Genomic DNA, 576,716 nt, shown 5'->3' with positions numbered 1-576,716 from the left:
GTACCCTGAAAACCTGAGTATTTTTCTTGGTTTGAGGAAACCTGTATAAAAATTAAATATCTGGTCATTTTCAAGTATAAAATAACATTTGATAACATATCCATTTTCAGAACATTATTGGAACTTGCAGGATAGTTTAAAGTAATTTGAAAGGCAGGGTGATTTTTATGTTGGTTTTTTTGTTGTGTTTTTTTTTTTATCACCTATACCATGTGCTGGGACAAAAACACCTACCAAAATCTATTCGACAGGTGGACTTCATCTTTGAATTTTGTTCCTGCTCAAGTACCTTTTTGGCTTTTTTTTTTTTTTCCCTTGTGTTGTTTGGTTTGGGTATTATTATTGTTGTTATTATTATTATTACTACTATTATGTTCAGGGTTTTTTTCTCCCATTTTAGAGGACGCACACTACTTAACGGAGAGTCACGTTAAGTCCAAGTCCTTCAATAAAACATGGTAACATTGAATTCTTCTCCATCCTTCCACCTGCCCCATCACTCTTTAACTTCTGGAACTTGCTGAAAATGACCATTTTTAAACTGCAAATGCTACATAATACTCTACTGTAGTACGGGCCCTGAAAGAATGAGTTACGTACAATGGTGGTATATACATGCTTTAAAGTGTTGTGTGCTATACTTGAAGTTACAGAATTATTTTTTTTGTCTGTGTCAGGTATTTTTGTAGCAAATGATCTTGTCAATTAATACTGGAAAATATAATGTTGAGATGACTGAGAGCATATTCAAGTTTAGACTGAATTTCAGAAATATGTGAAGTAAACTGAACTGGGAAGATAAATTCAGAGGAAAATCTGAAGTTGAAACTCTTTATTTTGAACTTCCATCTCAGGAAGTCTGGTCCAGATCTGCCAGTCTCAGATGTTCTCTGTAACGTGTTGGTTTTCAGTGCTGTAAGAGTGCCATACTGGCTCAGTGCTCCCATAGCCCAGTGCTTGTCTACCCATGTCTTAAGAAAGCTGGGCACAAATTCACTTTCTGATCCATTCAGAGCTGCAAGATTTCCTTAGAAGTTTTCAGATAGACAACAGTCACTTTATAAACCTTTTGTGACAGCTTTTGTTTCTGGTTTGGTTTTTTTTTTTAAGTGCAGAAGAAACAGAGCTATGTAACCTCAGCTGTGATAACCTGTGAAATCATGCCAGTATAACCACAGAATGGGAGAGTTTGACAGTAGATTATATGAGGTTTGGAAAATTACAGCTTTATATAATGTCAATTTGTACCACAAAAGAGGGATTTGATTCCTTTTTATAAATTAAACACACTTTCTGATAAAGTAGTAGAATGGTTGTTATGGATTTGGGTTTTGTTTTTTTTCTTTACTATTCTGTTCCTGAAGATCTTGAAGCAGTTTTTTGAAGTTTGGTTTGCATCTGAGAATTGCACGATCCAACTTCATGGGATTTGACTTTTTTTTCGTGTTTTTATAGAGATATGGTTCATGTTGGAAATGGCTTTAGGGAAAAAAAAAAAAAGACCTGCCCTCCTAATTGTGTTCCTGTACATTAGATAAGTCTATGAAATGTGACGGTTCTGCGTTCTGCAGTGTTGAGATGAACAATATTATGAAATTAGATAAGGCTTCTCTGACATTTACTGCGTAAGTATCAGGACACCATTATCTTTCTTTGTTGAACCATATGCTGATTTCTTTTTTTACGTGTTGTTGGATTGAAAATTGAGTGAAGGAGACGTATTCCTCCCCCTTCCCCCCCCCCCCCCCGAGTCTATCTGTACAGCAGTTGCAAATTTATATTACTTGGTATATTATTTTTAAACTAGTTATGTGTTCTCTGTCTCTCTTCCAACTTGTGTGGCTGCATAATAGGATGTATTCTTCAGTAGACTAAGTGTGCTAATAGTGATTTCTGATTTCATGGTTTAAATTGGCAGGCAGCTAACCACCACACAGCCATTCACTCACTCCCCCTGCCAGTGGGATAGTGGAGAAACAGGAAAATTCATGGGTTGAAATAAAGACAGTTTAATAGGACAGAAGAGGAAGGGATAATAATAAGGATAAAAGAATATACAAAGTCAGTGATGCACAATGCAATCGCTCACTATATTTTGAAGTCATTTTAAAGCACATGCAAGTTTGTTAACCCTTGCTTTAATCTTTTACATTTTTATTGACATATGTCATGTTCCAAAGCCTCTGTGATTCTGGGAGATGTGTTGTTCACCCCTGGCTGTCCTGTGAGCTTCAGCATATGCTGCTTGAACAGAACGCTCAACAAGTTCTGACATGTTTCTCAGTTTCGTTAACATGAGCAGATGGTACGCAACATTGTCACACTGTATTTTCTAACATGTACTAAGGAGTAAGGATAGCTGACCAGATTTCTTGTTGCTGTTGTAATGGCATACAAGGTTGCTACTGGCTCTGCAGCAAGCCTTGGTCCTTGATTAATAACACACAGAGTTAATAGGGTTTCTGAAGATATATTCTCTCTCTCTCGACTCTATAAAAAGTAGCTGATACTACTTTTTGCAGCTTATTCACTGAAAGATCTTTATTCTTTCCAGTTTTCAATGAATTCTTTAATAATGATAACAAATCACAAAACTGTATTAAAATAAATTGGCTTGTCAGGTTCCATTTTAATGCCTAGTTTTGTTATGATGCCATCTTGGGGTAAGACCCGTCTGTTCACTAGTCTTCCCACTCCATGGTCTACATCCTACTGAGGATTGAAAGGTAACTTGGGTGCAACATGAGCTAGGAGACACCTTGGTTACCTTCTGCTGAGAAGCATCTTGTCTTCAGTGTGATTTGAGCCCAAGACTACACTGGCTGTGGTCTTAGGCATGTCTTTGTCTTTGCTTCCATTCTTCTTAACAAAGAGAACAACAAAACAGGCAAAAAAACCTGTCTGACAAAACTCAGTTTTCTGACATGGTTCTGGGGCCCTTCTAAATCAGCAGGAGAAGTTGACAGAGTTGCAAGTCTTTGTAAATAGTAGTTTTCAATAGAATTAAGTGTGAAATCATGTTGCTTTGAGCACAGTATTGTTTGATAAAGATAGAAACTTCAAGCTGTTAATAGACAAACTTTCAGCCAGTGCTCAGTGTAAAACAGTTTCTGGGTTTATCTGTATTAAGTTAATGAGGAAACAGTCTGATCTGAGTACATGACTATTTCTTCTGTTCTGGATGCTGTTCTTCACTGCTTTTTTCTCTCTTTTGTCTTCAGACACATACATGCATGATGTGGAAGAGTGGGCAGGAAGAAAAGACAATGGCAGCCCCTCCTTCACCTCTGTAAATCTTGCACATCCTTTCATTTTGGATAAGAAGGTGTGCCTGCATGTACTTGCAGGATAATCTTGTGGTGTCAGGGAGGCAGAAAGAAGCCAGATGTTTTGCTCTGTCTACCTTGACAGACATGTGATGACAGGCATGTTAAGTATTAATAGTACTGCGTGTGGCAAGTGGAAAACGAGAGATTTAAAGAACAGATGATTCAGTATAAAGGTATCTGAAAGGAAATTTCAATCAAAATATTGTTCTCCCTTCCCTGCCCTGATATCCTCTGATACCTATGTAGCTTTATTCTCATCCACATATTTAGTTAGGGATAATGAGTTAAATAACCTTCACAAGGCTGGCCAAGGTTTCTATAATGGAGCTAGGTGTGAACAAGCAGCTGATATCGTAACTTGTGGCTTCACAATTTCACAGGTATAAATGCCATCTCAAATTTTCACGATTCTTCTGAATTTTGGAGCTAATATCAGCAGTTAAGGCCACTTCCCATTCCTACTTGATTCTCAAGCCTCTACAAACAAAACCCTATTGCTCCTTCTTTAAAATGTTGCAACAGCCTTGAAAAGGATGAGGTGTACCTAATGTACCCATGCACAACAGGAAATTATTATTTAAGACTGTAAATGTTGCATTGTGAATTACAGAGAAAAACTGAATTCAAGATCTCCTTCTATGCATGTGGCAAAGAGTGAAGTATTGGTATTCGTATGTGAAGACAGTAGGGCCAGTACACCCAGCATGACAAAAGCCGTGAGAAGGACCTGACAGACCTAACAATAGTCAATGAAGGCTTCAGAAAGAGCCCAGGAGAGCTCCCCAGGTGGGCAGTTCTTGGTGGCAGTCAGTGGGTGCAGGGGCCAAAGAGTTGAGTCCTGAGCCCATAGGGAGCTACATGACCACATCTGGCCACATCTCAGTTTCAGATAGGATATAAAACGAGCCTCCACAGGCAGCTATTTGGAGTTGGTCCTCCTCAGAGCAGCAGTCCTGCAGATGAGGACTCTCCCCTTGGGTCTGCATGTCATCTAAGGGAACCCCTCACTCCCTTTTAGGTGAGTGAGTGCCCAGTTTGGATCATCGGCCATAAGGTTTAAGAATCAGCAGTGTAGTGACGAACCCATGTGACATCCCAAATCTGTAGTTAATGTTGGTGGAGTTTGATCAATAAATTTCATTTAGCCACAATGAATTGGCTCCGTGACAGACAGGTGTTGGTTTGGGGTTTTTTTTTCTGCATTTTTTCATTGTTTTTCTTTTCTGAAGTAGTGTGATATTCAACATGCAAACAGGTGGTTTTCCTACAAACTGAGTATCGATAAAAGGAAAAAAAATCCCATAAGCACAATCTGTATCTCTTTTAGGGCTCTTGTTATAAAAGATCTTACTTCCTTGCAAACATATTTCACAGATGGAAGTGTTTCCTGGGTTTTGACAAGATTTCTGTCAGGAAAGCTGGTTGTTTTTTGGTTTTTTTTTTGGGGGGGGTGATTCTTTTTTTTTTTTTCCTTCAATCCAAGGTAAGGTGTGAAGGAAAGTTGGCGTTTCCCTCCCTATCAGGCATTTTTAGAAGCAATGTATATGTACCCAGTAAATTACTTGCCAATGAACATGTCAGATTAAGGCTACGTTCCAGCATGAGATGCTGAAATATTTAAAAAAAATAGATAAGGAGGTACATACATGTGCTTCCCAGCCTCAGACTGCTCTGATCCTCAGAGTATGAATAGAATAGAATCACAGAATAGTTAGGGTTGGAAAGGATCTTTAGATCATTAAGATCACTATGATCATTAAGATCATCGATGCCCCTGCCGTGGTCAGGGACACCTCACACTAAAACATGTCACCTAAGACTCCGTCCAATCCGGCCTTGAACACTGCCAGGGATGGAGCATTCACAGCTTCCTTGGGCAACCCATTCCACTGCCTCACCACCCTTACAGTAAAGAACTTCTTCCTTATATCTAACCTAAACTTCCCCTTTTTAAGTTTTAACCCATTACCCCTTGTCCTGTCACTACAGTTCCTAATGAAGAGTCCCTCCCCAGCATCCCTATAGGCCCCCTTCAGATACTGGAAGGCTGCCATGAGGTCTCCACGCAGCCTTCTCTTCTCCAGGCTGAACAGCCCCAACTTTCTCAGCCTGTCTTCATACGGGAGGTGCTCCAGTCCCCTGATCATCCTCGTGGCCCTCCTCTGGTGTTCCTCCTTTCCGTAGGCAGATATCTAGGTACAAACCCAAGGTGAATCTTGCAAAAGTATTGGCATTCATTTCCTGAAAGCTTCCTTTAAACAAATGTTCTGTGGTCAATCTGATCAGGTCTACATTCCTCCTTCTGCCCAGCTGAGTCTGATACTAGAGTTATTGTGATGCACATCTGTAGTAGTATACTGAAAATGTTGCAATAACATCCATGTTTTCTTGCCTAGTTGCAAAGAATATCCTGTCCTTGTCATGAGTATGCAAAATAATACTGTAAAGCTTCCTTTTCCCTTTTTTTTCTTCACTAATTCTGCAAATTCTGAAGCAAAAGCTTGTGCTTTGAATTCTTTTCCTCACCCTTTTTAACAATCAATTAAATGAGTTGAATCTGAGCCTGTAAGATTTCATGGTTTAGTAGATAACTCTCCTGCATTGAACAAGTCCGAAATGCTAACAGGAGGTTGAGAATTCAGTTTTGGTCCAGGGCCATGGACATGTTCAGTTTTTTTCGTAAATGTTCCTTAGCCTGATCCTTCTCCAACAAGAATAAATATATCCATGACAGAAGTTCAGAATTATATTTCTGCAGCAGAATTTTTATTTCAACTTTGAATTGAAATGTGAATAGGAAAGGTGATTTTCATAAGTAAGATGAAATACCAATCCAATTCAAGTTTTGCAATGAACGAAAGACTCCTAGTGAATGATGGTGAAGTCTGAGGAAACTAAAGTTTAAATGTTATAGCAGTATATAAATAATTTTGCCAGATCACATGAATAGCAACAGCTGTGAGAAAACACAGTTGTAAGGGCATATATGCATTTTATCTATTCATTCAGAAAAAATAAACAGAGCCTAAACTAATCCTGCTCCAAAAGGAGGCTTGTTTTTTCTTTTTTTTTTCTGGCTCTCCATCTGCTCCCTAAACATAGCCATTGGTCTTTTCAAATGAGGTGTACAGTAGACTGCATGTAGTTTGTAAGAAATACACCAACCTATTTTCTACAGAGCTCCCAACCTGTCAAGCCATAGTAACTATTGGCTTAGGAACTGAGTCAGTGTTGCTTAATAGTTAGTGTAATGGGTGATCTCTGTAGCAATAGTTCTGGTCAGAGTCGAGGTCCAGTTGTTTAACTGTCTTTTCTTCCCTGAACAATTTTGTATTCAGAGAGACATGGGAAAGACAAGTGAGCCCAAAATGGTACACAAGAAATTTGAAGATCTCTCAATTTTCAGGGGGATTTTTAACATCTTCAGATGCAGCATGTGTGTTGATTATAGATTTGTGTTGCCAACAGATTAGTTTTATACAAGCAAGGCTATATTTTCAGATGCTTCGAACTGACATGTTTTGCTGAAAATCACTGGGTGTCAACTTTGATTGCTTAAGGCATTTGGTGATCTTTCTGTAATAAAAGCAGAAACACTGTGTTCAGTAGATGGTGACTGCAGAAACTGGCATCTCAAAATGTATAACTTGTCTGGATGAGGTGAATTTAAACAACATCGTTGCATAATAGAGTGCCTGGTTTTTTGTTTGTTTGTTTTTGTTGTTGTTGTTGTTGTTTGTTTCCTTGGTTATTTTTTCTTCTATGTGTGTATATATATATATATTTCAGTAAGTATATCTTCAAATATGTTACCTATACTGTGTATGCTTTGAGCTAGAACTGCATTGCTGTTACAGTGTGCTGGCTGTCTGAGGACAAACTGTGGGTGGCGGGAGATGATTTTTTCCAATCAGTGCAGAGGAGGCGAAAATTAGGATTATAGGGAGGAGAATGAAGATAAACGAGAAGTCTGAGAACTCAGACAGAAGTTGCTATTGAGATGATCCTCCTCATCCCATCATCTCACTTCAGGGAATGAGTTTACATGGGGACCATGTCATGCTCCCCACTCAGTGAGGGCAAGGTGCCTGGAAGTGCCTGGTGTAGGAGAGGATCTGGTTCGAGACCATCTTCAAAATCTGAACGCACACAAGTCTGTGGGACCTGATGGAATCCATCCGCGGGTCCTGAAGGAGCTGGTGAATGAAGTTGCTAAGCCGCTGTCTATCATATTTGAAAAATCATGGCAGTCAGGTGAAGTTCCCGACGACTGGAAAAAGGGAAATATAACCCCCATTTTCAAGAAGGGGAAAATGGAAGACCCGGGGAATTACAGACCAGTCAGTCTCACCTCTGTGCCTGGTAAAATCTTGGAGCAGATTCTCCTGGAAGGCATGCTAAGGCACATGAAAACAACAAGGTGCTTGGTGACAGCCAGCATGGCTTCACTAGGGGGAAATCCTGCCTGACCAATTTGGTGGCCTTCTGTGATGGGGCTATCAAACTGATGGACAGGGGTAGAGCACCTGATGTCATCTACCTGGACTTGTGCAAAGCGTTTGACACTGTCCCACACGACATCCTTCTCTCTAAATTGGAGAGATATCAATTTGATGGATGGACCACTTGGTGGATAAAGAACTGGCTGGACAGCCGCACACAAAGAGTTGTGGTCAATGGCTCAATGTCCGGCTGGAGACCGGTAACGAGTGGTGTCCCTCAGGGATCGGTGTTGGGATCGGTCTTGTTTAACATCTTCGTCGCTGACATGGACAGTGGGATTGAGTGCGCCCTCAGCAAGTTTGCCGATGACACCAAGCTGTGTGGTCTGGTTGATATGCTGGAGGGAAGGGATGCCATCCAGAGGGACCTTGACACGCTTGTGAGGTGGGCTGATGCCAGCCTTATGAAGTTCAACCACGACAAGTGCAAGGTCCTACACCTGGGTCGGAGCAATCCCAGGCACAGCTACAGACTGGGCAAAGAAGAGATTCAGAGCAGCCCTGCAGAGAAGGACTTGGGGGTGCTGGTCAATGAGAAAATGAACATGAGCCGGCTTCAGTGTGCGCTCGCAGCCCAGAAAGCCAACCGTATCCTGGGCTGCATCAAAAGGAGCGTGACCAGCAGGTCAAAGGAGGTGATCCTGCCCCTCTACTCTGCTGGAGTAGAGACCTCACCTGGAGTATTGTGTGCAGTTCTTGTGTCCTCAACATAAAAAGGGACATGGAACTGCTGGAACAGGTCCAGAGGAGGGCCACGAGGATGATCAGGGGACTGGAGCACCTCCCGTATGAAGACAGGTTGAGGAAGTTGGGGCTGTTCAGCCTGGAGAAGAGAAGGCTGCGTGGAGACCTCATAGCAGCCTTCCAGTATCTGAAGGGGGCCTATAGGGATGCTGGGGATGGACTCTTCGTCAGGGACTGTAGTGACAGGACAAGGGGTCACGGGTTAAAACTTAAACAGGGGAAGTTTAGATTGGATATAAGGAGGAAATTCTTTCCTGTTAGGGTGGTGAGACACTGGAATGGGTTGCCCAGGGAGGTTGTGAGTGCTCCATCCCTGGCGGTGTTCAAGGCCAGGTTGGATGAAGTCTTGTGTGGGATGGTTTAGCGTGAGGTGTCCCTGTCCATGGCAGGGGGGTTGGAACTAGATGATCTTGAGGTCCTTTCCAACCCCAACTATTCTATGATTCTAAGTTCACTAGCTGCAGTCTGATTAACAGTGGTTATAAATCCATAAAATTATGGGATACCCCTCTGGCTAGTTCAGGTCAGCTGTCCTGGCTCTGCTACCTCCATGCTTCTTGTGCCCCTCCTCACTGGAAGAGAATGAGACTGAAAAGTCCCTGATCAGTTCAAGCACTATTTAGCAACTAAAACCTCGGTGTAATCAGTATTGCTCTCAGATTAAAGCCGAAACACAGCACTGCACCAGCTACTAGGAAGAAAATTAACTCCATCCCAGCCCAAACCAGGACAATCTCAATACATGCCAACATGTGAAATAACACATTCAGTTATTGTCCCTGTAATTAGTATGAAGTGGCTAAGTTTGGTACTAGCTCTTTCTATGTGGTTTGCAGAAAGTGTGGAGAATGTGTTTGATAGATTTTAGTTGTTGTTTTACTTCATTTTGTAAAGAGAATATATTCTACTATCTTGTTCCTCCTAGGTCTAAACTGGTTGAAGAATGGAGTGCCAAATTTAAAAGCAAAGAATCTTTTAACAAAACCAATTGGAAAGTTATGTCTACACAATCTATTTGCCTTTGTCTGGATAACGACCACTAGGAACCAAAAATAAGCTTATCTCAAAGAAGATGTCAAAAAAAAAAATCTTATTAACAACAGATATTATTAACAGAATAGTGTTCATGTCCAGACCTTCATCAAAAGGCATGAAGAAAAGAAAAGCTTTCTCAGCAACAAAACCAGGCAAACTACTTATTAATATAAATCCCTAAATAATTTGTTGAATATTTTAGTGGAGGAAAAGCAGTGTAATTTTTTTTAAGCTAAATTATTCATGCTTCAATAACTTAAAAAAAAACCCAAAACACCAAACTAAGAAAAGAAACATCTAATAAGAAACTTGCTTAATAAAGGGGGAAAATTGGCAACAAACTCTCAAACAAACAGAAAATTAAACATTCCACTTGATCCAAGACTTTTTTTTTATGGTTCAGCCAGCACAATGAAAATCAAGCAGCTCAGCTCTGCAGTAGGCTCTAATACAAAAATACACTATATTAACCAGAACTGCAACGAATTGATACAGAAACATTGAACTGATAAAGCAGGTCCACACCAAAGGAATGTATCTTGAAATTTATATCAATACTAGAAATTTTGTGGAATTACTTGTATATGAACTGTTTTATAAACCAAGCCCATACACTCAAAATTGAGTGTTGAGGGGTTTTGTTGGTTTTGAGTAGTTGGGTTTTTTCATTATTATTCTGTGTGTATGAAAGCAGCACTCATTTTCTGTTTCTTTTTTTTTAATAGCTTTATATACAGAAATTATAAACCATGTAATTTTTCACTGTGGTTGCACAACATTATTTTAAGTAAGGCCTGTCAAAAACTGCTCGTGCCATGGAAGCCCAGCAGTATTTCTAGTGCTGCAGCTCAAAGAGAAGGCTACAAACACTTTCCTTTTAAAGTGTGCTGGGTTTTTCATTTGTTTGGTTGTTTGGGTTTGTTGTGGGGGGTTTTTTGTTTGTTTGTTGGTTTTGGGGGGTTTTTTTGCTTGTTTTGTTTTGGTGGGGGTTTTGTGTTTGTTTGTGTGTTTGCTTTGGTGTCTTGCTTAGTTGTTTTTTTTTTTTGCCAGAATTGATTTGTACCTGATGAAAGTTTAAGAAATCCACTTTTCTAACTAAAAATAATTTTGAAAAAAAATCCTCTAACCAGCCTCACTAAGGAATAGTTTTAAAAGTCATTTTGATATTCAGCACATGATTATTTTTTTAGCGTACTTTGCTGCAGAGCAATAAATATAGAAGCACCATAAATCAATGCTATTTATAGATGGCATACTGTCACTTTTCCTATTAGTGACAGGAATATTAAAATTCCTATAAGTTTTTTAAATGGTTAGTTTCTAGCAGCTGTGCCAATGAAAAGGAACAAAACAAAGGAGTATTAATATCTATTATCTGAAAGAACAGAACATGATAGAAATGTCCAAAAGCCAAGTTTTCACTTCAAAAGAGTGACTCAACATGCTAATTGGCTGATGAAATAACAAGAGATATCTGTTTCTGTATGTACTCTAAATGAGTAGGTCACTTTGCCCAAGAAGTGGAATCCTGAGTGGAACTGACTTACAGCTTTGATGTGAGACACAGTAAGTCACAAATGAAGTCAAACAGTAGTTTGAGTTCATTTAGTACTTCAAAAGCTATTTATGAAGAAGTGAGTAAATAAGTTATTGCATATTTGCTAGGAAACTTTAAAGTGTTGACTACCTACACTATGATTAAGGTCAGGGTAATAGGAAGCTTAAAATATTATAGCTAAATAATGAGACATGAAAAAAATTTCTGACTATGCCAGGGGAGGATGGGGAGAAGGAGGATAAAGAAATACTGGTATGTTGGGGGTTTTTGTGTGTGGTGTTTCTTTTTGTTTTATTTTAAATCAGTGTGAACACTTAGTTTTTAAGGCCTGGGAGCAAATATTGTGACTCTAAATATGAAATATTATGGTAACATCTGTTACCACTAATGCCTTATCAAAGAATAATTTATTCTTTCTGTTACTACAGCCAGTTTTTACATTGTTCCACTAACAATATAATGAAACTACACAGGGAGGTATAGACTTAAAAGTGGCTTTGGCTTTCTGTGGTGGTCCAGTAGTCTGCTATAAAACAGGTTCTTTCCAGCTTCTCCAGCTCTAATGCCAGTTGAGAGGATACCAGTAGGCAGAAAATATGTGTCTTTACAAATCAGAGCCTTGTGGTTCTTGAGAATATAAGTGGCCTGGTGTTTTGAAGAACTGACAGTTTGTGTTTTATGAATTACCTAAGGAATCCTAATGGAATAGAAAGTGAAGGGGAAATAATGCTAATGGAAAAGAAAAAAAAAGAAAAGAATCTTGAGATCTTGGACTCTTTCTAGATTCAACAGATGCTGTGAGCTGTATTATGTGGAAATTGTAAGCTCACGGTTGGTGTGGAGCTGCTGAGTGACATGCTTAGTGAGAAAGGACGTGGATAACTGCAAAAGCCCATACATCTGCCACAATGTCTTTTATTACCATTTTGTTTTCACTTCCAATTCTCTGTAGCAACTTACTGAAAAAAAAAGAAAAAATTCACTTTCTGTTTTACCTAAGCCATTCTTCAATGTTCCTATTATGATAAACCAGAACATTTTAACTACTGTTTTCTTTTTAGACCTTGAAAGAAGTGAAGAAAATAACAAGTTTCTTTCAGGATTTTCTGATAGACTACTCCCACATCCATCTTAATTTTACACAAGCTCTTGGGAGTTGCATTTCTCAGAACATGTTTTCTAATGTGTGACAGAAATTAATTGAGACACAGCATTTTATTGGAAAAACTGTGGCAATTTGTGCTCCAGGATAACATTTCAGCACTTACTGATAGCACCAAATGCAAAGAAACCAAACGATTTTGGGGAAAAAACAGGCAAATGACGTAAAAGTCAACTTTGCTATTTGTAAAGTGAAACCAGGAGTACATGAACATGTGTCTGGAGTTGAGTTAGTTTGTGTGTGTAGTTTGTGTATCAAAACCCATTAAATGTCAATGCTGCGCTGTTGAAATTTTGAAGCAGAGTGCATGCAGTTCCTATGAGGGAAACAAAAGGCATTTTTATTTGGCAGAACGAGAATATCACATTAAGGAAAAAAAAAAATATATATATGCAGCCTGATTTGACAAATAGTGATGGTTGCAAAGCAGCCATTGGTATTAATATCAAATATCATAGGACCTAATGTTTATAGGGTTTTCTCTATATGCATAGATGGCATATATAAATTGAGTAAAATAGCATTTGCCTGATGCAGATGCTCTCTTGTTTGCTTGGATGAAGCCACTGTAAATGATTTGATTCTGTTTCTGTGAGATATGCAGGTACATATTTAAAAGCCTGTCTTCTGTCTCTGAAATGATTTGCTTTGTCAGTGTGTGTTGCTGTTGTGTGCTTGTGTTTGTAAGGGAGTAAGATAGTTGGCTTATGTAAATAATGCTGCATTGAGGCACTTTCTACTGTCTATTTTAAGTATGATGAAGGGGTGTATCTGGGGATGAAATAGATTTTTTTTTTAACTAAAAGGACAAAAAAGAGCATTTTATTTCTTCTTTTAAGAAGGCTATCCAGAATTTTACATGGTTTGGGTTTTTTAACACTTTCAGCACTAAACCGAACTCATTTTCTGGATAGTTATACATGGGGATTGGGCTCGGCACTGAGCAGGCTTGGTGTTATGAATGTTGCAGCAGGGAGGAATCAACACGACCATTGTGATCAATAAGCACAATTCGTTTATTGGGCTTCTACCTTCGGTTAATATAACAGTGAATATGCAAATACTAGGCACTTGATTGGTTCTGGCACAAATAAGTATTGCGTAAGCTCTACACTTTTACAGCTACACCGTGCAGCCCCCCACCATCCTCTTTCTCATGCACTTATCGCTTAGTGCCCTTGGCTGTGATTGGTCATAGCATGTTGCTGTTTGCCGGTGTCCTTCAGTTCCTCATTATCTGGTGCTAGTAAGTCTGCACCACTCTACAGATGTCTTGTTTCAGCTCGTTGATGGGAACATGACCTTTCTCTGTTAGCCACTTCTCCGCATATGAATAACACCTAGCTGCATGGTAAAAGCTAAACAGCACAAGATCCTTCAGGAGGTGATAGTTATAAATTTTATCTAAGCAATGCTAGGCCAGCTCAAACTGTAATGTCTGTTGGTCATATACTGAATAAGACAATAGGAATTATTTTGTAAAATTTACATATTATGCATAATCACCTTAATCTCTGGGGTCATATTATTCAAGAATATTCACAAAAATGCTTGGATGTTGATGAGAGTGTTCTTTAATTTGTACTCTCGAAACCAGCACTTTAAATTTGTGGTTTCAATTTGTAGTTTTGCAAACTATAGAATACTTTATAAACACCAGGAAGAGAGATGTGTTTATTCAGGAATTTCTATTTTGGATGGGCATACGTATCCCAATCTAATTCTATTTTGGATAGACATATATATTCCAGTCTAAAATTAAAAAAACCCAATAAAAAGTAAGTTATTTTAGAAGAACACTGATATGGGACTCTTTGGTGAGAGCTGCAAGAACAAAACATATGGATGAGCCCATATGTTCCTAAGATCTACACCATTTTCAAATTTGTTGAACTTTGGGAATTTTTGGATCTATTTCTGTCCAAGCCCAATGTGAGTGGAATTAGGATATTTTATTTTTATAGAGAAATGACCTAATGTAACCACCTTTGGTGATGTCAGAGACTTCAAAATCTAGTACCTCGTTCAGATTTAACTATTTTGTGAGAGGCATCTTAACAGAATAAATTTGAAGAGCAAGTAGCTTTTAATTTTCAACAACTGTATGATAGGAATATAGCTGCTAAAAATAAAGTGTTTCATGGTGACTGTGTGTGTGGAGCAAGAGGCAAAATGGGATGATATTTTGCTGGGGTTTCTTAACTACTTTTCCCAGTGTGCCCTGCATAATTTCTTTAAGGATACATACTGCTGTCATTTGAAAATTTTGTAAAATATACCAGTAAGTTAATGCACTTGCTAAAAAATCAATTTGTTATTCCAGTTCCAGTTACTGAATTCCACACATGAAATGAGATGTATTAACCAGTTACCTTAAAAAACACTTTTACCAAATTAAGTAAAAATTAAATGAATTAGATGAATGCAACATTCAAATTGGCATCACATCTACATTTCTTTATAAAAGCCACCATGAAGAAAAGAGAAATCCTTTTGATTAAGCAGAGGTTTTGGTCTAGAATTTTAATCCATAATTATGGATAACTATTTAATGGCCTTATTCTGTCCTTCAGTTTATCTGAGTTATCTGAGGCTGTGCTGAGGGAGAACTTTCTCATCCTTGTTTATGCACACTGAATTTTACAGCAAAAGCTTCCTTGCAAACCTTCAAATGTCCAGAAAAATGCATCAATTTCTGAAATATATTTACTTCTGTGTTTCAGAAAAATCTTGGCACCCTTTTAAATAAACTTAGGAATGTATCACTCACCTAGAATTATAAGTGTCAATTCGACAGAATTTGAGATCTGTCTATATAACAATTTCTTAGTTTGACAAAAGGTAAACTTTCCTAATTTTCAGTGTGAAGAATTATTTGTGATGAAATGTCTTTCTGTCAAGAGAGCGGTTGAGAGACAGTAGTGCAATATTCATAATTCCTTTAATGAGTAAGGTGGCTTCAGTCCCTTAAAAGCCTCAAGAGATTCATATAATTTGGTTACATAAAGGGCAACTAACTTGTGAAATTTATGTTCCCCATTGTTTATTTCAATCAACTCTTTCCATTTAAAATATATGCCACAATTTAGAGCAAGACAAATGTTACAAAAAAATAATTCAGCTAATACCAGTGAAATATTCTTCAATAATGTATTATTCAAAAACCCCTCAGCCACCTGTACCACGAATAATAAATACTGAACAGTTGCAGTGAAAAGGTTCCTAACACACTGGAGCTAAAAATTGTTCAAGTTGCCATAGAAAGAACCACAGTAAAAGTTTTTATTCCCTTATGGGTTTTTTTAAGTGCAAAATTTGGCCACATCAGCAAGAAATAACTAAATGGTAAGTAAGATAACATTGAATCCATGTACATTTTATATCCATATTACATGAATAGAGGGCTTCCATCTTCTTTCATGCTTTCATGAGCCCTGAGAAATGCTGAACTAGTTATCATTATATGACTACACTAAACATGGTTGTCTAAGGTTCATACATTTTTCCAGACTTTCAAGAAGAAGGAAAACAGAGAAAGGCATACATTTCCTTAATTTGTAGAAATGCTTATCAGATAGTTCATGTACCTTTTATCTTGATTATTTCACTGTGCAAGATATCTGTGAAGCATTTCACCTGGCCCACTGTGGAAAACGGGAATGAAAAAGAATAGTAAGAACCCTGGCCCTTTGTATCTTCAATGTGTCTTTGAAGCTCTTTGTTGTTTGGTTTTTTTTTTTCTCTCATATATGCATTATATAACTTTATTTACCTGGTACTAAATAGAGATTAAACATTGGAGAAGAGTTATCTGAAAGGCATATGCTGCAGAATGTACAACAGCAGGATGGTTTTCATTTAGAAGCTCAGATTTGTTTGCCTGCTTGATCAGGAGCTTCTCTTTGCCAACTAATAGTAACTTTGATACTAGCTATCTGTGAAATCACTTGGAAAACTGAAGATGGTAAAGAAAATAACAGCTTATTATCCAAAATTCATACCACAAGTCTGTATATATACTTGATACACTGCAGAAGTTTCTGACAGAAACTTCATGTGTTACTGTCATTAAGCATATTCAGTTTCCTAACATTACACTGTATGGATATACTCCTTTATATTACTAATACTATCAATGGTAGATTATATATCCTTATTATCCTTACCTATATAACTTCATGATTTTCACCCAGTTCTTTAAACTGTCTTTAACAAATAGTCATGAGTAATCACTTTAGAAAAGGATACATATTTTCCTGCTAGCTTGATGAGACACAGCATTAGAAATTAGAAATCGTGGTTTAATGAGAAATCATAGGCTATAAAAGAAACAGAAAAATCTCTGAGCATAGGCTTCTGGAGTAGTTAGCAGACTTGGAGCACTATTAGGCTTCTATATAGGTACTAGAAATGTATTTGTATAAACCAGGAAATCCTGTCATTTATTGCTCCTGTGTTACCTTTGTGTTAATGAGTCAACGTTATGACACACATTTATGTGAAAAAAGTGTTTTGACTAAAGTAACTGAGGGCAACAGCGAAATACTGTTTCATTTGAAAAGAAAAAGAAAACATTCAGCCCTGCCCAGTCAAACAGGATATTATTTGATGCAGATGGAATAGCATGTTTAGTAAAAGTTACCAAAAATAACAGAGCTGACAAATCTTATAAACTTGTATTTTAAATACTCCTGAATTTTAATATTCTCTTAGTCTGAAGGGGAGTATCTGCCATCTGGTGGCTAAATGTGCAGTGCAATTTGAAGACGAAGGTTTAGATGTTCAGATGCCAATGACTACCTTCATTGTCTGTAAACAAACACTATTAACTGCGGACAAAAAAGTTCCTATTTTGAGTAGGACTGCAGTGTTCATCTACTTTTCGTTAGCTCATATCAGTAGCAGACAGACATAACCTTAACGAATGCAATGCTCAATACACTTGGAAATACTGGAAATACTGAAACATGATATTTGGCTCATACATCTGTTAAAATGGAGTCTGATTACTTTCTCTGCCCTCCTATGAGGGGCTGGGGGGGGGGGGCGGGAAGGGTGAGAGGGAAGTCCGCCAAAATTCAGCAATAAACATGTTCAATTTGGTCAGTCTTAACCACCAAGAAATAGTTTTTCATGCAGGTGATCTTGGCCTATTCAACAGTGATGGTGGCATCTTAGCTAGCCTACCAAACACAATGAATTGCTAAAAACGAAGATTTGCCAAGAAAAGGAGGACTGCAGATGAATATCTGGTTGAAATCACACCCAGGCAAAACTTTAAGGTTTTTCTTCTCTCCTTCTTAGTATGCAATTAACACCAAGTTAAACATCCTTGTATTCGCATGTGTATGTAATTAGGCTGTGTGGGACACATCAAAATTGTTAAGTTTTTCTGTTTATTTCTTTCCCTCTTCCCTGTAGCCTTTAGTTACTGTCCAGTCTTCTTTCCTTCTATCCTTTACTGCTACCTTGTGGTGAATGGTAGAAACATAATTTAGTGCTTTTTTTTTCCCCTCCCATTTACTTACTGTTGATAAAAATGCTCAACGAATGCTTTAAAGCAAAGAATGGCAAGTGATTTAGTTGTATGTACTAAGCCTCACCTTGTATTTAAATATTTCTCTGCTTTTAAACTGCAGCTGGAATATGAACACCGCAGAGATGTTTCAGTCCAAAAGCTGCTCTGACCTTCTCGGTGTGGAAAATGCTGTTCTGAAAACTACCTATTTAGAAGAGCAAGAACCTCCAGGTACCAGCATGGTAAATTGTTAAGTATATATCCTTCAGAGTACTGCTTATTTACATAATTCATGTCCCTAACTTGTAACAAATGAAATAATTGCGCAGCAACTGCTGTGCGAGTGATTTTCGCCTCTTCTGCACCAACAGGTTTATGATCTGTCTCTTGAATTCCAATGTAGAGTGTGATATGGGCATCTTCCTTAACATTAGAAATATCCATAGGTAATTCAAAGGCATGGGGTATGAAAGAGTGAGTAAGAGGGAGAGATAGAACTGTAAAAAGTTCAGGATGGTTACAAGAAATGAAATTGATAGAAACAGTGATTTATCAGTCGCCTTTAATTGTATATAAGATGGTTACAGGATCTGACATAAAATTCACAGTTGAAAAGAGAAGTTTCCAGAATAATTTTTTTCATGCCATATATGTATTTTCTTTTCAAATAGCAGATTTTCAGAATGTAATTCAGAAGCAGACAACAAATGCAGAGTTCTCTTTCTTTCTGAGTCTTTGTTACCAGCTTTTGTAGTAAATTGAGTGCTGAAACTTTTCAGATTTCTGCCATTTCTACCTATCCCACCCCACCAATTTCTACTCACGGCTTTCAGTTACTTTCTCTTTGGTGTGCATAGCATGTATTTAGCTTTTCAGCTTTAGTAACCATCAAAAGAAATGTGATGTTTATGCCTCTTCTCTTTACTTGCCATATCTTTTGTATGTAAGTCAAATTTCTGTTTTCTGTTTTCTGAATCTCCTCTGCTTTCTGCTTAGCTTTTGATGTCGAGAGAATGTTAAATGAATTTACTGCATCAAAGATGATTGCTTTAAGTCACATGACTTCCTCCTCTATTTATTACACTGGATTGGTTTCTCTCAGATTAAAATGCTGTTTCTAGTGTGTACACTGAGGATTTTCTTGTGCATCCAAAGTCCATTTTTGTCTTAACCCTGACTGAAATAAAACATCTATAAAGGAAGTATAGTACTGCTGGTTACTTTCATCTTCATATTTGTACCTGTTTTTTACTTCTAACAATTCTGTAGTCTGGTTTGTAGTAAAGGCTTTTGTTATAAAAGTTAGGAAACCAAAACCAGTAGCCTAAACGTGTCCCATCATCTTTCTTTCTCCTTTTACCTCCCACTATGCTCAGTCCAGGCAAGTTTTATTGACGCTAAGTGATGGCTAGTAGATTTCATGCGAAGCTTCATGCTTCTGGTAGATACTTTCAGGTTCTAAAATAACGATAAAAATGAAGAAATTTAAATTCTAATTATTTCTTTTTCTGCACAAGTCCACAAAAATATGCACGTTTTCATTAGCTCCAGTGATGCTCCTGCTTAAATACTTGAAAAGACGTATCAAAGTCTTTGGCCAAAAAATCCTTTAACAAAAGAAGTTAAAAAAACCTTAATCACATGCAGACATAAGCCAAGTCTGAATTTAGTTGTTACTACAATACTATTTTTTGTAAAACTAAGTCTTTTAGCGTAAAGGTTAATGTACACAACGTGGCAAAACCTCGTGTAGTTCTAATAAGGTACTGAATTAATGGAATGCTTCTTTGTTCAGCAGTGTCTGATGCTTCAATTTGATGGTTTTTAAGCTGGTACATGGTTACAGTATTCACTGATAGCATTGATAGGTCGCAAACTTATAGGTCTGTTCTTTCTGTGTATAAATTTAGTGTATTAAAGTTGTTAATTTGTCTCCTGCATGTACACAGGTCAGACCCCAAAGTGCGCATAATAGTGACCTTCCTTACTTCTTTCAGTAAACTTGATGTGTTATATATCAATTCTACTGTCCCTTCCATAAAAAGTCACTTGGGTTTCTTAAAGCAGTGGGGACATTCGTTAACCGCTCTCAGTAGAAGCCTCTGCTGAAGTGTGCTGGATCCCAAAACTATACCTGCCAGTTCTAAGAATTTAGGTGACAGATATTGCCTTTATTGGTACTGTCCTGACTTTGGTCAATATTTTAGCCTGCTTAATGCAGAAAAAAAGGTGGCTCTGCATGTGCAACCAACCTTATGTTGTTACTTCCATGAGTTAGATAATCCAGAGTGTATGTGATTACTCTTGCCTTCCCCATCACCCACCACAAAATGTTGGTCAAAGTGCCTGAGGTCTTCAATGTCCACCTAAGGAAGGATAGCAGCACTCCCTCAGCTGGGCTGGATCAGGGGTCTAGGCACAGACAAATTGTCGGAGACCTGTCGCTAACTCTCAGGAAGTCCCAGCAAGTCACGGTAACCTTTTCTTTATTCCAATTTGGAATGAGAAGATCTATAGGGACATCCACTCCTCATAGTACTCTCTCAACCGTGTCTAGCTGAGGACAAAAAATGCATTCAGAATGCCAAAATGCCTTCTAAAAAGAGTTGTCAATAAAAGGAGTAACGAATTATTGAGCTGGGGGCGGGGGGTGGAGGGAAGAGATATACTGGACATAGCATGCTTTAAATCACTCTTGGAAATGGTTTAGACAGTAAAGGCCAATGCTATTATGTACTCAGATGAAGAAACTCATGCAAACAATAAAAACAAACTGTTGGAAATTGAATGAGAGAACTCTGACAGCCAGTGTATAAACAGTAGCTGCTACAGAAATGACACATCTGATTTTTTTTCTTGTATGCTCAGGCATTTGTCAAGTTTATAGAAGCTTAAGCTGTCCAACAGCTGAGGAAAAACCTGGTAAAGTTACAAAAGAAAAACCCAAGGTATAAAACAGATACGAGAAGATATATGCGTATAAATGAAAACACATAAGAAGCTTTATATAAAAAGTTTTGAAATAAAAATAAGAATCTTTTTATAATAGTCATGTTATTTTCAAGTAAGATATAAAAGAGTTATATTAACAGTAGAGTAGTCCACCCAGTAAAAATCTCCTTGTGTGTGGTGCCCAGTAAACCCAGAATCCAGGCATGGGTCACACTGTAGTGTCTGAAAAATATTCCTTCGTAAGTGTGGCGAGAAAGGTTATTCCAAATAGTGAATTTGTCATCAGGTTACATCATCCACGCAACAAACCTTCTGATTAACTGCAGCAAAATGCATCTACTCTGCAAAGAAATGCAGTTGCCTTTTTGCTTTTTGTTTTCCCCAGTTATTTTTCTGAAGCTCTCCCATGAAACTGTTTCTAGGCTGTTTGATATTTCCTGCTTTGATGAACCGTGACGTTATTAGTTATACCCAGTGGGACATGCCATTTTCTGTACAAGAAGTTAATATAATTGGCATTCCTGGGGAAGTTTGAACTCTGAATGAACAGTACCACCTGAAACAGAACATACTCAGGGGTATACGTCCCTTAAGGGAAGATTCTCCTAGGAGTATTTAATGACAATCACCTAGATGGTAGAAACAATTGTCGCTGTTTGTTGAACAGACATGAAATCCTGTTTAACTAACCACTACAAAGGGTCTGTTCACTAGAGCACCAGAGACTTACTTTTTCTACCCTGGTTCTGCTGGGATACTGGCAACGATCAGTTTCCTTCCTTGTACTTTCAAGTACATTGAGCAAGTTTAGCATGTGTACGAAAGCAAAAGGCCTCTCTTCTAACAATTAGCTGAACCAATGTTACAGACTTATAAGGCTTTGGCATGGATATTTTTGTCTCTTTTCTTATTGGCATTTACGTTAAAGACTCCTTTCTCTGAATAACTTGCTTAAGCTGTGTTGCAGAGAGATACTTTCATGTATGACTGCTTGGTTATGGTATCTTATAGAAAAACTGCTGTAACACAGAGGGAGATGAGCTTTATACCAGGGTATGACTGTAAGTATCTTAAAGAAATATCTCATATGAAATAAAGCACAGAATAACATTTTGGAATGTTTGGATGTTTTGGAATGCAAAACCAGAAACACAATATGCATTTAAAATAAAAAGGGAAGTAGATCACAATTACTTGTACCAATGGTTCCAATGATAGCTTATTTATCCTTAGGGATTTAGAAAAGTAAAAGGGTGCACTCTGGGGGAAGGCAGGCCATAGAAGTGGAAGGGAACACGTGGCCAGAGGTATTGCCAAGGAAGTAATATAGGTTAAGATGCTGGTGCAGGAGCGTTGAAATCCTTTGGGCTATGGAAGGCTTTTGCAGGCTTTGAAAGTCTGTGTCTCTTCTGATATCTTCAATGTTTCTTCACTCCAGTCCCAATATTTATTGGAAGAATACTTTCTGCATACTCTCCAGGGTGTTGCCTTTTTCATTCCTTCCTACCATAAGACATATCCTCTTGGATGAAAGTGATCCCAGAAGATAATATGTATTCCTTGGGGGAAGTGGAGGATGATTTTGAGGGATAGAGGGGAAAGGCTTTTTTAAAATACAGGATGATAACCATTGATCTGGATCTAAAGAGCTGTGTTATTTCCAAAAGACAGCGGAAACTCTTCCACAAGTCTGTTTTCCTTGACTTTTTCTTATTAGCCAGGAATTTGCTACAGGAGCCAGTATGGACAAATGCAGCATCTATGTTAGGGCAAAAGGAAGAAAGAGGGACAGGTGAAAACAGTAGCTGTTCTTTGAAGTAGGAAATCCCTCATAACTGTTATGTATTTCCTGTTTTACTAGATGTTGGGCAAGACCCCGTTTCTTGTTTAGAAAATATTAGAAATCTAGTCTGTTGAACCATTATCTGGTTAGGATTTTTAAGACCTTTAATTTTGATAAGAGTAATAATAGATGCAAAATCTGTTAGTTACCAGTGTTTTTGCCATCTTTTTCTAATCAGTGCCTAAAAGTCCCTGGGTTATACTGTACACTACTCAAGATTTTTTTCCTTTTCATGAATCTGTATGTGCACAAACACAATAGGAAGGAAGTGGAGAATAAATATATAAGCTTTGTGTGATGTTTTTTGGAAAATGACAGTGCTTTTCTCTGACAAACTGCTTTAGAATTGACACTGGTTTTATTCCTGGTAGATTTCTCTGGTTTAAAAGGTGTTAGAAACCACTTCGCTATAGCAGGACCGAAATATTTCTGGTTATTAATGAAAAAAATTATTGCTGACACGCTATTTGTATTTGCCATTAAATTTTAGCTATCTGTGGTCTAAAATTGTTTCATGAAAACTTTTGATCTTGTAAAATATTTTCTAGGTAATGAAGATACTATTCCTTTCAGGTGACCAAAACTGTGGTGTCAGCCTTAGTGTTTTTCTTTTCAAATAAGTTCCTTTTCTGAGTTGTTCCTTTTTAATTTTCTTTCTGTTTTGGTTTACTGAAATGACACAAGGCAACCTTGTTATTTTCTGCTTTCTTAGAAACTAGGGTTGAACAGATTTAACTTATGCCGTGTGAAAATTATCTCAGTAGTCCCATGGTGGGATTGTAGTTGCTGGTACCCAGATCTCCATGCATCCAAATGCCCACTGTAAGAGCCCTCTCACCTAGGAAAATAGTTAAGCATTCCATAATAACTCTTGTGCATTTCCCAAGTTTTCTCTTCCCTGTATCACATAATGCATCCTGTGCTGCCGTAAGCAGCAACCCACTTCGGACTTTTATTTGCATCACACAGCCCGTTCTGTCAAGCTCACAGCAATGGACATCCCCCAAGCCTAAGGGTTGTGGCTGAACCTGGGGAGGAGTCTGGATATGGACTTCCTCTTTCTGATTCGCTTATTGGGGTTCCCCCACCTGCTGTCGTGCTTCTCTGCTTCTTGTTTGTGGAGATGAGCATTTTATTGCATACCCTATCATATGGCAATTTTAGAACTTTATAAATTACTATGGAGCAGAGGTGTTCCTAATAGGATATTTAAAATTGAACATAGCGACCTAAAATAACACAACATCATGATTAGTAAGGTTTTTAAATTCCAGCAGGACAGCAGTAAAGCTAAACAATAAAAGCACAGCACAAAGGAATTGCAGCTACTTCAGCCAGTAAGTTATATGTGGCCCTATTTAAATGCCTCTACGCAAATGCATGTAGCATACGGAATAAACAAGAGGAGCTGGAGACGTGCATGTTGCAGGGCTACAATTTTATTGGCATCACAGAAATAATTCCTGGCTAGCACGTTGGAATAGAAGGATACAGGCCCTTCAGGAGAGACAGGCAGGTGAGATGAGGAGGAGGTGTTGCTCTCTGTGTCAATGACTAGCTGGAGTGCACAGAGCTCTGCCTGGGGATGGAAGAGGATCCAAGCAAGAGCTTATGGGTCAGGATTAAAGGGAGGGCAGAGACAAGTGACATTATAGTGGGGGTCAGCTACAGCTGCCCAACTAGTAAGGCCAAGCAGATGAGCCCCTCAATAGACAGATATGAACAGCCTCATATTCACAAGCCCTGGTCCTCATGGGAGACCTCAATCACCCTGATATCTGTTGGAGAAACAGGGCATAAGCAATCAGGATTTTCCTAGAATACACTGATAACAAATAACTTCTTTCTCCAAGTGGATTAATGAAACTAGATGATCTTTAAGGTCCCTTCCAACTCAAACCTATCCATGATTTTATGAACAGAAAAAGATATGTAATATATGAAAAGAGAAGCCTTGGCAAAATGTAAAATATTGCAAATTTCTTCATGAGAACCTTAACTTCAGTTTGGGAAGCACTGATATGGAACAGATATGGATGCTGGGCTACCTGCAGAAGATACAGGCTGTGGTTTCACGTCCTGTGATGTGTAGAAGATGGGACTGGATGATAATGATGGTCCATCTGGTTTTAAGTCTGTTACTTAATGAACCGCCAAACTCAGCTACTTACCAATGCCACATGTAACTCTCTTCCCTTCTCCAAGTTAAAGGAAATTTCTAGTTTTAAAACAGAAATATGGAAGTGCCAAAAAAAGGACTTGCAAGGTGAGGGCGTTTGTTACCCTTCTCACATAGTGGAAAAGTAATGTACCATGAAAGCAACACAAGCTCAATTTATTGGAAACAAGGGAAACCAACAATAAATTATAAAAGAGAAAACTGTGCCCTCGGTTTCAAACACTAATAATTCCTATTTGATACCTTCTAGTCTGAACTGCCTCATAAATGGTCAGATTTGGTAAAAGATTTATTTAAAATTAAACTTATCATCAATTTACCTTGCGAGACTCAGTCAGAAAGGGAAATTCGCTGCAATTTTCCAAAGCTGTCTGGGGGTGTGCAAGAGGGAAGCCTGTTTCTAAAGCAACCTGTCTTACAGATCTGCTAATACAAAAGCATTTCTGCTTTTGAAAGTGTTTTTCTATCATCTTCTCAGAAAGGGTAACAGATCAAAACATTGTACTGAAGATGTCTACACAAACATGACAGTTAATATGTGAACTGAAATAATAGTTCAAAATTGCACTTAACCAGTGAGAGAGAGACAAGACCTAGCACTTGGTATACCCTTTTCCCCTATTAGCTTGTTCCTGATAAGCAAAGTGTTAGAAACGGAGAAGAAGAATTATAAAATCCTTTCAAACATGGCAAACTGCTTGTTCTCTCATACATGACTACCTTTAGCATCAGCCAATGTCCCGAACATAACCTCAGGTCTCCAGCGAGGTTTCTTGTCTCAAGCTTCTCTAAATAGCTTTCAAAAAAACATTGCTGTTTTCTCCCACCTTTTACCCTTTGCTTTCCAAACCCTTCCTTTTCCAAATCGTGCCTTCAATTGCTGTGCTGTCTCTGAAGAAGAGCCGTACAAGTTATGTTGTGGAAAATTTCATTCACAGAGATAATATAACTTAGATGGACTTCAGAGAAAGTGAACAGCAGACTAAACTGGTTTTATCCAACAGTACGCACATAGAGCAGATGGATGAAATGTGACTGAAAATGTACCTCCCCGCAGACTACCAGCTTCTAAAAAAACCCAAGATGAGCCTGAAATCATCATGTACTGCCACCTCTTAATAGTCTGCAGAAATTCATTTTAAAAATGCTTATGTGTCTCATAAGCACCCCTGTATGTTGTACTGCTGATATAACTGTAATGTTGCAAAAAGATGCTGTTCATTACAACGATATACTAAGATGCTGGCCACATAGCACCTCTTGTTGGTCAATAATAGCCAATTGCAATGTCTAGTTATAATCACCTTTCTCCTAATCACGGGTTGTTACTGGTTTGCTTTATATCAGTACTTTTGGCATTACACAAGGACCTTTATTAGTGCAATATATCCTGCCACCGTTGTCCATTACCTGTTTCATTATGTTCTTTGAAGAATATATGTTAGTCTTCAGTAAACAGGCTTTTGCAGACAAGGTAGTTGTGCTTTGTTGTTTTTTGGTTTTATCTGAGCACAAATAAGTACATGCATTTTTGTGTGCTTTTGCATATTTCCTGCTTTTCCAGAAGCAAAACATAAAAACCCCACCTCCTATAGCTTTGCCAGATGACACTTTTTTATGGATCATGGTATTGTAATTGCTGAATGACTGTGTCTAGTAATTTACATTCTCTTTCTTGTTCACAGTGGGCTGAACTGCAGATGGCAAAAGCCTTGAGGCTTGTTGCTTGTAAGAGAGTGGTGACTTCACCTATCTCTTTCCTCTAAATATCAAGTCCTTCCACGAAAATGGAGAAAGTGTAGTTTCTTTCAGTTCCTAGCCATGTCCTTTCCTTGTCTGGAAGGTTCATGTGTTTTTCGTAATTGACTTTTTGCTGTTCTGAAATAGAATACTCAGGATTGCAGACAGAGGTGCTCTTCTTCCACTGGCTTTTCTGGCTGGGGTACTGCACATACCAATAGTACAGACTGACTGTATTTCTGGCTCTTGAAACACAGACTGGCCTATAGCTGTAAACTGCAATGCCTATATGCTGCTGGGGGGGCAGGGGGCTGGGGAGGGGAGGGGGGGGGAGCCTATAATAAAACATGCAGTCCTGTTGGGGTAATATTTTAGAGTCTAGAGCATTTGTGGTTATTCTGTACATTCCCAGTTAGTAATGACAGAGTGTCACGGTTTGTAAAGTACACAGAATGCTGTGCACTGAGGTAAGAAAGCGTTTAATAGTTTGGTGAGGGCAGCAATAATCTCTGTTGCATAGTACCTGCTGGAGACATAAAGTCCGGGAAAATCTTTGGCATATACCAAAAAATCCAGAGGAAAAGGAGAAGGCAGAGTCTGAAAAAAATGATAGCAAAATGGCAAACTGAAGAATTATTTTATGGGGTAAGATGTTAAAATTGCTAAAAAAACCAAAACCAAAACCAAAACAAACAAACAAAACCCCAAAAAACATGTAGAGGCTTTCTGGCAAGAGGGAAAATTGAACTAGGTTTTCTCAGAGCAATAAAGAGGATTCTTCTCTTTGAATCAGCAAAACATCAAAATAGTAAGAAATGTCATGAATGAACTGAGAAAAATAACATATTGGACTAAGGCAGAAGTTTTAGAGAACTGTGGGAGATGAGATGGATTTTGGATTTTATGTTGTTTATTCTGAAGGCACGTGTATGATAGGCATGACAACTCCTATCTTAAACAATAAAAACTTCCTTGTATTATCAAAGAAAATTAGCAGTTAATAAGTTAACCTATCAGCTTTTATCTAACTTAAAAAGTAGTATATCAGAACAACAAATACTAGTATTCTCATTGTATGAATAATAACTGTTTTATGAAGTCCTGTGATTTTAGTATTAAACAATAAGTTTGAGAAATGGCGTTTACTAGAGTCATGTGTTTGTTTAATAAAACCTGATATTGCCTCAGATTACCATGTAATAAAATCTTTCTATACCAATAGATTGTAAACAGGGAAAGTAAGAAGAGGGTAAAAAGGGGAAAAGGGTGGATCGGAAAGGTGGTATACACAACATTGGAACGATATTATTGAAGAGTTTCTTAATCGGTTACAAAGGTGTTTAACCTTGAGAGCAGTTTATACTTTAAAAAGTGTTACACAGCATCCTCTATGAGGCTGTACGGCTGACAAACTGGAAAAAAATGACAGCACAGTAATAACTGTGTGCAATTCATTCATTTATTGTGCCAAATATTACAGGTAGGCCACTGTCCCGCTCCCAAAGGTCTGTGAAAGGCTCTGTGAGCAAGAGGCAGCAAACTCTCAGGAAAGATGAAGTTTAGCCTTTTACAAATATTATGAAGCTATCATTTACTTAAATGACTATAAGAATCTACATTACATTTCTACCCAAATATTTAACTGATGAGCTTAAATAAGTGTAATGCGAGTAGAAAACTTCTGAATGTATTACTCTTATAGAATAAAATACTGAAGAATGTGCTAGCTAAACTCCTCCAAACTGCCACTAGATGGTGACAATAACCTTGAAACAGGCTGAGCTTGATGAGGTACGTAGCTTTTTCCTGCTATTGCAGCACAGCGCTGAAAACTGTATTTCAGACTGGTATATATAGTCTGTAAGCAGTAATATCCACCAGCTGTGTAAAACTGGAAAAAAAGTGTAACCATTTTTTATCTCAAACTAATTTTAGAGCCATTTCTGAGTAAAGATCATGCAGCCATCCTACCTTACTGTCTTACTTCTTCAAAATGCATTGGGTTGCATACATTAGTGAGGATGTAAATGTCATAGCGCTACAATTTCATCGTTCACTATTAAAAAGAACAATACTAGGCATAGTTTGGAGCACTTCAGGAAGCTGCAAAGCAGTTTTGGGGAAAAGAATTTATGGAAATGTTCTGTTCAAGTATGTGTATTTACATATTTCCTACCACCTCAGCAGCATTGCGCAATAGATTATGGTTTGCAGATTAGAACTGCAGGTTTTGGCATTGAGAAGGGTATGTAACTTTGTGAAAGGGCATTTCATACATAATATGAGCTACTTTTGAAATTCTATTCAATAAAATATTTTACCAGGCATTAAAACACACACATACGTGTTTTGCTCAATAAGGGCTATCTAATTATTCTGAATTCCAAGAATAATTATAAATAATTATTCTACTTATTTCAATGATCTCAACAAAACAACAGTAAGTTCCATTAATTTTGCAGCGGGCAGAATGTCACCTTTGAAGCTTAAATCAATCTTTGGGTCCAAAGCAATACTTGCTTTGAAACTGGAATTTAATTTGGCATCTTCCAGAAGACAGCCAAACTAATCTATGCTCTTTCTCCTCCTTCTGTTCCCTTCCCTCCCCTCTTTGAAGTTAGACTTTTAAAGTTACAAATAAGTATTTCCAATTTCTAGTAAAATCTGTATAACTTAAATATCTGCAGCTAATGATCATTTTATGTTAGCGACATTTTCTGGCCTTTTAGATGTCTTCTACTGGTTGTCCTTGGTAGTGGCTGTATATACAGCTCCATTCATCATGGAAAATTCTTCCAAGACCTGGAGTATTACGCTGTAAGGCTTGAGGTCAACTCTTAGATTTAACAGAGAGTGTCCAATTCCATTTGTTAGGTACACGCTATTCCCATGAGGTACTGATCTCTGAAGCCCCTCTTTTACATCAGGGTTGCCTGTGTCCTTTTTAGCCTTACTTATCTATGCATAAGTATTAACATGTAACTGTCTTAACAGATGTCATCGAGTCTTCCATTTCTTATTTTCCTTAGCTGAAAGAAAATCTATCAACCTAGCAAGCCATTCTGTTCCAATTTAAGACGTGGTGAATTCAAGGTTAAAGTCTTGTCAAAATCACTGACAGCATGACATAACTCATCTTGGGTTTGCTCAGTTTCCAAACTGGTATCTGTAGGGATTTAAAACTCTGAGTGCAAACTGATTAATATCTATCTGATGAAGAGGACTAGATGTCTATGGCTTCCTAGAATAGCTATTTCTTACTATGAATAAAAACATTTTGTTTTCTCATTCTACATTGAAATCTTACTTCCCCATTACACGTTGAAAGCTTAATTCCCTCAGGGTAAATTTTCCCATTGCTTTGTTTCTTAAGATTATTAGCATGATCATTATCCCTGAACAAATCTGCTTGTCATCAGATGAGGATCAATGTGTAATTCTGCCTTATGAAATAGACTGATGTATCTGGGAATGTGTCAGTGTGATTAACATTAGTGTTTTAGTTTGAAACTGAAGTGTGTTTTTCAAGTAAATAGCCCAATTACCTGTGTTTGCTATGCTTTTGTTGATGTTGTGGAGAAGTCTCTGAGTGCTTGAACTGGATTCCTTTCAGACAAAACTAAATTACAGATGCTCTCCAGGAATATGCTTAATGCGCATCAGCCATCAGTTGGCATTTGGTCCCTTGAGCTAGAGTGGAGCTAGTTGAAATAACCTATAAAATTCGTACACTGTGGGCAGTAAGTTCCCTACCCAACTATTCATATTTGCCAATGTTCTCTTTTTCTGGGTTGATTGCTAAATACATATGGGGTTGTACTACTAAATTCCAAAGATTTTTTGCCTATTTATAAGGTCTGAGTAGTAACACCAAATCCCTTAAAATTGCTAGACAGAGCAGTAGGAGCTGTGGGGCAGAATTAAAATCTCAATGGCTAAATAAAAAATACTCTTATTGCCCAGTAAACCACATATTCAAATGCATAGTTGGGGATTGAGAAGGGTTAGGTGCTATACCTATAAAGTCACTTCTTTAAATTATGAATGCTATTAAAGACCAGATGTCCCACTGAGCTGACTTTGCTCCCAGTATTTTTCCTGTAGGTATTATGAGAAGTAATTATTCTGGCTTCAAAATAATGAAGTCAGCTTGGAAGAGGACAAGCTTTCAATAAATATGCCAAAAATTGCCTCTTTTTAAATGCTATTTCTTAGAGTTGCCTGAGGAAGTATTATTTTTATTGCTTTATAAGAAAGCCATTCCAGCTAACTAGTTTGTCAAGATTATTGACCCACAAGAAAACAGCACTTGTTATAGAAACAAACCTGTAGTCCAAGCTTTAGATAATTTGAGGTGAACACTGTTTGCAATTAATGATACTGAAAATTATTTATGCCAATAAATATGTTGGTATGCCCCTACCTCGTTTTTCAAGCCTGGCACTGCACACATGGTGGGAGTTCTCAAGTCATTATTTCCCAATGAGAAGCAGGGAATGAGCCAAATTATGGTCTCCAGATACCTTCTTATTTTTAATACAATATTTCTATAACTTTTTTAGCTAATTTTACAAAACATCATAAAATTAACTACCTTATAATTACTTCATTGAAAGGCATCTGCATTGAAAAATCTGAACCACCAAGTATGCATACTTAGTTTCTACCTTCTATATGTTTATGTTTCTTTATTTCTGCAGTGTTCCACTATGATCATGCTGCATGTGTTTACATAAATGGAAGTACTTTTCATGTGCAAGATTTAATTTCTACTCTTCACTTTCTGTCAACTCTTGCCTTTACTCAGGATTTAATTTTTTCTTAGTCCATCAGCAAAAGATTTGCAAGTTATCACTCCCTCGTTTATTTAACTTATATATCTGCAAAGCAGGGTGTTTCCTGAGGGGAAGCCTACAGGAATTCTAGAAACAAGAGTCTGTATCATCAGATGATGAAATAAAAGATATAATAGACTCTATATTGCCCTAAAATGTGTTTCAGTATGTTCCTATTGATGCAGAAAGACAATTGCCATCCCTTTTATACAGCGCTGGAAAAGCTGGTTATACAGCCATGAATGGTGCTGTTGATGGATGGTTTACACTGTATGCACTTCCCTTGCTAGACAGAGAAATGTTTTACTGGAACCATAAAGTCAGAGAACTAAAGTTATTTGTTTTAATAAGAGAAGAATGTCCTAACTTTGTGATCACAGAAGCCATTAATAATCAAAGGCTTCTTTTGCTTATAACCAACAAAGCACCAAACAGCAAACCCAAAACTTTTCCTGTTAACTTTATTTATCATGCTTTACAGGGTTTGTTTCTCCCTTTGCATTTACTATTTATTATTTAAGAGACAGAAGGTGAGAGGAAAAAGATGTTTTCAGAATAGATTAAAGGAAAAGAGAGACTAAATGCTGTAGAAAGGAGCTGGCATCCTATTACCATACAGCAGAAATTACAGAGAGAAATTACTCAGAATCGTGCTGAATAAGTGAGAAGTAATGCTATCTATATATACTATATTTGAGGTATTGTCTGCTCCAGTTGCTTAAATAAAAATAAACATCCTCTGGCTAGCACTTGCGATTTTCTTTAGCCGATGACACTTATATTGTTAAGCTTTCCCGCAAAATAATGAGAAATACCCAAGTTCTTGAAAATTCAAGATTTTAACATAAATGTAACACAAACATTACTACATGGGTGAAACGAATTCCAGCACAGGGACAAAATGGGGGAAGGAAAGGTCCATAAGCTTCAATAAGTGCTTGATGAGAAACATATTAAGCCTCAAAGGTGTGGTTTCGGAGACCAGTCTTGAAGTTCAGTTGGAAGACAGACAAATATAATTAAGCTCATATATACTGACGTGTTATAATGACACGTAACATATGCCAGGAGTTCAACCTTGTAGCTTACATGTGGAAGTTCAAAACTAATGCTGGTAAATTGTTTTGTGATTGTTATTCATTGTCTGTATTGCCAGTAACTTGAGTTCTACAGCATTTCATTTCATATTTTACACTGCATAATATATGGTCCAGTTATAATATGTCTTTTACTCACAAGAGAAAATTTTTCAGGCTGACCTGTAAAATATTTTCAGGGCTTTCTGATTAGTGGAAGATTAAACATCACATACATGCAATACATAAATAATTTTCTATTGTTTAACGAGATATATATAAAAAGGTAGCATAATGGATATTACACAGACTCAGAGAAATGGAGAATTATTATCTAGTGAATGCAAAGAAGGGTGTGATTATCATGTAGTCTGATAAGTCGTCATCATATAATTGGTGAAATTTAGAGCAATAGAAATTATTTTATGTTATTTTGATCCAGCCAGACCCACTTCACAGATCAAACAATAACTCTCTACAAAAAAGCATAGTAGAAAAGAGACGTATTAAATTTGCAGGATGAAAAGTTGTCTGTGGCTTGTAGGAAAATAAAGGGAGTCCTCTTAAACAGCTGTTGAAAACCATGGAGCTGCAGTAACCAGTAGTAAGTGGTTGTGGTTTCTCTATTTCGTAAATAGCTGTACATGTCACCTAGACATTTCTACATTCTGATGAATGAACAATGAAAGGAGAAGATGAATATGGAATGTACTTTTTTAACAACTGAGACAACACTATGTACGTGTAAAATATAGCCTTCCTCACTGCCAGTATTGCACAAGTGCGCACCTCGTGTACATTTCAGACATTTATGTAAGATTATGATTCATTGAGCATGAGTTCCCTCACTTAATTCTTTTTGCATAGCTCAGAGCCGTAGATATAGCTACAGAATGTGGTCAAGCTGAAATTTTAGTTATAACAATACAGTTGTCCTCTCCAATTGATTATTTTGGTAAGCAAAAGGTAGTGTAATCACATGTTGGTAGGGATGGAGCATCAATAGTAATCTGTGCAGTTGTATCAAGGGTAGACTGCAAAGCAGTGCTGATTGGAGATGTGTCACCTCCTAAATGTGATTGTGCCACACCTGTATTAGGTGTAAGTATGGAACAGGTCCAAACTTTTGTAGTAGGAGCAAGTATGAAAACAGGCCTTATGAGACCTTGCTCAGTCTCATAAGCTAATTGTAAGGTGACTTCTTTTACTTGCTTTCATAAAGAAGCCTGGTTCCATCAAGTATGCTGTTCTTTGAATAATTACTCTCATTTTTAGAAGCACGAAGGTGATGCTATATTTGTGAAAAGGTAAAGCTAAAAGTTCTTTCTCATAATTTATCAGCAGAATGAAAGGTAGGGAGAGCAGACATGCATAGCAGCTTTTGAAAATGGGACAGGAGATAACAAGGAGGGATTACAATTTGATTTTGGGGTATGGTTATGGCAACCCATTGCCTATTTTGTGTTTTATTAACTTTTTCTTAAATCAAATAGCTTTCAGATTGATTCAGGATAATGGCTTTTTGAGAGGGAGCATTACACGCGAATTACATTCCCTGGTACCTGTATCTTTCCTTCTCTGCTCTTTTTTACTTGTTTGTTTTTCAGCTTCCTGATATTATTTTTCTCTACTCTTGTTGCTTCTTTAAGTTTTATTTTTGTTTCCTAAACAAATGAGGAACTTTTTAAGACATGAATGCATTTGCACTTGAGTGTATGTACTTAAATATATCAAGTACAAGTACAATATGAATGTATTGTAATTAAGGGAGAAGAAACATCTTCATGTCCTGGTATCTTAGTAAACTAAATATTGCAGATCTGTAGTTTTTCTCAAGCATAACCTCTTGGCTACTACTTCTGGACACAAATAGATTACAGTTAATAGAAATGCCTAAAATAGCTATTTTTATTTAGAGTTTGGTTTGGGTTTTTTTAGAACACAGAAATTCCGTTCCTTCAAACCCCCTGTTGTTTTTTATGATAGCTCCGTTCACTATTTACAGTTATGGTGTTACTTGCTTAATCAGTCTTGACTGGGCTTAGTTGTGGTAACTGATTACTAAGGGACTAAATGCAGATTAAGGGGTAAAACTATTCAAAGCCAAGTACTGACTGTCTTAAGTTGGGATCACAACTACAACTGATTTCCAGCTCTACATCGTCTTTTTCTTTGTATGCTTAAGCCATGACAGTACCATTCCTCTTTCTTTTACTCTTTTGATGTAGTGTCACTAGAAGATTAGAATCATAGAATCATTAGTGATGTCACACAGAAAATCTTGAACATCATAAACATTCTTCATTTTTTTACCGTGGAAAATATGTTTCAGAATCCTCAGATTTTCCTTATGGTTAGCTGTTGAAATTCACACTATGTATTACACAAATCTTGTTTGGAGAGTTGTTACTCAGGAAAAGTCATATGAATCACCATTTACATGTTCTATAAAAGGAAAGAAGCAGTGTGTCTCGCTAGACACTGACTTTCTTTTCCATCTGCAGAACCCACTTGAAAAATACTTCAACGTAAATGTGGTTACTGTGTCTAAAAGCCTTTTAAAAGCTATATAAAACTATTTGAGACAGAGCTAACAGTCTTGTGTTCACTGGCAGTGAGAACAGAATGTGCAGTCAACAGCAATATAGTAAAAACAGGAAAAAAAATCAAGAAATTTACTAGGTTAATTTTTCATACTGTGTCAATCACATTGTATTACCTGAGCTTTTGGGAGAGTCCCTAAAGGATTTTTTAAATACTATGGTTAATATACAAGTATATAGGAAACTAAAAAATAATCTGATGTGTTGTATAATTGTAAGCATAATCCTAATATAGAAATGTAGTGATACCGTCCTGAACAGCCACAAGCTATACAGGGACATTTTTCTGCTGCTGTAAGACTCTCTGTTTCCAACTGGGGATTGCTGACTGCAAGTAAAATTTCTAAGTGTAGCTATTTGAAAAACATCCTGCTATTATTTTTCATCTGAAGAGGTTATTTTGTAACAGGTTGAGGTATGGTTACTGTAGTAGGATTACATCCTGCTTTTAGGTTTTTTCTGTCCTTTTGTCCAAAAAAGAACCTTATGAAAGTTACTGAGAGATTCAGATGGGGGAGGTGCTTCTGCACATGCAAATAAAGGACAAAACAGATACATTCTGTGAATACATTTGGGATTTGGATTATTCGATATCCACTTGGAATTTGAACCTTTTGCACTTTTTCTGCCTCAGAGTGTGATGTATGGAGGCATGAACTTTCAGTGACATTCCTGTGTCAAATGAGAGTTAATATGACCACAATTCTGCACATATGCTACTTGAACATGAAAACAGAGGCAACTGGCCTAGCCCAGGACACCTTTTTATGTTCTTTTTTTATTATTATTAATTAATTAATTTATTTATTTTGGATAATGGTTAGGAATAGGTTCTTATAGGAGTGAGTGCACCCTAAGTTTTAATTTTTTGCACCAGTCAGTAAGTACTTTCAAGTAATGCATCTTCCAGAACCAAGAGGATTTAAATGATTAGGAGTGTTAGACAGCTTGGCTTACCCTGACTACTGATCTTAGATTTCCTGGATTTGCCTGAAAAACCTACAGACAAGACAGGTATCAAAATTGACTTTCCACATTTTTTATTCCAAATCACTAATCCAGGTAGCTCTATAGAAGTATTGACCAGCAATTTGTTTTGTTGTTGTTTTTTGTTTTTGTTTTGTTTTGGATTTGGTTTTTATTTAACGCTCATTACATTCGTGTATCTCAAAAAAACACAAACCAACCCCACAACAGTCATTCTGTTAGTGTTTTACCGACAAATGCAATAATTTTCTATATGAGAAAAATGAAGTACAGAATGGAATTGAGTTGCTTACTTTCTGCCACTGAAGGCCACTTTCAATTTCATTTTCTTCTGGTGAGATTGATTTTTTTCCAGAGGGAGTGTTCTCTCTGCCATGATGATATACATGTAGCATAAACCTCAGCAAACCTGATTTCAACTTGATAGAAAATAATTACAGCATCCTGGTAATCAGGCTCAAGTTTCTGAAAACTTTTGAATCCCTTATTGTGCTGATTATTTTTGCTCACTCATACAGATAATGGACATATTCTTCTAATACATTTTAAAAAAATCCCAATTTAGTCTTTGCGTGGGCTCATGGATATCCTGCAGTAGCATTATATAGACAGAATGGTATGTTTTTATTTCTAGGTGTTATAATGCCTCAACTAAAGTCATATGTTTGCAGTTAAGGGTATTTTATGTCTTTAGGACATTGAACTCATGTGAAAGGGTCTTCAGTTGTATGCATTAGTTCTGGACTAGTTTTAGGTCCCACGGACTTGTGCACACTCAGATTTTGAAGATGGTCTCGAACCAGATCCTCTCCTACAGTGGGCCCAAGGTTTTCATTCTCACAGTCCCTGCATCTGCCTTGCAAGGCTTGGGTGGTGTGGTCAGAGCATTTGCCAGTGAAGACCGAGGCAAAGAAGTCATTCAGAACCTCAGCCTTTTCCAAATCCTGTGTAGCCAGTTCTCCCGAGAGCTTCCTCAGGGGGCCTATGTTGTCCCTAGTCTGTTTTTTGTTTGCTATGTACCTGTAGAATCCCTTCCTATTATCCTTAACATCCCTGGCTAGGCTTAATTCTAACTGGGCCTTAGCCTTCCTAACCTGGTCCCTAGCTTCCCGGACAACATCCCTGTACTCTACCCAGGCCGCCTGTCCTTGCTTCCATTTTTTATAAGCCTCTTTTTTCCTTTGAATTTTCCTCAGCAGCTCCTTATCCATCCAAGGAGGTCTCCTGGCCCTCCTGCCACACTTCCTTCTAGTTGGGATGCAGCACTCCTGAGCTTGTAGCAGGTGATCCTTGAATATCAACCAACAGCCTTGGGCCCCCTTGCCCTCCAGGGCTATATCCCATGGAACCTTACTAAGCAGGCTCCTGAAGAGGCCAAAGTCTGCTCTTTTGAAGTCCAGGGCAGTGAGCTTGCTGCATGCTCTTCTCACTGTCCTGAGGATCTCAAATTCGACCATCTCGTGATCACTACATCCAAGGCTGCCCTGGAGTACCACATTCTCAACAAGCCCTTCCCTGTTGGTGAGCACAAGGTCAAGCATGGCACCTCTCCTTGTTGGCTCCTCTATTAATTGCAGAAGGAAGTTGTCTTCCACACAATCGAGGAACCTCCTGGATTGCTTGTGCCGTGCAGTGCCATCGCTCCAACAGATGTCAGGGTGGATGAAATCCCCCATGAGAACAAGGGCCTGCGAGCGTGAGGCTTTTCCTATCTGTCTGTAGAGTGCTTCATCAACAGGTTCTCCTTGATCAGGCGCCTGTAACAGATTCCCACAGTAATGTCTCCCACGGCTGCTTTCCCTTTAACCCTGACCCACAAACTCTCTGTAAACTGCTCACCTGCCCCCAGACAGAGTTCCATACTCTCCAGCTTATCCCTAATATAAAGGGCAACTCCCCCTCCCCGCCTGCCAGGCCTGTCCTTTCTAAAGAGCCTGTAACCTTCCATTCCAACACTCCAGTCATAGGAGCCATCCCACCATGTTTCTGTGATGCCTATTATATCATACCCCCGTAGATGTGCACACATCTCTAATTCCTCATGTTTGTTCCCCATGCTATGGGCGTTTGTATAGAGGCATCTGAGACGAGCTCCAATTGAAGCCGGCTCGTTGGCTGGAGCAGCTGGAATATATCTACATTGTTCCAAGCATTTATTATAGGTGTTGGCAACTGACTGGGTGTGTTGGGATGGAATGCTGCCCCCCTCCCCCAACACATCTAGTTTAAAGCCTCCTTGACCAGTCTGGCAAGCCTCCTACCAAAACTGTTCTTCCCCTTCTTTACCAGAGCAGCTCCACCAGCCCCCAGTAGATCTGGCCTACTAACTTCAGTCCCGTGTTCAAGACACCCAAACCCCTGCCTATGACACCACCATCTATTGACCTGGCCAATCCTCCTAGCTTTTTCTTGGTCCTCCCCTGTGTCCTGGAGAATTGACAAAAAGACAGTCTGAGCACCGGAGCCCCTAACCACCTCTCCCAGGGCTCTGTAGTCTTCCTTTATGGTCCCCAGTCTACTACTATCTATATCCCTAGCACCCACATGGATCACCAGGAGCGGGTAATAGTCCGTGGAACTTACCAGAGCAGGTAGTCTCTCTGTAACATCCCTGATCCATGCCCCTGGTAGGCAGCACACCTCCCTTGAGACGGGGTCAGGCCGACAGACGAGTGCTTCCGTCCCTTTCAAAGTAGAGTCCCCTATTACTACGACCCGCCACTTTTTCTTTGTAGCACCAGTAGAGATCTTTACCCGTGCATAATCCGGCTGTTTGTGGAGCAAGTGCGTTTCCTCGTTAGTCTCCTGCAGGACAGCAAAGCGGTTCTGCGTGGGGACAACAGATTTAGGAGGAAGCTCCTTGCTTTTAATTGTCCTGTTACTCCTTCTTTTGTTATTTTTCTTTGTCACCAATTCCCAATTTCCTGGGTTGGTGTCCTCCTTCTTTCCTTCATGAGCTGGAGGGGAAGCTTGAGGCCCCCGCACAGTATGGGGCTGGAGCAAGCAGCCCCGCTTCCTCTCAGCTACCCTGACGTCTTGAAGCCCGCTAATAGCATCCCGCAGCTCAGCCCCTGCTGCAGGAGGGCCTCCACCAGGGAGCACCGAGCGCAGCCCTGCCCGTCGTGCTCCTTTCCCTCACAAGCCCAGTGCAGGCACCCTCTACACCCCGAGCTCTGCGCTGCAGCCTCCCCTCTCATCGGCTCTGTCCGGGTGCCTACGCTGGGCACCGCCGGGGCAGCCAGAGCAGAGCTCCCAGCGAGGGCCCTGCCCATACTGCGAGCGCCCACCATCCCGCTCGAACCGCCGGGCAAACTGCCTCAACCCGCCCTGTTCACGGCACTCCTGCTCCTTCGTGCTCCCTGGGGCAGGCTTTTAACCCCTCAGGGCTGGTGCCGCTGCTCCTGGCTCCGCCCCCTGCGAGTCCCTGCTCGTCCGCGGAGCTGCCGGCTCCTGGGCAGGTCCTGTCGAGGGCTTGAGGCTCCCTCGGTGGCTCTGGCCGCTCTGAGTTGAGGCTCCGGGACGCTGATCTCTCCCCCGCTCCGGTGTTGAAGGCGGCCTCTCTGGAGCTGCTCACCTCAGCTATTCAACTAGATGATCTTTAAAGTGCCTTCCAACCCAAATAATTTCATTTTATGATTCTATGAAATCTATCTGACTTAAAATTAGTTATCTTGCCTAAGTTAATTATGCTGGTTGCTTCTGTAGACAACAGAGATACAGAGCAACAAATACAGAGCTTTGAGACAATTATATCCCAGGAACAGATATCTGTGATTGTTTAAGATGTTGCATATACCTCTCTAATGGATTTTGATCATCTGTGGTACATAAAAATTTAAACATGGTTAAGCTTTCCCAGCACACTGTCATGGTTTAAACCCAGCCAGTAACTGAGTACCATGCAGCTGCTTGCTTTTATTCCCCCCTCCCCGCACCCGCATACCGCTTCCTGGGCAGGATGGGGAGGAGAATCTAAATAATGTGAAAAAAACAAAACCAGGTTGAATTAAGAAGAGTTTAGATAAAAATATAGTGATCATAGGAAGAATCCCAACAATAACAATAATGATGATAATAGGAAACAACAAGAGAATAAATTAAAGCTCAGAAAACACAAGTAATGCCCAATACACTTGTTCAGCACCCATTGACTAATACCCAGCCCAGACCAAGCAGCAACTGGTTCCTTCCAGGTAACTCCCCACCCCGGGCATGATGTGCTGTGGTATGAATGCCCTTTTGCCAGTTTGAGTCAGGTGTTCTGTCTTTGTTTCCTCCCGGGTTCCTCTGCCCATCCTCACTGACAGAGCATGAGACTGAAAAGTCCTTGATTGGGGTAAGCATTACTTAGCAACAACTAAAAACATTGGTGTGTTATCAGCATTGTTCTCAGGCTAATGTAAAAACATGGCACTGCACCAGCTACTAAAAAGAAAAATAGCTGTTACGTATTAAACAAGGACACACATTTACTTGGGTTTTTTCTGCTTTGTGTCTGGTTAATTTTAATAAATAAATACAACCATTGCAATGGGTTTTCACTGAAAACACAATGATGACATAAGTTTTGACACTCAAACAATCTCCTCATGCCACTTTTGTATGTTTTAATCTTCTAATGTATAAATTTGAGCAAAAAAACTATGGAAAATTAAAAAAAAAAAAAAAAATAAGGCAAACAAACTCACACAACCCCCCCTCCAAAAAAAAAAAAAAAACCCACAACAAACCAACAAACTAGCAACAACAACAACAACAAAAAAAAACAAACAAGCCTGTCAGCGATCTCATAATCATAGGCTCATAAGTGAAATTTCTATGTAGAACAAAAGATAAGCTTTTCCTTAGAATCCGTGACTGGAGTGAACACAGATCAACACCAATAAGAGCACAAAGTACCTTGTCACAGGTTGCTTCAGCAGAAAGAACTGCTTTATGATAGCTGGTTTTTTTACGTGTGTTTGTATGTGTCTTCATGATTAAAGTTTATCATATCAGCAAGATAAAGTATCTCTTGATCTTGAATTAAAAAAATATTATGAAAATCACATAGAACCACAAATGCATGTAGAATTAAAGTTGTTTGGAAAGTCTTCCTTTATGTATTTTTCAGACTTGTGGGGGTTTTTTTCTCCCTTTTTTTTATTCTTCCCTTTTTTCCTTTCGTCTACAGATCAACCTAAATTCACTTCTGCGTTAGAAACATTTTCTTCAAACATATGAAAGAACTTCAGAAAAACCTCTATGGAATCAACATCTCATGGTGCACTCGCTGATTATCACAGTTCTTCCTTGAGCACAGCTAAAAGGACACAACTCCTTACTTTACATGTCTGCAAGAAATGGAAAAAAAAATCTTGACAGCAGTTAAGAGATGATGTACTATACTGACTTGCAAGTGAAAAAGTGCATGCAACAAACAGAAAAATACTGTTTAGTATTTTTGTGCAGCATGTGTTTTCCTGATTCTACATTTTTGTAGTTTGTAGTAGTTTGAAGTATCTTTGGCAACTTACTGCACTCTGTAGTAGGATGCACAGATATACAATCACTGCCCAACCCCAATACAATGGGGGAGAGAATTTTAAGAATAAAAGTGAGAAAACTCATGGGTTGAGATAAAGACAATTTAACAAGTAAAGCAAAAGCCACGCACACAAGCAAAGCAAAACAAGGAGTTCGTTCACCGGTTCCCATGAGCAGGCAGGTATTCAGCCATCTCCAGGAGAGCTGGGCTCCATCACACGTTACAGTGACTTGGAAAGACAAACACCATCATGCCAAAAGTTCCCCCCTTCCTTCTTCCCACAGCTTTATCTGCTGAGCATGATGACATATGGTATAGAATAACCCTTGGGTCAGCTGGAGTCCTTGTGCACCCCCAGACTACTTGCAGGCAGGGTGGTATGAGAAGCAGACCCTTGACTCTGTGTGAACACTGCTCAGCAATAACCAAAACATCTCTCTGTTACTAGCACTGTTTCCAGCGCAAATCCAAAACATAGCCCCATAGTAGCTACCATGAAGAAAGTTAACTCTACCCCATCAAAACCATCACATACGTATTATGAATTTGAATGTGCGTTTTCGATAGTCACAGCTTCTATAGTACTAAACTCCAGTTCACTTGTTATGTCTCAACTGGATTTTGGGGGATTTTTCTTTTGTCACCTAATTTATTTTCTACACCTTAGCTTTGATTTTAAAAATACGGTAGAAAAATATAGATTTTTAAAAAGTTTTGAGATTTTACTTGTTACAGTAATGTAGAAAAAAATCCTGTAGTGACAATTTATTCACCGATAGTGTGTATTGATATCAGAAGGGCTATATGGATAATTTTAAAACTAAGAGATATTTTCCCCTTAAGGATATTTATAAAATATTAGAGTTCTTGAGGAGCAGACTTTACATTTTTCTTCTTTTCTAGTATATTTTTACACGAGTTAAGAGCCACCTAACCATAGTAGGTGGTTATAGCTCTTAATTGGAAGGAATGAGAGAGAGAGACACACACACACCTGAAGGGTTTATTAGAACTTTAGAGAGTACAATTCATTCAAAAGGAGAAAAAACCAACACTTTTCAATACACTGAAGTCCTCACAGATGTACACAGAGTAGCAGGCTCACTACCACCTCTTAAAAAGGAAAGATTAAAGACCAGATGGTGAGTTAGGAAGCTGAAATACAAGGCATATAAAAGGCATGGAATTTGTCAATTTCTAAACAGAAACAGAGTAATATTGCCTTTTCAGCATTTTTATAATTTCAAGAGCAGACAACAGCTCAAGTTTTAAACACTTTTATTGTCCTGGTGATCTCGTGAAAATTATAAGATATAGGAGCCAACAGAAAAATGAAGAATCTTAGAGATGTAAAGATATGAGTTTGGACATTTAGAACAGTTAGCAAAAGGAACAAGTTTCCACAGTACATGACCCACTTTGTTAAGAAATCCTGGTTTAAACAGTCCCACGCAACTGTCCAGCTGTGAGTTGTGTCAAATATACTGCCGAGCCCCAGGAAGATGCAGGAGTCCATGCAACATTTCCCAGCAAGGCAGAGGAGGAAGATCTGCACTCAGGAAAAGAGAAGCTGGTGGTGGGAGAGCCGGCAAGCACAGCAGCTACACCAGCCCCAGGGACAAGTACAGCAGCATCATCTGAGAGTTCTGAAGGGTTTGAATGGCCTTTGGGTACCCTTGGGACCTGCCTGCTGACTGTGATGGGGATCAGCATGTTGGCACACACACAGAGGGTGTTCTACCCACGGCCATTTTGTCTGATCTCAGAAATTAAGCAGAGTCAGGTATGCTTCTTGTCTGGGGTTAGACCACAATATAGGAGGACCAAGAGATCTTCCCCAAGGCTGGACAGTCATGAGTGGCAGGGTGTGTGGGACAGTATGAGTGAGTATCTGGTACACTGGGCCCCTCCAGTGCTTTGGAAGTGTCGGAGATGGAAGGCAGCTCTATGGAGTCCCCAGCAACAAGCTGCAGAAACTGCTGAAGGGGACAGTGAATTATTTTGAGCCTGGTGGGCCCATGGCACTTCAAGCCATCAGGGCAGAGATGCAACACAGAGATGGACTCATAATTGAGGGGTGGACTTAGCAATGGACGCTATTGCCCAGGTTATTCATGAGTGTGAACATCGCACACAGCCTCTCCTGCTCTGAGAGACTGCTACAAGAGATGGAGCCTGACATCATGGATCAGATGGACTAAGCGGCTTTATAAGGACTGGTCCATGCACTAAGATAAGAGTGATGGTATATTGAAAATGTGGGATCTGAGCATGACGTGAATGGTATGGAATAAGGGGTGGATACTGTCCTGGGTTCAGCAGGAACAGTTATTTTTCTTCTTAGTAGCTAGTGCAGTGCTGTGTTTTGATTTTTTGGCCTGGGAACAGTGCAGATAATGCTGACGTTTTTAGTTGCTGCTCAAATGTTTTGTCTGGCCAAGGACTTTCTGAGCCTCATGCTCTGCCAGGGAGGAGGGAAAGCTGGGATGAAGCACAGACAGGACACCCGGCCCAAGCTAGCCAAAGAGGTATTCCATACCACAGCACGTCATGCCCAGGATGTAACGGGAAGTTACCCGGAAGGGCTAGGGACTGAAGGGTTGGACAAGGTATTGGTCGGTGCTTGGCTGGGGGGAGTGGGGCGAGTTATTGGTTGGCTGGTGTTGAGGTGTTGTATTCTTTCCTCTTGTTATTTCCTTTATCATTATTATTATTGGTGGTAGCAGCAGTGATTTGTGTTATACCTTAGTTACTAAACTGTCCTTATCTCAACCCGTGGGAGTTGCATTCTTTTCGATTCTCCTCTCTGTCCCTCCAGGAGTAGGGGGAGGGAAAGAAGGGGGGGAGTGAGAGAGCGACTGTGATTTATGGATGACTTTTATTTAAACAACAATGCTCCATCCCTGGCGGTGTTAAAGGCTAGGTTGGACAGAGCCTTGAGCAACATGGTATAGTGTGAGGTGTTCGTGCCCATGGAAGAGGGCTAGAACTAGATGATCTTGAGGTCCTTTCCAACCCTAACTATTCTATGATTTTATGAGTCTATGATTTCATCATAGCTTTCATCATTTTCATTGATGTTGTCTGGGCTTTTCAAGTGATACTTTAGCCTTTTTGAAATAAAGGGACAAGAACTGCACATTATATTTAAGGAAGTGGGTAAACCATAGATCGATACAATTATTTTATGTATTTATTTTATTCTGCATTCTCTTTCTGATAATTCATTACAATTGTTTTGATTTTTATTTTTTTTTTCAGTCCCCACCAAATATTGAGATGATATTTACATGGAGATATCTTATCTTTGCTTGTAAATTTGACATCTGTAGCTGGGCAACACTTTTTCAAGTCTGTGATAGAAACTGCCTATGTAAATAGACTAAGTGGTCTAGTCAGATGAGACATCCACTTTTTTTCAGGTCTGAAGTTTAAGAGATGATTGTTTAGCAGTGGATTGCCTGTTTCTTGGTTCCTATTATAGAGTTGTAACTAATTGGTGAACTATACTTCATTCTGAAAAAAAATTGAAACTGCAAGGTCTTCAGATGTTTTCCTGATAGAAAGGAGAGCATGTGACATTATTTGTCACTTTTCTTTAAGACTTTTTGGAAGGAAATAATGGATTCGCTCTTTCTTAAAGATTCTGAGACTTTAATTTGAAATCACATCTATTGCACAGCCAGGAGAGTGGAAGATCAATATTTGTAAAGTATTCTTTCAAGGCTTAACAGTAAGCAGCAAGAAACTTCATAGGCAGTTCCAGTACACTTTTATACACACATAAACACATTTTCAGCATCAACCAAAAAAGATCCCACATGAATTATGCCAGGCAAACCCTGCTGTTCAAACTCCTTTTCATTAACCCTAACCTGCAGATAAATATACAAGAGGGCTAAGATTTGGAGACTGCATAAAGGATTACCTTTGACAGTCTGCCCTTATATTTTAGGGTTTTAGCATTTGCTGGAGAGGGTTCTTTGTGGAGGATTGGCTTGTCGGAAAAGGTCAAAAGGTCACGTTCCCATCAACGAGCTGAAACAAGACATCTGTATAGAACATGGTGCAGACTTCTCACACCAGATAATGAGGAACTGAAGGACACCGGCAAGCAGCAACATGCTATGGGCAAGCAGCAACATGCTATGACCAATCACAGCCAAGGACACTAAGCGATAAGTGCATGAGAAGGAGGATGGTGGGGGGGTGCACGGTGTAGCTGCAAAAATATAGAGCTTACACAATGCCTTATTTGTGCCAGAACCAATCAAGTGCCTAGTATTTGCATATTCACTGTTATATTAACCGAAGGTAGAAGCCCAATAAACGAAGCTTGCTGGTAACTCATATTGAGTCATACAAGTCTTCCTTTCACGACAAATGGTGACCCCGACGTGATTCGAACACGGAGCGGAGGGTACCGACACCACGGCCGTGAAAAGTGGCACTTGGCTCCGATCTTGCCCCGGAGGGTCAAAGCGGCGCATCGCGTGAAAGGACGACCATATAGATGGGATCTGGGCGCCGCCGGACTTGCAGTGGCTGCATCAGCAGCGTTGCACCAAGGAGGAGGAGCAGCCGAAGCCTCGTAGGGCAACAGAGCGCGAGTACCTTAAAAGGGGGTATGGAGAGGCAAGCTGCCCTGAATTTATTTAATTGCTTTTTAGAAAAGCGTGGTATTAAGGAGAAGGAGTTAAAGAAGGAATTAGCGGGAGTAAATAGCTTATGGAGTAGCGAAAGGTTGTTTCCTCGACCCGAATACGATCTTTGATCGTGATGAGTGGCGGAAACTAGGAGATAAGCTGTGGGCAGCCACCCTTGATGGTGATAGAACGGCAAAGCATTTGGGAAAAACCTGGCGGGCAGTTGCTAACGCGTTAGATCAGCACCATGCCGAGCAGAAGGTGGCGAAAGCCGCTACTGAGCGGCTCGGCGCGGTCTCCTCTAACACCTCAGGGTGGGGGGCGGGAGACCCGTGGCCCTTGCTGCCCCTCACCAACACAGTTTATATACCACCCACTGGCTCTCCCTCCTCCTCGGTCCTTGCTTCCCCGGGACTGGCTGAGAAACCACCCACCGGCTCTCCCTCCTCCTCAGTCCTTGCTTCCCCGGGTCCGGCTGAAAAGCTGCCCCCCGGGGATGCAGAATCTGGGGACGTGAATGAGCTGGTGGAGGAGGGAAACCTGCAAATTGGCAACAAGGGCATGGGTATTGATCGTGAACGTATATGGAAAAAGATAGCCGCACAGGCTGCCCAGGAGGGGGATCTCGAGGCTGCCGCTGATATGTTACAGGCATTCCCGGTGACCTACCACCAGGGGCCTCAGGGTGGCCTTACAGCTAGTATCACACCGTTAGATTGGAAATTGCTGTGGCAGCTGCGAGCAACAGTGAGCGAATGTGGTATTCAGGGGGAGCCCGCTAAACAAATATTGGATTATATCTGGGGGGGGGGGGGGGGGGGGCTGTTACTCCCCAATGATGTCAAGAGTCTCACCCGCCTCATATTAACTCCACATCAGCAGTTGTTATTTAACGCATACTGGCAAGCATTTTGCCAAGAATCAGTGGCCGAACAACGCCACCCTGGGAATCCTTTATACGGGCTGACTATCCCCAAGCTGATGGGGTTGGGTCCTTTTCTACATACAGAGGCGCAAGCCCTCTTAGGGCCTGATAAAATCAGGGAGACAATGGCCACGGCCTGGTGCGCCATAGATCGAATTAAGGCCCGTGGTGGATTGCCCTCCTGTATGTCCCTGAGGCAGGCCGGGACGAGTCACTAGGTTCCTTTGTAGACAAGAGTAGCCGCAGCCATAAAATCAGCTGGGGTGCCGGAATATATGCAAGGAGCTACCTTAAAGCAGTGTGTCTTGCAAAACAGAAACAGCGTTGTTCGAAATCTTATAGTGAAACTGCCAGGGAATTGGAGTGTTGAGGAGTCATTAGAACGTGCCGCGCAAGTCCCTACCGGTAATCAGGCTATGTTAGTGAATGCCATCAAAGAATTAGGAGAGGGATCGAAAGCACAAGCAGAAACATCCCAAAACCAAGTGTTCGCAGCCCTCGCTCCTCTCCGCTCGCCCAGCCAACCAGTACCAGCAAAAAGCTCTGAGAGTCCGCTGTTTCCGATGCGGCCAGCAAGGCCACCTCCGGTGAAACTGCCCCGCCGGAGCAGTCTGGTGTCCTCAATGCCAATCTGCTGCGCACTGCCCTGCCGCTTGCCGAAGACTACAGGGAAACAGAGGACAGAACGCGAGGGGGACCCGCGTGATGACACAAGTAGCCCCCCACATTGCTTCCCCCCACCCCTGGTCACCCCTGAGCCTCTGCCAGTTGCCGCCGGGTCTGCAAAGACTGAGGACAGAGATGAAGACAGTCTTTTTGACCCGGACCCTATTGACCCCAAGAAAGAGCCTGTGCGTGCTCATCAGGCTGCTGTTGCTGCTTCTGAAGTTCTGACGCCTGTTAATTCTGATGCTGACCTGGATGGGCCTTTTGACATGGAGCCGGAAAAGAAGCCTGATTTATATCCCCCAGATCCTCATGATAAATGGGCAGCTGTAAAGGGAGAAGCAAGATGGGTGGGGGATGCAGATATATTGTGTGCTTTCCCTGTGATGTATGTGCTGGATCAAGACCCACGGTGGGAAGGTCTCTCGTATGCCCTTATCAGGGGTATCGGGAGGACCGTGGCGGACCGTGGACTTGGGGTCCCATATACAACTCATTTGATACAGTCACTCTGTGATACTCATGTACTAGAAGTTAGCAAATATGTCTATGATTCTATTGATGCTTGGAAACCTTTATAGATATTGCTGGCCACTTCTTCTGACATAGGCTGGCCACCTGTGTCAGAATGAGATGCATTTTGATCAGTATAAAAGCCCAAACCTCATACGATGTGAGGGAGGCAGAGCCTCTGCAGGGACGCTCGCTAAGGTTGAGCCTGCCACCTCACACTGCGATGATGCTTGTTGGAGCTGGTTTCCTGATAGTCTTCACAGAGTCCTTATGCCACGTTCTGTACGTGGGACTGTGTAGTGCGAGTAATGATTGTCTGGATTTTGTGTTTCAAATATTGTAGTTGTGTGAAATGCGCTTGTGGGATCCCATATGCATACGTATGTGTGTGTGTGTGATGAGAGCAGATGGTGTTCTATGTATTTTTTTTGTTATCATGTTCATGTAAGTTTTTAACAGGTAGTGGTTTAACATTTCAGGCAAGAAAGGGTTAACGCAAAAGTGTGGTTGCTGACAGGTATTTATGGCTGCTGCTGAAGCAGGCAGGCAGCTGTTTGTAGCCGTGCAAAGCAGAGTGAACAACTTTAGAAAAAAGGTAAAGTTGCAGAGCACAGGTAGACAAATGCGAATCCAGGTGATAGACTGGAAATCTATTCAGAGAGAGGCTCTGTCAAACAATGATTTTGATTGTTTGCAGGCGCTGCAGGAAAAGATTCTCGCCTTTCCTGTTAAGTACCAGATTAACGCTCAAGGTCAGGCAATAAATGCTGAAATGTCTCCCTTAAATTGGAAATTGCTATCTCAGTTAAGGCAAACTGTTACTTCTACAGGCATTCAGTTTGAACCCACTAGGCAGATGTTTTCATATATTTGGGGAACAGATTTGCTGTTATATTAAAAGTATTGTGAAATTAATCCTCACCCCTTCGCAGTTGTTGTTATTGTCTGTATTGGCAGAAAACCTGTCAAGAGGCGGTTGCAGTTCAGCGAGGTCCAGGGAGATCCCCTGATTGGAGTGCAATTACAACACCTGATGGGAACTGGACAGTTCTCCACTAAGGAGGCTCAAGTCCAGCTAGGTCCAGAATTGTTAAAAGAATCTACGAGACTAGCCTTGCTACTGGGGAGATCATCATCTGCATTGAAAGGAATATTCATTGTTCCAGGTGTCATCGATGCTGATTATATGGGTGAAATTACGTTAAATTATTTATGCATCTTTGGTGATGAACAAACTCCAGCGGTTATTAAGCACTTTGTACAAACAGAAGATAAAGCCTTCTTTTAAGGCGCACTATCGAGATCCTAATACAGATCTGTGGCAGGGACCGGCAGAAGTAATATATCTGGGCCATGGTTACGCCTGTATTTCTGCTCCTGCAGGACCCCTGTGGGTACCATCCAAGTGACTAAGACCGGCTGCTGCAGAAGCTCCAGTGATGGCGTCTCCGAGCTAGTGTATGGACCCTGACTCGCAGGCCCAGGAGGAGCGCCGCTTGCGCCGAGCACTACAGCCACTAATAGAACTTAACTCCTTAATCAACACAGAGCTTTCGTTGAGCACGGTCGCCCTCCTAGATCCGGTCCATGGCCACAGGCATATAGTGGTACAACTGAGATTGGTGATACAACAAGTGCTTCGATAACTCTGTAGTTTTTGTCATCAGTGTGACCCTACAGTAGAATTATATTGTGGTGGTTGCCAGTCTATAAGGCATCTTCGCCAGAGTTAGCTGAAACAAAGACTTTTTGTATAGTCTGTCAAATTATCTTTTATGTAACCTGCTTATAGCGCTTCAGAAATATTTACCTGATTTTAGAAGTTTCACTTCATAGAGCTGCATATACGTTTGCTTTACAAGCTGCTTCGCTGTTATAGGTCTCATAATTATAGGGGGTTTGTTACTTTGTTATGCTTTGCAATGTTGTTCTGCTTGTTTACAACGACTCCTGACTCAGTCCTTATTCCTTTATAAAGAAAAAGGGGGAATTGTGGAGGATTGGCTTGTTGGAAAAGGTCAAAAGGTCACGTTCCCATCAACGAGCTGAAACAAGACATCTGTGTAGAACATGGTGCAAACCTCTCATGCCAGATAATGAGGAAATGAAGGACACCGGCAAACAGCAACATACTATGACCAATCACAGCCAAGGCCACTAAGTGATAAGTGCATGAGAAGGAGGATGGTGGGGGGGTGCACAGTGTAGCTGCAAAAATATAGAGCTTACACAATGCCTTATTTGTGCCAGAACCAATCAAGTGCCTAGTATTTGCATATTCACTGTTATATTAACCGAAGGTAGAAGCCCAATAAAGGAAGCTTGCTGGTAACTCATATTGAGTCGTCCAAGTCTTCCTTTCACGACAACAGAGCACTGAATTCATACTTCTTGACATTCACAAAGGATGATATTTTCCTTCATAATTTTTCAGCTTGGAAATACACTCCTGTCCTCCTGACAGAATGTGCTATGACTCAAATTTGACCTAAGGTTACAGTTGGGATTCGAAGTCTTGTGTCTTTATGGCCATCTGTTTCTAACATCCGTGTAATTTTATGTCTTTAAGCTTTATTTTTAGCTTGCTAACTGAGCTTCAAAGAATACGGCACATCATTTCAGGGTTTCTTAGCTGTAAATAATTTCAGTAAGCCTTAATGAAAAGTAATTTCCTCTTCCTACTTACAGTCATTTCTCTTAAGATGGGCAGAATCTTCATCTTGAGGTGCCTCCAGGTGTCCATTTCCAAAGAAAGGAACCTTTTTCATATGGAGAAGATCAATAACGTTAAGGGAAATGAATCCCAAAATCACTGCTTTGTACTGGGGACCAACAGTTATGGGGCTTTTCTTCTTGCTTTTAATGCTTGCTTTGATAAAATGTGAACAGATGGCTGCAGAAGTTGCTGAGAGAGTATTCTTAATGTGAAGAATACATCTTATCAAGCTTCCAGGTTAAGAAAAGGATACAGAATGTCTAAAACAAGGTGATCAGCATTATTCTCATAATAACCATTACCATTTTGGTTACTAGGTTGGTTTTTTTTCAGCAGTTCCTAAGCCATCTGTTCGGAAATGTTCCAAAGGAAAGAATGAGCCTGGCAAAAATAGGAGATTTTGGACACAAAAAAGGAAACTATGGTAATACTGCACTGTTGGGTGTAATTGAAAATTTCAGGATTAGTATGGAATAAATAATGTGAATTAATCCACTTAGTCTGGAACTAAGAGAAAATAAGGGTACTTAAACATAACATTGCCGTGCATCTAAGTGCGTTCACAAGCAGGGATAAAACAGGAGGACTGAATTATGGATTAGTTTCCTCTAAAAGTAGATGATGCCTTTGGGAAAATTTTCAGCACAGGAACATGCACTTAGTTAAAGTCCAGGACGACCACGGCAGAATCGCATGAGTCACCTGATGCATTTGTGGATGCTTCAGCTAATGTAGTATTTGTAATAATGTAATATCTAATTCACCTGTCAGGCTAAGAGAATCTTCCCAGAAAGTGTAGCTGAAGTGAGGAAACCATGTCTATGCTCTTCCTACAGACAAACACACTTCAGGATCCTACAATGCACCAACCTGGGAGAAAAGTAATCCACAGGCAAAAACATTCTCCAAGACCAAAGCAACCATTCAGGTAAGTGCTTGATAGAGATTTTGACCTAGGTGGGGTCTCTCCCCACCTAGAAACCAAAACTTCATAGTAACAACTTCCCCAACCAAATCCGAAAAAGACCCTATGCAATGCTGAGCAGTCTGAAAGAACACTTAAGACTTATATCAATTTGCAGACATGAAATTTGGCCTGCAGAACTAACCCATAATTCCTAATTTTGTACAGTATTACTGATCTGAAGGCAAAAGTTGTACCTGCCTTTAAAGTGAGGAACTACAGGAGGGGGTTTGGCTTGTAGCGCTGGACAAAGCTCAGCAGAGACACTGCCTGAGTGTGGTCTATTTGTCTCTATTTGTCTACTTCTGTAGCATCTCCAACAGCCGAATGTTGATCAGCCACAGTCCTAATTCATGAAAGGAATGAGGCTAGTAAACATTCACAGGATGCCCTGAGGCCCTCTAATTACTAGATTTTACAGCTGAGCAGAAAGCAGATGACAACTTGACCTTGTCTCCTGTGTTGACAGTTTACTACTTAAACCGCTTCTGGAAGAGCGTATAGTTTTGCCATAGGAAATTATTCACAAGGTGTTCTGTGTTTGTATTTTGACAACAGCGCCAAAAAGACATGGAAGTGAACCACAGACGAGAAGGGTATGAAGACAAGAGGGAGATGAAGCGAGATCGTGAATTCACAAAAACCAGAAAAATAGGGGAATTCTTAAGAGGAGAAACCAAACACGCTAAGAATGCACATTCCAAAAATAACATGTAGGAAGTACACTGCAGCACTTCAAAAGTGATTAAATTTTAATCCTTCATCATGGCTATGTTACTGCCTTGTTCTCATGCAGATTCTTATTCCTGACAACTGGACTCTATAAGCCCAGCTCTATCCATCCTATTCAGATTTCTAATCCTAAGTACTCCAGTGTTTCCCAAAGACATACCAGCTTGGAAATTGCTCTAAGACAAAAGAAGAAAGACAATCTCCTTGTGAACTCTCTCTGCCTTTCCCATTACTGATTAGTATTTAGAGATAATTTTGCTTTTGTATGCACTTCAAGTAGTGCATATACACTAGAAGAGTTTCCAGTCTAGCACTGCGATATTTGGAGATGTGCCTTCCTCTATGACTACAGGCAACGGAAATTCATCCCAATGAGCTATTCTGAGCTCTCAGTTTGGAGCTGAAAGCCAATAGCACCATTTTATTCCAAGCAATACCCAGGCCAGTCCAGTGAACTATGGCAAAAGCATCCTGCTGTTAAATACTTTCTGTTTTAGGAACCGGGTTTGCAGCCATAAGCATAAAATACAGAATCTTTGAATACGCACGGGCCAGTTTGAGATCTGCTCCCGTGTCTTCTTTATGAACGCATGCCAACTGAGGAAGTGCCATGGTTTAACCCCAGCAGGCAACTGAGCCCCACACAGCAGATTGCTCACTCACTCCGCCCCCCCCCCCCCCCCCCCCCCACTGACGTGTGGGAGAAAATCAGAAGGGCAACAGTGAGAAAACTCATGGGTTCACATGAAAACAGTTTAATAGGTAAAGTAAAAGCCACGCACACAAGCAAAGCAAAACAAGACCCTCACTCACCACTTCCCAACAGCAGGCAGGTGCTCAGACATCTCCAGGGAAAGTGGGCATCGTCGCGCGTCGGGAAGACAAGCAACATCACGCCAAACGTCTCCCCCCCACCCCTTAATTCCTGCTTTCCCAGTCTGTCCGTAGACTGCCTTTTCCAGCTCGGCAAGTCAGAATACTGGCTGAGTCCCCTGAAAGTTTCCCAGTACCATTACCTTGGAGTGACCCCGTTCCTTGCCGTTACCGCTCCCGACACTTAGAAAAAGCAAACGCACCGCCTGCGTGAGCACCTGGCTGCCGCACCGTCCATTTCGCCAGAGACCTGCAGCCAAACCCCTCGCCACCTGGCGGCCTCACTCCCCTCGGCCCGGCACCGGACCCGCCGCGGGAGCTGGGACACCGACTGCCTGCCGCTCGCCCAGTCCCGTGAAGCCCAGACCCCCCGCCAGGCTCCGGCCACCTGCCGCTCCGCTTGGCCGACGGCTCCTCCTTCAGCTCCGTCACGAACAAACACGGCACCTTCCGCGGCACCGCTCCCCGGCACCTCACGGTCATGACTCAGACCCCGGCCCCAAGCCGCCTCCTTGCCGCCAGCCCCGCGCCGAGCCCACTCTGCGCCTGCGCCGCGCCCGCGGGGCGCCACGGGAGGTGGAGCCTGTCACTGCCGCTCCGCCGGCCTCTGCGGCCCGGCCCTGGGCATGGTGGGGTGAGCGGCGTTGTCCGTTTTCAACAGCCCGCAGCCTGGTGCCGCTTCCGCCGCTCTCCGCCGCCGCGTCCGGCCGCGGGCCTGGGGCAGCTCCGCTTTCCCCAGCGGCAGCTCCCGCCGGGCCAGCGCCGCCCCGGGTGCCGCAGCCGTGCTGCGATATGGGTTCGGGCGGCCGCGAGGCCGAGCCCGAGGCCGAGGCCGAGGCCGGCCTGAGGCCCCAGGCTGCGGGGGCCTCTCCCTCAGGACAGCCGCCTCCTGTCCTTCCCAGGCGCTCTGCCTCGGCGTACAACCCTTGAGTCTCTGCCGGGCTGCCTGCGTGACAGGCGCCCGCCAAAGCTGCTCCTTCACTGCCCTCTTCAGCTGCACAGAGGGGAGAGCGTACAACGAAAGGCTCGTGGGTCGGCACGAGGACACGGACAGAGATCACTCAGCCTTTTCTCTCACTTTATTGCCAGTTGCAGCACAGCAGATGCGTTGTGATAAACGCCTAAATGTGTTGGCTTTCGCAAGTCATAGGTGTGCTTATGTGGATATGGCACTACGAGTTTACAATAACAAACAAAGCTCGCTAGAGACACAAGATGACACAAGTTAAAAAGGGTCAGAACTCTTGAGCAAAACGGAGTCACATAGCAAAAGAATTTGTAAGGGTAAAAGAAAGGGGGGTGGGGGCTTGATACAAGAAAAGCCAGTGCCTGGGAACCATAAAGTACTTTTAGCTTAACTTAGCTTGTAGAAAGAGAATCACACACACAGAATCACACAGAATCCCAAGGGTTGGAAGGGACCTAAAAAGATCATCTAGTCCAACCCCCCTGCAAGAGCAGGGTAACCTACAGTACATCACACAAGAACTTGTCCAGGCGGGCCTTGAATATCTCCAGTGTAGGAGACTCCACAACCCCCCTGGGCAACCTGTTCCAGTGCTCTGTCACTCTCACAGTAAAGAAGTTCTTCCTGATGTTAACGTGGAACTTCCTATGTTCCAGTTTACACCCATTGCCCCTTGTCCTATCACTGGATATCACTGAAAAAAGCCTAGCTCCATCATCCTGACACCTACCCTTCACATATTTGTAAACATTGATGAGGTCACCCCTCAGTCTCCTCTTTTGCAAGCTAAAGAGACCCAGCTCCCTCAGCCTCTCCTCATAAGGGAGATGTTCCACTCCCTTAATCATCTTTGTGGCTCACGTTGTAACTGTGTGGAATGTAGTGGCCCCACTAAACATGAGTTAATTGTTTCACACTAGTCTTCTAAAGTACCTTTAGTTTTCAAGAACAATGTTTGTGTTGTAAGTCTGTGGTGAGATAACAGGATTTAGTGGCCCCACTAAACATGAATGAGTTATTTCACACCATCCTTCTACTTACCAGTTAGTTTAGAGACGGAGCCTCCCAAACATCTGCTAGCTTGGGATACTCCTTGTCTGCCCATCCTGCAATAAATTCTGCAGGAAGGTCACACTGTTTTAAATCTTTGCTAGGTATCAAAAGAATTATAGCTGGTTTCAGCTAGTTGTGTGATTACTGGGGCGTCCAACTGTGCCAAAGCTGAAAAGTACACAGTGAGGAATCACAGAATCCCAAGGGTTCGAAGGGACCCCAAAAGATCATCTAGTCCAACCCCCCTGCAAGAGCAGGGTAACCTACAGTACATCACACAGGAACTTGTCCAGGCGGGCCTTGAATATCTCCAGTGTAGGAGACTCCACAACCCCCCTGGGCAACCTGTTCCAGTGCTCTGTCACTCTTACAGTAAAGAAGTTCTTCCTGATGTTAACGTGGAACTTCCTATGCTCCAGTTTACACCCATTGCCCCTTGTCCTATCACTGGATATCACTGAAAAAAGCCTAGCTCCATCATCCTGACACCCACCCTTTACATATTTGTAAACATTGATGAGGTCACCCCTCAGTCTCCTCCAAGCTAAAGAGACCCAGCTCCCTCAGCCTCTCCTCATAAGGGAGATGTTCCACTCCCTTAATCATCTTTGTGGCTCTGCGCTGGACTCCTTCAAGCAATTCCCTGTCCTTGAACAGAGGGGCCCAGAACTGGACGCAATATTCCAGATGCGGCCTCACCAAGGCTGAGTAGAGGGGGAGGAGAACCTCTCTTGACCTACTAACCACTCCCTTTCTAATGCACCCTAAGATGCCATTTGCCTTCTTGGCCGCAAGAGCACATTGCTGGCTCATGGTCATCCTCCTATCCACCAGGACCCCCAGGTCCCTTTCCCCTTCGCTACTTTCCAGCAGGTCAACCCCCAACCTGTACTGGTACATGGGGTTGTTCTTCCCCAGATGCAAGACTCTACACTTGCCCTTGTTAAATTTCATCAAGTTTCTCCCTGCCCAACTCTCCAGCCTGTCCAGGTCTCGCTGAATGGCAGCACAGTCCTCTGGTGTGTCAGCCACTCCTCCCAGTTTTGTGTCATCAGCAAACTTGCTGAGGGTGCACTCAGTTCCCTCATCCAGGTCATTGATGAAAATATTAAACAGCACCGGTCCCAGCACCGACCCCTGAGGGACTCCACTAGTCACAGACCTCCAGCTAGATTCTGCACCATTGACCACAACTCTCTGCCTTCTTCCTTTCAACCAGTTCTCGATCCACCTCACTACTTGATCGTCAAGCCCACACTTCCTTAGCTTATCTATGAGGATGCTGTGGGAGACAGTATCAAATGCCTTACTGAAATCAAGAAAAACTACATCTACCGCTCTACCATCATCCCTCCACCTAGTCACTTCCTCATAGAAGGCTATAAGGTTGGTCATACATGACTTCCCCCTCATAAAACCATGTTGGCTGTTCTTAATGACCCCCTCATCCTTGATATGCCTAGTGATGGAGTCAAGAATAAGTTGTTCCATCACCTTTCCAGGGATGGAGGTAAGGCTGACCGGTCTATAATTACCCGGGTCCTCCTTCTTGCCCTTCTTATAGACTGGTGTGACCTTTGCCATCCGCCAATCCTCAGGCACCTCTCCGGTTTCCCACGACATACCAAAGATGATGGAGAGTGGCCTAGCAATGACCTCCACAAGCTCCCTCAGCACCCGTGGATGCATTCCATCCGGACCCATCGATTTACAGATGTCCAGATTGCATAGCTGACTATGCAGCTATGCATATCTATGCAGGAAGACTGCTTACTTCATCTTGAAGACCCCTACTCACAAGAGGAAGACTGCTTACTTCATCCTCAAGACCCCTGCCCACAATCACCGCAGAGCAGTGCGCAGACGCCAAGAGAAGGAGACTTATGATAATAAGTTCTTGGAGCTAGTTATAATATTCCCCACCTATATGCAGGGATTATGAATATGTATGTAACTAATGTAATAGTGAAAGTATATAAACCCGTAACAAATACTAATCACTCGCGCCTCTGGCCACGGTCATGCGCTGTTGCTTTTGCTTTATTGACTTTGTCCCTCAATAAAACCTTGTTATCTTGTTTAGAGGAGTGTGTTCGTATTTCACACGCATGAAAAAATAAAAGTCAAATCTCCCAGCATCTTCCCCCCACCAGTCCCTTCTTCCCTGTTGGCATTGGCCCTATTGGACACATGGGAAGCTTCCGGCAGCTTCTCCCTGTAGCCCCCAGCTCCCACATCTTTGCCACACAAAGCCAGAGCGGAATCAGTTCTTCCTGACCAGCCCTGCTTCTGTTCCTCATGTAGGCGCAGCTGCGCAAGTACAGAGCCTCTGTGTGGATAGCCCCTGGCACAGCTGACCTGGCCTTCCTAGGGCTGCTGCTGCCCACTGATGGCCCCTTACTCATGGCCCTCGTCTGCTTTCCTGAATTCTCCTCCCCCTGTGTGCCCCAGTCAGTCCTGCCCTGGCACACCAATGACGTGCAGCACCGCTGTGCACTGCTGATCTGTCCTGTGCGTCTCGTCACCATGCACTGCTGGGCTGGGTTCTTGAGGAGTTTTTCTGATCTGTTTGGTTTTGTGTTGTTTTTCTTTGTGTTTTTTGCGTTGTTCCTTCTCCCAAGGAACCACTGGTCTTGTGCGCTTCTGATGCTGCTACGAGCCACTGATTCTCTTTCTTGCAGTTTACCTTGTATCCTCCCTCCCATGTCTTTGGTTTCACCTCTATCTTTATTACTCTCAAAGTAATGTCATTTTTCTCTCTAGGGGTCATACCTCCTTTTCTTTTCTGTGCTTCCATTTCTGGTTTACTACCAAGTTCCCATGTTTTCTTCCCACAGTGCACCGAAGCATTCATCTCCAAGTCACTGATGTCAAATCTACAGCTTCTTCTCCCCCACAGATTTTTTTATTCAGAGGATGCCTAGGTCCTGAATGGGGTCAGAGCTGTTTGTTAGGGACACAAGCATCCACTGCTCTTTCTGCTGTAGCTGTGGCACTAGACATCATAGAAACAAGAAAAAACACCGAAACCCAGCAGTGTAAGCAGTTAACACCTAGCAGCCTACTAGCGGGAAGCAGCAATCCACAGAAAGAGGTGCAGTAAGAAACATGGGGCACAAGGACTTGGGTTAAAAAACAGTCAAAGTATAAGGTTCATCTTTGTGTTCTCAAAGATTTGTTTCCAATACCACAGGTTCTATGGGAAGAAGTTGGGTTTAAGTACCACAAGGTGGGTTTGTTTCAGTATATGTGAGAGAAATATGGGGTGGGAGAATAGGAGACCCTTTGAGATGGTCTGATTTTCCATACTTTGATGAAATGAGATCAAGAAAGATGCTCAAGCTGGACAGGCCACATGGAACCATCATGCTGACGTCACCAACTGGAGGAGCCGTTGACAACCGCGAAACATTCTACGGAACGCAGACTACGGAACATTCGCTCAACATTCTCTACTGGCTAGCAATTGCTTTCATCCACGCAGCAAGCCTGTAGAAGGTACCGTCTCCTTTGCACACTAGAGTGTGACGGAGGTGAAAATGGACACGAATGGGACAGAATGCTATTTCCAGTTTTATTCCCCCTATGCACAGGTAAATACTTTAGATTTTAGAGCGGGTTTTATCCTTGATTTTCTTGATATCTCCATGTTGAAAGGGAGGGCCATTATGTAAACTTTCAAGTTGACGTGGTACTCTGGCTATGTCACGGCAGCACCTGTGAATCAAAATACATCCTTTTCAGAGGTGATGAGAAGAGCTAAAGGGAATCTAAACTATATGCAATTTCAACTGGCCACAGGCAATCAAAGAACACAGAAGTTAGGAATCATGCCTATAGATCACTTATCACTTTCTTACTGGGTCAACATTATACCAATTCTGAACAAATAGACCACATTTATAATTTCTTTTTGAAGGAACTTCCTGAATTCCTGTAAAATCTCTTGTTGAAAACAAAGCTCTTCAAAAAGGGATTGTCCTCAAAGAAACCAAAAAAACCCTTAAATTCCACTGAGTGAAAATCAGGGCGGCTATATGGACTCTTGGTTATTGCCCACGTTTCATTACTGGGGGATGATTAGCTGTCACTGATGCATGGGATTAGCTTTGGCTCCAGATGCCAGCGATTCTCCGGGTGTAGTCCAGTTCTCCTGACTACAGTCCAGACGTGGCCTCTTTCCGTTCTAAACGTCTGCAACTGGGTGAAACCGATCTTCAAATACTCTAATATTTTAAAGTGTGTCTTTCTTGCCCTTAAAAATTCACTGAGAAACAACAGGTCACCTGACCTGGCATGTATAGCTCTCAGGTGGGACGTTGTTTGTATCCAGGATAGAAACCTGAGTTTACATTTGTCACTGTGACACTGTTACACAAGGACTACTGCATCATCTCCCCCATTTATTAAAACCAAAATCTCTTAAAAGAGCAGAGTCACCTTTATGGCAGCCACGGGGGTATGGGCAACCAGTGTGACTATCCAGAAATTAATTTTCCTCGGGTGCAGATTCTGTCAGTGTGGAAATCCTCTTGGATGTGATACTGTGCACCTGCTATGGAAATGGAGATACTCACATCTGTTCAGTGGATTTAGAGAGATGGGAATACAGGTGGAAAGGAGCAAGTCCCTTCAAAATACATGTTTTAGTCTGAAAACAAATTGACTTTCTGCAGCCGAGTTGATACTTCCAGTGGGAATTTGTGAGGATGAAGGCACGGACCCAGAGGTAGAGTGCAAGCTGGATCGTTTATTGCAAAGATTACACGATATTGGAAAAAAAGGTGTTTTTTCCAGATTTTGAAGTCCGAGTGTGACAGGTCTGCATAAGGATTACAAGTTCCCAAGTGTTTAGGTTTCTGTTTCTTATTGGGAATCTTTGTGGGGGTTGTTTTTTACTTCTCATTTTCCCACAGACCCGTGTACTCTAATAGTAAGAGAGTAATTGTGTAAGATGCGCACATGTACAGCAGATTTGATTCAAGAGATCTTTAAATGTTCTAAAATACCAGAATACGCTCCCACCAAGTCTTACTTGTACGTGCGCAGTAGTTACATCACGTACTAATCCATTAAGTCCGTTTTTACTAGTTCATTTACAGTATCTGAAAACTTTTCTCCTGCAGCGGAAGTTGAAGAACGTTGCCTGTTTCTGGGAAAGACAACCCTCAGGCTGTGTGAGGATCAACTGTGCCTTCCGTCACAGCAAGCCTCGTCATATCAATGGACTTTTCCTGCCACCTACTAACAGTGAGTAAAAATATTTTCTCAACAGATTTTTCATTAGAATTCAGGAAATATCCTTCTACTCTCGTTCTAGTGCTTCCATATCGTATATTAAGGGCAAGAAATGTACCATGGCAAGACAGTCAGGTATGATCAGGTAGGATAGCAAGATACTGAAGTCAAGGAATGGAATTGCTTTGGCATTGGAATAGGCTTATTGCAGGAATTTTGCCTATCATGTTACAAATCATCATAGCTACCACTGATATGAAAGATGAAGTCATGAACGGTAGCTTAGATTGCTGAGATCCACAGAGCAGGAATGTTTTATCCTTGGGTATTTGATAGATTAAATCTCTCTAGTACTGCTCTTTTCTGCAGATGCTCCATTGCCACAGGGTGACCAAGAAGGGATTCTGCTTCCAGCCCAGTGTCAAGGATCACTCACAAGTCTGGAGAATACTGTACTACCTATTCACCCTCCACTGATTATAAATCTCAGTGATGAAGAGGATGACGAAGAAGATGATGAAGAGAAAGGTAAAAGGCTTTTTTCTTATATAAGCTAGTAGAATGCATTTTGTCAAACATTACAATGTACTTCTCAGTCAACTGATTCGTTAGAATAAGCATCAGATTTGTAGAAAAGGGGTTCACGTGTTCTTGAAGGAGTTTTCAGGAAATCCCCAAATCATTGGACCTGGTAGTCACCGGATGTGAGTGAGGCACCATTTTCTAACTCCTGTGAAATGCCCAGCTGAATGTTTCAACAGTGGTATAACTCACATTCCTCTTTCTCATTAACTAGCCCCTTCCTTGTTTACCTGAATGTGAATATTTATATATTTAGGTCCTTCTGTTTTAAAAGTTTTTAAATGTGGTTGAACCATTCAGTGAATCTCATTTAGAGATGAGAGATCCATACGGAAGGGATGAATTGCACATTCCCAGTGAGAGGAAACGAGAGAACAACCTGCTCTAAGGCACACACTGCACAAATTATGCATTTGACTGTTAGGAACTGTGGAAGGTCTCTGTCTAGCTATCTCCTAATCTCTTAAAAATATTTCCCACAGATGTTTCTGACTGGGTGCCTAAGACTACTGAGGATATCGAAGAGGAAAGAGCAATAAAGGAAATATGCTATAAGTCTGGTAAGTATGAAAGCAGTTGTCACTCTTTTCTGAGCAGCCATGCTGCGCACACAGTAAACTTTGGGGTTTTTTTCCTTCTTGATAATGTTCAGGAGAGCTTTACGGGATTCAGCAGCCTGACCAACGGCAGTCACCCAGCCCTGTGTCATCGTCGCAGGAAACTGAGCTACTGCCCTTTGAAGCTACGCAGTGGGACGTGCAGAAAGGCAAGTACTTTCCATTGCCTCGGACAATGGGTGCCACTTTTGAAATTGCTCTTACAAGGAGAAACTATGACACGGTTTGCTCCTCCTCTCCACTTTTTGAACTCAGGGACAGTCCTAAGGCATTCATAAATATCATAAAAATATTTAATTAGATTTTTCTTCTTATTTGTGTGTATGGGTATCAGATGCGTGGTGAATACCTGCGTCAATTGTCAATGGAAAAGGTGAAAATGGGCTTAATATTAACCCCAGGAGTACTTTCCTCGGGGGCACAACATCACTTTTTTGTGTAATTGTTCTTCAAAATCACAATTTATGTACTCTACCCATTCTAACGTTAAGAACTGGTTTCAATGTCTCAAGCAGGCTCTCTCTTGTAAATAGGGACAAGAGTCCCTATTTACACTCTTATAGGGCTATTTATTGCACCGTGAGGATGCCAAAGGACGGTAAAAAACACCTTTCCCAGAGGTGTTTTGAGCTCTTTGCTGGACCTCTCTGGTGTCTAGATGATGAGATGTAGTGGTACCTTCCAAGAAAAGGAGAGAGATGTTTCCCCAAAGCTTTTCTTCAACCAAGTTCTCTGAGGCTTTAGGTTCTGTGATAACAGGCACCTTAAAAATGCCATCACTTTAATCAGGCAGTATTCATAGTTATCGGGCATGAAGAGTGAATCTAAAGGAATGATTTCCCTGTCGGGAAGCAGAGGTTGTAATTGGGATGGAAATAAAAAAGAAAACCCAAAAAACGTAACCAAGTGAATGTCATTATGTATTTGACTGTTAGGAATTGTGGAAGGTCTCTGCCAAGCTATCTCCTAATCTTTTAAAAATGTTTCCCACAGATGTTTCTGACTGTGTGCCTAAGACTACTGAGGATATCGAAGAGGAAAGAGCAATAAAGGAAATATGCTATAAGTCTGGTAAGTATGAAAGCAGTTGTCACTCTTTTCTGAGCAGCCATGCTGCGCACACAGTAAACTTTGGGGTATTTTTCCTTCTTGATAATGTTCAGGAGAGTTTTACGGGATTCAGCAGCCTGACCAACGGCAGTCACCCAGCCCTGTGTCACTGTCTCAGGAAACTGAGCTACTGCCCTTTGAAGCTACGCAGTGGGACTTGCAGAAAGGCAAGTATTTTTCATCGCCTCAGACAATGGGTACCACGTTTGAAATTACTCTTACAAGGAGAAACTATGACATGGTTTGCTTCTCCTCTCCACTTTTTGAACTCAGAGACAGTCCTAAGGCATTCGCAAATATAATAAAAATATTTAATTAGATTTTTCTTCTTATTTGCGTGTATGGGTATCAGATGCGTGGTGACTACCTGCGTCAATTGTCAATGGAAAAGGTGAAAATGATCTCTTAACCCCACGTGTACTTTCCAGACATGCACAACACTGGTCTCTCTTTTGATTATTCTTCACAATCTAGGTTTATGTAGTCTAGTTCAAACCATCCTAAGATTTTTTTCACTTTATAGTATTGACTGACCAATTTTGCAATCCTAAATATTCCAGAGAATTTGGCAGATTCTTGGTTTTCTCATTTCTACATTTAAAATTCATATTATTATAAAAGTTTTGATGAGGTTTGTCTGGCACATGTTTATATATGTTTAAAGTACCGATGAGAGAAACAGTAAGAAATATCTGGGTTTAAAGCACATCTTTATGTATCATAAGATACATTCTGAGGCAAGGATGGAAAGATTTACCCAAAGCATTTCTTTGAGTTCTCTGAGGCTTTAAGTTCTGTGATGACAGGCACCTTGAAATCAATTTGGTCAGGTAGGACTCATAAATATCTCTCATGAAAAGTGAGAAGCCGAAGAACAAGCAGGTAACTTGTAGCTGGTTCTTTACTCTGGAGCCTGTGTCTTCTTTACTCTGTGTACGATGGTATTTTCTTAGAGGGCATGAGTGTTATAGCTCAGCTGGTGGAGTTACTCCAGGCAGAATGCAAAGAACAGCCAAAAGAGAGAGAAGAATATAAAAAGAGAGATGGAAGGCAACTGCACTGAACTCATGACAAGCTCACAGAGGTGGGAGGAGGCGAATGGCAGTGCCCTTGCCAGTGCTTAAACACCAGCAGCTGAAACATTCTTTCTGATGCTTTCACAGGTGACAGCAATACAATTCGTCCAGGACTGAACAACACATATAGAGAAGGAGAGAGTATGGGAAGGAGAGTACCAAAAGAGAATATTTCCAGAACAGGTTGCAGATCCTTTGAAAATGGAGGTAAGATACTTGAGCATGGAGTTCTTATGGCTAAACATTAACTCATAAATGACATAACTGTCTATACTTGGATCAGGCTATCCACAAATAAAATGTTTTTTGTTTTTGGTCTTGTCTTCCAGCATTAAATCAGCATTATTATTTGTTTTTTCCCTTTTAGGAAGCCGCACTGCCAGCCCCGAAGTACAGCCCAGTTACCAAACAAATGGTCAAATTAAATATGGTGAAACTTCTTTTCCACACGAGAGAGAAACCGGGAGAAAGTCTTACTTCTGTTCTTCAGAACCACAAAGATCAGCGTATGTCGTCTACCGAACTGTCACTGTCACCCAAGAACCAAAGTTCACTGGACCTAGAGGTGAGTTCCTGCTTCAAATGGATGATTCTTAAAATGCCTAGAATACACCTGCCTGTATTGTGTTACAGTCAATTGTGTCCCTGCAGACAGAATATGAAGATTTACGGTTAAAGATGGGCAAGAGTAAATTTGATCCAGTGTAACTTTCACAAGCAGGTTGCAGCAGTACCCACACAAAGAAATGTAAAGATTTTATGATAGTTTTCACAATTTTGGCTTATTTTTCATCTTCAATAAAAACATCCTTGGATTTTAATCAAGCTGCTTTTCTTGAATTACATGCAGTGTAAATTTCTGCAATTTGTTATTGTTTCTTCATATTATTTCTGTTGGACAAAGCACTGAGTTCATTCTTCCTGCCATTCATGCAGGATGATATTTTCCATCAACTTCTCTCCATCTATCCTCCTGCCACTATCCTCCTGATAGAACATACTATGTCATAAATTTGACAGGAGCTGACAGGTGGGATTCCGAGTCTTGTGTCTTCCTTTTTGGATATCTAGTTTGGATGTAATCATAACTGTACATCTTTTGCTTTATTTTTAATTTGCTAATAGAGCTTCACATAATCAAGTACATAATTTAAAGTTTATGTGCCTTTCTCCTTGCCCTGTCCATGCTAACTCTGGAAAATAGTTTGTTTTATCTGTCACTTCATAAAAATTAGTAATAAAGTATTTCAATAACCCTAAGTTAAAAAGGCATTTTCTTGAAACAGCTATCTTAAATTATGTTGAATCTCCATCTCGAGGTGCCTCCAAGTCTTTCCAATGAAGGGAACTTCTTTCATATGCAGAAGATCAATAACGTTAAGGGAAATGAATCCTAAAATCAGTACTCTGTCCCTGGGACTAATAGTTGGGGTTTTTTTCTTTTTGCTTTTAATGCTTGCTTTGATAAAATGTGGACAGATGAGTGCAGAAATTACAGAGAGAGTATTCTTAATGTGAAGAATACATCTTATCAAGCTTCCAGGTTAAGGAAAGGATACAGCATGTCTAAAACAAGGTGATCGGCATTATTCTCATAATAACCATTCCCATTTTGGTTACTGGCTTGGTTTTTTTTCAGCAGTTCCTGAGCCATCTGTTTGGAAATGCTCCAAAGTAAAGAATGAGCCTGGCAAAACCAGGATATTTTGGACACAAAAAGGAAACTATGGTAATACTGCAGTGTTGGGTGTAAACTGAAAATTTCAGGATTAGTACGGAATTAATAATGTGAATTAATCCACTTAGTCTGGAACTAAGAGAAAACAAGAGTACTTGGACATAACATTGCCTTGCATCTAAGTGCGTTCACAAGCAGGGATAAAACAGGAGGACTGAATTATGGATTAGTTTCTTCTAAAAGCAGATGATGCCTTTGGGAAAATTTTCAGCACAGGAACATGTGCTTTGTTAAGTCCCTGACAACCATGGCAGAGTGTCCTGGGTTCAGCAGTAGCAGTCATTTTTTCTTCTTTTTAGTAGCTGGTGCAGTCCTGTGGTTTTGACTTTCAGCCTGTGAACAGCGCTGATAACACCAATGTTTTCAGTTGTTGCTAAGTAGTTTTTACTCTGACCAAGGACTTTTTCAGTCTCATGCTCTGCCAGGGAGGAAGGAAAGCTGGGAGGAAGCAGAGACAGGACACCTGACCCAAACTAGCCAGAGGAGTATTCCATACCACAGTACGTCATGCCCAGTGTATAAACTGGAGGGGGTTACCCAGAAGGCCCAGGTTGTTGCTCAGGTCAGGCTGGATATCAGTTGGCGAGTAGTGAGCAGTAGTAGGTTTGTGTTATACCTTAGTGACTGAACTGTTCTTACCTCATCCTATGGGAGTTCAATTTTTTCGATTCTCCCCCCCATCCCTCCGGCAGCTGGGGGAGGAGAAGTGAGCTAGCGGCTGTGTGGTTCTGAGTTACCGGCTGGACTTAAACCATGCCTCGCTTGGAAGGTCCTCAGAGCCTCATGGAAAGCCTGCCAGATTACAAAAACTCGTTGAAAAGAGAACTAGAGAGAGAGAGATTCTGTGCTTAATCCTAGCTTCTATTTTAGAGGTGCTACAGGACTCACCCAATGCATTCATGGGTACTTCAGATAACGTAGTATTTATAATTATGTAGTATCTGATTCACCTGTCAGGCTAAGAAAGTTTTCCCGGAAACCAGGTCTATGCTCTTCCTACAGACAAACACACTTCAGGATCCTATAATGCACCAACTCGGAGGAAAAGAAATCCACAGGCAAAAACATTCTCCAAGACTAAAGCAACCATTCAGGTAACTGCTTGATAGAGATTTTGACTGTCTGGTCTCTCCCCACCTAGAAACCAAAATTTCACAGTAACAACTTCCCCAACCAAATCCCAAAAGATCCTATGCAATGCTGAGCAGTCTGAAAGAACAGTTAAGAGTTGTGTTGATTTGCAGAAATGGAATTTGGCCTGCAGAACTAACCCATAATTCCTAATTTTGTACAGTATTACTGATCTGAAGGCAAAAGTTGTACCTGCCTTTAAAGTGAGGAACTACAGGAGGGGGTTTGGCTTGTAGCGCTGGACAAAGCTCAGCAGAGACACTGCCTGAGTGTGGTCTATTTGTCTCTATTTGTCTACTTCTGTAGCATCTCCAACAGCCGAATGTTGATCAGCCACAGTCCTAATTCATGAAAGGAATGAGGCTAGTAAACATTCACAGGATGCCCTGAGGCCCTCTAATTACTAGATTTTACAGCTGAGCAGAAAGCAGATGACAACTTGACCTTGTCTCCTGTGTTTACTACTTAAACCGCTTCTGGAAGAGCGTATAGTTTTGCCATAGGAAATTATTCACAAGGTGTTCTGTGTTTGTATTTTGACAACAGCGCCAAAAAGACATGGAAGTGAACCACAGACGAGAAGGGTATGAAGACAAGAGGGAGATGAAGCGAGATCGTGAATTCACAAAAACCAGAAAGATAGGGGAATTCTTAAGAGGAGAAACCAAACACGCTAAGAATGCACATTCCAAAAATAACATGTAGGAAGTACACTGCAGCACTTCAAAAGTGATTAAATTTTAATCCTTCATCATGGCTATGTTACTGCCTTGTTCTCATGCAGATTCTTATTCCTGACAACTGGACTCTATAAGCCCAGCCCTATCCATCCTATTCAGATTTCTAATCCTAAGTACTCCAGTGTTTCCCAAAGACATACCAGCTTGGAAATTGCTCTAAGACAAAAGAAGAAAGACAATCTCCTTGTGAACTCTCTCTGCCTTTCCCATTACTGATTAGTATTTAGAGATAATTTTGCTTTTGTATGCACTTCAAGTAGTGCATATACACTAGAAGAGTTTCCAGTCTAGCACTGCGATATTTGGAGATGTGCCTTCCTCTATGACAACAGGCAACGGAAATTCATCCCAATGAGCTATTCTGAGCTCTCAGTTTGGAGCTGAAAGCCAATAGCACCATTTTATTCCAAGCAATACCCAGGCCAGTCCAGTGAACTATGGCAAAAGCATCCTGCTCTTAAATACTTTCTGTTTTAGGAACCGGGTTTGCAGCCATAAGCATAAAATACAGAATCTTTGAATACGCACGGGCCAGTTTGAGATCTGCTCCCGTGTCTTCTTTATGAACGCATGCCAACTGAGGAAGTGCCATGGTTTAACCCCAGCAGGCAACTGAGCCCCACACAGCAGACTGCTCACTCACTCCGCCCCCCCCCCCCCCCCCACACTGACGTGTGGGAGAAAATCAGAAGGGCAACAGTGAGAAAACTCATGGGTTCACATGAAAACAGTTTAATAGGTAAAGTAAAAGCCACGCACACAAGCAAAGCAAAACAAGACCCTCACTCACCACTTCCCAACAGCAGGCAGGTGCTCAGACATCTCCAGGGAAAGTGGGCATCGTGGCGTGTCAGAAAGACAAGCAACATCACACCAAACGTCTCCCCCCCCCCCCCCCCCCTTAATTCCTGCTTTCCCAGTCTGTCCGTAGACTGCCTTTTCCAGCTCGGCAAGTCAGAATACTGGCTGAGTCCCCTGAAAGTTTCCCAGTACCATTATCTTGGAGTGATCCCGTTCCTTGCCGTTACCGCTCCCGACACTTAGAAAAAGCAAACGCACCGCCTGCGTGAGCACCCGGCTGCCGCACCGTCCATTTCGCCAGAGACCTGCAGCCAAACCCCTCGCCACCTGGCGGCCTCACTCCCCTCGGCCCGGCACCGGACCCGCCGCGGGGGCTGGGACACCGACTGCCTGCCGCTCGCCCAGTCCCGTGAAGCCCAGACCCCCCGCCAGGCTCCGGCCACCTGCCGCTCCGCTTGGCCGACGGCTCCGCCTTCAGCTCCGTCACGAACAAACACGGCACCTTCCGCGGCACCGCTCCCCGGCACCTCACGGTCATGACTCCGACCCCGACCCCGACCCCGACCCCGGCCCCGGCCCCGGCCCCGGCCCCGGCCCCGGCCCCGGCCCCGGCCCCGGCCCCGGCCCCAACCCGCCTCCCTGCCGCCAGCCCCGCGCCGAGCCCACTCTGCGCCTGCGCCGCTCCCGCGGGGCGCCACGGGTGGTGGAGCCTGTCACTGCCGCTCCGCCGGCCTCTGCGGCCCGGTCCTGGGCATGGTGGGGTGAGCGGCGTTGTCCGTTTTCAACAGCCCGCAGCCTGGTGCCGCTTCCGCCGCCCTCCGCCGCTCTCCGCCGCCGCGCCCGGCCGCGGGTCTGGGGCAGCTCCGCTTTCCCCAGCGGCAGCTCCCGCCGGGCCAGCGCCGCCCCGGGTGCCGCAGCCGTGCTCGGACATGGGTCCGGGCGGCCGCGAGCCCGAGGCCGAGGCCGGCCTGAGGCCCCAGGCTGCGGGGGCCTCTCCCTCAGGACAGCCGCCTCCTGTCCTTGCCCAGGCGCTCAGCCTTTTCTCTCACTTTATTGCCAGTTGCAGCACAGCAGATGCGTTGTGATAAACGCCTAAATGTGTTGGCTTTCGCAAGTCATAGGTGTGCTTATGTGGATATGGCACTACGAGTTTACAATAACAAAGCTCGCTAGAGACACAAGATGACACAAGTTAAAAAGGGTCAGAACTCTTGAGCAAAACGGAGTCACATAGCAAAAGAATTTGTAAGGGTAAAAGAAAGGGGGGTGGGGGCTTGATACAAGAAAAGCCAGTGCCTGGGAAACATAAAGTACTTTTAGCTTAACTTAGCTTGTAGAAAGAGAATAATGTTTACGTTGTAACTGTGTGGAATGTAGTGGCCCCACTAAACATGAGTTAATTGTTTCACACTAGTCTTCTAAAGTACCTTTAGTTTTCAAGAACAATGTTTGTGTTATAAGTCTGTGGTGAGATAACAGGATTTAGTGGCCCCACTAAACATGAATGAGTTATTTCACACCATCCTTCTACTTACCAGTTAGTTTAGAGACGGAGCCTCCCAAACATCTGCTAGCTCGGGATACTCCTTGTCTGCCCATCCTGCAATAAATTCTGCAGGAAGGTCACACTGTTTTAAATCTTTGCTAGGTATCAAAAGAATTATAGCTGGTTTCAGCTAGTTGTGTGATTACTGGGGCGTCCAACTGTGCCAAAGCTGAAAAGTACACAGTGAGGAATCACAGAATCCCAAGGGTTCGAAGGGACCCCAAAAGATCATCTAGTCCAACCCCCCTGCAAGAGCAGGGTAACCTACAGTACATCACACAGGAACTTGTCCAGGCGGGCCTTGAATATCTCCAGTGTAGGAGACTCCACAACCCCCCTGGGCAACCCGTTCCAGTGCTCTGTCACTCTTACAGTAAAGAAGTTCTTCCTGATGTTAACGTGGAACTTCCTATGCTCCAGTTTACACCCATTGCCCCTTGTCCTATCACTGGATATCACTGAAAAAAGCCTAGCTCCATCATCCTGACACCCACCCTTTACATATTTGTAAACATTGATGAGGTCACCCCTCAGTCTCCTCCAAGCTAAAGAGACCCAGCTCCCTCAGCCTCTCCTCATAAGGGAGATGTTCCACTCCCTTAATCATCTTTGTGGCTCTGCGCTGGACTCCTTCAAGCAATTCCCTGTCCTTCTTGAACAGAGGGGCCCAGAACTGGACGCAATATTCCAGATGTGGCCTCACCAAGGCTGAGTAGAGGGGGAGGAGAACCTCTCTTGACCTACTAACCACACCCTTTCTAATGCACCCTAAGATGCCATTTGCCTTCTTGGCCGCAAGAGCACATTGCTGGCTCATGGTCGTCCTCCTATCCACCAGGACCCCCAGGTCCCTTTCCCCTTCGCTACTTTCCAGCAGGTCAACCCCCAACCTGTACTGGTACATGGGGTTGTTCTTCCCCAGATGCAAGACTCTACACTTGCCCTTGTTAAATTTCATCAAGTTTCTCCCCGCCCAACTCTCCAGCCTGTCCAGGTCTCGCTGAATGGCAGCACAGTCCTCTGGTGTGTCAGCCACTCCTCCCAGTTTTGTGTCATCAGCGAACTTGCTGAGGGTGCACTCAGTTCCCTCATCCAGGTCATTGATGAAAATATTAAACAGCACCGGTCCCAGCACCGACCCCTGAGGGACTCCACTAGTCACAGACCTCCAGCTAGATTCTGCACCATTGACCACAACTCTCTGCTTTCTTCCTTTCAACCAGTTCTCGATCCACCTCACTACTTGATCGTCAAGCCCACACTTCCTTAGCTTATCTATGAGGATGCTGTGGGAGACAGTATCAAATGCCTTACTGAAATCAAGAAAAACTACATCTACCGCTCTACCATCATCCCTCCACCTAGTCACTTCCTCATAGAAGGCTATAAGGTTGGTCATACATGACTTCCCCCTCATAAAACCATGTTGGCTGTTCTTAATGACCCCCTCATCCTTGATATGCCTAGTGATGGAGTCAGGAATAAGTTGTTCCATCACCTTTCCAGGGATGGAGGTAAGGCTGACCGGTCTATAATTACCCGGGTCCTCCTTCTTGCCCTTCTTATAGACTGGTGTGACCTTTGCCATCCGCCAATCCTCAGGCACCTCTCCGGTTTCCCACGACATACCAAAGATGATGGAGAGTGGCCTAGCAATGACCTCCACAAGCTCCCTCAGCACCCGTGGGTGCATTCCATCCGGACCCATCGATTTACAGATGTCCAGATTGCATAGCTGACTATGCAGCTATGCATATCTATGCAGGAAGACTGCTTACTTCATCTTGAAGACCCCTACTCACAAGAGGAAGACTGCTTACTTCATCCTCAAGACCCCTGCCCACAATCACCACAGAGCAGTGCGCAGACGCCAAGGGAAGGAGACTTATGATAATAAGTTCTTGGAGCTAGTTATAATATTCCCCACCTATATGCAGGGATTATGAATATGTATGTAACTAATGTAATAGTGAAAGTATATAAACCCGTAACAAATACTAATCACTTGCGCCTCTGGCCACGGTCGTGCGCTGTTGCTTTTGCTTTATTGACTTTGTCCCTCAATAAAACCTTGTTATCTTGTTTAGAGGAGTGTGTTCGTATTTCACACGCATGAAAAAATAAAAGTCAAATCTCCCAGCACCTTCCCCCCACCAGTCCCTTCTTCCCTGTTGGCATTGGCCCTATTGGACACATGGGAAGCTTCCGGCAGCTTCTCCCTGTAGCCCCCAGCTCCCACATCTTTGCCACACAAAGCCAGAGCGGAATCAGTTCTTCCTGACCAGCCCTGCTTCTGTTCCTCATGTAGGCGCAGCTGCGCAAGTACAGAGCCTCTGTGTGGATAGCCCCTGGCACAGCTGACCTGGCCTTCCTAGGGCTGCTGCTGCCCACTGATGGCCCCTTACTCATGGCCCTCGTCTGCTTTCCTGAATTCTCCTCCCCCTGTGTGCCCCAGTCAGTCCTGCCCTGGCACACCAATGACGTGCAGCACCGCTGTGCACTGCTGATCTGTCCTGTGCGTCTCGTCACCATGCACTGCTGGGCTGGGTTCTTGAGGAGTTTTTCTGATCTGTTTGGTTTTGTGTTGTTTTTCTTTGTGTTTTTTGCGTTGTTCCTTCTCCCAAGGAACCACTGGTCTTGTGCGCTTCTGATGCTGCTACGAGCCACTGATTCTCTTTCTTGCAGTTTACCTTGTATCCTCCCTCCCATGTCTTTGGTTTCACCTCTATCTTTATTACTCTCAAAGTAATGTCATTTTTCTCTCTAGGGGTCATACCTCCTTTTCTTTTCTGTGCTTCCATTTCTGGTTTACTACCAAGTTCCCATGTTTTCTTCCCACAGTGCACCGAAGCATTCATCTCCAAGTCACTGATGTCAAATCTACAGCTTCTTCTCCCCCACAGATTTTTTTATTCAGAGGATGCCTAGGTCCTGAATGGGGTCAGAGCTGTTTGTTAGGGACACAAGCATCCACTGCTCTTTCTGCTGTAGCTGTGGCACTAGACATCATAGAAACAAGAAAAAACACCGAAACCCAGCAGTGTAAGCAGTTAACACCTAGCAGCCTACTAGCGGGAAGCAGCAATCCACAGAAAGAGGTGCAGTAAGAAACATGGGGCACAAGGACTTGGGTTAAAAAACAGTCAAAGTATAAGGTTCATCTTTGTGTTCTCAAAGATTTGTTTCCAGTACCACAGGTTCTATGGGAAGAAGTTGGGTATTATTTAAGTACCACAAGGTGGGTTTGTTTCAGTATATGTGAGAGAAATATGGGGTGGGAGAATAGGAGACTCTTTGAGATGGTCTGATTTTCCATACTTTGATGAAATGAGATCAAGAAAGATGCTCAAGCTGGACAGGCCACATGGAACCATCATGCTGACGTCACCAACTGGAGGAGCCGTTGACAACCGTGAAACATTCTACGGAACGCAGACTACGGAACATTCGCTCAACATTCTCTACTGGCTAGCAATTGCTTTCATCCACGCAGCAAGCCTGTAGAAGGTACCGTCTCCTTTGCACACTAGAGTGTGACGGAGGTGAAAATGGACACGAATGGGACAGAATGCTATTTCCAGTTTTATTCCCCCTATGCACAGGTAAATACTTTAGATTTTAGAGCGGGTTTTATCCTTGATTTTCTTGATATCTCCATGTTGAAAGGGAGGGCCATTATGTAAACTTTCAAGTTGACGTGGTACTCTGGCTATGTCACGGCAGCACCTGTGAATCAAAATACATCCTTTTCAGAGGTGATGAGAAGAGCTAAAGGGAATCTAAACTATATACAATTTCAACTGGCCACAGGCAATCAAAGAACACAGAAGTTAGAAATCATGCCTATAGATCACTTATCACTTTCTTACTGGGTCAACATTATAACAATTCTGAACAAATAGACCACATTTATAATTTCTTTTTGAAGGAACTTCCTGAATTCCTGTAAATTCTCTTGTTTAAAACAAAGCTCCTCAAAAAGGGATTGTCCTCAAAGAAACCAAAAAAACCCTTAAATTCCACTGAGTGAAAATCAGGGTGGCTATGTGGACTCTTGGTTATTGCCCACGTTTCATTACTGGGGGATGATTAGCTGTCACTGATGCATGGGATTAGCTTTGGCTCCAGACGCCAGCGATTCTCCGGGTGTAGTCCAGTTCTCCTGACTACAGTCCAGACGTGGCCCTTTTCGTTCTAAACGTCTGCAACTGGGTGAAACCGATCTTCAAATACTCTAATATTTTAAAGTGTGTCTTTCTTGCCCTTGAAAATTCACTGAGAAACAACAGGTCACCTGACCTGGCATGTATAGCTCTCAGCTGGGACGTTGTTTGTATCCAGGATAGAAACCTGAGTTTACATTTGTCACTGTGACACTGTTATACAAGGACTACTGCATCATCTCCCCCATTTATTAAAACCAAAATCTTTTAAAAGAGCAGAGTCACCTTTATGGCAGCCACGGGGGTATGGGCAACCAGTGTGACTATCCAGAAATTAATTTTCCTCGGGTGCAGATTCTGTCAGTGTGGAAATCCTCTTGGATGTGATACTGTGCACCTGCTATGGAAATGGAGATACTCACATCTGTTCAGTGGATTTAGAGAGATGGGAATACAGGTGGAAAGGAGCAAGTCTCTTCAAAATACATGTTTTAGTCTGAAAACAAATTGACTTTCTGCAGCCGAGTTGATACTTCCAGTGGGAATTTGTGAGGATGAAGGCACGGACCCAGAGGTAGAGTGCAAGCTGGATCGTTTATTGCAAAGATTACACGATATTGGAAATAAAGGGTTTTTTTCCAGATTTAGAAGTCCGAGTGTGACAGGTCTGCATAAGGATTACAAGTTCCCAAGTGTTTAGGTTTTTGTTTCTTATTGGGAATCTTTGTGGGGGTTGTTTTTTACTTCTCATTTTCCCACAGACCCGTGTACTCTAATAGTAAGAGAGTAATTGTGTAAGATGCGCACATGTACAGCAGATTTGATTCAAGAGATCTTTAAATGTTCTAAAATACCAGAATACGCTCCCACCAAGTCTTACTTGTACGTGCGCAGTAGTTACATCACGTACTAATCCATTAAGTCCGTTTTTACTAGTTCATTTACAGTACCTGAAAACTTTTCTCCTGCAGCGGAAGTTGAAGAACGTTGCCTGTTTCTGGGAAAGACAACCCTCAGGCTGTGTGAGGATCAACTGTGCCTTCCGTCACAGCAAGCCTCGTCATATCAATGGACTTTTCCTGCCACCTACTAACAGTGAGTAAAAATATTTTCTCAACAGATTTTTCATTAGAATTCAGGAAATATCCTTCTACTCTCGTTCTAGTGCTTCCATATCGTATATTAAGGGCAAGAAATGTACCATGGCAAGACAGTCAGGTATGATCAGGTAGGATAGCAAGATACTGAAGTCAAGGAATGGAATTGCTTTGGCATTGGAATAGGCTTATTGCAGGAATTTTGCCTATCATGTTACAAATCATCATAGCTACCACTGATATGAAAGATGAAGTCATGAACGGTAGCTTAGATTGCTGAGATCCACAGAGCAGGAATGTTTTATCCTTGGGTATTTGATAGATTAAATCTCTCTAGTACTGCTCTTTTCTGCAGATGCTCCATTGCCACAGGGTGACCAAGAAGGGATTCTGCTTCCAGCCCAGTGTCAAGGATCACTCACAAGTCTGGAGAATATTGTACTACCTATTCACCCTCCACTGATTATAAATCTCAGTGATGAAGAGGATGACGAAGAAGATGATGAAGAGAAAGGTAAAAGGCTTTTTTCTTATATAAGCTAGTAGAATGCATTTTGTCAAACATTACAATGTACTTCTCAGTCAACTGGTTCGTTAGAATAAGCATCAGATTTGTAGAAAAGGGGTTCACGTGTTCTTGAAGGAGTTTTCAGGAAATCCCCAAATCATTGGACCTGGTAGTGACCGGATGTGAGTGAGGCACCATTTTCTAACTCCTGTGAAATGCCCAGCTGAATGTTTCAACAGTGGTATAACTCACATTCCTCTTTCTCATTAACTAGCCCCTTCCTTGTTTACCTGAATGTGAATATTTATATATTTAGGTCCTTCTGTTTTAAAAGTTTTTAAATGTGGTTGAACCATTCAGTGAATCTCATTTAGAGATGAGAGATCCATACGGAAGGGATGAATTGCACATTCCCAGTGAGAGGAAACGAGAGAACAACCTGCTCTAAGGCACACACTGCACAAATTATGCATTTGACTGTTAGGAACTGTGGAAGGTCTCTGTCTAGCTATCTCCTAATCTCTTAAAAATATTTCCCACAGATGTTTCTGACTGGGTGCCTAAGACTACTGAGGATATCGAAGAGGAAAGAGCAATAAAGGAAATATGCTATAAGTCTGGTAAGTATGAAAGCAGTTGTCACTCTTTTCTGAGCAGCCATGCTGCGCACACAGTAAACTTTGGGGTTTTTTTCCTTCTTGATAATGTTCAGGAGAGCTTTACGGGATTCAGCAGCCTGACCAACGGCAGTCACCCAGCCCTGTGTCATCGTCGCAGGAAACTGAGCTACTGCCCTTTGAAGCTACGCAGTGGGACGTGCAGAAAGGCAAGTACTTTCCATTGCCTCGGACAATGGGTGCCACTTTTGAAATTGCTCTTACAAGGAGAAACTATGACACGGTTTGCTCCTCCTCTCCACTTTTTGAACTCAGGGATAGTCCTAAGGCATTTGTAAACATCATAAAAATACATAGTTTTTCTTCTTATGTGCGTGTATGGGTATCACACACGTGGTGACTACCTGCGTCAATTGTCAATGGAAAAGGTGAAAATGGGCTTAATATTAACCCCAGGAGTACTTTCCTCGGGTGCACAACATCACTTTTTTGTGTAATTGTTCTTCAAAATCACAATTTATGTACTCTACCCATTCTAACGTTAAGAACTGGTTTCGAAGTCTCAAGCAGGCTCTCTCTTGTAAATAGGGACAAGAGTCCCTATTTACACTCTTATAGGGCTATTTATTGCACCATGAGGATGCCAAAGGACGGTAAAAAACACCTTTCCCAGAGGTGTTTTGAGCTCTTTGCTGGACCTCTCTGGTGTCTAGATGATGAGATGTAGTGGTACCTTCCAAGAAAAGGAGAGAGATGTTTCCCCAAAGCTTTTCTTCAACCAAGTTCTCTGAGGCTTTAGGTTCTGTGATAACAGGCACCTTAAAAATGCCATCACTTTAATCAGGCAGTATTCATAGTTATCGGGCATGAAGAGTGAATCTAAAGGAATGATTTCCCTGTCTGGAAGCAGAGGTTGTAATTGGGATGGAAATAAAAAAGAAAACCCAAAAAACGTAACCAAGTGAATGTCATTATGTATTTGACTGTTAGGAATTGTGGAAGGTCTCTGCCAAGCTATCTCCTAATCTTTTAAAAATATTTCCCACAGATGTTTCTGACTGTGTGCCTAAGACTACTGAGGATATCGAAGAGGAAAGAGCAATAAAGGAAATATGCTATAAGTCTGGTAAGTATGGAAGCAGTTGTCACTCTTTTCTGAGCAGCCATGCTGCGCACACAGTAAACTTTGGGGTATTTTTCCTTCTTGATAATGTTCAGGAGAGTTTTACGGGATTCAGCAGCCTGACCAACGGCAGTCACCCAGCCCTGTGTCATCGTCGCAGGAAACTGAGCTACTGCCCTTTGAAGCTACGCAGTGGGACTTGCAGAAAGGCAAGTACTTTTCATCGCCTCAGACAATGGGTACCACGTTTGAAATTACTCTTACAAGGAGAAACTATGACACGGTTTGCTCCTCCTCTCCACTTTTTGAACTCAGGGACAGTCCTAAGGCATTCGCAAATATCATTAAAATATTTAATTAGATTTTTCTTCTTATTTGCGTGTATGGGTATCAGATGCGTGGTGACTACCTGCGTCAATTGTCAATGGAAAAGGTGAAAATGATCTCTTAACCCCACGTGTACTTTCCAGACATGCACAACACTGGTCTCCCTTTTGATTTTTCTTCACAGTCTAGGTTTATGTAGTCTAGTTCAAACCATCCTAAGATTTTTTTCACTTTATAGTATTGACTGACCAGTTTTGCAATCCTAAATATTCCAGAGAATTTGGCAGATTCTTGGTTTTCTCATTTCTACATTTAAAATGCATATTATTATAAAAGTTTTGATGAGGTTTGTCTGGCACATGTTTATATATGTTTAAAGTACCGATGAGAGAAACGGTAAGAAATATCTGGGTTTAAAGCATATCTTTATGTATCATAAGATACATTCTGAGGCAAGGATGGAAAGATTTACCCAAAGCATTTCTTTGAGTTCTCTGAGGCTTTAAGTTCTGTGATGACAGGCACCTTGAAATCAATTTGGTCAGGTAGGACTCATAAATATCTTTCATGAAAAGTGAGAAGCCGAAGAACAAGCAGGTAACTTGTAGCTGGTTCTTTACTCTGGAGCCTGTGTCATCTTTACTCTGTGTACGATGGTATTTTCTTAGAGGGCATGAGTGTTATAGCTCAGCTGGTGGAGTTACTCCAGGCAGAATGCAAAGAACAGCCAAAAGAGAGAGAAGAATATAAAAAGAGAGTTGGAAGGCAAGTGCACTGAACTCATGACAAGCTCACAGAGGTGGGAGGAGGCGAATGGCAGTGCCCTTGCCAGGGCTTAAACACCAGCAGCTGAAACATTCTTTCTGATGCTTTCACAGGTGACAGCAATACAATTCCTCCAGGATTGAACAACACAAATAGAGAAGGAGAGAGTATGGGAAGGAGAGTACCAAAAGAGAATATTTCCAGAACAGATTGCAGATCCTTTGAAAATGGAGGTAAGATACTTGAGCATGGAGTTCTTATGGCTAAACATTAACTCATAAATGACATAACTGTCTATACTTGGATCAGGCTATCCACAAATAAAATGTTTTTTGTTTTCGGTCTTGTCTTCCAGCATTAAATCAACATTATTATTTGTTTTTTCCCTTTTAGGAAGCCGCACTGCCAGCCCCGAAGTACAGCCCAGTTACCAAACAAATGGTCAAATTAAATATGGTGAAACTTCTTTTCCACACGAGAGAGAAACCGGGAGAAAGTCTTACTTCTGTTCTTCAGAACCACAAAGATCAGCATATGTCGTCTACCGAACTGTCACTGTCACCCAAGAACCAAAGTTCACTGGACCTAGAGGTGAGTTCCTGCTTCAAATGGATGATTCTTAAAATGCCTAGAATACACCTGCCTGTACTGTGTTACAGTCAATTGTGTCCCTGCAGATAGAATATGAAGATTTATGGTTAAAGATGGGCAAGAGTAAATTTGATCCAGTGTAACTTTCACAAGTAGGTTGCAGCAGTACCCACACAAAGAAATGTAAAGATTTTATGATAGTTTTCACAATTTTGGCTTATTTTTCATCTTCAATAAAAACATCCTTGGATTTTAATCAAGCTGCTTTTCTTGAATTACATGCAGTGTAAATTTCTGCGATTTGTTATTGTTTCTTCGCATTATTTCTGTTGGACAAAGCACTGAGCTCATTCTTCCTGCCATTCATGCAGGATGATATTTTCCATCAACTTCTCTCCATCCATCCTCCTGCCACTATCCTCCTGATAGAACATACTATGTCATAAATTTGACAGGTGCTGACAGGTGGGATTCTGAGTCTTGTGTCTTCCTTTTTGGATATCTAGTTTGGATGTAATCATAACTGTACATCTTTTGCTTTATTTTTAATTTGCTAATAGAGCTTCACATAATCAAGTACATAATTTAAAGTTTATGTGCCTTTCTCCTTGCCCTGTCCATGATAACTCTGGAAAATCATTTGTTTTATCTGTCACTTCATAAAAATTAGTAATAAAGTATTTCAATAACCCTAAGTTAAAAAGGCATTTTCTTGAAACAGCTATCTTAAATTATGTTAAATCTCCATCTCGAGGTGCCTCCAAGTCTTTCCAATGAAGGGAACTTCTTTCATATGGAGAAGATCAATAACGTTAAGGAAAATGAATCCTAAAATCAGTACTCTGTCCCAGGGACTAATAGTTGGGGTTTTTTTCTTTTTGCTTTTAATGCTTGCTTTGATAAAATGTGGACAGATGAGTGCAGAAATTACAGAGAGAGTATTCTTAATGTGAAGAATACATCTTATCAAGCTTCCAGGTTAAGGAAAGGATACAGCATGTCTAAAACAAGGTGATCGGCATTATTCTCATAATAACCATTCCCATTTTGGTTACTGGCTTGTTTTTTTTTCAGCAGTTCCTGAGCCATCTGTTTGGAAATGCTCCAAAGGAAAGAATGAGCCTGGCAAAACCAGGATATTTTGGACACAAAAAGGAAACTATGGTAATACTGCAGTGTTGGGTGTAAACTGAAAATTTCAGGATTAGTACGGAATTAATAATGTGAATTAATCCACTTAGTCTGGAACTAAGAGAAAACAAGGGTACTTGGACATAACATTGCCTTGCATCTAAGTGCGTTCACAAGCAGGGATAAAACAGGAGGACTGAATTATGGATTAGTTTCTTCTAAAAGCAGATGATGCCTTTGGGAAAATTTTCAGCACAGGAACATGTGCTTTGTTAAGTCCCTGACAACCATGGCAGAGTGTCCTGGGTTCAGCAGTAGCAGTCATTTTTTCTTCTTTTTAGTAGCTGGTGCAGTCCTGTGGTTTTGACTTTCAGCCTGGGAACAACGCTGGTAACACCAATGTTTTCAGTTGTTGCTAAGTAGTTTTTACTCTGACCAAGGACTTTTTCAGTCTCATGCTCTGCCAGGGAGGAAGGAAAGCTGGGAGGAAGCAGAGACAGGACACCTGACCCAAACTAGCCAAAGGAGTATTCCATACCACAGTACGTCATGCCCAGTGTATAAACTGGAGGGGGTTACCCAGAAGGCCCAGGTTGTTGCTCAGGTCAGGCTGGATATCAGTTGGCGAGTAGTGAGCAGTAGTAGGTTTGTGTTATACCTTAGTGACTGAACTGTTCTTACCTCATCCTATGGGAGTTCAATTTTTTCGATTCTCCCCCCCATCCCTCCGGCAGCTGGGGGAGGAGAAGTGAGCTAGCGGCTGTGTGGTTCTGAGTTACTGGCTGGACTTAAACCATGCCTCGCTTGGAAGGTCCTCAGAGCCTCATGGAAAGCCTGCCAGATTACAAAAACTTGTTGAAAAGAGAACTAGAGAGAGAGAGATTCCGTGCTTAATCCTAGCTTCTATTTTAGAGGTGCTACAGGACTCACCCAATGCATTCATGGGTACTTCAGATAACGTAGTATTTATAATAATGTAGTATCTGATTCACCTGTCAGGCTAAGAAAGTTTTCCCGGAAACCAGGTCTATGCTCTTCCTACAGATAAACACACTTCAGGATCCTATAATGCACCAACTCGGAGGAAAAGAAATCCACAGGCAAAAACATTCTCCAAGACTAAAGCAACCATTCAGGTAAGTGCTTGATAGAGATTTTGACTGTCTGGTCTCTCCCCACCTAGAAACCAAAATTTCACAGTAACAACTTCCCCAACCAAATCCCAAAAGATCCTATGCAATGCTGAGCAGTCTGAAAGAACAGTTAAGAGTTGTGTTGATTTGCAGAAATGGAATTTGGCCTGCAGAACTAACCCATAATTCCTAATTTTGTACAGTATTACTGATCTGAAGGCAAAAGTTGTACCTGCCTTTAAAGTGAGGAACTACAGGAAGGGGTTTGGCTTGTAGCGCTGGACAAAGCTCAGCAGAGACACTGCCTGAGTGTGGTCTATTTGTCTCTATTTGTCTACTTCTGTAGCATCTCCAACAGCCGAATGTTGATCAGCCACAGTCCTAATTCATGAAAGGAATGAGGCTAGTAAACATTCACAGGATGCCCTGAGGCCCTCTAATTACTAGATTTTACACCTGAGCAGAAAGCAGATGACAACTTGACCTTGTCTCCTGTGTTGACAGTTTACTACTTAAACCGCTTCTGAAAGAGCGTATAGTTTTGCCATAGGAAATTATGCACAAAATGTTCTGTGTTTCTATTTTGACAACAGAGACAAGAAGACATGGAAGTGAACCAAAAAGGAAAACAAATGAAGACAGCAGGGATATGAAGGAAGTACTTGAATTCACAAGAAAAATCTGAATTGAAAGAAGGAAATTCTCAAATGGAAAACATAAAGATTATAATTTTGCAAATTTAAATAATAAGATGAAGTACACGCAATTTGTCAAAACTGTTCAGAAACTTAGAAAGTGTGCCCTGAATTGTCACGTACAAAGTTCATAAATATATTCAAAAAGTTTAATCTGTTACAGAAGTTTGTTCTGTGAATTGTTTTTTGCAAAGCTTGTTAATGCATAAGTAGTATTATGAATAAAACCAATTAGTTTTACTTAGCAATTGCAGAGGACTTAATCACGACAATACTGCATTCCAGAAAGTAGCTGTTTTGGTGTAAAAATCAGATTCTTAGATGGTTTAGTGGTTTGGCTGATGCTTTGGGGCTCAGTCAGAGTTTGATCTTGAGACTTTGCCATTTTAGCGGAGCAGCAAGACTGTGGACATTGTGGCGTATCAAAGACGGACCCCAGCTCTAGTGAAATCTGAAGAAGACCTTTATTTCATGTCTCACATCCCTTTTATAGTCTACTGAGTGCTAAGCAGTAACTTTCCACTCTTTTACTCCCTTATCATCCCGATTTAGGAAAACTACTAAGGGTTACAAATATTCACGCTCTTTGGTCTGTCTTTGAGATGCACATCCTGCTTTATCTTGCAACCTGCCTGCTTTGTTTTGCTAGCCCATCTTTACCCTTCATTGTTCTCTTTACAGTTCCCAAGGCTTAGGCCCGACCAGGGCATTGACACCTGGTGTTTTCTTCACAGTTCCCAAAGCTTAAGCCGGACCAGGCAGATAACGCCTGGATCCCTTTTCTTAACTGTTTCTATCCATCACCCACAGTACATGATGCCTTGCGGCAATAGTTTATATAGTGTATGCCCTAGGCAATTTAAAATCTCAAGTCTAAGGGATGCTGTGTCCAGTCACATAAGACCTCCTGCCTGGCCTCCTCTCTGACGGTGCAGTGAGAAGTTCTCAGATGATTATCCTTTCTGTTTGAGAGTAGAATTGAGGAATAGCATTGCTTTTTTGGGGGGGAAATCCTGTAAGATCTCAAATGGGATCACTTTTCTCTGGATGGGTTCTGCAGACTTTTCTGGGCATTGGTCGGATTTGATGTTGGACAATTTGGGGCTGCCAGCATCTGAACGGTCATATGATTATCTATAGTATCCTCCTGGTCCTTTTGGTGTGATCTCCAAAAACCAGCATCATAAGAGCTGCTTTATAGAATCTGAGCATCATTCCAACTGAGATCATAAAGAAACAGCACCTTCTGGTGCAATTTAACCCACCTCCCCAGCCTGAGAAGCCAACCTACCAAGCCAAAGTCAAAAGAAAATAGTTCTCAAGTCTCTTAACATACCACTATTCCCAACAGAGTATCTGGCTAAGTGTCAGGCCCAGCTCAAGGGAAAAAAACAGAAATGCAGGAGGCGAATGACTTGGCCATGAGAGCAATACTTGTCTGATCATGGATTGTTGTGGAACCAGAAGCTCATTACAATATCTATTCCTTTTTCACTGGATCTTCCTTCAGAGAAATTACAGATACGTTTCTCTTTAGTCGTTACTTGCTCAAGCTGGCAGGTCACAGATAGTACGAAACACCTCATCATTTTACAATAAATACACAATTCAACAACATATTAACAGCTCCTGTGAGGTGTTTACTACTCTTAGCTGATATCAGAGGAACAGAAAGGGATCAGTGGGTTTTATGATCAAATCCTTATATGAGATTTTCCTGTAACACCTTCCAAGATCCACTAACATAATAAAAATACATGCATGTTTTGCAGATCACAGATGAATTCCCTCTTATATTCCTTAATCCACTTCTCTTGCAGCAGGGAGGAATCAACACGACCATTGTGATCAATAAGCACGATTCGCTTATAGGGCTTCTACCTTCGGTTAATATAACAGTGAATATGCAAATACTAGGCACTTGATTGGTTCTGGCACAAATAAGGCATTGCGTAAGCTCATTATTTTTACATTTAAACTGTGTTCTCTTATATTCTCTATTTTTATGTGCTTATCTTGTTTATTAGTTAGTGTCCTTGTCTGTAATTGGCCAGAGCATGGCACTTCCCTCCAGATGTCCCTCAGTTCATTATCTGGTGCTAGTAAGTCTGCACCATTCTCTAAACAAATGTTCTATTTCAGCTCATTGATGGGAACGCGACCCCTCCCTGCCAGCCACCTCTCCACAATTCCCCCTTTTTCTTTATGAAGGAATAAGGACTGAGTTAGGAGTCATTGTAAACAAGCAGAACAACATTGCAAAGCACAACAAAGCAACAAGCCCCCTATGAGTCTTATAATGGCAAAGCAGCTTGTAAAGCAAACATATATGCAGCTCTATGAAGTGAACCTCGATTTTCTAATAACTTGAGTAACTCAAAATCTGTACTTTCTAAAATCAGCTAAATATTTCCAAAGCACTATAAGCAGGTTACATAAAATTATTTTGACAGACTATACGAAAAGTCTTTGTTTCAGCCAACTCTGGCGAAGATATCTTATAGACTGACAACCACCACAATACAATTCTACTGTAGGGTCACACTGATGACAAAAACTACAGAGTTATCGAAGCACTTGTTGTATCACCAATCTCAGTTGTACCACTATATGCCTGTGGCCATGGACCGGATCTAGGAGGGCGACCGTGCTCAACGAAAGCTCTGTGTTGATTAAGGAGTTAAGTTCTTCTATTAGTGGCTGTAGCGCTCGGCGCAAGCGACGCTCCTCCTGGGCCTGCGAGTCAGGGTCCATACAGTAGCTCGGAGACGCCATCACTGGAGCTTCTGCAGCAGCCGGTCTTAGTCACTTGGATGGTACCCACAGGGGTCCTGCAGGAGCAGAAACACAGGCGTAACCAACGGCCCAGATATATTACTTCTGCCTGTCCCTGCCACAAACCCATATTAGGATCTCGATAGTACGCCTTAAAAGAAGGCTTTATCTTTTGCGCTTCTGTTTGTACAAAGTGCTTAACAACCGCTGGAGTTTGTTCATCACCAAAGATACATAGATAATTTAGCATATACAATGTTAAGGAAATCCACTCTTGAACATCTATTATGTCTGAATGCTTCTTTTAACGTCCAAGCGGATGGCCACTTACTCAGAGAAGCTATGGTAATATCGGCATCAGAGTCAAGCAATGCAGTCAAAGTTATCGAGTGATTTCCCCAAGTTAATATTGCTGTAATCTCTGGGCGGGTTGCCATTGATAGAGAAAATAGGGCGAGTCCTCTGGCAGATCCAAAACCACTGGTGCCACGAACGGTTTGATGCGCCCCTGATATTAACTGCGAAATGGGCACAAGTTGTGCTATACGTGTGCCTTTTGGTATATGCAGAGGAGGATAGTCAGTCTTTGCCATAATCTTAATTTCACCCATATAATCAGCATCGATGACACCTGGAACAATGAATAGTCCTTTCAAAGTGGATGATGATCTCCCCAGGAGCAAGGCTCCTATAGGCTTATTATTGTCCAAAGTCAGGGGACCATGTATTCTGGTAGAGAGCAATGACACGGTCTTATCATATAAGGTAGTATCTGCTGCAGTTGCTAAGTCCATTCCGAGGCTGCCGGTGGTGGCTGGTTGCAGGGTGATGGAGTTTGATTTGCTGCGTACACACGTTGAGGCGCAGGGGCTGTAGGACCCATGCTTGGGATCATCGCGCGACGGGTCTTGACGCTCCGCTGCCTGTTTCCCGACAGGTTCTGTTTACGTCGACGGGTAGCAGTACAATGGTTATCCATTTGACAATTAGGGCACCAAACCGAGTGCTGGCAATCTTTTCTCATGTGCCCATTTTGACCACATCTAAAACATCAAGGACCCTTGACCATACCGGTGGCTTGCAAAGGTGCCAAGGCCGCTAACACTTGTGAATGACATTTTTGAATTGCCTCTCCCACTGCTTTTACTGCCTCAGCCAACATTGCCTGATGCCCCATAGGTACCCGTGCCATTCGTTCTAACATCTCTTCTACAGTGGCATTTGCAGGTAACTGAACAAGTATCTGCCTTACAGCATCATTACAGTTCTGTATTGCACACTGACGCAGTAAAATACCATGCATGTATTCTGGAGTACCTGACTTCCTTATAGCATCAGCTACCCTATCCACAAAGGTACTAAAGGGCTTGTCCTTTTTCTGTGTCACTTTCATGTAGGCAGGAGCTGCAGTAGTATCTTTAATCTGTGATAGAGCTCGCAAGTCTAGTCTCATAGATTCTTTTAACAATTCTGGACCTAGCTGGACTTGAGCCTCCTTAGTGGAGAACTGTCCAGTTCCCATCAGGTGTTGTAATTGCACTCCAATCAGGGGATCTCCCTGGCCTCGCTGAACTGCAACCGCCTCTTGACAGGTTTTCTGCCAATACATGTTCCATAACAACAACTGCGAAGGGGTGAGGATTAATTTCACAATACTTTTAATATAACAGCAAATCTGTTCCCCAAATATATGACAACATCTGCCTAGTGGGTTCAAACTGAATGCCTGTAGAAATAACAGTTTGCCTTAACTGAGATAGCAATTTCCAATTTAAGGGAGACATTTCAGCATTTATTGCCTGACCTTGAGCGTTAATCTGGTACTTAACAGGAAAGGCGAGAATCTTTTCCTGCAACGCCTGCAAACAATCAAAATCATTGTTTGACAGAGCCTCTCTCTGAATAGATTTCCAGTCTATCACCTGGATTCGCATTTGTCTACCTGTGCTCTGCAACTTTACCTTTTTTCTAAAGTTGTTCACTCTGCTTTGCACGGCTACAAACAGCAGCCTGCTTGGCAGCAGCTACAGCTGCCAGCCTGCTTCAGCAGCAGCCATAAATACCTGTCAGCAACCACACTTTTGCATTAACCCTTTCTTGCCTGAAATGTTAAATCGCTACCTGTTAAAAACTTTTACATGAACACAATAACAAAAAAAAAAAAAAATACATAGAACACCATCTGCTCTCATCACACACACACACACACACATACGTATGCATATGGGATCCCACAAGCACACTCCACACAACTACAATATTTGAAACACAAAATCCAGACAATCATTACTCGCACTACACAGTCCCATGTACAGAGCGTGGCATAAGGACTCTGTGAAGACTATCAGGAAACCAGCTCCAACAAGCATCATCTCAGTGTGAGGTGGCAGGCTCAGCCCTAGCGAGCGTCCCCGCAGAGGCTCTGCCTCCCCCATATTGCATGAGGCTTGGGCTTTTATACTGACCAAAATGCACATTCATTCTGACACAGGGCAGCCTATGTCAGAAGAAGTGGCCAGCAATATCTATAAAGGTTTCCAAGCATCAATAGAATCATAGACATATTTGCCAACTTCTAGTACATGAGTATCACAGAGAGACTGTATCAAATGAGTTGTATATGGGACCCCAAGTCCACGGTCCGCCACAGTCCTCCCGATACCCCTGATAAGGGCATACGAGGGGCCTTCCTATTGTGGGTCTTGATCCAGCACATACATCACAGGGAAAGCACACAATATATCTGCATCCCCCACCCATCTCGCTTCTCCCTTTACAGCTGCCCATTTATCATGAGGATCTGGGGGATATAAATCAGGCTTCTTTTCCGGCTCCATGTCAAAAGGCCCATCCAGGTCAGCATCAGAATTAACAGGCGTCAGAACCTCAGGAGCAGCAACAGCAGCCTGATGAGCACGCACAGGCTCTTTCTTGGGGTCAACAGGGTCCGGGTCAAAAAGACTGTCTTCATCTCTGTCCTCAGTCTTTGCAGATGCGGCGGCAACTGGTAGAGGCTCAGGGGTGGCCAGGGGTGGGGGAGACACTGAGTTCCACGATCTCACCTTTTGACTTTAACGTCTCTAAAATAGTTCTCCAAATGACTAACAAATGTTTCACAGTGTCACTGCCTTTTGTGGCTGCGTCCCACAACTTAACTCGTGCACCATCCCGTAAAGAGACCTCAGATACGGTAGACTCATCAGCCTCTGGATAATGCGTCTTCGACCATTTCAACATTAAATTTAAGTCTGTCTCTTTAAAGGTTGCTCCCTTCACCTTAAGGACTGAAGACATCCATAAAACAGAGACTTCTTCCTTAGCGATTTTTCCCCAAGTCCCAAGCTCAAAGGCTTCTCGAACCCCCTGGATTAAGTCCTTCTCCTTAATCCAGAGCAACAATCTTTTTAGCATAGCTTCATCATACGCTATCCCTCTCGCAGAGAGGATATGTCGGAAGAGTTGAAGTACTGCATACTTATGTAGGCAATTAATAACTGTCCTCCAGTCTTTAGCACATTTTTTTTTTTCGCTTGCTTGTTATCATCAGTCACTCTATTCCAAAGCTCATCCCCAAACTTCCTCCATTCGGGTGGATCAAATACATCGTTAGGATCTCGGAAACAACCTAACTCTCTCGCGTATTCTAACAGAGCCTTTAATCCCTTCGTTAAGTCCAATTCCTTATCCACTTGCCGCTTCTCTAAGAAGCACTTAAATAAATCATATGCTGCCTCTCTATCCATTATTACTCAATTATTACTCAACTTTTTCTCAACTCATCAGACGCTGACGCAAGTGCAGCTCACCAGGAGGCAGACGAAATACGGGCGGCGAGCCAAGTAAAATCTTGCTCAGGCTTTCGGAACCAACGCTGCCAGCAGCAAAGCGTTCTTTGCCTTCTGAAGGCTGCATTCTTCGGAGCTTTCCCGATCCCTGCTGTCTTCCCAGCCTTTAAAGGTACGTGGGTTCCTCTTCCAATTGGTCCACTCCCCTCCTATTCCAGCTGTCTTCTTCGCTCAGTCAAGCAACAGCAAGAGAGTCCCTAGTTCGGGCACCAATTTGTTGCAGCAGGGAGGAATCAACACGACCATTGTGATCAATAAGCACGATTCGTTTATTGGGCTTCTACCTTCGGTTAATATAACAGTGAATATGCAAATACTAGGCACTTGATTGGTTCTGGTATTGCATAAGCTCTACACTTTTACAGCTACACCGTGCAGCCCCCCACCATCCTCTTTCTCATGCACTTATCGCTTAGTGCCCTTGGCTGTGATTGGTCATAGCATGTTGCTGTTTGCCGGTGTCCTTCAGTTCCTCATTATCTGGTGCTAGTAAGTCTGCACCATTCTACAGATGTCTGGTTTCAGCTCGTTGATGGGAACATGACCTTTCTCTGTTAGCCACTTCTCCACATATGAATAACACCTAGCTGCATGGTAAAAGCTAAACAGCACAAGATCCTTCAGGAGGTGATAGTTATAAATTTTATCTAAGCAATGCTAGGCCAGCTCAAACTGTAATGTCTGTTGGTCATATACTGAATAAGACAATAGGAATTATTTTGTAAAATTTACATATTATGCATAATCACCTTAATCTCTGGGGTCATATTATTCAAGAATATTCACAAAAATGCTTGGATGTTGATGAGAGTAGTCTTTAATTTGTACTCTCGAAACCAGCACTTTAGATTTGTGGTTTCAATTTGTAGTTTTGCAAACTATAGAATACTTTATAAACACCAGGAAGAGAGATGTGTTTATTCAGGAATTTCTATTTTGGATGGGCATACGTATCCCAATCTAATTCTATTTTGGATAGACATATATATTCCAATCTAAAATTAAAAAAACCCAATAAAAAGTAAGTTATTTTAGAAGAACACTGATATGGGACTCTTTGGTGAGAGCTGCAAGAACAAAACATATGGATGAGCCCATATGTTCCTAAGATCTACACCATTTTCGAATTTGTTGAACTTTGGGAATTTTTGGATCTATTTCTGTCAAAGCCCAATGTGAGTGGAATTAGGATATTTTATTTTTGTAGAGAAATGACCTAATGTAACCACCTTTTAGATGTCAGAGACTTCAAAATCTAGTACCTCGTTCAGATTTAACTATTTTGTGAAAGGCATCTTAACAGAATAAATTTGAAGAGCAAGTAGCTTTTCATTTTCAACAACTGTATGATAGGAATATAGCTGCTAAAAATAAAGTGTTTCATGGTGACTGTGTGTGTGGAGCAAGAGGCAAAATGGGATGATATTTTGCTGGGGTTTCTTAACTACTTTTCCCAGTGTGCCCTGCATAATTTCTTTAAGGATACATACTGCTGTCATTTGAAAATTTTGTAAAATATACCAGTAAGTTAATGCACTTGCTAAAAAATCAATTTGTTGTTCCAGTTCCAGTTACTGAATTCCACACATGAAATGAGATGTATTAACCAGTTACCTTAAAAAACACTTTTACCAAATTAAGTAAAAATTAAATGAATTAGATGAATGCAACATTCAAATTGGCATCACATCTACATTTCTTTATAAAAGCCACCATGAAGAAAAGAGAAATCCTTCTGATTAAGCAGAGGTTTGGGTCTAGAATTTTAATCCATAACTATGGATAACTACTTAACGGCCTTATTCTGTCCTTCAGTTTATCTTATCTGAGGCTGTGCTCTGAGGGAGAACTTTCTCATACTTGTTTATGCACGCTGAATTTTACAGCAAAAGCTTCCTTGCAAACCTTCAAATGTCCAGAAAAATGCATCAATTTCTGAAATATATTTACTTCTGTGTTTCAGAAAAATCTTGGCACCCTTTTAAATAAACTGAGGAATGTATCACTCACCTAGAATTATAAGTGTCAATTTGAATTCAACAGAATTCGAGATCTGTCTATATAACAATTTCTTAGTTTGACAAAAGGTAAACTTTCCTAATTTTCAGTGTGAAGAATTATTTGTGATGAAATGTCTTTCTGTCAAGAGAGCGGTTGAGAGACAGTAGTGCAATATTCATAATTCCTTTAATGAGTAAGGTGGCTTCAGTCCCTTAAAAGCCTCAAGAGATTCATATAATTTGGTTACATAAAGGACAACTAACTTGTGAAGTTTATGTTCCCCATTGTTTATTTCAATCAACTCTTTCCATTTAAAATATATGCCACAATTTAGAGCAAGACAAATGTTACAAAAAAATAATTCAGCTAATACCAGTGAAATATTCTTCAATAATGTATTATTCAAAAACCCCTCAGCCACCTGTACCACGAATAATAAATACTGAACAGTTGCAGTGAAAAGGTTCCTAACACACCGGAGCTAAAAATTGTTCAAGTTGCCATAGAAAGAACCACAGTAAAAGTTTTTATTCCCTTATGGGTTTTTTTAAGTGCAAAATTTGGCCACATCAGCAAGAAATAACTAAATGGGAAGTAAGATAACATTGAATCCATGTACATTTTATATCCATATTACATGAATAGAGGGCTTCCATCTTCTTTCATGCTTTCATGAGCCCTGAGAAATGCTGAACTACTTATCATTATATGACTACACTAAACATGGTTGTCTAAGGTTCATACATTTTTCCAGACTTTCAAGAAGAAGGAAAACAGAGAAAGGCATACATTTCCTTAATTTGTAGAAATGCTTATCAGATAGTTCATGTACCTTTTGTCTTGATTATTTCACTGTGCAAGATATCTGTGAAGCATTTCACCTGGCCCACTGTGGAAAACGGGAATGAAAAAGAACAGTAAGAACCCTGGCCCTTTGTATCTTCAATGTGTCTTGGAAGCTCTTTGTTGTTTGGGGTTTTTTTCTCTCATATATGCATTATATAACTTTATTTACCTGGTACTAAATAGAGATTAAACATTGGAGAAGAGTTATCTGAAAGGCATATGCTGCAGAACGTACAACAGCAGGATGGTTTTCATTTAGAAGCTCAGATTTGTTTGCCTGCTTGATCAGGAGCTTCTCTTTGCCAACTAATAGTAACTTTGATACTAGCTATCTGTGAAATCACTTGGAAAACTGAAGATGGTAAAGAAAATAACAGCTTATTATCCAAAATTCATACCACAAGTCTGTATATATACTTGATACACTGCAGAAGTTTCTGACAGAAACTTCATGTGTTACTGTCATTAAGCATATTCAGTTTCCTAACATTACACTGTATGGATATACTCCTTTATTTTACTAATACTATCAATGGTAGATTATATATCCTTATTATCCTTATCTATATAACTTCATAATTTTCACCCAGTTCTTTAAACTGTCTTTAACAAATAGTCATGAGTAATCACTTTAGAAAAGGATACATATTTTCCTGCTAGCTTGATGAGACACAGCATTAGAAATTAGAAATCGTGGTTTAATGAGAAGTCATAGGCTATAAAAGAAACAGAAAAATCTCTGAGCATAGGCTTCTGGAGTAGTTAGCAGACTTGGAGCACTATTAGGCTTCTATATAGGTACTAGAAATGTATTTGTATAAACCAGGAAATCCTGTCATTTATTGTTCCTGTGTTACCTTTGTGTTAATGAGTCAACGTTATGACACACATTTATGTGAAAAAAGTGTTTTGACTAAAGTAACTGAGGGCAACAGCGAAATACTGTTTCATTTGAAAAGAGAAAGAAAACGTTCAGCCCTGCCCAGTCAAACAGGATATTATTTGATGCAGATGGAATAGCATGTTTAATAAAAGTTACCAAAAATAACAGAGCTGACAAATCTTATAAACTCATATTTTAAATACTCCTGAATTTTAATATTCTCTTAGTCTGAAGGGGAGTATCTGCCATCTGGTGGCTAAATGTGCAGTGCAATTTGAAGACGAAGGTTTAGATGTTCAGATGCCAATGACTACCTTCATTGTCTGTAAACAAACACTATTAACTGCGGACAAAAAAGTTCCTATTTTGAGTAGGACTGCAGTGTTCATCTACTTTTCGTTAGCTCATATCAGTAGCAGACAGACATAACCTTAATGAATGCAATGCTAAATACACTTGGAAATACTGGAAATACTGAAACATGATATTTGGCTCATACATCTGTTAAAATGGAGTCTGATTACTTTCTCTGCCCTCCTATGAGGGGCTGGGGGTGGGGGCGGGAAGGGTGAGAGGGAAGTCCGCCAAAATTCAGCAATAAACATGTTCAATTTGGTCAGTCTTAACCACCAAGAAATAGTTTTTCATGCAGGTGATCTTGGCCTATTCAACAGTGATGATGGCATCTTAGCTAGCCTACCAAACACAATGAATTGCTAAAAACGAAGATTTGCCAAGAAAAGGACTGCAGATGAATATCTGGTTGAAATCACACCCAGGCAAAACTTTAAGGTTTTTCTTCTCTCCTTCTTAGTATGCAATTAACACCAAGTTAAACATCCTTGTATTCGCATGTGTATGTAATTAGGCTGTGTGGGATACATCAAAATTGTTAAGTTTTTCTATTTATTTCTTTCCCTCTTCCCTGTAGCCTTTAGTTACTGTCCAGTCTTCTTTCTTTTTATCCTTTACTGCTACCTTGTGGTGAATGGTAGAAACATAATTTAGTGCCTTTTTTTTTCCCCTCCCATTTACTTACTGTTGATAAAAATGCTCAACGAATGCTTTAAAGCAAAGAATGGCAAGTGATTTAGTTGTATGTACTAAGCCTCACCTTGTATTTAAATATTTCTCTGCTTTTAAACTGCAGCTGGAATATGAACACCGCAGAGATGTTTCAGTCCAAAAGCTGCTCTGACCTTCTCGGTGTGGAAAATGCTGTTCTGAAAACTACCTATTTAGAAGAGCAAGAACCTCCAGGTACCAGCATGGTAAATTGTTAAGTATATATCCTTCAGAGTACTGCTTATTTACATAATTCATGTCTCTAACTTGTAACAAATGAAATAATTGCGCAGCAGCTGCTGTGTGAGTGATTTTCCCCTCTTCTGCACCAACAGGTTTATGATCTGTCTCTTGAATTCCAATGTAGAGTGTGATATGGGCATCTTCCTTAACATTAGAAATATCCATAGGTAATTCAAAGGCATGGGGTATGAAAGAGTGAGTAAGAGGGAGAGATAGAACTGTAAAAAGTTCAGGATGGTTACAAGAAATGAAATTGATAGAAACAGTGATTTATCAATCGCCTTTAATTGTATATAAGATGGTTACAGGATCTGACATAAAATTCACAGTTGAAAAGAGAAGTTTCCAGAATAATTTTTTTCATGCCATATATGTATTTTCTTTTCAAATAGCAGATTTTCAGAATGTAATTCAGAAGCAGACAACAAATGCAGAGTTCTCTTTCTTTCTGAGTCTTTGTTACCAGCTTTTGTAGTAAATTAAGTGCTGAAACTTTTCAGATTTCTGCCATTTCTACCCATCCCACCCCACCAATTTCTACTCACGGCTTTCAGTTACTTTCTCTTTGGTGTGCATAGCATGTATTTAGCTTTTCAGCTTTAGTAACCATCAAAAGAAACGTGATGTTTATGCCTCTTCTCTTTACTTGCCATATCTTTTGTATGTAATTCAAATTTCTGTTTTCTATTTTCTGAATCTCCTCTGCTTTCTGCTTAGCTTTTGATGTCGAGAGAATGTTAAATGAATTTACTGCATCAAAGATGATTGCTTTAAGTCACATGACTTCCTCCTCTATTTATTACACTGGATTGGTTTCTCTCAGATTAAAATGCTGTTTCTAGTGTGTACACTGAGAATTTTCTTGTGCATCCAAAGTTCATTTTTGTCTTAACCCTGACTGAAATAAAACATCTATAAAGGAAGTATAGTACTGCTGGTTACTTTCATCTTCATATTTGTACCTGTTTTTTACTTCTAACAATTCTGTAGTCTGGTTTGTAGTAAAGGCTTTTGTTATAAAAGTTAGGAAACCAAAACCAGTAGCCTAAACGTGTTCCATCAACTTTCTTTCTCCTTTTACAACTCACTATGCTCAGTCCAGGCAAGTTTTATTGACGCTAAGTGATGGCTAGTAGATTTCATGGGAAGCTTCATGCTTCTGGTAGATACTTTCAGGTTCTAAAATAACAATAAAAATGAAGAAATTTAAATTCTAATTATTTCTTTTTCTGCACAAGTCCACAGAAATATGCACATGTTTTCATTAGCACCAGTGATGCTCCTGCTTAAATACTTGAAAAGACGTATCAAAGTCTTTGGCCAAAAAATCCTTTAACAAAAGAAGTTAAAAAAACCTTAATCACATGCAGACATAAGCCAAGTCTGAATTTAGTTGTTACTACAATACTATTTTTGTGTAAAACTAAGTCTTTTAGCATAAAGGTTAATGTACACAACGTGGCAAAACCTCGTGTAGTTCTAATAAGGTACTGAATTAATGGAATGCTTCTTTGTTCAGCAGTGTCTGATGCTTCAATTTGATGGTTTTTAAGCTGGTACATGGTTACAGTATTCACTGATAGCATTGATAGGTCGCAAACTTATAGGTCTGTTCTTTCTGTGTATAAATTTAGTGTATTAAAGTTGTTAATTTGTCTCCTGCATGTACACAGGTCAGACCCCAAAGTGCGCATAATAGTGACCTTCCTTACTTCTTTCAGTAAACTTGATGTGTTATATATCAATTCTACTGTCCCTTCCATAAAAAGTCACTTGGGTTTCTTAAAGCAGTGGGGACATTCGTTAACCGCTCTCAGTAGAAGCCTCTGCTGAAGTGTGCTGGATCCCAAAACTATACCTGCCAGTTCTAAGAATTTAGGTGACAGATATTGCTTTTATTGGTACTGTCCTGACTTTGGTCAATATTTTAGCCTGCTTAATGCAGAAAAAAAGGTGGCTCTGCATATGCAACCAACCTTATGTTGTTATTTCCATGAGTTAGATAATCCAGAGTGTATGTGATTACTCTTGCCTTCCCCATCACCCACCACAAAATGTTGGTCAAAGTGCCTGAGGTCTTCAATGTCCACCTAAGGAAGGATAGCAGCACTCCCTCAGCTGGGCTGGATCAGGGGTCTAGGCACAGACAAATTGTCGGAGACCTGTCGCTAACTCTCAGGAAGTCCCCAGCAAGTCACGGTAACCTTTTCTTTATTCCAATTTGGAATGAGAAGATCTATAGGGACATCCACTCCTCATAGTACTCTCTCAACCCTGTCTAGCTGAGGACAAAAAATGCATTCAGAATGCCAAAATGCCTTCTAAAAAGAGTTGTCAACAAAAGGAATAACGAATTATTGAGCTGGGGGCGGGGGGTGGAGGGAAGAGATATACTGGACATAGCATACTTTAAATCAGTCTTGGAAATGGTTTAGACAGTAAAGGCCAATGCTATCATGTACTCAGATGAAGAAACTCATGCAAACAATAAAAACAAACTGTTGGAAATTGAATGAGAGAACTCTGACAGCCAGTGTATAAACAGTAGCTGCTACAGAAATGACACATCTGATTTTTTTTCTTGTATGCTCAGGCATTTGTCAAGTTTATAGAAGATTAAGCTGTCCAACAGATGAGGAAAAACCTGGTAAAGTTACAAAAGAAAAACCCAAGGTATAAAACAGATACGAGAAGATATATGCGTATAAATGAAAACACATAAGAAGCTTTATGTAAAAAGTTTTGAAATAAAAATAAGAATCTTTTTATAATAATCATCTTATTTTCAAGTAAGATATAGAAGAGTTATATTAACAGTAGAGTAGTCCACCCAGTAAAAATCTCCTTGTGTGTGGTGCCCAGTAAACCCAGAATCCAGGCATGGGTCACACTGTAGTGTCTGAAAAATATTCCTTCATAAGTGTGGCGAGAAAGGTTATTCCAAATAGTGAATTTGTCATCAGGTTACATCATCCACGCAACAAACCTTCTGATTAACTGCAGCAAAATGCATCTACTCTACAAAGAAATGCAGTTGCCTTTTTGCTTTTTGTTTTCCCCAGAGTTATTTTTCTGAAGCTCTCCCATGAAACTGTTTCTAGGCTGTTTGATATTTCCTGCTTTGATGAACCGTGACGTTATTAGTTATACCCAGTGGGACATGCCATTTTCTGTACAAGAAGTTAATGTAATTGGCATTCCTGGGGAAGTTTGAACTCTGAATGAACAGTACCACCTGAAACAGAACATACTCAGGGGTATACATCCCTTAAGGGAAGATTCTCCTAGGAGTATTTGATGACAATCACCTAGATGGTAGAAACAATTGTCACTGTTTGTTGAACAGACATGAAATCCTGTTTAACTAACCACTACAAAGGGTCTGTTCACTAGAGCACCAGAGACTTACTTTTTCTACCCTGGTTCTGCTAGGATACTGGCAACGATCAGTTTCCTTCCTTGTACTTTCAAGTACATTGAGCAAGTTTAGCATGTGTACGAAAGCAAAAGGCCTCTCTTCTAACAATTAGCTGAACCAATGTTACAGACTTATAAGGCTTTGGCATGGATATTTTTGTCTCTTTTCTTATTGGCATTTACGTTAAAGACTCCTTTCTCTGAACAACTTACTTAAGCTGTGTTGCAGAGAGATACTTCCATGTATGACTGCTTGGTTATGGCATCTTATAGAAAAACTGCTGTAACACAAAGGGAGATGAGCTTTATACCAGGGTATGACTGTAAGTATCTTAAAGAAATATCTCATATGAAATAAAGCACAGAATAACATCTTTGGAATGCAAAACCAGAAACACAATATGTATTTAAAATAAAAAGGGAAGTAGAACACAATTACTTGTACCAATGGTTCCAATGATAGCTTCTTTATCCTTAGGGATTTAGAAAAGTAAAAGGGTGCACTCTGGGGGAAGGCAGGCCATAGGAGTGGAAGGGAACACGTGGCCAGAGATGTTGCCAAGGAAGTAATATAGGTTAAGATGCTGGTACAGGAGCGTTGAAATCCTTTGGGCTATGGAAGGCTTTTGCAGGCTTTGAAAGTCTGTGTCTCTTCTGATATCTTCAATGTTTCTTCACTCTAGTCCCAATATTTATTGGAAGAATACTTTCTGCATACTCTCCAGGGTGTTGCCTTTTTCATTCCTTCCTACCATAAGACATATCCTCTTGGATGAAAGTGATCCCAGAAGATAATATGTGTTCCCTGGGGGAAGTGGAGGATGATTTTGAGGGATAGAGGGGAAAGGCTTTTTTAAAATGCAGGATGATAACCATTGATCCGGATCTAAAGAGCTGTGTTATTTCCAAAAGACAGCGGAAACTCTTCCACAAGTCTGTTTTCCTTGACTTTTTCTTATTAGCCAGGAATTTGCTACAGGAGCCAGTATGGACAAATGCAGCATCTATGTTAGGGCAAAAGGAAGAAAGAGGGACAGGTGAAAACAGTAGCTGTTCTTTGAAGTAGGTAATCCCTCATAACTGTTATGTATTTCCTGTTTTACTAGATGTTGGGCAAGACCCCGTTTCTTGTTTAGAAAATATTAGAAATCTAGTCTGTTGAACCATTATCTGGTTAGGATTTTTAAGACCTTTAATTTTGATAAGAGTAATAATAGATGCAAAATCTGTTAGTTACCAGTGTTTTTGCCATCTTTTTCTAATCAGTGCCTAAAAGTCCCTGGGTTATACTGTACACTACTCAAGATTTTTTTCCTTTTCATGAATCTGTATGTGCACAAACACAATAGGAAAGAAGTGGAGAATAAATATATAAGCTTTGTGTGATGTTTTTTGGAAAATGACAGTGCTTTTCTCTGACAAACTGCTTTAGAATTGACACTGGTTTTATTCCTGGTAGATTTCTCTGGTTTAAAAGGTGTTAGAAACCACTTCTCTATAGCAGGACCGAAATATTTCTGGTTATTAATGAAAAAAATTATTGCTGACACGCTATTTGTATTTGCCATTAAATTTTAGCTATCTGTGGTCTAAAATTGTTTCATGAAAAATTTTGATCTTGTAAAATATTTTCTAGGTAATGAAGATACTATTCCTTTCAGGTGACCAAAACTGTGGTGTCAGCCTTAGTGTTTTTCTTTTCAAATAAGTTCCTTTTCTGAGTTGTTCCTTTTTAATTTTCTTTCTGTTTTGGTTTACTGAAATGACACAAGGCAACCTTGTTATTTTCTGCTTTCTTAGAAACTAGGGTTGAACAGATTTAACTTATGCCATGTGAAAATTATCTCAGTAGTCCCATGGTGGGATTGTAGTTGCTGGTACCCAGATCTCCATGCATCCAAATGCTCACTGTAAGAGCCCTCTCACCTAAGAAAAGAGTTAAGCATTCCATAATAACTCTTGTGCATTTCCCAAGTTTTCTCTTCCCTGTATCACATAATGCATCCTGTGCTGCCGTAAGCAGCAACCCACTTCGGACTTTTATTTGCATCACACAACCCGTTCTGTCAAGCTCACAGCGATGGACATCCCCCAAGCCTAAGGGTTGTGGCTGAACCTGGGGAGGAGTCTGGATATGGACTTCCTCTTTCTGATTCGCTTATTGGGGTTCCCCCACCTGCTGTCGTGCTTCTCTGCTTCTTGTTTGTGGAGATGAGCATTTTATTGCATACCCTATCATATGGCAATTTGAGCAATTTTAGAACTTTATAAATTACTATGGAGCAGAGGTGTTCCTAATAGGATATTTAAAATTGAACATAGCGACCTAAAATAACACAACATCATGATTAGTAAGGTTTTTAAATTCCAGCAGGACAGCAGTAAAGCTAAACAATAAAAGCACAGCACAAAGGAATTGCAGCTACTTCAGCCAGTAAGTTGTATGTGGCCCTATTTAAATGCCTCTACGCAAATGCATGTAGCATACGGAATAAACAAGAGGAGCTGGAGACGTGCATGTTGCAGGGCTACAATTTTATTGGCATCACAGAAATAATTCTTGACTAGCACGTTGGAATAAGATAAGAAGGATACAGGCCCTTCAGGAGAGACAGGCAGGTGAGATGAGGAGGAGGTGTTGCTCTCTATGTCAATGACTAGCTGGAGTGCACAGAGCTCTGCCTGGGGATGGAAGAGGATCCAAGCAAGAGCTTATGGGTCAGGATTAAAGGGAGGGCAGAGACAAGTGACATTATAGTGGGGGTCAGCTACAGCTGCCCAACTAGTAAGGCCAAGCAGATGAGCCCCTCAATAGACAGATATGAACAGCCTCATATTCACAAGCCCTGGTCCTCATGGATGACCTCAATCACCCTGATATCTGTTGGAGAAACAGGGCATAAGCAATGAGGATTTTCCTAGAATACACTGATAACAAATAACTTCTTTCTCCAAGTGGACTAAATGAAACTAGATGATCTTTGAGGTCCCTTCCAACTCAAACCTACCCATGATTTTATGAACAGAAAAAGATATGTAATATATGAAAAGAGAAGCCTTGGCAAAATGTAAAATATTGCAAATTTCTTCATGAGAACCTTAACTTCAGTTTGGGAAGCACTGATATGGAACAGATATGGATGCTGGGCTACCTGCAGAAGATACAGGCTGTGGTTTCACGTCCTGTGATGTGTAGAAGATGGGACTGGATGATCATGAGGTGAGGTGGATCGAGAACTGGTTGAAAGGAAGAAGGCAGAGAGTTGTGGTCAATGGCGCAGAATCTAGCTGGAGGTCTGTGACTAGTGGAGTTCCTCAGGGGTCGGTGCTGGGACCGGTGCTGTTTAATATTTTCATCAATGACCTGGATGAGGGAACTGAGTGCACCCTCAGCAAGTTCGCTGATGACACAAAACTGGGAGGAGTGGCTGACACACCAGAAGGCTGTGCTGCCATTCAGCGAGACCTGGACAGGCTGGAGAGTTGGGCGGGGAGAAACTTGATGAAATTTAACAAGGGCAAGTGTAGAGTCTTGCATCTGGGGAAGAACAACCCCATGTACGAGTACAGGTTGGGGGTTGACCTGCTGGAAAGTAGTGAAGGGGAAAGGGACCTGGGGGTCCTGGTGGATAGGAGGATGACCATGAGCCAGCAATGTGCTCTTGTGGCCAAGAAGGGAAATGGCATCTTAGGGTGCATTAGAAAGGGAGTGGTTAGTAGGTCAAGAGAGGTTCTCCTCCCCCTCTACTCAGCCTTGGTGAGGCCGCATCTGGAATATTGCGTCCAGTTCTGGGCCCCTCTGTTCAAGAAGGACAGGGAATTGCTTGAAGGAGTCCAGCGCAGAGCCACAAAGATGATTAAGGGAGTGGAACATCTCCCGTATGAGGACAGGCTGAGGGAGCTGGGTCTCTTTAGCTTGGAGAAGAGGAGACTGAGGGGTGACCTCATCAATGTTTACAAATATGTGAAGGGTAGGTGTCAGGATGATGGAGCTAGGCTTTTTTCAGTGATATCCAGTGATAGGACAAGGGGCAATGGGTGTAAACTAGAGCATAGGAAGTTCCACGTTAACATCAGGAAGAACTTCTTTACTGTAAGAGTGACAGAGCACTGGAACAGGTTGCCCAGGGGGGTTGTGGAGTCTCCTACACTGGAGATATTCAAGGCCCGCCTGGACAAGTTCCTGTGTGATGTACTGTAGGTTACCCTGCTCTTGCAGGGGGGTTGGACTAGATGATCTTTTGATGTCCCTTCCAACCCTTGGGATTCTGTGATCATGATGGTCCATCTGGTTTTAAGTCTGTTACTTAATGAACCGCCAAACTCAGCTACTTACCAATGCCACATGTAACTCTCTTCCCTTCTCCAAGTTAAAGGAAATTTCTAGTTTTAAAACAGAAATATGGAAGTGCCAAAAAAAGGACTTGCAAGGTGAGGGCGTTTGTTACCCTTCTCACATAGTGGAAAAGTAATGTACCATGAAAGCAACACAAGCTCAATTTATTGGAAACAAAGGAAACCAACAATAAATTATAAAAGAGAAAACTGTGCCCTCGGTTTCAAACACTAATAATTCCTATTTGATACCTTCTAGTCTGAACTGCCTCATAAATGGTCAGATTTGGTAAAAGATTTATTTAAAATTAAACTTATCATCAATTTACCTTGCGAGACTCAGTCAGAAAGGGAAATTCGCTGCAATTTTCCAAAGCTGTCTGGGGGTGTGCAAGAGGGAAGCCTGTTTCTAAAGCAACCTATCTTACAGATCTGCTAATACAAAAGCATTTCTGCTTTTGAAAGTGTTTTTCTATCATCTTCTCAGAAAGGGTAACAGATCAAAACATTGTACTGAAGATGTCTACACAAACATGACAGTTAATATGTGAACTGAAATAATAGTTCAAAATTGCACTTAACCAGTGAGAGAGAGACAAGACCTAGCACTTGGTATACCCTTTTCCCCTATTAGCTTGTTCCTGATAAGCTGTCGTGGTTTAAACCCAACCACAAACCTCGTCCATTCACTCCCCCCCCCCCTTCTTGCCCTCCCCCTGCTCCTGGAGGGATGGAGAGGAGAATCGAAAAGAATGCAACTCCCACGGGTTGAGATAAGAACAGTTTAGTAACTAAGGTATAACACAAATCACTGCTGCTACCGCCAGTAATAATAATTATAAAAGAAATAACAAGAGGAAAGAATACAACACCTCAACACCAGCCGACCAATAACTCGCCCCACTCCCCCCAGCCGAGCACCAACCGATACCTCCTCCAACCCTGCAGTCCCAACCCTTCCAGGTAACTCCCCGTTACGTCCTGGGCATGACGTGCTGTGGTATGGAATACCTCTTTGGTCAGTTTGGGTCAGGTGTCCTGTCTCTGATTCCTCCCAGCCTCCCCTCCTCCCTGGCAGAGCATGAGGCTCACAAAGTCCTTGGCCAGACCAAACATTCGAGCAGCAACTGAAAACATCGGCGTTATCAGCACTGTTCCCAGGCCAAAAGATCAAAACACAGCACTGCACTAGCTCCTAAGAAGGAGAAAACTGACTGCTGCTGCTCAAACCAGGACATAAGCAAAGTGTTAGAAACGGAGAAGAAGAATTATAAAATCCTTTCAAACATGGCAAACTGCTTGTTCTCTCATGCATGACTACCTTTAGCATCAGCCAATGTCCCGAACATAACCTCAGGTCTCCAGCGAGGTTTCTTGTCTCAAGCTTCTCTAAATAGCTTTCAAAAAAACATTGCTGTTTTCTCCCACCTTTTACCCTTTGCTTTCCAAACCCTTCCTTTTCCAAATCGTACCTTCAATTGCTGTGCTGTCTCTGAAGAAGAGCCATACAAGTTATGTTGTGGAAAATTTCATTCACAGAGATAATATAACTTAGATGGACTTCAGAGAAAGTGAACAGCAGACTAAACTGGTTTTATCCAACAGTACACACATAGAGCAGATGGATGAAATGTGACTGAAAATGTACCTCCCCGCAGACTAGCAGCTTCTAAAAAAACCCAAGATGAGCCTGAAATCATTATATACTGCCACTTCTTAACAGTCTGCAGAAATTCATTTTAAAAATGCTTATGTGTCTCATAAGCACCCCTGTATGTTGTACTGCTGATATAACTGTAATGTTTCAAAAAGATGCTGTTCATTACAACGATATACTAAGATGTTGGCCACATAGCATCTCTTGTTGGTCAATAATAGCCAATTGCAATGTCTAGTTATAATCACCTTTCTCCTAATCACGGGTTGTTACTGGTTTGCTTTATATCAGTACTTTTGGCATTACATAAGGACCTTTATTAGTGCAATATATCCTGCCACCGTTGTCCATTACCTGTTTCATTATGTTCTTTGAAGAATATATGTTAGTCTTCAGTAAACAGGCTTTTGCAGACAAGGTAGTTGTGCTTTGTTGTTTTTTGGTTTTATCTGAGCACAAATAAGTACATGCATTTTTGTGTGCTTTTGCATATTTCCTGCCTTTCCAGAAGCAAAACATAAAAACCCCACCTCCTATAGCTTTGCCAGATGACACTTTTTTACGGATCATGGTATTGTAATTGCTGAGTGACTGTGTCTAGTAATTTACATTCTCTTTCTTGTTCACAGTGGGCTGAACTGCAGATGGCAAAAGCCTTGAGGCTTGTTGCTTGTAAGAGAGTGGTGACTTCACCTATCTCTTTCCTCTAAATATCAAGTCCTTCCACGAAAATGGAGAAAGTGTAGTTTATTTCAGTTCCTAGTCATGTCCTTTCCTTTTCTGGAAGGTTCATGTGTTTTTCATAATTGACTTTTTGCTGTTCTGAAATAGAATACTCAGGATTGCAGACAGAGGTGCTCTTCTTCCACTGGCTTTTCTGGCCGGGGTACTGCACATACCAATAGTACAGACTGACTGTATTTCTGGCTCTTGAAACACAGACTGGCCTATAGCTGTAAACTGCAACACCTATATGCTGCTGGGGGGGCAGGGGGCCGGGGAGGGGAGGTGGGGGGAGCCTATAATAAAACATGCAGTCCTGTTGGGGTAATCTTTTAGAGTCTAGAGCATTTGTGGTTATTCTGTACATTCCCAGTTAGTAATGACAGAGTGTCACGGTTTGTAAAGTACACAGAATGCTGTGCACTGAGGTAAGAAAGTGTTTAATAGTTTGGTGAGGGCAGCAATAATCTCTGTTGCATAGTACCTGCTGGAGATATAAAGTCTGGGCAAAATCTTTGGCATGTACCAAAAAATCCAGAGGAAAAGGAGAAGACAGAGTCTGAAAAAAAAGATAGCAAAATGGCAAACTGAAGAATTATTTTATGGGGTAAGATGTTAAAATTGCTAAAAAAACCAAAACCAAAACCAAAACAAGCAAACAAACAAAAAAACCCAAAAAACATGTAGAGGCTTTCTGGCAAGAGGGAAAACTGAACTAGGTTTTCTCAGAGCAATAAAGAGGATTCTTCTCTTTGAATCAGCAAAACATCAAAATAGTAAGAAATGTCATGAATGAACTGAGAAAAATAACATATTGGACTAAGGCAGAAGTTTTAGAGAACTGTGGTAGATGAGATGGATTTTGGATTTTATGTTGTTTATTCTGAAGGCACGTGTATGATAGGCATGACAACTCCTATCTTAAACAATAAAAACTTTCTTGTATTATCAAAGAAAATTAGCAGTTAATAAGTTAACCTATCAGCTTTTATCTAACTTAAAAAGTAGTATATCAGAACAACAAATACTAGTATTCTCATTGTATGAATAATAACTCTTTTATGAAGTCCTGTGATTTTAGTATTAATAAGTTTGAGAAATGGCGTTTACTAGAGTCATGTGTTTGTTTAATAAAACCTGATATTGCCTCAGATTACCATGTAATAAAATCTTTCTATACCAATAGATTGTAAACAGGGAAAGTAAGAAGAGGGTAAAAAGGGGAAAAGGGTGGGTCGGAAAGGTGGTATACACAACATTGGAACGATATTATTGAAGAGTTTCTTAATCGGTTACAAAGGTATTTAACCTTGAGAGCAGTTTATACTTTAAAAAGTGTTACACAGCATCCTCTATGAGGCTGTAAGGCTGACAAACTGGAAAAAAATGATAGTACCGTAATAACTGTGTGCAATTCATTCATTTATTGTGCCAAATATTACAGGTAGGCCACTGTCCCGCTCCCAAAGGTCTGTGAAAGGCTCTGTGAGCAAGAGGCAGCAAACTCTCAGGAAAGATGAAGTTTAGCCTTTTACAAATATTATGAAGCTATCATTTACTTAAATGACTATAAGAATCTACATTACATTTCTACCCAAATATTTAACTGATGAGCTTAAATAAGTGTAATGCGAGTAGAAAACTTCTGAATGTATTACTCTTATAGAATAAAATACTGAAGAATGTGCTAGCTAAACTCCTTCAAACTGCCACTAGATGGTGACACTAACCTTGAAACAGGCTGAGCTTGATGAGGTACGTAGCTTTTTCCGGCTATTGCAGCACAGCGCTGAAAACTGTATTTCAGACTGGTATATATAGTCTGTAAGCAGTAATATCCACCAGCTGTGTAAAACTGGAAAAAAGTGTAACCATTTTTTATCTCAAACTAATTTTAGAGCCATTTCTGAGTAAAGATCATTCAGCCATCCTACCTTACTGTCTTACTTCTTCAAAATGCATTGGGTTGCGTACATTAGTGAGGATGTAAATGTCATAGCGCTACAATTTCATCGTTCACTATTAAAAAGAACAATACTAGGCATAGTTTGGAGCACTTCAGGAAGCTGCAAAGCAGTTTTGGGGAAAAGAATTTATGGAAATGTTCTGTTCAAGTATGTGTATTTACATATTTCCTACCACCTCAGCAGCATTGCACAATAGATTATGGTTTGCAGATTAGAACTGCAGGTTTTGGCATTGAGAAGGGTATGTAACTTTGTGAAAGGGCATTTCATACATAATATGAGCTACTTTTGAAATTCTATTCAATAAAATATTTTACCAGGCATTAAAACACACACATATGTGTTTTGCTCAATAAGGGCTATCTAATTATTCTGCATTCCAAGAATAATTATAAATAATTATTCTACTTATTTCAATGATCTCAACAAAACAACAGCAAGTTCCATTAATTTTGCAGCGGGCAGAATGTCACCTTTGAATCTTAAATCAATCTTTGGGTCCAAAGCAATACTTGCTTTGAAACTGGAATTTAATTTGGCATCTTCCAGAAGACAGCCAAACTAATCTATGCTCTTTCTCCTCCTTCTGTTCCCTTCCCTCCCCTCTTTAAAGTTAGACTTTTAAAGTTACAAATAAGTATTTCCAATTTCTAGTAAAATCTGTATAACTTAAATATCTGCAGCTAATGATCATTTTATGTTAGCGACATTTTCTGGCCTTTTAGATGTCTTCTACTGGTTGCTCTTGGTAGTGGCTGTATATACAGCTCCATTCATCATGGAAAATTCTTCCAAGACCTGGAGTATTACACTGTAAGGCTTGAGGTCAACTCTTAGATTTTACAGAGAGTGTCCAATTCCTTTTGTTAGGGACACGCTATTCCCATGAGGTACTGATCTCTGAGGCCCCTCTTTTACATCAGGGTTGCCTGTGTCCTTTTTAGCCTTACTTATCTATGCATAAGTATTAACATGTAACTGTCTTAACAGATGTCATCGAGTCTTCCATTTCTTATTTTCCTTAGCTGAAAGAAAATCTATCAACCTAGCAAGCCATTCTGTTCCAATTTAAGACGTGGTGAATTCAAGGTTAAAGTCTTGTCAAAATCACTGACAGCATGACATAACTCATCTTGGGTTTGCTCGGTTTCCAAACTGGTATCTGTAGGGATTTAAAACTCTGAGTGCAAACTGATTAATATCTATCTGATGAAGAAGATTAGATGTCTATGGCTTCCTAGAATAGCTATTTCTTACTATGAATAAAAACATTTTGTTTTCTCATTCTACATTGAAATCTTACTTCCCCATTACACGTTGAAAGCTTAATTCCCTCAGGGTAAATTTTCCCATTGCTTTGTTTCTTAAGATTATTAGCATGATCATTATCCCTGAACAAATCTGCTTGTCATCAGATGAGGATCAATGTGTAATTCTGCCTTATGAAATAGACTGATGTATCTGGGAATGTGTCAGTGTGATTAACATTAGTGTTTTAGTTTGAAACTGAAGTGTGTTTTTCAAGTAAATAGCCCAATTACCTGTGTTTGCTATGCTTTTGTTGATGTTGTGGAGAAGTCTCTGAGTGCTTGAACTGGATTCCTTTCAGACAAAACTAAATTACAGATGCTCTCCAGGAATATGCTTAATGCGCATCAGCCATCAGTTGGCATTTGGTCCCTTGAGCTAGAGTGGAGCTAGTTGAAATAACCTATAAAATTCATACACTGTGGGCAGTAAGTTCCCTACCCAACTATTCATATTTGCCGATGTTCTCTTTTTCTGGGTTGATTGCTAAATACATATGGGCTTGTACTACTAAATTCCAAAGATTTTTTGCCTATTTATAAGGTCTGATTAGTAACACCAAATCCCTTAAGATTGCTAGACAGAGCAGTAGGAGCTGTGGGGCAGAATTAAAATCTCAATGGCTAAATAAAAAATACTCTTATTGCCCAGTAAACCACATATTCAAATGCATAGTTGGGGATTGAGAAGGGTTAGGTGCTATACCTATAAAGTCACTTCTTTAAATTATGAATGCTATTAAAGACCAGATGTCCCACTGAGCTGACTTTGCTCCCAGTATTTGTCCTGTAGGTACTATGAGAAGTAATTATTCTGGCTTCAAAATAATGAAGTCAGCTTGGAAGAGGACAAGCTTTCAATAAATATGCCAAAAATTGCCTCTTTTTAAATGCTATTTCTTAGAGTTGCCTGAGGAAGTATTATTTTTATTGCTTTATAAGAAAGCCATTCCAGCTAACTAGTTTGTCAAGATTATTGACCCACAAGAAAACAGCACTTGTTATAGAAACAAACCTGTAGTCCAAGCTTTAGATAATTTGAAGTGAACACTGTTTGCAATTAATGATACTGAAAATTATTTATGCCAATAAATATGTTGGTATGCCCCTACCTCGTTTTTCAAGCCTGGCACTGCACACATGGTGGGAGTTCTCAAGTCATTATTTCCCAATGAGAAGCAGGGAATGAGCCAAATTATGGTCTCCAGATACCTTCTTATTTTTAATACAATATTTCTATAACTTTTTTAGCTAATTTTACAAAACATCATAAAATTAACTACCTTATAATTACTTCATTGAAAGGCATCTGCATTGAAAAATCTGAACCACCAAGTATGCATACTTAGTTTCTACCTTCTATATGTTTATGTTTCTTTATTTCTGCAGTGTTCCACTATGATCATGCTGCATGTGTTTACATAAATGGAAGTACTTTTCATGTGCAAGATTTCATTTCTACTCTTCACTTTCTGTCAACTCTTGCCTTTACTCAGGATTTAATTTTTTCTTAGTCCATCAGCACAAGATTTGCAAGTTATCACTCCCTCGTTTATTTAACCTATATATCTGCAAAGCAGGGTGTTTCCTGAGGGGAAGCCTACAGGAATTCTAGAAACAAGAGTCTGTATCATCAGATGATGAAATAAAAGATATAATAGACTCTATATTGCCCTAAAATGTGTCTCAGTATGTTCCTATTGATGCAGAAAGACAATTGCCATCCCTTTTATACAGCGCTGGAAAAGCTAGTTATATGGCCATGAATGGTGCTGTTGATGGATGGTTTACACTGTATGCACTTCCCTTGCTAGACAGAGAAATGTTTTACTGGAACCATAAAGTCAGAGAACTAAAGTTATTTGTTTTAATAAGAGAAGAATGTCCTAACTTTGTGATCACAGAAGCCATTAATAAGCAAAGGCTTCTTTTGCTTATAACTAACAAAACACCAAACAGCAAACCCAAAACTTTTCCTGTTAACTTTATCATACTTTACAGGGTTTGTTTCTCCCTTTGCATTTGCTATTTATTATTTAAGAGACAGAAGGTGAGAGGAAAGAGATGTTTTCAGAATAGATTAAAGGAAAAGAGAGACTAAATGCTGCAGAAAGGAACTGGCATCCTATTACCATACAGCAGAAATTACAGAGAGAAATTACTCAGAATCGTGCTGAATAAGTGAGAAGTAATGCTGTCTATATATACTATATTTGAGGTATTGTCTGCTCCAGTTGCTTAAATAAAAATAAACATCCTCTGGCTAGCACTTGCAATTTTCTTTAGCCGATGACACTTATATTGTTAAGCTTTCCCCCAAAATAATGAGAAATACCCAAGTTCTTGAAAATGCAAGATTTTCACATAAATGTAACACAAACATTATTACATGGGTCAAACGAATTCCAGCACAGGGACAAAATGGGGGAAGGAAAGGTCCATAAGCTTCAATAAGTGCTTGATGAGAAACATATCAAGCCTCAAAGGTGTGGTTTCGGAGACCAGTCTTGAAGTTCAGTAGGAAGACAGACAAATATAATTAAGCTCATATATACTGACGTGTTATAATGACACGTAACATATGCCAGTAGTTCAACCTTGTAGCTTACATGTGGAAGTTCAAAACTAATGCTGGCAAATTGTTTTGTGATTGTTATTCATGGTCTGTATTGCCAGTAACTTGAGTTCTACAGCATTTCATTTCATATTTTACACTGCATAATATATGGTCCAGTTATAATATGTCTTTTACTCACAAGAGAAAAATTTTCAGGCTGACCTGTAAAATATTTTCAGGGCTTTCTGATTAGTGGAAGATTAAACATCACATACATGCAATACATAAATAATTTTCTATTGTGTAACGAGATATATATAAAAAGGTAGCATAATGGATATTACACAGACTCAGAGAAATGGAGAATTATTATCTAGTGAATGCAAAGAAGGGTGTGATTATCATGTAGTCTGATAAGTCGTCACCATATAATTGGTGAAATTTAGAGCAATAGAAATTATTTTATGTTATTTTGATCCAGCCAGACCCACTTCACAGATCAAACAATAACTCTCTACAAAAAGCATAGTAGAAAAGAGACGTATTAAATTTGCAGGATGAAAAGTTGTCTGTGGCTTGTAGGAAAATAAAGGGAGTCCTCTTAAACAGCTGTTGGAAACCATGGAGCTGCAGTAACCAGTAGTAAGTGGTTGTGGTTTCTCTACTATGGGCATCATAAATAGCTGTACGTGTCACCTAGACATTTCTACATTCTGATGAATGAACAATGAAAGGAGAAGGTGAATATGGAATGTACTTTTTTAACAACTGAGACAACACTATGTACGTGTAAAATATAGCCTTCCTCACTGCCAGTATTGCACAAGTGCGCACCTCGTGTACATTTCAGACATTTATGTAAGATTATGATTCATTGAGCATGAGTTCCCTCACTTAATTCTTTTTGCATAGCTCAGAGGCGTAGATATAGCTACAAAACGTGGTCAAGCTGAAATTTTAGTTATAACAATACAGTAGTCCTCTCCAATTGATTATTTTGGTAAATAAAAGGGAGTGCAATCACATGTTGGTAGGGATGGAGCATCAATAGTAATCTGTGCAGTTGTATCAAGGGTAGACTGCAAAGCAGTGCTGATTGGAGATGTGTCACCTCCTAAATGTGATTGTGCCACACCTGTATTAGGTGTAAGTATGGAACAGGTCCAAACTTTTGTAGTAGGAGCAAGTATGATAACAGGCCTTATGAGACCTTGCTCAGTCTCATAAGCTAATCCAAAGGTGACTTCTTTTACTTGCTTTCCTAAAGAAGCCTGGTTCCATCAAGTATGCTGTTCTTTGAATAATTACTCTAATTTTTAGAAGCACAAAGGTGATGCTATATTTGTGAAAAGGTAAAGCTAAAAGTTCTTTCTCATCATTTATTAGCAGAATGAAAGGTAGGGAGAGCAGACATGCATAGCAGCTTTTGAAAATGGGACAGGAGATAACAAGGAGGGATTACAGAGAACCAAAGGTGAGGTAAGTGGGGGCAAAATGGTTTATCTGCCAAAAAATCACAGAATTGTCTAGGTTGGAAAAGCCCTTTAAGGTCAAGTCAAATTATTAACCTAGCACTGCCAAATCCGCCACTAAACCATGTCCCTAAGCACCACACCTACACTTCTTTAAAAGATGCCCAGGGATGGTGACTCAACCATTTCCCTAGGCAGCCTGTTCCAGTGCTTGACAGCCCTGTCAGTGAAAACTTTTTGCTAAACCTCTGGTACAATTTGAGACCATTTACTCTTTCCTTATTACTTCCTACTTGGGAGACTGACACCCACCTCACTTATATCTCCTTTCAGGTACATGTAGAGATTGATAAGGTCTTCCCTGAGTCTCCTTTCCTTCAGGCTAAACAACCCCAGTTCCCTCAGCCGCTCCTGCTAAGACTCGTTCTCCAGCTGCTTCACCAGCTTTCTTGATCTTCTTTGTATATGTTCCAGCACCTCAACATCTCTCTTGTAATGAGGGGCCCAGACTGAATAGAGCATTCAGGGTGTATCCCTCAGTGCCAAGTACAGGGGGATGATCACTGATAAAGATATTAAACAGAACTGGCCTCAATACTGAGCCCTGGGGAACACCACTTGTGACCAGCTGCCAAGTGGATTTAATCCTATTGCATTGGTTCTCAGAGATGCTAAGGTGGCATTAAAGCTTCCTGCACAAAGGAAGTCTATTTCCTAAGACTCTGTGTGGTAACCAATTGAACAAGTGTCATTACACTGAGATAATGTTTGTCCCAACATGCATGTGAGAGAGAGCTATTAACCCACCTGACTGGCCTAAGGACAGTACACTTGTACTGAATTCATAGGAAACAGTTTAGGCTTTTAATAATGATAGGAAAATGGCTGTCCAATTTGATTTTGGGGTATGGTTATGGCAGCCCAGTGCCTATTTTGTGTTTTATTAACTTTTTCTTAAATCAAATAGCTTTCAGATTGATTCAGTATAATGGCTTTTTGAAAGGGAGCATCACACCCGAATTACATTCCCTGGTACCTGTATCTTTCCTTCTCTGCTCTTTTTTACTTGTTTGTTTTTCAGCTTCCTGATATTATTTTTCTCTACTCTTGTTGCTTCTTTAAGTTTTATTTTTGTTTCCTAAACAAATGAGGAACTTTTTAAGATATGAATGTATTTGCACTTGAGTGTATGTCCTTGAATATATCAAGTACAAGTACAATATGAATGTATTGTAATTAAGGGAGAAGAAACATCTTCATGTCCTGGTATCTTAGCAAACTAAATATTGCAGATCTGTAGTTTTTCTCAAGCATAACCTCTTGGCTACTACTTCTGGATACAAATAGATTACTGTTAATAGAAATGCCAAAAATAGCTATTTTTATTTAGAGTTTGGTTTGGGTTTTTTTAGAACACAGAAATTCCATTCCTTCAAACACCCTGTTGTTTTTTATGATAGCTCCGTTCACTATTTACGGTTATGGTGTTACTTGCTTAATCAGTCTTGACTGGGCTTAGTTGTGGTAACTGATTACTAAGGGACTAAATGCAGATTAAGGGGTAAAACTATTCAAAGCCAAGTACTGACTGTCTTAAGTTGGGATCACAACTACAACTGATTTCCAGCTCTACATCGTCTTTTTCTTTGTATCCTTAAGCCATGACAGTACCATTCCTCTTTCTTTTACTCTTCTGATGTAGTGTCACTAGAAGATTAGAATCGTAGAATCATTAGTGATGTCACACAGAAAATCTTGAACATCATAAACATTCTTCATTTTTTTACCGTGGAAAATATGTTTCATAACCCTCAGATTTTCCTTATGGTTAGCTGTTGAAATTCACACTATGTATTACACAAATCTTGTTTGGAGAGTTGTTACTCAGGAAAAGTCATATGAATCACCATTTACATGTTTTATAAAAGGAAAGAAGCAGTGTGTCTTGCTAGACACTGACTTTCTTTTCCATCTGCAGAACCCACTTGAAAAATACTTCAACGTAAATGTGGTTACTGTGTCTAAAAGCCTTTTAAAAGCTATATAAAACTATTTGAGACAGAGCTAACAGTCTTGTGTTCACTGGCAGTGAGAACAGAATGTGCAGTCAACAGCAATATAGTAAAAACAGGAAAAAAGTCAAGAAATTTACTAGGTTACTTTTTCATACTGTGTCAATCACATTGTATTACCTGAGCTTTTGGGAGAGTCCCTAAAGGATTTTTTAAATACTATGGTTAATATACAAGTATATAAGAAACTAAAAAATAATCTGATGTGTTGTATAATTATAAGCATAATCCTAATATAGAAATGTAGTGATACCGTGATACAGGGTACTATTGATGTAGTGGAACAGCCGCACGCTATACAGGGACATTTTTCTGCTGCTGTAAGACTCTCTGTTTCCAACTGGGGATTGCTGACTGCAAGTAAAATTCTAAGTGTAGCTATTTGAAAAACATCCTGCTATTATTTTTCATCTGAAGAGGTTATTTTGTAACAGGTTGAGGTATGGTTACTGTAGTAGGATTACATCCTGCTTTTAGGTTTTTTCTGTCCTTTTGTCCAAAAAAGAACCTTATGAAAGTTACTGAGAGATTCAGATGGGGGAGGTGCTTCTGCACGTGCAAATAAAGGACAGAACAGATACATTCTGTGAATACATTTGGGATTTGGATTATTCGATATCCACTTGGAATTTGAACCTTTTGCACTTTTTCTGCCTCAGAGTGTGATGTATGGAGGCATGAACTTTCAGTGGCATTCCTGTGTCAAATGAGAGTTAATATGACCACAATTCTGCGCATATGCTACTTGAACATGAAAACAGAGGCAACTGGCCTAGCCATACGTCTAAAACGTGTAATGAACTTATTATAGATTGGGTTAAGCTTTGACTTACACACGTAAGAAGAAAAGAAATTTGGATAGATGGAAAAACACTCCTGTATTTATTCTTCTCCAACATAAATTTAAAATGCCACTTAGAGTAAAATGTATCCTTGGATGATTTAATTTGTAAGTATATAATTGCAGAGAGCCAACAAATCTTGAGCTGTTCTAGTATTAAAAATAACTATTTGGGTATGCCCTAATACGATAGATCCAACGAATACATTTGTCACATTGAAATTAGATCATTTGTTACAGAAGAAATGAGTAAAAACTTTCTTTATTACATTGAATATTTAAAGACAGTTTGTTCTTATTCTGTCAAGATTTCCACAATTCGGTAGCCTAAATTAAAAATGAAAATCAGAGGGAAGAAAAGGAAGGAATAAAATTATTTTGGCAGATATGGTAGGAAACAAGCATGAAACAGCTGGAGCGTACTTAGAATATGACAGTGTTATTCTGTATTTCTTTTTGTTGCTGCTTTGGGAGTATAAGAGAAAGCCAGCTTCAAAGTAAGTATCTACACGAATTACAGATGTGGCTCTTGCTGGGGCACATTTTTATCTCTGTGCCACACACATCTTTAGTTTAAGATGCTTGTCATTCTGGTGTGCAGCCTTTAAGATTTGTTTCATCTGTTCTCCCCTGCGGTGCCAAGTAAACTTCTTAGCTTCACTGTCTGCATTTCTGCGCCTGCTATGTCTTTGCATGTTGAATGCATTCTCCTTCGTATGTTTGACTGCCTCACTAGTGTAAAAATGGTTCTGGTTAAGCAGAAGGAAATTTCTTATAATAGGCCTCCATAGACCGCTTTCCAAAGGTTTCTAACTGCTTTTCTGGGTTATTATTTCTTTCATAGTTCCAGTGATACATTTTCTTCCTCCTCCCCCAGGACACCTTTTTATGTTCTTTTTTTATTATTATTAATTAATTAATTTATTTATTTTGGATAATGGTTAGGAATAGGTTCTTATAGGAGTGAGTGCACCCTAAGTTTTAATTTTTTGCACCAGTCAGTAAGTACTTTCAAGTAATGCATCTTCCAGAACCAAGAGGATTTAAATGATTAGGAGTGTTAGACAGCTTGGCTTACCCTGACTACTGATCTTAGATTTCCTGGATTTGCCTGAAAAACCTACAGACAAGACAGGTATCAAAATTGACTTTCCACATTTTTTATTCCAAATCACTAATCCAGGTAGCTCTATAGAAGTATTGACCAGCAATTTGTTTTGTTGTTGTTTTTTGTTTTTGTTTTGTTTTGGATTTGGTTTTTATTTAACGCTCATTACATTCGTGTATCTCAAAAAAACACAAACCAACCCCACAACAGTCATTCTGTTAGTGTTTTACCGACAAATGCAATAATTTTCTATATGAGAAAAATGAAGTACAGAATGGAATTGAGTTGCTTACTTTCTGCCACTGAAGGCCACTTTCAATTTCATTTTCTTCTGGTGAGATTGATTTTTTTCCAGAGGGAGTGTTCTCTCTGCCATGATGATATACATGTAGCATAAACCTCAGCAAACCTGATTTCAACTTGATAGAAAATAATTACAGCATCCTGGTAATCAGGCTCAAGTTTCTGAAAACTTTTGAATCCCTTATTGTGCTGATTATTTTTGCTCACTCATACAGATAATGGACATATTCTTCTAATACATTTAAAAAAAATCCCAATTTAGTCTTTGCGTGGGCTCATGGATATCCTGCAGTAGCATTATATAGACAGAATGGTATGTTTTTATTTCTAGGTGTTATAATGCCTCAACTAAAGTCATATGTTTGCAGTTAAGGGTATTTTATGTCTTTAGGACATTGAACTCATGTGAAAGGGTCTTCAGTTGTATGCATTAGTTATGGACTAGTTTTTGAGCTAGTGTATATATTTTTTGTAATTCATCTTACTACTGCTTGCAAGAATCTTGATGACCTTCAATTACAGATTACTAGAGACAAAGATATCTTTTAGTGTTTTGTTGTTGGGTTGGGTTTTTTTTGGTCTGTCACTTGCCTCACAGGAACAGTAATAGGAGCAAAAGTTGCTCCTTGTTGAAGCAGTTTTCCTGTTCTGACAGACTAGTCCTGAGGTATGCAATTCCTATATATAAAATAAAGGATGCTGCTGCCATACCAGACCAAGGCAAGTCAGACACCGACGTAATGAGGGACAGACGAAGGAAGCAATCTTTGATTTGAGCCCAGCTGTTCCTCAAAATTAAGCTTGAGTGACACTGCACCAAGAGGTGTAGATTCTGTTGGGTTCAGAGGGAGTCGGAGATGCTTATTAAATGAGTTAAGCAGGAAATTGAATACAAAGATGAATTATTTTCTCATAGTAGCAATTATTTTCAGCAGTCTATTTAACTAGAAATAGTGGGTTTGGTTGAAAAGATCTGTGATCATAAATAAGTTCTTTAAATGGCAGTATGCAATATACTTGAACTCTATGTTCTTAAATGTAACAAAGAATGCTGAGTTAATTCAGTCATAACTATGTCTGGTTTTAACCATATACTGCCTTAGAATATATGTAGTAAGAAATTTTCTGTCATACGAACTCTTCCAAATAATGTGATGATAATGTAAGTGCTGATAGATAAATACATTAAAGTATAAAGTGTTTTCAAATTAATTCGTATATCAATTTTCCTGTGGACTTTTCTAAGGCATTTTTGTTCGTAGTAGAAGATTCTATTGGAATCTAGCTCTAGTAGCAAAACGACTAGCCTCAGATATACTTTGATGGTGACTATATTTAGTTCATGAATTATTTTTTTTTAAAGCAATAGGAAGCCATGTTATTAATTCCTTAATTTAAATGTATATTTTGTTCCAAAGAACAATCAAATATTAATTTGTTTTGTTTGCTACAGATACAGGATCAGAAATATTTATATGCAGGGAATTCAGAGATGGCGCTACAAATTATTCCCTATTGCACAGATCCGAGTGTTTAATAATGCTTTTGATATTGTATGCAACCACATTTATATTGCAACACTAAGCAACTTCTTATACGTATCTCTCAATTCCAGAGTGTGCTTCTCTAGACAGAAATATTTGAGGGTCTAAAATTTTAAAGTTATAACTAAAACTTTTGTCTATGAAGCTGGACATTCCAACCTTAATATTATGCATGTTATTAATAATATGAATAATATTATTAATAATAAATTATTAAATTGAGATTTATTGTCTATGGTTTGTTCAGTAGGCATGTTTATATGTCTTGCTTATTTTACTGTGACAAAACAGTAAAAATAAAGAGTAAGGCTTTCTAAAGAGTAGTCTGTATAAGAGAGTTTTAAATTAATTTACACTGCCCATTTAGGCATGATTAACAGATTACTCATTTGAAGAGGCATTTGCCTGGCAAAATAGTAGCCCTTCAGCAGTTCACTAGTTTACTTCTTATATTAGACACTCCCTCAATAAATACATGGAAGGTCAGTCAGAAGCATGAGGATTTTCCTCTGGTTCTGTATATACATCAACAAGATCAGTTATCAGCAATTTTTTCTTAAATTTTCTCTGACCATTCATTCTGCTTAAAGCACTTGGTTGCTGAGGATGAAAAAATGCTTTTATTCTAAGAATTAGTTTGTGATCATTAGTGACAGTACCTGAAAAATACAGTGGACTTTCCACTGATGATCTCAACAGAAGGGTTGTTGTTGCGGTTGAATTACCATGGGTGGTTGTTTACTTTCAAAGCTCCAACCCCCTGTCTTCCTTTCCCTGCTTCCCAGGCTTTGAAGCTGTAAAATGAAGGCTGCATTAGGTAGGGCAAGAAAATAACAAAAGAGTAAGGGAAATCATGTTGAACTCATGCCATACAGCAAAGTCACTTCAACCTCAGATGCTTTTTTCTTATTGACCTCCATCACAGCTTTGTGCAACATGGTGGATATAGTTTCCATTTCCACAGATGCATTGACATTGTATCTCTGAACCTTTCAGGCTAGTTGTCCTGCAAAGTTTGTCAAGCTCCAGTATATGACTGCTTTTCCAAGGTGTGGTTATAGTTCAAATGTTTATCTGACTCAATGAAAGGTAGGAGAGAAAGTGATAAATGTCAAAGAAATTGTCCCGTTTCTCTTGCTGTATGAAAGGAAGACAACTTTATTCTCCAAACTTTTGGCTGACAGACAATCGATCTGGAGGTTAGTATTTTACTAACCACCAGAAAATAACAGAAAAAAACAAATCCTCAGACATCCACAGTGAGATGGGGAAAGAACAAGAAAGAGAGAATGAAGGAGAGTTCATTGTATATAGAACAAACCTTTTGCTTATAACTGAGTGACCTGGACCCCAGGTGGACTCTATAACAATGACAAGGAAGAGAACTCTTCAGTTAATGTTTAGGGAAACCAGTTAGAACCAACTAAGGAGCTGGCAAACAGACAACAAGGCTGGCCAACTCCGAAGTTCAGACAAAGGATGAAGTGATGAAGAGGAAGATGATAAAGAAACGACCACCAGAGGTCCCAAAGACCACTACCACATTATTTTTCGTATGTGGGAAGAATTTTCTAGAGATATAATGTAATGCATAAGTAACTTCATGAGTATGCATATAATGTATTGAATATGTATATTTAATGATTATATAATCACAGCTTGTTTGGTGCTTGCGCAGGACATGCTTGGAGGAGCTATCCTCCTTGTCTCCTGGTACCATAATAAAGAATACCTGCTTGTCAACTTAAACTTTGTAGGTGAGTTCTTAGAGTTTTTCTACGAATCACAGAAACAACCATAAATAATTTCAAAACCGATAAAGGAGTATTTTCACAAATAATAGACTGCCACTTTTGCATGTGGTACACCTAGTTCCCATTTCTATGTGAAGTGGCAAGACACTTTAGTCTGACCTACACAGTGTCTGGAGTGATGTATCAAATCCAGGGACCATTGCATTAGATCCCATGAATCTTTAGCAATCACATACTGGGCTGTAGAATGGAAGCATTTCTTTTGCATGCTGCTTTTCTTCAGGTGTAGTATAGAACCTCTTTAAAGATCAAGTGATCCCATGCACACCAGACCCAACTTCTGAAGGCTCTATTAAAAAATTAGCCAAATTAATGTGACTTTTCTGCTGAATGTCTTTAGCAATTTGTGAGAAGTAAGCAGTTGGTTTTATTTTTGTTCAGAATTAATTTTAGCCCAAAGATCAAGGAGGGATCAGTCATAAAGACAGGAAATTTATTTCTAGATAAGGACTGACATGCATCTTCAGAGTAATTTAGAAAGCTTGACTTTCATTTATTATCCTATACTTGCTCTTTTCGGATCTGGGATCGTAGCTTCTCTTACTATGTAAGAGAATGTATGTAATGTATGTAAGTTCTCAATCCGCTTCTTGAAATTGGAGGGTGACGAATACAGAAGCAGAAGAATTACTTTCTTTTCATTTAAGCTACAGCTGAATAATTCAATTTTGAAATAAATGGAGTGTGTTATTCATTAGTGTTCTCAGCCTGAAACTTTTCTTTAACTATAAATACATTTTAAAGATTTAAGAGGAAAATGCTTCTGACTTGGAGAAACAATATATCTATGTAAGATTCTACTGTCTTTATATAAAAAGCATAGTTCAAGTGGTTAAATTACACATGTGACACTTCTTTAGTGAGTTAATTTTGTAACTTTAGTTATTTGTTAGACATGAATTTTATCTACAGTCTTGAAACTGTAAGCGTAAAAATTTGGACTGAATTGCATATTAAATGCACTTGCTAACTGCCACAATGACACTAGACTTCCTTGAATGAAGATAGATTTTAAAGAGAAAAAATGCCCAGAATAAGCATGCCAGAATGAGCAACAGAGAAGATGTTCTGTGACAATATTTTGACAGAAATATACAATGGAAAATCCAAGTTAAAGATGAGGCATAATGTCTTGCTTTGATCAGTGATCAGGATAGAAGAGCTAGTTGTTAGTGGATGGCCTGGTTTCTGAACAACAAACAAAAAAACCCCCAAAATTCTGTCCTGAATAAAAAAATGCTGTCTTTATACCGCTTTATGTAGCTTATTTGCAGAAAAATTCATACACACCCATATTACACAGATTTAACATTTTTGAGAGAATTACTAGTTGTGAAATTTCAGTTCTGGCTTTAACTTAATGAAACCCACAAGTTAGGTGGTGTTAATCTTCTATGTTTTCTGCTTTGAGAAGATGAACTTTAGGTCATCACAAACCTGCACAGCAGTTGGGAATGTACCTTTCCAAAGCTGATAACCTACCCAGCAACTCTGAATGGAAAATTCAGTTTTGTATGCTTCAGTGCTCTAAAATGATTGTAGTTGTCAACTGGCAAAATAATATCAAATGAACTTAAATCTCATCTGTAAACAATTGGAAACTTATCTCATTCAATCAAAGCTTTAATTTTGAATAAAAAAGTTTATTATTAACATTGCAGAACAAAGTTAATAGCTGCTTAATTAACTCCAGTGAAGACCAACAGTGAAGTTGCTTGAAACCTGAAGGACTTTACAAAACAGTAACTCGAAAATCTGCTTGCTCGTTATAGAAGTGACATGTCCCTTAATGCTACTTGTATTGAGGAGGCACATATTTAGTCTTTATTCTGCACCTAGATAAGATAATAGATATGAGATAATAATCTCCTGCATTTGGGGAATAAACAAACGGAATTAGAGATGCATGCATGTCCATGGAGATATGGTATCACTGGAATCATGGAAACATGGCAGAATGGCTCATATGACTGCAGTGTTGAAATGAAAAGTTGTAAGCTCTTTAGGAAAGACAGGCCAGGCAAATGGGAAGGGGATGTAGCTATTTAAGTCAATTTCATCAAAATGCTAAAAGTTACAAAACGGAATTTCGTAGTTTCAGACACTTTCTATTGTATTTGAACAAGCTGATGTTCCCATAGAGGGGTTTTGTTTGTTCTAACTAATGCAAATAGAACACTTAACATGGACTAAGTTTCTTGTTGAAATACTAACAGAGTAACAGAAGTTGATTTGAACCAATTGCGCTTGAATTGCAGAATTTAGGCTGATAATGACTTCATAAGCAGTATTTTTAAAAAACTCAGTACACGCTGAATGTTATGATAATTTTCTTCTACAGTTAAGTAATTTGTCTTGGCAAGTATTCAGAGTAGAAAAAAGGTAAGAAGTCATATTAATAATTGCCTTATTTTCTTATATGATATAAAATTCATCATTATAGTAATTTATTAATTATTATATTGGAGGAAATTGGACAATATATTTTCTTGGTGTAGTTATTTGAAAGACAGAGATACGTGGTTCTACAAGAGACAGATAGCAAAATAATTGCATGCTGAATTTATTAATATTGAATAGAAAGAGTTACAACACCAACAGTTGGGAAAGCTGCTGTCATGACCAGCCTTACCTTTGGTGTAACTCCCACACAGCTTTGAAAATGTATCTATCAACAGCTGTCAGCTTAAGTGGTAGCTGTAGAGTGAATTCTAACTTCTTTGACTTTCTGAAAAAGGAGTCAGTCACTGTGTGGCTTATTAACATAGCTAGTTGTCATAAAGATGCAAGCCTAAAGATGTACTTGCTAATTAGCCATCTGAAATCTGATGTTTCTCCCCTTACCCTTCCTTTCCACCATTAATCAATTTTTTTTATTTTTTTTTTTTTGAGAGAAGTGAGGATCGCATCATTACTTCTAAAAATCCTTGGCTCCAATCTTCTTTCTCCCTGGGATGAAGGATGACCTGGAGAATTCAGATAAAGCGAACGAAATTCAGATAAAAATGTCAGGTAAAATTCAGATTTCACATTACAAAAAAGTTATTCTTGTGTGTATTGTTCTTTGCAGAGTCTGTGGAAGGTGGCATTTTTCATGTCTTTAAACGGATCTTTTCACACTGTTGGGAAGATGTTAAAATGTCAATAAAAGGTTAGAAGGTAAGTACTTGTTTCCCCTTTATGCATTACAGAAGCCTTTCTCATGGTCAGTTGAGTGTAATATCATCTTTGTCATCTTTTGGTAAAATCTGTAAATAAATTTGCTTATCCTGTTACCAGGTTCGAACTGCATAAAGGAAACTTATATCCAGTTAAGTTCTGAATCCCCAGTGAAATCAATAGGAATCACATGGGTTAGGTGCCTATGAAGATTCTCTGGTACTTAAGTGAATCCTAATGACACAACTACCTTCTGCCTTTTAAGAAATGCTTTTGTATTTCTGCACAGGGGTAGGGAAAGTATTCAAATGTTCAGGATAACCAGCTTTCACAGGGATGTTCCTTTTTAGCAGAGTGCTTTTATTGCTGCTATCTTTTTCAGAGTTTCCTGTCACTACTTCAAAAAATTGTTTACATACTGACATATTTTGTAGTGTAAACTCTGGCATCAAAACTTATATACATGGTGCAACATTTCCTGAGATGAACTTAGTGTTGTGGAATTAGAAACAAAGGTTTTGACTGATAGAGCAATCTGGAGTTCAAGATGTTTGTTTCACCTAGCTCTAGACATGGGAGAAGGAAAAACTGTGACTCAATAATGCAAATTTTCAGTTATCTGCTCACAGCAAGAGGAAATAGAGCCCAGGAATGGTAAAAGAGGCTTCTGTTGGAATGAGATGCTTTGCAAGGACAATCCCAGACTCCTGCTTCTTTACCATGAAGCTGACAACAGAAAACAAGAGATGCCTTCAGCCCTGGGCAATTTGGAATTTAAACTAAAGTGCATATATTTAGAATTTTTTTCTTATACTAACTGCGCTGCTTATTTAAAAATTGGTAGACACCATCTTTTTCCTCACAACTTCATGCAGAACTCACCTGGGAAAGAGTAGACCTGGGTTTTGTAGCATTTTTTAGTGGAAGGTTAAATGCCACATTTCCTAGGAAAATACCCTAGTCACCTAATTAAAAGCCAAAGCAGGCTCTGCTAGACTCTGCAACTGTGTAAATATCATCAAACAGAAGCAAACAGAAAGAATAGAGTCATAGGAAGGTCTTGCTCCTTGTTCTTGCTCCCAGAATTGGTTTTGCATTTTACAGTTTAGGATCAAATATATTAAACTGTCCTCTGGTTTTGAGCTGGGAGTCCTCAGTTTCACGTGAGTGGACTTTAGGTCTTTGTTTCACTCTCTGTTCATGCTAAAATCAGAGCAAAATTTTACAAAATATTTTTTAAGGTCACAAAAATTCTGGCAAGGGCCCCAGCTGGCAACCCCCTTCCCCTAATTGAAATGGGTTTGGATTTTTCTTGTCATTAGAAAATTCAGTAGTCATCAGAACATGGAATATGAATGTGGCAAAAAAAGTTTCAACTAACATTTACAGAGGAGTACATGTATAAAGTATAGTACATGTTCTATATAATGGTGGAGTACTGAACTAGTTATTTTTATTTATGCAACATTGCAGTATGCATTAGCGAACAAGGTAAACACTGCTGCTCCTGCCTCTAAATTATTATAATATCAGCAGAAAAGGGGAGTTTTAAAATTGCTGATATACCTAATACATCAATCTAGGAGCTAAGCCTGGAAGAAAACCCTCTGTTCTACATCACATTTGTTTCTCTGTGTACTCACTACAGGTCAGTTTTCAGCACCCTGCCTGCTTTGTTTTGCTACTTTCAAAGTAGTGGATGCTTTTAGATCCATTAAGAGAACAGTTGGCTCCTAACTAACCAATTTATTTGAAACAGCTATTAGCAATGAATGTGTATGGGTACATTTTAATTTTTAGATAATATCTTCTCAAATTTATCTGGAAAGTTATTATCTGAATTTGCAATGGTAGAACATTGAGTTAGGTAATTTCAGGATTGTAACTGCTCCCAGCCATTTTTAATGGAGTTATAAAATTAGAAAATGTGATCACAAGTCTTCTATGGCAAGAATGCAGTGAGATTTGCTTAAAAATCCTATGGTGTTTTTAAGAATAAAAAATAGAATTGTTTTTAATCTATTCTGGAATTTTGTTCTTGCCATTTAGATCTGAGAAATTAATATATGCTCAGAGACAATTCCAAGGTTTATTCTATAATCATGAGAGAGAAGAATTTAGACTAAAATAAAATAATAATAATAATAATAAAAAGTTAATTTGTTAAGATGTTAAGAAAAACACAGAAGACACCAAGGGATGTAGCATTTCAGTTTCTCTATTTGTTTAATATTATGTAAGTAACTATGTTTGAGTTTATTCCTGTGAAGTTAATAAGAATTTTTCAATTGCAGTCTTTCAATAGAAATTCTACTGTGCTTTGATTTAGGCACTGAGGGCCCTCTTTATAAAAGCATTTTGTTACTTAAAGATGTAGATGAGTCACTGATGCAGGTGGTTTTGAAAACCCTAACACACTGATACACTTTTAAAACTATACTTATTTGCTGTATGAAAACTTTATGTCACTGAAGGTGTTTTGCATTGAGTTGCCAAGATTATTGACTCTAAAAGGTCTATGGAGAATAGAAGACAGCAAATCATCTTAATTACGTAGGTCTCCCAAAGAAACATAATTAAAAATGCAATTTGCCCCTTTGCATGGAACAAGTTTTAACATGAATGCTTCAGTAAACAGATCTACGTATGTAATTAAAGAAACACACAAAATCTATTTAAAGCTCACAGAAAGAGAAATATAAGACCAGCTTAGTGTTTCATCTTACTGTCATTTTCATTGCCAATTAGACACAGGTGTATGTTACATAAATAAGAAAAAATGAATGTGATGGATGTGATTATTATTCATCTCAAACATCCTTTTTCTTTTTTCCTCCCTGTTCTAATTAGGTAGTTTCCAGCTGTTCAACGTTTGCTACTGAGATACGCCATCGGAGAACCACATCCCAAACAAAACACAACCATTCTGATTGCAGCGTTCTCTTAAAATAGAATTAGAAATGTTATGGTAGACAATTAGACAGAGTTAAATAGACAAAAAAATCAGTACTGCAACAAAAACAGTGAAGAGGAAAATGTGTTTAAACTTAATAACATAAAAGTAGAATGAAAGCCATATATGCAATGGAAGGAGAATGTAAGGTCTCTTGCAAAAAATAAGTGACTTTTTTCAAATTAAAATTACTCATTTTTGTGGTTTAAACCCAGTCACACAGTCGCTCTCTCACTCCCCCCCCTTCTTGCCCTCCCCCTACTCCTGGAGGGACAGAGAGGAGAATCGAAAAGAATGCAACTCCCACGGGTTGAGATAAGAACAGTTTAGTAACTAAGGTATAACACAAGCCACTACTGCTACCACCAATGATAATAATGATAAAGGAAATAACAAGGGATGAGAATACAACACCTCAGCACCAGCCGACCGATAACTCACCCCGCCCCACCCAACTGAGCACCAACCGATACCTCGTCCAACCCCGCAGTCCCTAACCCTTCTGGGTAACTCCCCGTTACATCCTGGGCATGACGTGCTGTGGTATGGAATACCTCTTTGGTCAGTTTGGGTCAGGTGTCCTGTCTCTGCTTCCTCCCGGCTTCCCCTCCTCCCTGGCAGAGCATGAGGCTCAGAAAGTCCTTGGCCAGACCAAACATTTGAGCAGTAACTAAAAACATCAGTGCTATCAGCACCGTTCCCAGGCCTAAAGTCAAAAACACAGTGCTGCACCAGCCACCAAGAAGGAGAAAAATGACTGCTACTGCTGAACCCAGGACACTCATGTAAAGTTCTATAATGTTAAAAAGTGTCATGAACCCAGAAGCAGCTGCATCCTTACTTAAATTATCTGTAGTTGAACGTAACATACTTAAAAATGGGCTGGACTCCTAAAGAAATCAAACTGGGAAATTGGTATGAAGTACAGCTTTACGAATTTAGGCTTACCTGGTTTGCAGTTTGATGTGATTCCTCATGGAATGAGAGAAAAATATTTCACCCACTCTAGAGTGGGTCATGAACCCAAAAATTACAAGCAGTTGATGTGGGCTAAAGAAAAGCACTTACCTACAGAGCCATCGATTGTTAGTGTGATTAGGTAACAGACAAAGTGGTTACAGGGACCCTTTGAAGTATATGATGTGGCAGATTTCTTACTCTTCACTCTTAAATGCATCAGTGTTTTTATATGTATGCATTTTCTAACACAGTCTGCTTGCTCTTTCTTCATTAATCTGCAAATTCCATGCTTGGTCTGACTCTTACAATGTGTGAGGTGTTTCATTTACTGTGGATACCTGCTCTTTGCTCTCTCCCTGTAACCCTGAAACTGACAGAGATTTGTGTTTGTGTTTGTATCCCCATGGCTTCTGTGATCATCTTGTGCTTGCCATTAGGAGATACACAAATAAAATATATATATATATATACACATAAGGCTTTCAGAGCTACTTGTTATTCATGTCTATTAGGTATGGCAGCAACACCAGTAGATAAGCAAAGTTGTTTTGCAATACAAATAATGAATTAGTTTTGTTGTTTCGTTTGTTTAAAAAGTCTATGATAGGCATCATGCATGGGAAGCCAACATACGGCAATTTTATTCAGCTGCTGTTGAACTTCTGATTTCCATTCTGTATTTAAATACATGAAGCAGTTTGAAGTGTTTTTTGGTGGGAGAAACATTAACAACTAATATTATGAGATTCTGTGCCACGTTCCAACTACAGTACTGCTAGCCTCGCCATGTATGCTGGCACCTGAGTTGTGTCTGCATGGGATTTGCAGGTTGAGTGGCAGGAGACCATTCACCAGCAGCTGATGGTCATCAAGTACCAGCACCCAGTGCCCTTCTGGATGGGATGGATGCAGCTGCACAGACTGCCTATGGCCAGAGAGTTACAGGTGCTGAAGTATTCCTTGATGGTCTCAAACCTGCTAATTAGTGTTAGAGGCACCTGCTGCTGCTACTCCCTGTCACCTTCACCCAATCAAGAAAGCAAGAATCTTCTCCCAGGACACAATGCTTGCTTGTTTTCATCCCTGATGTCTTTCCAAAGGATCAACAAGATTTTAAAAGGGTTTTTCCTTGAGTTTCTTACAGCTGTACAGTTTCTGAGTACATAGCAGGATGTTGCTGTTCTGTTGAGCGCTGGTAAATATATAGAGACTTGCAATTGTAAGTGCTGGGGATTGTTTTATTTATTGATGAATAAAATCCTCTCAATGTTCACAGTTCAAGAAACTAATGTAAATGTTGAAATACCTCTTTGCTGTCTGTAATTAGATAAAGTGTTGCAAAGACTTAAAACTCTGTTGCTAAAGGAAGATATGTAGGGAAATTTAAAGTGCAATCTGAGCATTCAAAAAAATGTAAAGCGAAACTTCAAAGTTATTGCTGTTGTTGGAAGAAGTTCACAATTCTGGAGTAACTTGTGATAAAATACTTGTGGCTTTTTAATATTGTTTTAATTGCTAATCATTAAATATTGTTTTGAGATTTGCTAGTTAAGTTCTTTATTATTTTTCTTATTAATTGTAGGTAAATATTAAAACTTCATTTTTTTTTTTAAGTGCTAAGTTTTAAAATTTTGCCTGCTCATAATGTCTTATCTGGTAAGAGCTGCCTCTTTCTTTATAGACTTGGTCATAGAAACTGTAACTGTTTGCTTAGTATTTTTTGTTCTTAAGAGTTTTTTCACTAAGGAAAGAGGATAATCTGCCAATTCAAATGCTATAACTTCTGACAAAATTATCTATTGACCAAGCTTCAGGGGAAAAACTTGCTAGAAAAGACTTAATTTGACAAACTGTTTTAATTTCCTAGGTTTCTCCTAGTTACAGCTGCACAGGGGTGGCTGACCCTTTATCTCATTAATAGTGTTTAGAGGAATTATTTAGATGTGAATGTTATTATTTCTGTTATGTGTCTGAAATTCTAAATGTTTATCAGATGATAGCAAAAAACTGAAACAGTTTAGGACAAGGTTTCCAGTTGTTACTGTGCCTACATTTAATGCAGATATGTTCAAATCAGATAGAAGTGAGTGTGAGACCCTTCCTCTTCATCGTGGCTTACAGATTCGTGTGTTCTCCAATTTAAGGTTTTATTGTGGCCTAATGGTAATATTTTTTCTGTCCCTCCTTGCATAAAAACTGATGTTCATCTATCTTCTCAGCTTCTATTTAATACTCTCTTAAGTATTGTTTTTGCTCTTAGCCAAGCTTGAGGATTAAAAAAACATTCAAAAATGTTTCCTTAAAAAGTATCTACATCAGACTAGGTGATCACAGATATTAAGCTGTTATCCTGGGAAGTCACATACAAAAGCTGTCTTAAGCAGCCATACTTTTAATAAGTGTTTTCAAAATCTCACATTCTTGGCAGCAGTATTTTATTTATGCACAGTTCATTCTCTATAATGGCTGTTATTTTGGCTTTGAAACAAAGCAGATTGTGGAAAAGCAGTGACAGAAATTTAGAAGCACTGGCTTTTAGAGAAAATAATGACTTGCAACTTTTATTTCATTTTGTTTGTTTTTTTTTTTTAATTGCTTTCCATATCTTTACTGATAGCAGGAGTAAGCAGTCAGAATCCCAAAACTGTGGTGATTGGAAGGGCAAACATGATCAATTGTGGTGTTTCTAAAGTAGAAAACTAAGGATTGAACTATATGACACCATTATAGGTGATAAGCTTAAGAGAGTCTTATGTTCCCATCATCCTACTACTTCCTCCAAACCAAGGAATATCAAATGAGATTTTTTAGTGGCTCAGATTCAGGTTACTGTCTTGTGTAAAACCTATTGCTCTTATTTATTTTCATTGATCTATAACACAGTTTGACAAAGAGCGGTAGAAATGGAGTTGAGCATCCCTGCTTGCAGAGATTTGAACATGAATAATATATAATTGTAACTGAGATGATAAACTGCATCATACTTTGGCATGTTTTAGGATAAAATGTTCAGTCAGAACTTATGCTTGAACTGAGTTGTTGGAAGAGAACTTTTAGTGCAGGAGGTAAACAGCTTAACTAAAACATTAATCACTAAAATAATTAAATCTTGCCAAAAAAGTCAGGGAAAAGAATCCATAATTTTATTTCCCTGTTCTTGCAAATAAAATTTATGTTGGTAAATTTAATGCATGGAGAGTTTGAAAAAAAGAATGAAGGTTACTTGATCTGGTCTGAGGGGACAGAAAGGATTGGCTTGGATGTGTAAACTGGAAACAGTTTGTAGGACTTGCTAAGGTGTTGCTTCACACATACAAAGGTGTGTTGGTATTCTCTGTTGCAACTGTGTGTATATGTATGTGAGCCTTTTGTGTGTGTGCCTACCGGGAACAGGTCTTGCAGCTGGTTGGGCATGGACCTGTGTTGGACCATTAGATCTGGCCCTATTCATCTAATAAAGAGGTGGTTTTGTGATAGAGCTGATTAACAGCTTTTTAAAAAAAAAACAAAAACATTTATTTATTTATTTATTTAGCTAAAGCAATATCTGGGTAGTGATTGTATTGGAGCTAAAATGGAGTTTCTGCTGTGCCCTCTTATGTTTTGTGTTTGAGGGACAAAGAGTGTTTTGAAAAGAGAATGACTACATGGAGTCTGGCCGAAATTGTCCCTGAATCGGGTACCTTGGTTTGGACAGTGGCAACAGCTTTCGTCTAGGAAAGCATGTAAGTTCTGAATGTGGTTTGGTGCTTCAGTAAAATGCTCTCTAGCTTCCAGAACCTTGAGGTAAATGGAAAACATAAGAAAAGGCCTTGGCACTAAGCCAAAGTAAGCTTTTTTAAAGACTGCAAGGTGGAAAGTAGTTGTGTATTAATACGTGATTTCAGTTTTACCGTAGCTTAGCACAAGATATGTGTTGTGGTAAATACCGGAATTTAAACACCAGTTCTGTTTTATGGAAATTAAGGTCCTTTAGAATTTGCTTCTGTTTTGTCTCAATGACAATGAGATACTTGGGTATTTTGGTTTATTTAAACATTTGGCATCAGGCAGAAGAAAAGAAGCTACTCACCATCTCAAAAGGTTGTAATCACACAATTGTGTGAGGAAAATATGAGCAAGGTTCTCCCTTCCTCCAATAGGTTTCTTTCTGATTTTGCCCATGTCTCATTTGCTTGTCTCGAATAACTGTCAAGCTTAGCATTGCAGTAATGGAAGGGGAGGAGCAAGAGGGAATGATGGAGGGGGTAGTGGGTTTTAGTTCGGTGATTTTTAACTGCAATTCTGGGTGTATGCAAGAGAGCTTCTCAAGGAGAAGCACTTGTGCAGGGGTGTAGTAGGAACAGTATTTCTGTGGGGCTTAAGAGAGCTTACTGTGGGGCTCACAAGCAGTTTAACACTGTTTCCTTAAGCCTTTCATATCTTTCAGAGATCAAATTTATTTAAGGCAAAGAAAGGATAAATCCTCCTAATGCTGCAACATGCTTATCACATTTAAAAAAAATAAAAAATCATATTTGAACTACTGTGATGTTTTTCTGTTTACTTCCATCACATTTAGGAAGCCGGCTGCTGCATCAAATAGAAATTATTTGAAAGATGAAGCATAGTCACTGTTTTCACTTTGCTTAGTGTATTTGTAACAATGAAGGCCAACAGCTTGTATCTTTCCTATTCTTTTCATAATTCATGTCTTTTTGATCAGTTACGGGATAATTTAATTTTCCATTATTATCCTACTTTTTAATGGCTCTTTCTAGTCCATCTGTATCCCCTGCTGTTAGTATCTTTTAACATATTTTATCTGTTTTCTTGTGATAGTCTAAATTATTTTTCCACATCTGAGCAGTTTGCCACCAAAAAGTATAAAACTTGTTTGTTATGTTGCTTTCACAAATATTTTTTTTAAAGTTCAGAATTTCTTAAGCTCTGGAAAAATATATAGGTGCGCTTTTTCTTATACAGCTGAAGATACATCAACCTTTTATAATTTTTATGAATACTTATGAATGTCTATTCATTAACTAGAAAGAACAAGTTCATTAGTGTAATAATATGACAAATGCTGTTGAACTTTTCTGCAGTATTCCTGGCAGTTTCATTAAACATGAATAATTTAGTGGTCTTTAATTAAACTTTCATGCACTGTTCATGAGCAGGTTAGTTTTAATTCTAATATGTAACTCTAATTAACACAATATATTGTAAGATATATTGCCACAGGGAGGTCTAATTTTTAAATACAGACTTTTTCCAGTTTAAATGTCAAAATACCACAGAATTTTAAGACTAGCAAAAGCAAGCTTCTGTGTCATCTCTTAAATACTGTGTCATTCTTTATTATGAATGCATTTCACAAATATCTTAAATTTACTATTCCTTCTCTCATTGTTTTAGCTTAATCAACCCCTTTTTAACTTTCTAATGAACAGTTAAATCTAAAAAAGAATTCCTATCACACTATATTATTTTTTACAACATTCTTGCAAGGAGATACATGAATTGGCTATGAATTTTCTCTGTTTATGCAAGGCGCCACATTTGTCTCTGCTGATACCTAACTCAAGCTAAGAGTTATCTTTATCTTGAAGACTAAAATTGATCCCTGTATGTTCTAATTACATGAGCATTCTAAGAGGTAATTATTTTTGGAAACTCAATTTCAGTAAAGGAGGAAGCAGCTGTCATATTTCTAGATATGTACTAAATTTTCTAAAAGAGGGTTTGAAAATTGATGATGCTTTCACAAGGTTCATTAGTTAAGCTGCCTTATTTATTTATAATTTTTATAACAATGGCAAATAAGTAACAAGGCTTGAACTGTGTATTTCTACACCTCTTACTTCTGATGGTGTAGTTGAGGTAAATGGCTGTGAAGAATCTCAGTGCCAGAACTTTAAAACAGATTCACAAGGGGAATAAATTTCTGAACTGAGTCTAAAATGTTGCCCTCTTCATGCTGTCCTATTTTAGGGGGTCATGGCTACAGGGTAATGACATGTATTTGGTTTTTGGGCTTGTGTCTTTGCTAGTAGGTTCAATTTTAGCCTGATTTTTTGTTCTAAACCCAAAAGAAAAAAAAATGCTGGCATGTTTTTTGTATATCACTTTAATTATTTTGCACTTTCCTTTTTTCTCCTTGTGTCACTCAGGAAAAGTTTGTGCACGTTCAGTGGCACATTAAAAAATGGCACCCTATACTCTATGAAGTCAACTACCAGTGCAGGTTGGCTGGGGAATAATGACGTAAAAAAGTAAATATCTGCATTAACTTTTTTGCTTTTGTTCACATCACATTATTTCAACTGAATTGTGGGCTGATTTGCTGAGTAGGTTATTGAATGCCTTCTCAGTTGTATCCTCACTTGTTCCATCATGTATTGCAGCCAGAATTGTGGAATCACCTCACACACTGAGATCTGCTTGACCTCTGTCAGCCTAACAGTCTATGAAATCTTAGTAACTGACCTGAGCACAGTGAATATACTGACATACAACGTTCACAGAACAAGCTGTTTATGTATTCTTATAAGAATTTCAGTTAATGATTTAAACTTAATTTTTAATGCTTCTTTATATATATATATATATATACACATACATATATATATTATATATATAAAAATAAAAATTTCCAGCTCTGTTACTTCATAGCCTTTTGGAGTTCTGGAAAACTTTAAAATTGCAGAAAGAGATGTAACCATGTATAGTGTGGAAAGGGATTGAAATTCTTAGTGAAATAAAGTCTAAAGATCTGGCAAATGCTTGTATTTATACATCTGCTGTTTAAAACTGTTTACATGCTTATTTTTAATCAAGATAAGAAAGCGATATTTAAATTCCGTATTTTCCTTAGGCTAAGCATTGCTGTTATTACCGTAGCAATAAAATCTTCATTTAAAGCCATATATTCCTGATCACCACAGTGTAGGTAATCTAGACGTATGTGGTTTTAGTTCAAAGGACATGACAGCTCTGACCTGTGTTCTGTTTGCTCATGGACTCTTGGCTACCCTCTAACACCATTATTGCACTGAGTGACTTTCAGTGACTTAAGCATGCATATGTTGCTGATGTGATTTTGGGTTCCTCCTCCTCACCCCAGAACAGGACTTTAATGTCCACTTAAAATGGGGAGGGGTGTGTATGTAGTACTCCAAAGCATTATGTTAATAGCTGCAGTAAAAGTACACACTAAAAGAGTAAGGTTTCATCTTTTATGAAACAGTGAAGTGTCACTGCAGAGAAGTACCAATACTTAAACCAGCATTGTTACTAGTTTGGGGGGGGGGGGAATCAACATTTTGAGAAGTCATTCTGTTTGCAGCACTGAAAACTACTAGATGTATTGGTAAAAGTGAAAGGAACATAGTTGGGAGGGGTATAGATGACAACAGTTTTAAGAAGTCTTGTTATGTGCTCATGAAACTATAACAAACTTACTACCTCCTTAGATTTTCCTCTCCTTTGCTCCATGTTGGGTTTGAACCTCTGCTAAAAATGCACAAGAAGCATAATCATACTTCTTACCATGTTTAATCACCTCTTGCTCCCCTCTTTAATTCGGAAATTATTTTGAAATTTGTAAAGTAGTGCTAAAAAGTCCATTGAACAGGAGAAAAGCAAACTCCAAATACAACAAAAAACATAGAATGAAGACAACAACCGCTCTGCTTCTACCAAAATCTATATTTAACTAATACATTTTTCTATTTAATTGGCAACATTTTGTGACTGTCAGGACATTCACAATATATTGTTAAACCTACATGGTAAAACAACTGTTGATTGTGTTTGAAGGTCTGAGTGTATATTATAAACATTACTGGGATAAGAAGCTAATACACAAGAATCTGTAAAGCTGTAATTACAAATTTGCTATACAGTAGCTCTTCTTATATATTCCACATTCACCTCTCAGTCATTTGGAAGTTGTACAAGCCAATGCACAGGCATCATTTTGTGTTAAAGAACTGGTATGTCTCCACTGGAAGTGCGGGTGCCTTATTCAGTGTGTTCTCAAGCAGCGAATGATAGGCTGATGGAGAGGTGGATGGAGGAGCAGATTGTTTCTGAGACTGCTGTATCAGAGTAGAGCACTGAGCACACTTACATGTATGTGCGCTAGTCTGAGGGAAGCGCATACCTTTCAAGGCAATACGGCGTAAACTTCATTTCCAGAAGCAAGGGAAGTCCGACGAGCACAGGAATGAAAGGGAATTTTGGAAGCAGTCACCAGCTACAATTTTGCCTGCCTATTCGTTTCCTTACTACCATGAACTAGCCGTCTGGCTTGTGTTGATAATTTGTAATGTCTGCTATGAAAAATATTGCATACAGTGTTGCTATTTTTGAAGTCTGAAATTTTGCTAAGGACATACCAAGCTAAACAGCTAAGAGGTTTTTATTTGGGTTTTTTTTTTGCCCCCCCCCGCCCCTTTTTTTTATTTCTGTGTGTGTGTTTGGTTGGGTTGGTTTGTTTGTTTCTAGCAGGAATTGAGTCTGTCCTTTGCTTAAATATTGCTATTTTTGAACATACAATGCAGAAAAATCTGAGATTAATTTTGCAATCCTGATTATAGATGAAATATTACTGGAAGTGTGGAACACCGATATGAAGACACTGAAGTATATTTCTCTTTCATATTTCAAAAGAATATATGGCTATTTGACATTCACACCTGACACTGGTTTTCATAGGCCTGTGACTAATACCTGGCTCTAGTTTTACTCATAAATGTGCTGTATATCACCTCAGCTGCTCAAGATTTACAGTCAGAAAGAGTTATGAATTTCACTACAAGCTTTAGAGTTTTCCTACAGCAATGGGTATCTTAATACTAGTTTCAATGGAATTATTACATCAGTTGGGCAAAACTAGGTGATCAGAGGTTATGACATTCTGGTCATATGTCAGTTTAATTAATTTTCACTCTTCAGTCTTCTAATAAAGTATATTTATTACTTTTACCAGATACAGTGGAAAAAAACCCCAACCAGACAAAAACTGATTGGTATGTTTGCTGATGCTAGGTTGTTAGTACTGCATTTCAGCAAATAAAAGAAAATAAAATAATGGGTTAAGTATTATCCAAAGGAGCTTTCAGAAGAGTCAGATAAAATTTAATAGTTTATTCTAGTGTCTGTAATTATTATTAGGTATGGGGTTTTAAAATGATAGTACAAACTCGATATTTAAAGAGTATGAAAATGATTTATGTTTCTAGACAGAATAATCAGACTCTCAGTAAAGCAAGCTACAGGACACAATTATTACAAATAGAGAACTTATTAGGGTGTTTTTAAGAAGAAGGGAAACGAATGATACACAGGAGATTGCAATTTTAATAGCAATTTAAAGGTAAAAAGCCTTCCTTTAACAAAAAATTGTAGATGTGATTTTGCTGAAAAGCATTAAGTTTTATTTACTGAAAGATTACAGAATTTGCTTCTAATTTACAAGAAGAATGCTAGGATTGAAATGTAAATAGTTCTCAAGGGTAATTCAAAAGATACTTGAGCATTTTGAATAGCATTCCATTTTATTTTAGGCATGTTATGTTCTTTTTGCAAGTAAGTTACACTTCTCTGCCTATGGTGAAATACTATTCCTATGGAAGAGAGTATCATAAATACTCTGATATCTTTTGGTTCCTTAGCAGATATTAAGACAATGAGAGAATCACCTATATAGTACAAAAATAACAGGAAATTATCCTTTCTTTTACATATTTTTTTCTCATGTCTGAAAAAATGTCGTGGTGTTGACAAAGTCCACTTGTGGCAACAGGGCAATGACTGGCCAATTTTCAATATAGTTACTTATACCCCAAAAGGAAGTATTGAGCAACTAACACTGGAGGAGAAAAAAGCAATTGGAGTATGGAGGAACAGGAGGGAATGCTGTCACTGTCTAATCTTTCCATAAACCTAACGTTATAATCTTGGCAGCTAAGAAAGAAGAGATATCCAAGAAATGGAACTAATGCCCATTTAAGAAATTCAAATACTGCTGACTTTCAGAAGTGTTTTATGAAGCCTGATATTCGATATAAAACAGTTACAGTCTCAGCAATAAAAACAAATAACCTTTTCCTCTCTCTCAAACCTATTCTGAGTTTTCATTACCAAAAACCTGTCTTGAGAAGGATTTTTTCAAACTACCATTTTGCGGAATTTGTGTAAAATGCCTACTTAGACAAAGTATTACTCTTATTAGTTGTATAAAGACTTTGACTGAAAAGCAACTTCCTGATAAGTTCTAATGTAAACATCCTGTACATTATGGGCTAATGTAGATTTTTTTTTACATAGTTGGACTGGCGCTTCACTTTTAGTTACTCTCTGCTCTAAAGCAAGCTTTATATCATTAAGCAGAGGTTGGTTATATCATTAAGAGGGGCTGTGGAATCTCCACGCCCAGAGATATTCAAAGAAAAAAAGTAAAAAGGGGGGGGGGGGGGAGGGGGAGGTGGGGTCACATCAATGTACAAGATAGGCAGATGTTGGGGTGGGAAACAAAGATCTCCAACCAGCAATGGTTCTGCATCTGAGATCATAGTGCTTTATGTGGTTTATGAGATTGATGTTATAGGTTATTATTAGATCCTGTTATGGTGCTGGCTGCAAATTCTGACTTGTCTCTTGGTCATGTTATTGCATCTACCTCCTTCCTCCCAGATGCTGCTTAGCTTGCTTGGGTCTACCAGGTCCTTGACTTCTTTTTAGGGTGTCTCTGGGCCATGTTTCTTGGTGCTTGCCATCTTAAGGACTAGGGTTCCTGTCCTTATCTAGTACCTTGAGAGAGGCTGGGGAAAACAGAGGGGAGCTATAATTTTCCTCAATATTTCAGAGCTGTAGTCTTCAAAATTTCTGTTTATAAATGCAGAGGCCTCAAAATCTTTGGCTATTAATAGTAGAGCAGCCCATCCATTCAGGGGACATATATGAAGTATGAGCATCTGTGGAATTTTCTACAGTAATTCTTAATTGAGTATAGAAGATTTTTGTGTTCATTTCCATTAACTAGTATAGCCTAAAATTCTCAGTGTTATACAACTTGTTTTTCATTATTTTTTCTAAGACATTTCTATTGCTTTTTTTGAATAATAAAACCCCTTCGTCCTTAGTTGAGACACTTTACTTGGACAGAAAGAAAGCAAAAATAAGACAAAAATATTCCTCAGCTATGCAGGGATATGTGTGTCTTATTTATTGCAGTTTTTCAACTGAGCCTTGTCATTATTTTAGGTTAAGCATTTGAATGTGTTTTTGTCTTGCTTGATGGGACAAATGTGTCACCTGTAATATTTTGAGGGTGAAAAAGCTGATAAATAAAACAATAAAGCCAAATGCTGTAGGTATGCAATTACAAGGGTGTAGGAGTTTGCACTCATCTTTGAGTGGTATGCAAAACTGTCTATTAAAATCTCATAAATTATTTTCATGGTGCTGTTTTAGATATATGCCAATATTTATTTCAGCTTAATATTGTTTTTAATGAATGCAGCAGAAGTAATGTGATTAGGTTATGTAGAAAAATGATTCATAAGCAAATAAGGAAGCTATCTAAAACCCTGGTTTTTGCATTAAAAAAATTCTAAATACAAGCTAGATAGGTACTGTCTTTTACTGGAGCTGGTTGCTTTGGGATTTGGAAGTGCGTGTGTGTGTGTGTTTCTTTTTTGCCAGGTCAAATTATCATTAAATACATGCTAGTGTAAAAGTGCCATCAAGCATTAAAATGCAAGTTAAACCACAAAATAAAAAGTGCTTCCTATATTTTATTAGTAGATACCTTGGTTTTAACACTGCAGATTTCCTGTTCACTTCTAGTCGCTGGTATAGTTAATATGATTGCATTCAAAACACATTAGGGCTAAGAGAAATTACTTTTTTATTATTATAATTTTTGTGCATAGGGTAATATTTGTTTTGCAGCTATTTGATTTGTTTTTATGTAATTTTGTGTGTTGAAGCCTCTTGGGTCAACTCTGTATATCAGCTTCACTAGGAATTGCTCTGTACAGAATAATTTATCATCTTGGATATAGTTTGCACAAAGCTGTAGCTAGGCTATTCCTGCTGCCTGATTCACCTGCTTGTCTCAGATAGCACCCTGGTATAAACTCAGCCCAGATATTAGCACCCTTCAATACCTGTAAAACCAAACCCCTAGCTAACTAGGCAAGTTGAACATGTCTAAGTTACAGATCTGAAATTACTACTGTCTAAGACCATTTCTGTGTTGTCTGAGCTTATGCTAGCGCCTTCATTAAATGCTGGTAGCTAGGAGCTTTGCACCTGTCAGATTAGATACATGAAAGCACGTAATTGAGCCTTCTTGAACCCTGTGGGATTGAAGCGCTGTTTTAAGCCAAAGAGTGCACCAAGTGCTTTGCTGTATTTGAGCCTTAATGCATCATGAATTTTACAAGAATAGGCTCACGTTTCAGTATATGAGATTAAATATGCAGGTGCCATTCTCTATATGAATGGTGCAAACTTTAGCAAATGCTTCTCAAGCAGTCACTGAACTTCAGAAGTTTGTAACTAAGAGCATGAAAGTCACTTGCCATCTTGATTTGGCATTATAAGAAGCATCCATCTTTCTGTATTAGTTTCTTAGTACCTTCATATGTTTGATACAGAAACAGTAATGACGTAAACATGGTATTTTTAGAGTAAGGATTTGCAAGATGTTAAGTTACAACTTAGAAAAAAATACCTAATCAAAATAACACAAGTTTTCTAATCTCAGAATCTGTGAGATGCAATTGTACACTGTACCTGCTGTGACCAGAATATCCTCAAATGCCTCTGTCTCCTTTCTGATCACGCAGGCACACTATTACAAAATTAGCATTCAAGAATAAATTTCAGCCTTCGGACACTTCCAGAAGTTCTCTATAGGAGCAGAAGCCTTCCCTCAATCCAAACTCATCTGTTCTGGAAACTCCAGGGAAGAAATATTTTAATGAGCTCCATGCACAGTAAAGTACTCTTTATCCAATACTCTATATCAAATCCTCTCTGGAGGAGATGCTGTGAAAGTCTCGCAGAAATGTATAACGTGATAGCCCTTTGCAATTTGTTTGATTAAAAGCATAAGTTTCTGCATACTGAAGATGAAATTAAATCTTCCAAAACTCTGGGTATGTTTAAATTGTGTTATTAAATTTCACAGACAAAATTTATAGTTCTCCCTGCTGGATGCATATGTATCTTATTCTATGCTAATAAGTGCAAAGCCAAACTCAGTTAAGAAGGAATGAACTCAAGTAAGAGGTGTTGAGCTGAGGTACTTGAGATGGGCAACTGACCGCGACTCTTATTTTGCATAGTGTAGATTATGAAAATGCCTTGTGTTGAATCACTAAAACATGCAGTCATTGACTGCAACAATCAAAAGCAATCAGAAAAAAAGTCGTTCTTGTGTGAATATTGTATGAAGCGAACATCTTTCTAGGAGTTCTGTTTATTTTCTTTGTTTAGACTCAGTGAACAATCCCATGAGGTACTCATCAAATGTTGTCAGAAGGGTGTGTGGGGGGAAAGTACTTGGTGGTTTTGATTCAAAAATCAGCTTACCTACAGAGTATATTTCTGTTTTCAGACAATTTTTATTGGTATAACTGACTGCAAATTTAAAAATCCAGTTTCCAGAGTAAGTAATATTCTTGGGGGTTTAATGAGTTTACATGAAAGGAAAAGAAAAGAGGCTAATTTTCTTACAATAAAGTTGTCTGCTAGAGTGTGACAAAACAAAAAAAACCCACAACAGTAGAAACTGGGTAGGAGGTGATAATATCCACCTAGAACTGAAGTGCTAAAATATGCCCATCAAAATATACAGAGTTGTTTTGTAGTTTTTTTTTTTTTAAAGCAGAATATAAAGACTGCTTACTGACTTTATTCTTTTTATTAATATCAAGATTAAATCATAATTAAAAAGTCTTCTAGGAATAATTCAGCTGTTGTCCATGATCTTGTTACTGTCATGATACTTGTCAAAACTAATGCAAATATCATGCTAAATACTTTGTTACAGGCAAAACAGAAACACACCTTTTGAGGAAAGTGAAAAACTGTTACATTCTTAATTGAAAACAGACTAGTCTAAGAATTATTTTTAGCAGTTCACATTTAATTATTACAGAAAGATAAACAATAATAAATAGAATACTAGTACAAATACCCCTCACAATTTTAATACTACAGGTACTAGAGTAAATAACAATTAAGTTAAATGCACACCTTCGAGTAGTTCTTAATCTTTCACTGCTATGAGAGACAGTGAGGTGGAAGAATGGAGGAAAATATGGAAAGTTGTCAGCATCCCTTTGCCAGAAAAAGTCTGATTATGATGTTTTCTTCATCTTTGCCCTAGAACATATAAACTTGAGCTATTCTTATGTTTGCTAGGACACCTTTGCACCTTGTTCTTTCCTCACTACTCTGAAAATGTGTTCTGTGATGCATTTTATATGTGTTAGATTCTGGTTTCTTTGTTCTGTTACCTGCAAAACCATTTTTGTCCAGAGCTGGATTATTGATTCTTCAGCTGACTGTTAATTAGTAGTTTCAAACCCAGGGGTATCCACTGCAAGCGTGTGCCCATCTTTTGACATCCCAGGTACTCCCCTGTGCTGCATCTGACACTGACATTTCTAGAGGCCTCTGTTGTCATGACAGGTCTGTATTCCTCTTATGCTACGTTATTCTACTGAAGCCATAAATACTCCACTCTACACAGAACAATTACTTTTGGCTACTATGCATATATAAAAACTATGTGTACACCATACAAAGATAAGTGCATGTAAATCAAGTTAAGCATACCCATGTATTTCTTAACAAATTCCTGTTTTAGCTCAACCAAGTGAAAAGAAAGCTTGAGGCAGGTCAAGACAAGTTCAAATTAAACTAACCTGAGAAGTCTTAGTCCTGAGGCCTTACAAACTCAATAAGAAGCTTGAGACCTACTACTAGTGATAGGAATACCATATTTATAGGACCATGGGGTGACACATACAGTTTGTTGTATGTTTGCTTCTGAAGTGACAAATCCAAACAGTTCTGCTACTATGAAAATGTGTGTTTTGATAAGGTATTTACACCTTGTTTTAATTGCATAAAGAAAGAAAGTATTGTTCATAGTCAGTGCAAATATTGACCCCAACTGAAATACACACATTTCTTATCAGAAGAAATTACTAGGTTTCCAGACAGTTATGTCAAGAAGGTCCAGTTTATTGTAAATAAATAAATAATAAATCACATCTTTGACATGTGATGTTGGCATGCATAGCAGCAATAGCTAATGTTTGGAGGAATATTTGGAGGGAATAGCTTTCACCTATATTTCAATATTTACAGCATAGTTTATGAATTTTTGACATTTGATTTCTTGTTCTTTATTCCTGTTGACACAAAAATCCAATTGAATGACAGCATTTCAATTCAAAACCTGTAGCTGTTCAATATGTCTAGTATAAAGAGGCAACATTGCACTGAGGATCCAGCATATTGTTTTTATGCCTGTAACCCATTTGGATTTCTAAGTCTCTGTAAAATTAGCTGCATAAACCCATTTTGGTCTACCCACTTGTATGGGGTTTATGGATAAGGCTCTTACTCTTTTTCAGGAATACTCTTCTCTTAAGAAGTTATAAATTGCTAATTCCTTTATTATACGTTCTTTAAATATAATCAGAAAGGTATAAGCTTAAAATATGTATAATTTCCATAAAGACACAAAGCTATTTTTTCCAGATCAAGCAAAAGCTGTAGAAATACGTATTATTTTTAGAATCATAAAGGTTGCCTTGTCCAATCTCCTGCTCAAAGTTAGAGCAGATTGATGAGGCCAAGCAGACTGTCCAGCCAAGTTTTGTTCAACAGTTCTCTCTGTATGGAGTGTTTTCTTGCAAGCAGTTGGAGTCCCCCTGCTGCAATTTTTTCTTGATGCTTCTCCTTTCACTGAGCACTCCCGGAAGAGACCAGGTCTATCTTCTCTCTAGATCCCTCTTAAGCAGGTATAGGCAGCAAATAGATGTCACTGAACTTTTTTAATAAGACACAGCTCTCTCAAATGCTCCTATGAAGACAGGCTGAAAGAATTAGGCTTGCTCAGCCTGGAGAAGAGAGGGCTGTGGGGAAACCTTAGAGCAGCTTCCAGTGCCTAAAGGAGACCTACAAATCTGGAGAGGGAGTTTTTACAAAGGTAGGCAGTGACAGGACAAGGGGGAATGGCTTTACAGTGAAAAAGGATAGATTTGGATTAGATATTGAAAATAAGTTCTTGACTGTGAGGGTGGCAAGGCACTGGCACAGGTTGCCCAGAGAAGCTGCGGCTGCTCCATCCCTGGAAGTGTTCAAGGCCAGGCTGGATGGGGCTTTGAGCAGTCTGGTCTATGGGAAGGCATCCCTGCCCATGGCAGGGGGGTTGTAACTAGATGATCTTTAAGGTCCCTTCCAACACAAACTGTTCCATGATTTTATGAAGTAAAAACAAGCAAAAGGAAAAAAATAGCCTGCTTAATTACAGGATGTAGTTCAGCACTGCAGAATTTCTCTTCTCTTTCTCATGTGGCTTAAAATATGGATTTTCTCCACCCTATAAGGTATGATGCTTTTTACATCAGTGTTTTTCAGCACATATCTGAAATGTTTATTAATTTGAGGTTTTCATCACTTGAAACAAAAATGGCATTAAACATTGTATTTCATTGTTTTCAAAGCAATGTACAAGGCTTTTAAAATTGAATCTTATTTTGGTTTTATTGAATTGATCTAAAAACTGGCACAGAGCAACAGGAAATATGAATATGGGTATAAAAGAAGGCAGTTGTTTTCAAACTAGTGAAAGACATTTAGTTATTCCTTTCATATGGTGACCAAATAACATTTTAAAGCTGTGTGTGGTTGGGAGGCTTTCTCAGCCTAAATGTACCTGTATCTGAAGTGTTACTCCTGGGATTGTTGGGTTAGTGTTTTCTTTGTCCTAAATTTATAACCAGGTGTATATCTTTTTTTAGTTTGTTTCCTTATGCCAGTATTATCTTTACTTTTCCATGAAAAAAGATTTGTATTTGCTTTGCTTTTTTTTCACATAATGCTTTTTTATAAACATGAGTTATTTTCCCTGTTGGTCTGTTTCTTTGACTAAGGTAAACAAGCCAATAGCCTCTCCTTTAACCCTGTAGCCTGTCTATTCCCCTGTTTAGGATTAATTTATTTGTTTCAGCTGTAGTCTGAATTCATCTTCCTTGAAAACAAATGATTATTCAGTCTTCATGTGAGTCTCTGTGTGTGCTACTGCCTGGGGGTTTGTGTGTAGAACTAAACCTAATTCTACACATGAGCTGTAATTTTCCTCTTTCTTCCCAAAGCTTATGATACAAGAACATCATGTGCTGGTACTGTCTTCAGGCCTTTCTCTATCTTTCTTATAGTTATATTTACTTTCCACATACATAACTACCCAAATTCTTCTCACCCATTTCTACAAAGTGTCTTACAAAAGTTGTTGCCTGCAATTTTTCGTATGACACCAAAACGTCTATTTTTCCACTTGCTTTTAATCTTATACTAGTATTGCTCTTTAGATTGGTCCTGAGACATCAGGAACTTTAAAGCAAAGCTCTGCAATCCTTCTTCCTAATTCTAAAAGCAGAGTCTAAACTCAAGTGAGTGGCTTTATTTTTAAAATAAACAACTGCAATTTTGCCACATTAAAATCAGTGTGATTTGATAAGAGAAGACTATGACTAAAAAAGTGTTGTAGAGCCTTTCTTAATGAACAGCTCCTCACTTCCAGGCTTGGTTTCAGTCAGCTCTGCGGCTTTCTGACTTCCAGTCCTCTCTGCACAGTTTGGTCTGTAGAACCACACTCTTTCTGTCCTGGAGGAGGGGTCTCTATCAGTCCAGTCCTTAAACTATTTCTTGGACTTTGCTTAAGTTCAGGTTCCTAGGCCTTGCTGCTGTCTCTGCTGATCTTACTTTGGACTTTCTTACTCACCATGGGAAAAGTAGTCTCCCTAGAGATTCCCATTGGAAAATTCATTGTTTTCCAAACAAAGGTTTTCAACTCAACAGAAGTGAGAAGAAACATAACAGGCATTAAAACTGTCCTTTAAAACACACACACACACACACACACAAAAAGCAACTAATTCCAATGCGATATGACAGCAGTAGAACACTGATGTTTCTAAGTGCACACCAAATAAACATGGTGGCTGTAGGATTGTTTCCACTCAGAGTGCTTAAGATTTTGCTAAAATAGATATTCACATAACTCAGCTTTGACTGCTAAGAAAAAGATAAAGGCAAATTCTAAGAATTATTTGCAAAGTGTGGAAATTCCATTTAACTCTAATCAAAGAGTATCTCTGATTTAGGTAGAGTCTTAAAGTATAGGGAAGCCTATTTTTACATATCTAGTTGTGGAAGACAGTGTTTGGGATTTGGTTTTGGTTGTATGGCTACTAACAGATGAATAGTGAAAAATGGGTGTGACACTGAGATTTTATTTAAGAATGCATTAGATACGTTACCTCAAGCAACTATGCAGTTTCAGTTGGCTCAAATATTAATACTGTAAAATTCATTTTACTTGGAGGGACAAAAATGCTATAGCTTGATTGATTAGACAAATATGATATTTGAAAATATTTTGCAAGTTTGAATTTGACCAATTGAAAGGAACAAGAAACTGTTGATATTTTGCACAGCTATTTTTCTCTTAAACAACATAAATATTTCCTTTGTTTGTGATTATATTTTTATTTGTACTTTATTTCCAGTCCTGTGCTTCACAGTCTGGCTTTATTAACGTCTTCCTTATACTAATCATAATTTTATGTAAAGTATGAGTCTTGTCTATAGTAAAAAAACTATAGGGTAGCTGTTGAATTTTCAAGTGATAATAAAGGAAACTTGTGAGATCTGAAGTTGGAAACTGAGCACTTTAACAAATTATGCATAACTTGCTGAGCAATCAAATTGGTGTGAGGATGAAAAGATGGGAAATTTATCACTGACTAAGAGTTAAATGAAAAATAAAAGTAACGTGGCCTTGCATTTAAGTTTCTTTCAAGGAAAACTTGTAGATCTCCCCATTCTCTGAACAGAGCTAAGTCATCCATCACTTTTGAAAGCAAAACAAAATTGATGCAGTTTGCTATATCTGATTAGAAACCACCAGGCTTGTGCACAAATAAGCAGGCAGTGAGCTAAGGAGTAACAGAGTTACCAAGTGAAAACTCGTGCAGTTTATTTTTAAATAAATTACTTTGCAATAGAAATGCTTCTGAGATAATATTAAAGACCAATAACATAATTCAAATTATGTTTTCTGTACCAGTCTAATATGAAGTCTATTTTTAAAAAATGGTTTTCCTATGAATAATTGTCATTGTTTTTCTAAAGTAGTTTTCTGTCTTTTTGTTGAAATTATTTCTTTATGAAAGGCATACTGTGAAATATTTCAACTAAAATATTACGGCACACATCTTTACAATGGATAACCTTCATACATAAAGTGCAGAATAAACATACATTTACTATGGAGTAGAATAAATATGTATATGCACCTATAGATACACACACAAATCTGGGTATCTATGTACAGAAGTAGACAATGCAAGTGAAGGTATCTATATAGCAAAGGATGCACTTCCCATTATCCTCTTTCTGTATATCTAAGCCCATGGAAGAATTACTTCTATTTCTCATAAAGTGGAGTTGTACTTTAAGTTCATAAGGATCAGCTTCCTTTTGTTGTAATGATTCAGGTGAAAGTGGAAACCGCTTCAGCTAAAGTCAAGTGAAGGACTATAGTTGAACTGACCACTCCAGTATTGACTCGTGACATTCTTGGGTTTTTATGGTTTGTCATGTAACAGGAGTTTTCTAGTAATTTTTAAATGTCTTCAGCCCCCTCACTGAGTGTGGGTTTAGTTTTGGTTGTTTCACTTTTTAATACTATATTCCCAGGGCATAGGATGGCATGAGTATGTGAAGGTGTTAAAAGGAGAGAGGATGTTGAGATGAAACTGGAGAGCTATCCTGGGTTATCACATGAAAGGGGGAGATGATAGGAATCTAAGTAGGCATTGGCTTTAATAAACTGCCTTATCAATTCTGTTAGGCTTCTCCGTGAAGAAACTAGTTTGTTCAATTGAGAAATACATTACGAAAGCAAGCACGAAAACATTCTATCACAAAAGCAAATATTGGATTGGACAACCAAGGGATAAGCGAGCTGGTGTGAAACAGGGAACACTAGCACCTCTTCTAGTTTCCATTTCCCTCATCTCCTTCCTCTTCATGCTTAATGGCTCTGACCCTTTCACCTATATGCTGAAAGGATAGCAGTATATAAATGAGGAACAGTGCTGAGCCAAAAAACTTAGCTTTTTCTTACAAATAAGGAAAGTACACATAACTTTTTGGTTTGTGTTTCTTTTTAGTTACCAATAGAAAAAATAGACTTAACCCTCAGTTTGTATATCATTATGTAAACATTGGTTAGTCAAATGTTGTTCAAGTCAAGGGAAAAAAGCTGGGTAATTTTAATAGGACCAAGACTAAGGTCAAAGGCATTGATTGTGGTGAGCATGGAAAAGTATAAAATATCACTTGTTTAAAAAAAAAAAAAACCAAACCCAATAAAAACAAACAAAACCCAATCAATCAAACAAAAAAACCCCAACAAAACACCATAAAACAAACAGAAAAAATTTCCAAACAAAATAAAAAGCTAAAATCCACTAGTGACAAAGGAAACTATACCAAGTTCAAGTGCTATGAGATACTTAAGTCTTGTCTTTTGTTAAGTCAGTGTGTATTTGCTGTGATAGGCAACTCTTCTGTCAAGCCAGTACTGATAACATTCACTATTATTATTATTACTACATATACAGTTAAGAAGGAAAGTATGATGACAGGGAACAAGAAGTGCAGAAGGTAAAGAGAAGTGCTCAAGTATTTATTTAAGGGGATTAGGTGGTAATGGAATATCCGTAATGAGTTATGGATATTTACCTGCATCATAGCCAAAGCTTTGGTATGCAGCTGTATGGAGAGTCAGCCAACACCTGAGAAATCCCATCGTTGCACAGGACTTGTGCAGAAGCAGCTCCTAGGTTAGTCTGGCTTACATTTGTGTAATCTCAAAGCAAGACAACCCTGCTGACTCCCTATCGACTCCCAGTTAGCAGCTAAGAGAAGTCAGAGAATTGCAAAGTCCTCTAGTACAATACGGGCACAGTAGCCAGATTAAAAAGATCACAAGTACTTCTGTGGGATCATTTTCATAATTATACTGTATATTGCATAGCTATTTAATTTCAGGAAAATACTTGTATTTCTGTTGTACTTACAAGATAAACACCATCATTTCAAGTAAGTACATATTCTTATGTGATCTTTAACTCTTGAGAGTTAAAAAGGGTCAAAAGAAGATTTAATTTATTTGACTGGGATTTCTAGAGCTGTCAGCAAACTCAAACCTTTACAAGTGTTGAAATTAGAACCAAGAATACAATATATCATAATATTTGTCATCAAATATGTAAAGTGTTTTTTTTTAAGGGCTGATTACTATGATTTGAAAAACAAAAATAATTTTTTGTTTCAATCATCAAGAAAGAAATTATAAAAAATTAATATTGGAATATTCTGACATACAACTGAGGTTTACAGTTTGTATCTTATATTAATGTTGATACAGACTTGTATATGTAAAAATATGTATGCAGTATATGTGTGCATACACACTATGCATATATACACAAGAAAACATAGTAAAGGCTGCTATTTGTGCAAAAAAGCTTTTTGATCTTAGTGCTGCTTTCATGTAGGAATTTGTCTTTCTAGAAATTTATGTCTCCCTTTAATCATTCCTAGCCATGTTTTTGGCAGTAATCTTTAAAACAGCAACAGTAATGAATCAAGAGTATGCTTAGGAACCTTTAACATCAGCTTTTGAGTTTCCTGAAAAGGCTTTGAATTAGCTTAACAATGATGATTTTTTTTGTTTTTAACTTGTAACAAATGTTATTATTTGCATTATGCAAATGCATAATCCTTATTGCCTGCAAAAGGTTCAAAATTAGAACTGCTCCAAACCATGGCAACCTCGTTTTTATTTTGGGTTTGTCTGTCTATCTTAATTGAATGCTAAGATTCTTGCAGGACTCCAAAGCTCAAGTACCAATAAAAAAGTTTTAAGCGTTGTAAAACCTATTCTAAAGCTAATAGATGTGCTTGGCTATGCTACACAGGCAGCCTTTTCTTTCTCTGCTTTATTTTGTGATATTCATTATTCAGTAGAATATAGTACTCTCTATGTTACAGTAAACCAGTATTAAATGTACAGGAATAGCTGAGTGACAATGAGGCTTTTGCCAGTGTTGTGGATGTGTTTGTGTGTATGTGAGATGGCAAGCCAAGGGCTGTAGATGTTTTCCTGCCTCAGAGAAGACTTTTAGCTGTGATGCCAAGAGTGCTACTAAAGCTGGTATTGCTAGTAATTAGATGCATTCATCACATTTACACTGCAGTCTTGGATATGAAAGTAACTGCTATAGCCACTGATGATCTACATATACATATGTAAAATTAGCTAACTCATATAACTAGATGTACCTCAATTTAATCAGTGACTTGTTGGTGCAAAAAGTATCTTAAGCATTCATTATCAATCAAGGAGAAATAAGCAGAGGTTATGACACTAAATAAACATTATTTCTACAGTTTGATCTATTGTAAGACATTAATGTAGTAGTTCCCAACTTGTGAGGAAAAAACTTGAGAAGTGTTTATATCCCAGTTTTAAAGACTATTCAGAATATGCGACTGTGGCTGATGGACATTGGCATAGACCAGGACAACACATCTGTAGTCAGTTTTGTTTTGTCTTTTCCTCCCCTCCCTCCCCTGCTGCCCCAGTTTAGATCTGTTGCATTTTAATCCTCCATCAGCTTCCATGTGTCACTTAAGTAGCTACTGTGCATAACTTTGTCCCTTTAGCAGTTTTATTTGTTGAAAAATGTAGCTTATTAATTTTATTTAATAAACATTTATGGGTATTACTAAAATTGTACTCTTCTGCCAAGTTTCTGTTTGTGTTCTTTTACACTGTAGATTCTATACTGGTATTTTCTCTTTGTGACATACAATCTCTTTAGGTAGGGCCTCAATTTATTGTTTTATCTTCCCAGTTTAAATGTTGCTTTTTTTATTTTTTCCCTTTTATTACCTCTTTTTTTTTTTTTTTTTCCTAAGTGTCTGCTTCAACAGCAATCCATAGGTCAGGATTAAAAAAAAAAAAAAAGTTAAAGGAGAAATAAAAACTTAAATGATAGAGAGCTTGGAACTGGTATATCTCTACCTATCTGTAATTCACTGCTGTAATTTTGAGAAGAAGAGACTGTGGGAGAAAGCTACAGATTTTGAGTGGTTAGGGAAGAGCACTGGAAAGCACAGGTGGATGAGGGGGCTCTTCTGCAGGGCCCCGTGTCCCAGAGCTGTATCCTTCAATACAGTAGAGAATATTGTGGATCACGTGGATGTCTTCAGGTTAAAACTTCAGTTAAACTGTACAGTATTTCAAGTTTACAGTGTCTAAGTTTTTACTGTGTTGCAGGGGCACAGGACTGATGGCAGTAACCCAATGTGTACTTTTTCCTTTTCCAGACCCTAGATAATGTATAAGACCAAATGAAAGAAGTAGTACACATTTTCAGGTATCCAAATAGCACAGTTCTCATATTTATTAAAAATTGTCTGAAGGCTGAAATCTCTAGCCCAATTATAGTTTTTATAGGAGAGATCATTTGTGAGTACAAATAGGAAGCAAATCAAAGAAAAACAAAGATAGGTCCTTAGAGATCTAAAAGTCATGATGGAAAGAGAAAACATGACACTCTGAAGTGGTAAATTTTAATCTGATGAATAGCCAAGTATTGAAGAGTCTGTTTCAGCATTCTGTAGCAGCTGTGTTCTTTTGTAGTCAACAGTCTTCACTGAAATGAAATGAAGGAATAATCTCACTCAGCATATATAACATTCAAGGTACGTCAAGTACATATTTCAGAAGAGTAACAGAAAGAAAAGATATACAGAAAACTGTCAGATAAGCCCTTTTGGTACAAATACATAGAATCTCAATTTACCCTACTTCTTTACAGATGCAGGATTAAAAAATGAAGAAGGGGATAATTTTCCATTAAAAAAAAACCCTCAAAATTACATCTTTTGAATTAGAATGCCCTTATTTCACAACAAGGGCAAAGCAACCCTCAGAGTAGGTGAAAACCTACCCGTTTGATTATTTTTTTCTCTCTGAATTTGAAAGAATTATAATTTCATAAGGACTCCCTAATAAATTGCACAATAATCTTGCTCAGATGAGAGGATTTTAGATAAAAATCCTCCCTGATGCTACCAGCGCTTTTCCTGTACAGATGAGGACCACTGAATCATCTGGCCATTATACTCTTTTGCACAGGATTTAATAAGATTGAAGAGAGTTAAAAAAATACGGGATAAAAATAAGAGACACTCAACTATTTTGCCGAAAAAAATTTAGGAGAGGTTGACATAAGTACTCATAAGAGTTACTGGTAAGCATTCACATAAACCAAGAAATGATTGATAAAGATGAAAGATAACAAATTAAACCTAGTAAAGATATATTTGTACAATGCCTGCAATTGTATAATTTAAATGTCCACTGTATAATTCTACATCTAATAGTTTATTGGATTAAAACACAAACATTTATGTACAGGAAATAGTAAAGTAACAAACAAAACCTAAAAGTGTTGAAGTGCAATTCTGGATTCTGCAAGGTTTGAATCTGGAAAAAGTATTTTTCCACATTCTTGTTAATTTAATGATTTGTCTAGTGTGAGGCATCACATAATCTGAGCAGGATCAGGAAAATGGGTGTCATTAATGAAGATATTAGACTGCATGTCTAACATCTTATCTGCTATTCATCTTATCTGATGAAAGTTTGCATGTATTAACTTTAAAATTAATTTGCTTAAGGTCATTTAAACATTAGCAAATTTAGAGCAGGTTATGTAATCTACAGATTGAGAGTGTTCTCATACAAAATTAAACTATTTCGTTTCTCTCTCAAATTAGTTCCCAAGGTAGCTGCACTAGAAAAAAAGAAGGATACAAAAAGTATCACTCTTAAATCAATTTGACAACAGAGAAAGTTCATATCTCATAAAGAAGAACTGATAATCAAAGACTCGGGCTGCCTGTAGCTGGAAGCTAGGTTTCCACCACGGAGTTACGATATCACAGGCAAATTTGGGGTTGGAAAGAAACTTTTCTCACATGAGTAAGATGGGTAAGTTCAGTAAATTGTCTTATCATATCTGGAAGTATTACTACTTAGTCTCCTTATTTCACTAGTTTTAGTGACTCTCTTAACGCTCTGGTTCTTTGAGGCAGTCTGTTGCTGCCTTTCTAATGCCTTTGCTTTTTCAGTGTTGCTACCACAGGGACTAATGAAAAAGGAAAGAGACTGTTTTCCTTTAATGTAGTCTCTGGGTAATACAGTAACAAAGTAACAAACAGAACTTAGGCTATCACAACAATACCTCACCTAGCTTAACTAAAAAACAAGACTATCAAAACAAAAGTGTGCAACTCTGAACATTTAAAACTATGATATAGTGATAAAATGCAATTCTTCCAGTTTTTATGGCAGAATACTGGAATTTATACACCACAGAATGTATATCTTCTTCCTTCTAAAATGGGTTTCAAACAATAATATTCATATTTATGCCTTTGATTCTTTTGATAATTGTTAGACGTGCTTAAGCATCTGCATTAAACCACTGATGCTTCATAAACATCAGCTATTGCTGGAGAATATGAATGTGATAGGGCATAGAAATGTTATCACACGCATTTCTGTAAGACAGTGTTTGAAAGTTTCCACAAGTGCTTTGTTCTCAACTCACATTCAAACTACCTTCAATTTTTCTGGATAACTCTTTATAAGCAATGTAATTGAAGAAGTAGGGCATTTTAGCCAAAATCATGGTCAGTGTATATTAGTATGAGCACTGCCTTGTGTTCCTCTCCTACAGTTTTTGACACTGTACAGCAAATCTTTGTGATGCTGACAATTTCCGTACCTCCTTTTATGCTTTGACGAAAGCACCACACAAAGAAATAAATAGTTCAAAATATGTAACAAGAACTGAATATGGGACTACTCAGATTCTTGGGTTTTAGTAGTTTTGGTAACATTCTCTTGAGCTGAATTCTTGTTGGATAAGTAAATTGATATTTGGACATGGTTTCTGCAGTCTGGTTTATGGAACGCAAGGGAAATCCTCTAATTGTTCTCAAGAAATAAGGAATTCTACCTGAAATACTTCATATGCTGATGTTTAAATAAAAATATTCAGCATCTTCTGGAATAGGAAGCATTCAAGGAGCATTCATGTAAACTTCCTTAGAAGAAAAAGTAGACAAAATCTCCATTACATGGGTGGAAGCTAAGTTATGGAATTGCAGATAGTGTAGTTGTGTGACAGCGATGATGCCAGGATAGCAGCTTTAAAACATCTGAAGAAACGCAAGGTACTCATTACTTGACAAAACTCAAAAGAACACTGAAAGAACGCCCTTATAAAAGGGCTGACAAACTTGGAAGTTAAAAAGGTGAAAACAATACAGGTAAAATTTTGGGGCTTATACTGAATTTGGAAAAAAAAATGCAGTAGAATGAAGATTATACAGCTAAGGTAACGATCAACAATTTATTTTCAGTACCCTGAAAATGTGTTACTTTCAATATCTGAGTTTATTAAATGTTCAATTATATAATGATTATTACCAAAAGATCATCAAAGTCAATACTGGTTTTTATAGCATTGTTTTAACATACCTGGGAGATAAATAGATTGAAAACTCCTTTAATTCTTCGGTTAGCCACAGAATATAAAATCAGTAGAATTAATCATCTTCTGCAAGGAAAGAGTATGTGATTAGATGATTCATTTTTAAGTATATGTCAAGTTCTAAAAAGGAAGCAACTTCAGTTTTTCATCTTGGTTGGGATGAAGGATGAAATTTGAAATGCCCACATCTCTCAGGAGAGTACTTTCTCTTCTGAAAAATCTGATCTGAATTGCTCAGCGGAGTCTTACGGCTCTACATAAGATGCTTTTATGCCTGCTGTTCACATTCTGAGTCATGCAAACTTGCAAGGAAAGGAGGAAAACAACACAGACTGAATGCTTGATGTTCTACGAATTGCTCCACATGTTTTTTTCTGATAACACAGATTACATTCTTACATCTACTCTGTAGAGCACGGGATGTGATGGCTATATTATAGCTCACCAAATAGTTTCTCCTGTTACATGTTTGAAGAAAAATACACAAAAGATAATGGAAAACTCAGTTTTGTAACAAAAAGAACTGCTGCTATTGCCAGCATGAAATTTTGAGCTGTATGGAGCAAGACAAAGCAGAGTATGATAAGGTGCGCCAAAATACAACAGAACCTTCATATTGAGAGTTTTCTAATTATTTTACATGTATCTCATCAAAACAAACACTGCTGGAAGAGCTCAAGCAGAAAAGGGATGACTATTCTTCAAGTCTTGATGCTTAAAATTATGTACCTAAATCTTCAGTTAGACTCTATGGGAGTCTGGTAGCTAATAATGCTAAAATACAAACCAAAATGTGAAGAGTTGGAGGCTTGTATATCAAATTAATTGTCTCCTTGCTTTAGAGTCCATTGAAGGAAAAACAGAGGAATAGTCTCAATCATATGTTAAATAAAAAACATTGTCCTACACTTAAAATCACCAGAATTATCTGTTCTGGGAGATTTGGAAAACTATCAGGTATATAAAATCATGACCATAAAAGGAGAAGTGTTTGGTTGACTTAGAAATACCTATAAATAGTTCATACTTGAGTTCGAAAACAGTTTCAAAAATTGCAAGATGGAATCAGATGGAAAATCAATTGCAGCTTGGATCAGTAGGAAATTTATTTTATTTCTTCAAAGACAACACATGGAAATAATCACTCTGAGAATGCCTCATGAGAGTTTTCCTAATATGACACAAATTTGTCCAAATAGGCTGTATGAATAGGCTTGTACATTAAATACTTTCTGCAGACTGGTTATTAGTATATTAAGAACTTTTCGGTATACATAACGGATAAGCACAAGTTCTGTGTTGACCTTTATTTGGTTTTAATTACAATAATTTAATTGTTTTAGATGGGTAATGAGTGAGGGATTTGAAAGCAAGCCTTGAAAGCTAGGGTAGAATTTTAAGCAGGTTGGCCATACATTCATATGAGGTTTACTGAACAGTTATTGCTTCTAGGTTTGAAATGGCATTGCTACATCTTAATATGAAGGGTTAGTCTTTGATGGAAGCGAGCTTGGCAAATACACAGAAATAAGATCCATGCATCATAATATGTCTAAATAACCTAAATTATTTTGCTATTTTATTTATATGACAATGAACTTTTTCATCCTTTTCCAGCTGAGATTTAATTTTGAAACCATCATACTGTTTCATATGTAGTCATGCACCATTTCATACATAGTCAAATACATACACTGGACTAGCTGCATATTTAGTTAAATGGACCCACAGGCAGCAAATGAAAGCACTTGCTATAATACTGCTTTTAATGTTTGAAAATAGATATACCATTTTCATTTTTGTGAATCCTTTGTTTAACGTTTTCTTAAGTTGCTGTTAAAATGCTTTAGCGTATTCACAGTGCAATGATCTTGATTTTGCTTTTGCATATTTTGATTTAAAGTGAGGCTACTCCATTGACTATTTAGAAAAGAATGACAGCATAATCTCCACAAAAGCCCTTATTACAGTTTAATACTGTGTTTCACTTTAAACTCTAAAAAAATATTTAAACTAAATAAAGCTTCACTACCAATAGGTTGTATATTAACTTAGTCTGCTTTGCTACCACATATATACTGACACCTCTATCCGACCTACTGTTAAACTAGCTGCTGAGATATCTTCATGCTGCATGGATGGGGTTAGCAGCCACAGCTGGGATAGATAAGAACTTCACACTTATTAATTTTGTTTTACATCCACAGAGACTTAGACTACAATATGGTCCTGTCTGAATAGCAGTTTTAAGTAAGAGAATGTAATTTTGCTATGCTTTGGTGGCTGGTCTAAACAATTCTCCTAATAGGCCTTTGTATTGCTTGGCACCTAACACAGGTTTGAGTGTAATAAGATTGTATTTTGAAGGGCTTGGGGTAATTATCTGCTGCCCAGTCATACTGTTGCCAATTCCACTATAAGCTACATTATGTCTGGTAAAGCCTGTAAGTAGTGCATAGTACTGGAATGCGTTTGAACAAATGTTGTCCTGCTGATTTCCTTTCCTCCTTCCCTCCCCCTTATTTTTGGAGCACTATCTAATAGAGGTAAGCAAATATATCACATAAATAATTCATTAAATTTGCCATTCCTGTATTTGCCAAATCACTGGTTCTCAAGCTTGAATATTCATTATTCAGACTTAGGTGGGAATTTATTAGTGAATAAATCTTCATCTGTAGGCAATTTTTAATAGGTGATTATGAAGTTTACGAATTTATATTGGGTTTCTTAACAGGAGATTTAGACATTCTAATATGACTTGCAAATTGTTATTTTCAGATAGATGCTGAACTAAGTTTCCGTAGCCCTGCAATTCAGAGTAAAAATTTTTGTTTAGTTTACCACTCAGTGGATGGAACCATTAATGATTCATCCCTCAGACTTTCTCCTCTGCTTCTTCCCTTTTGAGCAAAATCTTGCTAAGTACTTTCCAGAGGAAAAAAACAAAGCAGGTGAAACATGAAGTGGCCTTTCTGTATCTCTTTTCCCATTCCTCTACCATATGCAGTTTACTTATTCATTCTCTCTCTCTAGCCCTTCCACTTGTTCCAGAAGTTTAATTCTGTTCTCCCTTTCTCCTTCTCACCACGTTTTTTCTATTCCTTGACTCATTCTTTTGTCTCTATCACTTCATAATCTATTTCCTGCACTCAGCTGTCCAAAGAACATTTTAATCTGTGGCCTCGTCTTGTCATTTAACCTAGTGTTTCTCTCAGGAAATACCACTTCCTGTAAATATAATTAAGTCCTGTGTTTTTGTGCTTCAAACCCTTGTATTTTCCAGCTGTTTTTAATACTGTCAATTCAATGTTGGTTGTATGTCAATTTACCTCAATTCAATCAAGTCAATCCACACCTCTGTCTAAACTGTCACTGTTTTTTCTCAATCACCTCTCAAGACTGTGGAAGACACCATTACACTGTGGGTGAAGTACTTCATACAGGACATGTGTTACCAGTGGCAAAAAAAGAAACAGAAAATAATTTATTTTGTGAATGGAACAGCATAATTGCAGGTGGAGTAAGGAGAGTGTTTCAGGGTTTATCCACCTGATCACTGCCTTGAAACTTGTCTTCTGCCTCTTTGTTGTTTAGTAAGTCTCTAAGAACAACCTCCTAGGATATTAGCAATTACATGTGCCTGGAGAAAATAGTTTTTTGCAAGTAGACTTTGTCTCACCTATTCACTGACTAGAGAGCTGCTGCAGAAAACCAGTTGTAGTCTGTGTGAACAGAGATTGTGCTAGAATATATATGGTCACAGAAAAGTGCAAATTGAATAATGCATATTGCACCTGTGTTTCAAACCTTGTGATTTACTTAGCAAATTAAGTCTTTTATTAAAGCTTTCTAATGTAATTTTATATAAATATCACTCAGTACCTTAAGCATCTATAATTGCAAGTAGTGCCTAATGTTTTTTTATAATACGTGCTATGAACTGTGTGACTCTATGAATTCTGAAACTTCAGACTTCCTGACTGAAACCAAGTAAATGACTTAGCAGAGGTGCAAATCACAGGATCATAGAATGGTTTGGGTTTGAAGAGGTCTTAAAGATCATCTCATTCTAACCCCCTGGCATGGGCAGGGACACCCCCAACTAGATCAGGTTGCTCAAAGCCCTATTCAAGCTGGCCTTGAACACTACCAGGGTGGGGCATCCACAGCTGTGGGCAGCCTGTTTCAACGCTTTCACAGTGGCAGACAGAACTGCATGGAAGCATGTATCTAGAAATTTAGAAGTGTGGCATGTATTTTGATCCTGTTCCAAAATGTTGACAGTATAACTGTATTATATGCTTCTTTGTACTTTTTTAGTGAAAGAATACAATGCATACCTGTTCTGTAGCAAAACACTGAGCAAATGAGCACAGCACACATATTTTACAGTGAATATATATAGTTTTATTAAATCAACAATATTGGACTATATCAGGCAAGCAGTACCATTTATGTTAAGAGGAGTGCATGCCATGATTTTTTCTGAACTCACTTTGAAGTTCAGTGGTGTGTCTTTTTCTATTGTACTCAGATATTAGAACATCACTACTGATGACTTGTAATCACTGCTTTTAAATTTACATGTTGATTGATAAGGCAGGATTATCATGTGATTAAGAATGAATAGGAAATGGGAAACTTCTGTTCCCAGCAGTGCCCCAGATTTCTTTTGTGACTGCTTAAAGAGCTTATCCTCTCGGTATTCATCTTCCCATTCAAGAAAAAAGAGGGCATCAGTGTTTTCTTTCCTTGTGGAAGTATACAGGAGTGATGTCTCCTGTATTTGTCAGTACTAGTAAAGTAATCAGATGTGTGTTAAGGATAAATACACAAATTTCATTTTCTAGTGGATTTCAACTACTGATTTGCTTTTAGAATCAAAATATTTTTTTTTTTTCTGGCATTTTTCTTCCAAATTTCATTATATTCATATGTAACTGGGTAATCCTTTTTAAACAAACTCCTGTACATTTAGGAAGAATGAAGAACAACAACCTACTAGCCTGTTTCTGACTCCAATACAAATTACATGAAGGATAAGACATACTGCAAAAAAGAGAGACCTTCTAACTGAATATTTAACAAGCTGCTGTGCCCTCTCTTTTTCAGCTTTCTGGGTAAAACACTTTCAGAAAATCTGATATTTTTGACAAATCCCAACTTTTCAAATATTACTGTCCTGGTGAACAGAGATTTTTACAGTTAATCGCATAGAATGTCATATGTAGTTATAAGTCTGTCTTGTTAAATTAGCTAAGTTTTGGAGGAGAATTACCTGAATCCTGAAATGGGTTTATGGAGATGTACAAGAACTGGAGTTTCAAGTAATCCTTTTGCATCCCTCCTGTTATTTAAGAACTATGCACCTATTAACACTTCACACTTCATATTATTGGCAGGGTTAATGTGCCTTCTTGTGAATGTCAGAGTTTATACAGTGACCGATGAAAAAAGGAAGTAAGTTGGATGCAGAATATAAGACTGCAGCTTTAATTCTGTCCCAGGAACTAAATTATACGTAAGAAGTATGAAGATATCTTTTTTTGCCTTAGGGCTTGCCAACATGAAACTGGCACACTAGCCCTTTTATTTATATTTTTCCTCTGTGCAGAACCAGTGGCAAGATAGTTAAAAATTATTTGCCAGGAGAAAAAGAGAGGTTGGGATGCAAGCTATGGAATTGACGTATTCCTTGAACTTCTTAGCTTTTTTGTTGTTGTTCTGTTTTTATTTTTATTATTCACTCAGATTGCCATAATGTTGTCTGAAAAGACAAAGGATTCTGTCTGAGTGCAACTGTGGACTGAAATGTAAAACAATGACATTGTCTCCCAGCCGAAAAGTTAGATGCATTCTTTACCATATCTAATTGTTGTAATATCAGTATGAATGTTTGATGAAATTTATCTCCTAAAATGCAAAATCCCTTAGTAGAAAATTCTGCAATACCAAAGTCACAAAGACAATAAGCCAGAATATTTGCCCCATTTAATATTTCCTGTGCTCTTCCGGGACAGGCTGATTGCTATCAAGGAGAGATTGTAAGATGTGCCTTATGAACCTTACTATATTCTCCTCTTGTTCTCTAGAGGAACAACTGTAGGAAATGTCTCTCACGCTGTACAGATACTGGAGTTCACAGACCTGCTTGTTTCAAAGTCAGTAAGTGCATTTTTTGAAGGACAGGTTACTTTGTTCTCAGTACAACTTGGAATGGAATCAGATACATGATGATATATATGGCTAGGAGCGAATTAGGCTTCACATCAGTTCCAGACATGCAATCACTATTCAGATTGATTTGTTCCCTAACAAAATCCACTTGAAAGCAAGTGATCATTCTTTGCATCCATGACAAAGAATTAGGACAAATACAGAAACCCTCAAATTGTAGGAAAAATGATTCTTTGCTGCTGAAATGATCACACAGTTCATGGATGCTTACAGACTGCATGGGCCATTTGATAACATCTGATGTTTGAACGCTGCCACAGAAGTCTGTGTGACTTAAAAAAATTTCTGCGAAGTTTCATTCCTACAGTAATGTGTAACATAAGCAAAACGATGATATTTTAGGTTGCAGTTTTCTGTGCCTGTACGAAAGGATACTTTCATATCGTGCTGAAGCAAGTTAATCATAGGTGCTTAAGGGGATTTTTATTGGTTGGGGAAAGGTTATTGAAACTGCAGTGGCAGTGGATGTTAACGGTTTGCTAGTGTGCCTCAGCCTCAGGTTAGGTGTGGTGGTGTGGGTTTGTTGTTGCTGGTGATTTTTAACAAGGTGTCACACAGAGCTACCTAGAGATTGCAGGTGACTCTTACAGGTCACGGTCTCTTGGAAAACACAAAAATTTGTAAGGGAAGATAGAGGTGATGACAGAACTTCTGCTTAAAAATAAATCCAGCCCAAAGAGGGCTCCTCCTCCTTTATCAATAAAGTTTCAAAAGCTATCATTTCTGTAACATAAGTTAAGCAATTATTTTCTGTTCTATCACAAACTGGCTAAGACTCCTAGCTACACAGAATCTGTCTGCAGAAATCCATGTGGGACAGAGAATACTCAGTGTTAGTTGACAGAAATAAATCACACCAAATGTGTAAAGATATCATGATTTCTACCATAGAACTCATAGGTAATAATTAAAAATTCAAAATATCTAAATAGGTTAAGGCTAAACTTAAAGGCTAAACAAGCCTAATCCAAAACCTTTGCCATTCTTTTTAATACTTAATCCTTACAAATTAAAGTTCTACCTATGGTTTTAGCACACTTTTTCATGCTTATTCATTACTTTTTCATTTTCCAGATAAACACAGCCTGGTATGTTCATCTTAATATGCATTTAAGTATTAGATTGAATGAGCTGCCAAATAATGAAATGTAGAATATTAGCTCTTTCATTTCCATCAGCGAATACTTTCAGCTGTGATGTTTTCTGATTTGATTGTTTAGTTTTCCTAGTCAATCGAATAAGGAATGCCCAGAAGAGAGGGGGAAAAAAAAAGTCATAATTAATATTCTTGTTTAATCTGTTATCAAAAAAGAACTTGTTCCTTTCTTGTTATGCTTTCTACAAGCTCCTCTCTTTAGAGTGCAATACTAAGATTCCCCGATAGATGCCCTAAGAGATCTCTTATAAACGCCACGAAGTACCGAAATTAAGTATTTTCAGCTTTCTCTTTGTGTGTGGGTTTCTTGTTTGGTGTTTTTTTTTTTTTTTGTTTTGTTTTGTTTTATTTTTTTATATATAGATACAGATATATATCTGTGTTATCTACCATCAAGGGTATTGTTTTTGGATTTCTATGATAATCAACAATACAATTATTTGATCCCAAATGGTTGAAAAAGGCTGGACGATAAGAAATTTAACATTTATCCTCATTGCTCAATTATTTTTTAATAGTAAATTTTAATGTGGATATTAATTCTGTAGTGTACTATCTCCTTCCTGTTTAATCAGTTGTTACTTTATATTCACACCATGAGAGTGGGGGCAATGTCATCTTGTCAGAATCATTATCATTGCAAAGTAGCTGCACGCTGAAATGAACCTATACCATTTCATTAGAAATAATGGAGAAATCTATGGATCTACCCTCAGAGTCTAATCTCCCCTCCCTCTCTTGTCCCCCTCAAGTTTACATCTGTTGTTTTGTGTTTTCCTTTGTTTAATTTGAATTACTTCTTGGATGAATTTTAAATATAGGTTTCTTGTGTGTGAATACTATTGCATATTCCTTTTATTTAAGTAACTAAGTCCCTTTGTGAGAACTGGCTTTGAGGAGATATGGGGTAAACCTTAATGTGCCTTTATTATCCTTTTGTCATTTGGGAGATCTCCTCTTCCAGATGGCTGGCACAACCTTTCTCCAAGACAAAAGTAAGCTAATATTCTTCTACATCATTTGCCAGTGTCTGCCATTCTGGTGCTTATGGTGCCCTGCTGTTATAAAAGCACCAGTCCAGGTCTCAGGACACTTTGCTGTGCTTTTTGATCAGGACAGAGCTGATAGTGGATGCCTTATCATCTTTCATTAGAACATTTTAAACAGACATTGAATGAATTAGACTAGTGGAAGATGAGGGAAAAATGTATGTGTCCAAACTTCATGCTGTGAGACACACATATTTCGAGAATTATTCATGCCATCTCGTATCAGAGCAGGCTGAGAGTTCTTTTGCTGTCATTGACTTCAGGCTAATCAATGATCTTCACTAGTAACAGCTGCACTGAAGGGGCAGGTGTCTTCCTCCAACAACAAAACCAAAAAAGAATAATTTGTTAAAAAGGAGTGGAAATTAAACCCTGTAAAGGGCAGTACTGTGGTCTGTATATTTTGAAATAAGATTTCTTTATTGCTTGAATTTATCAGGGCCAAAAACTATTTTTGGTATTAACCAACAAATAGAAGTATGTTTAAAGTGTTGCAAAAGAAGAAAAGACTTTTTTTAGTTTTGTTTACTACTTTGCAACTGCCAGGTTAGTTTGGACATCGAAGTAATTGATTTTTGGTAGTATCAGATTTTAATATCCTGAAGTCTCTGGTAACCTGATAATGTGATTCATGGGAACACTTTTCTCATTTTGAATGTTTAAAGATTTATCACAGAAAAATAAATTGTTGTTTTTGAACTTACAGGTGGTGAGTGGTACCCGGACATACAGAAGTCACTGGACTAATCTGAAGATCTGAAGAGTAAGTAACAGTGCAAGGTTATGAAATTTCCTGGGTTTTTTTCCTTACTGATTGCTCTTACAAAAATGTAAGCACATAAAAAAGAAAACCAAATCCAAAGATACTTCAAATAGCTTTAGATGTGTTAGCAGTGGAAAAGTCAAACAAAGAAAAATAGCTACTTCTGAAATACCATGCTTACTCTGTAATTCTGCACTCATTTTGATTGCAGTACTGTTTGCAAGGTAACTAACCCTTTCTCCATAATTACTTGCAGTTGGAAAGGAGATCCAAGTTTGTCAAAGAAAGTGACTATTGTTCTATATTCAGTGAGATATGGATAGGCTGTGAAGTATGAAAGCAAATATTTTGGACAAACACTGAACAACCAAACAACTTTTATCATCTATTATTTGCACTGACTTCCCCTTAATATATTCAGACTTTGATCTTCTTTTTGTCTTACATGAGGTTCCCTGCTGTATTGAATCCTATATTAAACAGTTCCTCATAAATACAAAATAGAGAATCCTTATTATTAATACCTATAGTTTAACAAGCATAAACCAGCTTTGAACTTCCTCTGTCTTTCTCACCTTCACAAGAAAGCATCAGTATCTACTGCACAGCTTCAACTCTCCCCAGTATAAACCCAGCAAATTCTTCAAATACAGTAATTCATGTAGAAAAATGAAAACCAAACATAACTGACTGCCAAGCACATGAGACTCTATACCAAACTCTGAAAATTGCATGGCATACTATGTGGGATCATAAATTGGCCAAATTAAGGTTACGGAAACCAGAAACATAATACTAATCATTAGCAGTCTGTGTGGACTAACTGATTCTTAAACACAGAATAAATTCTTTATTAAAGTTGTGTGCACTGGTCTGCATTATATCACATAAAGTAATATTGCAGGGCAGTCCTCGGTGGATAAAAATGTTTCAGTTGCAAACAGCAGTAGGCAACAGTATGGGTTGCAAAAGAATGAAAAAAAATTAGTTCATTCACTTTTTCAGGGGGTGTCAAAAAATAGAGCAAACAATACACAAAATGGAGCTCAGAAACTGTATCCATTGAGCAGAAGACAGAAAGGTCTCAGGAGAAGAATAAGCAAAATGTATTTCTAACTGTTGCCTATGATAGCTGATAGTGAGCTAAATTAGAGGGAAAAGTAGAAAATGTGTGTGCTACAAATACATCAAAGTAATTTAAATTAAATATGAGCTTTGTAAAGTGAATGTCCCAGTGAGTGTCCAAAGAAGAAAAATGAGCATCATCAGATGCATTCAAAAATGCAAGAATGCCAAGATACCTTAACGTATTATGCTGTTTTATCATTATTCACACTAAAATTTAAGAGTGCAATTCCTCACAAGATTTAGAGATTTTAAGAGGGTTTTTTTGAGAGACTTCCATATGGTATTTTGTGTGTGTGTGGGGGTTGTCTATCCGTTTGCAAAGCCAACCAGTAAGCTATAGTATTTCATACTCAGCATAATTTGATAGACCTCCTGACTTCATTAATAAGGTTATATAAATATTTCTGTAGTTGTTGGTCATTTATTTCATTCATGTTTATAATGTCAGAGGAGAATGGATGAGCAGGGTCCCTGTTTGCACTCACAAGATTTTCACTTAGCTTGGAACAAGTAATTTTTGGGTTTACCTCTGTCCCAGGAATTTCTAATGCAGCTATGCTACTGGGAAGCAAAGCTGACTCAGCATCAGTTTCGTACCCCAAAACTTGTCAGTAAGTAGCATAATTTTATTCTACTTTTGCTTTGCAAAAAAATGGATAGAGCTTAAGAGAAAAAAAGAGGGAAGAAATAGAATAATAGTGGTTCAGAAAAGTTATCTGGATGCCAGCCAAGCTTTATGATAACTGGCGATTATAAAGGGTTGTATCAATGGAAGTCTGTGTGATCTGGCCTTATATTCTACACTTTGTGTGTAAATGTTAATCATGTTGTTATTGCAGTGCCACGACCTAATTAGCAAGAGCCCCTTACAAAATTGTGATAAGCTAATACAATCTGACCTATCTTGTTTCATTATTTCCTCTGTTATCTAGTTCAGTTCTTCAACTACGGGATTTACCTAGTTTTGCTTCTCACTACAAGTTTGTGCCACATGTGCAAGTATAGCACAGGTCAGCACACCAGTCAAAACAGATGACCTCCATCTGGCTTTACTCTAGTCAGGAGTGATTTAAAGACAGTTTAATACTTTAATCTGTATCAGGTTTTCCCAAAAGGCCTGAAGCAGGTAACATAATGCCATGATGAATAGATACTTAATTTTCATAGTGATTTCACATTGAAGATTAAGTAGCTACTTTTTAAAAGTGGTGGAATGGTGGATAGTAAATTAATTTGAAAGTAATAAATCAGATAACTAAACCTGTTATCTCACTGTAAAGCAGATTCAAGTGAGACTTCAAACCATTGTTTCTTTGCTTCACTTCAGGTAAATGTATTTCTAACTTTTTAGGCCATTAGCTTCCAGCTGGGTGCTTTTGTTTTGTTTCCAAACGTACATGTTTTCCTTTTTTATAATCAGAGGATGTAATTAACAGTCTTATCTGGAGGAGGGTTTTTTTCCATGTGTTTTTCATAACTAAAGATGATTCACAGTAACATGTTGATGTTTTTGGCATGGGTTAGGAGCGAGGAGCTCTACTTGGACATTCAAGACATTGAAACTTGCTACAGATGGTAGGGACTACTGACACAGGCTGTGCAAAGCCTCCAGCATACTCGAGCTTTCAAACAGCCGGTCTGTGTATTAAAACTTAATACCGCGTAACATCCATCCTGCGTTAAACATGGAAGCACACCAACCCTCTGTGCTCCGCGTGGGAGCTACTCGCTGCTTCACAGCAGTTGCCGCTCTTCCCGGGGCCGCTGCGTTGCGCCTCGAGCACTCCGGACGCTGCCGCTCGGGAAGCGGACGGTGTTTTCCGTGTTTTGTGGGGGCAGGAGACGTAGGGGCGGCCGGAGGGCAGGGAACCGGGGCGATGCCCCCAAGAAGGGGAGACCGGAGCGGGGAAACGCTGAACTCCGTCAGGTCAACAGCCCTCCGATGAGAGGGGAAAGGGTGAAGTACGAGGTACTGCTTCCCCCGCCCCACAAAAAGAGATGGGACAGTACCGACTTTGAAGATGGGGGGGGGGGTTAAGAGCAAGTTTCGCAGACCGCGGGCGATGCCAGCCGCTGTGGGGGAGCGGGGCGGGCCAGGGGCGGGCCGGAGGCGGGGCAGCCCGTGCCGCGCCGGGCCGAGCGGAGCGGTGTCGAGCCGAGCGGCGGCGCGGGCAGGCGGTGGAGGCGGCAGCCGGGCTCGGCAGTAGCGGCGGTGAGCGGGGCCGGTGCTGTCCGCGGCGCTGCGGGTGCTGAAGGGCGGGCGCCCCGCGCCGCCTCCCCGCGGCGCCCCGGGGCCGGGGGGTTCCGACCGCCACCGGTCTGGGCCGGGAGCGGCGCCGGGAACTGGTGCGTTGAGTTTTCTCGGGCTAGCGGCGTGCCTGCCGGATCCACTCTTGGCTTTGTGAAACGGAGAAGCGTTCCTCATTCCGCGATCCTTGCACGGGGGCCCGGCGGGGTTGGTTTTTCTTCCCTGTGGACTTTAGTGAGTCTTGGGTAAGGTAAGCAAGAATATATATATATGTATGTTATATAGCTGATATCTTCGTATAATTGGTGGTGGGGTGGCGAACGGATGAAGGACCTGGCAATTAAAGGTAGAGCAAAGTTGGGAGCTAGTTAGCCTTTAGGTCAGCCGAGGGGCAACGCTTGGAAAGGAGGTGCGCAGTTTTCAGTGAAAAGGGCTCTGTAAACAAAAGACGAATCACAAATGTGAAGTTAGAGGCTTATTTTTCTTCAAAACTTGCTGGTGGGATAATGTTTAAATGTTTGAAAATATTTTATTTCAGAAACCTTGTGTATTATAGAAAGATATCGGAGGACATTGTAGAAGCTGCTTTGTGTTAACACCAGCTTTCAGGGACACGAAAAGCTCTAGCCGATTCTGTCTGGGGGAAGGAGGGATACGTAAGGTCATTCTGGGAAGTGGAGAGCAAAGTAGGAATTAAGGAGGATTTAAAAACAGCCTCATGTTGCTCTGTGTCTTGTGCATGCACATATGAGTGTGTGACAGAAGGACAGTGATACCCTGTTACTCGATGCACAATTTAATGCTGTAATACTGTGAACTTGTGAAACACCACCTTTGTGAAAGTGATCATCCCGACTTCCACCTCCAAGGTCAATGTAGTGTGCAAGTGCCCGTGAAAGTTGAGGATTGTTTCCTTTGATATTGACTGACAAATGTCAGGCCTTCCTCCAGGCTACAGCTAGGTGTAACTTCGAATCCCCGATTTAATAGTACCACATCATGTTGCATTATAGGACTGCTGTTGTAGGTAATTGAATAGAACTGGAAAGTGTGGGCAGATAAAATGTCTTGCTATTTCAGCGGTGTTTAACCTTTCGCAAGCTTGGTAGGGCGCTGTGCTTCACGGAGGGGTTTTCTACTGCTCCTATGAGGTAAGAGTTCTGCACTCACAGAGCTGAGTGCTACGCAGGGATTTCTGCACATGCAGAGCTGAGTGCCACACAAGGATTTCTACATATACAGGGCAGAGCACCATGCAGGGATTTCTGCACGCACAGAGCACCACACAGGGATTTTCACCACTCAGAGATTAAGGCTGATTCCAGAAGGCATGGGCTGCTGCTGCTGCTTGTAGCCAGTGCTACTGAGATGGCTGAACACAACAGGCAGGTGAATGAGGTCCCCACCCTGTATTTTTTAGCGTTATGTATCACTTCATACTCTTGTGGCTGTGATGAATTCTCTTTGGAATTGAGATCTAATCCACAATTGTTTCCTTACATAGTTGCCCTGCACAAGTGCTAGCATGTCTGAACTCTGTGAGGTAACTTGCTGATGAGATGAAGCTGATGAAAGGAGGCTTGCTTCATATGGTATTATTTTGTACTCCTGCATCATTTATTTAAAATTAAGGTGGGTTGTTTTTACTGAATACTTTTATCAGCTAGAATATAAAGGTAGCTATTGGGCAGCAGCACAGAACTACCGAGGACTAGTTCTCAAATTGAGGAGAAAGTAGTTTAAATTGCCAAGGCTTTAGTTAAGTTTAGGTGGAATTAGGAAATATATATCTTTTACTGTTCCCTCCTCTCTCTGTGCCCTCCACCCCCACTCCATTACAGCTGTTTCTGTAAAGCAGCTGTTGCTTTCCTTTCTCAAATGGTAGGGAAAGTTTATCACCCAGCACTTGCACTGATTGCAAACCTTCATTGCTTGTCTACCCATCAGCTAGGACAGCTCTTATCAGCTGTCATTGACATGAATATTAATTTGCTTTGAAGCATTTAGGTATAATTTTAAATAATTATACTTTCTAAAGTATGAAGATTCTGGATATTTGCTTTCTAAAGTTACATTACAAAAATATTTGGGAAAAGTTAATTTTGAAGCATGTGGTACAAACAGGAAAAAATCCAAAACAAACCCCAAACCAAAAAAAAAAAAAAAAAAAAAAAGAACCCAAAGAAGCCCAACGTATTAATTATATGGCCAAACTTTTGATGTTTAAGTGTAAATGTACAGGGCCTGATTTGCAAATCCTTGTTCACTTCAGTAGTCTTTATTCCTACACAGAGTCCTGTTAGCTGCAAAGGGACTATATCCATCATTATATGAGTAAAAGTCATTGATCTTGCTGAGATCAGTCATTTTACCAGCATCAGTCAGATGATAAACTTTGATACTAAGACATTAATTCTTCACTTTTAAATTTATGTCTTATATCTGATTGTATTTTCTATGTAATGTTTTGCCTTCATTCGTATTGAGCTCCTTTATTTTCAATCACATTTAAAAAATGGAGATTTGAAATGATATGTAGACTGTCAAGGAAGTAAAATGGCACTGCTATTTTTCAATAAAATGGTGGGTTTTTTGTATATATATTTTTATATATATGATGTGTATATATATGTATAAACATCAAGTGTGGTCCATAGCCATCTTGGTTAACTGTTCTAATTAGAAATAGTCTTTTTTTTTTTTTTTCAGTAGTAATCCTTTAAGCATATTTGTATACTTCTAAGGATGTGACTTTATATAGTGCACAGTTCCAAGACCTTGAACATCACCATTCATAAGCTGAAGAAAACTGGATTTTAATGGCTTGACCTAACAGCTGACTGCAGAACTAATACAGACTTGGGGAGGAGTCTTGCCATAAAATGAGTATTCAGGGAAACTCCCTATTTAAAGTGCTGCTTTATAGACGCTGCTTACACTGGTCAACACACAAAGATATGCATGTGAGGGAATACATTTACAAGTATTGAAGTTATCAACATACATACAACCTGTCAGACATCCTAAGCTTACATTTGGTAGTGGATCACTTGGCTATTTATTGGGCTGTCTTTGACACTGAATAGGACTCAGTAAAACTCAAATAATACAGTTGCTCAGATCTAGGTGTGTTCTAGATCTATCTAATCATGATGGTTTGTCATGCAGATATTTTTGTGTGCGAGTTTATCCAATGATCCTCTGTATTTGTTTTAAAACCCACAGGTATTAAACCCTAGGAAAAAAAGAACTTTTACAATCACATAATGAAGTCTCTAATAAATAAGAAACTTCCACTTCCCTCCCTCCCTCCTGTTCTTCCCCTTGGGATAGATGCACACAGTTCTAAACAGGTTTTTTATATAACATTCTAGAAACTGAATGTCAATTTTGTGTCACCATTCTCATACTCTTAAGAGACTATCAAATAATAATGAAAGCCAAGCCTCTGCTTGGTTTTGTTAGTTTCAAGCGTAAATAAAAAGGTGGAGGTCCAATACCAATAGTTCCGCTTTTTAACAATTCTGAACTTGGCTCAGAAATTTTAAAGGGAAGAGGTCAAATAAACTTAGATAGCCAATTCTGAATATTTTTCTCAAGACTGCCAAATAGTATGAGATAATTCAGGACACTAAATATCACAGGAGTGAATCATGGGCTCAAGGGGGTGTAATGAAACAAATGCCACTTTCGACTGTTCTTTGGTTTTTCTAAGCAAAAGGAGGAAAATATTTGTTAATTATTCAGTCTAGCTTGTCCTATTGTGCTACTTAATTTTAAAGCAAATAGATTAACAAGTTTATTTGCAAATTTCTTTAACCCTGCTTTATAGTTCAATCTTTTTTTTTCTCTTTTTTTTCTTTTCTCTTTTCATTTTAATTATAAGGATGTCAACAAATAAAAAGGCTGAGAACTTTTTTTGCATAGGATATTATACATATTTAATACAGTGCTCTTTTCCTTGCCTCTTGGTAGACAGAAAAGACAAAGAACACCCTTTTAAGTTATGAGAAGAACAGTAAGTTTGAAACTTTGTAGTAAAGAGACATTGAGAAAGCTGTGGGTTGAATAACAGTTGTGGTTGACCAGCACCTTTGAAAACAGTGCTATATGAAACTCGGTCTAATACCAGTATCAAAGATTACTAGTGCCCAGGGAAGTAATCAAGAGCAATCAAACCCAGAGGCTAACTCTCTTTTGTGCTGTTTTACAATTTCTTTTTTCTTTTTTTTTTTTTTTTTAGGTTAATAGAGCAACCTACAGTTACAAAGCCTTGTCTCCTAGTAGGCAGGTTGTGTTCCTTTCCAGTACTCACATTTATTAACAAACATGTCTTCATTCGATGGACCAGTGCAGATAAAGAAATGTCTGCACAGTTAGCATGGCAGAAGAACTGCAAAAATTCTCCTAATTTTCATTTCCTCCTAGTCATTGATACTTCCAGCGATATGGACTGAATATATCAGCCAAGAGGTGTAATGAAATAAGTTTAAATCAGCCAGACTGTTATGGTCTATCCAGTCATGATTTCTTACTAACTGGATATGGCAATGACTTGAAAATATGTATTTGTTATCTATTTGATAACAAAGTTTATGCACGTATTTACCCTTACTACTCTAGAAATGATCGTAGTAAGTCTATTCAATTAATCACTCTTTCTACCATACACTAAGTGAACTTAGTGGTGAATTATTTGCCTGCATTGCCTAGTTGTGCAAATCTTGAGAAAATAAGAACTTCTAAAGAGTTAAATGAGGGGAGAGTTGGCAGTGCTTGCACTGATTGCTTGAAGTAGGTTGAAGTTCAGGGTTTATTTGCATTTGAATTAATTGAGATTGGTGTCCAGCAGTGCTTTTCAGCACAGGCTTCAGAAAGACTTTTTTGTATAATGAAGTACTTGAAAATGTTAGTTGGAAGATGAACGATATTTAAAATACTTCTTTCTTTTCCTGGCAGAGTGAGCTTTTTTCTCAATTTTCCTAAGTAAGGCTTATTGTAATTCCGAAATATTTTTATCAGTGAATGGGTGTTCTTGTGTTAAAAGCCACTATAATTTTTAAATCAGCATATTAAAAACTTTCTGAAATCATTTTTGGTTTCTTCATAAAGAAGTTTTTAATACCTACACAAAGGAATAAAATAATCTTAAAATAGCTCATAGCATTGATCAGATAAAATGTTATTCCTTACTGAAAATGCTCTTATTAAATGACAGGAACTTCTAGATTATTACTTTGCATTCTTCTGCTTCCATTAAAACCAAAATATTTTAGATGTTTTCTGCATTGTAGCTCTGAACTGTATGTATTTTCATTATTATAAGAGAACTGTCATCCTAAATAATACGTAAATTATTATACTTTTAATCACTTGTCAAGAAAATAATGTGTAATAAAACAAAAACAGGTAAAAAATTTTATTCTTTCATGACAGGTAATGGAAATAAACTTTTTTGAACAGCTTGCAGATGGGATGCTTCGAAGCTGAACATTTCAAGTTCTGTATTTTTTTATATTTTCTTTCATAAACTTCATTTAAAACAGGACTATAGTAATATGGTACTTACGGGTTTTGTTAAACTTTGTGAACCATATTTATTAAGAAAGAAAGAAAAAAAAAACCCCTTCAAAGCACTGTGGCAGATCAATGGAAATCATAATTCATGTGGAAGAGCAGTCAAAAAAAAAACCCCTGTCTTTTGTTTCTGTAGAGACTGAATATATTGCTACCAATATTATGGTTATATATATGATGCTTTTTCATGAAGACTGTATTTGGTGACAGTTAATGGCCTTTTTAATGATAACAGGAAATAGCAACAGAAGTATTGGATACATGAAAATGCCATGACATCCAAGAAGATTTCTTTAGGAAAAAGTTAAATTAACTGCAAAAAAGTGGGCAAAATACCTATGAAAATTATTCCTTATCCAGTTTGACCTCCCCATTTCAGTATATACCAATTGCCTGTTTTGCTGAACTTGCTCCAGTTTACCCATAGTTTTCTTGCACTGGGGCTTGAAACAAGACATAGTACTATAGATGTGGTCTGACTAAGATGTTGTTGACCGGTCTTCAAAAAAAGTTGCAATATGTATCAACATATAGAAACAAAATATATATACATAATTGAAGAAGAAAAGTAAATTAGATTAGGAAAAATCTCCATAAGTTGCCTCAAAAGGATTTATTTTTTTTCCAGGAAAGCATAGCAATATGGCCTTTAATCAAGACAAGCATAAAAATGCCTGTGTTGGCTATCATTCCTAGGCTGTATTTGTTCCCTGTATGAACTCTAGATGAGAATGCACCAACTATATATAATTTTAAAGAAAGATTGTTTTCTCTAAATGGAAAAGTTATAAAATCCAAGTTTTCTTTTAAGAAACTGTTTGGCACCACCAGATATTTTCTTAAGCAAGATTCAAACGTGTTTAGTATATAAACAGAAAAGACTAGTATATGCTTTCTGAGAACACTCTAGTGGAAAAGAAAGCTAAATGCAAAAGTGAATCACTAGCTCACACATAACTGTCTTTTACATTTGCAGCAGTCCATCTTTCTATTAATACAGCAGAAAATAAGCTATTGTACTGAAGTGAAAAAAAAAAAGAAAAGATGTGCCATGTTAATTTTAAAGATGTTTTTTACATTGGCATTTTGCTTTCATGAGAAGGAGAATTATTTTGGCGCATCACCATTTCTAACAGTGTCTCATTTTTACCTTCTAAGGGTCTGGACTGAGTCTTAATTAAACAAAAGGCAGAAGCCTTTGTAAGACATAACATTTGTACAATATCTTGGAGACTATTCACTTTTTATGAAAGGTAAAAGGAAAACTAGGGAAAATGGAGGCCCACTACTGGACGGAGCAGGGACCCTGGTGACAGAGGACACAGAGAAGGCAGAGATACTGAATATCTACTTCAGTCTTCAATGTCAAGGCCAGCCCTCAGGAATCCTTCACCTAGGAAACCAGGGAGAAGGTCTGGAGAAAGGAGGTCTTTCACTTTGTTGAGGAGGTGTAGGTCATGAGATGATTTAGAAATGAGAAAATGAGATAACTTAGACAAACTTGACATCCAGATACATAGCCCAGGTGCACCCACAAGTGCAGAGGGAGCTGGCAGACATTGTTGCTAGGCCACTCTCGATCATCTTTGAAAGGTCATGGCAATAAGGGGAGGTGCCTGAGGACTAGAAGAAAACAAATGTCATCCCAGGCTCCAGAAGTGGCAAGAAGGAGGATCCTGAGAACTACAAGGCCACTCAGCCTCACCTCAATCCGTAGAAAGGTGATGGAATGGCTCATCCTGGAGGCTATCTCTGGGCATGGGGAAGGCCAGAAGGTGATTAGGTGTAGTCAGCATGGATTCACGAAAGGGAAATCACGCTTAACCAAGCTGATTGTCTTTTATGATGGGATAGCTGGCTGGATAAATGAGGGGTGGTCCCACAAGGAAGCTGGTCTAGATGACCTCCAGTGGTCGCTTCCAACCTCAACCATTCTGTGATTCTGTGATTTGGTTGTTAAATCTGTAGAATGAAAACTAAGACCAAGTCCCTTCAGTAAAGGCAGATTTCTTCAGTGTTGTCAAGTATTCTTCAAGTCTGAGAGGTGAATGCTCAGAAAATGGTCAGAAAACCAGTGTCATTTCCAAGTGTTTGCTCAGTTATCACTACAGTATTCACAGGAATACAAAACCTGATATTAAAATATAACATCTTATTTTAACACCGAGTCCTTCTTTTCTTCTTCACTTTGTTTAAAGATAGAAACAAGTTCAGCTCATCATCTGTTCTAGCAGTTGAAAGGCCACAGAGAAGGAAGAGAGGCTCTTCCTGACAGTATTTTTGGCTTGTCCTTGTAAAATGGAATTAAAGCACATGGGCCCTCCCTCTCCTTGCAGCAGCCAAGGTTAGCCATAACCTCATCTTCAGTGAGAAATCGATGTTTTTAATCTTGAGTGCTCATTTTCCAATTGAAATACAGTTCATCACATTGCTGTTCTTCCATATTATCAAGTCCTCTGACAGAGATAATTCTAATTTAAAATGAACCACAAGACACAGCACCAGGTTATGATAGTTTGAAGACTCATCATATTTTGCATTTATTTCCTGTGCCATTTAACGTGAATGAATCTCAGTTAGTCTAATGCAAAGTTAAAGTAGTGGTTTTAAATTTGTTGGTTCTCTGACATACATGTTATTCTTCTCTCTTCCATTGTACTCCTTTTATATTCTTAGGTAGTTCAGAAACCCAGCAATAATTAGTATCGGTAGTATTTCCACATGAATATTATATTTCTATTTTAGATTTTATGATCTTTGCCCCAGGCTGTTTTTAATAAACAGTAATAGTCTGTAAAAAATGTTCTACACATTGATGCATGGGCTGATTTAGTTCTTTCCCTGGGACACTGAAAGAAAAGATAATTAACATCACTCCTGAGATTTAACTTTTGTATTATGCTAATTATTCCTTGAACTGGAAACAGTTTTTCAAGTGAATGTAAACTGTGTTGCTTAGTTATAATTACATTTTACTCTACTGTCTAATAATAGGCTGATTCTCTTTTATGCTTAGAGAATTATTGTCACAAAAATATTTGAACAGTCTACATTTGTATGTTCTTGTTGCAGTCAGTGGAGTGGGAGGAGGTTAGCTGTACCTTAGGGGTTTCATTTGAAGCATTAGTAGAGTGCTTTAGGCATCAGATATTAAAATTTGTGTCCCTAATCTAACATTTTAATATATTTGTGTCCTTTATATCTTTTCAGAGCAATAGTCATATTCATCCAGTGCTTTAGGTTCCCAGTAATTTCTTCCATGCATAAATAAACTTTTTAAAAATGGCTTCCTTGCTTGTCTTTGTAGAAATTGATGTGGTATGTATATAAAAAGTTAATAAAGCTATACTGAATATTTGATTTATATTTCCAAAGCCTCAGAAATCAATATAAAAAAATAACACCCCTGATGTTGTAATTTCTGAGTTAAAGCAGCTTTCATATTAACAAAGAGATATAAATGAAAGTTTGTTATATATTTTGCTGACTATACTGGGAGTGTTTTTATGAAATTGTGCTACATCTGACTTCTCCATGAACTGTGTGAAGTCATATGGCTAAGAATGTTGGGTTTACCAATGTCTGCTTTCCTTGTGAGACACAAAAGGTCCAAATTTAGTGGGTTAGTCTTGCAATTTTTATAAACAGCGTATTTGTTCCTGAAATTATGTGTAAATGCTGGAAGAAAACTTTAAGATCTGTTCATGAAACTCTGAATGCTGAAAATGTAAGCAGAGAGTCTTGTACCTTTGTTATTCTTTCTAATAAAGAAAGTGAACAGTAGATTGTATGCATGCATAGAAATTCGGAATCCTAGAAATTTGCCTTCTTAAAGTATTAAATTGGGGCTCTTCCAAAAAAGTGTTTCAGTGTTGCGTATAAGATATTGCAAAAAGGATGCCATGGCAGAGTGATTTATATCCGTTAATATCCCTGTAAGACCCAGTTCAGTGTCTTTATTGCTGTCACTCTTGTCAGTGAATATTTTGGGACAAGCAGCTTCTCAGCATACTGTTCGTCCTGCGTATAGATTAGGTTTGTAAGCCAATAATCATAGAAGTTTTAGCTGTTTTTGACTAGCGTCACAATTCTCCAGTAATTGCATCAGAATTATTGGTGAGATAGATGTAATGCATAACTAACTTCCTTCTATTTGTGATATTTATGTCCAGCAGTAATTATGCGCTTCAGTTTTCCCGTGTAAGCTCTGTAAAATACTTAGGCAGAGGGCAGAAGTCTTTCACATAGCTCACTAGAAAAACTGTTCCTGTTTGCTGGATATCATAGCATCTGCTAAGAGTAATAACATTGATGAAATAATCCTAAGCCAAAAAAAAACATTACTCATGACTCACCAAAAGAGTGTAAAATAACAAGGTAGCTGTTTCCTTTAAAGACACAAAGAAGGGAAGGCCACCATAGCTGAATTTGTGACATTGTGGCTACTTGTCTTTCTCCCAGTTTCTAGTTAAAAAAAAAAAAAAAAAAAAAAAAAAAAAAAGTGGAATTACTTATGGAAAATTAAAAAAAAAACCCACCAAACTTTTCTGTGCTCCCAGACTGACTGAAAACTGGTATGGTTACATTTACGTTAATATTATCATCACAGGTTTGCATCAGTGAAAATATGAGGATAAATGAGACACCATATGTGCAGCTCCACACTTAATTGCTACAAGAACACTTCTGTAATGAAGATCATGGCATTGTTTTGAAATTTGCTTGCTTCTCTTTATCCTTGCATGCATGTTATTTCTGCCCATCTGCAGGAAATATTATGAAATTATAGTCAGTTGGCCATTCTAACAGCAGAAGAATATTAATGGTAAAAATTGGTATTACTAACGAAGGCTCCTGAATTACTGGATGCTTACCAAGGGTCATTATGACCCACAATTTCAGACTAACTTTTTTTTTTCCTGTTATATAATGCAATTAAACAACAAACCCCCTAAAACCTAGAATGCTGCTTTAGAACGGATACAATGTCACGCGAAGTTAATGTCACATAGTGAACACAAAACTTTGCACATGTCATCTGCAGGATGAAAACCTATTACTTCTGTCTAGATGATTCAGTGTTCCAACAGCAGAAAAACCTTCTGTGTTGCTGTGGGATTCAGGGGCAAGTTTATAGTCACAACAGTATAAAACAGACACCCATGTGACTAAGCTTGCTTAAACAGCACTTCAGTTATATTTTAAGTATGTTGATTTAAAGTTTCTTGTGCTTACTTTGACATTATAGGGGAAGTAAAACCATGAATCACAGGATAAGCTATGTATTTTCACATTGTAACTAAACAGGTAAGTCCTTACTGGACTCTGATACCTATCAGGAAAACAAAAGGTAAAAGTATTAAACTGTAGTAATCCATCATTTTGCAGTCAGTCACTAAATGGAACTGGTGCAATGATTTAAAAGTATTCTTTCTCTTGCTGAAGTGAATATGATTTTCCTGTGGTGTGTAAAGGTATTGAGAAAGTAGGTGTCGTGCACAGACCCTATAAATAGTATAATTACTTACGTATTTTAGTTAAAGACAAGTTTAGACATCCTTCAGTTTGTCCAAACCTAAAAATGAAAATAAAGCTGCATTAAAATGCTAAGAAATATCAATCAACATGTACTGGAATTGTGATTAGAAAATATTAGCACAGCTTTCATAAAAATAAAAAACTTTCTGTGATGATAAAACTTAACAAAGAGAAAGTACCGTAAAATGAGAAGTGAGATTTTAGAAGAGCATTAGTTGATCTGTTTTGTGGCCACTGCTATCCATCTTATCCTGTTATAGCCTTTGATCATTATTTCATTTCCTTCTATTGACCATATACTGACCAGTATTTCTGGCCAGAAATTAACCTTTTCTTCCACTGCCCTCCACCTCAACTAGCTATCAGTTGGTATACCGTGGCCTAAGATCAACTTCGGCTCTCGTAGAACAAGCCAGCTCTGTTCAAACTTATGTAAAACTGATTCAGAGTAGTGTGCTACTGTGGACATATATCAGGCTCTAACAGTAATTGTCCAAGATAAATTAGAACACAACAGCACAGAGCTATGATTTCAGTCACTGAGCTGCAGGTAACCATGCCCCTACCCACCCAACGCATAGTTTCAAGCTTTTCTGTCAAGGCTTCTGCTGGGATACTTTGTCCCTGTGGTATAAATTTAAGTGGGTGATGAAAGTCTTATGGGAATGTTATTCTAGAAAGAGACTGCTGTAAAGCAAACAGTCTTATAGCTACATTTATCCTCCCAGGCATGTGTCTGATATCTTATATTGTATATTTGATAAATTATGGTTTAAAAAAAAAAGAAAAAAGAGCTGAACAGGGCTGGCTTGCCTGGCTTTCTATAAAATGGTTATTCTGGAGTAGTTTTTGAATATCCCGTTTGTAGATTTGCACCTTTCTTGGCTTTTAGAGTAGCCAAAACTGGGGCAAAATATAGACGTGAAAAAAGGTATTTTTTGTGGGTGATGTTCAAAGGATTCAAGTAACTTTGAAGATAAGTGATGATTTTGGATTCTTTTAATGACACTACTCTCATTTTTCCAATATATATCATGTATTATCATATTGTACACTCAGAACTCTAGGGAACTCTGAGGCTGTAGTACTATTACAGGCCATGCTGTGCCTAGCAGCACCACTGGGTTGTCAGTTGGGCTGGCTTTAAGCATGGGAGGGTGCCTGAAACACTCAGCTATTGGGAGAGAGCAGCAGTGGGTCTGCTTTTGTTTTGTTTCCAAGTGTTCCACTGGGAAATTGTGGCCACCGGTTGCAGTGCCAGCACTGAGTTTTGGTAATCCTTTATTAAGTGAGAAATTAGGGAGGATGAGCAGTATGCACTGCTACAAGTGATATCCCCTCTCCTTCTTTAGCATCTTCCCCCTCATCTCCCACCCAACTCCAATAAAAGTAACAGTGAACCCGATTCTTCAGTATGCCTTTACCCTTCTTTGGCACTCTCCTCTTCTTCCTGCTGGAACTTTCTATTGCTTCAGGACCAACTCAGTCTCAAGACTTATTTTTTGGAGAAGGCAAAGAGAAAAGGCTTGACCCGGGCTTGTCATCAGGTGTGATTTGTGATTGTGCACTGTATTGCTCTGAAAGACAGAAATTGTTATTCTCTGTCTTCATTAACATACAGATTTTGCACATTAATGCAGTTGTATGCTTAAGATGTTGAAGTTGAGAAAGAAAGGTGGATTTTTCTCTCTTATCAATTGGCAGGGTAATCCTGCTTTTCCACCATAGACCAAAATGGGAGATTCTGAGAATACTAGAAGGATTATTTGAAACTTATTAATATGAATGTGATTAATTAAAGAAAACAACAGAGGCTTTCTTTCATCTGAATAGCCTCCACTGAGGCTCTTTTCTCTGTTTAGTAGTCACATAAGAGCTGCAAGACTATAAATGTAATAGTTTGCATTCTATGTTGCTGAACAAGGCAAAACTCTTTTTTTCTGCATATATAATCTGCAAAATAACTTTCAAAAGCCTCTTTTTCTGTTTTGATTAATCATTGGGGGGTTTGCAGAAAATCTCACCTGGGTAACAAGAAGCATTTGAAATTGCTGAAGGGCAGGCATTCCCAGACCTTCAAAATACAGACAGAGGCAAGAGGAGCTTTCAATTTTAACTGTGTAGAGATACTTACCTGAGTCAGCACTGAGGATACATTCATGCAGACAGTAATTGATTCATCAATAAAGGGCCTGTGTGTAGCTGCAGTACTTGGACATTTGCCACCGGTTATCTGATTGGCATCTATGGCTTATGATGTTCAGACACGTCTCCTGGCTCCTTGTCATAGAGTGCTGTGCTTCACAAAGGCGTCATAGACAATCCCAGCGTCTACGTGGTTGATGCAGAATTAGAAACATTGTCAGGGTGGGATGGAAAATGGAGGACAGTCTTACGTCTCAGGAAGATAGGGTGATTACTTCGGAGATTGTAGTTTCAGAGTGATAACTTTGTAGAGAAAAGAGATGCTCTTGCCTGTAGAGACAGTCATACCAGATGTGTTATGGAGTGTTTGGTGATGGTCGTACCTAAGCCATCTGAGCTTTCATTTCTTGTTGAAATGTAATTTTTGTCTGTTAAGAGGCTCCTGTTAGTGTTTCCTGCCACCATAGATGGTCAGAATATTAGTTCCAGTAAATTTTACATTTTATTTTCCCTGTATTTCTATTGTATAAATAAAACTGAAGATGTTTACAATTTTTTTTTTTTTTTTAAGTATTATACAATGGTGGTGGAGGAGAGTCCAAAACTCATTCCTTTTGCATAGTGACTGTTTCATCACCCCACACTAGTTACTCCATACTTTATTTTGTATTATCCTCCTTCCATTCTTAGGAGTGATATTTTTTTAAAATAATGAATAAGTGAAAAATCTTATTTTACAATCTATTTTAGCTACAAGCTCATCAGGACACTCTAGGTTTTCTGGTTTACCGTCAGCTTTCCAGTATGCATTTGGAAGGCTTTTGTCTAGTAGATATATTGGAGCAGTATAAAACCGTAAGCAGTAAAATATTGTAAAATAGTATAAGGCAGTTAAAACATAGTAGAAAATGAAGGTTCTTATCCTAATGAATGGGATTGTGAGTAAAGATAAAACAATAAAAGAAATGCATTGTTTTATTAAATGTATCTATGCAAATTTAAAGAAGGCTGCAGTTGTTCAATGAAAAAGGAATGTGATTTACTATAAATAGTAGAATGTAAAAGACCAAGTCAACTGTCACAGTCAAAAAAAGGTTTTTTTCATCAGGTATGACAATGTGCTTCATTCTACTCAAGATTATTCATTTAATTTTACATAAGAGAAGAAGATCCTTCTTTTATACACTTGGACTTTAATGTCCAAGTGAAGCAGCAAGTTAGCAGACATCAGAGTCTCAATTTAAATTGGGGCCAAAGATATCTTCAAACTTGTTCCCATAGCATTCCCAAAGATTGCAGCTAAGCTGACAGGTTTTGGACACTTCCCTAACTGATGGATCTAAGAAAGCTATTGAACACAACACATGGCTCTAGCAACCCAAGCGAGCTTTATGACTGACAGAACAAGTGCAATTTTCTGTGTTTTTTTGTGACTATGCTGACTTCAGGCTCATGAAGAAAGTTGACCTTTGTGGCAAGTCACTGCAAAGCAGGAAAGAAGAGAAGCGAAAAATTCCACAAGAGTTAAATTAAAAAGAAAATGCCTATAACTATTTTTGATCTTCAAGTACAGAACACTTGCCTCTACTTTATTATTTCTGTGTATCTGTATGATTAGACACAGACTTTTTTTAAAGACATTCACAAGCAACTTTGGATTTAATTAAATTTAGTTAATGGAGTTATTTTAGAGTTTTGTTTCCATCCTTGTGAACTTCTACTAAGTCCTATAAATAAGGTAAAATTCTTGACCCAACATATTAAATGTTGATTTTAGAATTGTTTTCATGTTTGCAATTAGGTCAGGGTTTCATCTGTAGTTGACTTAATTATATTATTGCAGTCACTGGAGGAGAGCACCAGAGGGCAAATGTATTTGTGGTTCAATCCTGATAAGGACAGACTGCCCTCAGCTGCAAAAAAGTCTTTGCTTATTTAAATAGTTGCAATATTCATCAGTCCTTTTGGTTACCAATTGAATTGTGGTTCAATCCAATGATACCAAAATTTGTGTGCACTTTTGTTCTCTGCAGTCTGATGATTTGATATTTCCTCTTAGTGATTGTACTGTTGTGCATACTCTCAATTACAACATGGTGTACTCATATCCTGCTAAGTGTTCATCTGCGTTTAAGGAAGCAGGGAGCTCGTGGTTCCTTGCATGTTGGACTTTCCCATATCATGTTTCTTTCTGATATGCTCTCTACCTATCTTCCCGTGCTATGAAGGCTGCTGAAACACTACTTTGCTGCCCCAAAACTACCGTCTCTTTTTACATTTTGTTTTTTTAGCACCTTCTTTGGTCCTTTGCAATTTTATTGTTACCTCAAACCCTAGTAGAGGTAAAACCCACAAACCTATCTGTTCTGATGTTTGCCATTTTCATGGTAGTCTTGAGCCACAGTCTCCCAGTGGGTTGACTTTAAACCAGCTGTTTAAAATTGGTTTAAACAAGCTTAAAAACTCCTTTCACTGGGTAACAAAGATGGGACCCATCTCTGTTGGCTAGAGCACTCCAGTAGAGCAAGTTTCATAGGTGTAAAGGGACAAAATGACAATATTAACCAGAATACTTACGTAATAGAAAGAAATTCTCTAAATTATCATGGTAGTTTGAGTAATGGTAGGCTTATCATGGTTTATCGTTCATTCAAGGAGTTCAATAACACCAAGGCTTCAATGTTTTTATTGGTAACTAATATTTCAACAAACCTCCAAGTTTCCTTGAATAACAAAAGGGAGAAGTAAGGGTGGTAGATTAGCATATCGTAGCAAATATGGAGGCATTTTAGTCTTTAATTCAGCAGCTTACCTTTTCCAAAAAAACAAATTTGTCTTGAGTGGCCATTTTGCCTTCTCTAGAATGACATATTTGCTCAAAAGTACACAATGGAAGCATCAACAGCTGTTGTTTTTTCTTATATTTAATCTGTGTTTGCCGTATTTTATTAAGTATTTTATTTAACTAAGGGAAAAACTTGAAAACGAAAATATTTAACTTTTGTAGCATGCACACAGCACACAGTTACATAATGGTATGTTAGGTGTTAGTTTAGAAATGTTGTAAAATGTTACCAGTATCAAAGTATTTGCCTGACTTCTAAGATGGCAGATTTTATATTTCTGATTTAATAACATAAATGGGTTGAATTCCCATGGGTTCAGATATTGTCATGATGATAAACACTAATCCTCTAGGATATTGAGGAACCATCTGTAACAAGCTTTCTTAATGAGTGAAGAAAAAAACTGCCTTGCTGACAGTATAACTTCCACAAGTGAGAATTTGTGTATATTAATGATAGTAAAAACACCAGTTTCCCAAGGTTGATACTGAAGTCTTAGGGGAAAGTACATCAGCACACACAACTCAGTTCTATTAAAAAAATCCCTTCGGAGATATGTGAAATATAGTTCCCTCATTTTCTTCTGCTTTCTGTTATTATTAAAGAAATTGTGAGATTGAAGTTTTGAGATTGCAATTGTGAGATCATGTGAAGAACATGATAAAAAAGGCTTAAAATTGCCATTTCTTGTTTCATTATAATTCATTGAAATCTGTGTCACTGACAGTGAGACATCTGGTGTTATCCTTTAAATAAATAAATGTACTTAAAATGGTAAGATTCAATTAGAGCATGAAGTTAGCAGCAAAGATTTCACCTCATAAGTGTCCCTGCTGCACCTGCATTCCCGGTATCATGGCCTTTCAGAAATGCCCCCCGTTACACTCAGGCCAGTTGTGTCCAGCCTTATGACAGCCACCTGTAAGCTTTTAGGCCTAATTCCAAATAAACTCTTCTAGGGTTTGCATCTGGGCAGATACAGCTTGTTTTCTTCCCCCCCAACACTTGTTCTCTGGGCTTCTGTTGACCAACAGCACGTGGCAGTGCAAGCAATGCGAGGGGAGAGAGAGTTCTAACAGTGAAGAGCAGGGAAAGCCTGGTCCTTGTGCTGGCTGCTCATGCTGGAGGTGTCCTCAGGGATACATCTCAGAGCCACCTGACATGTTTGTAATGTCTACACAAAGACCAAGTGTGGTAATACAAGATAAGGAGCACAATGGTCTGTATTCCACCTTCTGCTTGTGTGGAATGATAGTCTTGCAATTTAAATCAGGAACGGAGTCAGGGAAAGATGGACGGGAGTCAGCAGAAGGCTGAATTCAGCTGGCATGGTGAGTGCTTTTCATTAGAGTCTGAAAAACTGTTTTTCTGTGCTTGTGTGTTCCAGCCCATGAGCTGTCAGCAGCATCATTGGCTGTTCCAAAATTACTGTGCCAGCCTCTTTCAGTGGGTGAAGGACGAAGAGTGTGTGCACGTGCAGTCAGTGGCTGTAGCTGCATAAAGAGACGGAACAGATTGGTATACAGATTATGAGCTGTATGCTGCTGTAGCAGCACAGTATTTTGCTGTTGCAAGCTCCAAGCTTGCCGTATGTAGTTAAGGTGACCTAGCCACTCTGGTGCAGAGCGTGGCTGCCACTTCTGGAGGAGAACTGGAGGCTGACAGCGTAAAGCGTGCTGTGTGTGAAAGATGGCAGAAGGTCCCAGGGTGAGAGCTGCCATCATGACACTGTGATCTGCATTCTGCGTCGCATTTTAGCAAAGAGAAACTTCGCTAGATATGAAGTATAGCTGCATTCACAGAGATAATCTGATACTGTGAATACTTTGTAAGAACTTGCAGGTGTGGTAACACAGCCAGCTTGGAGATATCTCTTGTGAGGTTTTTGAGGACTTGGACTGCATGTGAAGATGTGGGGGTACAGGGGTGTAGTACAGTAGGGGCAGACTAATGGGAGAAACATACTTTTGGCTAAAACTTCTGCTCCTTATTCAAAGCTCATGTAATATAATAATATCTATTTACACCAAAATTTGCAGATTCCTTTCTGCCATGAATCCATAATGATAGATAAAAGCGTTTTAAGAAAGGGTAGTGGTTTCTATTCTTTCCTAGCAGGTATTTTCATCCAGCAGTAACTCCTCAAAGTCACAGGCAATGGAGCATGATTTATATTTATTACTGTAGCTGTATTCTAAGCCTATTAGTAACACTGAACATGGTGGTAGAACTTATGCTTTTTATGTGATCCACACAAAACAGACAATTAATTTTATTTTTTTCAGATTAATAGTATGTAAAAGACAAAGACTGACATGTCCTGAGAGACAGTACTACTATCCAATATGTTGAAAATGATCTTTTAAATAATTCCTGGTTAATATCTGATGTGTCTCCTCTCTTAAAGATAGGAGGAACGCAGTGATCTAACTAGGATATAAGATTTCATCTATTGTACTTTGTAGGTGCATTAAGTTGATTAAATCAGTTTATCGGGATGGACTGCTTCTATTTTCAAATGGATTATGTCTCTCTTCTTAATGCCGGATATCATGGCTAGTCACTATTTAATAACACTGAACAAGAGCATAACAGGTGAGGAATTTTGGAACCATTTATTCAAAAGTGGAAAATTTCTTAATTTTATGTGCAAATACAGTTTAAAATATGGCATTCTCCTATTGAATTTAAACTTTTCAGTCCTCATACAGATGCTAGCTTTCATTAATTATGTATCTATATATTATCACATCTGGAATTGGCTGTGTATAGTATGATATTTTTTCAGTGTTTTCTGTTTGTGAAAAGTGCAGGATGGGGAGAGGTAAAATAGTGCTTAGTATATACGCATGTATAACTCTTATAATAGCAGTGTTTCTCCTAGTCCAACAATTTCAAAGGAAGAGTCAGGTGGAGAACAAACTTTATATTACTAATGAACTGCTGAAAAAAATTAGAAAGCATAATAAACTTCGAGAGGAAGCACTCACCATGGTATTGTAGAAGGGGTAACGGGTGAAAACTTAAACAGGGGAAGTTTAGATTGGATATAAGGAGGAAGTTCTCTCCTGTTAGGGTGGTGAGGCACTAGAATGGGTTGCCCAGGGAGGTTGTGAGTGCTCCATCCCTGGCAGTGTTCAAGGCCAGGTTGGATGAAGCTTTGGGTGGGAAGGTTTAGGGTGAGGTGTCCCTGTCCATGGCAGGGGGGTTGGAACTAGATGCTCTTGAGGTCCTTTCCAACCCTAACTATTCTATGATTCTATGATTCTAATATATTAATCATAATTAGATATTTATAAAGAAGGTGTCAGAACTGGGTTTTAGTTTGTTTCCCACAAAGTATTGAACTTGCAAGGATGTGAAAAGCACTAGCAGGAGCAAAAAGGGTGATGGATTTTTGCATTGCATTTCCTCAAGGACTGGAAGAAATTGTCTCCAGCTCAGGGTGATTAGCTCATCCACAGGAATAACTAGCAATTCAGTGAAGCTTTTGCTTACAGAATAATGTACGTTGAATTTACTAGTGATAGCTGAAGTTCAAAGAAGTTTCATATTCGGCTTATGTAAGACTGTCTGCCTCAGAGTTTTGGATGTGTGTTTAAATGCTATCCCTGTTAATAATATTTGAGGGTTTGAGTGCAATAGAAATACTAGAGATCATTAAGCGTAAATCAGCAGATTTGGAAACACAAAGAATTTAATGCTGTAGGATCAATAGCTCAAGTAAAGAGACAATTTATAATTTTATGATATTTTGCCCTTTTTGTTAATGAAGACAGGTTGAGGAAGTTGGGGCTGTTCAGCCTGGAGAAGAGAAGGCTGCGTGGAGACCTAATAGCAGCCTTCCAGTACCTGAAGGGGGCCTATAGGGATGCTGGGGAGGGACTCTTCATCAGGAACTGTAGTGACAGGACAAGGGGTAACGGGTTAAAACTTCAACAGGGGAAGTTTAAATTGGATATAAGGAGGAAATTCTTTCCTGTTAGGGTGGTGAGACACTGGAATGGGTTGCCCAGGGAGGTTGTGAGTGCTCCATCACTGGCGGTGTTCAAGGCCAGGTTGGATGAAGCCTTGTGTGGGATGGTTTAGTGCGAGGTGTCCCTGCCCATGGCAGGGGGGTTGGAACTAGATGATCTTGAGGTCCTTTCCAACCCTAACTATTCTATGATTCTATGATTTAAGTATAACTGAGCATCTTGCAGCATAAATCACTTCTAAAACAGTCCAAAACTTTCAAGGCTAGATTAGCTCCAGTTGTTCTGCTGAGCAGACTGAATTGTGTTTGACTGCATTCTACCAAATTTATTCAATAACTGCATTTTAAAATCAGGAGTGTATACTAAGTAGAATTTTACCAAGCAGAGTTTTGTTTAGTGAAATAAAATATCTCATACTTGTGCTTCATCTGTTTCAATAGAAAACTGATTAAATCTTCTTTGCAATTATAGTTTGAACAGAGTATTTTTCCCCATCTCAGTGGTAAAGGTCAGCTTGAGCTGAGCTCAAAGCTGAGCTTGAGCTTATGGACTCTCATAAGGCAACTAAATCATAACTGTTTCTGTATGAATGGCTGCAAACTGAACACATGAATAAATATTGTTATAAAGAGGTTTTCAATATTAGATTTTGGAAGATTTTGGAAATTTTATGAAAAGAAGATGATAACACAAGCTACAAATTATATGGGGCAGAACAGGTTACTTCCATGACCTTACGGTCTGAATTCCCTTACCTAAGTTAGATAAGTTAGATGCTCTAACGTATTAGGTCTGTGTGGTTTGAAGGTACAGCTCTCCCAGCAGTGTTCCTCACCCAAGTGTTTTAAGGAAGAAATTTGTCCCAGAGTAAAAGAATCCTCTTGTGGATAGTAAGTAAGAAAAAATTTCAGAAGTAACTGAAATGCAGAGAATTCAATAGTGAGAAAACTGCAGTATGCATCAGATTCATGAATGCTGTAAGGATTTTAAGATTAATATCATTATGAATAGTCTGCTGTTTTAGAATCATAGAATCATAGAATAGTTAGGGTTGGAAAGGACCTCAAGATCATCTAGTTCCAACCCCCCTGCCATGGACAGGGACACCTCTCACTAAACCATCCAACACAAGGCTTCATCCAACCTGGCCTTGAACACCGCCAGTGATGGAGCACTCACAACCTCCCTGGGCAACCGATTCCAGTGTCTCACCACCCTAACAGGAAAGAATTTCCTCCTTGTATCCAATCTAAACTTCCCCTGTTTAAGTTTTAACCCATTACCCCTTGTCCTGTCACTACAGTCCCTGACAAAGAGTCCCTCCCCAGCATCCCTATAGGCCCCCTTCAGATACTGGAAGGCTGCTATGAGGTCTCCATGCAGCCTTCTCTTCTCCAGGCTGAACAGCACCAACTTCCTCAGCCTGTCTTCATATGGGAGGTGCTCCAGTCCCCTGATCATCCTCGTGGCCCTCCTCTGGACTTGTTCCAGCAGTTCCATGTCCTTTTTATGTTGAGGACACCAGAACTGCACACAATGCTCCAGGTGAGGTCTCACAAGAGCAGAGTAGAGGGGCAGGATCACCTCCTTCGACCTGTTGGTCACGGTCCTTTTGATGCAGCCCAGGATACGGTTGGCTTTCTGGGCTGCGAGCGCACACTGCCGGCTCATGTTCATTTTCTCATTGACCAATACCCCCAAGTCCTTCTCTGCAGGGCCGCTCTGAATCTCTTCTTTGCCCAGTCTGTAGCTGTGCCTGGGATTGCTCCGACCCAGGTGTAGGACCTTGCACTTGTCGTGGTTGAACTTCATAAAGTTGGCATCAGCCCACCTCATAAGTGTGTCAAGGTCCCTCTGGATGGCATCCCTTCCCTCCAGCGTATCAACCGGACCACACAGCTTGGTGTCATCGGCAAACTTGTTGAGGGCGCACTCAATCCCACTGTCCATGTCAGCGATGAAGATGTTAAACAAGACCGGTCCCAACACCGATCCCTGAGGGACACCACTCGTTACCGGTCTCCAGCCGGACATCGAGCCATTGACCACAACTCTTTGTGTGCGGCCGTCCAGCCAGTTCTTTATCCACTGAGTGGTCCATCCATCAAATTGATATCTCTCCAATTTAGAGAAAAGGATGTCGTCTGGGACAGTGTCAAATGCTTTGCACAAGTCCAGGTAGATGACGTCAACTGCTTTACCCTTATCCATTAATTCTGTAGCCCCATCATAGAAGGCCACAAGTCTTGACTAACGCCTGGTGTTTTTTGGTCTTCTGAAATTATTAAATTATTTCTAAGGCCTTGCAAAAATAAGAAGTAGTTCCACCCTGTTTTTTCACCGCTTTAATGTTTAAAAGTTCTTTTTTCTGTTTGCTTATTTCACTCTTCACCTACTTCACCAGGGGCTGTCATTAAATAGTTGTTAATCAAAGTGTACCTTATATTTCAGAAGGCCTTGCTCTGTTTCTTTATTTGCAGCAAACACTGATGTGATACTCTAAGGAGAGGCCAATACTGTTTAATAACTACTTATTATTAAATTGGTGGTCAATGGTAGCACCTTAAAGGACAAGTAAAGAGACAGGGAGAGAATAGGCAAATTAGCATATTTTCCTGAGTGTCTTTACTCCCTGAGCTAGAAACTGCAGCTAACCATTATGTCTAATACCCACTGATGAACTTTAGCTCGTTAAGTTTGCTTCCTTTTTAAATTCATGTATGTTTTAATTTCCGTAATATTATGTGGATGTGAAGAACATTGCTTCTTTATATTCATGTAACCATGTTTGGAAATCTGATGAGTTTATTTAACCTATTTCGTTTACTCACTCTTCAAACAGAGACCAGTATGTACCTCAGGGTTTTCCTGTTTCTTTCTCTTTACGTTCCTCATTCTATTATTTTTTTAAAGGAATTTACGCAGAGACTAATACAGTCTTCAGTACAGTGATGCACCGAACACTTAGATAAGAAAACATCTATACCCTAATTACTTAAGCATAAAGAGTAGCTGTAAATTAGATGTTTGCATTCAGAGGACATGAGATATAGGAGTTATTGTTAATAGTGGTCTGAATTTCAGTTCAGTGTTTAGTGGCACACAGAACATATGTATACAATAAAAGGTGTGCTGGAATACTTTTTATTTCTCTATTTTAACTTGCAAGATATAATATAAATGCATATGAAAAGAGCTGTATTGTAATATGTAGAGCTTTTATTTATTAAAGTGAAAAATCACTGCATGAGAGAACATCACTGAAAAAAATGGTAAAGGTCAGGAATGTAACTGCTTGACAAGCTGATTTCAGAACTTTCACAGCACAAGTAAATTCACTACACTGGTTTCTGGGTGATGCCTCAGTGATGTGACAAACCCAAGAAGAAAAATATGTGTTCAAGAGCATTTCACTGAAATTGTCAAATGTAATTGAATAACACTTGGTTGTTTCTTGGAATATTTCTCAAAGCTGGTCTCTCCACTGCCTTCTCTGGCTGTGCAGCTGTTTAATTCAGATCCTAAGTGTCATTCTATGGCAAGTCTCCTAAGAGACAGAAAGCGATATTAAAGCCTTATTCATCTTTAAGGCACACACGACATCCGTCTCGCCCATTCCAAAGTTCTCAAAAATATACATATATACTTCCTGGGAGATTAAAGTAGAACATTTTTCTCCACTTTTCCAAGCAGTGATAGCAGAAAAATACAAAGGACTAAGTTGCTTGTATTCAGGAGCTCTGTATTTGTCGAACTCTAATATTTCAAAACATTTACTAAAATCTGTTTTAGTAATGCTTAAAATCTTTGATTTTTCAGCATTTTCCTATGAAAGATATACTTTATCTTCTGAAAAGGCAAATACTAACTGCAGACACCCTACACATTTGGGGGATTTTAGGTGTCATCTGTTAAAAAAGCTGACTTTTTAATTTACATTTTAAGTGTTCATCCAAGTAACAGGCAATGAAGTCAGAAACTGAGCATGTAGTAATTTTATCTTCTTGTGGACAAGCACAAAGGAGAAGCCTTTCAAGGTCAAACAATTTTCAAAACTATACATGAAGCTAATATATATGCTGTTTAGATGGGAGGATGGTGGAATGTGGCTGCCCTTACTGTCTTCTGTGAAATGACTGTTCTCCAACATAATTTTCATTGTACGGGGAGATATTCCACAAGTGCACAAAGGGAACAAAGGTTCAACTGTGCATAGCTAGTTTTAGCATGCATAACTGCTAAACTAATCTGATTCAACCTTGAAAGTCAACAATAAACTATTCTCAAAACTCCCCCCCCCCCCCCAACATAACAAAGGGGTGTTGTCTTCAAGATTAAAAGTTAAGATTCTGATTTTTTTCTTATTTATTTCCTCCCCTCCCTGTAATGGCCTTCTTCCAATAACAGTGATACTGAGAACTAACATGCGGGCAGTGAAGGAAAATGCTATGCCACAACATACCTGAATTTTTAGACTTTGAAATAATCTTTTCTGGTATTTGAAATCAGTGAGCTAGACTAGTAGTAATCCCATAGCAAAGGTCCACCGGAACATCTGATTAGCAGTTCTCTTTTGGTGGAAGTATGAGGAAAACCCAAGACTACTTTTTCACTGTGTCACTTCCTATCACCACTTTAATATCTAGTTACTGGACAGGTGTAAAAGAAAAAGCCTCAAGTTATTTATATGAAATATCTCTCTGTAATAGAGCTTGTTGTCTTTGTTTCAAGTAATTCACAGCTTAATATATTTTGTGAAAGATCTCTGAGGAGAGATACCTCTACTGTGTTTATTTGAAAAGCTGGAATACTGAAAAAAGGTACTTGAAGTAGCAACTGTTAGAATAAGCAACAATAAATGAGAAGAAATCCTTTTTCTTTCTTTTTTTTTTTTTTTTTTTTTTTTAAGAGCGAGACTCAGAATGAGATTACTTTTGGTGGAACAAAAGATAGGCGATGTCAAAGTAGTATTGCATTTTAATCTCAAGCTTGAGTTTGAGTTAAGAGTATGATAGCCAGGCAGGCAAAAAGTAAGGTAAAAGTAATCTGAAATGAGAATGAATCAGGTGGCAGTCATCAAGTGATTTTACTAAGTTTGGTAGACTAGTACCCAAAGAAGGGTAGCAGACTTATGCAGGATCCTGTGTGCTGAGACTGTAAACAGTTGGAAGGCTAGAGTCCATTTAATACCTTTGATATCCCCACAGGAATTAATTCTGTGCAGGTCCCTGTCTTTGAATGACTGTGAGGACTATTTACTGCTATATGAAGAATGATAGGAATGAAACACACAGTTTGTATAACAGCATTCCCAGAAGCATGACTGTAAAGGGTACAGGATAACAAGTGATCCCCCCTCTGTTCACATTTTATGCTCAGCTGATTTCCTATAAAAAAGGAAATGTTAGACAAGACTTAACATTCTGTATACACTCTGGGCTCTTAGGGCTCACTACGGCGTTTTGCTATCCATGTATATCGTTATTCTTATCAGATATTTCTACATTAGCATGGTAAGTGCATTAGAAACAAGGTAGAAAGGGAAAAAATAATAAACACTCCTGCATAAGTTAGCCTGCATAGATGTTGTTCATCTCTCTCAGATATTACAGAACTACATAATATGGGCTAAACAGAACTACTTGCATGTGTCTCAAAGTGATGAGGACTGGTGTGCCATGTTGTCTGTTTAGCATGATAGTTTCAACACAGATGCTGAATATCAATAATAAATACTAAATATTTCTAATAGGTACTGAAATGACTTACGAAATGCACATTTGTAAGTCCATTAAGAACCATATAAGGAGACTGTCATGCCACATGTATCTAAAAAATCTTTTGAGTATGATTGTTTCAGGTCTTCCATAGATCTGATCTTATCTTTATGAAGTTACAATGTTTTTATCCAGTTAAGAACAACTCTGACACACATTCTCTGCTTTTTTCAGCATCTCCTGTAAAGATTTTCCCATAAATTTCAAAATATAAGTTTGTCAAGGCCGTTAACATTAGAAACAAATTGTGTGTTCTTCCACATTGTTCTGTATCTCACTTCGTAATATCAGCATCTAAAATCCTAGTTTTAGTTCTAATGGGTCACACATTACCGTGTCATGGTAGCCAGAGGATGTAATGTAGGAGTAGCTCGTCAAACCAGTCCGCTTTTGTCTAAAAAAATCAGATTTTTTTGTTCGTTTGAATAGAAAGTAATTCTTTGATAATCTGGTTTATAATACATCAGAACACTGCAATCAGCACAAGCTAGGTTCTTATGATGACTGTAGGATGACAAACTTACAGGCAGAATGCAGATGAAGTGGATGGTATCTATAACTATGCATAACTGTATACATACCATATTGTATGCAATCAACCAGATACATTTCATCAGTAAGTACCAATATCTGCCTTTAAAATACAAAGTCTTAAACTGTTAATTTGACATTCTAGTTTAATATGAAATTTGCAAATAGGTAAGTATCCTTCTGATAGCTTCTTCCATGAGACAAAAGGTTACATCAGCTATTAAGACTGGCCTTGTCTTTCCCCTTCCTCATTTCTTTATATAATGTTTCAATTTATGAAGTAGTCCACAATATTAAGGTTTGCATAAGAATAAAAACTGGATGTAAATTTCTTTCAGTTTTCAGTGCATCATAATGAAGTTACATTGATTTGTTTGAAATTTGAAGTTTTACGTGTTCTTGCACAAATTTCAACAAGGTGCCATTGTTTATGCAGATGAGAGTAGTTGTTGATCCCCTTCTCTATATGCAGGAAAACGCACTATGTCTCAGTGTTACCAAACATCTGTTAAGAAATATTGCAGTCTCCTCTGGGATAAGAGTGTTTTTCTTGCTAATAATAAAAGAGCATTAGACAAGTATGAAGCAATGCATATGTAGAAAACTGTACCAAAACCAGAATATGAAATGGCTATTTCTGAATGTCATTAGTATGAATACAAAAGTATTTACGAAAATGTCCTATTGCTGGCATATGCAATAAAGCTTATAGACTATATATAATTTCAATAATGCAATTTAAAAATTGTTCCAGAATATTGGCAGAAGATACAGTGATTTGCTTGCATTTAAGATTTCAGTGCTGGTAAGATAAAGATGGTAACAGATGTATGCTAGGTGTTTTGTACTTTTAGGTTGTGAACAGTGCATCACAGGAGATGATATTTAAAAGAAAATATTGATGAACATGTGATTGATAATCATCTCTTTTTCTTCATTTGAGAAAAAGTGTTGAAATTTTTGCCACTGCTTTTCTATTATGTCTTTTCTGAGGCTTTTCCTGGTTGTTTGGTCAGCAAGCCTCTCATATGAGTGTTGAATAGTTATGACAAAATGTTCAGTTCAGCACAACCTAATTGATATTGTGATTCCAAATACTAGTACCTGTGTTTTCTTTTTGCTGTTACGCCAGATGGATTACTCTATTTCTGTGATATTTATTCATGTCCGCAAATGGCATATCGGTATTGTAAACTTTTATGGTATGAATTGTGCCACAGTAATACTGTAGTCTGTCACTGAACTTTAACATTTTGTTTTGATAGGAGCAGACCTGTAAAGATGTTTATGTGGTGGTCAACTGTTTTACTTCTTGGATGCATTTTGCTGGGAGCAGACGGGTGGCCAGCCAAGGAAGGATATGACTTTCGGCCTTATCAGCCCCTAGTAAGATTACGTCACAAGGTACAGATTATTCTCTAGCACTTCTGGCTTTTCTTCCATGATGGAGGTATAAGTTACACACCAGCCTTGTTTTGTTTGTGTTTATTGGAGTAATACTCAGAATTAACTTTTTCAGTAACAACACCTGCAAAAATTTAGACTTGATTTGGCAAATAAAGGGGTGCTGGTTTGATTCGAAAGTCCAGAAATCTGTCAAAGATAGTGAGCTAAACTGTTCTAGTTTCACAAACAGAGATTATGTATATCAACAGAAATTTGGAGAGAGAGCCAGGAGAGGCTGTCTCTAAAAGCAACTGTCAGCATCTGCTTGAGGCAATGATTTGTCCCAGTACTTGCCGGATTTCACACCATGCAGCCCAGAACTGCCTCTCAAAGAAACAGGGTTGAAATTAACTGATCAACAAAAACTTGTCTGCATGAGGTAGATGTTCACAGCGCTCGCTGAATTTAGGAGTTTTGAACAGTGGCGTAGTGCAAATGTTCCTAGCTTCAAGATCTCTATGACGTTCAAATTTTGCCCACTTGCCACACCTTTGTCATGAATCCAGGACTTCCAAAGCAGTTCTCAGCTAACAAATCCTGATGCCCTTCTGGTACCTAGGAGGGAAACTGATGTGGTAGTTATGTAAAACAAGGAAAAGGGCTGTACTGTCTCTGTGGGCTGTCTGAAGATATCTGATCAGCTTCTTCATTTCTTCTTGGCATGGTAGTCATGGGAGCAACATCTGAGGGGCCATACATAAGGCCTACAATCAGGACAACAAAAATGATAAAACTTCTTTTCCCCCTTCTTCTGAATCTGGGTGCTGCAACTAGAAACTCTAAAGGTTAGTTTCTATTAATGTTTCAAGATCTGGTTAGTTTAATTTCTCCATAGCTTTTATAAAATACGAAAGCTATTTCTTCTTGGTCCTCAGTTTGAAAAAATGATCCAATGTCATTTGATTCTATCTATCTCAGCATATAAAGAGGAGGGCCTGAGAGCTGAGTTCTTGAACAAGTAAAATATTTGCCTATTAGCTGATTATTATACACTATTTAGGTTAAATATAGAAAGTTTCTAACAAATGAAAAATAAAATATTAAAATTTAAATTTCACTACAAAATTGTGCATGCTCTAGGGAATGCTGCTCAACTAGAATAAAGACTGCATCAGACCCCAGACAAATAAATACATAACTATGTAGGCACACAGGTATTTACACCAAATATTTTGAAAACCACAAACTTTGTCTCATCAGTTTACTTCCACTTGCCAGCTTTAAAAAAAATACAACAAAATAGGACAAGTAAAATATTTTGAAACGTGAGAGAGAAATCACATGCACAAAACCCCCCAGAACAATACCATGAGGAATGCGAGAAGAATCAAGGACAGCACATGAGGTATAGTGAACATAATTTCTGAGATTCAGATGATCTCTTAGATTAATGATTGTATGCGCAACTAGCAGTATGTTGCTGTTCCTTAATAACACTTCTAATCCTCTGATAATCTTCATATAATACTTAGAATAGGCTGTCTTAAACATTTTAATATTGGAGGCTTTGCACACGCACTTGTGCCTGTGTCCACACACACACACATATATATATATACACATGAAAGGTAGAGAGACTTTGCCTCTATTTTTCATATATATTTTTTAAAAACATACAAAAATGTGCATACATACAGAACAGAAGCAAATGGATCATCCTGTAAATAGATTTTGTATTTTCAAAAAAGATAAAGCTTAAAGGGAAATAAAATAAATGCTATAAAAATATATATAAATATATATATATAAATATATATAAAAAAATAAAAAAAAAATAAATAAGGAAAAAGAATGATGAGACATGATATAAAACTTTATTCTGAAGAAAAACTAAGAAAATATGTTGTTTTTTTTTCCTAGGCAATATCTGTAGATGAAAAAAAAGGTTTATAGTTCAGCTTTTGGTATTATGGATGCATATTAGTATAAAAAAACCTAAGAATGCAGAACTTTTCTGAAGACAATTTTTAAAACAACTTCTGGCACAGATACACTTATTCAAAACATATAAATAATATATTAAGGAAGACTTCCTGCTTCAAAGACTTGATAGATCAACTGTTCAGATTAAGTTATAAGAGCAGAATACTTATTACAAACGGAAGATGATAATGCATACCAGCAGAGTTACATTTTCTTTGATCAAGCAGTATGTATGCAAGTTTACGAGAGCAAAGATTTGAAATACAAAGATAAAAAAAGTACCAAACCACCCCCCCTCCATAACTGCTCTTGCTCTAAGAAAAATTTATTCTATTTAGATGGTATTACAGCCAGAGGAACTCCAAAAGTGAGACTGCAAAGAAAACCATTTCTGTTGGTACTTAGGTATTACTTTGAAAAAAATTGTGTTCATGATAGAAACAGGCATTCATATAAAAAAGGGTTTGCTTTTCTAAGAGGGATTATGAACAAATTCAGTGCCTCATGCACAGAAATTACACGTAGACCTTTAGTTTGAATGCATGATAATCTGAGCACGTGACAAAAGCATGTGTAAGGAAATAACTTTATAATTAGGCAAAAACTTTACAGGTAACAAAACTTTTTCTTTCTCCTTTTTATTTATTTTTTTTTTTTCCTTTTTTTTTATTGTGAAGGTGACGAAGCACTGGAGCAGATTGCCCAGAGAGCCTGTAAAATCTCCATCTTTGGAGATACTCAGAAGTCTGCACAGGGTCCTGGGCGACCTGCTTGAGCAGGGAGGTTAGGCAAGGTGACCTCCAGAGGTCTCTTCCACCATTCTGTGATACATTATAATACATAATAAATAAAGACCTATAATAAAACATAATGTTTATATATTTTTTATGATTTATATATTTAGCCTAATAATTGTGGAATTTTACTGAAAGGTTTAAAGATATTTTAAAAAAATCAGAATTTAAAACAAAATCTTTTATGAAAGTTCTTTTATTTAAAAATCTTTTATTTAAAAAATGTTTTTAGAAAATCTGTATGTTGAGTTATAACAAGAGACAGTATTCCTCAATCTACTGTTTTAATGGGTTGACAGTAAAATATGTGCTGAATTAAATTGAGAAGTTCTTTATGTTTAAAAAAAAAATATTTGTAGCACCAATTTGATTAATAGGTTTTCCAAAGTGTTTTAAAATCATTTTACTTAGGAAAATACCTATATTATCTTTATCATGTCCATTAGCATACCTTTTGAATGTTGCATATATTTTTTCAGTAACAGAATATTCAGATACATAATTTTCCTCCTCCGCAGATTGCATTGTCTGTGTTCATGGTTCCATAGATTTTTGGGTCTTTTTAGATTGTTTATAATAGATTAAATGGAAGGACTGATTCTTTAAAATTTATATGGTGATATCTCATGATACTTGCAATAGAATAGAATGTATATTTAATTTAATTCTTATGCCACAGCTGTATCCTTTTTCAGTGGTGGAAATTCTTATTACTGATAGAAATTTTCAGTGCTGCAGTGTGTAAGATTCTACATCCAGTTTTTCTTTAGAAGATAATAGTGCTGCCTTTAAGAAACCAGCATTTTCAGTGGCAACTGAAACCACTATTGTTCAGTCTCCAACATTATCTATTTTTTTTTGTTAAAACCGCAGAAAATCATAGTAAAATATGATTTAAGTATATACATGGCTAATTTCTGAGTCTGGGCTGCAGTGTTTCCTTGGCTAATGTCAGAGCAGTTTGACAGTATGTGAAGTTGCCATGTTTTGCCACCAACCGAAAGTTAGATCTAGTGCTATGGACAATGCTGATTTCCCAACTTTCCTCTTTTTATTCTTTAAATCTGCAGCAATACCTCACTGTGTAGAAATGATTATTTTTTTTTTTTGGTGTTTAACTTGACCTGTAGGAAATAACAAACTATTCTCCAGTAAGTTTTGTAATTTATCATATGCTGTATTAACTAAAAGGTTTTCTACTTTTACTATACATTAGTTGGAACTGCTTTAGTATTACAGTGGAGTTTTTAATATCCAGTAACTAAGATGGGTTGCTGACTTTCAAGTATTAGCTTAATTTTTTTGGAAATTTTCTAACAGGAAATCTGCAGTAATTTACAAAATATAAGTCTAAGAACTAGCAGCAGTTCATGCCTAAATTATAATTCTGGCCCAAACTATAATTACAATAATGCTCATTAACATGGCCATTATAATGACGATGAAGATCAAATGTTCAATTGCATCATTTATATATGATGGGAAAAGATGAGTTGACTTGAACTAGAATGGAGAAAAAATATTACAAAGCATTCCTCTAAATTTATTTTCAGTCCCCTTCCTTTGTTATACTGCCACATCTTACATGGTTATGCTGAAAAATATCAGGCTATGTCTGAATAGCTTGTGAATTTCTTGTTAAGCCAGTTAATTCTTGGTTCTTCATTTGTCAAAACACTGAAAAAGTTTGTAAGGGACTTTCCATTTGGGAGTCTTTTTGCATTGCTGCTGAAGTATTGTAAGAAATTTTTAAGTACCTAGGTTCCCACCTGAAATCATTAGGAAGAATTTGTAGCATCCTAATGAATATTCCTGTAATTTGCATGGCTCTGACAGAGAGCAATGTTTATGCAATGTCTTCAGTAAAGAAATGTACGCTCTGAGATTTCCAGGTAAAACAGGCAGACAGCAGCCAACGGAATGCTGACTGTTGGCTTCTGATTCTCTGTCAAAGATATATGGAATATTAATTAGCCTGTACCTTTATGTGTTATTCCAGAGCATGCCAACTCTATGTATCTAAGACATGAATGCACAACCCCCCTCTACAAGCCAGGTGATTCACATGGTTTAGGAGAAATAATATCAGCACAGTGCTCCATTGTGAATGATATTATGGGTAGGGAGTTTGGTTTTAGTCTCAAGGGGCAATCTGTGAAGATTGCTAACCTAGCTGCCATTGCCAAAGGTACAGAAGTACCTTTTTACTTAGGACTAATTCTCATCTTGTGGATTTAAGACCACTGAATTCATTATAGTCAGGGTTGTAATGACGACCTAAGAGTTAGCACGGAGTGGGCAGAGGATGAGGAGCAATGGTAGGGGAATCTGTGTAATGGAGGGAGGGAAAACTTTGGAAATTTGGAATTTGGCTGGGCCTGGTTCTAAGCCTCAACTTTGGCCTGGGCCTTGGAAGTAACTTCGATCAGGAGCAAGCTTTTTTGTCCAGCTGAGTATGTGTACAGAGGGTACAAAAAAGGGGACATGCTTTGTTTTTAACAGCTTTCATGGATACTGTGTAACAACTGATTTTGTCATATTGATTCAGACTGTTTCCAGCCTTGTCCTTATTTTGTCTTGTTTTACCAAAGGGCTAATGGGATCTGAGTCAGATGTGCAATGCTCACTCTTGTCTGGGTTATTTGTCCAGACTAAAATAGTTCTTTTGACTTCCTGCAAAAAACCTGCCTCTCTCCCTTTCCCCTCTCCCTCCGTTATTACTGTTGCTGTTTGCTGTTAAATTAGGCAGTTCAGTTCCGATTAATTTAGGCCTCAGGATTAGGTCAGTTTAGGTTTAGATTCGAATTGGGTCCATTTTAGAAGTGTTTAGGCAATAATGATTTTGCATGAATGAAACAAAGCAAGAGAGCAGAGTGGCATAAGTATGCACTTCCAGTTTATTAAAGACAAATTTCAATGTATAAGCACAAAGTGTAGAATATATGTTCTGCATTTCAGTTTCAGCCTAAAGGTTATAAAATGTTCTACTTCAATTAGTAGCACATTCTGTGTTGCAATGAAATGCCTGTAAGATATAGACAGGCTGAGTGTTCAATGATTTTATTTTCATTTAAGGTATCATAGCCAAAAAAGAAATGTGCAGACAGTAGTACTTCAGGATTGAAAAGCAGCCTTAGCTTTCCTTGTGTGGTCTGGTCTCCAAACAACCTAAGTTTTATAGTTCACAGTGTTTCTCTGGCAAGCCTGTTTGCCTGCAGGATCTGAGAAGTCATAAAATTTGATCCTCTAAAATCCTCTGTTCTAGAGAGAGAGAGGGTAGAAAAATCCATTGCAGTAATATGCAGCAGTGACTTCTGAGGACTAAGAACAGAGCTTTTCCTGAGCATGTCAATGCTGCTCTCCGCTGTAAGGTAACAAGAGGTTTTTCTTCCTTCTGAGGCTCCCTGAACACAGCATCTACGTCCTATGCAAATTCCAGGATTTCATTTAAGTAACAAAGCTCACTTTCTTCCCCCACGCCCCCTCCTTAATTTATTTTCTAACTGTAGTCAAGAAGTCTTAGGAAACTTATTTTAAATTTTATTTTGCTTTTCCCAGGGAGTGGGGTGCATTCTGCATTCTAATCTGCTTTTTCCCGTGGGCAGTAGCGTTCAAAAGGCATAGCTAATTTTTTTAAAGTCCCATTACAACCGTTGTATATTAATAAGCCGATACCAATTAAACATGTTATTTTTGCTGTCTCTCAGTTCATGCTCAAAGCATTTTTTAAGAAGTCTTAGGAAAGCTGCCTGTAAAATCTGTAGAATTTCTTTTACAATCCTCCTTGCAACTAGTCATTCTCTGGTTGTTCATTGAGGGGTCTGGGGCAGGAGGATGTCAAAGTCTGGAATTAAGGCAGGTGTAAAGTTCTTTCAAGCTGCCTGCTGATGCTTCCATTGCTAACTCATTAGCAACACACAGCTGTAAACATTTAGTCAAATCTTTGGGGCTAGTCAGGAAGAACAGGTTCATCTTTACTATTGTACTGAATCTTTTGCTGTGCCTTTCTTTGTGGTCCTGTTACTGAAAATCACCACTGTGGAAAAGTTTAATCTCACCCAGTTATTTTAGGAGGTGACAAGATTCAGGTGTGTTATCTACCTTTTGATTAACATTGCCTTTTTAATTTCACCTGTCAGCTTGGCAACAAAGAATAATATATAAAGTAGTGGTTGATGAAGGTAGTGTAATTATCTTCTATAGTACTCAGTTTGGCCTTCTCACATTGCACTCTAGGAAGAAGGGTTGCAGTTAGCCTCTGAATAGATAAGACAATGGTTTTGTGCCTTTCTGGTGTTTGGGAGTTGATGCAAACACAATCTATATCAGCTATTATTTCAGATTCTTGGTTATTATTTTTTTTTCTTCCATATTCTATTAAAGTGGCAAATCATTGTCACAAATCCCAATCAAAATCAAAGCAAAACAAAGCCAGAAGATATTTTTTTTATATATATTTCTTGGGATGCTTTGCTTTTGCTCAGATTTGTGAAGTTTCGATTTCGAAGATGATGAAAGAGGCTAGATACTTGAAGTGTGTGTTGCTACATTAAGTTTATGGGATCTGGCTGCTTTCCCATGCCCTCCTTCCTCTTACCCTTCAGATCCTCAAGATTACTCTGTATGTAATTCAGTCTCTTTTATTTTTTTTTCTATCAGCCAAATGTTTTATTCTTTTCCACTGCTTCTTTTTCTTAATCACTGTTTCCAAGGATTTAATACCTATTTTCATTACCTAGAAGACAGTGACTTTTATTATCTTTATTTGATCCTTATTATCTTGGTTTGTTAAAACAAAAGTTATATCATGTAGCATAGACATATGCTTACAATGTGAAAAATAATATGCAAAAATCAATATCCAAATATTATTAAATAAAAACATGTATAAATGTGTATAGTAGCCTTCTTTTGTTTTGTAGCTGGAAAGCTCTTTGAGTTTATTTCCCTTGTTTATAAAGCAAAATATCAGTGAAAAAGCCTCTTAGGCTTCTCCCTTTTTTAACTTGGGGACCTTTATTACTGAAGTAGTCTATGCTTTACCCGTTCTGGGTAAGGTAACTGCATAGATTACAATAGTTGTCATGACATCATATTTTTATTCCTACTCTTTTTTTAATTGCTTTTAGGATTATGTAAGTAGTCTAGTTCAGGGCATTCTGTTTGTTTCTGATAACTGAATCCACAGTAAATCTTACCAGACAAGAACACTACATCCATTAGTATGCTCAAATCCCTTCAACTGAGAGCTAAGCAAACGTGATGTCTTTTTTTTCCCCCATAAATAAATAAAGCCAAACAGCAGCAACAAAAACCTAACCCACCCAAACAAAGCAACCTGCAAAAAACCACAACAACCAACCACAAACCACTGGGTTTATTTATCTTTCAAATAATGGTGCTAAGCATCAAGCTGCCTATTGAAAACATTAAAGGTTTTGGTAGCTCTGCTTAGGCCTGATACACAAAATAAATGGAAATTCTAATGTCAGCTTAATGAAAAGATGCCTTAATTATGTCTATTTTGACATTTATGCATTGGTATGAGTATGCTTAAGTGCTTTTAAGAACATGGAAGGTTAATGTCTAAAACATAAAAGTCAAAACAAAGATCTCTCAAACTTTAATAAAAAACCCCAAGAAGTGTTACTGTTTGACCTTGTTAAAAATGATCCAAGAGATGAGCAAGAGATTATTGTTTCACTTGGGTCTTTTTTTTTAGCTCTTTGTCAGTTTTAAGTTTTCATTTAATGTAGTTTGTTAACTAGGCTACATTTATACTGTTCATATAAATGAATGTGAGGTATCAACAATGCAATGTATGAACAGTACATTTATATAAAATAAGTTGAACAGCAATAATTTCTTTAGCTCTGTGTGATATTAATGACATCTGCTTAATGTTCATACTTCATTCTGTCAAATAAACTTTTGCAATTTACTTTCTTACTATCCTTTACTCAAGATGTTGTAACAAAATATTAATTTGAAATAAGAAAAATCTAACAAGCTTATTCCTTCTATTTCCCCTTGTCCCATGAAAACAAACCAAATAAAAATTATTAGTAATTTGTTTAATGTATAGCCTATAACTCTGAGTTTGTAATCTGGAATAAACAGCATATCGTTCAGCTGTAATGTCTAAGAAGTAAGATCTATCACTCTTCTGAGGCATCAGCACAATCTTCCATTCTGTAGAGTAGCTCAGGGTAATGGTATTAATTTCTCTTACAGTTGCCTGAGGATTACAAGTAATACAGAATTAATATTACATTGCCTAAATAGAATTTACACAGTTTTCTTGGTATACCTAACGTTAGTTGGTGTTACATCATTTGATCTAACAATTCTGCTGAATAAAAAGATGTTACAATTAATACTAACTAAACTATTACAATAAACCGATCCTAAAAACTGCGAAAGACCCATCCCATTGCAATTGAGTTTGTGGTTTATTTCTGGTCGTGGGTTTTTTGGTTTGGTTTGGTGTGTAGTGGTGTAGTGCTCCCCTCCCCCCCCTTTTCTTTTATTTGTTTTGTTTTTTCTGGGTTTTGTTTGTTTGTTTGTTTTGTTTCAGTTTGGTTTGGTTTTTTTTTTAAGGTCTGAGCATTAGCCAGTCTGACTTCCCATATAAAGGTCTCCCTTTTCTGTAACTCATTCATTCCCTCTGTAAACGGGGTGTAAGTAAAACGTCTATCAAACAAATTACTGAGTTTTCAAATACTTCCTCTACCTTAATATTTTCAAATAATTTCCCTTGATGGATTACTGTTAACAATTTGTAAATAACATTTACATTTGTAAATGTTTGTAAATAACATTTACAAATGAGTTCATCATTTGGACGCAAATGTCTTTTCCTTCCAATGACTGCTTCCTGGTATCTATCATTAGACAGAATGCAATGAAAGTCTTTGGTTTGGTATAAGAAAATGTTTGCAAGACATTATTTATAGTTTATTATTAAAAGCAAACCCTGTTTTAGTCATCCCTACTAGTATCAGTCCAGGGCAGGGAAGAAAAACAGATGTCTTTATATAAAGAAAGAACTATACTATATATCTGTATATATAGGTATTTTCTTTTAACCTAATTGCTTCCAACATGAGCTCCAAAAGAAAATAATTAAAAGCTGTACAATACTTTGCCTACTTCACAGTAGGGAAACTGTAACCAATTGTTGGCGTATCTGCAGTTTATATAGCTTTACTTCATGGTTCATTTTGAAAAGTTAGTTGAAATTCAGCAATCAAATACTGAGCTAATCTTGAATTTTCTAAGATTCAGTGGAAAAAAGATCATCTTAATTTTACTTTGCAGTTTCCTGAATGTCACACAGTAGGTAATATGGTATAACCTTTCATCAAATCTCTGGTTAAAATGAATATATTCCTCAAATATATAGTTGAATATATTACAGAAGGGCAACAGATTAATATTCCTATGATGAACTTCTGTTTTTCCTTTGTAACACTACCGTCACCCCTCAGTCTCCTCTTCTCCAAGCTAAAGAGACCCAGCTCCCTCAGCCTCTCCTCATAAGGGAGATGTTCCACTCCCTTAATCATCTTTGTGGCTCTGCGCTGGACTCCTCCAAGCAATTCCCTGTCCTTCTTGAACAGAGGGGCCCAGAACTGGACGCAATATTCCAGATGCGGCCTCACCAAGGCTGAGTAGAGGGGGAGGAGAACCTCTCTTGACCTACTAACCACTCCCTTTCTAATGCACCCTAAGATGCCATTTGCCTTCTTGGCCACAAGAGCACATTGCTGGCTCATGTAAAGGGTAGGTGTCAGGATGATGGAGCTGGGCTTTTTTCAGTGATATCCAGTGATAGGACAAGGGGCAATGGGTGTAAACTGGAGCATAGGAAGTTCCACGTTAACATCAGGAAGAACTTCTTTACTGTAAGAGTGACAGAGCACTGGAACAGGTTGCCCAGGGGGGTTGTGGAGTCTCCTACACTGGAGATATTCAAGGCCCGCCTGGACAAGTTCCTGTGTGATGTACTGTAGGTTACCCTGCTCTTGCAGGGGGGTTGGACTAGATGATCTTTTGAGGTCCCTTCCAACCCTTGGGATTCTGTGATTCTGTAATGGTAGAAAAAAAACATCATCCCTAGAAATTTCTCAGCATATTGGTTTTAATCAATATGATAGATGTACTGCAATTTCACCCGTAATTATGCCCCAACACTGACTAAATATTACTTGTATTCCTGGATTGTAAGAAGGTGATTGAGGATGACTGTGCTCTCTAATTGTCATTCTTCCTGCAGATTTTCTTTTACCTAGACAAAAATTTGCAAAGAGGAAAGTTAAGACCTAAATGAGCCTCAGACAGGCTGAATTATAAAATGCAATGCACATTATGTGGTTTTTAGAAAATTATACTTAAAAACCATCTCTGAATTTTTTTAAAAAAGGGGGTGGGTTAGACAAATTACTCCCATTGCTGTCAGTGGGAATTGTGCAGCTAAGATCCATCTATACTGAGTTTTTCTGGGAAAAAAAGCCTACTATATTATCAGGAAATGTAATATTTCTCAGTAATTGTGAGGGTACCTGGATTTTTAGGAGCTGTCAGGAGGGAGAAGATAACAGAATACCCATTAAATACTGTCCCTTAGAATTTCCAGTGATCATTTAGTAAGCTAAAATATTGCCTGTAAGACTTATTTTAAGAATGTTGTATCTAGTAATACCTAATCCTGGGAATGTCATTACTTCTGAAAACTTCAACAGCTGTATATTTTACTTTATCTCTCCCTAGCTATCTTTCTCCACATCTTGTTTCCTTCATACAATCTTACATTCATGCGGTGTGTTAATTGATACAAGAGCAACCTGTAGTATACTATTTTACCATAATTTGCTGCCATAAATGGTGTCTGTCTCTAACAGTACTGGGCTGTGTATGCAGAATAACCATGCAAGAATCTTGCTGCAAGCACTAAACTACAAAGCTCTTTTTGTAATTTAGTAATTTACTAAAAGTAGGTAGCGTTCTGAAAAGAGCAACAGGAAAATGAATCACTTTTTGCTCTTTCTTCCTTACTGTAAGCAAGGCCTCATTTACTGCTCCTAACAGAATAGCTTTACAAACATAAATGTTGCTTCTGCTTTGCAGGCGTTTTCAGTTTAAACTGCTATTGCACTGCAGTTGCTGAGAGTCTGATGAAGTCTGATTCTGTGAAACTTTTTTGAAGCACAAATGTTCAGCATAATGTCAGTGATCAAACTGGTTCTGGGAATAGTTTACCAAATTCTTTTGTGCTGTATGTGCACTTGCTCTCTATGGCTGTGACCACACTACTGCTTCATCCACGAATAAGAAGTTTCTCCACACTTAGAATTCAGATTTCTTGTAATTAAAGCTGTTGGATTAATATAAGCTAATATACATTAATGCAAGCTAATATAGCTTGTGTGTGTTTTAACAGCTTGGTAGAAAGAATTATCTTGGTACTTCTCTCGCTGAAAAATCATCTTTAATAACAATTATTCCTTTAATTATTTAAGTGACTAGATAGTAACAAAGTACCCCTACCACAGAATGAACATTAAAGATAATGAACACAAACCTAATTTTCTGCATTTTAACTACACTTTGATATGACTGATGAAAAATTTTCATTATAAAATGTTAATCTAGCAAATAAGTTTGCACTCCCTCTTCCAGCAGAGTTTCTGTAATTAGCGGTTTATGTTTATTAAATTATTGTAATTTTTGTCACATACCAAGGACAAGCTACCATATGTTTTAGACTAATTAGCACTTTGTTTATTTTAAGAATTCCCTTAATTCTTTCTAAATACAGCCAGCATGGAAAAGAAGACTTTGCCTGAATATTACAAGAAAGAAACAAGGCTCTTTACCACTAGCCCACTTTGGCAGACACATACCCAGATCCTCGGCAGATGTTTCAGGCAGAGAGATGAGTGAGGTTCTAGATGTAGTATGTACGTACTGCATACAAGTATGTAGCTTGTCTTCTTAAAACAGAATTAAGTGGAAGTCAGTATGCTTCTCTTTGCCATCCATGGTTTATAAATACCAACTATTCTTTCAGAAAGGGAAAACCAAAGAAAGTGCACGATACATATTTAAATGGGGCTGAGAAACTAGCTTTACTGTTTCTAAATTGCCTGGTGGATTTTCTTGGTCCTAGAATATTATTTACCTTTACAGAGCAGCTGTAGTCTTTTCTGTAAATAGCTGTGTGCCTTCTTTGGAATCACTGTACTTTAGGAGTTCCTTTGGCTATCCTGCTCTACGCCGCTTTTGCCAAAATGAAGCCTCTTTTCTAAATAAAATTTGATACTATACCTACATTATTTACTAAATATGTAATTTCTGAACAATGACAATGTCAAAATGTTGGGATGTTTTAAGAGCTATTGATACTATTAATGTGTTAAGACAAAGAGAAAATAGCACTAGAAGAGGAGCTTTTATACCTTGCAAAGGCATTTCTGTTCATATTTAAATGAGTTTCTTTACTGAGCCTAATTTGATAAATGTTGCGAATAGTTTATAACTTACAATTTGCCAGAACAGCAACTTGTGTGGTTGCCCATCCATGATCTTTTTCAGTTCACAAACAGAAGAAAATTTGACATTTTCTCCACTTTTGTCCACCGTGCTTTGAAAAGTTTACATTCAGTTCAGTCTGTTAGATGCACAAGAAAGGTTTCTTTACAATTCTAATGTGTTCTGCATCAATACATTTCATCAGGCTGACAAAATATGATGCAATGCAAGGCCATGCAGAGCCATGCAACTTCTCTGATTAATTTGGTTGGAAACTGTTAAATTCAAAACTATTTGTTATCTTGAAGCTAATAAAAAAAAAATCTTGGAATGCAAGATGACTTGTTCTGCTCAGAGATGACTTATACCAATAGAGAACAATATATATTATGGTTCATTTAACCATTCCAGCATTATTTAGATAGTAAATATATATAATTTCTTTGACTGTTAACAAGTGAGGTGAAAATATCTTGTTTATGTAACATAATGCAATACAGGGGAAAAGCGACAGAAATGTGTGTAAAAGCAGGTCTGCTAACTCCTCCACACCGTAGTGTTTATACAGAATTAGCCTGTTTTACTTGGTACAGTGATATTAGCATGTTTATATGCTTTCTAAAAGCATACTGGTAGAAATTTTATTTTCAGGCCGAATAGCAGCAAAGCCATTAGCATGCTGCACAAGTGTTGAGGAAATATATGTCATGATGAGCAACTGTTTCTTTACTTCTCTCATGTTCCATGACTCTGAGAGGTTTTTTGGTTGGTTTGCTTGTTTCCAGTCTGGATGAACAGCTCCTATTTCCTTGAGGATCTGACCTTAATTTTTTGAAAGCTGTAAGTGCTTGTAACATTTATTCACTAACATAAGTCACTGCATCATAGCTGTTTTCTACATAAATTAATTCACATACTTTCTTTTAATAATGAGGAAAATCTGAAGGTATATTTAATGCACCTTCAGCATATTTTTTTTCTGGTGTTTTTTTTTTTTTTTTTACTCTCTCTTTTCAGTTCAAAAGTCTAATATTATAGTAGGCTTTCCCAAGGCAGAAGGTTAATTTCACAGTTCAGAGATGCTACACCCAGTCTAATCGCTGGTTAATCTTGAAATACTTGAGGCCTACAAACTTCTCTTTCTATCTGGATGCACTTGGCTGCTACCAAGGGTCTTGCTGGCCCAAGGCATATCACACTGAGGCTGGTCTATGATCTGCTAGCAAAGCTTTTTCTTAGTAGGCTGAATGGCAGCTTAAAATTAAAATTTGAGTCTTTTGAGAAAACTAAGTAATGAAAAGCTGTCAAAAAACCCTCAGCTGATATTAAAGAAAATAAAGATATTAGAGAAAATAAAGTCTTTAAAGAAAAGATATTTTCTGCTAAGGCCTTCTTTTCTTGAAAAATTATTCTTTTTGTTTTTTCTGTTTTTTAGTCACTGAAATCTTAATGTATTCCATTAAATAAAAAATCCTGCATTTTTTTATTTTATTTTAAAATTTCATCAGTCACTTTTTTTCCTCTCCTAACTTTGCCAATCTTCTTGTACTCTCTTATCTGTAAAAAGTCTTTCTCGATCTTTATAGTGTTTCCTTTCTCCTTTGAAACCAGAATTTGATTTTTAAGATTGCTTTCCTGCAAGGGTACTCTGATCTAGGAATCAATTCTTGGATTAAGTCTTCAGAATCTACTTATTGTAGTGTAAGCAGCAGACATTACAGGCTTTGTAGCTTTGCTGGAAAAAAATTTCATTCTTGTAATTGCAAACTAAAGGAAAGGAAAAAAGACTAGTGAGCTCTCTGAGACGAAACAGTGTTCATGGAGCACATAAACTGCACTAACTTTCACTCTCTGACTCTTAAAAGATATAAAATTAAAATAAACAAATTCTCCTTTGTGAAGACTTGAAGAATGTACTAGATAGATCTGTTAAATCAAATGCTGACTATAGTTTAAAGAATCATAGAATAGTTAGGGTTTGAAAGGATCTTAAGATCATCTAGTTCCAACCCCCTGCCATGGGCAGGGACACCTCACACTAAACCGTGTCACCCAAGGCTCTGTCCAACCTAGCCTTGAACACTGCCAGGGATGGAGCAGTCACAACTTCCTTGGGCAACCCTCACTACCTTCAGAGTAAGAAACTTCTCCCTTATTTCTTATCTAAACTTCCCCTGTTTAAGTTTAAACCCAAACTCATGTCTTATCGTATTTTGTCTCTAAATTGGAGAGACGTAAATTTGATAGATGGATCACTCGGTGGATAAAGAACTGGCTAGATGGCCGCACGTAAAGAGTTGTGGTCAATGGCTCAATATCCAGCTGGAGACCAGTAATGAGCGGTGTCCCTCAGGGATTGGTGTTGGGACCGGTCTTGTTCAACATCTTTGTCAGTGACGTGGACAGTGCGATTGAGTGTGCCCTCAGCAAGTTTGCTGATGACACCAAGCTGTGTGGTTCGGTTGATACGCTGGAGGGAAGGGATGCCATCCAGAGGGACCTCGACACGCTTGTGAGGTGGGCTGATGCCAACCTTACGAAGTTCAACCATGCCAAATGCAAGGTCCTACGCCTGGGTCAGAGTAATCCCAGCCACAGCTACAGGTTGGGCAGAGAAGAGATTCAGAGCAGCCCTGCAGAGAGGGACTTGGGGCTGTTGGTTGATGAGAAAATGAACATGAGCTGGCAGTGTGCGCTTGCAGCCCAGAAAGCCAACCGTATCCTGGGCTGTATCAAAAGGAGCGTGACCAGCAGGTCGAAGGAGGTGATCCTGTCCCTCTACTCTGCTCTTGTGAGACCTCACCTGGAGTATTGTGTGCAGTTCTGGTGTCCTCAACATAAAAAGGAGATGGAACTGTTGGAACAATTCCAGAGGAGGGCCACGAGGATGATCAGGGGACTGGAGCACCTCCCGTATGAAGAGAGGCTGAGAAAGTTGGGGCTTTTCAGCCTGGAGAAGAGAAGGCTGCGTGGGGACCTAATAGCAGCCTTCCAGTACCTGAAGGGGGCCTATAGGGATGCTGGGGAGGGACTCTTTGTCAGGGACTGTAGTGACAGGACAAGGGGTAATGGGTTAAAACTTAAACAGGGGAAGTTTAGATTGGATATAAGGAGGAAGTTCTTTCCTGTTAAGGTGGTGAGGCACTGGAATGGGTTGCCCAGGGAGGTTGTGAATGCTCCATCCCTGGCAGTGTTCAAGGCCGGGTTGAACAGAGCCTTGGGTGACATTGTTTAGTGTGAGGTGTCCCTGCCCATGGCAGGGGCATTGGAACTAGATGATCTTAAGGTCCTTTCCAACCCTAACTATTCTATGATTCTATATCCTGTATTTCAGGAAATACCATTCATTTAATTTATTAAGCATGTATGTGAAAATCCCTTGCAATCTAGTTCATCATATTTTATTGCAAATAAAGGCAGAAGACATCTGCCTCTGCCTCTCCCTCTGCCTCTCCCTCTCCCCTCTTCCTTTCAGTACCCAGAACAAAAAGCATCTCATTTGTAAAACTGAAGTTGCAAATTTTGGGGACAGACTACTGTCTTGGCTAAATTCTCATAGTTGTTTTTTTTTTTTTTTCCATGTTATTGAATACAACTAGCTTAGTGTATACTTAACACTGAATATCAGGTTATGTAGGAAATTGGTTACTGTATTCATTCTCATATAGGTAATATGAAGGTGTGATCAGTGAATACATACAGTTGTGTACAAGTGTGTTACTAAGGAAAATGTACTGATTTACATACTGCCAAACTTTCATTTTATATGGACTTCACCATTTCTGAAGACCTATCTTTTCATTCAAAACATAAAATAAACCTAAAAATACAATTAGGAGAACATGCTGTGGTAGCAGTTATTGCTTGAGTTGTAAATATTTCTTCAGTGTTTGCAAAGCAAACAACAGGATTTGTGTCAGACATTGAAATCAAAATGAATAAACGGAAGACCTGTCAACTTCAGTTATAGTTTGAGAGTATTTAGAGTGAGTCCTTTGGTAAATGAACTAAATAAACTTGCTGCTTTTTATTTATTTTTTTTTCCTTTGGAAGAAATGGTTGTGTACTTATTCAAAAAGAGATTCAGAAGTTTTATCAGCTGATGTTTTCTAACCATGGAAGTTTATATCCATTTTTGTGTGGTGTTGCCTCAGTAGAAGGAGTCTTTTCCTGTTATTTGCTAATACATTGTATGTTATTTTTAAACACATTTTTACAGAAACATAATATAGTAGTATTTCAAAGAAAAAAAAAGAGAAATAACTAGGTAATAGTACTATGGGAAAAGGCTGGTGGATTAAACAACTAAGGGGATTATAGTGAAAAATCTGTTGACTGTGAATCAGCTATGTAATTCTGTCTTTTTGGAAGCAAAATGCTATTTTGAAATATGTTAATATATGTTATGTGCTGCTGATGCAGCTTTAGAGCTGATGTGTTTAAAAAAATCCTTATAGACAACTCTGAGTTGGAATATCAGAATACTTTAGGCAACACATAGTAAAAAATTCTTAAAAATAGAGAAGACTTGGAGATAACTGAAGGAAGAGAAGATGACTTTGTTTAAAATTTGAAATTCACTGAGATGCAGGCAAATCAGGAAAAATAAGAAAAAATATTATTTATAGTTTAAGGGATTTCAACATTTTTTCAGGATGGAACTGAGGACAGTTAAGCACTGTTTCAGGTCTTACAGGGTTCTGGAACATCCTCTCCGTATCATGGAGTAATTTAGGCTGGCAGTGGCCTCTATAGTTATCTAGCTAAACCAGTTGCTTAAACCAGATGTAACTTCAAAATTAGAATTGTAGAATGGTTAGGGTTGGAAAGGACCTTAAGATCATCTAGTTCCAACCCTGGTTGTACAAGGTCTTGTTCTGTCGAATTATGAGCATCTCCCAGGAGAGAGAGATACAGAGACTGCACAGGTTCTTTAGACAGTGTGTTCCAATGCTTAATCACTGTCATTGTGAAAAACGTGAAAAATACTGGGTGAGTTTAAAACCAGGTTATATAGGAATCTTTCTGCAGCAGACAAAGTGTAGTTAATTTTATCTTGGAGCAGGAAGGAGGGTGAACTAGACTGTCTCTGTATGTCTGTTTTTATATTAACTAATTCTTTAAATAATACATTTTTCTACTTTTAATTGCAGCAGGAAAAGAATCAGGAAAGCTCAAGAAATAAAGGTAAGTGTTAATTATTTTCAAAATGTGGAGATAATTGTTATCATCCTAAATCTAACATCCATTGTTGGTAAAACATTATCCAGATGGATTGTTTGCTGAGTGTTTTGGTGTTTGGTATCACAAAACTATATCCAGGAAAGTGGGATGAAATGTAGAAAGTAAGTGAATAAGCTACTATGTTCAGAACTCTGCTTGAGATGAACAAAGCTGACTGCTGTACTCTAGATGGGATGGGCTGCATGGCTTCTCACCAAGTTTGTGTCCTCAGCTATGGCCACTTATTATACTTCAGTGAAACATCCGTACCGTCACTTTAGCTTCTCCCTCTCCATTCAGTAAATCTGTGACTGGATGTGATTCCAATTTGTGCACAAACTGATCACATCCTTGGTAGGCTGCCTTGCAAAACTACTGTCAGGTGTGTGTTTTGCATACAATTTTTTTATACTTTCACTGCACTTTACTCTATGCCGTTAGCTAAAAACTTCATTAAATAGAATATCCAGGGTAAAAATCCAACCTTGTTTCAAGAAAATTAGAAGAGTTCAGGAAACCAAATTGTGGATTTCATGTTTAATCATATCACCTTAGTTAGCTGTTCATAATTCAGTTATGTATCACAGTACTCATTAATCTCAATTTCCTAGCTTTCCTTCCAACTATGTGTAGACATGGGCATCTGAAGACAAGCTAAATCCAATAGCTGTTTGGAGTTGTGTCAGGGCAGTTACATTATTCATGATGATATGATGATTTACATCATTGAAGGATCTGTGGTCCTTCATTTGAAGAGTGTGCATAGTAAAATAAACCCTTTCAGTTTCAACCGTCATTATCAATTAGGTGTTAGTTTAGTTAACTAACCAAAGAAACAGTTTTCAAAAGCTGACAAAATATTGCCCACAGCTACATCCAAAGGAAAGCATTCCACTTGTAGGGAGATATCCATTACCTCCAAACAGGCAGTGATATTGGTGTCCACCTGCACAGAATGCATTGTGGTTATATCTGTAACATCTTTTGAGAAAATTTTCAATCTGCTAAACTTCCTTCATGCTGTGCATGTCTCTGCCTATACTGACAATTCAACTTGGAAGATCTCAGTGGTCTGGAAGACTACTCAGGCATGGAGTAGGCTTTCGGATATATACAGAGGTAGTCTTAATTGCTTAATGCTTTTTGGGGATTGTTTTGTGGCTGGTTTATTTCTTTATTTTTTTTTTTTGTCTACTCTTTTCATATTCTTTAAATTATTTGTTTTCATATGTTCTTTTTCCATGTTACTGCAAAGTTTCAGAAAGATATTTTTATTTCACTTGTAACTTAAGGCATATAAGATCTTGAAGGTGTTTCTTCTTAAAATATTGGTTGATTTGGATGAAACAAGGTTAAATTAATATTTCATCATAAATGGTCTGCATCGTCAATAAGCAGCTACCCTTCACTTACAGTATCTAAGGATGTTGTGCTCTGCATGTGTTCTTGTGAGATAAGTAAATGCTGTGGTTTATCCCCAGCTGGCAACTAAGCTCCACTCAGCCACTCACTCTCTTACCCTCAGTGGGATGTGAGAGAGAACTGGAAGAATAAAAGTGAGCAAACTTGTGAGTTAAGATAAAGGCAGTTTAATATGTAAAGCAAAAGCCACACATGCAAGCAAAGCAAACCAAGGGATTCATTCACCACTTCCCATCAGCAGACAGGTGTTCAGTCATGTCCAGGAAAGCAGGGATACATGTCTAATAGTTTCTTGGGAAGAAAAATGCCATAACTCTGAATGTCCCTTCCTTCCTTCTTCTTCCCCTAGTTTTATATACAGAGCATGATACCCTGTGTTATGGAATATCCCTTTGGTCAGTTGGGATCAGCTGTCCTGGCTGTGTCCACTCCTAGCCTCTTGTATACCCTCAGCCTCCTCACTGGTGGGTAGGGGTGAGAATCACAAAAGGCCTTGACTCTGTAAGCAGGCTTGTAAACAGCAGACTTGACTCTGTGGAGGCCTTGACACTGCTCAGCAGTAATTAAAACATCCCTGTACTGTCAACACTGTTTCCAGAACAAATACAAAGCATAGCCCCATACTAGCTACTATGAGCAAAATTAACCCTTTCCCAGCCCAAACCAGCACATTAAATTGTCTCCACGGTCTTAGGACAGGGTTCTAACAATATTCCTTACTCTTTCCAAATATGACAGATACCGTATAAGGTAAAAGGACAAAAAAATTTTCTGTGCTTCCTTTAGTATTCTGAAACTCTCAGAATCAATGTTTTAGTCTTAATACAGAGGACAACTATAGCTAATGTTAAAGATTCCTACCAAATGAAACTGGAATCTCTGATATGCCTCATAACTTCCACTGACACATTGATAGTATCAACCATTGATACTGGTTTCAGTATCTGATTTTTATCAAGAATTTCTTCATAATACAGAAGACTGTTTTAGGAGGGTATTGCAACAGAATTATAGTCAAATGCCTTTTGACTTCAGCAGGATCCAGACATTAGTAACAAGCACCATTCTGTATCTTTTACTATATTATAAAAGCCTAGTATTTTTTATTTTTTCTTAATTTATTGCTATAAATCTGACTGCTATTCATGTTTTAGCACTGATGTTATTGTTTTGTAGTGTTTGTGTTTTTTCTCCTGACATTTTTCTGACCCATTTGTTTTTCCCATCTGTTACTTCTACTGTCAGCCACTAAGTCAATCACACCAAAATAGAAGCCAGTACTCAGACATGCTCTGTTCTGACACTAATCCCATCTCTCTCTGATCTGTGATATTTTTTTTCATGTTTTATTTAATGGATAATAGACCTTTCTGTACACTGTTTGAGGAAAAAAAAAACCAACGCTGCTTTTATGTAAAATAATACATTAACATTTCACAATTTTTGTATATACTGGCAAACTTCCTTATACTTCTGAGACTTCTTTATGCATGAAAATGGTTATCATCAGAGCAAAATACAAAAGAAATTAGTTTGATAAAACACATCTTTAATATGAAAGAAATAACACGGCAAACATTTGCCAACTAAAACCTCGCTAAATTTTCTTGCTGGTTTGGAGTCACAATTTGACCTCCTTTACATCTCTTTTTCAGTGCTAACTCCCTCAGACAAATGAATATTTTATTCTAAACCTGTACTGGTCTTCAAAATTGATACTTTTGCAGTAAATTGGAAATACGTTTGCCAATATCCAATTGTGTTGTATTTAAGCAATGTGCAGAATTTTCTTCCCAGCTCACTCTTAACTTTGGAGACTTTCAGGTGCTTTTAAAACCTTACATTACAAACTTTAAAGTGCAAATTGTTTCTGACAACGTTGTTCTGGAAGACTTTTCTTTCTGAAGAACCAGGGCTGACTAGTCACATATATTGATGATTTGCCAAACTTCAAAGCCATCTCAATTCCTTTGCTCAGAAAAAGCATGAGCACCCTGGAAATAGTGAGTCACAAAATACTTCAGTTAACTGGTACTGTTTCAGATGATAAGTTCCTAAACTCAATCATGGTTATTTTGAATTACAAGACAATAATTTTCTTTTTTAAGAACTAAAAATCAATCTTGGTATTGGAAAGCAGTGTGCAATATATATTCTTAAGAAACAACAGTAGCAAAGCCAGAGAAAATCTACTAGACCAGAAAAGCTAAAAAAACAGTTTTGAATTTAGGTGGTCATTTTGCTGATATGGAACAAAGAGATTATACTGTATACAACTTGTGTATTTTTGGCTATTTGTTTTAGCAAATTAAGTAACAGTGAAGGATACAAATATTGCTCCAGATAAAATTTGGAAAGCATACACTTTTCGTAGCATTTTCAAAATAGTCTGCAAATAATTTTAATGATATTAACTTGAATACTTTTACTTAAGTACACTTGAGACTGGCTCTATAGTATACTGATCAAATTTTTGCTACTTACTATTGATCTGAGCTTTGAACATCATTAACAGTCAAAACTAGAGTTTAGAGAATACTGACTGACAGTATTTTAATTACAACCTGAGTTTCTAATTGTATTCAGTCCTCCTCATTTAATGCTTACCTTAATAATTTGAATGTGAAATCACTGTTGACTCACACATCACTTTTAAAAATAGAATTATCTATTCTTATGAACATATTGCCAGACTCTTCTGATATCATTAACAATCATCTGTTCCTTTTATGACCTTTAGCTACTAAAATAAAGAGGATACCATATGGGTATCACTTACATATCTTACTTGCTTTGTAGTCCTTAAAAAGTTAGCATACTTGCACAACACTTGTGGCCTTGTATAGGATTCCAGATTGGTGGTGGTGTCTTCTATGCAATGATAAATGTAAGACAAAAAGGAGTGAAAAAATGCTTAAGACTGTTCACAGTTGAAAGAATTTAAGGGAAAAAAACAGTAAGGCCTTAATTAAAGCAATAACTTCTAAAAGTGACAACTTAGCTTGAGATACTCTCAAATGCCAGCGGGCGAGCAAGCTGTTATGTCTGTCCTGCAATGTGACTGACTGGCTGTTATTATTTTTTATAATGGTCAAAGCTGCATATGTTCTGATACAGAATAGATGGCATCAGCAGCTTATGTCATGTTAAACCAATTAACTATGACAAAAAATGCACTCCATTACTTTCTGTAATGTATCTAGTGACTCATTATGTCTGCTTGATCAAATAATTCTAAATCTGTATTTCAACAGACTTGTATTATGTGAGTATGGTTAGAATGTGAACTGCAATCCTCCTGGACTGAATTGATTAATGTTTTAGTTTGTTACATTGTAGTATTCCTTCTCTGCTGGAACAGTATGTACCAGAAAAAAATTATATATTGAGAACATATTTTTTCCTATCAGATATCTTTTGCAAGCAATTTAAAGGACAATCAGATCTTATATAACCTTGAAAGGTAAGTCTGTTGAACATGATTTCCACCCTTACTCCTAATTATTGCAGCACTGTATATCACTCAGATGCCAGTTGAAGCAATCAGAGTGTTCATTTTTGTCTTACTCTTTGAATAGCCGGGGTTGATGCATTTTGTTATCCACTTAGGTCATGTTCTAGTTTACTCCAAGCACACTCTTTTGCCACTGCTTCAGACACTAGAACACAATTAGCAGTGTCAGATCCTGTTAACGTTTACATCATAACTGGAAGCAGATATTAAAGTGAAGTGCAAATTAAAGGCTCCTAAAAGGGCTGCCACTAACAATTATGGTGGGGCAGTATTAAATTTCTCATTTGTTTCCAAAGGTCAGATTAATAAAGCTGCATGGCACATTATCATAAAGGGTGGACCCAGCTGTCTGCTTTGATTATGCTTAAAAGTCTAGTGTTTCTAAGGAGACTTTGCAAGGAATGAAAGTATCTATTTTAACTAGCAGTTTAAATGTGAGTAATTATTAAAACCTTTTCTGAAGAGATCCAAAGCAGAGACTGCTGTCAGTCAAATGTCTTTCTGCTTTTCAACTTACAGATAGAAAATATAAGTTTCTTTTATAAATTCATTTCAGTTTTTAATCCTTAAATGTTAAATACCTTCCCAAGTGCCTGAAAAGCTAATTCCTTAGGTGAACCGGCTGTAAAGTAAGTTACATCAAATGCAAAAGCATTACATCAAAAGCAACATGACATAATGAAACTTTCTGGTTTGCTTTTTCCTTTCATTCCATTTTTCTTGATTCAGAACGATTTTCAAGAATTCTATTAAAAGAAATAACAGCAACAGTTTTCTGTTATATCGTCTACATGCTTATAGGAAGAAAATATTCTCTGCCATTATTCCTACTGTGAAGAACATAGGGATCTTTAGGAGAAATGTTAATTGTATGGTATCTAGTACAGATATCTACCTATCTAACATCATACTAATCTAGTACCCTGATACATGAATAAGCAAAATCCTATCGGTGTTACACAAATGAACATAACTTTAATGTCACAGGTATATTTCCCATTTGGTACTTAAAAGACCACTGCTGTTTTAATTTTTTTTTTTGAAGATAAATTCCAGGTTTGCTGATAGATAGAGAGCAATCCCTTTCCCCCCCAGAATTTACACAGGAACTGATCCCCGTTTATGCACAGCTTCTTCAGAAAATAATTTCAGCACTACTGGGCTTTAAATGAGGAAAATTTTGTCTTCCAAAAGTACCCTTTGGACCATATAGATGTTGGACAGTCATAGATATTCCACAGGTAAGAACTACAAGCAGTTTAACTATTTATAAAGACTTTAGTTCAGGTAAAAAAAATGGATAGATTGTTTATAACTTAAAATTTAATTCTCTAGAGGCAAATGAAAACCTGTGTTTACATTGCAGGTATTCAAGTGATTAGTACGAAAAGATGAAGCACTTCTTTGCTTATGCAGTTGCATGCATCTTTAGTAAATTAATGCAACTTTGTATGCTTTCTTCCTAGTAATAAAAATTCCAGTCATTTTTTGCAAATAGCTATTTAAGGATTTGTTAAAATGTGAAAATAAATTAGATACTGGGATATTTTTATTTTTTTTATTTTTTAATCTGGCAAAAAGTTGCCAGTAGTCACTAAGATATAGATGTGCATATGTTAGAATCATAGAATAGTTAGGTTGGAAAGGACCTTAAGATCATCTGGTTCCAACCCCCCTGCCATGGTCAGGGACACCTCACACTAAACCATGTCACCCAAGGCTCTGTCTAACCTGGCCTTGAACACTGCCAGGGATGGAGCATTCACAACTTTCCTGGGCAACCCATTCCAGTGCCTCACCACCCTCACAGTAAAGAACATCTTCCTTATATCCAATCTAAATTTCCCCTGTTTAAGTTTGAACCCATTACCCCTTGTCCTATCACTACAGTCCCTAATGAAGGGTCCCTCCCCAGCATTCCTATAGGCCCCCTTCAGATACTGGAAGGCTGCTATGAGGTCTCCATGCAGCCTTCTCTTCTCCAGGCTGAACAGCCCCAACTTCCTCAGCCTGTCTTCATATGGGAGGTGCTCCAGTCCCCTGATCATCCTTGTGGCCCTCCTCTGGACTTGTTCCAACAGTTCCATGTCCTTTTTATATTGAGGACACCAGAACTGCACACAATACTCCAGGTGAGGTCTCATGAGAGCAGAGTAGAGGGGCAGGATCACCTCCTTCAACCTGCTGGTCACGCTCCTTTTGATACAGCCCAGGATATGGTTGGCTTTCTGGGCTGCAAGCGCACACTGCCTCTCATGTTCATTTCCTCATTGACCAACACCCCCAAGTCCAAGGAATGTTGTTGAAGGATTTGAAGGTTTAATCTGAAAATGAGATTAAGTGTGATGGTACAAATTTCAGGGAACCAGAATGTTTTTTGCTATAATCAAGGCTATAATTTGGAAACAACAAAGGAAGAAGGAAAGTAAAAACTTGACTGTATGATGACTTGAGTAACCAGCATGTCATAAAGAAACAGGTGTGTTTGTATCATATCAAGGAAGGTTTTCCTTGCAGGGATAGAGCAATAATAAGTATTATATATGACACTACTTTAACCTCATCTGACATACTGTGTCTATGTCTCAATGTTCACGTTTCAGATTGAATTGAATTTAATCTTGAACAAGTACAGAGAAGTGCTACAGTGATCAGATAGTATTTTATAAATGAGAAAGTGAGATCTTAGCTTGTTTTGCCTAGCAGAATGGAAGACTTGAAAGTGTTTTGTTAAAAATTCTTGAAAAGAGTATGGAAATCCTGAGATAAGAAGTCAGCTAGGTTATCATTATTTTAAACAAGAGGCAGTTCTCCTTTTATGCAGCAAGACATTTCTCATGTGCTGATTATTCCTCTTTGCATGAATTAATATTATAACACCAGATTAAAAATAGCGCGTGATTGCCTGTGAATGATAAAGTAAAACTGAAATGAAACCTGCTTCAGGATGAATTTCCCTAGTTCTGTGGGACTAAGGAGGAGATTTGGTGCCAATACAGTTCATGCAGTGATACATTAATGAAAAAAAACCTCTCAGGAAATTGCTTGAAGATGGTAGAAGGACCCGCAGCCTCCTCTTTAAAATGAAGCACAACTTCTCCAGTATGTAATACCTTAATCTGGTTGCCAACATGAGGGCTGATAGGTAAATAATGTTGTAATCAGGAATGACAGTGATGGAAAATAGGAACTTTTTGCTTCAAAGATTAAGTGAACCTGAGTAGGTAGCGTTGTCAGGTGTCCCCTGTAACCAGAAGTAGTCCTTACACACTGATTTGAAGCACAGAGGCACTCATGAAAGTTGAATCTTTCTGCAAACAGTTTGACATATTCCCATCTAAACCTGTTACTGGCCTCTGGAAGATCCAGTCTCAATTTTTCATACCGCCCATTCATATCTTTGATAATATCATATGGCAGAAAGTAATCCATGCTTTCAGAAGAGAACATGTATAAGGCTTTGAAATGCAACCTCCTTGAATATTCTGCTGTAGAATATGCCTTTGAACTTCCAAAGCTTTTTAGAGATCACAGATTTGAAGTAACTTCTAGGTTTTTTTCACAGTCATGGAACACAGCTTCCAGTGTCAGATTCCCAGGAAGAGGACTTCATGGGGTAGTCTGTGTGAAAACAGTTCAGGGGAACATTCAATTTGGATTATGTTTTTACCTGCATATTGTTTGTCATTTGACCTACACTTCCATCATCTTGGAGGACCTGATGAATCTTTAAGAAATAACTGTATTTTATTAATTAATAGTAAAAATATTTTCTAGTCTTTAAGATGCTATCTGAAATCCTAATAGGATAAATTCCTGACAATTCTTAAAGGTTTTTTTGATATGATGCATGGATAACTGTCAGAAGTGTGTCTTACAAAATTTTAACAGTTGAAAAGGTTTGCCAAATTATTTTTTTTTTTTGTTCAGATTCTGAAGGGATATCCATATGGTATAATGGCAATGGTAGTAACAAACTGTCATGCTGTGAGGCCCTGCATCAACTAAATTTATCATTAATAAAGTCATGGTTGATCCTTGGTTAAAATCATAAATCATTACACATCTATAAGCAAGTGCCTTTGTATCCAAAAGTGAAATGATATAGTAGGATGCTTTCTCCTCTTCATGCTTGCTGGACTTTCAAATGTGTAGAATTTATTTGCACATATGTTGCAGTGGCTATATTTTTTTTAATTTTTCTAGCATGTGGCTTCTTGTCAAGATTTAGCCTAAGTATAGGCTTAGATTGCTATGCTGTCAGTCTCAATAACAAAACTCTCAGTAATAAGGTTCATATTACTTCCTTTTTAAATTATGCAAAAAGAACACAGATGCAATTGTGAATGCTGGTCCAGTAGCAGTAATCCGTGAAATCTCAGTGATTCTATTCCTTTAAAAAAAAAAATTAGAATCAATGATGGCATTGCTTCAGTAGAAATTTAAGAAAAACTTTTAATATGGTTCAAAAATAAATAAATCTGAGAATATTAAAGCAAGCATTTTTCTTGGCTTTATAAAATTCTGCATAGAGCTGATTAAATGAAGGCTCCCAGGAGAAAGGGAAGAATAAAGAATTATAGCAAATAGGCATACAAAAATCCCAGTTGTATTATGAGTGCCGCCAACGTTCTAATTACAACACATTGATTCTTCCTCATAAAATGTAAAAGCCGTGATTGTGTTGCTTTAAGAAAATTGCCCGCTAAAAATGCACCACAAATGGGGAAAAAAACCCAATAAAATAAAATACTGGTATCATAATTTCTGTGGTTAAATGATCATATATATAGCTTGCACTCTGGTCTAATTAGCAGTAATCTGACCTGCTTTCCCCAGAAACAATGAAAAATCTTGTTACTCTATAATAATTGTTGACATCTCAAAATAAAAGCAGTATATACAGTTATGAATATGATTGATGACATAAAAGTGACAGAAGTCATATAGCATCATAAATGCCAAGGAGAATATATTTATATTGTTTAAACAAAATCTTTCTAGGGTCGTTCAACATGCTTGTATGTAAGCATATATGAATAAACTTTTAGAAATACATGTGTACATATTCACAGCCATATATACACAAAATATCAGGACTGAGCCGTAAATAGATGGAGTTTTAGTTTTTAGTTCTGCTGCTTTTTGCTAGGTCAAAGGTGAAATTAGTTGTGTGAAGAGTGAATCTAGGCTCCTTGTTCACAATGAAAAATATCAGTTACACGTTTCTTCAATATTTCAGTCAAAATGCAGGTTAACTTAAACTTTTCATTATAACTAGGTAATTACAGTTTAATAGTATAAATTGACACTAACTGAAACCAATTTAGATTTTTTTTTTCCTTGTACATCGTTGAAAGATGTTATCTTTACATCTGGAGATAAAAATGAATGTAAAACAAAGAGTGATTTCATATGAGCTACACTTCTTTACATGGTTATCTGAGGAAATAATAACCCTTGTGCAGGTACTTGCTGTTTAACACTGAAGTTTAAAAGCTTATTTTTAATGTAGGAAAAATAAATGCATTTTAAAAAATATTTAAAACTTAAGTTAGATGCTTAAGGCAGTCAGTGCAAGTATTTTTTGTACCTTTCATTAATATAAAGTCAGATAAAAAAACATGCTAAAAGAAGTATGAAACTTTTTCCATACAAATGTTAATAATGGTGCTGAATGCAAAAACTTGTCTATGTGGTAAAGATGGCTTTAAATTATATATTGGGATGGCTGCTGGTAATAATATAGATAATTTTGCACATGGTTAGTCATTATTTAGACTGTTCATAAATTTGAAATAGACCTGTCTGGATAAAGCCCTGAGCAACCTGGTTTGACCTCACAGCTGACCCTGCATTGAGCAGGAGCACGGACTAGAAAATTCACAAGGTCCCTTTCAACCTGAATTACTTATGACACCTGATTCTCTGTTCTGTGCATTTCTAACTTTGCTTAAAAACATGAATAGCTTGACAGAGACCACTCTAAACATTAATGATGCAAAGAAAAATCTTACAAAGTTACTTGATAATAAATTTTTTCACAGGGTGCTGGTTGGAAAACTGTATCAACAGTTTTTAAATGAACAGCAAATATTTTTGACCATACCAAGTGCAAATTTTTAAAGTGTCTGTTACTGCATGTTGAATGACTGTATTATTAAAACCCACTCCAGATATCTGCAACAGAAGTTTAAATATTTTCTTTTAAAAATAATTCAGTGTAAAAGAAAAACTATCATTGAAATGTGGCATTTCATTCTATTGACGGAAGTAGTGAGGTTGCCCTTACATAACAGTAAAAGCAATGTCATGCATGTAACAAAGATGAGCTCCATAAACTAACAGGCTATTTAGGTTTTATGTAATGTCTTCAATACAAGCCCTGAGTTTGGGCTTTTCTTTGTTCCAGAAGATTGGGAAATAGTTGTTTCTCTTATTATCTGATTATTATTCTGTGCTTTGCATTTATATGAAAATAATGTTAAATAAATAGAAAATACCCCCCAAAACAAACAAAGGAACAAAAATCCCACCTCATGATCTTCTTATCTGGTGCAAATGATTTTCCTTTGAATTGCATAAAAACGTTGAGTAAAATAAATACATTAGTAGAAGATGGAGATAAGGATTTGCCATTGGACCATACATTGACTTAGACAGAAGTAAAATTTCCCAGAGGCACAGCAATGGAACCATTCGTTTCTTAAAGGTTTCACTCACAGATATTTCAGCAGTGTAAGGACTACTGTCTATTTAAAATGTATTTCTATCTCTGATTCCTCTTTACTATTTAAGCAAAAGAATGGCATACTCCAAAATGTACACAAGATCATTACTGAGGACTGGAATAGTAAGGTTTTTTTGGTTTTTTTTTGTGCAAACAGAATATCTACCCAGAAGAGAAATGAGAACCTGGAAAAAAGCATTTCTTGTGAACCTTTAATAGACTTTAAATACACATTTTAAAACCTCATCTGAGGGTATCATTTAATCTACTGCAAGTTAATAAAATTACCTTGAGCATTTTCCTGTCCATTTCTTTATTTCCACTCCAATTTGAAGTGTTGAATTAGGCAAGGTTTAGAAGTATAATGTAGTTCAAGATTAAAACATATCGGGTGAAGTATCCAGTAGTGCAGATAGTCTTGGTTTAAGCTTGGTTTATAGGAGGTTTTTTGGTACAGCATGTCACCAAAAAATGACTATCTGCATCAGTGTACGCAGCCTAGATCAATGTTCTTAAAAAAATTAGCATTTTTCATATGTCTATATTCCAAAATACTTGCTAGGCATACTGATTGCTGAATGTGCAGGTGTGTGACCTGTTATAATCCTCTTTTCTTGCTTATTAAAAGAGAAAGAGTCTTTTTATAGGGCCACTTATCTTTATAAGTGATCAATTGCAAATGACATTTCTTCCTTGCCTCTCCAGAGAGATATCATGAGACATGAAGCCTGTTTACTTTCTTTCAAGTTTTTCTATACTGACAGAGACTGCCTTTTTCTACATGGCCTACTTTATTCTTCCAATTGTGGCAAATGCTTAGAATCATAAATCATAAATGCAAGCAAGCTACATGCTAGCCATACAGAGCACGAAGGTCAGTACTGTTTCCTACACTGGGATTACAATGTCCCATCAGACAGTTTAGCAATCTGATCTAGTTGCTATCAGAAAAGCCAATATTTGCATTTTGTTGAATATGCATGTCCACCAGTGTTTGGAAAAAGGGCTATTTGGTGTCTGTGCTTCTATGATTATCTCGTTTGCATGCACAAGATACTATCTGCAAATCCTCTAATGATTCAAAGACAATGCTGTATGGAGTTATTAGATTATTAGGATTAATTCGTTGCTATTCTAAATTAAACAGGCTTAGAATCTGATGTTCTTTCATTTCAGCTAGGGCGCTGGAAGGACAACTTGAAGAAAAATATAAAAAAATACTTTAATTCATAGAATGTTACGTGTACACAGAGAAGCTGTTTTAGTTCATGGTAGGTTTGCATATCACTTTACGAACTCCTAAATCATACTGAGAAACATTAGTTTACCTGAAAACATTAGTGCAAAATAGATTATTGATTTTTAAATGGCCTAAAAATTACCTAAGCAATGGAATTTTAATGAAAACCAATTTGAAAATGAGGAATTTTTAAGTGGTGTGCAATCATGTTTTGCAGGCCATAGAATCAAAAGTTGTTCTGTATGGGCAGAATCTTGTATAAGTATACTGAGCCTGATTTGACTTCAGTGGGATTCTGCAGGTGTATTGAATTTTGACTGCAGACACTTAGAATACATTGCTCTGAAAGCTTTTATAACACAGAAAAGAACATGGTTTTCAAAGATCCATGGAAGTATCTTTGTAATACATTTACAAATACTGCTCCCTTATGCTTTGGAAAGTATTGGGTAGAGATCAGTTAGTTAAATATTTGTAGCTCTTTTCAGACTGATTCAATTAATGAAAATGCTCTTGCTTTCCAAATGCCAGTGATACAGACTACCATAAAATATTATGAAGTCACTTGCCAATAGTGTGACTTAGCACAGTTCTACATTCAGTGACTGAGTTAGGAAAGGTGGGCTGTGATTAGCAAAAAAATAGGGTAAAAAAAAAAAAAAATCCTGCAATTTTCTAGGAATGGATGGGAACAATGCATTTTAAAGTTCTCTTTTCAAACGAATACCTGTCTTTAAACATAATTTTGACCAGCCAATTTAATCATGCCTCTTATCATTCAAGATGGCATCTGTAGAAGATGGAGCCGGACATCAGAGAATTTAGGGAAGTGTTTTAAGACAATAAGAGGTAGACCTGGGCACTTCTGGCGCCAAACTCAAGAAAGAAAATCTGGACACCAGTGAACCAATTCAGTTATTTGTGCTTTAATTTTTTCCTTGGTGTTTGAAATAGGACTTGTGAACTCTAGTAACTTTACATTGACTGTGTGAATCATGTCATATATACAAAGAAAACTAACTCATAAATTTTCACTCTGTCCTGAATGTTTTGTAACTCAAGATGGTGACACTACTTTGAGAAACATTAGAAGATTTTCCACTAAGCAAATAGATTGAGGGGAAAGCTTTTCTAGAAGTCAGGAACAGGAGATGTCAGGGGCTAAATAGGTTGTTATTTTCTAAATAAAAAATAAACAGTAGCAGTTTATCATCCATGAAATAAAACAGCAGAAGCTGCAAGGATAACATTACATTTAAAACTGTCCATAGAATATACATCCTCAATTTGAAGGTGTGCTCATGTTGTGTGTTGTCTGGTTTTGTTGGTTTAGTCAAAGTTATGGAGCATGTATGTAATCCAACCAGCTACTGAAAAATACCTTTATTTGCAGAATCTGTATGTGCAGTTGTTGGTGGCTCTTTTTTCACCCCAAGATCTCTGTGAGAGAACGTAGGACTTTCAGAAGCAGGAACTGAAATCCATGTTACATCAAGTGAATTTGTTAAAACTATGTGAAGCCTGTGGTGAAATGGCTTGAGAGGCAGACCCCTGCTTACTGATTCTGTGAGTCTCCCTGGTTTTTCCACACAGATGTATAATCAAGAGCTTGAAATATACACTGTATTCATTTAAATACAATGCTTAGGTATGGATTTCTGAAACTTGGTCATGTGGTGTAAACCGGAAAGACAGATTCAGAATGAAAAAATCAGAAACATTTTAAATGGGCAGAATTGTTCCATTCAGCTTTTCAAGGCACACAGAAATGCCTTACTTTTGGTATATTCCTTTTCATACTACTAAATAGTCCATAGTTTATCTCTTACGTTATTGTGTGTGGTTTTGTTTGTTTGGTTTTGTACTGCTTTATTTTCCTGAGAGAGAGCAGATGGAAAATGTCTTCCTCCTTTTTTGTTCACCTTTTACATATTGACATGTTTTTCTGGAGTTAGAATGTCATCTTGAAGAATATCAAACTGACTTTCTGGCTCTTGGGCTGAAATGTTTGGCTAGCCCTATACTAAATAAATAAGCAGCAAATTATAAATAATTTGGTAGTAATTTTATTCTACTAAATAATAAAATTGATATAATGAAAAAATAAACCATTCCATTTTTTATTATCTGAAAAATTGATAACTAGTTTGTGATTTTTACATTATTCAGATAACAGAAAATGTGTAATATATTTGGATTTGATCTGCTTCTTCCCTTCAGCGACACAACTATGAGGCTTAGCAGAATACATATGACCTACTCATTTTTAAACCCAGAAATATTTATGTTGCTGAAAGAGATATCTGAAAACCAGAGGCAGTGTTTCTGTGGCCCTCAGTGGTGTAGTAGGCTTTGCTTATAGTCTAAATGATAGTCAGAATAATGACTGGGATTTCTTCAAATATATGAATGTACTAGTTAACTATTTGGTACTAAAATTATATTTAGTGCTTGTATTTTCAAAAGAGAGCTGCAGTCAGTAGGTGGTATAACACTGCCTATTTTTTCTGTAATAATTAATGTCCACAAAATTAGTGTTACCTTGATTTCAGTTTGCAAATATCACCAACAGAAAGCCATATACTTTTCATGCAAGTTTACAAAAAAATGTTCAAGGCCAGGTTGGCTTTGAGCAACCTGGTCTAGTGGAAAATGTCCCTGGCCATGGCAGGGTAGTTGGAACTACATGATCTTTAAACTATCCTGTGATTCTAAGGGGATGTTAAATGATTTTTATAGTAATTGTGTTTAAGATAATGTGTTTGCTATGTGTACTTGCTAAAGCTCATGGTTATATGCCAGTCAAACAAACTTTATTTTCCTTTCCTTTTTTCATTTCCTTTTAATATATTAAAAGTCTTGAGCAGTGCTGTGAAAATTTTGTTTCAATAATTGACTAAAATGCAGCAAACCCAAGCAATCATTTGTTTTTGAATGCTGTAAGATACAGCTAGAAAACTTATTCCTTTTTTTCTCTTTTTTAGTTTAAAAAACTAGTTTAGTAATAATATGAATGCTTAAAAAGATGTTGAAGCTAAGGAAATGATGCACTGGAATTTGTTTATTTAATTACTGCAATTTGCTTTTCTGAACTTTTTGTTTGGACAGATAAATTCTATAGCATATCATCATTCCATCATTAAGAGAGTGGAAAACTTTTGAAGATAAATTAGGATATACAGAAGTTACTTTTGGTATGCTAAATGACTGCTGAACTTACACCCCTATTGAGGTTGCTGGAAAAAAGATTTGTGTACTGTCTAATGCTTTTAATACAATGATACAAACCGAAAAGCTACTAAATGACATGGAAAGCATTTTTTTAACTCCAGGCAATAATACGATTTTTAATAGAGGAGGCCAAAGTTGCAGGAGTGCATTCCTTAGAGGACTTAAGTAAAAGGCATGGCATCCTGAATGTGAAACTGGCTAAAGTGGGAGGTATCATTTATGATTCCTATGCAAGTTTGAAGACAGCCTGTGAAACTGTAATCCACAGCTAAGTAAAATCTGAATTTGAGTGCATATCAAAGAAGAAACTGGTTGAAAAAAAGTTAATTTTATGACTGTAATTAAAAATCAGTTAAAGATATATTTGTAGTGACCTGGTTATATAGTCTGGCAAGAAACACATAAACTAGAGCCTGCAAATATTATTTGTTGTATAAATGTTATCTGTTGACAGCTGTCAGATAGATGGCAACTCTAACCTTAATGTACAACCAGTCTAACTAGTGTTACAAAACACGATTTTTTAATGAGTGAAATTAGTTTGTTAGCTAGTCTTGTGTTGATTAATAGGGCTTCTGCTAGCACAAAATCTAGAAGAGGAAATGAATTTAATAGGAAGCTGCTCCAAGTATGCACACAGAGCGTCAGTTGAAGGGAAGATTCAGGAAACAGGTATGAACCGTTAATGTTAGGTTTTGAGTAGCTTACTCAGAATTACTTGCCACCCCTAACTACCCCTCTTCCCCACTGGGCAAGCATCACTTTCTGAAATGAAGAGTCTGCTCCCATTTTGTAATGTAGAGGTTAATATGCTCTTCTAGGATGTGAAAGATCTGAATTTGAGTCAGGTCCCCCTGATTTTACTATTGAAATTAGACCATAATACAGCTTAGAAAGATGGGAAGAACTGAGATACAATTCAGCCCTGTAAGTCTGCAGATTGTTTTAATTGAAACTTAGGTGACTGTTATTTGTCAACAAAGTCCAATTAGAAGTTATTCTGAAGATTACAGTGTTGAGCTCATGAAGCAGCTGTGGATATTTTGTAGTTTAGTGTCTGTAATCTCACAAAAATTCCACGAAAAAGCATAGCAAATCTTTTTAGGCAGCAGAACAAACACTGTTTCTGACTATCTGGAGCTACCTCCATACATATGAACTAGTATAATTCATGCAGTTTTCTGGTCCAATATGCTCTTGAATGCTCATCTGGCCCACGTAGCTGCAGCTGTAGGATTCCACATGTATCTCTGTATTGGAGATCCCTGCATGTATGCGTTGTCCAGCTATAGAGTCCAGTAGTCTAAAATGTGGAAATTAGTGTTAACCGATGCAGTACTCCTGTGTAGCTAATTCATACTCCAAGAGTTCTACTGAAGTTAAAAACTTTCTGTGCCTTTATTTTTGGACCTAATGATAATGCATTTTGCACAGGTAACACATCAAACCTGGTCAGATTTTCACAGAGAAATCATGTATCTCTGGAAGCTGCACAGCTGCACCGAACTTGCTTGTCCTTCTTTAGTGTCCTCAAGAGTTTTAATCGGAGAGTTTCTTCTGTGCGTTTTTCTGTCATCATTTCTCATGGTACCTCCTTATCCTAGAATATACAAAACCACGCTCCTGACTTTTAAATACCAGGTGGATCACAAGTTGTGTCTAACAGGTATTTTGCTGATTTTGTAGCAGAATTTTGAGCTGAAGAGTAGCCCCAGTATGAGATTACATTTGTAATCCTTGCTTGCTTTAAAGGAGTCCAGAATTTTGTCTCAGAGGAAACCATTACAATATTTGCAAGCCACTAATCTGTTTAGGGATTTTCTGTTGTTTATCTAGGGCAAGTTTATTGTCTAGTGATCCTCTTTAGTATTTCCTTATTTGGCGGAACACTCCAAATATAGAACAGGCAGGACAAAACTAGTAAACAAGATAGAAATTAATCATAACAAAATGAAACTATCCACATAGAATAGAATCCACGCAGAGCCTAAAGGTGGTGTGGTCCCATGTTTATCTTTCAAAAGTGAAACAAAAACCAAAAAACAATTAAAAAAAATAATCTTGTTTTGATCCTGAAAAAATCTCTAGGTTCTTAAGAATCTCTTATTTGACTCAGCTGGACACAGTTGAAATGTCTGATTGCGACAGAAAGTGCATGTGTTATTGTTAAATGTTTATACTACAGTATAAGATGTCTGAATGGAAAAAGGTTATATCATTTGATGATATTATTTGTAAGTTTTCTTGGGAATCACTAATATTCACTTGAGAGAGTTATTGGAAAGTTAGGAGGATGGACAACAGACATTAGAAACCTTAGGTTATGAAGGCTACATGCTTAAGGTATTATGTTTTCACTGAATCAAGTATGCAATCTACAGAAGAATTTGCAAATGAAAAACTAGATTTATGTCAGTATGCAGAAAGATGATTGTACTCATAGTGAGGTTACCTAACATGACAAACAACCTTCAACTTGAAGAAATGAATTTAATATTTATTTATTTTTCATTTCAGTAGCAATAAACTACTTCAGTCTTTCTGTTTTTCTAGGATGTGCCATTCTGTCACTGAGAAGAGAGGCAATTTTTATGTCTCCCCAGACCATCTAATGTTAAAATTGGAATTCTGCCTGTAAGATAACAGAAGTCATGCAGATCACAGTTCGGTTTCTGATGTGAACTTCTCTATTAACAATCAGGCAAAACACATCTCTATCAGCCTCTCTCTGTCAGAGTTTAGTTCTGTGTATAAAGTTCATGTATGTACCAAAGCCAACAAAAAGATACTTCTGGCAATTGTAGCACAGAAGACAAATAGGGGAGGAAAGACTGAGAAGATAAAAAGGATGCTCCTAACAAGTCATGACATAGACACAAAGCAGTGCCAATAACCTAATGTTAAGGCACTTAAATTTTGGATGTTTCTGCTCCTTTTCAGGGTGTAGAATGTTACTACATTCCTAAAAAAATATCATTATGTTCTTGGCTTTAGGGAGACACCTGTAAGAACTGAAACCAAATTGTTTTCAGAATATGTTTGCAGCATATTCTGGGTTCGTGAATATGGAGTATATTAGTACAATGGAGCATGTGATTGCATTCATTTAAATCTGGTCAACATTATCCATACACCTTGAGTGTACAGTTTAAAAAAAAACAAAAAGCAAGGAAAACTAGACTGCCACCACCGTTTGAACTAGCTATTTCTCCAAGGTTTAGAGACAGTGGTAGAAATGGAACAAAAGTCACCAGAAAACAAGCCCAGTGTATCATACCTTAGAACATGGTTTCTGAAGCATATCTATATGTATCAGAATTTTTAATAGTATGAAAAACAGTGGAAAAAGTTGAAGATCTGAAAACAGTGTTTCCTTTTTCTTTCCAAAGCTCATGTTATTTCTCGAAGCTAAAATTGGATTGGATATTATGCTAATAAGAACAGCTTTAATTTCAGTAGTTGCTGTGTGTTTATATGGTACTAATCTACCTTTTTTTTTTTTTTTTTCCTGGGAGCTGGATACATTACCCACCACAATAAGAAATAATTTTTTTGTACCATGTTTTATAGCTAATAAGAATTTTATGCTGTATCTGCTATGCTAGCAGTCACCTTCTTTCCATCCCATCTACCTGTACTGTCCATAGAAAACAAAATTCTTTTATAGTTATATTCACTGAGCATTGATGATGGATTTTATTTTTAGGAGGTTTTTCTCTAAATTTTTTTTCTTCGTGAAACATGGTGAAAACGTAAGTAAACTGTATCATGAAAAGTTTTAAACTGAAATAAAGCCACAGAAGCAGAGGAAATTGCATTTTCACATTATCTGTTACTGCAGGAAAATTTTAGGTTTATGTAAAAATCCCCAGAGCTTGAGAACTGGAGGTTGCCTAATATATACTGGGATTTCGTTAGGTGGATCTTCAGCATACACAGCATTAGTTCGGTATTCCTGCTTAAGGCATTTTTAATAGGAAAGCGTGATTTAACACAGGAAATGTTATAATTTCTGAAATCCACTCAGTCTTTGTGGTGGTAGTTCCAAGGTACCATGAAGGAAGAATGTATGATTATTAGGAACAAAGAGAGCTAATATTCCTCAGTAGCGCCACTATTGTAGTGTTGATGATGATGTACTCAAGGTTTACAATGCACTCATGCATCTCACAACTATAGGCAGCAGCCTGAGAAGTCTGACTGCTACCAAATTTTCTAGGCTCTACAACAAAGAAAGTAAAAAAACCCGAACAATCAAACACAGAGGGACTTGCTTTCTTTGACCTCTCTGAAACAATATTTTACCTGTAACCTTTCTATGTTCTGTCATTTACCCTGATAACTCTGGATTTGCTCCTGTGGTCTGTAAGTAGGGTGTCAATTCCATTGTGATCATAGAGCAGAGATCCACCCCTAAGCCTGGTTATGATGGGATCACAGAGAAAAAAAGAAAGCTTCTATAACCCTAAGAAACTACAAAGATGGGGAGAGCTTTATGCTGGTGTGCCAAGAAAACTGAAGATCAGATGGAGATTTCAGGCCGACACATGACTTTTAGTACAGCTTTCAGCAATAATCAGTTTTTCAGTGGTTGATTTCACAACTGATACTTTAAAAAATGTAATCTACCTTAAATGCTGAAGGACAAATGTAGCCTATCTGCAATTTCAGGCTTCAGAAGTTTGATGCCAGTTTTTAGAACATGAACTGTTCATGTTCTTCTACTGCACTGCCCACAAGTTACTCCAGAGCACTTGGGTCCCTCCCTGCCATCCTGTTCAACAGAAAATGTATTTTGTATATTTTAAATTGATCGGGAATCATGTTTAAAATTAACTGATTTTAGATAGCAGCAGGCTTATGAAGTTTTATTTCGAGTGCAGATTTAAGCTTTACGTCATACCTATTAAAAAAAAATGGAAAAAACCTATGTATTTCTCCATATTAATGCATATGGCATGAGCATTGTCACAGAAGCCATCTGTGATTTAAGTTACAGATACAGGTTGCAGATACCAGTTACAGAGAGAAATTAATTTTAAGAGGATTGCATATGATTGTCTGATTGTAACTCTGACCTTCCCACACTTTCAGTGAGCCACAGGTAAAAGTCCTGTACAAATTATGGAAAATTTTAGTTTGTTTTTAATATAGCACTCATGGCTATTTAGAAGCAGGTAACAATGAAAGAAGAAGCAAAATGATGGACTGGTGAATACAGCTAGCAATGAAATAGGCAAACAAATCCAGTAACAATGCTAAAGTTAACTCATCTTGCAGATGATGACTGCCCTTAGTGACTATAGTGAAACTATTCACTAGCATTAGGAATGTGTTTACTTAGAAGAGGTCTTACAGACCTAGCACAAGAAATTTAACTGCTGGATCAATTTTAGGTAGCATTAAAATATCTTTGAAACCCTTACTCTCTTTAATAAAGCTCCTGGTTAGTCTAATTCATATAGGGTGGTGTTGTTTTTTTTTTTTTTTCCTTAATAATGAGCTCTGTCCAAGTAGATTAGCTATTTCCTAATCAGTACAGAGCTAACTACTTATCAGCTACCTGAGGATTAGTTACACTTTTTTCCCTTTTCATAGTCTGGCTTCTTTAAAAAATGAAGATTATGGAGTAATCTTTCCTTTTTTTTTTTCTCCTGTTAGTTATCATAAAAGTTATAATAACTTTTTAAGACCATTGATCAGATTAACTTTGAAAGAGAAATTGAAAACTCAGAAATACATTCTATCAGTTTTGTTATAATCAGCAAGTTTACAAAATTAACTACTTAATTAGTATCTCAGAGAGGAAAGGACATGTTTTCCACAAGTGCTACACATAAGTAACTTCAGGCCTACCACCATATACATGCTGGCATGTCATCTGGCTCATCACCACGTACTCTGCCTATTATCTGGTAACATACTATAGGAGGCATGTGTTTACTGTGGAATAGGAGAAAATTTTGAGGCAAAAGAAAGTAAAGAAAAAAGGCAGACCTCAGAGATAGAAGAAAAAATCTGAGAAGCTAAGTTTCATTAAGACTTGATGGCGCACAGATCAATCTATGCTCTTTATTTTTCTTACTGGATGATGCTAATTGATCGTCATTTTCTTAATAAGGAATTGATAAATTCATAAAAGAGGTGAAAAAGGCAAGCTGTATCATAAACTTAATTTTTCTGGTAGTGAATGGAGGACTGAGTGCCTTCCACAGAGTACATCTTGGGTACGGTGTAGGTTATACTCAGGATTTAAATAGAAACATTAAATCTTAATCCTTATACAAGCAGGTATATGGACCTTTGTACTTATTTTTGTCCATAATCTCAGGGCTGAATCATGTGGGCTTTGAACACCTCATTCAAATTAGTCATTAGCCAACGGGGGGGGATAACATGCCTGTCTTCCCTTTCTGGCTTCCACATACTCCTCAGAGGAATGGATTGCCTACATGGACAGTTGGCTGTTGATATGTGTCTAAGCCCTCTGTTTTACCGTAATGTCTAAGAAAGTGTGTAGTGTTTAGAGAACCAAGTTGATATTAGCACACTTAAATCTGCCTTATGACTAATTTGTATTAAATGAAGCTCAGCTATCTTAAATGAATTTTAAAGAAAGTCATCCAGTATCAGTTTGCATGCGGTTCTATCATAATAACACTACTTTGTTTATGAAGAATCAGTATTATTCTGTGGTGTTAATGTTGTTCATGGGAGTTGTGCGGGGTTCAGCAGTAGCAGTCATTTGTCTCCTTTTTAGTAGCTGGTGCAATGCTGTGGTTTTTACTTTCCGCCTGGGAACAGTGCTGATAATACCGATCTTTTTAGTTGCTGCTTAGTAATATTTAGGCTGACCAAGGACTTTTTGAGTCTCATGCTCTGCTAGGGAGGAGGGAAAGCGGGAGGAAGCAGAGACAGGACACCTTACCAAAACTAGCCAAAGAGGTATTCCACAGCACAGCACGTCATGCCCAGGATATAAAACTGGGGGCAGTTATCCAGAAGGGCTAGATCACTGCTTGGTTGGGCTGGCTATCGGTGGTGAGCAGTTGTATTCTCTTCCCTTGTTATTTCCCTTATCATTATTATTACTGGTGATAGCAGCAGTGGTTTGTGTTATACCTTAGTTACTGGACTGTTCTTATCTCAACCCATGGGAGTTACATTCTTTCGATTCTCTGACCCATCCCTTTGGGAGCAGAGGGAGTTAGTGGGGGCGGGCGGGCAGAGTGGGAAAGAGACTGCGTGGCTGAGTTGCAGACTGGGCTTAAACCACGACAGGAATGTTGCTGTGTAGTAACAGCTACAGTGGTACAGTATTCTGGGGGAGAACTAAATTTTATTAAGATTCCTTCTTCTTACCTTTACTAGAATTCAACAGATGAACATGAGGATTTTTTTGCACTTCTAAAAAAGTTTAACTCAGAAGGAAGGAGGCATTCAGAAGATGCAATTATTTGAAGCTGGAGTAGCAGAAATGGGGAGAAAAGAAAAGAAAGAAGTACTAGGTTCTGTACTTTAGAAGTAATGACACAAAATCCTGTTCTAAAGTATTGCAAATGACAGCAGAGAAGAGAGATGTGCATGTGTATTAGTGCAGAATGAGCAGTATTCATCATTTTTCTTTTCTGAAATGACACTAGAAAGAATACTCATTTCATTGCAAGAGAATGGAAGAGATGAGAGCTCTGAACAGATTATATGACTCCTGTACTGTGTTATCTGTTGCTAGATTTTTATATGGTTAAAGCTTAACCCTAGGTGTACCCTCTATAAAGAAGCTTTATACTACTGAGTACCATTAATGTGAATAGTATTAATGGAACAAGCTGTGAAGGGAACAGGAATCGCTTTCCAGTATAGAAACTGACTGCACTATTTCAGAGATATATGGATAAAACTTTCTCAGTATGGGGAAAACTGAAAGTATACTCAAACTTGGGGAAATTTTCAACTGAAGTTGCTGGTGCTCTTTTGTTTCAGAAATAAATCAAAATTTGATGGTGACAGTGAATTGAGACTTCTCAGAATTTATTGTCATGTTTTCAGAACTGAGAGGATTTTTACCATCAGTAAATTCTATTGCCTTCAAGTATTTTAAATGTGAGCTGATTCAGTATCCCGTGCTCTCAGCAAAAAATCCAACTACTGTCTGTTACAGCCTCAACCACTTTATCTGGTCAATTTTGTCAAGTGAATGTCTTCCCATGGGAAGTTGTTTTTTTCCAATAAATTTTTTTTTTTCTAGTAAAAATCTATGTAACTGAAAATCATTAACCAGTTCTGGCAAGAACAGTATTTTCCGGTAAGCTTCATTCAGTATGATAGCTATTCTTTCAGTGTTCTAGCATCAAAATGTTTACTAGTGAATTTTAAACTCTTCTGTGACCCTGAAGTATGTTGAATAGCAGATGAAGCAACTGAGGCGACTTTCAGTGTATTTTGTGATGGAAAAAATGTCATGGGAGGTAAAAATCTGAAGTTAAAGTCCTATCTAACAGAAAATTGTATTTATACTTATTTGTTCACCATCACTTTATTCTTTAAGATTTTAGTTAATTTCCTTTTGAATTTATAAAATTTTTCCAAAGTTCTTTATCAGAATCCGCATGAAAAGGAATAACTGATTTTTCGACACAGAGTGTTGGTTGTTCCCTCATGTTGCTAAATGCATCATGTTTCTTCAGTAGAAGTTCAATTTTGATTTTGTGGAATCACTCTCTATATATTATACAGACTGAATTGATAAGAATCCTAACAAACACAAAACAATTGTAGAACAGTACCGTATTATTTACCTTACAGGCGTACTTTAATGAAATATTTAGCTTTTAATATTGAAGGTGTACCTGAGCATCTAAAATTGCATACTAAATTCTTCCTCACCTTTTGAAGTACTTTTCCCTTTAAATCACTTTCTTCTACTCTTTTTTTTTTTTCATGTTGACCAGTTGCTGATTTTATTAGCAATTACTCTAATTAATCTAAAATTTACCTCTTATGTGTAGAATTATTCACACGGCTATCTAATACATATAATGAAGCATGGCAAAAGAATTTAGGCCCATAGCAATACCTGGTAGATAATTTACAATTATTTTACATTGGGTTTAGTCTTTAAATATTAGTAGCTTTTGGCATCTGACTCTCTTGAAGGCAACATAAAGGACACTATTATTTCGAGATTGGATTTGCCTTATGAATATGCCAACTAATAAAAGTTGGTGAAATGTGATGCTTCCCCCCTCAGGTTTAAAGACGAATCAATGAGAATGTCAAGTACTGTCAAAAAACCCCCTTAAGTTAATAATGAGGGGAAGGCGCTACTGTGCATAAGAAGAATTTAGATATTACTAGCTTTGTTTGGTTTTTTTTAATGCTTAAAGAGAATTTTTTTTCTTAGCATTTTACATTACATATATACAGCTTCATTTTGTATCCAAGCACAACGTGCTGGACTTCAGAACTGATTAATCCAAAATCTGCAAAGATTTTAGATCATCTATCTAATAAAGTACTAAATTTATTTGAAGTGTATTTGATATGCCTAAGAGTCCATATGTGTCAATTTAATATGTTGATTTCAGAATGCTGATTTAATCAGGATAATTTTTTGATCAAAATTTGAATGCTATGGGTAAAAAGAAAATGGACTGAGTCTGTATCAGCAAAATGTGTAGTGGTTGATGCTTCCTCCTTTTGCAGTGTCCTGGTATTTCACACAAGACTTTTTGGAGGAATTTTAGCAACTGACTGACCTTTCCTCTTGAAGTGGAATTATATGAGCAATAACACCTTCCCCCAATATTTGCGTCCCTTTGTCAGTAACAAGGATCCCTGTTTATGTCAGTTCTGCTCACTAGCTTCTTGAAGGGCTCTTTGTACCTTACAGTTGCTGAAGTTCTTAGGAAAAAAGGCAGCTCACTTTAATGATCAGTATTTTCTTCTTCACCTGTATTAACTGTTGACATCAGCATGGTCTGGATGTTATTTTGTAGTTAACTCTTGATCTGTTAGAAATACTCTACTCAGAAACTGATACATATATGACCATATCAGTGCACAGTTTTACAATGGAGTTTTGTAAAGAGAAATTAATCTTGAATCCGTTTCCTGTTCCCCATGACCACACATTGTTCGATGTGTAGACATCAATAGAAGCTCATTCTGAAGCTAGTTGTCTTTGAAAAAAAGCCATAAGCATCCTACTTTGTATATGCATCTCTTCTTAATTTGTAGAGTTGTGATATAGTCTATTTCAATCATAGAATCATAGAATGCAAGGTTGGAAGGGTCCTCAACAATCATCTGGTCCATCTTTTCTTGGCAGAAAACATCACCTAGACTAGATGTCCCAGCACCCTGTCCAGCTGAATCTTGAAAGTGGTCAGTGTTGGGGAATAGACCACTTCCCTGGGGAGATGATTCCAGTGGCTGATTGTTCTCATTGTGAAAATTTTTCCTCTTGTGTCCAGTTACAGTATCCCCAGGAGTAAGTTGTGCCCATTACCTCTGTCTTTTCCATGTGACTCCTTGTAAAAAGAGAGTCTTCATCTTCTTTGTAGCCACCCCTTAAATACTGAAACATGGTGATAAGGTCTCCCGAGGCTTCTTTCTGCAACGCTAAACAATCTCAGCTCTCTCAGCCTTTCCTCATACAGCAGGATTCCCAGTCCTTTGATCATCTTTGTGGCCTTCTCTCTGGACCCTCTCCAGCCTGTCCACATCTCTTTTGAATAGCAGGGACCAAAACTGAATGTAGTATTCCAGGTGTGGCCTAACAAGCACTGAGTGGGATAATGACATCTTTATCTCTGCCAGTGATGCCTTTGTTGATGTAACCCACACGCTGCTGGCTTTCTTTGACACAGATGCACACTGTTCACTCATCTTGAGCTTGCTGTCCACCAGGACCTGCAGGTCCATTTCCACAGAGCTGCTTCTCAGCACGGCAGATCCCAGCCTGTGCTACACTCTTGGATTGTGTTTACGTATGTAAGAACTTACATTTGTCCTTTTTGAACTTCATAAGGTTCTTGTTAGCCCACTCTTCCAGCCTACACAGGTCTTCCTGCAGGGTGGCTCTCCCTTCCAAAGTGTCCACTTCCCCACTCAGTTTGATATCATTGGCAAACAATGTTCTCTGTATAATTCTTACATAGATGATGTTTATAAGCTATGCATATATTGCATAGCGACAATATAAAATGCATTTCAAAAGTCTTCTATTCATGCATTGTTTATAAGAGTACAAGTCAGAAAGCTTGGCCTATGAAGACCAAAATAAAAGGATGACTTTTCATCACAACTTTCAGGATCACATAATTACGGATTTTATTATCCCACTACCAGAAATGCAAGAAAAAATAAATAATAACAAAGTTTCTTGGCAAAGCTTTTCACGTTAAGCAAGTTTTGACTGACTAAAGAAAAAATACGTATATGTTTGTGAATCTCAGGAAAAGAACCTAGGCCCAGAATCTCAGCAGAGGGAAGTTTCCTTTCTCTCTCATTGGAACAAAAGAGAAGATAATAGAAAGGAAAGGTTTTTGGAAGAAAGAACAAGAAATGTTTGACTGCAACGCCTTATTCCCCCCAAAAGAGCCACTAGCTGTTTTAAAAACTATTAGGACAGCTGAGAGTCACAGCTGTTTCTTGAAGAACTGCACTTCCATTTTGCTTTCTAAAAGGGACAGCAGTATTAGGAGAAGCAATCAAAGAGTTCCAGGATAACGCCTCCCTCACTCTCTAAAACATAGAGAAGAATGCAAGTGTCCTTTGCTCTTCATGCATCCCTCTTCACATACAATCTATGTGAATTATGTTGAAGAATCCTTGCCAAATAGCTGTCAATAAGAGCTCTTTTCACCTCACATTTTACTTTCCTTTTTTGTTTTCCCTTCTTCAGAATTATTCTTCAGAATTACCACATTTTTTGTACTCAGAACATAGTACACATGTCAATATTCCATAAATTCTGTTGTAAAATAGATTGGATCACACAGTTTATAAAATAGTTGGATATGTAGCCTAATACAGGGATACAGAGTTATTTGTCTGGTGATAGATGTTATTGGACTTATAAAATGCATTTTTTTTTCAGTTTAGCCTCAGATTTTGTTGATGTTTATTTTTAAAAGACTGTGTCAGCACTAGAATTAAAATAAATCTAGTTTTTAATGCTACTTGACTTGTTTTCATGAGACATTATATAAAATGAATTATGCATTATTTCATGCATACTTGCAATGCTGTCTTTTTAAGATTAGGTTTCATTTCAGAGTAGATTTAATTTCATAGTTCTATTTAACACTTGAATCATCCTGGCCTTTGAGTTATGGTTATTCTACTGTTTTCTGTTTATAAACCCATATTCCTCCCATTTCTTTACATGCCTGTAACATTCTGCTTTTCTTCTTTGTTTTTACATGAACTGTTTTTCAGGAAAGCTGCATTTTCAATGAGATTGTTTCAGAATAGTTCAACAAACATAAAAAAAAAAAATCCCACTGAGTTACTTTAGATAACTTTTTTTTCTAACATTCCTCTTGTTCTAGGGGAAATGAAGAAATTGTAGTCTTTCCTTACAGCCTAGTCCTTGCCACTAGGGTTTTTTTTAAGAATTGCCATGCTTGAGGGAATTCATCTTGCTCACAAAATTTCATAATCTCAAGAACCAATTCCTACAGCTATGTCCAAGTCTCTAATGATTACTTTTTTCTACCCATACTAGAAACTCAGTCTATTGAAGTCCCAGAATTTGCACCTGACTGAATTAATGCAAAATTGGTTTCTCTTGGAAAATATCAGGAAAGTTAGGAGAGGTAAGAAAGAACCGTGCAAAATAAGGCTCTTGTGAAGAAGCAATAAAGCAACATGCACATCCTTGAGTTACTTTACATTGCAAAATTAAATTTCGTTTTCTGGAACTGAAGAGGATAAAGCCTGTAGTTCAATACAAGGCTTCTGTGTTTTATTTTGTTTCACCAAACAGTTGCCTTATTTAGTTCCCTTCTTTTCTTAATCTGCTGCTGAATTATTTTCTGCATGATCACTGAGTGTTTAATTCAAGTCCACCCAGAACCTTTGCGTCTCACAAACTTAACTGGAGAGTTCAGTAGATCTCTGACAACTAATTTTTTCCAATTACAGCAGGTTAAAACATGAATGGTTGTTGTTTTGATCTTTAGTTTGTCTTCCCTTTTTTTGGTGTAAGTTATTAGCAATGGAATGGTATGTCATATGAAAGGAGGATATTCTTACACTGGAAAATATTTCAAACAACTTGGTATTGAAAGCAATTAAATGGTGGAAGTATCCATTATTCACTCCTTTGACACTGCGACATAGACATGCCTTTTTTCCAAATGCTGTAGCTGAACCAAATAGACAAAAGGAACCAGGTGTTCTACAATTTCTTTAGCTGTGTTTTGTGTCTTTCCTTAGATATGAATTTAGGAACCAAACCCACGTGGGGTAAGATGTTTCACCTTTTTTTTTTTTTCCTTAATCTTTGTATCTTCAATCAAACTCAAGTTCAGTCTTGATAAATTGACTTTCCAAGCATTACACTGTTTTTTTTTTCAGACTGATAGCTATTCTCCAAGAACCCTGAACTGCAGCAAAGGTTCTTACCTCTCACAGATTTGAATAAAGAAAATAAGGTAGCCAGAATGATCTTGAGGCGGAATTCATAAAGTCAAAGGAGTATGGCCTTTGATGTTGGTCATTAGATTCTAAGGGCTGACTTGAAAATTGGGAGACAAAGTAATAACTTTATTTGCTGTTTTGAGGGGTGTTTTTTCTTAAAAGGGGTCAGATAGATATTGTTATGAAATTGCATATTATTCTACAATCAAAAGTATTAAATTAAATAAAAATCACTAATTACAAATCACTAAATACTATCTGAGAAACTGTCAAGATAGATTTTTCTTTTTTATTAAAATACAGTGTTAAAAAATAAGGATAGGGTTAGAAAAATCACTCTACTAAACACTTGTCAGTTGTTATTGTTTATGGATAGTTATATATTTGTTCAGTATGAACTTATCTCACTCTCAGTACTGTTCTTAAAAATCTGCTGTTCACCACAGATTGAATTAAATCAAAAACACAGCTTGCTCACTCTACTTTCGTATCACTGTAGATCCAATTACCTAGCAAGGGTCACTTGTAAGCTATCTGTTAATGTCTGTACGGTAAAGTGGTATTTCTTTGAATTCAGTAAACAAATTGATAGAGGCACAAAAACCACACAGCATGACTTCTCATATTTTCAGTCCTGAAATTAAGAAAATGATAAACTAAAATGATAAAAATTCCAATTATAGGGAAAAAAAACCCAAACCAACAACAAAAAACAACAAAACCAAACCCAGCAAAACTCAAACTTTGAAAGTCTACCAAGTTTATTTTTTTTGCATGCTTTCTGTTAGCTATAGAATCGGATGGTTACTGACACAACTTCAGATGGTGCACTCACCGCTCTGCTCAGTTATTTTCAATATTCAATAGTCTTTGTTCACTGCATGCACTTCGAATGTTCTGCATAACACTACGTATACAATTATTTTCTTCTTGTTGCAATTGTTCTATAGAAGCCTGAAGACATATATATATATATATAAATGGGCACATAAATGTGTAGATTGTGCATGCAACAAATAGTGACCTTCTCAACAGACTGAGGGGGTCACTATATATGTTAACAGTAACCTTAATATAACATCATCAAAAGCAATTGTGTTGTGTGCAGTCGCTAGTGTCTAGATCACTAATGAAAACCAACATCAGTATGTTAAACTTTCTGAATTTTAATCAGGAAAACACGTGCAACTTTTATGATTTTATGAATCAGTATGAGTCAAATAATTTCAGATGTAATTAATTTTTATCTTTATCAAGTATATTTACCCAGGAAAATCTTTTTGGAAGATTTTTTTTTTTTCCCTCAGAAGTTGTTTTCCTCTTTGTTTTGATATTGGTTTTGTATAATGGTTTATTAATGAGTTGGTAGTAATGAGAGAAAAGAGAGAATGTTAATATTACAAGGTTTCAAGCTATTGATGTTATTGAATGACTGATTCTTTTCCTAAAAGATCAAAACAGGATCAGCACAGAAAAACAGGATAAGAGATGGCTATCAAAGGCAGAAAATGCAGTTTCTGTCTCTGGGGACATTTCATTTGTACCTAGTTGCTACAGAAATACAAAACAAGAACATGAATTTATGCACTGTTATCATATCTGGGTAACTCTTACAGCTTGGGAGGGTTGTTTAGGAGAATGATTTAGGTCAAGGTGTCACAGCAGTGCTCATAGCAGGTGGAGTTGTCTACAGCAGACCAACCAGTCTCTTCCTAGACGATAGTATGAGGTTATCTCCAAGGTGGAGTGAAAACCCAAGCCAGAACAAAGTAATTGTTGATTTCAAAGAATATAAACTACCGATCAGTTAATCAGATTAATATAAAACCAAAACACTCCCCCCCGGCCCCAGGCCAAAACCTGGGCAAAAAAGACCTTGTAACAGATCACTTTTTCCTAAACATACCTTTTATGAATAATTATTTAATGCTCATACATTGGTTAAATGAAAACTACCCTCTTCAACACCACCTCCTGAGTTGGACAGTGACTCATGACACAGATTTAGAAATTTGTATTCTCCATATGGCTGGTCCCAACATCCCAGGATTCATCAGTTCAATCTAAGCTCTCTATGTAAACGTGGTAACTGATATAGATCTAGCCTGAATACTATTTTGCAGTTTTTCTGGAGTATGAGTACATTCTTTCAGTTTAGATTTTGGGACCACAGATCACTGCAACGGCTGGAATAGCATCAAGGTTTGCATCACTTCCTCAGCAGTCCTACCTTAGATGTATGATGTATGGAGCATTAGAATAGATTGTTTCTCAAAGAAGGAAGCTTTCAATTTCTTGTTTTCATAGAAAAATACAAGCTTAGGAAAACAGGATATACTGGGAAAATGTGCCAGAGTATTTACTGGGATAGAGTTACTGCTTCCAAATCAAAATTTTGGTTAACAGGGAGAAAAAGAGGCACTTCACAATAACTTGCTTACAGCGGTTGAAAATACACAAAACCCAGAGTTACAGCAATTATTTGATCAAAGATTTCTGCATCTTATGTACTCACCAACAGAGGACTGACAGCTTCAAAAGATCAAAATCATGAGACTATTCCCCAAATCTAGCTTTCACATTTTAATTTCCCAGTACTTTTCTAATAATATATGTTTGATAAAAATAATTTTTAAACTGTCCTACGCTATATGCATTAACTATATTATTTTAAAGAACAATACTTATGTGTATTCTTTATACTATACACACACGTTCAGCAATTTGACACATTTTCAGAATAGCTAACGTATTAGGCTATCTAAATATGTCTGACAGACTGTACCTGCTCACTACCTGTCATATTTTACATCAACAATATTAAAAGAATTTTGCAAGGACTGCAGATAGAAACTTGTGTCATTTAATTTAAACTGATCAAATATAAGCAAGTTCAAGGCATAAGGCAAGCACATTCTTATCTGTTTCAGCTGCCATCACTGCCTTGAAAATCTGGAGCATCTGTTTCACCATAGCATGCAGGTAACAGGTTACAGGAGAGTATGAGTGTGCGCCTCCCTCCATCTCTGAAAAAATCAGTTTGATTTGACTGTACTGTAGAATTCACAGATTTTTTTCTTGCTGAGTTAGTCTGTGGTGTTCCTGTTGGTGGAATATTACTGTCAAGACTACTGTCCACTCAAAAAATTTTCCTTCAGGAAGGGAAATATGGGATGGAAAGGCATGTAATTCTTGTGGGGGTAACAAAGAGGGAGGAAGAAGTATGTTGAGTTACATAATTGCACATTTTCATAGTCTACATACTAGGACAAAATCACTCCACTCCAGTAAAAAAAAAATAGGCCATATATATTTATGAATATTTTTTACACTGGCTATTAAATTCAGGTAGAAAATTAAAAGTAACTATAAAAGCAATAGAAAGCATTCTTTCTAGGTGATGAATTTTCCAACTGTTTTTCAAGAAATGTGTATGTCAGCTCTACAGAGCTTTACACGCAAATACATTATGCATAATTTTGCTGTTTTCTAGAAATTGTGGCAGTAACAGAATTCTGTGAAATTCCTTTATGAATACATGTGTAGAAATACTATTAAGCTGCCATTTAGCTTCGGTTGGACATTCAAAAAATGATGCAGATTAAATGCTGTATAAAATAATGGGTATGTTTAAGGGCACAATTAACAGCAAGATTGTGCTAACCAGCATGACTGAAAGTATACTGATGTCCAAATTCTTCAGAAATTGCTGTAGCAATTTATGGCTTAAACTGCATTAAAAGACGTGCATACCCATTCCTATTCTTTTTTTTTTTTTTATTTGGTTGTTTAGCTTTTTTCCTAGACTGTAGTACTATGCTACTGCATCTGCACACAAGACAGTAAAATAATAAGTTCTGCCATGACTTAAAATGTATGTAAGCATTATATGAATGTTAATTACAATTCAGTAACAGAAAGACAACAATACAGTTATAATTCAGTTATACCTGTAAGGATAAATGTATAGTCTAAAGATACAACTGGTTTATGGAAAATTAAGCAAGTTACTTGCATCATTCCAGTAATTTTAAACTAATTAGTCAGGTCGCACAGATCTTAATTTCTTTGCCATTTTTCAAACTGTTATAAATTGAAAGATCAGCTGGCAGCCCTTAAGCACAGAGAAAAAAATATTCTGCATTATAATTTCAGTCATTTAACTAAACTGTTTATGATAAAATAACCTGTGAAAATTTAGTTACAAAGGAATTGCAATTTCAAAAGGACTTCTGATGAAATGTATATTTTCATTGCAATTAGTAATTTAGAGTTGCCAAGCATAAACAGGGTTTGTTGAACTGCAATACCTTTCAAGTCCATATGATGCAAAAAAAGTTGAGTAGCTGAAAATTCTTATTCCTACATCAGTGCTTATTTCTCTAGTTATAAAACATCTGTGACTCTCATTTCATAAATTACTTGGAATCACTTAAGAAAGCATTATGTATAACAAACTACTTAGCTTTATTAATTTGTATATAAATCAGCCTTCCTTTTGGTAATTACACGTGTAACAAATATTATAACAGGATTTTAATTTTCATTAATTTGAAAAGTTTCTGTACATCAGTAGCTAAAACACTGAAACAGTTTACAGTGACTTGGTAGATGTGCTGACCACAGTTTGTAGTTTAACTTTGCCATTTTCCAATGGGAAGAAATGCAAGAGCTGAACCAGAGGTGTGACAGTGAATCCATACAGATGTTCTTATAGACAGTGCCCTCTTGAATAAAAGTTGAAAATGATCTTCATGCTTTTCTATAATTAATTCTGTATCTTGTATTTCTGAAAGGCTTAAAGATTATCTGTTACTACAGCCCTACATTAATTCACATGTAGTAGTACTAGTGGGTTTTATCAATATTTAATATTATCCAAGAAAAAAAATAGCATTTTTTCCATGCTTATAATAAGGGCAATTTGTCATTAGACAGAAGTTATATCAAGTAATACAAAAAAGCAGGACAGTTGGGTATCTGACTGGAATTTTTCTTTCTGTTGAAAGCTAAATGCTGTCTCATTCATAAAGATATATATGTGTTTTTTTTATAAGATTGATTTTCCATGATGAAAGAGATAGGACTGTTTGTATTTTTGCTTTAGTCTGCTTTTACATATTTGTTAGGAAAAAAACCCAAAAAACAAAACCAAACCAATTTTATAGTGAACTATTTCTATGAAGAATGCCAGACTTATGAAATTAAAACTACCTTACTATGGTTTAGCAGCACAACTATTCTTTTTTTGTTCTTCTTGTTAAGGCTTATATTTCTTACAAAATATCTTTAGTTTAAGCACAGAACTAGAAAACCTTTTTGGCAGTCATGCTGCTTGAGTCATCTCACTACTGCATCATATTCTGTGAAAGAAATTACTTTTATACTTATTTGAATGGACTTCTCTGGTTTACTAGGTAATTTTTAATAAGTAGAAAGACATAGATGTAGAAAAGATTTTAACGAGACTGTTTATGTGGAGTATTGCTTTTATAATCTTTTAAAAAGTTATATTCTCATATTCTATGTCAAGAGGAAGATTTTTGATATGTCACTTGCCCATCTATTTTTTCTTGTCATACAGCAATATTCTAACAAAAATCTGGAAAAAACATTTTGCCTTTTCATTTTTTCATTTTAATACAGATTAGCTTTTAGGTATGTTTTTGTTTTGGGTTTGTTTTTTTTTGTTTTTTTTTTTTAATTGGAGATATTTTGGGTGAACTTCTTCAGAAAAAAACCCGCAACTTAGCTGACTATATGGAGCAGATAAGATCAATCCTGCTCTGCAAAAAAGAGGTGTGTGCACAGTGCATTTTGCTCTGCTTGCCTTGACAGCCTTTAATTTAAGCACTTTAACTGCTTGCCTTTGACTTAAAATGGCAGAATTAAGTCATTAAAGTTCAAGCCTATTTGAGATTATTACTTTCTTGTAACAAGGTCTGGAGGCAACCAGTATTGCTTCACTATGTATATGCCTACTCTTTGTAAAGATGTTATTTTTAGGACTCCTTTTTACTGTCTCTAAAACATTGTTTTCAGATATTGCATGTCTTTTGGCATGACATTTATATTTTGTAGGGTTTGGTTGTGGGGTTATTTACTTTTGGTGGTTTTTTTTTTTGGGGGGGGGGTGTTGCTTTTTTTTGCTTTTGTTTTTCTTTCAGAAATCCACCAGATATTGGTGTCAACGTCTGTTAGCTGAGTTAAGTGTCTTTGAGAGCTATACTCATGTGTACAAGTATGCAGTGTTTTGCTATTTTCTTTCTGATGGGTGTGTAAAGATCATAGCCTGCCTTAATAACCCTTACATTGTTACATTGCATATGTTTATCTTCCACAAAGATGGAACATACAGGACATCGAAAGTATTAGTTTCTTGCTACTTTTGTCAAAGAAACTGAACTAGAAATTCTGTATATAAAAATTGTTATAATATTGTTCTACATAATTTTTTTCCTAAAGAGTCCACTGATTAACAGTTTAGATTAACTTCCTCTGCCCCCCATCACTGCTCACCTTCCTGGATTTACTAATGCCAACAATGCTGTCACACTGTGTTCCTGTACTGGATCTGTCTGGGATTATTTTTTTTCATAGCAGCTCACATACTGCCATGTTGTACATTGGTGACCAAGCCAATGCTGGGTTAGCTATTGCTGAACAGCACTAGCACAGTATCAAGGCCTTTTCTTCTCCCGATGTGTTCCCCTCAAAGCAGGAAGTTGGAAGGTGACACAGCTGGCACAGCTGACCTGAAATAACCAAAGGGATATCGCGCACCATAGGATGTTCTGCTCAGCAATAACTGCTGTGGGAAAGGAGTAGGAAGGTGGCACACTGGTGGTTAAGGCATGGCCCTGTTACATGTGATCATTTCCAGGAGGCAGCTGTGTATCTGCCTGCTGATGGAAATCAATGAATAAATTCCTTACTGAAGTCTTTCTGAATTCCGGGGGGGGGGGGGGGGGGGGGGCGCAGTTGAGCAGGTGACTGATTGGGCACTTAGTTTTCCTCAAGCAGTAATGATGCTGCGCTTCAACGACATGGCATAAATGCTGCTCAGTCTATGTTACTTTTTCTAGTAGAGATCCCTGGGGAAGGTAAGCAGAAAGCCATCACAGCTCTTCTCTGCAGGGAGGACTTCGAAGTGAAAGAACCCAACAAAACAGCGTTGATTCAGTGTCTAACATGGGAACTGTATAATGTCTGGATTGTGGTATGCTAGTTTGTACCATGGATAATTGAATGACATTTTTCATGCTGGCTACTTCACCAGGAAATAAGTTCAATTTTTTGTTTATAATGTTGTTTCATATAGGAGCATATTTAACCCCAGAGAAAGCCACATACGTCTGCTTATTGAGATCAAAACCTAATAACCTAATTTTTAACTAAGTAAAAGGGAAATTTCAGTCAATAATTTAACTGAGAGTTTTGCTTATTTTGATCACTGTGGCTAGAACTCATCAGCTTGGGTTTTAAATGACAAGTGAGCAGTACTGAGGTTGTTTTGTCTGTCTGAGAACTAAGCTCGCCCTTTGTGATTTTCAGCAAGCTATATTTCAAATAAGCATTAAAAGTGTGAAAGGTTGTTCAAACTATGACCTTTTCAGAACTGCTGTCACTGTGATGCACGCTTCCTGCTCTTGGTGACACTGGGTAACACATTTGGCAGAATAGAGGGTTGCCTGCTGCGCTGCAATTGAAAAGCAATCAACCATTTGAATAATGGCCCATGTATCTGTTATAAGGCAAATGTGTCATTTCCCACTTTGTTTGCCACTGGTTTGGTGTTAAAGGAATAATAAACATTTTTTCAGAACACAAAGATAGCATGTGAGAAAGAAAAAGTAAGTGCTAAGTAGAGCAAAGGATTTAATTGAAAGTCATGAGTTGCTGGCTTGAAACTGCTCAAGGATGTCAGTCTATACTGCCATGTAAAGCCAGCAGTGATTTTATTCCAGGTATGTTCAGCTTCTTGTTTCAGACATGTATATATTTTGTATTCTGCTATATGAGGCAAGTAGCTTGTCCTGAACCCGTATCTAATGGCTACAGGTCAGCTATGAAGAGGATGATCAAAGATCACCTCCTAGCAGTGCAGCAGACTTTGGTGTGCTTTCTTGGCTCCCAGGAGCGCGTGAACACCCCTGGCCAGGCCAGTAATGTCTCCTGTAGGAACCGGCAGAGCCCTAGGCCTCTGGGGATGCATGCAAGACCTTGCTGTCTGGGCCAGAGCATTGCCCAGCAGCGCTTCAGTGGTGAAATCGATTTGGGTTCAGGCAGGAATCTGACCATGAGCGTTGCTCTGGAGGAAAGACTGTAGTGGAGCTGCTGTGGCCATTTATTTTGTTCTGAAACCGAAGCAAAGGCTTGATAGCTCTGCGGGTGAGTGAAGAAGTTTATAGAGCCGAGACCCACAGAAGGCCTCCTAAATAGGGGGAGGAGCGAGCTAGGCAGCTGCTGAGATGCCCGCTGTGGCTGCGCGGAGTGGCCGCGGGTACCGCGAACGGGAGGAGCCCGCGGGGCGCTGTCGGCAGGCAGGGTGAGCGGCGGCTGAGGGCTGTGGTACAAGGTCCTGCCTGATGAGGAGGTGTTCTTGTGTTGTGTTCTCGTTTCTTCGCCTTTACTCATGCGGTGTTGCTGATCCCTGTCTTCGATTAGATTCAAGCAGAGGAGGTGTGATTTGATCTTTTTTTCTGAGGGAGCTAAATTCTGTGAAGTTTGCTCAAGATAGCTGCAAAGTGCTGGTAAAAGGATTCACATGGGCCAAGTTGCTAAGGTGTTCCTGACCAACAGATAGCACTGCTTTGGGAGGTTTCAGCATTTCAGGTTAATAGCTGGGTATGCAGTGCTTAGACATCTCCTTGGTATTACAGGGGGTTTCTTTTGCTTGCTGTGGTTATCCCTTTAGGAGTGTGTCACTTTCTCATTTTTTCTCCCTAATTTACCTTTACAAGACCATAAGTCATTTTATTTGAATATACAATACAAGCATTCTGTTAAGTGCATTTAGCCTGAATTTTAAGGTAGACTCAGATGAAACGAGCAGTTGTAACATCTGTGTCTATTTCTGTTAGTCCTCACTGATAACTGCTGAGCATACCACATTTCAGTCAAATTCTAAGAAGGTGCACATTTTTGGAGTACTTGAAGTCCCCCTGCAAAGGCAGGGGTCTTTCTGCATGTGGTAGTTGGGTAAGGGAGGACAGGACAGTACAAGACCCAGCCAAAACCTGATTGTATGCACAGGCCAAGTGAACTGTTGTACTCCAGGTTACTTGGCTGATGCTGAAAGAAAGCCATGGGAGATGAAACTAACGACCAGCCATATGTACTGTTTGCTATCGTTCCTAAGGTGGAAGCAGGGCTGCGAGGTGGAAGATGGAAGTGGCTGTGGCTGAGAGCAGTATGTTGTAGGTGCTTATCCTGTCCCTGCACCAGTGTGATACTTGCTCTAGTTTCTGTTTTTTCTTCACTCTCCCATCTTTGAACTACTGGAGCTGCTGATACAACCTTCTGTTTTAGCTCTGACTAAGAAAGTTAGAGGAGATCCAAATTGCTTCTTTCAGTGACAGCTAGGGCTAGCAGAGTTATGGCAGAGAGTACATGAGAAGGAATTGCTTGACAGAGCTGCTAAGAGGAGCTCTTGCTGGTGTGGAAGTGGGAAAGCTCGCTCTTGTTTTATCTTCTTCAGAGCAAGTTTGCAATTCTGCTCTTGAAAGCCTCCTGTGAGGAAGAACACTGTGTTAACAAAAGCTTCTTTTTGTCCCTTGTTTGTTTTTTTTTTTTTTTTTAATTTTTAAGAGGTCTTGCTGTACAACTATTTTACGCATTAAAATCATTAGAAAATATTGATTCGAGTAACTCTTACATTGTTTTATTGCTCTGCAATTATCATCCTGAACTCCGTAACTGTAATCTTACTTTGTGATTTAAAACTGTCCAAGGCGTCAAGAGTCCCTCAGACTTACTCATCTATAATTCTGTGTACTGCTGAAAAATCCTTCACATGATCAGCCTTTTGTGAATACTCTTCCACCTTTATGAATGGGGATCTATTTCAATTGACATTTCTCTATTTTACTCGTAATCACTGTATTCAAATGGTATGACCATGTTTGAATTGCTGCTATAATGATTTTCCTTCTGGTGAAGGACGGTAATTTTAAGTTTTTTATCTTCCATTATGTTTTTTTCTTCATACCTGTCATGACAGGTTTTGCTTCTTTCTTGTGTATAAAATTTAATTAGACAAACAAGTGGAAAGACAAGGGAGACTTCTGAGTTCATCTTGCTTTCAAAAGGCTGTGAGATTGGATTGTTTTTTGAGGCTGAGTCTTTGAAAGTTAAGGTTTCAAAGGTGATTTCTGGGGCTCTGGGGAGGGGGAGTACATTTCCTTCTACTTTTATGAGCTTCATGTTATACTTAGTGATATGAAAGACGATTTAAAATTGTAAAATTTAAATACCGTTAAGGGTAAGTCAGTCACAGACAAAGAAAAGTGAGTAAGCATGAAGCATGCATTTATATTTTTGTCACTTTAAGAGTTAGCAAGAAATACTTACGTTTTTATGTAATTTATAGAAGACATGCGTTAAAATTACTTTGCCTGTAAATGCATGAACATGACCATGAGTGAGATTTCTCTTCACCACCACCACCCTGCCCTTGGTGACCATGTTCCAGGCATGTCTCTTCAGCAAAATGTATGAAATAGAAATGCCTAGTAGTGTCCTAAAGCTTGGCTAACCTGGTTAGAGTTTGGAATACAGATAATGTAGTAGTTTGTTGTAGTTGTCTGTTACAACACAGTTTTAACAACTGACTACTACCAGAGATGTTTCTTGTGGTTTAAAAACAGGGCATGTGTTATGGTAAGCGACTCTAATACCATATTTAGAAAATACACTGGTAAGGAGAGTTCAAAATGCAGAAGCTCTTTAGCTTATTGAAATACGTGCTGTTAATCACTTGGGGAACTTTATTTTTGTGTTATATTGAGCAATTTTTAAATAATGTTTATTTACTTTCAAATAATTCTTTAAATTTAATCCCTTCACCAAAGTATAAAATGTGAAATTACTGGAGCAGCTCATATACTAAGAGTTCTGGGTAATGGCTAACACAGATTTAGTGTCATGTTCAGTCAGGGTAATTACAAGCTATTCTTGCTAGCAATATCAAAATTTGTCAAGGAACTGCTGTTAAAATACTCCAGCTTAAAAAAGAAAAAAAGTCTAGATCTTTAATATGTATGAGCTGAGGTCATGCTCACATGCTCAGTGTTAATGCCCTATCAGTGTTAATGGTAAGTGGTGATCAATCTTCTTTTCTTTTTTTTTTTTCTCCTGTTCTCTCCACTGCTCTTCCTGAGATATTTCTGCTTCATGTGAAATTTAAGGCTACACTGAACACTTAAGACAACATTAGGATTACAGATTATAGTCTTGGTTGGGCCTTTTATAGACAGTATATTGAACAAAAATGCAGCTGTGTAATTGGACTTGTCATTTACCAAACCATTTAAATAAAAAGGGGGTGAGGGAGAATGGGACTGTTGACCTCAGAAGTCAGCGTCAGTTACTTCTACAAAAGATCTAGATGTGTTGTCTAAAAAAATAGTTGCTGCTTTGTTTTAGGTAACACACAGGGCCAGCTGGCCAATGTGGTGATTCATACTCTCATGAATTTCCTGTTTCCATATATAATATTTCTCTAAACAGATTAGTCAAAGGAAAAAGTGTATATTTCTGCGAGCCTTTTGCGTGCTAAAACATGCACTTAATTTCCAAGTGTAAACGATGCAATTATGACCTAAAACTTGCTGGGTGCTGTTGAACTGGCCTTTGGCTGGGAAATGTGTATGAGGAGTCCTAACTGACAGCTTGAAACTGTATTTATTAAAATTTATCTTAAAATAAAAAAAAAAAATAGCTTTCTCCAGTTTTTGAAATTAAAGTCTTGTCCTTTTCTTTGTTCTTTCATTTTACGTCTGTTTAGAGTTTAAATTTCAAAAGACTCTGAAAAAAACCCCTGTGTGACTGCTACTGCTTTGTCTGTTCTAGGCATAATACATTTTTAAATGCTGTTTCTTGAAGTGTAGGTTTTTGTGGTTTTTGCTTTTTGTTGTTTTTTTTTTTTTTTTAACTTAAGGCTATGATAATTTAAATGTTTCCAGGCTCACTTTTAAACTGAACAAAGTTTTTTTTTTTTCTTTTTTTTTTTTTTTTAATAGTACTATAGATCCTCTCAGAATGCACAGGTATTACACCTTCATGGCTGAAAATCCAGAGTTCCTAGCTAATATGGGTACACGGTTTCATATTGTGTTATGGTGCTTGACAAATGCAGTCTTACTTATCATCACATAAGCAATACCTATTGAATTACTGGAAAAAAATAGCATTCATGTGTAGATTATTTATTGTCTTGATTTACTTGTTCTCAGTCTCTTAATATTGAATATGCTGGGCTTCTTATCTACTAAGTTACAGAATTTTATCCACATTTAGGAACCTGAGTGCCTTTTGGACTAGTTTATTTTCTAAATTGAATACTTAGGTAGAAGAACTGCCTTCAGAAAAACTTGGTGTTATTTAATTTTACAACTTGGAAGGGGAGGTGGTGGTCTTCTGACTAGCTGCTGAATCCTAAGCGATTTTTGTCCCTGGAGACTTATGTACACTGGCATTAAAACCAGAAAAAAACTCTAAAACCAAACAAACCCAAACAAGCCATCCACTATCATCCACTATTTTGATGGAGCATCAAAAGTATACCGTCTTCAATAATAATTCCAAGAAGGAACAGTAATAGTGTCGGTCTCCTGCAAGTCACTGAAAGAGTTAAGGAATTTCATAAATGGTTTGCAAGTCACAACCCATATGGGTTTAAAATATGGTTTCTTTGGTAATGACAAGATTCCTGCAGCTTTGTACCTAAATAGAAAGATTACGGATGTTGTTGTATCGTTGTACTTGGGTCAAATGTTCTGCATTTTTTTCAACTCCGACAACAGAATGCTAGTGCTTTTTATCCATGGCAAATAAGTCAGTGCCGCTTAGTAATGCTACTCTAAACATCTGGTATCTCCTCTGTTTCACTGACTTACCCCTCTGTAAATTAGAAGTCTTGTTGTTCCAATATTTCATTATTAATTCCTGAGAAGTGTAAAGAGGAAATGTAAGTATCTGGGGGGAAAACTTCCCTCAGTAATACTTAAAATAGCTCTTTGCAGTTGTTTCTTTATTATGCAATTGCAGTGCTATATCACTTACTCAGATGAAAGAAAAAAAAAATAATCCAAGATGACTGCTTCTGCCCCATACCTTTTGCTAATTTGGTTTGGTCCTCTAAAGGAAAGTTAGATTTTTTTGATTTAACTAATGAAAATCAATCCATGCTATTACATATAACCTTGTTTTCTGTTGATAGTCTTAAAATCTCTAGATTTGTGTCAGTAGCCTATTAAAAAAAGTTTTGCTTATGTCCAAATGCATTTTTTTTTTCTCAGTGTTGCTATTTAATATTTATTGGTTTGCTTACATATTCAGAATTGGGTGTGCTTTTACTTCAAACTGATATTAAAGTTTTATGTTTATGAACGTTTTGTCATCTCATTTGAAATGGCACAGGTTTGTTTTTTTTTTTCTGAGTAATCTGGTAATCACTAGTTTGTGGACTTTTTAAGAAAAAAACATTTTTAACTTTTTTATTAAATATGATTAAGGAATACTTGAAGTGATGCCTAGCTGCTCCTTTTCATCAAATACATTAGAAGTTCTGCAAGTTCCTAAATTAAAAATGGCACAAAACAGTGCTTGTTGAACATACTGAAGGCATTAAAAGTAACTGAAATTAGGCAAAGAGTCTGAAGAAAGAATCTTCTCTCTATTGAAGCCAGTTCAAATTTTACTGTAGACTTCAATTGAAGGGAATTACATATGCAGTGATACATGCAAATATATGTATTGTTTTTGAATAATTAATGGTTTAAAATGGAGATATTTATAAAACACTTCATAACAAAGTAATATAGTTTTTCATTATGGCAAAAATCTTGCTTGTTTATTGATGTATATGATTGGGATATGTTGATGTATTGATATTTTAAATATCAATATATATTATGCAAATCATTCTCATCATTCTTCCTCATCTGAAAGTAGCTGTTTTGCATTCGGGCATCAGATTCTATTATAGTACTAATATGGGAGTCCCAAGTGAAGTTTTAAATTGGTTTCTGCTTTCACAGCGATATACAGCACAATGCATTGTTGAGTCACCACACAGCTCTCAGTAATTCAGAGCAGTTGTCAGATTGAGATCATTATCTTGGAATTCAGAAAGCAGAAATAATGATGATTTATGGGCTTTGGCCTCAAACTGCAACAGTTGTGTAACTTCAGAGAAGTCCTGAAATTGTGTAATGACCTGTGCTATAAAGTACTCTTGGACATTGAGAGACTTAATTTGAGGTTAGTGGTAGTAGAAGGAAATTGGATTTACATTCATTTCTGTCAGTTAATGTCTGTTGCTTGTATATCATGGTGATATATTGGTACAAGGAGTGGTATTTAAAAAAACCCATTTCAAGTCAGTTTGGTGCATAAGCAGTTAAACCCCACCATCAGCCTGGTCTGTACTCTTTCATGTGCATAAAAATGATGGTAGTGTAGTTAACATCAGGTATACAACATCTGAGGTGAGTCTGTAGTCCTTTCAACCTTGTGCTCAAATTGTTATAAATAATATACTGAAAGCATTTGTCATATTAGAGACAAATGTCATGGTCTTGTGCCTTCTGTAGTGTGTTTATCTATAGAAAATTTATGCTGTATGAGAAAGCAAAGAATGGAAGCACTGTTTTCTAAGGTCTAACAGACCTGTAGGCTTAAGAAAAAGTGAGAATTTACTTCTGCCATTGAAGCCAAAACCAAATTCTCAGTGGTTAGAAGCAGTATGTGTCAAGCTATGGTACTGACACATTAGCTCTTCAAGAAATGAATGTAATACTACCAAATTATGTGTTACCATTTGTTCATGCTGTTTTTTTGCAGGGTAGCCATGTGTCATGCAGCTAGGCTGTGAGAAGTATTGCAAGGAATTAGAATGCTAGGTGTACATACTATTTGGGGTTCAAGTTCTTCTTTTTTCTGGAAGTTAGAAGTGTACAGCAAGAGAATAAAGTGAAGTAACTATGAAGGGCACTGTCAATTCCCACATTTGAAGGCATGATACTTATTTTAGGACACAGTTATGATATTGGAGCACTTACGTAATTGAAGTTTTGGTAATTGCAATTGAGATTCTGTTGTGGGTTTTATGATGGTGTGGTGTTTGATGTTTTGGTGTGGTTTTCAGGTGTTTTGGTTTGGTTTTTTTTCACGTCATACCCTTTCCCTCAACAAGAATTTACTGTATAATTAGTTCAGTGTCAGCCAAGATGTAAACTAAGGATATACCATGGAAATACTGCTGTTCACTTCCCCTTTCACCTAAAGGTCTGCTACTGACCTCAGCACTTATTTTATATGGTGGCAGCAGCAGAGAGAGGATATAAAGTGAATAAATGGCTTTAGTAGCCTAATGTAGATGATCTGTTTCCATGTTCTAGGAGCAGAAAGAGCTGGGATTTGCTTCCAGCAGAAGCTCCTTTACCTCTACTGTAGTTCTCTTAAATCTCTGCTTGTTATCCAAATCGCACTTGTCTCATTGAAACACGAGAGGCTCGTTTGACTCCTAGCCAACATTCACTTGATATGCCAGTCCTGCTCTTCCACCATGCTCTGTGCCCTGAAATGTCATTGTCTTGCCACCCACAGAGGTTTGGTTTTGTTTGTTGTTTTTTTGTTGGTTTTCTTTTTTCACTTCTTCCTTCTCCATGTTGGTTAAGAGCCTTGGCCCAGCTCTAGTTAGTCTTGTGTATCAATCTAAGTGTGTGAGTGCCTGTCAGAAATCAAGGAGCATCTGGAGGGCACTCTTAGTCATATGGATTAGTTTTAGGTACTCCTGTGGGGAGACAAGAGTTGAACTCAATCATCCTTAGTGGTCCCTTCCAACTGAGGGTATTCTGTGACCTAAATTCTGGAGGATGCACTGTTCTATTACATGCAGTAGCATAGCAGTCCTAAAGTGACAAGCTTCAATATGCATTTAGAAAGACATGATTTACTGTTTGTTTTTTTTTTAATGAAAAGTAAATCTTGTTACGAGATGTTGCTCTTAATTACAGTTAATTTAAGACATGAAAATGATCAGCAGTGTACCCAGTCATGTTAACTAGATTAAATCTGTTTCTTTTCAAACTGACCTATCTTAAGCATTAGTCAAGGATGTAACAGGATATATTCTCACTTCATTTACATTATACAATGCTATTTGTATCTTGCATGCAGTTAAACAAAATGCATCTAATATATCAATTTTTTTTGTCTTTTTTTTTTTTTTTTTAGGGCTTATGGGTCAAGATGGCCATTTTGGATCATGTGAGAACAAGTACTGCGGCTTGGGTAGGCACTGCGTTGTGAACGGGGAGACAGGCCAAGCCGAGTGTGTGTGCATGGAGCACTGCAAACCACATTACAAGCCTGTGTGCGGTTCTGATGGAGAATTCTATGAAAACCATTGCGAAGTGCACAGAGCTGCTTGTCTGAAAAAGCAAAAGGTCACCATTGTACACAATGAAGATTGCTTCTTCAAAGGTAAGCACAGCTGAACAATACCTGGAATATTGCTATCAGTATGTGTTTTCAAGCAGCTCAGTTAAAGCTCTGTAGAGGCTGCACTGAGTGTACAGTGAATAAATGACTCGGTAAACACAGTAAGTATCTTTCTCCAGAGATATCTTATGGATTTTATTTTTTTTTTTTCCTTTTTTATCTGTACTCAGTGCTCTGGGCAATCACCCCTTTTTAACCTGAACAATCCAGTTGTCTCTTGGAAATTAATCCACAGCAGCTTGTCTTAAAAATGTGGCTCTGTTGACCTCATTCATCTGAATGTACTTACAGCCCCAGAGCCCGAAGGATATTAATCTCTGTTACATGAAAAACGGATTCAGATTTCAGAGGGGTTTTATAAGGCTGCAGGACCTGTGCTTGTATTTGTCACTGAAGTTGGTATACCAGCAGTTTGTTCATGGCTAAATGGGTCTTCCTTGCTTTGAATTTGGACAATGAAGAGTTTACTTGGGTGTTTACCAAAGCATGCAAATTTAGCTACTTTTTAATCTTCTGAATGCTGAGAGATGCTAACCTGAATGCTGGGAGATACACCTTCTGTTAAGCATGTTATTGACTAAAGATGTCAACAATTGCTGCTTGCTCTTATTTCATGTCCTTTGAGCACACCTTGCAGGTTTCTGGAACTCTGCCAATACGCACCCTGATTAAGCATGTTTGAATACTTGGACAGATTTGTAGCATGTTTGTACTGGTTAAAAGTGGCAGATGGCTTTGGGGGCGTTGGTGGTGAGGAAATGTTTTTTAAATAAGGGCATTTTTGATGAGTCTACCTAGGGGTTGAATTAATTCATAGTCTTTTTAGACTGTTCTATTTTTGTTGACATTATGTTGTATGTATAGTTGCATTCTCAGTCATAGCAACTAATAGCTACTACCACCACAGAAAGAAGTCTAGCGAGATATTTCCATTAAATGAATTAACTTTTGTAGGGAATACTGATTTAAATTACAATAATCCACTTACAATTTGAAAATTCATATTAAAATTTATTCTTGTATAAGGTTGTTCAGATGGAACTGATTAAAAAAAAAACCCGTCAAAGTTGAATTTTTCACTACATTTATGGTTGAGAAATCGTCCTTTAGATGAAAATTTGGTGGTCTTTTAATCAAATCCAAATATCCCAGGTCATGTACAAATGCAAGTATCTTTATTATTATGAAGGGTTTTGTAGTAAAACAATGGAATACAGGGGGTTGGGGGAGGCACATGGAACCCACCAGAAAAAAAGCCAACTGTAGTCAAGAACTCAAGAAAAAAATATAATGTATGCACAACAGGGCTTTATGTAATTTTTTCTTGCTGAGTAAATGGGGTGACTGCCAAAGTGAAGTGTCTTTCCTCCTTTGCCTACTTCAATTGACATGTGAAGCTCAGCAACTTTGAAAAATATTAAGGGACAGCAATTCATAGATTAGAGAGAGGGGATGGAAATCTTGTAAAGGGGAATGCATTTGTAAGTAATAGAGTTTAAATTTCTTCAAAATTGCATATGGACGCTATATAAAATTGATACATGATCACAATATATGGTCTAATAGGTAGTGGAAAATTAAAATTTTATTATAAGAGTATAGTATATGGGGCTTGTGCAACAACAGCAAAATATGACTGCTTCTGTCTTGTGTCTTTACAATCACAGTCTCTTAAAACCACCTTTTTTTGATAATACAGTACTCAGAACAAATGACAGTAACAAGCACTAAAATGTTTAGATTTATGGAGCTGATTTCAATTCTTCGGTGTGCTGTATACAATACAAATAAGCTTTGAGCATGTTTGTGAAAAAACTGTAGTTTTGGGTTTTTTTTTCTGAGGGGGGAAAATGTAGTGAGATCTAATTACTGAAATGGAAAATGAGACAGTATTTTAGCTAGAACCCCATCACTCTCAGGGGTGTCAGAAGGGCATTGCCACATGTCCTCCTTGTTAGCGTAGCTGGCATCCTCCAGCACAAGTGATTGATTTCATGTCAATGAGCTGCTTCTGAGACCAGAAAGATCAAATAAAGATCCTGCATTCAGAAAACAAATATTAAGAACATTTTTTTTTTTAGTCTTTCACAGAATTCTTTGTTAAAGGCTAGTCTGAAATGGGGTGGGGAGGGAGGAGAAAGAGGTTTGTTATCCCTGGAAGATGCTGTTACATGATATGGTAGTCACTGATAACAATGACTATATGATGATTGCAATTAAATGCTGATTTCTGGTGTATTGCTAATCTGGTGGGGTTTTTGGTTGGTTGGTTGGTTTAGTTTTTGGGGGTATTTTTTTTTGTTTGTTGTAAGTTTTATATTTGTCAAGATCATGCTTTGGGTTTTTTGAGTTTCCGATCTTCATACAGGGTGATATTTTTCCTTTTTCTTCTGGGGGAAGGTGGAAGAATATTTCTTCATGCATAAATTTTAGGTTTTAGACATTACGGTGATATTGAGCTGAAACCAGAGAAGCTGAGAAATGCACTTTATTTAAAGAAGTAAGACTACCAGAAAACACTTCAGTATTCTGTGTCTGGAGAATAAAATTTTGTAAGCAGATGTTCCATATACCTGATTAAAATTACAATAGCAGCTAAGTAGCTATAATTATTTAAATAATATGTCTTGGAATAATTTCTAGTTTATCTCAAACATCATGAGGTCTACTTAATGATTTGAAAATTGCCCTTTTAAACACTTACTTGATGAGTGGAGTTAAAGGATCGACTTGCTAAATGGAAGAGATCTTTGGTTTATATGTGACAACTATTAACATCAGTGGGAAAAGTGTGTGTTGCCCAAGTTCAATGTGAAACAACATAGACAAAAAGCATCAACTCCTTCACAAAGAGTAAGGTCTGAAGCATTTGATAAATGTGTTTTGAGGTACTGAAAGCTACCTATGTCAAAGCTGTGCTTTCCTGATAGGCTGTTTTTCTAAGGTGAAGCTTCAGGTTCTTGTTCCATTGTAGGCTGAAAGGTGGTGCAGGTAAGCTTGGAACAGTTAATACACAGATTATTCTTCCTATTCTTGTGACTGACATAGGCACACCCAGATTCATTGTACTCTTTTCTTTTACATTACCACTAGCTGCCTTTATTTCCTCATACTGGCTTAAATAATTTTTCCCAATTGTGTGTGGAACACAGGCATAAAACAGTAAATTAAGTGAAAAGTTTAAATTATCCCTTTCTTTTCCTGATGATTGGGCTATTATGCAAACTGTACGTTTTAGACTTGGAATCAGGATAGTGGCCATCCTAAATTAGGAGTAACTTTTTCTTCACTCTTACTGCATTTTTTCTACAAGTCACTTATTGGTATTTCATGTCTTGCATTGGACACTGAATGATTTTTCGTAGTGGCTTGGTTAGATGTTGGCTTTGGGTTACACAATAAGCTGGCTCAATTTCTTATGGCATAGAGGTAAAATGTATTGTGCAGGGAAGCTAATTAGTTTTAGATCCATGGAAAAGAGGATTATATTGAAAGTGCTTTCTATACTAGTCCTCTGTTTTCCACCTGTGAAGTCCAGTCTCCTGTGACTTGATGTTAGTGAATTTAAGTTCCATCATCCCTTTCAGAGGTGCTCTCAGGCCTTAACAGTCTAAAAATCTTTTCAGATATTTATTCTAAGAATGTAAAGGCCTCTTTAGGAAATACTTTGTCGTCTGAGAAACTTTCTGTGTGAGAATGATCTCAAATTATTTTTTGCACCTACTAGGAGAAGGAAAGAATGGGGAAGTGAACAGCTGGCTGGCTGCTAGCAGCTTGTGGCTTTACTAGTTTTTAATTCCTGAACAGAATACAGAAGAAGATGTCCTGGTTTCAGGAAAAGAGAAAGCAAAGGAAAGGAATGGAGTGATGGTAAAGAGCAAGTATTTCAAGGAGAAAAAAAGGGATAAATAAGTGCCAGGATGGTGAGTTCAGCGGTAGGAAGAAGAGGAAATGTAAATTATGAACTAAAGAAAATACTGCTGACAGAAATCAAATTTCAAAGCTTAGATTATCCATTAGATTGACAGTCTGATCTGGGAAGTCTAATATGTTGATGCCATCTTCTTTTGGCACCACTTTTGGCTTGCTGACTATGTAATTCTCTGGCTAGGTGGCCTCTGCATGCTCTCTGCTTCCAGTGTTGTGGCTATTCTCAAGCCATACACTCTTGCATTTCAGAGCAGCTTATTGTTTAATACGAGAAAAGAAATCCAACCATGTGGCTAACGTTGTGCTTGGTACTTTTGTGTAACCCCTTTCTGGCTGTCACTAGTCATAGCTTTAATAAGCCCCAGAGGGTGGCAATTCAAATGGGCTAGAATTGCTTTACCTGCAGCACTATCTTCATTCTCTGAAGTGGCACTGTGAAATTAATGGGTTTGTGCTGAGTTTAAAGGTCTGGAGGCATTATTATTCTTTGTCTTGTAAAAAGTTCAGTTGGACTCTTCTGTGGGACAGTGTACTTGGTGGTGAATGCCTCATACTGAATGTCAAATAAGCTTCAGATATATTTTCATGTATGTGTTAACTTCAGTTACTTCATTTTTCCTAAATCCAGGCCAGTAAATCTAAATAAGAGACTAAAACTTCTCCATGACAAAATTAATCTTACAATTTTTTTTCACCCTGAGCTTCTTGTACATTTTACATTAAATCTAATTCTGCGCAGTGATACCAAATCATTATTGTGAACTGCAATTTACTAGAAATACTCAGGAATGTAATACATACTTCTATGTACTATGAGCTTTGTAGACTATTTCTGGAATAAACCTTATTTCAAATATAAGCTTATTTACTTATAAGTAATTTCCACGATATCTGTATGATATTAAGATAATTTTAATTCTCTATTTTTATCTCACTTTTCATTTGGTGAAGCTTTTAATTTGTTAAACCGTCTGTGAGCATCAGATTTCTTACTATTACTAAAATCTCAAGGTTTCTTGAGACTGCTATAATACTTGCTTTGCAGTCTGTTCCCAAAAGAGACAGTAGAAACATAGGTAGGAAAGTTTGCTACTGATACAAAGCTTTTTAGGGCAATCTGAATAAAAGCTGGCTATGAACAAATTCAAAAGGGGTATGGGAAGACTGGAAAAAGTTCAGAAGACAGCAGCAGGAGTGATAAGTACTAACTGGCTTAGAAGGGATATGAAGGAGACTTACAGAATCATCAGGGTATGCTGAGGATGTGCATGAGTAAACAGCTTTGTATTCCACTAAAAACGGAAAATTATCAAATAAGTTTTGTTGTTTGTTTTGTACGCAGCAGTTCTCATGAGTAAAAGCAACATAGGATTTAACAAGCAAACCTTGCAAATCCTTGGAGGGAAAGGCTGTAGGCTTTTTCTTTTTAAAGAAGCCTGAAGTGAGTTGAAATTAACTAAATCCTAAATCACAGAAAATATCTAGAACACTGGTTTAGCTTCTTCAGTGACTGCAACAGAATTAGGTTGAAAATTTTTTGGGGGTTTCTTTTGGTTATTTTTGTGTTGCGATTTGTGCCCTAGGTGAGTGTGGTCTTAGACTGGCTCCTAAAATATCAAAACATTCATTTAGAAGCGCTGACATTTACTTAATCTCATTTGGTGTTCAGATGCTTCAAAAGCAAGCATATAAGTCTCTGTTATCAGTTTCACTTGAGGATATATTTAATCTGGTCTTAAATCTTGTACACTCATAATTTAATGTTGATCATTAGGCAGTCTTTCAAAATAAATTTAGGATATGTTAATTACATTCGGGTGCAGTGTTTTCACGACAAAATAATTTTTTCCTGAAGATGTCTTTGCTTTTTTTTTCTCTGGTTTCTTTATTTAAGTCCTTAAAACCATAATTATTAACTCTATGTAAAAACTTGAATTCCTGCAGGTAGCATGCACCCTTAAGGTTGCTGCTAATAAACTCTCAAGCTTCAACTATCACACCAGATGTATATTTAACATAAACTGGATTATTAAAAGAAATATGAAAATTCTTTCAGAACTCTATCACAAGAATAGGAATAAGAAAGATTCTGCTTTATCTTAAAACGTTTGGTAGAGTGTAGAAATTATTTGACTAATGCTAGAAATTCAGCCCACGACCTGCATATGTTCACTTTAGTGCAACACAATTTAATATTAATTTCTTAAGTATGAGTTAATGCAGGGATTGTATATGTTTTTTCCTATTAACATTAGTAATTACACATTGACAAGAGTGTTAAGGCAGGTTTATATTCTGCTTCTTTCAGCACTTTGTTGGAAAGAGATGCTCTATCCAATGGAAAACTGGTTCTTTTTATTGCCCTTGAAAAACATGACCTAAATTTTAGTACTTTTCCTCTCATCTGCTGTCCCCACCTGATCCATTTTCTTAAGTTGCTTTGCTCACAAGATTTGGAAGACTGTCATTTTTCCTCAAACATCTGTGGAAGATTTGTCACAAAATTGCCCACAATTGTCTTAAATAACGCAAACTAACAGATGTAAGGCCCACATGTTTAATATCAGCTACTGAATCTTCAAGAGTAAAGTTGAGTGGAAGATACCTATCAGAACATGCATATCACATGTTTGATTAAAAAACCTAAATGTTCAACATACCCTGCATTTGTTGCTGTTGGTGATGTAGTGCTTTGGAACTGAAGCCAAGAACTCTTCTCTCTTCCTCCCCTTTGAATTAAATCCATACTTGTAAAATGTAGGATGGGGCAATGACAAGCCTCAAACACATTATAGGGGGTTTTCTTGACTGTCTAAAGACATACTGCACATACATCTCATTTAGTAGCTGGAGCAGTCCCAATCTTTGTGTATTAATTTCTTCCAACACTGGAATAAATGTGTTAATAAGCTCTAACCTATTATGTGTTCTGCATTCATATAGTTATGAGGAATTGGTGTTCTCCAGTTAACCGCTGTACAAAACTTCATTAAGTTTAAAATTGCTTCTAGGGGTGTCACTGCTGTTTGTTACCTCACAAAGAAATGGGACTATGGACATCATGGATTTTCACTGATAGAAGAATTGAATTTTAATTTTTTTTCTGCTTCCAGTAACGATGTTGAATTTGCTCAGAGGAGCTGTGTTTATATTGAAAGCTGCATTGTAAAGTCTTATCAAGTCACTGAATCAGACAGTCAGCATTTTAAATGCAGGTGTGATTACCCAGGTTGTCTGTTTTCTTAGTGTATAAGGCAACTCATTGCCTGTTTGTGATAGTATACTTTACTTAGAGACTGTATGAGCTTCAGGAATTTGAATGAAACTACATTTAGTGCTTTATGTTTTGTTGAGGTGTTTTGTGTCTTCGTTTCCTGTCTTATCCCCCTCTCCCCCTTCTCCAAGTAAATTGGAAAGAATGCTAAAAGGTAGAAAGAAGAAATAGTTTTAGTGATACCTTTTTTTTTTCCCTTGGTGTAAAATGGAGATACCGTGTTTGCGTGAGCAGTATCACAAATGTGTACAATCCTACCTATTTGCCAAATATAGTACAGTAGTTCTTCCAAATTGGTATACTTGGATAATATATACTAGAAAAAGAAAGAACCTTGAGACCTCTTTCATGAGGTTTGCATATGTTGGCTCATTCTAGCTCTAATTTAAGCTATTCTTAGACATGGTGATTTTTGTTCATTGAATGAAGTGCCTCGTTCGCTTTCTTTTACCATAACAATTACTGCATAAAGTTCATGTTTTCAGTTCAATTTGCATTTGATTGAATAGTACAACAGTAGTTATTTCTAAGTGTTTATTTATAGAAGCAGATGATGTGCAACTATCTTGTTTTATCATTTCTTCCACACAAGGGACAGTGATGGCAGAGGGACGCTGTGGCATGGGACTGCTATAATGAGAAATTAAATGGATAAGCCAGCAAAGTGCCCTTGTGACAAAGAGGGCTAATAGTATCCTGGGCTACACTAGACAACGCACTGCCAGCAGATCAAGGGAAGTGATCCTTACCATCTACTGATGAGGTCATACCTGCAGTACTGTGATCAGTTCTGGGCTCCCTAGTACAATAGAAGACATAGACATACTGAGAGAGTCCACTGAGGGGCCACAAAAGGACTGGAGCACCCCTTCTATGAGGAAGGGCAAGGATTGTTCAGCCTAGAAAAATGAAAGCTTGGGGGATCTCATCAATGAATACACATACCTGAAGGGAAGGTGCAAAGACGGCTGAGCCAGGCTCCTTTCAGTGGTGCTCAGTGAGGGTACCAGAAGCAATGGACACAAAGAGAAACATAAGAGGGTTTGAATGAAATCAGGAACCACTGAATTTTTTTAATTTTTTTTTTTTTTTTTTTTTTTTTTTTTACCGTGAGGGTGACCAAGCAGAGGTTACCCAGAGAGATTGTGGAGTCTTCCTTCTTGAACATATTCAAAACTGACTGGACATGGTCCTGGGCAGTGAGCTCTAAAGTGGCCCTTGAGCAGAGTGGTTGTACCAGTTGACCTCTGAAGGTCCCTTTCAACCTTAGCTGTTCTGTGATTCTGTAGATCAGTGTCTCCAAAAAAATACCCTTACGTATGTCTTTGGCCTGATTTTGAAGGGGCGGAAAGTAGCATGCAGTGCTTCAATTCAACTGGTAGTTTCCAGTACCACTGTGGGAGAATTGGAGAGAAGAGAGGAAGAGAAACAGAAGTGGAATTCTGGCAAAGTGTGATCAGTGGAGAGGTAGCATCAAAGTTCTACTAGTTCCCTCCTTTTTAATCTGGTAACTTGGGTCTGCTCTTGCAACTAGGACACAGCAAATCACAGGGTAGATTTTCTTTGCTCTCCTCTTGCTAGTTCATGTTGTAAATGAAAGTGTTGACAGGATGCTAAGAGTACAAGGATTGTACAAGTATGGTTCAAGGATTGTACAAGTATGGTTCAAATAATCTCTGCATCCTCAACTTCTGTGCTCATATGGCCTTTAAAAAGGGTCTTTTGGAAAAGACAAAAAGCTACTACACACCTTTTTGTGGCACTCTAAAATAAATATTGTTTTTTTCTGATACTGAGAGTACTAAATGTGATCAAAACTGGAAAAACAGGTCACAGTAGTCCATGATGTAGCCACACAATGACTGTATATACTGTATTAAAACTTATTGCTGCCAATTATAATTAATTATTCTTATCAAATCTGGTTATTTTAAAATATCAAATAGGGTAGTATGGGATAGTGAAAATTGTTACACAATAAGCTAAATTTAAACTGTTTTGTCATGTTTGTAGCAAACAGGAAGTTGTCTTTAGGCAGATGTTTGTTATTTAGAATAATAACTAAGCATTAAGCTAATGCACATTAGTTTGTCTAATGCAAACTTTTAAAATTTTTAATTGAAATAATGTCAGATTTATCAAGTCTTGTGGGAAATTTGATGGAATACATAGTTGGCCTTTAAAAATCATTAGCAATTGGATACATATACAAGGCATTGGCATAACTGGAATTCAGGTTGGCTAGTATATGGTATACCAACTGAAAAAAATACTAGCTTCTTTTACGAACACTGGAGAGACACAAGCATGTAAAAATGATCCTAAATTCACATTTTTTACTCCAATAGCTAATAATTGATGGGGAAATTAAATCTACAGTGGGTAAAAGCTGCCTTTTGCAGTTTGCCTCTCAATCCCTTAAGAGGATAGTAGAAATATTTCTGTGTTCACAGTAAAAAAAAAAAAATAAACTTGGGAAAGTAGTGTTACCTTTTTAAGGTAATTTGCTTGCTTTTAATGTGTAGTGCTTCAGTGGAACTTGAGAAATGGAATATGTTTCAAAGTAACTTAATTACATAGTTGGCAGTACCTAGTTTAGACAGAATTCTATCAATTCCTGTAAATATTGTAGGGTTTTTTTTCATAGTACTTGTAAGCTACTAGAAAATGCAGAATATAAGTGATGCATTGCAAGAGCTGGACACTTACAAAATCAAATTCTTAGTAGATCACTACCTAGATAATTTCAAATTTTTCCCTTTTTTTTTTTTGTCACATCTTGTGACTAAAACACGTTGTGGAATAGAGGTGACTTCTATGTCTATCCATGCTTGTGGTAACAACTATCACATTGTCATTAATTTTCAAAGCTGGGGTATGGGCAAGAGTGAGAAATGACCAGAAAGTATTTAGCTACAAGCATTTTCTAACAGAAGAAGACTTGGGCGGTATACTCTGTTAGTTGCGTCAAACAGGTAAATAACTGAAGTAACGTGATTTTGATAAACATTGTACTGTATATATTCTATTTATTGCCAGGACTTGGAAGTTTTAATATATTAAATACATTACCTTAATTTTTTAAAAAACGTGATAGTCAACACTTAACAGAAAGCAGTGCAAACAAAAGACAATAATTTGAAGCTTGTTGGAGATCTGTAGTAAGTGGAGTGATCCAATGAGAGCATTTTGTTTACTTGATATGGAATTGTTTTTGCCATAAAATACCCCTTTTAACAAAAACTACGGTTAAAATAGAGTGTGTTATTAATTTAAGGGATAGACTTTGTCCTAAGATAAACTAGACCTGGCTGTTATTAAAATTTATATGGGATGACTCAAAGAATCCTCCAGCTGCAGCTGATTTAAAAAGATAATTTCACAAATTCAAAATAGATAATTTTTGCCTCAGTCTAATTTTGTTCTCTCTTTGAGTCTGAACTTCTCCCTTTTGCTGTCATTAAAATCACAGAGCTTCGGTACTTATACTGAAAATTAAAAACTTTAAATAATATAAATTTATTTTATTTTCATGAAGAAACTAGATTGCTTAAAAAAATTACTTGAGATTAGAAGATGTTTTTACTGTCACAGGCCTTGACAAATGTATTCTTCCTGTTACTCAAGCAAGGAATAAATGAAATTTGATAAATTGGGCAATGAAATCTAATTAGAGCCTTTAGTTTTTATCTGGAATGATAATGTGGATTTAATTTAAAATTGTTGAAAGTAAACAGCAGAAATAGAGGAAAACAGATTACAGGAAAAGTAGGTTAAACTATAGCCCAAAGAAATAAGCTAAAGTAAAATTATACAAAATTTCCACTTGCTACAAATGATGTTTTATATTTTTGCATTTACTTGTATTGGCTTTGGGTATGATTAAATGCTGAACTGTATGTTGCCAGGGAAGTTTGCCTCCCTCAGGAGTGGAACAGATGGTGGAATTATTTTTTTTTCCTTTTTTTTTCCTTTCCACCATTTACAGACGAAGACAGCTGAATCTCTAGAAGTAGTGTTTTTGCCACAGAAAACTGCTGATGTTGGCCTTAAAGCAGTAGAGCTCTTAGCTGTATTCTTAAAAGTATTATTACTAAAACTCCCAGTAAACCTGCAGTGTATTGACACTGGTATTAGTAGTGGTTTAATACAGATTTCATATCTGTTTAATAATGTTACTTCTACAGAGTAGAAAAGGTGCTACTGACTAATAAAATTGCAACTTTTCATTTCTTATTAAGCCTTTTTGTCAGGATATTTCACAGTGCAAGGCCAAAGCTATGAATTTAGCATTTCCTAGTCATCGCTTTGACAATTGAAAGAATAACAGAATACTCAGAGAATCTTAACTGAGCTGTTGTTAACATGGAATTTACTTGCGCTTATGATTAATGTCACCTGGAAAATGAGAAAAAAGCACTCCTGGAACCTAGTGAAATGACAAGTCTTGTATATCAGTGAAACAATCTGAAAGTGAGAAAAATGTCACTATGGTGTTAAATACTAATTATGGTCAAGATGTTGTTTCAGTAGTGCTCCTAAATTTAAGACAAATGCTGAATGGATCATTTCTGTGTTATTTTCCTATTCCAGCGTCTCTTTGATAAAGGTCCTTGCCATTCAAATGGAACATAAAGGCCTTTATTGGTCCCTAATGATGCAGACTATAGTTGTACAATTATCATTTCAGAATATGAGCTCTGTGCACTCTAAGGTTTGCTGTCATTTTATCACAACTGCGGAAACATCTTTAAGTGTATTTGCTTAAGCAGATGGTGAATAGCCACACTGGGAATATATCCATCTTTTTTTACTGTATGATGAAGTTTTAAAGCAGGCATTTGAGCAATGGTGGTTGGGAAAACATGCTTTTGTAATAAACCTTGTAGGAAAAAAAAAAAAGCTGGTAAAAGATTTTTCCATAATGCTAATTATATGAAATCTGTGTATGTATGAGATACATCAGGATAAGTGATTTACACTACATGTAAGAATGCTAATGCCTTTTATAATCTTTATGATATTTTTAAGTATTTTTTTTAAAGAAATTGGAAAACGTGTTTCAAATTTTGTATACAAAAATACCCTAGTGCTAAGGGTTACTGTTACTCCCTTGTACTTGGAATGGAGGTTTCTCTGATGCTATCATTTGAATGAGCTTGGGGCCCAATTGAAACCTTCCTACTGAGTCTAATGAAGTAGTACATCGAAGTTGGTCGCTTCATGTATAAGTGGCATATCATAAGCATGAAAGATGAAAGGAGTCCAATACTAGAGGAAATATTGGGTTAAAAGTTTGAAATAAACAAGCCTTTTAAAAAGAAAAAAAGTAGGCTGGGAAAATTAGGGCTGTTCAGACTGGAGAAGAGAAGGCTCCGGGAAGGCCTCATAGCAGCCTTCCAGCACCTAAAGGGGGCCTACTAGGATGCTAGAGAGGGACTCTTCATCAGAGGCTGTAGTGACAGGACAAGAGGAAATGGGTTTAAAGTTAAACAGGGGCAGTTCAGCTTAGATATAATAAAGAAATTATTTACTGGGAGGGTGGTGAGGCACTGGAATGGGTTGCCCATTGCCACATCCCTGGCAGTGTTCAAGACCAGGTTGGATGGAGTCTTTGATGACATAGTCTAGTGTGAGGTATCCCTGCCCATGACAGTGGGGTTAGCACTAGATGGTCTTAACATCCTTTACAACGCTAACCATTCTATGAACTGGAAAAATGCTGTTTTATTGAAACTGTGCTGCTTGTACCAATAATGTGATATTTGTTGTTGTCTTGAGCTGCCCTCTTGTCTTGCTTGCTAATTTTAGTATTCAAGTAGACACTGGAGAAAAACAGTACAGAACAGCAGTAAGGGGGAAATACACTGACGAATGTAGTCTTCCACAGGCCTCATGGTTCAAGCACTAACCTTAAAGGTGAGAAGAAACATTACAAAGCTTTTGTTCCAAACCAGCAAAAATAAGCTGTTACCTGAGGTTTTTCATACAGCTGGTTAATAAACTTCTGTATGGCTGTTCCCAGTGACCTGTTGGTATTCCTTGATCATTTCCAGAGGTATTGGGGTTGTCTAATGTCGGAACAAAATGAACATGCCATCTTCAAAATACTTTTATAGATAGCAAAGTTAATTCTAGGTAGTTCATTGACAACAAGTAGCAGAATGCTGACAGTAAGGATTGTAAAGTAATGTGTCATAGATTGCCTGTGTGCTGAGCTGGGTCTTTTCCTGTCGGTATACCTGAGGAACATCATCCTTAACGGTGCAGGAACCACATCCTTATTTTTGCCCTACTTGCTCAACACATTCCACAGAAAGTAAGGATTAGAGGAAAGGACACAAGTTAGTCAACTTGAATGTTGTCCTGAAATGGTCTCAGGATTTTCCCATAATGTAAATCCAGAAGCAAGGAATAGCTCCTAGCTCCACTCTTCTACTCCCACAGTGAACTGGTGCTGCATTTTGTGTAAACTGTTTACCAGATCATCAACCATCTCTGTAAGGTTGATGATTTGGTAAACACCACAGCTGCTGGTAGTCCCTCATTTATAATGTATATGTTTGCCTGCTTTGCATGTTTTATGAATTGACCTCACAGGTTAACTAATTTTTAAGATATTTTCTTGCATGACCCATTCAAACTGTTAAAAACTTTAAAACTATTCAGCAAATTCTGATGATTTGAAAAAGTGAAGTTAGACATGCTTTACGTATCTCCAGTGTTTGTAGAGAACATCCGCTTGGAGGGGTTACAGCCATGACAGTTGCCTTGATACCCTCTTTGTAACACCAAACTGTACATACATATAGAACTTTAATATCAGTTAAAGTCCCCCACTTCTCTCCAAGAAAATAGAGCTTTATAAAGAAAACCAAATTGTTTCTTCATTTTGTCAGTTGTTTTACTCTATTTACAAATATTAGTGGTGGTGATGCCCGTGGGGCCTAGGTGTGCATCTTAACATTCTTATTTGTCCTTATCCTTATTTTTATCCTTATATCACAAATCTTGGAGCAAATTCTCCTGGAAGGCATGCTAAGGCACATGAAAAACAACAAAGTGGTTGGTGACAGCCAGCATGGCTTCACGAAGGGGAAATCCTGCCTGACCAATTTGGTGGCCTTCTATGATGGAGCTACAGAACTGATGGACAGGGGTAGAGCAGTTGATGTCATCTACCTGGACTTGTGCAAAGTGTTTGACACTGTCCCACAGGACATCCTTCTCTCTAAATTGGAGAGACATCAATTTGATAGGTGGAGCACTCGGTGGATAAAGAACTGTCTGGATGGCCACCCACAAAGCGTTGTGGTCAAAGGCTCAATGTCCGGCTGGAGACCAGTAAGGAGTGGTATCACTTCAGGGATCGGTGTTGGGACCGGTCTTGTTCAACATCTTTGTCACTGGCATGGACAGTGGGATTGAGTGCGCCCTCAGCAAGTTTGCCGATGACGCCAAGCTGTGTAGTCTGGTTGATATGCTGGAGGGAAGGGATGCCATCCAGAGGGACCTTGACATGCTTGTGAGGTGGGCTGATGCCAACCTTATGAAGTTTAACCTTGCCAAGTGCAAGGTCCTACACCTGGGTCAGAGCAATCCCAGGCACAGCTACAGATTGGGCGAAGAAGAGCATCAGAGCAGCCCTGTGGAGAAGAACTTGGGGGTGCTGGTCAATGAGAAAATTAACATGAGCTGGCTGTAGTGTGCGCTTGCAGCCCAAAAAGCCAACCGTATCCTGGGCTGCATCAAAAGGAGCGTGACCAGCAGGTTGAAGGAGGTGATCCTGCCCCTCTGCTTTTGTGAGACCTCACCTGGAGTATTGTGTGCAGTTCTGGTGTTCTCAACATGAAAAGGACATGGAACTGTTGGAACAATTCCAGAGGAGGGCCACGAGGATGATCAGGGGACTGGAGCACCTCCCGTGTGAATATAGGCTGAGAAAGTTGGGGCTGTTCAAGCTGGAGAAGAGAAGGCTGCATGGAGACCTGAAGGGGGCCTATAGGGATGCTGTTACTCTTCATTAGGGACTGTAGTGATAGGACAAGGGGTAACGGGTTAAAACTTAAACAGGGAAAGTTTAGATTGGATGTAAGGAAGAAGTTCTTTACTGTAAGGGTGGTGAGGCACTGCAGTGGTTTGCCCAGGGAAGTTGTGAATGCTCTGCCCCTGGCAGTGTTCAAGGCCAGGTTGGACAGAGCCTTGGGTGATATGTTTTAGCATGAGGTGTCCCTGCCCATGGCAGAGGGGGTTGGAACTAGATGATATTAAGCTGCTTTCCAACCTGAACTATTCTATGCTTCTATTTCATACCAAGAGCAATCGGTGGATAAGGTCAGTTTATTCTGCATACTTGTTTCCATAAGATGAAAATCTGTGTTGACTGAAAAGGGTTGTTTCCCTGAGCAGTACTGTTATTTAGATGATCAAAGGATTCGGACTCTCAGATTCCTTGTGTCTTTTTTGAGTCTAGATCTACTAGGAATACTTTTTTCAGTTGTATAAAAATATTTTCCCAAATATTGTGAACCTTGAAGTTAAAGGAATTTTTAAATTGAAAAGTGAATGGGGGCACAGGTAAGTTTCTAATTTGGTGCTTGTTTTTTGTTCAGACAGTGCTTTGCTCCTATTTTGACAGAGAAAATGGGACTCTGAAATGATAATTTGATAGCACAAAAAATTTATGCAGAGTTCACCCGATGAATGGTTAAATATTTGCAATATTTAATTGCTCTTTTATAATGCATAGTTTAAGGACTTGCACTTTCAGAACTGAAGGCTGAGTGGGGTATTGTTATTTCTAAAAGCCAAAGGAGAAATCAAAGAATAAAGGATCTTAATTCTCTGTCTCTTGTAAGAGAAAGTGAACGTACGTAAGATTACAACTAAAGGTTAATTACCGTTATTTTAATATGTAAACCTTTTTATTCACTCATTGGACTAATGGGGAATAGGAGGCTCACTTCACAAGAAGTTGAATGCAAAATTTATGATAATTACTTGTGCAAATAAAAATTAATAGTAATGTTCACTGAAAATTCTTCCATTGTCACTTTGAGAAGTTTTATTTTAAAAAGCCACACAGTTAGTTTTTTAAAATTGTAATACTGGCAGAAAGCAGATGGGCAAATCTTTTGTTTACATAGAGCTGAATAGATGCAATACTATAAAGCCAGGGTCATAAATCCATGCAAGTCGTATAATAAGGCCTAATAACTCTTCAGAAATGGCATCAACTTTTATTTGTTTAAAATATTTGTGAGCAAGTCCATAAAAAAGAAAGACTGTGCAAAACAAGCTCTAAATAAAAGCTAAATATTTAGAGTTCAGAGATCCATCTTTTCGCTTAACAAGAACTTTTATAATACAGGTGACATAATACAGCCACAATTTTGACTGATCAGAAAAGGAATTCTTTTTTAAAGTTGAAACACAAGTTTTGGCGAAAAGGGATTAGCAGGGATAATTTGTATTTTCTCTCAAACTTGCTGGTTTACTTTTTGCTTTGCAGTACACTATGTTTCCTGATCACTGGGAGCATTATTGTGTGTGATTTTTTTTTTTTTTTTTTCCGAATGGTTTCCAAGAGCTTTTACTTCTATTCCTTTTTGTTTTGTGTGTGTGTGTTTTGTTAATAAAAGCTCAAAACTGCTGAAAGACTGAGAAACTGAGATATTAAAATGGGAATGATAGAGTCATAGTCCTTAAAATAAACACTCTTCTCCCAAAGCCAACAACAACCCAAACAGGCAAACCAAAAGAAACAAGAACCCCCTACAAAGGAAGAAAATGGTCAGGCTGGAATTCCTGTTACAACCAATTCTAAAAAAATTTAATCCTACAGGCATTTCATTATTTTGTTCACACAAGAGTGTTGACTGCTCCAGTCTGCCTCAGCAGGTGCCTGGGTACTGTCCTTGGTGTTTCAAGTCTCTTATGTTGATGAGATCAGCAGACTCGCTCATGCCAGAAAGTAGCCCAGAAGGAACCACTGGTACTAGTGGTTTATCTGAATACCAGATTACTAGATTAAAAAGGATCCTAGAATTGGAGGTCTCACAGTAGCACAGGTATTCACAGTCTGCGATTGTTATTGCATCTTTAATATTTACTTTGATCTATGAAATCAAGCTAGGTAATGCTCTCTTAGGGCTGAAAATGTGCAGCTGCTCCTTGATTATATGTGTTTGGGTTTTTTAAGTACCTTTTCATAGGAGTAGTAGAAAACCCATAGGTGGCTTTGAGCAATAGTTTCTCTTCTGAGCTTCTGAAAAGTTGTGTTTAAGTGAAAGGCTGTACAATTATTGAATAGCAATTTTATGCATTTCTCACAACTTTCCTAATTTAAGGATTTGAGGGAGGTTCTCTTAACTTGAAATGTATTTCAACCCACTGACTTTCATAGACTAATAGAGATTTCAGAATGAGCTGTGCTCTCAAAAGTATTTCTGAATGCTGAGAGGAGGCCATACACACTTTGGTCTGGTTGTTTCAAGAAATCGCTGTATTTTGCAGTTTAAATTACCACATTCGTAACATTAAATTTTTAGAGTTATGCACATTTTAAATACTCCTAAATTGATATTCTGGGAATGTTGGCTCAGACCTTCAAAATGACTGTTAAATCTGACAGAGAAGTGAATTGTGTTCTTCCCTTTAAATTCATATGCTGATTGGTAATTGAGGAATAGTGATCAGCAGAGCACATAGATCTTTAAAGGATCAAGTAGAGCTAACACAAGTTTGTGATGGAACAGAATACAGAGATGGAGATTTCCTCAGGAATGCCATTTCCTGTTGACAGACTTCATTGGTCTTAGCATAGGAAAAATCCAGTTTACTGGTATATTTTGTGGTTTTCCTGCCTGTGAGGCTGTCTCAAGTTGAAGAATTTTTTCTCCTTGATTGATTTGGAGGGATCTGTTTTCTGTTCTGAAGAGGATGCCCTTCCGCTGTGTGAAACCACCATCTTCCTGTATATCTTAGGGAATAAAATCCGTAAGAGAAGCTTCAAAGTCTGGGTGTTTTATTGTTCAGCTTTGTTCTGCATTTTGAAAACAGCATTGGTGAGTTGTTTCCCTCTTTTACGTGGCAAGTTTGACAGTTGAGACAAATTGCTGTCACCTCAGTGTCCTGTTCTTTAGTATTCAGGATCTGCTTGGTCTTTTTTAAAGTGTCCTTGGTCAAGGTTTTTCCTAAGGTTCAGCTTTTTTTCTCATCTCCAGCAGAATCTCTGTGGCTGTAGAAGAAATTGTAATGCACTAGGATTTCAAGAGTTGTGGTGTCAGGCAGCTAAATGCCACTGGAAAGTGTTTAGAAAATTAACTCTATCACAGCTGAAACCAGGACACGGTGGACTTGTGGTGTAAATTGTAAGGTTGTATTCTGCATTGCTGTTCGTAGTGCTGTAGTTGCTGAAGCCCGCGTTATCTAGCCAATTCCTTTGTGTCAGTGATATATGATGAAGAAAATTCTTAGTTTGTAAGGCAAATTAGGCCACACAGGTTATTATATGTACATACAAACAAACTAGTAAATAATACTAAGTTTATATTTACATATTTACACATATGAATATGTTTACAGCGACACCCTGACTGTGGAATTGTGAATGAAGACAATCACAGTTTACCTTCACTAATTAAGCATAATTTTATTTTAATGTTTTTAAATCCAGAATGACAACTAGTAACCAGAAGAATGTGGTAGTAATTAGTCAACATTCTGTGGATGTGTGCTGTCACAAACCTTTGGACCTGATAGGGAGATAAGAGACACAAACATCATGAGAAAATGACAACTTTTTATAGAGAACTTCCAGGATACTTAAAAAACCCTAACAACCAAATGGGGAGGAAGGGGCACACCTAAAAAAACAACACTCTCCAAAACCCCTCAAACCAATGAAATTTAGCTTCAATGTGAAACATGGCTCTGGTACAGTAGCAGAAATAATGTTTGAAATAGCTAAGAGGTAAAGAATAGTGGTCTATGTATGACTGATAAGAGACGGACAAAAAGAAGGATCGCAGATGTTCTTGAAGTTCTTAAGGAAAGAATGAAAATTGTCTTGCTCCTCTACCTCTTCTCTTACCTTCCACTTTTCCATGCTGTCTCAGTGTCCCGAAGTTGCCATGTTATGCACTTCCTTTTAGTAAATACCCATTTGTTACACACTGACTTAAATTCAACAGAAGGATTTATTTAAAGGAACCTTGATGATTTTACCTTGTGCTGCTGAGACTGAGCTTCCATCTGTCTGTTTTGAGTCTCTGCAGAGAATATTTTTGCCACTATGAAAACTAAATGACCAGTTCATACTTAACCTATGGAAAAAAGTTCCTTGATTACCTGATTAGCATTTCTGCAGACAGTAAAAATTGGTCTGCTCTGGGCAGTACTTTGAAATGTTTTGGTGATCTGAATTTTCTTGACTGCTAATGAGATTCAGGAAGAGACATCAAATAGCTTTGGGATGCATTTCAAAATAGAGGCATTTAATAGCAGTTTAACTGCATTTACAGGCAATAGTACCATTTCCTTTCTTAATAGAAAGGGAACCTCTTAAAGGTAGAAACCTATCAATTGAACTATTTTCAATTTCCTCTGCTGACATCCAGTATCAACTCTCAAATACATTCTATACCATTATGACAGTCATAGCCATTCAGCCAGCTTAATAAATATATAATTATTCCCTTAATTCACAATTTGAAAACAATGCCTTTGACATTAGTTTTATGGCATAGTTCATAAAATTTGTTTACATATCTGTAAACCTTTTGCTGGTTTATTATAATTTGAGAATGCACAATATTTTGGTTGTGGTTGTAAATCAAACAAATGTTTTCATTTTAATTGAGTTTATATGATTAAAGAAAAATGAAAAATATAATTCCTGTTAAATTATCTGGTACGTAAAAGTACAGCACTACTAACAACAAGGACAGGACTTTGGTGTTTTCGATTTAAAGCCTAGTATGAAAGCTATGTCAGTGGCTATCTGTCAGCTGACTTCAGTAGCTCCTTGAGCAACTTCACATAGAGTTATGCAGCAACCAGTTTAAGTGACTATCCTAAGCTGACCTTATAACATCACCTGGGGAATCACTTAATGGTGTTTGGCTGCTTTGCTGTGAATGTTATAATTGAGTTGCATTTCTCAATGCTAAGTCTCAGTCTCAGCAAAAAAAGGCTTGTTAAGAGATACACCAAAAGATACAGCTGCTGAATTTTCACCAGCTCTAGGCATTATATGATGCATAAAATATTCAGTTCATTTGCACATAATAATTTCAAAAGGATGAAAATGTTTAAATTCATAGGTTTATTGTTGACTAAAGAAATACTAGAAATTGCTGTCATTAAAATCTTCAAATTACAAACAGGCAGTACCAGTGCATATTTCCCATCCATGCTGTAGCCAGTATGCTTCATCTCTGTTACAGAATTAACAAAAGTTCTATACCTGTCTTGGCCTCTTAGCTGAGTTCAAGGGGAGCATTACATTTACTGGCAAATAACTTGCTGGATGTGATTACTGACAGTAGTGGGTGATCTCTAGGACAGAGATGGACCTTCTGTACCAAGGGTCAGGCAACAGGTAAGCTCTGTAGAAAACTGCTGCTGTGTCATGGAAACAGTAATTTGCATTTTTCAGTGGATAACAGCTCATGTAATTCTTCAAACTTTCCATTTCTTCTGCTGGGAACATGAGCTATGTTCAGTGGTCTGTCTGAGTAACATCATTGTTGTGTTTCTATTCTACCTTACTTGCATAGAAAATGATGGAAGTTGTAGTTATCTGATACAGTTATATTGAGTCTTCAATAGGAGGAATTGTAACTGCATAGAAATAGTAGTAGCAGTCAGTAGAAGAGACATGTGACATAGCCAGCTGAAGGCAGAATTGCTGGGCGAAGGTCATACATGTGTGTGTGCACATGCTCACACACACTCTCTCTTCTTTTCTCTCCCTTTCTTTTTCATAGAATCATGGATGGTTTGGGTTAGAAGGGACCGTAAAGATCATCTAGTTCCAACCCCACTGCCATGTGTAGGGACACCTTCCAGTAGCCCCGTCCAACCTGGCCTTTTAACACTTGTTATTGCAGACAGGTATAACATACATGTATTACTTAGCAGGTCTGCTTTGTTCTGTTGCTGTGTGAACTTTATTTATACACTACAAATTTGGGCAGGTCTGCTGAGGATAGTCTACCTCTAGTTGCTTGACGATGTAAGGTTTAAGACAGCAGCTACCAAATACCTCCGTAAAGTGAATATGAGGCCATCAAAGTGCCTCAGTTTTTACCTATGCATAGTTTTCCAGAGTGGGATTTACAAATGCCATCCTCATAAATTGAATTCAGTATTTGAAATAGCTTGAACAAGTGTGTGCAACAAATGAGTTTTGCTGTGTACAATACAGAGTTCTCATGCTGAACTAGTAGGTGATTTGTGGATTTACATAGTAAGTCAGTAGGAATGTTTTTATAAAAAAGCCTGAATTAGACTGGAACAAGTTTTGGTAAGACAGGTACACATCAGAGTACACTACTTGCATGTTCTAAGAAGACAGGGTTAATACCTCTCTAGCCATATGGACAGCAATTTCCAGGAGGGAGAAAGAAAGACTGAAAATGAAGCGTGAGAAGGGGTATCAGTGATGGATGAGAGAAAAAATTCCTCAGGAAATGTGATCAGAGCTCTATCAGGAGGAATGGATGAACCTGTGACTCAGGCAATTCTAATGTAAATAGCTGCAAAATAAAGTATCTCTGTGAATCAATATGAGGGGGAAAAATTGCTCAATTTAAACTCAGGGCAAAAAGCAGGAAAATAAGTCATGAAGAAAATATATTCAGACTTGCCAGTTGCAGTATGCAATACAATTAATTCTACAAATATTGTCCAAGCCTTAAGACGGGAAGGGGGTTTTGAAATCTTAGGACAAATACTCTGTGATTGATGTATGGAGGGTTTTATGTTTAAAACAGATCTTTAAAAGACCCATTTCTAAGCTCTCAATCCTTCATGTCATCTTTCACCGAGAAGTAGCAATGCCATTTTGACTAATTAGTTAAGGAAGAGATAGTTACAGAGGTATCCAAGATGTCCCTTCAAAGACTGGTGCATGCAAGATCCAAGAATTAAAACAACTGCAGGAAAACTACATGAGATCTTAAATTGAAGAGCTAGTAATTTTCTGTACACTGACACAATCCTTTAGCAGGAATTTGTGATTTATATGTTACTGATTCATCCGATAAGTTAGTTAAATAAAACGCCCTTGAGTTCCTGCTGCATTTAACGTCAAGAATTTTTGAAAGCATAATCTGCTTTTGGGCACTGCTGCCTTGAATTTGGTGTTGGATGGCAAAACGGACTTTGAAAAAATAACGCGATAGTTTTTATGCTTTCCCCTGTCTTAGACAAGTGAGAAGTAGGTGTCATCGCACTCATGTTTAATTATTTTTTAAAATAGTTGTTATATTGAAAAATGTACTATCCAAACATAGAAAATACTAGGACCTTCTTTGTTAGTATCATGATTTTATACATAGAAAAACATTTAGATTTATTTTTCAGGAAGTGAACTGTAAAGTGGGAGAAATTTATGAGAAATATTTCACTAATAAGTATATTTTGGCAACACCTATTTGTTATTCCATGTACATTATGCAGGGTGAAACTGTTAGCTTTTTGATTTGGAGTTAATGATTCTCATTATTTTTTAAATTGTTTATGAGGTACAAATATCAATAATAAGTTGGCTATAGTTTCATTTTATAAATTTGAATGTAAAGCACTATTTGACTTGAACTGGTGATCATAGATTTTGCTTGCTTAGTGGGTTATTGCCTGGAGAATATTGCATTGACAATGTTTCCACACAGAGTATGCTTTTTCATCATGGCAGATTTAATGAATCTAAAGACCCCCAAAAAGTGAACAAGTGTGTGCTTTGCGATGTTGTCATGAAGAATGATTTTTGAAATGTTTGCAGAAGGTACTAGGGTTAGTATTGCATAGCAAACTTTAATGCTGCATTTATTCTGAACAATACAGCCTGGTTTACTGTTTCAGACCCAGTTTTGTTTATTTATTATAAGCTTTATTTCACATTTCTATGCTTTAGAGAGAAAGGTAGTTCTGCTTAAGTACCTGCTTTATTTTTCATGTCCCTTTAAAAAATTGACTCCGTTTTAGTTGAAACTATTGGTTGACTTGCACTGGTGCATGCTCAGTGGAAGGTATGTTTGGCACGAAATGTGCTAAGTTGAGATGGAAGGTTTGCACAGAGATCTGTCTTGTTATTAAGTTCCCGCTAGAATTTTAATAGAATTTAGAAAAGAAAAAAAAAGGAGCAATGCCCCTGCCACTATCCACAGCTATATTGAATTGTACAGATACCATGAAACTTGCAGTATTTCTCTGAGTGCAATGGTTAAAGTAGACACAGCATTGATGATAATTCTGGCAAATCCATATCCTCTGTGACAAATTCTCATATATAGCTTTTTAGTATCGGTATCATCCTGTGAAAATCACTGTATGTAAAAGTAAGTGTATATAGTATTACTGACTTGAGGGTGACTCATTGATGTTGGTTTTAACCAGTGAAGTCAGCTTTAACCAGTGAAAGTTTAGGTTACTGCGCTTGAGAAAACAAGATTCTAATGACAGTATGCAATATAATATACATCTCTCATGTGAGACTAACCATTTATATTCTTCTAGGAGCAACTAGGTAAAATGTCAGGTCTGTATTCTAGTTCTAAAGTATTTAATCAATTCATAACTTTTTATAACTCTATTAAAAAAATTCTCTGCCTTAAAATTTGTAAGTCACAGACATGTCATAAAAACTATGTAGCTTAGGATCACTTGTAAGGAATTAGTAGTTGGATTTTCTTCCTTTTTATTTTTTAAATTGTTTTAAGAGGTAATAATTAACTATAAGATAAGCTCCTGTTCCTTTTTTCTGGCAAATATGCACATATTATTTTCATCACAATAAATACAGGCAGCATGTAAAAATCCTTATTTAAGGAGTCCTGATTTTTGCTGCTGTAGACATTAGAGTATAGGTTTGGTGTTGTCAGATATGTAAGTACTATTGAGAGATTATTTTTTTTTTTTGATTCCCTAAAATCTATTCTTATCTCTGCCATAATGGACCTATGACTGTAGTGGGATTTAATAGCCTGCTCACTGTGCCTTCTAGGCTGCAGTAGGAATCACAAAAAGCTGAGTCAGCTGAAGTCACTGAGCATTACCTCATTGGCTTTGTTATGGCCAGTAAATTTCATCAGAGGGGAGGAAAGGACTCATAAGGAGACAAAAGTAATACCATGTATCACATCACTTGTTTCAGTGTTAATTGTCATCACTTTATAAGAAGTATTTTATGTATTCTATGTCCTTAACTTTTGTACTCGATTTGTAGGAGTTAAAATTACCTGCTTACAACTTAAAGTTGATCTTCACTGTTATAAAAAACCTGTTTCAAATTATTATGCATTTCTGGGCAGAGACTGTGGTTTGTGTGATGATGTAGAAAAATATTATTTACTAACGTTTTATTTGTTACTTGGTTAGAAGACTCTTGAAAGTAAAGCAATACTTTGGTATAATGGCCTTATAATATGTACAAGTTACTCTCTGATTAACTTGTATATGATTTTGATATTTTTCAGTTAATTTTTTTAGAGTTTTCATCAAAAAACATTAGCTAGTAGAAACACAGAGTATATAAACTTCACTACATGTTATTGGTTACTTCTAGCAACATGTAGGTACATGCTGAATGTATTGAAATGGTAAATTCTTTGGAACAGAGAACTTCTTTAGATCTGGCACAGTGGAACCTTGTTTCACTCCTGACTTAGGATCATTAAAATGCTAATTGACACTGAATTTACTAGTTAGTTTCAATTTTAAAATTAAAATTACAGGAAGAAACTCACAGGAATTATCAAGAATATATTTTGCTAGGCACTGATTCTGGTTTTTTTTTTGATCTACTTAAAGTTATTTTTACGTGTGGCTGCCCTCAGACTAAAATATAGTGAAAGACAGAATGTTGTATTATTTAAACAATTCAGATAGGAAAAGCCTTATGCTCACAGGCCCTTGTTCTCATGGGGAACTTCAACCACCCTGATATCTGTTGGAGTGATGGTACGGCCTGGCACAAGCAATCCAGGAGGTTCCTCGATTGTGTGGAAGACAACTTCCTTCTGCAAGTAATAGAGGAGCTGACAAGGAGAGGTGCCATGCTTGACGTCGTGCTCACCAACAGGGAAGGGCTCATTGGAAATGTGATGCTCCAGGGCAGCCTTGGGTGCAGTGATCACGAGATAGTCAAGTTTGAGATCCACAGGACAGTGAGAAGAGCATGCAGCAAGCTCAAAGCTCTGGACTTCAAGAGAGCAGACTTTGGCCTCTTCAGAAACCTGCTTAGTGAGGTTCCATGGGATATAGCCCTAGAGGGCAGGGGGGCCCAAGACTGTTGGTTGATATTCAAGGATCACCTGCTACAAGTTCAGGAGTGTTGCATCCCAAGTAGAAGGAAGTGTGGCAGAAGGGCCGGGAGACCTCCTTGGATGGATAAGGAGCTGTTGAGGAAAATTCAAAGGAAAAAAGAGGCTTATAAAAGGTGGAAGCAAGGACAGGCGGCCTGGGTAGAGTACAGGGATGTTGTCTGGGAAGCTAGGGACCAGGTTAGAAAGGCTAAGGCCCAGTTAGAATTATGCTTGGCATCCCTAGCCAAGTTTAACAGGAAGGGATTCCGTACGTACATAGAGAATGAAAAACAGACTAGGGGCAACATAGGCCCCCTGAGGAAGCCTCGGTAGAACTGGCTACCCTGGATTTGGAGAAGGCTGAGGTTCTTAATGACTTCTTTGCCTCAGCCTTCACTGGAAAAGGCTCTGACCACACCACTCAAGTCTTGGAAGGTAGTCGGATGAAGCCTTGGAAGGTAGACACGGGGACTGTGAGAATGAAGACCCACTGTAGGAGAGGATCTGGTTCGAGACCATCTTAAAAACCTGAACATACACAAGTCCATGTGACTTGATGAAATCCATCGGCAGGTCCTGAAGCAGCTGGCAAATGAAGTTGCTAAGCCACTGGCCATCATATTTGAAAACTCATGGCAGTCAGGTGAAGTTCCCGATGACTGTAAGAAGGGAAATATAACCCCCATTTTCAAGAAGGGGAAAATGGATACCTGGGGAACTACAGACCAGTCAGTCTCACCTCAGTGCCTGGCAAAATCTTGGAGCAGATTCTCCTGGAAGGCATGCTAAGGCACATGAAAAACAACAAGGTGCTTGGTGACAGCCAGCATGGCTTCACTAAGGGGAAATCCTGCCTGACCAATTTGGTGGCCTTCTATGATGGGGCTACAGAATTGATGGATAAGGGTAGAGCAGTTGATGTCATCTACCTGGACTTGTGCAAAGTGTTTGACACTGTCCCACACCACATCCTTGTCTCTAAACTGGAGAAACATCAATTTGATGGATGGACCACTCTGTGGATAAAGAATTGGCTGGCTCTCTGCACACGAAGAGTTGTAGTCAAGGGTCACTGTCTGGCTGGAGACCAGTAACGAGTGGTGTCTCTCAGGGATCAGTGTTGGGACTGGTCTTGTTAAGCAGCTTTGTCACTGACATGGACAGTGGGATTGAGTGCACCCTCAGCAATTTGGCTGATGACACCAAGCTGTGTGGTTCGGTTGATACGCTGCAGGGAAGGAATGCCATCCAGAGGGACCTCGACACACTTTTGAGGTGGGTTGATACCAACCTTACGAAGTTTAACCATGCTGTAGTGCAAGGTCCTACACCTGGGTCAGAGCAATCCCAGGCACAGCTACAGATTGGGCAAAGAAGAGCATCAGAGCAGCCCTGTGGAGAAGAACTTGGGGGTGTTGGTCAATGAGAAAATTAACATGAGCTGGCTGCAGTGTGCACTCGCAGCCCAGAAAGCCAACCGTATCCTGGGCTGCATCAAAAGGAGCGTGACCAGCAGGTCGTAGGAGGTGATCCTGCCCCTCTACTCTGCTCTCGTGAGACCTCACTTGGAGTATTATGTTCAGTTCTGGTGTTCTCAACATAAAAAGGACATGAAACTGCTGGAACAAGTCCAGAGGAGGGCCACGAGGATGATCAGGGGACTGGAGCACCTCCCGTATGAAGATAAGCTGAGAAAGTTGGGGCTTTTCAGCCTGGAGAAGAGAAGGCTGCGTGGAGACCTCATAGCAGCCTTCCAGTAGGGGGCCTATAGGGATGCTGGGGAAGGATTCTTCATCAGGGACTGTAGTGACAGGACAAGGGGTAACGGGTTCAAAGTTTAACAGAGGAAGTTTAGATTGGATATAAGGAGGAAATTCTTTCCTGTTAGGGTGGTGAGGCACTGGAATGGTGTTGCCCAGGGAGGTTGTGAGTGCTCCATCCCTGGCAGTGTTCAAGGCCAGGTTGGATGAAGCCTTGGGTGAGATGGCAGGGGGGTTGGAACTAGATGATCTTAAGGTCCTTTGCCACCCTAACTAGTCTATGATTCTAATTCGAAGTTCCAAATCTTGGATAGCTAATAGCCTGCAAATATAGAGATAATCGAGGCTTACTTTGGCTGATACATTTACTCATAGAATCACAGAATAGCAGGTTGGAAGGGCCTCAGGGATCATGTGGTCCAACCTTTCTAGGCAAAGTATGACCTAGACTAGATATCCTAGCCCCCTGTCCATCTGAATCTTAGAAGTGTCCAATGTTGGCAAATCCACCACTTCCCTGGGGGAGTTATTCTAATTGCTGATTATTCTCATTGTGAAAAAATTTCTTTTATTGTCTGACCAGAATCTCCCACAGATTGTCTTGTGCCCATTACTTCTGTCTTTTCCATGTGACTCCTTGTAAAAAGGGAGGCTCCATCTTCTTTGTAGCCACCCTTTAAATACTGGAACCTGGTGATAAATTCTCCCCTGAGCCTTACTTTTTCAAGGCTGAACAAGTCCAGCTCTCTCAGCCTTTGCTCGTATGGCAGGCTTCCCAGTCATTTGATAATCTTTGCATCCTCTCCATCCGGTCCACATCGTTTTTGGATAGTGGGGTCCAAAACTGAAGACATGAGTCGAGTGGGATAAAGGATATGGAGCTGTTGGAGCAAGTTCAGAGGAGGGCCACAAGGGTGATAATGGGGCTGGAGCACCGCCCATACGAAGACAGGCTGAGAAAGTTGGGGCTGTTCATCCTGGAGAAGGCTGTGTGGCAGCTTTCTAGTATCTGAAGTACAAGGATGCTGGAAAGGGACACTTCATTAGGAATTGCAGTGATAGGACAAGGGGCAACGGGTTTGAAGTTAAGCAGGGGAAGTTCAGGTTAGATATAAGGAAGAAGTTCTTTACTGTGAGAGTGGTGAGGCACTGGAATAGGTTCCCCAAAGAACTGGTAAATGCTCTGTCCCTGACAGTGTTCAAGGCCAGGTTGGACAGAGCTTGGAGCAACCTGCTATAGCGGAAGGTGTCCCTGCCATGGCAGTGAGGTTGGAACTCGATTATCTTAAGGTCCTTTCGAACCCTAACTGTTCTATGATTCTATGGCTTCTTATCTCTGCTGGTGATACCCTTGCTGATGTAACCCAGCATCCTGTTGGCTTTCTTTGCCACAGCTACACACTGTTCACTCATGTTGAGCTTGGTGTGCACAAGGACCCACAGGTCCATTTCCACAGAACTGCTCCCCATCTGGGCTGATCCTGGTCTGTGTTGCACTCTTGGAGGGTATTTCTCCAGGTGCAAGACTTTACACTTGTCTTTGTTAAACTTCATAAAGTTTTTGTTAGCCCACTCTTCCAATCTACCCAGGTCATCCTGCAGGGTTTCTCTCCCTTCCAGAGTGTCCACTTCCCCACTCAGTTTGGTATTGTCTACGAACTTGGTCAGAGTACACTTAATCCCATCTTCTGGATCATTTATGAATATAGTAAACAGTGTTGGCCAAATATTGATCATTCAGGGACCCCACTAGTGATGGGTCACCATTTTGAAAAGGAGCTGTTTAACACACCCTGTGGGTGCAGCTGGTCAGCCCTTTCCCGATCCACCACACAGACCCCTGTATAGACTGTAACAAATCAGTTTCTTGAGGAGGAGGCTGTGGGAAACTCTTATGAAAAGCATTGCAGAAATCCAGGTAGACAGTGTCTGCCAATTGCCTCATATCATCCAAGCAGGTTACTTGGTTGTAGAAGGTAATCAGGTTTGTCAAGTGTTATTTGCCCTTGGTGAATCTGTGCTGGCTTTTTCCAATCACATGCTTCATTTGGTTTGTGATAACCAACACGATTTGTTCCACAACATTCCTGGAGACTGAAGTAAGACTGATGGGCCTGTAATTCTCTGGATACTCCGTTAAACCCTTGTCCTGGGTTTACCAGTAGCCATTTTGCTCCTTCTTAGCAACTGGTGCAAGCTCTGTGTTTTGACTTCCAGCTTGGGAACAGAGCTGATAACACCGATTGTTTTTAATTGTTGTTAAGTAATGTTTATTCTGGCCAAGGACTTTGTGAGTCTCATGCTCTGCTGGGGACGAGGGGAGGCCGGGAGGAAGCAGAGACAGGACACCTGGCCCAGGCTGGCCAAGGAGGTATTCCATGCCACAGCACGTCATGCCCAGGGAGGTAGCTGGGAGTTACCCGGAAGGGCATGGGCTCTCTTTGGGGGGGTCGAACTCGTTCAGCAGTGGTATTGTATTCTCTTGTTATTTTCTCTTATCAATATTATCACTGGTGGTAGCAGTAGTGATTTGTGTTATACCTTAGTTACTGGGCTGTTCTTATCTCAACCCGTGGGAGTTACATTCTCTTGATTCTCCTCTCCATCCCTCCGGGAGCGGGGAGGGTTGGGGGGGGGGGGGGGGGCAGATGAGCAGACGAGCTGTGTGGATCAGTTTAAACCATGATAGCCCTTCTTGTAGATGGGGGTGACATTAGCTTTCTTCCCGTCTTCTGGGATGTCTCCAATCTCTATTACTTCTCAAAGCAGTTGTGTTAAGTGGCCTTTCAATGATGTCAACCAGCTCTTTTAGTATTCTCAGGTGGATATTGTCGGGTCCAGTGATGTCTAGCGGTCAAGCACCTGTAATAGTTCATGTACCAACTCTTCATTCACCGACAGTGCATCTGTGTTTGCATTAACTTGGATTTTTGATCCCAAAGCCTGTGTCCCAACAGGGCTAATAAATACAGAGGTGAAGAAAGTGCCTTTTCAGCATTGTTGGTGAATAACTCCCCTTTCCTGCTTAACAGCAGGCCAGTATTTTCCTTTTGTTTCTGCTTGTTATTTATGAACATGAAGAACCCTTCTAGTTTTTTGACTTTTCTGTCCAATTTCAGTTCAAGATGAGCTTTTCCTTTTTTCTGCACAGAAGTATCTTTCCTTACCACTTTCATCTGGGTGGACGTGCCAGGCATCTCAAGAGTTGTTTTTTTTTCTGTAGGAGCACTGTTTTTGATTCTTGAGGCGAGTGTCCACCATTATGACAGAGACGTAGGGCACTTCCCTGGGCTGCAGGCCTACAAGCAGTGTGCGTAGGTCTTCTCACGTGCAAATCTGTGCAAACTGCAGCACCCTCTTAATCCGTTTTTGTATGCCCTATTCACAGCACTCCCTAGAGCTGTTTCAGTCTCCCATAGTTGCTTGCCCAAGCTGCATCAGCCTCTGTTGTGAGAGCTGCTGGCTTCTGGTGGGGTGCTTTGCAATTCCTCGGGTCTCCTTGGCTTTGTGAACTTCCCTGTGTGCCTCCATCTAGCATCCAGCCACAGGACTTACCACTGCCATTGCTGCGTACCTTGCCAACTGGGTCTTGTCTTGCCTTGCCTTAGCAAAACCATCCTATACCACTTCTGAAAGCAGCATGTGCTTCTGGTACTTTATTAGTATACATTATGCATAGCTATCCAGTTGTAAAAGGTATTAAGTTACTTACAGTTTTACATAGAAACTTTAAAATAGCAGCTGCAAACTTCATTTTTTTTAATGTTTTTAATTTCATCTCACAAATGAACTCATAAGTACATTTCTTGAAATTCCAAGCAATCTACTCAGTTCTTGTGATTTATAGCTCTCCTTACTTTTTGTTTGAGCATTAAATATTATTAGTAGTATTTTTTAAATTAAAGCTGTGTTTTGGAGGGGGTTTAGGGAAGAGAGATTGGTTTTATTCCTCTATGCACTTACTGTCGTTGGCCATCTTAACTTTTATTTTTGCTTTATGATATTTTCTTCTTCATTTCTTTTGCATATTGCTTTGTCCATTTAGTTTTACATTATTCATCGATTAAAACATACTTTGTTAGAAACTTTTATCTATACTTACTTCTTTTTAATCTATACTTACCCTCCTTTCCCCCCATTGGTTTACTATCATCTTGATTTTTTTTTTTTTTTTTCTGACTCTCAACAAAACCTAAAGTATTACTGAATCTTCATTGCTGAGAAGCGAACCTATAGTTGGTGAGTCTGGTAAACCACAGACTTACAAATTATCTCTTTTTATTATTTTTTACTTCATGGCTCAGCTGTTCTACTCAATGTGCTGGCTTTAAAGGAAAGCACATACTTTGTCAACTTACTATAGAGGAAATGTAAATATCATTCTTGGCACTGTGTATAAGTATAGTAGAAGTGATTAATTCAGATTACATATCTGCCTAGTTTAATATCTTGGTTTTGGTGACAGCCAGTAGTGAATACTTCTGAAAACAATCCAAGAAATAGAACATAGTCGTTCTCCTTGTGTATGTCTTCCCAGTTCCTGGTAACCAGAAATTTAAGGACTTGGAGCTCAAAATTATATTTATATATCAGTTTGATATCCCCTTCTCCTCCCCCACAGCTGGTCTGTTCTGCAGTTAATCCTATTTATACTTTTCTTTTACATAAAAAAGTCTGTAAGTAGGAGTTCTTCAGCTGAATCTTGCCATATATGAAAAAGTCTTTCTTTTGTATTTTAAATCTGCCACTTGGAAAGTTTATTTCCAATTCCACTCTTTGAGTGAGACAGGTAATTCAGGGCATGGCTATACCCTTCATCACTGTGCATAAATCTGGGATTTTCAAGCTACTGAAGTACTATTTCTACAACAAATCTTTTAATACTGTAAGATACACTGGCAAAGGGTTCTCTCAGAATATAGTGTTTTGAAATCTAATTTACTTGTCTTGCTGTTGTTATGCTCCTTTATTTTTTATTAATCATAAATTATTGTCTAGTAATTACCTTCACCATATCTAAATCTATAGATCTGAGGCACTGTGTATAGGTAATTATCAAAGTAAATATTCTAGTTGTTTTTCCTAATGGACAAATGTCGCCTTGTAGGTTTTTGGGTTTGGTTGGTTGTTTTTTTGTGGGGGACGGGGTGTGTTTAGATAGCTTTCTATGAGTAATTGGGAAAAATTACATTAGAACATTGGGAACTACTGTAAGGCTAAATTTATTGTCATAGCAGAAGGAACAGGTGTTAGAAAGGTTCATTTAAACAAATAATGGGATAGGAAAGGGTGTTGGTAAGGCATGCACCCAGAAAATACTCAAGAAAAATGGCATAGTCTAACAAGACTTCTTCAGGAGGGTAATGGGAACATTCATTGAGACAATTCCATGGAAATTCTCATGGTGTTTTCCTGTGTATTTCACTTGTAGAGACTCATTTTGCTGGGTATACTCAAAGCTTTGTGGAAGCACTTGTAAAACTTGTTGAAGTGAAAGTGTCAGTGTCCCTTTTGCATTCATCACATAGTAATATGGGAAACAACATGCAGATGCCCCTTCTGTGTCATTTAGGGTGCAGATTCTAACTCAAGAATTGCACCTGACAACAGCAGTGCTTACCATTAGCTTTAAGGGTTGGCCTATTCTGGTTGGAAGAGTCTTAGAAAATCACTGTGCCAGCTAATAGGTGGGAATTACTCTCTAGCTTGTTAGTCGAGCACTAATGTGGAAGGATCAGGACCTTGTCCTTACTATTTTAATATAGAGAAGTTTAACCAAAGAGATTAAAGGTGGAATTTTTATTTATTTATTTTTTTAATAATACTCTCTAGTCTCATAGCTAAAGCATCTTCCTGGGGATAATGTCTCTGAGAAGGATTAATTTGCCTAAAGAAGGTTTCAAGTTGTTCTTCATTTTTTCCTGTAATTATCTGAGTTGTAAGAAATATCCCCCACTGTTTTAGTTATTAGAGTTGCACTTCCTTTCTGATTGCTTTTTGAGTCTGAAGGCTTTTGTAAACAGAATCTAAGTTAATTTAGAGAGATTAATACTAATTTGAAATGATGGAACTAAGGGCAAAATTTGATCCCAAACGGTGCTTTGGTATGGATGTGGTCGTTATGATAGAATCAATCAAAATTCCTTACCTATGACTATTACAGCTAAAAACTTTAGGGATACAGTTAGTTGGCTTGCCATAATTAAAGCAATTTCTCACTGTAATCTGACTTTAGTCAGGCATACCTGAGAGCTGAAATTAACCTTTTTAAAATTCCCATCTTTCACGCCTGAGAGGTGTTTGAAGTGTGAGTGTGTTAGGATTTTTTTTTTTTTTTGCTTATTTTATCCTGCAGTAGAGACCTTTTTTTTGTAGCAAGCTCCTGTTTAAGGTTTAAGTAGGTTCTCTCTCTCTGAACTCTTGCCTCTGAAGTCTTTTGCCTGTGTTTGTTCATTTGATTTTCAGTGAGCTGGTTACTTTCAGAGTAAGGTAGGCTCAGTTTGTAAGAAAGTTAGGCTTTGATTTTGATTTGGGTTTCCTTGCCTAGTTCAGTTCTCACATAATACATATTTGCTATAATTGATGGCAGAATTTCTGGTCGGAATAGCCTGCAAATATGCATTAAGTATTGAAAAACCAATTTTGTAGGACTAAGTGCTATAGAATGGAAAGTACTAATCAGCAGAAGTCCTGAGATACCAAGTGAAGTGCTGAGAAATGGTAATTTTGTTTAGGAGTTTATGGCATTCATGGTCTCTCTGTTTTTGCACTGGTTTTCTTTTCTCAGATATTAAAGCTTTGCTATTTCATGCTATATACTGATCTTGGCCCTGTCCTGGATGTGTCTTCTTGTCTTTTCTTAGTCTGTAAAGTTCTCGATTATCCTTGTTTTAAATTTGCCAGAGAAGCTTTTCTCAGTGTCACAGAAAGAAAATTGCATCAAGTACTTTTACTCTAGTCTTAGAATATTTTCCCAGATAAATACTTAATTTTTTAATTTCTCTCTCTGTATATTTTATTTCCTATGAATATTGAATCCTCTCCAAACATTGTATTTAACTTGATAATTATATCTAAATCATTTGGATATAAATATTCACATGCTCTCCTTCCTGAGGAGAGCAGTTCATATTCACCTAAGTCTTGTAACATAAAACTCCCTCAGGCATTTAATTTCTTCACTATTCTTCAAGTCTGTTCTAATTTGGCAATAATTTTCTGGTCATATGCCCAGAACTGAACATGCTGTTCCAGAAAGAGCTGTGGAAGTGCAATAAACCAAGTACCCAAACACTTACATATGAAGCTTTTGGTATAGAAAGCCTAAAGCTGCAAAAGGCTTTCTTGCTACCAGTTCACACAAATAAAATATGTACCATGTTATATTGTTTTCTCTTACTCTGCTAATGTGAAGTTGCTCTGAAAAGTCTTATTTTTTGTTCAACAACTATTCCAAATTATTTTTCCCAGTCTGATCCAATTTCATTATTTTCAGATTATGCTTTGAAATTTTTTATCTCGGTTGGTATTGCTTTATCTCTGGTGTGATTTGTATGTTTCTTCAGCTTATTACTTATTGAATCTTTTAGGAAATTACTGAAGATGTTGAGTACCAAGACTAATAAAGATCTATATATCATCCTGGAGGGGACGTTTGACTATTCAACATTCACCATGTCTTAAAACTCTATTGAATGTAGACTATTGGAGTTTTCTTCCCTTATGAATTCAAAGAAGTATGAATTAATTTTGTGACCATATTAAATCACTCACTAAAATAGGAAGAGATTTCATTCATTAGATGGTTTTTGTTTTCCTTTTTTCTGGTGCTCTTCCAAATAACTATGAAATTCAGTCAGAAACTGTATGACAAAAATTAAATGACTGTTTTCTTCCCTGTGGATTGACACTTTCTTTTTTATTTCCATTTTTAAATTAACTTTCAATATTGCTTTCTAATATTAGATTTTCCATGTTATTAATGCAGGCTATTAGTTTTTTTTAATACAAATGACCTAACATATTGTATAGACCTAATTCTATAGAGTGAACGAGCTTACATCCGTACTTCAGTTCTAGAAAAATAAACCATCTAAATTCTCCCTCTGTAACCGGTATGTTATGTCCTCTCTCAGGATATTCAGAATACAGTTTTCAGGGCCCAAAGTAGTCTAGTCCTTTATTAGGCATATTGTTTCATTTCTCATCACTGAAGTTACATACATAAGATTTTTCAAGATAAGACCTTTAGTTACAGGTAAGTGGATAACTGGTATAGAAATTTCTACTTGGGCACTTTCTGGCGCCCAAGAAATGAGCTCTCTTCCCTCCCTCCATGTTGCCTCCCAGTGCCTTTGGTGAGGATAGGCAGAAAAGCAGGCAATATTGGGAAGGAACATATTCTCAGGAAAAGAATGTATTCTGTAACATATCCTATAAAATGCTTTCCAAGTGCAACGTTTTTATTTTTATCTGACCATGTAGAACTGTTTAGTGTGTTATAGTGGGGCAGAGATGATAACCATTTATTTGAGCCAGAACACATTTTTCCTGAGTTCTGTTTTATAGACTTAATGACACAGATTAGCACTTGTTCCTTTAATACTGTATTTGGTTGGGTGTGTTCAATGAAGTCAAGTTAAGTTTGAATTCAACTACATAAGCTTACATTTTCCTAAAACTTATGGTGCCCTTTATAGTTTTTTGTATACCTTTAATATTTTAAACACTGCAAGAAATAAACCAGAACAAGTTAATGTGTTGCTTCTGCGTAGCTAGGGTGGAGTTCTTGGGTGCATGAAGGGGATTTCTCCTTTGTGTTCAAACATGTGACAGAAGCAGTGGCTATTTAAGCCACTGGCAGCCTCTGGCTTAGAGAGAATGAAATACCTGTCCATACCTGTCCATAAGTCTAATATTTGTATTCTAGAATGCCAGTGGAAAAAAATCATAGAATCATAGAATAGTTAGGGTTGGAAAGGACCTCAAGATCATCTAGTTCCAACCCCCCTGCCATGGGCAGGGACACCTCACACTAAACCATCCCACCCAAGGCTTCATCCGACCTGGCCTTGAACACCGCCAGGGATGGAGCACTCACAGCTTCCCTGGGCAACCCATTCCAGTGTCTCACCACCCTAACAGGAAAGAAAAATAGCAACTCAAGGTCTGTGTTTGAACATAGACTCCAGTGACTCTTCAGCTTTCAGCATTTTCTGGCCTGGCGTCTATTATATGATTAGTCCCTTCTCATGGAACAAGTCCAGAAGAGGGCCATAAGGATGATCAGGGGACTGGAGTGCCTCCCATATGAAGATAGGCTGAGAAAGTTGGGGCTGTTCAGCCTGGAGAAGAGAAGGCTGCGTGGAGACCTCATAGCAGCCTTCCAGTAGCTGAAGGGGGCCTATAGGGATGCTGGGGAGGGACTCTTCATCAGGAACTGTAGTGACAGGACAAGGGGTGACGGGTTCAAAGTTTAACAGAGGAAGTTTAGATTGGATATAAGGAGGAAATTCTTTCCTGTTAAGGTGGTGAGGCACTGGAATGGGTTGCCCAGGGAAGTTGTGAATTCTCCGTCCCTGGCGGTGTTCAAGGCCAGGTCGGATGAAGCCTTGGGTGGGATGGTTTAGTGTGAGGTGTCCCTGCCCATGGCAGGGGGGTTGGAACTAGATGATCTTGAGGTCCTTTCCAACCCTAACTATTCTGTGATTCTGATTCTATGTGGTAGCGCCTTCCCCACCTCATCTGGGTGCAACTATTCCCGTCTGTTCCTCTTTCAATACTCTACTGATCAAAGTTGTCAGTGTCCTCTTATTTCTGTTGTAGCTCCTTTCCCTTTTAACTGTCCAATAAGGTGCTTTCTGCTTTATTATGTCTGGACAAGAAAAACACTGAGATGACAGCTGCAATAGAATTGCAGCTTGTGTTCTGTTTCTATATCTTTTCCCATTGTGTCCTTTGGCTTTTAGCAAAAGCAACTGGGGAAGAGGAAAGGGTAGTAGTCCCTTTGTGGTCTGCAGTCTCCCTGTGTGTGAGGATGCTTGTTGAAGTGGTAATCTTGTTATTTAGCTGCCAAAGTCAATAAAACCTATGTTGAATTTATTAATTTTTGTGGAGTTATGTATCAGGCAATACTGGAGGAATTATTAAAAGGAGAATATATCTGTCTTTGTAGTTGCAGAAGAAATAGTTCATTCCCAGTCAGGTTTCAAGTGAATGTGCTGGAGACATTCTTTGTATTTATGAAAAAAAAAAAAAAACCAAAAAACAAAACCCACTTCAGAAATTATAGGAAAGCTGTATCCTTAAAAACCATGGATTTTCCATGTATTATTATATGAAATAAATGGCTGTTATTCTTCAGTTTTTAAAATAAAATACACTACAAACAATATTGCAGTCCAAATGGTTAAATCTTGGCATTGTTAGAATAATGTAAAGCGGGCATGCAATGGAAAATGCTAAATTAATAGTTGTACAGAGTAAGCTCTTAATAGCAGCTGTCCCTTGGCAACGAAGTAATGGCAATAGTATTTAGCTCTTATATAGCAATTTCCATTTTCAAAGTACTGCACTTATTAAATAGAATTGGTAGAAGGGAAAATTACTTGTCTAAAGCGCTCCCATTACTTTGCATAGTCTCCTAGGACTGACTTGAGGAGCCCTTCACAAGGGAGAAGAGCTTACAGCCATAAAGAATTGCTTCAGTCCTATAGAAAGAGCCAACTGATCTCCTTTTGTGTGTTCTAAATGTATAAAATGACATGACCAAAACTAGAGACATTTACAGAAGAGTAGGAAGTGGAGAATACCAAATGTTTCTACCACTGGCTCCTTATAAGCCAGCAGAACAGATATCCCATCAGATAGAAATTAAAATTTCTTTTAGTTTTACTTTTTAAAATCTATCTCATCTGACAGTGGATTTTGCCTGATGAATATTTTAAGTTTTCTGACAAATAAAAGTCATGACACTCTCAAAGACTTTTTTAAAATAAATATATTTATATAATTAATGGAAGAAACATAGAGAGATACTCCTATGAGATCATCATCGACCTTTAGTGAGTCAGTCCCTGCAGAAGAGCTAGCCTTTTTGACGTTTTGTTATTTTATAGTTCAGTAGCAAGGGATTCTTTCAGAAGCTTTCTTCATTGCTACTCAAGGATATAGGTAATTAAGTAAAAATGAGGTGGAATGAATATGCAGTGAAGGACTGTAAACGTGTTTACACACTTTGATAAACATTCCTGCTTTTTTTTCCTCTTGTAGCATTGATTCATCTGCATCATACTAAATGGAAATGAGCAAGATGTAAAATTAATCCACCCTTGTAACTATATGAAGAGAGTAATTATCTGATGCTTGCAAGCTGTTTCTAAAATAGATCCTTCCCAAGCTACATTAAATTTTATTGTATCTGTGTTTGAGTCTTAAATTACAGTGGATCACATCCTTTAACGATATAAACAATGTAGCTCCACTAAACTCAGTGGAGCTGTACAGATCTTCTCTTATGGGAGCAGTACCCCAAAGTATGTAAGTCTCCATTGGAAATTTGACATTACAGTAAATGATAGCATTTTGTGTGCTTATTCTCAGAAATCAGTGTATGGATAACTTAAAATGCCTGGTTAATTGTGTTCAGTTCCCATATGAGAGGTGCTCAAACTGTAGAGCCATGGAAAAAAGGTCTTACCAAGCATCACTCTCTTTGTGTAACAGAAGTTCAAGAGCAAGAGGAAGAAAACATTCAGATTTGATAGCTAAGTCTGTAATAACTGTACATAAAGGCAAATACCTTATCCTGGAAAACCAGTTTGATACTTCTGGGAAATGGAGAAAGGAAAATTGGAAAATTAAAGGATAGACAGCTAGAAAAGGCAAAGGAGATAATTTGCTGCTTTTCATTCTTTTTGTTGGTTGGGTTTTTCCTGTGTATTGTTGTCATTGGGGTTTTTGGTTGCTTTGTTTTTGTTAATTTTGGTTTTGGAGCAAGTGCAGTAGTTATGTCCAGTGCCTCATGTGAGCACTGAGCCCCACCAATTGCCGAGTTACCTAAGAGATTCTTTTTGTAATAAACGTTCACATGCTCATCAGCAGTAGCCAGGTGTAGTTGCAGGAACCTATGGGAAATTCTAGCCACGTCAGGCCAGGAAACTTTATAAATTAAAGCAGAATTTAATTTGAGAGTTAACGATTCAAACATTTAAATATAGATTGGTTTTCTAATTTCTTTGCAGGGCATTAGAGATCTAGTACTGATGAGAAGAGGAGGTAACATTGGCATTGGCAGGGTGGGAGGAACAGGGGGATTATAACTTTTTTTTTTGCAGCAGTATTTTGGATTTAGGTTGACACAACTGGCTCATGAAACTGCACCAATATCCTTCTCTAGTTCTTCCCTGTACCTCTGTGCGATAGTGACTTTAGAATATGACTTTAATAAAAAATCCAAACACACATTGAAAAAGAAAACACCAAAGTACTTCTGTATGGGGTGCTGGAAAATTGCTAGAGGACAGTCAGAAGGCTATCTGTATAAAGCTGGATATGAGAGATGCTACTCTATTTCTGAATAGTGGGGGAACTGGAAAGAATGTGAGGATCTAATATGCTCAGAAATGTCTTCCTGAAAATTCATGAAGTCTTCTCCAAGTGATTCTTCTGAAACCTGATGGAGAGAATTGCCATTATTAAGCCAGAAGTTTGAGAACTTTGGGAAAGATCTTGACCTTCTGTGAGTTACTCTCTTTGTTAAACTTGTAACACATTCCAAGCCTGTTTTTTCAGTAGTGCAATAACGATTTCCAGAACTTGTGAAAGCGTGAGTGATGTGAGTACATTATGTGAGTCTCTGAGCATAATTACTAATCGCATTGTGTTTCAGAAATGGAATGTAACTATTAATACTCTGTAAATCAAGTACAATTCTTTCAGTGAAAAAGGTGTGTTAGAGAAATGAGGCTTCAAAGAAAGGCTTATGGAAATTTAAGCTCTTCTCTTTTACTTTTCTCCCCATATTGATGCACTCATTTTTTTGTTATTTGATTTCATAAATTATTTTAAAATAGTTACATTAGCAGCAAAACAGCTTAAGTTTCAGTAAATACTTATGATAAGATTTAAGTGCTTTTATTGGATTTGTGTGGCCAGGTTTTGGAAGTGGGGAGGCTATGGGGTGGGTTCTGTGAGAAGCTGCTAGGAGCTTCCCCCACCTCCACAGGGCCCATGCCAACTGGCTCTAAGATGGACCCACCACTGGCCAAGGCCGAGCCCATCAATGATTTTGGTAGTACCTCTTGGACAACAGATTTGAGAAGGGTGAAAAATTACTGCTTGGGAGTAACTGTCACTGGAGAGAGGAGTGAGAATACGGGACAGCAACAGCTCTGCAGACACCAAGGTCGGTGAAGAAGGAAGGGCAGGAGGTGGTCCAGGTACGAAAGCAGAGGTTCCCCTGCAGCCCATGGTGCAGACCATGGTGAGGCAGGCTGTCCCCTGCAGCCCATGGAGGTCCACGGTAGAGCAGACATCCACCTGCAGCCCATGAAGGACCCTACACTCCCTCCCTCTGAGGAAGGGGTCGCAGAGACCAAACTCCCATTCCCCATCCCTCATCCCCCTGCCTGCTTGTGTAGGGGATATTAGAGAATTTGGGAGTGAAACTGAGCCTGGAAAGAAGGGAGGGGTTTGAGGAAGTTGTTTGTAAGATTTGGCTTTATTTCGCATTATCCTACTCTGATTTGGTTGGTAATATATTAAACTTATTTTTCCTTAAGTTGAGTCTGTTTTGGCCATGAGAGTAATCGGTGCATGATCTCTCTGTGTCCTTATCTCAACACACTAGCCTTTTGGTATATTTTCTCTCCCCTGTCCTATTAAGGAGGGGAGTGATAGAGTGGCTTTTGTGGGCACGTGGCATCCAGCGAGGGTCAACCCACCGCAGGGCCATTGGAGTATCAAATGGAAAGATTTTACTAGAATTTATCTTGGTGTTTACTTTGCTTGTGGTGTGATTTTGATCTCAGTGATCTGCTCTTCTAGATTTTGCTAAGAATTCTTGTCTGAAATGCTGTGAACTCAGGTTTGAAATTATAAAATGGAAACCCCCAAAACTCTTGTTTTGTCATAGCTCATTCTGTCTTACCAGGTTTTGCTTTTGCTAGTGGGTATGTCATAATTCTTACTCTTCTGAGACTTTGCCTTTATTTCCGGCTTTGTTAGCCGTGTTACTTGGTAGAGCTGGGGTAAAAATGAAATTAATAGTTTCTAGGAATCCATAGTCTCAGAAGCTACTGAGAAAGGTAGGGACCCTTCTTCCATTAGTCTCTATGGATGTCTGACAAAGCAACTTGAGATTTTGCAAGACTTTAAGGATATGGGAGTTAGTTGTCAGCATTGGAACCTTGTTTACAAATTCTTAGGTGGTTCCAGCCTTGAGAATCCCCCTTGATTTGGGTTCCATATGGTTTTCCTCACTATAAATTGAGGGAAAATGATACCTTGTTTCTTCCATGAAGTGCTATAAAATCCACCAGTGAAGAGTGTTATATAGTGAATTTTCCAAGAGGCTGGAGCTGTGGAAAAATGTGTCCCCAGTGAGGAAGAGCATTAAGCTTAGTAGTACTCATTTACCCAGTCTAAATGTGTTTTCTAGAAAGAAATCAAAAAAACCTTGCATTGGATTTGAGCTTTTCTTAGCCAGTCAAACACTGAGGTGGGAGAAAAAAACCCCAAACCAAATGTTCTTTCATTTCTTAGGGACTGTTAACACTGTAGTCAGAGTACACTGCTTTCTCTAATTCTTGTGTTATCTATTTCTTCAGAATTATCTTCTGCTGACAGCTTATAACCTATTTTTTACAATAAAAGTAATTCTTGAGACTTGATCATTCTTTTGCTGTGTCAAACTGAAGATCAAAGCATTATCTGTAGGTACTCTCCTCTAAGAGTGTAGCGTTGCTTGTAAAAAATTTTGCAGTTGCTGCTTTATTATTTGCTATTACAGTAACTCTCAATATGCAACTTTTGGTATTTTGAAAGCACCAGTAGTGGCCATTTTAGAGAAAGTGCAGGGTCAAAATGTGGAAAAAAATCAGTCGTTGTAAGTTGGTTTTGAAATCATAAGCTTTGATTGTAGTTTAGTCACTAACACAATTTTGAGACTGCGTCCCATTTCCATTCTTTGTCCAGTTTCAAAACTGCTATTTTCCACTATAGTTTCAGTACTTGTGCCTTTGTGGGAAGTAGATCACTACTGAAGAATATTTTGTTTTCTTATGAATAGGGTTATATAGGTCATCATCCTCTTCATCTTGTTATATGTGTGCTCTACCCATGCTATTACCCACTCTTAAAATCTTTACTTCAGGATTGAGGCCAGTTCCTAAAATACTTGATCAAGAACCCTCTTTCTTGAATCAGCATTTTAAAACCCCCTTTGTCATATGTTGTGATAACTCCCTGGTTCTTGTTGGATTTGATAGCATGCAGGAGAATCATCTTCAGTGGCAAACAACATACTCCCTAGAAATGTATAGAACTCTGCCTCAATGTCTGTCCTAGCCAGATGAGGAAGTCACAAAGTCTCATAATTAATTTTCCTGGTTTTAGTGAATGGCTTTGTTAAACTCTGGAATAAAGCTTGCTTAAGGAAGACACTGTGAACCAGACGGAATGGTGTTGAATTAGATTTATGCAGTTTACTTTGCTAGGAAATGCTATGCAAAGTAAATCCTAAGCATGTTATTTTAATACTGCATAAAGGCCTTTGCTGAAGATCCTATAGCCTCTGTCTCTAAAATAAATCAGTAAAATGTCACAAAACTGTATCAAACTGTACCCAAAGCTTTTCTTGCATCGCTAGCTGAATCAAACTGACCTTTTAGACTTGAGGAGTACCTTTTCTCCCATTATATGTGGTGCTGTGCCTGACATAATGGGAGTAAGAAGGAGATATGGCATTAAGCTGGTGTTGGGACTGAGCCTGTTATCAAGACTGCTTTGAATATAGGGCACTAATAAGCAGTAAATGTGCAGCTGCTGCACATGACTATGGCTTTTTCACCAATTCATGGGCCTGAATAAGCAGATTGCATATGAGGGTGGTCACTGGTGCTGTCAAATAAGGGGGAATGAGTGTAAGAGAGATGACACTGCAGCACAGCACTGCAGCATATCTAGCACTGCTTGACCCAGCAGGCAATTACTTATACATCCAGCACTGTGAAAGCATGAGATTACAGGCTTAGTAGAATGAGCATGTGTGCCTGAGGAAAGTAACCACATGCCACATAAGTAGCCATGAAGTATGATTTGCACCCCAGTACTTGTGAGATCTGATAATTTGTTTAGTGGCTGAAAACATCTCTGTCAATGCTCTGTGATGAATTGGAGTACTTTCTCTCTTTGTCTCCATCGAACTTAACCCATTATCTGAACTCATTGCCTACTCAAGGCAAATTGCTTAATCTGGTTTTAGAGATCTATAAACCATGTCAGAATTTATTAGTAACAGTTGTTAGTATTAGCCTAATGCAAAAAGACTGTGCATTAGATCTTTTTAGATGTGAATGCATCTTTGTCTATCTGCATCCACAAAAGCCATCCAGTTTAAATCCCTTCCACAACCTCTTGGTCATCCAGATGTTTAAAATTCGGTGGAAACTGGGTTGTAAGACAAAGTCAGTCTAAAATTTGTATGATAGAATCGTGTATTCTTTTCCAGCCTGTGTATATAACCAGTAGCTGGAATGGCAAGAGTTACTTGTTGAAATATGTGGGTAACATACAACTTCATGGCTTTGTTCAAACTGGTTCTGAGTGAAACTGAAAGACAAGTTAATGATCAAAGAGGTGCTTTTTAATAAGTCATTGAGGAGTTACTTTGGTGGATGGGATTGTACAGTTATACAGCTATGATAAAGTGATGTGAGATTTCTCAGGGATGTTGGTATTTGAGGACTTAAGAGTCAAAGAATATTCTGTCATCTAGACAGGCTAGGTTGCCCCAGCCTGCTCCAATAATTAACTTCTTGTATGTTTTGCTGCAAGGTTTAGATGTCACATTCTGGAATGTGATTATGGGTGTGAAACTTGAGTATATACTATGATCCAGAGTCAGAGTTTTGCTTCGCTCTGTATATCCTTAATCCATAACGGGCTACCTGATCTCAGGTGGAAAGCATGACTAACAGTTCTTCTCCGAGAAAAAAGTGATTTAAAAAGAATGATGTGGAAGTCTTATCTATGCAGGAAGCAGTTCTATTTGGAGGCCTGTTCAAGACTGTAAATTGAATTCTGTCAGGACCAAGGGAAACATCACTGTATTCTGCTCCAGTACCTGGCACTTTTCTTGAACATTGCTTTCTCTAGCAGTAGATAGATATATATGCACAACAGCAGACATACCAGTCTTCAAAGAAAAATGCTAATGAAGTTTGTCATTCCATGTACTATATTATTTTAGTTGTATGGCTGAATTTAAGTCAAGTCTAGTGTCCTGCCATCTGTCTTTCAAAGACTCTAGTGTGTTAATGATTTTTTTCATCAGTCCCTCCTTGTAAACAAAATCTGTTGTTGGTTCTTGCTTGAGTACTTTTTCCCTGAATCTTTACAATATGCCTTGGCACTAGAGTTAGTTTGAATTATCCTTTTGCCGCATGATAAGTTAATGATCAGAGCTGATGAAATTCAGAACAATGTTCTTACAGCATACCTGCTAATGTACAGGGACACTGATTGCAGTAAGGTTTTTATATACCACCTATATTTACTGAATCAGTGTGCTAGCTTAAAGAGATAACTAAAATTTATTTGGGGGCCATATTTGTTTCTGAGATTTAAAGGCGAATTCATTTCTGTGTTGGTCTGTTGCAGTGCTAATCCTCATGGTATTACTTCCTGAAGAACTGAAAAGAGAACTCTCTAAAGCATATGTGCAGAAAATAAAATTTAAGAAGTATTTATAATTTTAGATTAACAGCTGTTGTATATTCCTTCAGAGGCTTATAGGAACTGTTACATGACTGTTTGTGGATGTGCACACTCCTTTAAATAAGAACGAATATGGAGATTAAAAAAGATAAAGTGGTTGTTTATCTTGGGGACACAGTTCGCTGTTACAATTGTATTTAATGTTAAAGTGTTTCAAATTTTATGGGAATATCTATTTGAAATAAGCTTATACTTCTTGTGTATATAAAGAAAATAATACATTGAACATGAAACTTTAGTCTATAAGCCCATCATATTTGTACTTTCAGATCTCAGTGTTTCCCCAGAACACTGGAGAGCTAAAAACACCTGCTGACCAATACCCAGCCTGACCGAGCAGTGATCTCTCCCTTCCGGGTAACTGCCCCCAGTTTTACATGCTGGGCATGACATGCTGCGGTATGGAATACCCCTTTGGCTAGTTTGGGTCAGGTGTCCTGTCTCTGCTTCCTCCCGGCTTCCCCTCCTCCCTGGCAGAGCATGAGGCTCAGAAAGTCCTTGGTCAGAGTAAACATTACTAAGCAGCAGCTAAAAACATTGGTGTTATCAGCGCTGTTCCCAGGCTGAAAGTCAAAACCACAGCACTGCACCAGCTACTAAGAAGGAGAAAAATGACTGCTACTGCTGAACCCAGGACAGTGGGTAAAAGTGGGGTTTAAAACTTCCCTATATGTTTGTCTTAATTCTGTTCTCAGTTCCTTTCTAGTGTTTTTAAAGATAATCACAGAATCACAGAATCCCAAGGGTTGGAAGGGACCTCAAAAGATCATCTAGTCCAACCCCCCTGCAAGAGCAGGGTAACCTACAGTACATCACACAGGAACTTGTCCAGGCGGGCCTTGAATATCTCCAGTGTAGGAGACTCCACAACCCCCCTGGGCAACCTGTTCCAGTGCTCTGTCACTCTTACAGTAAAGAAGTTCTTCCTGATGTTAACGTGGAACTTCCTATGCTCCAGTTTACACCCATTGCCCCTTGTCCTATCACTGGATATCACTGAAAAAAGCCTAGCTCCATCATCCTGACACCTACCCTTTACATATTTGTAAACATTGATGAGGTCACCCCTCAGTCTCCTCTTCTCCAAGCCAAAGAGACCCAGCTCCCTCAGCCTCTCCTCATAAGGGAGATGTTCCACTCCCTTAATCATCTTTGTGGCTCTGCGCTGGACTCCTTCAAGCAATTCCCTGTCCTTCTTGAACAGAGGGGCCCAGAACTGGACACAATATTCCAGATGCGGCCTCACCAAGGCTGAGTAGAGGGGGAGGAGAACCTCTCTTGACCTACTAACCACACCCTTTCTAATGCACCCTAAGATGCCATTTGCCTTCTTGGCCACAAGAGCACATTGCTGGCTCATGGTCATCCTCCTATCCACCAGGACCCCCAGGTCCCTTTCCCCTTCGCTACTTTCCAGCAGGTCACCCCCCAACCTGTATTGGTTCGCTGACCTATCTTTCCTAAAAAGGACATAGCATAATAATTCTTTGTAGTGGAATTTTAAAAGAATTTATTAAAAAATATATTTCTTTTAACATGGGAAAGCATACATGTGTAGCTGGACAGAATTAAACAAAACAATAGTGCCCTATGCACATTTTACAGTGTCTGAGCTCTGTTATGAAAAAAACTCAATTAAGTACTGATGTTTTCCTGTTTGCACTGTACTGTTTGGAAACACACATTAATCTCTCTTATGTCACCTTTCATCAAAGGCTTCTCAGAATGCATTTCCAGCTGAGCTAATTACCTCTAGCTGTACTGTTTCCAGTGTTTTGCAAATCTTAATTTTGTTGCAAATTTATTTACTATAAACATTGAGGATGTAGTAGCATATGTATTTATGTATATGTAATTGTTATATGATCAGCAAGTCCCACCCTCAGTTAGAACTGGAATGCCTATTATGTATTTTCTAGTGCGGATAAAATGATTCTTTACTGACTACTGCAAATATTGAGATTTGAAAACTATGGGGGACCCTAAAATTTCTACTGTGCCTAACATTATACTTTTGGTAATAATTTTATTCCAGCAAAGGTTTATTTAAAATTGTTTGTGGAGGGTAACTAACAGTTGATATATAGCCATTTCACTTCCTTAAGCGTGGTGTCACCATTCATGGAGTTAAGATAGAACAAATATTTAATGCCCTTTGGATTCTGATTGTATTAGACTTAATGGAAGTCCTGATGCTAGTTATAAGAGCAGCCACGTTTGGATTACTGTGTGGTGAACACTCTTGGATCCTCCTTCCTAATGCAATAATAACAGGCTTGTTTGTTCCATTAAACAACGTGGTTCAACAATCTGCTCTTGTAATTCAGCATTAAGACTGAGTCATTGCAACTCCACCATTCTTTAGAGGAACTGATGCAAGATAGCTTTGAATCATACCGGTTCACAGATTGATATTTACAAAGTGCATAGATACCATGGAATAAAATGGAAATGTTCTTTCAAGAATAAGATTTATGCACCTTAAAGATGCAAACTCAACTATGTGTAGGATCCAGCCTTAGAAAGAAGCAGATCTCTTGGAAAGAAGATTGTACATTTCCTTTATTTGTCCTTAACTGAAATACTAGTCTTAAATCTTATTTTCTCAGGGGGGAAAGGCAGCCCATATTTCTCTCCTCTCAATAAAAGGTTGTGCTGTACTTCATATAGAAGCCTTAGCTACCCATGATAGCTAGAAGTCTTTTAAGTAATGTTAATTTGCTTTAAAAATCTGAGAATTGTGGAAGTCAACAGCTGTGGCCTGCAGTGCTATTTGAGCATTTTGAGGATTAAATAGTAATACTTGAAAGATTTTGGGCTATGTCTAGTCTTAAAATATCCCAGGTGTGTAAGCTTTTAGTAATTGTTTAACTGAGATCTCTAGCATTACTACATAATTACAGTTATAAAACTGCTGAATATATCCCAACAGGTAAGACCTCCTCCAGTGTTTTCATTCCATTGCAACTAATAATGTAGATTGATTGTGTTGGTTGGATTATCTGTAAAACTTTGCACCAAAGCAATATAACAATTTCATACAGATGTTTAAAGGAAGGTGGAAAGATAGAGGGATTTTTTTGGGCTTTCTGATTTGATTACTCAGTATATTGCCATGCATATGCAGGTGGCAAAATGTGAATACAGGGCAATAGCCATTACGTTTGTTTACTTTGCCATTTAGGAAGCACAGATGTTAACTATATAATAACAAGGTGGTTCTCATTGTAACAGTCCTGCTGTTAGGTCCTCCTGCTATTGAAGTAGTTTGCTGCTCTGCTATTTGTGAGACTTTCATCACTGGTAACGTTTAACTGTATTGTGATATTGTGTATTTCTTTTTTTATTAATACTGTTTTCAAACTGACTTTTTTTTTTCCTTTGAGATGATAAGTTCTTAATAAAAAAAGACATTTGCTCTTCATGAGATATTTCTCATTTGAATTTCTGACAACTTATTCTCTAGGAATGTGTTCCCTTGTTGCCAAGAACAGATGTATCTAACATGCATTTGGAATAGTAGACAAAAGTACTGCTCTGACTTTTTAAGGGTCTTGCTTCTATTATTTATAGTTCTGCGAATTGCTATTTGCTACTTCATCTAAAAAATATTCATCCTGAATGCTCAAAATGTCCTAGTAATGCCACTTCTTTTCACTCATGTAACCTAAATTTTGTCCATATCGTATATGTCCCTTGCAATAATCTCTGTGGCTAAAAGATCTTTTTGGAAGACAAGCAGAAATTGAAGCTGAACAATGAAACAAAGGTCAAAGCTCCAGGGGAGATGGGGGAAAAAAAACCCTAATTTAGTAGAACTATCTATTTCTCTAATGTCTCTATTCATGAAACATTTCTCATCCTTGAGTTACTAGGACTTCAGAGAACTGGAATCCTCAGTGACACTACTGTCGATGTAGTTATGTCTGCTTAAAATTAAAAAGATCTAAAAAAAAAAAAAAATCTACCTAAAAGATGAGCTACCTTGTAACTGCTGCAAAGCTCATGATCAGTGGTTGAAATTCAATTATTGATTGGAAATACATGGAAATAAATGTCTCAACTCTGAGAAATGTTTCAACATGCTTAGTATTGAGCAGCTTGGTTAATGACAATAGGCAGCACTGCTACTCCTCCTCTGTTGTACTGTGCTTGCTGCTCTAGCTCACATCTTGCATATCAATTGAAATTCAGTGTCTTGGTTTTAACCATTAAAGCTATTCATAGGATTAGTCTAAACTATGAGAGACCATCTCTTTTAGTCCATGGCTATGACCTGTCAGTAAGAACTGCATTCCTCTGGAATAATGAAACTACCAGGCAGTTCAGACCCTGAGCACAGCCTGTCAGCCCAAAGCTATTCAGTTCACTTCTGCTATAAGGGAAAAATGCAAAAGAGGAGTACACAAATACTGTCACCACTGTTGAGCAGAGAGGCCTCATAGTATAATTAACAGGCCATTTGGGTAACAAAGGAATTTGTGTGTCATAAGCATATGGGGTTTTTTTCTTCCTAAAACATTATAAGTATCTTTTCCAACTGTTGGTTCATTCTTGTGCATTGCTTTAACTTTTCTGCATTATAAGAAAGTTGTGGAGTTTTTGTTCTTTTTCCTGTTGCTAATCCTACAGAGACTTTTAGTTGTTCTTTTTCATGCTCAAGCCTTTGAAGACGCTCATCGTGGGTATTTAAAGTAACCCAATATAGAATATAAAGTATTTCATAAAAATCTAACTAAATTAAATATTGAGAATATTGGGAACATTGAGTTGATCTCTTCATATGTCAAAGGGATATGCAGATCTTGCTGAGTTACCAGCACTGCTATTGCTAGGGTATAATTGATTCATAAATTTTGCTGAGCCTTCATGATGATGCAGTGCATCTGAAGTTAATGAAATAAAAACAAAACAGAAATATTTTCTTGGACTTCAGAGCAAAATGTGTTTATTTCTGTGGAAAGATGTTTCCTATGTGTTTGCAATATGCTGCACTCAAATAATTGATGGGATAAGCAGAAAGAAAGGGCAGTTCCTAAAATCAAAATCACATCTAATTTTTTTCTGCTGCCTAATCTGTTGCTTTTTAATCTCTGTACAAGTCCACAGTGACATCGACATTAGTTTCTAACAGCACAAGCATACCTGTTTTTTGTTTTTGTTTTTTCTTGAATTAAATGTCAGCAGGTGACAGTCCATGATTCACTGGTACCACTTTGTAGTTTTACAGTCCTAAGTACAGGTGAAGTTGAGTCCTTATCCCTTTTGGTGGGTGTCTTTTTTCTCCTTATGACTTTCAGCCTGGGAACGACGCTGATAACACCGAAGTTTTTAGTTGCTGCTCAGTAATGTTTACTCCGACCAAGGACTTTCTGAGTCTCATGCTCGGCCAGGGAGGAGGGGAAGCCGGGAGGAAGTAGAGACAGGACACCTGACTCAAACTAGCCAAGGAGGTATTCCATACCACACAGCATGTCATGCCCAGTATATAAACTGGGGACAGTTACCTGGAAGGGCTAGATCACTGATGGGGTTGGGCTGGGTATCAGTCAGTGGGTGGTGAGTGGTTGTATTCTCTTCCCTTGTTATTTCCCTTATTATTATCGGTGGTAGCAGCAGTGATTTGTGTTATGCCTTAGTTACTGGACTGCTCTTACCCCAACCAGTGGGAGTTACATTCTTTTGATTCTCTTCCCCATCCCTCCAGAAATGGGGGGAGTGAGCGAGTGGCTGCGTGGTTCTGGGTTGCCTGCTGGGCTTAAACCATGACAGTTCTTTTTGGCGCCCAACGTGGGGCACAAAGGGTTCACCAGGTTGACCACCTGAGGAGGGGAAAAAAGATGTGTGATTGCTAAACACTTCTATTATATACCTCCCAAAATATAGAGGTGGTGACCACACTGGGAAAGCAAGCCAGATCAGTTTCATGATCAATGATTCTATTGTATTATAAGTCATTACCATAAAGTACAGTGAAACAATAACCTTAGCCCAAGGCCCCCAGCTGATAAACACTAACACAGCAAATACTGGTTGTAAGTAAGGTACAACATGCTGAAACTGTGAGATCAAGAGCAATAACTTTGAGAGCCAATAAATCAGCATTGTGATGAGTGACTATTAATCCAAAACAATGAATGCTTATCACAAATATGATTAGACACACTCTGGTCAGATCTGTCTTTATCTCAACCCTTTTTGCCCCATGTTGGGTGCCACAAAGAACTGTCATGGTTTAAGCCCAGCTGGCAACCCATAACCACGCAGCTACTCACTCCCTCACCTTCTTCCTCCCCCTGCTCCTGGAGGGATTGGGAGGAGAATCGGAAGAATGTAACTCTCATGAGTTGAGATAAGAGCAGTCCAGTAACCAGGGTATAACACAAAACCATTGCTGCTGTCACCAATAATAATAATTATAAGGGAAATAACAAGGGAAGAGAATACAACAGTTCACCACCCGCTGACCGATACCCAGCCCGACCCCAGCAGTGATCTAGCCCTTCCGGGTAACTGCCCCCAGTTCTACATCCTGGGCATGATGTGTTGCAGTATGGAATACCTCTTTGGCTAGTTTGGGTCAGGTGTCCTGTCTCTGCTTCCTCCCAGCTTCCCCTCCTCCCTGGCAGAGCATGAGGCTCAGAAAGTCCTTGGTCAGAGTAAACATTACTGAGCAGCAACTAAAAACTTCGCTGTTATCAGCGTTGTTCACAGGCTGAAAGTCAAAACCACAGCACTGTACCAGCTACTAAGAAGGAGAAAAATGACTGCTACTGCTGAACCCAGGACACAGCCTTTTGATGAGGCATTATATGGTTTCAGCCATAATCCCAAGAGTAGCATGTTGTAATGAGTTGCCCATTACTGTGGGTTTCATAAATGTAGAGGATTTTTCTTTTTTTTTTTGGGGGGGGGGGGGCGGGAGGGGGTCAAGGTGTTGTTGTTGATTTGAAGTCTGTTTCCTTTTTTGTAGCTGTGCTATTTAACGTTATAAAAATAATAAGAATAGAAGTGTCAACTCTTCAGAAGTTGAACTCTTCAGTTGTCCGAAATCAAGCTACATCCCTGGAGACTTTCAAGGCCAGGCTAGATGTGGTTCTGGGCCACCTGATCTACTTGAAGATGTCCATGTTCATTGCAGGGTGCTTGGACTAGATGACTTTTGAAGGGCCCTTCCAACCAAAACTGTTCTATGATTCTGTGATTTTGATGCGTCTGTCTGGTATATGTCACTGCACATACACAGAGTGCCATCAGCTGTTGTCTTCACTGTTCTCCCTAGTTGCCCATCAAAGTTCCTCAAATGTAAGTCCAGTGTTACAATGTCCAGCATTGTATCTCTGGACTTAAACTTGAGAAACTCTGCTGAGCAGCAAGTACAAAAGTGTGTACGTGTAGCCTCTGACAGGAAAAAGCTTTGCAGAATAGATTGGGCAAGGGAAGAGGGAGGCAGCATTGTTATACAAATACTTAAAAATAAGTGTATTCCTGGTTTATATTTAGAAATTATTTTGGTCCCTCATGTCCTTGTCATATGCAGCATTTTTCCAATCTCATGATCAATGGCTTGCTCATTAACTAACCTGCTCTGAATAATTAATATGCAGACTTGCTTTATTGAATTTTTTAAAATCAATAAATCTGGAAGTCATACTTTTTTCCAAGTTTTTTTGTGTATAAATTAAACAGACTTGACTTGTACTTACCTCTTTTGGTCTTCCTTGAAAAAATAAAATAAAATGATACTGTGTCATACATTAGGTACTTTAAGCAAAGAAAGGTACTTATGGAAGAAGGATAGATGGGGTTTTTTTTTTGTCTTGTTTAGATTGAGCACAATTTAATACAATTAGTTGTCATACTTTATAACAGTAATTTACAGAAGGACTTGGCTTTTTAAAAATACAGTCAAGTGAGATAAGAGATCTATTTCAACTGTTACGGTAAAAAAATCGTTAGAATGCTAACACAAGTTTCAAAAGATAAGTCAGCTGTATTCAGGATAAATGCTGTATGAAAATGTATTTTTAGCATTGAGCAAAATTCAGGTTTTCATCCCACACTTGTTTAAAAACTCATATAAAGTTCATTAAATCCAGTTAAGCATTAAATACTTCAACTGTTTCTTTTCCCACTTCTTTTGTTTTGAAACCACTGAATTCCATAGTAAATAAAAAAAGTAGTATAGACTTGGTTTTAGCTGTATTTGACAGCAGTCAATTTTTTTAGCGACATTTTTTATCCTTTAAATAGGTAAAAATGCAATTAAACTTGCCATAAGGAAGAGGTTATCTTTCCATCATGTTAGTGGGAGCAACAGTTTTCAATATTCTAGCTACAGTTTTCACAAACCACTTCTATAGATAATTTTCTAATAATGTAACTCTTGCTGCGAGCAAAGAACGGGGCATGGAAGAAAGTTTTGAAAACTACCAGCATCAAGCATATGTGACAAATTACTGGCTCCACTAGGAAAAACTGAAAGTAATTCTGTGAACTGATTTTTCAATTGGTTGCCTAAGTTTCTAGAAGTTTGTGGTTTCTGCCAAAGCTAAGATTTCTCTGTGTGTGTATGTAAGTCTGTGGTAAAATAATGTGTCAAGTAAAAAAAAAATGGTTGTTTTTTTGGTCAGTTTGATTGCCTTTTCATGAGTTTGTTATGTTCTTGTTGGCTTTGTAATCTAAACATGCAAAGCAAAGCTGCTGCTATGGATAGCTCTTGTTTTTAATGCATGCATGATAGGCTGTGTCCTTCAATTTACCTGTGTGAATAGCCATTCAAGTTCTTCAAGTATCTGTACTAGATTACTAAAGAAAACTGTTTCTGAATACACACTACACTTCAAATCAGGGATGACTACTTCCTAAATTGCACACTGTTAATTAGAGTGCAGTTATCTGACAGCAAATCATAAAATCCATGTACTACTAAAATTGTTGACTGGGTTTGGGTAGAATTGGTAATGTAGGTGTGTTTTGTACAAGAACATTAATAATTTGAGGTACAAAGAATATTACTGGGAACAACTGTACTCATTTTAGAAATTTACGAGAAACACATTGTGCAATGAGGTACAAAAAAGCTGATTAACCAAAGCTTCACCTAACATCTGGAACATGAAAATCCATTATTATTTTGGAATTGCATCTCATATTACTATCTAGATAGAGCTCAAATACTCCAGTAAATACAATTTATATTTTAACTTCACATAGTTTTTTTTTCCTTTGTAAGAAAACGCATTCCACTCAAATGCACAGATTTACTATTGTTCTGAAAGAAAAAAAAAAGGCAAGCAGCAAAACAGCGCCCTGACACAGTCATCTTAACCTGTTTCCAGTGTGCTTTTGAAAATTAAATAGGTCATAAAATTAGACAAATACTGATAGATAAATTATATTAAAATGTAGATATTCGGTAAATACTATTATGTCTTGACAAAATATATTTTCAATTGGTTTACTGTTTTATCAGAAACAGGGATTAACTCTCTGATTAGTTTCTTTAAATACAGCAATGTGGAGCAGAAGATTACATGGGGTCTTTTTTACTCAAGAAATAAACATTTAATGGGACCTATAAGCAAATGATTGTTTTTTAATGCATAATTTCTGAGGCTTCAGAGCTTGTAACTTAATATTATATTAGGTTATCAAGATCTTTGTGCTTGAGGAAAAATGATATTGTTATTAGGATATTTAAAAGAGCCAATTCAAATGGATTTGGTATTATAAATATTCTTTGCAGAGATATTTTTTTCCATATGTAATTTTTATCAAAGAAAAGTAATATTCTGTATAGTAATAAAATATTATGAGAACATAAAAAAATGAGCTGTGTTTGGTAATTGCAGTCCTAGTGTTTTTAGACCCAGAAATGTTAGATTTTACACAGGCATGGAAATAAACAAATCTCATATTCCCTTGGCCCAGTGTTCACAAACATGTCTTCTGGAATAAGCAACACTCAACTGTGAGGTGGAATACTGGGCTGAACATTCTTTGTAATACCTATCTTCTTCAGAAGACCATTCAGTGACCTGTGTTTTGACATTTCTTGGAAACATGATGTGAATGCAAAGAATCTGCTGTTCACCCCTCGGGTGAACAGTTTAGTGTAGTTCTCTGCTTTTGTATGGATTGTGTTAGCCAAGAGGCAGTTGCTGGTGGCATTAAAACTTCAGGAGCAGCAATATATACCTTTGACAAAGAATTCTGTTAATCTGATGGTATCCTAACTCAGCAGAAAAAGGGAGGTGATGACTCTTCATTGTCTTCAAATAGCAAGTAATTTTTTCCTAATCCTAGTATGTACTAGTCCTAATATGAGTTCATGTCTGTGGGAGTTCGGGTAACGCTGCATCAAAAAGCTCCACTGTGTGTTTTCTTCTAGCTGTTCACCTTTGCATTGCTCATGAGGAACACAAAACTAATGGAACCTGTTAGCAGACAAGGAGGAGGCTATAGCCCGCGAGGAGCTGGCACTGCAGGAGACAATTTAAAGTGCATACACAGGCATCAGCTACTTAAGTTAGAGGATAATGCATTTTATCATGACTGTTTCTGTGGGCTTCTTCCCAAGAATGCAAAGTAGGCCTGCACTATGTATGATGATCAGGGGACCTTTGATGTCTTAGCATGGTCATGTCTGACAAAGTGAAAAAGTGTTTATTTCCTTTTAAAATCTGAGCAAAGTGTTCCTAATTTAATGCCAAAGTAACCTTTTGTCCACAGCAAGATGCTGAATTTGCTTCTGGTGTAATTTATATGAGTCATACCTCTGCAAAATCCTTCAACCATCTGCCATCAGTCAATAAATCCTTTTTTAATTTTCATTAATTCTTATTAGAAAGATTGAGGAAAGCTACCCATCTGCTTGATAGAAATGTTATGTCCACAGGGAAAACACATTGAAACTTTTATCACCCTTTGCCTTAGGCGTGTGGGGCAGTGATAATCTAGAACAATTGCAGTAATCTGTGGAAGTGTCCAGTGTGTGTTTAGGAAAGAACCTTTGCATATTAATTCATTGAGTAATTGAGGAACAAAATATTATCGTTGTCCAGCAACCCAGTGCTAGTACAAGAATACAAGGTCCCTTTTGCTTTTAAAAAGATGAATTCTACTGTAGTGAATAAAACAACTTGTAAAAAAAGTCAGAAACTGTCAAGGAAAATTTAGTGGTAGAGAAATAGAATGGGGTGAGGGAAAGAGATGTGTGATCATATTCTGTGAATTCGCCTTTGAGATATATGTTCTTCTGAAAAGATAACATTTATATTTGCTGAGCATGACCTTTTTTTTTTTAGCATTGACAAATAATAATCTAAATAAATTGGACTTGGTTTTTAGGGTCAGATGGCAATAGGACAGTAACAGAAACCACATCTGTTTTGAAAGCTGCTATTTAAACTGCCAGTTCTTGTTGCTGACCAAATATTTCTGTTCTGGCAAAATATTTTTCTTTGTATCTGCCAAAATCCTAGTACACACCAAGAAATGGTTATACTATATACAAAAAAAAAAGTCGCAGTCAGTATTATCTGATGCGAACCAGCTTTGAAAGAAAATATTGAGTACAAACTCTGTTTTCAGGTCACACCATGGCAATGTGTTGATGGTAAAAGGGAAGACTCAAAGAACTACCTAAATATATCTTCTTTTGAATTATAAACTGGAAAATTTTCTGCTGAGAAAAAAATTGAGTATTCCTCAACTCTCCTGCTGAGATATGCACCATAATGTTAATTAATTCTCAGAGTTGAGTTGAGAGTACTGTATTTGACCCTTTGCAAGAAGCTTTATAGCAAAGCAATGATAATGTTTTGTTCACCATGAATTGCAGTTTATTTTTAAGAATATGTTGAAACACTAGTTGACAGAAGTGTTTGTTACTGGTAAGTGTAGATAGATAGTAGCTTCAGTAGCATATAGTGGGGGTATTTTGTGGTCGTGTATGGGTAAAGATGTCAGTTTGTGCTCCCACATCCTTCATTCTGTGTTTCTGTCCTGATTTAAAATACTAATTTAAAATATCCTGTTGTTTTTAATCAGAACTACTTTTAAAATACCCATTCTTACTGTTACAGTTTTTCTTTTTCCATGTTTGGTTTCTCCATCCTGGGGGGAAAACAAAAAACAAGCCACAAAATGAAAGAGCAGATTTGTTAATCTGCATGTGAAATTCACAGATCTGGAATTGCTTGGGTGATTGTTCATAACCCACCTGGCACATGTCGACTTGTAAATTTATTCTGCTGAGGTTTTTTTATATATCCTCGTCACAGTCCCTCAGAGCTGTCAGAAGCTGGGAATGTAGGAGATCATGCCCAGTTAGGATATAGATCGTTTCCCAGTTTATTGCCAGAATGGCTGCTTTCCGCAAGTGGAATGTGCCTGAGGTCATGGCCTCTAATCAAAAGTTTTCACTGCATATATAAAAAGGGTTGATCTGAGCCAACAAATGGATAAGATACCATTAGCAGTAGCAGTGTCAGTGCCCATGCCATGATTTGGTGAGGTGATCTCACTTTTTTGAGTACACATTAGTGTCAGGCCTCTCACATTTGAATCTTTTCTGAAATAAATTCTCTTTTCCAGTTCCAACTCAAGTTCTTGGTGCCCCCTGGCACCTCTTCTGAGACTGGGTCTGCCGAGATGCTTCAGGGGTATCTGTGAAACCTGGGCACTCTTTTCAGGCCTGGGAAGGCTGTCCCCATGTTCTTTAAGGTCAGATTAGCTTTATCAGGAGTACAGACTCTCTGATGCACGGTAATTTACTTAACATGAGAATTAAGGCTCTTAAGGATGAGTGTCATCTTGTCTGTGAGATCATTTCTCTATTGCTTAGAATGGGCAGGGGCGGGGGCATCCTCTCTGTCACTAGTGATATATACCATATCCAAATTAATTTAAAGCATTCTTCAAAAGGATTAAAAAAATGTACTCACACTTTGTACATTTAAGCAGAGAAGTTAGATGAAGAATTTAATATTTGCCTAGGCGAGTAAGTACTTTGACATAAGTGACTTCTTTAACCTTCCCTCCTCATTATTTAGGTTATTCTTAAAGTTGAAAGGACCTTCCAGAAGAAGCCCCTTCACATCTGTTTGGAATAAGTGCAACCACTGTGTTTCGTTGACGTAATAGGTTCATATTTAGTAACCAGTTTCAAGCTTCAGTAGCATGTCTTCTCATTTTACTGATACTTTTTTGAGAAGGACTTGTGTAGCTGGCCATGTATCAAACATTAGTTTGTAGTTCCAGAATCCTTGTACATTTGTCTTGGTGGTTTTTTGAAGAATAACAGATTGCATTGAAACCTCTTACCAAGGCAGAAAAGATAGAACTGCCTTGAAGGTTTAGAAAACATTTCAGCTGACCTACAAATGTGACTGGAACATCCATTTCTTGGAGAGTTTCTTGCTGTTTCCGTTTACTCTCACACACGCAGCAGTGTGCACTTGCTGTATTAGCTGTGGTTGTTAGCCTGTAATGAAGATCATTATTCACAGGAATTACTCAGAAGTAATTTTAAATGGACAGAGCATTGCTTGGAGTCAGTAACCTTTTGAACTGACGTGGTGACAGTTCCTTAGATTTTAAAGAAACATTAACAAAAAGGGATCTTTGTTTGGGATCTTAGAGATCTTTGTCACATGTATTTGCTTCCCATTATTCTCCTATTCAGTCCAATCCAGTGATATTATATATATATATATACTATGCAGAATGTGCACAAGGGACCAAGTACTAATTTACACACTGATATTTTTGCCCATTTTGTCCCAAAAGGACAAAAAAATATTTCTTAACTTATTGTAGCAGTCACAATGTATAAACCCATGCATGGACTTTGCATCTCAGTGAATTCTGGTTACTGGTAATTAAATTTTTCTTAACATTTACAATCTGTTTGAGACTTCAAAAGCGTATCTTGAATATTTGGGAAAGGATCTTGACTATCTCTTCCAACAACACAGCAGGTGATGTTAGAAGGTGAAATAAGCTTATTAATTTATAAAGCTGAAAAACTGTAACTAAATGGTGTTCATTTTATTTCCTGTCAATGTATGTAATGGGAAAGTAAAGAATTTCTGAGTATTGAAGTGAGAAAATTTGTATTCCTGTTTTGCTTTAAAACAAAACAAACCCCAGGAACATACCACTGCCAACTCAGATGCAAAGATTGTTGTTACATCTCCAGAGTAAAAAATGGATACCATTGGCTTTTAACATCTTTGTTTTATACAGATTCGGTGTTACTTTATTCTTTTAAAAGACAATTTTATGTCCACCCTCCCCACTCCCCCTTTAATAGCTGGGAAGTATAGAAAAGAGAGAAAATTAGTTTCATTCTCAACATTATTTGTGGAGAGTTTCTGCAAAGCCTGCAATGTATTGTTTTGGAGAGCAAGCAGGAAATTCAGCTTTTTCAGGGGGCACTGAACACTTAATGCAGTCTAAGCAACCAGAACCATCTTGTAAACAAATTTAGTCTTGCAGAGCAAATCTGTGTAGTGCTTTAATCACACTTTTTTTTTCTCAGGGCTGGGATAATAATAATAATAAGCATAAGAAATATAATATTTCTTGCCCCTACCATTGGGGAACCCTGTGCTTGTAGATGATAGAATTCAGTCTCAGTAACGGGCTAAATTCTAGTTACCCGTCAGTGGTAGACAGCTATGAAAACTTCCTAACCTGAAAACATCTTGGAATTAGGGTAATATGAAGCTCTTTTCCACCTTTTTCTCCGCCTCTTCTTCCATTTTCATTTAAGCTCTGGAGGCAAATTTAGGTTAACCTGCTCAGACTTGCAAATCATTAAGTGTCTCATCCTTTCATACACTGGGTACGTATCACAGTACAATTTTATTTCCAATGTACTGCTTTACCAAAAGTCTTCAGTCTTTAAAATCAGTTTAGTATTCCTATGAATTCTAGAATTAAGACTTCAGTCCTAATAGTACTTACTACATGCTTTTTATGTCCAGGCAGGGATTTTCAAAAATGGACTGTTTGTCTAATTAGTAATGAAATTAACCCCAAATAAAACTCTTGTACTGCTATACCGAATTGAGTCATAGAGAATCACCAGAGATTTTGTCACCATTTTCAAGGCATATAAAGTATGATTTTAGACAGTACATGAATTTTCTCTGAATTCCTTGTACTTTTAATTTTGAGTTAGAATGAGTTTGCAGAAATAGAATAGCTTAAGTAATCTGATAGTAGTAATAAAATTGTATCTCTGTATATTTTCCTCTTGTGTAGGAGAAGGAAATATCTTTATCAAAGTATTAATTTCTTTATCAAGTGTTGTTTAATATAACAAACTAAAATAGAGGCAATATTATTTAAATTAGATCTGTGGCTGCTATTTTAAGCAACCAGCCAAGATGAAATTTATATGAAGTTTGTTTGTAGTTTCCTAAATGGGTTTGCAGAGTTGATTACTGTTTAGTTAAAAAATAAGAACTGAGGATAATTGTTGTTTATAACTATAACTGCAATTTTTTCTGTGCAACTGCTAGAGGTTTATTGTTATGCTCCCACTGTATTCCATTGTTTTTCAGAAACAATGAAAATAGAATAGGAGCTAAAATTGGTCTGCTATGAATGTAGTTATCTTAAGCAGTCTTACCCCAGTTATCATTTTCCCATTCTTAACTGGATAATTGACACTTTTCAAAATAGTAAATACTTCAAACGAATACTTATCTATTATTAATAAACTTAGCTGTTGCTTTATTTTGAGTGCACATAAGTATACATATTTGTATATATGCTCTGTTTCTGACATAGTTTCCCCAAATCATACTTTCTCTGGAACAGTAGCAGCAATATCACGTGGCAGTGGGTGACTTTTTAATGGCAGTTACTGTTGAATGTATTTACACTTAATTTTTGAACTTGTTTGACAGTTGTTTCTGTTTAGCAGTCTAAAAATTTGGACAAACATGTTTTCGCAATAAATTTGTGCTTAAGAGTTTCTGTGTTGTCCAGGCCTTTCATCTCATATTATTTTCCTGCTGTCGTAGTTTTGTTAACCAGCACAGCTGCCACTGTTCTTTGTTTATACAGTTAACTAGAAAATTGCATTTGAAAGTGGAACCGATTTTACTCTAAAATAATATCATATCTGATAACAGACTAAGGTATTTTGAAAATTAGTGTTTCCATTATGTTAAGGAAGCATTTGAATCTAATGATTGCTTCATAGTTTTGAGGGAGAATTGACCTTTTTTTTTATAATTCTTTTGGAGATTTATCAGGTATATTAAATGTTACTAAACATTCACAGTATTTTCTTAACAAATATGCAAATATTTGTTAAGAAAATATTTGTCAAATACAGTGTCTTCAATTTGCAGATGTTGGTATAATTCAGTCACTGAAAACTTTTCTGCTCTTGCTGTGCCTTGTCCTAACATTTATCCTCTGATCAGGTAGAACTTCTGGAGCAAGAATGTGGCTCCTTCTCCACAGAACAGCTGAGCCTGTATGGCTTCAGGACTGTGCAGAAGTTTCACACAGTACGTGGCAGGGCAGAGCATTTTATTATGGTTTGAGATTAGAATTCCCTGAAAGATAAATACCCCCAAAAGTAACCTGGAATGTTGCCTTTTTCTCATTCAGTATTTCTTTTTTTTTAAAAAACCGGAAGCCTGTTTACTTTAAAATGAAATCTTTAAAAGGAGGAGTTCTGTCTCAGACTTTCACCTGATGCTGGATCATGTCTCAATATCAAATTCTCAAAACTCTCAAAATCTGCTAAAAGATGGTGAAAAGTGGTTTGTGTCAGTAAAAACCTGACAATGAGATGTAATTAGTGACTGATGTATAGATGAGAATGGAAATGGCAGACATGGGTGCAAGCTCTATAAATGGACGAGAATTATATCTGTTGTGCAGGCTCAATATTCTGGAATCTTACACCGCCTTTCTTCATTTGCCTGTAAAGAGGGGGCTCATGGAATTAAAACTCAGCTTTGCCACAGTTATGCAGTCTGCTGTGAGAGGATAGTTGGACCCAAAATGGCTGCGCACCCCATATTAGCAAACAGGTTGAGAATAGTAATTTTTTTTACGTGTTAGATATTTTCTTGTGTTCAGTGTCGTGTTTGCATAGATAAACCAAACCACCTATTTCAAATTATTTATGTAAAATATAATAAGCATAAATATACCTTTCAGGTAGCAATATGTGTGTCAGATATTACAAAAACAGGCTTCTGTGATCTCCTAGCACTGTGTTTGGTGATCCCTAAAATAATCCCTTCGATAGCCATTAACTAGGGCATTTGTAACATTATCAAAGAAATACTTAGTTATATTGGGAGAGTAATAGAATGTTAATGGAAGCTTTCCACTTTCTATTGACATTAAATTATATATATCTAGAATATGTTTCTAACATGTAAAAATTGTGTCACGAGTTGTATTTTAATCTACAAATGGTCTCTCAAGTCAGCTGTTTTCAATTAGTAAGATTATACTTTGATGTTTGGCTGTGTTGTGGTTTTTTTTTTTTCTTAATATCTGTTTTTATCCTAAAATCTTGGGATAAGTAAAGTCAAAAAGACATTGCAAAATGTCTTCCTGCATCTAACCACAGATGAAGACTAAAGATAAAAAGCTATACATAAAGACAGTAACATCTTTGAAACAACTACTAGGTCAGCATACTTTTTGTGGCTGTATGGAGAAATCTCTGACTAAAGCATTTATTTCTTTATAGTGTAGCTAGAATAAAGTTATTGATCACTCTCTTGGTAGCCATTTCTGTGGCTGTGAAATCCAAATTCTGTTTAGGGATGACTGCTCAAAATACATTTGTGTATAATCCCACAATGTTGTAATTTATGCTGCATCTCTAAAAGTAAGTGAAAGTGGGTTGGTATAGGCCAAGTTTTTCTCTTGCTTTGATTTGTACAGGTCTAGCCTCAGGGATTAATATAAGCAAAAATTCAGATATGTGTGTGTGTGATGCCAAATTATAATTAAAAGAATACAGAGGTTTTGTCATCATAACTCCCTAGTTGGTATTGCAATTGTATGATTGTTAAAGTATATTACCTTCGCCTCATCCATCAGAGTATTACAAAAGATGCGATAAGATGTATCATTATAAAATGCTAGCAGCTGTATTTATAATATGTAAGCCCTTTGTGCATAGCTGGACAGGCTGGATTGATGTGCTGTGGCTGGTGGTACGAGGTTCAAACACAAGGTGAAGTGCTGTGTGCTTCATTTGAGCCAGAACAGCTCCATTCAATGCTACAGGCTTGGGGAAGAGTGGCTGGAAAGCTGCCTGATGGAAAAGGACCTGAGATGCTGATTGACAGCTGGCTGAACATAAGCCAGCTTGTGCCCAGGTGGCCAAGCAGGCCAACAGCATCCTGGCCTGTATCAGCAATAGTGTGGCCAGCAGGACCAGGGCAGTGATCATCCCCTTGTACTGAGCACTGGTGAGGCTGCACCTCGAATCCTGTGTTCAGTTCTGGGCCCCTCACTACAAGAAAGACATTGAGGTGCTGGGGTGGGCCCAGAGGGCAACAAAGCTGGTGGAGGGTCTGGAGAACAAGTGTGATGAGGAATGGCTGAGGGACCTGGGGTTGTTTAGTCTGGAGAAGAGAAGGCTCAGGAGAGACCTTATCACGCTCTGCAGCTGCCTGAAAGGAGGTTGTAGTGAGGTGGGGGTTGGTCTCTTCTCCCAAGTAACAAGTGATTGGACAAGAGGAAACTGCCTCAAGCTGCTCCAGGAGAGGTTTAAATTAGATATTAGGAAAAATTTCTTCACAGAGAGGGTGGTCAGACATTGGAACAGGCTGCCCAGGGTAGTGATGGAATCACCGTCCCTGGAAGTGTTCAAAACCCATATAGATGAAGCCGTCAGTGATATGGTTTAGTGGTGGACTCGGCAGTCCTGAGATAATGGTTGGGGCTGATGATCTTAAAGGTCTTTTCCAACCTAGCTGATTCTGTGGTTCTAGAAGGGAGATACTGGTATTGGTCTTAATAGTACAGTGCTGTCTTTTCCTGAATCATGTTTCTTTCCTTCTGGAACAGTGAATCAGTTAAGTATGTAAAAAATTACTGTAGATGACCTGGTAACATTAAAGTAAATGAGGCTGCACACAAGTCTCAGTAAGGTTTCAGATTTCACTGAAATCGTTTTTGCATCCTCTTCCTGACCATAGCTGATGAGGTTTGAAAATTTTAAACCTCAAAATACAATTTCAAGCCTATGCTGACTACAGTAAGAAAACCTGGAAGTGATACACAAAGTTTTTGAGTTTTAATCAAGCTGAGGACATGCTTATTTTGATGCCCGACAAGTATAGATAGGTTAAATTATGATGTGGATTCAAAGGCAGATTGCATGCTCCTTTTCTTGAGTTTCAGTTTATAAACCAGGCTTTCCTCCTTCTGTTGCCAAACCAGCGTACTCCATTGTGTTTCTGTGGGAATGAGGGGAAAAGCAGAGAAGTACAGAGATACAGTGCTTAACCTGGGAAGCACTGTTTATGCCTCTTCCTTAGGCCTGCTGAAATGAAGTTTCATCACGTACACTTACTGACCTTGGTCCACTGTAGCTCAAATTTCTGTAAATTGCTTTAGCTTATGCTGTAATAGTGCCTCAAAGATGAATAGTCCTGTAGAATGTGATTTTTTTTTTTTCCCCTTTCCTCCTGGCTAAAAAATACCCCCAATGAACCAACAAAAACCCAAACCACACACAAACGCTTTTGTATTGACCTGACAGTGCAGAGGGGCTCAGACTGGTTTTGCCTTGGCCTGAGCTGATTTTACATGTTTGAAAAATTGCTTAATGGTCAAATGACTATTGCTTATCCTGTTTGACTTAAGCTCTCTCAAAATTGCCTGTGGATAATTTATGCTAAACTAATAATAGCTTTTTATTTCAACTGAGGTTGGGAGAAGATTTATTCTTCTGTTCTCACACTTAACCTTGTTACCCAAAACAAGCAGGTTCTGATAGTGAAACTTACAAAAAATAATTGAAGCAGATGCCAAGACTGGGGAGGAAGACTCTCTCACCATACTTTCATATTCCTCCTGATGATGCTCTCAGGAGGCTCTTGACTCCTTATGGCTTTTCCCCCCTAATTCTTCCTGAGGAAAAGGTTGAAACTTTAGTACCCAGAGAAAAACTACAAGGGAAAGCATAAGAGGTATTTCAAGAGGATACTATGAAGGTTTTTAAAATATTTTTTTTATATGTTAAGACTTTTATGAATTAATTAAATTGGGCTAATAGGCTACTTAAAATGTCTGTTTGAATAGCAATAAAATTTTGGTTCCATATATATAAACAAATTATTTTTCCTGTAGGAAAAGGCTGAGTGTAATGACTTCTGTAATTAGCACCAAAAGCCAACTGTGCTGAAAGTGAAACAAAGGAAGCAGTTGGAATAGGTGATGGAGGGGAAGAAATAGAAAAGGAGGCACAGAGCTGTTGATTTTAACTGTAGTGTGGTTTTAGTTAGGCTTAACCCAGTCTTGAGACTTCACTTTCATAAACCTCTAAATACCCTGGGAAGCCATGGGAAAAGGAAGACTGTGACTTAATATAAGCCATGTTTCATCTCTTCCAGTAACTATTTTAAAATAAGAGAGCCCTCTGACACACGCTTCCTGAGAAGTACAAGCAGAACTCTACATAGATTTGTGGCGAAGCTTACATCCCAGAATTATTTCCCTGCTGGATTTAGGATACTTTTTAATCTGTCGTTTTTTTTTAATGTGAGCCTATAATGTTTCATAGCTTTCATAGTATCACTCCAGATTCCACAAGTCAAAGACTGTGTAAGCCCTGTGGGAGGAAGAATAGCAGCAATGGCTGGATTAATGCCACCAGAGGGGAAAATAAAATGCTGCATTAAACTCCTGTCTCAGCCTTCATTTTTACCAGTGTCTTCCTTTGGGACTCTGCTTTTTTCTTTTTCTCTCTCAGTTTTTCTTTTAATAAGGTAGGATTATCTTTTTATTAATGTTGTATATGAATTTTTACTTACGAAGTTGAAGTGTGGGTATTGGGCTTGGTTTCTGGTTGGTGTTTTTCTTTATTATTGTATGGGAAAAAGGAAAACTGATCTGAAACCTTGAGCTGGATACAAGAAAACAAGAAGTTGTCAAGTAGGAAATCTCTTCAGCACATGTTGGGTAAAGAATAATAATATATGATATGTTTGGAAAGTTGAGCATATTTGTTAAATGTGCCCATTTTCATCTCTTCTTCTTTATGGTACAATACCCTGAGGTAAGCATCTGAGGCATTAAGATTTTCAAGAAGTGATACCACTCATTGAAAGAGGTGTAGATTTATCAGTTGTTTGAAGGGGTCAATCTCGTAGAAGAGTTTTGACTTGCCATTTATATGCTAACTCTGCTGATGGTGTTTGTGATTCTAATGCAGTCCAAACAACCCCCACATGCAGTGTTTTCTCAGCTGTGGAAAATGATGTTTTGAGCATTACTGTCAACCTGCTAGAGCTTTTAAATGTCATCTTGAAGGTGAAAGATTGTATGACCTATTTTCTTCTGTCAAGAGATCTCTGATATGTTAACCACTCTGCATTAACTAGTAGAAGTGTCTGTCTTCATTCCCTCCACTACCATAAATGCTGATGTTGGTTCTTAATTCCCTGTTTACTTGAATAATTTGTCTCACTCCATGTATCATTTGTTCTAACTAATCCTGAAAAATAAAGAAATAATATTAGCTATTTTTCTATTTTCTTGATACAAATTTGATTGAGCTTCTAGTGGTATTTAACCTACCCAGTATATCTTTAAGAAAAATCTGAAATTTTTATTTCAGATAAAACAAAGAAAAAAATATCAGAACTATAAATTGTTTGAGCACTGAGAAGCTATTATATATGTATCCAGATAAGACTGGACACCAGGCTTGTGCAGATGTGTAATTAAAATTATGATTTCTGTGTTAGGATTTATAGTTTTGAAAGATCAGAATTGTTATGAGCATTTTAACTGGTAGTATCTTAGGAAAGGACAGCATTAGATCCGCTTTGTAAATAAGAAATAAATTTTTTAAAGGCTAGCTTCAATTCTATTTTATACCAGCTGTGGTAATCAATTGAAAGTATTTGCCTAAGGACAATGACAGATACAACTTTAAAATATAGTATTTGTCTTCCTGTCTGTGGATAGTAGGTAGTTTACATATTGCATATAAATAGCAACACTGCATTGGAAGTTTTTAATGATTTTTGAAGCTGCTGAGACCTATTTACACAGAACTGAAAACCTTAACACCCAGGTATCTAACTTTGACAGTAATGCTGAATTTAGATATAAAAGTAATTGAAAAGTATGGATCCTGCAGAAGAACCCGTAAAGCAGTCGATGTGCTAATTGAGTTATGTATAAGTTTAATAATAATAATAATAATAATAATAATAAGCCATACCCAAAGAAATTAAATATGTGGGGCTGTTTGGTTGCTTGTTTTTCTGGTTTGCTTTGGGTTGTTGGCCAAGATTTGCAGCTCTAAACTCTCATGTTTTTACAAAATTGGAGAAAATTCACACCTTTTGTTTAAGACATAGTTATAACAGAGAAAGTTTTTATGTTAAACCCTGTTTATCCAAGATTTTTTCTAGAAAAATTGTAGTTTAGAGTGTGAATTTGTCCTCACTACCCTTTTCAACTTCCGGAACATAGACCAAAAATGAGATGGCTTATGTTCAAATGTAGTTCCAGAGCTTCAGTGAGGAGAGCGGAGAATAAGGGTCAAACTATTGAGCTCTAGATTTGGAAAATAAGTTTGATATTGGGAAATAAGATATTGCGTAGCAATATCTGGACCTGATGTTTCTTCCACATCAAACCTAAACAATTTGGTGGTTTAAAATGTTCCTTTATCCCTGAGGGCTACAAGTAAGATTACAAGTTTCGTGTCATCTGTGGAGACTAGATCTTGAAAAATAGCTGAATGGGTGAAGACCTTCAAGTTGTCTCTTGCATTATGTTTGAAATTGAATTGATATTAGCTGTATCTATAATTACTTAATCTTGTCAATGGGGGGCGTATGTATGCACATGAAGGAGTATTTGTATTAGTCTATAAATGTATGTGTTTTTCTATATGTATGTTATCTTGGATTAATTTCTCTTTTTTGCTCCATGGAATATAATTCATAATTTTGCAGTGAACTATTTTGGCTAATGAGATTATTCTGAATGTGTACAAAATGCATGTAGAAGATAAACATTAAGCTTGGTGCTTCTCAGGTCTGTTCCATTTTAAAAAATCTCATGTATGTATCAGTTTTGGAATACTTAAAACTGTTTATAGGTGGTATGGTCCACTGGAAACTAGTTGACATTTCTGTGAGAGCCAAAGTTATTTTAGTTTTGAAGGAAAAAATGGCTTTGTGGAAACCATTAGTGCTATATGGGTACAACTCAGCTCAAAATCATAAAAATCTTGGAATCCAATTATATCTCAGTGGCTAATGACTTTCATGGAGATAGATCCTCCATGAATATTACTGATTTGATAGCTCTCTGACATAAGAGTTGTTCCTGCTAAGTAGATGGAAATTCTGAGGCAAGGAAGAGTTAAAATGTCTGTATAAACCATGAAAGTGGTAAAAGAACTAAGAACAGAAACGGAATGATTTGTTTTTATTATCTTTTTAAAATGATAGGTTCTTTCTTTCCTTCTCTATGTATACTAGTATTTTTCTACAAACTGCAATATCTGATACCTTATATCTGAATTTGAATGTAAAGAGTGACCCCTAAACTGTAATCTTAGTTGATTCTTTAATATTTTTCTACTGGTGTTAAGAATAATGGGCATATTCATTTGCCATGTTTTCATAAATAACTGGTTAGTTTTGATATCTATCTTTTTCTTGCAAATTAAGTAAGACTTAAATTGTCAAATACAACTTTTTTCTCTATTGTGGGCAAATAGCATCTATTCAATACTGTTTAGAAGGACAATAGCACTGAAAATCTAACTTTCAGCTGTTTCCAAGGTAACAGAGATATAGCTGCAAAGCTGTTGAACCGAATAGAAGGAAACAGCCAGTTTTTTCTAGTTTTAAACTATTTTTGAGTTTGGAGTATGTAAGCCTTAGGACTATCACTGTATTACAAGATACAGGACCGGAGAACTGCACTTCAATTTTAGTGTGTTTGTTTTGGCACTTTTAGGTGCACATGTTCTAAGATTGTGCAGATGATGTCAGGAAACTTGTAAAATAAATCACAGCAGAGTTTGGGGGGATTTTCTGTTTGATTGGTTGTTTTGCTTCGTTGGTTCTTTTTGACAAAATGTTCTATGTAGTAGAATAGGTCCATTCCATGAAGGAAAAAAAACACAACACAAAACCAACCAACCAACCAAAAAAAAAAAAAAATCCAAACAAATAGAAAAAAACCCAAGAAAACCCAAGATTTGCTTTTCTTGCTTTCTGCTGTTTTTTTTTTTTCCCCAGAAATGAACTATTTTTTTGTGTAGTAATCCTAGTTCATAAATGGAGAAAGGGTTATGTAAATTATGCACAATGTGTAGGTTGCTCTTACGTATGTAGATAATTATATAGAATTTAGTAGGTCTTTTCAGAAGTAATATATTCCCAGTAGTTTGTTTTTCTCAATTATGTCAAGCATAAATTACTTTTCGTCACTATAAATGTTTTCGTACTTACTCCCCATTTACCATTTGTGTGTCATTGAGACAACAATTTCACAAGTAATGCTTTCTAAATTAGAACATAAATAAAGCAAGTAAGTTTTTCACTGTGCTGCTATTCCAGCCTGGGGAAGGTGTCCTGTAAGCAGAGCCTCATTCTTGTGATTTAAAGATCTGCTTTACATTTCCTTAACATTTCCTTAAATACTAAAGCGAAAGGCAGTCATGGAAATGAGAGTAGAGGATGATTTCGTAATGAACCTGTGCTGTGCATTGTGTTTCCTTATCATCCCCTTATCTATCAGTTGCATCCACTGGTCATGTTTGTTCTTATGTTCAAGACCATGGAGTCTTTGGTGTAAAGGCTGCCATCAGTGATGTAGGTTATTTTTGCATTACTTGTTATGATCTGTCATAAACAAGACCTAAAACCCCCCAAACTCTAGGACAACAGAAAACAAAACATTTATTTTTAATATTTTATTTGTAATAAAGTTATTTAATGATACAGTAGAGCCCTACCAATGTGATTAAATGCCTGAGTATTGTTCTCCCAACCCTTATATACAAACCATCTGCTCATGCGGAGTGACCTTGACATCCTTTCCAGATAAAAAAGATGGAGAAATACTATTTCCGTATTAGAGACCTGTGGCAGAGTGTGGTTACAGGGAGTGTGAAGCTACAGTTGATAAAGCTGTGTTTTCTATGGGTCAGACTAACTTAATAAGTGAGAAACAAAATAGCATCTGTTTCAAACCATAAACGACAGCCAACAGAGATTTTTCTGAAAGGTGTTAGCAGTATTTTCATCATGTGGACTAGCTTTCAAAGAAGTTAGTGAGGCACCTGAAGAATCACAGTGGGCTTTATCGAACATAAACCCCACACACTAGAAGCCAATGGACTGTTATGGTTGGGACTGTGATTCAGTGAGGTTCATCTACAGGGTGAGCAGGTATACACTGAGAGCAGATTACAGCTGTTATTTTACAGAGATGGTACAAATGATCTCATAAAGATGGTAAGCTTTAACATTGTTGAGTATAAAATAAGCATCTGCTGAAGATGGGTTGTAGAGATGCGGTATTGTTTTGTGAACCATATTCAGCTTACTTGCAGCTGTTTTTAAGAGTGCCATTGTTATTAATGTTTCAGTGTCAATAAAAAAGCTACTTTTCAGATTATTAAAACACATCATCTACACTTAATTCTATTCTCGTTAATATTAAAGAGATTAGTATTTTCTGTTAGTAATTACTACAACATACTGATAAGTTTGAGCTACTTTTCAGGTTAAGAATATTTCCAAAGGACTTCATGTGAACAGGATAAATAAAAATGCAAAGTTATCTTAGTGTAGAACATCTGTAATAGATTTTAGCAAAATATTCTCAGGAAATTATGTTCTTCTGTTGATGAAGTAAGATAAACCACATGTGTATATATATATATATATACACTAATACCATGTAGCTTAAGATATTTTGGTGACATTGGTCTGGTAGCTTTACGAGGTGGAGAGTCCGACTGTTAACAGTTTTCTATTCTTAATTAATAAGGTTTTTATGCAAGTAGTCAAAGTTGTGGCAATAACAATCTCAGATAACTTTGTATTAGACAGCATTTATGTCATATATTAAAAAGAACAGTATAAATATTTTTCCCTCTGGAAAAATGCAAAAGTAGTTTATAAACATGTAATATAAAAGTGCTCTTATATGACTGTTATGCTAGTTTCAGAAGTTTGTGCTATGCAATAGGAAATGTACAAAAAAGAAATGCTGTAGAAAATGTCTGTATTCTTTCTCTCTGAATAGTTATTGTGAAAGAGTGCATTAGTTCATCATTCCTTAAGCTTTAGATGTCAAGTAGAAGTCTTGTCTAAAGTGCATTGAAATGTCTTTATTGGACTGAAACTGAACTTCCTTTAAAAATTTTTAATAAACTATTATAAGTTAGAAATAGGAAAACAGCTAATTATGACAATGGTTTTAATGATTATGTGATACATATTTTTTCTCTAAATTTGCACTGCTTTGTATATATAATATCTCATGCAGAGTTTTTTTGTGTGACCCATGCAAAAGTTGTCCGCATTTAATAAATAATCTTTAATATTCTAATGAATATTAGCATCGTCTTTGCAGAGGTGAACCTCTATCCAATTCTTGATTGATTATTAAAGTAAGAGACAATGCCCTTTGCCTCAAGGACAAAAAAAGAGAATTGTCAGTGTAACTTTTTTGTTCATTTTTTGCTTCTTTTTCTAAGACAGGTAGCGATTCATCAAAAATATTGTGTCAAATCTGGGATTTAATAGGTATTACTGAGAAATAAACAGCTTTACTTGTGTATCCGTAAGGTAGAAACAGCTCTTTGTATTTTTGGAATTGCAGAATGAGAACTGTTTAATTAAAATAATTTACAAGAGACAAAATCTGGATATGGTAGCTAGGTATGAGCAGTATACTATATAAGAAATAAGATTTGTCTTTTTGCCTTCATGCCAGGAGTATAGGTAAAATGATGTTAGACTTCAGCTGCACCAGAGTAAAACCAAACTCTCTCTCTCTGAGGCTACCACAGCCAGAAAAGTTACCTAGGGGAGATAAGGATGGTACTTATTTTCCTGGCCCAGTCTTTTGGAGTTCACCCAAATGAATTAACATATGCTGAAGTTAAGTGCTGTCTTCCCTCCCCACCACCTGGAGCCCGCAGCCTTTCAAATGGAAAGGTTTCTTCATTGCAGCTCCAGAATATCTGTGGAATAAACGTTTTCCTACTGAGTAGTTTTGTATTAGACCCCTGAAAAGCAGTCATGTAGAACTCAGGTATTACAAATGGTATGTCCTTAATCTCCATGCCTCTTGCGGGTAAGGATAAATATGCGAATAGTATGTGTAGCTCAGGCTGTCAGACAGCCACATAACAGGCAGTGGCTTTTAGAAGGAAAAAAAAAAAATAAAACAAAAAAAGCCAGAGTGGGTTTGATTCCTAAAAATATTTTGTCTTCTTCTATGATTTAACTTCTGTCATAGGAATCCGTCTCTTCTAGGTCTGAGTGTCACTAAGATAGTGAGAAGCGTTTAGGAATTCTTTTCTCTGCCTTACGAAATGGTGATAGAGATGTACATAGTGATGCAGTCACCATAATGCATATACCATTAAATACAGAAAATAATAAATAATTGAGGTAAATAATTGTTACTCATTAATATTTGTATCTTCATCATAGCATCTAAAAAACCCCAAACCTGAATGTAGCTTTCTTTGCAAATCAGGGTATTGCTCTAGCCTTGAATTCATTACTTGAAGTTAACTTAGGTAATAGCTAACTGTAAATATGTATTTGCAACAAAGTATTTTTGCTGGTCCACATTTACGTGTTTCATCAAAACCCTTTAGAAAAGCCAAGGTTATCATGATAAAAGCAAAAACTTCTGAGCAGTTTCTCTGTTCAATTTAAAATGTTGAGCGACTGATAGAAGAGAATACCAGGCATACACTATATGGTGCTTTGGCTTAGATTGAGTAGTGACTGTAATCAATACATATGTGGTATTGGCTGTAGCAATTTCTGCTTTATAGAAGACTTCATAATGAAAAGAATAAGCTAGATCTTGTAAAAAGATATTATTTCTCTTCTTATGGCAATCCCACTTTTACTTGTTCAAATAAGTTTGCTATGGCCAGTAAATGAAAAGTTAGAACTAGCTTATGAGTCCTCAAGTTTAATTTCTGCTTTCTAAAGCCAAATCCTATGATGAAATATATTCCTTAGGTATTATTTTGTATCATATTAGCAGGTTTTGCTGCATATATTACATTGCAGTATTCACTTTATGAAAGTGTATATAAAATGCTTTATGAAAGGTAAAATTTTTAAAAATCTTCAGATGAACCTTTCCAGAAGGATCTAAATGAAAAAGTACAGTAAATTGTTAAAATTTTCTTTAGTTTCCATACACAGATAATTTTGTCTACAGAAAGTATCCAGAAGTGCCATAATTTTTTGGCCTTATTCTGAAGACCAGACAAGGAAATGGTATTGATCAAACTACTACAGAACAAATTCCTTACCTCTTTTAGTTTTTTCTTAATTTAACTTTAAATGAACTTTAAATTTTTTCTTAATAAGAAAAGAAATTCAAAATAGTCTTGTATTGTGTGTTCTCTTTCCAGGGGATAAATGTAAACCTACTGAATACGCCCAAGTGAAAAATATTTTGTTGGATCTACAAAGTCAGAGATATGTTGCACCATCAGAAGATAAAGTTGTTGATGAGAAAATGGCTTTAAAGAAACTTCTTGTAGATCAAATGTTTCATTATTTTGATTCCGACAACAATGGACTTGTGGACACTAATGAATTATCTCAGGTAAGGTTTGTTTCCAGTAGCACAGTAGCTATTCAATTGTCTTTGTCAGGACGTACACACATGGAATGTTATGTCTTGGGATGCTTTCACTTTTGAAAATTTATGTGAATCTCTGAGGTAGAAAACTTCATTCAAGAATTTTTGAGAAGATGAATTATTCAGAAATTCTTCATTGATTATTCAGAAACTTGAGTAGAATGCTTTGGGATATTCCTTAGGGGGTCAGAACACTATAGGTTGCTTTGACCGTGAGCCGGTTTATTATCCGCAGCATGCTATCATAAAGTCCAACTGTATAGATGCATTATGGAACTTGAAAGCAATTAAAATGATATTTTAAATCACTTCTATAATGCTAAACAGGTATTACTGTTTTATACAAGTTGGGGCTAGAAAAGTGCGGAAGTGGTCATGAAAAAGACTTCATGGTAGTCTGTAAATGGCAAATTTTAACTAACTACAGGTTAAACCAGTAATGGCTGCTCTGGTGGACATGACAGCACTCACTTTAATCTACCTAGAAGGGTAGATTTGGTGTTTTATTAAAGAGTCTTTTTTTTTTTTTTTCTGATTAAAGAGTCTTTTATTAAAAAGTGTTGTTATGGCAAATGTACTTTGATTTACTAGATAATATAGAAGTCCATGTTTCAGAAGCCTAATCATAGAATCATAGAATGGTTAGGGTTGGAAGGGACCTCAAGATCATCTAGTTCCAACCCCCCTGCCATGGGCAGGGACGCCTCTCACTAAACCATCCAACACAAGGCTTCATCCAACCGGGCCTTGAACACTGCCAGGGATGGAGCACTCACAACCTCCCTGGGCAACTGATTCCAGTGTCTCACCACCCTAACAGGAAAGAATTTCCTCCTTATATCCAATCTAAACTTCCCCTGTTTAAGCTTTAACCCATTACCCCTTGTCCTGTCACTACAGTCCCTGACAAAGAGTCCCTCCCCAGCATCCCTACAGGCCCCCTTCAGGTACTGGAAGGCTGCTATGAGGTCTCCACGCAGCCTTCTCTTCTCCAGCCTGAACAGCCCCAACTTCCTCAGCCTGTCTTCATAAGGGAGGTGCTCCAGTCCCCTGATCATCCTCGTGGCCCTCCTCTGGACTTGTTCCAGCAGTTCCATGTCCTTTTTATGTTGAGGACACCAGAACTGCACACAATACTCCAGGTGAGGTCTCACAAGAGCAGAGTAGAGGGGCAGGATCACCTCCTTCGACCTGCTGGTCACACTCGTTTTGATGAGTATACCAGGCAGCCACTTAAAAATTCAAGAAAAACAAGATTTGTTAGATGCCACTGTTGATTAAGTCGTTTTAAGTCACATGGCAGTGTTAAGAAGTATTTACAAATGAATCTATAATACCTAAGGTGTTAGGCTGTACTTAGCATTTGCATACAGTTAGCTTGTAAAGTTTTAGTAGCAATTTCCAGAACCAGAGGCTGTATGCAAATATAGGTATAATTTCAAATAATAATAAATGACTTGTTTAAAAGAATGACTTTGTTGCCATAGCCCTCACTTAAGTACTGGGAAATAGTTGAACACTTTCACTGTTGCAAATCCACTATCTAATTATTGGTGAATCATGCTATTTTAATTAGAGGAGCAAGACTGAAGTACTAGTGCTGAAGGTCAGTATCAAATATATTTTCAGTAATTTCCAGGTTTGTATAAAGAAACAGTTCTTCCCTATTCAGCTGCTAGATATATACTATTCCACTTTCTTTTGTTTCTTTGTGTTATACATAGTTTAAGAGAAATAAATTCTTGCATTGAAACAGGTCAGACAGCCTTAAAACCCAAACATAGTGCTTTGTGGCTTGGCTGGCATTTGTTACAGAAACATCAAAGTATTCAACCTACAGAATAATGTAAAAAAAAGTTCATTGTTAGTGCTGTGTGGCTTTTTATTGTGTGTTTTGACAAGAGACACAATGAACTAACCTGTTGCCCTCAGAAATCGCTCTTTAGTCAGTTTGAACAGAGGGGAAAAAAAAAGATAAGCTATACCTGTTTCTTGTGAAGCCTTCTCAATAGCGGAAGCTTCATCTGAGAACCTTTGTATCTTTTTCCTATGACAAAAGGAAACACCAAATCACCTTTGCAAAACACAGAATATATGCAGCTTTGCAGTTAAGAGCCTAGCTCCTGTATAATCTCAGTATTTGTAAATCTATGCCTTCATCTGCTGGAGGAAGATTTTAGCCTGCATATATACTAAAAAGAAACAAAGTGTGTGACTCAGTTCTCAGTTCTCAAGGTTCAAATTAAAAAAACTCAGAGCAGTATGCTCAAATGAAATGTGTTGTTTTTCAGAGCATTATCTTTGGTTGTTGAAAAATTGACACTTTGTTTTTCATCCTCCTGAGTTTTAGACCAATTAATGTTTTTTGTTCTTGTCAAACATAAAAGCTTGAAAAATCAAGGTTGTTTTGCAAGGTGGGATCAGACTCTTGCTGTTTCTGTCCTTCGTATATATGATAGCTATCAGTATTTCTAAAAAAATTGAAACAGCTGTAGTAGGAGAAAAGAAACAAAAAGACCTCATTGTGAAAACGCTTATCTAGAAGGTATTGTTTCATAATGTGAGCAATGTCCCTGCCACTGAGAGAATGCTGAGCTCATAAACTTTGTTGGAGTGTGATTGTTGAGGTGGAAGAGGTGGTGGTGGTGGGAGAATGTTAGGTCTTTGAGCTTTCCCAGGGCTAAATGGGAGTGTGTTTGGTTTGCGTGGCAAGAAGGGATGGTTTCTGTGAGAAGCTACTAGATGCGTCCCAACTCTCTGATAAAGCCAATGCCAAACAGCTCCAAGATGGACTCGGACTGGCCAATATGTGAGAGAAGCAGCACTGCGGACATCAAGGTCAATGAAGAAGGAGGGGAGGAGGTGCTGGAGCAGAGATTACACTGCAGCCCGTGGAGAAGGCCATGGTGATGCAGGCTGTCCTCTGCAGCCCATGGAGGTCCATGGTGGAGCAAATACCCACCTGCAGCCTGTGGAGGAACCCAAACAGGAGAAGGGGGATGCCCAGAGGAAGCTGTGACCCCATTGGAAGGCCGCACTGGAGCAGGCTTCTGGCAGGACCTGTGACCCTATGGAGAGAGGAGCCCACACTGCAGGAGGCTCGCACTGGAGCAGTCTGTTCCTGGGGGAACTACAGGACCCACACTGGAGCAGTTCATGAAGAATTGCAGCCTGTGGGAAAGATCCACATTGGAGCAGTTTGTGGAGGGCTGTGTCCTGAGGGAGGGATCCCATACTGGAGCAGGGGAAAAGTGTGAGGAGTCCTCCCCCTGAGGAGGAAGGAATGGGAAATACAGCATGTGAAGAACCGACCTCAACCTCCATTCCTCATGCCCCTGTCAACTCACCAAAGGCAAGCATTAGTGTAATCTTGGAAACATTCTCAGGATTAGTAGAATTTTTTTTAGTTGTGCCCACAGTACAGACAAAATTCTGAAATCTACAGACCTGTCATAAATAATAGTGCCTGCCTGAGTTTTAAATTTAATCATATTAAGGGACTATGAAAAATAACATATTCGTTGTAGAAAACAACAGGGACTCCTGAAGTTAATTTATGTTCGCATGAAATTTTGTTCTTTAGTGCATCTTAAATTTTACATCTCTTCAATCTTTCTGTGCAGTGAGTGCAATCAGGCTCTTGGATTGCATTTTATTGTCTCATAGGTGTCCAGATAGTCACCATACCTAATATAAAATTGAAATTAATCAATTGAAGGTTGGAAATAGTGACAGGACCACTCAAATTTTTATTGATGTATTTTGGATTAGAAATCATAAATTTCTTGCATCTGTTATCTCAAGGCAAGAGAAATGAATATTACCCTCCAGAAAAACAAAAATAGTGCTGTTTATAAAAAAAGCTGTTTCAAACAATGAGATTTTTTTAAAGATTATGTATTATAACAAATCAAAAATCACCAGATTTTGGTGTTTTGGGTTTATTTTTTTTTTCAAAGTTCTGGCATCTGAGTATAAATTTTTTCATGGCTGCGTAACAGTCTAGTACAGAATTACAGTTAAAAAATAATAATCCATTGCACAGTGTAAATGTTAGACAAGGTAGTCTGCAATGAAGATAAAGTGGTGGAATTATTTAGCTCCATGCAGGCTAAGTGAGCATTTTTTCACATATAAATTCTTCTCTGACTTGACTGCTTTCACTGCTGAGCCTAACTCATTTAATGTTATAGTTTCCAAATCCTGTATTGGCAAGTCAGATGTGGCTTGATATTGGAAGAACTTACTAAGAGAGTTACACCTTTTAGACCACTCTCTTTTCAGAGGTACGCTTCTAGAAGGGTGGGCTGTCAAAATTATCATCATCACCTCTGGTAAAAGATAAACGCAACATATCTACATGATTTCTAGTAAAATGGGGTGGTTCCTTGAAGGGTTTGTTTTTCTTTGTTTTTAAAGCACTCTGAAATAATTGAAATTAATTTGTCCATCATATTTGAAAAATCATGTCAGTCAGGTGAAGCTCCCAAAGACTGGAAAAAAGGAAATATAACCCCCATTTTCAAGAAGGGGAAAATGGATGACCCAGGGAATTACAGACCAGTCAGTCTCACCTCTGTGCCTGGCAAAATCTTGGAGCAGATTCTCCTGGAAGGCATGCTAAGGCACATGAAAAAGAACAAGGTGCTTGGTGACACCCAGCATGGCTTCACTAAGAGGAAATACTGCCTGACCAATTTGGTACGCCTTTTATGATGGGACTACAGAGTTGATGGACAGGGGTAGAGCAGTTGATGTCATCTACCTGGACTTGTGCAAAGTATTCGACACTGTCCCATATGACATCCTTCTCTCTAAATTGGAGAGACATCAATCTGATGGAAGGACCACTTGGTGGATAAAGAACTGGCTGGTTCTCTGCACACAAATAGTTGTGGTCAAGGGTTCAATGTCCGGCTGGAGACCAGTAAGGAGTGGTGTCCCTCAGAGATTGGTGTTGGGACTGGTCTTGTTCAACATCTTTGTTGGTGACATGGACAGTGGGATTGAGTGCGCCCTCAGCAAGTTTGCCGATGACACCAAGCTGTATGGTTCAGTTGATACGCTGGAGGGAAGGGATGCCATCCAGAGGGACCTCGACACACTTTTGAGGTGGGCTGATGCCAACCTTATGAAGTTTAACCATGACAAGTGCAAGGTCCTACACCTGTCTCAGAGCACTCCCAGGCACAGCTACAGACTGGGCAAAGAAGAGATTCAGAGCAGCCCTGTGGAGAAGGACTTGGGGGTGCTGGTCGATGAGAAAATGAACATGAGCCAGCTTCAGTGTGCACTTGCAGCCCAGAAAGCCAACCGTATCCTGGGCTGCATCAAAAGGAGCGTGACCAGCAGGTCGAAGAATGGTGATCCTGCTCGTCTGCTCTGCTCTTGTGGTACCTCACCTGGAGTATTGTGTGCAGTTCTGGTGTCCCCAACATAAAAAGGACATGGAACTGTTGGAACAAGTCCAGAGGAGGGCCACGAGGATGATCAGGGGACTGGAGCACCTCCCGTATGAAGACAGGCTGAGGAAGTTGGGGCTGTTCAGCCTGGAGAAGAGAAGGCTGCGTGGAGACCTCATAGCAGCCTTCCAGTACCTGAAGGGGGCCTGTAGGGATGCTGGGGAGGGACTCTTTGTCAGGGACTGTAGTGACAGGACAAGGGGTAACGGGTTAAAACTTAAACAGGGGAAGTTTAGATTGGGTATAAGGAGGAGGTTGCTGAGGTGAGTAGCTTGAGAGAGGACGCCTGCAACATCAGAGCGGAGAAGGGAGAGATCAGCGTCCAGGAGCCTCACCTCAGAGCGACAAGAGCCACTGAGGAGGGAGCCTCAAGTCCTCAACAGGACTTGCCCAGGACTCGGAAGCTCAGCTCCCGCGAGGGGCTGACTCACAGGGGGCGGAGCCAGGAGGAGTGGCACCAGCTGGGGGTGGCTAAAAAACCTTCCCAGGGAGCGCGGCGAACAGAGGCGGCAAACAGAGAGCGTCGAGGCACACAGAGAGGGTCGAGGCAGTTTGCGCGGCAGTTCATGTGGGCAGGTGAGCAGGCAGGGAAGCGGGCTAACCGCCTCACCAAGAGGACTCGCCTGGAGTACAGGAGGAGGAAGGAGTGCTTGTTTGTGTGGAGAGACATAGACGGATTGATTGACCAGATAGATCATGGTTACAACAAGATCGAAAGCTGTAGTGAGTACTAATGTGGGTATCCAGACTGAGCCTTCCTGCAGACATGCAGCTGTGCAGGTCTCTGGCTGCAGCGAATGCCTGAGCCTGGCACTTGTATTGGAGGGAGCCAGTGACACTGCTTGTGTTCGCTGTGAGCAAATAAATGACCTGCTCAGGCAGGTGGCTGAACTGAGGGAGGATGTTGAAAGGTTGAGAGCCATTAGAGAGTGTGAAAGTGAAATAGATTGGTGGAACCACACCCTAAGGCAAGGGCAGAGGGAAGTGGTTCAACAAGCTATGGATCCCCTTCCCTCCTACCATCAGACAGAAGGAGAGAGCTTAATGGACAAGGATGTATGGAGGGAGGTTCCTCCTCAGAGAAGTAAGTGAAAACCCTCACAATCCCTTCCTCCCTCCCAGTTGCCCTTGAATAACAGGTACGAGGTCTTGGAAATTCAGGGCCAGGTGAATGGAGATGGAGAGGCAAATCTATCTAGTGAGTCACCCAGGGCTAGTCACTCACCCCCATGCCTCAGAACTTCCCCAACCAAGAAGAAAAGAAGAGTAATTGTGGTGGGTGACTCCCTTCTGAGGGGAACAGAAGGGCCCATTTGTCGACCGGATCCATCCCACAGGGAGGTCTGCTGCCTGCCTGGGGCTCGGATTAGAGATGTTAAAAAGAAACTCTCTGAACTGGTGCAGCCGTCTGACTACTATCCGCTGCTGGTTTTTCAGGTTGGCAGTGGCGAAATTATTACGAGGAACGTAAGGGCAATGAAGAGAGACTTCAGGGCCCTGGGACGGCTGGTTAAAGGGTCTGGAGCGCAAGTGGTGTTTGCCTCCATTCTTGTTGCAAGCGAGGGTGAAGGGATATATAAGAAGACTCTGCAGGTTAATGTATGGGTACGTGACTGGTGCCAAAGGCAGGGGTTTGGGTTTTTCAATCATGGGCTGCTGTATGGGACACCTGGTTTGCTGGTGACAGGCGGGATACACCAGTCCCAGAGAGGAAAAAGGGCTTTGGCACAGGAGGTAGCAGGGCTTATTGACAGGGCTTTAAACTAGATATGAAGGGGGGAGGGGATTTAACTGGGCCTGTTGGGGACAAGCCCAAGAGAAACAGAATCACAGAATCATAGAATAGTTAGGGTTGGAAAGGACCTCAGGATCACCTAGTTCCGACCCCCCTGCCATGGACAGGGACACCTCACACTAAACCATCCCACACAAGGCTTCATCCAACCTGGCCTTGAACACCGCCAGGGATGGAGCACTCACAACCTCCCTGGGCAACCGATTCCAGTGTCTCACCACCCTAACAGGAAAGAATTTCCTCCTTATATCCAATTTAAACTTCCCCTGTTTAAGTTTTAACCCGTTACCCCTTGTCCTGTCACTACAGTCCCTGACAAAGAGTCCCTCCCCAGCATCCCTATAGGCCCCCTTCAGATACTGGAAGGCTGCTATGAGGTCCCCATGCAGCCTTCTCTTCTCCAGGCTGAACAGCCCCAACTTCCTCAGCCTGTCTTCATAAGGGAGGTGCTCCAGTCCCCTGATCATCCTCGTGGCCCTCCTCTGGACTTGTTCCAGCAGTTCCATGTCCTTTTTATGTTGAGGACACCAGAACTGCACACAATACTCCAGGTGAGGTACCACAAGAGCAGAGTAGAGGGGCAGGATCACCTCCTTCGACCTGTTCCTCCTTTTGATACAGCCCAGGATACGGTTGGCTTTCTGGGCTGCAAGTGCACACTGCCGGCTCATGTTCATTTTCTCATCAATCAACAGCCCCCAAGTCCTTCTCTGCAGGGCCGCTCTGAATCTCTTCTTTGCCCAATCTGTAGCTGTGCCTGGGATTGCTCCGACCCAGGTGTAGGACCTTGCACTTGTCGTGGTTGAACTTCATAAGGTTGGCATCAGCCCACCTCACAAGTGTGTCAAGGTCCCTCTGGATGGCATCCCTTCCCTCCAGCATATCAACCGGACCACACAGCTTGGTGTCATCGGCAAACTTGCTGAGGGCGCACTCAATCCCACTGTCCATGTCAGCGACGAAGATGTTAAACAAGACCGGTCCCAACACCAACCCCTGAGGGACACCACTCGTTACCGGTCTCCAGCCGGACATCGAGCCATTGACTACAACTCTTTGTGTGCGGCTGTCCAGCCAGTTCTTTATCCACCGAGTGGTCCATCCATCAAATTGATGTCTCTCCAATTTAGAGAGAAGGATGTCATGTGGGACAGTGTCAAACGCTTTGCATAAGTCCAGGTAGATGACATCAACTGCTTTACCCTTATCCATCAATTCTGTAGCCCCATCATAGAAGGCCACCAAATTGGTCAGGCAGGATTTCCTCTTAGTGAAGCCATGCTGGGTGTCACCAAGCACCTTGTTCTTTTTCATGTGCCTTAGCATGCCTTCCAGGAGAATGTGCTCCAAGATTTTACCAGGCACAGAGGTGAGACTGACTGGTCTGTAATTCCCTGGGTCTTCCATTTTCCCCTTTGGCTGGAGCAGCTGGAATATATCTACATTGTTCCGAGCATTTATTATAGGTGCTGGCAACTGACTGGGTGGCGGACTAAGGAGGACTATCAATCTCTTGTTTCATTTGTGGGAAAGGATAGTTTTTTAGACCCTGTCCCGCAGGGGAAAAAGGGTACTAGGACTCGTTCCCTGAAGTGCCTGTACACCAATGCACGCAGCATGGGGAATAAACAGGAGGAGTTGGAAGTCTGTGTGCAGTCTAAAGGTTATGATCTGGTGGCAATTACAGAGACATGGTGGGACAGTTCACATGACTGGAATGTGGTCATGGATGGCTATGTCCTTTTTAGGAAAGATAGGTCAGCAAAGTGAGGTGGTGGAGTTGCTCTTTATGTGAGAGAGCAACTAGAATGTATTGAGTTCTGTCTGGGGTCGGATGAGGAGCAAGTGGAATGTCTGTGGGTATGAATTAAGGGACAGACTGGCACGGGTGATACAGTTGTAGGGGTCTATTATAGACCTCCTGATCAGGACGAAGGAGTTGATGAGGCTTTCTACAGGCAACTGGAAGTAGCCTCGTGACTACATGCCTTAGTCGTCGTGGGGGATTTTAATTACCCCGATATTTGCTGGAAGACTCACACAGCCAATCATTCACAGTCTAGGAGGTTCCTCTAGTGCATTGATGATAACTTCTTAATGCAAATGGTGGACATATCAACTAGGAGAGCAGCGCTGCTAGATTTAGTACTCGCCAACAAGGAGGGTTTGGTCGAAGTGGTGATGGTCAATGGCAGCCTTGGCTGCAGTGACCATGAGATGGTGGAGTTTAGGATCCTGTGTGGGTGGAATAGAATACCTAGCAAAGCCACAGTTCTGGATTTCCGAAGGGCCAACTTTGGCCTCTTCAATCAACTGCTAAGGGAAGTCTCATGGGAAAGTGTACTAGGCGGTAAAGGGGCTCAAGATAGTTGGTTAGCATTCAAGGACCGCTTCTTCCAAGCTCAGGATCAGAGCGTCCCAATGAGTAGGAAATCAAGTAAGGGATCTAGTAGGAAATCAAGTAAGGAGACCAGCGTGGTTAAACAAGGAGCTGCTGGGCAAACTCAAGTGGAAAAGGAGAATCTATGGATTATGGAAGGAGGGGCTGGCCACTTGGGAGGAATATAGGACAGTTGTTAGAGGATGTAGGGAGGCAATTAGGACAGCTAAGGCCTCCTTGGAACTCAATCTTGCTAGTCGGGTTAAGGACAATAGAAAGGGCTTCTTCAAATGCATAGCAAATAAAACTAACACAAGAGGCAATATAGGCCCACTGCTGAACGAGGTGGGTGCCCTGGAGACAGAGGATATAAAGAAGGCAGAGGTGCTGAATGCCTTCTTTGCCTCTGTCTTTACTCCTGCAGACTCTCCCCAGGAGCCCCGGATTCCTATAGCCCCAGAAGGAGTCAGGACAAAAGAGGAGTTTGCTTTGGTAGATGAGGATTGGGTTAGGGATCAGCTATGCAATCTGGACATCTGTAAATCAATGGGTCCAGATGGAATGCACCCACGGGTGCTGAGGGAGCTGGTGGAGGTCATTGCTAGGCCACTCTCCATCATCTTTGGTAAGTCGTTGGAAACGGGAGAGCTGCCTGAGGATTGATGGATGGTAAATGTCACACCAGTCTATAAGAAGGGCAAGAAGGAGGACCCGTGTAATTATAGACCGGTCAGCCTTACCTCCATCCCTGGAAAGGTGATGGAACAACTTATTCTTGACTCCATCACTAGGCATATCAAGGATGAGGGGGTCATTAAGAACAGCCAACATGGTTTTATGAGGGGGAAGTCATGTTTGACCAACCTTATAGCCTTCTATGAGGAAGTGACTAGGTGGAGGGATGATGGTAGAGCGGTAGATGTAGTTTTTCTTGATTTCAGTAAGGCATTTGATACTGTCTCTCACAGCATCCTCATAGATAAGCTAAGGAAGTGTGGGCTTGACGATCAGGTAGTGAGGTGGATCGAGAACTGGTTGAAAGGAAGAAGGCAGAGAGTTGTGGTCAATGGCGCAGAATCTAGCTGGAGGTCTGTGACTAGTGGAGTTCCTCAGGGGTCGGTGCTGGGACCGGTGCTGTTTAAATATTTTCATCAACGACCTGGATGAGGGAACTGAGTGTACCCTCAGCAAGTTTGCTGATGACACAAAACTGGGAGGAGTGGCTGACGCACCAGAAGCCTGTTTTGCCATTCAGCAAGACCTGGACAGGCTGGAGAGTTGGGCGGGGAGAAACTTGATGAAATTCAACAAGGGCAAGTGTAGAGTCTTGCATCTGGGGAAGAACAACCCCATGTACCAGTACAAGTTGGGGGTTGACCCGCTGGAAAGTAGCGAAGGGGAAAGGGACCTGGGGGTCCTGGTGGATAGGAGGATGACCATGAGCCAGCAATGTGCTCTTGCGGCCAAGAAGGCAAATGGCATCTTAGGGTGCATTAGAAAGGGTGTGGTTAGTAGGTCAAGAGAGGTTCTCCTCCCCCTCTACTCAGCCTTGGTGAGGCCGCATCTGGAATATTGCATCCAGTTCTGGGCCCCTCTGTTCAAGAAGGACAGGGAATTGCTTGAAGGAGTCCAGCGCAGAGCCACAAAGATGATTAAGGGAGTGGAACATCTCCCTTATGAGGAGAGGCTGAGGGAGCTGGGTCTCTTTAGCTTGGAGAAGAGGAGGCTGAGGGGTGACCTCATCAGTGTTTACAAATATGTAAAGGGTGGGTGTCAGGATGATGGAGCTAGGCTTTTTTCAGTGATATCCAGTGATAGGACAAGGGGCAATGGGTGTAAACTGGAGCATAGGAAGTTCCACGTTAACATCAGGAAGAACTTCTTTACTGTAAGAGTGACAGAGCACTGGAACAGGTTGCCCAGGGGGGTTGTGGAGTCTCCTACATTGGAGATACTCAAGGCCCGTCTGGACAAGTTCCTGTGTGATGTACTGTAGGTTACCCTGCTCTTGCAGGGGGGTTGGACTAGATGATCTTTTGAGGTCCCTTCCAACCCTTGGGATTCTGTGATTCTGTGATTCTGTGAAGTTCTTTACAGTTAGGGTGGTGAGGCACTGGAAGGGGTTGCCCAGGGAAGTTGTGAATGCTCCGTCCCTGGTGGTGTTCAAGGCCAGGTTGGATGAAGCCTTGGGTGAGATGGTTTAGTGTGAGGTGTCCCTGCCCATGGCGGGGGTGTTGGAACTAGATGATCTTGAGGTCCTTTCCAACCCTAACTATTCTATGATTCTATGAATGTAAAATAAAGGAAGATAATCGATTCTTCTGGTTACCTATGAGTATTCAGTTATTAAAAGACTCATCTGTTGTGTTTTATCTTATGCAGAAACCAACTGGATTTTAATATAAAGTTATAAATGGAATTATTGTTAGCCAGTGTTTCTTTCATTGTAGACTGCTTGATTATTTCATATTGTTGTTGGTGTATAGAAGTGAAAAAAAAACATCAGAAGTGTTATAGGGAGACATGGGAATAAAATATATTTTTTTCAGTAATTAATGCAGGTTTTCCGGTATGGTGGAATTGCCATTTTAGAAGCAGTAAGCCCTTTCTTGTTACCATTAGTGAAAGATACATAAGCTGTAAGAATACTTCATCTTGCTCAACAGGAAATACAAGTTCCTTCTGTGTGTGAAAGTGAAATAATCTATACCTGATTAGACTTGCAATTGCTATCCTTCTATTTATTTCTCCTACTAGTGAGCTAAGAAAGCAAAATCTTCTGAAAAGGGAAGGGGAATAGTCTGAAAGCAAGTTGAATATATAATAATAATAATAATAATAATAGTAAATTTTCCTCTTCTTTTCCTGCTTTTTTAATCTATTTTCTGGAGTCAAAGAAAGAATTTAGCTTTCTTACTTATTAAGTAATATCTGTGATTTCAAATACCTGAACACATTTCTGTTATTCAACAGGCTAACATAGGGCAAATGAAAATGTTATATTTTATAATGTTTTTTATGAAACATCATCCTTCTGCATTTTGTTTTTATATTTTCTTAGGGTCGTTTCATTCTACTTAGGAAAAAAGAAAAAAAACACCCACAACATACAATTAAGAAACATTAGAAAATGTACTAAGTTCATAATTTTTTTGAGGAGTGATCAGTGGAAGTTATGGGACCTAGTGTAACATAAACTTGCCATTTTCACATATCAGTTTAATGTGCTTCAGTTACAGGTGTCATCAGAAATACAGATTGATCATGAAGTGTCATGAACCTTTGGATAGTGTTATATATCCATGTGTGTTCACAGGGAAATACACAAGGTTGGGGGGTGTGTGTGTGTGTAGGTATCTGTAACATCTTTATGTAAAACATCAGTTCAAAAGTTCTGATGTAAAAAGTACTAAATAAGAAAAAAAATTGAAGTAGGAAATTAAGTACTGTTATTTTTATGGCTGTGTGTAGGTGTGTGTCCTTACCTCTAAATCTCAGGAATATACCATACCTTAGAAGAATACACCCTCTGTAGATGAGTAAAACTGTGTCTGTAAATGGCTCAGCTACTATATATTATTAAAAAAAAAGTAATCTGAATGAATTATAGATAAAAATAATTTGTGTAATACAACATTAATGGCTGCTAAATGTATAGGTAAGTAAGATTTTAATGAGTTTCTTTCTGGTTTTTATTCTTTAAGAAGTTATTTTTTCTCAGATTTGCTTCAATCAATGTCAGTTGTTATATTTGCTAACAAACTGTTCCTTGTTTGCGAATTGAGAACAGATGTATGTCTTTTTTTACGCCTCAGTTTGGCGAGAGTTATGGCATCATCTTTTCCTTTAAACATTAAGATTCTGAAACTTTATTCTTGTGTTGTGCCACTGAGATCTGAAAGAAAAAAAAAATCAATGCCAGAAACTGTCTGGTTTTATTTCTGTATTAATGATAATACTGTTGCAGTTTATGCCACCTGGTAGTTTGTGGCACTTATTTGCGAATCTGCAATTGTAAATTGCATGTTTTCTGTCAGCATTGGTTTCTCAAACTCTGATCAAAATCATTGGCCTTTAGCATTTTATCTTTATGACTTTTGATTTTGCATCTTATCAGTGGTATTACTATGTGTTATTTGGAGTACATGAAACTGAGAGAAAGTAGTATGTGTTGTGGTTTAATGCCTGCTGGCAACTAAGCACCACCCAGACCCTTTGCTCACTTCCCCATGGTGAGATGGGGACAGAATCAGAAGAGTGCAGTAACTCATGGGTTGAAATAAAGACAGTTTAATAAAGCAAAAGCTGCACATGCAAGCAAGGCAAAAAAGAAATTAATTCAGCGCAGAAACCTATCTCCTATTTTTGCATTTTAAATCAACTTTGGTGTTTCATACATGTAGCATAGGCAGAAGCATTTTTTGGCTGTCAAGCTATATTTCTGACTATTAATTTCTGATTATTAGGTATATCTTATTATTTAGGTTTTATTATCTATTTTTATTATCACTAATGTCAGAGAAGCAGAACATGCATTATATTCCGTTCTAGATTCAGAATAAAAATAAGAATCCTACCTGGAACTTTAAAATAGGGAGAGAGGGGGGAGATGACTTTTTAGGGGTTAGCAGTGGGATGTAGCTTACAAACACTATGATCATAGAACTAAATCCTAACTTGATCTGTGTTTACTGCCTTTGCGTTTAATCAAGTAGAAGCACTTCCCATTATTTTCCTGTGTAAAGGATAATTCAGTTACTCTGCTGGATTAGAATTATTTAGCTACTGGAATCTCATGTAAGGAAAAAAAAAAGCTATGAATGGCTTTTAAAATTAGATTTATTCTACCCTGTATCTAGGAATTAAGTTAATACCAAATATATTTACAACATGTGAACATTTCCTATACATGGGTAGAGAACTTAAAAGTCTTTTCTTCCATCCAAATGGAGTGTTTAGGATCCTTAGAAATGTGTAAGCCTTGCGAATCTAAGTGCTAACTTCAGTCTTGCAACTATTAATCTCTCAGCTTCTGTGTAGGAACAAAGTCCATGCTTAAAGTTGAGAAGAAATGTTTGTGAACAAGAGGACCTTAGACACCTGATTGTGTGGGTACAGTCTGGTGGTTGGCTAATTCAAAATACAGAAGAAATGGTTGCTGAAGTTGGAGTTGTCTAGGACATCCCTTTCTCTAGCCAATGACCTCAAGGTTAGGCCAAGTAGTTATGCTTCTTCAGTTACTTCTGTCTGTCTCAATGCTGCTTAAATTCTGTCTTAATGAAACAATGTCCTTTAAAACACACCAACAGACTGTAAAGGAAGCTGGACCTAGGTTCGTTTCCTGGCTAGATCCAAGGGTAAACTGTGATTTAGCTGGGTTAAGGGAAGTTAAAGCAAGGAACAATTTACCAACCTTTATTATTAATTTTATTTTATAAATCACCAATTCTTTTTAATTTCCACAAAATGTTACTGCTGTGGGAGATGGTGTAACAAAGTAATTGAGCCCACTAGTGAAGTCAAAGTTAATTTGAAGCACAATTCTCAAAATGTTTGGTGTTTCATGTACTCTACATCAAGCACTGATACTGTTGGTACAAGATACTTGATTTTAGGAAAGATGAGCACACTTTAACTGAACAACTATATTCTCTATAAAGGTTTTTCTTGTAGTTGTATTTCTGTAGCATTTTATTTGGGGAAGTACATAAGGACCATCAATCACTGACAAAATTTTTGGTAAGGTGGACTAATAAAGGAAATGTGTTGTTTGTGATCTAGTTTCAAAACATCTGCAGACATTTCATTGTGGCTCACAGAAATCAAATTGAAGTGAATGAAACAATCTATTCTGACATATAGTTTGTAAGTTTTAACCAGATTGCCTTTCCCAGGATCCTGGAGTAGTACTGACTAAATTCCTGAGGGGTTTTGAACTTAGCTAACAATGTGTAATTTCATGGGAAAAAAATATGTGCTATATTGTTAAAAAAAACCCACAGTATTTTCCAAATTATAAAAATCTCTCCTCTGTGTTTAAAAGAGCATTTAATTCTCAAGAATAAACATGTTCTGTTTTTTTTTAAAGCCATATTTAATTAGAAAATTTAGATAAGTTTGTAAGTTTTCCATATTCATGATGTTTCACAATGAGCCATAAAGAGAGAAGCAGTTTTGCTGTATGTCTTACCTTTTACATGTTCTTGAAAGTAAATACTTCACTCTCTTCATGAAAATGTAAAGTAAAATTTGTGAGCATAAATATTTGTGAACATTTGCTGGTACAAATTTTCAGCTCAGAAGTATGAAATCAAATAATCCTCCATATGATTTGTCTAGCACAATAGTAGAGTTGTGCAGATCATCTTCGTCTTCAGCTTTTATATAAGGATTTTGTTTCTAGCATGTGATTCTAAAAATGTTGCCTGTTTCTATCCTATCACCCATATTAATTACTTTCTGCTAAGTTTAACCGAGGAGAACACAGACTGGGTTTAAAGAATTGGCTCAGGAATCGGTTTCCTTAAATTTTACTTTTCTGCCCTCCATGGACAGAGATTTATGCAGAGACTTAAGGCACATGCTTAGATCGTGTGTGATACACCCTCATATAAGCTAACTTGTGTATCGTATATGTGGAATTTCATTACATTTATCCTACACTTTTAATTAAAAAAAATGTAACGGCTTCCTTTTGGCTGGAGCGAAAAAGGTCTACAAGTGACCTTTGGCATTGATTTGAAAACATCAAGGAGAACCTGGGATTCAAGCTTAATTGTTTCTATAGCTTTTCTTTTTTTGCTTTCAGAGGTGTTATCCATTTTTCCTTTCCTGTAATCTTTTGTTTGCCTAATTGAATAATCTATATTTATTACCCCCCTCCCCGAAAGTGCTTATGGAATGTGATATGGTCAATTCTTAGTTTCCCTTTAAAAAAACAACCACCACCCACCAAAACAACAACAAAACCAGTGCCCACAAAACTATAAAGCTGGGAATTAGCAACAAAAAACAACAAAAAAAGGAGGAAGAGAACAGTTAAAAGCAAGGGTCTTCCTCCTAAATCTGTTGTCCCCACACAGAATCACTCTGCTGTCCTGCAGGGGGCTAATGAGGAAACACACTTGCACCAGAAACAGCCAGCTGGTGCACGGGTAAAGAAGATCTCTACTGGTGCTGCCAGGAAAAAGTGGTCGGTTGCAGTAGTAGGGGACTCTAGTTTGAAAGGGACAGAAGCACTCATCTGTCGGCCTGACCTGGTCTCAAGGGAGGTATGTTGCCTACCTGGGGCACAGATCAGGGATGTTGCAGAGAGGCTGCCTGCTCTAGTAAGTCCTACGGACTATTACCCACTTCTAGTGATACATGTGGGTGCTAGGGATATAGATAGTAGTAGCCTGGGGAACATAAAGAAGGACTACAGAGCCCTGGGAGAGGTGGTTAGGGGCTCTGGAGCTCAGATTGTCTTTTCGTCGATTCTCCAGGATACAGGAGAGGACCTTAAAAAGGCTAGGGGGATTGGCCAGGTTAATTAATGGTCAGAAGGGGTGGTGTCATAGTCAGGGGTTTGGGTGTCTTGAACACGGGACCAAAGTTTGTAGGCCAGGTCTACTGTGGGCTGGTGGAGCTGCTCTGATAAGGGGAAGAGTGGTTTTGGTAGCAGGCTTGCCAGACTGGTCAAGGATGCTTTAAACTAGATGTGTTGGGGAGGGGGACATCATTCCATCCCAACACACCCAGTTAGTTGCCAGCACCTATAATAAATGCTCGGAGCAATGTAGCGATATTCCAGCCACTCCAGCCAATGAGCCGCCTTCATTTGGAGCTTGGCTCAGATGCCTCTATACAAACGCCCGTAGCATGGGGAACAAACAAGAGGAATTAGAGATGTGTGCTCGTCTACAGGGGTATGATATAATAGGCACTACAGAAACTTGGTGGGATGGCTCCTTTGATGGGAGTGTGGGAATGAAAGGTTACAGGCCCTTTAGAAAAGACAGGCCGGGCAGGCGTGGAGGGGAAGTTGCCCTTTATGTTAGGGATAGGCTGGAGAGTATGGAACTCTGTCTGGGGACAGGTGAGCAGTCAATAGAGATTTTGTGGGTCAGGGTTAAAGGGAAGACAGCTATGGGAGACATTACTTTGGGGATCTGTTACAGACCGCCTAATCAAGAGGGGTCTGTGGATGAAGCACTCTATAGACGGATAGGAAAAGCCGGTGGAGAAGGACTTGGGGCTGTTGATTGATGAGAAAATGAACATGAGCCAGCTTCAGTGTGCACTTGCAGCCCAGAAAGCCAACCGTATCCTGGGCTGCATCAAAAGGAGCGTGACCAGCAGGTCGAAGGAGGTGATCCTGCCCCTCTACTCTGCTCTTGTGAGACCTCACCTGGAGTATTGTGTGCAGTTCTGGTGTCCTCAACATAAAAAGGACATGGAACTGCTGGAACAAGTCCAGAGGAGGGCCACGAGGATGATCAGGAGACTGGAGCACCTCCTGTATGAAGACAGGCTGAGAAAGTTGGTGCTGTTCAGCCTGGAGAAGAGAAGGCTGCATGGAGACCTCGTAGCAGCCTTCCAGTACTTGAAGGGGGCCTACAGGGATGCTAGAGATGGACTCTTCATTTGGGACTGTAGTGATAGGTCAAGGGGTAACGGGTTCAAACTTAATCAGTAGAGGTTTTGATTGGATATAAGGAGGAAATTCTTTCCTGTTAGGGTGGTGAGGCACTGGAATGGGTTGCCCAGGAAAGCTGTCAGTGTTCCATCCTTGGCAGTGTTCAAGGCCAGGTTGGACGAAGCCTTGCATGGCATCCTTTAGTGTGAGGTGTCCCTGTCCATGGCAGGGGGGTTGGAACTAGATGATCTTGAGGTCCTTTCCAACCCTAGCTATTCTATGATTCTGTGATTATATATATTGTATAAAAGTTGATTTTTCCCAGCTGTCTTAATCTAAAGTGTGTTCAGCAGGCTTCTGCTTACTTTTATTGACCCTTTCTAAACTGAGATGTTCCCTTCTAGTTTCTCAAAATTAAATTTTAACACGTGCAAGTCAAACCGAATGTTGTGTTTCAGAATCAGTCCCAACATCAGAATCATCGCCTTTTTACCCCCAGTTATCTTGTTATACTTCAAAAAAATTATAGTGCTTGGTTAGGCTGGAGAATGACCCTAGGATTGTAAGACATCCTTTATCCACAGCAAATCCTTCCTCTCTTTCAGTTAAAATGCTTTACCAGGGCTCATTTATCCTCATTAAGGTATGGTCTAGATTCTTATTTTTATATGAATGACCTTACATTTGGCTGTATGAAAATACAGGTCCTGTTCCTGAAAACATCCATCCATGTTATCCATTTCATTCCATATGCTGCCCTATCCTTTTAGAATCATAGAATCATAGAATAGTTAGGGTTGGAAAGGACCTCAAGATCATCTAGTTCCAACCCCCCCGCCATGGGCAGGGACACCTCACACTAAACCATCCCACCCAAGGCTTCATCCAACCTGGCCTTGAACACCACCAGTGATGGAGCACTCACAACCTCCCCGGGCAACCGATTCCAGTGTCTCACCACCCTAACAGGAAAGATTTTACCTCGTTATTATTCACCTTAAGAGCATATACCATCTGCCAGTTTTCTTTTTTTTCTTTTTCTTTTTTAAACTATCAAAAAGGGTTGGAGTAGCACACCAGATTTTCAAAATCCTACTGGATTGTTTCAGCCACTGATGATTCCTTACTGACATCTATTTTTTCAGGTTTTTCAATTTCTGACATCATTTATTTGTGCATGTATATGTGGTATTGATACTGCGTAGTATTACTTTTCTCTTGTAGTGATGTAGGGTGTGAAATTAAAAATGCCTACACAAGCTATTATTTTTAGCAAGCTGCTGTAGTAAATTAAATCCCTTGCATAAAAGAAAATGAAAAATAGAAAAAAGACCTTTAGAAAAAAAGCAACAAACCCGGACTTTATTTTTGAATTCCACTGTTTCTTTTTCAAGCCAATACAGACAGTTTTTCTTGCCCCATTTGAATATTTGTGCTGTGTCATTAGATGTCCTACGTTGTGGACTTTCACTGATATGTGAAGATCTGTTAAAATGTAATGTCAGCAAGCAACATGTCTCCTCAACCAGTGTATTAGGGAATCCTGTGAACAGGCAGTTTGATCCTGATGATTTTTAAAACACTTGATGCTAACACAAGTCATTAAATGACTTCTCTGATGGTTAATGGCTTGGTAAGTAGTCAGCTTTGCTGATCCAGCACAAGGTAATTCCTCTTGGGTAAAAATTAGAACAGCAATTTTAACAGCAAATCACAGATCATTAAGATTAATCACAATATGAAATAACTTCTGTACCTTCTAAAATCTGTCCTCACTGAAATTTTTGAGTGTTTATCAAAGCTGAGTGAATTTTCCAGAGAACTCCAAAGTATATTGCCAACATAAAGATGTCTGTATGTAAGCAAACATTGAATCTTATATCTGTAATCAAAATTCTGTAATCAAAATTATTAGGAGAGTTTGATGGTTCTCAAATCCATCACTCCACTGCTATTAGGGATAGAGGCAAATCCACAGGGAGTAGCAGGTATTAAACTGAGATCAGGTTCTAAATGCAGACGAAAAAGGTTGAGATAAAAAAATGAAAACCAGTGACAAACACTTGGTCAGGCTCAGTGGGCAGAGGAACATGTGAGTTGTCAAAAATTCTACAAGCATTTCTTATTTAAAATAATAGCTGAAGATAAAATTTTATGAAAATAATTTACTGAAGATGAAAAATAATTGCCAGGAGAATATATCATACCATATGATCCATTGCATCATTCTTGAAAATATGTCAGTCATTCTGGCTAATCTTTTTTTTATTATTATTTTTAGTTTAAATAAAAATTACCAATTATAAATGAAGGACATCATAAGACAGATTTCAACTCAAAGGATTGAAGCTGAGAACACTAATATGCAATTAAAAATGTGGTACTGTACTGTCAGATGCTGATAGGCTTTAGCAAAGTTTTTATTGTGCCACCTTAGGTGTGAAGTATAATCCTTGCTTGTACAACTGAAGCTAGTGAGAACAACTGTATTTAACTATTTCAGACTACCTTTTATGGAAAGCAAAGGAAAAATGCTTCTCACTCTAAATGTTCCTTTTTCATGAAAAAGCTACGACTGCAAGCACTTTTCACAGCCTTGAAATCTCAGAGATTTCTTCTACAGTGAAGTTTTCGGTACATGCTGTTGTATCTTTAGTGCTACTTCTATAACTACACTGGGCTTAGAGTTACTGATTCTTCCCAATTTACATTTTTAGCCTTTATGTTTCAGCTGTAAGATCTACACAATTTCATTTTTTCTTAATTCAGTTTAATGTGAATGTGATAAGCAGTCTTTTAAATTGTGGAAAATAACTAACACGCATATTCAGCTAGCATAATGTGTATCTTAATAATAGCTAAACCTGATTTTGTGGTGATTTTTCTTATCTTTGTGAATGGTTTCCATATTTTCTAATGTACTAACAAGGTTATTTTTTTTCATAATGCTTTTTTAATAATATACAGAAACTGCCTCTAGTAGGATAAAATGTTTGTGTCCTTTCCCTTTGCTCTAATGCGCCTTATATTCTCTATTACTTATTTAGATATTGTGTATTTACATGGATAATATGTGAATACATTCCTTGCTGTAACTGTAGTTACATTCATTTTTTCTATGCCTGATACTAAACTTTAAACTGTGCAACATTGCACCAAGGAGTTGCATTAGGTTTGGTTATTTCAGTTATGTGACAGTGTTTTTAATACATGCAGCATGTAAAAGAAGAATTCTGTATATTTGTGGTTACCAACACCTTCAGAATTCTTTGGATGAAATTAAGGGAGATGTCTATGACATATACAGACTTTACAGCAAAATGGTCTGCAAATTAAAGAACACTTCTCTGGGAGAAGTTAATTTGAGTTAAAAATCTAACAGCTGTTAATTATGATCTATTTACAAAGTGTATGCACCCCCATTGAGAAACAGGAGTCTTTTCAGGTCAGCTACTTATATAGCAGGTCTTTGGGAAGATAATAGGCTTGTCAAAAGCCTGTAAGAAGTTGATACAATTAGTAGGGTTGTAAGAGTTTAGTTATTTTTGAAAATGTCTGAATTTGGGTTTTATGGTGAATTATTAACTCAAGTGTATTCAAATGTTTCTTAATCATCATTCCTATACATGTAAAATCAGCTTTAATGTTCACAATGTCTTTATAGTGCTTGTGTCTATCCCCATTATATATACTCTCTATATATGTTAAAAAAAATGTGTAATATGCTAAAAACTTTTGTGTAATATGCTTAAAACTTTTGTGTAATCTCAGTCTATTCTGAAGGCATTAACTTTTAAAACTGTAATAAATAATTACAAAGTAACTGGAAATCCCTTTACACAGTTGCAGTTCATTGCACCAGAGCAACCTTAAAATGATCTATTAAATGATTATTAGAAACAATTAATTATACCAGAGAAGTCTTAAGAGTGCAAATGTAATTTCATGGTTATAATTTTCTTGTCAGGTAATAAAAAGGGATGAGCTTGGCAAGGATCTGTCTGACTGCTCTCTGTTCGATTTGCTGAAATATGATGATTATAACAGTGACAAGCACCTAGCTCTTGAAGAATTCTATAGAGCTTTTCGTAAGTACAAAGATCAGCCTGTTCTTCATTCAGTTTTCTTTCTGTTGTTTTTTTGTTGGTTTTTTTTTTTCTAAAATGCTATTATTTTACGTTTAAATCTTGATACATCCTGATGCTGTACGTGAACAATGAGCACAATTTAACTGTCATGCTATAGAAGAGAATTTCTTAGCAGAAATCAGTGAGATCCATTAGCATCCAGATTTCTGAGGGATTTTTGGTAATGGAGAATTCATAGATAATCTTTCTTAATGCCAACAGCCATTGGTAAGTCTGTGTTGCGCACAAGTGGGAAGTAGTGTGGTCTAGACATAATCAGTAGAACCAAAACTCTAGAACACTTCCCCACACACTATATTTATGAGAGCTGGTAAGACCATTTCTGACAAACCCAGCAACAAATGCGCCACTTCTGTTATGTCTTCAGAGGACTCAGAGAGATACAGATTTGTGGTGTAATTTTGCCAGGTATTTGTTCTAAATGGCAAAGGTGGGTGGGGACAAATCTGCACAGTACATATAAAGTGAAATAGGAATGTTGAAAATATTTATTCCAAACAGAATGAAAAGTGATTTTTTTCCCCAGAATTTTCTTTTAAGTATTTAGCAATTTAAATTTTGTACTTCAAAGTTATAATTATTAGATTGTAATTCTGAAATTATCGTATTGTACAGTATGGAAAAGATTTTTCACCAGCTTGGACAGTTTGCAACTTGTAGTAGTATCTGCAGGGGATCATCTTCTAAAATGTTATGATCTTATTTGTTATTTAAAGAACTTTAAAAGCCATAGCTATTATTTTAAATAAGAAATGATTGTAGAAGTTTTGACCCCTCACATGATCCTCTGCACATTGAGCTTGACCGCGTGTTTGTCACTGGTTTTTCACTCTTTTATCTCAACCTTTTTCGTCTACATTTAGAACCTGACCTCAGTTTAATACCTGCTGCTCCCTGTGGATTTATTTGCCTCTATTCCTAATAGCAGTGGAGTGATGGATTTGAGAACTGTTGAACTCTCCTCATTAAAGTTTTTCTGCCTGACTGCTGGAGCAAGAGTTACTGACATTTATTCACTCTGAATGGCAGTGGAGAAAATTTGGGCTTGCAGTGCTGGAGAAATTGATCCTAATCAAAACCACTGCACAGAATTCAAAGGGTAGAGGTGTTTGTTTATTGTTTTCTTCTTTCTTGTTATTTCTGTAGCTATAAAAAGTTGCTTTTTCAAAGTATTTTAAAGTAGAAAAAAGGGTGTAGAAGCACTTCTAATGCCTTGTTTGTTAAGACAGTCACATGAGCACAGAAATTCTAGGACTTGCTGGTAGAGGTAGAGGAAGGGCAAATATGGGTCACAGCACCACAGTTTTTATATGTAGCAGTTCCCCAATGGTACTTTTTGAAGCCAGTTTGCACAAAATATACTTTTAAGACATTAGAATTTAGTGAAGGTTAAACAGCTCTCATTTTCTAAATTGAATTTTTCATCACCATCCCCTACTCAGCGCAGAATCATGTTGCACAGAAGACCCTTTGGAAAAAATAAGAAAGCTGGAGAATGAATGAGAGAAGGCATTAGGGATATTTGTTTCATCAGCTTGAGCATAAAAAGGGGATAGCAATAGTCAGGCATACAGCTGGCATGCACATTTCTAGCAGTGATTTCAAATGGTATTTAAAAAACACTTGGATAAGGTTTTGAACACAGATAGGATTAAAAGCCATCTTTACTATGCTGTTGAACAACCTATTCCCTTAAAGTGTTTTCTTTTTAAAGGATTAGGCAATTAAATTCTATTTAAATATGAATGCTTATCAGTGGGATTATTTTTTCAGTTCTGTTTCACTAGCATTTGCAGGCAGGAATCTTTTCATTAGCATACTTAATCAGAAATTTGACTGTCATCTGAAGATCGTAAATTCAGAATCAAGCATGACTATATTGTGTTTCCTTATGAAGACTTCCCCACAAATGACAACAATTCTAGTTTTTCCTCTAGAGGTAGGAAAAAAAATCCCACCTTAAGGGCAAAGTTTAATCATTACGTGTCTTAAAGATACTAACGTGCGCATAAATATATATCTATACATATATGAGTGTACCTGCTTGCTTGAATTCTGTGAATTATTTTTGAGAGTCTCGTTTTATATGGCAACATTCAAAATAAACAGGACAACCAAATGTGATAACTCTATGCAGCGGATTAAAAATCCCTTTCTTCCTTCAGAAGGTCAGATACTGAGGCAATAACAAAGAAAGAAGATGCTTGAGAGGGTGCTCTCTGCCCTGGAGGTTTGTGGCAAGTTCAGGTTCACAAAATGTTTTAAGCTTACTATCTTCTGTAGTGTTTTACATACCAGAAAGACTGATGCGTTTTTCTGGGTGTTGGCTGTTTTCAGTCATACCATGAGGGCTGTAGCATTCAGTACGAGATGTCTGTCTACTAGATGCTGTAACAGTTTAACAAGTTCAATAGTGTATGCAGAGGGGACTGAAAAATAATTACTATTACTATAAGTAGAAAACCCAGAAAGTTTAGAGTTAGCTCGGCTTTGGGAGCTTGGCAATAAAGGGATCATCTGGTTTGGCCCTCTACTGCTTTGGCCATAACATGCAAAAGTCTATCTCAAAAGTGACCCAGCTTCATCTTAGTGTTTTGTTTTCCTTCTTTGATTCCCTTCATCAGCCAGCCCCAAGCTAAAGGTTTTTCTATCAGCAGATGTTTTCCTTGGACAGGGAAAAATATATTTAACTTTTTTTGAAAGGCTGGCTGAAAGCATAAGATGGTGGAGCCAAACAAAAGCTAGAAAGGGGCAGTACGGATTCTTGACAGCTTTATCTTCTGTAAACTAAAAGTCAACCAATGTGCTTCCTTAACATTTCAAGGTTTTTCCTCTTTGTGTGATGTCTCCTATGCTATCAAGATAACTCCATGTTTGCTGTGGATGATGTCTCTTTTTGTTAGTCCTCTAGTGTTCTTTTCTAAAATAAGAAAATCTTATTTGTTTTCCTTCTTTAAAATGCCATATGAAATGAAATTTCAAAGCAGCTATTTCAGGTGGGTTGCAAAACCTTAAGGTATACCAAAAGCAAGTTAATAGTTTTTATCACTCAGCAGATGCAGGTGTATATGTAGGCACTTTGTCATTGCAGTAGAAAGAATGATGTCGATTTAAACATTCATGGGTAGAACTGATGGAATAGAATGAGTACAAATATCAAGTTTGTTGTAAATAATAGAACTAAATGCTCTATGTCATAATTGATATACTGCATAAAATTAAGAATCCCCCTTTATCTTTCATAATAATTCCTTATTGTCAGTATAGAACTATATTTGATGTTATTTTATGCTCAAAAAAGGGGTCATGGAAGACCCTCGCCCTCAGGATTTGAGTGTAAAATGTAATACTAGATTTACAAGAAACTGTCAGGAAGATTTAGCTAGCCAAAACAAAATATGACCTGATTTTATAGTCCCTACTTCTGTTAATTTCAAGAACTACTCGTGCTTTCAGGTACCACATAACACTGTTAAAAGGATCTAAGCTGTTGAGCAGCTTTTGTTCAGGATCATGTATATTATTACTGTATGTACTGTTGCTTTATGTATTTGGAAGTACCTTCAGTCTTGAAATGCTGTTCCCTGTCCAGATATCAGATTCAAATTTCAAGCACTCCTTATTGCTGAGGTATTTGCATGAAGCAATATATAAACCTACAGTAACAGCAGTTATTACAGAAGTTGATCTGGCCTGAAATTACAGAGATTGGCTTTGGGCTCAACTTTTAGGAGGAAATCTGAGGCCAATGCTTAATATGATTGTCAGTCATGTAGAAAGGCAAACAGCAAGAAGTCCCCATAAACACAGGGCTCTTTATGATTGCATATGCTTAGTTACTAGATCCTCTCAGTGCTCAAAAATTATTCCAGAACATCACTTCTTTCATTATGATAGCTTTACTTCTATTTTAATTTGTCAAATGCAGTTATTACAGGGGCATGTTCAAAAATCCTTTTTTTTTTTCAATGTCTGTCTTTACTTCCAGAGCAAAATAAACCAGAATTTAACAAAAACAACAACAACAAAAAAAATCTAAATATAAAATCTATACAAGTAATTGAAATAAATGAGACTTCCCATTGGCTTCTGTAAGTTATTGTCAAGTCCACAAAGACTAACTCAAAAAATACTTCCTGAGTTCATGCTTCCAGAGACTTCAGTATGAGGTCTCAAGTATTGTATTTAATGTACAGTCTGATTCAGAGCTTTAGAACTGTGATGAGTCTTCAATACTAACACAGGTGAACAAATAGTAAAGATTTTCTGAGGGAGGAAGAGGTATTATTCTGTCTCCTGCTACCATTAATTCCTTTTCAGCAACAACTTGTGTGTAATAGCTTGTTCCAGAGGGTATTATATTTCAGCAATAACCTCTGAAAATACCAGTTAGCATCATACTGAGTAGGACTTATTGGAGGTAGTGGAAATATTTTTCTGCTCAACCTAACCTATCTTTCAAATTCCTACCTGTGCTATGTGTATTTTCAATCTAGAGATTCTAAGCTGGAAAGGAATGTGGTCTCTTCTGTTGAGGATAGAGTTTTAAACTGATCATTTCAATCAAGTAAGTATTTATGGTATTAAATGCTGTTTCATTTATTGAAGTAGTGTGCCTGAAACTTCTCACATGCCACTAAGTAATTAATTTTGATGCCAAGTGATTTCCAAATTATGATAAATGTGTTTATTAGGTGCTTCACCAATATTTTTGTTGGTGATGTTTTTGGGGGTTTTGTTAGAAATATTTTAATCTTTTAATTAAAAAAAAAGTCACTGAGTAAAATGAGCTCTTTAAAAAAAGGAAAAAAAAAATTACATTGTTTGACAATGTAAAAGGCACTGGAACAGGTTGCCTAAAGTGGTGGTAAATGTTCCAACCCAAAAGTGCTCAAGGCCAGGTTGGACAGAGCCTTGGGTGACATGGTCTAGGGTGAGACATCCCTGCCAATGGCAGGGGTCTTGGAACTCAATGATCTTAATGTCCTTTCCAAACAAAAACATTCTATGGTCCTATGATTTTGCCTGGATCAATGTTGATGATAACTGATTTTAACATTCTTTTTGTCAGAGTTTACATTCAAAACATTTGATGAAACTTAAACAGTATCATGTAGTTGAAGTTTGTTATTCTTTTAAAATTTTGCCTGATTTTTGCATTCTCTTTGGATAAACACAAAATGAAAGATCTGAGAGATCAGATGTTGTATATGATTGTCATGAAGATCGTAGCCCTGCTACTGTCTCTTCTAGGCCATAGAATAGTTGCTCTGACTTGGTAATTCAAGAACCGAATAAGAAGTGTCAAAATGAACCAATCACATTTAAGTTTGAATAAGCTGTTCTTTTCTAAGGCCAGATATCTAGAAATTAAGTACTAATAAAACATGATTACATTGTGATGTGAAATAAATGAGTTGCACTTCTGTAGACTTAGAATTTGAACTTTTGCTAATGCCAGAAGCCAAAAGGTTGTTTTTTTTCATGTCTTGGGGGAATCAAGTAGCAAATTTAAGGCTGCATTAGATTTACATTATAAGGTGAAACAGATATTTCACAAGGTCTTTGGCTATCCGGAAATAATGAGGAAGTTAGATTTTATTTATGAAACTTGTTCTGCTGACCTCTGATCCCATCAGTGCATTCACCTGGGTGTACTGTAGGTTGCTAGAGGACACTGTGAAATATGGGATTGCAGAGGATGAAGATTAGACCCAAACACCTTAGTTACAGTATCATTGTTTCAGACAAGAGGATTGGTAGAGATTGACTTGTGTAATATTTGTTGCTGGCTCAAAGTATCTGAGAATGAAGTCTTACATGCCTTCCAGTGAGCTTATTTCAATGCTATGGAGAATGGCACAGAATGCTGAGGGGAAAAAATAAACACCAAGCAAATTTTCATATGCAGTTATGGTTAGCAAAGTCCCTCGGTAATTGATCTATTAGCTGTTTCTCAGGAATCGGTTATGTGGCATGAGTTATAGTATTGTTGCAACTATTTTGTTGTGTTGCTAATTCTGAGAATATTTTTGCCTTTGCAAAGCAGTGCACCTGTAAGATTAAGCTATGACTGATGTTCCAACATCCACAAACACTTTTCTGTAGATAGCTTAAAGAACACTTCAAGGCAAATTTAAAATAATGATTCATAATCACAGTTTCATTTATGAACAATTTTAAAGAAAGCATAATTTCTCCATAAAGGTGGGGGGAGGAGGGAGAAAATACAATCAGAATGTAAGAAGTAATGACTGTGCATTAAAGGAGACAATCACTAGCTAATCCACAAGCAAGAACATTAAGTATCTCTACTTCAAGGCAGAATTACTCTTCTGGAACTATAATGAATATTAATAGGCTCATAAAATATTATTTAGTATGAAAGCCTCTGTAACCACTGCATTACTTGTTTCATTTGCAGCCATGGAATTATCTCTTTGTCTGGATTTCATTCTTAAAATTGGTTACCAATTTCAACTTCCAGAGTAACAGGCTACAAACGCTGTTAACCAACAATATTCATTTAAGCATAATTTCTAAAGTAATTTTCAATATAATCATTATATTAAATTTCAATGCAAGTTACCTTTCCCTTAACAAGAACTGAAATCATATTTAGTATTTGACTTCCTCAGGAAACAGCATAGAGAAATCCTTTTTCTTTTACAAAATCCAGAGTGTATTAGTGTTGTGCTTAAATTCCAACTGGCAACTAAGAACCACGCATCTACATGCTCACTTCCCCTGCTCCCCAGTGGTACGGCAAGGAGAATTGGCAAAAAAAAAGATAAAACCCATGGGTTGAAATACAAACAGATTAATAACTTAAATAAAATAAAATATATTAAGAATAATAAAAAATAAAGTCAGAAATATGAACAAAACAAGCTAAACCCCGAACAAATAGGAAAAAAAAAAAAATTCAATGCACGATTGTGTGCACAATACAAACTGCAAATGCAAAAAATGCAGGCACAAAAAATGCACAATGCAAAACTGCACAATACATTTTCTCACCACCCGCTGACTGATACCCAGCCTGACCTGAGCAGCAATTGGTCCCTTCCAGGTAACTCCCCCCAGTTTCTATACTGGGGATGAAGTGCTGTGGTATGGAACACCCCTTTGGCTAGTTTGGGTCAGGTGTCCTGTCTCTGCTTCCTCCTGGCTTCTTGTGCCCCTCCTCACTGGCAGAGCAAGAGAGACTGAAAAGTCCTTGATCAGGGTAAGTGCTACTTAGCAACATTAAAAAAAAGGAAAGAAAAGGTGGTTCTAATTCATTGCCCTGTCATCAAAAGGGGAGCGTTTGATCGCTGAGGTAATTTAAGTATTTCACATGAAGACTGAATAAGTTGCCTTTTCTATCCAAGAATCAATTTATTTCTCTGGAGGGTGTTTAGACCTGCTTTATGTTAGTTTATGCTTCATACAAGATTGAGTTTACTGGTGTGTTCTTGAATATCAAGCACTAATGTTACTAAGTAATTCTATATTAAAAGTTGCTTAGTTGTTTTTTTAAATTACTAGTAATTTTTTATTAAAAATTCAGAACATGCTGTTTCATCTTTATACCTCCGGCTGCTGTGAAATCAAAAGGAACAAGCTTTCCCAAAAGAAGTCTGTCAGATTTTTTATCTGTACTTTTTGGTAACTCATCTACTCTTGTTTGCTTCTTTGGTTTTGTTCTTGCATCTGGTTAAATAAAAACAGAAAAATTATTACAGTCAGAAGAAGTTTGTAAAGGTGGTTAGTAATTACCAAGACACCTGGATTTCCTAAGCATATCTGACATTTGCACTATAAAAAGAGAATCTGAAGGCATAGTTTTACACCTAGATTATATGAAAGTACTTTGAAAATGCTGTAGATGGGGTCAAGGGGATAAAAAATAATAATTCTAATTTTGCAGAGCTTATGAGCTTTTCTGTAGGCCTTAGTGTTACAGAAAACTGTATTACAGGATATTGGGAAAGTTTTTGGATTGAATGCCATCACATATCCATTACATGCAATAAAAAAAATTGGCTCAAAAAAGTGTGCATTCAAAGAAATATATTGGAGAAGAAACCCGTTTCGTTCACTCCATTGTTCATAGTGAATTACATTCTGGCAAAGTGTTCTTATTTCAGGAAATTTCATTACTAACTTCATTTCCAAAACATAATAGCACAATTTCTAGTGTTACTGTAATATTCCTCCGTAATGAGGAATACTCATTAATCAAACTCCTTTGAGTTTGGTGTTTCTTTTCCAGTTTAATATTTTGCTTTCATAATGTGTTTTGTTGTCTTGTATGTCTTTGAAATTTACAGCTGTCCTAGCACATCCGTACATGTCATTTGACAATAAGTCTGTAGTAATTGCCGTGATCTTCATAGGTACTAAGTTGCTTTCACTGTGTTCAGATAATTGCATCATTTTCCTGTATGTCATCTATTTATTGTATATTCTACCACAGTTTTATTTAGTTAGTTTTTTAACTTAAATTGTTTCCTGTTTAGTTTTCTCTTAGTTAATGCTTTCAGGCCTTGGTTTTGTCTTTCCTTCCTTATTCCCAAGTCAACAAGGATTAATTAAATACAAAAGTTTTGGTCATATGCTCCTGACCCATATGCTGAAGGATGCCTTGGAATAAAAAGGAGAAATTCAGAGCAGCCATGGGATTTTTTAGCTTTCTTACCCTATGTTTGACATCTTTTTTGTAGTTCACTCATAAAATATGGTAAGGGAGAAAAATTAAAAAGGCAGTGATTTGTAAGGGGCTTGGTGATGAGTCCTTTTGGAAAGCAGAAATGTGTATCTATCCTACTGACTTGTGTTTCCTGAACTAATTTGAGCTACACGGAGGAGAGGCCTGCTTCTAAATCAAAATCACCTCCTTAGTGAGTTTTCAGTACTCAGCTCAGTCTAAAGATCTAAAGCTACTAATTTTGGAAAGGGTAGGACAATTGCAATATTCCATAAAATACATGAAGGTGTTTTTAAGAGGCAGAATATTGTTCTTGAGCACATCTAATGATATCATTAGTCTTGTTTGCAACAGTTCCTAGTACAGATAAGACCAGTCTTTTTAGTGCATGAACAATATGCTTAGATAAAAGGATTCCGTCATGAGAAGTTGTTACTTTTGACTAGCTGATAACATCATTTTCTGAAGGCACGTATTGAATGAAAGAAAATGTAATTTACATGTTGTTATTTTAAGTTTTGGCAAGTAGGATCAATTTAATCCTGTAGTTAGAGAAGTTTTATGTTTGAAGATATGCATGAAAAGGTCTTTTTTTTTTAATAAATCTTATTTCAGTAAGTCTTTATCTCTTGTCATCAAGCATTTGCCTGGTGAATATACCACTGATCTCTTAAGTGTTTATAAGTAGTTTCCCATATCCTGTCACTGCTAAAAATATTTGGATATGTATAGAGTTGAGAGTGTTGAACTACAGAATTTAAACTGCTACAACTTTATATAAATATTGACAACTGTATGGTTAGGGAGGAAAAATATGAAATATTCCAGTTTGTCAAAGCTATTTCATGGTCTCATGTAACGGTATTCTAAACTCTGATACGTCCTCATCACTCCTGGCTTTCTAACTGCTCAAAACCAAACATCTCATAATTGCATGTAATAATTACTTATATATTCATTAGGGAGATACATGCAAGCTGACTTCAGTAGGAACATTGATGTATGTGAGACTTGCATCTGTTTGGTGAAATTGTATATCATGCTAACTTCACTTCCACTGATCACTGGAGCCCTTATTTAGTAGGATGACTGTTATATGTTTTGTATACAACCTAAAACCATGTGTACAGTTATCCAAATGTATTTTATATGCTTTTATATGCTGGATTTTAAAGAAACACTCACAGAAAACTCCATTCTTCCCCCGCCAGCTGCCTCAAAAAGACTTAACATTTCCTACCAAAAGAAATAAGGAAACAGACCAGGACAAGACTAAAAAAATATCCCTGATTGTGTTGTATACAGAATTAAATTGTCATTAGATTCTTATGCCAGTTTTCTAAACAGATCATGCTCTTAGAGAATCAAATCTTATGTTAAGTAGGTTAGCAAGTGATTTATATGGAAATGCAATTTTGGCCATAGTAAAAAGAAGGTGCCATAGAAAGGCTGAGCTATATGTAGTGCAGTATTGTGTCAAAACATGTTTAAAAAAGGATGCAAACCAGTGAAAACCTAGAGGAGAGGAAAACTGCATAAGCTTTCTCAATGTAGTTATTTAGTATAGGAACTGGGAAACTTGATTGCCTAAGGTGGTAGGGATCCAAACAATTCATCTGGTTGCCGCTTTGCCATGAATAAAAAATTAGAGAATATGTAATTCTTTAAAAAAACTTGCTTTGCATTATGATTATAATTCTTCCCACCCTAGACATATGGGAGGGATGTATTTGTTTGAGGGAATAGTTATAGTGGTTTAAAACTTGCTGAACACTCTATTTAAGAAATAGAACACTCTATTTAAGAAATAGTTGACGCTAAACAAAGATTAATGTTTTGTTTGTGCTTATGAAGTGCTGAGTTAATGTCTACTTTGAGTAACAACACATACATACTAACAACTTCTCTGGTAGAGCAAAGATACATCTAGTCCAGTATCCTTGCTCTGAGATTGCTTAGGGAAGATTGTAAAAGAAGAAAAAGCATGCAAGATTCCTCCAATATATTTTCTCTTCTGTAGTGAATTTTGTCTCAGAGGCTGCTTGTCTTTAACAGGTCTTGATGGATGCTTCACTCATAAATTTGATAGCTTTTTGGACCCATGTGAAATTAGCATCTACAGCATTCTGTTTCATTTAATAATTTACGGATTAAAAAATTTTTTTTTTTCTTCATTGTACACACCTTCTGTTTAGTTTATCCTTTTATGATAAGAAGCCATGAACATTTGCTCCATATTCTTAGTCTCCAAGGCACTTTTTGGTTTTTCTAAGCTCCTGACTTATCTTTGTAGTCATCTTTTTTCCATTCTAAAAAATAGCTGCTTGTATTCCATTCATTTAGTAGCAGCTTGTATAGAACCCCCCCCCCCACACACACATCTTTGATCATTCTTGTTGTGTTTCTCTGTTATTTTTCAAGTTTCACTGCAAGTTTTTTTACAGAGGAAGGGACAAAAAGCAAACAGTCAAGTTGCTCATGCAACATAGATTTATAGTAGCATAGTAATGCTTTTCTGTTTGGGTACCGGTCTTTGCATAATAATTCCTTTTATTGTCATATTGTCAGGGTGTGAGTAGATATTTTGGTAAAACTGCAAATTGTACTTTCGAGGTCTCATATCAAAGCAATAATAACTGATTCAGAGTCCATCACTGTATAAAAAAGGTCAGGCACTTTCTTTTACCTTCATGCAGTACTTTCAATACTGAATTAAATATATTGAGTTTGGCATGCCAGTATTGTAAGTAAGGTCTGTAAGCAAATCAGCTTTTACGTTTGCTACCTAAACCACCTAATTAGTTGTTATTTAAAAATTCTGTCTCAGAAAATTTTATCACTTCTTTTTCTTACCCCTTCTCCTGGGTAGTGTTGGACAACATGAGTTCCAGTGGAGATTCACGTGGAACTGCACTGGTGGTTTTTTTTGTAAGAGACCTGCAAACAGACTCCTTCAATGAAGAAGTGAACAAAGATAGTTTCCCAGCACATGACAAGACCTGATGCACGTTGTTTGTGAGAGGATAGATCAGAAGATTCTGTGAGTAGGACGGTAGTATGCAGGACCAAAGTGCTAAGAAGAATAGCTTAATCCAGTCTGTTCTTAGTTTGTTCTTTAACCTTTGTGCTGATTTTCTTAGATTCATAGCCCATTGTCTGCTTTGATCTTGGGGAAGTATACCAGGTATGCAAAGCCAAGAAAGGCATACACAGAGGAGTCCTTGTTTTCAGAATGTGTCACAATGCTCAACACAAAATCACAGCCCTTTGCACAGACATCTACTCTTTTCAGTGAACATCAAAAATTAGAAGCCTCTGTACAGTCAGGTATCAGAGCCTATCTTGAATTCTGGTTTCTTTCTTTTCCCCTCTAAATATAAATAGTCACATCAGCCAGTTGATCGATTTTTCAAAGTCCCCTTCATCCTAAAACTGCTCACATCTGTGCTTATTTCTATGGTAAAGTTTTCTGTGAGGAGCTGCTTCATAACTAGTCTTCAGATTGCAGTGAATTGTTGAATAACAGTTATGTGACCCTCTTTTTTGTGTGGAAATAGAGTAGTTCTGCTATGCTTCAGGCTTGCTAACTACATTTGCAGTTCAGGTAATTTAATCCTGAATTGCTATTTTAGAATATTGTCCTGATCATTTTGCTGACAGAACTGGACAAAGAGATAGTTTTTACAAAGTTGGGATATTATAAAACTCAGGATAAGTCCAGAGATTTTAAATGTTTAGAAATTCTGCTACTATCCTGGGAAAGAAGCTTTGAAATTTGAAAGTGAAATGAAACTGCACAGTAAATAAAATTGGCAAATTATTATATCTATAGACTGAAATCTTCATGCATAAAACTGTGAGTTACCAGGGCTGTCAACTCTCCTCTTAAAATTCCCATTTCTTTATTGATTAGTTCCAGAAATACTTCATAGATTGAACTGCTGCATTTCAAATGTTTCATTTGAAGTAACTGCAAGTATGCACTATTGATGTTCAGCATCTGTTTTTGCAATAAACCAAAGCAGCATTAAATTTGGATCTATACTAGTAAAATTACTAAAAAATATTTATGCTCTTAGCATTTAAGTACAATGTTTTTTCTTGAACTAGTAATGTGCAAACACAATAAACATACAGGAATTGATTTTTGCATGAATTCCTTTCTTTGTTTAGACAAATTCAACAGCATGTTTTACAATAAATAAGGTCAAAACCAATTATCACTATTACTTTAGTGAATTAGCACTTCCACGTTATCTGGATAGGAAAGCTATATTTAACACCTAACTTCATTTACTGTGAAATTTGTTTTCAGGAGGAAAACAGAAAACCTTTTAAGAAGTAATGGACTAGTATGCCTTTTTAATTATGTATTATTGCTTCTGCACATTACTGCTTATTCTAACCCAAATGTTGTTTTTATTATTTTGAGGTATGTAGTTTTTAATATGTACTACAAGCATAGCTCATTGCAAAATTTGGTACTGTGCCTATTTTTGAATAATACAGTGTTACGATTTAAATTTGTTCTTCATCACGAGTGCATTACAAACAGGTGGTCTAGGTTTATAGATGTTTGGTGTGCATTTTAACTGTTCAGTTGTTAATCTAAAAAAATTAATAAGGAAGCATTCTCTGATCAAATTTACCTTAAGATGGGCATCATTCCATCCCAACACACCCAGTCAGTTGCCAACACCTATAATAAATGCTCGGAGCAATGTAGATGTATTCCAGCTGCTCCAGACAATGAGCCGGCTTCATTTGGAGCTCGGCTATGATGCTTCTATACAAACGCCCATAGCATGGGGAACAAACAAGAGGAATTAGAGATGTGTGCATGTCTACAGGGGTATGATATAATAGGCACCACAGAAACATGTTGGGATGGCTCCTGTGACTGGAGCATTGGAATGGAAGGTTACAGGCTCTTTAGAAAAGACAGGCCGGGCAGGCGGGGAGGGGGAGTTGCCGTTTATGTTAGGGATAGGCTGGAGAGTATGGAACTCTGTCTGGGGACAGGTGAGCAGTTTACAGAGAGTTTGTGGGTCAGGGTTAAAGGGAAAACAGCTATGGGAGACATTACTGTGGGGATCTGTTACAGGCCACCTGATCAAGAAGACTCTGTAGGTGAAGCACTCTACAGACAGATAGGAAAAGCCTCACACTCACAGGCCCTTTTTCTCATGGGGGACTTCAACCACCCTGATATCTGTTGGAGTGATGGTATTGCCCAGCACAAGCAATCCAGGAGGTTCCTCGATTGTGTGGAAGACAACTTCCTTCTGCAAGTAATAGAGGAGCCAACAAGGAGAGGTGCCATGCTTGACGTCGTGCTCACCAACAGGGAAGGGCTGGTTGGAAGTGTGATGCTCCAGGGCAGCCTTGGATGCAGCGATCACGAGATGGTTGAGTTTCAGATCCTCAGGACAGTGAGAAGAGTGTGCAGCAAGCTCACTGCCCTGGACTTCAAAAGAACAGACTTTGGCTTTTTCAGGAACCTGCTTAGTAAGGTTCTATGGGATATAGCCCTAGAGGGCAGGGGGGCCCAAGACTGTTGGTTGATATTCAAGGATCACCCGCTACAAGCTCAGGAGTGCTGCATCCCAACTAGAAGGAAGTGCAGCAAGAGGGCCAGGAGACCTCCTTGGATGGATAAGGAGCTGCTGAGGAAAATTCAAAGGAAAAAAGAGGCTTATAAAAATGGAAGCAAGGACAGGCGGCCTGGGTAGAGTACAGGGATGTTGTCTGGGAAGCTAGGGACCAGGTTAGGAAGGCTAAGGCCCAGTTAGAATTAAACTTGGCTAGGGATGTTAAGGATAACAGGAAGGGATTCTACAGGTACGTAGCAAACAAAAAACAGACTAGGGACAAAATAGGCCCCCTGAGGAAGCTCTTGTTAGAACTGGCTACACAGGGTTTGGATATGGCTGAGGTTCTGAATGACTTCTTTGCCTCGGTCTTCACTGGCAAAGGCTCCGACCGCACCACCCAAGTCTTAGAAGGCAGACTCAGGGACTGTGAGAATGAAGACCTTGGGCCCACTCTAGGGGAGGATCTGGTTTGAGACCATCTTAAAAATCTGAACGCACACAAGTCCGTGGGACTGATAGAATCCATCCGCGGGTCCTGAAGGAGCTGGCAAATGAAGTTGCTAAGCCACTGGCCATCATATTTGAAAAATCGTGGCAGTCAGGTGAAGTTCCCAACGACTGGAAAAAGGCCTGTTCAGCCTGGAGAAGAGAAGGCTGCATGGAGACCCCATAGCAGCCTTCCAGTATCTGAAGGGGGCCTATAGGGACGCTGTGGAGGGACTCTTCATCAGGGACTGTAGTGACAGGAAAAGGGGTAATGGGTTAAAACTTCGACAGGGGAAGTATAGATTGGAGATAAGGAGGAAATTCTTTCCTGTGAGGGTGATGAGGCACTGGAATGGGTTGCCCAGGGAAGCTGTGAATGCTCCATCCCTGGCAGTGTTCAAGGCCAGGTTGGATGAAGCCTTGGGTGAGATGGTTTAGTGTGAGGTGTCCCTGCCCATGGCGGGGGGGTTGGAACTAGATGATCTTGAGGTCCTTTCCAACCCTAGCTATTCTATGATTATATGATTCTAAGTTACTTTGGAGAATACCTGACTCGTGCAATGATACAATTTGTGTCTTTGAACAAAGTTTTTGAAGGCTACTGGAAATAAGGTATTTGGTAACAGTTGAGGCACTATGTCCTCTGTTTTCCAATGATTTAATAGATCCCATAGAAATAAGGAGCCGCAAAAATTCATTGTGTCTTGGGCAATATATCAGTTGAAACACTGAATATTTATGATGCAGGCTACAAGGTTGATTAAAATAAACTGAGTTAGCTTTAAACTAACTATTTTAGATGAAAGTATAGTGTTGGACAGTATGACATGTATTTTGCATGATCTAATGCAGCAGTCTGCAGCAGGATTGCTTCTCCTTCCAGCTAAGCAAGATATTTTGGGTGGCTTTATACTTTACAGTGAACCCATTATGATAGTCTGACTACTAGTTTTTTGGAGATCATGTGTTATTCAGGTGAGATTGCCTTTAATTTCAGTTGATTTCATTTATAATAGCTAGAAATTAGGTGAACAATAGCACAGGTTGCAATAGCTGCTAATGAGACAAAGCACACAAGGATGAAGTTTAATACAGTGAGGAAGAAATTTGCTAAGCAAAAAGGTGCTTAAGAGCCTATAATTAGGAAACACTCCCTCAGAACCTAAAACTAAAAGCCATGATCCTTGGTCTTTTCTGTTGGTTGCCGCCAAATAATTGTGCAGTCCACTGAAGGAATAATGCATGATGCCTGTAGAAAGATGAGACACTGTGGCAGCTCTTGGGCCTACAGTTTCTTAGATCAATTTAGACTTTTGCATTCTCTAAAGATCTAAATCCATGTAAGCTGGGCTTTCAGAAGTTCTAGATGATATTTTTTTTATTACCATCAGCCTTTTAATATTATTTATAATTAGTCTTTTAATTAAGATAATGAAAGAAGATCGTATCAACCTTACTTGACTTTTTGTTACTGCATTATGAAGCAAATTTTAATTATATGCTTGCACATATGCCTTGGTATTCCTGTCTTACTTGACAAAAAGAATGGAGAATGAATCAGAGGTATAGTGTAAAACTAGCTTTTTTTTGTTAAGATCTCCCTCTTTTATTATTGAAGCTGAAAGTTGTTTAGTGAACAAGGCAATAATTACAATAAGTAAAAAGAGAAAACTAATGTAAACAAATGTGAATTTAAGTGGCGAAATTGCCTTTGCTTTTGCATCAAAGCTCCTAACTACCCTAATGCATCAGACTAATAAATAGTTCATTCAATTTAGCTGAATTGTTTAACTGTACATGATTGCATGTTCCTCTCATTCAGAATATGAATTGTGAGACAAAGATATATCTGCAGAGGTTCTGAGTACTCTTAGATGAAGCTAGAGTTAACTGAAGCTGTACTTTGAACAAATACAATGCTATCCAGATAAAGAACAGTATCATGTTGCAAACCTAGGCCTCTTAAACATTTTGGACAGTATATTTTGCTGTCCCTTCAGAAGCCTTAATGAAGTCTTGAGGGATACTGTTAAGAACTTTTCAGAAATCCAGCTAGACTGCATGAACTGGATCACCTTTGCCCTTTGCAACCCCCACCACTGCCATTGGTAATTAGATTTGTCACAGACTCCTTCACAGCTGCGATGACTGAGTTGTAGCACATGTCACAGGGGAATTTTGGTAGGCATTTGACCAAACTCTGTTAATCATTTTCAACACATGATCTACCTGGATCCTTGTCTGCAAAGCTGATTTCTAGTCAGCTGCATCCCTGTATTGTTACATGGGCTTATGCTGTCCCAAGTGCAACACTTTTAATTTGTCTTAGTAGAATTTCAGTTTGTCAGCCTGCTTATAAAGTTCTCTCTGAAATGCAGTATTCCAGAAATATACTTCCTGATCCTGTGAATGCATGCCAACTGCAGAACTTCTGTGGGTGCATTTTGTCCAAGTCACTGTGAAGATGTTAGACAGTATTGAAACCACTTGCAGCAAGCCTTAGTCTCTCAAATGCTGACCACTGCTTTTTGAACCTGAAGGTGCAGTAAGTTACAGGCCACTTAATGCTGTGCACACCTCCCTATCTGGGGCCCAGCAGTGCTTTTTCATTGAAAAGAGTAACTTTTAACCCTATTATCATTTAGCCAGAACTGTATTTACCACATGAATTTCAATTATGTCATATTCATGAAGAATATAAGGACAAAGTTATGACTGAGAGGTTGTGAAAATTAAGAAAATAAAATTTGTTATCAGTAGTTTACACTAACTAAACAGCAGCTTTCACAAAACCTGGAAATCTGCAGGGTTCTGCAAACCTAACTCTGTTGAAAGTAGCCAAGGTAGAAATTGAATACGGTCTGTTAGGCAAAGTTGTCTTTAATGTCAGGTCTTCACTCCTTTTCTTGTTTTCCTCATCCACCTGGAATCAGATGAAAAGTGACACATATTAGCGATAGACAAACTGATTTTAAATTGACTCAATTTGGGGCACAATTGTAATCAAAATTTCACTGCTGATATAGTTTCTGGAGAATATATGGTCTCTTGTCTGCCAGATGAGTGACAGGGAAACTAGGGAAAGGTCTTCCTCCTAGAAAGATAAGGGCTGAGAAAACTGATGCAAATGATGACCTGCTGTGAAGTTGGAAGAAAGAGAACTTCAAGGGCATATGCAAGCTAGGGTGAATTTCTTAGCAGACAGCAAACACTTAAATTTAAGATGGGATTTGGGTAGTCAGTGAAACAAAATCTGTATTTTGGTGTAAGCAGCCCAGGAAAGTGAGCGTGCTTGGCTTTAGGAAAGAAAAGAAATTGCTACTTGGACTGATTGAAATTGCAGTCTGTAATAAATAATATATTGTGGGGTTGGCAAATCAACATGGTTCATACGGAAGATCTTCTGAAAGGCTTTCTGTATTTGCATTAATCCAGAGAGGTTTATAAGTCAGCCTGGTCCTGTTTCAGCCTAGAGAATCCTTTCTCTTTATTTCATAAATTTTTTTATAGTGAAGTTGCTCATGAATGGATTTTCTATTTGTATACGTGTTTGTAGACAGACATGTCTCAGAACTTCATCCTCTGACTCTGTGCTTATGTCATTGGGATAAATTAGTGGTTAACATAATAACTTATAAAACTTATTAAATAGTTATTTGCTTCTGACAGCATTGTTTTGATCTCTTAAATCTTTGAAGGTCTTAATTTTGTGGATTTGAACTACAGTATTCAGAATAAGTTCCTTAGATATGAATAACTTAGAGGAGAAGTGCTTGATTTTAATTTAAGGGTCGTAATTGTTATAAAATCCTAGATATTTGAGACTTCAAGCTTTTTTTTTCTTCTTAAGAAAAAAGTAACTGTGTGGGTTTCATGAGGGGGGGCAGTTTGTGGAATTTTTTTGTTCGGGTGTTGTTTTGGGGGGTCTTTGGGGGGTTTGTTTGGGTTTTTTGTAGGTTTTCTTCTTGTTGTTGTTTGGGTTTTTGCCTCTCCTTTAACATCATATTATTGTACAATCATCATGATAGATCTTTGTTTTCTTCCTTCCACATGGGAAACTACCTCTTCCATTCCAAGTTAAAGAATTCCTCAGGTTAAGTCAGCAGAATTGTTGAGTTGTTCAGCTAACAGGCCAGCTAATGCTTCTGTGCTTGTCAGATAATTTACTCTTTTGACTCATTATTTTAGTACCATAAAGTGCCTTTGACTTAGGCAGTACTGTATTTATGGGTTCTAATACAGAATTCAGGGGAATTACCATTATATGTTTGCCTAATATTTTCTTCCCTGAGCATTTGCCATTGGCTGTTACCAGTTACAGGATACTTCTGACTATGTGGATTTTTTTTATGTGTTTAGGGTGATGACCTGGATTCAGCCGGGATAGAGTTAATTTTTTCTTAGTAGCTGCTACAGTGCTGTGTGTTGGATTCTCAAGAAAAGTGTGATCTGGAATAGGGAGAAGTGAGACTAAGTTTACTTTTCTAAAAACTTTTGAATACTTGGTTTTAAATTTCAAATCTATATCTGCAATATGCATTGGCTTGTTCTATGCATGACTGAGAAGACTGAGAAGAAGTGTAAAACTGCACAGTCTTGGATGGGATGTTAGAAAAGCTTGTATTTAAGCTATGGAAGTGTTCCAGAGATGTCAGGACTTGACATTGCAGACATCTGAATGCTGTTCCAGGTCTTGGCAAAAAAAAAAGCTATACAGAAAGATCAGAAAAGAGTGATTTAAGGAGAGGTTTCTAGATTCTTCGCTTTCTAGAAGTCTAAAAGCCATGAAGACCCAGTGTCAGGGTCCTTAGCAGAATTCTGGTGGGTGACCTCTAGAGGATGTACATGGAGAGACATGGTCATGCTTTTTTAAAATGTATTTGATACACAAATGGAAAAAGTAGTTATTAGTACTGACTGCGAATTTATCAGTGATCAGTGTTTTGAAAACAACGTTTTCTCGTCTTGAAACAAGTTAAAAGGTTAGTAGCAATAGAAGATAATCCAGTTTCTGTATTTAATTGTGTATACTCCTGCTATTCTGACAGCTAATTATATTTCAGTAGCATCTCCTACAGGGCATACTGTTCAGAATAAGATCTAAATCTGACTGAAATATATGAGATAAGATACTGGACATAAAGTGTGTACTGTCATGACCTCCCTGTTGTGCAGATTTGCATACTTACTGAAATATTGCAGCAGCTTTCTTCCTATACATGAGAAGATGTGCATGTGGGAATGAGTCCATCTTGCCCAGAATTCAGGCAGGAAGTGGCATGGGTACATTCCTACAAACTCTGACTTGTGAGCACACTAACTTGTATCTCTAAGCCACAAGGAAGATGTAGCCATCAGCTCCTCTCCCCTGCCCCACCCAGTGATAAATCCAAATAAGTGAACTCTAGATTTAAAATAAACTAGTGATGCTCACTTCAATATCTTGAGCTATTGCATAAATAGCATATATGCATCTATTTAAGAAAGGACAAGTAGAACTAATGGGATCTATGGATGCAAGTAGTGATGTAGAGAAATATAAAGGGAGGAAGGGCTGGGGAGAAATAAAACAAGATGAAATCCTGCCTGACCAATTTGGTGGCCTTCTATGATGGGGCTACAGAACTGATGGACAAGGGTAGAGCAGTTGATGTCATCTGCCTGGACTTGTGCAAAGCGTTCGAAACTGTCCCACATGACATCCTTATCTCTAAGTTGGAGAAATGTCAATTTGATGGATGGACCACTCGGTGGATAAAGAACTGGCTGGATGCCCGCACACACAGAGTGGTGATCAGGCCTCAATGTCCGGCTGGAGACCAGTAACGAGTGGCGTCCCTCAGAGATCGGTGTTGGGACCGGTCTTGTTCAACATCTTTGTTGGTGACATGGACAGTGGGATTGAGTGCGCCCTCAGCAAGTTTGCCGATGACACCAAGCTGTGTGGTTTGGTTGATACGCTGGAGGGAAGGGATGCCATCCAGAGGGACCTCGACCCACTTGTGAGGTGGGCTGATACCAACCTCATGAAGTTCAGCCATGCCAAGTGCAAGGACCTACACCTGGGTCAGAGCACTCCCAGGCACAGCTACAGACTGGGCAAAGAAGAGATTCAGAGCAGCCCTGTGGAGAAGGACTTGGGGGTGCTGGTCGATGAGAAAATGAACATGAGCTGGCAGTGTGCGCTTGCAGCCCAGAAAGCCAACCATGTCCTGGGCTGCATCAAAAGGAGCGTGACCAACAGGTCGAAAGAAGTGATCCTGCCCCTCTACTCTGCTCTTGTGGTACCTCACCTGGAGTATCGTGTGCAGTTCTGGTGTCCTCCACATAAAAAGGACATGGAACTGCTGGAACAAGTCCAGAGGAGGGCCACGAGGATGATCAGGGGACTGGAGCACCTCCCATATGAAGACAGGCTGAAAAAGTTGGTGCTGTTCAGCCTGGAGAAGACAAGGCTTCATGGAGACCTCATAGCAGCCTTCCAGTATCTGAAGGGGGCCTATAGGGATGCTGGAAAGGGACACTTCATCAGGGACTGTAGTGACAGGACAAGGGGTAATGGGTTAAAACTTAAACAGGGGAAGTTTAGATTGGATATAAGGAGGAAGTTGTTTCCCGTGAGGGTGGTGAGTCAATGGAATGGGTTGCCCAGGGAAGTTGTGAGTGCTCCATCCCTGGCGGTGTTCAAGGCCAGGCTGGATGAAGCCTTGGGTGAGATGGTTTAGTGTGAGGTGTCCCTGCCCATTGCAGTGGTGTTGGAACTAGATGATCTTGAGGTTCTTTCCAACCCTAACTATTCTATGATTCTGTGATTCTAAGAAAGGGAAACCAAGACAGTGGAAAGAGGGAAAGATAAGATTGGAGCCTATTCTAAATGCAACTGAGCTTCTGTAGCTGGGAATGAAGTAAAAGCTTTAGAAAAAAATAAAGAAGAAAAAGATTCAGTTTTTAAATGGAAGTATACCAGAAAAGCTGCCAAAATACTACTTTTAAACATAACAATCTTGTGTAAGGTTGTGTATATGTACGATTAAAATGGATATTTTTTGGAGTGGTTATTGATTTGCAGATAAACACTGAGGTTGTTGAATGTCAACCTCCTTGTTTGCTTTCTATGAAGAATCATTTTCATATAGTCTTTTATATTTTTCCTGACCAGAGATGTTTTTCGAAGGTATTCTTGAAAACTAATCGTTTTGTCTTCTGAGTAGAACAGACTGCATCAAATTTTATGTATTTTTCAGTGCACTTCCCCAGGGAGAGCTATACTGGTTTTAAGAGTTTAATCTACTTTGATAAATTTTGCTTTAGTTGGGCTATTCAGAAGCATTGCTTAGGCTGCTCACAGCTGTAAGTAAAGACCTCTTGTGGGAGTTTTGTAGCTTGATCTGGCTCTTCTCTGAAATTGTTGATGCTGCCCGTTACAGCTTCTGGTGAAACAGAGGAACATTCAGTGTTCTCTTCAGCAGAATAATCACTTCATACTGCGTGTTTCTGCCTATATAATTCCAAAATTTAAAAGTAAGCTACTAAATTTATAAGTATAAAAACAAGCAAAATAAAGATTTTCACTTAAACATATTGTGCTAGGGTAATGAAATATAGTCATAATTTGAATACACTGATACTTGTGCAAGATTGTCCTGGGTTCAGCAGTAGCAGTTATTTTTCTCCTTAGTAGCTAGTGCAGTACTACGTTTTCATTTTTTGGCCTGGGAACAGGGCTGATAACGCCGATGTTTTCAGTTGCTGCTCAAATGTTTGGTCTGGCCAAGGACTTTCGGAGCCTCATGCTCTGCCAGGGAAGAGGGAAAGCTGGGAGGAAGCAGAGAAAGGACACCTGACCCAAAACTGACCAAAGAGGTATTCCATACCACAGCACGTCATGCCCAGGATGTAACTGGCAGTTACCCGGAAGGGCTAGGTGGACTGGAGGGTTGGACGAGGTATTGGTCGGTGCTCAGCTGGGGGGAATGGGGCGAGTTATTGGTCGGCTGGTGCTGAGGTGTTGTATTCTTTCCTCTTGTTATTTCCTTTATCATTATTATTATTGGTGGTAGCAGTAGTGATTTGTGTTATACCTTAGTTACTAAACTGTTCTTATCTCAACCCGTGGGAGTTGCATTCCTTTCCATTCTCCTCTCTGTCCCTCCAGGAGCAGGGGGAGGGCAAGAAGGGGCGGGGAGTGAGTGAACGAGGTTTGTGGTTGGGTTTAAACCATGACAAAGATCCATTTAAAATATATTCTAAAATCTATATTCCTGGTGTAGATAATATCCAGTGCACAGAAACATGTCAGGAAGGAGTTGGTGAAATGCACAGAAGCTGTCAGCATGCATAGAGGCATCATATTGAAGCTGTTTGATTTGAGATTTGGCAATGTGCATAAGGAAGCTGATGTTAATGTAATGTTATGAGAAAAACTAGAGAGATGTTTTGGAGATGTTACATTACATTTGACAAAGATGAGCAATGCTCCTCCCCAGAAGAAATAAGGTAGATCATGTTGTATTTATTTATTTTTCTCCCTTCTTGAATATGTAAGCACAGCTAAAAATCAATATACATAATAGCGACACTGAAAATCTCATTCAACCTAGGTAACCTCCAAAAATTTTCTGTTACTCTCTTTCTTTTTTATGCCTTTTTTATTTCTTTCTTCTTCTCTTCCATCTTTCTCACCACTGTTGGAAAGACTCACCACTGCAATTTTGGAAGATTTGAAGTTCAGTCATATGCATCTAGAAGTACTAACTTTAGAAAATGAAACACTGAGATTCCACAAAAAGTTCTGAGACTAAATTTAACATCCCGTCAATGTTTCATTATACTTGGTAATACTTTGTAATATTTTTGTTTTTAAAAACCTAGACATTTCAATGTAATCTTGCAACAGTTGGTATTAAAAATATACTAGCATAACAAGAAATATTTTTCTTTTATAAAAGAAACCATATAGAACTCAAGCACAGCAATATTTATTTACTGATACTTCCAGTTGTTGTGGAGTGCCATCTTATTTTCTAAATTCTGAACAAAACCACTTATTCTCTGCTGAATTTACGATGGATAAGAGTGTAAAGTGTTAAATGTTTCACACTAAATGGGAAAATAAGTTGCAAGTCTCTGAGTTTTCTTTGTTGTTTTTGTTGGTTTTTTATTTAATTTCTAATGTATCTCATTCAAGGTACATGTGCTAAAATTGCTTTATCTTTGTACAGGCCACTCTTGGCATATGCTCTTTTCCTATCGTATAATAATAATAATAAAAAAAAGATATTTTAATGGATTTTTAAAAGGTAACTACTACTGCAAGAACAACTATGTTTAAGAAAATGTCTCCAGAAACTCCTGTGGTGCTATGGATGCACAGTGAATAAGTGTGTCTATACAAACAATGAAACAGATAAGATGGCTTAGCTGTGGGTGTCATATCGTCTGATATGAAGACAAGTAGGGGTAGGTCATTTGCCATATTTTCTTAAACAGTGATGTAGCATTCTGGGTGAGAGGGTTTATCATATAATCTTGACTTCTGTGGTTTCTATATTTTATCAAAATATTTTTAGTGTACAGCTGTTTTAATTATATCTTAACTATCTGAAGTATAGCCTTTAGAATGGGATTGAAATCTAAAAATGGCAATAGGTTATTAGGAAATTAGTGTTTCATTTACTCTGAGATTATAAGCATACTTTAAAATTGATTTTCACTGCGGCTTTATTGGCTAGAAATACATTGTTGTATAAACTTGCAAGTTTATTTATACACACGTAAACCTAAGTTACCATATCTGACTACTGTCAGAACACCAATTCTGGTAACATGCATCAAATAAAATTTTAACCTATCACAATAACTTTGAAATTTCCCTTAGGATTCATTGAATGATGCATAAAATCAGTTACAGAGCATACTGAGGTTATGTTAAGGTTGGGCAGGCAATTTCAGTCTGCTAAGGTGGTGGCAGAAAGAGGAAAGAGAGAGATTTACTATTTACCATTTTTTTTTTTTTTTCACTCTCTCTTTAAGAGGTGTAAATTCATGAAACCCAGCCATCCTCCTTTGTAAGAAGAAAGAGCTAATCTGCCAGTCAGGATATGCAGAGTTTTGATTGTTTTGTTTATCCCTAATAAATGGTCTATGAGAAACATGCTATCACAGTGTTACGTGATTCGGAGAAAACTCCAGGAACAAACTTGCCAACAAAGTTTTCAAGCTGACAAGCAGGTATTCTTTATTGCGGCGCCGGGAGACACGGGGGATAGCTCCTCCTAACGTGTGTCTCTTTGGTGCTCCACAAGCTGTCCTTATATAGTCCCTGGGCATACATACATTACGTCATTTTCCAGAAAGTTCCCCGCATGCGTACAGAATTGTGGTGGTGGTCTCTGAGGGTCGTTTACTTCTTCCAACAATCTTCATCACTTCTGGCAGCCTTTGGAGCACAGTTACCAGGAGGGGCTAAATCACTGCTCAGGTCAGGCTGGGTATCGGTCAGCGGGTGGTGAGCAGTTGTGTTTTCTTCCCTTGTTATTTCCCTTATCATTATTATTATTGGTGGCAGCAGTAGTGGTTTATGTTATACCTTAGTTACTGGACTGTTCTTATCTCAACCTGTGGGAGTTACATTCTTTCAATTCTCCTCCCCATCACTCTGGGAGCAGTGGGAGGAAGAAGGGGGTGAGTGAGTGAGCAGCGGCATGGTTCTGAGTTACCAGCTGGGTTTAAATTATGGCAGGTGGTCACCTGAAAAGCCTGATGAATATATTTGGGTTTTCGGTGAATGCTGGTAATACTGCACTTCTGGCAGTTCTTGATTTTGTGCAGTGAATTAAATGAGGTGCAGCCCACAGCTGCATAGCATTTTGTGTTTCGTTATATGATGACAAGGGGAGTTGCACGAATCAAGAATTCCTCATATTTCCATGAACAGTGCTTCTGAACTTTCTTTATATGATCCTAGTGCCCTGCAGAGCAAATGAAATTATATATTTTATTGATTTTTATAAAGGCTTAAATCAATCATTATAGTCCATGTTGCACTCATTTAAAACTTGAGTCTTGTTGAGTGCTTTAGGATGTGCAGATTTTTGAGAAGCACAAGGTCTTGAGGAGAAGTTTGATTCAATGGACATAGCAAGTGAAAACCATTTCATTAAAAATAGAATGAAATTTAAAGCTCGTGTAATGAGCTTTGAAGTTTTGTTTTAGTTTTATCAGTTTGTGAATTAGGAAAAAAGTGGTTATCACTGATTTCCATGATTGCCGTCATTCACATTAAAAAAAAAAATAGTTAAAATGAGCATTTATAATATGTAAGCAATGTAGAAAATATTCTTTGCCATTCAGAGATAATACTATTCAAAGCAATGAATAATAGAAGAAGGGCCAGTTCACGTACTGAGTAAAATGATTTTCAGGAAGTAGCACATACTGTTTATTAGCTCAGCTTCTTTAAATTTAAATTGTTTGGTTTTGGTTTGGTTTAGTTTGTTGGTGGGGTTTTTTTCTCATTAAAGCTGTGAAAGTACCTTAAACTGTGTTTCACTTAAAGCTGGAGCATGTAAACACTGTAAAGAAAACTTAGAAATCACAATTGCTGGGTGAACTCCATGTAAAGTAAAGAAGAATGCCTTAAGACTACAAAAATGGCTGTACTGGTCACAGGTCCAGATAGTCCAATACTTTCTCTCAAAGAAGTGTAAGAATAATATAATTATACTTTTACATGTGTTTGTGCGATCTTGTCCTGCACATGTAAGCTTCTGGGATCCACAATATCCTTTAACAAAGACTTTTTTCAGATCTGTCACTCTAAGCATGAAAGCTGCTGTCCTTCATTTTGAACCTGGCCTCACACTTGCTTATTTTGATGTTTTTCCAGTCTTAAACGATACAGTAAGCCATCAGTAGCTATTCCAGATTTCCATGAGAGCCATGATTTTGTAGACTGCTGTCAAAACTCTCTAAATCATGTTTTGTAAAAGAAAAATCCAAGTCTATTTGATTTTTCAGATTTTAACTGTTATATACCCTTATCATGCTTGTTTTGCTTTTGCCTTTTTATCTGCTTTGCAGAGGACCCACAGCTGCATATGGTTTTCATGTGGATAAACTATGAGGCACAATTATGAGGGTTTTGTTCACTTTTAGTTCCTTCCTTAAGATACGAATTTTTCTCTGCTAAAAAGGACAGAGTTGATGTAACTGGATATCGTCACTCACTGTCTCTCTCCTGCCAAGTCAGTTTACAGCCCATTGATCTAGATTCAAAGGATTACTTTTGCTGTAGTATAATACTTTTACCCCCATTGAATTTATCTGCTACTTTATTGTTTGGGTTTTCAGTCTCACAAAGTTCTTGGGATACTTCTCACTGTCTACTTTCATTCTTAGTACTTGAAACAACCATTAGAAAATAGAGACTTTGCTTTAATGGTGAACACTTTGTAAGTTCATACATTTATAAGCTTTCGCAAGATATAATTGTCTGTATTTTATTTAGTGCTTTTATTTAATTCTGCTGATTATTTATTTATTTATTTTTAATTTGAAAAGAATTGTGGGCATTTTATGTCCTTACGAAATCAGAAGTTGAAAGTTGCTTCAATAATAAAATAATTGGATGCTGAATTCACCAAAGCAAGAGGTCAACTGATATTCTACTTTATCCTAATTTTTAAAACCTGAACTCTTCATAATGTTTCTAGGTGTTTGAATACAGAATACTGCATTCAATATTTGTAAGAGGAAATAGGAACTGTAGGGGTTTTTCTTCATGTTTGTCTTTCAGAGAAGCTTTTAAGTTCTTCTATTAAATAAATGTTTCCTAGCATGACCTACGAATCACTCTCCATTAAGTCTCATTGACTAATATTAGAAATAAATGCAGGGTTGTGTTTTCTTTTATGGTTTCTGTTAATTTTCTTCATGGGATTGTTTTGTACAGGACTGCCTAAAAACCATGAGCTATTACAGTATCATAATTGTCAACAGAAAATGATTTTCAAGTCTCTTGTCAGCAAAGATGAAAGATTAATAAATGTTAATTATAATTGTAAGTCTATTAAGAGCTTTTGGTTTTGAATAACTACCATGCTGCCATAAAATAAAAGTAGAATCTGCTCTGCTATGCTGGTCATGAGGCTGGAAATAAGACCTCCTGAATTTTAATCCAAGATCTGAAGCTGAAACATTAAGGAGTAGTGAAAAAATTTAGCTTTTTTTTTTTCTTCTGTGTGCTATTAAATGGATCATAAGAATGGAAAAACCCCTTTGCTGGTGTAAGACCTTAGAGAACAGCCAGTGGCATAACACCCTAAAGAACAGCCATTCATGAAACAATGTCTATTACTTCTCATACTGAAACGTTCCACTAAATATGCAAATAATATGTTTACAACAAGTTCAAAGCAGAAGATATAGCAGAAAATGACAAAATTAGTCATGCTAATGGTGATGTGAACTGATTTTAAAATTGCTGTTGAAGAACAGCAAAATGACACTGATGGACCAGTGCCTGAAAAGGTATGTTGCCTAGCTGCATTTCAGCTATTTCAAGCCATCAAGTAATGCTGTCCATTAAGTACAGAGCTTACTCTGTCCATGGACAAAAGGCTTCTTTCTTTTGTTTTAAAAGGTGATTGCTTTTAAATTAGGTTTGAAATAGGCAAACAAAATAAATACAGGCTTGATGTGGCCTTAATTTCAGATAGTGATTACCAGTCTGCGTAATGTTCATTAGTTTAGACTCATAAGAGTTTTTTGTGGCTGTGTATGCACACAACTTATGTAGGTAAATGAGAAGGTTCAAATTGTACATTTTTAATGGAATTGTTAGCTGAAATAGTCTACAGTTGCATAAGAACTCTCTCTTCCATAAATAATGAAGTGATATATGACATCCCAGTATCATACCTTTTAGCCTTCAAAAACTTTTATTTGGAGTGATATTGTGGGTTTCCTTTACTGATTATAACACATAGTAAGGAACCACTTCGTCTCCAGAAATTTCATATGCTTCAGTGTTTCTTCTCCTATTATCCTGATTTGGTATTCTGAGATACAAACGAGTTTTATGATTGCATACAGTCCCCTGCAGACTGTTTTGGGCCATCGAAGGAGTGGGCAATAAGATTTTTTTTGTGTATAGGGAGAGAACTGAAATAGCCCAGCTTTTACTGCCTATTCTTTAACTTCTTCAGAAAACTAAAATAAATCCAAGTGCAACAACTCTTTCTGTAAAATGTGCTCAATTTAAAGCATCAGAATTTTACATTATGCACATCAGCCCATAGTATTTAGGATTAAGAAAACAGAAAGGTTGATCAAAGCCCTGCACAGCTGTAACTGTCTGTTTTCCCTAGCACTACCCTACCCCTCCTGCTATGTTTTAAAAATACAGTGATATAATTTTATATGTTAGCTTACAAGAATATTGCCGTAGCTTAACATATATGAAGAATGACAACCCAAGATATATGACTCTTGAAAACATAATGTTTAAATAGGGTTCCATTATTGATTTATCTCTATTGCTTTTTAAGATATTTTTGCAAAATGTCAGCTTTGAAAACTCCATTTCCCTGCCTTTCACAGTTTAATTACTAAATATTGGGCAAATGCAGAAAATGGAAACATGCTCTGTTCTGATTGATTTAGGTAATAATAAAGTAAAAGTTGTTTTTCAAGCCTTTTGAAATATCTTATCAACACTAGCACTTTATACTGTGTTGCACATTAAATGCAAAAAGTATGTGACAAATATTTGTGGAATAAGATAATTCACAATATGTCAAGTGATGCATGGCATTTACTTCAGGTTTGTATTTAACCCTGTTTTCTCTTTTTTGTGTATTTAAAGAGATTTATTCAAGTACACAACTGTTTATTTTTCTGGCTCTCAATTTCTGCAGTTGTAAAAGGAATCATGTTTGAAATGTAGGAGAAATCATTTTAATACTATTTTTTAAAAATGACATTAATGTGTATGCACTATGATAATGCATATTCTTTTGAGACTGAAATGGAAGAGATTACTAATGTTGGTTTGATCTGGAAACTGTTTTCGCTGATACCAAGAAAAGACTCATGAAACCTGGTTTACCATCAGAGAAGTCATATACTTTAATTTTATATTCTGAATGCAGCATTCACTTTGTTGTCCATCTCATTCTCAGTCCTGTATATTTTGTACTCTGAGCTCGGTTTTTATTTTTATTTTCTGAGAATGAACTCATATGAATGCGTATTGTAGTAATTCAGCCATTTTAGTTCAGTTGAATGTGCTGACTGCTCTGCTGCATTGGCCTTAACTGTCAAATAACTTGTGCTGTCAGACTTTGTATAAACTGTCATGTTTATAACAGTCTTACCTCTGAAATTCATTTTCATATTAAATGCTTCTTTCCTTACAGGGTGATACTTGTCAGTCAATTTAATTGAAATGTCATGCTGACCTTTATTTGAAATACTCTGAACTTCCTGTGGTTCTTGGAAGTTCTTTTTACTTTGATTCCAATTAAAATCCTTAAATTACCAGTGTACAAAACCTGCATGCTAATTAACCTTCTGAATCTGCCTGCTAATTAATCCTACAAACAATATATCTTTTGCAGAAGTAGTTCAGCTGAGTCTGCCTGAAGATCAAAAACTAAGCACAACTGCAGCAACAGTGGGACAGAGTGTGGTCTTAAGTTGTGCAATCCAGGGAGCTCTGAGACCTCCCATCATCTGGAAGAGGAACAATGTTGTTCTGAATAGCTTAGATTTGGAAGATATCAATGTAAGTAAGAGAAAGCTCTTTAACTGCTTAACAATTTATTATCAAAACATTTCATAAAGAATAGAAAGATATGTAACAAGCTGCATGACTCTGGTGTTTCAAAGAAATGGAAATGAAATGTTTGTCAGACTGTTTTTATTTTGCTGTGTATTGCAACCCTTATTGTTAAATATAGAGAAAACGTTTCACAGACCATTTAAAAGAATAAATATAACAAAAGCACATGAGGATAGAACTGCAGCCCGAAATACAGTCAGCATTATACATTCAGGATTATATTGTCTTCAAGCATCTGAAAGAAATCTGTGAAATTAACATTTTAAGAAATACATAGTGACTTATGACAGATCATAATAATAACCTTATTTTCTAATAATTCAATAAAAATTGACTTTTTCCAAAACAAGTAATGTACTGCAAAACTGGTTGTTTTGCTCATTCATCTAAATATTCATCAGTGTGTATGGTACTTTCAAAGAATCACATCTCCAGTGAGTATTTGTATAACTTAGAAATCTTATTTTTGGAACAGCCAATATTTGCCACCTAACTTACTATGACCTCAAAATGTGGAGCAAAATTGAGAAACATAATTACATCTTCTGACAAAACTCTAAAAATAAGCTTTCAGCTGTATTTTGATTTCTTGTGGGTATGCTTACATCGCTTTGGCAATTTTGATGTAAATGAGGACAATGCGTTACATCGGAAGTTGTGCTTGCTCTCCATCTCGAGTGTGAAATCACTGGAACTGTTATGGATGTTGAAAATCGCCACAATCAGATATCTAGTTTGTTTATTTATATTTCATTTTCTTGTGGATGGTTTTAATTCTAAGGTGGCAATTGCACTCACACATCACCTTTATTTCATTTGCTATTTTGTTTCCTGTTCGTAAATTGAGCTTCCTCACAGTGGTGCTTTGTAAAATAAGGGGCAGTGTCAAAGCTCATCTTTCTTGAATGGTAGCTTTAAGTCACTTGAGAGGCTTAGGATAAAACCAGCATCCTTAGAAAATTCTCAGTTAAATAATTGTTGCTTTTGTTACTTCGGTATTAATGATATGACTGACATTTAGAAGCGTCTTGCTCATGTTCACAAGTTCCTTTCTGCAGCGTTTGTTAGCTTTCTGTAAATATTCATGATCCTCATAAACAATGGAGTTCTTACTAATCACTTCTAAGTATAATACATGGCATGAGCTGCACATAGAAACAGGAACATGCATCTGGACACAGAAATAAAAGGGAAATGATGAATGGAAATAATGAAGCTAACAGCTCAGTTGCAAACTGAGCAGTTCAGTTAACTGTATTTGCAGACACGATAAGAGTGAGTGTTTTCAAAGCCCAGTACCTACATTTTGAGTGTGAAAATAGAAACAAAAACCCCAGAAAAACACCCAAACCAACCAACCAAACAAAAAACCCCTTGAGAAACATTTTGTGCTGGTGCAGGTTCCCAGTTGTCGGCAGTGAGGGCTGCAGCCTCAGGTGTGCATGTGGCATCTCTGAGAAAACAGTCGAAAAGGAATGTTTGGCATAGAACACCAGAGAAAGAGAGGAGGAGAGAACAAAGAGAAACAGCAGGGAAGTCCAAGGCTGGAGGAGCAGGAGGTGCTCCATGGTGGAGCAGAGAGCCACACTGATGTATAGGTTTGTCTTGAAGGACTTTAGCCCTTGGAGAGTCCTATCTGGGCAGATGAAAAGGGTGAGGAGAAAGGAGATGCAAAGAGAAACTTCTCCACCACTTGGGTGGAGGGTAAAGGAGTTGGGAGGGAAGGAGTGAAGTTGAGCCTGGAGAAGATGGGGAGGAAAGCTGTTGTTTTCATTGTGTATGTCTTTTTGTTTGCCACCACCCAGATTAGTAATTATGTGTTTATTGTAGTTGGCAATAAATTAAGCTAAATTTCCCAAGTTCAAGTCTTTTTTGCCCACCATAGTTATTAGGAAGCAATCTCCCTGTCCTTATCTGAACCCTTTCTCATTCATGTTCTTATCTCCCCATTCTGTGAGGGGGTGGAAGTGGAGGGGGAATGAGTAAGTGAGCAGCTGGGTGGGAGTGTGACTATTGGCCAAGCCAAGCCAGCATACTTCTGAAGTACATATCAGAACTGGAAGAGTACAGTATGGGACTCACAGGGTACCCAATTTGAAGTCAGATTACTGTGGTGATCAGACGTCCAAAGCAAAGTTGAAATTGCTAGAATTGGCCAGATTTGTTTATATTTAATAGGAGAGGAGGAATGTGTGACAGTGATTGAGAACCCACAAGCAGAAAAAAAAAAGTCTAGAAAGTGTTACCTGAGTGCTGAGATGATGTCTGTGTGTGCATTTTGTGTACACGTGCAGGAAGAACTGTCAAGGGAGTAAAAGCTTCCAGTGACAAGAGCACATAATTCTGAAGATGAATGTATTATTTTTTTTTTATTAGGTTAATAAAAACATAAACAAACTGGAATGCTTGGAAGTGTTTTAAAGCAAAAACTATGTTATAGCCTTAGTCCTTTAATATTAACAGTTCAGTTGTGATTCAAATATAGAAAGAGAATGGCATCCAGTATCCATGCAGTGAGGCACTAAAATTAATAGCACTCAAATACACGTAGGTGATAAACTAACATAGGGTTGAAGAAAGAGTTAACGGAGTCTGGATATATATATATATATATATAAAAAAAATGGCTGTAAAGTCATTGAGTTAAGTTGTTCTTCTGAGACTCTTTTGTTCAAAACTTATTTTACATGTTTCACTGTTCGCACTGATTTGATCCCATATATTTATTTCTAGACCTTCCCTTGGTTTGTTTAGGTTTTTTTCCTTCCATATTTTTTTGGTCATTCCATACCTTTCTGAACCTTGTTCATCATACATTCTCTGTTTTGTTCTTGCAGTTTCACATTTGCTTAAAGGTTGTTATGCAGCCATAATTTAGTATCCCTTCAGACAGTGTAATAAAAATAAAACCTTGGGGAAAACAAAAATAATTGAACAAAAAATAGTGGGGTCTTATATTTCACTATGGAAAATGAATTTAGTACTTAAATATTAAAATCAAAGAAAAAAAATGCAGAGGGAAACAGTGTGTGCTCACAATTTACAGACCAAAGAATGTGTTGTTATTCGGGCAATTTTAAGCATTCAAAATCCCTAAGTCCTTGTATAATTTAAGTTGTCCCCAGAGGCTATGTATTCTAGGCTTAACTATGGCTATATTATAAACTATAATCATGTTTGCCTTACTGTGGGAATTATTAATTTACTCAGTTATAAAGCAACCACATCCATGCATCTCAAGACTAATAATGTTGTGTAAATAGTAGTACACTTTATAAAATGATGTGACAAGCTGGCCTGGGAAGATAGATAAATATTTTTTTCAGCAAAATGCATCAGAGGTCATCATAACTGGGAGTCAGCACATATGTAGGGAACCAATTAGACTAAGCAGTAGTGACAGTGTTATTTTGGAAATCATATCAAGAGCTTCTCATTTAGAAATAAAGTTTTTGTACTATGCAGTTCTCAATATGAGTTAAACTCTTCAGGAGGGACAAAATCAGAACAATGTAATATCCTTTTTTTTTTTTTCTGCAAATGGAAAAATGCAACAAGAAGCAGCAGAAGAGTCCAAGTCTAAACTCAAATTATGGCTGTTGAATTTCTGTTTTTAAATAGTCTACTCCTCTACTGAAATTATACAGGATATATGCCTAAGGGTGACTAAAAGCCAGTGTTAAATAATGAGTAGTGTTATATACTCAAAGACACTTAAAAGAAATATTAAGAAATACTGTTTGGATTTCAAAGGTTGATAATGAAAATTGTATGTAAGTAGTGTGTTTAAAAAGTGATAAAATAACTTAGAGGATGCTGTCAAGTGTGTGGTCAGATTAATAATGTTACTGATAATATCCAGTTGGTAATTTTAGAAATACTTAGTATTCCTCAACTCTTCTTATGGTACTTATGATTTTTATTTGTGTAAGTAGCATCTTGCTACTGATCTTTCTCTTATGGAAACTGATTGGAGTCAGGGATAATCAGCATCCATCTGAATGGAACTGTGAAAAATCATATGCCTCTGCAAATTTTACTTAAACTGTAGTATAATTGTGCTCTGACTCACTATAGAATTGCTATCACAGGACATTTTTCTGATATTTTAGTACTTTTTTATTTTAGTAGGCTTTTATTTCATAGAATCGTAGAATGGTTTGCGTTGGAAGGGACCTTAAATATCTAACATCCCTGCCACACAGGGACACCTGCTACTAAACCAGGTTCCTCAAAGCCCCATCCAGCTTGGCCTTGAACACTTCCAGGGCCAGGACAGCGACAGCTTCCCTAGGCAGCCTGTTCTAATGTCTCACCCCCCTCATTTCCTGCTGTTATCCTGCATCCTAACTTTCTTATCTGCCTTTCAACTTACCTCTTTGAATATGTTTTATCTAACTTATTATTTATTACAGAAAATAATTCACACTTATGGAAAATTCCAAAGTATCAGATTTTTTCCCAAATGCAGTATGTATTACTTTCTTGTGTTGGTCGATCCATTATGTAGCAGTTTTTATATCTCATTTTCCTCTCTTCTTTTTCTGACCTTTTACACTGGTTTTGCCTTCAGCTTCTCTCCTATACCTGTCAGCAATCACATTTTTCTTACAAAATGTCTGCCCTTCGTTCTTACATTTATACAAGATCTACTTAGATGACTTGTCCATATAAAAAGTTTAACACCTGCTAGCATACTTAAATTGGTAACTTTTTAAAAGAGTGTAGTTCAGATTTTACTTTTTGAGAAAAGCTCATGATATTCTTCTTTAGGCTGCCTTCATGGGAAGTATGCAATATTTCTATTTAGGGGTTTTTGAAGTTGTTCATTGATTAACATTCTCCCAGAACTTCTCAGCTGTTCACCTTGTTATAACCAATTGATCAGATCAGATTTATCAGATTACAGCTTTCACTTTCTTCGTACCAGTCTACATTCTGTTATTGATATACTTCTCCCCTCCCCACCTCAAACCCAGCGACTCCACATCTTAATGGAGATACCGTTAGAAGCTAATGTCCTCTGAAGGAGCATGCTCCATTTCATCTTACATTCTGGAGACCTCCACTCAGCAATTGATGACAGAAATGTTTTCAGATTGTCCACAATACCAAGCATATTTCCTAGAAAGGACTCTTGACATCTGCCCTCTTCTTTTCCTTTCAACTTCTTATCCTTTTTCCCACCTTTTTTTATTCTTAAGAAAATACTCAGGAGAACCTTTCACATTGTATTCTCCCATGTGATTGTATGGACCTACATACAAACTTCATGCATGGTTAAATTGTCCTTAGTACTACAGTTATGACTTTAAGGCTGTGGTCATAAATACAAATGCCGTCTCTGTCAAGAATTTACTTTTTTGTGTTTGTATTTATGACAGAATCCCAGGTGAGCCATGAATGTTAGAGAAATGCGCCTCCTTAAAAGTAAAAAACTCTTAAAAGTAAAAAAAAAAAAAAAAAAAAAAAAGGCTCAACAAAGCAAACAAACTAAAAAACAACAAAAAACCTTGCTATGAACGAAACCTTTAAAATAATCCCAGGCAAGCCATGTTAAACTACCTGGAAAAGCATTATGCATTTTGACATCTACAGACAGTAATCCTCAATGTAATAGAAGGGACGATGTGGATCTCTGAATTGAGTGGTTCCTCCAAACCAATTTCTTAACAGAATGCACTGACCACATCTTTAGAAGAGTTGCTGAAATGGTAGTTCTGTATTGCTAGCTGTTATTATTCTTCTGTGTAAGTTGAAACACATAAATACCAAAGTTTTTTTAGAAGCAGAAAGTTCTAAAAGTAAACTTAGAATATAAAGACAGTAAATAAGAACTTACTTGATTATGTTTTGTATATTACAGTATCCATCCCTGCAGTGTTCAAGGCCAGGTTGAGCAGAGCCTTGAACAACCTGGTCCAGTGTGGGGGTTGGAACTAGATGATCTTAAGGTCCTTTCCAACCCTAACTATTCTATGACTCTATGATAGTTATATCCACCCCCGCCTGTTCTAAGTTTTCTGTAGAAAATACCAATTAACATACTCTCTAGAAACGTAGAAATATTTTAAGGAAGATACACAGGTAATGAATTCATTTATATTAGTGTTTTCCTTTCAGCAAGCTATCTTTTAGATACATTTTGATTTTTCTACCCTATTATTCGTTCAGACATTGTTTATTATTGGCCTACTGCTGTTGTAGCCTATGCTCCTTTTCTCAGAGACACCAGAACTTCTATCACACCTACCTTTCTTTTCACTCGTGTCCATATTTCCTTTATTTTAAAATTACTGGAAAGCTATTTGATCTATTGTGTTATAAGTTGACTTCAGAATTTTTGTAGGCATCTTTTTTTCACTACCAATCTTCCTTACTGAACCCTTTCTTTTCAATTCAGTTCACTCTTTTCTCTGTTCTCTTCTATATACGTATATGTAGTGATGCAGGTTATGTCTGCACTCTATATTGCTGATACTAGAAATTCCAGCTTGTGCTATTTATTAGCTCCTGATTAATGCATGCAAAAATTGCAGTTTGATTTTTATGTGCATTTATAGAGTTACTCTTCTGATTTTTTCGACAGTGTACATTCCCTCAGCTGACTTACAACCAGCATCATTTCTTCATGCTTTTGTTACTAGCTGCATACTTATTTTCCAAGTTTTCCATGTCATTTTGCAGTACTTTTGCAATCCTACTAGACTTAACGCTTTCCACAGCTTTCATGAGAATTGTTTGAAATTGTTTGAGTTTTATAGGATGCAAAAAGAATAATAAGCTTTCCAGGTTATTATTCTAGAAAAGAAGTCTCAAAGGAGCAACCTGGACTAGGCTACAGCTAGCAGGAAAGGTCAGTCCTTCTTAAAAGCATGAGAAAGATGCTTTGTTAATAATGGCCTCCTGTGGCACACAGCCCTGACTTTCAAATCATCACTATAGTACATTAAATAGAAGGGCTACATCATCAGTAACAAAAGTGCTTAGATATCGAAGAGTCTGTCTCACTGAAGACAGGCACAATTGCTTAAACACCAAGAAAGGAAACTCTTTCTGCCTCTCCCTGGCATCCTAGGAGGAAGAATTAAGATAGGGAGGACATGTTGGGAATTTGTCTCACCTGGCATTTATAATATTTTAAAATTATATTATTTTAAAATTTGTAATATTTTAAAAATAATAATAGTTAGAAAAAAACCCTCCAGAAGTGTACCAAGGTATTGATTCAGTACTGACTCAAAAAGAAAATTGCCACCCACCTGTAAAATCACTGGTACCACTACTTGCTAAAGTGACATGAAGCAAGTTACTTATTCAGATCAGGCTTGATTAATTTTTGAGCTCTGACAAGATTACAACACAAAATGGTATGTCTGCCATGATTTTCAAATGATGACATTTAAGATTTCTCTGTATAAAGCTGTGGAGTGATTTGTCTACCTATAATCCCAGTACCATGTATCCATTAATATCTAAATTTCCTTGACTGATTACAGACTGATTTTTATTTCATCACCTCATGTTCTTTGTCATATATAAATGTTATCACCTTCCTGTGTATTCTTCCTTTCCTTGTCGTCTTTATACCATTTTTATCTAGCTATCTTGATAATCTAGAGCTGCTTTTCAAAACCTTGCATTCAGAACTTTGTTGTATTTAGGTATAAGTAACATTTGTATCCATGGACAAATTTTTTTTCATTGTTCTGTTAAAGAGGAGAGATCAAATAAATTAAATGTTTCCCTAAGTTTAGAATGAATTCTGGCAGTGCCTTTACCTGTCAGTATTTTTAATAGTTCCTGTAGTTTTGCTTGATTTTCATGCAGGTTTCTGTTTCTATATAGCTAAAATACTGAATTTTAGCTAGTATGGTTTACAACATTGAAATAATTTTTGTGTACATTTACCATGATTAATACTGTGATAAATTCACATGTCATGATCATGAAAACCTTGGAGCATTGGAAACATGGAAAACAGTCGCTCAATAAAGCAATGGTGCTCTTTTTCCATCCATCATCTGGTCACACTTCAACTCTGAGCGGAAGGAAGTCTTGAGGATGGTCCTCTCTGCAGTCTCCTTTTGGCTATTCTCAGTTGTGCTCCTTTTGCCTTTTGTTACACTTGCTGCTCTGTCTTCTCCTGACTCATTTTGGCAATGCTTTGCAGGTAATAAGATTGATAGAACCATCCGGTTTTACAGGTTTTGGAGCATCTGTGCAGCAATGACGTACTGCTTGTATGATGGTTACTTGCTTGAATTAGACTTCTTGTACCTGGAGATGAAACCTTTCATTTTATATTTTCTACATTCCAAGTCATTCTGCCAAGCCCTAATGGAGAATCAACCTTACAGCCTTTTCTGCTCTTCACAGGATTGCTTTTTTTCTTCAAAGTTCACTCTGGACTCTGATAAAGTCTTACAGAGAATGTAGGGGATGTATTCTTCAAAGTTGGTTGGAGTTACAGAGTGGAAGATTTTTAGCATTTAAGCTTTGCATAACAGATGCATCAGTTATGTCCCTCTAATTCACCTTTCATGTATGTCTGGGTATTGTAACACTTAAAACTCCAACCAGAAATAGGGAAGTTGAAACTGTTCCTAAATAATAGCTAGTTTGGTTTGGTATAAAACTTATACTAATTTATACAGTAAGGGAAATTCAGGTGAATTTCAGGTGATCACTGAATCTGCATTCTTTATTATACTTTTGAAGTAAAATAAGATAAAATGACTGGATTTTTGACAGTTGCCAAAAGTATTTACTAAATATGATTCTGTTTTGCTGATGATTAACAGTTTTCTTTTAGAAGTTACTAAAGGAAGTATCTTAATTTTATCCAATGTTTTCTTCTCATATAGATATCTAATTGGATATTTGAAACAGGAAAATATTAAATAAATTTAGAGTACCTAATAAAGAAAAGCATTATTCTCCACTCTTATCTGAAGTAGGTTGTCTTATCTGATTTAAAATCAGATTTGGGTGACCATTTATTCTTAAGAATTTTGATAACAACAGTTATGTATTTAATTTCAAATTGCCCTGTTACTTAATTGAGATGTGACTGTATCTTCTTTTGTAGAGTATGTGCTCTTCCAGGCAAAGGTTTATCCTTGCAGACCTGTTTATGACACTGAGAAATAAATTGAAATTGCCATACTCTCCCACAGTAAAATATTAATGCCATACCACTTTTGTCTATGATATGTTTTAAATTTTGTACAGAAGTTTGGGAAATGCTAGGAATTCTGTGAATTTCCTACTCTTGTCATTTATAGTTAATGAACAATGACTGAAATCTTGTTTTTGTTTCACGTTTTTGACATGATATGTATTAGTTTTTACATCAGACAAGAAATTCATTCATGAGAAAGGTTTTGAAGTTTAAGCTGTGGGTGTTAAAAAAATAACATTTTGAATTATAGTAAAAGGAAGGCAGGGGAAAAAAAAAGCAAGCAAAACAACAGTTTCTTCTCCCACTGATCTGTATTAAAGATCTTATTTCTGACATGAATTTTATGATCAGTTAGCAACTGTTGATGTTAGGTCTGTATCCTGGGTTCAGCTGTTACACTTATTTTTCTCCTTCCCGGTGCAGTGCTGTGTTTTTGACTTTGGTCTGAGAACAACCCTGATAACACACCAATGTTTTTAGTTGTCGTTAAGTAATGTTTACTCAGATCTAGGGCTTTTTCAGTTTCATGCTCTGCCAGTGAGGAGGGGCATGGGAAGCCGGGAGGAAGCAGAGACAGGACACCTGACCCAGATTAACCAAAGGGGTATTCCATATCACAGCACGTCATGCCTGGTATATAAACTGGGGGCAGTTACCCGTAAGGACTAGATCACTGCTTGGGTTGGGCTGAGTATTGGTCAGCGGGTGGCGAGTGGTTGTGTTTTCTTCCCTTGTTATTTCCCTTATCATTATTACTGTTGTTGGTAGCAGTAGTAGTTGTGTGTTATACCTTAGTTTCTGGACTGTTCTTATCTCAACCCGTGGGAGTTACATTCTTTCAATTCTCCTCCACATCCCTCTGGGAGCTGGGGGGAAGAAGGGGGTGAGTGAGTGAGCAGCTGTGTGGTTCTGAGTTACCAGCTGAACTTAAACCATGACAGTCTGTGATTAAATGTTATTGATACCAAGGGTTAGCTAGAGGGATCAGCAATAGAAAAAGAACTTCTGTGTATTTCAGTCTTCCAAAGAAGATGACTGTACTGTATATGTGAAAAAATTGTGTGATGCTATTTCAGTAATGGTTACATATGGTGACAGCAGCATACAAGCTTTCCAATGAATAGTGCTGTCCCATTGTTTAATATGAAAGCATAGAATAAAGGTGAAAAAAGATGGTATAGTATATATGGTTTCATGATTCATAAAAGACTTGTACTTCTAAGGCACTTCCGTTCCTGTTACAGAAAGCAGTAGTTAAAAAAGTAAAAATTAAAAAGAGACAAATATAAACAGCAATGGTGTACTAAGAGGTAAAATTATTTTGGTAGATCTTATAGAAACTTGAAGTCTCTTAACAAAGAGTTATTGTTGCAGCAGAAGAGGATTGCTTACTGTGATGGGTGAAGCAATGGATGGCTCAGAAGAGAGAACCTGTTACTCTCAATTCAAATAGCACACGAATATGGTCATGACTCAATGTAATTCTCTGATTTCCATATAAACCTTTTATATAAGTGTTCTGTTTAACTGGATTTTATGGTCTTATTTTCAGCTGTGTAACTGAAAGCACTTTGATTAATTTTCCTTTTTTTTTTTTTTTCCAAACTGTTACAATGGGAACACATGTACCTCAATTAAGCACTTTGCTTCAAAATAATACACAGTTAACCTTGCAAGTAGCAGGGTATGGTAGACTTCATATGTATAACAAATGTGAGTGTTCATTAAGAACAAAGCTTCTAAATATCAGCAAGATTACTTTGTTAATAACAGCCAAAAAATAGTAGTGACCATTATTCACAATCCCTTTAGGAAATGGGGAATTTCCATCTTCATTTCTGTGACTCAAAGACAGACTAGATCTGACAGAGAGATATATACCAGAAAGAAAAAACACAAATATCTTACTGGCCATAATGTGTAGAAAAGATGAGATTTTATTAGTTTCATATTCAGCTATTGTGGTTGTGTATGAACAGCCGTGAAAATATGTGATACCTGTAGGCTTATTAACTTCCTTCATAATATCTTGGCTTCATATTTGTAAAATAATGACATCATACTTGGTACAGCTCTGGAAAATATGTTTGTAAGTACCACCATATGCTGAAATGTCTTTTTTACAGGCAATTTTCTGAACACTGTAATTTATCTTGTCGTGTACTAGCATCTTCTTGCAATATCTTGCAGTTTACCTGATCAGGAACCGTGGTCAAAACATACAAAGGCTATCACTAAAATTGTTATCAAAATTCATGTACATAGAGAAGGGAGAAGGGAAAAGAAAAAATATTCCTACATAATTAGTTGTAATGGTTTCGGTAAGCCTTGAGGTAGCTGCCAGTGAAGTGTCTTTTCTTTCTTTGACATCAATGAATGGATCTTGCCTAATAAAGCTTTCTTGTGATGAAAGATTAGACTGATTAACATGTAAGGTTGTATTAATAGTTTGAGCAAAGGCAGTTATTTATGTAATGCTTGCAGATAACTAGGATTAGTATTAAATTTAAACTGTCTCAGCTTTCAAGTTCTTTTATTAGTATAATTCATACTAAATGTTTAGTTTGCTTAGATCAGATTGACTGGGATTTGTGTTTCCCTAAAAGGCTCTAGAAAAATATTTCTATGAGTATTGAGTATGTCAGCCTGGGCTAGACCCTTGTTAACTGAAGCTTCTATGCTAGCATTAGGGCTGTCAATGCTTTGATTTTATAAACCAAGAGCAAAAGATGGCAGTGGACAGGTATCACTGACTTTGTTGTATGTATTCAGATGTATGCCTTAAAAAACCCTTTTGTATGGGAATTCCATTCAAAGTCTTTCTAAGCATGTATGTTTCCTTTTCTTATGCTACGTACTTGATAACAAACTGACACAATGGCACTGCATTAATAATCCAGGTCATGTGTTTGACTAGCCCTGTTTTCCCTCTAATGTTATCTGGAGATCACAGAATCACAGAATCCCAAGGGTTGGAAGGGACCTCAAAAGATCATCTAGTCCAACCCCCCTGCAAGAGCAGGGTAACCTACAGTACATCACACAGGAACTTGTCCAGGCGGGCCTTGAATATCTCCAGTGTAGGAGACTTCACAACCCCCCTGGGCAACCTGTTCCAGTGCTCTGTCACTCTTACAGTAAAGAAGTTCTTCCTGATGTTAACGTGGAACTTCCTATGCTCCAGTTTACACCCATTGCCCCTTGTCCTATCATTATATGCATTGATGCTGCATATAAAATGAGAGATCTTCTTGAAGAAAACTATCCAAGTTACAATTTGCCTTTTTTTTTTTTAACCTTGTAGACTGGGAATAACAAGAAGTGGATCATTCAGATTTTCAAAATCAGGTTTGAAGTTACTAGGTTTATTTTCTTTTTGTTTTTTTTTTCCTATATCTTTCTCTTTAGCTACCACATAGTAGGAGATCCCCTACCAATCTTTTTCTGTTTGTTTGTTTAGGTAGTTTTGTCTGTAAAATATTTGAAAGTCGTGTACGTTTGGCAGGGTATTTTATTGCCCAGTGGTTGGTTTATCATGTGTACGCAGAGTAGTTTGTAATAAAACTAAATCTATCCCACAGAGCTTTTGCAGGCTGTGTAAAGCTTAAAGACGCACTTCCTGCCTGTCTGTCTCACTCCTGAATATTTCAGAAATATATGGGATGGACTGCATGAAAATTGGATATTTTAGTAATAAAAATGTTTAAAGGGTTATTTTTTAATTCTTTGTAGATTCTCTTAAGTTTGTAAAGAAATATCTGCAGAAATATGTTTCTGTGAAATAAGATTTCGATTACTTTAAGATGAGAGCAGTTCAAGAACCAAATATATGAATTATTGTCAACATAAGAGATGGGGATTGTACTCATGAAACAAAACCTGAAACCCAGTATTTTATGCAATATGAAGATCAAAGAACTTTAATAATCTTTATAAATTTAAAACAGAAGTGCTTGTAAGCTAAGTGATTAAAAAGAAAGTCAACCTTATCTCAGTGTACTTAGGAAGAGTTGATGGGTTTAGAATCAGGAAAATTTAGGAAGCATTCAGTGATTTCTTTTACTTTCCTACAAATAAAAGACTTTTAAAGAAAGTAGAAATGGGAAGTGCTTTTGCCAAGCTTATTCCACAAATGTGACCCTAAATCAAGTCACCTCAAAGAGTGAACTGTGTCAGTACGTCTGCTTATTTGGGGTTTCCTAGCACTTAAATATCACTTTGGAATGTGATCTAAGTAAAATGCACAGGACAAAGGTAGTTTCTTTTTGCAGATCTAGCTTGGAGTGTAATAATAAATTCATCTACACTTGTCCTGAGTTCGGCTGTAACAAGCACAAGCTGGTGGCCTTTGTCATCCACTTCATGGAGGAGATCAACAAGGAGATCAGCAAGATGAAGCCATCTGTCAATGCCCATGGAACAGCTGGAGGGGCCGTGGAATACCTGAGACCCCATGGAATGCCCTGGCCCATGGAACACCCGGGCTCCTTGTGGAGGCCCATAGCAACCGCAAACAGAGAGGGCGAACCCGATGGCTATTGCTGGAAGCAGTCAACTCATTGGCACACAGACCCCCTCAGCCTGGCTGGGCAGGGGGCAACTACCAGAGTAGGAAACATTCCTGCTGTTGTTGAGGGGCCGAGTGGGGCCTTTGGGCCCCATGAGGCACCCTTGGGGGGTGTAGAACAGCCAGGACTCCAGCATGAAGCTCTCTGACCTGGTGCATGCTGTGCTGGGCAGACTTGGCTTGGGCAGCTAGAATCACAAAGCTCCTGCCAGCATCAAGCAGCAGCACTCAGTCAACATGGAGCTGCTGAGGAGGACCAGGCAGCACGTGGAGGCAGCCACCAAAAAGAATAAGATCATCCACAAGCTGCTGTGGGCATGGAGCTGGGTGGAGAAGTAGTTCTTCAACATGGTCAGGGTGGGAACCTGCTTGGGGCAGCAGCAGGACACCCAGAAGCTGCTGAGGAAGACAAGGAGGATGGTGGTGATGATGAGCAGTGGGAGGCAGCTCTGCATCCAGAGCCAGTGTCAGTATCAGGTTGGGTCAGCCCTCAGTGAAGATCTAAGAGGCTCCTGAGGAGGAGGGGGCCCAGTGGTATGATGAGGACCCCAATGGCATCCATGACATGATGGCCTACATGGTACGGGACCAGAGACAGACCTTCATCTGGACCAGCCAATGCGATGCTGTGAACTGTTGGCAGCTGCAGCAGGACCATGTGGTGAACCACTTTGCCAGCATTGAGGCCTTCACCACCAAGGAGGGGTTGTGCCTCAACCTCCAAAACTTGCCCTAGTTCCACCAAGCTGATCCCAGCACCTTCTTCCCACAGTGCTACTGGCTGTGGACTAAGGATGAGCGCCAAGCCTTCATCAAGGATTTCCACCCAAACCACGAGAACACTTAAAGCTGATTTATAAAAAGAAAAAGGACATTTTGGGGGAATTTTAATAAACCGTGGGAAGTAATTATAAATTCATGTCACTGGTTATGATGTTAAATTGAAAAATATGAGAAATTAATGTCAGATAGCTTTATCTGATTAAATCTGATTATATAACAATTTGTTTTGTTAAAAGGAGTGGCAATTAAATGGTATATGAGTCATTCTGAAGATCTCAGTGTGTAACATGAGCCAATAAAAAAGACAGCTGTATTAGAGCATGCAGAAATTTCCATTTAAAATAAGCTGTATCTACTCAGTTGGAGTTTTTGAATGTCTAAATAAATTAGCAGTCGTTATTGCAGATTCATAGCAAGATAACATAAAGTTACAGAGGTTTTTTGGAAGTAAAAGATTAGTGATGTTTTACAGCTAGCCTCAAGAGCTCAATTCGTTTGGCAAAGCTGTCACTTATGTCTAGTTCATGTCTTCCATACACAAGATCCAAATTCTCTTTACACCACTGTATATAAAATGCATTTATTCTCACTGGTGATGTAGGAGTGAAGGTGTTTATGGCTCTTCTCTGTGTTGTTCCTCTTCAGGTTCTTAGGAACCTTGTAACATTATTAGGTTTTGAAATACCAAAACAAATTTTTAACTGAGTTTGAAAAGCACAAAGCTGCTGCATGTTTTCCGTAGAATAATGATGTTACCATTTATTAGCTAATACTATTTCCTATGAAGTGAAATTGCAGTCCTTACTGCATCAAAGAGAATAAAGGAAAAATCATGCTTCTCTACTTATTTAGGTAGATACAGTGTTATTCTATTAATTTATAGTCAGAGAATCTTTCTCAGATTTGCTGAGTGCAGACATATCCTCTTCAACTAACGATGGGCTTGTGCATTACAAAGTCTTCTTTTAGGAAGAGATAATAGTGATCTCTGTATTGACCATTTATAAGACAAGCTTGGGAAGATGTGTGCAGATCCTCAAAATCTGAGAGTTAGTTAAATGTTCTGAATTGCTTACTGAATGATTGCAATTTTCCCCACTGGCAGCAGAGTGATGCTAGTGAGGCTACCTTTCTTCTCTCCAGTCCCCTCAGTGTCAAGAAACAGAAGGATCAATGAAATACTGTGTCAAATTGTAACTAGGAAGTTTGTCAGCAGGGACAGGTAGGCGGTACCTCAGAGCAGTGAGCAAAGATCCACTGAACTGGTCTGTGAAAGGATTTTGCCACCTTTATCTTTCTCAGCTGACTGTGAAAGAAACTTTCTAAGAATAATTTCCTTTGACTAAAGTTAGCCAGCATTAATAATGACAAACTGTTGTCTGGTGTTACTTTCTTCAGAATAGCATTTCTTTTAAGATCGTGTCACTTCCTATTGTATATACTATACTGCTGCTTACTGCATTACACCGTGTTCTTTCTTTCTTGAAGCTTTGTTCTGATTTGCGATTTGCTGTCAGGCTGGTTATTCAAGCAGTGGATTTACACTAGATTCATGATTTGTTCTTATTGCAGCTGTAAAATAAGAGATTGAGAGAAGACATGCAAAATTTGTGCTTGGGAAAATCAGGTTTTGTTTTCCCTGTTGAATTAGAAGGAAAACTTGAAAAATCTTGGATTTGTGCCAGGTGCAGTCATTCTTAGATATCTTCCTGGAATTTCATTTCTTTCTGACATGCAGTAGCAAACTTCAGAGTTGCACTGCTCTGCCAACATGAACAGAAAAACTGGTTACTTGGAAAGTAGTTGTTGTAACGTTGAAATTAGCATTAAAAGCCTGAGATGAATTTAGCCAGCAAACCAAGCATACATCAATAATTATTTTAAAAAACTTTTCCAGTTAACCCTTAAAAGGTTCTCTATTCTCCGTGTCCCTGTAATAAATCAAGTTACAGATATGGAGAAATAAATACGTAAAATATGAACAAAAATGTGACATTACTGTTACTGGTATTTCCGTGAGTTGACTGAAATAAATGCAGAAAGGGTGGAGGGATATACCGGGGGATAAAGGGGATTATTTATACTGGCTGTGTTTTATAAGCAAACAGCTGCTGTTTCGAAAATATCTAGATGGCTGCAATTATTGATGCTTTCCCTTAGCAGACCAATGCAAAATTTTAATTCTTGGGTGCAAATTATTTTCCTGATCAGCTCACAGACAGATTTTTTTTTCCCCTTTTCCTGTAAAAAAATCAAGATTTCTTTTTAAAAACAAGGAAGGAAAGGCCCCCCACCCAAATTGTGTTGTCATTTTAAGTGAGCTAGTATAACAGTGTTACAGTGTTAACATTACTAACCATCAGCAAAAAAAGATACCAACCAATATAATTTTCTTCTTTGTTGTAGGTTTGTCAAAGACTGCAAATATAAATACAGGTTTCATATGTAATCTAAAAGCTATTCATTAAAAATGTTTGGTGCTTGCAAATCCCATTTATTAGGGACCCGATAATATAATTTTTTTCTGATTTAGGATAATGTAACTAAGAATTCACATCTCCAGTTCTCATGTTCTTATTCTTGTATCCTTTATTGTCCTTGATTTCTTTTTTTTTCTATTTCTTTTTTTCTTTCCTTCCCCAAAGTGTGGACTTTTGAAGTTAAGATTAATATTTTGAAGTTTTTTAGAAGTTAAAAATGTTAAAGCTGTAAGAAGATTATATCAATTGTTTCTTCTGACTTACATGAAACAGGGCACGTAAAATCAGTACTTTGAAAGTGTGTAAGTGTAAACTTTGGTGTATAAAAATCACCTTTTTACTATGTACAAAGTAATGGTGCTTTCTGGTGTTCCAGGAAACACACAGAGGATTCATCAGCTGCCAGAAACTGAGCTTACAGAGAGGAAATTTCAAGACCAATATTCTTACCCAGTTCATAGATCTCTTAAATACACTATATTCAGTTTTATAAAATGTTTGGATCTGTGTGAAGAGATGAGGCTGAAATGCTGGTCAGAATGTTACCATAAAAAAAACCCAAACCAAACAAGAAAACCCCAAACAAACAAAAACAAACAAAAAAAAAAACAACCCAAAACCCTAGTAACTGCCCTCCCAAAGAGAAAAACCCACTCAGAATGTGGAAAAACCAAGTACCAAGACTTAGTTTAAATTATGTACATTAATGATTTAACTGTGATATACCTATGTGTTATTTGGGACTCTAAGCGCTAGGTCAGAAATTATTTTGTGAGGGAGTTAGACTTCCTTTTCTAGACTAATCATGTTTTCTTATTTTAAAAATTTCTCTCAGTTTTGGCTGTAATAGCTTTGGATCACCTAAATCTAGACGTCATCCCCAGTTCAATTTTCTGAACTCCTTACATTCTCTGAAATGAATTCTTGGTTATATGTTAGAAATTAGATTTGGGCAGGAGGAACAGCGTGGATGCACTGAGTGAAAAGGAAAATAAAGACATGGTATTTTTAGTTTTCATTTTGAGGGAGGTGTTCTTAGGGTGAGCACTGTGATCTTTAGATGAAAGAATAGTCAAGATTTGGAGTACCAGAAGGCTTTGAGACAAAGCAAAAAAAAAAAAAAAGGTTATTTAAGAGCAATATATTGGTAATAAATTAACTGTGGTGTGAAAAAAACGAAAACAAAAACAACAAACCACAAACCAAACTGGACAAATCCTAGGCTATATGATGATGAACAAATTCAAGCAGTCTGTTTCATTATACATTTTCGTGTGGGGAGAAAGCTGGCAACAGAGCTGTTAATGAAGAAGTGCAGGCAAATGATCATAGACTCTCTCATGTGAAAAGCGTTAGGGTATGAAAGCAAGTTATAAAAGTGAAGGAAGTAATTATTGGTTTAAAAACAAAAATCACCTTTAGGTTTATGTTGTGTTAACACTAAGACAGCTAAGCAAAGATTCACTGACTAATGAATGTTTTTTTTCCATATTCCTTTACTCATTATTCATGACATATCATGATTCTTAAATGTCAAGTCCTTTAACAGAATAGAGTTGCAGTGGAATCATTGTTAAAATAACTGATCAACTCTATCTTTTTTTAGATATGACAAAAATCGTTTCTAAGTTTAATTGTAGAAGTATCACACCATTTGAACAGTAGGATATTTAGCAAAAATTGAGGTTGTAGCAATTTTTTTAGGATAACCAAGTCTTTTTTTTTTTTTTTAGGATAACCAAGTCTTTTTTTTTTTTTTTTTTTTTTCAGAAGGTAAAACCCCCCTTTTCTATATGCATTGCTGTTGATGTTTGAAGGTTCTAGTTCAATGATGCTTGTGTGTCTAGAGATGCAGTTTTTTCAGTGACTTAGCTTAAGAGTGATTTTATAAATGACTAAATATACATCAACATTCACTGTTGAAGAACTCTGTTTATATTTCATCATCCCTTTCCAAAGCTGCTTAACATTAAGTTCTGTTTGTATTGAATTGTTTGCTTTAATTAACAAAGCAAACACTGAACTCATTTAGGGACATTTGTTTTGTAGTTGTAAAAAAACCCCAAACCAAACAATAAAACAAAACACAACAGCAAGAACAATAAAAAAGCCATCCATAAAACTCAAACTCTCTGACTGACAAAATGATGACATCATGTGTGAATCCTATTGAGATACAGATATCTCAGTAACATAGCCACAGGGATGTTTTATCTATCCTATCCATCCATGATTTCTATGAAAAAGAAGGGAGAAGTGGTAACACAGATATGCATTTACTTGGATGATAGGTAGGATACTTAAAGATATCATCATACTATAATAAATCAGTCAAAGGTCTGGAACAGGTAAGTATGCTTCAAAGCAATATCTAATAACTTAGTATAAGGAATGTTAAGTTAAACAAGTCCCCAGACTGCATTGCAGCCGCTAAATGTTAAAACACTCCATTCTGTGTCCTATTTTGTTCACAAATACCTTTGGCAGAAACTAGGCAAAAAATTGCAGGCAGCAATATTAGACATTTGCTAAATAAAAGTACCTCTAGTGTGGTTCCTTTGAACATTCTTCATTTTTACACTAATAATTTGAACTGCAACACTTTGAAAACGTGTTTAGATAATAAAGGGATGAAAGTTGATTGCTCTTCAGGCACTTTGGAAATATATAAAAATAAAAAATATCAAATTAGAAAGTTTGTAGAAGTTCTTCGGGTGCATTTTTTGACAGGAAATCCAGTTGTATTCATTCTCATAATCTAAAAGTATACATTAAAGCTTTTTTTATTATTTTTACTATCTTTTGCAATGGTAACATATAATGGCATATAGAAGACTTGGTAAAAATATTGTCTGTGTAACTGAAGTGCTAATTCAGAAAGCTATGTTTATCTTAAGGCAGGCTGTTGACATTCTCACCAGATGGGTTAATTTTTAGGTGGGTTATTTTCTTCTCTTAATAAGCAACTATAAGAATCATCTGAAGCACAGTTGTGCTGTGTGAAATTTAGTTGCCCAAACATATCTGGGAGAAGAAACACAGTGAAACACATGTTTGGTGTTTATTTAACAATATTTTGAGTATACTTAAAGAAAGAAAAGTGAGAAAGGCAAGTTCATCTAGATTCCAATTTTCATACATTTATGTTTCAATGTACAAGAAGACTAAAGATGTTGTAGTGAAAGGCAGCTTGAGTGAAATATGAGCATAAAATCACTGAGATTATGTTCTCTGGGAAAGAAGAAAAACCAGAAAGTGGGGACTGAAACAAATAAGTCCAAATAACTTGAGAAAGTGGTAGGTGGGGTCATGGAAGAATATAAGAATTGGCATCATGGACCAGAGGTTAATCTAGTCTAATATTTTGTCACTGATAATGTTCAAAGGATAGAATGTAGGAATAAGGCAGCACATAGTAATATTTTTTATCTAAGTTCATTTACTATGCAGCTTACAGGCTCTCTGAGTGAGATATTACAGCTCAGTTTTCTGTTTTTAAAAGCTGTAACACTGTTCTGTGAATTTGAGGAATTTGAACTGGTTGTGGGTATAAGATCAGGATGGTACAGTGAAGGAGCCTAGGAGGAGGCATCAAGGTAAAAAGTAGGAGCATAAACCTAGATTTCTGGAGAGCTGACTGCAGGAGTACAGACTTCAGTCTCTTCAAGGACGTGCTTGGCAGAATCCCATAGGAGACCATGCTGAAGAGGGGTCTAAGACAGCTGGTTGATTTTTAAGGATCACCTGCCTCCTCTATGCTTAAGAATAGTTTGTCACAATGAACAGGATGTAGAAGGCAGCCAGAGGCCTGTCTTAATGAACAAGATGCTCCTGACAGAGCTCAAATGAAAAGAAAGCATGGTAGAAGCAAGGACAGGTGACCCAGGAAGAATATTGCAACACTATTAGAATGTGCAGGATTAAGATAGATAAAGCCCCCCTGGAACTGAATCTGGAGAGGGACATGAAGAGCTTCTACAGGGCTTCAGGGCTATATCAGTAGCAAAAGGAAGAGTAGGGAAAATACGAGCCTGCTGCTGAGTGTGGCAGAGGACCTGGTGACAAAAGAAGTGGAAGAGGCTGTTGTACTAAAAGCTTCCTTTACCATGGTCTTTGCCGGTAACTCTTGCCTTCAGGAATCCCAGATCCCTGAAATCGCTTTACAACCGTGCTTCTGTAATGAATCTCTGAATCTAATGAGGCACGTACCTATTACAGCTTGGTGATTATTCCTATTCTAGTGAATCAGACACCTGTTTGATACTTGGGGCTCTATGTGTGAGCATGTGTGCATGAATATTTGTGTTGCATATAATTATAATGTGTAGATGTGTATATTTTATAGCGCTGTATCCTGTGGTTAATTGCAAAGAGAGGATATTGTAAGTTATTTAAAGATTTTAAAGGCTATTTTGGAGCTTATTTATGTTAAGGAGTATAAAATGGCTATAAGCTGGCCATGAATAATTTTAGGATAAAAATAAAAACTATATTATAAACATAGAAATATTGAGAAGCTTTGAAACAGCTTTTTAGTACACAAGAATGATAGCTGAGTTTATGGTAGAATATATTAACATTAGGCATATGATTACAGAGTACAGGTTTCCTTCAGGAACACGGGCTGACCTACATGCCATGTGATATTCTGCATACTTTTTCTAGTTTGAAACAGATTCTGGTTTGTATGGGTTTTATCATAGGTTATGCGCTTTAATTTCAGAATTAAATACAGCAGAAACTATCTACTAGGCTATAAGACATTTGTCATCATTTTACCTTTCTATTTTATATTCTCTGCTCAAATAATTTAATTGTTGTTTGATGTAAATACAATGCATACATAATAATAAGAAGATTGTTACATGAGACTGAAACAAACTGTCAAGAAATGTCCTTGAAAAAGTAAATCATTAAATATAGTGTAGAAAAAACAATTTTGGAGTTGTACAAGCACTATAAAATCTGAGACATACTGGAAGAAACTAGACTAGGACTGTTATTTTAGCGTGGTCCTTGCAGACATGAAAAATAACAAGGAAGAATAAAACTATTAAATGTTCCATACATTTTTACAATAATTGATAGAGTTTACAACTGATTGTAAATTTTAAATGATATTTTATTAATTAAAATAGAACTGAGAATTGAATGGGGAGTCCAAATGAGGGTCAAATTTTCTACTGTAACCCAGTGTAGCCTGTATGCCAATTAAATTTGCATAAAAGGATGGAGTTAAAAATTATTACTTCAATTGGGGAAAAAAGAGGATTTTTTTTTTCTATGTATCTGCTCATTTCAAAGGATGACAGACTTCTACAGGATGTCATTTGCCTTGTTAAATTGTGCAGAGATTTAGTTTTTCTATCTGATCATATCCAATCCTAAATAGCATTTCTTCTGCAAATAACTATCAGAGCTAAAGAAACAAATGTATTACTTCTGCAGTGTTTAACTAATTGATAAAATAGTAGTTTTATTTTCTTTTACAGGCACAATATGTGTGACAAGATCCAACAACTCTACCATTCACAAATATCATATTTGGGTTTCAGACTACTGTCAGTTGTTTTGGTTTAATATTCGTGATGTTTGGTATTTACATCACAGCTTTTTTGCCATGATGATGAGCATAATTACTGTAGAGATGCAGGCACAATTATGATAACCTTATTTTTAATCTTTCCCGGTAGGATTTTGGAGATGATGGGTCCTTGTACATTACTAAGGTTACCACAACTCATATGGGAAATTACACCTGCTATGCTGATGGCTATGATAAGCTCTATCAAACACATATTCTCCAAGTGAATGGTAAGGAAAAATGTTCTAATTACCAAACTCATAGCAGACTTGGATTTGGATTTTGTTAAGCAGATCTGTTGTTGCTGTTTTACTTTTTTTGCAGTGTGTTACAGCTTAACAGAAAAAGAGGATTTTTTTTCTTCTTGCTCTAAGTAATGAAAAACAATACAATACAGTAATATTCATTTTATTACTTCCGTATGAATAATAGTTATTAAAGGAGTAAAAACAGTCCAGAAGATTTGCTTTGCACTGTGAACTGTTGCCTTGTGAAGATTTCTAGTGTGCTATGTGCAAAATAAGTATTTTGCATTTAATGTAAGATTTTAAAAAAGCACTACCCTACACTTTTATTATTTTGAATTCTTACCATGATTTTAGTATATTAACTGAAGGCATCTGGATTTGAAATCTTGATCTTTACATTTTCCTACATCTGTTCAAGTTCTAAAGACTGTACTTGGACAAAACTTCACTGCAGTTGTTACTGGTGCCCTCAAAATAGGTCTTTGCCTTCTCTTAAATAGTAATACCCTCTCCTCGTAGCTGTTTTTCCTATATGTGATTTTTTTTTTTCTGATTATTTTAAGCAGTTGTTCCACTCCTCTGTATCCTTCATATAAATTTAAAGTTGTCCAAACAAACTGACTAGGCCATGTTTGCTCTGTTCAGATAGTTTTTTTTCTCAAGTTGATACTGGAGAGGTACCTTCCAATACAATTTTGGATGTTGATTTCCTGTGAAGCAAGGAAAAGGAGGAGACCCTCAGTGCAATAGGATCATTTGCTGTGCGTATTTTGGATAAATGGAGTTAAAAACCTGGAAATAAATGAACAGCTCTTCCACAGTTTAGAGCAGCACTTGTAAGCAGTAATCTTCCTAAGCACAGGCATGATGGTCAGTACTTGTAGCTGTGTTAATGACTAATTAATGTAATGATACCTGTATTAACAAGAGAGTCAGACAAAAGGTTAATGAGATAATGAGGCTTTATTGGTCACAAAGATCTGATGTGAAGGCTCAATTAAAACAACAGAACTAGATTTTAAGTTCTTTCTTGATTTACATGTGTGTAAATCTATATATTTTTAGTTATAAATATATATTTTACATCTACGAGTTTGCAAATATTTAATATATGCATATATAAATTTAATTTAAGACTAAAATCTTTAGGATTTTTTTTTGTTTTGTTTTGAATTTACTTGTACAGTAGTAGAGAATAATGAGCTTGCTTTGGAACAATACAGATAATGAGGGCTGTTAAAGACATGGTTTATGGTGAAAAAAATTAATCTTATGCAAATAATATGGTAAACTAAATATTGTAAGCAATTTCATAAGTTGGTATTTAACCCTTTTTCATATAAACAATTAAGAAAAACTGTTAATAAAACACCCCAAAATACAAAATTATGATGGTGCAGGAGGAACTATTTCACTAAATAATGCTAATTATTAGCATTTATATAATAATTAAAACTTTCAACCACATGATTATGAGACTATATGACTATACAAATCTGAGTCTGTCAGTTTGATTTTTTTTCTTTTGATGGTATTAATATATTCAATGAACGACTTTATATATTATTATATACAGAGTTGCAATTCCTTGCACTTGGTCCTAAGAGTTACTTGTGTTGCTGAGGTGCTCCAGAGTGCTAGATGCTCCAGTGTGGCAGTTCTATCTCTAAGGAAATTGTGATCCTTGCTATTTTGGAGTCAAGGTGGAGAAATAAACTATTTAGCTTTGATGAAGTGGAAAATCTGCAGCATGGGGAAGTTCACCTAAAGCACCTTCTGTCAAGAACTGCTGAACAGGGCAGACATGAAAATTGGATCATAGGAAGTGAGTCAAAGTCAGATGGGAAGCTGAGGTGCCAAAAGAGGCTCAGGCCATCTGAGCGTGCAGTTGAATAGTGGCTTAGTCTGAGGAGTCTCAGTGGGGAAGGCAAGGTCTCAGTGTGGAGCACACAGATCCTATGGGAGAGGAGAAAAAAAAGGGAAGGATTGGAGGGGGAACAGGAATAGGAATGTCAGGCTTGAGATGAAAAGTTCAGATCCATGTCCATAAAAGCAAAGTCCTTTCCAGAAACTCAATAGAATCCTGAAGTCCCTGATTTTTATGCACTCTTCCTCTCACCTGGTAGTCTAAGCAACTATCAGCCATAATTTCCATATTCTTAATCCTCTTCCGTGTTCTTTTATTATAGTTTTGCAGTTTGCATGTTGAGGTTATGTGTAATTTTTCCTGTATATTATTTGAAACTACCTTAATTTCCGACTGGGTTTAAAATAGCCCTGAAACCTACTGGTTTCCCCATCCACTCTGAGATACAGTACATTCGTGGACTTCTTACAATGTAGATACCTAAGGCATGGACAGTGGGATTGAGTGTGCCCTCAGCAAGTTTGCCGATGACACCAAGCTGTGTGGTTTGGTTGATACCCTGGAGGGAAGGAATGCCATCCAGCGGGACCTTGACACGCTTGTGAGGTGGGCTGATGCCAGCCTTATGAAGTTCAACCATGACAAGGGCAAGGACCTGGGTCAGAGCAATCCCAGGCACAGCTACAGATTGGGCAAAGAAGAGATTCAGAGCAGCCCTGCAGAGAAGGACTTGGGGGTGCTGGTCACTAAGAAAATTAACATGAGCCGGCTGCAGTGTGTGCTTGCAGCCCAGAAAGCCAACCGTATCCTGGGCTGCATCAAAAGAAGCGTGACCAGTGGGTCAAAGGAGGTGATCCTGCCCCTCTACTCTGCTCTTGTGAGACCTCACCTGGAGTATTGTGTGCAGTTCTGGTGTCCTCCACATAAAAAGGACAAGGAACTGCTGGAACAAGTCCAGAGGAGGGCCACGAGGATGATCAGGGGACTGGAGCACCTCCCGTATGAAGACAGGCTGAGAAAGTTGGGGCTGTTCAGGCTGGAGAAGAGAAGGCTGCGTGGAGACCTCATAGCAGCCTTCCAGTATCTGAAGGGGGCCTATAGGGATGCTGGGGAGGGACTCTTCATTAGGGACTGTAGTGACAGGACAAGGGGTAATGGGTTAAAACCTAAACAGGGGAAGTTTAGATTGGATATAAGGAGGAAATTCTTTCCTGTTAGGGTGGTGAGACACTGGAATGGGTTGCCCAGGGAGGTTGTGAATGCTCCATCCCTGGCGGTGTTCAAGGCCAGGTTGGATGAAGCCTTGTGTGGGATGGTTTAGCGTGAGGTGCCCCTGCCCGTTGCAAGGGTGTTGGAACTAGATGATCTTGAGGTCCTTTCCAACCCTAACTATTCTATGATTTCAGTGCTGTAATAGGGTGGCATGCTGGGACATTTCTTGTAAACAGATAGCATTTGAAAATACTTAATCTTGTGCCAAGATAGACACACTTCATTTTTGATCTTGTTATCTTCTTTCCTTATCAACTGATACTTCGTCCTCTACCCAGCTGTATTTTGTGGCAACACCTAAGTATTGCACGTTTTTAAAGCTGCATTAAACAAAACTTTGGAGAATAGGAATTATGGTTCTTTAACCTTCATTACAGGGTTTTTTTTTTTATTCTTAGTAATAACCTCAAGCAAATTCTCTCTATACATAATTAAGATCAGTACTTATTAATCTAAAAAATCTACATAGCAAGATTTTTAAATCCTCCTGCTTAGTCATTAAGAGTAGTGATATGGCAGGGGTGTTGGAACTAGATGATCTTAAGGTCCTTTCGAACCGTAACTATTCTATGACCACTGTGATATCATATGCCCTCTCTGTCAATACTGATGTGTGCTAGGTGGCAGATTTTTAGGTGGTAAGCATATACTGCAGCAAGTTTCCAAACCTTGGAAAAGTGATGTCAACAATTCTTGCATTTTGTTAATAATGAAACTCAGTCTTATAAATGTACTGCTTAACATCTTCATTAATGGTTGCTGAGGCGAGCAGCTCCCGTGCTGGCATGATTAGCAGCAGAGTGCTCAAGCTTAGTGCATGGGTGGGTTTCCCAAGCCAGGGGAACCTCAGGGCTCATGCCGTAGGAGTCCACAACTCATGCACACTAGTGGACGAGACCTGACCAGCCCTTGCTTTCCACCTTCATCTATACAAGAAGCCCTTAGGGAGTGTTGTCAGGCACAGTTATTTTCACCGTAACGGTGACCAAGTGCTGGCACCTGTTGCCCAGAGAGGTGTTAGAGTCTGCCTCCTTGGAGATACTCCTGAAGGTAAATATGGTCCTGGGCAACTGGGTTCAGCAGAGGGACTGGACAAGATGATCTTTGGAGGTCGTTTTCAACTTCAACCATTATGTGATTCTGTAATTGCATGTTTTATACAGGTAAAATGGATTGTTGGTAGACATTTTGAAGAGAGGGGAAAGGTGGAGATGAAGTGTTAAAGGTTTGTGAGACAAGACAATTGCAATCTCTGTACATCACATCATGACATACTGGTTGTGCATTATTCATATTTTATAAAGAAGTTTAAGGAAAATTAAATTTCATATTACTAAACCCCAAAATATTGAATTAGAGTTCAGGCTTTTTAAATTGATACTACAGGCAGTGAAAATAGGTTTTACTCACAGAACATTCTTTCTGCTTCATAAATTTACTGTGATAGAGTTCAACCCTGAATATCACTGAATATGTGGCTACTACCACATCTGTGTGTTGTTATATATAGCTGCAGGAGTCTTTAGAATTGCTTATAATTATTTTTCTTAAAATGACAATAATAGTCTTCTCCACTAAACTATAATTGTTTCCTTTCTTCAGTTCCACCAGTCATCCGAGTCTATCCAGAGAGCCAGGCAAGAGAGCCAGGTGTGACTGCTAGCCTTCGGTGCCATGCTGAAGGTATTCCCAACCCACAACTTGGTTGGCTAAAGAATGGGATTGATATCACTCCAAAATTATCCAAACAGCTAACTCTTCAAGGTAAAGGGGCATATTTATTGTTTTCTACAGGTTGTGAATGGTTTATCAACACATCCTTTCTGTACTAATTCTTCTTGTGTAGTTTTAATGAAGGGTTGAAATCTAAGATAAAACATTTCAGAAGATGTTTTCCAGTTTCTCCCCAAGACACATCTCTGTTTTCTTTGTGTTAGAAATAATGGTTGTACTTGCTGGCAGGATCACCAGTAAACTCCAGTGTGCTCTTCTCTATTAAAAAATCTGCACTTTCTGAGTGGAGAAAGCAGTTTAACACTTCTTTAGAATGTGTCACTACAACTATATTAATGCCATTCAATGAGAAACAATGTTTTTATCTGTAAAGATTTGTTCTAATGCAATGATATTAATCTATTGTCATGGTTTAAGCCCAGCTGGCAACTAAGTACCATGCATTTACTTGCTCACTCCCCTCCCCAGTGGGGTGGAGAGAATTGTAAAAAAGGCAAAGTCTGTGGGCCAAGAGAAGAACAGTTTGATAATTAAAATAAGGTATAATATTGATATAACTAATAATAATAATGAAAGAGAAAAAATAAAAAGAGAGAAAAACAAAACCGCAAAGAACAGTAACACACAGTGCAATTGCTCACCACCCACTGACAGATACCCAGCCTGACCTGAGCAGTGATTGATCCCCCTGGGTTATATACTGGGCAAGACGTGCTGTGGTATGGAATACCCCTTTGGCTAGTTTGGGTCAGGTGTCCTGTCTCTGCTTCCTCCTGGCTGCTTGTGCCCCTGCTCACTGGCAGAGCATGAGAGACTGAAAAGTCCTTGGTCAGGGTAAGTGCTACTCAGCAACAACTAGAACATTGGTGTGTTATCAGCATTATTCTTGCATGAAAGGCAAGACACAGCTTTGTACCAGCTACTAGGAAGAAAATTAACTCTATCCCAGCTGAAACCAGGACATCTCTTTATTTTTCATGAGTCCAGATTTAAATTTAGATCAGAACATGGACAGAACTTTACTATTACTATAGCTCAGATAAAAACGGATTTTTTTTTTAACTGATAAGAATCTCAGTGAGACCTGGGGACCTGATGGCAGAAAGGACAGGAAGAGCAACTGATGTGTGAAGGGTCTCAGCAGACCTCCAGGAGAGAGTAAAGTCACTGTGCACACACCAAAAAACCCTCACTGCCAAAAACAAAAATCACAACCACACACAAAACCCCCTATCTTCTGTAAATCTTCAGGACTCAGCAAATTTAGTGAACCTGCCTAGCACAAAACCTTTGAGCAGTCCTTCTAGTGACTTTTGATCAACCATAGGGAAAAAAATCTCATGCTGCCAGTGTTCCTTTCAAAACCTTCTCGCATTCAGCTGCAAAAGCAGGATGAGCATTAGGATAGGACAGCAATCAGCCTGCAGTGTGAGAAACAGTAGGACAAGCAGGAGGTGAATGCTTCACTGAACAGTCTTGCCTTCCCTATAGATGTCACCGTCCTTTGTTCTTTCATGGCCCTCTCTCCTGGATATATGCGAGCACTCTCCTTGTAGAAATACTTTCCACAATGATTAGAAAGGGATTGACTCCTCTGTCATAGCAGCATTTTGTTAATTTCCCCTGTAGGGATTAGAGTATATTCTTTTTTTCCTTTGCCTCTGTATCATATATTTATGATAAATCAATAAAAATGGTTCTTCTCTAAGCAAAGTACATTTGATTCCATTTTCTTGAAGGTACTTATTTGAAATAAAATTTTGAAAATCTCATTTTCCCTGATTTTTTTCCCAGGTTAAATTATCTATACACTAACTTCAAGACAAAGATGGTCTGGAAGGAGTATTGCACCATAACCAAGTGCCCCCTCTAGTCCATATTTTAGAATACCTACAAAGCTGGTTTTGTAAAATAGATCCTACAGCTGAACAAGGATACTATACTTCAAATGCAATTAATCATTGATCATTTTATTATTCACATTGCATAATTTAAAAGACTTCTGCCTGTGAAACCTGGACTGTTTGTTCATATTCCTATTCAAGCCAACATACTTGTGGTTTCCATAAGCTTCTATACTGATCTAGATGTGAAATTCAAATGCACCTGTTTTTTATTGTTGTTACACTGGAGTCATACAAAAATAAACTCGTGCCTCTGGTTACTAAAACCAAATAATTTTATTAAAAATGTTATTTTAAATATTGAAATTTTAGCCCATTATGTTCCATGGAAACCTGGGTTATTTTGTGTAAAGCCAGTGAGAGTGTCAAGTGACCAAATGCAACATAATAAAAACCTAATATTCACCTGATTTTAAAGACAACCATAGTAATTTAAACATACATTAAAACCTCAGGCCAATATTTGGCTCTGAAGTGCAAAATCAGTTGAGGCATTCTGGATATCTGTGAAATGAATAATAGTGCGTGTAATTCACTAACCAGTTGAACACCTTTGGATTAGTGTGGCGTACCTCCAAGTTACGAACTCAGGAATGAAAATGGTTTAATTAGCATGAGCAGGGAAAGCCTTCTGAATGTATAATTTGAAAGCACTTTAGCATGTCTGCATGTTGAATTTTTCCTCTCCTTTCAGCAAATGGTAGTGAGGTTCACATTAGCAATGTGCGCTATGAAGATACAGGAGCATATACTTGTATTGCAAAGAATGAAGCGGGGGTAGATGAAGACATTTCTTCTCTTTTTGTGGAAGATTCTGCTCGGAAGACCCGTAAGTAATATGAGAAATATAAAAATACATGCAGCCCTCATTTAAACATTTAATCAGTATTAAAACTATGAAGCACTAAATAAAATGAGCATATATAGATAGCTGATTAAAAAAAATATTTTAAATAATGGTCTCCAAAAGTCACCAAAGGCAGAGTCTTTGAAGAACAATCTGAAGTTTATTTAGAACAAATCTGAAGTTAGAAGTAAAATGAAATCTCTGATTCATTCTGTGAATTGACATATTTTTCATGTTGTTAAAATTTGGATAGCTTCCTCATGATAGATTTGTTGCATGTAAATGGAATATGAAGGGAAAAATAACTGCATGCCTAAGTAAGGCAAAGCAGTAGTCTTGGTGTGGTTTCTGGGAATTGATGGGGGTGTGGGAGAAAGACCTTTTCCAGTCTTCATGTATCTTCTTGTGATATACCAAGTGTCCAACTTGGCCCTCAGGATATGAGAGTCATGACAGGACTTGATCTCACCTGCTGGAGTGATCAGCAGGTCCAGATCAGTGCCAGCCTGCCCATACTATATTGTGACTGGATAACTGTGGCTCTGCTAAAATACGGAACAATGGTGACCACATTAAGTTTCTAAGTTGGGAGTTCAATACACCAAAGACATCTCTACCACTACCAAAAAGTAACTTTCTTTATTTTCATTTCAATGGAAGTGGGGCTTATTATAACCCTGTTTATCTGTTATTTGTCTGCCTTGATACTTTTTTCGCCTGCCTTTCCTCCACTTGAAAAAAAATCCATTCCAGAGTTTTTGCTTCACCCATCTGTTTTTGCCTGTTTTGTTGAGCTTTTTTTTTTTTCCTTTTGAATCTGTTACTTTAATGAGTACTACATATTCATTACCAATATTATCTAGTAAAATGATAGCTATTTTACTAGTGAGTCTGATTGCATTAACTAAAGGCATTCCTATATATCTAGAAGCTTATTCAACAGTGCCAACTACTCGACAGAAGATACTAGAGGCAGAATTAGTAGCACTGCAATTCTGCCTGACACTTTCTGTGAAGAGACACTGAGTTCAGTTACATCGAGGTTTATTAAGCTTTAAATGTTTCAGAGGAAATCTTCCATGCAGAAAAAAGTGTAGAATCCAAATGGTAATGTCTTTACTTAGCTGCTGTCAGTAACACTAATTATGGCTGTCATTTCAAAAGTCTTAACATGCTTTTTTTTAAGTGTCATGAAAATAACTGCTCAGACATTTCTGAGAAGGCAGCTGAGGATAAATAAGTTGTTTGATCATGCTGAATTTCTAGAAATCTGGTAATATGAAGTAGCTTGGTCACCTCCATTTGCCTTTTGCAGTCTGTGAAAAATGTTGTGAATGTTGCCAAATTGCAAAACTGGAATTTGTTTGGCCTTAAAACCAAAACATTTATATCCAACTGTCAACTTCCCAAGTCGTTTAGTTACATAATCGTTGTATCCTCTGAAGACCTGGTATGCAGTGATTGTGCAGGAATAGCCACACCTATGCATAATACTGTTTTCAGGAGTTGTAATGTGATGCGATAATTTTAGATCATCTAAATTTACAGGGTTTGTAAAATCTACTAGCAGTAGTTTGTATGGGTGTCCATTGCTGTCATGAAAGATGAAGTGCAGGGGGAAAGAGTATAAACCCAGTTATTTCAAAGACAGTTCATCCAAAAGACAGAGACTCCTTCCTTCCTATAAAAGTTCTATGTTGTATGTTGAAGGGAGGCATCTTACCATTGTGTTCCTTGGTGTATGAACATGGTTTCCTAAAAAATGGTGGATGTGTAAATATATGTAGTCCATATCTGCATAATTATATCATTCAAATATAAGTGCAGCAAATATTTACATGAGATGTTTACTCTGATACTTTGGCTTGCCTGATTTGGGTCAGAAGCCTGTTTCTGTATATGCAAGAAGACTAAGGTATATACTAATAAAAGAAAGAAGTTACTGTCAATATCATTATCATAGCTACATGAATAAACTACTTTCACAGGTACAATTTTTGGTAGATGCCACTTTTAAAAAATATTTCTGTTTAAAACAAAGTCCTTTTCTATTAGGGAGGGGTTGCTGGTATTGGAAATCTGAAATTAAGAGTAGAAGGGCTTTATTCACTATTCTCTGCTTGGTTTTGCCTTTCTCCCAAAACACTGGTTCGTGCAGAGAATTAGGGACTCTTAGGGCATAAAATGACACAGGTAAAACCACCTGGATAGGACTGTGAGCTTTTAATTCCCCACCCACACACTTTAAACACAGTGCTACTACTACTTGAATTTAAAGCCTACTGATTAGGTCACAAGTTATATTCTAAATATAGTCTCTGGTGATATAAATGTGATTTCATATGACCTGATATAAACTATACCTGTCATAAATGACATTAAGAGAATAAAGCAGCCATGATTACTTTTTTAATCTTTTTTTTTTTTTTCTTCTTACTGGAGTACTCTCTTCTGGAAATCTTAAGGTAGTGCATTGAACAAAAGTAGAACAGATTCTTACTAGCTCGTCAGTTAATCTGAGCTTGTCTACTTTTAAAAAGCCACATAAGGTAAAAATCATAGTAAAACAAAAGCATTTCAAAACATGGAGTTGATTGGCTATAGTGAGGGTAGTGAGAACTTTTTCAGTGGAGCCATAATCATATAAACTACAATTGCACTACATTGAGCATGACAGTAATTTTATAAGCCACATAATGAATACAGAACATGGTTCAATTTTTACCACTGTATGCATTTCATACAAAGTTCAATAGTCAAAGGAAATGTTCACTTTCGTACTTATCTGACCCATTGTTTATGTGCATATAAAAGCTTTTTGATTTTAATCATACTTTGCATAATAAACTAAATTTTGGTAATTATCTGTGGAATCTCATTCAACATATCCTATATTTGTTATGTGGAAAATTCAGTACAGCGCTTTGAGAGAAAAAAAAAATATATGTAGCAAAAATGGCATTGCTAGCTCATTCCTTTGGGAACGGCTAGTGTAAACAGCTCCTAAAAGAAAATCTTTTAATTTCTGTCACCTCTGTCTACATTAAAACTAGTTCTATTATGGATAAATAGATTGTTAAATAATAAGAGAAGCTTTCCTTTACCCGTGTGCATAAAAATGTTATCAGATTGCTAGGTTTTCAAAATTCACAGCATTGGTTACAGAGACATCTAATGCATGTCTGTATTATAAACAGAAAAGAAATACAGTGAATGGCAAACCTCTACTGAACTGTGGGAAGTGTGATGTTGGTAGCAAAAATAAAAGTATGTAATGCAGGTGCAACTTTTGGGTGCCAGGGCTTTGTTTATTTTAAAGTTTCCAGATTCAGAAATTTCAATTCCGGTTCCCAAGAGAAGTCAATATGCTTTAATGGTAATGATTTGTCATCAAGATGGCAATTTGAGATAGAAGTGAATGGAAAATACTGTGAAAGACTGTCATCCACATCTGTTCAGTAGATGCCATCACTGAACACCAAACCAGTGTTCTGTCAAATATAGGTAGAATTATTAATAGTGGATGACATTCTCAAGAATAGTCTGGCCTCTTCTTAGCACCTCAGCCTTTTCCAGTGTGCACTAAAAATAAAACTTCTGAAAATATGCTTTCATTTTGGCATTGTCTCAGGTGAGAGGAGTTAAATTATTTTCTTAAAAATCCCTTAGCTTCAGTATTGTTTTTAACAGTTAACTCATTCTGTAGCTGAAATTCAATATACTTTATATCTGTGTCCAAACACACATGCACTTTTTGCTAGACTTGTGAAGTTGTAATGGAAATATTTAATTTTTATTACCTATATAAACATCTGCTATAACTACTAATTATAAATGTCTGGTGCTGTCTATTACCATGCTGTTTCATTCCTCTGCTATCAACCGTTTAGATTAAGGCATTCTGGTTTTGCTGTCTGTCTCAAACAACAGGTTTTTTTGTTGCTTCTGATTTTTAATGTTTTCACTAATATACTATGGCTACTCCTGAAACAGGCATGAGGAAGAACACCGGATTTTACTCATGTTAAAAACGCTAGTCATTTAACAGGTAGCTTTTTACATCACAATCTGACAGTGAGATTATCACCAGAACATACTGCAATAAAAGTAAAGATTTCTCTGGTGTTCGACACAGTAAAAATCTCCACGTAATCAGTGATTTATATAGTGGGTGGACATTTCTGGGGAGTTTGGTAGAGTTCTGAAGATGCCATTCAAACTCATGCTTTAGAACTACCAGAAAAGAGTAGATTCTCAATGTAACTGCTTTTTTGGTGGGTTTTTTTTGTTTGTTTTTTGTTTTGTTTGTTTTTTGTTTTTTTTTTTGTTTTTTTTTTTTTTTTTTTTTTTTTTTTTTTTTTTTTTTGCTTTGTGGATGTGAAAGTGAGGATAACTCACTTACTTCTTGTGTTCTTGGCTCCTTGAGTGATCCTCCAAGCAGCATCCAAACAAGTTAAGGAAGGAGGAATAAGATTAAATTGAAGAACTGTATGAAACCTGGGGAGAGGGACAGTGGAAGAGGCTGATAATGTGGGGAAGAAAGGGAGGGGACAGGCAGCAGCAGGTGTAAGAGGACAGGTTGGTGAAAACACTTAAAAACCGAAGGAGAAAGAATGTGAGGAAAAAGGGATAGGCATACAGGGCCAAAATGATCTCTTAAAAACTGCCTAATAATCCTCTATAAGACGTGAAGTTGCATCAATGAGTGTCTGGGCACTTTAATGTCCTGTCATTAAATTTCTGTGATCACACAGCGGCAGTGTACACCTTACGCTGCTGCTCCTTTTTAATACATGTGGAGAATAATGTTACTGCTAATACCAATTAAAACAAGTAAAAGAGATATCTGAGAAGGCTGAAATTTTTTATTGTTCTAGTAAGTGGAACATTTTAACTTGCCTTCTAAGTAAGACAGCATATTAAAGTATAAATTTGCATTAAAGGAAAATCTGTAAACATGAAACAAATTTGTCAAAAGAAGGCTTGTAGGTAGAAACAGTCTATACTGTGAGATAATTTTGATAGCATTTATTTATCTAGTTGTTCATATATTGTTTTGACTGTCTCTAGAAGAAAGCAGTTGGTTTCCCTAATCTCAGTGTCTAAATGCAGTTTTGCTAATTAAACTCCTAGTAATTCTTCTTCAGGCATTGATGTGCGCTGCTTCTATATCAGACCTGAAGTCAGCTTGTGTGTGTGAAAACCTGTCTGTTTTTTCCAAATATACCAATTGCTGCAGAGCCAATCGTGCATTGCTTGACTCTGTCTTCTTAAGAACCTCTGTGTATGTGTTAGAAGGTTGCTATTATGTGCTTCCAAAGCCTTCTCTTCTTCAGACTGACCAAGCACAGTTCTTTCATTAATTTCATAATGCTGTCTTTGTTCTCCCTTCTTGCCAGCAGGGCCCTTGCCTAAGAATGTATAGATTTTTGTAATCTCTGTTGAAAAAGCTGTATTTTAATCTGAAAAAAATTGGTCTTAAGCTGAAAGTGTTTAATGAAAATGCGCTACTGTAACTGGAAACTACTTGTGATCATTATGACATTTCTTACAAATGTAAAACATTTTTTTAAGCTTTTCCCAGTTGATATTATTTTTTCTGTATTAATTAGCATCATTCATCAACAAAGCACAAATTCTAGTTGTCTTTGTAATTATGTAAGGAGCCTTCTTTATTGACTTCTTATATACCTTTTTAGAACACTTTGTGGTGTCATGACTTTGATAATCAACAGGATCATGCAGCGTACAGTGGATAGAACTGTACACCCTACTCATACAACAGTAGCCTCTAAAATATTTCTGAATGCAAGAACCGTGCTATTTTAATTCTCTAGAGACTGGAAATTCTTTTTGTGCTGTGAATTCAATTTTCCCTCTAGTTTGCAGTTAAAGCCATTGAGAATGAGATAGCTGTTCTGGGTGATAGCTGGATAACCCCTGTGGTGACTGGCAAAAACATTCTGGGGATTAACGACCTAGTCTAAATCTCATTGAAGACAGCAGTCTCCCCTACTGTCATGATCCTCTAATAATACCTGAGAGGACTCAGCTGTGTTAGAAGGAGTCTCTGGCGTAATCACATTTGTAATACAAATAGCAGTTTAAAATCTGGTTTAATTTCATTCCAATGTAGTTTTATTTTTCAGAACAGATATTTCATAGATTCATAGATTTAAGCATGATGGAACCATTTCATCCACCTTTAATCTGTCTCCTCCATTTCACAAGACATTAAATTGTGTCCTGTTCTGCCTGAATACAGATCTAATGTTTGTTTGCCTGAAGTGTATAATCCAGGAAATGCATCTACCTGAGTTAAGAGGCACAAAGACTCAAAGAGTCCCACCTTTCTCTTGGTATTTTGCTTTACTAATTAATCATTGTCACTACTGAATAGAATAATGCTTAGTTTCCATTTTGAAGTCAGTTTTTCTTTCAGTTTCCTCCTTTGATTCTAATTTTTCCCCCAATAAATTGATCTCTTAAGAATTGTTGCCCTATTAATATATTACTGTTAAATATTGATTACTTTTTCTCATACAAACTAAATAGAAGTTTCTCAAAATAAGACAGTTACCGTTGGACTCAGATGGTCTTTTTGCTTTCGGGATTGTAATTTGTTTTGGTATGGTTTTCTTAAAAATGGGAAGTACTCTTTGCAGAAGCAAGTGTATTATGTATTTCTTTAATGTTCTGGAAAGAGAAATACATGCTTGATAACGTTCTCCTTCCACATCCACTGATCCCTTGTCACTTTTTTCCACTAGTATCAGCAGTGGAATTTTATATTTATACATTTATCTACCACATGTCCTATATCCTATCAGGCCTCACTTTCCAAATCCTGCTCCTTCCAGCTGTCTCAGCACCCCCGTGTAGACATAGTCTGTATTACATTTCCCTGGATGTCTAAATTTGTATATGGCTGCATCAGATGTAATTCATTTTAGAGATGTACTTGAAAAAATAATTCAAACAACTTTTTGAAACTCTGTTATTTATCATAACAGGTAATTTTCAGACTTCTTAGGAAATGATTTTATGTTTGTTTACAGATCATTGATGAAAATAGGTAAGACAAGACTCACTACCCATTGCTCTGGGCACATTCCAGTGCTGTCTTCTTCACCTTTTACTGATGATTTATCAATGAAAACTACTTTTTTTTAGAATAATCAGTTTGGTGATTTTTAATTCAATTAACATTTACTTCACTACTATTGTGTTACTTTAATCAGAATATTCTGTGTTAACAGAGGTTTAGCAAAATTCTGGGTTACATCTATATGATTTTTTACATTCCAAAACTTCTAATTGCATCAAGGAATATAATCAGGTTTGTTTGAGAAGACCTGGTTTCAATTAGAACATATAAGCTGCCCTATAATTACATTCTCATCCTTTGATTTCTTACTGAGTTAATTCTGTGTGAGCTTTTTCTCTTCTTTTGTCTGAGACATACCCCAGTCTAACCAGTTACTAGAGTTTCAGGAAGTGAGAGGTACACTAGGGGCATATGTAGTGGTACATCTCAAATTTTGTGATATATCCTGAAATTTATTCAAAGATAACAGCACCAGACCAAACATCTGAAAAATCTTTTACCAGATATTTTTAATACTTCATTTGGACCTGGTTTTTTTTTTATTTTTTTGTCTTGGCTACACATCATTTATGTGCTTTTTTTGTTCCTTTGTAAGGTAGAAAGTATTTAATCAGGCTCTGTTTTCCTGCTTCTGTGCAAAAACAGGACAAAAATATTTATAGGGGAATATTGTAAAAATAACACTGGAAAAAGAATTAGGTTCGTATCAGTACAATTTAAACCTTGAATAGTTCTGGTATCACAACGTTTTCCTTCTACCTTTGGCAACCATCTGTGATGATTTCTGGGGCCTTTGCTTCTGCATTGATTGTAAAGGATTACCAAGCTTCTGGAAGATCTGTTAGCACAAAAATGGGATGTTAATTGTAACCAAGGCTACTTCTTTTCTTAAGGACTACAATTTCTCTCTTTTTTTGTAAAGGGGATCTTTATTCTAACACTCCAACATCTCTGCAGGAACTGATAAAGGTGGCTTTTCATTTTCTACCTTGCAGCACATACAGATGCATTTTAAGGAACTCTCGAATCTTTTATTAACTGATAGCTTTCCCCTCTATACTACTGGATTTAGCAGCATTTAATGTATGAGCACACAAATTGACAGCTCCACTGCGGATTTATGTTGATGGCTATCTTTGATAGCCATGAACACAGATATTCATCAACTCAGTTTATAGTAGCCATAAGGCAAACCAAAATCATCAGCTTGCTCTAGTTGAAGCACTGTGTGGAAGCTGAAGAATTTAGATACAGAACAAAGATAATTTAACAGTGTATCTTGACAATATATTTATGGGAAAAATGGAGTGGGCAAGATGTTACTGCCTTTTTGTTGATACAAAGTAAATAATGATCACAAATAGAAGAGGAATAAATAGTAGCTTCCACTAGGGCATCTATTTATTTATTTAGGTTACATTCAGGACCAATGGTATTGGTCCAAATTTCAGTTTTTAGTTTAAGCTTAGCTGAATATGGAATATAATGCATAGCTAAGGAGTATAAATAAACCCATTTGTGAGCTCAAAAAACAAAAAGACAAGAAGGAAAAAATATACTAGCATGGGAATATTTAATTGAAATAATGTAATTGAGTATAATCTACAGATCTGAAGAAGAAATTCTGACAGTACAGAAAACAAGAAAATAACAAAAGCTTGATCATCAAAGACAAGGGAATAATTTTAAGTGGTGATTTTCAGATACTTAAAATTCTTATTTTCACTACTAGTGAAGTATTTTGAAGTAAAATGTTTTTAAACCATTTTTTCTTTCTCAGTTACTTTGACAGGTACATTGGTTGTGCTTTGTTTTCTTCTTAATTTCAACTTAGCATAATTCTATCAAGCTAGAGTCATAGATCATGGAAACTTGTGCTGTTCACTTTAAAGCTAAACAGTTTTGTGGGTTTGTTGTTATTTTATTTGCTGTTTTTACAATTATTTTATTTCTGTTAATGTTTTCCAAAGCTGCATTTTTCATGCAATTTAGTTTGCCATCAATTAATACGACTTCTTAAGTATTTATCTAAATTTTCCTGAGACATACATGTGCACCTTGGGGAGACAACTGTCATGACAGAAAGTTATCAAGTAATGCCATTAAGGAATTTTCAAGACCAATTTGACAGTACTTGATGATATTTTAATGTTTAGTAGCTTTTACTCCTGGTCATCAATCACAAACTGTTACTTAGTTCACACAATCTGACATCATCATATATTGTCAAGCAATATGTATGGATTCTTTCACCTAGTCACAAAAAAGAAGATAAAAATTATCTGCCTCATGCACTGTGTCCTGGGGCTAAATTTAAAAAACAATATACCTGTTCCATATCATTAAGTAAATCTATTTCTAACTATGCCTTTTTTACAAAATGTCATAGTCCTATCACCTAACCAGAGATAATGTGATCTGAATGCTACTGACTTGACAGGTTTACGACCATCATAAGCAACCAGGCATCTCTACTGCCTAGAACTTGGAATGAGACTAAAAGCCTTTTGACTGTGATTTATGGCCTAAATTCTCTTTGAAAGGCTTTATGCAACTTTAATAGAATCTTCCTGTCACATCTTATACTGAATGGTACCTATTTACCTAATTTCCTCGGAGATAATTTATGCTGGCATTTTATTTTATGGTCGAGCTAAACAATTTTATACTTGTTGACAGCATCGTAGGCAAAGACTTTATTTCAAACTTCCAAGTATAGGGTAGAAATTCAGCTCATGAACCATTTTTTTATTCCTATCCATTGTAGACTGGATTGAGTTAGGGACTTCAGCATAATTCATTATGAAGATTTATATAAAATTGAGTAAGCTAACGTGGACATATTTGACCAAATATAAAGCGTCAGTAGTGCCTTTAACTGATAAATAATAGTTTAATATTCATAAACCCAGACAGTAGTGTATTAACCTAACCTAAAATGAAATTAAATTGCATGTCGCACAAGAGCAGAATGGAATTTTGACAGAATTTGTGTTGACATAAGTACTTTTAAAATAGTTGAAAAAAAAAAAAAATCGGTAACTTTGAAAAAAAAGTTTACTTCACAAGTAAGTTAAGGTTTACATGTATTTGTATATCGACCCAACAAATCTGAATTCATTTTAAAATAAGAATAAAATTAAAACCAAATATGTGCATAAATGTATTCATCCTGCTTAACAATGGAAATTGACAAAAAAGCAAATCACCTTAACCTCATCTTTAGTTTTAGCACTATTATTTTAAAAATAATAATAAAAAACTTGCATGGCTTAGCATCCCGATAGTAATAATGGTATAGATAAGGGCATATGTTTATGCATTAGGGATAGTAGGGGAAAAAAAAGTAAGATGACAAATACATTCTCTTTATGATGTGTGTAAGATTAACCAGAACAGTTGACAGTGGTGGTGGCCATCAGTGAAGTAAGCAGGCATCATTCCTTCAAACATCTTGAAATTACTATTTTATGGAATTAAAAGTGCAGCAGGTTACGCTGGGACAATTCTGAAAAATAATGTTGAATTCCACACCTTTGCCATATGACCCTATTGCATCTTCCTCATTGTCCTATTTTCTATTAGATCTATCTCTTGCCATTATGGATTAAAGGCTTGGAAAAGGGCAGCAGTTTCCGGTCAGAGGGTGCAAAGTCTAGCACAATGAGCTGATATGAAACTGTTGGTTGTCAGCTGCTATAGGCTGATAGAAATTCGGATAAAATATTTACAGAATTTTAAATGCAAAGCTTGTATTTTAATGAGACAAAACCTGGAATTAACAACAGTGGTTCTATATTCATGAACAATCATTATTTGCATTCAAAAGATATCAGTGGATTTTTCATCCCCTATTTATTGGAATAATATAAAATGCAGAGAAGATGGCTTTCTGCTGTTTTTCCCTCTTCCTAAAGGCATTTTAAACTTAATTGTTCTCCTACTGCAGCAAGCTAGGAAATTTTTCAGATGATGAGGTTTTAATTGATACAACTTTGAGTACCAGTGCAACAAAATAACATTTTATGAAAGACATTATTTAGCTTTCCTTTAGAAAGGAAAAAACTCAGGTTATTTAAGCTCACATACATGAAATAGGTCCAAAAAAATGAATTTTCAAATTAAAAATAAAAATTAAAAAAGTAGTTAATAGATCTTAAAAGCTCCTTCAGCATTTTCTTGGATAATAGCCACTGAAGCATGTCATAGAAGAGGTAAAACTGTTCCTAGAAGAAAATGAAGTATTGTGCTTCAAGAAAAGTTTCTTTTTCTGAGTCTTGTTGCCCTGATCTTGTTTTTCTCTGTATATAGAGAGTATTGTGTGCTTGCTGATAGTGTGAGCATCTAATTATATTACCAAAAGGAAGCAGAAGAGTACATTTAATTTCCAAACTCAGTGAGTGTCAGTCTTACAAATATATATATATTACAGATTACAAATATATATATATATATATATATTATTTCCACACATTATTTCCAGCTGTTATGTTTGGAAACTAACGTTTGGCAAACAGAAAAGTAGGGAAGAATATCACTGTAGCTGACATAGCTGAAAACTTTGACATTTGTTACTGAGACAGAAAAGTGAACGTGATGACATATATTACCAATGTAATAAGAGGAGTAGGATACAGACTCTATTTAGAAAATAACATTGTAGTACCCTTGCATTTAGTTAGTAGCAGAAATACCATGGAGTTTTGCAGTTGTTGTTTCCATCCAAAGGGGATAATACTGCTGTTACAGTCTGCTGCAGAATTTCATGAAGTGCTAAGGACAGAGTTCACTGAAAAATGTACAACCTATTACTGCTTACCCAACATAGAATACGAATAACAAAGATGAAGAGTAGGCTTTCAGATGTGATGTTAACTGTTGACTATCAAAGACTGGGTCTGAGCACAGAAGCATAGAATAGAATAGCTATGTTAAGTACCATGAAGAGTGATTTTTATGGAGCTGTAAGTGTCCTTAACAAAAATAAAAAAATAAAAAAAATAAATCTTCTTTCAGGAAAATGTGGATTCTCCCCTCTTCTACACAGGGTGGGTGCTGGGAGAGGCATGGCACAGGGTTCTTTGTAGATGTCAGTATAAAAGGACCAACAGCAAATGGTGTAATAAAACAGCTGTTTTAATAAGACAGAGTAAAAAGAGGAATATAGACAGCAAGTAATTCTTACATCCTTTCAGATGCTGGCCACCCCACATTCATGTGGCATCAGATGAGCTATGTTAACTTTAATAAGTGTGAGGCTTTTAAAGCGCATATTTTTATCACCCTGCCCTTTTTTTTTTAGCATAACTCAGAGCCATACATATGATTTTGCATTAATATGTTCTGTATTTAGCATCTTAAATCATCTAATTTGCTGTGTAGTTCCACACAGTTGAGTAATTATAATTACTTATTTTCCTTCCTATGTCAACCCTAGAAAAAATCTACTGATTGAAAGTAGAACTTTATGGCTAAATTTACAGGACCTCAAGTGCCATATATTACATAGTTCTTTCCTCACAATGTGAAGAGAAAACTAATTTTAAAGAAAATCTTCCAAGTTGCCCTGGGGAAATTAATTTGCTCTATTACAGAAAAAGACTATATAAGATGACAAAAAGAACACAGAACTGTCGTCTGCATATAGAGCCAGTGTCTGGGCATGCAGGGATAGTGTTAGAAGTTTCAGCTTCTGAATTTTGTGGCTGACGCTGGTGAAGGACATGAACAGCAAAATACAGGCTTCCATAGAGACATTAGCAGCAAAAAGGCTAGGGAGAATATGGGCCTGCTGGTGAGTGGGGCAGAGGAAGTAGGGCTGGAAGAAAGCCAATTCTGCTCTTCAAGAAGGTCATGGAGATTCCAAGACATAATAGGCCCAGCAGCTTCACCTTGATTTCTGGGAAGGAGATGGAGCAAATAACCCTGGAAACCATTCCCCAAAACATGAAGGACAAGAAGATTTTTAGGAGCAGTCAGTGTAGATTAATGATGGGGAAATAATGTCTGGTCATACTTCTGCAATCAGGTGACTGGCAAGGGAGGGTGAGATGAGGAGTGGATGTTGTTTATCTTGTCCTTAGAAATGCTTTAGGCGCTGTCTCCTAAGATAACCTAGACAAACGAATGAAGTACAGGATAGATGCACAGACAGTGGGGTGAATTGAAAATTGGCTAAACTGCCAGGCCCAAAGGTTGTGATCCGTGCCACCAGTTCCACTCAGAAGCCGGTCACCTGCAGCATACCCCAGGGCTATTTCTTTGTCCTGTCTGTCAAACAGATTTAACACTTCAGCAAAGGGAAACAAACACAAGCACCTTAGCATTCCATCTTCAAAGTTGTCAGCTTTTATATAGAATGGCTTGTCTGCATAGTGCTCACAAAGCAGGTGCTTTAATTGATGGGAAGGACAGTACTATATTATCCCAATTTCTTCTCCTTTTGGTCATACTATCTCTGTATGAGACTTCAGTTGTTTTCATCCTGCAGTGAAAATTTCTGTAGCTCTAAAGTCATATAGTTCTCTCTTAAGCATTCTTTTTACACAAATCAACACCTTTTTCTTTTTGTCTAAAATAATTCAAGATCTCTGAAACCTTTTAGTCCATTCTTTCTGTAATTGCAATACTGATGATTTACTGATTAGGTCTTTATTTTAAAAATAATAGCTGTCAATAAAACATCAAATTAATATTCTGTCTCATGATTGCAACTTACAGTCAAAGGTCTAGTTCAGGAGAAAAATAGTTTAAAAATAAGCAGCCAGATATTATTTAGAAGTGGTATGTTAAATACTCCGTTCATGTCTGCCACTGAAATATACAGTAAATCAAAGCCATTTTGTGCTGTCAGCACTGGATGTAAATCTAAGAGTCATACTGGTGTTAGCAGTTTAGTCACCAAGAAGTTTCATTGAGAGCAGCCGGATGTCTGGAGGACACGCACATATTCAGCCAAAGTAGTGAAGACTTCCTTCAAAACTAGTCTCTTCTGAAAGCAGTAACCTGAAATCAGAAAAGCAAGTGTAAAGGCTTGAGAAATAAAATATGTTGATACCGTTTTGACCTGAGCAGTAGTTCAGCAGAAATTCTCCTTCCTGATGTAAGGGCTTACTACTCAGTCTGAATAAGTGACAAGATGGTGCATTCCATTTATCTTGGCATTTGGCAGTTTATTGGATCCTAATGGTTCAAATATTAAAGAAAAATATAATATTTGAAAATAGTGCACACATAATAGTGCAGAGAATTAAGTCATTTTAAGATAATAAAGCACAAACTGAGAATGTTTGAAAGCTGCACTGATGTTATGTGCTGGGAAACAGGGAATTTTTATTCTGGCATTCACTGTCACTTCACTGCAACAGTATTACTTTTACTTACATGGTGATCTCTCATTTGTACACTTCAAAGCACTGAAGGTAAAAACTAAGCAGCATCTTGATTTTAATATGGGATAACCGAATGACACAGTTTAAATACTGTGTCTGAGGTCATATAATGAGGTAGCTCTGTGGAGAAAATCTGTGGGGAAAAAAGATAATAAAGTTAGAGGACAAAAAGAAGTAGAGGAGAGGAAGATAAAAAAAACCCAAAATCCCAGTAGCTCTATTATCCTGAGTTATCTGGATCATGAGCTTGTCGGAAGGTAGGTTGACGCTTTTTCCAAGGACTCTTCCACATATTTTAGGCTCTGTATATATTTCAGAACTCAAGAATGAGAGAAATGCTGCGCTACTTGAGGCAAAAAGCCCATCTTGGTCCTGTCTTCAGAAGTGTCTGGTAAAAGATGCTTGGGAAAAATCATTGTCCAGGATGTTCCTGGAGTGATAGTTGTTCTTTTTTCTAATCTTCAGCAGTCAGCAGCTGAGGGACTTTTGTGTACTAACATAATTTTTAATAATGTGTCTTCCATTACTTTTTTCAGACTTTTTCCTAAAGCTTTTGCAACACTTTTTTTTTCAGTGAACATCACAACATTATGTCTATGTGTGAGGCAGATGTGTTTTTTCCTTTAATTTTTTCTCTATTTCTTAAGATCATTACTTTACAAGGACTTTAGTTTTCAGTGATGTTGTTTTAAACAATTTATGCTGAGCTCTAAGTATTTTAAATTTGCAAAATTATATTTGCTTTCTTTTTTATTCTCTTCATGCAGAAAGAGTAAGATTAGGACAATTAATTTTCATTGATCTCAAAGGTCCAGTTGTAAACAAGATGGCCAAAATGCAACTTATTTTTTCATGGAAGTAACTAACTTAAACACTTAGTGGATACCATGCCATCTTACAGTTCCTATCCTGATCTTCCAAAGATAATGTCAACCATTATACAGCATGACAGCTTTGATAGCATGGCTGTGTTATCTTTGATGCATTTTAGTTTTGCATGTTTATGTCATAACTATGTCCTGAAATAAATCTCTTCAAAGTCCAGTGATTAAAGGATACTATGAAAAATATATCACTGTAATTACTGTGCATAATTTATGTGTATGCAAACACCACTTTTTTATTGGATTATGAAACACAGTATTGATAAAGGCTAATGGAGTTAACTTGAGCGGGGGTGCTGTAGTAGGTGCTAGTGTCGTTTATTCCAGTAATGTGTCATAATTATTTCAGATTTGAGATATCATTCATGTTTTTTTTCTTGTTCATTTGTGTTTTCTGTTCTCTTACATGCTGCAGTTGCAAACATATTGTGGCGAGAGCAAGGTATTAATACATATGGCTTTTTTTGTATTTTCTGAATTATGATGAAATGCTCATTTATTGTTCCTTTTGTGTGCTCTGTGTTGGAGGGGATTTTTTTTGTTCATGCTCTGCCATTACAGTAATTATGTTCCCCTTTGCAACAATCCAGGTATTTAGTAACATTTAAAGAGAAAATACAGTGTAAAATGATCTTTTAAATGCTCAATGCCTTTGTGAACTTTTTTTGCTTTTGGGGAGAGAGAAGGAAATAATCTGTTAAAAAAAAATCAGACAGATACTCAAAGGAGTACCACAGGAAGCTCAGATTTAAAATGTAGGTCTTTAATTTTTGGTTCTTTTTGGACATGATAAAGCTTCCAGCCAATCAGCCTGTATGCAGTTGGGATTGATCTTGTTTGAATCATTCTTATTTGACAAATTTATAACTTTAAACAGTGTAATTAAAATTGAGGCTCCTGTTGTTGCTTAATGAGACAAGGTATTTTCTTCTTATGCTCGGGAAGGGTTTATATAAATGTTATATAAAAGGGTTTAAATAAATGTTGGGAGGAGGAATGGAGGTTTCTGGTTTGTGGCCAACTGAAAGATAAATATAAATAAAATCAGTATCAGGTGTTAAAATCATAGAAAACATGGGAAGTGTATTTAACTGACAAAGACAGGCATTCCTTTCAAATATATGAGATAATTTCATAAAGCATATTGCAGAAAAATATCATCATTGAAGTGTTGTCATGAAGTCTCACTTTGTTGCTTTCAGTAGCCTATTCATAGTTTCAAGTTGCAATTCACAAATTAATGTATTTCAGGAATGGAAAGGCTTTATTTATTATTTCCATTGGCAGATTGATAATACTGTAATGGAATCAGGCTTTGCTATGAATTCATGCTACATGGTATTTCTGCATATTTCTTAAAGGTGTATTTTCACTTAAAGATTCAGAAATTTCACTTGCCTGATTGCATAGCAACCTTTGGCATTTTCTAGTGTGTTTACAAATATGAATTAGTTTCATTTTTTCTGTTCTTGTTTTATTGGTTGCTCAGCTGGTATAAACAATCAGTTTCTTGATTATGGTGGAGCTCACCTGTAATCCTCCTGCTCTATTGACCTTGCTGAGTAAAAATGGCATGTTCAGAGTTTCATACAATTCAACTGTTAACAATTAAACTGATGCACAAGAAGATTCTAACACCAAAGTTTCAAATGTATGGTATTCTCACCTCTTATTCAGAAGGTATCACTTGTGTTTTATCTTATGTTTTATCTTGGATAAAACTGAAAACAGGACTGTCAGCACCTTGATTTTTCAGAGGATTGTCTTTTCAAGTCAGGTCCTCTGTTGCTTTGAGTAACTAGAAAGCACTCAGGAAAACTTAAATTCTGATAACGACCAATTAAAGATAGTAGCTTACCAGAGTGCTTATGGTAAGGGCATTCAAATTTGTCTATGACTATTGTGAAACTTAAGAGAAATGAATTTGTAATACAGATTGTGAATATCAAGTGACAGTATCATAGAATCATAGAATAGTTAGGGTTGGAAAGGACCTCAGGATCATCTAGTTCCAGCCCCCCTACCATGGGCAAGGACACCTCACACTAAACCATCTCACCCAAGGCTTCGTCCAACCTGGCCTTGAACACTGCCAGGGATGGAGCATTCACAACCTCCCTGGGCAACCGATTCCAGTGTCTCACCACCCTAACAGGAAAGATCCTCCTTAGATCCAATCTAAACTTCCCCTGTTGAAGTTTTAACCCATTACATCTTGTCCTGTCATTACAGTCCCTGATGAAGAGTCCCTCCCCAGCATCCCTATAGGCCCCCTTCAGATACTGGAAGGCTGCTATGAGGTCTCCACACAGCCTTCTCTTCTCCAGGCTAAACAGCCCCAACTTCCTCAGCCTGTCTTCATACAGGAGGTGCTCCAGTCCCCTGATCATCCTCGTGGCCCTCCTCTGGACTTGTTCCAACAGTTTCATATCCTTTTTATGTTGAGGACACCAGAACTGTACACAATATTCCAGGTGAGGTCTCACAAGAGCAGAGTAGAGGGGCAGGATCACCTCCTTTGACCCACTGGTCAAGCTCCTTTTGATGCAGCCCAGGATACGGTTGGCTTTCTGGGCTGTAAGCACACACTGCAGCCGGCTCATGTTCATTTTCTCAGTGACCAGCACCCCCAAGTCCTTCTCTGCAGGGCTGCTCTGAATCTCTTCTTTGCCCAGTCTGTAGCTTGGGATTGATCTATCGGGATTGCTCTGACCCAGGTGTAGGACCTTGCAGTTGGTATGGTTAAACTTCATAAGGTTGGCATCAGCCCACCTCACAAGCGTGTCAAGGTCCCTCTGGATGGCATCCCTTCCCTCCAGTGTATCAACTGAACCACACAGTTTGGTGTCATCGGCAAACTTGCTGAGGTGCACGCAATCCCACTGTCCATGTCAGCAACAAAGATGTTAAACAAGACCAGTCCCAACACCGATCCCTGAGGGACACCACTCGTTACTGGTCTCTAGCCAGACATTGAGCCATTGATCACAACTCTTTGTGTGCAGCCATCCAGCCAGTTCTTTATCCACTGAGTGGTCCATCCACCAAATTGATATCTCTCCAATTTAGATCATCTTCTACAACAGATTTTCTTGATCTCTCTTTCATTTCTCATCACAATATAAGGCCATTCCTTGTGTTTCCAACAAGTACCATTACTGGTTGCAGTGTTGAAATTCATTTGCAAGAGAGCAATGACCAGTAAGCATCACCACTAACTTCTCTGGATCATGCATGCTCTGTCATCTTCTGTTATCTTAGTACTAACAGATAGGAAGCGAGGGATGGGTGATTAGTAGGACAATTAAGCCTGTGAAACCATAGACTGGCTTTAGATCCTGCAGTGCGTATTTCTGTATGAGGTACACAAAGCTCTGCTTGCTTGAGTAAGTGTAAAAAGAGCATGTGTCAGAAAATCTGGAAGGATTTTGACGGTATGCTAATTTTTTATTACAATTATAATACAATACACACACACACATAAATATATGCATATATTAATCTATATTCAAAAGAAAGCCAAAACCACCACCTTTTTTTTTTTTTTTTTCAAATCAGTTAGCCATTTTTAAATATAGATTCAGTGCAAATGAGGCAAATATGTTTGTGTTTATTTTTGTTGCTTCTGGCATTGTATCATAAATGAGCTGTGTTGGTTTTGGTTTGGTGTGAGGAAGGCTGCAAAATTAGGTGAGAAGTCTTCATAGGAATAGCTCCTGTAGTTGTGAAGAAATGTCTTGCCTAGGTGATCAGATATTTGTATAGATTAGATATTTTTACAGACATGTGCTCAAAGGAAGAGTTTTGAGGTGGTAAGAACTTGGAAGGGGGGATTATTTAGTTGGATCCGCAGGTAAAGGTTCCTTATATTAACTGATTTCCTTAACTCAGTGTTGAAGTGGAAGGACATTTCTTACTGTGCCTCCCTCACTGATTTTGAAGAACGATTTGGTGGACATTGTTATACAGACATTGGAAATAAAGCCTTAAAAATTTAGGCTGGGTAACTATATAGGAATAACTGTGCATGGCAAAGCCTGCCTGGGAGTATTGATAACTGAGGAGAAAGTTTTAGGAGTCTGTTTATCAAATGTCTTTATCACCTGGGGCCATCAGTTGATTTACTTCCTCATGTTCTGCTAATACACTTTAGCCAATGAGACCAGGGAGAAGGGAAAGCCTTGTTTTTCCCCAGCCAGATCCACATATTTATCACCAAGATACAAGAAGTCAGTTGCTCAGCTATAGATCTCTACAACCCCACGCATATTACTGTTTTAAATGTCTGTATTACCTCTGTGATTCCTACTGGGGACTGGGAACTTTTATGTATGTGCATACATATACACCTATATATAAACACACACTTCCCCTTCCCCCACTTAATATTCTCATTATTTTATTGGATATTATGAATTGTTCTCTATTAATGTAGAGAGCTTTCCTTCAGAATTTAGGATAGGTAGAATTTCAGACTCACATTTATTTTTCCTGGGTTTTATTCCCTTGCCCATATGCCAAATGCTTTTAATGTCAAGTGAAAGCTTGGACCTGTATCTAGGATACGTGTATGTTTTTATCATTGTAGCCAACAATTTAACGGTCAGAGTTTGTTATAGTGATTATTTTATGAGTACTATGAATTTCTTCATAGAATTTTACAAATATGAACTGATATCATAGCATCTACATAGCAAATCAGCAACTGGGGCCTATAAGGATGCTGGGGAGTGACTCATCATTAGGGACTGTAGTGGTAGGACATGGGGTAATGGGTTCAAACTTAAACAGGGGAAGTTTAGACTAGATATAAGGAAGTTCTTTACTGTGAGGGTTGTGGGGCACTGAAATGGGTTGCCCAAGGAAGTTGTGAATGCTCCATCCCTGGTGGTGTTCAAGGCCAGGCTGGGCAGAGCCTTGGGTGAGATGGTCTAGTGTGAGGTGTCCCTGCCAATGGCAGGGGCTTGGAACTAAATAATCTTAAGATCCTTTCCAACCCTAACTATTCTATGATTCTATGCTAAACTAAGGAGAATGTCCTTTTTTGTGGTCAAGAGCATGACCTCAGGTATTATGAGACTTCATGCTACACAAAGAGTTTACATCATGCTCTCAGTCAGCAACATTGCTGTAGAAGTACTGCATAGTTCTATAAACATTTGTGGCCCTTCAAACTTTGAATGACTATCTGCCTAACTATGGCATTCCGATAATATACATTAGAGAATATTTTCTGACTAAAAGAAATTCTAAATAAGGGTTTATAATAAATATTCAGAACTTCTCTTTCAATGTTATACAGAAATTGCTTTAACACTTCCATCTCTCAGAGAAAAATAAGAATGCTGGAGAATTTATATTAATTTGATTTCAGTGTAGATGATTTCACAAGATCACTTTTGTTACTGCAGCTGTCAAACTATATATTTCTAGATCTGTATGCATAAAAATATTTTCTTGCAAATGGAGAAGACTGTGAAATTCTGAATAATGTAACAGCTTTTTTTTAGTTTTACAACAAAAGATCCTATAGGATGATCTGTTTTAGTACTGTATGCATTAACAAATTGGTTTCATACCAAAAATGTGATGAGGTTTTTAATTCAAGGCAAGGTTTGTTTTTTTTTTTTTGTCATTATTTAATTTTATACATTTCAATGTGTTTTTGTTCCTAAGGTCTGGGAATTGGGAACATGTTTTATGTTTTTTATGAAGATGGCATCAAAGTAATACAACCAGTGGAATGTGAATTTCAGAGACATATTAAGCCTAGTGAAAAACTCCTCGGTTTTCAGGCAAGTCATTTTTTTTAAATCTATTTGTAGTGTTTTCTCAATTATAGTTTTCTTTAGATAAGATTTTATTATTGTTAGTTTAGTTCTTTCTGCTTGATATATTCAAACATATCTTCTCAATTAATAAAGTAGTTTATGGTTATGAACTCAAAATTTCCTGTATTATCCTTGATCAAATCCAAACTTTCAATCTGTCTTCTAGATTGAATATTCCCTGTATACTTTTCAAACCCTTTATTTTCTTTGGCTCTTTTTGCAGCCTCAGCAACTCTATTCCTTGTTTCTGTTTTGGTGGTTATTTTTCTTCCTCCCCTTCTCCCCAGTTAAGTGCATCTCTCTGAATCAGGGATTGACTCTCTCTCTATTAAATGTAGGATCTAAAGTTATTATTTTTAATGGTTTCTTTTTCTCCACTGGATGTTTGTCTGTATTAAACTGCCAGCTATCATGAGGCAAATCGCTATCCTGATAAGTACTCTTAACAGCTCCACTGAAGTTAGTGCAGATGATTGATGCTTTGACTCAAACTTACATTCATATAAGTAGTTTTAGTAACTTTATTGTTAACAGATTTATAGCTGATTTCACCAAATTCTGTGCATTTATTTCCATGTGTAGTATACCTCAAAACAGGAGTGTATCCTCCACTTCCATTTATTCTTTTGATGCTTTTCCTTTACTGCTAATCAAATTGCTAACTGACATGATGCATGTTCTCACAGGAACACTTGCTTCTCATAACTACATTAAGACTTGTTTTATATGATCTATCACCTATCAAAAATAATAACTTTTTCTCATCATTTGGATTTGAATGAGTGACCTTGAAATACATAACAACCCATGAGCTGTACACTTCGGTTTCTTTCTCTAATGCCTAAAGCACAGTGAAATAATAGCAGAACTGTCTCAATGGAATTTGCCTCTTCAGTTATCATTATTGATGTCAAAGGCTGCTGTACTCAGCAGCAAGATTTATTTTAGTGTGAATAATTATGCTTTGAACAGCTAATCATACCTTGATTTGCACTGCTTATGTGAAATTAGGTTGACATGGCCAAAAATAAGCCAAAAGCTTTTTTTTTATGGCTGTTTAATTCAAAAGCTGATTAAGAAGTCTGTAAAATTTTATTGGTCTAAAGTACAGCCGAGATTTTAAGGGTATTTTTATTGAAATGTGGTAATAATCAGGATGGATAAGTCAAACTTATTTCTTTTTTGTATAATAATGAAATCCTAGGGGAAAAAAAAAAAAAAAAAAAAAAAAAAAAAGAGAGACCAGGCAAGTAGGTTGTTTGATAACTTTCATTTTAAAGTAGATATAGACTTGTCCTTCTTTGGGTATCTTTGGTTTATGGGTAGATGTGGTAAATAAATAGCCAGAAATTAAACTTTGTACCTACATACATGGAATTTTTCCTGTTGAATTCAATAATATTTCTATTTATTTCCCCAAACACTAAAAACATGTTCCCTCACATAGTAGTTAATAAATCTTTACTCCTGCAAGAGAAATAAGAAATAATTGGAAAATATATCCTTACGTATTTCTACTCATAGTGGCGATATTGTTTACTCTGCATTAAAAAAAAAAAACAGTTTGAAATTTTGCAAAAAAACATTTTAAGATTACTTTTCTCTTAGAAGAAGGATTAAACACAGGTTTAAAAGAAATTATCTGCATATACTGCTAATACTGTGACAACAGTCGTATATTCTCAAAAAAACTCATTGTCTGTGAAGCTTTAAACGTCTTTTTAAAGAATAAATCTTCAAGCCTCTTTGTGAGACCTGTTTTCTCTAAATAAGAATAACAAAAATAGCCCAGTTTTCCAGGATCAGACTTTTCAAGTTTACCATGTGATCATTTAGTGGTAAGAGTTCATGTCATAAATTGCTTGTTAGTAATTCTCTTTGACCTTGCTGTATGAGTTTGCTAATCAGAGATGTTGGTATGCTGCATGTTGTGAGGTGGCTTTACTTAGCCTTTTACATCTATGGCAGCTATTGCTAACAAAATCTCCATCACTTATCTCTTGACATATAACTAAAGGAAATGGAGGCTTGCTTAAACCACTCCCATTTCTCATTTCTTTACACTTTTCTGAATTAGCTATTCAAGTGATAAGTAAAACAGTAGACCTGTTTCATTCCAAACATTTGGTGAAGTCTAGGAATAGTTCTAAATTCCGCAGTGCAGTTCAGGTACTAGAAGTGCTACAGAAAATATCTGAATATTACATGTGATACTGCAGTGTTCCACACCAGGTTTCCTGTTTGCCTGTCAACAAAATTAATTACCTTTAGCTGAACTCCTGTAAAAGAATGAACTCGGATGTCTCTACATGCCATTGCATTGCATTATGATCAAATATTGCAGACATTACATGTACATATTTAAGTATGTTAATTTTGCTAAAGGTAAATACAATTTCTCAACAACCATATGCTTGAGGACCCTTATCTAAATATTTAATTGCCTCTTATGCAGCTGAGTGTCAATACAGCAAAGCACTTTCATTGTGTTTAAAGCAAAGCAAAAGGTTTTACTGGATCATCATGGTTCACAGAAGATTATAGAGCTTCCTCCTCTCCTTCCCAGAATCTCCTGAATTATTTGAATCATCTAAATTAATATTAAATGAAAGTAGACTTTTATTAGGCTGATAGTGAAAATTCTATTCACATGGGCACAAAAATAAACTTATTTCTGTTTTCTGATACAGTTTATTATTTAGTTATACTAGCTTTGACAGCTGTTTATTTGTTTATGTCAGATGGATTCTTAACCATGGTCCAAATGGGGTCTTTCATTAAATGTCTCATCATACTGAAGTGTTTGGGACATTTTCTTCGCTAACATGCAACCTCTATTTATCTTCTGCAAATTAATATTATCCAAAGCCTTTAAATTCTAATTCTTGTGCAAAAGTGGTTTTATTTTCCTTCCCAATATATCTCAATTAGAATAATTATTTCAGGGAGCTGGGGTTGGAGAAGGAAGCAATTGAAACATATGCCTTTGTTGACAGGAATAGAAAAATCATTTTGGTTTGAACATTATCCGATTTCCTGTTCATTACAAGAATAGCACATAATGGCCATATTTCAGGCTATCTCATGCTTGAAGTTGAGTATGTGTTGGAGGTTGGAGAAAAATAGTTCAGTTCAAAACGGTTACTCTGCCATGTGGTTGCATTACAGCTTCCACAGGAAGTGAACTGGAAGCACACTTGTGCTTTGGTTAACACTCTTAAGGGCACAGTAGGTGTAGTAAATGCAAAATTAACCTTTGTTTATTGAAAAAAAAGAATATGTGGAAAAGTTCCACAGTCTGATTTATTTTTTTTTTACTAGAGAATGTGGTAAATGTCAAGTAAATAGCAAGTTAATATAGAGTTCATGTCTAAATACATGCGCTGTTATAACCTGTTGATGCCAACATACTCTTAGATAGGCATAGCATAGATAGACATTTCATTATAGTGGTTAAAGAGTTTGTCTAAAATCTTTTTAAAACACTGAGGACCCTTGCATTAAGTGTAAGTTTATAAACATGGAATTTGCACTTACAAATCTGCAAGTACATATTTTCTCTTGAGAATTTCTTGCCCCAGACAAACTTGAAGAACTTTCTCTAAGGATTTATTTTCCTCCATCTGCTGACTTCTAACAGGACAAGTCACTTTTTGATTAAAAATTGTAGGGGAAAACAACTATTAAAGAAATTTATGTTTTATCAGATGTTAGCTTTTTTTCAGAGAGAATAAATTAGAAAAATCTAAATTGCTAATTGCTTACATTTTAATTAGAAGAAAAATGGTGGGTTTATGCTTATATTTTCAGGAGAAATTATTTTATCCAATTACCCAACCACTGGGGAAATTAATATGGAGCCTCAGAATTAATGCCTATAATGTCAAAGAATGTAAAAGAAATCCAAATTGTCTAATCAGATTAATGTGAAGTTTTCAAATGCATGATTTCAGTTCCATTGATTGAAGCTATTCCTGAGGCATCTGGATAAATGTGGGCTTAGATATCTAGAGAAACAACTGCATAAACCGATTCAAGCTAGGAAAATACTATTTTGAACATGAGAACTTTAAGGCATAATTTTCACTGTTACTTTGGAGAAACACTTTCTTGCCCTTATTTTAATTTTTTAGGTTTGGGCACAAAGTGTTGGCATTGGATTATAGAAATTTGTGACAGCGTAAACAATATTATAGAACTTGTAAAGTGTATTTGTATACGTAGATTATTTTTTTTACTAAACATTTTTTACTTTAGCTCTGAAAGTGTCATGCTTTCTACTCGCTGCATTTAAAGTGGAACAAGAGGAGCAAATTTTATGAATTATGTAGATAATAAGAACAATACACTGTAGTTTCTAAATAAAATACATATGTGCATGCATACATCTATATACAAATATAAGCCACTTACGTTTATACTGCTTTTCCTTGAAATAATATTTAGAAATACATTTCAGGCAGTCTTTTTAGACTCAGATTCAGGAAAATGTTTAAGGAAGTTGATGAACTCTTGGTATAGTTAGAAGTGCTTGATTTATGGTATTTTCCTGTTTTGCTATACTTCCCACAATAGGAGGTATGATTAGTGTAATAATTTACACTAATCTATATGTTGCCATGTGAAAGAAACCTAGATTCCTTCATCAGGAGCTGGTTATTTTTGAATAATATATTGCTTGTGTCCTTTTAGGATTCATAACACCAAAAACTGGTATAAACTAAGGTGAGCCCTTGAGACATGACTGAAAGGAATGACACGGTATATTATAAAAATTTGCTGATGCATTATTTGAAGAAGGAGTTTAGCTGAGGAAGAAAGAGGACTTTGTAGAACAGTCTGAAAGTACTTATCAGTTTAGCTAAAACATGGAACTAAGATAAGGCATATTTAGAATAAATGTAAAAAATAATTTGAGATCAGTGAAGCAACCTTCCAATTGAAGTAATAACTGCACAGAAGTCAAATGATCATTGATCTGATGATTACACATCTTACTAGAGACATACTTGTTTATTTATACTTGCTGGTGCTTCATGTGATAAAAAGCTTTTAGCTACATTTAAGAATGAAAGTCCCATTTATCACATGACCATCATTCTTTAAAAAACAGATTTTCAACTGCTTTTCCCTTCAAAGTACATAGCTTTTTAGCAGTGTAAAATATATCTTACTGGTTTTACTTATTTCTGAGTTCTGCTGAAGTTTCTGATTATGAACCATCCCATGGTACCTGAATTTAGTAACATTTCCTTATCAATGTAATTTTTGAAAGACCTTCACTTTGTCGAGGATTAAGTGCCGCATCAGAGCACGCAGTTGATTTCAGTCTCCTGTAAAGAAAACCCCTCTGTGAGAGAGGGAAAAAAATGAAAAATTAAAATTTATTTATTTATTATTTTGACATATAAATATTGATTGTACTTTTTCAAACATGGAGGTACAGCAGGCAAAGAATGTCGATGATACAGAAAAGTTAGTGTTGTAATGCATCATCTTCTTGAAAAGCATTGCTTAGTGCCGGATGTGTTGTTCTGTCACATTATTTTCTCCTTTCTTTTGAAAGGAGTTTAATGCTTAGAAGCAGAATTCTTGTTTAAGATCTCATTAACTCTTGCTGTTCATTCTACATTGAAGTCATCATCTGCTGACATATCATAATTATTTTCACAGCTACCAGTTATGATATATGAGAGTATTCTAAATTAGGAATAAGCAGCAGATAACTGCTAAAAAGAGATAATACTTACAATCTGGTGAAATTGCTCCCTGTGGTGAAAGGAAGAAACATCAAGAGGGAAAAGAAGAATAGGTCAATAATACAAAAAAGCTTGACACATGCTCTATCTCTCCAAGCAGATTATTTTTCAAGTCTTTGTTTTTACGTAAATTTGATGTTCATTATAGAAAAATCATACTATTTCATAAAGGGAATTTCCAAATATGGTAGTGTATTTGACCAAGTAACTCTTAATTTTGATAAAAGCAAGCTTTCACTAAGAGTAAATACTTACAAATAGACAGATACAAATATACTTAGGATGACTGGGAATATATTTATATAAAAATATGAGTAGTGAGTATGTAAAGTACAGATAGCTATTTTGAGTGAGAGTGCAGTAGTTATATTTTCAAATATAAATTCACTGAAGTCAAAAGGATTTTTTTTTTTTTTTTTTTTTTGTCCTTCAAATTAATTCCTTTGCAGGGATGGAAAAACAGAGGGTGAAGGAATGATACTGAGAAACCAATTAATTTACATTGTTTAACACTCATGATAAAGGCCTTGAGAATATCTTACGGCAGAAGTAGCCAAACTTCTTGATGTTTGAAATGATATATCAGATTCTTTTAGTTGCTGCTACTTTGTCTCTATGCATGTGACAACTTGCAGCACCCCTCCTCCTATTCCTCTCTATTCATACTTTACTATTTTCCCAATTTGGTATTTGCCTGCCTTACTGCTATGTTCTTAGATGCAAATGTAAGCTATGCCTATAACTGCTTTTCTTTGCAAGATACTGTGATGGTGCAGATGGGGGAGCTGCTAGCTACTGCACAGTAATGCAACTTTGTGTACCTAGTCTGTTTTTCTGGTTTTAAGGTTTCCTGGCACTTGCTCACTTTATTTCTACATGTATTATTGTTTCAAATGGGTTTCTTTCTCTGAACAATGGTGCTAACTGCCTGAATGTCTAGAAAACATCCAGAAATGCTGGTGTATGGTTGTGCTTGTGAGTTGTGTGGTGCTTATGACAGCCAGTTTGGCTAACACTGGTCTATGTCCTACTGTCGCCTATTCTTTTTCATTCCCTAAATTGTCTTTAGGTTTTTTTTACAGCTAAAAAAGAAGAAAAGGCATGTAATTTGCCTTTCTATTGCGTTGTTAACTGTTTTAATTCTTACACTTTCCCTGTTCCTACTGAATTACAGGATGAAGTTTGTCCCAAAGCAGATAGAGATCCTGTTCAGCGATGTGTATGGGCAACAGCTGTTAATGTAAAAGACAAGTTCATTTATGTAACTCAGCCTACACTTGACAGAGTTCTTATTGTTGATGTACAGTCTCAGAAAGTTGTACAGGTATTTATTTCTCATTTTTATGTTAATATATAATTTGGACACATGAATTTAAGGTTTTCTTTCATTTTTTTTTTAATGCAATTATCTTGAGAGTAAACACAGTATCTCAAAAAAAAGCTCATCTACGTTGGACATTTAGCTTAGTGACTTCTTGTCAATATGCAACAGTGAGGGAGAGAATCAGCATGATGTTACATCTTATAAATATTAAGTAGTTGAGGAAACGTTTGGGAAGTTTCAGGTTCAAGGTACTTTTCACTTGAAAATAAAGATTCATGAAAATAGAGTCTTATCACAGGAATGTGTCTATTAGTTTTGACAGAAAAGGTCAGGGGGGTAGATTTGGCTACAGAAGATAGAGGACTATAAGCTTTTAGACAGAGAAAGTACTAGAACTGTGGAAAGACCCAACACAACCCTTAGCCAACGTTGGAGACTATGAAGTTGAATTTTAAGCTCCCTTCCAAAACAAATCATTCTATGATTCTGTGATTCCCTATTCCTTTTTACTTTTTAGGTAGTATGATCAGTTTCTCAGTGTCTAAGATGCTGTAGATACTCTGCTTAGTCAAAATAATTCATTGGGTAAAAGAGAGAAATTGATGTTATGGTACAGGGATTAATGCACTCATATAGTTTGTGAAAGACCAAGGCATAAGACAATGCTAAAGTTAATATTAGTTTTTCAGAGCAGTGCAGTTCCCTCAGGAGAGCCCGAGAGAGTCACGATATACTCCAAATGATCAGTAGTCTTACTGAGATGGAGTAAAAATTGAAGGTTTCATTGTTACTACTCAAATCGCATACTGTATCCATTGCCTTGTCTTACTGTTGTCTCACTTTCTTTTTTTTTGCTATGTGTATGTGGCGATATCAATGATATCCTAGGTTAAATAGGGGATTTACATAACAGATTTTAGTATGTGCAATTGTTAAAGAGATGTGAAAATGCATTTGGAAAATAATAGCATAAAGTTATTACATTCTATAAATATATTTTCTGAAGAGCTTTTAAAGTCTTAAAATACGTTAACAAGCCATATGGAAGAGGCAAAACCATAGTGTTGCTATTTGGTTTCTGCCTAATATTCACACCATATTACACTATTTTTCTTTGTTTTTAATCAGACATATATAATAGAATATATTTCATCATATAATACTTAGTCTTTCAGATGATGCCATTTGACCAGAAAGACTAGTTTTATTTTGCTTTCAGTGGCAAAAAAAGTCAATCAGTTATAGTTGGGGACTGTCAACAAGACAGCTGACTGTCTTGTTGGCAGACAAGGGGCTTGGTCTTCAATTGAGTTTGTATGTTTGTGGGTGTTTTTTTAAGTACATTGCATATCATATAAAATCTTGACATTTACTTTAAGGCAGGGTTCTTCTTTTTCTAAAATAAAATTATGTCCTGCGCAAAGAGCTCTGAAGCTAGTTAATAACTTATTAAGTCTTGCTCTGATTCTGAGAAGAATGGACACTTGTATGTGAAACTGATAAAGATGTTTTGACACCACAGTGGGTGTTCTGATTTAAATTTTAATCATGCAGAATTACATCTACAGGGTTACATATAGTATCATCAGATTCACAGAAAACAGACCTTTTTAACTAAATAAAACTCTTTTTTAATTTTTTTTTTAATTAGATATCTAATCTAAATTGGTAATAAAATATTTAAATAGAGCTTTTCTTTATGCCATTTGCCTTTTTCTCTGATAAATGAATGAAAATCTTTAATGTATAGATTATATATTGTGTATTGGGTTCTGGGGAGAACTTACTAAAGCCTTTCAATACTTAGAAGGGTCTTGTAAGAAAGATGGAGACAGATTCTTTGATAGGACCTGTAGTGGTAGGACAAGGGGTAATGGTTTTAGACTAAAAGAGGATAGAAGCAGACTAGATGTAAGGAAGAAATTTTTTTTATGTTGAGGGTGGTGAAACACTAGAACAGATTTCCCAGAGAGATGGGAGATGCCTCATCCCTGGAAATACTCAAGGTCTTTTTGGACAGTGCTCTGAGCACCTGGTCTAGTTGAAGATGTCCCTTCTCATTGCAGAGGAGATGGGACTAGATGACCTTTAAAGGTCCCTTCCAACCCAAACCATTCTATCGTACTAGTATGCATTATGTATATTAATGTAAAAATTTAAAACAAAAATAGCTGAATTGCAATTTTTAAATTACATTAACTTTACAAAAAAAAAAAAAATTTATAGTCTTTAAGCGTCTACATTTTCTGCCTTGTATATTCTGTCATCTGGCTCAGTAGACAGCTTCCTCAAAACCTGACCTATCCAAATGCTGATAGGTACTGAAAAAATGTTTTATGTAAAGCAAGTTAATAATCAAAGTTTGGGGTTTTTTTTCTTCTTATGCCTCTTTGTTGTTAAATTGGCCTTTGCGTATCAAAGTAGACATGAATTGAGGAAGTAATGAATTTCGTTTTCTGAAAACAAGACTTTTTTTTTTTACAGTCAATTCAATATATTTCTTCAGGAAGGAAGACTAAAAAAAACTTTCTGCAATCTATAGACTTGAAGGACTGTAATCTCTGTCAATGGTTTCCCTGGTCTCTGGCTGACATTCATGTGTCATCTTGCCTTCCTCTGTATGATGGATGAAATACCAATCTAATTGCATTTATTAGTATTTAGACTTCAGTGCCTTTGGAGCTGGCTGACAAATATTAGAAAAATTTAATGTTCTTTTAAATTTAGGAGTAGTTTGATTTATAGACTCTTCTAATTTGCCTTCAGTTTCATTAGTTATTATTTTACAGAGTGCTTTACAATTAGCTGAATGTTTAGAGATACCATGATGATATGTTAATTTAAAATAAAATTCAATATATTAGTCACTAATAAAAGTACAATCCGTCCCCCTGAATTATGCAAAGAGATCCTCCAGTTTTTGGATGGAGTTAGATAGGTTGCTGTTCTATCACATGCATATTCAAGTTTTCTAATGAGCTGAGAAGCAGACATACAGAATGACTAGGTGTTACATGGAGATTTGTGCACTAAGTCTGTGTTCCTTAGTAAATATAGTGAGATAAAACCAGATACTCCACAAGAGTTCATGCTAATACAGGGAAAAAAAAAAAAAACTGAACTTTCACTTTCAAAGAGATTTTAATTTGAGGGATAGAAAGCACTGTTTTTTCATTAATTTAATAATATTCAGATCATGAACTGAGGGAACTGTAGAATGAAATTTATCCCATCTGTGTAAAACTTTTGCAGGAATGAAAGTCTCAGTTTTGACAGTTCTAGGATATTTAGATATTAATGATAAATTATCTTTCCATTTCACAATATAGACATTTGGTAAGACAACAGATGATTAGGATAAGTAAATTAAATCAAATGTGTTACTGTCACTTTTGGGCACCTGAAGAGAATTTCTGCAATTTATTACTGACCTGAATATTATTTACTGTGAGAGTTGCTCTGTGTCTGGCTTAACCATACTGATACTCAAAATGAACCTTAATTAGACAAAAAAACCCCAAATAAAACCAACCAACCAACCAACCGACCAAAAAAAAAAAAAACAAGACAAGTAAAAGTAGTTGCAAACATAACAAACCAGGAGAGCATAAAACCTTTGCAATCGTTTATGCATAGTATAAAACTGTAAAAACCTAAACTTGCTTCTGATTCACAGATGGCTTTTAGAACTGAAGTAAGTCTAATTTGTATTTTAGTGACAAGTCAAGAGATGCTTTGTTCAGCATTTCCTACAACAAGCATGGCCCTGTCTTCCTTGTCTTTTAACAATAAGCACTTATTTTTGATTTTGGTTTGTTTTTGCAAGCAGCAAGGATTTTTCTAATCATTAAATGTTGCTCTGCTCATTTCATATGCACATACATAAACATTCATACAAACAGGAAGCAAGGAAGGGAGTTTAATTTCTCAGATCAGTCTATTTTCATTACTTACAGTGCTGCTTAGCACAGAAGAAGAATCAAAATGTAATTGATTTTTGGAAAATAGATGCTAAGCTGTTCAGAAATAAGAGCATTTTGCTTACTAAACTGCCTTTTCTTTAAGTGTCATATTACTACAGAGTATATAATTTACATTTTAACTCTTTCTAGTCTATATCTTAAAGAAGAAACCACCTCTCTGCTCTGTAAAACCAAGTTCTTAAAAATCCATACTCTAGCAGGAACAAATGTGAAGAAAACTCCATATTTTGGAAGTGAGCATCAGTCTTATAAAAATTCTGTCAAGGTGCAAAAAGTCCTAAGAGAACTAAAAAACATATTTGAAAGGGCTTTAAGTTGTGTAACCGTGTAAAAATAATGTTGATTTAGTTTTGTTTACTGCCCTGTTTTCTCTGGCATACTACTATGTATATGTATTTTTTTCTGCTGTGAAAGTTAATGTAGATGATGTATGCACATAGGTAACAATTAGATTTGAGAATGATTTATTTCTGACTATTATATTTATCAAAATGAGTACTTGAAGATTCTAGAGCAGGATAAATTGAATTTTTTTTGAAACATGGTGTGTCTTTAGAGAGATACATGTACCCTTTTCAATTTAGCTAAGTAATTCTCATTATATAAAGTTGAGTGAAATAATTGCTTTCATTTGTAAATTCTTGAGAGCAAGCACTGTCACCTACAATTGTTCAGTATTGCTTAGCAGCACACCTTAACAGGAATGATTTAGAGGCATGCTGAAGCAAGCAGAGCTCATCATTGGTCAGGCTACACTGTGCGGCTGACAGATCAGGCTGGCGAGGTAGAAACAGCTGTGAAAGCCTGCTTCTAAGTTGCTCGGCTCCTTTCTGCCTCTGGCTGATCTCTTGGGAGCTAAATTACCCATGCCTGACTCTGAAGGCAATTCCTTCTCCTCCTCCAGGCAATGCCAAGGCCCAGACCCTGAATGCAGCTGGCACTCATTCAACAGAAAATGTACGGGTCAGACCTTTTGTCTGGGGAAGCCGAAAGGAAATTTGACACACCTGAACAAATTAAGCTATACAACAGCACAAGTATTATTTTAGACAACTTGTCTTCTAGCCTGCAGCTGAAAAATGGTATCAAACACAGATGACCTTTTTGAAGGGGTATCTTTATGATTTTAAATGAGCCGGTGAGCAGCCTGGCTTCATTTTCCATTTTCAAAGGGAAAAACAAATTCTGCCTAGATGAAGCTGTGGCTTGCAACACCTCCGGAGTACACTTAAGTATCATCAGCAGTCTCAGACAGCCATTAGTGCATTATCTTGAGGATCTACATCGTTAGTTTAAATTAGGTTCACTTAATTAGCCAGCTGGTACTCTCCTTGACAAACTGATAAACAAGCTGTACTTTGCACTTCAGTAATGGTGAGACTAAAGAACAATTCCTGCCTATTTTTTCTGCTCTAATGATGAAAATAGAAAAGTAATCCCCCCAGTTGTTTAGCTCATGCAGAATGTCTCTTAATCAAATACAGTCCTCCCATTTCACATCTCTGAAATCTTCAGTTCTTCTCAGAAAAAGGAAGTGTAAAGCTTAGCTGTCTTAAAAGGTTTCTGGTCTCAAGAATCAGTGCTCAAGGTTGTAGTGAAAACACTCTGATCGTGAGTCTACCAAAAATAGCAACTGTAATTGGAAAAATTACTAAAACAATCTATCCAACTTCAGCAAAATTTACCCAGTTCAGCAGAAATCGGAAGCTTTGGGTGTAGCAACTTTGTGTTGGTTTTACACAGGACTGTGTAATAGCACCTTACATTGAGTTCAGTATGTCACTTGAAAATACTCTTTCCTTCATAGCGATTTTCAATAATTAAAGTAGTTTTTAAAACTGGTATGGCTAAAGTGGGAGTGATGGTAGAGAAAGAAGAAAAGTACTTTTCTACTTGATTTAAAACCTTTGTTTTCAGCTTCTTAATTGCTTCAGTATAATGTAATTTTGGTGCCAAATGTTAGAGCACGTAATGAATAAAACCCACTTTTTCAGCAGTTCAGTAACTTTGAATTAATCAGACGTCTGTTTCAACATTTGACAATGTAATTTTTACATACAATATGAAAACATCAGGAAATGCATGTCCAGTCGTCATTTTAATTCAAGCATATTTATTATTTTTCTTCTGAAAATATGGCAGGAACTAAGGATTTTTAATTTTATTATGCTTCAGGCAGTAAGTACAGATCCTGTTCCAGTGAAACTACACTATGATAAATCACATGATCAAGTCTGGGTGCTAAGCTGGGGAAACATGGAAAAGAATTCACCAACTTTGCAGGTGAGGTGATTAGTATAATTATATGCAAGGAAATCTAGACCAGTTGAACCTTTGTGTAATTGCAATGTTTTGTATGTTTTCCTTAAAGTGTTATTATCATGACCCCAGTGGGGGCAGTGAAATGATTTCAGGTAACTGGAAAACAACTCAGACAACTGACTGCTAAAAAAGATAATTTTCAGCACCCTTACTCAGAAGTGACAATGCTAAATTGATAGAAGGATAAGGAATACAGGGAAAGCAGCAGCATGGTTTGTAACTGCCAGTCTTTTGAGAGCAATCTATTGCTGTTTATGGTGTTTGTGTCCCTAATTATAGGATAAACTGGATTTTAGGCATATTCCTATTTCACTAAAATTATACTGATACTCTGGAGTTGACAAGTTCCATCTTTGTTTATTGCTTTTTTTGATGTGATATATTAAACACCTTTACTTCTACCATACCTCTAAGCAGTGGCAAGCCTAGGGACAGTCACTAAAGAAATGTTTCAAGAAGCTGTTCTTTCATTCCTACTTTTCCCCTGCTTTATGTTCCTTATTTAAAGCAATGCTCTGAAAATACTGTGATTGTCTTTATGTCATAATTTCAGAATTCCTCTTTTAACATATTTTTCTTTTCTTTAGAAATCCTTATGTATTTTAAAATATGTATAAGATAAAGAATAAGAGAAATTCAAACACAGGGCTTAAGCAGAAAGAATGAGTAACATTCTAAACACCTTTTTAGCACCTACAGACTCTTAATGAGTATTCAAGGTAATTTGCGGGAGTTTAGCTATCACTGTTCCCCAGAAAAGGATTGATAATTGAGTCCGTCTTACCTGGTTTAAAATGACTGATCATCTTCACTCTCATTTTTCCTTACAGTATAGATAACTGTTGTGGTTTAAACTCTGTCAGCCATGCAGCCTCTCTCGCTCACTCCCCACCTTCTTCCCTCCCCACCCTGCTCCCAGAGGGATGGGGAGGAGAATTGAAAGAATGTAACTCCCATGGGTTGAGATAAGAACAGTCCAGTAACCAAGGTATAACACAAACCACTACTGCTGCCACCAATAATAATAATGATAAGGGAAATAACAGGGGAAGAGAATATGATACCACCTGCCTACCGGTAATACCTAGCCTGACCGAGCAATGAACCAGCCCTTCCTGGTAACTCCCAGTTACATCCTGGGCATGATGTGCTGTGGTATGGAGTATCTCTTTGGCTAGTTTGGGTCAGGTGTCCTGTCTTTGCTTCCCCTCCTCCCTGGCAGAGCATGAAACTCACAAAGTCCTTGGTCAGACTAAATATTTGAGCAATAACTAAAAACATCGGTGTTATCAGTGCTGTTACCACGCTGAAAGTCAAAACAGCACTGCACCAGCTACTAAGAAGGAGAAAAAAATGCCTGCTACTGCTGAACCCAGGACAATAACCTATTATTTGCTTTTTATTTTAGTTCATTTTTAAGTGCATGTGTGTCAATATAGTGGTTATTATGTGGAATTGTCTTTCATTCACCCATAAACATTTACCTCAGAGAAGCTCTAAGACTGGGGATTTGAGGAAAATTAGTTCGTAACAGCATAAGGAGTGTGTGAACTCAAATAAACTTCCTCTTCTGAAATACGTCTGTGCTATGCTGAATTACCTCATGACTGACAAGGAGTGTACATAGCTGTAACTTCCTGTGGATCAGTTGATAACACCTTATTTTTTCATTCTGGGTGAAGTGCTTAAGAAATTTAGACTCACTGTGGGATCTAGTGTCAAAAAAAAACCACAACCCAACCAGAAAACAACAAAAAACCAACAACAAAAATCCTGAACGTAACTAAAGGATAATAGAAGAGATGGAATACAGAGGTAATACTGTATTCATTTATTTGGATAGAGATTAAATTTTGAAAGACTATTTCTATTGTTTATAATGATGTTACTTATGTAGGTGATAACACAGGCCAGTGGGAGTGTTTCTCATCACACAATCCATACTCAGCCAGTGGGAAAGCAGTTTGACACTGTGGATGACTTTTTCATTCCAGCCACAACCCTCATCATTACCCATATAAGGTAAGTTTTTGCTGAATTATAATTAACTTTCAAATGAACTATAACATTGTCTCCAAAGAAAATATAATTTTAAAACTTTGAAAATCTGAGACTATGTCACCTACTTCAGTATTGCTTTGGAACACTTTTCCTCATAAACAAACTAAATGAGAGTTTTATTGAGAACATGCTAGATGTCAAAATAAACACATTTAGTAGAGTTTTTCTTTATTATCTCAGCAAATATTCAAAAGTTCCACTGCTCTACGTATTAAAATTGAGATGTAATATCATCTGGGGTTTTCCCAAGGAATTGATAACTTCAATAGGTAATTCCCTAATTTAGGAGCATAAATCTTAATTTGTAAATAATATTTACTAATTTCCACTACTGCTCAGAGCAGTTGCCATATTGTGTTGCATGTATGTTGTATTGGAGTTATTCTCTTGATTAAATGACCAGAAGAAAAAACCAACCACTTTCTGAGTTTTGAAAGGACTTGTGATACAACATAATTTTTCATGAGCTGGACTTCCCTGCACATTCTGTTCTTTCTCTTTGTTTGGGGTTTTTCTTGGGTTTTTTTTTTTTTTTTTTTTTTGGGGAGTGCAAGGGGTAGAAAGGAGAGGAGGGATTGGGGGTGGGGGGGTTGTTTTTTGGTTTGGTTTGGTTGGCTTTTTTTATTAGGCTTTCTGTTTTTAAACCAGACCATGACTGAATATGTAACATGAACTCTTTTTAGATGCATGAATATAATTGGTCTTATTTCATGAGTGTTGAGTATATGATGTTAAAATGGTTCATATTGTAATCCATGCCAGGAAACACTGTAAATTCTTGTGAATTTAAGTATTTTTCTCAGTTAATGTAGAACTATCTTTTCTGTCACAGACAGAACAAAGAAGTTCTGGCTATGACAGAAATACTCTTAAGTACGGAAGAACAGAACAAAGTGACCAACTGGATTTTAAAAGACATACGGGACAGAGAAAGAGAATGTGTGGTAAAGAAGGCAATACTTAATACAGGCAGAAGAAAACTTTTCAAGTTCTCCCCAAGGGCTCTTAGATGAAAATCTATTTTTCTTCCTCAAAATACATTAGTAAGAATGTGAAATGTAATTTTCTTTTCATATTTTTTCCTGTAGCATTTCTACCTGTAGGCACAGAAAAATTCTGCAGTCTAGGTTTTTTTGCATCTGAATATTGCATTAATATGCATTAGCACTTTGTATGTTTAGGACTGTTAGATTCTTTGCAAGCTGAAACAGACCCATTTTAGCACAAAACACCTCTGCAAATAATTAACTCAGTTGTTTATTCTGCTCTTCCAACTTCAAGTTTCTATAGAAATGCTTTCATTAGGATGATCTTAACTGTCCTACAATTATGAGACATCATTCACTTTTAGATGAAATCTCAACTTGCATATGTAAATATGCATCTCCATTAGAAAAAAAATACAATTTCTGAGTGTAGTGAGTGGTAGTGTGTTAAATGTGAAAACATGAAATTTAAGATTAATTTAGGCAGTTATAGGATTTACTCTGTACATGACTGTGGTGAATCTAGTCTTCTGTATCAAAAACATTTGACTTCTCCTAAACAGACTGTTGATGGAAGATGTTTTTTTTTTATGCATATGTATTCCACAAAACTCTTAACTAACAAGTAAATTAGCAATCAGCCAAATGCAATTTAAAAAGGAATCTTTAAATTAATATGGCTGAATACTAAATTGACTCTATGTACCATTACTGCCACATTTCTAGAGTAGATAAAATGCATGTTATGTCCCTGAAGTAATTTGCAGTCCTCACACTCAGCTGTAGAAAAGCATTAAATAATTCTGTTACAATTGGAACAGGTATGCCTTGAGAGAAAAAATAGTGACTATTTCATAAACTGTCAAGTACTAGAGGTCCTACCCCAACAGAACTGACATTTAGATGCCTTTTCATGTAAATAGAGGAGGAAGGAAGGAAAAAAAAAAAACAAACCATGGATAGGGATAAGCATCATACAATAAGGGGAAACAGGACTGGGAAAAGAAAAATAGGACCAGTCCAAAGCAAGTGAAGAATTCATCTCATTCAAATGATTTTAAGTTGATATTTTGCCTAAATAGTCATAATTGCCTTCAGCTGATGAGTCATTTCATTTGTCATATATGGAACTTAGGAGAAAAAAAGAATCAAAGAATAAAAGAGAATACACTGAAATAAAAAAGGAATATGAAATTCAACTAAGCAGTGAAAGAAAAAAATAAATGGCTACAGATATGTAATAAACATGAACATGTACATCAATTCAGGCCTAGTATGATCATCTTGTGATTTTTGTCTTTTCTTGGTTTTGTTGTTTTGTTTTGGTTTTTTTCTTTTTAAATTCACATGCCAGATAATGATCAAAAAAAGTCTGACAAAAAGCCTGCATGAATAAAAGCCAATGCTAAAACCATAGATTTGGGAGGTTTAACCAATGAGATAAATTCACCAGCAGTTAGAGCTTGCTTGAAATGCAATATTTTAGTTTTCTAGAATGCTAATTCTGCATGCCTTTTCTAGAAAACAAACAAAAAACAAACCAGCCCCACAACAAAAAACTCCAAACACACTACATAGAAAAATACTGTATTTTTATTGTTTATGTTTTCTTTCAAGAGATATTTCTGTGAAGTCAGTCATTAAAGTATTTGGCTTAGATAAAATTTCTGGCCTTCAAATACTTTGATTTTTTTGTTTAAATAAAAATGAACTGTGTGAGCAGTGTGTCAGGACAGCTTTTAAATTGACTGTATTCATCAAATTAGTAGCAACATAGAAACTGTCTATTAAATCTAACTTGTCACCAGCCAACAATAAAAATGCTCAATAACAGCATGTGTTTGTTAAGGATGTCATGCAACAAACATAAAGCTTGAGCTTATTATTCTTTGGTGTATATACCAGCCAGGGGAGCATTTTATGAATGTGAATCACGAAAAAAACAGCTAAAAGGGAAATAACCCCACTGGCTGAGTTAGCAGGTATATTTAACTGCTCAAGGGCCCTATTCACTGTTTGTTAGATGTCAGTTCCCTTTGACCATGCAACACCAGCCCTTTCAGAAAAATGAAACCGTGCTGTAACTAGGTGTATTTGTCACCTGTAAAGTAAAATTTTGAATGATGGAGCAGAAGACTAAGTGTGCATGGGTTACGAAATTAGCATCCAGAACCAAATAAAGGCATTTCTAAGCAAAAAAGAAATACCACTTAAAAGTATGAATTAAGTTTCATAACACTGTTAACACAAAATAGTTACTACTGTCTACAGTGTATCACCATCTACTGTGTATTCTGTCCAATCAGTTACTCTTTTATCACTGTTAAGAACGGACAGAAGGTAAAGGTAAGTAGACTTGGTGACATGTAGGAACAGAAATAAGGGTGAAAAATTTAGATCAATGGCAGGTCATTAATTTTTTTCTTTTTAATAATATCTAAAGAGTTACTTGGTGATAATATATATGTGTTTAAAACTTGTTGCAATTTAGTTTTATGTAGGAAGAGATGGCACTATACGTTTGCTTTATCTAGGTTGGTTATTTTTATATATGACAATGGAAATGGGCTGCCCATTATTAAAAAAGTAAAACTCTACACATTTTAATGCTGTCTTGGGCAGCAGATAATTTAGGAGGCACTTCCACCAGATCAGACATTTGAAAAGGTACTAAAAATTTTGGTCTGAGTTAAAGAATAATTGATCCCAAGAAAAAATAAAATGTTTTCCCGGACTTTTCCTACCACAGGCTAAGGCAGTAATTGGTTGTACTTACAGTACAGCTGGAATCAGGGGAAATAACTTTTTGGATTGATAACCAGCAAGCATAACATTAATGCTCTGAACAACTGTGATGAATCATCAAAAGTAGACAGGATGAGATCTATTAATCTGTAATAAATAGGAGAAATCCCAAGGCTGTGTTTCTTTGCGTTTTTTGTTTTTTGTTTTTTTTTTTTTGTTTGATTTGGTTTTGGGGTGTTTGTTTCAGTTATTACTGAAGCTTATTCTTTTTGTAGGTGTACCTTTTAAGAATTTAGTATACATATTTTCAATATTTGGCCTTGTACACTGACTGAGAAAAATTCATTCAGTGAACTATCTCTTGTGCCAAATCAGTTTAGAGGAACCAATGATCTTGTCCTTAATTGTCTACTAATACCATTTGTTATCATAAAAATAGACATTTGCAATTAGTATTTGTGATGGCTGCAAAAAGATGACTTGTACAATACTCATGAAATATATTCTTGGAAGTCTAAAGAGCAATGGAGCTGATTATTTCAGCTCTACTGTTCATAAATCAAAGTGAACAAAAGATAATTGGAATAAATTAAGGTCTGTCATTACACTGCTGTAAAGTGTTTTAAAAGCAGTATTAAATGAACTCACTGCAATAGAGCAGCTCTTAACTTTTTAGGTGTTTTAATCCTTCAGCAAATATTTTAAATGTCATATAGTTACCTGACCTAACAAGTCAAAGAATGAGCAATCAACTCACTGGTGAGATGGCTCAGTATCTGAATAGAGTTACAATATTCTCAGTTTGAGTTTTTACTCTCTTTTTATTCTCCATTGTGTATAGTAATAGGGGAAGCAGTCTTTCTAAAATTATACTTATTTGTTTGTATTTGCACAAACCACTCCAAATCCTAAGCTTTTATTTAAGAGGTGATTGGAATGTGCTGCCAATGCATTCCTTTGAACCTTCCTAAATGAAACCCATGTGGGTTGGTGATTCAGTAAATTCACACTTCATTCCAGAGTTTAAGCCCCTACAGAGGTGTGAAGTAGCTGAAGGACACTGAAAGAATTTTCAGTATTTCTATGCAAATAAGCAAACAGAAAATATTATTTTGCTTCAAAAATCCACATAATCGGGCAGCACTTTCTGTTCAGTGGTTTGCAACTTAAACTATGGAAATGTTAAATGTCAAGTCAACTGTAGACAAAGCGTGAACAATAGAGGTAGAATTCATCTGGTGGTTGAATTTTTCACATAGTATGATTTAGCTCAAATATTAGGGGCAATTTAACATTTTAGAATTTCAGTAATAACATTAGAGGAGTGGAAAGTTTGAAACAGTTGTTGGTCATCAAGCTATAATATACAGTACTACAGGGGAAATAACTTGAAAGGTTGTGGATTTGGAGAAAGGAGCTCTGTAGTACCAGGGAAGGCAGAGAATCAAGAAAGCAGAGGATCTAGAAAGTAACTACAATTTCTAACAATAATTGTGGAATCCTATGTGGTTGCACAACACATGAAGGAGATCCATCTGTGTTAGAGGTTTCACTCTGCAGTCTCCCAATCTAAATTGTGTCTTCATGAGAGGAGTGATTTGCAGTCATTCTTTTACCTCTCTTTTTGCCCCCCAGAGAAGGACCCTTCTGGTCAATGAATGGCTTGCCTGTGAAAAAGGCATTTGTAAGAACTTCTGGAAAAAGTGGAGGGGAAATGCTAAAAAAATATTTTCCTACATCTTTTATTTTGCTTTAAATAATGCATTTTACATCATCTTTGTTACAGAGGTAATATGAAGAATGAAATACTGAGAATTCAGTTTAGACAGTGTTAAGAAATTTATTATTTTTACATTAAAATGCAACTAAATAAAATATTTTTTTTTAGCACGCTGAAATCTGTGATTGTTTCTGGCCTTGCAGTACATGTGTGGTTCTCTGCCTCTTGCCAGCCTTTTTAGCTAGCTGTTTGTTCACTGTAGTGGATTGAGCAGACTTTATAGTTATAGAGGTATGACTATCTGCAAGTGTTGATACCATCTGAAGTATGTGTTGAAAGCATCATCTGAAAGCTATACCATAAGTTTGTTATGCCATTTTAGAAAAGTGTAGATGTTTCATACTTGGATAATTCTGTGAATAGAATAATTTGGTTTTATTATATTAGGAAGATGACACAAAATTAAGGAGAATCAAGGAAAATGTTTACAGCTGTGAAGTGATTTTATACTGATTGTCACAAGACTTTCCAGTACTGGAATTATATGCCATAGCCTACTGTTTTTCTTTATCCCACTGAGTATTAGGCAAAATTGTGTTCTGTGGAGAAATTAAGCTTTGGTTTCCACCCTTAGCTTCATGAGTTAAACTTCAGGTTTCTCTCTGGTTAATGAACAAATATTGTTGTTCTTGGTCCTCAGCTGATAGAATCTTTGGGTAATGGGAGTGATTTTTGCAGTATTTTCAACAGACTAAAAGGGAAAGAAACGTAGCTTGAGAATGCTAAAATAGTTGTGTAAAAACAAGTCACTGCTGTAAAGGTCTTAGATCAACTTCTGCAGAAATGGATTAAGCAGATGGTCTGATGTGAATACATACCTGAGCCAGGTGTCTGGTTTTAGTATTGGTTGAGGAAGTTCCAGAATCTGAGCCATGATTGCGCTCACTCTGGAGGCATATAGGTATCAGACAACTCCCAGTCCTTTAGTTTCACACCTATTTTGCATTTTACAAGTGCAACTCACATAAGTTACTCTTTGTTTTAACCTCCCTTCTTGGTGAGGTTCTGCAGCTATGGTAATGTAATGTTTGAGTAATGACATAATTCAAAATTGAAGTGACGTTTATTAAACTTCAGATGTCATAGAGACCAGTTGACTGTCTTTGTTACAAATGTTAAGAATGTTAATCTTGTTCTCTAGCAGAATACTTCTTTGTAGTTAAAAACAGTCAAAATTGAAATAAGTGGTCCTGTATGGAGCCCTACAGAAGGCTGCAAGGATTTATATAGGTGTACCTGAGAGGATAATCTTGGTTCCTTACAGAACACTTTTTATGAGGAGAAGGACAGTGTTTGATCTGAGTTCGTTGGCCAGGGAAGTTCTGAAAAGAGAAAATAATTAAATCTTTTCTTGTCTGTTTCTGATTTATGGATAGGTACATTAAAGAAATAGCTGCAGTGTCTGTAATTCCTTTTGTGGAGAGGCTGTTTTCAGGACTGGCCTGTTTTCAAGACTAGTTCTACTGATACTGTCAAAAGCAGTATGGGCCATTTGGTAGTGTCGTGGTTTAAGCCCAGCCAAACAGCTGGCCCTCTTTCTCCACCCTGCTCCTGGAGTGATGGGGAGGAGAATCGAAGAATGTAACTCCCACGGGTTGAGATAAGAACAGCCCAGTAACTAAGGTATAACACAAATCACTGCTGCTACCACCGATGATAATAATGATAAGGGAAATAACAAGGAAAATACAGCCACTCACCACCCGCCGACCGATACCCAGCCCAACCCAAGCAGTGATCTAGCCCTTCTGGGTAACTGCCCCCAGTTCTGCATCCTGGGCATGATGTACTGTGGTATGGAATACCTCTTTGGTCAGTTTGGGTCAGGTGTCCTGTTTCTGCTTCCTCCCACCTTCCCCTCCTCCCTGGCAGAGCATGAGACTCAGAAAGTCCTTGGTCAGAGGAAACATTACTGAGCACCAACTACAAACATCGGTGTTATCAGCGCTGTTCCCAGGCTGAAAGTCAAAGCCACAGCACTGCACCAGCTAATAAGGAGAGAAACGACTGCTGCTGCTGAACCCAAGACAGTTAGGTTGCCTGTGGATCTAGTAAAATTTTTGAATGGTGCAGTTTTAAGATGAGCCTCTGTGAACATTCTGAGGTGAATCAGGTGTTATCCTTGACACCTGAATGTTGCTCTTTGTATCTATAAAATGATAGGAAAGCATTCCTTATGTAAATAAAAAACTGTGCTAATGAACAAAAAGCCACTTAAACGTGTTTGGGAGTTGAAAATGACTCTTTCTCAAATACTTTCACTTCAAAGTATGAGAGGACACATGGATTATGATCAGAACTGTTGACAAAGTACCTTTATGGTTCTTGAATTTACTAGTGTTCATGGAAGAAGCTTGTTTAATTAAGGTGTAGAATTAAGTACTCATTTATAGTTTTGTAAAGGGAGTTACTAAAAATGTGTTACGTATTTTGCAACTGGAACACTATATGTCTACATATGAATTTCTTTTGTGGTAAGTTGTTAAATTAATTGTTGTTTGTTAAAATGTAGCTGACAAGCATTTTAAGTAATTTCTTTTTTTCACAGTGGTGTTTGAGGATTATTTTTCACTTCTCAATATAGATTGGTTATTGAAGTCTGAAGGAGATGGAATTGTGAATATGTTTTTCATTAAATTTCTGCTTGCATTTGAGAATTTAAAAGTTCTGAACAATTTGAGGATATCCTTTTCGGCATTAGTCAAAGGTGCAGCAGCTTTTAAAATAGAGCCAATATGTCTTTTTCGGGGTTTATTACCATGCTACTTCAATTGCAGTTGCCATTTTAACTTTTTATTTCAACACTGTTTTCATTAACTTACAATATGAAAACTTGCACAAGAATCTAGAGTAGAATAATGAATTGAAGTTAAGGCTCTATGTTTATGTATCCCCCACCCTGCGGTAACAGAATTCAAAGTATTCTCTCTCTCTGTTGCTTTTCGTATGTGCTAGTGAAACCATTTTGGGGCCTCTGTGAGGAATCAGGCTGGAGAGTTGAGCTGAATAGAAAATAAGCTGGTAAAAAATGGAAAACTCATTAATTTTAAATAAGCAATACTGAAGGTTACTACTAAGACAAAGGTTTTAAATTTTAGAGGAGACTGCAGACTTCAGCACTCTCAGAGCTCATTTCGAGGAATTCCATGGGAAGTTTCCATGGAAGATAAAGGAGCTGACGAGTGAGGGGATTTTCAAGAATGCTCTCCTGAAAGCACAGGAACAGTTCATCCCCTTTAAAGATAAGGGAAGTAGGTGGAGCAGGAGACCCTCTTGGCTAAACTGCAAGCTTTTTAGTGCTCAGAACAGGAAGAGAAGTCTACCATTGATGGAAAAGCAGTTGAATACCCATTGAGAACCACAAGAGATGCAGTTAGAAAAGCAGAAGATCAGCTCAAACTGAAATTCACCGGAGATGTCAGTACTACAAGAAAGGGTTTCTCAAGTGTGTAAACAAGAAGCAGAAATGGAAGGAAAATACCAGCCTGCTGTTAGGCAGGTGAGGTGAATTAGCCTCCTCCAAGGCTGAAATGCCAGAGGTTCTCAATGCTTTCTTCACCTCTGTCTTTACCAGCATTGTTGGGCCCCACTTCTTGGGATCAAAAACCCAGGTTGATGCAAATGCAGACCCACAATCAGTGAAGGAAGACTTGGTATGTGAACTGTTACAGGAGCTTGACACCTACAAATCAATGGTCCCTGACAATATCCTCCCAAGGGTGTCTGGCTGATGTCTTTGTGAAACTGCATTGGGGGATGTCCCAGAAGACTGGAAGAAGGCAAATGTTGGCCACATCTACAAGAAGGGCTTAAGGGAGGATCCAGGAAATTTTACTTCAGTTTTACTTCAGTTCCTTGGAAGGTTATGGAACAAATCCTTCTGGGGCCTGTCACAAGTCAAATGAAGCACATGACTGGGAGAAACCTGCACGGATTCACCAGGAGCAAATTGTGCTTGACAAAACTGGTCGCCTTCTGCGATAAAAGTAACCTGCGCGGTTGATGTGGGACAAGCAGTGCGCATTGTCTGCCTGGATTTCTATGAGGCTTTTGATGCGATTTCCCATGCATTTCTCCTGGAGAAACTGATGTTACGGACTAAATGAGTGGTCTGTATGGTGGGTGGGGAAATGGCTGACAGCTGACACCCGGAGGGTGGTGGTAAATAGTTCCTTTTCAGACTGGCAACCTGTCACTAGTGGGGTCCCTTAGGGATCAATATTGAGCTCAGCACTGTTTAGTATCTTTATAAGTGATCTGGAAGATGGGATCAAGTGTACCCTGACCAAGTTTTCAGATTGTACCAAACTGAATGGGGAAGTGGACACTTTGGAAGGGAGAGTCACCCTGTTGGATGACCTGAATAAGCTGGAAGAGTGGGCTGTCAAGAGCCTTATGAAGTTCAACAAAGACAAATGTAAGGTCTTGCACCTGGAAAAACATAATATAAGACTTCAGCACAGGCCTGGATCTACTTGATTTGGAGCAACACTGTGGAAAGGGTTCTGGGGGTTCTGGTGGATAAAGAGCTCTATATGAGTGAACAGTGTGCAGCTGTGACAAAGCCAACAGAATGCTGGGTTACATCAAAGGCATCATCAGCTGAGATAAAGATCTCAGTTCTCACTCTACTTGGAGCTTGTCAGGCCATACATGGAATGTTGTGTTCAGTTTTGGTCCCCACTCTACAGAAAAGATATGGACAGGCTGGAGAGGATCTATAGAAGGGCCACAAAGATGATTAAAGGACTGGAAAGTCTCTAAATGAGGTAAGGCTGAGAAAACTCAGCCTTGAGAAAAGAAGGCTCAGTGGAGACTTTATCACCATATTCAAGTATTTAAAGAGTAGCTACAAAGAATATGGAGACTCCCTTTTTACAAGAAGTCACGTGGAAAATAAGGGTAATGAGCATGAGTTACTCTCAGGGACAATCCAGTTGGACAGAAGATTACGATTTTTCACAATGAGAACAATCAGCCATTGGAATAATTTTCCCAGAGAACTGATGGATTTCCCAATATTGGACCCTTAAGGTTTGGCTGGAAAGGGTGTTGGGACTTTTAGTCTAGGTTATGCTTTGCCTTGAAAGGTTGGACAAGATGATCTTTGAGGTCCCTTCCAACCTGGTATTTTATGGTTCTATGCACATATGCATACAGAGAAATATATGTGATAAATCAGTCTTGATAACTAATTTGTTTCTGGAATCAGTTATCGTGCAGGCTTTTTCCCATGTCAGTTTACAATACAATTGCTTCTTGGCCAATTTATTTATCTCATGTTCCAGTTCTTTTTCTTTAAAGTAGCTTGAATAAGACTTCACAAAGTTCTCAAACTAAAAATGTCAGCTTTCAAAGCAAAACAAAACAAGACAAAAACAAACAAAAAAAGCAGCTCACAGCATTTTGTCAGAAAACTTTTTACACTTCAGTGTGGCTATTTAGAAATAAAAATTTACTTCAAATCTTACCGAAAGCATGAGATTGCAGCCAGCCTTTGTATCACTATAAAAATTCTAGCATCAATAAAGAAAAATTCCTTATGTGCTACTTGTCTTTCTTCATTAGCCCAGGAAATGGCCAGAACCTGGCTTAAGTCTAGTTGGCTCTACTAATGTGAAGGGTAGTTTTGCTAAAATGTAAATGTGCTTCACACTGTAATTTTTTTCCCTTTTGCAAGTGTAGAAGTCATTACAGGAATATTTACCTTTAGGATAATATGAATTCTCCCTCTGAGGTGGCCAAACCAACCATTATTATAAATAACTATGTATCTGTCTTCTAGTACCTGTCTGCTTTCAAAAATTCAGCTTGTATCACTATGTAAAAGTACATGACACAATGAAATGTATAAAAATGTAATCATCTATAAGAAGGAACTAATCCCTACAATTACAGCACATAATTTGTTGTACCCAGTGATCAGAAGTTGTCCTAATGCTGCCTTAATTACTCAGAGCACAATTACTTAAAAAAATTGTGCTGGGTCTGGCTTGGATGCAGTTAATTTTCTTGCTAGCAGCCGGAATGGTGCTGTGTTTTACATCTGTGACTTCGGAATAGTGAAAAATTATTTGGAAATTTTCATTTTCACATTTCTACTTTTAAGCATTTAGAATTTGTTTTTATTCATTACATTTAAGCTTTCCTCTTTGATGTTATGTTACAAACCTGTCTTTTCATTTTTAATGAAGCTGAGATACTTTACTATGTCTGGTCATACAACTAAAGATTTTAAAGACACTTCCAAATCTACATGGATAGACTGTTTTGTCTGTATTCCTTCCATGGGATCCCAACTGCATGCAACATTTTCTGGTGGATAAAAGATCAAAGTTTCCATCTTAATAGGGCCATTACCACAAATCCTCAATTCCCATATTATCTGTAAAGTAGAACACAGCAATTTACCATGATGTGCCTGATTTTTTTCCCCTGTGATTATCTTGCAGTTTCAATACAGGTGTCATCTCTGGTGCTTTTATGTTCTGAAAATAATATTTTATCATAATTTTTACAGATAATTTGCTTTGTTTTGTTTAGTCTAATATTTTGTTAATTTGGGTCACTAGTCAAAAGCAAAAGAGAGAGGAAGGAAATGTGGTGAAGTTCAGTACCTGTTGTTTTGAATATTGACATATTCCCAGCTATAACAGTATATGAACTTCATTTTTAAAATGAAGAAAAAGATCTCTTGAGACTGTTTTGACATATGTAATTTATCACTTTTGTAGTCCTTATCTCTACCTCATTATTAATTTTTTGCTAGTGCTGTTTCTTTTGGCATATATAAATTCGGCTGTGCATTCCATATGACACCTGCCCACCGTGATGTTATGATATTTTCTGGAGTGCCAGATCTTCTTAATCCTATCCTACCTTTTACTGACATTTAGGACCATGCTTAGAAATGTCTTTTGCTCACTGTATCAGTGTAGCTAGCTCTTTCTTTGATTTCTATTGCTCTCCTTCTCTACAAGGTACAAGAAAGAAAAACACATTTCTGCCAACACTGCAAATATACTTTTGCTGAGAATAAGTTCCTTTATTATATAATACAGATAGTTTCATGTATTCCTGGATTCTAAAAATCTGGAAATTAAGGTGCCGTCCTTTGTCCTAAAATTTCTCAGACTATTTTCTTGTCAGCACTGTAATCATTGGAGAGCTATTTGTAATAATTAAAATGTGTATTGTATAAATACATGTTGCAAGTGCTCCACGAGTGAGCCCTCAGACAATTCATAGGCTTCTGTATCACTAGTGCGCTAAAACTTAAGGATTTATCCCTACAAATGTACTGTACGCCAAACATAAATAGGAAGTCCAGAGCTGTGTGTGACATGTTAAAACAAGACAGCTCTTCCAGAAAGATCTAAAATAATGACTGAGAAAGTCACTGTAGCATCTGGGTCAGCTATTGGGAATTTTTTCCTGTTGTTCTTTACACATGGGTTGTTTGAAAATATCCTTCAACACGAATTTGTGATGACAGTTCATTTCCTTCCTCTGGATCTCTAGTGAGATATGGCTTAGAAGCTCTGCAAGTAAAATCTTACACTGAAATAGTAATAAAATAAAACTTCTAAAAAGAAAAAGGATTTCAGGCAGCATACTATTTTTGTTATCACTATGAGATTTAAGTTCAAAAATTTTTAGCTTTCTCTTGTAAGGACTTAGATGATTTGTCCAGCTGAGTTACAGAAGACAACTTGCATGGCTCTATCCCACAAATAAGTGTGTGAAAGACTGTATCATTTGTGATTTTTCTGGTCTAGTGAAAACTGTCACAGTAAGGATGTGGATTTTGTTGATGGCACTTATGATGACATTCACTTTGGCTTAGCAGCATTAAAGCTACGGCACTCAAATTTTTAGAGTCTAGAGCTAATCTTATTAAATATGATGTAGCATAAACTCAGAAACTCTGCTTCCATTATTGTCCATTACTGAAAGCTTACTAATGCTCAAAACTTGTTTCTTTTATAGCATCCATTCCTGTGTCTGTCACTTACTGTCTAGAAATGGAAATTTTTCTATTCACATTCAAGCTGTGAACACAAATCTTAGTTTGAGGAAATCCCTTTATTCTAGCAACATAGCACTTCTCAGGATTCCTTCAAGCCCTTGTAGTAATTATATTTCCTTCCTTCTGTGTTGCATGTCTATCTCGAAGTTCTTGATATCCTTATTTTTCCAAATAATGGTCAGTATGTGCTGAGAGACAGAGAAAGAATCTTTTTAGTATGTTTGGCCACCATTGACTGAGAACTGAAATAGAGAAAACATGTTCACTGCTATGAGGTATGTACAAAGCAGTAGCAAAAGATCATTCATATCTTTCAGGTAACGTTCAGCAGTTGTTACCACCTTTGTGAAACACAACAGGCCTTTTGTGGGATTAGCCACAGACACACACCTTTGCAGTATCCATCCCTCTTCTATGTAAGAATATTTTAGGATCTAATCAGAAATTTTATCATTACTAAGAAAATCCTCTCCCATAGATCTAAAAAATACTGGTTTTATAGATCTTACAGTTAAGTATTAAGTTCCTTTCTGAATTAATCTATGAAGACTTACATTTCTTTATAATAATTTTATCAAGTAAACCTGTGAAGTGTATATGACTTCTGCTGGCATCCATTTTTCTTCCTAAAAAGCTATTCTTAAACTGCATCCACAATTAAGAATAAAAGTAGTATTGAGTTTCCTTGGAGGCAAGGTATTAATTTTCCTCTTTCCTTCCAGAAAGGTAAAAAAATTTCAAGGAATTCCTCTTAACTATAGACATTTTTTTCTTCTAATTGGAAAGGTACAGATGAGATATTTAATGTGCAAGTCTGTAAGAACTCAGAAACCTGAAGTTTTCAAAATCCAGAACTTCTTCCTTGGGAAATTAAAACAAAATAGTCAGTACTTTCAGAAAATGAGACCTGCCATCAAATTCTGTTCTTCATCAGCACTGACCTTTTCATTCATGTAGCAGAACTGATAGTGATGATCTTGTTTTACACTGAAATTGCTCATTTTCCATAAGTGACCCACAACCTTCTGTTCTTTGTCTTTTTATTTTTTTATTTTTTTATTTTTTGTTTTACTTTTTTTTTTCCCCACTCCTATTTCATAGGATTGCTACTTATTAGGACTAGTATTTCCCAGGTAAATTATCACAGTCACACATTACTGCAGCAAATGTTATTTCTATCTTTTTTTAGAAGGCACTTTTAAATGTTTCATTTGGTGAAGAGGACAAAAATCTTTTAAAGATGTGTATGTGAATATATGTGTACACACACATAAACACTTAAAAAATAGAGAATTATCAAGATATTCTCCAAGATGTTAATACGTCCTTGGACAGGAAGATGCTTTGGGCTTAATGATGTTATAAACAAGTGCAAAGGAAAGAGGAAAAGAGCCTTTTCTGATGCATCAGAAATATGAAGCAAGTGTTCTTAATGTCATGGAAAGCATTGGGAACAAAATTAGGAAAACTTTGAAGGTCAAAGACTATTACAGTACCCAAAAGAAAGGTACCATTTGTGCTGATGAGCAATAGCTACTGGACAAAATTCACTTAGCCTTTTGTTATCATCAAACAACCATTTCTGAACTTCAGAAATAAAAAAAAAAGTCTCCTCTCAGCAAACTGCCATAAATGAACTGTTCTAGGCAACAATAATTTTGTAAGTCCTGAGGGAAAAACTCATATGCCCTTGCAATGCTGACAGGTTTTGAAATCAGAAACATTTCCAAAATGAAAAGTGTGGTTTTTATCCAGGGTTAAGTACTTTATTTGTGCAATATGCTGCAGTAATTGTAATAGAAAATGGCAATAAAAAATAAACTGTGTATTTCAAAGTTACTTGAGGAAAATTAATTGTGTGATGATTTAAATGGTATGAATGCAAGGCCTCTGAAGTAAAATAAATCCATGTGAACAGTCTTCCTTAGAATCATCTGTGTATGGTTATAAAGTGAAGAGTAATTTTAACAAAGTAAATAATGGTTGCAGTGTTGTATATGAAGTTCTTAGAAAATCGTTAGTCTGAGGCATATTATTGCGCTGGTGACAAATCTTGAAAGGCAGACAATTGAGCTATACAGCTAACAAAACAGTTCTAAGGCCAGTTTTCCTTTCTTCTTTCATTGATTGTTAATATTTCCTTCATTTCATCAGAAAAAAATGGTAAATATACAAACTTCTATTTTATGCTGTTTTGGTTTTTTTAAGGGAGGTACTTTCCTACGCCAGAATAGAAGCTTTTTAGAAGATCAGGGTCTACCTTGAGCCTGTAACAGACTGTTCTTGGCCAGTTAATGGCATTTACTTAGAGTTCCAGAAAACTTCTGGCCAGCAGATTTGGTCAAACTGTAGTGACAGAGGTTTATCTTAAGTGTTTGATCTCAAATATTTCTCTAAAAAAGTCTGTAAATTATCATCATTATCTTCTATTCTATTGATCTTTCTGAACTCAACAATAAATACAGTCTTATGTAAATATATTCATTAAAGTATAATAAAATTTATCCTCATTTCTAGGAAAGAATTTCTTAAGCTCTTCTTTTTTAGGGGTTTTTTAACTAATGCTTAGAAGTTTTCTCTCTTATAATGGATGCAGTTGCAGTAGTAAGCAATATATATGGCTTGTCTAAAGGAAGAAAATAATATGCAGGAAGCCAGGTTGTTAATTTACCGCTTGTTAGCAGGTCCACACTAGCAACTTGATTGGCTGTTCTTTGTGTGTAGGAAATACAAACTAACTTGCTCTATCTGAAGGGTAGAACATCTTGAAAAACAATTTTGAAAATTCAGAATTCACATGACTTTGGAGGTTTGTTTGGAATATCTTGTCTATTAATAATTCATACTTTTCTTGTCTAAAACTTCCTGTCAAAATGAGATTGCATCTTCACTATTTTTTTATAGTTACAGGTCTCAGTATTATCTTTCAGTCTGAATAACTACTGGAGATGCAGTATTATTACAGAGTGACCTGCAGGTTTTCAAATGCAGCAAATTACTATAAACTTTGTTCGTACAGGCTGGCCCAAGTCCTTCCTTGAGTTTTTATTCTTCTTCATGACTTTTTTTTCTCTTGTGACCTTTACTTTAGTATGTTATGCACAGTAAGCTTGTATAAATCTCACAGTATTGTAAAGGCAGTAAATAAAGGTAAGACAAGTTGGGCCTAACTGTGGAATAGTTAACTGAAGTAATACTGCCTCAGTAGGGCTCAGTGTCTTCTTGGGCTATCCACATGGGACACATACTCTAGAATGTGAAAAATTGTGTAACCTAGGTGGGGTACCATTCCCTTCCACAGCTTTCATAGTTCCTGCCTGCTCAAAAAGAAGTACTTTTAAAATTCATCTTTTAAAACTGGGAAGCTTCCTAAACTTAAAGTCAGTAGATACAGCATGATTACTAGCCATATTTCATTCTATTTAGTATTTCTTGAAAAATATTTACTATAATTTGCAAGTACAGTGTCAGAATGAGAGATATTAAAAGCCATGTAATGTAATTCCATCTTGGTATTTTGCAGTAGACAGTGCTGTTAGTTCTAACAGGCTATGTCAAACACTAATAACAACATGAAAAAGTACTTCACTAACATGAAGTAATATACAAAGTTGCTTTTGGAAAAGTCATTTATAAGATTTGCATGCAATTCTTAAGAGCTCTGTAAAACCCTAAGAAGGTAAAAATGAAAGGAAGACTCTGAAGAGCTTTCATTTGTCTTTTCGATGACTCTCTAGCCTTGAGAAAATATTGAAGCTGCTCCTTATGGTTGGAAAAATACACTTTGTATAGAAAGTAAAGTGAATTAATGGTTTTCTATTAAAACTGCCCTTTGAGATCTGTGAAAGCCATCTTCAGAGACCCTGAAAATTCTGGAAGTAACATCCTCTCTGATTTTAACTGTTTTGCATGGAGACTTGTACAACGTTGTTCTCTATCCAGCCACTTTTAGTAGTGCTAGTTGCTCCTCTGAGCAGTCATTTTAATTTCTGACCACAAAAGGCAGTTTTAATAGCTTCTACAGCTATGAGTTACCTGAACTTACTGTAATGACTTGGCAAAACAGTCACATTTCAAACATAACTGTAGTTCTTCCTTGCATCCTGACATAGTGTCAGTCTAAACTTCAGTTTTCCAAATCTGTGCAGTTTCATAAGGCTGGTTTTGGTTATTATGCTTTCATTCTGATAGGATGCTTGTGGTGAGTGTGTGGTTCAGACTACGGGCATCTAGATTAAGGTGCGAAAATATAGTGTAGCCATGGGTGTAAACTGTCTGTCTTCTGCTATAGTTAATGGAGATCTATTCCATACAGGTAATGGAGTATAGAAGGTGATTTTGCCCACCCCCTGTAGGGAGGGCTCTGGCACTGGACATCTTAATTTCTCTAGGTTGTTGACTGTGTGGACTAGATCTCTGCTGGCAAAAATAGCAACTTAGGTGTTTAACTCATATGCAGGCATGCACAGTTATCCATAGAAATGTAGGTGTCTACAGGAAAGAAATGCTATCTGTAGAGAGTGATTTTTGTGGTAAGGATTTCTGATGAGGCTGAACATTCATAATGGCAATCTTCAACCTCTTATTGCCTACAGATACGATTATAGAAAGGAGAAGCAGTGATGCTTGATTAGGACTGCAGAAATACGGGTTTTCTTCTTGTTTCTTTCAGAGCAGTAAAGATGTAAATATAAACAGCTTTATATTTTTGTGTACTCTGGAAAAGACAGGGTTAAGCCATATACTGCTTTTGTCTTTTTTCTTTTTCCTGGTTTATATATCAATTTTTTATCAACTGATGAAAAGACCAGATTATAAAACTAAAATTAACCTGGTCACTGTGGTAATGTACTAATTTTGTACATGTACTTAATCTAAAGTACATATTTTTTAATTTTAAGATATATTACTTGAAATCCTTATGAGAGCCACCTAAAATTCAACTCTGTGTAGTTTGAGATCTAGCACTGCTGTTCTGAATGATACATGATACTGAAATACATACATTCAACTATCCAATTCATCAACTGTGTCATGAAAATGTTTATGTTTGATCCTAAGGGAAGAAAGCATGCATATCCCTGGAGAGGACAAGGAAAGGTCATCGCTTTTGAGGATTCTATCATTTGACCTGAAAAAGCATCAGTGGGCTCTTCACAGGCAAATTTGGAAGCTACAGGTGCAGAGAGCAGTGAAAACATTTGTAGCCTGAGGCCTGAAGCCCAGAATATGTGAGGCAAAAATTATTTTTACTCATCCACTTCTTGTGTTAAAAAAAAAATAAAAATACAATCAGTGAGGCATACCCTAGTGCATGTTTTTTTTCCCTATACCTCAACTGCAGACTGAGATACTATACTTGCTATACATATACATGTGTATATGCGTATTTATGTTATGTAATATGTGCAGTCTCAGCGCTACATCAGTGGGAGTTTTTTCCCTCTTATCACTTCCTCTGTCCTGTAGGATTTAGATGACAGAAGTGTCTGAAAATGGGAATTCTTAGATGCTTAAGGGTCTTTTGCTACACACCTGTACACAGTTGTGACATACCACATTCTATCAATGATATTTCTACAATACATATAGTAAGCAATTTATTGAAATCTAGGTTTTTGTTACGGAAAAAAACTGGCAGAAAACAGATAAGGAAGCTGTACAGATTTTAAACTGTTTAATCACATTCAAAGCATTTTTGGCATGGATAGAAAGAACAATTATGTAACAAATATGGAACAACAGTGAGATATTCAAGAGGAAAAAGGAGTTCTTGTTCATTCCTCAAAAGCAAAATATTCCCATTGTGCTGTGCAATAGTAAAAGCTACTTAGGCTGAATAGAGATGATAAGGAACTTGACAGGAATTTTGTATGAAACCAGCATTACTTTTTCAAAACATAATGAACTATTCTCCGATAGTAACAGGGGGATTGGCTCTGGTTTGAAAGCAGCTCATCTCCTTAAAGGACAGTGAGAGATAAAGTATTCAGTCACTTTAAAGGACAGTGAAAGGAAGCCAGCAATATAAATCCTGCTGTGGTAACGTAATCTACACTTGCACGTTTTTTCATAACTGAAAGTCATCTCTTATATGCTATGTGGGGATCTATATTAAAAGAAAAATTGTTTTTACCCTTTATAACTGTCACGAACAATGAAACTTTAAGTGATGAAAATTTCATGAAAAATAATGTGAAAATTGGATGTGATAAGGGAGAGTTAGGACTTGTAAAAACTGGTAATGTTGGTGTATAACAATAACACCCAGTGAGATTTCCAAAATTAATACCTTTTAAATATGAGTTCAGAATTTGTGCTTCATGGCACATTGCTTCATGGGCAAGTTCCTGTACACAAGTTATTCCAAACCTAATTGGTGAAAGATTTCCTGTACTATGAGGCATTTGATACTCTGACAAAAGAGAGAGTAGTAGTTTGGTAAAGTATATGTAGATCCCTTTGTCTGTCAGCTTGTCAGTGGGAGTTTTCAGGTTAACAGTTTTGCAGTAGTTACGGAAATACCGTAGGGATAATTACGGTAAGTATTTTGGAGAAAAGAATAATAAAGTTCATGAGAGTTTACTGTTGACTGTTTTTGTGTTGCATACAGGCTTACAGTTCCGTAAAACTAGGACCCAAATCCTATATTTTAAATATATTTGGACTGCTTTAAAAACTCCGGTCTTGAATATAATGTGAGACAATAGAAGTAATAATTTTAAACAGGTTGTTAAATTAGTCATAATTATTCTACTCCTGAATGTGTGGGTGGTTTTTTTCCATTAAAATTAGGAAAATAAGGCACTCATCCTTGAGCTTCTGAGCTTTTTTTTTTTTTTTTTTTTTTTTTAATGCATTTGCAGTTAATACCTTTAAGGTTATCCTTCCTGTCTATTTTAACTTAGTTTGGAGAACTTATTTTTATGTACTTCAGATTCCCTTCATCTGGGTACATTATATTCTATAGCGTGGAATATCCCCTTAGTCCGTGGGGTTCAGCTGTCCCAGCTTGTGTCACCTCCCAACCTCTTGCCCACCTGGTGGGGAGGGCAGAGTGAGAAAAAAAGAAAAAAGCCTTGATGCTGTGCAAACACTGCTCAGTGATAACTAAAACATAGTGGATTATAAACTCTTTTGTTCACAAATCTGAAACACAGTACCACATGGGCTGATCTGAAAAAAATTAACCTCATCCCAGCCAAATCCCAGTGAAGAAAGAGACAATCTCGGATGTTACAGTTCTAGCATGTACGCCAGTTGGACTGAAATGCCCACAGGCTACATATTCCCACTTGCATAAACTGTAAAATAAATTACTGGAAATGTAAAGATTTGTTCTGAAGTCTTGCAGGCTTGAGTTGCAGTGGATCCCAATATGCACTCTTAACAGTTGCTTTTATGTGCTTTTTGATACTGTGCATCGAAGAGACATGAGGATTGAGATTCTTGTAAATATTAATTGGGGATTAATGAACAGTGGGAGGCTTCTGCATATCTATCTGTATGAGAAGAAACTTTGCATTAAGTACACCAACATCTATCTATGAAACATTTGGAAAAAGCGAAGGTACTCGGAAGTATCGCTTGTTTTCCAGCAGCCTAATCATAAAAAACAGGTTAACAGTACGTAGGTGACAGATACAATTTCATTGCATGATTATGGATGGCTGTGTTTTTTTAATCCTTTTAGAAAACTGTGTTTTGAAAAGTCATGGTAGCTTTGGGGATTAAGCTCAGCTATGCACTGAACACAGAGTAGTATTGCAGGCTTCTTTACTCAAATTTAATCACAGAATCACAGAATCACAGAATCCCAAGGGTTGGAAGGGACCTCAAAAGATCATCTAGTCCAACCCCCCTGCAAGAGCAGGGTAACCTACAGTACATCACACAGGAACTTGTCCAGACGGGCCTTGAATATCTCCAGTGTAGGAGACTCCACAACCCCCCTGGGCAACCTGTTCCAGTGCTCTGTCACTCTTACAGTAAAGAAGTTCTTCCTGATGTTAACGTGGAACTTCCTATGCTCCAGTTTACACCCATTGCCCCTTGTCCTATCACTGGATATCACTGAAAAAAGCCTAGCTCCATCATCCTGACACCTACCCTTTACATATTTGTAAACATTGATGAGGTCACCCCTCAGCCTCCTCTTCTCCAAGCTAAAGAGACCCAGCTCCCTCAGCCTCTCCTCATAAGGGAGATGTTCCACTCCCTTAATCATCTTTGTGGCTCTGCGCTGGACTCCTTCAAGCAATTCCCTGTCCTTCTTGAACAGAGGGGCCCAGAACTGGACGCAATATTCCAGATGCGGCCTCACCAAGGCTGAGTAGAGGGGGAGGAGAACCTCTCTTGACCTACTAACCACTCCCTTTCTAATGCACCCTAAGATGCCATTTGCCTTCTTGGCCACAAGAGCACATTGCTGGCTCATGGTCATCCTCCTATCCACCAGGACCCCCAGGTCCCTTTCCCCTTCGCTACTTTCCAGCAGGTCAACCCCCAACCTGTACTGGTACATGGGGTTGTTCTTCCCCAGATGCAAGACTCTACACTTGCCCTTGTTGAATTTCATCAAGTTTCTCCCCGCCCAACTCTCCAGCCTGTCCAGGTCTCGCTGAATGGCAGCACAGCCTTCTGGTGTGTCAGCCACTCCTCCCAGTTTTGTGTCATCAGCAAACTTGCTGAGGGTGCACTCAGTTCCCTCATCCAGGTCATTGATGAAAATATTAAACAGCACCGGTCCCAGCACCGACCCCTGAGGAACTCCACTAGTCACAGACCTCCAGCTAGATTCTGCGCCATTGACCACAACTCTCTGCCTTCTTCCTTTCAACCAGTTCTCGATCCACCTCACTACTTGATCGTCAAGCCCACACTTCTTTAGCTTATCTATGAGGATGCTGTGGGAGACAGTATCAAATGCCTTACTGAAATCAAGAAAAACTACATCTACCGCTCTACCATCATCCCTCCACCTAGTCACTTCCTCATAGAAGGCTATAAGGTTGGTCATACATGACTTCCCCCTCATAAAACCATGTTGGCTGTTCTTAATGACCCCCTCATCCTTGATATGCCTAGAGATGGAGTCAAGAATAAGTTGTTCCATCACCTTTCCAGGGATGGAGGTAAGGCTGACCGGTCTATAATTACCCGGGTCCTCCTTCTTGCCCTTCTTATAGATTGGTGTGACCTTTGCCATCCGCCAATCCTCAGGCACCTCGCCCGTTTCCCACGACTTACCAAAGATGATGGAAAGTGGCCTAGCAATGACCTCCGCCAGCTCCCTCAGCACCCGTGGGTGCATTCCATCCGGACCCATCGATTTACAGATGTCCAGATTGCATAGCTGATCCCTAACCCAATCCTCATCTACCAAAGCAAACTCCTCCTTTGTCCTGACTCCTTCTGGGGCTATAGAAATCCGGGGCCCTCGGGGAGAGTCTGCAGGAGTAAAGACAGAGGCAAAGAAGGCATTCAGCACCTCTGCCTTCTTTATATCCTCTGTCTCCAGGGCACCCACTTCAAGCTTTGCTTTACTTTGAATGGAAAAAAAAATAGCTTTGAATGAAAAAAAAAGTAGGATATTGAATGTAATAGGATACTCAGCTACTTGCTGATTTGGTTTACTGAGACCTCTAACAAAACTCTCTTACTAATCTCAATTTTATGAAATCTCCTTATTACACTGGGCCTGTAGACGCCACTGGAGGACAGCATTTTGTTACGGCTCTGGTAAATCACCCACTTTATTACATATGGCTTTTTTTTGGGTCCCCCAATTCACTAAACTGTGCAATCCAAAGCTGTGTTTAACCTTAGTGAGTTGCAATACAGTTTTCTGATAAATTTGGTATTACTATGTTTTTACAGTTGCTTTTGCCTCCTCATCAGAAAGATCAAGGCCAACCTGTCAATGAAAGCAGAGTCAGTAATCTGACACTGGCATGCTGAGAAGGTTCTTAATACTTGGCAGAATGGAAGTACAGATAAATTCACCTGGTGCTTAGAAGGCAGCAGTTAGGTTATTGGACAGTGGGCTGAAATTTATTTGCAACTGATCATTGCTATGTGCAAGCAGGTAATTGTTCTGAAGCAGGTCTCTGTGATCTATCACTGTTCCTCTAAATTATCCCCCATGATCTACATTTCGATTAATAAACCTCAAAGGAACGAACATCCCAGTCTTAGACCATTTTTCTTCCAAAGTGAAACAGTAGCTGTTGTAGTTGTATAGTAATATTATACAGGCTATTCACAAGCCTCCTGAATTTGGAGACCAGTGTGTTGTCAAGAGGAACATTTATTCTGAAGATATATCTGTGTGTGTGGAAGATAAGTAATTGTAAAAGTTATTAGTAACTAATGTGAGAAATTGAAAATTAATTAAGACTAGAAACAGTATAGGATTCATTTTAAAAAAACAGCTTTTTTTCTGTACAGTGGATGTAAAAGTGACATCTAAACCTGAGGCCTGCAGAAAGACAGATTTCCCTGCATGCTACTTTTGTGTGTGTGTGTGTGTGTATGAGCTAGGGTATTGTGCCAAATCAGTTTCCTGAGATTTTAAACACTTGGATGTGTCTTAAAATCTCAGCATAAAATGACCGAGTAGTATAAGATAAATACCTACTGTACTTAATGTAATTTTGATTGTATGAAGGCAAAAAATCTATGTTTAACATATTCATAGGCTAGAACAGACCACCAGAACATCTTGCATAACATTCTGCATATACTCTACATTCCAGTAGATACATGTTGTAAATAAGTTATGCCTCAGTTATATTTTTCATAAACCAAACATACTGAACTCTCTCATACTTTTCCTTAAAATCATTGTCTCCAGCCCTCAAATAATTTTATGATTCTTTCTTGCCCCTAATTTTTTAATACTCCTCTGTAGGACAGAAATAAAACAACATGGTCTCCCCAGTGTAGAATACCGATACGAGACTCTGTTGCATTTTTCTTGCCTCTTTCTGTATGTTCCTCCAAGGACTGTATGAAGACCTTTGGGTAATGCTTTTTGAGCTCATTAGACTCAGATCTCATAGTGACTTGCATGTCTATGATCCTTAAATCCTTTCATAGATGCTTCTTTTCAGGTTATTGTTCTACATGCATGTCCTGCACTCCTCATTCACGAGTAAAGTCGCTTGACTTTACACTTGGCTCCATTTTGCTTAACACATTTTGCTTAAATTTTTGCTTAACACATTTTGCTTAAATGAGCAACTGACTAATGTAATAACTTCCCTGTCATTATTTGCAACTTTAATGTTATGGACACGTATCTACATCCAAATGGCCTGTGAAAATTTTATGAAGTATCAGAGTTGGTACCAAGCAAAACCAAAACTTCCCTGCAAAATGATGATTCTGCATTGATAACTGCATTTTATTGCAGAGAAATTGTTTTCCCATAAGGTATCAGTATTTATTCCAAGAAAGATATGCCCTCCTGATAATTCAATTACCTTCAGCAAGGTTTTGTATTAAAAAAATTCAATCTGTCTGACAAAGCTTATTTGTCCATAAACCCAACTGATTGCATTATGTTCACATTTTTCTCTAGTTGGTTCTCATATCATATATTTTATTATTTCTCTGAGATATGCATCAAGCTATTCAGCTTAACTAGGATACCTGGATTTATCTGATGAACGTTTCAACAATCATCTTCTAGACTTTCCAAATTTTCCTTTTATTCTTAGATTTATTAAAATGTTAAGATCTAGGCAACTCTTTCAAAATTATCAGGAGCAGTTATCTAACCTGGCAGATACACATTCCTATGAAAAACCTATTCCATCATTTTCCTTAATTGCTAGTGGCTCAGAAAATGCTGCTTCATCTTTAGGTAACAAAAGTATAATTTCTCTCTCTTTTTTGTTGTGGCTTTGTTTTTTTTTTTTTGTGGCTTTTGGTTTTCTCGGGGGTTTGTTCTTTTTTTTAACTGTACCAGACATGGAATCCTTATCAGTTTACTTCACTTCCCCTTTTCCTTGCTGTATCTTCCCCCCGAGAACTTCCATTACTTCCAAAGCTTCCATTACTTTTACCATCCCTACACCTCTGCTTGGCAGTTCTTACAGACTAAGAATCAGTCACACAGACCTTACAGGCACATGAAAAGACTGTGCTTGATTTGTGCAAGACTCTGTTTTGATTTGTTGAATTTCTCAAAACCCCAGCCACAGCTCTCACTGAGACTGGCAGGCAAACAAATATATCAAACACACAGCTTGCCAAATCCGTTTACATCCAAGAAGATTGGCAGCTTTGAAACTACTTTTTCCCCACTTTTCTTTCATCTGTATTTATTGGGCTGATGGGTATTTACATCTCTGTACAGCTTTACTGAATTTTAATTGGGGCACTGAAAAGTTACAGGTAACATGACAGGCTGAGAAAGAATTGTTTGAACAATAGTATTTATAAAATCCTATTAGTTCTAATGATTATTAGTTCTAATTTTGGCAGCCTTGTTCTAGGGAAGGGTAGGTCCTTTGTGAAGCTTTATCAGCTTTCCCCTTTAGATCTTCTCACCCTCCTAGGTCCAGTATCTAGTTTTAATACTCACAGAAATTACCTTGACAAAGTGATTTCCTGTGTTCTGATTCAAACTGATGTATTTTAGTTGTCTGTACTTGCTCCTCTCTGTCTTTTTAGGATTCCAGTTGCAATGGTAGCCTCTAGCATTTAAGAGCATGAAGATGAACCATCACAGAAAAAAAAAAAGAAAAAAAAAAGGATTAAACTGCCCCTTGCACACTTTAAAAGTAAAATACATTGTAAATGGGTATTCAAGTATAGCAGAGTATCAGAATCTGCTGCTTCAGCGTGAAAATCAAGTAACCTAATAGCTTTAGAGCAAGGGACAGTAGATCTCCCAAGTACAACAAATAAAGATAAGGATGCTGCAACCTTGAATCCAATTTCTGTAGTTTTCAAGTAAACTCAATTACCAAAGCTGGAGCCACTATTTAAATTGCAAAAAACAATCTATCCAAGATACCGTAAGCTTTTCACTTGTGGCTTTTGAACTGGGAAATAAATGTTACAAAGAGATAGCTAAAGCTGCACAAGAAACTGGAATGCTTTGGAAAGTCTTGGTTGACATACTTGAGACATGTTATCAGCTGGTTTATGCTTTATAATGTGTTTGATTATTCATTCTAGAATAAGGATATGATTAACCCTAAAGTTCTGGAGTCCCTTGCTGTAGACAAACAGGTTTTTTAAGACTACCTGTGTAAATGGGAAAACTATTACTCAGATTCTGCTCTGGCTCTTAATTTTGTTCATACCAACCAGGCTAATCCACAGATACATTTAAAGCATTTGAATGATTCCAAAATAACTAAATTGATCTTAATGGCATGCACAGGGGAATGCTCATGCAAACCTCTTAGCTGGCAGAATTCAGAGGATTTGTCTGGCAGGAGGTACCACCAGATAATGAGAAAGTGGAGAACAAACCAGTGACAACATCTTTCTGGGAGGGAAAGCTTGTTGTCAAGTGTGAGTCTTTCTATACCTTCAACTGATGTACCTTAGGGAAGGTATGTAAGCCCTTACCTTTAAATTCAGAGAATAAATTCACTGTTTTGGTAATCAAGGGGGTTGTGCAACTGAAGTTAACATGAGCTGAGTGTACTTGTGGTTCAAAAACATATGCTGGGAATAATATTTGAGAAGCAAAGATTAGTAATTTATGTATTCCTTTTGAAATCAATGACATTTGAAAGTAAAAATATCACATAAATTGATCATTAACAGTGCTTAATCAAGAACTCACAAGTATGGCAGATTTTTTTTGCATGTAACTGACCTTAATCATTCAATTGTGATTTAAACAGCCAAGTAAAAATTGGTGATTTAGATAATTGATTCTAATCTTGTTTTGCATTTTTATTTTACTTCAGAAAGAAAGGGTCATTTTCATCAACTGGAATAATTTTTTAAATAAATAGATATGCAGGCAGCACAGAGGTTTCTCTCTGTTAGTCAGTTTGATACATGATAAATGAAAACAATTACAAAAGTATTTAATCATGATTTTAGATGTTGTCTCCTGGGATTTTAAAAACCATTTCATTACTTTTATGTATGTTTGTATATGTCTGAAAATATGACTTAGATATAAGTCTGTGTTTTAGGTACCTACATAGGTTAAAAACAACTTTGTGAGAGCTTTTTCTTTCTCTTTAAAGTAAGATTTCCTAATTCTCCTCATTACTGGAAGAGAAAAATAATGTCTTCAAACCCAAAGTTAGCTTACCAGACTCAAGGAAAAAAATCTTTTATTTCTGTTCACTATTGAAATTGAGATCAGATGTAATTAAAGCAAAAAATATTTTCAGTGTGTACTTACATTCAAATGTTTGAAATAATACTGTAATACCTGAAATTAAAGTATTTAATGTATTCAGCTCCTGCCATCACATTGACCTAAAATTAGATATTTTCCCTTGCTTTCACATACCTTTCACTCATTAAAATAATGAGAATTGAGAAAGGTTCATGAGCATCATATTAATTTTTGAATTTACACAAATGACATCACTAATAGATAGTATGTTTATCTTTAAACACAGATATTCATGAACTTAAAAGTAATTTAAGTGCATTTCTCCTAAGAACAGAAATGTTAAAAATCTTATTGAATAGGAGCAGACCTAAGTGAAAAATAGATTTTTATTTGAAAATAATATTTTTTATTTATTTACCTCAGAAGTCAAGTAATTTTATTATATTTGTAATATTCGCAAATTTGTGTTACTCATTTTGTCTTCTCAGAATTATATCAGTTAACTCACTTTTAACCAAATTCTACATTTCTTGGAGTAATTAACCAGTGTAATTTTTGTCCCCTGTGCTACACTGTTCCACAGTAATTGCAGATTCTCCAGTGTATCCAGAATGCCCTAATCTGTCCTGCATGTTGCAGCCATCTTCTTTCACAGCAGTATGTCCACTTTTCTCCATGTTCCTCCTCCATGTTTTTTAACTGCCACCTGTACACGCTAAGCCATAACATAAATTCCTGTTAAGTTCACTCCAAGCTTTCCTTCTGCGGGAGCATGGTTATCCTCCACTCAGCCACCAATCTGTATTGCAACACAATCTATACCAAAGCAAACTAACACCAATCTACATCAAACACTGATCTATACCCTCCCCACATTACAACCTCTGCCTCTCAGATGTGGCAAATGGATTCTGTTAAGCCTGGAATAAAGCACGGCTGAAGAAACAGCAGCCTGCATGTATTCACATGAACCTTATTGTGTTAGAAATAGGGCTCAAGTTCGATTATACACAGTAAACCTGACAGGACAGAAAGTTTGGCTGAATTTATATCATCTGTAATATTGACTCTAACATTCTGTATTTTTTTGTTGCTTTTACATTTTCTGATTTTTTAATACCTTGTCTAGCAACCTAGATATTTCAGTTTTGTTTTACATTTGATATTAATGAAATCAACAGTGATAACAATGTCTAGCTTTCAGTCAGTTCTCATCCAGAAAAAAGTCTTTTTAAAATTCACTGGTTTTTTTGGTTATTGTTTTTGCAGGATTAAGTAGCAGATATATGTAAATCATTGTCCAGAATGTTGTGAATGCTCTTGGACAGTTTCCTGATTGTTGCTTTATACTGGACACTGTTATGTTAAAGACAATAAATAAGCTGATTATATTGTCTTTTTGTAATCACTGCTCATATGTGTAACACTGATTATTTAACAGTGAGGTATATCATAAACATTTGAAATTTCAGAATGTTGCTTGCTGTTCAGCCACTTCTATTACAGAGTGATTCTGTACATAATACAGTACAAGTTTGTTTCTCATGACCAAAAGTTGCCTACTACATAATAATGGAATCAGGAATCAACAACTTTTTGCCTGCCCAAAAAGATTAGGAAAAGTATATTAGATGGCCAAAACAGCTAAAAATCCTAGCCTTCCTTTATGACAACAGGCCTTGTGAATAGAAAGTAACAGTAATAGTCAAGTTACATTGACATAAAGTTCATAAAGGCTCACTCACCTGTTTCCTAACCAAGACAATTTAATTCAGATTGCATGTATTTATGTATAAATAATCATACTGGCTGAATAATCAAAGACAAAGATGATCTCATAATCAGCTCAACTTGTAATTGCAGGCAGTCTGATTCCTACTGGCCCTTCTCTGGGTGGGAGTTGAACCAAATGAAATCCAGAGGTCACTTCCAATCAGAATAATTCTATAGTTCTGTGATCCTATGATACTGAAGCAATATGCAAGAACTTTGAATGTGGGGCTAAAATTAAAAATGTTGTTAGTTCAGTAGGAAATGCAAATAGAATTCACACTGTCTTATGTGGGAGGAACTGACTGAGCAATGTCCTGCAACCTTTTAGTCTGTTGCTTTGGTGGTTCACTGATTACTAAATATATTGAGGTTGCAAAGTATAGTGTAAAAATTTTGTGCTATTGTCAGCTCAGTTGTTGGAACATTCTAGCTGTCATAGTGCTTTATATCAACAGGATGTGAAAGGTATTTTTAGATTATATGTCAGCACACCTCTTCATTCTTAGGATCAAATATTCAGAGGAAAGTGTTAAGTGTGCCAGAGGAAAACATCTGTCTGGGAAAAGTGCTGTGAAAGCTACTTAGATAAGCAAAATTAGTTTACTCCCACACGACTCCATAATATTTAGGGTGGTTGTATTTGCATATATGCAGTCAAACGATTTTGCAGTCAGAACTTATATGTTAACATTAGAGAATAATGATATAGTTTATATTTAAAATGTTATAAATGTTCAACTCTAGAATTTTAAAATTTAACCATATTATTCATGTTCAGTGAAAATTCCTTGATATATGGAAAAGCATAAAGGGTCATTTAAATTGTAAAAAATAAGGGCCTTGGATAGTTGGGAGGCATAAACCTAAATCCTTTTATGACATTAATTTCTCCTGAATTAAAATGAGGAAGATTCAGGTAATCATCTGAATAGCAATGAGTGCTAGGTTAAGCTGATGTCCCAAGGAAGTTGAAGAACTATGTGAAATGAATTAAAACATGTGAGATATACAATCTATTGATATTTAATCTTTTTTTTCCTTCCTGGCTTTTGTAAAAGTTATAACTGAATAGATATGCTGAGAGTAATGTTTACCTTTCCCCCTTTATCAGTAGGAAAAAAATAATTTTTCCATTAATCAGATAGTTTTTAGACATTTCATTTGATCCAATCTGAATGTCAGTTACAAGAACACTAAGAATTAAATATTTTAAACTGCTTAATAGCTGAAACATTTGAAGCTGAGATATATAGCAATACACCCCTGCATATATTAACTTATCTACTTTGCTTATAATGGCTTTACCCATTTGTCCATAATGAACGCTGCAGCTTTACCTTTCTTTGATTTTGTTTTTCCTTCCAGGTTTGGATTTATTCTTCATAAGGATGAGCCTACACTCCAGAAAATTGATCTAGAAACTATGTCATACATCAAGACAATTAGTTTAAAGGATTATAATTGCATTCCTCAGTCACTGGCTTATACACATCTTGGAGGATATTTTTTTATCTGCTGCAAGCCTGATACCACTGGGGCTGTCCTACCACAGCTTATAGTGGATAGTGTTACTGATGCAGTGATTGGATACAATGGTGATGTAACAGGCACACCACATATTTCTCCAGATGGACGCTACCTTATCAGCATTGATGATGCAAAGGGTCTCATGAGGATCCAATCCATAACAATGAGAGGAGAAATACAGGAAGCATTTGACATTCACACTAATTTGCACATATCTGATGTAGCTTTTCAGCCATCTTTCACTGAAGCTCATCAGTACAATGTCTACTGTAGCTCCAGCACACAAACTGATGTTCTTTTCATGGAGCTCTCCTCTGGCAAGGTTAAGATGGTGAAGAGTCTGAAGGAGCCTGTCAAAGCAGATGAATGGCCTTGGAACAGTAAGAACCGTCTTATAAAAGACAGTGGCATTTTTGGTCAGTATCTTATGACCCCTTCCAAGGAATCTCTCTTTATCCTTGATGGACGGCTCAATAAGTTAAATTGTGAAATCACTGAAGTTGGCAGAGGCAACACAGTAATTTGGGTTGGAGAAGCATAAGGATCTGTGTTAAATATTTGCTGAATTAATAGTTTTACAGTACATTGCACTCAAATTCCACCATTCTTCAAATTTAAACTATTTTCATTTGAAATTGTTAGATTATTCTATACCTGTTATTTCTTTGACTTGAACACAATCTGAATCAATGTCCATATAAAAGTTACTAAAACAATAGCTATTTGATAATGGTACTCCTTATTAATTATCAGCTGAGATTGTGTTGTTAGATTGAAATTACTAAATATTGAAATTGATGATAAAAATACATTATTTTAAAGCAATTAGGAAAAAATCAAAAAGCTTCGGGGAATTTAATATGATACTTCGCATTTGAAAATGGAAGATTTAAGTATGATTCAAATTTTGGATAAGTTTGCTTCAGACACAAAATAAGAGCTGTTGAACAAGCTTTGACTCCTTAGACTGAAATGTTCTGTCCTGTTCTGTCCAGTCCACTGTTTAATCTTTCTGTGCCTTGAAGCGAAAGTTTCACATGAAAGGTAAAGTGTAGAAATTGTATTATTTATTCCCACTGTGGCTATAGGATCGCTTGTCATTGGAAAGAAACTTCTGGTATCAAATTTCTATTCTCAAGTTGTGGAACATACAAGGAGAGAAAATAAGGAGGAATTACATTTGCGGTGTTTTCTGATCACTGCAATTTGGGGAGTGTATTTTTATGGTGAGTCTTAGTTGAGAGAGCTGCTTGCAGAAGCTTAACCTGTTTTTAGAAAAAAAAAAAAAGAATAAGCGTTATGTTTTTCAGCTGCCACAGGGTTTCATCAGCAAGGAGTTTCAATTCTACTTATCCTACTATCTACTGTCCTCATACTGCACTAATCCTTTCAGATTAAACTATGTTCTAAAAACCTGGCATCACAAAGCTTCACTTGCATCATCAAGGAAATAGTTATTTTAAACCAAACAAAATGCATTTTGAGAAACTAAAAATACAAAGAACTGAGTCTACAATCAATAGGTCACATTTTTGGTTATTCACTGTACCACTGATTCATGTTTGTTGAACAGTTTGGTTTGCTTAACAGGTTTTCTATTCCATGTATCCAATTAGATTAGTGCAAAAAAACAACCAAACAACAAAACTTTGTATTTTTTATAGTTTGTTTACTTACTATTCTAATATTAACAATGGTTAATGTAAATGGGGAAAATAAGATTCCCAAAAGTAGAATAAGGTCAGTAGGATCAGAAAGCCAGCAGTAAACAACTATCCAAACTTAGCGCAATGACTTACAAGTTTGGGAGTATTTTTATTTTTATTATGTTTTTTGCTACAGAATGCTTATAAGCTCTTAAACTGACCTCCATTTACTGAAGGCAATCAGAAAAATAATATCTTTTTTTAATCAAAATTTTACTGCAATTTAGATTGTGTAAAAATGCTTAGAAATCTGGAATTTTCTAGCATTGTAAACTTGTGTGCATTTAGCATCCTGCCCTGTGTGATACAGTAGATCTCTCTTTAGCTTGAGTAATCCTGCTGGTAGGTTGATTTAACTAAGATAAAAGTCTGCTTACATTTCTAGCTACTGAATCTGTTTTCCTTTTTAACACCTTTCCTCCATTGTGAACAAACAAGAATCATGTAAACTGTTATTCACTTATTTGCAGTAGTCTGTCTCAATGCATTTTTGTTCTGTGACTTATACCATGTGAATGTTCTGTATATGTAGAAAATGCTTGACTAAAGGAGAATAAACCCCGTAAATTTTAAACAGTAATGACTTTGGTGAATGCTCCAACATAGCCACAGTGACATGGCATGTAACACAGACTTAATTTGAAAGCAAGGTAGAAGGAATTTTATCTGCCTCTTATTTTATATAGATGTATATAAAAATAGATGTATTTTTATATATATTAAATAATATACAGTGTGGGAAGAAATTTCTTTAGATGAGGTTAACTAACTGAAAAAGTTTCCTTTGCTACAAAGAAAAGCTAATCTAATTATCAGTTAGGCACAGAGTAATGAGACGAATGTCTGTTCTTATGCCTAGCCTCTGTAGCCAAAACCCTCTAATACAGAGGCTATACAAACACATAAGCCCAAGCCAAGGAGCATGCATTCCAGTAGCACAGCTAAACAGCTGACTATCCAATCTGCTCAGTGTACATGGATTGTACACTTACTTTATCCTATCCTTGCCTATCCGTTAATATTAAAGGTAAGAACCAAATCCCAAGAGGATGGTGAAAGCTGTCCTTTGTAGTGCATGATCTCTTACAATCTCTGTCAAAGTCCAAGTCAGTGGGCAGTTTTGCAGCTTCTTACTCCTTTTATTAGTAACGTTTGGCAATCAGAGAAGCTTTAAAGCTTGGATAAATGATGTTGCTTGTTATATGAAATAGGAGACCAAAATCTCTACTAGTAAAATTAACAGATGTAACTATGTCAATAATAGCACAGTAATTTGTATAGTATAAGGTTGTTCCAGTCAGTTTAGCATTCTTGTTTGAAATAAATTTATCTGCTTCCACCCTAAGAATATCTCTGACTCTAGCCAAAGAAGCTTGATAAAGGACTACTGCCAGTTCCCTGTATTTTGTTTAGTAGTCCAGTGAAACAGCTTAAAGACCACAGTTTGTTTCTTTCCCATTGTTGTGGAACTGAAACTGGTTTCTGGTGTCCAGGAGTTGTTTTTATTCAATTCCCATTGAATAAATGAAAAACCAAACACTGACTTCGCTGTTTCAAATTTACCTTAATACAAACCCAGATGTAGCAACAGTTGGTTTTAAATCCTGACTTTGCTAATTGCTGTTGGAAGCAGAGGCAATGAATGCTTTCTCTTAATTTGTGGTGAGCAAATCTTATTGAACAAGCTCTTAAAAACTTTCAATATTTAGGATTTTCTTATGGAAATACATTAGAGGAAAGTAGTGGTGATGGGAATGTAGCAGGGGAAGCCAAATGTACATGATTATCAAGTTCTGTTACAACTGCTAAAGTTTCCACAATGTTCCTGTACCCTGACAAATGCAAGGAGCACATGTGAGGATAAGATAGGGTGCTGTTCACCAGGGATTGTGAGGATAGAACTGCTTTTGTTGAGGTATAAAAAAATAATATTATTTATGAGACAAGGAGAAAAGGCTCTGACAGGCTATTTTTAAAGTCACTAAAGGAAAAAAAAAGTGCCAAAGTAAAAACATGATACTTTTCCCTTCAGTTTGGCAGTAGACATCCTTAATATTCTGTGCCTGAAGGTATCTTTTAAAATACTGATAAATTACATACTGATAAACAGCCAGTTATTTGCAGCACAACTATATGTACATCAATCAATATGTATAGGGGATTAAAACCAAGAGGTTTGGGTTTTTTTTTTTAATTTCTCTTCAATAAACTAGTAGAGATTTTTATTTCAAAATATGATCTTGCAATTTTTCACTTTTTGCGTGTGGTCCAGAGCATCATCATCTGTCTTCATTTATGTACTTTTTGTCTGCTTGGTTTATAATACTAAATTGTGAGAGATTGCTAGTTAAGCAACTGCATAAATAGGTAAACTGAGCTCAGAACAGCTCCATCAGTGCATCTAATTATATTTTCCATAAACAAATCACGTTTGTGGCTGCCAAAGAGTTCCTAAGTATAAAAATAAGATGTCTTTGCATACACGTGGGATATATCTTGTATAAGCATTATGATCTTGAATATATTATCATAGCAGCCTTCCGGTATCTGATGGGTGCCTACAAGGCTGCTGGAGAGGGACTCTTCATCAGCGATTGTAGTGATAGGACAAGAGGTAATGGGTTCAGGCTTCGACAGGGGAAGTTCAGGTTGAGTATAAGGAAAAAGCTCTTTACTGTGCGCGTGGTGAGGCACTGGAACAGGTTGTCCAAAATGGTAAATCCCTGGCAGTGTTCAAGGCCAGGTTGGACAGAGCCTGGGGTGACATGGTCTAGGGTGAGGCCCATGGCAGAAGGGTTGCAACAAGATGATCTTAAGGTCCTTTCCAATGCTAACTACTCTATGATTCTATGATTTCTTTGTGTAATTGAACAGCTTTTTTGTTACACACAGCTAGTGTCTGCATTCTAGTTAGGAATGAAATATTCCCAAATATGGATTACAGAATGGCAGATTTGCAAATTACAAATGTTGTATTAAGAAAAGAACATAGATATTACATCATTTTCCCTACTTAACACAAGATACTCAGTTTGATTTCAACTGGAAGAGTGTGGTCTTTCTTAATTAGGGCATTTGGTTTTACTTAGTGAAAGACCAGTAACAGGATGCTTTGCAGGATATTTTGTAAAGAAATTTGTAGGTCTCAAATAATTAAACAAAAACCCCCAACAATTACCAGTCATAGGTACTAATTTTTGACCCTTTTCAGGGGGCATTTTGAAGTGAGCACCTCTAATGCATCTCAAAAGCTTCTAGAAAAATGAATCAGGTAGTTGCTACAGTGAATATTATAAAAATTTCTAAATTGCATTAACTTTTATTCTCCTTATTTTGCCAGTCGTTCTTTCAGACACCCATAAGGGAAACCAATACAGAGGAATAAGCTTCACAAAATATTCTATAGGTCAACAGACTCCATTTTTGTCTGATTTAACTTTGCAGTGTAAATGTGTAGAATTGAACCAGGCTATGGTGTATCCTGGACAAGTGCTCTCACCACTGGAAAAGGTCTTAAGAGAAGGAAGCCATCATCCAGTCTTCCTGCCTCTCCATTTTTAAATGAAAAGAAAGGACACATCTTCAAGCACCATAGATGGCTATTTTCAGATTTCTGAACTCAGATCCAAAACCACAGGAGGCACCTTCCAGCTGTTCTCAGTAGCAAACTGAAGTCATAGCGGAGTCCCACCTGCTGTGTAAGTTCCATTAGCTACAAGTAGACTATCTTTTTCATCCTCTGCCTCTCCGAGCTCTGAGATACCTAACATTTTCCATTGACACAGAAGACTCCTAAAAATAAGCTCAAGAAAGCAACTTAGCAGCAATATCTAACCCTAAGGCACTTCTGACTCTAAATTAGCTCTGAGTACTCAAGTGGCTTGTATCAACTGATAGCAGCGTGACCTTGTTTCTATCAGGTTGTGGCCAATTTCAGAGCTTCACTGAAGGAAATAAACCCAGGATAAAGATCATTATGGATGAAGAGAGAAAAGAAAACTGACACCAAAGCCTTCCCTGCTTGCACAAGTAACCAGAAAAATGCTTAAACCAGGAATCAATATTCAAAGAATAACTTTGTTTCATTTAAAATACCAGACTTTCTGTGACTGTTATAACAAACTCATTTCCCACATTTATTTATGAAAAAGGGCAAAATTTATTAAGTTCTTTGTTAAAACAGCAAAGGTTTCCAGCATAATTTTTTCCATAACTATGCTATTCATTGTGGTGTAATTCTTTGCCTTCAATCATTCTCCTGCTTTTTTTGATAGTATTTTCTGGACTGTGTATTTTAAACAATTGTCAAAACTTTTTTTGAAGCTGGACAAATATTTGATCACCATAGTTATTTTCATAGCTGTTACAGATGAAGTTCAGCTTTCTCGAATACAGGTGGCCTGACTGAAAGTGTTAATCTGAATGAGGGGAAGAGCTGAAACCCCAGTTTCTATTTTTTTTCTGGCAGCCCTATGTGGAGAGCTGAGGTAAAGGGAGGTTTTTTAGCTTGGAAAGGAGACATCTTCAGGAAGGCCTAAGAGCAGCTTACTAGTACTTTTGGAGAGGTTATAAAAAAGATGGAACTAGATTCTTCACAGCAGTGCATACCAGGAATACAAGACACAGCAGCATAGATTGAATCAAGAATTTCAGACTGGATTTAAGGAAAAGCTGTGAGGACAGCCAAGCATGGGAGCAGGTTACTCTGCTCTCTCCATCCTTGTAGGTTTTCAACACCTGGCTGGATTATGCCCAGTTCCCCTTTAGCTGAACTGGCTTTGAGCAAGTTGTTCAACTACAGATCTGCCAAGGTCCCTTTTAACCTGAATTATCTTGTGATTCTATGGTTATGACTTAGGAATGGAGACAATAACAATCTTAATTTGTTTCAGTTGTATAAGTTTCTGACTGAGTTTGCACAACAGGTATTTAAATGTGCATTTGTAAATGAAAAACCTTAGTGTTAAGGTTGAGCTGAAATACAGCCTAAGCAAAACTCAGAGAGCAATATATTTTGTCACTTGAAATCCTTAGCTCTGAATATTTCACTTTAAGCTAGGCATGTTGTCATTTTGAAATCTGGAATACATTTCTTGGCTTCCTGGAGGTCTCAAGATGAACATAGAACATGCAGAGGATGCAATATGGAAAAGTAAGTGCTCCTTTCTAAATACCTGAAGAATAGCTATAGCAGGGCAAATAGGTACTTGAGAACATCATTGTAGATAAACTCTCTTAATGGCCTGAGACAGAGTATGTTGAAATGTGAACATAGCCACTTAAGCATATCCTTGGTCATAACTCTTCAAGTGAAGCTGTTCTGCACATTTGGACCTAATACGACCATAATATGATTCAGTGGTGGAATTGAAGATTTAAAAACCCATAGGCTTAACTGCATCTCAAAAATCCCAATTTCTGCTAAATTCAGCAAAAGGCAACACAACTTCCTAGGTGAGAGAAAGGAAAAAGTAATTCAGAGCATGGCTATATAATTAGAGAGATGTGAGATGGGGTGCAGCAGTCAAGCACCTTTGCATTTCTACCACACTGACAATGTTTCACTGTGACTGCCCCCCCACCCCCACCCCCGCCAGTGGAGGAAGACTCAGAGAAGGGCAAAAATAATGAGCTCAAGGAAGAATATAAAGAATGACCACCAATTATTGTAAGGAAGGCTGAACTTTTAGAAGAACTGGAGCGTAACCTTAGTTTTACATACACAGCTATACCAGTGGGTCATCAGGTTGTATAAACAACTTTCTCTGAGATAATTAGTGGAGAGTAATGTCTTTCTTAGCTAGCCAGAGCAGCATGGGGGCAGAAAGTGTATGTGTGTCTCAACACAACAGTGTTAAGTTTAACAACTCTCCAGATAATGAAATGAACTTTGAAGAGAGCAGTGGGCTTGACCTGGCTTCAACCGTCATATTCCTTCCCAGTGACTGGGCACGCCCAGCATCATGAAGGTGAGCATACAGAGACTGGTAATGGGAATCATGTTTGTCTGGTGATGCAACTGCATACTGCAGTAGCTGTATTGTGCTGGTGTTGTGATTTCAGTATGCTGTATCACTCTGCTAAATCAAAATCCCATGCATCAACAATTATATCGAATATTAAACTTTAAGCCCTCCATATGTAGAATATCTAAAAGAACCTAGTCAGAGAATATTAGACTCTGACATTTACCCATGAGCACTCCATTTTATATAATACTGGAATGAAAAAAAAAAAAATCAACATTTACAGTACTTCATGGGATCAGAATAAGAATGAAATTTGGGAGAAATGGGCAAAATACTCATTATACTGGTGCTAGAACTTCTTTCATAATCAAAGAGCGTCACATTACACAAAACACTGTAAAGGCAAGAAAGACAATGTGGTGAGCTATTTCATTCTCATATTGGGGAAAGAAGAGTTTATGATTGATGGGTCTGTAACTGAAGAGTTAAACTGGTGTCTTATACATGCAAGGCAGAGATGTTTATATGCCTTGACACAGGCACTTGAAATCAACTTCCAGATTGTTTGAAGGATTTTGTGTTGTGTTTTGTGGGTCTTGTTGTTGTGTTTGTTTGATTGTTTTTTTAATAGTAACATGGAAAGAAATCTTCAGAGAAAGTACTAACAAGACTGTGTGTTCAGAACAAAAATCTATTTACATCAGTTTTATAAAAATTCATGGCTACAAGTTGAAAACATATTTCACTTTAATCTCTCCTGTCTGCCACCTTTTAATGGGTTAAATGCCCTTTTTGTGTGCCACTGCTTTAAAAATTACTTTAAACTGTCTTCAGTGAGCTATCTTTCTCATAGGATGACAAATTTAGTTACTATTAAAAGACTGAAAGATACTGAAATTGCCTTTTTCTATTTAGAAGTAATGCAGAAAAATTGCTTCTTCCAGCTTATGAATATTAAAATTGTTCTTATTTTAATCTAATGGATGAAAAAATAGGTTCTTGTTATTAGTCATGATGTTAATGTTCTTATTTTTAATCTTCCTGAGGTAGTGTCCTTTATCTTTCCACAAGGATAGACAATAGTTCTGTCATTTTGCAATACTTTTCATTTTTTCTTTAGTAATGAAAACTTAGGTACTTGCTTTCCTTTTGATTAAATGGTTATTATACCTATGGCAAAAATAATGTATTTGCCTGGCAATATTTTTCAGTGCTTTCCATTTATGTGTTTCAAGAAAAAAACAAACAACAATTCACCAGCCCCCATCAACTCCCTAGAGTCTTCCACAAGAAGATTCCCTTCCACCGACTGGCTGTCTACATGTTTTCACTCAGAAACAAAATTAATCACAGAGTTCTTTATATTATAATAATGAAAGATATTATTTTGGTGCTGTGAAATGATGTCACAAGTCTAAAATACAGATTCACGCCCTTCCCTCCAGCTTCCTGTGCAAGGTGTGTAATGGAAACTATATGAACACTCTCTTTAAGAGATAATATAAGCTGTAAAAGTAATTATAAAACAAAAAAAAAGAATAATCAGCATTATTTTTTTCATCTCAGTAGACCTATGCTAAATCACTGTTAATGATGCAGCCATACACTGTGAGGAAGTAGAAGCAACAGTATATTTATATTGAAGATTACATAAGGAAAAATTATAACATGAATGAGAAGGGAAGAGGAGGTAGGTCTCCAAATTACTGCAAAATTAGATTTGAAGTGTTTTAATTAAAATTTAAATAGCCATTTCATCTATGATTACTCTAAATAACAAGATACACTTGTAAAGTGTACTCGCATTCTCTTTCCAGATAGAAACTTCAATTCAGTACTTTGAACTACATAATTTACGTAATTCAGGCTGGACTGTCAGACTTCTGCACTGTTTGATGGCTTCTGGCTTCTTTTCTTTCCAGTTAAGTGAAATTTTGGGGTGGCATTCCTGCTATGTTGTCCTTTTTTTCGTGTAAGCTTAAATACAACATTCATCACTGCTATGGTAGCAAGTGAAACTCTTTCCCACTAGATCAGCATGACCTGTCTGGTTGTATCTGATGCCCTAAACAATTTTGGCTGAAACCACTTAACCATTTTTTCTCAAATCCTATTACATTTCAACAAAATACTGCTTTTGCTTTGCTTGCTTTATTAAGCTGCATGTAACTTGGCTAACCTCAGTCTTGTAATGAAGCGATATTTTCCTGCTTTTCACTGCTTCTTTTCTTTCTTTTTTTTTTTAACCCAACTAAGACATCTTTCATTAAGTCCAATAAAAGGAGGTGTTGGCTTCATTTTGGTTTTGCTTCTCTTTGTTTGCTCTGGAGGAGAATGGATATCTTGTAGAGTCTTTTATATGCCCTAGAAGCAGTGCTTCATGTGTACTAAGGAAGAAAGCCATGAAAGAGAGGCATCACCACATCAGTCAAGATCTGAGTAGCAGGGAACAGAAGCAGTGAGTGCTATAGTACTTTCATCCCATGTTTACTTCCTATTTCACATGCTGGCAATGCAGACAATTGCAGGGAGATAAAGTATGTTGTTTGGTGCAGTTTGACTGTGGCTGGGAGCAATCAGGTGGAATGCTGACTTCGGTTCAGCACAGGAAACTTCTGTATTTTGGGGCTCAGTAAGTGGTGAAGACAAATGTCAGTTGCAGAATTCAAACCAAACATCTCACACAGCCCTCCAAAACATGGGGTCTAAGAACTCAGTGCCAGGGCACTGCTGCCTTGGGCTGAGGAAATTTTCCCAGAGGAGGTAGAAGTCCTAAAGATTGCTTTACTTTCTCATTATTATAGTATTTTTTATTATTTATCTTTTCTCATTTACACTGATATTTTTCCAATTACTAGTTTATAGAAGTGAACCGCATGGTTGAAATTCAATAACTCTGGTGTTCAGAAAGTTCAGATAGTGCTGTATCGCCAGTCACCTCATGTTATTCAAGACAATATTTTTTTGTAATTGTAACTCTCAGATTTCTGTTAGTGTTTGTTTTACTATTTGTACCCAAGAGCCAGATAGCTTGTAGGATAAGCACAATTTTGCAATACTGCTTTTCACATTGACCAGAACAACTGTGAAATCTTTCATTTAATTAAAAATGTTTCATCTCATCAGAATGAAATGTCTTTTTAGTATCTGAAGTCAGAACGTCACAGAGTTCAGCTACATTTTACCTAAAATATGACTCTCCCTTTCATTAGCTATTGAATAACAGGGTATACTTGCATCAACATATTCTAGCACCAGACAGTGAATAGGGAGGATGATACTAAATGTTGTGATTGGTTGTGGTCACCAAAAGTTTCTTCACAAGTAAACTAGAAAAGTATTAATGTTAATTAAAGTGAAATATTTTTAAATTTCAGCTACACCTGAAATGTTAAGTTAGAGTGCCTATACTATAGGACGAAGCTAAAAAGATAAAATTAACTATACGGTTTTCTGTTGACGCTTTCCTTTCTCATTCAAAATGGTATGAGGTATTATTGATCTTAAATGCTCTAATACGATTTATCATTCTTTGCAGTTAGATTGCATCAACTGAGAAGATTTCTGCGAATCAATATAGTAATTCTTCTGGCTTTTTCAAATACACACAGTGTTAGGCACAGATGTGTTATCACAGATGACTAGATAAGTGCAATAAAATGCTTTATAATTTTAATAAATGTATTGCAGTGCTCCTTAGAGGTTTCCCTTTTCCCAATACCAACATTTTACTTCATTGTGTGAACAGTTTATCCTTCATCTCTTCATCATCAGTGACTGCATCCAGAATAGTTATTTACTGATTTTTAACTATTAAGTAATAATTCTTTGTCTGGGCTGAAATAATACACTTTTTTCTTGTTCCTTAAATTTTAAGAGAGCCATTTACTTCAAAGTTCTATGCTGGTAGTTTTCAGTTCAATAAATGTCTTTCTATCAGGAAATTTTTTGTCAGCAATAGTCACAGGAAGGGCTTTGGCATTGTATATAAAACAGTTAAGCAAAGTATTTGATAGATAATTTAATGACAGAATATAGTTTGTTTTCGTTTTGGATGTTCGAAAGATAGATATTGTAATAAGGTAGTTAAAGAGGAAACCCAACCTATTGTGCTGTTGGCTGCTTTTGGGAAGAACAGAAACTTTTCTTTTGTTACTGGTGCTCAGAAGAACAAGTTGACAGGAGAATGTGGGCATACAGTGTTATATCTGTAAAGAGGTATGAGCGTTTTGAATCATAGAAAAGAGCTGGAGAGTGATTTATTTAGCCAGTTTTTCAAGTGCCCTTAAACCAGGATAGACTTTTCATTTCCTTCAGATGTCTGGTAACTACAACAGGAGAACAATCTCAACACACTCCACTGCCAAATTCAGACTGTGAACAGGCCTGAGAAGAAAATACAAAATTCAGCAAAGTCATCTCGATATTTGCACTTGCTTAATAGAGTCTGAGCATTTCTATAAAGAAACAAAGATGACAGAGGGCTGGATTGAAACAGAACTTACACTGAACTTCGGAGGTGTGAGTGGCAGCCCAGAGGTGAAAACTCTGGTTCCCCTGGCACAGCATGATGAGAGCTGGAATCTCAGGAAAAAGATTCATAGGAACCATCATGCGGGATGAGCTTTCCTATTTTATACATCCCAACATAGATAAATTATGTGGAAATTTCTGGGCTTCAGGGAGGTGCTTTTAAACTTGTCTGTACTGGATGTTGTGGGCAGATAGTTATTCACTGGATCTAATGACTTATGTTAGAATGTCATCAACCCAATATAATTCATATGTTGCTACTATGAGCACAAACTAAGCAAATGTTTTCTCCTGTTCATAGGACATACATACTGGGGCTGATCTCAAGACAGGTCAAGCAAATCCTGAGCATTTCTGACCCGTAAGGTTTAAAAAATGAATGAAAAAGTACTGGGAGAAATAACCACATGCCAGGAAGCTATTTCACTGTGTTTTCCATTTTTAAGCAATGGAAGTAAGTTACAGGGTCAGAAAGCTCAGAGCTCTGCACTATTTCACTGCAATAGCAGCCACTTGGTTTCCACACTTGCAGATTATTAGCAAATGCCAGAGCTGCTAAGAATTGCTCCTCTGCTGCACAAAGTAACTGTTGTGGCTTGTCTCTTACCTCTGGAAAAACGTGCAAACAAGGCCCTGCAAGCAGGAAAAAATGAGCCATCTTCAGTTTGTCACATTCATACTGTCAGACTCCAGTTAAAAATCAGTATGATCAGGAAAAAAAAACCTTAAACGACTTACTGGAAACCTCAGCCAAAATAATGGCAACATGCTCACTGCATTCCTTTGTTTTATAAAATCTGAAAGATTTATTTATTTTTCTCCATAATATTCTCTAATGCTAGTACCTGAGTTGGAGCAGGATGTGGCTGTATGCCATAACAGTTTTTAATGTGAACAGAAGCATTGTGTGCCATTTTGAGGCAAACACCTTTACCTTGGTACTCCACAAGAACTCAATAGGATCCACAGGATTACTCAGCACTAGATGCCACAGTATCTCTGAATTTGGCAGCAGCTTTTGTCAGTGTCTCAGGAAAAATGCTATCTATGGATGCAGTGCCACCCATCAACAGGATCTCTTCGAGTTGCTTCTGCTTTCTCTTCCTTCTTAACATACAATGAATAAAGCAATGAGGGAGCAAATTATGTAGTACTGCTTCCTAGGAAGCAAAGATCTCATGAATGCTTACATCTTGGTGAGCATATTTACAATGAGACTTTTAAAGGTCTTTTCCAATCTAAATGATTCTATGATTCTGTATTCTTAAATGAGAGTTTGGACTCACAGTGGGAGAATACCATATAAGTAGTGCCACAACAGTGTACTTACTGCTGAAATTGGCTTTCTAGTCTAGGTATAGCATGGTTGCCAAAGAGCTTATCAGGCACCTAGAAGACTCTTGGGGTGAGGGCCACATTCACAGACAGACCTGAGACTCAGTCATCCAAATGGAAAGTCAACAAGATTCTTCACATTTAGATACTAAAGTCCTGGGATCTTCTTGCAGAGGACAGACTGCCCTGAAAAGAGCCACTGGAACAAGTTGAGGGCAGATATGGTCCTCTATGGAGTGCCACAGCATGATCTGTGTAGGCGTATAGATCCTCCTGCCTTTCAAAGGATGACCCTTTGCAACCTAGTTGTGTAGCAGGGTGGTTGTAGGGCTTGTCTTGAGCAATAATACTGCAGCTCTTGACTCTGTCGATGTTTTTGTTGCCCAAAGTCTATCAGTGCAGCCTTCCAGCTGCAGAGGGAAATTCTGAATCCTCTCACCTTGTAGAAGCTAGAACTAGCAATTGAAATAGAGGAGACATGAAAAAGACGTGCGGGTGGTGACATAGTGTTTCCTGGACTGCTGCGGCTTGTCAGGGCCCTGAGGCCACCAACAGTCTGTGCAACCCCTTCCCTCTGCCCCCAAGGGCTGCCTATGCTCAAGGACATAACTACTATGGCACAGCTCTTTCCTTGTTTAGGAACTATGGGACTGAAGTACTTGCTGGTGATGTTGTAGCCTGGCATTCACCCTCTGCTACTGGCTCGCCGTCCTCCAGAGAGCAGCTGGCTCCTGCTGCTCCCTTGCATACTGCTGTAAGAGCTGGTGGAGAGGTCTGACCCATGATGATATCCTGGCTATGGCTGCAGTTGATAATTGTCCTATGAACCACTTGTTTGAGCTTTTCATGGAAAAAAAGGTGACTGTGTTTCAAAAACTAAAAATGCTCGTTAGTAAGAAGGGCTTTCCTATTGTTCTGGCAGTTTGAACTTTTCCATATGGAACATAGATTAGAGATAAACTGAGGTTTTGACATGAGATTTTATTAATACCTTGTACAATGGCATTAGTATCTTTATATATGAAGAAATACCATCTGCTCAGAATACCCAAAATAGCAGATTTTAATATACTGCTTACCTTTTCCATAGCTGTTTCCCCAGCAGTGATTTGGGGGTAGCCTATGTTCAACTAGTGTTCCTCTGCCTTTCTTGCTTCATGTGAAGTTCATGCACCACTGCTGTTGGGTTTCTAAATACCACACTTAACTGTATGCTTTTAAAATTCATACTGTTTCTGTTACTCCAGTCACTGCACTGTCCATGTCTTCTCTGTACAAACCTTTAATTAAGAGTTCTGTTGGATTCAGCTTTTCAGGAAAGCTCAATGAAGGGATTTACTCCTTTCTTAACTCAGATTGCACTGTGTTATGAGTGAAACATTAAAATCTCTTCATTGCTATCATAGCTGCGATAGCCGATGACAAAAGCAGAACTTGGACCTTTCAGGATGGGGGAACTTTAAAGTCAAAACCAAATGGAGGTTAGGTGCATCCACAGCTAGGCTACAATTCATTGGTGTTTCTAGTATACAGTTTTAGGCTTTACTAAAGTACGCTTTGTTAAAATGTTTGGGTTTTTTTAGGACTTAAAGAATAAAAATCTCACCTTCTTTTTTTTTTTTTTTTTTTTTTTGTGTGTGTGTGTATAACCTTTTATATGAAGTAATCAGGTGCAGCCAGGTCAGTAACAATGCTGTCAAAGAACAGTTTGGGTAGGCTCTGTCTTACCATCTTCTCCACTCTCTGGACTGTTTTGCTGAAAGAATTGCATGCTGGAATGCCTTCTCTCTCTCTCTAAATCCATGTGGCACACTTTGTCCTTTTAGATTCATTGAAGTTTAGTAACTGCAGTCTCTGAAATTAATTTCAGTGAAGTGTATACAAAGGAGCTTCCCTGCAACTAAACTTTTTGCATTCTACATTAAGTTCTACAGAATTCAAGAGTTTGCCTGAATGGCTGATGCACATACAATTGAAATGGCTGAAGAACAAGTTGCAAGTGTTTCTTGAAATATCTCCCCCATCCTTTATTTTTTTTTTCCCTAGTCTTCACCTGGAATATGTTGTCTCCATAGAAAATCAGGTTCAAAGAGTGGTAATTCATAGTGTTATGTAAGAAGAGATATGTGTTGTTCCATGTACCAAGTGTGACAATAATATCTTTAGGTCTATATGTAGAACTAAAATGTTTTGCACTGTGAATTCACACATGATGCTGTTTGCGACCAGTATATGATTTTTCTAATATAATTTACTTTTTGATTGGACATATCAAGCATGAAAGGCATTCAACAGCATCCTAGCTTCCCAATTCATATGTATAGAAATTCCTGCTTTATCATAGCAACTCCAGGAATTGTCTAAAGGTACACTGTAATAAACAACACAGCCATCTAGTGGTGAAAATGTAACTGGGCCTTTTCGAAGGGTTGGACATTTACTTCACCACTTGTGGGCACCACAAACTGCATCTCCTGGATTAGGATCTTGGATGTGACAATATTGAAAGCAAATTCCGTATTTAAGTCTCTTGAACAGCATCCATATATTCAGGGAAAATTCATCGTGATACTCTTAAGACACAAATCTTTGACATTCAATTCATGGTAATTTTTGGAAGTGTTGGCAAATGTAAGTAGATTTTTGTTGGGGTTTGGGTTTGGTTTTTTTGTTGTTTTTTTTTTTTGTGGGTTTTTTTTCTTTTTTTGTTTTGGTTTTTGTTGGTTGGTTTTCCAATACTTCATCATTTTCCACCTACAAAGTGCTTTAACTGCCATAATACATTTTTACCTAACCCTTTGACCTCAGAATTTTAATTTCTTATTCATAAACTTCCATTTTCCATTGCATCCTAGGCCTGTTCTGTTATTTTCCTCTTTCCAAACTGTAATGACCAAGCAGTCAAATTCTGTGACTGCACAATCTGCTAAAGGAATTTTCAGTGAGCTGCACCTGACCATTATTGCCATATTTTCCCTACCTCTAAGCCGTTTAGTATGAACTTTGCCATGACCAATAAAAGTCACAGATTTTGTATTGGCCTGATAGTGTAGGTCTCAGGACTTGTCTTGTCTTGCCTTGCCTTGGCCTGAACTGCTTTTAATATTTGGTCTAGTGATTAATGCCTAGCTTGTTTTAGTTAGTCCTTGTGAATAGTCTTTACTGTAAAGGTCTGACACAACACACTACTGATTCATTGTCTAAGGAGCAATACAATAGCCCCTTATGGCAAATAAATCTGCAGGAGGCTATGGTGTGTCTTTAAAACTTCAGTTCAGAAGCAGAAAAAAAAGCAGACTGTGGTAAGAAAACATGTAATAATACTCCCAGGCTAATGCCAATATTAATGCAGAATGGATTCTGTATACACAGCTAAACTGAAGCCTTACTGGAAACAACTGAGGGGGTTGATGGCCTGCTGCATCATTTTCTACCACCATCTCTCTGCTTGATGAAGATTCGTGTCATCAACCTTGTGACCCAAGAGACATGTGAACAGTGAGCATAGCACCAAAAAAAAAGCAATAGATATGAGTAAAGTGTTGAATAACAATTTTAATGACATCACCAGTAGGGCTTTTCAGTGTGAATTTGGACTATGAGCTAGTATTACTGCAGTTAGACTGATCAGTTGGTTGTACGTTAATTAAACTGTTAGGATTATTAATATTATAAAAACAAATTCTTGGCTCTGTACGTAACATGATGTTCTTTTTTGGCCATAACAGTTCTTTGAGTATGGCATACCCATAACAGGCACTACTACCTCTATATCAGAACTGAGAAGACCTATTTCACCTTTCATCCTTTTATTTCATTTCATCTATTCACTACTTCTGAAAACACAATTAGTCTGCAAGACCTGTCCTTACTAAATTTTATCTATTGACTAGTTAAAATTGATTATATAGCATACCCATACTAAAGAAGAAAAGCCTGGAGGAACATTTTAAACTGTAAAGCACTTGTTGTTTTATGAAATCATTGGAATAAAAAATAACGTCTTCTATGAGATCTGTAAGCCAATTGTCCTTCAATTGATATACTTTTTCATCATAACCATCATTTATATCTTCTATCGATTGGAGACATATGTGACAGCACTAAAAGTCAGGTACTGATCTACCTGAACTGTATCATGGGTTGATATAATTTTACGTGTCCCAACTGTACCATCTAGGGTTTAAAATGACTGAGATTTTTGAAAAATCTCATCCTTCATGTAAAATGCAATGTTTGTTAGAAATTCCACAGATGTATGCAGCTGAGTTACCATATCTTGACTCCAGCTCTTTAACTGTTCCAGCATTTGAAAATAGATTAAGTAAATGTATAAATCAAATTAATATTTCAGAAAATGAAAGACTATGTAGTTTCCATGAGGAGGAAAAAATGTTAAGAAATAACTATTTTTAGTAATGGACTATGAATTTGGGGAATGAAAGGTAGTTCCATCATTATGCAGACTACCAGAAATCAGAAAGCCAATATGTGTAGCTCTTGTGAATATTAAAATGTTTTCTTAACATTTTTTTAGCATCTTCTTAATGCTTTCTAGATGCTTGAAAATATCTGCTGTTGGGTTCCTAAGGCAAGTAACATATTTCCAATATTTCAAGCAGCCATTAACATGTGATTTGTCATACACAGTAAACTCTTCCTTCTGGAAATGCTTTCTCAGAACTTTGCTTTGCATTGCAATTGCTGTCACAATGAATAATGAGTCATCGGTTTTTTTCCTTTTTTTTTTTTCCCCTCAAACAATCAGATTTTGCTATTTTTGAAAATTATTGCGTTGTAGGACTTCCCAATAATAGATGGATTAGCTTTGAGTCTGAATACATAATAAGGAGCTGGCTATGCAGATACTTCACAGACAATATTAGGATTTTTTTTTCCCCTCCAAACTTTCTTAGCACTGCCTTTTAATGTTGTATTCTGTTCACCCTCAAACTGAACAGGAAAAAGTTGGTTAACAAAAAGAAAATTCCTACCACTTTTTCCTGAGGAGCAACCAGGTTTCTAAGATTTTTTTGGAAAGCAAATGACTGCTCATTCACAATGATGAAGCTACATGCAGAAAGTGTCAGTGTCTAAATCCACCGACATTCAACATCAAAGATTTTGTTTTAGGTTCATTGTCCTTGCTGGAGAACTGGCATGAAATTCTCAGTACTGTAGCACAACTACAAACAGGGTAGTAGTTCTCAAGAATTTTCATTACAATAATTACCTACCTATCTATCTACCTACCTGCCTTTAGGTTGTCCCTGAAACAGAAGAGGAGCAGAGGGTAGAGAGGGAGCGGAAGGTGGGGGTAAAAGTCCAGGGTCTTTTTATGCTGTTGAAGACAAAATGGTAACCATATTTTGGGTTTTCAAATACCTGTAAGTTACTACCAGGTGCAAAAATTTGCATGAGAAGGAAAATCAGCTGTTTTCTAGGAAAAAAACCCTGTATTTCTAATACAATAGAATACCATTGTCTTCTAAACTTACTTCACTCTTGCATAGATTTATAAATTTCCTCTACACCCCACACAGATCTGTAACTTACAACAATGTAGCCAGAACCCCAGAATCCAATCCAGCTGAAATCAACTGCTTCACAACATTTCTGTTTCAGATAACATAGTCCAAGTCCCTTAAAAGTCACTTTCCCCAAAGTGGAAATAAAACAAACAAACTGGGTCTTCATCAGTAACACAATTAAACAGCAGAAGAGCTGCATTACAGATTAACTTTTAAGTCTCCTTTACCATAAGAAAAATAGAAACCAGGATTATGCTGCTTTTCTACTGTTGGTTGAGGTGAATTTTCTTCTTACTAAATACAGTAATAACAACTACTGTCTGTTAGAGGAAAATGTATATTCAATCTTGAAAGCAAATTTATTTGGACAAGTGACAACTGGGAAATCTGTTTAGCAGAAACCGCCTGAGTTCTAAAAAAACCTTTAGGACCTGTGGAGTGTCAAGGAGAAGGACTCAGTCATGGCATTCACATGATGAGACATGCTGGAGATGCTAGCTTTAATGACAACCTGCAAATCTCTCTCTTATATTATTCCATTAGAAAAAATATAAATATATTAGAATGACATTTGTAATAAACTTTTCTTGTTAGCCATCTTATGTTTTATTCTGAATGATCCTAACTTCTTTCTTTAGCTGTCTTTCAGAGGCTTCTGTTTCACTAGCAGTTTTCAAGAGTACTATCTTTAAAAAAACATAAATCCAAAAACATTATGAAGTTGAGTACATGCTTAAAAAGTACTCAAACAGTTTACCAAACTGGTTCGTCCTACTTTCATGAAGCTGATACTAGATAACTTCAGAAACAGAAGGTAAATGCAAAATGTTCCTTCTTGATCTGATCCAGATGTTAAGCGTTTAGGTATTACTTTTTGTGTCAAATCTTTATATCAGTTGTGAAACAGCATGGACGATTAGCATCACTGTTTTTCAAATAGGTATTAAAAATAATGCTCTAGATCAAACCTCTAATTCAGGAAATCCCTAAATACTTCTCAGAAGATGGAAAAGATTTTTCTCTGCTTTCCCTCTTTCTTGTATGTTTCATGAACAGTAAATATTAGCTTCTATTAAAGCAGCACATGAGATCGAATGAATCTTTGCTATGAGTCTGTACAAGTTCTTACAACTACTAGGATATAAGATAAACTACCTTCAGTAAACCACATTCAGTCTTTTAGCATGAGTTTGGATAGTCAAATCTATGATACCACATATGATTTTTGTGGTATCAGCAATAAGCACATCATATCTATATACTACCAATTTTATACTGCATTAGAACATACACAAATTTTGAATTTTCACTAACAAAGTTTCTTTGAGCAAAGTATTCGCTAACCTTTGCTCACTGCCTTTGGAATGTTAGGGAGAGGAAGTACCAGGCCTACTTACAAGACCCCACTATATCTTAGCTATCACTTATAAATTATAAATTATTTCAAGCAATATGGCTCATATTGCAGCCTCATTCAGTATGACCAAAATATCAACAGAACTTTTGTCACTGATAACAAAAACACAGAGCAATGTCTTACTCTGAGTTCCTGACTCCCATTATTTAGGCAAATCCTTGTTGCCCTGTTGGGATGTCAGTGAGATGCTTCATAAATTTCCATAATGACTCCCCTACCCATCATTATGATTAGCAGTGCCAGTTGTTAAGGTTATTTTCTTCTTTTAAGGCTAATGCAAATGCTTTGTCCCTTAGGAGTAATTACTCAATAATGTTCCTAGAGCAGGGCACAACTAAAAAATATTTTCACTTTATTTTTTAGAAGGATATACTACCAAACAAAGCATTTTACTAAACGACTTTAAGGAAAATCTCTAGCTAAAAGATTAGCATGGCCCCTGTGCAAGGATGACATGCAAATTCGTGAAGCATTCCATATTTTTCCACTGGAAATGGACCAGCCTCATTTGTTTGTAGTCAGAATTTGAGAACACTCATTTTAATTCTTGACCCAGATGTGCATTCCAACCACCAAGCACAGGAGCCCTTTCCTGATGGCCAGCTAAATATTGAATGTAGCGGCTGTAAAGGCAGTAAATGAATGATTATCGCAGGTACTGCCTGAGACAATAGGTCTAGCTCAGAACTAAGAAAAAGCACATATTTGGACTACAATTTTCAGTAGCCAGATGGGAGTCCTTGCCTTTTTCTTTTCTCTTTGTTCATTTTTAAACTGCTATCTAGAACCAAGAAACATATGTTCCGCTCAAACCAATGAATTTTCCTTGAAAATTGTATTCTGGAAAGTTAAATATTTTTTATTATATATTCAAAATTTTCCTTAATTATAGTCATTTTCTAACAGCTATTGTATATATGGCTAAAGAGTTCTATTCTTACTGACAAACTTAACCAGTTTTATTTCCATTGTTTTTAAGGATTACACAAAGAATGAAAATGGGAAAATTACATTTTTTATTCTTTTTTTCCCCTTGGTAGAACAAATAATTTTTAAAGAAACCCTTAAAGGGCTTTAAGGATGTACTGGGGCTTCAAACAAGACAGAAATTTGAGATTAAGCTGATTGTATTTAAACTTGAAGTTTATTAAAACCAAACTAGAATTGATTAAAACACTGTTAGCAACAGCAGATTTCTTTCAACAGAAAACTTCAATCAAGATACAAACAAACACAGCATTATTTTTCTACCCAAACCTCCACCCTGCTCTCCCTTTCTTCTCATTTATTAATGCTGATGGCTGCTCTCTCTTTGTAAATCACCTCATCCACATGTGTGATGGGAAGGGGGTAATTGCCCAGCTGAAGGTATTTAGGTGCTTTCAGGAAGCAGGACTCCTCCTTTCTCTCCAGGAGAGAAACCTTGTGAACAAGGTTTTGTTTCATGTCCAGGAACAGACTATACTGCAGCTCTTTTAAGATTGCTTTTTTTAAGGTTTCCTGGCCCTGAGTCAGAGTGGTTCCTCTTCTTCTGATCAGCTGTTAAATGAAAAAGCAAGTATACAGCCACCAGCAAGTTATGAAGACCCTTTCTGTCACAGCAGGATGAAGGTAATTGTATCATGAATCTTACGGGGTTTTTTTTGTTGGGTTGTTGTTTCATTTTTTCTTTTAAAAGAAAATCTGGTTATTTAGCTGGAACCAGAAATTTCAAGTGTCTTTAAAATGTGCAGTGAGGTCTGTAATGATTGATAGGCCTTTATGTGGGTTTGATGTGAGCAGCTGACTTTAACGACATATGGTACTCCTATTAGTACTGAAAAGATGATAGTGTTAAATGGTGTTGTGCAGTGTTTGCATTAACCTTTTGCCTTCAATCTTGTGCACCTCTTGGGAATTCCCAGCTTGTTTATTTTGTTTCACATAACTTACACTGGAAAGGGGCAGTAGTGAAATGTGTCCTGAACAGGTTTTGGTTAACAGTCTTCCTTCTCAATGCTGTGCTTCAGAGGTTGCAGCAGCCTCTTAAAAAATAAAGGAGGCACTCAATTGTCAGCTTGGTATTTCAGGGTAGAGTCTCTGAGTGGAGCTGGCAGTCTCTCTGCAAGCAATGTGAAACGAAAGAAATGAATAGTGGAGGAAAAAAAAAAAAGAGTTATAAAAATATTTGGTGTTTTGCAAACCCAAATTTGTCAAAAAATTGAATGCTTTGAAGGCACTAGGTATTATTTTTGTGTAGTAGAGATTGTAGGAATGGAGTTGGGTGAACGCTTTATTCATGAGGACAGAACATAATTATCTGGCTTGTAATATCTACTAGATACCTGAGAAACTGAAAGCACTGAAGAGGTTTATTTTCTCTGGTTCTCCAAAAGTTTGTATCAATTTGTTGATAGATTATATTGCGTGGTTGAATTCAGCTCTGATGAAATGCTTTCTAATTAGAAAGCTAATTCTGACTTTTTCTGGTATGCAGTGTATTTGAGAATGTTTGCTATAATGACAGTCCATTCAAAAGCTCAATGTAGATGTGGAATTATATTATGTAATTTTTCAGCTCTCAGTTAACTTGGACAAAGGTACCACCTACTATTCCACCAAAAGAGTTTTTGTTTTATCTCCAAAACTAGACTACCCTACAGGTGTTTTATATCCCTAATAGGGCTGTCTCCTTTGGCGGTACATCTATTGGGATACTTCCTAAATGACTTGGCTAAGTAAAACCAGTATGTTCTAGTATGGGGCCTGCTGCAGGTTTAGCCAAAGCTGTGGGTAATTTAGAAATACAAAGAAGATAAAAGAGAGGGAAATCTCCAAAGATGATTTTATGCCTGTTAATAAAACAGGTGTCTGTGATGTGGCACATAAGAGGTCGTGGCTTGTTCTGGGGAGTTGTGGAGCTCTGCATAGAGGTGTGAGCAGTTGTTGGTGTCACAGTCTTTAATGAACTGTGTCCCTGAAATATCTGTAATTAAATACAAATATTAAAGATTTATAGTGTAAGGACTAAGCAAGATGCTTATTAATGTATTCTGTGAAAAATTAAGGAAAAAAGGTAATGTGTGAGAACTTTTTTGTTTGTTTTCTGTTACTAGTAGCTGGCTTTCTTTTTTAAATAATATAAATAAAAGAATAAGGAAGAATGGACAAAAATGCATTAGTTGTGGAAATCAAAGCACATAATTCTTGAAAAATAAAATGGGAATCAGGAAAGACATAAAGTTGTTATACAGTGAGAACTGGGGTCAAGATCACAAGTAATCTGGATCAGATACAAACAACTGATATTTTTGCATTAACACATACACTGATGTTAAGAAAAAGACCTCACACTTACTGGGAAGTGAATTACAAATTTTTCTATGCAACCTTTAGGTGTTTCCAGGAGAAAAAAAAAAAAAGCAGTCTTCAAGACTGTCTTTTAAGTCACTGATGAGACCTCTTGTATGTACAACTTAGGAGTTGAACTCAAAGTTGAACCATCCTGACAAAAAACAGGCAGCACAATAATAAAATTGAAAAGTTATGCTGTGGACTGAGAGAAAAATAAATTATTTGGTTTTCTTACTTTATAATAACAATTTAAGGGGATGTGGCTTCTAAATTCCAAGGGGGGAAAGTTAATGATGGTTAAGGTAGAAGACAATCATGATGTTAAAGCTAGCAGTTAAATGGTCACCACGAACACATTTAGTCTTAACACTGGAAGTCTGTAGAGAAGGTGGTGAAATGATTTTGTGAATGGAGTGATGAGGGTACAGATCTTAAATATTTTAAGGTGGGGTGGGATCTTTTTGTGAAGGGATTATAAAATCGGTTTTCCGCATCTGATGGACTGGATTGAAAGATCATAAATGTGACATCACAGGAGAAAAGCAAAGGCTCTAGCCTCTTGGAGGCTAACCATGCTCCTTAAGATCTAAAGGTAAACCAGCTTCTCAAAAAATGTGACAAGATTATATATTTTCCACCTGTTCCCACAGGTTTTGAATTTGTTTGTGCTATTGCTGTTATCTGACTTGTGAATTTGTTCCGTTCTTCATGAAGAAAAATGCCCATTTCCATTTATTTATTTATTTATTTATTTATACACTTCCTCCTCCATAATCATCTGCCTCTAGCCACAGTTGAGGAAAAAAAATCAACTGAATTTCTTTCATTGTGCTTCTTGCTTTGAAAGTCTCTGAATAGGCCAGATGGAAATATATCCAATTGAAAATGCTTAGGTTTTTTGTACCAGGAGTAATCTCTCCTTACAGAATATTTATATTCTTCCTTCCCTCAGAGGAGACTGCAGCATTTCTCATTTCTGAAGAACGTATTTCAGTTTCACAGATGAGAAGCATAATTCCAAAAGAATACATACTGAGCATTCTTTAAAGTTCTGATTAAAGATGTGCCCCTTAACAGCAGGAGGCAAAAAATAATCATAAAGCTGCTTTTCAAACTATGAGGTGGTAAAATAAAATCAAATATGAAAGTAAATTCCAGGATCACTATATACAGAATATATTCTTTGCAGGTCTTGTAGGTCCTATGTAAGAAAGTGCAGAGCCTTGAATTATAATATTATGCAAACTGTGAAGCTCAGGCCAGTATCTTTTCATTAAAAACTTCAAGCAGTGTCATGATACTGTTTGCAAGCATTCCATATTGTATTCTATTTGAAATATTTTTCAAGTATAATGCACCTGATAAGCAAGACTTGAATAGGAACGTTTGTTTAAAAATACATAAAATATATTTAAAAAATTTTTAGAACAAAATTCAGGAAGAGCTTGAAGCTTTTGTGCCGTTTTCCTTTTTTTTTTTTTTTTCTGTTTTTAAACAAAACCTCCCATGGATAAGGCTGTGGATTGAAATCGTAAAGCAAAGTAAAATGTTAAAAGCATTCACTGGCTAAAAGTGAAGAGCGAGTCAAGTAATTGTGCTCTTCGTCAGAGACTCCAGTATCTACCTGTATGGGGGGTGTTTTGTTTTTTGTTTGTTGTATTTTGGGTTTTTTTTTTTCTCTCTTCTTTTTGGCTTCAGATAAACATGGTTGGGATCTAGTGAGTGGGATCTAGAATGAGATGTGTTCTTCTCTGTAGTGGTGACTGCTCAGCTGAACAGCTCTGCCTATTTTCTGCCTATTTAAACTCTGCGATGGGAGTTCAGAAACCTGCCTCCAATGTGAATACCTAACTTTGAGTGACTCCACCTCCAAATGGATCTTGTCTTGACAGACAATCCTCAAGAGACTTGTAATGATTTAAGCTGGTTAGATACAGCTGATATTATGGCACAGATGGATTTTTAGGGATTTTTTTTTTTTCATGGAACTGTTATGTTTGAATTTTATTGGCTGCTTCCAAAGTTTTAGTGGCAGAAAATCATGGATGTTCCTCCTACATTTCTGCACTTCAGAGTGGTGTTTCAATAGCGAGGAAAAACAAATGGCACCACCCCCCTCTCTCCTCTCACACACACACACAAAACCCCTCAAATTGGAACAGGAAGCGAGATGGCAAGTTCAAAGGTTAATATGTGGTTTTGTGCATTTTTTAAAATGGCAAAAACTTAATTATGTAAACTTACACTTTCAATACATATAGCTTAGAATAGGCATACTTAAAACTATGCAGAGGCTTTTGTTCCTTAAACATATGTGAAGAACATTGTGAGGTGCCAGGGGAGGTTTAGATGGATATTAGGCAAAAATTTCTTCACAGAGAGGGTGATCAGTGATTGGAGCAGGCTGCCCAGGGAAGTGGTGGAATGCCCATCCCTGGTAGTGTTCAAACACCATGTAGATGAGGCCCTCAGTGACATGGCTTATTGGTGGACTCTGCAGTTCTGTATTAATGGTTGGACTTGATGATCTTAAATGTCTTTTCCAACCTAGCTGATTCTACGATTCTATGTTGAACACCAGAGTAGCTTATAGTCATATTTTGTGGTGTCTATTCAATGCTAATGCACAAGACTGCTGCTATTTCATCAAATACTGGTTGCTGAATGTCTCTACAGGAAGAGCCAGCTTGCCCACTTTTCAAATTTTAAACCGAGGAATAGCCGCAGTGTAATTCAGTGAGCTAACATCAGCAAAACTGGATGGGCAGAGCTTGTCCTTCCTCATCAGTGAGCAGGTAGTTGTGCTGAAAGCTTTTTTCTGTCAGAAAAATGCTAATTCAGGAAAACTGTCTATTTTGTTGGAATGTGTTGGGTTTTGCAAAATTGTTGTTTGAGAAGGCTGAATGTGCAAAGAGGGGGTATGGTAAAGTCATTCAGTTAAATTATTTATTTGTTTCTGTCTGATTTCTTTCTTTTACTTTTTATTCCTTCCCCTTCCCTCCCCCCTCCAGCAAGTGTGTGCTCCTGAGCCCTCCCAGGACACCAAATGGGGGCTCAGCCCCTTTGTTGCTGGCAACCTGGGATGTAACTGTTTTTCTTCTTTTGTGCATTTCCCTAAGAAGTTCAAAGATGCCATTTTTGTTTTAATGTGGGATGAAAATTTTGGTACTTTCTCATGAAACCACGCTCCTGTTCTTCAGGCAGCCGTAGAGGTTGATGAATGATAGGTATCTCAAAACCTTCAAAATAATGCACATTGTTTCTGACAGCTCTCACAAACAGAGTGCTATTTACTGATTCCCAAAGGACAGGTTAGTAGAGAAGCCAGTCCCCTGCTGTGAACATATTTATCATCTTTATTGTTTTCAAGATTATGAAATGGACAATTCCAGAGGGTATGAGTTCTGCTTCTGCAAAATAGAAGCTCCAGCATTAGGCAATTCCAGTTCAATGGTTAAAATCAGTGTCATTTCTGAAAAGTTCAAAATGTAAGTTAATGAAATGTGGTTTAAAGCAAATCAAAATAATTCTTCCAAACCCTCCGAGTCACTGGAGTAGTTTCTTTACTTTGTTCTGGCTCCAGATTTATATTGCTCACTTTTTCACAAAATAGCTAAAGTCTCAGTTGATCCAAGAACTATTGCAATCCAGTAATTTTAATTCTTTCCAAATTATTTTGCCATTTCTAATTATTCGGTTGCTATGATTAGTGGGTCAAATTCTACTTGGCTAGGCTTTCGACATTTGTTTTGCTTGATCAGAGTAAAGAATTTGATACATGAAATCACACTCATTCTCATTTTAACATACGCAAGGCAGAGCAGCCTTCTGAATAAACAAAGTATCTTTATTACATGACTTTAGATAAAAATGCCAAGAGTTCATTGGATCAATGGATTAGGAAAGATTACTATATCTATTTGCAATATCTTAGCATTTTTGTTCTACTGTGAAAACAATGAATGGAAATTCAAGGCTAAATGAATCTGCTGTGGGGAAAAATTAAAAACAAAAACAAGCAAACAAAAAACAAAAACAAAAAACCCAAACAAACTAAACCAAACCCAAACAAACTAAACCAAACACAACAAAAAATCACTCCCCCAAAACCCCCAGAGTTATTCAAATCTGCTCCACTTAAGCAGAACATCACCACACACATAGAAATTTGCTACAGATTTATAAAAGCATCACCCTTTCAGCTTTATTTAGTAAGTTCCAAAATATTAACAGGTATTTTCCTTTTAGGACTGTCCTGGGTTCAGCAGTAACAGTCATTTTTCTCCTTCTTAGTGGCTGGTGCAGCACTGTGTTTTTGACTGGCGGCCTGGGTACGGTGCTGATAACACCGATGTTTTTAGTTACTGCTCAAATTTTCAATCTGGCCAAGGACTTTGTGAGTCTCATGCTCTGCCAGGGAGGAGGGGAAGCTGGGAGGAAGCAGAGACAGGACACCTAACCCAAACTGACCAAAGAGGTATTCCATGCCACAGCATGTCATGCCTAGGATGTAACTGAGAGTTACCTGGAAGGGCTAGGGGACTGCGGGGTTGGACTAGGTATCAGTTGTTGCTTGGTTGGGCTGTGTGGGGCTAGTTATCGGTTGGTGGGTGGTGAGGTGTTGTATTCTCTTCCCTTGTTATTTCCTTTATCATTATTATTATTGGTGGTAGCAGTAGTGATTTGTGTTATACCTTAGTTACTAAACAGTACTTAGATACTGTTTTTATCTCAACCCATGGGAGTTGCGTTCTTTTCGATTCTCCTTTCCATCCCTCTGGGAGCAGGGGGAGGGCAAGAAGGGGGGGAGTGAGAGGGAGGTTGCGTGATTTATGGCTGACTGTGTTTAAACCGTGACAAGGACTTTACCTCAAGTGTATCTGAAGCTGTATCACAATTTAATAGTGAAGTAAAGTATGCCTTGTCTGAAAAAGAGGGCCATGAAATGCTTGCATTTCAGAAGTTGTCACAAATTGCATCCTTGGTTTCTAAACTTAGCAATAACAACATGAGACTGATGAGCAATTTCTAAAACAATATTTCTATGGAACTGAAGCTTTTCCTTCTGACTTGTTCTTATTTTATATGACTAATGGATACATGAGAGTTGCTAGCACATTGTTAACTCTTCAGCCACTGGGGAGTAAAGAACCACATTATAATGAAGTAGAAGACCTTTAATAACACAGATATTTGAAATATGTGGTTCATAAAAATGCCATTAAGGTGTTGGGGATTTTTCGGGGGGGGTGGGAGGGAGGGAGAACTGTTGCAATATTCTAAGAGCCTGTTTAGATTTTACAAATACATTTGTGAAGTAATTATAACCTGATGGCAGTTATTATTCGTAGTAAAATATTGTATAATTAATTATTTTAAAGAACAAGGCAGATGATGTTGTGGATATGAATAAAATCTGAAGTTTAGCATAGAAGACATCCACATGGGGATCATAAGTATTGTTTGGTGTAAAAAAGCTCCTCAAATCTGCTGTGTTTTTATTATTCTGCCTTTGAATCCTGGCATCAGAACCACCTTCCTTTTTAATTGAGTAAGAACATATGTGTCTCCCATTGGAGCCTGTTTCTCTTATCCAGCCAGAAGGCTTACTTTTAAGTTACATGAGGTAAGAGGTAGTCTCTCTCCCTATGAAGTTAAGTGAGCTGTCAATCTCAGCTCCTGCTGACTGAGGAGCAGGGAACCAGGATCACAATAGTATATGAAAGCTGTACTTCTGACTTTGGATGTCAGGAAGAGAGTCATTAGAACTAAAATGCCATTCTTAAAAGCACTGCCTTCACTGTAGCAGTTGCTTCTGTTCTCAGCTAACCTTGTGATTTCACTCCTTGACATAGCTACACCACAAATCCAACAGCAAAAAGGATTTAGCCTTCATATATAGACCAGAGAGACCTTGTGAGGACACATCATGAAAATTGGTGTAGCAGTAAATCTGTTGCATTGCTGTATCTAAGTGAGGTGAACATTCATGCACTGATGCTCTATGATACCTCAGTCTTGGTGGCTTTTAGTAGGTTTGCTTGAGCATGAGTATTTCTCACAGCTTTTGGTGTTTGTTAACAAAATTAAAGGTACAATGAAGAGACTTTCCTCTTCCTAGTTTCCTTTACACTATCCAAATAACCCATTAAAATCATTAATGTGCTCACACCGCAGAAAAAAAATTAGAGTATATCAGTCGTGTCTGAGAACTTACAGAGCACATGTAAACTGCATTTGTAGTATCTTTCTGCTTCTAGATGGTTCGTAGAAGGATAGATTTTCATACTGAGACTTAATAAGACTCTCTTTATTCTACATGCCAAAATAAAGCAGCCACAGCACAAAGAAAAGCATATTTTAGTTTTACGACAAGTGCAAGGTCCTACACCTGGGTCTGAGCAATCCCAGGCACAGCTACAGGCTGGGCAAAGAAGAGATTCAGAGCGGCCCTGCAGAGAAGGACTTGGGGGTGCTGGTCGATGAGAAAATGAGCATGAGCCGGCAGTGTGCACTCGCAGCCCAGAAAGCCAACCGTATCCTGGGCTGCATCAAAAGGAGTGTGACCAGCAGGTCAAAGGAGGTGATCCTGCCCCTTTACTCTGCTCTTGTGAGACCTCACCTGGAGTATTGTGTGCAGTTCTGGTGTCCTCAACATAAAAAGGACATGGAACTGCTGGAACAAGTGCAGAGGAGGGCCACGAGGATGATCAGGGGACTGGAGCACCTCCCGTATGAAGACAGGCTGAGGAAGTTGGGGCTGTTTAGCCTGGAGAAGAGAAGGCTGCGTGGAGACCTCATAGCAGCCTTCCAGTATCTGAAGGGGGCCTATAGGGATGCTTGGGAGGGACTCTTTGTCAGGGACTGTAGTGACAGGACAGGGGGTAATGGGTTAAAACTTAAACAGGGGAAGTTTAGATTGGATATAAAGAGGAAATTCTTTCCTGCTAGGGTGGTGAGACACTGGAATGGGTTGCCCAGGGAGGTTGTGAGTGCTCCATCCCTGGCAGTGTTCAAGGCCAGGTTGGATGAGGCCTTGTGTGGGATGGTTTAGTGTAAGGTGTCCCTGCCCATTGCAGGGGTGTTGGAACTAGATGATCTTGAAGTCCTTTCCAACCCTAACTATTCTATGATTCTTCTATGATTCTACACCCATAACATGCTTTCTCATTAGACAGTTGTGTTTTTGGCAATGGAGCCATTTAATCCTGTTTATAAGACAGCTAATTCTTCCTGTGTTTAAGGAATTGCCATTTAACTCATAGTCATGTACTGTGGATTCAGAACCCTAGTTTCCCAAGTCTCACTCTGTAACATTGAGATAATTCTTCAACACAGATGGCATAAAAATGAATACATTATTGATTGTGAAGCTACCTCAATACCTTTGCTACCCCAAGCTACCTCAAGCTACCCCATACCTTTGGAATGGGGAGCAGGGGTTGTTTTGGAATGGTTATTTAAGAATATCTTAAATGAATTTATCAGTTCTGTGGCAAACTCCAGACTTTCAACTGGAGTTTTGCATGGCTTGAGGAAATTTTGAAAACTGGAAATGGCAACCTTAATTCTGGGATTTTATATATTTTTTAATAAAGGGATTTTCTGACCCTGCTATACAAGTAGTGGCAAATCAGCAATGCATCAAATAACCTTATGATTATGTGCTTACCTAAGCACATAGAGCCTCAAGTTTCTTTGTAGTGAAAGTGTGGAACAAGTCGCAGCAGTCTTGGGAAAAGCAGGAGTACGAGAATCTGTTTGCTGGCAGGCTGAAGTTGTTCAAATACAGCTGTTATTGCTGGAGTTCTGAAAGCAGAATTACACCTGTGAATTGTAAAATTAGCCGCTGATGTTGCCATAAAGACACCTGCTCGGGGATACAAGTAATTGTGAATAAATCAGCCTGGGGAATTCAGTATTCTCTACTGTTATCCACTTATTTCTTTCCCAATAAATTAATTGCAGCACCTGGAATCAATTCTTTCCCAGCCATTAGGAAATTACAGCAATATCTCTTTCCCCAGAGTTTTGTATTTTTCTATTGTAAGTATTGTGTTCAAAATCTTTTTTTTTTAATTTTACTGTGATTATGGTTTTACCAGTTTATGTGTGTGGATGTCTGAATTCTCCTTATAGAATCATAGAATAGAATAGTTAGGGTTGGAAAGGACCTCAAGAACATCTAGTTCCAGCCCCCCTGCCATGGGCAGGGACACCTCCCACTAAACCATCTCACCCAGGGCTTTATCCAACCTGGCCTTGAACACTGCCAGGGATGGAGCATTCACAACCTCCCTGGGCAACCCATTCCAGGGCCTCACCACCCTACCAGGAAAGAATTTCCTCCTTATATCCAATCTAAACTTCCCCTGTTTAAGTTTGAACCCATTACCCCTTGTCCTGTCACTACAGTCCCTGATGAAGAGTCCCTCCCCAAATCAGGAGAGAACCATGTACTCTTTGCCCCCAAAAAATAAATTGTTAAACACCTTGGAATCTGAAGGTACGTGGTAAGAAATCTGGGAAGGAGAAGCACCAGTCTAACAGTTTGAGGGCTTTTTACTTGTTAATGTCAAACACTACTAGCGAGATTCTTATGTCTAGCTCTCATATTTGGTTGTTTGGGATTTTTTTTACTGTAGACAACCTAAAATGCTTTACAGAGACAACTGCTTGACTTTATCGCAGTAATTCTTTTACTTTAGGGCTTATAACTAGAATAGACTTTTTTTGCCTTTTTCATGTGGAAGGAGCTGGATGTCGTAGTACTATGAGAGCAAATCATCGTAGAAATCAGAGTTTTTCCCTTAGGCTGATACTCCTCAGGATATTTGTGCATATTGGCAGGTCTCATTTACATTCTGCTTTCAGGTAGGTATTTTTTTAAAAGCATCTAGAATTCTCTGTTGACATGACAAAACTTATGTTTCGCTTCCTGCGTTTAAATTTGAAACCATTTTAACACCAGTGTTCATTGGGAACACAGCCCATACTCAAGTGAGTTTCTTAAAGATAGATAATTTTTAATATTGGCAATTCAGACCTATGGCAACGGAAGCAAGCAATGTTAAATTACAGCTCTGCAAAACAAGGCATTTTGTGCTCTTGCACAAAACCCTATTAAACTTCAGTAGTCAGTACTGTTCCACAGAACTGCTTCCTCCCTTCCTCCCCACTTCTCTATTCTTTCATGTCCAATTTCATTAAATTAAAATAACATCTTTGTGCTGAGAATTTACCTAAAAGTAAAACATGGAGCGGGGATTCCGAGAGCGACTTTTTTTTTTTTTCTGAAAGATGTTTTCAGGTGTACAGGTTCTTCAGACAATGCTGAGTCTAGAAATTGCCATCTAAGTGACTGCAGACTAGGAATCATAGAATCATAGAATAGTTAGGGTTGTAAAGGACCTCAAGATCATCTAGTTCCAACCCCCCTGCCATGGACAGGGACACCTCACACTAAACCATCCCACACAAGGCCTCATCCAACCTGGCCTTGAACACTGCCAGGGATGGAGCAGTGCTTGAAGTTGTAGGTAGGGTAATATAAAATGAAGTTCTACTTCATTTATACCTGAATGGTTTCGGGTACCAGTTGCTGACATTCACTTCCGCTGTTTTCAAAATGCTGGTAATGGTTGTCATTGAATACATTTCTAAAGGCACCTCTGAGAAGAGGTGTTAAGGGTCTGATTAAAAGGTTTTATGCATAATACTAGGTTAAGTTTTAGGTTGGGTTTTGGTTTTCTTTTCATGATGTGACTTTTGAAGGTCTATCACTAGAAAAGATGTTGGGTTTGTTAATGTCCTGTGACATTGTTTCAGGAAACGATCAGCATCAATCCTTTCAAAAAACAATTCACTTCTAGTTTTTAGAGGACCCTTGAAGGCTGTTCCAGAGTCCTCTATGGCGGGATAATCTTTTCCTAGATCTACGCTACTGTGGTTGGTCTGGCGCTCAGACACGGTTAACCCCCACCCAGCTGCAATTTTTGCAACCCCTACTCAGTAAAATAAGATGGAAAAACTTATGGGTCAGGACTGAAGACAGAGAGTTGACCTGCTGATTACTGTTACAGGCCAAAACCCAAACTTGATTGTGGAAGATTAATTGCCAATTAGAAGTAGAGTAGGCTAGTGGGGAAAATAAAAAAAATTAAAAATTCAAACTACTTTTTCCCCCATTCCTTCCTTATTCTCTGGATCAAATTCACTCATGGTGCTTCACATCCTCCCCCACTGAGCAGCACTGGGGGGATGGGGAATGAGGGGTCATAGGACTTCATCTGTACTGCTTTCTTCTTCACTTTCTTCCCCCGCTCCAGTGCGGGGTTCCTCTCATGGGATACAGTGCTTCCTGACTGCTTCGACATGGCACTTTCCATGGGGTACTGTCCATCAGGAGCAGACTGTTCCTGCATGGGATCCTCTCCATGGAGGCTCCTCTCTTCTTGCAGGCTGCAGTTTTTGCAAGCAGCCTGCTTCTGCATGGGTTCTCCACAAGTTGCAGCTTGCTGTGATGTGGTATCCTCTGTGGCCTGCAGTGTGGATATGTGCTCTGATGTGGTCCTCTCCATGGGTGTTAGTGGGACAACCTGCTTCATCATGGTCTCTCCACCAGCTGTAGGGGAATCGCTGCTCTGGTGCTTGGAGAAACTTCTCCCCCTCCTTCACTGACCTTGGTATCTGCAGAGCTATTTTTCTTGCTCCTCTATCTCACATCTGGCATGAAGTATTTTTCACCCTTTCTTGAACAAGTTATCACAGGGACACCCATCACTGTTGCTGACAAGCTCAGCTTCGGACAGTGGTGAAACCAGCTGGAACTGTCTCTGTCTGATTAGGGGATGGTTCCTGGTCTCTTCTCACAGAAGTCACCCTTACAGGTCCCCACAATCATAACCTTGCTGCATAAACCCAATACAAACATTAATTAATAACTTATACTGAGTAGTATAATGCTTTTCTCTACCTGTTTTCTGTTGTGATACTTTCCCTGCGGAGCAGTAAAAGTGAACTGCTGAATACCTGTGTGACCTGATGTTTGATATTCACTCTTAAATCAGAAAATTTTGCAAAGGCTATTTGTTTTGTATTTTCCTGGTTCACAAAGAAAATGTTTAATAATTCTTCTAAATTAGTTTTAAGTTCCACTGAAAAATATGTGAAGAGAGATGAACTGTTTTGAAGTCTTACAGATTTTTTTAAAATGAAAGCTAGGAAAAGAGCTAAATTTAACTTCTTTTTTTTTTTTTTTAGTGTTTATTGAAAATATTTCATAGCAGAAGGAAGAAATGATTTGAAGTTTTGAAATATTATTAAAGTAAACCAACTATGACTATGAAATTTTGTCAAATTAATATACCACTTCTTAAAAACAAAGTGCTTTAAATCAAGGAGTACATTCTTAATGCTGCAGTCATGCATAAGCACCCATTAGAACAACAGCACATTATTACCAATTACTCAGGAATAATGGAAGTTTTACAGAGCTTTTAGGTATGGTAGCAGAAGGTTTCATTAACTATGACAGTTATGGATTGCCAAAAATACTTGAAAATTGAAAACTGAAGGTCACACCAGCTATTTCACTGATAGTTTTGGAGACTTACAGCAGACTTGCTTCTGTAAAATAATGTTTTTATAGGATATGCATCACTTCCTACTCCAGTTAAGAGTGATAACCTTTATTTGATTTGTTGAGTGTATATGAGTAGATACGCTCTTTCACCAAATATTGACATGGATGCTCATGGCAGTTGCGCTGCAGTATAAGGCAGTCCTTGGCAGCTCTGCAGACAGCTCGTACCATGACGCTTTTTATCGTGTACTTTGTCTTATTGATTCCCTGGGATTTTCTTCACCACTCCAATGAGCTTCATGAGCAGATATTTATAAGTCTTTGAAGCATGCCCTGACAGTAGAGAATTGATGGAAAGCATTTTGTACTTATTGGAGATTTTAATTATTTATTATGGGAGATATGGTAGAGTCTTATTCTTTCATTAAACCCCTTGTTTATATTCCTTTTAGGAATGCCCAAACTTAAATTCTCATTTCTATATATCACCATAGTATCTTTATGATACAAAGGTTTATTTTTTATATATCTCTCTGAATCCCTGATGTACAGAACGGTTTTGAGCTGTGGAGAGACAGAAATGCTTCCTTTTTTATTTCATCACCTTTGTGGCCAAATCTTTCAGCAAATGTTATTGCAGTTTATGCACTGACTTATGCATCACACAACTGCTATTTGACCAAGGGATAAATATTCAGTATGGCATTTATGCTCAGGTCTTCCTTTTGGCGCCAAGTGAGGTTTACCACTAGCAGCATAGAAATATTTACAAAGAAAGCCAGTCAACCTTTTATAATTTTGAGTTTTGGCTAAGAAGGAGTTAATAAAGTGTTTCATTTGACTCTAAGCAAAATAAGCATTTAAATCCAGAGACTCCTTATTGAATTCTGGATTTCTTGAACTGTGTGAAGGGCCCTAAAGGGGATGATTGTTCGGCTCATATTTTACCTGTAACTGTCAAGTAAAATATTTGAAGGCCCCTAAATAGTTCCATTCTACAGGCTGCAGCTTCTTCTGGCAGCAGCATATGGCTAAAAAAACTCCTTGTAATTGCTGTTAAGGGATCTTTATAAATTGCAGTGATGAATGACAGTAGACATACTCCACAGAAAATCTAAACCTACCATAACTTCTTTACATATTTAAACAGTTTCTTATTAATAATGACAACAACAGTAAAAGACGCAAACAAAAATAAGATTTCCTAGGACTCAGCATCATTTACTCTATCTCAGCTTTCCATAAGAAAGAAAAGGAATTCTCCACTCATTTTAAGTGAAAGCTCCATCTCTGCTTGTAGCCTTCAAATGAGATAGAGATGATGTACTTGGAGTTTTAGCCTGTCATAAAGGTGAGCATGTGAAAGAAACTCTACATTTAAAAATGGAGTTGGGAGCTTTACAAATAAATACAGAATAACAGCCAGATTTAGCGATTACTCATCTTACTTCACTGGTGTCAGTTACCACACCTCATGCTATTCCTATGTCTTGATAGTTTTGCTGGTCCTGGGGAAGAGAGCATCAGGAGGGGCCACATACCTCTGCCCTGAGATGCTTTCTTCCACCTCAAGAAAGCCAAAGCAATGCATTTGTGCAAGCGAAGTTGAAGAGAGGAAGTTAAAAATAAAGTTACCTGGAATATTGCAGCATGTGATTTCATTTAGCATCTTTTCCAGTACATTCTCAAAAATAGGCTTCAGTGCCCTTAACTCCTTTCAAAACAGCATCAGGAGGAGAAACATGACCAGGCTATCAAACTTGAAATACTGTTATATGGAAAGTATCCTCTGGCTTTAGTAACCCGATTGTTCATGGACTTTTGCCAGTTAATAAGAAATTAAGTTAACGAAAAACATATATTTTAATAAGTAAGGTTTTTTCTATACAAAGTTAATGCCCTCAGATACTTTTCAGACCTCTACAAAAGCCAAACACAGTACACTTACAAATCTATTCCTCCTTAATGTAAAGAAAACACAACTTGAAAAAATGTCAGTCTTTGAAACCAGGGGATTTTTTTTTAATGGAACACTGTCTTTTTAATGACTAGGATGTACAAGAACATAATTTTCAAGAAGCAGCTACAAAAAAAATTTAATGTATGGAAAAGCACTTATACTAGTTATAAAGTATGGATGATCAAATAAATTTGCAGGCTTGTACATTTTGTAGAGTTGATGAAAGGCTCTTCTAGATAAACCAGATTCTCTCAGAATCATTGTAGATGTTACTGCACCTAGAATAGCAGAAGAAACTGTCTTATAATTAACACACTGAATAATACCCTAATCTACTAAGCTTTGCCTCCTCTGTTTATTTCATTGGATGTTCAATAAAACACCTAACCCTTCTTACAGAATTTATTTGATAAGTCTTTATAGTTGTCAGTACTTTGCACACACTGAGATGTATGTCTGACTTTACTTGTGCCCTAATTGTGGGTCATATTCTAGACCTATTTTTTGGGGGGGTTATTCAACAATAGTGTACTAGCACTTATTACTTTACTAGAATAGAGAATAAAACTGTAGTATTTTCCTGGTGAAAAACCAAAGTGGTTCTAGTTTTGCTCAGTTACTGTCCAAACTACTAAGTAAGCTTCTCCATGTAAGATAATGGATACCATGACCCCATGATCACTAATGAGGATTCTTTATTTTAGCTCGCAGCCCTTTAGCTCTACTTTTTAAAGGGCATACTTATAGTTCAGTGTTTCACTTGAAATATTCAAGGGGTTGTATTATTTGTGAACATGTAGGGTCATTTTTGAGGTCAAGTAAAACTCTGTTCCCTTAGTTGTTATTATTTCTGCAGCATCAAAGTAGGAAGAGCAGCTGGGCATCAAGAGAGAACTGCTGGGTAAATGCTTTCATTACTAAAAAAGCAGAAAAAAAAAAAAAAAAAAAAACAAAATAACCATCCTGGTTTGGAATAAATTTACAAGACCAACCCCATGAGGTACTTTTTTAAAATTTGACTACATTTATTTTTGAGAATATTTAGGAATGCGACAAATTGAATATAGGTGCATAAAGCAATTATATTGGAAGGGAAGCCCTTATGAGACTGTTGCATTCTTTCCATTACATAAGAGCAAATTCTCCTGTCTTGGGTTGATTTTCGGAGCAATCATAACAGGTTCCAGGTAGAGCACAGACAATGCATCATCTAAAATGTTTTAAAGGAATATAATACTGCTTTCAGGACTTATTCTACTGACCACCATGTAAGCACTGTTCAGGGAGTATGTGTAAATTTCTGTGCTGAGAGCAACCTATTGACCTGTATTTGTTGGAAGAGACTTTCTTCATCAATCCACTTCTTCTGGCGCTGATGTTAATACTACAGTTACTGAGAAATCATTCCAAAAAGCTGGCTTCTATCATCTGAAAAAAAATTTCCTTTCCACCATGGATTTTTTGAGCTCTTAATTTACACTTCTCCAGCTTCTGAGTCTTTCGAGAGCTGTTTGATATTGATTCAAATAGTTTCGCTGTGGGCTCTGTCAAGCAGAGCAGCTTTCCTGATAATTACTAAATTTATTTTGACTGTTCTCATGATTTAAACTGTAATTTTATTTTTTTTTTTCAGATCTAGCTATTGTAGCCCCAAATTTTATTTTCTGTTAATAGGAGTAGGCCCATTACTGTGTATAGATGAATGGGATTTTTTTTTTTTGTCACTTGTCTCTCTCATCACTTTTATATTCAATTTCATATGCCAATTTATAATCCAGTAAATTTCATAAAGTCTTTTGCAGTTCTTTGCAGTCATACCTCAACTCTTCTATTTTGAGCAGCGTAATTTCATCAGCAACCTTTGCCAGTTCGTGTTTTCCCTTTTCCAGCTCACTTATGTATTTGTAGTGTTGAGTAGCATGTAACCCAGCACATGTGTAACCCTCTTCACAGCCTTTCCTTGCTATGAAAATTCACTTTATCCAGTCTTTCAACAAAATGTACAGGACTTTCCTTTTATCCCATGACCACTTAGCTTAAGAGGCTTTAGCAAATAATCTTCTTCAAAGCTTCATAGCTGACAGTATAGGTCAGGTCTCCCTTATCCCTGAACTTTATTAACTATAATAAATTATAGTTCCCAAGTGTAATGGTGTTCTTTCACTTCTGAAAAGCCATTCTGACCCTATCTGATACCATATCTAACAATGTTTCTTCTGATGTGTTTTGTGGTTGGGTTTTGGTGGGGTTTTTTTTGATGGGCTTTTTGTCTTCTTTACAGGCCTTTGTTTTCCAGGATTTTATCTGGAAGCCTTTTGAAAAGAAATAATGCCACTTTTTCTTCAAAGGGACTGAATACGATTATGATTTATCTGTATGTGCATCTGGCTACCTAGGTGCTGTCAAACAATACTATTTTGGCAGCCTGAGCAATGGTAGTACTGGGATAAGTACTGATGTAGTTATATGGTCACAGTAAACGACCTTTTGAATTTGGCACACATATCCAGATGACTGAGCTGTGCCTGCAGATTGACCTCAGTTTGAACCTTGTCTTCAGCTCCTTAGAGAAATATTCTATGAGGCAAATGTGAGGGAGAAACTGATGCTGCTGTCTTCGTAGGCTGTACTTAGTCCAAGAATATTTGGAGGATGTTTAGAATCCTACCTAGATAATCTGATGACAAAGCAATGCTTTTTGATAATACTGATTGAGAATTTCAGGCAGCTTTTATGGTTTTATCATACACAGGGTCAGAAAGGAAGTCATACCTCAGAAGGAACTGAAGAAACAAAGGAAACAAATGTGTTGTGGTTGTTTCAGAATTAGGCACCAGTTGAAAATGTTGATTTGGTTTGTTGTTTACAGGGTAAACTTCGTGGGCTACACTCTTAGGTTTCTTTAAAAGTGGGAATACTCTTCTAATCTTTGAAGAGTATTGTGAAAATACACCTAAAATTCACACAACTTGTTTGAAAGGTATTTGCATAGATTCCAAAGAAGGATTATTAAAATATTTGTTTGTAGGGTGGCCACTATTTCATCAAACAAAATGAAGGACATGTCCGTACAATGTACACTAGAATTTTTTCCTATTGTTTGATGGTTATATCTAGTTGCTTGGTAATACCGATAGTGCCTATCTATTCTGCAAGTCTTCCTTTCGATGGTAGAGAGCTGGGGAAGCTGAGAAGGCAGGCCTGCATGACAATTAGAAGTGAACAAAATATTTTTTTGTGAAGTGTTCCATATACTCTTGTGAATGTCAATGAGGAAGAAATTTGCTTTTATATTCCAGTCATGAGACAGAATGCACTTAGTATATCAAGGGAAACAATTGGATTTGCTTCCATATAAAAGGATGAAGTTTGTGAAGGTGTTAAACAGAGAATCACAGTTTTATATGAGCTGATTATCACTGAAATGCAAGTCTTCTGTTCTCTTCACGTGTTAGTCTCGCTGAGGAACTATATACTTATCATATACTGAGAGATAGTAAACTCACCTTGTTTATTTATGTCACCTTAGAATAGTGAAAACTCAAATTTTGATGTCTCGGGTCTTTTACTATCCAATAGCTAAAAAACAGCTATAAAAATTTAGAAGTATGGCTTCATTCCATTATTACTATGGGAAGGTTTAGGTTATGAAATAGCAGAATACTTAAAACCCGACATTGTGTCTATGGCACATGACGAAGAGTTTCAAGGCATGTAATGTGTGTTATGCTAGGGGTTCATCAAGGCTTCTTGGATTGCAAATGTGGGTTTTTCTTTTGGACAAAGTTGCAATGCTTTGGCTAAATTGTGGGATTAATTTTAATTTGCTATTGTTAAATACAGATAGTTAGTAAAGTTCAAGTTTCAGTAGCAAAGTTCATGCTCCTTAATGCACCACGTGTGTATTTGAGCTAGTAGGGCTATATTGTTATGACCTCTCTTGCTCTTTATTCATTATATGTGGAATAAAAAACATCATAATAAGAGTTATTACTTGAGTCGTTTGAAGAAAAATGAAATAGCATCTTGGGTTTAACAATCATGATATTCATTAGCTGAAAGACTGGTATCACTTCTTTATCTCCTGAGAGCTTATTTGAAAGGAAAGCTTTCTGAAAGAAGAGATGTAGACACTCAAATTCAGAAGAGGATTCAGGGCTGTGAATCCCCATTTAAGAGCAACATTTCTCTACAGCCTACATGTAGATGCTTAGGCACTAAAGAAAAATGAAATTTAAGACTCTCCTTTCCTGAAATGCTCTTTCAAGACTTTTCAATAGTGTAAGCCATATCTGAAAATCACTGGCCTAGGGCTAAGGACAAAATAACTTAGTTATTTCAGGCACCTTGAGGGAAAACAATTTCTGTTCCATGTCATCAGAGGTGGTTTTGAGGTTGTCAGTTCTTTTTGGTGCTTGGAATGAGTCAGAGGTTGGAAAGAGACTATCAAATGACTGTAAGATTTGAGGAGACTGGGAAGTTTAGTTTTTATGGTTTGTCTGGGGGTATTAGAGCCCTCTCCCTTCCACCCTCTCCTCAGCCCTGCCAAATTCTTCACTTACCCTTCTACAGTTCCTCTCCCAGAAACCTACCTAATTCACACTTTCACAAAAAGCTCACCCTCCCTAAAAATGGGAAAAATTATTTCGGAGGAGACTGTGGTTTCTTGTTGTTGTGTCAAGGAGGAGCTAGTCAGTAATATCACTTAAGGCTGGCAGAAGCCCAAAGGAAACATAGGCTGAGCCCCAAACCAAACAAACTTCTTACTTCCAGATGGTTCCATATACATTTCATGGAGAAACTCCAAAACAAAAAAATAACCTTTATATTTTGGCTACCGCACTGGGGAAGCTAAGTATCTCTGACAGTGCTCAGTCTTCTGTAATCTGGCTATTTGGTTTGGGTTTTGACTTGTGGTTATTTTCTTAACAGAAAGAATAGGTATATTTCATTTTACACTGTATGCCAGTACATGAAGTATTCAGCTGGTGAGAAGGCTAACTTGTTCACACTCCTAGCTTTAAGTGCTAAGCGTTTGGTCAGACCAAAATGTTATTGGTGGCATACCACAAGCACCATAAAGCATGGACAGTGTCCTGGTTTCAGCTGTAACAGTCATTTTTAATCCTTCCTAGTAGCTGGTGCAGTGCTGTGTTTTGGCTTTAGTTTGAGAATAATGCTGATAACACAGATGTTTTAATTGTTGCTAAGTAATGCTTACCCTGATCAAGGATTTTTCAGTCTCTCATGCCCTGTCAGGGAGGAGGGTCACAAGAAGAGGAGAGGGAGCAGAGACAGGACACCTGACCCAAATTAGCCAAAGGGGTATTCCATCCAACATCATGTCATGCCCAGTATATGAACTAGAGGGAGTTACTTGGAAGGCCCATATTGCTACTCAAGTTGGTCAGAGTATCAGTCGCAGGTGGTGAGTAATTGCATTGTGCATCACTTGTGTTTATTGTTTTCTTTTCCTTTTCCCCTTTTAGTTTTATATTCCCTCCCCTTGTCATTTCTCTTATAATAATTATTATTACAGTAGTAGTTTTATATTATATTTTAGTTACTGGACTGTTCTTAACCTGTCGGGTGTACTTTCTTTTGATTCTCCTCCCTATCCTGCCTAGAGGGGGAAGGAAAATGTGGAATGAGTGAACATTACCGGCTGGACTTAAACCACAACAGCAGACTTCAACGGCAGAATTCCAAGCAAGATGGTTTAGCTAACTGCATTGTTAGGCAACCACTGACTGATGCTCTACTATCTCTGTGTTGGAATTTCCAAGTCTTTATATAAATCTGGTCTTTTATTCTCACTCTGTGTTTTACTGAGTTGATTTTTTTTTTTCCTTTTATTACCAGGAGAAATAAAGGTGTAGGAATAGACAAAGACTCATAAAACAGCTGGAATCTATCAGAAAAACACTACCTAGAACTGACTGTAGGAAAAATTTCCTTAAAATCACATCCCTGCTGGCTAGAGTTGTGTGTAGGTGATGTGATAGTCCTTGAGAACTGTTGAGGAGAATCTAAAACAGATCTTTGTTCTAAACAAGCCTGTGCACTTTTTGATGTATCAGCTCCATGCAGTAGAACTTGTCCGCTTTGAAGAAGTGGGACCTGAGGTGATCTCCAAGTAGATTAGCTAAGGGGGTGAAGGTAGGCAGTGATGAAAACATGACCATAGAAAGGAGGCAACCAAGTAACCATGATGCAAACAGAATTTTCTCAGCAGCCTATAACCCAATTTAGGTCCATTAGTTAAAAGAAAATGAAGTTGTTTATGTGACTGTGTAATCACTACAGCCAAGGAACTTTTAAACCTTTTGTGTATCATCTCTGATCTCACACCCACAGAGATCAAAAATAAAATATAAAAATCTGCATTGGTTAAAACTGAGATAAATTGAAGATATTGAATCTTGATTTGGCCTAAGATAACTAGTTTAAACTATAAATATGTATTACTGTTGTGCTACAGATATAGTAGAGAAAGTGTTTCATGCTGAGAGCTTATTCACTTAGAATAAGGATATGAAAGTGCACAGGCATGGGAGGAGGGCAAACTTTAAAGCTCATAGGAGAACAGGCTTGCTTAACTGACTTTCCTGCTTTTCATTCAAATGTATTTAGGAAGAAGAGGTTTTAGGAAGAGGTGCAACCACACTGTTTAGGAGTCAGTATAGTTCTGTACTTAGACAAGGTCACTATCTTCTCTGGGAAGAAAATGCAGTTTTAACCTGTACAGTGGAAACTCTGGGTTGAAGATTTTAACATCAGCAATATGGCTAGGATGTTTATGAACTTAATTTTTTTCCCTCTTTAATTTCAGCATTAAGAATATTGTCTTTTCTTTTTCTGCAGCTCCACTGTTGCAATGTCCTTTGTCAGTGATTTTTCAATATCTAATATGCCTTTTTTACATCTTATTATTCATTCTATTACCCTTTGGTATCAGTCAACTCTTCAAGTCTAACAGAAAACACCAAAGCTAAACATGGAGATAAAGTTAGGATTCAGATTTGATTTAAGTAAAAAGTCAGTCTTAGTGAAGCATAGTTATTTCTATTTTTATATATTTTGAATGTTGAAAATATTAATCATAATCATGTCTTTTGTAAGTGTAACTGGTAGGACAATAATGTTAGGAAAAATGTAGAGAATATAGGTTGCAGCTTGAAGAATGTGCTCTTTGTGGAGGAAAGATTTATGCAAATACTTCTGTTTTAAGGAAATGCGATGTAAACAGAATGGGGTTTTTATTAACCTTATTCCTAGTCCTGTGAGAGAATATACTTTTTCTTAAGAAAGGTGCTACTAGTGAGTCACACAAGTCTTTTTTGTCTCCCTTCAGAAGTAATGCACTTCAGTGGTTGGAGTGGAGGGTGTTGGGAGGAGGTGGGAAGCCAACTCAAGTTTTTTCTTCATAATTACTAGTTGCCAAGAAAAAAGGTGCTTTGGGCAATGATAGATAACCTTAAACAGAATGCTAAATTAATAGTGTCAGAAGTGCAAAACAGTTGTTTCAAATTCATTTTCTGTACTGTTTTTCATCAAGAAATACTATCATTTTTAACCTTAATTAGTATAACAGTTGTGCTACTAGTTGTCTGTAAAATATGGACATACGTGACTCTTTGCTGAGCTTTTAGGGAGACCTCATATAACCCATTTTTGACCAGATTTATATCCATTATTCTGGTCACACAGGTCTTAATTTCCCTGCAGCTGTTTAGTTGATAAAATTATCATTCTGTTGTCATTTCTTCCCTCTCTCCTCTTTTTTCTTTTGAACTCTGGCTGTGGACAGTGATGTTCATATGCTGTAAAAACCCTACATACTGCAGTGCATGTTTTTTCCCACCCATATCTGAAAGGACGTCAGATTATGCGATCCTTCTTATTTATCTCTAAATTAATGTTTTGCCTTCTGTGAGGTGAGGAGATTTCTCTTATATATAGCGATAGACAATAGTCTTCTGGTTTTACTTTGACAGTGACTTCCATTTTCTGAAAAGTCTTGTGAATTTTTGTAGATAATAATACTGAACTGTTCACAGTAAAAATGGGGATTAAGCAATGCTGCTTTGTTCATACTGCGCTGCAGACACTGTGCTATAAAGGATATCTCCAAAGGGTTTTATCACTAAGACCTTGAAGAATGCTTGGCAGATCAAATCATGTTACACACTTTTCAATTAAACAGTCCTGCTTAAGTTATGTGATAAGTAACGTGTACAAATTACTCTTGAGAATTTCTGTTCAACAATGTTTTGGACACCTTCTGGTTTTCCTCCCATTGTGACATGTTATCATATCACATTTACCACCTGGGGAAACTCAAGACCAAAACTAGAACTTTAATGGGATTTTGGTTTGGGCATTTGCACTTAATTAAAATACTCAGATGAAGCCCAAGAGTTGTTCTACGTGAAGGCACTTCCATGCTTCAGTGCAATAAATCTTCCTAAGAAAAACATGTTCTGTGGTGTAGCTATTTACATCCTCTGGGGTTTGTAATGCTGCTTTAATATCCTGCATGTTGCTCTGAGGTCAAACAAAATGCCTACTTTGTAGTGGCTGCAGGCAACACTGAAGATATCTTGCTTGAAAAGGTGCCTTACTTCCGAAGGACTTTAGCTAGTGAGCTTAGAGGAACAGTTGTATGGAGAAGAAGGGGAAACCTTTACCTTTATCGTATAGTAATTTGAAAAACAAAACACTTTTTTAACAGAGAACCAAGGCTGAAGAAACTTGAGATGTAACTGAACTGATTAAAAGACAGTTGTATATTTCGCTTGTCATAAATCTGAAATATCAGATTTGAGTAAGAAGATGTCAGTAAGACCTTTTGTCTTTCAATCTCTTAATTTTCTCACCTGATGAATTAGGATAATTGAGTCTGTATTTTCAAGCATTCTACGTATTAGTGCTAGGAAACACTTGAATTTCTTCCAAATAGTTGCAGAAAAAAATAAAATATGTAGAGTATGAGAAAACATACAGACAAAACCTGATGTTATTATTTGTGTTCCAACACTCTTTTTAGCAACTTTTAAAGTTAATTTAAAATAAAAATTAAAAATTAAAAATTAAAATTTAAAAGCTCATGCTAAAGAGAGGAATATTAGTCTCTCTTCCCCTCCTTCCTCCCTCTACCCTGGATACATTTCTCCTGATTAATGATAGCTTGCTGTCACACTTTTTTTTTCTGGTTATTTGTTAGGGGAATAGACTGATTTTTATATATCCCTGTGGATAGCTAATTGCATAGTTGCTCTTTTTTCCTCCTGGACTGACTAATTGAATCTTTTCCTGTTTTTTTCCTTTTATCTAAAGCTTTTAAACAGTGTATGTTCATTTTACAGTTTGTTAGAACTGTATGCTCAGTTGACCACAAATTTAACAAATGTCAGGGTTTTGTTTTCCATCTATTGTATTTTTATCATATGTGCTTACACAACTACTGCTGCTTTTCGCTTGTACTCATTTTTCATGACAGAATTTCACTGGAAATTAACTACTTCAGATTTTCAGCATAAAATGAAATGTAATCTATGAAGCCATAGTTCAACTTAAATTTCCACTCTTGTGCAAGCACACTGTTTTCATGGTACCTAACTCATTACATGTACGCACTCTGATTTCTACCTTTCCTCTTTCTCCCATATTTTCAGAATATGCCCTAAAACCTTACATGGGAAAAAAAAAAAAAAAAAAGAAAGAAAAAAAGGAAAAAATGCCTGCTGTGTTACTTAGCTTCTTTCTGCTTATTATCAATAAACTGAACTTGTGTATAAGGAGAGTAGAAAAGTATTCTGGCATGGAGAAACCTTGAGGACTGTAATGGAAGGGAGAAAATTAGATGAACAGAGAAAGATGGAATTTAAACAAATGGAGGAAAGTCACATGAGAGACAAATCTGTTAGTGCCAAAGAAAACATTAATTGGGGAAAAAAATACAAGGAAGTCTAGAACTATAGATTGTATCTAGTCACCTGTTAAAACAGAAAAACATATAATATATGCATATAGCGTCTTCTGACCATCCTGATTGTCTATAAAGAATGTCTCTGTATGACCTGAATGTTGAAAGTCATTGAATACTTCCTAACGTCATATAGAACAATAAACTGGTTAGGGTTGATATAAAAGAATTCAAGGGCTTTTTTGTTTTTTTGGGGCTTTTTTTCTACTGCAGGCCTTATGTCACAAATCAAGAGGAAGATGAGTTGTTTCATGGTTGTATTTACAAATAAAGCTTGTGCATGTTATTTCTTATTTTTATGCTTTTTCACCTTTTTTCTTTTTCATCACTTGACTTGTAACCACACCAGCTTGAACAGTGCTACATAACACTGTATGTTATCTTAGGTTCTTACAACTATAAATAAGGCAATTTAGATACTAGAACACTTATTTAAATTAATGAAACAGAGAAATAATCTTGTTCTTGACTAAGCTAATGTTGCTGTGCTTCGAGTAGGTCAGAACATTTGCATTTGGTGAAAATCTGGGTCTGATTTTTCTGTTTATTTAACCTGACCCTCAATGCGTTTTTCCACATGTTCAGTTGCTGATTTATATACAAAAACATGTGAAGGTTTTCTGTGTTTTCAGTACCCTGTGATTGCTACTTTGATAATCAAATTTGATGCATAGATAAATCTTTACACTTTTACTTCTTTATTATCAAATTTTTATGTAACTTCACCGTAACAAGTAAACAAAAACAGAGCTACTAAAAGTTTAGAGGGAGAGCAGGGAGATGATATGACTTCTCCATGCTTTCTCAGTAGACCCACAAAAAGATTTCTTAAGAACCATTTGCAGTCTAGCTGAGAGAAGAAATGCCAAAACAATACACTTAAAAAAGAAAAGATTTTGTTCACAATATATATTTATTTGAATTATCAAAGTTGAGTTCATAATTATGAACAATTATTTAAAATTTACAGTTAAAATATTATTTTCACTGTTTTATGAACAATATAGGCCACCGTGAATGTACTGTGAAAGGGATGGAGACTTCACATAGAAACTAAAAATATCCCCTGTGTAGCAATGCAAAATTAAGTTTCTGTGTTTGCTTTTACTACTGACAGAAGAATAATTTTCACAAGAGTTATATTACAAACCAAAACCAGATTAGCTCTGAAGAGCTCCAAGATTATTAAAATGTGTGTACAGTGTAGGCAAAGAAATCGAGAAAGTTTTAGAAATAAGCCAAATTAATGCATTTTTTTTAAGTATGCATTAATATGCATAATATGAAACTAAAAAGCTAGATGTGATAGAGCTTGTATAAAATTCAAAATACATTAAAAAGTTCAGTTCTGTTTTTAACTGCCCAGTTACATAGGCAAATGTTAAAACTTAATGATTTTTTTCCTGTTGCTGTTGATGCTAGGTGCATATAATTTCATTAACCTAGTTTATTTTTTTCTTTAGTTAAATGCATACGAAGTAATATATCACACATTATTATGCATTGTATTACAATTCATGCTAAAAGAGATAATTTACCTAATTTTCATGGCATCTCATATGAATTCAAGATCACCTTGCAAGGAGTTAAACTGTTGGATGTTGCCGAAGAGCACAGGATTGCCAGCAATGTAAAATGCGACATGTAGTTATCTGCTCCCTTCAAATTGCTGGGAGTGTTTGGCAAATATCTTCAGGTTAGCTTCTGGAAGCAAAAAGATACCCATAATACAAGTAGCCTATACAGTGTTAGGTTAGGTATAGTATATTTGTTTCTGAATTGCTGAATGTGTTCCTGCAGTTGGCTGACTTTCTTAGTTCAAGAGGTTGCTGTCCTTGTCCTAGATGAGTGAACTGTAAACCCATGGCTCAGCTGACTTCAATGAAGTCAGTGTTTCAAGTAGCAGACTACTGAAGTAAAGAAAGGCTTGTAATGTTTAGGAGAATCTTTTAGAAATTAAAGTCTGGAGACTGAAGAAGAGATACTTCTTTCAATTGACCCACACCAGAGTAAAGTGAAAAGCAGCCCAATTACCCTTGGCAAAGCTTGAAGGATATTCTGAGCAGTGATTGTTTTTAGTTTGTTTGTTTTAAATGTAGCCCATCTCCTTTTCTAAGTGTAAAACAGTAGGTTATCTAGGTTGTACATCTTTATTATCTGGAATTAATCTCAGATGTTTGAGTTGCTACTTGCAGCCAGCCAGCATCTGCAGATAAAACCAGTATTGTAAACTCTTCAGATTACTTCATATCTTATCCGTGTAATGAAGAAATAATTTTACGTGGATGCGCTACTTTTCACAACTATAACACCTTCTCTAAGGTCAGAGCCCTGTTTGAGTAGTTGCAAGAATTTTTATGTAAATCCTCTACCCATAAGCATCTGATAATGAGACAAAACAAAGTTTCATGTGAGAAATGGAGAATAAAACTTTTAAATATAATGAAATCAGTTGGAACTGGAGGGTTTTAGACAGGGAAGTCCAAAAAAAGCAGTAATTTTGTTTAAGAACAGGACCTGTCTCTCTTATATAGAAATAATTTCTGTATGTGTTGAATTGTTTGATATTATTTCTATAAAAAATTATTTAAAAATAAAAATGTAATTATAATAGGATATAGATATATAAAATATCAGCAATATAAATACAAGGTAATATAAGTTTTACTGGTGTCCTCAACTACTCATAGCAGCCCATCTTCATGTTGCAGCTTAGTTGTCTGTTATGCAGCATTCACTTCACTGCTGTAGGGAGAGGTGTTTTATTCATGAGTATGTTTCTCATTGGTTAGACATGCCACATGCAGTTTACTGCTCCAAAGAGATTACCATTGACACATAAAATAAGAAACAGCTTATAGCTGTAAACAACAAGACTAGAGGGAAATGATAACGTACATTACTCAACACATAGCGCTGTACACGGAATCATAGAATAGTTAGGGTTGGAAAAGACCTTAAGATCATCTAGTTCCAGCCCCCCTGCCATGGACAGGGACACCACGTGCTAAGCCACATCACCCAAGACTCCAGGCAAGTGAATATTTCAGTAAAAATGAGGTCTTAAAATTCTTCTTTAAGCCCCTGTCTGTATAATGCAAGTTCATCCCTATAGCTTTTTAAGAACTGAACAAGACTGCTAGAATTGTTTAGATTAAATTCTTATCCATCTCTGATAAGATTTGAAAACAGAAATTACCATGTTTGAATTAACTTGCTGCAGAAAGCACTGTTAGGAAAGAGTGAAGATGACCTTGTGTGGGTTTTTCTTCCACAAACACAGAAGTGATACTTGGAAGAAATGCTGCTATTGGCCACTGAATTCTTTACTGAAGTTCTTTTGGGTGGGCACAAAATCCCTTCAGTGGTTGCAAAGGTGTTACCTTGCACAGATCTTTATGAAACACAAGGATATAGCTTGTTATGCTCAAAAGCATTGACTCTGGAATCTCTTCTAATGACAAATAGGTGTGGTTTGGTTTTGTTGTTTCTTTTGGGGAGTGGGGATGGGGGTGGGCTAGTTTTTAAAGCATCTAGATAAGGGAAAAGGCATTCTGACGCAGATACTAGTGTTATGTTGCATGTAGTTCTAATTCAGAATATGTTAATAAAAAAAAAAGTTCCATGTTCCTTAAAAGGAGCAGACTGTCGTGATATCTTTCAGAGGGAAAATATATGCCGAAATAAAATCTTCCTGTTTCTTTGGTAAGAAATGAAGGAATGTGCTTAAGCAGTCTTCCTATAACATGTCAGTTTTGGAAAGAAAATTTACAGCTCCTTTTTGGAAACTTCAACAGATATCACTGCTATTAAATAACAAGCAGATAAATGCAGACTCAAATCTACTTGATACTGTTGCAGTACAGCAGATTTAAAAGAAGAGATACAGGATAGTAGAACTCCTTTATGCCATTTGGATGTTATCACTTGAATACTATGGATTTGCAAGGACCATGGAAATGACAAATTCCTAAAAACTGACCCCATAAAGTATACAGTACCCACAAAATCTAAGATGAGCAGCAACTTTTATTGCCTCTGTATGTTACCACTGGTAATCCAGGGATATTCCACAGATATGTCAAAAAAGAAAATCTTTACAATATAAAACTGAGATGATGATTAATAATGAAATCTTCGTAGGTTTTACACATAAGGTACTTATTTATTTCTGCATTATTTTCTAACATTAATAGCAGACCCGTGAGTGTATATAGCCATTCGTTCATACTTTGTCTAGCTAAAGAAATTCCTATACCCATTCACCAGCAAAAAAGTTATCCGTTTTGAATTGCAAGAACAAACGATAAATAACCTAATGTTGCCTAACCCCCCTTCATCTTGTAAAGCAAGTTAAAGGAATTGGTACTGGTTATTACATACATTTTACAGTCCCTCTGACTTTCCAAGGTAGTGTAACAAGATGATGTTGTAACTGAGTTCAGATCTATACGTTGCAGTGTGCTCTGCTTAATGTTTTTAGACTGTTATTAGTTTGAATTTAAACCAATGTGCTTGCCCATATGCAAATAAATTGGCCTTGCCTTTGGGGCTAATACTATATTAACAGAAGCTTGCAGTTTCTAGTAAAATATTATTTCCTTCATTTTGCATGTTTAATTGTTAATGTCAGATTGTGTTTTATATGTGAAGAGTTAATCCTGTGAAGGACATTATCATAAAGTTACAAATCAAATTGATTCCATGGATGTTAAAGCATATAGAGTAAGTATTTAATTTTCCCATTAAGATTGCTTGTGAGAGTGTTTTTTTGGTTTAGGTTTGGTTTTTCTTTTGCTTATTTTGGTTGGTTGGTTGCTTTTTTGGTCTCTCTGTGTGTGTGTGTGTGTGTGTTTAATATGATACCTTTAGTGTTAAATTAACCAGATTATTTCAAAGGATTTTTAGCGCATTCATAACAAAATACAGTATAAACAAGAAAAACTGCGTTGTTGTTCTTTGAGGAGTTTCATGAAAGGACAAGGGGAGTGTTGAATAAAAAATTTTGGAGAGGAAGGTTTTTTGTTTTCTTTTTCTAAAAAAAATAGGAGGAGTCATATTGTTTCTTTTTTAGAATCTTGAAAGGCAGAAATGATTTAGGAATAACACGGTGGAACCACAGTATGAAGAGCCAATAGAAAGGACTTGATTCAAAGAGTCTAGAAATATGTAAGAAAGAAGTGGCTAAAAATATAACTTGCTGTCAGGAACTTTGGGATTTTATACTTATTGTGTCTTCTCCTGTTGCATCCTGAATGCAGTACTCCAAGTGGAGCAGAGTAAAGGGGGAGAGTCACCTCCTTCAACTGGCTGGCCATGCGCTTTTTGATGCAGCCTAGGATATACTGTTGGCTTTCGGGGCTGCAGGTGCACAGTGCTGGGTCAGGTTGAGCTTTTTGTTAACCAACACCCCCAAGTCTTCCTCAGGGCTGCTCTCAGTCCATGTGCCATGTGCCTGGGATTGCCCTGACCCAGTTGCACGACCTTGCACTTGGCTTTGTTGAACTTTGAACTTGTGAACAAAAAAGAGGTTGGCACTGGCCCACCTTTCAAGTTTGTCAAGGTCCCTCTGGATGGCATCCCTTCCCTCTAGCATGTCAGCTGAACCACACATCTTGGTGTTGTCAGCAGACTTGCTGAGGGTGCACTGTTCCCACTGTCCATATCACAGACAACATGTTAAACAGCACCAATCCCAATACCAGCTCTAGAGGGACACCACTCGTCACTGATCTCCACTTGGACTTTGAGCCTTTGACTGCAACTCTTTGAGTGTGACTGTGATGTCCTGATAACAGAATACATGTGGAAATAGTATATGTGGTTCACAAATTGCAAATGCTAAGGTAGTGTAATATAAGAGAAACTGAGATACAATGAATATTTGGTTTATATTATCTGTAAACTTACAATGAAGTCAAAAATCACTTTCTATTTAAATGAACTTAAAATTTTCCATCTTGAAATGTTCTCAGGACTGCAGGCTGTGTGTTACTGATAACTCAAAAAAAGACCAAGGGGTGGCTATAATAGACTTGCACAGAAGCAGGATTTGCATGTTTCTACAAAACTTCTTATGTATTTAAAATCTAGCTGTTTCATTTGAAATATCTCGTATTAATCGACAGATTCTAAAATATTTGTTTAAACAATTAAATTTAAGGGATCCTCACCCCAAAGCTTATCAGAATAGGGAAAACTGATTTTCAGACAGTTCCAGTTGACACACTGCTTGTAATTCTCTGTGTACAATGATCTAGCTGTAAAATATCTGACAAATGATAGACATCATTAAGAACTGAGTGAAGGATATTCTGAAGTTTATAAACCCTCTTCCTCCAATGAACTCCCTAAATAGTAATGAATGGGGAATTAATCAGAAGGTCTGCTAATTGTTGACGTGAATTTTTTTAATTGATTTTCTTTAAAAAAAGACTTCAAAGTTGAGGCAGGGGAGGAAGCAACGGTGCTTAGATGGAACTTTTCCTCAATTAAAAAACAAAAACATGCATATTTGACACAGTGGTCACTGGCAGGAAAAGAGTAGCTTTTCTAAGGAAAGAAAAAAAGCAGAAATTTATAAAATAAAATACTGTACATTTAAAGCTGGTTCCTAAGCCATATCTAATAAAATCTTCCATGTTTCTGCAGGCCTTCTGGCTTTTCGTATTCTCTGATTTGATTAGTAATAAATTAATTTCCCCAAGTTGACTCTGTTTTGCCATGATGGCAATTGGTAAATGATCTCTCTTTGTCCTTACCTTGACCCATGAGTCTTTTGTTATATATTCTCTTCCCTGTCCCTTTGAGGAGGGGAGTGATAGAGTGGCCTTGGGTGGTACCTGGCATCCAGCCAGGGTCAAGCCATCACAGTTCCCAAGGTTTTTAAATATCTCCTTTCATTAAAGGGAAACATTTTTTAGTGAAGTTCCTTGAAGTTCACATGGGCATGAAACTTTTAAAAAGAAATGTTTTTGCATACATATTTTAGTTACACTAGTTATTGAAACGCTCTATTAAGATCAAATCTTTACTCTTTCATTCTACTTATGTTGATTTAACTATCTGAAAAATATATAAGAAACCATATATAGAAACTGAAGAAAAATTAAAATCCTATTTTATTTTATTTATTTTATTTTATTTATTTTATTATTATTTTATTTTCCCCCAGTAATGAATGACTTGGGTAGTGCTTCAGAGGGTTTCTCAGCCCTCCCCTACATGATCTAGTAGGCAGGGCATACGTATATAATATGATTCTTGCAGTCTCCTGAACATAAATTCTGCTACCACAACGTTTGTCATAGAATAGTATTTCTGGTGGTATTTGCTTCTTTATAACATTGCAAGGTAGGGAAGAGAGAGATGCTTTTCTTGTAGTGACAGTTCCCATACCAAGTCTTCCTCTATCCAAGTAAAATGCAGGCTTTATTAAAAATCCTTTAAAATCCTTCACAAGCTAATCCTATTAGTTGTTTACTAATTGTAACTTTCAGGATAATAGATTTAAGAACAGCTCTATCTGATTTTTTTTTTTTTTTTTTTTTTTTTTACAATGACCTGCATTTCTTCACTTTCTTTTCTCCAGATCTCCTGTCCTATTCCTCTTTAACCACACATCAGGTCTGGTAAACCAGAGAGAAAACCAATCAAATATAATGACCACAAAATTCTGTGAAACCCAGCTTTAACAACACCAAAAAAGTCCAAAAATGAAGGGTTGGAGATGTTATGAATAAAAAATAATTGGTAATTTTAATTCATGGACAGTTTATACCCTAATGTACTTCTAATTGCATTTTAATTCTTTGTAATTATGGGTGGAGGGTTTGGTTTTTAAGCTTACATTCTGGACAGATTTTGCTGATAACGTGTAAATATTTGAAATTTCTTACTGTACTCTTGTCTTTCACACAAGTATATGGAAGCTGGGTCTCAACCACAGAGGAATGATTCTGGAATTCAGATGAATGGATTTGTTGAGACAGATTTCAGCATATTCAAACTGAAAAAAAAAAAAAAAAAAAAAGCCCAACAAAAGCCACAAAAAAACCCCCACCAAACAAAAAAAAGCCCAACACCCCCTCCCCCCCCCCCCACCAAAGCAACAACAAAAGTTTTCCATCAGTAATTAACTTTTAATTGACTTTAGGTAAAATATGAGCAAAAAACTGCTTGGAATTTCCAGTTTACCTAGCCTCACAAAGTCTTTCAGATTACACACAAGGACAAAGTGGATTATGAAAGCTGTTTCTTTTTCTTTTTAAGTTCTCATAAACAACTCATTGTTTTCACAGGAATGATAAACATAATTTTTTCCCTAGTTCATCAGCAGAAAAGATGATGTTTAAAATACAGACTTGATTTTTTCTTATACTCTAAAGATCATAGGTTGGAGCAGGATGGGAACTAGACCTTCATTTCAGTTCTTCATAAAATGAAAGAAATGTACTGTATGAAGAGACTAACTGTAATCATTATGGACTGCAAATGTTTTTTCTCTGCCTGGAGCATTCTAGTGGCCACCACAAGACTACTTTAGTCCTCTAGCTTGCTGACTTTCCTCTCAAATTCCCAGGAAAAATCCATTTTTTGTATTAGATTATCCAAGGCTACTTTAGTTTCTACGTATCTCCTGGTAAGTGCAATACCTGCAATGCCCCTCAGCTATCTGCTTTATATTGTGACATAAAAATACCTATCATCCTTTTTTCCCCCCTTTTAAAAGCCTATCTTTGAATCACTAGTGAGTTGAAAACATCCTAAACTTATTGTTTCTTCTTTAGCAAATGCAGTTTTCTATCAGAACAACACATTTATCTTTCACTTGTGTATTTGGACAACACCAGCACACCAACTGGGGAATGGTTTTATGCAAAAGTATGAAACATGGCCTGAGTAATAGGAAGGGCTACATAGTTTGTTTTGTAGCTCTCATCACAGGTGATATGTTGTCAGAAAATTAGAAAGACCAAAGTCCAAATAGATTGTAACCTGGCTGCTGCCATAAAAGACAATTAAAAATAGAAATACATTAGCAACAACAGGAGGATTAAGGAGAATATCCATCCTTTATTGGATGGGTGGGCAATATAGTGATAAAGGCTGAGGTACTTAATGCTTTCCTTGCCTTAGTCTTCAATAGTAAGGCCAGTTGTTCTTGGGATACTCAGTTGCCTGAGCTAGAAGATAAAGATGGAGAGCAGAATTAAGCTCCATAATCCAAGAGAAAATGGTCAGTGAGCAGTAACCACACCAGTTAGACACAAATGCTAGCACAAGTGTGTATTTTTATTGTACCTACAACAGGACTGATATGTTGTCTGGTTAGGATCATATTTACTATAAGGTCACAGGAATTCTTATCACTTTAATAAAAAAATATATGTTAAGGGAGGACACCATCTCTTTTCATTTGATATCAGAAAGTTAAATATGCTGTCAAGAGATGCTATGAAATTAGGAAGTGTCATGGCTGATATTTTCTTCTGTATCAGAATACTGATGTAGGCTAATTGAATGTGTGGTACATATTTATGGCTATGTGCAGAATGTCAGGGAAGTGGTGTGTGAATGTTATCATTGCAGTACAGATTTGTAACTCACTCATCCAGAAAATCCCACAACAATGAATAACACACGGCATAGACACAACAGATTTTCACTTTCAAGAGGGAGGCTCTTCACGGCCAGATGTTAGGAATATTTCTTCAAGTAAACTTCTACACATTATGCATATTATCATTTGTATCATAGTCTGAAAATCCTGTCTCTGTTAATTGAATTCCCCTAGTAGCTCTTCTATGTTCTCCAATATCAAGACCAAAACCTCAAAAATTGTACAGGGAAGAGATGGAAAGTGCCCAACAGCAGTAAACTGGCTGTAGGACATGTTTGGCATTAAACAATGAAAGTCCTGAATTGAAGACTTCTGAACATAAGCATTTGAATAGGAGTCTTTTAGAGTGATTAATGTCATTGGAGGGTGAATCTAAATCGCTGCAGAACCAGTAATCTATTTGTCATTCATCTCTGTACAATTTTTTTGGAATATTGAGTACTTTTTCACTTACTTATAAAAACGTACAATCTATACTTTCCGGTTGCTTGTGTGAGGAAAAAATTAATAACTATAAAATAATTTATGAGCAGAGTAGAAACTACATCTTCATTTCTAATGTGTGTTTTTTTTTTTAATTTCAAATGCAAGTTATGTGGTAGTGAGGTAAATCATCTTCCCCAGTTTAAGAATATGTGGTCTGTCATCTAGCTTTCTATTTTGGGCATCTGCTTGATGAATGAAACACAGTAACTGCGTCATCCAAAGGTATACTGTGTAACAACAAGGCCTTTCAGAGAATATCAGTTCCATAAAGGCAAATTCTGTTATTTCAGTGAAAAAATTCTGCGGTAGTGTGTTTTGTGTGGTGTGTGGTTTGTTCTGTTTTAGAGGGGTTGTTTTGTTTTTGTTTAGGTTTAGTTTTTATTTTGATTGTGGGTTGTTTGTTTTTGGTTTTGTTGTTTTTTTTTTTTTTTTTTTGTGGAAGTGCTACCATATCCATGTTTGCTGATAGTCTGTCCAAACCTAGCATTTTTAAGAAACAAAATGCAGAATTTTGCAATATTTTCCATGTGGCAGCTTATCCTTCCAGTGTTCTGGACTTTAGGAAAAACAAATGAGCACAATAAAATATGGATAGTTTTAATGTACCATTAGTGAATACTGGTAGATAATATAAGTGCTCAACCCATTTTTAAATGGACTTGTCTGAAAGTATTCCTGGAAGGAACTCCTTGGAAATTCTTGTATCCCATGAAATTATTTTAGCTTCAAAATCAAGGAAAGGGGATGAAGATTTAATTTTTAAGTTATTTCTCCATGATTCTCAGCTTGTTTTTTATTTCTGAGTCCTACCTAGCTAAATTTCCTGTATCGTTTAAGTGATGAATTAATTAAAACTGTCTCTTGCTTCACTAAATAAATTTCCAGAGCAGTAGTATGCAAATATACTTTTAGTAATATAATTGCTGGCTCTCCTGTCTGTTGGCAATTTTATTGCTATTCTTATTTTGGTTTCCATATCACTGTACTGTGATGCTTCCTTTAAAACAAACAAGAACACTGAAGATGGAATTTCTTAATAAGGGTAATAAAGATCGTGTTAACAATGAAACTCACTGCTACAGTCCTCAAGAACAGAAAGAAATTAAGAACATTCCTGTACATCAACTCAGCTCTCTAGCCTGTGGTGTAGATATTTCATATAACTAGTATATGATTCTAAATTACTTCATCAGCTATGTTTGCAATTGCATGACTTGATTCATATTGTGTAAGTGAATTACTTTTAACACAATTTATTGAAAAAATAATGTACACAATAGACCCTAAATTCCACAGTGGGTCCTGCTGCAGAATTAACAAAGACAATAACAAAGCTGGGTTCAAATTGAGATTGTGACTTATGGACATTTTGTGCATATTCTTCTTCTCTTGCACATGTAAGAGTTTAAAAAAGTGGCCATGTGTAAAAATGAATGTGAAATTGGCTTTGGCATTTGTGTCAGATCTTTCATAAAGAAGGCATAATTTGCTTAAGGACTATTTAAAATAAAAAATGTATCTAGCAAAGACAAAATCAAATGTAGAAGATTATGCTGAAGCCAGATGCTTGGTTTCTGCAACAATGAGGGTTTATAATTTCTTGATAACCTAAGTTCACTGAAGAATCTTCAGTGATTTAGCTGTCTCAAACCAGACTGTATTGATACACAGACATTCTACCAATACTTACTGTGCAAGAATGACTTTGAAAATTCAGGTAACAGCAATGGTTTTCCTCCCTTTAAGATCCTGCTTGCATCCTGAGAAGAGCTAGGTCAAAAGCATAGATGGCGGTGGTAAAGGATAGAGGACCTGCACAAGCTATGAGAGCTTATGTGTTACTGTTAAGAAAGGATGAAAAAATAGGTATTTTGGAACTAAAAATAGAAATATCTTCGTACAACACAGCATGTGGAAACTTCAAGTCTTCTGATACAGATCATTTAGCAGACTTCAGTGATATACCAGTAGCTTTCAACCTCAGCAATCATCTCTTCAGACATGGGTTATAAAATAAATGAGTATTTTTCACCAGGGACCAGTGTGAATAGATTGACATCTCTGGAAAGTATTAGCATATCTTTTTCAGTAACTAAGTGAAATAAAATGAAAAATTCAAAGCCATAGGCTCCCTTAGGATCCAGTACAGTGTAGAAGTCTTTCTTTAAGGTGGTTGTTTGGTGCGTTGTTTTTTTTTAATGAGCTCTCTAGCTTTCCTAGTATACATGATAGGTTATTTTTTCCATTCAGATAAAGGAGATAGATATACGTGAGTGCTAAGTGAGGCTGCTGTTTGGGATGTGTGAAATGTTCAGTATGAACTTTAAGATCTTGCTAATTCATCTTTCTACAAGCAATTAGATATTAAGAGTTTCATTAAAAAATAAATTTGCTATCAGAGAATCTAATTATAGTAGAAAAATTTGGGGTTTTTTTGCAAATTTTCTTGGAATTTAATTGTTTTTTTTTGGTATGACGTGTTTATTTCTTTGTCTAAACGGATGTGAAAGCTATAATCTTTGTGTTCTGTGGGACTGTCTTGTTTAAAAGTATTTGAAAAAATACTGGAAAAGTTTTAATTTTAAAGATTAAAAAATCTTTAATTTTGTACTTCATACTGTTAACAGAAATGGCTTTAATTTCTCTCAAACAATATCTAATTGGTTATCAATATTTTTAGAGAGAATGTACAGCAAGGTGAAGAAATCTGAAAATGTTTCAACATCTTTTCTGAAAACTTGTATTTGGAAACAGTAAAACTGCATGTAGCATTGAAAGTTCTTTAGGTGTTAGAAAGGCAATCTGTGTGCCTTCTGTAGTAGTGAAAGCAAGTAAATGAATTTAAGTGGCTCTGAGATTATAAATATGGAAGTACTCAGGACCTAAGAGAGCTTTGGCTCTCTTCACAAGACTGGCTAATGCACTGTATCCTGCATCATCACTCTATGTAGCAGCTACTATATTTATAGACTTCTCTCCCTACAGTGTCAGGCCCCTCATTACAGCCTTTGTGAATGAAGCAATTGTACTGTAATTTCCTACACCTTTTCAGCTTCATACCTATCCCCCACGGTATCTTGAAGGCACTCTTCCTACCAGTTTTAGGTCACTGGAGTTTTTTATCTATTCTAACCATGTAAAAATCTACTGTGGTCAAAGATCCAGTATTAAAGTGTATAAGCTATTAAGAAAACAGAAAAGTAAACAAATTTTTGTTACTGTAAGAGATCAGTCCTACTTCCTGCTGTGGAAAGAAATCTAGGAAGAAGATGGGAAAAGCATGCAAAAGTTGATTGGCTACGAATCACTAGATACTGAAGAATTACAGGCAACTGCAACTGATTTTCTTTATGAAAGTGGTTGTGAGAGAAAAGGGTAAACAGCTTAGAGTAAGTAATATCACAACTTCCATCTCAGCTGTTATATTAAGTAATTTTATTTTGCCTCCTCATAACTATCTAAATTACAAATAGTGAAAACAAACATGTTTGGAACAGAGTAAAAGTAAGGAACTATCCATACTGATGCTGCAGCACTGTACTCTGGTAAGTAAAGCAGTATGCTTTCCCACCTATGGAAGGGTTAGTTATCTTGGTTTTAATAAACCTTTTGTGCAACACTAGGATGGACATATCAGAAATTGCAAAACTTTTATTAGTCAATCATTCCAGTTGCTCCTGTATTCTAAAAGATGCAGAAGTGAATTTCACGTTCTTAAGCTATAGCATAATTATAGCATCCTGACCTCCAGAATCTTCTTTCTTAATTTTGTTTCATCTGAACTTTGCTCCATCTGCTTGTTATTATGTTTCTTCTCACTCCTTTCTATTACTGTAATTTCGAATTTAATTTAATTTGGGGCAAACTCTTGCAGAGCATTTATTCTTAAATTGAAGTTATGATATTTCATTGATGGCTGAAGGTCATCAGGTAGACGAATTTAGTTTTCATGTCCATATTTAAAGGCAACCTAAGAAAAGCAATTCACCTAAGATAGTTTGACCTTCATGTTGAGTATTGGCCTTGCTCAAGTTAATCATCATCCCTCTTTTCCTACAAAGGCAGTGCAGTACAGCTGATCATCATAAATTAGTCTTCAATAAATGTTTTTTATAGTTGAGATTTGTTTACATGAGAACTACAGGGTTTTCTTTGCTAGCTTATCGCACTGAAGGTTTTGTTTAATATAAATCTGGTTTCTGAAATAGGCATTGTAACAAAAAAAAAGTATTTGCTCAAGTGGGGATAAGAATGATATCTTTCACTGTGCAGATTGTTCTAAATAATAAATAATAACTAAATACAATGGAGTTAAACTCACTTTGAATCACTAATAATGATGAAAAATTATATTATTAGGGAAAAATGGAAGTTAACAGTGTACTTTGGCCAGTTCCACTGTTTACTTTCTAAATAAACTAAATAGAAAAAAGTTAACTATTTTTTAACATTTTTCTGCAAAACTGTAAGTTTGAAACAGGCATAGTTTCAATTGAGCTCTGCTTAGTTAATAGCTAAATAAAAATTTTGGAACCTTTGAGACACCAGTTTTTGCTTCACTAAGGATGCAGACCCAGTTTGTCATCTCTCTAGAAATGACCACTTTTATAGGTCAGGATTGAAGTGCAGAGGTGCAGCACAAGGTGGAGTTACTCATAGAATAAACATTATTTTTTTTTTTTTAATCTGTAATTTCATTAGCAAAAATGCTTATTGTGGAATTCTTACAGTTTCAGGATCAAATAGAAAGGTAAACACAGAAATGAGATAAACACAAAATGGTTTCTAGCAAATTTGGCATCTAGGGAACTAATTTTGCTAGGTTTTTCCTGTTTGTGTTTTGAAATTGGTTACACTGGTTCAGGTAGAGGTTTCAATGTCTCATATGGTTAGCACATGATTTTAGCTGAAGATCTGTTATTTGGCCTTTTTAAAAATTATTAAAGGAAAATAGACTTTTCTTTCTAGCTTATGTTTTGTTCTTCTGGTGCCTTTAAGCAATTAAAATATTTTTACATTGAGTTAAAGCTAAATTATGCTAGTAATTATAGTACAATGATAAAACCCCAGGCTGTTGATCCTGGTGATATTTGTATGTATCTTTTATTCAGTGCACTGTTTGAAAATGATTTATTATTGCTTCAGGCTATAGTTAGGAAAATGAAAGCTCTGAACTTAAAATTTCTATTAAAACCCTATGGTGATCCACAAGACTGTTATCTGTCTTTGCCTTAAGACAGCAGTCAGGCATATGAGTGAATGTAACCAAAAAGAAATTTGGCCCCACTTGTAACAAATAGTTGGGGAACAATAATTTATTTTTTCCATTCAGTTTATGTGTAAACAAAATCTGGCACTTCAGGAGAAAAAGTCATGTACGGTCACTGAGGGTTCCTATAACAATTTGTTCTTGACAAGGGAAAGTGGAATATGCATTTATAACAGATGGGTTGTTGGTGGTCTTGTCATTGCATATGTTTATCTTGCCTCATCAAAACTGCTTCATATTTTGATGCAGCAGTGAAGGGGTTAATCTCAAGCATATATTCCCAACTATAGCATTTAACTGTCTAGGTGAAGGAAAAACACACTCAGGAAGTTTGTATTTAAAAAAAGAACTGACTGATTCTCAGATAAATGGAAACTGATGGGCAAATTGAAGCAGTTTTTGTCAAGAGGAAAGTTTAGGTCCCAGTAAAGCTTGTTCTCTATGGACAAAAATGTTTTTTTCAACTGTATGAGTGAAAGGAGAGGGAGAGATGAGAATAAGTGAAATACTGGAAATACTTCACAGAGATCAGATCTAGGATTTGGTTGAACCCAAGATGAATTCTAGATGTCCTCAATTTTCATTTTGCTTAGATAATACACCACACTGTTGCATTTTCCAGCAGAAAAATATAAGTGCTATAACTAGAGAACAGTCAACAAGAGAAGACTTCGGTAAAAATAACTGGAATACAAAAGAATAAAAACTACTATTTGCAGAGCACAAGGCAAAGGGAATGTGAAATATAAAATAAATTAAAAAGTTGTGACTAATATGTTCAAATACCAGGATGGTCTGTATTCAGAAAAGAGGAGAGATTTGAGGCCTCATACTTCAAAGAGATTGACACTCCCAAGCTGATACTGGAATTGCTCCTCCAGGATGGCTTCTTGTGGCAGAAATTGCTCAATGCTTCTGGGGTTTAGGGCTTCACTTGCTGCCATGGCTGAGGAAAAAAAAAAACATTAGAGTTACTGCATTGTTGTTAGTTATCAACACTGAGCGACTATATAATGGAAAATATTGACTTTAAGAAGAACAGTGTGATTCAAAAAAGGCTAAGTGGATTGTAGCTGCAAAGATGCAAACACAGGCAATTATTTAGCATAATTGAAAAGTGGCAGGTTCAATAGGTTACTCCTGAAATCTTCAACATCTGAAGGCTCTGTGAGTAAGTGATTTCAGATGACTTAAAGCTTTAACACCATCTTAGCTGTAGAAGGGAGTCTTATAGAGGATCTAGAGGGTTTGCCTAAAGAATCTAGAAGCAATTAATAAAAGTTGAGGCACCCAACTGAGGCTATTCTTTTTTTGTCTTAGAAGTGCTTTCATAAAAATAAATAAAAAAAATTTAGTGTTATGTTTTCTTCTAACTAAGCTTGTGCATCTAAAATTCAGGCACCTAGATTAGGCTTGTCATGCGGAATTCCATAACCAGGTGTAAGAAAGAGGTACAAGCTAGAAAATAATCCATTCTGCCTGAGGTCAAAGACAGTAATTTTCTCCTGAAAATGAGGTTTAGGCTCCTTCAGTTTTTCCAACTTATCTCTTAATCAACTAAATACTTCTAAGTGATGATTTTGCAGGACTAAGCTGCTAGCTATTCTAGAGGATTATCATATATTTGTGTATATATCCCATTTAAGTGTTCCTAAACTAATCTTGATTTTTCTAAAGTGATTTAAAATAAATAACTTCTTATGACTTATAAAATAATTTCGCAGATTTACAGACTTGTATGTTGAAAAATGCTATGTAATCAACAATTTTATTATTTCAGTTTTAATCAGATTATAAGAATATGTCACTTTAAGAAATTAACAGAATATTTTTAAAAGAGGAAAGTAATGAGAGTGGTGTAAATAAATAAAAAGTAAACCCTGATTTTTTCCTTTACTTACTACACTTACAACAATGAAATATGGTGGTGATCATTGTCTTCAGATTAAATTCCTTATATGTATAAACTAGAAATAGCTCTTATACCTTGCTATGTCTTGACACAAAATGTTGTTTCTGTTTCTTAAATTCTTAGCTGGAATATAAGCTGACCAAATCATAGAATCAGAGAATCGAATCAGAGAATCAGAATAGTTAGAGTTGGAAAGGACCTTATGATCATCAAGTTCCAACCCCCCTGCCATGGGCAGGGACACCTCACACTAAACCATGTCACCCAAGGCTCTGTCCAACCCAGCCTGGAACACCACCAGGGATGGAGCATTCACAGCTTCCCTGGGAAACCCATTCCAGTGCCTCACCACCCTCACAGTAAAGAACTTCTTCCTTATATTCAATCTAAACTTCCCCTGGTTAAGTTTTAACCCATTACCCCTTGTCCTGTCACTATAGTCCCTAATGAATAGTCCCTCCCCAGCATCCTTATAAACCCCCTTCAGATACTGGAAGGGTGCTATGGGGTCTCCATGCAGCCTTCTCTTCTCCAGGCTGAACAGCCCCAACTTGCTCAGCCTATCTTCATACGGGAGGTGCTCCAGTACCCTTATCATCCTCGTGGCCCTCCTCTGGACTTGCTCCAGCAGTTCCATGTCCTTTTTATGTCGAGGACACCAGAACTGCACACAATACTGCAAGTGAGGTCTCACAAGAGCAAAATAGAGGGTCAGGATCATCTCCTTCTACCTTCAGGTCATGCTCCTTTTGATGCAGCCCAGGATATGGTTGGCTTTCTGGCCTGTGAGAATCAGTCTTCAGTATGCAATATAGTCAATAAAATTTTGCTTTTGGAGTTTACCTGTTTTCTTGTAAGGAGGTTTGAAATGAAAGAGGTTGCACTCAAAAAAATTCATAGGAACATAAAATCATTAAGGTTGGAAGGGCCTGAGAAGGTCATCTGGTTCCAATCCCCCTGGCACAGCAGGAACACCTTCTCCTAGACCAGGTTGCTCAAAGCCTCATCCAGACTGGTCTCGAGCTCTTCCAGGCAGCCACAACTTCTCTGTGCAACCTGTTCCAGAGCCTCACCACTGTCATAGTAAAGAACTTCTTCCTTATACCAAATCTAAATCTACCTTCTTTCAGTTTAAAACCATTCCCCCCTTAGCCTTTTAGAAAGACCTCTCCAGATCTCATCAACCTCTTTTAGGTACTAGCAGGCTGACAGAAGGTCTCCCTGGAACCTTCTCTTTTCCAGGCTGAACAAGCCCTGCTCTTTCAGCCTGTCTTCATAGGAGAGGTGCTCCAGCCCTCTGATTTTCTTCATGGCCTTCATCTGTAATGTTAATTATTGTTAATGTCTTTGTTCAGTTGTAGACTCATTTGCAAAAGTATCAAAGCTATTTTCACATGATAAAATGCCATAGACAAAGTTATTCTAAATAATAGTTTTGTTGTAAACAAAAATTTGTGGTGGTGCTTATGTGAAATATTTCCTTTGTATTTAGAAGGGAAAGAGCATCTATATTTCTCTTTTTCTCCATTTTTTCTTACAGTGTATTCATGATTTAATATGCCATTGATACAGTTTCACGGTAGATATTCCAGGTCAGTCAGGTGAGCTGTAATACTTTCTAAGGGGGAAAGAATACATTTTCATTGTGTTCTTCAACATGATACTTGGAATTAGTGCCTGTTAATTTCCTCTGTGAAGATTGTGTTCTAATTTGAGTTTGTTTCACTACATTTTTCCATGAAAACAACAGGTACGGGCTTTTTTGTGGTTTGTGTCTTTGTTTTGTTGTTTTGTTTGTGTGGGTTTTGTTGGTTTTTTTGGGTTTTGTTTTGTTTTTTTAATCTTTTGATGGGTGTAGAGGCAGTGTGCACAGAAAAAGAATAGCTAAAGAAACAATGAAATTAGGATCTCTTACAGTGATAGTCACCGAGATGATTCTCTTCGTCTATCTGATGAATGGAAGAGACAGTGGCCTGAATTCACCTCCTTCTTTGTTGTGCTTTAAACTTCATGTGTTGAGAGCTTTAAAAAGAGTAGAAAGCAATATAGGCACAAATTTAAAATGGTAAAAACATTCACCAGAAATTATTTACTGTTTTCAAACTTGACTGGTTTTCTGAACTTGCATTCTTCTGTGTCTGTTTCAGACAAAAATCACAGCTTATATCTCAACAAGTTTTATGGCCATTCCCAAAATCTTAATACTGGAATGTATTGTCATCGCATAGATGTCACGGTAACTTTAACAACAACAAAGAATGAGCACATCAATACACGAAGGAAAGGTGATATTTATTTTCTTTTCCCCCAGTTTACTTTTAGATTGAAATTAATGACTTATATTTCTTTTTGTGACAGGCTACATGATATACTCTAATAGCTCTTTCTGAGAGCTGTGCTAGGCATGAATAGAATTAAATAAATCCAGGAACTGTAACAAAGCCTGATGGGACAATGTATTATTTATATTACAGTCTAATGTTCCTTGGGCTAGCCTTTGGTTTATATTTATCTGCTTTGAGACACTTTATTAGTTGCTCTTTTGTGCTATAGGGGTTAGTTTGGTTATTGTGAAATAAAGCGGTGTCCACAGCTATCTTTATAATTTCATTATTTATGATCAGTTTTGACAAGAAAAGTCGATGGAAAATACAGACTGTGAAGTAAGATTTTTTTTTTTCTTTCCCTTCAACAAAAGTTCTTCAGATCCAGATACTGTAATTTGTTTTGAGGTACTTCATATCTATAGGGAAGAACTAAACAAAGTATATTTTAAGCCAGTCATGAATTCAGAAGGCAGCAGTTCCTCCTTAGGAACCACAAAAGTTGCTTGTATCAGGAAGATGGGGAAATGTTTTGAAATATCATCAGATAAGAAGTTAAGCATGACCTGAAAATCTAATGATACAGACCTAGTCTGGGAGGCTATGGTGATGCTGATATTATTTTATGACTTGAAAAATTAGAGGTAGGCAATAACTTAACCAGGATACTTGGTGTTTAGCTGATATATAGGGGTTGCTTGCTTATGTGTATAGCAGAGATGAGAATGTTTGCAAGGGATGTGTGTCAAATATAACCTCTGTCTGTGAAAAGCCTGGGGAAAACCAAATACCTAATCAGCAAAAATTCAGTCTAGTGCAACAGGACATACACTTCACTAGAAAGGAGTCAAAATGTGCAGGTTTCAGCCTTTTTATAGATTCAGGAGTACATTCACATAACATTTGCTTTCCTAAGTATTTAATTGCTGTATCATTGCAATTGGTATAAGAGAGCTCAGAACTTGACTTCTGTATCACTAACATTACAACAAGGAAATTCTTTCTTTCTCCAGAACTGTCCTATATTTTGCACTCAGGCCCCACATGAAACAGTGAAGGAAATCATTTAAATGAGTGAAAACTCAAATCAAGTTAGTCTGTTGTGGTTGTGAGTTTTTTAGTTTTGTAGATTTTTTGATGTGTAACAGCAGATGTTGAACAGTATAATTTCAGCAGCCTTAGTCTTTCCTTTGCCTGATGCTTTCTCACTCTCTAATTACTCATTCCTGCATTGCAATTGTGTCTGAACCTGTTGGGCAAGCTCCACAAACTTCTTCCCTTGCCATTATCCCAGCTCCTTCCTCGGAGTGTGCCTGTTGTTGCATCTGTGCTTCCTCTGAGTTGGTGCTGTGATATCACCTTGTGTTCGATATACGATGTGTGCGCAGGTTGCTCTTTGAAATTCTGCAGTTTCAGAAATCATATACAAAATGTAGGAAGTAGGAAATAGAGTAGCATTCTTCCTTTACTGAGATGGAGGTGGCTTGTGCTGAAGTATTAACATTGGTCAGATATTGCATCCTTTACTGGGGAGAATAATGTTGGAGTGATTCTCTCTTTGCTCTCCCTTGGTTCTTATAAGGAGTCTAACTCTCTTGTATATTTTCTTGTTATGTCTTTTATATTGTCTTTGTATTCTGCTGTTTCAAATGTACTGGATATGTTGTTCTCATTTATATCCTGTAAAGCTACTTCTACCTAGTCCTAAAGACTACCTTCCTTTAATGGCCTAATGAAATGACTAAACTTTTTGGCTTCTATTGTTATCCTTAGAGATCTGTGTTTGGCATCCTGGGCTTCTATTATTAGGGATTTCTGCTGAATTAGTATTATTCTTGTTATTCACTGGACGTCCAGAATGGCATCCCATATTTACCTCCATTACGAGAAACACTCTGTCCTTTTTTGCCTTTTGCCACCCTCTTACTTTCCACCTCTCCCTTCTGCCCCCCAACATCAGATTTTTATTGAATTTGAAAGTCATTCTGGCAATAAGAAGTGATCTTAAGGATCTCTCCCAAAAGGGTTTAGAATCAGTATGCTAGGAGAGCATTGTAGGAATGGTACTCCCCACAACAAGCTGCTTGCCTGTATCCCAGAGCATCACTGTCACACAACAGAACCTGTGATGTATGGACACACTTCTTCACTGGTATGCTAGGGGAATAAGATGTCTTTAGACAAAATAGGAATATAATCTGTCTGTGATTTAGAGGATCTATTCTGTTCTTTAGTCATTTCCACATGTGCTAGATATACACCTTGATTATTAAAAGCTATCTCTTTTTTTTATTATTATTTATTATTACTTTTTTGAACAGTTTTCAGTCATAGTTAATGAGAAGGTAGTCAGTTATTCTCAGAAAACTTGAAATTGTTTCATAGTAATCTCTTTCTATAGTAATTTATTTTTTTAAGTATGATAAAATGCATGACAAGCATAAAAATGTGTTTACAGAATTAAATCCCTGTATTAACATAACCAAAATAAGAATTTAACAGTGAATGTAAAAGCATAGCCACAAAATGATAGCAGCATTCTGGATGTTTTTTTCCACTAAATATATGTATTTAAGGTAGTTGCATTTTTATAGACAAAAAAAATTGCATACACTTTGCTCTACCGGTGAAGTTCTGTATGAAGTTCTGTATGAACACTAATCAGTCTCAGTGAAACTTATTGTGCTCTGCCTGACCTCAAGCAGAGCGAATGAAATACGCGTTGGACGCGCATTATCTACATTGTTCAATACAAAGCTGTCAGGAAGAAGCAGGCAAAGGGGTAGCAGTAGTGTTTTCCTACATCTCCTTAAGCAGTTAAAATAGCTTAAAGAGGAAATAGAAAAGACATTATTTCCAAGAAATCCATGGATTTTATCTGTATTACACTGCATGAGCTTCTGATTCTGATGACACTACCATAATGCATGTGATTTTAAAAAAGTTCCTTGCCATGATACAAGTATTACAATGTAATATTAATAAGTTAAGGAACCATTCTCTTATTTTTTGAAACTAGTCTAATAACATTCTTTAATTCATTAAGTTGTTTGCTACATGAATTAACTACCTGGTTAAGCATATCAAAGACTAATAACAGTGGAAACAAACTTTCAGAGCCTCCTGTCTTCTGCTGGTCATGAAGAGAAATAATCACGTAATTCAACATGGAAATAGTCCATCGGTGGTTGTCACTGTCATGTTTAATGATCCACTAGTTGCTTTTTTACTTAGGGTATAAACCATAGTTTGGCAAAACTAGCTGTGTTAGTTTCCCTGGACAGTGATCTGTCTGCTCTCAAGGCAGACCTCTGGCAACAAATAGCTACTTGGAGGTGCCTGTTACTTCACCAGGACTGCTCTGGATATATGTGTGTCAGTGGAACAATCTGCATTTTGATTCATGGCACTATGTATTTTTTGTGGTTGCTTTTCTGTTGTGTTTTTGTTTGGTTGTTTTTTCAGGGGATTTACTATTATCAGCCGACACTTCATGGCCATGTCTATACAGAACATTGTGCTGTCAGCTACATCAAACTAGGGTAAAGTTTCCTTAAGATTTTTATGTAACAACACTGGAAATAATTAGGTATTTTTTCTCCTGTCCTGGTGGTGATGGTGCAATACACAGTACGTATAATTATGTATTTGATCTTTACAATGCTTGCTGACTCAAGCCGTGGAATTTAATGAAAGCAGTTATAGCTTAGCATGGTGAATATTAAAATTTTTCATATATGGGAAGAATAAGGAAATACCACATCCATGGGGAAGTGTGAAACCAAAACCAGGCACTTCACAAGTAGGAAAAGAGGATGAGGGGAAAACCTTCAAGTAAAAGGTGTTCTTAAGAAGGATGAGAATTTTTTGACAAATGACTGTATATATCTGTGATGCCAAAAGGAACAGTAGGATGATCTTTGGGGTGACAAATAACTCTGAAAAAGAAACATATTGATGTCACAGTGGGTGTGCTGATTTAGATTTCCTCTTTATAAGAAACCTTTAAAAAATATACTGTGAAAAATGTAGCGCATTTGATCAATAGTTACTTTTTGTGCCTTTCATTCTTTAATAACTTAAAATGTGAAATATGCAGTAAATTAAGTTAGTGATTCCTAGAGTATGTTCTAGTTGAGTGGATTTAATTAACAGTAGTTGTTGCAGTAATGTCAGAAGTCTGTGAAACAGCACTGTAAGTGGTTTGTGCTATTGTCTGTTTACTCCAGAGTCTTCCAATAGCTCAGCAACAATATACAAGTGGTTATTTTCCCCAGATTTGTGAAACACTTGATCCTGTTTTCAAGATCATTCAGAAATACCATCACCTGCTGATCTTGTAGGTGTATTTGCATTAAGAAAAATAATTGTAAGAAGGATGATGCCAGTTGCAGGCAAATAAACAAAGTGGAATGAATAATAAACCTGTCAAAAGCCTGATCTTCCATAGACAGGGTATATAATTTCTCTAAGGAGTATACAAACACAGATTTAGCAAAATTGTAAAGGTAGATATCTCTGGTTTTCTAATTCACTCAAAACTTCCTTTCAGAGAGTAGTAGGGTCCTGCCATAACCATTTAGCAAAGAAATAGGAGAAATGTTGTCTGCTTTAGTGCTGAAATACACAAAAGCAGTTGAGTTTTCCATACTGTATATGAGCATCTTGTTAGTAAGTAGTAAGGATGATTGTACAGCAGCAGCTACTTTTCCTCTGTGCTGCCTTGCTGTAGGCCAGTCTGACTTCCTACCAGTCGTGTTTTACCTCTTGGCAGTGATGAGACCTTTAAGAGCACATGAGTGACTCTAACCCCAACTTCCATCATCCCTGAGGTTTTATTCCTCTGTGTAGTGGAGCTACAGCGGTGATTCTACAAGGGACCTGGCTACTGCTCTGAGTGCCTGTCACCATGCACCTTCAGTTGCATGCTCCTCAGGACTGAGGTGCATGAGCTGAGATGCAACTTCACCCTTCTCACCATTTTGACAGGAAATATATGATCGTCTGTTATGTAAACCATAGCATAGTCATGCATCTTAATGAAATCAATAATAAAACTATTTATTTATACACTATGCACCTTACTGAAACATTCCTTATTACAGAAGTACCTACCTATTGGTTGTCTGTGGGTATGTTTTAGACTGCTTCTCCAGTTTAGCTATATTAAGTTGTCTTTTGCCTGACTAAATTTGAATTTCTCTATCAAATTTGAGACAGAAGGTCTAAAATGATATATTTTGAATATCCTGTTGCGTTACATACATATGCACACATTTGCATTTCATCTCTGTGTAAGAGAAGATATTTTTTTTAAAAATCGGGTGAGGTCTTCCATGAAACTAATACTTTTTAATCATCTTTACCTATTATAACTCTCTCTACATTACAAGCAAACCAGTAGAAAATTGTGTAATCATCCTGCTTATAAGAAACTGGGAGGGAAAAACTACCTTTTATTTTAGTAGATTACAATTATTTCAGTGCCTAATTGAAACAGGGTAGCCAAGAAGTAAATGCTGCCATCACATTGGAGCAGATGATACTGCTCTAGGGAATGTGATGTCTGAACTAGCTATTTCAAGCTTTTGGCAAGCAAGATTCCTGTGAAACCATTACGATCATGGGTAGAGCTCACTTCTCTCAGTTAACACCATAGTGCAAGGCATGGCCAAAAGTCTTCGGACAATGAAACAGTATTCACCATTTCTGTAAGTGAAAAAATTAAAGTAGAAGCATAGAGATATCTTCTTCCCTGCGTTGAATAACATTAGCTGTGGCATTTGGCATCACAAGAAGCTGGATAGAGTCAGTGTCCAATTTGTGGCAATGACCTTCTTTGTTAGTGCCAGGACTCTGTTCCAATGTTCTCAGCAATCTTGGCTTCTCTGCATCCCAGAGAGGATAACACAGCCTTAGGCTTTCCCTGAAGTCTCTCAAATCATATTTCATACTGAGTATGTGCAAGACAGCTACTAAGTAAGTTTCTGTGTACTCTCCCAAGCAACTTAACTATAAGCTAGTTAAACACCTTTGGGTACAGCTATGTGAACGGTCTTCTCAAACTTCAGATGCCTACAAAAAACAAAGACAAATAAACACCAGTACCACCCTCCCCCATCCCCAGCAAACCAAAACCTCAACAAATCAACCAAAAGCTTGTTGGATAGATGATGACATGATATAACCATGCGCCTAGTATTCTTAAGTCATTCTCAGAATGAGGAAGAAAAGGAGCTGGAAAAAGTGCTGAAATGTAGGAAAAGAATGTTTATTTGCACAGGTGCACCTGCATATACCTTGTTCCATACATTTATATGTGTGCATATATACATTTGTTGCTGTGCTTACCTATCTTCATTTCTGCCTAACAGAGTAAGCCCTCATCTGCTAGGATAGTCTCAGAACAGCCTCAGGAGGTTCTGACTCAAAGCACTTGAGGCAATCTGCATAGTTCTCCCAGGAATGCAGTGTAGTCTTCAGAGCTGGCCTGTGTGGGTTGGTGGACTATGCAGGCACTTTCCATGTGTCAGGGTGGGACTGTCCTTTGTGAGACATGCAGCAGGGGAGAGAGAGAGAATGAGCCTTTCCCCCATTTGGTTCTGTGAAGTTGTTTGCTCAAGCCGGTGTGTTGTTGCTATAACATTGTTTCACCCATCTGGATGGGCTATTACTGTTTGTGTGCAGTGTGTTGAATGTACATGATCTGTGCTAAGATGAAGAACAGATATGGTTGGGTAGATACAGATATGAGTGTATATAGATAGTAATGAGTGAATTTTTCTTCAAGCTCATGACAAGTTTTTGAGTAGCTGCCTAAACACAAGTTATAATTGTAGCTCAGTTCATGACAGGCTACAGCTACTGTAATTTGCCAGAATATAACTTAAAATTTTAAAGCTATGGAAGACAACACCTTTAAAAGTCTGAGACCACTGATTTCATCTTCTGAGGAAGAGAAGTGTTTGCTGGAAACTCAGCAATAAATCTATCAGAAGCCAAGAAATTCTTGATGCTAAGGACCAAAACTGATGGTCTCATTTAGAATAAGTAGCAATAGGGGGGTGCTTTCACCTGCAGGAAGATTACATTCTTTAAATCAGCTTTTATACTTACGGTTGTTGTGGGTTTTTTATTTGTTTGCTAAGAAGCAGGATTCATTCTAGACCGTATGAAAGCCTTCCTTGCTGTTTTGATATAAAACCTTCTGGAGCTTATAAATCACATATAATTTTGCTGTTTCACTTCATAGCTCCCACATCCACAGTTCCATGTGTTCAGTATGTCATTCAAGGTGGCTGGGGTTTCATCAATCTTCAAAATGTGCAATGGGGTAAATTCCCAATGTGTAATTTTTCAATCTGTCTCAAAACTTCAGTCACAAAAGAAGAAAGGCAAGCCTATAAAACTGATGCTTACTTGGAGAATATAGAGAGAAATCCTTACTCATATCCAGAAGCAGCAAAATTTTAACCAATAACAAAATGTGAATCACTCATGTACCTCATCTCAACTCAGTGTTTTCAGCAGAGACAAGGTCTTTGGCTTATAATAGACAAAAAATAAGTCATCAAATTAAAATCAAACAAATGCAAAATAACAAAACCTTTGTAATTATTGTGAATTTTCTTGTATCTCCTTTTCAAAGCAGACTCAGTTTTATTTCTTTTTCTGTTTACTGCTGCAAGATAATTTTTTAATCATCTAAGTACCCTTTGCACTTTACAGATAGAAGCTATGATCAATGATAGAGCAATATTATGCGTATAAAGAATAGATTTTAGGGGGTTAAAAAGTTTGCTAAATAGATTGTAACAGGGCACTGACTGTGCTACAGGAAATACTTTCCAGTTTCCACAAATACATATTTCATTGTCTCTGTATCTGGAAATAAACTGTCTTTCAGGGCCTCTTTGTTAGTGAAGTAGTTCATTTCTGATAATATAAAAACTATGTCTAATTATACTTAGATATGTTATCAAACATTTTGTGGCTGACACCAGCTAGGATTCTTGATCTTCCCCATAACTTACAGCTCATTGTATTCTTCAATAAATGACAGAGCAGTATTCATTTTACCGTTGTCCTCACACAGCACTAAAAATCAAAGTGCCAAGTCATAAATTACTAGTAGCTAATAACTATTGTCTGAGATTTAATTTTGCATATAAACCTAATGTTTGTTATTTAGTCCTTCTACAAGTACATTTTTTCCTTAATATCCCTTTATTTATGACGATAGGAAATGTGCCATGAATTCGTTAAAAAAAAAAAACTAAACAAAAAACCCCAAAATCCAAACCCAAAAAGAAAAGGAACAACCAACACCCAAACCAACAAAAAAAAAAAAAAATGCACAACACACAAAAAATCCCCCCAAACCAGAAAAAACAACCAAAATCCCCAAACAAACTTAACACCTCCCCCCCCCCCCCCCAAACCAAACAACAGCTAACTCCAGAATGAAAACGCATTATGGGAAAAAAAAACATAACGAAAGTGTTGCTATGAGCTTTTCAGGAGGTGCAGAGTTTTAAAACTGAATGTGACAGCTAGGGAGAAATGAGAGAAAAAAAACTAAGAAAATACAGGGTAAAAGAGACTGTGCCTCAGACAGACAGGAATTCCTTTTCATCAGCTGTAGGACAAATGACTGATGTGACTACCGGTGCATTCTTGGCAGGTAGGTTGTTGTTTGAACCCATGACTTCTTGCTGGTTTATACTGTTCTTGAAGTAATTGCTATGTGACGGTAGAATGCTGAAACTCGCATTCAGCTGAGAAAAGGAAAAGGAAGTACAAAATTAGTCTTTTTTTAAGGAATATTCAAAAAAGTGTCTGGATTTTTTTTTTTTTTTTTGTATGGGGGTTTTGGGTGGCTATTTTTGTTTTTTGTTTTTTTTTTTTTTTTTGTGTGTGTGTGTGTTTGGTTTCTGGTTTTGGTTTGTTGTGTTGTTTTTTTTTTTGTTTGTTTTGTTGTTGGTTGGAGTTTTTTGGGGTTTTTTTTTTTTGTTTGTTTGTTTTTTTGCCTATGATCTTTTCTATGCTCTGTCACAAGCTTCAGGGGTGAAAGAAAACCCTTTAAAAACTTATGCCAACTGTTTTCATAATATACTGCTAGAGCTGTATAATGTTTACTTGCCTGTAGGTCAATTCTGCACTCCTTGTCTATATAAAAGAAAGAAAATAACCTATTAAAGACCATCTTTTCTCTTTGCACAGACAAATGTAGTATCTATACCAGAAGATTACACTGCCAATTTCTGTACTGGCATAGAAAGAAAAAATGATCTATGTCCCCTTCCCTTTGTGCATAAGGTTGCTGATAGCAGGTATTAAAGTTAGAATACTTATTTTATCAGAGGGGAGGGGTGGCAGGGTGAAGATTGAGAGGGGATGTGAACACTTTATAACGTGCTATAACTATTGACCATTTTATAGTAATAATTTAGCTTTTCCATTCCTTTGTACCAAAAGTAAGACCTCATCAAAATAGTAAGTAGTATAGGTTATATTTTCGGAAATAGTGAGCACTGTTCTGCAATTTACCGATGGAAGAGGAACAGACCAGACACAACACATATTCTTTAAGTGTTCTGCCTTGGTTTTGAGTCACAGGAGTTAGCATTCGGAGCTGGACCCAGATAGGACTCCCAAGTGCTAGTCCAGCTGTAGGACTGCTCTGATTCTGCAGTGAATTAGATTACTTGCTTTCAGCCTCTTTTTTCTGTAATATTAAATTATCAAAGAAATTCAGCCTGCACACTGTATGGGTGATTTGTGTGTTCTATTAATTTATTTTTGGTATATCTGTAGTACATATTTTTTGTGTACTAAAGTCTATCAAAAATGCTCATATTTTTTTCCTGTGGGAAAAAAATAACACACATCTTACATTTTCTGAAACTGATGTGTACTAAGAGCTCATCGTAATAGCATTGTTGTTATTTATAATAAGTATCAGTTTGGATTCACTTCGTTTTGTAAAATTAATCAATTTTTTTTTTCTTCCAGTTAGTGCTAGCTGCTTCCTGGCAGTTAATAACAAAAGCTAATAGTGTGTGGTACAGATAAACAGCCTTAATTATTGTTCTGTTTTCAATATGCTGCATACTGGTTTTGTTGCAATGGCATCAGTTTGGCTTTTTCTTAAAAAAAAAAAAAAAACCAAACAAGAAGTTAAAACCCAAACTAACGAATAACAACCTGCAGAAAATAAGCATTTTCTAGTGTTTCTTACCCCTAAAAAATCCTCTAACAAGCACCCCTCTCCCCATGCAGTTTTATAACACCACACGTAAAAAAAAAACCCCGAACTATTGTCAAAAGGTACTATTGGGTTATCTAGTCTGTGTTTGTGTTTCAGAAATCATTCTTTGTCTTCCTTTACTGTCAAATATATTATGAATATGTAGGCAGAAACACGAGATCAAACACCTTCCTGTAAATTATACTTTGTATTAAAATTTCCATAAAGCTACCAAGACTTCAAAGGATGGCTAATCCTTTTTTCATCATTTTCTCTATGCATGAGCCAAGTTTAATTTCTGTTTTCTAACTGAGCTAGAATCTTGAACTTAATTCATCCCTTTCTTGAATTTTTTTTTATTTATTTTTTCTGTATGAGGTAAAACATACCCTTAATTTTGAAAACTGGCCTTTCCTTCAGAGATCATCAGTGTTCAGTTTTAGACTTGAGTCAAACATTTTCATATTTGTGATGGCTGTAACTGTTTCCAAAATATTTCCTGATCATTTGAGAGTAAGATGATGCCAATAAAGCTCAGTTTGGTGTTACAGAGGTAAAGAATTTATTACCAATGCGATGACACAGGTAAATACTTATTCCTCTAATTGAATATCTACTTTAAGATATAATCTTTCAAGTGGCTGGTTATTCTTGAAACAGTTGCAAATGTGAACAGTGTGAAGCTAAGTGTAGTGTGTTTTTGTGTTTGAAAATGGATATTCTTAAATTATTACAGAGCGCTTAGTTTTATGATAGTTTGTGTATCTCCCACATGAAAGTTTCTGCTGCCACCAGAGCTGTATAATCTGTATGTTACTTAGAAAACATTGCATAATGACATAGGTTTTTCTATATGTGTGTTGTAGCTTAAACCTAGCCAGTAACTTGGTATCGTGCAGCAGCTCACTCACACCCCACCACCCCACCACTCCCTGGACAGGATGAATAGGAGAATTGAAAGAATGTAAAACCAGTGGGTTGAGATAAGAACAGTTTAATACTAAAGTGCAATCGACTGCTACTATGACAAATAAGAATGGTAACAGAAATAAGGGCAGAGAACATAAAACCAAAAGGGGGAAAAGAAAAAAAAAATAGCCCTGATAGACAACACAATTGCTCACCACCTGCTGACCGATACTGAGCCTGACCTGAGCAGGGCTCGGTCCCTTCCAGGTACCACCCTTCCTGTCTGTTTATATACTGGACATGACGTGCTGTGGGATGGAATACCCTTATGGCTGGTTTGGGTCAGGTGTCCTGTCTCTGCTCGCTCCTGGCTTCTTGTGCCCCTCCTCACTGGGACAACATGAGAGACTGAAAAGTCCTTGATCAGGGTAGGTGCTGCATAATAAGAACTAAACATTGGTATGTCATGAGAACTGCTCTCAGACCAAAGCCAAAACACAGCACTGCACCAACTACTAGGAAGAAAATTAGCTTTGTCCCAGCCTAAACTAGGGCAATGTGTATTTTGGTAGTCTTGAAGAACCAAACGTATCATCTTTTCTGCTTACATTAATGTAGCCGTTATTCATTAAAGATCCTATACGCACTAATTCTTAATAACCTTATCGCTAAAAACATACAGTGCTAGTGCTAGTTCTTGCTCCTTCTGCTCAGAAAATTAGTCACTAATGATTTTAACATTTGTCCTGATAATCATCTGGCCTACTTTCAGTGTTGGCAAGCCACATTGAACCAGCACCAAGCCTGGTATTTTTTATCCTTCTACTGATATTTTCAAGCTAAACCAAAATCCTTTCAGGTTCATTAAGACCTTCTTTATTGCTAGCAAAATGCCTCTTTAACCTGGGTTTGAAAAAACACTGATATTTTAGAGGCACTAACCACACAGCATACAGATACGATTTTGAGAATAAAATTGGTTTTATGAAAATTAAGATGCTTGGAGCTCCCTTTACACAAGCTGAAATGTCTCATATGAGCCTGAGCAGAAAGGTGCTGTCAGGAATGATGATTTCAAGCAGCTCAGAGCTCAGTTTGGGTCTCCAGTGGAAACTGTCAGCTACACAGAGCTGGAGGACAAATCATGTGGTCACTGCCACTTCAATGCATGACCATAAGGACAAAGTGGAGAAAATGTGCCCTCTGTCAGAAAGGGATAAACAGATCATATGCTCAGAGAAATTAGAAATCAGGGAAATGTGAGACCCTTCATTTCACCCCAATCTTGGAGAGCAGTTGAGTGCGATGAGGGAATGTTAAACAGTGTGCTGTGCAGCATTATGAAAGCTGCAGCAGTTACTCCTTGTGTATGTGGCATTGTAAATATCTTAACTCATTCAATAGAGTTAAAACAAAGCAAAACCCAAGAGAAAAGAAAAAAAGAAACCACAACAACAGAACATAACAGAACAAAAAGAGCACTTGGAGATATTATTTTGCCAAGATTAAGAAATTTTTGTGGGTTTGCTATATGTAATCCCTATTACAGGCCAAAATATTGCCCTCAAAATGTCTTCAAAGTATTTTTTTTTCCTCTTAAGCTAAAAATAGTTTAATGGTGTTATTAATTCAAGGGAAAACTCCATCTGATTTCATCAGGATCAGGGTTTCACCAGCATTAATAGCTTTTAATATGCTGTGTTCTATGTGTTAGAGTTAGCAAAACTGCCATCTGCAAAAATCCTCTTGCATCTGGAGAAGTAAAAATATAAAGTAAATTGCTCTAAAAATATATAGTTACATCATTACTTGAAATTTCTCATCTGTTTTCTGTACATAATCTTATTCAAAGGTGTAAAAAAAAAAATCCCAAACCAAACCACAAAATCCCAAGAAAACACCTAATATCATGTAAGGACTTTATGGATTCTTTTTTGTGAAGTTGTTTGTTTTATTGTGGAAACTAAAGCTTGCTCACTGATAGTAAAAGGCTAATCAAGATTATTCAGTATGACCACTTATATAGTTGCCCAACAGTGGCCCAGAATCAAGGAATGGATTTAAATTAATAACAGTGACATAATAAGACATTTCCTCATGCAAAAGATCCTCAAATATGGTAAAAATACAGTGCTAAGGTTATATACATATATTTAAAATAATATTTCAGCACAGCATCATAAAAGAAAATATTTTTTTATAAAGCAGTTTGCAGTTTATTTTCACAATTTTTTTTTCTGACTAATTCCAAGTCATAATTTTAAAACTATTTGTATGCTGAGAATCCTTTAGGAAAGAAGTTATAGAAACTACCAGTGAATTTCAAAGGTGAGTGGCTGTCTCCCTTGTAAACATCCTTTAAAAATATAGGTTTCTAACTTTGTTTCACACAGGGCAGAGAGGGGGGATTAAAAAACATTCAGAAGAATAAGAGCCTCAATTTTATTATTTTTTTCACTGAATGTATCTTTTTTTATGAACACTTTGTTTTGAAAAATATTATGAAAAAGCTTTGTTTGGTAATGAATGTTTCTTATGGCTTATGGCAATAAAGCTAGTAAGTCATGTTGTTAAATTCAGCCTGTGTTCTGATACATGGTAGAGGTGGAACAAACACATTCAAAAGTTTCTTGTATTCCAGATCATTTAGTTACTCTTTGAGGCATACAAAATAATTAGCCGCCTTCAAAAAGGTCTCTGTTTCTTAATATACAAAGACATGTCTTTATTCTGTGCTGTACTCCAAGTTGCCTACAAAAGTCTGAGCTCCATAAGTTTGTTTGAGTTGAATAGCTTGGCTAGCAACGGTGTAGTCCACCAGCAGACAGATTTGGCTCAGTTCTTCCAAAACATATTTAGTTGCAGGAATATGATGAACCATAGGTTTTCCTGGCCCTGGCTCTGTCTGTCCTCAGCTTGTGTTGGGATGGGTTGTGGTGACCTTGCTGCTTCTTATCAGTAGGTTTCTATAAGGGGAAAAGTTCAAGAACAAAACGAGGATGTTCCAAGCAGATTCTCAGTCAGGGTGACTAGTAAGTTCACATGGTGGAGCACATTCCAGTTTGTACCTGAGGCTTATAATGGGAATGAAAAAATATTTTAATACAAGATATATCAGACATACCGTGCCTATTTTCTGGTAAGGAAGCTGAAATATGAAAAAAGCCTCCCCTAAAAGTTGGTTATTTTTCAGAATTTTAATAATTAGATATTAGTATGTAGCTTGTTCATGAAGAACTCCTTCAGTGTTTTATCTCTTGATGTGTGAACCCCCTCATTATTTTGATCAGTGATATGAATAATAAAATATAGCTTATGTTCCCTAGGTAGCTGAACTTAACTTAGGATCCAAATTGTGTCTCAGGTGTTAATCGCTATAAACATGCGATTAATTTATCAAAGTATTCTGCCATATTAGTTTAAACTGTGCTTTTCTCATGAAGTTTCCTGTCCTTTAGTAGTCGGTCCTTCAAATGTCCTCTATATAGAAAAACACCGTTTAAACAAATTTAACATAGTATTAATTATGAAAAATATCTTAGAGAACTGAATTTTAATGATAAAACCCCAATTGATTTGACTTCCCAAGCAATAATTACAAATGGAGGACTTTGGTAATTCTCCATGCGCTAAACCTGGCTTTTATTACTGCTTTTTAGGCAGGAGAAAATTAAAATTGTAAATCACATTACAGTGTATTTCATTAAGTTTGTTTTTTTTTACATGCTATTACACAGTTGACCTGATTACATATTATGGACTGAATGTTATATTATTATTTAAATAGCAGTATTCTTAAATATGAAGTTAACAAACTAAAGTAGGTAATGGTTGTAGTCATCCTCACGAACTTACTTTTAAAAAAGATATTTCAGTAATCGATTTTTTTTTTTTGTTAAAAAACTAACTCGTGACAGTTTTTAAATGTAGTAATTTAAAAGTGTGAGGGTAATTTTTTAATAAAAGTTATCTTTATTTTAAGATAAACTAAAACTTGATGCCCTGAAATCTTCTCTGTCTGGAGATCTCCTCTGCTTTCTACTCCATAAAAATAAGGAGCCTGAAAACAGCAGGTCTGGAAACCTTAAAAGGCTTGGCTAGAAGGAGGGTTCCCTGATGGAATTGGATGGAGCTGGAGTACCCATGGCTCCTGGGCTCCCCTGCAGGATGCTGCTATTCTTTTGGTTACCTAATTTGTTTCACAACAGGAGACTGATACTGCTGATCCAGAATGCTCATTTTACTTAAACGGCATATAACTGAGGTTCAGTAAAATGCGCACTTAATTTCATTCAAAGCACCTTTCAGTGTCACAGCCTGCTTCAAAATGCTGTTGTCAGCTGGTAAATACACACAATCAAATTGTTCGAAGCCCTGCTCCTTTGAAGATTCATGCTTGCGCATAGCTTAAGACAATTAGTAGCCTTGCTGAAGTCAATGTGACTGTATCTGACTTTCATCCTGGCTCTAATGAAGATGGTTTCAAATTTTCTACTGACTTCAGTGAGGCCAGGTAGCTTTCGAAGTATTTCATGGGCCGCATGCTGTAATAATACAGAGGTGCTATATAGTTTCACCCTTGTGAAACTATATGGGCTTTTTCTCACAGAAATGTGCTTTGGGTCTTGGTTTTTTTTTTTGTTTTTGTTTTCCAAAGGTACTATGATATTGTGTAGCATTCAAATAAACCTATAGAGTTGGGGGGGAATTGTGCTCATATCTTGGAGTACTCATTCTATGATTCTTAGAAATGCAGGATTCCATATTAACTGAATTCCATGTATTGCTTGCGTCATGGAATTCTTGCTTATAGTAGCTTTTTGTGAATAGCCATTTACATTAAACCCTTCCTTAATATTTCTGGAGCCTAAATAAACCTATAGAAGAAAAGGTCCTGGTGCAACTTTCACCTTTTTAGTTTTGTAATCTGTACCTTACCTCACTAGTTGATTCTAACAGTTTTATTGTTGGTCTTTTGTAAAGGAATTTGTTGTCTTGTATCCCTCTAGTAAAAGATATGTTGCCTACCAAGGAAATTGGCTCTGACATTGGATTATGACCCAATTGATTCATAATAAATATTATTCAGCACAGATTTCCTCTTCTTGTTTATATCATTGGTACTACTTGTGCCCCTTTCTTTATGCCTTCTTCATCAGCCAGCCTAGGAGGCAAGGCTTATAATCCTAACATTCTCCTAGACTTGGACTAGGTCTTATTTGCTGAAGTGTTCCTTTTGACTTCATCTCTGAAAATCCTGTATCTGTGCTGTCACCTCTGAAATGTGCCTTTTACAGTCTGGACTGTTAATTTGACATCATGTTTAAATCTCTCAAGAATTAGGCCTTGGTTCTCTTCCTATAAATAAAATACTATTTCCAACACAGCTCAGATGGTACTTACCTCACAAGCATTCATCACAGGAATAAGACATTTTTTTAAGAGCCTGTAGCAAGCCATCCCATTCAGTGCTTTTTTTTGGATTGCTTCAAGTCCTCCATCAGACATACAGCTGTACTGTGACATGTTGCTAGTTTATTTTTTGTGCATAGATATACTGTAAAGTATGTTCTGTGTGGTGGACTATCTTCTAGTACTGGCAACCACCTTATCATTCTCACCATATCATGCAGAAGAATGCTGCAGAATTTTGATCAGCTAAGCACTAGCTTCATCACAGAAATTTGGCTTGCAATTTCTCGTATAACCTGTTTTTACTCCAAAGGTGTAAACTGAGTTTTTCACTTCCAATATTTATGCCGCAAGTTTTGCATTTCTACCTGATCATAATCACTGTCTATCTCTGTCAAGTTTCCATAAGTTACTACAAAGAAATGCTGGCTATGTACTAGTGTTGATCCTAATGTTGCTTTGTAGGACATCAAAAAGTGACTGCATGATTTCTACATGACTTTAGCATTTGGGGACAGGAGTTTTAGTTATGGTTTTCTTCATCAAACACTTACTTTCAGCTCACTAGCCCAAAGGTTTCTCTAAGTACATTTGTACATACTTCAGGAAGATAGTTGATCATATCTATAAGTAATTTCTTTCATATTTTTCTTTTTTATCTAAATAATTTGTTTGTCCTTCTAACCACCCCAGGTAACGCCTTGTCAGTAATTTCATGACTAAGAATTTATTGTCACTAGACTGCAGATGTGCTCAAAGCAGTCACAGCTGCTACAGTGATGCAGACTTTCTGATGGGAGATAGAACTCTACATTTGGTTCCCCAAGGGATTCCACACAGGAAGAAGTTTCAAGTGCAAGCTTGCTTCCTGCATGTTTAGTTCTTAAAGCATAGGTTGATAAATGTTGAACCACCTTCACGGACATTCATCTCCCTTCTTTTTCGCATGTTGAGAACTGTGCTCAGATCTTGGGAGTGCTCATTCTTAGAAGCACAGGATTCTATGTTAAATGAACTCCACGTTTTCCTTGTGTTATGGAATTCTTGCTTATAGTAGGTATTTCTGAATAGGCATTTAAATTAATCCCTTGCTTACTATTTCTGGAGCCCAGCACTGTGACAGGAATTTCACTTACATCTGACTTCACAGTCTAGCTGGAAGTTGACAAGCCATTCTCTAGCAACTTTGTTAAAATAAGGTAGTTGAACCAACAGCAGCTATTATCTGCAGTGCAAAGCTTTGTCTGCTTAAAAATCATACTACAAACTTCAGCTCAAGTGTAAGCATTAGTGCTTCTGTTACTGTAGAAATTATGAAATCGGACCATAAATTTTTCACATCCTGTTATTCATGGCTGTGGGACATTCTTCTTGCTTTTATATTTTCCACAGCATATGTGGTAATATCGTTAAGACTTATATTTGTAATTGGTATGTCTTCTGTCTTGAGTCCTGATAACTTTTAGCTTGTCTGTGAATTGTTCTATACTAGTGGATGCCATAATTTAAAATTTCTGCATGGGCAGTTAGACTAACCTTCCAAATTAGACGCATCTCTCAATACTAACTCTGAAAACCCGATGTTGTACAACCGTAAGCATCACGTCTTACATTAAAGAGTCTTAATGTTACCAATATTGGGTGTTTGAGTCAAATTTGTTTGCTCCTTGGTTTCAGTTATAAAAGTATATATATATATATATATATACACATCATCTTTGTTACCTCTTTTGCTCACTTTATTCAAAATTGCAATCAGACCTTTCATTAGTTGCTCTGATGTCTCAGTCATCTTTTACCTAAATAATTTCTGGTTGATTTCTAGTTAATTTTAAGCCAAATAAGAAAAATCTCCATTTAAGCCTCACCTTCTTTTTCTCATTCTTTCTTCTCTGCCAGCTCTTAATGTTGGATGAAAGCTTGATTCTACATCTGTCACAATATATTTTGCTCTAAAAATTACACAGCCCTCCACAGTACTCTGCTTGAGTTTTCCAGATATTCTTTAGCTTTTCTTCAGTTGTTAAATACATTTGGTGTAGTAGTACTCACTGGTCTGATGGAAGGTGTCTTCATGAGTCTTTCAGCAGGTGAGAACAAAAAAAGACTATTTGCTTATAGTGTTAAATGATCTTAACAAAATATATGTTACCAAGCAGGGATGCTGTTAAGAGCAGCTAGAATTCTGACCATGCACATACAAGTTGATTTCCAGATGCCTCCTCTCTATTTGTATTTTATGAGTAAGAAGCTGTGTAAGGCTTACTTGGGATTAGGACTTCCTCTTGTTTAGGTGAAAGTAGCAATATTCCATGTGCGTTTGTTGGGCAGACAAATAGCAAAAAGAAACTTCTAAATCGAATGCATCAGTTTTTTTTTGTTTTCGTTTAATGTCCATATAAATAGTGATCTATAAATATTATGGTAAAAGGTATATTAAAGTGCTGTAAGTAGACACAAACAAGCAATCTTTAATTATAAATGTTTTATCTTTTTCTAAATTACCCTGAAGGTTTAGGGGTCTTATTGTTGCCTCTTCCTTGCAGAATGGGTGCTTTCAGTGGAAATTCTTCCCCAGAAAAAAAGAAAAAAGATTCACTGCAAGTCCTCACAATGAATCTTAATTTGATCTGTCAGGGTGCTGCAATACCTTAAACTGTGCCTGAGGTCTTTAAATCCTTTAGAGGTATAGATACATGTGACATGTATGCACTGTTTGATTTCAACCTTTTGACTCTGGGGAAATGTGCTGCAGTTTTATTACCCTCACCTAGATGCTTCTCTGTTTCAAAGTGGTCTGTAAGTAAGAATCTGTACAAAATTGTTTTAGCAAATCAAAAGATTGTGGTCTTAAGTATTTTCTTCATCGCCCAGTTTCTATCATCATAAAGTCTCAAAATTATCAATATTTAACAAGAAGAATTCGTCTTGGCTGTTCTGGTATGTCTCATTCAATGTTATTGACACCTGTCCTAAATATATATTTTTAAACTTGGGGATGGCTACTGCCCGTTAAATACTGAGCCCTAAGGTTTTGTTGGGCAATTGCTGAGTGGCTGCATTTAAGCCTCAGCTCCTCTACTTGGATTTCTCTTATGGATTCTGGGTCTCTCCCTCTACCTCTTTTCCAAGAGAGATTTATGGGTCCCTTAACATAAAACTTTTCATCCTTAGTCTTCATTTCCTAGGAATACAGTTTTGGTGGTTTTGGTGTTCATTTTGTTTCCTCTCACCAGCAGTGGTACATATAGAGAGGTGATAGCTGAGCCATTCTCTATTAACAGAAATAGAGAATTCAAGATTTATCTGGGGAAAGTTATCTTGTTAGAATAATTTTAATACAGGAATAATAACATATGTACATGGTTTACACACAATATACTATAAAATGTATAAACCCTGCAGCCTTTCCAAGCCACTAAATTTCAGCATGGTCTGAGTTCAAAATGTACTACTACAGAATTTATTCCAAGGAGCTGATTGTTGCAGATGGTCATAGTGGGCAGAAATAACGTATCTAGGATTTTTAAAGTGTCTTTCCATGATGACAAGAATTAACAAGCAGATTATCCATGGTTTAATTGCAAGAGGTTACCCAAATAACATGCTTTCTAGAGCTGTCTTTCCAAGCACAGCCTGCTATAGAACAATTATTTTGGCCAGCACACAGGAGGAACTGGAGGCTTCAACTCATTTGTGATGCTGGGATCAGCCTGTGGTGACCCTACAGCCCTTGCTTAATTAATCCTATTTTGGCTTTAGACTTGTATCTCTGTTTGGCACAGCAAATACAGCTGTGCTGTGAATATTACTGGAGGCAGACATAACTATGTGCTATGCACTCAGAAGGCTTTCATGCTGGATATTCATTCTTTTTGACTCATTTCACAGTTAACATGTGCAGGCACTTGTGACAGGTTGCTACTTGCTGACTGATTGGCACAATTAATTTCCATGTTGCAGTTGAGCTACAATCCTGAAGTACAGTTTGCTCATTCATTATGGCCTATTGCACATAAGAGGGGGGAAAAAAACCCTAAAAATCTCTCATTTGAAAACAGATCTTTCTTCAGAGATTGTCAGTCCTCTGTCTGATATTTTTAAATATTTGTAGAATCATAGAACAGTTAGGGTTGGAAAGAACCTTAAGATCATCAAGTCCCAACCCCCCTGCCATGGGCAGGGACGCCTCACACTAAACCATGTCACCCAAGGCTCTGTCCAACCCAGCCTGGAACACCACCAGGGATGGAGCATTCACAGCTTCCCTGGGAAACCCATTCCAGTGCCTCACCACCCTCACAGTAAAGAATTTCCTCCTTATATCCAATCTAAACTTCCTCTGTTTAAGTTTTAACCCGTTACCCCTTGTCCTATCACTACAGTCCCTGATGAAGAGTCCCTCCCCTGCATCCTTATAGCCCCGCTTCAGATACCAGAAGGCTGCTATGAGGTCTTCATGCAGCCTTCTCTTCTCCAGGATAAACAGCCCCAACTTTCTCAGCCTATCTTCATACGGGAGGTGCTCCAGTCCCCTGATCATCCTCGTGGCCCTCCTCTGGACTTGTTTCAACAGTTCCATGTCCTTTTTATGTTGAGGACACCAGAACTGCACACAATACTCCAGGTGAGGTCTCACAAGAGCAGAGTAGAGGGTCAGGATCACCTCCTTCTACCTGCTGGTCATGCTCCTTTTGATGTAGCCCAGGATATGGTTGGCTTTTTGGGCTGTGAGCAAACACTGTAGCCGGCTCATGTTCATTTTGTCATCAACCAGTACCCCCAAATCCTTCTCCACAGGGCTGCTTTGAATCTCTTCTTTGCCCAGTCTGTAGCAGTGCCTGGGATTGCTCTGACCCAGGTGTATGACCTTGCACTTGTCATGGTTAAACTTCATGAGGATGGCATCAGCCCACCTCACAAGTGTGTCAAGGTCCCTCTGGATGGCATTCCTTCCCTCCAGCGTATCAACCGAACCATACAGTTTGGTGTCATCAGCAAACTCACTGAGGGCGCACTCAATCCCACTGTCTGTGTCAGCGACAAGGCTGTTGAACAAGACTGGTCCCAACACTGGTCCCTGAGGGACACCACTCGTTACTGGTCTCCACATGAACATTGAGCCATTGACCGCAGCTCTCTGCATGCAGCCATCCAGCCAGTTCTTTATCCACTGAGCGGTCCACCTATCAAACTGATGTCTCTCCAATTCAGAGAGAAGGACGTTGTGTGGGACAGTGTCGAACACTTTGCCCAGGTCCAGGTAGATGACATCAACTGCTCTACCCCTGTTCATCAGTTCCATAGCTCCATCAGAGAAGACCACCCAATTGGTCAGGCAGGATTCAGCCTTAGTGAAGCCATGCTGGCTGTCACCAACCACCTTGCTGTTTTTCATGTGCCTTAGAATGCCTTCCAGGAGAATGTGCTCCACCATTTTGCCAGGCACAGAGGTGAGACTGACTGGTCTGTAATTTCCTGGGTCATCCATTTTCCTCTTTTTGAAAATGGGGGTTATGTTTCCCTTTTTCCAGTCATTTAGGTGCCTTTCTACGTATTAGTTATGTGGTAATTTTAGGAAACAGAACCATCTCCTCAGTGGGGACTAAGAAGCACAGAGCATAACTCAGATTAATGAAATTTTAGACTCAGTCTTGTTAAATACATAGAGAATTTCAGTCTGTGTTCCACTCTTTTGGGTTTGTGCCATCCCCTGTACAGCAACATTAAAAACATTTCTTAGGTGCTACACCATGGCTCTAAACAGGGATTATTATACAGTCTTGTGTTAATACAGCTATCTGACTTCTAGACAAACTGATTCACTTCTGTTCAACTTAGAACTTAGACAAAGCTTACTGTGTTTCTTCTCATATGGTATTCATTTTTTCCATATTTTACAAAGGAATAATAATGTTATTTCACAACTACAGGAGTTGTGTTTGTACTGGTGCTTCTTGCATAGTGAAAACAAGAATGAAATACTGTAAGACTATGGAGAACATGAAACATGCTATTTGTTCACTGCTTTCAAAAATTAAGCATCTCTCAAGTTTAGGAGAGGATGAAGTAGATGTGATTGGATGAAAGTCAAGTAATTATTAAATAATAATTTATAACTCACCTTCTCTGAACTTTTGAAACATTGATATAGTATTTTCTTTTGCAGCTTTTTTAAATAAGGCTTCTCTATCGGAGATCCAACTGACCAGTGTTCTTTTGGGCTAGACTGTGCAGCACAAGAATAAAAATCTTTCCTAATGGACTCTACAAAGTATATGATTTGCTTATAGTGTTATTTATCTTATGAATGTGTGTCTAGTCTAGCTCACTAGGTGACAGAGACAGCCTAAGAACTGTAACAGCTGCAGAAACAAACTGTTCTAAACACTGACTTTGCCACTGAAACTGATTTTGTATGCACTATTTTGCTCATAGTCTTAGTATATATACTGATAATTTTTCCCATTTGGATCACTTGAAAGGGTTAATTCTCTTATTAATTACTAAATCTAATAAAATGTTTAAATTTACGTTTTTCTCAATTAATTATAGAGAAAATGTAATACAGTTGCACAGAAAATTTAATAGAGCATGTAAACAGAAAACAATACCTCTCACATGGAACCTAATCAAGATAAAAGGAAGCATAGGTCTATGTCATTGTTTAAACAAAAATATAATCTTAGTGTGTCACAAATGAAATCTCTGAATTGCAAAGAAACACACAGTAATGGTTAAGCTAAAAGAGGAGTTGCCATGCTGTAAAAAGTATGTATTGTACTGCAGACTTCTAGGACACAAATAAGCTTTTTATTAAGTTAATGAGGTGTCGACAGACATTCAGATTTGAGAACAAATGTTTACAGGTAATTTTGTACCTAATGAGAAATATTATCAAACAAATAATTAAAAATATTTAACATCAAATAAATAATATTCCTTCTTGCCTCATTCAGTGGGACCTGCTTAAGATGGTGACTTAGATGTACCAATATGCATAAGACTATGAGGTTATTTCACTCTGTAAACTAATAGAATCTCAGTGGGTAGCACTTACAATGGGTAACAATTACACTGCAGTAACTGTAGCCCACATACCTATGAAAACCTTGTAACTTCTTTTTCTTAGAATTATATATTATTTCATAATTGTATGTTTGAGGTGTATAGTTACCATTTTACTTTTTTGTTTTATTGTTATTGCTATTAACAAATGTGTTTTTTCAGGAGAGATAATGTAAAACTGGAAATTCTTGGATTTGAAACAGTCTTTTCAGTCCCAGTCCTCCTGTTCCCCAAAATATACATCAGTTTTAAGGTAGCATGATACCAGACTCACCTGCTTCTGGTGTTCTCTAACTCCCATAACGCTTCCAGATCTTATTTGCAAATGGGTCATACCTCCTACATCTAACTGGGCTATGCGTTGGAGTTGCAATTCCTACTACTAATTATTACAGCTGGCAATGGTATCTCTTTGTTGTTAAGACTAGCATCTGAAAGAAGAAAGTCACTTTGGCTGAGAAGCAAGTAGTGATAAAATATAATTTGAAATAAATCAGATAAATGACGGATTGTATACAGTCTGAGGTAGGGTAACAACATGGGAATTTTTTTTTATCACAGCTCTTTGTAGTCTTTTCCTCTTACTGTTTATCTCATTCAGCTCGCAATTCCTCTTAATACTTTTTGGTGCTAGGACTCCTAATGCGAAGGTGCTTTTTTCCATCAGTTGTTTTTCATAGCAGGTCACAGAAGAGACGTGTTTTGTCTGGTGAGAATAATGATGTATTAGACTGCAAAATGACCAAGGGAAAGAAAGGTTAAAGATGAGTTGGAAAAGGACTGAAAGCTATGTTAAGGGGTACTAAGAAGCATGAAATTGAAAGCAAGAATTCATGCAGTGCAAGAAGATATTGTTAAGTTAGTACAACATGAAAGTGTACAATCTGGGGACTCAACATCATTTGTTGTAGAAATCATATTGAGTGAATCTATGAAAAAAAACAAGAGCACTGAGGTGGCGTTTTGCTTAAAAGGTCTTTATGTAGGAAAGATCCACCACAGATGTTTTATTTGGCAACAGTGAGTTTTTCCAACATCTGGGAAATAAGCAGAGCTTATGTTATGAAGTAATCCACAGGTCCAAAGAGAAACACAGGGCATGCTGAAAGCTAATTGATCAGGTATCAGTGATATAATGTAATTAAAAGAGTAAATTTAAATATTTTAAACTGTGTATGGTCATAATTATCAAAACTTATGAATGTGTTGTGGAAACGAACAGGTGGGGATTGTTCCTCTATTAGCCTCTGACATGAAGGTGTTGGAATTTACTTTTTTTTTTGTGTGTGTGTTTTACATTGTGTGCTGCCAAACAACTAGAAAGTAGACGGTGGATTAATAAATCCTTATCCATGGTGCCAGAGTTATAAATGGTTTCTGACCATATTCTCATTAAAAAGGTTAAGTGTTACTTCTGACATTAACATGATAATCTGTATTATGTAAGAGCTCCTAAAATTTAGGAGCACATACCAGCATTAATTTACTAAACTACCTTTCAATTTAAAGCACCAGTCTGAGCCAAGGTCATCTCAGATCTTAACAAAAGTGCACATTGAGCCAATTTTTAGTACCTGCTTATGGAGTAGTGATGGTATGTCCCTGTTC

At 37.5% G+C, this 576,716-nt stretch overlaps 2 protein-coding genes, 1 long non-coding RNA gene and 1 pseudogene across 3 annotated transcripts; all 4 read left to right on the top strand.

Annotated features, from left to right (window-relative positions):
* Positions 1-58,978: 58,978 nt before the first annotated feature.
* Positions 58,979-67,852, top strand: LOC136006438 (uncharacterized protein C12orf50 homolog). Its single transcript, XM_065664457.1, has 11 exons — positions 58,979-59,128; positions 60,748-60,895; positions 61,253-61,411; positions 61,948-62,025; positions 62,118-62,231; positions 63,076-63,153; positions 63,246-63,359; positions 64,356-64,475; positions 64,636-64,833; positions 67,009-67,100; positions 67,684-67,852. Exons 1-11 carry the CDS (start codon positions 58,979-58,981, stop codon positions 67,840-67,842), a joined length of 1,410 nt encoding a protein of 469 aa, XP_065520529.1. The 3' UTR covers positions 67,843-67,852.
* Positions 67,853-93,880: 26,028 nt separating this feature from the next.
* Positions 93,881-125,498, top strand: LOC136007340 (uncharacterized). Its single transcript, XR_010609636.1, has 3 exons — positions 93,881-93,984; positions 122,220-122,308; positions 125,159-125,498. It is a non-coding gene; the product is annotated as an uncharacterized LOC136007340 (long non-coding RNA).
* Positions 125,499-127,090: 1,592 nt separating this feature from the next.
* On the top strand, positions 127,091-486,810 carry FSTL5 (follistatin like 5). The gene is made up of 16 exons (XM_065693765.1): positions 127,091-127,440; positions 162,321-162,377; positions 193,410-193,548; positions 211,994-212,027; positions 258,312-258,560; positions 332,955-333,151; positions 355,409-355,529; positions 385,982-386,148; positions 408,913-409,033; positions 413,793-413,954; positions 416,523-416,657; positions 437,735-437,853; positions 444,823-444,972; positions 451,131-451,238; positions 453,175-453,299; positions 484,340-486,810. The coding sequence occupies exons 3-16, from the start codon at positions 193,426-193,428 to the stop codon at positions 485,040-485,042; spliced, it is 2,514 nt and encodes an 837-aa protein (XP_065549837.1). The 5' UTR covers positions 127,091-127,440; positions 162,321-162,377; positions 193,410-193,425; the 3' UTR covers positions 485,043-486,810.
* Positions 486,811-505,376: 18,566 nt separating this feature from the next.
* Positions 505,377-505,476, top strand: LOC136007485 (U6 spliceosomal RNA; annotated as a pseudogene).
* Positions 505,477-576,716: the final 71,240 nt, after the last annotated feature.

This window comes from Lathamus discolor, chromosome 1 (assembly GCF_037157495.1).
Source record: "Lathamus discolor isolate bLatDis1 chromosome 1, bLatDis1.hap1, whole genome shotgun sequence".
NCBI lineage: Eukaryota > Metazoa > Chordata > Aves > Psittaciformes > Psittacidae > Lathamus > Lathamus discolor.
Note: the sequence above shows the minus strand (reverse complement) of the source record. Positions and strands in the feature narration are given on the sequence as shown.

Coding starts and splice junctions, on each gene's coding strand:
- LOC136006438 (XM_065664457.1), top strand. CDS start 58,979: ATGCTCAAGCTGGACAGGCCACATGGAACCATCATGCTGACGTCACCA. Junction 59,129..60,747: donor CAATTGCTTTCATCCACGCA/GCAAGCCTGTAG, acceptor GTTCATTTACAG/TATCTGAAAACTTTTCTCCT. Junction 63,360..64,355: donor GCAGTGGGACTTGCAGAAAG/GCAAGTATTTTT, acceptor ATGCTTTCACAG/GTGACAGCAATACAATTCGT.
- FSTL5 (XM_065693765.1), top strand. CDS start 193,426: ATGTTTATGTGGTGGTCAACTGTTTTACTTCTTGGATGCATTTTGCTG. Junction 437,854..444,822: donor AAAAACTCCTCGGTTTTCAG/GCAAGTCATTTT, acceptor ACTGAATTACAG/GATGAAGTTTGTCCCAAAGC. Junction 453,300..484,339: donor CTCATCATTACCCATATAAG/GTAAGTTTTTGC, acceptor TTTTCCTTCCAG/GTTTGGATTTATTCTTCATA.